The sequence below is a fragment of the Rhipicephalus microplus genome, chromosome X, assembly GCF_043290135.1.
Source record: "Rhipicephalus microplus isolate Deutch F79 chromosome X, USDA_Rmic, whole genome shotgun sequence".
In the NCBI taxonomy this organism is placed as follows: domain Eukaryota; kingdom Metazoa; phylum Arthropoda; class Arachnida; order Ixodida; family Ixodidae; genus Rhipicephalus; species Rhipicephalus microplus.
This window is the reverse complement of record NC_134710.1, coordinates 232,129,239-232,705,954: the sequence shown is the minus strand read 5'-3', so window position 1 is coordinate 232,705,954 and position 576,716 is coordinate 232,129,239. Positions and strand designations below refer to the sequence as shown.

General features: G+C 45.0%; 1 protein-coding gene and 1 pseudogene across 6 annotated transcripts; both read left to right on the top strand.

Annotated features, from left to right (window-relative positions):
- The first annotated feature begins 102,675 nt into the window (after positions 1–102,675).
- On the top strand, positions 102,676–561,506 carry LOC119187884 (GTPase-activating Rap/Ran-GAP domain-like protein 3). 6 transcript variants are annotated; one of them, XM_075878787.1, is made up of 27 exons: positions 102,678–103,019; positions 430,936–431,005; positions 469,198–469,278; positions 475,113–475,145; positions 481,386–481,467; positions 493,970–494,088; positions 495,310–495,374; positions 496,578–496,644; positions 500,829–500,855; positions 502,020–502,095; positions 502,534–502,632; positions 503,468–503,571; positions 511,506–511,617; positions 513,349–513,394; positions 515,200–515,306; positions 522,794–522,909; positions 525,321–525,425; positions 525,588–525,662; positions 527,293–527,356; positions 534,023–534,172; positions 536,368–536,484; positions 538,071–538,448; positions 539,516–539,596; positions 539,757–539,875; positions 549,932–550,052; positions 551,347–551,528; positions 560,943–561,506. In XM_075878787.1, the coding sequence occupies exons 1-27, from the start codon at positions 102,757–102,759 to the stop codon at positions 561,153–561,155; spliced, it is 3,072 nt and encodes a 1,023-aa protein (XP_075734902.1). In that variant the 5' UTR covers positions 102,678–102,756; the 3' UTR covers positions 561,156–561,506. The 6 variants fall into 6 exon arrangements, with proteins under 6 accessions (XP_075734905.1, XP_075734906.1, XP_075734902.1 ...); XM_075878788.1 differs by having other exon boundaries at positions 102,679–103,019; positions 549,932–550,046; XM_037435991.2 differs by lacking the exon at positions 102,678–103,019 and adding an exon at positions 358,176–358,544.
- Positions 506,310–507,776, top strand: LOC142777112 (uncharacterized; annotated as a pseudogene).
- Positions 561,507–576,716: the final 15,210 nt, after the last annotated feature.

Below are 576,716 nucleotides of genomic sequence, written 5' to 3'. Positions count from 1 at the left end.
CGATCTCTTAGGTCTGTGATCACGTATTAGCTATGCAGTGATACAATTTCGCTCGAGACATTAAATGCTGGTTTTAAGCAGTTATCATTATACTTTTCTTTGTTCAATTATAACGCATGTGCTGCGCAAGGAGGTTGACTGAACACTGTGCCACTTATTTCTGCAGCGTCACTGCGTTGCAAGTGGCCGGAGATATCTCTGGCAGAGATTTTGTAAAGAAAAGCTTATTTTGGTTATTTCCCATCACTGCCAGAGGTTATAATTTGGCATGAGATCATTTGCCTAAACGTTCGAAGTCACAGATATGTGTTTCCCGCTGTGATCATTTGTCTCGAAAGCGAGGAGATAGTGATGCAAGCGTGAAGAAGTGCACCCATCGCCGGAGGGAGAAGCCGCGCAAAAGCAAAGGCGAGCCGTCAGATTGCAGTTCCACCACTCTCCGCCGTGCCATTTTCATCGGTGGCCCACAAGGGCCGCATGCAGTCCCCGCGAAGGTGAAATATTGCGGGGCCACCGTGGAGATTGTTTTGAGAGGTCGACAAGGAGGCTGTGCGGGCTAGCTGGAGCAGCCGCCGATCCTATACCCTCAACGCGCACTTACATTCGTTCGAGTTCTTTTCATAACCGCGGTTCCTCGGTATTCTCCCGATCCTGCTGCTGTCGCTTTCAGACGGCGGTGGCCAAGATCTTCCGGAAGTGGCGAGCGATGTCATTCAATCCCAGTCACCGCCACCCATGCGAAGAGGCCGCACGAAAGACGACGCCAGAAACCGGAGAAGCAACAAGGCGACGAGGAAAACACTCGCTCTTGACCAGCCACTCTTGCTTTTTTTTTTGCTGGTGTTCTGTTTTGACGAGTGCCGCTGCGCCAGCATCGGCGAGCTCGCCAGCCGGTGGTGGACATTTGGGATTCACGACATGGCCGTTCCGCCTCAGTCGACCAATCACTGTCAATTTTCGTGATGACGCCCGCAGCTTTCTCGGTACCATCTTCCCTACAGCACTCAGGCAATCTGCAGTGAAGGTTTTGAATGATACTTCCTGCAGAAAAAACATCCGAGGTGAAAGGCAAACATCACGCGAGTAAAAGAAACAAGCGGAAAAACGCTTATAACGTTAGAAGGGAGCAGACAAGCATTATGAAGCTGGATGCCTTCGTACATGGTATTTGTGGTATATGTACCCAAATGACAAACGTTGATGTTGTTGAACTGAGAGGTTGATTTTCTTGCCACGCTTGCCTATATAAAGTTTACCTTATGCTGGTTAGTGATGCCGAGTAGGCAAACTAGAGCCTAAAAACTCGAGTGTTTCTGTCAGAAGTAACAAAACAACCAATTTACTAAAGGTTCAGTGAAAAGGCAGCATGATAGCTGCTAGTTTCTCTAATATATACCTGGTCTATCAATCGGCCAACATCACTGTTGTGAACCGCTGTTGCGTGCTTAGTCCTTTGGGAATAGCGGAATCGAAGAACTTCTGGCCTCCGAAGCAACGCACCGGGACAAATTCAGAAAGCTTTTTTTTTAAATAACTGTTACGTGGACACTCCTAGAGCATACTTGTCGTCGTCTTAATGTTCCATACATATAAACAATCGATAACATCAGCCCGCTCAACATATGTTCAATGTGGAAATGAAAGCGCACGATTGCTGTCAGCGAACGCGGCTAAAGGAGGGTGAACTAAGTGCCGCGTGAAATGCGAATTAAAAAAAGGGGGGAAGGGGGTGGGAGTTCGCATGGCTATAACAGGAACATAATAATTGCTATAGCACTAACTCCGCACAAGGACAAAATGCGCACGAAGATGAGCGCCCACTTCCAACTATAGGTTTATTGTGCAGAACACAAAATATATAGGCGACAAGAACGCGTGACAACAGATTATCAAGTCCTACCAACTAGCCAATACAGCCACTCCTTTATGGCAGAAAATGCGTACTTTGGTTTGCCTCGCATGGTCACCTTTGAAAGTGCGCACAGTACTTTCGCAAAGGTTCAGCCGACGACCTGTATCTTGGTGCGTGCTGTGTTCTCGTTTGAAAAGCTTGTGTTGAAGCCATAGACGGCATGAAAGCCGTTTTGCTCGCTGCAACAGGTGCGTTTCCTTGCACGAGCATTTCGTTTCAGTTGCTAAAAAATTTCGCTGCAAAGCCTTACTTTGTATCACATTCCAAGGTGCTACTGTAACATTCATTGCTTGCCCTTGCGGTGAAGCTATAGCTTTTCCTACTCATGCGCTTTTTGCCGTTGGCCGATTGCTCTCACTAATTATTTGTTCGTTATAAATTGCTGCACAGGACAAACACAAAATGTGAAACGAATAACAGCGATACTTATTGCGTAAAATGTGGGACAAAAAAATGAGCAGGGTAAACGTTAACAAATATTCAAAAAGCAAGTTGCAGAGATACAGATTAGACGACACAAAGAATAACACCTTTAAAACACTTGTTGGTGTGAAAAGGTGAGATACACAAAGGGAGAGAAAAACTACGAAAGGACGCAAAGTCCTCCTCTACCTCCAAATGGTCGCCATACATTTGAGCAATGTACAGGCAAATTTCTCAAATAGTTGAGGTCTTCAAAAAGCGGTTTCTCCCCTCCATAAAAAAATCCTCCGTGCTGGCCTGGCCCCGACATACACATATCTATTCAAAGGGCACAAAGAAGTTGGCCCAACTCACAACGCTTGACTCAAAGAAATGAAAAAAATTAGTGGATCCCACGTATGTACAAGGGGAATAGATGCCATGCGAAGCATGCGTGGGAAAGTTGACTGTGAGGGACCGTGGTGTAATTTTTTTATTGAGCGAAACCTTATGGAACGATGCTAAAGATTAATACAGGTGTTAAACGTAAACATATGTTGAAGAGTAGCACATGTTTTACCTAACCAGCTCTTTGCTGTTGCGTAACAATGCCAACAGCAACATGAATATTTCCAAAACCATGAGCGGTAAGCTAGTATGTACCACTTTTGCTTGCGAAAATGGCAGCTCTGGATAGTGTTACGTTGACTAACTTCAATGAATGGCACTTAACATAAATTCATTTTATCCCAACGTGATGCCTGTATCTTAGCACTTCATTGGCAATGTTTATAAAATTAAATCACCAGTGCTGCGATGAAAATTGAGGCTTCACCAAACCCACGCCTGCGTAGGCTGTTTTTCAAAACTGTTTCTAAGATCTGCCTTGGCTACGTAGTAGAATAATTGATTACCATAGAGAATAATTCGGTTCAATTCCTGGGGTGGCCCTGATAGTTATTCTTTGCATTTTGTTGAGTCAACACAGCTGATGTCAGTTTTTCTAAACGTTCTCGCATTTAAACTACTCATGTCTGTTCTCGCCGTTCCTGGCAAGATAAGAACTGTTAATCACCTGTGACGCATACTTACATACCACGGCACGGGATATAGGGGTATGCGTCACACGTATCTGTAGGAAAGGGTTTAGCGACGTACGCGACGAGATTCGCAAGTTACTCAGTCCATGACTACAGCCATATTCGTCTAACTCTCTCACGTTCCCGCACTAATTTTTGTATGTCCCATGTTAAGGGGCGATCATGAGAGCACTCATATGTAGGAGGCCAGATGGATGGATGTATAGATGGATGGATGGACAGATGGATGGATGGATAGATGGATGGATGTATGGGTGAATAGAAACGCTCAAAGAGTCTGCAGTCCACTAAGGAATGCTCCGAATTTAAAAACTCTATGCAGGTCACGATTTGCATACTGCATAGGGCGAGTGGGACTTACCGTATTTTTTGTTCACGACAGCTTTTTTTTTGCTACTAAATGCAGTAATTTATGGATTGGTCTTAGGCGCACCATCAGGTATCGAAGGTTTCTGAGAGTTATCAGCGATTGTAATCAGATTCCGTATGTGAGGCAAATATGGATATATTCTAGAACATACGACCCTGCGATTGTGCTTGAAATTTTTCGTTACCACGCTAAAATGGTTATTTTTCATATGTTCCGGGAAGATAGTTTTTCCGATTCACAAAGTGCTCCAGCAAGCATTGCAGCATATCAAACTTTGCACAATGAAATGCTCTTTCCAAAAAGTAGATCTTGTAGAGCAACAAAAATGTTTATAGAGTGTAAAATTGTGAAAAGTGTGCAATTTTGGTTGCCGGCTCGTAAACAGCACAATAAAATACACTATATATACAAAAATATTCAAAACAAAAAATTAGAATATACATTTTCTAGATAAATGATCCAGGAACAGTATCAAAATATTTATTGTTGTAGAAAATGTTTCTCTTCGCATATACAAAGAAAATTAGAACTGAGGTGCTGCTTTGTTGCTCGTGCCATGAGTTGAAGTGTGGCATAAGTTTTCGTGGGACGCAAGTGTACCCGTACGCTTTTCTCAATAAATTTTTGTTGTCTTGCTATAACAGCCTCTAGCTGTTCCAATATATACGGATACCCATCATGTGAATAATCGCTCTATGAGTGAGATGGGCAATAAAGTTCTCTATTTCATCTAGCGTCACCTCTTTCCCTGGGCCACCTCACTCCGCATATGTTTGCGTTACAATATATGCATACAAGCATATCTGTTTGCATTTTTGCATGTAACTCAATAAAGAAAAAACATAACTGCACGCTGTACTAAAACGTTTCACACTGCTCCGCAGTCATGGCCAAGATGCATGTGTTCCGGGGCATTCTTGTTAAAAGAAGCTCTGCAGCCAGCGCTAGCACACCACGTCCCAGCGATGCGTGGACCACGCACGTAAGCAGGGTAGCTATAAGATTGTGCACAAAGGACAGAAGCTATACGCATTTGCGGTGAAAGAGACAACTTGAGGGTGTAAACAAAACAAACTCATGAACGGCTGCGGATGTCTCAGGCTGACGCGAAACATCGTCGTCATAAAACTTGAAGCTGAGGGCCTGTCATGCTCGAACTCTAAGCTTGTCCTCACTCAATCCAGGTGGGGCTGCAAGACAGTTTAAAGCAGCGCATATGTTTTGCAGCGCCGGGGCTCACTGATGCATGTGTGACGACGATAAGAGCGACTGGTGACACTAGATTCGACCCTGTGTCTGGTATAACAATGCAAGCGAAACCAAAGCTGCTGAAAACTGTCAGAAAAGGCCACGTCGAATCATTAAACTCACAGCCGACCTTCGTGAATATTTTTGTAGCACAAATTTTTTCTGACTCCTAGGAACAACTCGCTATCGAATAGCTGGCATAACGTTCTGACAATTTCTACTGCTCAACAATGTCCAATTGCGAAGCTGACACTTCAATTCAATATTTAGCATGCAAATATTCTTTTTATTACAGAACTTCGATGTTACTGTAGCATATTCACAAGTGGCACGCACTTCTGTCAAGTTCACCAGCCTAGTGCACTTTTCCAACAGTACACGCACATTCGTTCGCGCAAAGGTCTGTAAAAAAAAATCACTTGGTTGGCAAAACTGGCGAATTCAAATAGATTCTGAAAGTTGAGCGGCTAGACTAAATACTAGGAAGTACTAAGTCCACGAGAAACAAATTTGACATGCCGAAATGGACAATTGAAAAGCGTCATTCAACGGTGATTGATTTGAACAGGCATGGTAACGACATTGTTAGCTTATACGATGGCGCAGGCCTAGGCGTGTAACCAGTGATAAACCGATTTCGACGACCAATGATTTACTCGCCACGGTGGTTCAGTGGTTTTAGTGCTGGTCTGATGAATCGAAAGCCGTGGGATCAAATCCCAGCCGCAGCTGCCACGTTTTCGATGGTGGCTAAAATGCACGACACCTGTGTATTAAAAAAAGATTTAGGTATACGTTAAAGAACCCCAGGTGGGCGAAATTCCGGAAGTGCTTCACTATGGCATCTCTCATCTTGTGGTTTTTGTCGCTAAATCGTGACTTTTTTAATTACGACTGACAATTGTGCTCGCCGCATTCGTTGTGTTAGGAGTATCGTTTATTTTGCTCGGAACGCTCAATAAAAATAAAGCATGGAGAGAGAACAAGAGAAGAGCAAGCATTGCTCGATGAACTGAAGCCAATTGTGCCTGCCCAACGCGTGATCAAAAAGTCAGAGCGTACAGAAAGTTTCAATACACTCGGCGGAGTTCTGTTTTTGAACCAACTCTAGTGAACCGGCTGAATTACGCCAATCGAGCGTGCTTCAATTAGAAACTGTCTACCGGATGCCATACGCTAATGCCTCGGATAATCTAGTTAATTCTATATTATCGCCGCATAAGGTCATGCGTTGGACCAACACTGCTGGCTTCAAAACGGGTTGCCTTGACAAGGCTGGCTGTCGGACGCAATCCTGCCTCCTTTCTTTTTTTTTCCGCCATGTAAGATCGAGATAACTCTTTTCCTAATAGGGCCATGAACTTAGATCTTCGCTGACACTATAACGGAACGATATTCAGGTGTTTATATCCGAAATTCAAAGCACCTAGAAGCTTAATGGCGTTGCAAAAGGGTTTTCTTTGGTATGCCCCGAAACCTGTATTACTGAGCCACTGTGGTCTGAGTACCAGTCATGTCCGAGATTCAACTACCAAATTGGAGAGCATTTTCATCGCGGGTGCATTAGTTTTAAAAACAATGAAAGCTGTATGCACTGACTAACCACAAGATGGGCATCTGGCAAGAACTTGTTTAAAATAAACTGGGCCAAAATGCAACTCCTATAAGCAATAGTTTTTCACCCCAAGTCTGTGAGCGAAAGCAGAGGCCAGCCAACAGCGGGTGTCAAACACGTAACTAGCGGGGCTAGTGAAAAAGCATTTACTAAGAAACAGCTTCAACATTTGGACCTTGATTTGGGGAGCACCTTTGTCGCACAAGTAATTTGCCAGCTCAGATTGGTCACATATTGTTTATTGTCGTGGGACTCATCTTTTTGGATATTTACATTTAAGATACAACAGTTGAAATACAACGCGTTGTAGAAAGAAAAACAAGTCTGCAACATGACAATAGTTCTGCAACGGCGGAGTTAATATCGAAAGTCAATCATACGTGACCGTGGCTGCTGTAAACGGATGGCAGAGCTGAAAAGTGGACCGGTGTGTTGCTTATACACAGCAGTCCATCTTTGCCGATTCCCAAAACGTTTTATTCCTGAGTGATTTCTTTCATTGGTCATTTGGCACTGCTTTTAATACATTCCTCACTGTGCAGGACTGAATAAAGTGTTCTATTACAAAATTTTTTGGCGTAGGCTACATAGCAACAGGGGCCCCAGTTTGCACAATAATGTAAAAGAACAAACAACTCATATAACCCACGCGTTTGGTACCAAGCCATAAGAGATTCTTAATAGCTCAATCTTATTGGTCACACATCTTAGAGGCACCCAAACATAGCGCACTATTTTAAGTCGGCATCGTTCAGATCGACACGGTCATTTTACGCTGTAAACTGCATAACAAGTCTGTCCATTTAAACAGACAAATGGCCAAAAGGCCTTCCATTGCGGGTGCGCTGGAGTTACAAGTAAGAAGGGAAAAAAGCACGTCTTCAAAGGCCTTAAGAAATCGTGGAGCCCTTTTCAAGCTGAATGCTGCGAGCATGGCTTGAAAGCGTCCCTCGCCCCTTTGTTTTTTCCCCTTTCGTCTGAGCCCGCCGTCATCGACCTCGAAGGACCAGCGCACACATTTTGTCTTGTCGACAGAACACCGCAAGAGCAAAGGCGGCAGCGCGACGGCTGTGGCCGGCGCCCTGGTCTCGGCGAGCTTCACCGCGGGACCACCTTTCGCTGCTTCCCCTTCTCTTTGAGAATTCCGACCACGCGCTGGTTCCTTGACGCCCTCGGTGAAAGCACCTCACACGCTCTTTTTTTTCTACCATGGTCGCATGTGTCTTAGCCTATGTGTTTCTGGGTGTTTCGTATTTTGTGTGTGGGTGTGTATGTGAGGGGGGGGGGGGGGCTTATGTCTTTCAGAAAGCTGAGCTCTTCGGGACGAAACGTTAAGGAAATAAGTTCGTGATCGCAAAGAAACAAGTTGATACAGCGTGCGTTGCATTGATTCATGTGGCGTAAAGACATTGGGTGTTGGAGAACTAGGGTTTCTTCAATGGCGCCTCGGGGGGCTGAATGTAGACAAAACGACAAAATGTCTGTTTGTTTGTTTGTTTATTTGTTGGTTTGTATCTTGAAAGTTAAGGAAGACTTGACTACCTCTTCAGTTCTCTTGCTTTCAGAAGGCGCTTGACAAACACACTTCGCCTCAATAAAGCTTTTCGGGTGATTGATCGTTGCCTCCATAATACCATCAAAATCAAGTGAACACCGAGAAAATACGACTAGCGGCTGGCATCATCGATCATATCGACCGTACTTCATACATCGTTCCTACAGCAATTAAACATACCACTGCGCACTCTGCTTCGCGCTCGAACGTAGTGATATTCCACGTACGCAGTTGAGCTGCTACTGCTATTCTGCTCTAGTTTTGCTAGACTTTTCGATACATGTCGCAGTTCCCTGTTCCATTAAAATTACTTACATGTGCAAAGCTTGCAAAGCTCTGCATTCTTGCGAGGACTCATAGCCTGCTGTCGTCGGGTGATCTGTGGTCTTGCTGACCTCCCGGCCGTATGTGTACGAGGCGTGCTGATGATGTGCGCGGGGGCCGTCGTCGTCTATTTCGAGTCATCGATTGCTGCGCAACGTGGTTCCTGGCTAGTCGGCGGCTAAACAAGTGCATACAGAGCCACTTGGGCCGCGTGCCCTGACAGCTTTCGGAGGTCGCACGGGAAACGCTCACTGACGCTGGCTGCGCCGGCTACGCTACCACGGGGTTCTTAATCTGCCCCGATAGTGCCACCGTGCGTAGTTCTCGCGAAAAGCGTTTCTCTTAGGGACCTTCGATGGAAAAATGTTGGTCTGTCTGTCTGTCTGTCTGTCTGTCTGTCTGTCTGTCTGTCTGTCTGTCTGTCTGTGTGTCTGTCTGTACATTTGTCTGTACATTTGTCTGTTTGTCCGCCCTAACGATACCTCAAATGGCATCAAGCGGCCAACACCATCAGCAGCGCCCACCAATATTGCTCAAGGTTTAGCATTTATAGCTGTGTGATTGTCAATTAAAAAGCAATCATTGCGCATATCTGAGGCACCAAAACAACGCTTCGATGTTTTTATGTCTGCCTTTATACTAGAAGAGGCACACACAAGTAACTATAAGGAATGTAGCGTTTATTGCGCTGCGCTGACAGTGCAACGCGATGCTCAGAAAGGTGTTTCCAACGCATTGCTACGACGTCACGGTGGTGGCACCTGCCCGCCGCTTTGAGTTCTACACCTTATCACCTCCGAGACTGGCGCACATCTTTCTCCGCGGGTTGCACGCCTTCGTTTTCGAAGATAACTGCCAGATGGCGCTTGTGTCTAACGTGCCTCGATGCGCTCGTTCACCTCCGCTACACGCTCGAGGCACTCTAACGCAGCGCCTCCAGAACACGATTCACCGATTTTCTTGTTTTGTTCACTCTCTCCAGACGCAAGGCTATCGTCTTTCGACGAGACATTTGCGGTGTAACATGTAGATTTGGAACATATATATATATATATATATATATATATATATATATATATATATATATATATATATATATATATATATATATATATGATCACATGCCACGTCACGCCAAACAGGCTCATAAAGAGTGTGCCACACTCGCCGCCATGGCTAGTGGTGGCGCTGAAGGACACCCCACGTTTAAATTCACATAGAAAGCCGCCGTGGTAGCTGAGTGGTAGAGCATCGAACGCGTTATTCGAAGGTCGCAGGTTCGGTTCCTGCCCACGGCAAGTTATCCTTTCACCCACTTTTCTTTGTTCATATTTACCTTACAATTCGGGCTAATAACCTCCCCTATACTTTCCTTGGCATTATTGTCTGTTAGATTTCATTAATATTCTGTGAAAACACGAAAAAACGAGCCCTCAAGCATACAGTTCTTCGCGCTATATATATATATATATATATATATATATATATATATATATATATATATATATATATGTGTGTGTGTGTGTGTGTGTGTGTATATATAAAGGAGAGAGAGAGAGGGAAAATTTCTGAAGCGGCATCAGTAAGATTGGTTGACACCGAACGAATAAAGGAAGTGTAATGCTGTGGAAAGCAGCAGTATAAGAATAGCCCAAATGCAAAGTAGGCAGAAGTAACACTGGAGTATCGCTTCATTGTTTCATGTTAAGTTTGTTTGGCACTATCTGCCTCAAGAATCGAATACCAACTCGCCCAGAGAACCATCTTATACATCAAGTGTGAAGTATGAAGTATCAAGTATGAAGTATGAAGGATGAAGTACTTACATCAAATTTGAGCTTCCTCACTAGAAAAATTTTTAAAACCTTCACTGCACAGACAACAGGCAACAACCTATAAGTAGCAAACTGGATCAGGCAAACTCAAATATAGTGTTGAGTAGCTAAGCAAAAAATATTCTTCACTAGTTTACAGATTCTAGGCCACACACAGGATCTATTAGTGCATTCATGGTAGGAAGGCCTCGGGGTGGTAATATTTCTTACATACACACTGAGAACTTTCAAACTAGTGTAAGTGATGAATGGGCTATGCTGAGCGATTGCAATGTTCTCCGCTGTTTATATACAGCACGGTAATTTGAAACAATTCATGAGTAAATATACTGGGTACTTTCGATCATGCGGATGTTACTTCTGCAAGTACGAATTAGTACAAGCACGCTCTATCGCCGGTACGCCAGAAAGAGTTCTTCAAAATTGCAACATCATGTATACTGACGGTAACTCACGTTCTTACTTCAAAAATTTCTCTTGGTGTAACTTGGTCGATATGCGCTTGCGTACTATTTCACATAAAAACTCCAGCAGATGTCTTCAATCACTGATGACCCCTAGGAATGTGCACGTTTTACCGTAACAAATTTTTTGTGCATTGATATATATATGAAGTACTACGCAATTGGTTACCTCATGGACGCGACCAACGTACATTTGTCAAAAGAAATATAGATGACTTCTTCACAGAGGTAAAAGTTTGTTCAAGTTGCCCATTTTCAAATCTTCGGGCGCACTTTACGGTGCAATTCGCTTATGACGCCGATGCTGTCTGCGTGTAGTAGCATTAAAATGGACCCTAATATGTGCTCCCAGAGACCGTCTAGAGTAGGGTTAATAAGATGCCGCCTTCTCGAACACTGCACTTTGTGAATGTCTAGGGTTAATCTTAATAACTGCGCTAATAAAAGTGTAAGTGCAGATTCTCAGCACTTATTATCGTCCTTTATCTTGAAAAAAGTCTACAGCTCGTTAACCAAAGAATGACTTGTTTATCTTTTTTAATAGGCTTGTGCACTTAGCAAAATAAGGGAAACTCTTCGTTGAAAAGGAGCCTTACAAATTAAATCCCAGACAAACCGTAGTGACATTTTTTTTCTCGAAAGATTGACAAGAATCTTAAATGATATGCTGGCATAGTGCTAAGACGAGCACTTTGCAAAAAGAAAAAAGAAAACAGGGTGGCCACGGCAAGCATGAAGCAATCCAATGTAGACTGATAGCTTGGAGTGAAGTTTTCTCATGACGTGGGTGTTCCACTTTATTGATCAGTCACATACTACAGAATGTTCAAGTGCGGAAGACACAAATGAAGCAAATAGATATACACAAACGCTGGACTTGTCGGTGTGTCCTTTTGCTTCCATCATGTCCCCTTTAGCGTGCTTGCGCCTTTTAAAAAATATAGAATTTCAGTTCGCGGAAGCGCAGTATATAGTGCTTGAGCTCAAACTGTGTATATTGAAGCTTTTAGTATTGTGCAAACAGAAGCCTCAGCGTATACAAGCCGTTGATGGGATATACTTTTGGCAACGTAGCGAAAAGCGGCATGTGTGTCCCTGCCGCACCACTGCTCAATATTGAGAAAAAAGGCGTATGGTGCTGCTGCCCGGGGCACTAAAAGGAAGCGCGAGAGTTCCTATACGAGATGAACGTTGAATCTCGACGTGACTACGGTCTGTGGCGGCACTTGCTGTTGTTGTATACAGAAAGCTAAATATGTCTTCCGCACTTCCAAAATACTTAAAATAACTTTGTAAATAATAGGCAGTTAAAAATGTTTGTCAGAGAAAATTTACCTAAATCATGATGCTGAACGTAGTAATGGCTAAATTATAGCCGAATGATGTTGAAGAACACTTATGAACACTTGTCTTTGAGCATGTCGCCCTTTTGAAACGTTAATGCCATACATAATGTTGTCTGTACAGCCAAAATAAGATGCCTACTCATTGTCATGCGTGGCCCAATATTGAATGCGATATAAGTAGCCCGTATACGTGGCTCGCAATTTATCAGCACATTCGCAGAACCGCAGCTGCTTCGCACTGACGGCATCGTTGGGCACCAACGCTGACGTATAGGCCAGAGAGCACCACTCCCGCACTTCAGACAAATGTTCTTTGGGTTGTGCTACGTATATTTAGATTGCTAACGAAACTACGAAAGAATTTCCTTGTTGTCGTCGGCCATGATATATAGGTTGTATCCCGTCCCAATTCCAAGAAAAAGGCGGTGCATAAAGTGATGAATCAAAACAACGACATTGGACAATAGGGAAACCGGATGAGCCGAGAAGGCCAGATGAAAATCCTGGGCAAGAATTCCCGCGGCTGACTATATTGTTTCACATGTATCCAGCTTTCAAATCCGGCAAGATAGGGGCCGTCACAACATACACAAAAGGAAACGTCAGGGTGCATCAAGATTGGGCTTCTGTCTGCAAGCCATGTTCTCCCTATCGCTCCGGGATCGCAGACTGCGCGTCGTCCGTGACTTTCCATAGATTGGCAGTTAACCGAAGGCAGCCGTTTTAGAGCTGCAGCTTTGTTTTCTCCTCTAAGGGGCAGGCGCACGCATCAGTGCTCTGTTTTCTTTAGTTCAAGCAGCAGCAGCAGCAGCAGCAGCAACCAAAGCAAATGCTCCTCGAGTATCGCGAATGCCTCACGTTCTGGCAGAAAGCTGCTATATAGTAGCGCCGTCCCACTTTCCTCTGGAAATTGAAAATAAAACAAAAGGCGCATTGGCGACCACTACTGAGAAGTGCTGCATTGTTTTCCTATACTCGCCTAGGCCATGGAAAACTTGACGGCATTTCTGCTGTGTGGGAGTTGACGTATGGCAGCTATATTATTTTCAAAGCCCAAGCAATAAAAAGTAAGCAGGAGAGGAATATTTCGCAGCTTATATGACGCTAGGTAACATAGCTTTCTTGGCTTGTTGGTATTACATAATGAGGCATACATCATCAGAAAGTGTGTGGACAGAGATAGACGCGACAAACGCAAGTGCCTGTGTGTGTCACGTCTATATTTTTCGGCGTGTTTTCTTGCGCTATAAGCCTCAATATAGAGACCCTTTCTTCATTTCCCTTTTAACATTTACTAGCGTTTCGGTTCGGTTTGCAGACTGCGTAAAATTATCGTCTTACCCTAGTTTGCATAATTACCCGTTGCATTACTTCATTATGAAAACTCTTGCCCTTGACTCGTGACAATGCTGTCCAGAGATTTATTTACTTGAACTCGTAACCACACTCGCAAAGCTCTGCGCTTGTTTTGCAAGTCACTACAGGTGATATGGTCGGCAGTGTTCGTATCCTTTGCTTAGTGCTCATCAATGTCCTCGGTATTTTTCCTCCTCGACAAGTCGTCAACGCTCTCGCCATTCTCGCGTTCTTACGAGCAGCTGCCGCATAAAATCACCCGATCTCCGACGGAAAAGGCGTTTGGTGTACCCTCTGGTGCTTTTCACTGCGTTTCTTACACGAAAGCCTTGCCTGCGTGTTGGGCTCGTTCGGTTTGCGCCGGGGTAATGGCTGGGCGATGTCACTGTATGGAAAAATATGCAAATGGTACGTGCACTGAACAACTTCTACTACCCCCCTCGGTCGGCCGGTCTTTGGCAGGATATGCCAGACGCGCGAGTATTTGTTTTCTCTCTCTATTTTTTCCCAGGGTGCCAAGAAGGCATACTGTACAGAGCTGCGCTAAAGATGACCGTGGCGACATCGAAAGTCTATTAAGCGAAGTGATGTGAGCAACGTCTCAGGAAAGCTCCCATGTGTTACACGTCCGCTATCGCGGTGATTTGCCTCGCGGCTATTTCCGAAAGACTGAATGTGACCAAGGCAATGTATTTTTGCTGTTATGAGTTAGCGCCTATAGCTTCCACCCTAATAAGGGTCTATGAGTGCGCCTTTTAGCGCGCGAATGCAGCCAGACCTCGCGCCACGAGGTAACAATAAGCCCCCAAAAAAGGTCCACGTCTTACCACCGTTATTCCATTTATTCGGTATTAAAGTCGGTTAAACTTATCCTCAATCGCTTCCAAAAATACTTTTGAATCACAGTTAGAAGAATCAGTTACAAATTATCAATGAATCCATCGAACCTGGTGTGTCCTCGTTAGGGCGTCAAAAAATAAAACTGCAATTGTTTAAAATCATACAGCTATCTATATAAGCACGGTTGCAATCTACGTGGTGAAACAGAATTGTAGTGAGTCGTTCATCACCGCCAAATGTGTTGATTACCATTTGTGCGTGCTCATTGGAATCATTTTTTTTTTGTTATCACGGTTTGTTCCTGTTCCTCGCAAACATTCTTTCACGTCATATGTTCAGTTAGATAAGGAAGCAACGATCTTAATATGAGCAATTGTAATCGTTTCAGACAAGCTTTCTGAAGGCATACCTTCATTGTGAATACATGTAAATGTAATTATGAAAATGCTACCAGTGGTGCCATGGCACTTTTAGGTGGAATTTCGGTTGACACCTGTTGACAGCCCACTTCCCTAATATGGCATAAGCAACAAATATTCTTGAATGCAGAACTCGACCTGCGTTGCAAGAAAACCTGGTAACTCATGATTTTTATTCGTCTTTTTTATGAAGATGTTGTAAAACTGTATATCTTTAAAACACCCTTTTCCTCGACGAAAATGTGTCTTCAACTAAAGTGGGACATTCCCCATTGCGCATCGCAATAAAGAAGATGAAGAGGACGATGACAAAAGGTAAACTGGCGGGAGCTGTTCGTATCGGCAACGCTGGTACCCAATCCAGTCAAATATACTGTGCTGGGTATTGATCCGAGTTTTTCTGGTAACAATATACTTCCTTCAATGTTTCTTCGTAAGCCGGAAGTATGTTATCTGGCCTTCACAGCAATTCTATATAACATATCTTTTTTTTCCAGCCGTGATATCTGCAAGTGACTCCAACAGGACGTCAAAGGGTGTTTAAAAGAATTGAAGAAAGTGCGTGAAATAATAATTTTCTTTATATGGTGCCATTTTATTTTATCGTCTTTTTACGCAGGAGATCTGTAAAATTTCCGCGAGACAACGTGAAAAATACAACACCAAACATGGTACGGACGTGCACTTGTTATACTATTGCTTATCTTAATTACCGACTGGTGTAGGGTATCTGATTTCTCTCAAATTAAAGGGAGGCGTAGTGTAGGAGGCGGAAAAGTTAACTGCCACATAACTACCCAGTTTGCTGCCCCGCACTTGGGAAGACATAACCAGAGATATAGAAAAGATAAGAAAAGTAGGAGAAAGGAGAGAGAAATGGAGAGAGGAGACAAGAGCACATCAGCGTATAGTTGTGAATAGGTCATTTTGTCGAACAACAATATAGTGCCAGTGATTGCATCTTCATTACTTATAAAGCAATAAATATTCAACAATACATGTATAGATGAAGTGGTTTCTTGATTCATTATGAAATTTAACAGATCGCACAAATCAGCTCCTATAGAACCTAATTTCTCGAAGCGACAGGTGGTATTGCCACGAAAATTCAAATTGCGCTGTACAATAAAATTTTCCAAGAATGCTGGGCAGGCAATACATGCACCTTTCACGGTCCAGAGACATTTTCAACTCACAGACAAAATCGCAAATGAAGAGGTGCCTCAAAAAAACCCCCTAGTTTATCATTTGTCATACGAACCTGTATAACACAAACTGAACCTTCTCTTCACAAAAGTAGTTAATTGTTGATTGTACATTCCTATATAAGAGCTCGCACAGTATCTGTTAGTACTTGGTAGCTATGCACTGTTTGATGCGGATGCACCCATGTCACAGAGACGCGAATGGCACATCGTCGTGAGCACTAATGTACATACTAGTGAATAAACATTTATCATAGCTGAAACAGTTAACATGCATCTGGACACAGCATAACATACCATACACCTAGTTAACTTAGTTAACATTACATACACCTGGACACAGCATAGGGAGAATGCTGCGCAAAGTTGGCATCAAGAAGCCTCTAATAAATACTCCTACACAGTATGTAGTCATTTAGGGTGCCATCAATGGAGGAGAGAAACGTGAAGGTGTACGCCTGCTTGTGCTCTGCATATACCGCACACAGTGTCAGGAACGTGAAAGGCAGTGCTCGTATTTAAAACCTTGAACGAGGGGAAGTGTTTTGCTTCCCGCTGGCTTTTTAATGGAACTACCGCAAAGCTCCCTGCCGGAGCTCGTTAGGGTCTGTGGCATCCGCGATTAGCTCCAGCAACGCGTTCCTGGAGCTTGTAGACGATGACACCAGCCCGTAAGCAGTAAGCCATGACAAAAGCGCTTTGAAAAGGAGAAACTGTGAGAGATATAAGGTTCGTTTGTTAACCGTGCATGGGCGCCGATAGCGTAGTGCGTCATGGAGCGAGTTATCAAGAGATCTACTCTCAGGTTATCCGAACTAATGGGACATTTTCTTGCTTAAACTAGGGGCAAGCAAATGCCCGAGAATTTTGCATAACGAATGGAGTAGCATTGTATTCTTTTTCGGTTCTCGAATCGAAGAGGACATAATCGAAATACCAAATAAATTTTATACGAAGCATCAAAGGCGAAACCCTCAAGAACGAAACGTTCAAACAGCGAGGGTTTGTCGATTCTTGTCTTTAAGTTGTATTAACTGAAAGAAGAAACTGTAGGAAACAGCGGCTGCACTGCTTTAGAAGCGTAATTCTCGCCCGCGTGTACATACATGAACAACAAACCCAGGTTTTTTGTACATTATTCCTACAGATGCAGCACTCAGCACTGATGGTTACCTGCGTTTGTTACGAAGGCAAATGCTGTGATAAGTGGGTTATCTGTTTCATTATATATTTATGAATATGTGTCGTGCTCGGTTCAACATTTAGTTTTTTATGTGTGAATTTCATTGAAAAGTTGTACTAAGAATTAAGCATCTTTATTATGGTAGTCACTCCTCTATTTCCACTTATAGGTAAACTACGCCTCACGAGTTCTAGTCTTAAGACTATACGTGCTTTCCGCAGTTTACACAGCTTTAGTAGTTTTTGTTCGTTAAAAGTATTCATGATGTTTCTTTGTTGAAGCTGGTAATGTTTGTTTTAAATATTTTTATTGCAGGCCTCGATTGTGCATGGTTACCCTAATATTTAAAAGATATTCAAGTAGTACTCGACTCACACTCGTATTCAATCTGGCTTCACCGATGTTTGATTTATATTCAACTAGGTGGGAAAATTCAGTATGCGCCCACCTCTACTTTATTCACATTGTTATCTGTACGCGTGTACCTTACGACGTCACTTCCGTGGTGGAAATGACGTCAGTAAAGTGTTGGTGAACACTGGCATGACAATGTCGTGTTAAAACGCTTGATTTTTTTTTGTGGTACACGGTTATCGGCTTACTCAATTTAGCTAGTCTCATTAGTATGGACTGGTTCAAATGCGCTGGAGAACTGGAGGGGAACCTTTAAGTCTACTCACTGAAATTCTACCAAGTATTTTTCGTGCATGCCATGCAATTTATAAGTAGGCATGTCCACCAACAATCGAATGCTACGTTAGGCTACCTTTTTTTTTTTCTTTTAGTGACGTACATCACCATATAATGTAACGTCACAAGGCTCTTGATGTATCCACCACAATACGTAAAACTGGCCTGGCACGACAGTTTCACTTGAGAGCTCTAAATGGCATTTGGGCCACTAACAGTAAGCATGTGGTCGGGTCTTACACTCACCGCGATGATGCTGCCATGTTTCCCGATAATGCAGGTTTCTCGAAACCTAAACTTCCTGCGTTTACTTTGGTAGCGCGCCAACGGAGATAGCCCTACCACAGCAGTTTCATCCTATACGGCCTTTCAAAGAACGCCGTGCCGGTGGTCTGTGTTGCTGTGTGTCAACATCCTCGGTGAATCGACTCCGGTACCTCCTGTTACATGTTTTATGGCGTACACTCTCGGTACACTTTCGGCTTCAAGGCATTAATATATATATATATATATATATATATATTATAATGAGGCGTATATAGAGTGGCACTCTTTTACAAAACAGGAGAGCGGTCACGACACGTCAAGTGGTAATGGCGGAACTAGCCTGAGTACCCAGCCAACCAAACGTCGTCTTCTTCACCGACTGAGTCATACCCCCTGCCTTTCTGAGTCGCACTCATCTTCTTCACTACATTTTCCTCCCCTCCGGAAAAGAGCCATCCTGGCGACTGATGGGCAGGAGACAATAGAGGGATCGTAATACGGTTTTAGGCGGTCTATGTGGACGGTCTCACGTCCACGGCGTCGTTGATCATGGGGCTGCTCAAGCGGCTCCACGATGTAATTGCCGGTTGAAGTTTGTTTCACCACACGGTAAGGGCCGTCATACTTGTACATCAGTTTCGTTGAGAGACCAGGGCTGGTTGAAGGGATGCGAAGCCAGGCAAGGTCATCTGATGCATAAGAAGCCGGGGGTGTCGGGCTATCGCGGTGGTGTTTCTGGAGTTGCTGTTCAGTACTTGTGAAGGAGCGGCAAGCTGACGACACTCTTCCGCGTATTTAGCAGCTTGTGGCATCGTCGTCGACTCAGGAACATCCGGGTGGTAAAAAAGGATGGTGTCTAGCGTGCAAGAGGGCTCGCGACCATAAAGGAGGAAGTATGGAGAGAAACCAGTGGTTGTCTGGACAGCAGTATTATGCGCGTAGGTTACAAAAGAGATAATATTGTCCCAATTGGTGTGATCGGTTGCGACGTACATTGACAGCATATCTCCTAATGTACGGTTGAATATTTCTGTAATGCCATTAGTTTGAGGATGATACGCGGTGGTGGTGCGATGAATGACTTGGCATTCCTTGAGAAGCGACTCGACAGCGTCCGACAAAAACACACGCCCTCGGTCACTCAGAAGTTCACGTGGTGCACCGTGACGTAAAATTATCTGATGCAGTATGAAACGGCCGACGTCGCTGGCTGACGCAGAAGAGAGTCGTGAAGTTTCTGCGTAGTGCGTAAGGTGATCGATAGCGACGATTACCCAGCGATTTCCAGCCGGTGTAATTGGAATAGGTTCATACAGATCAATACCAACACGGTCAAAGGGTCAGGCAGGACAAGGTAAGGGTTGTAGTGGAGCTGGAGAACTTGGAGTGGGATTCTTCCGGCGTTGACAAGCGAGACAAGAACGTACGTAGCGACGAACGAAGCGATACATTCCACGCCAGTAGTAGCGGTGGGACAGGCGGGTGTAGGTTTTTAACACTCAAGCATGGGTGCATTGTGGGTCGGCGTGAAAGGAGGCGCATATGTCTGAGCGGAGACGTCTGGGAATGACTAGGAGCCATTGGCGTCCTTCGGAGAAATAATTCCTTCTGTATAGCAAACCAACTCTGATAACGAAATGCTGTATTTGACGGCGCATACCTCTAGGGATATTTTGCGAGGGAGTTCGACTCAACACGTTGATAAGTGAAGCGATCCAAGGATCTTTTCATTGCTCCTGTAGCATGTCGCTGACACTAAGTGCAGATACGTCGGGGGCAGGCGAAGACGGCGACTTGTCCCTACATCGTAGAGGTGATCCGGACGAAGCGTCTGCGTCGGAATGTTTTCGGCCAGATCAGTAAACGACGTGGATGTCGTACTCTTGTAGCCGAAGCACCCAATGGGCAAGCCGGCTGGTGGGATCTTTTAACGAGGAGAACCAACATAATGCATGATGATCTGTAACCACGCTGAATGGGTGCCCGTAAAGATATGGTCGAAACTTGCCTATGGCCCATATGGTGGCTAGACACTCTTTTTCGGTCACTGAATAGTTGGCTTCTGCTTTTGTGAGTCCACGGCTGGCGTGAGAGATGACGTACTCATCAAATCCAGGTTTACGCTGGGTGAGCACAGCACCGAGGCCAACTCCGCTAGCATCCGTGTGTATTTACGTCGGGGCAAGAGGATCAAAATATCGCAGTATAGGAGGTGACGTAAGGAGGTGGCGGAGTGTGGCAAACGCATCATCACAAGCTGGCGACCAACTAGAAAGGTCGTTGTTGCCGGCAAGAAGGTCAGTCAAGGGCGATATGATGGAAGTGAAGTTGCGAATAAACCGACGAAAATATGAACATAAACCGAGGAAGCTGCGAAGTTCTTTCAAGGTCTCCGGCTTAGGAAATTCGGCAACGGCACGGAGTTTCGTCGGATCCGGAAGAATGACATCTCTAGATACAACATGGCCTAAAATTAGGAGTTTTCGAGCGCCGAAACAGCACTTTTTCAAGTTGAGCTCTAGACCGGCGGCGGTGAGGCAAGTAAGCACTGTCTCGAGCCGCTGAAGATGCGTTGAAAAGTGGCTTGAAAATATCACGACATCGTCTAAATAGCACAGACATGTCTGCCATTTCAGGCCATACGGAGGATGTTGTCGATCATGCGCTCGAAAGTGGCAGGCGCATTGCAGAGCCCGAATGGCATGACGCTAAATTCGTATAAGCCATCAGGGGTAACAAAAGCCGTCTTGGGGCGATCAGCCTCAGCCATGGGAACCTGCCGATAACCTGAACGCAGATCTAGTGACGAGAAGAACTCCGCGCCTTGTAGGCAGTCAAGGGCATCGTCTATGCGAGGTAGCGGGTAAACATCTTTGCGCGTGATCTTATTCAACCGGCGGTAGTCGACGCAGAATCTTATTGAGCCATCCTTTTTTTTTACTAGAACAACTGGGGAGGCCCACGGGCTGTTAGAGGGCTCAATAACACCTCGCTTCAACATGTCGTCAACTTGTTCCACGATTATGCGACGCTCAGATGCCGATACCCGATACGGACGCTGACGTAAAGGAGCGTGAAGGCCAGTGTCGATTTCGTGAGATCCTGTGGAAGCACAGCCCAAAGTCAGTTGCTGGTGGTCGAAGCTGGCGTGGAAGCGCTCGAGGAGGGCGATGATGTCGGTGCGCTGCTGAGCCGTAAGGTTGGTGTCGATGCAGCGCGAAATTGCGTTGAATGATGGGGAAGAGGATGACGCGCAACAATCAACAGCGTCAATAGGTAGCGTAGTCGAGTGGTCAGGAACTACACGTGCACTCGAGGGATCAATGTCATCGCCAAAGCCCAGGCACTCTCCGCACAGTAACTTGGAAAACGAGGGAAACGAATTTGATACATAATTTGCACTTGATCCATCGTGAATATTCAAAACGGTGAAAGGAATCAGGAAGTACTTGCGGCCAACAGCGGTTTCTAAAGGCGTAAAAAAAACAGTTGGGCCACTAGAGACGTCACAGGAAAGCGGAACTAGGGCGGGCGAGAACGGGGGTATCGAAGTGTCGGCGGCAACGAAAACTTTTGCAGGTGAAAGGGACGAGTCGATTGAAGCAGCGCCGCATAACGGCGCTAACTCCACTTCGGCGCGAGCACAGTCGATGACGGCATATTGAGTGCAGAGAAAGTCCCAGCCTAATATAATGTCATGGGAACACTGCGGGAGCACTGCAAACTCGACGACATAAATATTGTCAGCAATTACGACACGTGCTGTGCATGCAGCAAAAGGGCGAATTTGTTGCTCGCTCGCAGTGCTCAAAACGAAGTCGCGAAGAGGCATTGTGACTTTTTTTAGTCGACGGCAAAGTTTTTCAGTCATTACAGACACTGCGGCGCCAGTATCGACCAATGCAAAAACAGGTATACCTTCAACGGAGACAGCAACGACGTTGGACGGCGAAAAACAAGGTCTTGTGGAGTTCGAAAGATCCGCAGTTCTTGCCCCCGGAACTGCGGCTCCTAGTTTTCCTCAGGGACAGGGCGAGGTCGACGTAGCATGTGGGAAGGGGAACAGCATTGAGCTGAAGGCGACCGGTGTCTGTTGAAGTTCCGGCGAGGTGAAAATGTGTCCATGGTGGCAGTCTCGCCATATACAGCAGGCTCCGGTCGGGGGGGGAAATCATAATTGTTGGGTCTGACGTCGTCACGCAGGAAAAACTCACGCCGTCGACAAAATCGTGCCACGTGACCCGCAATTCCACAGGCGAAGCATATGGGGCGGTTGTCTTGAGTGCGCCAAAGGTTCTGAAAGCGTGGAGGTGGTGGTGGGGAGAAAGGACGGGCAGCCTGGTACATAGGCTCAGTCGGTACGACAAAGGGATGCGTAAACGTAGGCGTTCGCGACAAAGAAACGTGGCTGTTCGTGACAGGTGGACGTCGGGTTCCATTCAGTGCTTCGGCAAAGGTCAATGGACCAGCCACAGGTGGCGCGTGAGCTGTTGGTAGCGCCTCGGACACTTGCTCATGGACTACTCGCTGTATTGATGGCGCTAAAGTAGATGGGGCACCTTCGGAGGTATAAGGCACAAGGGACAACTGGCGTGCGACCTCCTCTCGCACAAATTGCTTGATCTCGAGAAGCAAAGTGGTGTGGTCTATAGCAGTGCCAGCCGACGTTAAAGCGGAGATTGTTGCACATGGCGCACTGGCACGACGAGTGGTGTCACGCTGTTTCCAGAGCTCATCATAGCTCTGACAAAGTTGGATCACTTCCGCTACCGTTTGCGGGCTTTTGGCGACAAGCATCTCAAATGCGTCGTCAGTCATGCCTTTCGAGATGTGTTTGATCTTCTCGGCTTCTGTCATGGCCGAGTTGACACGCCAGCAAAGGTCGACCACATCTTCGATATAACTGGTGTAATTCTCACCATTCTGCTGAGCCCTGGTACGCAAGCGCTGTTCGGCCCGTAGTTTGCGAAGCGCTGGACGGCCAAACAAGTCCGCGAACGCCGTTCGGAAGGCCGACCAGGTATGGGAGGTCTCTCTCGTGGTTATGGTACCACAGACTGGCGACTTCGGTCAAATAAAATTGGACGACAGTAAGCTTGTGCGCATCGTCCCACTTGTTGTGCTTGCTCACCCGGTCGTATTCGTCGAGCCAGTCTTCCACGTCTTTGTCATCGGTCCCACTGAAGGTAGGCGGATCGCGTTGCCGAAAGGAGGCGAGAGAGACAGGAGCTGCAGTACTTGGAGCCGAGGTGGCCGCCTGCTGATCATTGTCCGTGGCTATCGTAGCAACTGGAGGCAACGTACGGTTTCGCCATTCCAGGATTAGGCGTTACCCGGCACCTCCACCAACTATAATGAGGCGTTTTAGAGTGGCACTCTTTTATAAAACAGGAGAGCGGTCATGACACGTCAAGTGGTAATGGCGGAACTAGCCTGAGTACCCAGCCAACCAAACGTCGTCCTTTTCACCGACTGAGTCATACCCCCTGCCTTTCTGAGTAGCACTCATCTTCTTCACTACAATATATATATATATATATATATATATATAGCATCTTCTTCACTACAATATATATATATATATATATATATATATATAGATATATATATATATATATATATATATATATATATATATATATAACGGCGTGCTGTCGGCGAAGAATAATGTGCGCAGTACTCATGAGTTCTCACGCAGTTTGCATTGAGTGCAAAACTACTTATGTGAGCGAACTTAACTCTCGCTGTCCCAGTCATCAAACTAATCTAATTAACTCTTAGTCGATAACAATGCAGTATATTTGTGAGTTGAAGCCGGTGAATTCCTGTGAATATCCACATGTAGAAATTCTGTAACCGACAGAGTCACAGAAATTTTTAAACATGAATTTGTCAAGTTAGCGACGCAACGCGCACATGTTCTCACAGTTTTTGTTGGGAAATACATAGGACCCCATATTATCAAAAATAGTAAATTCAACCACACCGTTTTTACTGCATGTCTGATGGCTTTTATTGTCTCTCTTTAGAGTGGTCCTTGTCTCCCATATTTTCCGAACAACAACACACTTTCCATATTTACACGCAAACATGCGCTAAACTTTGCTTGAATGAGTCTACACACCGCGAGAAAACAATAACAGTGCCAGTACTTAGCTTCGGGATGCAGGTTGCTCATTTTATTCACCGACTGGGCACTGTACACATTGCTAAAGGTAACATTCTTCAGTACTTGACCAGAATTACTTGAAGATTTATTTCATATCTATACAGTAAAATCGAGCAACAGAAATATTTTGTCATCCAAGAGACATCAGACAAACTTTCCTCTACGTATGGCGTTTTTCTTTTCAGTATTGCATCTATAAATCTGCTGTCATGATGTTTATTAGAAGGATGAATAGGTTATTAGAAGGCTCAGTGGTTCACATGTTTTTTTTTTTTTTTTTTTGCGCAACGAGTTCAACAATAGATAGTTTGTTTGCAACGCTAGAAGACTGACGAACTAGAAAAGGAAACATTTTTCTTAAACGTTCATTTGCCAAGTTTATTTTAATTTTATGCTCTTGGTCTTCTTGATCAAGTCTGCACCAAGAACCAGATACACGGAGCTGCGTTTGTTGCCGTGATGTCGTACTGTGGTGGTTCTTTTTTTTTTAAAAAAAAGAAGATATACTGTGCCCAACTATTCCCGTTGCGTTACTTGCAGTGCTGGGGAAAGTGAGCTAGAAAATTCAGAAACAAAGAATTTGGAGCTCAACAAACAAAGAGGGAGAAAGTGAAATTCCTGATGGTTAACATTGACGCAACCGATTTACTCTCTAATGCTGGGGAGGCGCATGGCGGGTAAGTAGAGTAAACCAGAAGAAAAAATAGAATAAGTTAAACGCACGTACACATAGCAGCGTTCGGCGCGCATGCCCGGACAGTCAGAAGCCAGAAATATTTTATCGAGTGGTTCATCTGCGATTTTTATTTTCAAATTAGGCTGCAGTGGTTGATTAATGAAGTCTAGCGAAAACTAGCTGCAAGGGATCTAGAACTTGCAATGCACTTTCAGTTGATGGATTTTTTACTCATTTAGCGGTGTGCGTGTGTGCTAACTTCTTAGTTCAATTTTTTAATAGACCGTCACAAAGGAGCTAATTGCATTTCACTCATTCTACCTTACGAAACGATGCCATGCTCCATCACGCGACGGCGCGCCGTCTCATGGGGGTGCCACGAACTAGTATCGAACGCTCCTTTCTGTTTGTAAAGTTCCTCATAGACGGCGCCACCTTCAGCACGCCTCACTGTCGCGGTAGATCGCACGGTTCATACCGCGGGTAACCGATTTATACAGCGGTGATTCGTGAATAATTGAATAGCCAAGTCGCATTCACAGTCATTTGTACTTCCTGAATTTTTGTTTTGGTACGTGCGCCACTAATTGACTGACACTAACAACGAAAAAAAAGAAGAACAAGAGTTAGCACGTCCAAACAAGCTTCTTCATGCACGCACATTTACGCGCGCAACACAAATTTACAGATTTATATTTTAAGAAATTCGTCATGATCTTTTTACAACACTACCTGCTATTCTTGTTTTGTGTACGTGGCTACTTAGGGCTTACCCGTCTATCTCTCTCTCTCGTAATATGCTGGTTGCGTTTCTAGTACGAATAACGGTAAATGTGTGATAATACTTTTTCTGTTCGATTGGACTCGTTGCAGCAAACCCGCTGAGGAAACCAACTGAATATGATGTTCTCCTGTGATAGAGGTGGTTGGTTCGATCCCAGCTGCGCAATCCCATTTCAATAGAGGTGATACGTACTTGAATTTAGGTGTACATTGGGAGAACCACAGTGCTCAGAATTATTCTGCCACCCTTTACCACTCGCCACTCTACCATTCCTCATAATCAAATTATGCTGTTGGCACGTAATATTACTGTATTTTTGCCCCCTTGCACCAGCATACTGCTCGGGCCGTAGCTCCTGTGTTCTCAAGGTATTGATTTTGTTTTATTCTAGTTTGGTTTACTACATTACTGTATTTTAGCTGGCGAAACTTAATTCATCTGTGCTTTTAATTGTTGCGAAAGTGCGTGCAGGTGTTTTTACATTTTTCTCGTGACAAGTGGAATGGGCGTCATTTTTGCAGTATAGGTAAACTCATTCAGAAAAGTTAACCACGTATTTTTGCCCGATCATGTGCACCTGACTAAGGGGGTTGTATATTTTACATATTTCTAGTTATTTCCTTTCCTTCCTATCCATTTATCTATCTATCTATCTATCTATCTATCTATCTATCTATCTATCTATCTATCTATCTATCTATCTCCAATAAGCTTGATTTTGTGCTATCTATAAAATTCACCACGTTTTCATGTCTGGGCTCCCACTATTCCTCTTTCTCACTCTGTTTCATTGTACTTCTTTCATACTCCCCTATCCCTTTCCTCAGAGTATGGTAGCAAACCAGTTGTGCTAGAACAGTTAACATTCCGGCCTTCGCCTTCTCTCCTGTTCTTTTCTTGCATGGCTATATCGAAAGGTCACGTTAAATAATATCATTTGTTATAGCGATCACATCGCAGCCAAATTGATTCCTGGATATATATGCATGGTGAATTCAACCAGCGTTTCTTCAGTCTGGTTGTCCGTATGCAATCGTGCTTTTAATTTTTTTTATCATTTGCGGCTCCTGCATTTCAACTTCATACTGTAACAAGAAGTTCGTGATAAGAAGGACGTAACTTTACCATTACTCTGTCTACGTTGCTTTTCTCTTTCAAGAAAACTAAAGACAATCGTACTCCACTTCATATGCAAAGCCATATTTTTCAGGTTTGCTCCTTCTGCTCCAATAAGTATACTCCTGAATAGTGCTGCATGCTTCTTGGAGGAGGGCGAATTGCCTATTTGTAAGATCGCCATAATACGACAGGGACAAAGTAAGACTCGCCAACCCTTTCGCGTGTTTGAAGGGCCTTTGTTCGTGTTTTCAAAGCACGAACTTCAACTATTTTTGTTCATCACGTCTGGGTAAACATAATGTTTGTCATCTATTTCAATTCCAGCCTACGATTTTCCCTACACGAAGGGCAAAATTGTACTATTTCGTGATCCATCACAGCACATCTCAGCCCGAAGCACTTTTCGACCAGAGACACCGATGGCGCCTTCGTTTTTCTCGTTCAGAAGGTTTTCTCTATGTATTGATAAAATAGACAAGAAGCAACTTCTGATGCTGTGCCTGAAGCTGACCTGCCAGGACCTAGGGTTGCATGCATACGTAAAACCTTCTTGCCGAGTATTGTTACTACAACATCGCAGTTGGCTTGCTATGCTGAACACGTTTGTGTACCTGTTAAAAAATAAGCATTGCTCGTTTATCGCATATGACTTGACATATATATATATAAAGTGAGCGGCACTTGCTTCAGCCATTTCCACTGTACACACGATTTGAGTAATATGTGGGGTTTAACGTCCCAATCCACTGTACACTCGCCGCGGTATAAAACGGCTATTTCGTCAATTCCCACCTCAACTTTTCAATGCGTTCACGGCAGTGCCATTCTCTCCTTCCTGCCGCCTTTTTTAAGAGTTCATCTAAAGGAGTCGCTGTCGTCACAGTTAACGTGCATCGAAGCCGTTCGCGCCGAAGTGAGTTCAATTAAGTTGCGCATTCGCGTCTTCTCACGGGCCGCGTTTCTGGCTGCTCTCTTTTTTTACCTCTTCATTGTCATGCTCTGTTGCTCGGCGAAGCTCGAGCGACACTCTTCTCGCGTCTTTCACGCATGACCCGACTTTTGAAGACATCGATGTGAGCGGTACTCTGCTGTATCGCGCTTTTTCGAAGGCAGCTGCTCACGTACAAGGTAAACAGCAGAGGAGCGTCGGCCGAAGCGGTTCCGAACGAATCGCGCACGCTGACGTGCTCCAAGGCGTGTCCCGATAAGGTTCCGCTAGCTTGGGTTCGTCTTGTTGGTTTTTAGCGTCGTATTTTCACTACGCTCCGGGTGAAAGTGTTCTGCACACGTCTCCTTCGGGAACGGCGCAATTACAGCCGTTTTTGGGACGCCGTGCCGCGCCGCGTAGTACGCTGCAAGCAGGCAGGCGAGCGGCAGATTCTTTACGCATGTGTTCTGATGTGATCGCGCCTTGACTGCTGTCTATCTGCATGCGTTTGCATGGAAGTTGAAGAGTGGCAGGAGGGTCCTTGGCGAAAGCTCCCCCAGGATTATCTTGGTAAATTCACTGGCTGAAAATTTTGAGCGACCTATGTCACTGCTGTGTTGATGTTTCCTTTTCGTAAGATGAGTCTCACTGAAGTGCATGATCACTCATTGCGCGCCGTTGATCGCTTCACGAATAAACTGCTGCATTTTCAAAAGCTTCCAATTGAATCACCTTTTGTTTATTTACGAATACATAACCTATAAAGATACCCCACACTATTTTTCAATTTGATATGCTGTTGCTAGCCTTTTTTGAAACGACTCTTCTACTTTCAAGTCTCAATGTGTGCAATTCACCGACTCTTGCAATATGACGAAGCATAAATTGCAAGCAGGGAAAAACGTTCTCGTGCTCCAGTTTTCCGAAAATGTTGCCATTATTGTTGGTTGTAGCCATTATCGAAATACGTACGTTAACCTGGTACACTATTCCGACCAAGATTGTTGTCTAACGATTTCTTAGTTGTGCCAGACTTTGGCAGCATCGCGAAGGCGGTTGATGGCCAACAGCCATTTTCCGTGCTCTAGCCAGGTATTGCGGGTGCCGAGATCGTTTACCGTTTCGATCCACAGAAAGGCATTGTTCTGGAATACACGGAACTCCGGTAGTTCTAGATGCAACCACTGATTGTTCTGTGGAAATCAAGGATCTGTAAGTTTGCAATGCGAAATGGTGTAGCTCCTTGGCCAGCGAGGACACCACCCACATGACGTCGGTAGGTTGGGTGAGGAGCCGGAGGAACCAGAGGAGACGGCTGCGGATATGGTGGGGCGGGGGGGGGGGGGGCTGGTATTAATTTCGGAGGTTGAGACCCCGCAGTTCGAAGGTGCCAAGCTTTAAAATTGTTGACCCAAGCGCGCGGCTTGGCTGATGATCTTTGCGGCATCGCGTGAGCCACCAGGAGAACGCTTGCTGGCTGCCGCGAAATATGACATGTCGTCGCAGCAATCAGCGAGGCGATGTTATTAACCAGTGAAGCGTGGCGAAAGTACCGTTGAGTAACCAAGGAGACCTTGACGCTTTGCGCGGGCGGTGCTTGTAGAACAGGTAGGATAGCGGGTGACGAGGAGGCTTGGACGCCGTCCTTGTCGAATGGTGATGACGTTGTCCTCGTCACGTGATGCATGCCGCTGGGAACGTTAACTGTGTTCTCAGACATGAGGAACCCATGCGATGTCTTGGCGCATAGTGGTAATCGCGGCACCAGTGAAGGAATGTTGCGCCACCGAGGAGGCCTGGACGCCTTCCCCAGACGGCGTTCGTTTGCAGTACCGGAAGGTTGAGATGCGACGAGAAGGCATAGACGCCTTCCCCGGACAGTGATCGTAGCACCAGCAAATAGGCGGGTGACCAGGAGGCTTGGATGCCGTCCCTGCTGAACTGTGCTTCCAGCGGCGGCACGCCTGGGGCTTCCACACTATAGGAAGCAAAGGCGGCGTTCCTGGATTGGCGGCTTCACTAGGCCGAAAATGTATGACCGCAGGTGGCTTCTGCCACGAGGTTCAGGTGTTGTACTGCGCCCTTGTAACGCAAGAAGTGGAAACAAAAAGAAAACGCCCTTGCTTCGGGCCGGCTTCCGGGTACCTATATGCCTTGGCTCGTATACCCGCCTCGGGGGATTCTACATTAAACCGGCGGTTATTGTAGTGGGGAAAAACAAGTTTCAAATTTTGTTGAAGAAAAAAATAACTATTCAATCATCTAGGGAATATAAGAGTGGATAATCATAAAGTGACTTCTGAATGAAGTAGACAAGTAACTAATAATTGAAATGAATAAATGAATGGTAATTGCAAAGAACTGGAATTTCGTTGATTAACAAAGAGAAATTTTAATAAGCAGATCACCTTGTGTCTGAGAAATCCACAATCTGCTACGCAGACGCTCCTGTTTATGTGGCCCAGAGAAGAAGCTCCGAGGAAAAAAAATATTTTCAGAATTGTGGGTATGGCGACCACTGCGCAGGGCTGTGCGCAGTGGTCGTCATATCCGCATCCCACAAGGGCAATGTTTAATTTTCTGGATATTGTTTATAAATGCTTCTTCCTGTGGCTTGTGAAACCTTGGCAAATAAGTAAATAATCGTCAATGTTTTCCGGCCCTTGACAGTAAAAGCAAAAGTAACATCGCACCTCACCACATCTGTATAAATAACAAATTGAAAGGCGGAATCCGGCATCGAAATTTTCCGATGCACACTTCCAATTTGCGAGAGAGCCATCGTTTATTATTCGGGAAAAAAAAAAACGAGGACCGTATTTTTGAACTGGCAATCTAATTTTTATGGAATCTTGAAGTAAAGGATAATTACAAAATTAGGATTCAATTACAAAACTAGTATCAGGTACAATGCAAATTACAGGACCACCTTTGCACCACCGCGCGAGAGTGTCAGCTAGTTCATTTTAAGATATGTCTCGGTGACCTGGCACCCAAACCAACCGCACTGTTTTTAAGAGCTTTGGGATTAAGGAAGTGAAAGCAATGCAAAGGGAATACTCCAATGAAGAAGCTGAGGTTATCGATCTAGATGCGAAAAGCGAATCAGTAACAAAACAACTGCCGAATCATTGATTGAAAGTTTTCTAAAGACCAAAATATTTGCTAAAAGGTCTGCTTTAAATATAGGAGTGTAATCCTGGAGACGAAGTAAAAAGAACTGAGACAATGTCTCTGAGAAGATTCCTTCCCCCTCCTTCTCTTCACACATAGATGCATCAATAGATGCATAGATGCACACATAGATGCATAGATGCAATAACATCAACAATTCTCAATTGAAGTAGATGGTCCTCTAATAAACCTTTTAGATATCTGTTAGGAAGAAATTTAGCATTAAAAGAGAATATCTCATGAAATTTACTTTTTTCTTTTTGCCAATGAGTCCTTTGAAACAATGCTGCGTAAGATAACGTTTAAAAGTTCTAGCTGCTCTTTGAAAAACAAAAATTGAGTCTTATGTACTCTAGACCATGGCTCATTAAAATGTTCTTCGTTAGGAAATGAATACGAACTGTAAACGTTCAAGTGAACAAGCTTTTTTTTTAAATATGCTTTAATGGCAAGCATGTAGAATCTTCAAGCTATAGGATGGGGATTTTGGCTGATTGATATAACACACTGTTTTCAGTAAATTTAGGAATCCGCAGACAACTTTGAAGATCCCCGCATTCTAAGATAACGTGAGAATTAATCCTATATGCTGACCCCCCAGAATATAAAATGCAACTAAATTCTAGAATCGGGTGAACATACATACGGTAAATCATAATTAGACTGTCCTTGCGTTGGCCAGTGGGGTGTTGACTAAGTTTACGAATTGTTTCAAATGCACGAGTCGCGTTATAATTCATATGTTCAATGTGGTTTTGCTAAGTCCGTTTTTCATCATAAATCACCCCTACATATTTAACACAGTCCTTTTGTGGAATCACCTTTTGGCAATATTGAAGGAAAGTGCTAAATGGAGAATTCAAAGAAAAAACAGTCACTGAACTTTTGCTAACATATGTAGTCATTTGAATATGTTGAAACCGAATTTCTAATGTTGCTAAATACGAGTGTAATGTGGAGTGTAAAGAATCTATATCACATGCAGCAGCGAAGAACGCAATGTCATCTGCATATAGATACACTTGGACGTTAATGTAGAGCGGAACTGAACTTAATAAGATATCAAATAAAACGGGAGAAAGGACAGAACCTTGAGAAACCTCTCTGCACTGACTATATTTTATAGAAGATAAACCTCGTTGTGAATAATAAAATTTTTTATCTTTTAGAAATGTGTACACCCAATTATTAATATACCGTGGGAAGTTCAAGCTTTCTAATGAGTTGAGCAGGGTGGCATGTCCTACACTGTCATATGCCTTAGCAAAAGCTACAGTTACTAAGGCTGAATAATGACACCGGTGACGACCTAGCTTAACGCATCTGTCTAAATCTATATGTGCATCCTAAATAAAACATCCAGGTCTGAATCCTATCTGACAAGGACTTAGTACTGAGTTATCTGCCATACAGTTAATGATTATAAGTTACAATACTTATTCAATTAACTTTATTACATGCGAAGTCAGTGTGATAGGCCTTATGTTATCAATATGTGCACTTGCACCTTGTTTTAAGTAAGGGGATTATTCTTGCAATTTTACTATCTGGAGGAATCCAGCCATTCCTGATTGAATGGTTGAGGAGATTAAGAAGATTTTGAGGAGAGACCTAGAATAGCGTTTTTAACATACCTGTCGTAATGCCATCTGAACCTGGAGCTGAATTGGGGAGAGACCGGACAACATTATCAAGTTCGTCCATAGATATGCTTGCGAAATCGTTCACACAGGAACGTTTGGGAAGTAATACTTGTGTTTGAGATGTAGAGTGGTTTTGTAAACCCACTGCAATACTGTCTAATAGATCAGCCAATTCTTCAGAGATAAGGACGACGGACTCTATGTTGATGGATGAAGAAATATTTTATTAGACCTAGGAAGTCTATAGAGAGATGCCTTGTTTCTACTTTTAGGAAGTAATGCATACCGGTTTTCCTCATGTTGAGATTTCACCGTAGAAGCAGTTTTTTAAACATAGCTTTGGCATACTTGTAATTGCTCCAGTGAGTAGGGCACTTATTATAAGGAAGTTTTTCCCATGCAACCTTTCTGCGCCTGTGTTCTCGTTCACAGTCGCAATTCCACCATACACTTACAGGTTTTCTATGTGCTGAGCCTATGGTGAATTGTGAGTTTTTCATACAGCGTTTTAGCATTGAACGCAGACTCATGGCTTTATAGTCAGTTTCAGAGTTACAAGAAGACAAAGCTGACAGCAAACGTTTTTTTTTTATTTTGAGTAGTTTACAAAACATTGAGTCTGATGATCCAACGGGACTAAAGAGTATTTAACGTCAATCACTATTGGGCAGTAATCACTATTGGCGGTATCAACCAATGCCCGAGAAGAAATCAGAAGGCTTGAGCTAGCAAATGACAAGTTTAACACAGATCTGGCATTACCTAGAACTAATGTGGGTTCCTTGAAATGTAGGTTCCTTAGAAATGAAAACGTATAGTCATTTTTACTAATCCAGTTCTACAGAATTTTACCTCATTCATCTGTACGGAATGATCATGTTACATGATGTGAATTATAGTTACCCAAAAATAATGTAGCAGGTCTGCACAAACTCTGAATGGAGTCCAGAATATTTTCCTCTTTTACTCCAGTCGGAAAGTAGTTGTTCTCGAAAGTAAGTGGCACGCAGCCTGGAAGTACAAGTTCCACTACTAGAAGTTCGTAATCAGATAGTATTATCCGGAAAACAATGTTCACTCTATGACAAAATTTCGACGATATACAAAATGCTACTCCTCCCCCTCGTGCATTCCTATCCAAACGAAAACATTTATAATTTTGTAAACCAAACTTTTTTTCAGATAATAACCAAGTTTTTTGTAATACTATACTACCTGGAGATTGTTCTGAGATAAGGTATAATAGATCTCTTATCGCGGCAAGTATGAAACGGCCGTTCTATTGAAGGACTCTAACCCCCGTACTCTAGAACCTAACGCTTCGCCTTCACTTGAAAAAGCCAATGGGAGCGCCATATCTTGGTACGGCAAGTCACTGCATATCAGCGATAGTCTGCTGCGGTTCTTGAGTAGCGCAGCGTCATTTTCAGCCGAGTGGTGACGCAGTGCTCAACTCTGTCAAGTGAAGGGTGAAATTTGAGTCGTGGAGCATGTGTGAATATGGGGGTAAGGTACACTATTTTGAACATAGGCAAGCAGTCGCAACTGCTTTGTCCAAAATACTTTTCTTTAAGAAATCATTCTTAGTGAATGGCTCTTTTTCACTTTTCTTAGTTTTCGGATTAGAACTCGGATACTTGCTGTTCGGGGATCTGCTATGTTTAAAGATTCGAGCATCCATCTCTACATCCTGAATATCTTGTGACCCAGAATAAGACAGATAGCCCTGCTCAGTTCTTTGTGAGTTATTAGATAGAATATCCTTATCACTATGAGCATCCGAATTTGACCCAAGTGATGAATTATTTAGATGGATATGGTTTTGCGAGCTTTTGGATAGTTGCTCCGATATACCAGATAGCTGTGAAAAAGTCACTTGAGCCAAGGTCTCAGATATGTTATGAAGCAGTGTTTCAAGGCACTTTTCTACCATTTTCTCCACGAGTGAAGAAACTGACTGAGCCATAGACGCATTCATAGCTAGAAGCAGTCGGGCTGTAACTCCTGCATATCTTTGAGTTCTGCTCTGTACTTCTGCTAGAACTTCTCTGCGCGAGCAGCACCTTCTTTCTTTCAATTATGTCAATAACTTGTAGTTCCTTACCTATAGCACGACAGTACGAGTTGTTGGCTTTGAAATTGGCTTGACATAAGCAGCGCGACTCCTTATTAGACTTGCAGTCGTTAGCACTGTGATCGGCCCCAAAGGTGCAACATCCGGCATTAGAGCGACAACAGTTCGTGCTATGCCCATATCTCCAGCATTTTTCACACTGAAGAGGGCGGGGGGCAAGGGGTTCGATGGATTGATATGTGGGGTTTAACGTCCCGAAACCACCATATGTATATGAGAGACGCCGTAGTGGAAGGCTTCGGAAATATTGACCAACTGGGGTTCTTCAACGCGCACCCAAATCTAAGCACACGATCCTACAACATTTCCGTCTCCATCGGAAATGCAGCCGCGGCAGCTGGGATTCGATCCCGTGACTTGCGGGTCAGCAGTTGAGTACCTTAGCCACTAGACCACCACAGCGGGGCGGGGCAAGGGGTTTAGCTCTTCAGATTCAAGGACAAGCTTTGATCTCTGAAGGACGCGATGTCCCGGCAAAAGTGGCGAAAACCTGTCTCGGAGGGAATTCTCACGTTACTGACAAGCCTGTTGCAGTGATAAACGGATACAACACCTGCCTCCGTAAAAACATCCAAGATTTCCGCTGGAGTTAAACTGACGTCTACTCCACGAACTAGGCCTTTACAACAAGCAAGGTGAAGGGTAATAAAACTGCTCACCCAAAATGAGACAAAATCGCTGCACTTTAGAGGGGGTGCTATGCAGGGTGGCCCGAGCTTCTCGGACAGACGAGTTTGCTCCGAGCTCGCTCGGCAGCGGCTATGGCATGAAGGCAGTGGGAGCGCGCGATATCAGCGTTGATGAAAATGGCTACAGGAACGCGCGTGGCGTTGGAAACGCATGTGGCACATTTGCGGCGGTTATCAAAGAAACACCGCACGCGTACACGTCAGCGCCGTCACTCAGTCAACAATTCAGCAGTGCAAGACCGCCAGCTTGATATTCGCGCAATCTATTTGCCAACTCAACGCGCGCATCCCAAAGGCGTGCTCGTGGGCGTATGTCCTCTTTCGGGCAGGTTCTTTCGTTCCACCTGCAGCATAAAAGTTGTGGGGGTGTTACCATCTCCTGTGAAGTTGCTTGCGCCTCGTGGCCCACGTGTTTCGCGCATAAGCCTCATTTTGGGTTTACAACTGCCGCGCAGTAGGTGGCGTTGTGCCGCGAGTATTTGTTATCACCCCACCATCACCGTTATCATCATGGTTAGATCGGTAGCGTCGGCGGTAACGCTTGGCGGAAAGCTTTGGTGGCGGCGCGAGAGAGATAAGCTGCCCTCTTTGGCGCGTGGCAGTTGGCTCGAATGGTTGTCTCTCGCGTGGGTCCCCGGTGCACGGCACCGCGGGCCTTCTGCCGGCGGCCTTTGTGGTAAGTCAAGCAGTGGCGCTGCCACCTTGTGTTTGTTATCATGTTGAGTGTTGCGTAATCATGTGTAAGGTTGTTTTGCCATGTTTGATCACAATTATTATATAATTATTCAGCTGCCGATATCGTCATTATAATAGTAGTTAATAACTGTGTGTTGTTTGCTTCCGTCCGACCATGTCAGATGTGTCCGTGCACTCCAAGAGCGTGGCGCTCACCATTTCTAGATCCCACAAAGTTTCTCTACTCGAAGGCAGGAAGGGTGCACACGCAGCACTCTCGTGCTGCGCATTTCGCTTCTATCAAGTATTGCAGATAAATATAAGGACAGGTGGTGTCCAGGAGCGCTCGCATCATGGTGGCAACGTGGCTGTGAGTGGATACGTCGTGAGCATGGTGAAATGGATTGTGAGACATTGTAGCCGCGTGGTGATACCACTTCTGCCTGCGTGTGTTCATATTCTGCGCGATAGAGCTGATAGATTAATCATGCAGCTCGAGGTGAGTACTGCTCCTCGGCAAGAGCAAACGTGGGGGGCGTACGCGCTCTTTGCCGCGGATGTCTGTCAGTCAAACTGACTCACGCGTGAACTTGGACACAAACTTGTTCATTCTGAAAAGGCCCGAGTTTAACTCGTGAGTGTGATGGTGGTGGTGTGACTGTCAAGCGTTTGATGCGGTGAACGCTAAGCGGCAGCGTCTTTGCATATAAAATAACTTGGTGAGTTCAAGCTACTTGTGCAAGGCTGGAGCCATAGAGGGGCTTATGACAACCTAACTTCCTGCAGATTTTCAATTTGGTCTTTTATTCATGTATGTGGTGGGCTTCGAAGTGAAGAGTGCATCAGCTCTGTCCGAATTATGATTGTAATATTTGGATGAGGTTTAACGACCACAACACTGAGCTGCCTTGTCTTAATTGATAAGACTTCAATTAGAAGCAATTATCTCGTGTTCAATTAGCAAAGTCATTATCCGTAATTAGCTAATAAACGTAATCCTAATTAGCAGGATACCAATTGTCATAATAATACTAATGGGTAAGTGGCATATTCTTACTTAGCGTCCTCATAAATAACGTCGCGAGTAATTAGCATAGTTTAGTTAGCTAATCAACTCTCATGCTTTTGTTAGCCCGCTTCTAGTTTTACATGGCTTTATTAGCACGGTTTTTTTAGATGTGGCGTACTTACTTCAGCCTTATCATGACTTGGCGTAATTAGCTTAGTCATAGCCCGTCTTGACCTAACAATCCAAGTAGAGCATACAGCCAAAAAAAATCACTGTATATCCGCGGAGTGAATGATGATGAGTGAGGTGAAGCTTCGGAGGGTTTTATCGGTAAACCGTGATCCGTCCGTTCGTCCACCCGTCTGTCCATCCGTCTGTCCGTCTGTCCACACCTGATGAGTGAGTCATCACACTAGGCGGTCACGTACCATGAGCTATGAGGGGCAGACCCATGGCTGTAGAAGTTCCAACCCTAAAAGCTATAATCGGCGACGACTTTCTGTGGCAGCACAGCCAAGGCTACGGAGCCCAATCATGCCTTTTTTTTTTACTACGCTTCTGCATGTAGTTCATGAACGCTAATTTTTGTGTACTGCGTAGCGTAGTGAAACAATAAAAAGATGTAAATAATATGCTTAAGATTGTTCGCCTTATTATTAGGAAGATTACACGTGCAAGTATCTCGTGCTTTGCTGTTTCTATTTTTCTGGTTTTCTGGCGCCATTTCGCCTTTTCCCTGCCCCGCTAAACAACGATGGCGTCGCGCGGTTGCAGCAAGTTCACATTATAGCTTGTGAGCGAACATGGGTGCGTGTTCATTGGGTGATGTCTATTTAGAGCAGGGAAAAATGAAGACAGAGTTGCGTTGTGGCATATTTTGCTTCCCGCACATGCAGTCGCCGAGAATTTGTGTGGGAGTGATATTATCAGTTAAAAGGGGGGACTAATCACTATAGCCGCCTTGAAAGTGACACCAGCAATCTGCCAGTCTTCAGCAACACCAGCTTCTTGGAAGAAAACGCGCGATTTGAAACTGTATGTTAAACCAATGACTCTTTTTCTAAATTGCTTAGCATACGTAGCTGGTGTTTTGGCTTCCTAATTTTGTTGATATGATAGCACTGAAGATCGCGTACCGTAACACCGCTCCTGTCGGCGCCAATGGAGGGAGTCATCTCTTGCGCTTTCCCTGGGTAACAGACGCGTTCATGTATATTATCTTGTTGACTGTGTAAAAACAGCGTTCTTGACCAACTAAAGATTGCATTTTATCCACTTGGATTTACAAACGTAAGACACCCGCTCATGACCGATTGGTGCCAAGATTTCTGCTTCCCATGGTTGCCTTCGCGTCCCCTAAAAAATAATGTGAGCGTCTCCAGAAAACTCTTGCGTCTCTAAAAGAAGGACAATAAAGTTCTTTGTCTGTCTGTCTAAAAGAAAGAAAACAATGATACCGACCAAGTATGCACTGAAGTTAGAGAAATGGTTTCTTGGCTTTGCGTTGTTTCAATAGCCCAGTTCCTGCTCGACCTTACCTTTTTTTTAAAATAAATCTCAAAGCCTCAATGAAGCTTCGTGCTCTTCCTCTTAAAAATTAACATTTTATTTATTTTCTCCGCAATAAATCTAAGATTTATTGCATGGTCGCTTGAAAAAGTGGATGTGTATGCGCAATCAAAACCGAAATCACATGAAAACGGACTCCTTATCGTAGTAACACATGTGCAGGAGCTCCGCCTAAGTAGCTTTGGTTGTGCTGCCACAGAAAGTTGTCACCGAGTATAATTAACCGGCCGCACGTGCTCGGGTACTAGCGGGCGATGACAACTAAGACGACGCGCACTGGTCGAGCAGCACGCTAGAATTTACAGGCTGACCAGGATCATTAACACGTACCCTCGGGCTTAGGTGTGGTCACGATGTTGTAAGACGCTCGGCCGGTACTGATCTGAGAGGCCACCGTGCTGATCATTGTAAACACATTTAGTGCAGACATTAAAAGCTTCAAAATAAATTTAAACACCCTGTGCCTTTAAAAGATGTTATCACAAAATGTTTTTGACACTTTTATTGGATGGGTGCGCTTCTGCACTGAGTAGAACGACAAGCCAATGAAAGAAGATGCCTCTGGTTTCAAAACACTGCCCAGTTTAGCCGACCATGTTTGACGCGATGACTGGTTTCATCGTAACCAATGAAACGCTGTTTGCTGAGGGGCAGATCTGCCTTTTTCGTACTGTTGGCTCGTTCATGAGGGGTCGTCGACAAAGCTCGAGAATATTCCGAGTTTCGCGAAACTCGGTCGATCCTGCATAGCGCCCAAGGTGCTTGATACAAGCCTGGTCGGGAGAGCAGCAGAGGATGCCGCCACGTCCAAACTGGCGGACCTCTGTTATCTGTAGATGAGGAGGAGTCACCATGCATAGCTCAGATTGGATAACCTTTGGGTTCTTCATTCGAATAACTCCTTCATTCGTTGGTACCACACCCACAGGAACGCTGTTGATTCCGCTGCGCAGATAGGAATCCTGTGAAGGAGATGAAGCAGACCAGAGGAATATCCTCTGGCCCGGAGATGACACTGACATAAAGAAAGGTACACTTAAAACGCAAGCAGCTCATATTGGGAAAATAACAGCAATACAAGTGACCACCGGTTACAACACTGCAATGCCTCAGAAGCAGACCACAGCTCTGCTGAACACCGAAGCCTTGGAGGCGGAGGCTGGAGGCGGAGGCCACACGTAAAGCAAGGCGCGAGAGTCAACCACGTCGTGCCGCGTGGGGCCAGCTGTTGTTATTCTGGCTTCCTCTTTCTCTCCTTCACGCCAACTGCTCGCGCGCCAGAACCTTGATGTCGATCTTCATCATTACAGTTGCATATAAACATTGTACTTTTTAGAAATAGTGCGGGTTCGTTCTTCTGACACGCACTTAGCGAACAAAACTTTTGGACGTCAAAAGCACGGTTGTGTAAATATAAAACCAGTGAAAAAACTTCCCAATGAAATCAGCATAATTGACTAGTTTAGTCGACAAGGTGATATGTGCTGAATATTCATTTTTTTCGAAATCGTGCTTCAAGCGAACGAAAGTTCAAAGGGCGAAGGATATTTAAGAAGGAGAATAATCTGTAAATGATGTGAATTCCGGAGTGCTCATTATCAGTTATGCTGGCGTTGGAGTCCTGTTTCCTAATGCATTTCTGATGTTCAATAATTCATTCCAATAAATCTTGTTATTCCAGTTATCATGGCTATTTGTTATAACATACGACATTACTGGTGCTCCAGATTTTTTGTTTTAAAGTTGTGGAATAGTGTATCAAATGGAAGGAAAATGAGAGAGCGCGAAAAACTTTCGGTATCGCAGCGGTTCCCTTTTGACGATTGCGATACACTGTTTTCAGTTGCAGATAGACGCGAATAAGCATCGCGCACTGCCATTAGTTTTTTCTAGTTTCATTCTCCGGCAGTACATGTATTTTCAAAATCCTGTTACGTCGTTTTATGTACGCGGTTCTACACGTTCGCAGTATCTAATTGTGTCTCCCCAACATAACGAGAGTCAATATATAACTGAATAATGGATACTAAGACGGTTAAATATGTACATCAAAAATACTCATCAGTTTTATACTTATGTGCGCTTAACTCATGAAAACAGTGCAAGAGCGTCATGTTTTAGAGTATTGTCGAAATACCGCGAAGCAGGCCTGCAAAAATAGTTGATAGTGTTTTCGCTAATGTAATATATAAATGCTATGACATTTGCTACAATAGGTCAGTGTGGCATCGCGCATATTATGTGTCATCACGCATTACACATATCGGAAAAACTTGGGCACAGGATATACGTGTCGTCGATGGAACGGTGAGAGCGCAAAAAAGAGATGGATGCGTGGAAGGTAATGCGACCAATAAAGACCTGAAGGATCCGGCATGGGCGGTCTATTGGTGACGCTTTTTTTTTTGTTCAAAATGTAGATTATTTATAGGAGCTTTTGATTTTCACTTAAAGACCGTGATTTATTTGCCTCTTTTGATGCATGACGTGGAGACGCACGGTGAACTTTCTTCTTGTACTGGGCATGGGAGGTTATTGTAACGGGTGGTACATGCATCGTAAGGCTCAGTATCATACCCATTCGTAAGGACATTGCTAACTAAGGAATATAGACTCATTGGTTGTGAGAGTGCCACACTTCATGAGTGCACACTTTCCGAGTAGATGTCCTGCTCTACGTGATCGAGCATCGAGCCCTGCCAACGTTTATAAACAAAACTGATTAATCCGAGTGTTTATGGACATTCTTCAGTGTTGCTGCTTATTTTGTTTCCGTCTGCAGCACACAAATAAATCGTTAATTTGTATTATATGGGACCGGGAAAAACCACCAGAATAATCTAACACTCAATTATCAAAAGTATAAAGAAAACAAAGAACTACGTTCGGTTACGTCCATGCATTTGCTTTTCCTCGATAAATACGTAAATGAAGTACTTATTTTGCATAAGAACAGTACAAAAAACTCGCAATTTTCGTGATGCATGACTTCATTCACAAAGTGACTGTGACTTGGCACACCCATGCCTTAAGCCAAAACGTGCTCTAGACCAATCCTATGGTACGTACCGCTACTAAACTAACTCCAGCACACGCCCGTGACAGTTTATTGCAGAAAAATTGACCGGCAACTAATCGTTCGTTTATCACAATGTAGCAAGCAAGCGAAACGAAGCAAATGAATACCGCATCCACTGTGGACGAAACAGTGGTCACTGACGACACGATCTTATAGCATCCCCACTACTCCGATTGGTTATGCGCGTGGCATATATATGTGAAGAGAAAAAATTAAACTGCTGAACAAGGCATCTGCTGCTGAATAAAACTGACGCGCCAATACAGAATCATGGATGTCGACTACGCAGTTCTGAAGGTGCGCAGCAAAAAAAGAAACCACTGCTTGTCACATTTTTTATCCCAGTTGCTGTCGACGCGATCATAGAGAGCGCCTTCGCAGTTCGCGTGTTATAAGTAAAACCGACAATAAAACAAGTTTGCCGTGGCCGCTCGACCATTGGTGGCCAGCAAGGTGATTGGCGACCGCGCGTTTCTGAAGGCTCGCGGTGGTTTAGGTTGTTCGCAGACGCTTTTCTCGCTCCTTTGAGTCGCTCATTTGCTGCGCTGCGGGCTTGGCGTCCTCAGAGAATCGTCCAAATCACCAGGACTATAGCCAAAGAGGACCGAATTAGCGAAATTATGATGCCAACAAACAATACATGTGCTTACTGCGACCATAAAAAATGTCCAAAATATTTGATTTTTCGTGTTAACAGGTGTCGAATTAACAAGATTTTGCTGAAGTTGTTGACTTTCCCATTGTCTTTTATCTTTTTTTTCCTCAAGTCCTCCTTTTTCTACGTATTATTCCTCCTCCTGAAGGAGCAAGTGGACGTATCGTCCCTCTTGGGGGTTCATGCCAGTCTGCTGCCGCCCTATATCCTCTGTGTCTTGATGTTCTTGCGTGTATTCTTGCGTGTATACATATCGGATAATAATACCAATAATCTCTTACGCACGGAGGAACGGTGTATTTGAAACAATTTCAGTAAGTGCACATTTTTAAAATAAATTTATTTTGATAGCAGACACAACATGTATTATAAGTATTGAGAAGCATGAAGGTAATACAACAATGTTTTGTTTCAACCTTGCAAAAACTGCTCGCGATTTTTCACAATATGCGTTGCTTTTCTCACGGAGCTATATTTTGTCGTCGAAAATGCATGCTCCGGTAAAAAAAAATTGGCAGCATATCCACGGAGTGAATGATGGAGGGTGTGGCGAAGCATTCGTCCGTCCATTCGTTCTTGCTTCCATCCGTTCATGCGTCTGTCTGTGTGACCATTCATGCGTCCATCCGCCCATCCGTGCGTGCGTCTGTTCGTGCGTGCGTCTGTTCGTGCGTTCGTCCCTGCGTTCGTCCATGCATCCGCCCCTGCGTCCGTTCATGCGTCCATCCATGCATCTGTCTGAGTGTCCGTTCGTCCATCTATTCAACACTTCAAGTACCACCATCTCGCAACTTTTCATCATATATTCCCCTTATAGAAGCACCGCCATCCAGCGGACATTCCAAGGACTAAACGAGAGGTGGCACACGCACACTTTCTTACGGCTTGCGCTTCGGATCTACTTCCCACCTTTAACCACCTCGAGTTCATGGTATATAATACTTCACTGAATTCATGGCACTGTGGCCCAAAGCTCGCTAAACCTTTCTAAAACCAAGGAGGTTACGCCCAGCGAGTATAACGTAGCAACCTTTTCCTCTCAGATAGTGCTCAATGTACATGGAAATGGCTGCTGATGGGAAATGAGAGACAGGAGAATCCGGCTTTTACTTTCTTACGGCTTGCGCTTCGTATCTACTTCCCACCTTTAGCCACCTCGAGTTCATGGTATATACTAGTTCATTGTATTCATGGCACTGCAGTTCAACGCTCGCTAAACCTTTCTAAAACTAAGGAGGTTACACCCAGCGAGTATAACGTAGCAACTCTTTCTTATCAGATAGTGCGCATTGTACATGCCAATGGCTGCTAGTGGGAATCGCAGCGTGCGCGTTAACTGAAAGCCGAATGCTCCTGTCTCTCATTCCCCATTAGCAGCCATTGGCATGTACATTGAGAACTATTTTTTTTATTGTTCAACAACGCACATAAGAAATTCTTCGCCGGCACCACCTTGGAGGTCAAAATGTTATACTTGTTACACACTACAACGGCTACGAGGGACGAGCGGGTGTCGCCCCTAAAACACAATAGGAAGTTTTCAAATAGAGTCTTCAAAAGTTTGGGGCCCCAAAGTCATTTGCGCATTGACGCTTTGGTCAAGTAGGAGCGAAGAGTTTTCGAATAGGTTCCGCGGCACTTTGGACCCTTCCTTTCTTCTGTGCAACTCAAGTCTTGGCCGACAGCCGTGACATCAGTGGGTGCCGTCACGTTTGTCTGACCCAAGGCTTTCGGGGCAGGCTTTGTGGCTCCCGCTAAATTTGAGAAACAGCGTCACCAACCTGAAACCCAAACACGGTTTGGGTACTGCGCATGCGCACTGGCCTTGACGCTATTTTTCGGCGGCCCCAAACTTTTCGGGCCCCTATTCGAAGACTCCATAATGATTTTGAAATGTGGTTACACAAACCCGAGAATGGTCGTTTCACACACACATTGTTTGAAACTTCGCCTTTACTTTTTTTTGCTAGTTTTAGATCGTAAGTCGCACTACAAGAACGTGAATGGCTGCCTTCATTTCAATTTTATTTGGCACTGTTTCCTAAATTTTGGCGAGGCTCGAAAAGTATAGTGAAATAACTCACCTGCCTCCCTCTTCATAAGCGTTTTCTCTTTTTTCTTCTAGTTCAATATCTCATCCAATCTTCTTCTTCTACTATGTGTATACTTCATTTTCGGATCCCACGCTTTCGGGCAGTTGAGCTAAGTGCCCGAATAAAACTTCACTCGTATAATATGACAGTCATACGTCAGAAGTTGCGCTGTGAGTCTACTTCGTTCCGTTAGAGAGTTAACTTGTTCACTGTTTCGGGACACAAGCACGTTGGAACCCGACTCATAACGTGCCATCATAAAATAGTTTATGATTGACCTTACCGACTTATGTTCACACTTAAAAAACTCAAAAAGAGGACAAGATATATGGGGTGATTTCGCAAAGCTGTTCGTTGCTAAGTGTTATTTTCCTTGGCTGGCTAGAAGTTTTGTCTTTTGGACAATCATGGCGGAATAATTTTCCGTGAATGCCTGTTCACATGCCCTGCTCTTTGAGTGCAGGCATCTCTTGCACCCCTAACTTCTCACACTGGGAAGGTCAACGAATCGCAACTGTCACTCTATATCGCAAACTCAGAACTGCATCATCTTGTTGCGAATCTTCCGTGTACACACGGAATGAATTGCAGCAAATACCATGCATTTTCAAGAAAGTTCATCCCACTACATATTTAAAATAGCAACGCTTCTAGCAGCCTCATTCGAACGATGCAGTGACTTTGATACTAAGTCTTTTTTTGTTTACCGTGATTGTGCATACGGTGCAGTGGTGGCTTCTACAAAAGGTGCCAGCACGCTATGCACTCGATGTCTTTAATACACTTAATAAAAACAATAATCGGTGCGGTTTAATGTCCTAAAACAATCCTTGATTGTGAAAGACGCCGTAGTGGAGGGTTCCGAGAGTTTCGACCACCAGGGGTTCTCTAACGTCCACCTAACGTAAGTGCATGGGCCCGAAGCATTTTCGCCGCCATCGAAAATGTGGCCGCTGCAAACGAGATTCAATCCCTCGACCTGCGGGTCAGCAGCCGAGTGCCTTAGCCACTATAGATCACCGTGGTGAGTATACAGGGTGTGCCATATAACTTGAGCCAAGAATTTGAAAGTGAAAGGCACTTAGAAGGCGAATTGAACCAAACGCATACTACTCACACTAGCCTGTAGGTACACAATCTATTTTTTGTTTCTCCCCATACTAAATATTCATTAATTCCTAATTGCCTATTTTTTTATTTATGGGCTGTAAACCCAAAATATGAGCACTGAAATGTAGAGCACTTTCAGAAACCACTGACTAAATGTTTTCCTCTACGATACGTCTCACACTGTTATTTTTTCTACGTTGTAAAGGAAGCCCGCTAAACGTGAAAAGAAGCCTATTGACGGACCGCGAGCGCACTGCAATAGTGCTGCTACAGGCTATAGACACCCTGTATATATCGTACTTGTTTGTTGCTGTTAAGACCACCGTGGCGGGTATATATTGTACCTAAGTTTGTTGTTGTTAACGAATGTGACCGTTGGTTATGCAGTTGATTGCTGAATAAAAAAAAGCAATGACACTCGGCAAATCCGATATAATAGTTTAGCAGCCATATCATCAAGTCAAGGCCAGAGCATCACCTTACCGAGCATGAAGTATGCACAAGGGCTGATAAATAACCAAAAGAACGGTGCACATTTATTACTATAATTTCTCAAGTCCTATCTTTCTCTATCATATTGTGCTCCAACGAGGCTCTCTCTCTCTCTTTCTCTCTTTTGCGTGATATTAGAGATCAATGTCTTCGTAAGGAAGAACCGAAAATGGTGAGTGCCAGCATCCGGCAGCAATGGCTACCCAGCAGTCCAGAAAATCCCGCAATCCAAACGAGTGCGATTGTGTAGCTGTGCCACGAGCTTTGTCGCTTTGCGTACCTAATGGCCTCTGCGGTGCGGCCGCCATTAGGTGAGCGCAAACTACTGCAGTGAAGAGCGTTTGCCGACACGGGTCTCTTCGCGCGGAAGCGCAATTCTTTTTCGTTTTCGCTGCACCCGCTCGCTGATGGCAGCCGGAGAGCTTTATGCACGCGCTCGCGACTCGTGGGACAGGTATGCCGCGTGTCGAGGAAAACCGAGTGGAGTTGAGCCATTCTATAGTTTTAGTCGTGAGAGCGAATCATCTCCGCTGCGTCCATTGAAGTTGGTGATGGCGTCCTGAGTGGTCGCTCGCCAAGCCGTGATGTCCATTGTGACTCCACTGTCGGGGAGCACACGGCCACAAGGCTTTCTCGGAGGTTCGGGTTGTCGTGCACTGCCACTTAGAACAATTATACTTAGTGCTAGCTTTGCGAAGGAGTGCCGGTGGCTGTGTTTTATCTGTTATTTGCTCCACGCTTTGTTTGAATTATCTTGACAAGTAACGTAGCTTTGATGTCGCGAAATACGGTGAAAAGACAGCTATGCCCACACAAGACGTAGAACAGGAATAGGAGTATTAAGGGTGCTCATTTAGAGGACTAAGGAGCCTGTCACAGCTATTTCTGATTTTTTAAAGGTACCTGAGAGGGTATGAATAGTAACTCTCTCTTCGCGGTTACTCCTTGACAGTTGCTCCTTCTTGATACTCCTCAAGGGATCAACAGTTACTTTTTGCCCAAAAAAAAAACAATTCTTGGCTGATTCCGCCAGCATTTTGAGGTTTGTGCAGCCATGTGATTAAATGTTCAAGTCACATACGGCTGTCACATTCAGAAATACTTTTCAGAAAAGCTCCTGCAAACACACGAGCTTTGAACTCACTACCACTGAATCAGTATGCGCCTACACTAACCCCAACCGCAAACCACACTACGGCGCTGTATGGCAGGAAACGGGTTTATGTAGGCACCGATGGGTCGTTCGCACACTGAGCGAACATTTCTGCAATCACTAAATAAAAATGGCGCTTTCCACCCTAAGGGACGACAGCGCCCTTCTTGTCGTGCAATGTGCAATCCTTCGCACTGTGTTCGTTTCGTAGTGAGACAAAGCGTCCTTTTCGGGTTAACTGTGCAGGTACTCAAAAAAAAAACATTTCAGAGTGCATGACGCCCATACTCGTGCGACATAAAGAAAAATATTGAACGGACGCTATTAGCCCCACTATTAGCAAGCTGGAGTGGCGGAACCTGGTTGGAGACTAAGGTGACGTCATGTCAAGGACTTTTTGACGCCCGCCGTTGCGCACCTACATAACATACGCTGGCATCGTACGCTGTTCCACTGTTTGCGATCACTCTTCGCTTGACTCAAGCTTCAGATGAACGACGAAAGCAGCATCAATAACGACGAAAAGTTTTACTCAGTACAATCGCCAACGGTTGCGGCGCCATATCGGACTTACTTTGATCAGGTTTGTTGATGTCACGCTGAAACTCAGGGATGGGTTCGATTCTTCGCTGCGGCAGCCGCATTCTGGCTACAGGGAAGAGAAAGATCATGCCAGGTGGTCAATATTATACCACAGCGTGTCTTGTATTCACGTCATGATGGTTTTTACACGTAAGAGCAGCGTATTGCATATAGTTGATTGCTTCACGAGCGATTTCTTTCAGAGATATGTTCTCACTTCGCCAAATTTGTATCCGGCACATGCACCTATCTGGCCACGGGCACTATCTTTTTGCTTGTATGCCAAGCTCCACGCACAGTTGCAAACGAGGATGCAGTATCGTGGCTCGCAACGTATCTTTAAAGCACTTGGCCGAACACTACCACAACTATTGTATATGTTTTTCTTATATATATGCTCCCTCACTCCTCATCATTGCTTTCGTAGAAGTATTTTCGGGACTTCATCTCACTAAAGACTAATTGGCGTTAGTTGCGCCAACTTCATGCAGCACAACGGTGCTGCAGCTGTTACACAAGTAAGTATACTAGTTTAAACAGCTATATCCCACTCATCACATAATTTGCCTTGCAGTTGATTAACTCCAAGTTTCATCAACGTGTACGTTGATATGAAGTGGGTGATTAGACACTGACTCATTGGGGCAAATAACGTTTAACTATTACGCGGGCTACGTCGGTGACAGCGCCATCGAAACCATTCACAACACTCGTTGCGCCTTTCAGGCGCTTGCTTTGCAAACAAATGCTATCATTAGCGCTCCCATGCGAATTAAGCATGACCGCTGGTGGCAACGCATTTGATCGGACCAGCAGATCCTGCAAATCGAATTATGCGGCCACATAATTGGAGGTGACAAGCTGTTTAGAAGAAATATCTACGTAAATTAGGTACATATAACATGTCAGCATTTCCCTGGGCATTTTGTATGGGACTGTATTATTTTGTTCTATACTTTGGATATATTGAATGCTTTTTTCGTAGATTCATTTAGAGTCTCTTTTAGCAGAAAGCACTATTTTGTCAAATCGCCCGAATATTCTGCGTAAAACCGCGATGTATTTCGTGAATTCAAAACACCATAATTTTATTTGTAATTATTCAGAACATATGTTCCAACTATGGAGTTCACACCACGTTGTAAAGAAAGTTAGGACCATTAGCGTGAAGCATTTAGGACCAGTTTCTTGGCGTAAGCAGTGAAAGCAACGAATACCTTGCAGTCATTTCAGTGCCATTTTCACAGTGAATCTTCTGTAGGAAAGAAAGTTTTCCCATCAAATTATCGCAACTTTCTGCAGCTACTTAACTTTCGCTAGCAGTGTAAAGAGCCCTCTTCTACCTTGGTAGCCTTGCATCGCAACAATGAGCAATTATCACAACCACATCGCGTAAAAGCGGGCGTGCCGCGGGCGCAGAAAGAAGCAATCCTCGGCCGTGGAGCAAACGAGTTTTGCCGTGACGTCACTTCGCCGCGACTGCCACGCCACCAGTGTTTCTTCTCGGTGCTAATTATACGTATATCCCGTAAGAAAACACCAGACGTTTACCATGATATCACGTTGGCATTGCATACAAATTTCCGTCACGATCTTAGTAGATTTGATACGCTGGTTAAACCACGAAGAAATTGAAGAATGGAATGACAGACAGCAAAAAGTAGCTCTAGTAAAGAAAGATATATTACTAGCTAAATAAGAAATCAAAAAGATATAACGCCATTGAATTCCGCCACTAAGCAAGACTTTCGCTCCAAAAGTGGCTGCTTGCCAAAACTCAGGAACTTCAACACAAGATGAACATTCTTTGGGCAACAACTGTCCTCGATAAAGTAGAGACAAGCACTCGCACGGTGCAAGCTCGTATCAACGAAAGATCATAAGGGGAAGAAATTCTGCTAGAACACTAACCTCACAAGTCATCGTAGGCTAGCCACGAGGCCATAGGTACGCATGTGTAAGTAAGCCTCCGACTAAAAGCAAGCGTTAATGAACGAACTTTGCACACCCACCAGGGCCATGCTCTACTCTCCATGGCAGCGCTTGTGTGCACGGAAGCTTGTCTCGTCGATAAGTAGCATGATAATAATAAAAAGAGGACACGGACTACGCAAAAGGCGGGGACGAAAACAGACGTTTCGGCTTCACCAACGGGATTCTTGTTCACACTGAAAGCGATGGCGAGTGAAGCGATGTTAATGAGTGCTTTAAAATGTGACTTAAGCAGAGGTTCTGTGAATGCTGTGATAGGAAGCTGGGTTCCATCATTTCGGTTCATTGTGTTATCCGTCGTTTGAATCAGGATTGATTCTAAATGGAGTCTTGCAGAGAGATTTTTGTATATTAGACGGCGCTGTCTCATAGCAGTACATTCAAACTGCAGCTGAGTCAGGATATTCAATATGGTGCTGTACCGCTACTCTCCGATTGGCTGCGGCGCGGGCTATGCCTCGGTACGCGGAGAACGAGTGCCTTTCTCAGTCTCCTGGATAGTCACCGTACGTGGCGGATTGTTGGTGGGGCCTGGAAGAAGCAAAGCGGCGGGTACGCCGAAGACACTTCCGCTCGGCTTCCTTGACTCACGTCTCGTCAGTGTTACCTGCACGCCGTCTGCATTCTCGAACGCGATTAGACTCGTGGACGCATGCGCGGACGAACGAACACATGGACGGATAGATGGATGGACGCTTTTCCCCATTCATCATCATTCACTGCGTTGATATGCTGTGATTTTTTTCTTGTTGACACCATTGACATGCTGTTAGCCCCGCTGTTCAAAATATCTTGTCTCGCCGAGATGTACACACTCTTCACTCGGCATCCGAGAAACTACACCAGGAAACTTTTTGAAACTTGTCGTTCCCACTAGCCGATGACGCAATTTCTGGTTAGGAACGTGGGACATTTGCACGTCGTAATGGCTTAGAACGTAGGGGACACCTTCGCTCACACTAGGCACGTATACAATATTCACGACTCCAACTGAGTGCTCGTCACCTAGCGGCCGCACTTGTATACGGCGCTAATAGAGTCAACCTTCAAAGGAGACTTGGGACCACGTATAGCGTGTGTTGAGACGCGGCCGCATAGTTCCTTTCTTTTCGCGCTGCTGCATGCGCGAGCCCAAACAAGGAGAAAGCGGTGTCCGGAGACCATTGCAGTTTGTCGCAGTGCGTGGTATATTGGTGGCAAAATGGCAACGTATCGTTCTATCACTTCCTCATGAATGCACAGGAAGCGCGATGAAAAACGGCTTGATTGATTGATATGTAGTGTTTAACGTCCCAAAACCACCATATGATTATGAGAGACGCCGTAGTGAAGGGCTCAAGAAATTTTGACCACCTGGGGTTCTTTAACGTGCACCCAAATATGAGCACACGGGCCTACGATGGAAAACGGCTCAAATAAGTAACTTACGCATTGGAAATAAGGTGATCGACACTACGGTAGTTTGTTCTAATCAATTCCCTCGCGACGACCTAACTATCCTTGTTGAATACACCATTATTTAGCTTCTGTGCATTCTCATTATTATTCAGCTTTTTCTAAACACGGAGTTGTAGTTTCGTTTATACCAGCAAGCGCTTTAAGAAATTTGTTGCGTTATGTGTGTGAGTGTATTTTGTTACATATTGTAGACATTCATTAAGCACATCTGCTTTCTTTACACATGTTCATCATCATGTTTTTGTGCAAGTTCTAGTGCTATTCATTCTCAAATTAATCTGCTGTAATCCCCCCCGAGCATTTTATATTTCGCATGTGTGTATGTACTCTCGCTAAAACGCGCGCGTGAAGGTCGCGCGTGCGTAGCGTGCATGTTTGTGTGTTCATGCGTATATAGAGCATGTTCGTGGATTCGTAGCACGCGTAGCGTGCGTGCATATATCTGCTTTGGATATTATCGTCGGCCAACACTAACAAGCGAGTGTTCGGAAGCACAAGACCTTACTAATCAGAAATCTAATAACATGAATCGTCAAACGAATAGATAGGAGCACTTCTATTGCAATCAAAAGTACGATTTGCCTTATCTCAAGATACACTGGCCCAGGGTAGTTGTCTTCTTTCACTTTCTTAACTCTGTTCTGTAATCAAGTGAACGGTATGCACATTCAGCTGACAACGGAACTCAATGAGATACATGCAATAGGCAGCACGAGTCACAGTGCGGTTACCTCGAAAAGTGATAAGTCCTTACCTTTATCAGTGTAGAAACGCAGCGCAAAAGTACTAACACCTTTTGAAGAGACCCGTACACATGAGCAGTTGCCATCTCTAGCCTTGGGCTCACTCAGCAGGTTCTTCAACTTGAAGTAGATATGATGCCGTTCGCCGAATAGGCTGGATGTTTGGGCGCACAGCGCAACTATTTCCGCTGTTGCGCCAGTAAAAAATCTTTATGCCGAAGAGAATGAGTGGGTGCGCAGCCCGCACCTTATCGCCCTCGACTAAGCAGCGCTAGAACCAGTCAAGAACCTTCAGCAAAGCACCAAGCTAAACCTTAGCGAAAGTGCCGCGTTGACTCTAATAAACACAGTCATTTTGTTTTTTCGACAAGGGTTGCCAGCACACGGAGCATGTTCTGGAGTTGCGAGTACTGTGATGAATCTCCAGGAATTGTTTTTCAGAGTAGGAAGTGCGCATTTCATTGCGGTGGTGGACCTCCGGAAGCGGCATGTTTTCTCGGCAACACGTAATCAGGTATTGGTGCCTGAGACAGCTGGCATTCCAACGAGTTTCCGGTAGCCACATGCCGAGAAATCTCGGTGCACTTGCTGTAGGTCAAAAACTCTGCTACTTCGCTTTCTGCAGATGCGGTTCGTTCTGGCAACACGTCAGGCAACCACTGGTCTCTTCTGGTTTGTCGTGTACACCAAGTCATAATGCAGGCACCTGTTGGTGTGCATATTCTTTCTGTACACAGGAAACGTTTGACTGCGCTGGTTCCGTTTCACAGGGACGTCGAGGAAAGATAGCTTCCTGTCTCTTTCTACATTGGCAGTGAACTGAATTGAACCTTCAATGCTGTTTGAGTGAGACAAAAATGAAGACATTTTTTCTTCCTAAACTGTGCAAAACACGCCATCTATGTAACTTAGGAAGACCGTGGACGACTTGTTAAAACAGGCGAGTGCATGATTTTCAAGCCATTCTATTGTTAAATTTGAATCTGTCACAGAGATACATTCCCTCATCGGCGTCCCACACGCTTGCTTGCAGAAAGTGCCTTTGAATTCGTCATTTTTGTCCCACCTAAACAGCATTGAAGCTTCCATTCCGTTCACGGCCGAGGTAGAAAAAGATGGTGAGCTACGCTGCATCGACGTCCTTGCGAAACGTGACCAGCGCAGTCTGACGTTTTCTGTCAACGGAAAAAAAGTCACAGCTTTGCCGCAAAGGCGAAGCAATCAACCCGATAGCTACAAACTAGAAGGCCACGCGCAGAATGTAAAGCAGATCGAAGCGTGCCCCGCCTTTCTCATGCATAAATGACGCACGAAACGTACTCACAGGTACAGATGCACGTGAATAAGCGTCTCAGTTGTTGCTTAGCTGTGTCTGAAAGCGCGCGCTTTTCGCAAACGAAGACTGCAATGATTGCAGTGACCTTTTTGGGCCCTGTAACTATAACAGAATTGTTCCAAATAAAGCCCGAAGCCAGCAAAAACGTACAATCCTCCCCTCCTCCCCACTGCGATATAAGGGCGCGTGAGGGAGCATTGCTTCCCTCCTCTAAGTGGGGCAAAGTACGTGTGAGAAATTAAAGCGTGCGCGGCCGCACGATGTGGCGACGCACGCTCATTGCGCTATCTAGCTGCTAATGCTAGAAACACCATTCCTCCGAGATGCCCGCCAGCAGCCGTTAGTGGTAGGGGCAAATAGCTTGCCGTTTGAAAGATGAAGGACGTGCTCCTCAGTGGCTCAGTGGTTAACGCCTCGCACTCACGATTTAGAAGACCGAAGTTAGATTCCACGTGCTGGAGTTTTATTCTGTTTTTTTATCTTTCTTGCAGTTTCATATATATATAAATACGTATACATATACGGTGAGTGACGCCGACGCCAACGACAAAATTCAGCCAAGTTTTTATTGATATGTGTGGTTTAACGTCCCGAAACCACGATCTGATTATGAGAGACGCCGTAGTCGAGGGCTCCGGAAATTTTGACGCTTTGGGGTTCTTTAACGTGCACCCAAGTCTGAGCACATGGGCCTCAGCATTTTCGCCTCCATCGAAAAAGCAGCCGCCGCAGCCGGGATTCGATCCCGCGACCTGTGAGTCAGCAGCCAAGTACCTTAGGCACTAGACCACCGCGGTGGGGCCATATCTAGCCGAGAGTGTCTATATAATATCAATCGCAATAAAAGCACTCACACCGACAGGTACATGCTTAATGACACGGTGCGCTTCACAAACGATATAAGAGATTGGTGGTTGCCTCCCTTGTCGCCAGAACCAACCGTGTCTGAACAATGCCAAGTAGCAGGGCTGCTGATTTACAGCTAATGCACCGAAATCTCCACGTATGTGGCTACCCGAAGTCCAAGTTAAACTTGTGGGAAAGGCAGCTGTGTCCACCGCGAAGACCTGATCATGTGCCGCTGAGAAAACGTGCTGCTATATCAAACAGTGGGTCATAGACGTCATCAAGAAAAAATGTCTTCGAATACCTCGGCCGAGCACGCTGAAAACTTGAGCCGTCAAATCAATTTTGATAATGACGCGATCTTGGAAAAAAAAAGAACCAGCTGTCTGCGAGACACCATTTAGAATCTAACCTGATTCAAATGACGGATAACGCATTGAACTTAAATGAGGGAACCTTTCCACATTTCAGTCGTATATTAAATCCCTCACAAAACATCGCTTCACTTGTCCTCGCGGTAATTGTGCAACAAGGCTCTCGTCAGGGCACGGAGCCGAAACAATTTTTTTTCGAACCCTATTTTTCCATGGTAGGTGTCCTATATATTCTTTAATACATCGCTTTTGTGTTCATTGCTGAAGAAGTGCAGGTCGTTGGTACGGACTTTCAGTTTCCAAACAGCGAAAGGGTAAACTCTGGCGATCAGTTCAAACTTGCTTCGCAAGTCGCGTCGTGACTTCCAGCAGACTATTTTCGTTTCTTTTTTTTTTTCCTCTGCGAACAACGTGGCAGTCATAACCGTGCCAGCCTCGTGATTAGTGAGTGCTTCCCGTAATTATTGCGAATTTTCTGATAAATTTATCTAAAAACTACGCGACGGTGAGAGCCATCCACCTGCTCGTGCGCTGTCATGTATGAATCACAGGTGTGCGAGTGTTGTGAAACACCCGCGCTCGACATACACTCGACTTAATCCGCCGCTTTTCAACGCGCCTCGGCGTTCACTGGACGCCCGCTGAGGCCACTTCTGAATCATAATGAGATGTTGAGCAAGTAACTACACTCATTATTTATCAGCTGCCTTTGATCTCGCTTGGAAGGAGCTTCAACGTTCAATAAAGTGAGCTGAGCAGCGTTATATACTTAGTTGCTCGCACTCGGAGAAACTCGTTCAGCGAAATGAATTAAAAAAAAACAGAAACTAGGACCTCACTCTTCCGATATTTCCGCTAGAGGATGTGCCCTTTATAGCCTTATTTTGAAGACGCTTCTCTTGTAATAATCTCAAAATGATACATCCTACAGCAATTTACTAGTTCATTACAGCCAACCACTCACCGCCCTTTAATTAAATAGTTCACCCGCACCCAATATGGCGCTTGTGTTGTAAAGAGAGGGAGAAATTAGCGGCCATCATTAATTAAACTTTCTTTCCGTTCTCGGCAACTTGGGCTCCTGCATAAATTGCTCATTTCGCTTCGTCTTTATTTTGCCGGGCCGAAAAGCGGTAGTTCCTGATTGCCTTTTCGCAACACCGCTTTATTGGGACTTCAAACAGCGCTATCAGCGGTAACAATCGCTACGCCTGCCGAACCGCTGCTATCCTAAACTTTTTGTTTTGTTTGTTTTTATTTTTTCATGTACGCAGACTGAGCGTGAAATTAGTGGTTCTGAAACCATCGCCATGCAAAACATAATAAATTTACAATGTACCTTAATTCAAAGCATTTTAAGCCATGCTTGAGCCTTTTTTTTCCTTCCTAATAATTAAAATACTCAGCGTCCCAGTAAAGTGGAAAACAATCTGAAGTTGTTTACAATCAATTTGGTGTCGTATTTGTTCCGGCCGTGATGTTCTGGTTTGAATGTGAGGCAGTGGTTTCACCCCTGCAAGTAGCCTGCGCGTAGAGCAAAGCCAGAATGGGCAGGCACATGGTAAGAGCGCTGTCGCAGTCCCTCTTCGCGACTCCATTATTTTAGTGGGCACCCGGCGGCTGCATGTCTGCTGTTTCCTTAAGAAAAAAGAGTAATTGAGAAGTTTAGAAACGGCTTTAAATTTCTTGCGCAAGTTCAAACGCCCCCTCATTAAATTTAATTCTTGATAACGAAACGCTGCGCTGATTACGTGGCCCGTGATTACACGGATTGCATGTTAAGCGCAGATTACGTTTCAGGATCTTTCATTAAATATCGTATACCAATGAACAAAGACAATCAAAAATACAAAAAGTAAACATCTATGCCCTTGCGCTAGTTGAAGTGCACCGAATGATTCTTTAAAGAAGAAAAAGACGATAAAAACAACAAGAGGAATAAGGTGAGTTTTTTTCTACGCACGAGGTGTAAAGGCTCGGCTCCAATGTGGGAAAACGCCGGCAATAGCTTGGCGGATGCTTGTCAAAGCAGTGAGAGATCAAGAACCTCTGTGGACGGGAGCGCAACTTGATTTCTTCGGCACCTACTTTCCGTCTTTCTCCACCGTTACTGAAACCACAGTGAATAATCTCTGCGCTAGAACGTTCCTTGGACAGCACCTTTATATATATAGTGCATAACGAAAACTTTAGGCGTAGCCTGTTTGCAGACCTTTCAAAAGAATCAAAACGTCAGGCCCGCCCTCCCAGTTCATACAAACATCTTGAAGTGTTCATTTATTCGTTACAGTAAATTTTAGACTGTGATTCGTCGCCAAGGCCAGGAAAGCAGTGAAGGCCAGATGGTTCCTTGAATGAGGAAACCTACCACCTAGAGTAGGACCGGAGCATGCCCCAATATACTGTGTTGAAACTAAACGTTCATTTACTTATTATCATCGTTATCACCCTATGAAAACAAGAGGTGGTAGAAGACCGTTCTCACTAATTCCTGCACAGTGCAGTGATTCCGCATGAAGAAGAGAAAGGCAAAATCTAATCTAGAAAAAAAAAGGGGGGGGGGGGGGACCTAGGACGAAATTTTCCCTAAGCTACTAGCATCTGATGCACTAGACAGATGCGTTGGACTTACACGTAGAGCACACGTGCGAAGAAATGGCTGGTGGTGCATGGTGGCAAACTTGCTCTGTTGTCGTAACTCCGCAATCTCTTTTCTCTCAGCAGCCACTCGAGAACTGTCTTCCACGTGTCCTAGTTCTTTCCTCGCCATGATTCCTTGATTTCAACCATGTAATCTTCGCACACACAAACCCAAGGCACGTGCGAGCACACCTTTATTGTCAGCATATTGTGTTCACGAGCATGGTGCACGCAAAAACAGACTGTGTAGCACGTGGAATTTCTGCACCCATGTTTACCGCTGGGCGAATCGTTCTCCCGCCCCTATACGAGGGCCCACGCACTCTTTCTCAAATTAATGAACTTGATTTAGGGTGCTGCCCCGGCGGAAATTCTCGGGGTGCGAGATGCAGGTTCCTAATTAAATTCTTGCCGGCGATACAAATTGGCACCGATCGGAAGCTTCTCTCTTCGTCCCCGGCGGCTCCCCTGTAGTCGGGCATCAGCCGCGCCGTGTGTAGAGACCGGACGGACGTACGCATGCCACTCATTTCCTCGATTTTGTGAATCCCGCCGCTGATGACATCCGCGCAGTGACACCGCTTCGTGACCGCCGCAAAGCTCACTTAATTCCCGGTGATTGCAATGGCCGCCGCTAGCGAACTTAGGGGATAAACTGCAGAAAGCTGAAGAAGAGCGCACCCTTTCATGGGGCCCGATGAGTGATTAAAGTGGCCTTCCGTTAAAGACAGCCACGTATATAAAACGAAAAGCCATGCGTTTTTTTTTTCCTCTTCGTGTTCGGGTGTATCTTTGACTGCGCCAAGAATTCCTTAATCAACACGTCATAAGAATTCCTGGTCCGCGTCGAGAGATGCTCCCTCAGTGAGTGTTCGTGTGGTATTCGCGATGCGCAATTAGGCGCGCCGCTTTGTGAGTTTCGCCGTGGTGGACGCGGTCCGCTAGGACAAGCTTACACTCGCACTGCTGCGTTTCCTTCTGGAAGAAGCGCCGAACGAAAACATGACTGGAAGGGCGTTAAACTCGAGCGTTGCTCAAAAGAAGTTGCACACCCCCATGGAAATACTTTTACCAGCGGAGCTCATCAGGGAACTTGGGAACGGCGAGATGTGTCAAAAACGCCCTCGAAGAATGTCTACGATTATGTTTTTTAACGTTGTCTTTTGCGTATATGCTTCCTTAGGTACACAACACACGCACGTAACTATATGCAGTATGGTACCTAAAAAAGAAATAAACTTCTGCATTCTAATGGCACTTGAGCTCGACTGTGGGATAAGGTAGATGGAGAAAAAGTGCCTTTACTGCCAGCAACCCTTCAGAGATGGCGACAAAGTGTTGCCTTCGGAAATTTATAGAAAGTTCTAGAAGCAGCTTATCCAGCTGAGTACTCCCGTGTCTGATCTTGTTCTGTCTGAGCAATGTTTCTGTTCATGAAGGTCTCTTACGGCAGTGTGTTGACTAACGATAACTTCTCTTCTTCATTGATAATTTTTTTCTGTATCGAATGCAACTTTGAATATGATTCTAGTATACTCTTACTACACTGTTTTGCAGTAAACGCTGCAGCATGCCAACGCCTGTAATAGAGAAAACAAATAGTTAGTCTCTGGCGCGAAATACCACTCACTGCATTCTCACCGCAACTCTAACGAAAGGTAATAGGACAAAAAAACAATAGTATTCTGTCTGTTTGAAGCACAGGGGAAGTAACTCATTCACCAAGTAACCAGGACCTTTCCGGATCTGTAATATGTTACACCTGTTAATAAGGTGAGCTACTAAAGTACCTGAACTCAACAAATCTGAGTGACCGCATCTAGACTGCATATGCTCTCCCAAGAGTGCTCGTGGTCTGTGTATCCCCCCCCCCCTTTATTCCTTTCCCCAGTGCAGGGTAGCAAAGTGGAGGTTCGGCTGGTTAACCTCCTAGTATTTTCTTGCATCCACGTCTCTCTATCCCCATTCAGATGGAGCGTAGCAAACCAGAATCTAATATCTGGCTGAACCCCCGGCCTTCCTCTTCACCTCTGTCTCTCTATCTCGTTACCGATGGAAGTCCGTCACTGGCGACCTTCTTTCGTCTAAGAATAACTTCATGAATTTGTCTCCTTCAGAGCCCGCAAGCACAAACAAAAGCTTTAAAGCTGAAGGTCGTTTTCCAACGCATGCAACAACCATCAAATTCAGGAAAGCTCATGCAACCACAACAACGGCAGCAGAGCTTGCAGCGCTTCGCGCTGCGCTGCGTTTCATTAACGACCAGAGCACGCAACGGTGGACGATTTTCTGCGACTGCAAGCCGGTGCTGCAGTCCCTTCTGTCAAATCTACGCCGTGGTCCACACGAGCAGTTGGTATTTGAAACAGCAGAAATGCTACACCTTATAACAGAGAAAGGGCACCACGTTATATTTCAGTGGTTGCCAAGCCACTGTGGAATTATTGGTAACGAACGAGCTGATCAAGCTGCCCGTTCAGCCCATACAGAAGACAACGACCAGTCAATACCTCTCTCAAGGACGGACGCTGCTAGGAGGCTCCGCATGCTTGCTCGCCAACGCTCCCTGGCTCTTTGGAATGAGCCTCTCTTTACGCATGCAAGATTACGATCCCTTGATCCAACGTAAGCATGCAGCTTCCAACAAAAATTCGACGAGGCGACGCTACTGCTCTCTGCAGACTATGGTTGGGAGTCGCGTTTACCCGTGCGTACGCGTTCCGCATAGGTATGGCCGACATCGCCGACTGTGCACACTGCGGAGATGAAGAAATAATTCGACATATCCTGTGTGACTGCCCGAAATACAACCTGGAAAGACAACACCTTTCTAATAAACTAAACAGGTTAGATGACCAGCCGCTGTCAGAAGAAAGTATACTGCGCCATCGTCACAGAAGAAAGCCGTGCAAGCGCTACTGGGCTTCTTACGAACTACTGGCCTGTCGGAACGCCTCTGAGTGGACTGATTTTGTGTGTGCGTGTGTGTCGGTGTTTTTCTCTTATTTCTTTTTTAACTCTCCCTTTCTCTTTCAACCCCCTATTCCCCAACCCCAGTGTAGGGTAGCATACCGGATACTATAGCATCTGGTTAACCTTCCTGCCTTCCTTGTTTCTCGTTTCTCTCTCTTTTAAACTGAATGCGTTGACTGGATAATCGCGCGCAATGATGACTGTTGCTGCTGTAGACGCGCCCCTCGGAAGACCAAGACATATTCTAAGTGCTTAGGCTTGGATCGACTGGAGGACGCGCAAGTTTGTTCTTCGGATCCCGCAAAGCACGGGTAAGCTGTATCGCATATAACTGAGGAACAGAACAGTGTAGAGTTGAAGCATTGCTGGTACCGATGCAACACGTTTTTCCAGCAAGAAACTTCAGCACGTGGGTGATCATGGTGAGTTTAGTTTTCATGTGGGCGATGTGAGGGCTCCAGGAGAGGTCGCGATCAACTATGACTTCGAGGAATCGTTGGGTCTTCACGTAGTTGATCGTGTGTCCGTTGATTTTAATAACATATGGGCTCATCACCTTATGCGTGAATGCTATAAGCGAGCACTTCTCTGATGACAGCTCCAGTCCCCGTTCTTCCAGGTACTTTGTCGCTAGTGTAGCCGCTCTCTGAAGCCGGGCACGCAGATGAAGGCGTGTTACGCCTGACGCCCAGATGCAGATGTCATTTGCATATATTGATAGATGGACAGATTCTGGAAGTGCGTCAACCAGGCCGAGCAGCGCTAGATTGAAAAGTGTGGGGCTAAGAACACCACCTTGAGGCACACCACGATGGATGCAATGATCCGTCGTAGACGCTTTCAGGATGCACATAAGACATTTCGCTCAGCTTCCATCTCATCCCCTCGCCTCACATCGACCTTCTAGGCCCCACTCAGCGTTCAGCACAACAGTAGCTCAGCATTGCGCAGTGCTTCCATTGCACTTCACGCATGCAGCACGGCCACCGATACCATTATGGTGCCTACACCCACTCAAAGCCCTTCTTACAATTCCTGGCTTCCAAAATAAGAAAAAGTCGTCGCATCTAGCCATGAAACAGGCCACATTACTCTTCCTGCAAGAGAAGTAAAATGGACGCCTTCACATTTACACGGATGGTTCGGTGTCTTCAGTAAGCTCTCCAGGGGCAGTGGTTATTCCCGCGAGGCACATCACAATTAAATTCATGACATCGCATTTGACGTCGTCGACAGGTGCAGAACTCGCCGCCATACATGCAGCTCTGGAGTTTATAGCTGAAGAACCTTCGGGAACTTGGTCTATCTTCTCGGACTCGAAGGCAGCTCTTCAATGTCTCATGTCACCCTTTCGCCATGGACCTAATGAACAGTTAGTAGCTGAAATAAGGCTTCTTAATCACCAAGCAATCGAGAAACAGCACAGCATAGTGTATCAGTGGATACCAGGTCACTGCGGTATATATGGCAATGACCGGGCAGATGCGGTCACGAGATCTGCGCACGACGGTACCCAATACACAGCCATCCCGTCCTCAAGAACCGACGAAGCTACAAGACTTCGTTCGCTTGCACGTGACCTCACACTGGTGCAGTGGAACTCGACAGACTTCACAAACGCACACCTGCATAACTTGGATCCCGATCTGCAGCTTCGTCTTTCCCCAAGGATATCTCGAGCTGAGGAGACTCTTCTATGCCACCTTTGGCTTGGAGTGGCCTTCATGAACGCATACTGTTATCTCATTGGAATGACCACCTCTTCTACATGCGCTTACTGCAGCTGCGAAGAAATAATCGCGCACCTTCTGTGTGAGTGCACACATTTCAACACGCAAAGACAAGAACTCACTGCAGCTCTGGATAGACTGAACGATCGGCCTTTGTCGGAACAAAGGATTCTGGGTCATTGGCCGAGCCCATCCTCAACCCAGAAGGCTTTGAAAGCTTTGCTGCGCTTTTTGCGGACAACTGGCCTCAGCGACAGACTTTAGTGTCTTATACTCTTTGATGTTGCCTTTCCTCTGTCGCAATTTTTTGTAGGTTCTCTCTCCCTTCACAACATTTCTTTTTAACATCTTTTATTCCCCTCACCCCTTTGTCCAGCACAGGGTAGCCAGCTGGTCTAAGAACTGACTAACCTCCCTGTCTTTCCGCTTGAACGTTCTTCCTCCTTTTAAGCTGAATCAGCTTCCCGAAATTTTTTTATTGCGAATGCAACAGAGTATTGAGGCAACAGGCCAACAGCCGTTACGAACGAAAACGGCAGTGAATTCAACTCCACAACTTTTTTGCGCCATCAATTACATGCTAGCGCAAAGCACTGCTTGCCCCAAAAATGTGCTCTTCATTTAGCTCACTTCCGCAGCCAGCCACACGTGGGCAGCGCTTATCCTTAAACGGCTGCATACCGGGCATACGTTGCAAGCTATGGAAATTCCAGACGGCAGTTCGCCCATGTAGAGGATTTCCGACAATGACCTTCAACAATGGACAGAGATGACGGGATCTACTTTTGCAAAACACCGAATATGGAACACAGCTACGGCAAAACAATAGGTATGCGCAGCTATTCTGCCTAAACCCGTTTTAGTATAAGCAGTGTGCTCGCTAATCGAATACAAAACATCGCAATCAGCTATTTATGGACACGCCCTCGAATTTCGATCTAAAGCTTGCTTCGCACTCGCAGGCCTTGTGAACTTGTGAACAAGGCTTCCGTGTGGGAGCCGAAACATCTTTTTCTGCGTGTTTTTAGCATTTTACTTTGGTAGGTGCACTGCTTCCGGGTTTTTTTCTTTGAACCTAGCTGGTCACCGGATAACATAAGAACAGCGGATATTTTAGCAATTCCTTTGGGCCATGATTGTTCACCAAGAAATTTTTGAGATCATCAGCAACAGACACAACTAAATCTGAGTTCATACCAATCAAAATTTTAAATGAGTACGATTGTGGTTGAGGCTATTCGTTTTTGTTTTCTGCAAAATTTTCTTTTGCTCTAATATGTATTTTCTCATTAACCAACAATGTGGTCTGTCTACGATTACAGTAATTTAAGCTTTCGGTTACTAAATATCTTTTTCTTGGGTGTTTTCTTTTAACACTAGTCAGTTCAGCTGAACTTTACTTTGAGCATAAGTTACCATATTGAAATTCACCATACGACACGTTAGTTTTTTTTATTTTTACAAGTTAATGCACAATATGCGTCGTAGCCAGAACTTTCTGATCAATGTACCCACTGTAAGAAGCTGAATAAATTACTTACATACCGCGCGCACGGGCTGAAATGTTCATGTGAAGTGAAGCCTTGTTGCTATAGGCACTACACAACTGAATCGTTAATAAATGGAGTCGATGTACTCGGTTTGGCTTACTTTGGCACCATGCGAAGTGCAATATTGTGGTTACGTTCACATGCAGAACATCCTAATTTGAATGTCGTATTGCCAGTTTTAAGATTAAAAGTGTTGTACCCCAAAAAAGCTTCTGGTCACCTCATTTACCAGCTCCTACCTTCGATACTGAAAGCACGCTCTCAAGTTGTTTTGAGAGCGTGCTTTCAGTATCGAAGGTAGGAGCTGGTAAATGAGGTGACTAGAAGCTTTTTGGGGTACAACACTTTTAATCTTAAAACTGGCAATACGACATTCAAATTAGGATGTTCTGCATGTGAACGTAACCACAATATTGCACTTCGCATGGTGCCAAAGTAAGCCAAACCGAGTACATCGACTCCATTTATTAACGATTCAGTTGTGTAGTGCCTATAGCAACAAGGCTTCACTTCACATGAACATTTCAGCCCGTGCGCGCGGTATGTAAGTAATTTATTCAGTTTCTTACAGTGGGTACATTGATCAGAAAGTTCTGGCTACGACGCATATTGTGCATTAACTTGTTTTCATTAAGTTGTTTTCAAGGGTAACGAAAAACCTTCTTTAGTTTTTAGATAAAAGGAACGTGTGTAAAGTTCAAGGAAATCTGTTGTCATTTTTAGGGAGCTCAAAACAACATTTATTTGAGTATATTTTGCCAACTAAGCGAATAAAAGTTTAGAAGATGAGCGAGCTAGTTTCTAAAGCTCTTCTTGCCCATTTATGCTATTAAGGCACAACGGTGGACAAAACCGGATGTCATGAAGGGTCTGTGTTTGTAAACAGTGAAAGGGTCTATAGTGTGGATGTTTCTTTACTGCACAGTTCACAAATATAAAAGCAAACAAATGTCTATTATACAGCTTATAGGGAGGCAATTATGAATCAGTATTTTTCTGTATGAAAAACAGAGATTTCAGTTGCCGCAAAAATAATTAGGACCGACACGTGTCTAATCACAACCAATGCAAATTGTGTCACAGTGGAGCACACTAGTTATAGAGGGGATTACCCAAGAAATGACAGAAGCATTGTGTCACGTACTGAACCAAAGAAAACATAAAGAATCCGCTGAAATCAATGTTCTCCTCTGGATAAATATCGGTCTCTATGAAAGTTAACTACGAAAGGATATCATATGTACTAACGCTTTCTTATATCGCGTATAATAAAGGCGCATCGTCTGGCACTACAATTTTTTACAGTGCTAAGAATATACATAAAAGCACGTTTGCTAGCATACTTACAATTCGGCGCATATACCCTTAGTTGGTATGTAGACAGATATCCACCGAGATACCATTCGACCCAAAAGGATACTCGTACAACGTCCACAATGCACCCAGGAATGCATGTAAAGAAAGAGACTTTGCTTTAAAACCCTCACTGAATAAACTACCTTTTTTTTTCCTTCATGACTTAGATATCTAGCTTGATAAGAGCTTGACATCAAATACCACAGCTGAAATCAGTGATTAGCTATGTGTTTGGCTCGACATCTTGCACAAGGGCGCGGCTTTGATTCCCCGCAGGGCGCTCACAATCCGATGGGGACTGCTATTTTTTAATCCCACTTCTACCTAAAATCACATATCAAGTGGTCGAAGTAGGGAAAGTAAATCCTAAACACTCCACAATAGCTTGAGTCTCATAGTCTATCTATTGGTTCAGGGCATTTATTCCCATAGGTCAGTCAAGCTTATCCTCAATCCTTGGTATTGTGAGGGTGCTCATACCCCTTGTAAAGTCGTTGTTGCCTTCAGCCGCGTGTTGTTAGCTTTAATGTCGCCGCGTGAGAGGTGGTGCTGTGCTCACTAGGTGGCACCAGTGGCGCGATCTGGCGGGGCTGAGGCTACACGGAGACATGAGGCGTGGTTACACGGGACCATCAAGAGATAATTTCTTTTTGAGGATTCGGTAGTCGTCAGTCGCGGCAGGTCCGTGGGGGTGATTCCGCGGCTCGATTTTAAGGGCTCCCGTGGTTAGTCAAACGTCGACAACTCCGCATTCACGCTGCACTGTCTCTGTTATGCTGCTTGTGCCTGTGTGTCATGTTCTCTCTGTGTTTGTATTGGCGTTACATGGGGTCATTTGTAATTTTCGAGCAGTTATTTTAAAATACGACTGGCTAAATCGACGTTGTGTCCAGGCTGTTAATAAACATCCACGTGTTTCTCGTACGAAGGTGTGCACTGCGTCTATTTGTTCTGAGAGCGACTTTCGAACTCCCAACAGTATACAACTCGAAACTTTTTTATTTGCATCTCAGTGGCTCACTTTTTTTTTAATCGACTCGCAAACTCATTCACGTTGCGTTCACATTTGTTATCTTTTCAAGGTATGGCAAAGAGGCCACCGAATGCGGGCTTCGCGAGCCAATGCAATCGAAAGAGTCAAAAAAGAAGGTGCTGTTGTCGTTCTGCTACTACACTATTTGTTTTAGCGTATGCTCATGAAACAGCTAAGCATTTCCGGCGTAATTAAGTTTAACAAACTTTTCCTATATGGTCATTCAAATCCGCGTTAATCTACCCATCTTCATCATTACAGTGTCTTTAAAGTTCAAAGTGATGAACGCGACTCTCGGCAATACTGGGCTCTTATTGCACCGTTCTTAGTTCCTCAGTTGAGCAGTGGTGAGTGAGGTAGATGTACTACTTAACAACAGCCACGACGATGACCCTGCAAACAATTCGGCCTTTACATAACTGACCCAAAACGATTCTGGCCTAGAGGCAACAGTTCAAAATGAATTTGAGAAACAGAAGAGAGACAGGCGATATGGTGCAGTCTTTGGTGGAAAGGTCTTTTATTGATTTTTGCGGAAAACGAAAATATAAGCTGGATGGTAACACCGAAGAGGGGTTATCTTGGGTGGTTTGTCTTTTTTTTCTTTGTTTTTCCGGCATCCTCTCGAATAAGTCCTCTAAGCCCACGATATTTTGGTTCTCCGAACAAATGTATTTCGAGGAGTTTGAGTGCTTCATGACACGATGTTTGCTGTCTGGATGAATTGGAACAGCTCCCCACCATTCCCGGTCAGCATCGATATGCAGTCACTGCGGCTGAACGGACAGCCTCACCGGCTTTTGAACCCCTTTTTCATCTCTGGCATGGATTTGTAGATCGATGCCAGCTATGTGTAGCTCTGAGCACAGGAAATGCCGAAGCTAGGATAGTAAGGAACAGAAGGTGAACTGACAAAAAAGTATGGTGTTTTGACGGATTCCTTTCATTACCATCTGCTACACCAATAATGCGTAACACACGTATAATTGTACATATATATATATATATATATATATATATATATATAGATATATATATATATATATATATATATAGATATATATATATATATATATATATATATGACTCTGAACTGATAACTGAAAATTGCCTTATTCTGTCTGACGAAAGTCGGACCCCGGATGCAACGTAGGAACTACTGGCAGTTTTTGTACATTTGTCCGCTTAAGCCACTTTTCAACAGATAGATAGATAGATAGATAGATAGATAGATAGATAGATAGATAGATAGATAGATAGATAGATAGATAGATAGATAGATAGATAGATAGATAGATAGATAGATAGATAGATAGATAGATAGATAGATAGATAGATAGATAGATAGATAGATAGATAGATAGATAGATAGATAGATAGATAGATAGATAGATAGATAGATAGATAGATAGATAGATAGATAGATAGATAGACGGACGGACGGACGGACGGACGGACGGATGTACGAATGTATATTAGTGTTCATTATTCGAATGCCTACAGTTTAAAGAGAACAGAAAGAGAAGCCCTAATAAATTTTCTCTAGCTGTTGACAAAAGTTCAAAATGACGCGTTAAGCTTGCCGAAAGAGTGGATGCCAGGCAATCGCACTACTTGAAATATCGTAGCATTATATTTTAAACAGCATTTATCAACATAAAACCGTGCAAAGTTGCTGCCTGATTTACTAAGACTCAGCAGATAACGGGATTTGAAAGTCATATTTAGTCTCTGTAGCAGCGTCAGGCTGATCAAAGACTGATACTCAGCCGTGAAGGAGGTTGCAACAATGCCTTGCCGGGTTTATTGTCTCGGCTTACATTATGCACCATAGTTTGGTGTGCGCACCTTTGCGCGCATCGCGTGTCATGATACATCTTTCTTTTTTAGCAAGGTGGTAAAGATAGATCAGCGTGACAAGCATAACGCAATTTTAATACAACTATTGGCCCTAAGAATGGGCCGCTAAACTATTTACTGTTGAAGCTGTACTTTGGAGTCACGTCGGTGTTTTTGTTCAGCCCTAATACACGATGATCTTATAGGTTTCAGCGTCGTCACACCAGGAGGGCTGTGATGTGGAGGCTCTTCGGCGCCCACATCTCCGATATTATGGTCACTGTAATGACGGTAACAGCAATGCGGAAATGCTTCCGTAGTTGTCAAAAGCTGTTGGCGGGTTACGCCGCAGCGTTCTCTCTTCTGTTACGATGTAGGTGCTCGGAGCTACTTTTTGCAATACCTTCGCCTTTTGAGACCAGGCCTGGCTTTTCACGCGAACAACATCTCCCAGTAGCAGTTGTCGTAGCGGGCATCCTGATCACCTCTGCTGGTGATTCTTTACAGGAAGCTTACGTTGAAAGCTGAAGTTGGGGATTCTAGTGCATAGGGCCCTTCCCTGCAGAGTTCCAGCTGGAGACCGACCATCCTGTCAGGAAGCCGAGTAGTGACCGAGCAAACCAAGCCAAAAATCTTCATGTGTGATCCCAGTCTTCTTTAGCAGCCGGTTTGTAATGTGAACATAATTTTCTGGTAGCCCGTTGGAACGTGCAAACGCTAGGATCGAAGTTATACATTTGAAATCATGCCTGAATTCGGTAGTAAATTTGTAAATCTGGGCGCCATTGTCCGTGCCAACTCCCATCTGGAATCGAAACTTTGCAAATATCGCTGTCAACTTGTCGATAACCGCAGGTTCTGGTGGCTCCTCAAGTTTTTCGACGAAAAACAGGCATCGGTGACTGCAATTTACGTGAGCATAACAGAAATATCTATGCCAACTCAGTATCAAGGATGATCAGGAAGATATATGGGGCTCGTCTAGCTGTTTGCAGATGTACTTTCAACGGAACGCACATTTCTGTTCAGCGTCACCAATGTAGGAGTTCAAACCCAGCCAAAAGGTTAAAAAAGCTTAGCACATATTCACTGAATGGTCACGTTGGCGTCAAAATTATATTACTGTGAAGTGATCGACTAATACCGAGTGTGAACCCAATCATTCATAAGCATCCTTTATTAATTGTTGTCTGCCCTCACCTATAAGTCCTGAAAAATAGTGTTAGCGAAGTTCATAGTGCAAGAAGTTATAATTGGCAGCCCTGATTTCTCGCTAAAAGACCAGGGACCATGCCGAATTATTCTGTTTGTGTGCGATGGATTACTAGTGCTCACGGATTGAAGCGGGATATCAACGCTTTTAGTACAACGACAACTATGTGTAACTGCTTGAGATTACCCCGTCATGTCGCAGCAAATGTGATTTCTAGAGATAATATTCGCTCTTACATAAGCTGAAATGACGTCAATGTGACACGTACTGATTAATTGATATGTGGGGTTTAATGTCCCAAAACCACGATATGATTATGAGAGACGTCACAGTGGACGGCTCCGGAAATTTCGACCATTTGGGCTTCTTAAGTGCACACGGGCCTACAACATTTCCGCCTCCAACGGAAATGCAGCCGCCGCTGCCGGGATTCGATCCCGCGTCCGGCGGGTCAGCAGCCGAGTACTTTAGCCACTAGATTACCGCGGTGGGGCTATGACACGTACTAGAGACAGTAGAAATGGAAGTACATGCATAGTTTAGCCCTGAATTGTCGTGTTTTAGTTTGTGTATATACTTTACACTTGCTGCATGATATGGCCACAATAAGCATGATGAGAAGCCTCCTTAAGGCTCTTTTCAAGACTTTAAAGTCTTCACCTTCTAGTATTTTTCTATTTAGTGAGGTTTGTTTTAGAAGGGTGGGGAGGGCGTGTGCTGGTGCAGAGTACTGGGCCCTTGTTCACAAAGCTTTGTTCATAAGTGCTCTTTGCTGCCATTGGACCGCGTTCGTCGTTAAAACTCTCAAATGAATTGAAGGGAAACTACATGTTATCCTTCATTTTCTTCTCTCTAAATTGTGTTCATCTCCCTTCCGCCTCCATCAAATTTTTTCTGCACCCGACGTGGTTTTTCCACGGCCACCAGGATCAGCCCAAGCAACGATGTCTTGAGACGCGTGATTTTACGTCATGACTAGTGACGTCGCGATGTCGTCACAAATTTTGGTCACTTTTGACGTAATTATTGTGGCGTACGGTGACGCCATCACATGGTTATTTTTTCCATCGCTCGCGTTGAGGCCAACGCCACCGATGCCGAAGGTAAATTTTTGCATGAGGCGGCTTTCACTTTAATATTGTGCACAGCGTTTCAAATTTCCTTCCAAGATCAATTTCAGGGTGACATCATACTGTGTAGGCCTAATGTTCTGTGAAGCAGCTCCCCTTCGTAATTAGGCGCTTTACAGCAGCGTAATAGGGCTCCTTCACCAAATATTAGCTTCAATGCTTGATTTATATCTTAGTGTTGGCCTCTAGTCAAACGTTCGAGTTCAGTAGAGACGACAAAGGACCATACCACAAAGCAAACATTTTTGCCAATTCAAGCAAGAACTACAAGAATAACAACAATGCAACGCAAAGCACTAGGACAGTTACGCCGTAGCTTTAGCGTAAGATCTCCTTTTTTGCAACGTCACCGGGCGTTTATGAGAACAGAAGGCATCCCAATTAGTTAGAAAGGTCTCCGTCAAAACCGGCCACACACGAAACTTGGCGGCCTCACCGCTGACCCAACGCGCCAGCATCCCGCCGTGTCCGGGCAAGATGAATCCTCTCTCGCTAATGAGCACCGCGCATACCTAGCGGCCACGCAGGCGTCGGCACATGGGCCATCGCCGCCTAAGTGTTGGGACTGGCAGCATGGTAATGAGATCGGACGCTGCTTGCATCTCTCTCTGGTGCACGCGCTGGCCTCGCGCTTAGCCGCCGAGATGCGCCGCGCACTGACGTCGTCCGATGATTTCCGCACGGCACTGTTGGCGAGATAACGACCCGGGTCTTTGGGAGCTCAGCCTGTGGGTTTATACCATTCCCGCTAGGCTTCATATGGAGACACGTTGGATGGATACGCCACCGAGTCCGTTGCGTTGATGTAGGTTCACTCACTGTCATGACAACTGACGTGAACAATAAACGCTCTATATAACCACGCTCCTGAATCAACCAAACAGCATCTCTTCCTGCAATACGCCTTCGAAACAAAGCCGCAGTTCGCATAACCACTCAGAACGACGGACATTTCCTATAAGTATCTTTGCCATTAAGACCAACAAAATAGTAAGAAATTTGTAGAAAAGTGAGAATTGAGAGCCATTAAACATACACACAAACACACTCCACCTCCACTCCCACCCCGCCCCAGTGTCTAGCTTGTAGTCAGCACTTTCCGCACAGACTTTGTTGGGGTGCTCTCACGTGCTCATGCAAAACGACTCACATACCAGGGCCGTATACTTGCTAAGTCTGGTGCGAAATATATATTCATCTGCGGTCACTGTTGACTATTTTGTTACATTGATTTCACAAGAGAAGTTTCCCATTGAGTCGACGTGTCTCGTTTGCGTGGTATGGTTTAACTGGGGTCACCTTGAGAGTATTTTTTTTTAAATACTCGGTACTTGTGCCTGCATAATAATACGAAAATTGCGGTAAAAACTATTTGGATAGTGTATAATTGTGTCTGTAAGTTTTAATAAGCGTTCGTTCAATTCATTTCTGGTTAGGTCTAGCTGCATATTTGTCGTTATTTTTAGCGGTATTGAATCAATAACCAGACTGTCAGCGTAGATATTATTATTAATAAAGCGATGTGCAGAAATTCATGATATGTGAGATATGTACGGCACCGAGTCTCTTCCGCCATGTGCTTTCCTATTTGTCTCACTGCGCTTTCTAGCGGCGCTACTAGAAGCCGTACACGGCCAATTTCTTAATACACATTCATCTATTATCCGAGTTTATAGCACGCGTGTCTTATTGTGTTGACCAGATAAGCTTTATAAATTCTTTTTTTCACATTGAAGGTCGGCACCTGACCCGTGAATCAATTTGGAGTCAAATAGTTTCATTTAACGCCTGGCTGATTGTCCAGAATAGGTATGTTTCATATTCTGTAAGGCTCAAACAAACAAAGCGACGGTGGTGGCACATACGCGGTGCATTCGTGCCGCTATAATACTACTATTATACTACTAATCATATTGTTCATATCATAAAAACATTGTTCTAATAATAAAATCAATAATAAATAAATTTAACTGTAACGCTGAGTCATTTAGTCTAATATTCTTTTTGAAAGTTCGTTTCATACTAGGTGTGGTCTTATTAAATGTGCTCTATCGTTATCTTCCTATTATGTCGTTAAAATATGCGGGTTGCTACGATGGCTTCGATCTTTCTTTATTATTGGTTTGAATGTTGTACAAATAAGCTACAGGTTTCTCTTTTTTTATTTCCGCTTTTGTGTTGATCAATAATAAACTTTTAACATGCAGTGCAGCACGTCATCTCTTACTAGCCGACCTGCTGGGCTTTACTCCTGCAAGCCACCTTTGGGTTTTGACTGGCATGTTATATATATGTTACTCAAGATGTCAATTATTATTATTATTATTATTATTATTATTATTATTATTATTATTATTATTATTATTATTATTATTATTAGTTGGCTTTTTATGGTGAGACCTCAGCCTCCTTAACAATTTCAAGCATAAAAATATGCAAAGCTATGTGATGCGATTGAGCTAGCGGTACTGCTCTTATTGAAATGCGAATAGCAATTTTCCCTGAGAATTTATTTGAGACGTTTTAATTTATTTAAGGGAGCACATTTGGAATTATAAAAAGTTCACAGCGTTGTACCTTCTAAAGGTACACCTATATACTCTATTGAAGGCAATGAAAATACTCAACGAAAGACATCATAGTTTGCCTATTCGCTACATTATTGTGGGTGTTCTCTTGCGATTGACGCTCGATAGTGTGGTCAACTATGGCTCGATTTATTTGCAGCGGTATCTGCATCGGCGCCACAGAACAGAAGAGGAGACTCTCGCTCTCGCATGAGGCAGGAGACGTTGCCACGGGCCTGCAAGCGCTGGCGTTCGAGTCAGCCATTAAAATACTTATAATTACAGCGGCCATGCCAGGCTCACTCTCTCTCTCTCTGGGAAGACCGAGATTTCACCGGTCTGTAAGGTCGCACATTTGCCACAAGATTGACAAACTGCACTCTGAGAACGCTAATGTTACATGGTTCATTATCATGACTTCATTATTAGCGGAGAAATTAAAGGTTGAAGTTTAATTTTCAAATTTCGCCACGAAATCTCTGCACGTGATGCAAGAAACTTGAAAATGTACTTCCCGTATTTTTGTGGCATTGACTCGATGAAATTTTCTAAAACTTACTATGCTAAGTCTATGGCACCCACAAATTACAATTTATTTCGCGTTTATTGATAGGACATACCCTGTAGGTGCTTTCAAAATTTCTTACGTCACGGTGTTTGTGTGGGAATCACGCGCATTTTCTTTTCGCGCGTTTTCTCCTTTACTAAGAATCATGTCGCGGAAGCAGTGGCGTTTTCAGAATCTGAAATTGTACTTTCCTTAATACGTCACAAACAGTTTTGTTGTTTAGTGTCCTTTTAACAAATAAGGTCCTTTTCGCTGTATATTATTCATTATATATTGTCTTGTTACTATATACCTGTTTTTTTTCTTATCGTCATATATTTCCTCCTGAATTCCACAATTACGATGCGTCTCGAATAAAACAACTATATTTGCCATTTAGTAAACAAGAATAAAAAAAGAAGTTGGAGTGCATAGCGGCATTCCTTGACTTTATCGGCCAGCACAGAGTTTGCTTAGATAATTGGGAACAAGACGTACAGCCTCCAGCATTTTTAATAATATCGCGCAAGCGCCGACCGAAGGCACTATCAGCGCCTTACAACGGCGATAATCTGCGAGACTGGCAGCAGTACGCGCAGGTGCATGAAGCAGCGCTAGCGCAAGCGTCGTCTGCCAGGCCGTTCCTTTCAGGATGAGATACTCCCTTTCTTCGTTAAAGGCACCCGGAGTGCGCTCAATCACAGATACAAATGACACGAACGTAATGTTTTTATTGCGATATAAATTATATCGACACTCTCGGCTGGATTTCGCCGCCGGCGTCGGCGTCGACGTCGACGTCATGCACCGTATATGTATACGTATCTGTGTATATGAAAACGTAAGAAAGAAACAAAAATCCATTAAAAAGACTGCGGCGCGCAGTTATCCACTGAGCCACCGAGAGGTACCTCCTTTAACGCTTCAAAAAGCAAGCAATTAATATCTACCACTTACCACTTTTGGATGGTATCTCGGAGGCTATGGGGGAACTATCGTGTTGTCAGCATTATCAGCAAGATGGCGCAGTGAGCGCGCGGCTATCATCTCTAACGCGTACTTTGGCCCGCGTAGAGGAGGAGAGTGGAGGACTCACGCGCCCTTATCTCCCGGTGGGGAGGATCATACGTCTTGGCTGGCCTTGGGGCACTGGAATAATTCTGCTGCAGTTAAGGGGCGCACGAAGGTCACTGCAATTGTTGCATAGCCTCCATTTGCGAAAAGAACGCGATTTTCAGACACAGCGAAGTAATAACTGAGACGCTTATTCGCGTTAATCTGTACCTGTGAGTACGTTTCGTGCGTCATTTGTGCGTGAGAAACGGAGGGCACGCTTCGATCTGCTCTTCATTCTGCGCGTGATCTTCCAATTTGTTGCTATCACGTTCAGTGCTTTGCCTTTGCGGCAAAGCTCTGACTTTTTTTTCACGTTTGTGTTCAACAGCATGTGCTGCTGTCAATACTAGCACCTTCTTTGGGTGGAATAGGAATAGTCTGACGAAGGCTGTGTGGCAAAGTAATGTTTTTTAGTTTATTAGTTTTTATTACTTTTTATTCAAATTTCCTTGCTCATCATCTTTGAGCAGTTTCTTTGTTATCACAATAAAGATCACTAGAACATGATTCGGTAGATGACGGATTAAGTTGTGCGCATGGTTTTGTTCACACCACTTTTGTTTTCCTTTTTTTATCTAAGGAGACAAACAGTCATTGTGGTAGGGCAGGCGTCGTCCTGAAAGCAATGGCGTGGGAGACGACGCTCATGCTAGTGGTGCTTTGTGCGCCTGCGCGTACTGTTGACGGTCTCGCAGATTATCGCCGTTGTAAGACGCTCATACTGGCTGCAGTTGACGCTTGCGCGATATATTAAAAATTATATTGTTAAAAGTGTACATAATGGTAAACTCGGAAAATCAGCTGCTCTTTGTGTGCTTAGGTGCACGTGCGTGCTCTTCTTGTTTTGCCTTACATATTCTGCGCAATTTCCAATAAAAATTAGTAAATGCATGACTCAAAATAACTGTTGCAGTGTAATTAGAGCACGCCTGCGTTGACTAATGTGCGGAACATTCTAAAGTTCTCCTAAGTGAAAGTAAATTAGCTTACCAAACCCGCATTCACAGAAATTTTCATCATAAAAGGGTTCATGAGAGGAGATCCCAGCCGTGCACTCATAATCTTGAAGATATCGCCGATGAGGACAGCATGCCGATGGAAAACAGCTCCTCTAAAAAAAAGGGGGGGGGGGGTGGTGTCTGGGGTTCTGGGGTTCTGCGAGCTTTTTTCAGTCACATTAATGAGGGCGGATAATTGTGAGTTCAGGCAGTCCTGCGCTGTCATGCGCCTCGTTATCTTTCTAAGCTCTGATAGAACAGCATGAGCTGTAACATTACATACAGAGATATCCTTCTATTGCAAGTATTTTTTTCGTACTGATGAAAAACAAACAGGGTAACATATCTCAGGCCGAATTCACAAAGCTCCCCTATGGGAACACTTGTAGCGAAGGATGTTTATATCAGTACGAGATCTCGGTCCACACTCGCAAAGCTCTTAGTAATGATGTGCTTTTTGGCATTGGTCGCTAATGATATGCTCTATAATGATATGTCTACTAATGATATGTCCAGTGTCCTTTCGATTGGCTTACATGTTCTCTTATCAGATATTTCAGCGCAATTTTTGTTTCATGAATGTGAAACCTGGTCGTGTCATTCGAGTATGTATGTATGTATGTATGTATGTATGTATGTATGTATGTATGTATGTATGTATGTATGTATGTATGTATGTATGTATGTATGTATGTATGTATGTATGTATGTATGTATGTGTGTGTGTATGTATGTATGTATGTATGTATGTATGTATGTATGTATGTATGTATGTATGTATGTATGTATGTATGTATGTATGTATGTATGTATGCATGCATGTATGTATGTATGTATGTATGTATGTATGCGGGTGTGAGGTGGCGGGGTGGCACAAATACATGGTGTCTTCTTTTCTCGTGTTCTCATCTGTTACATGGCCTGATTCAAGTTCATCAATTACTACAAAGCTCTCCCCTCATTCTCAGAATGACAAGAAGACGCGCTTTGTGAGAAAAATCTAGCTCAACGTCGCCCCTCAGTTGAAGCAGCGTGGCGCCTCTCTTGCGCTCTGTACGCACAACAAGGGGTGCGATAAGGCAGCCACCGCCGAGCATTCGACGATCCTCTGCTCAGAGTGTGCCCAGAAAGCGCGCGTGTCAGCCGAGAACAAAAGGCGGGCCCACGCGTGCGACCTATGACAGCTCCAGGGTCCACGGTGTTATCGCTTCGTAGAAGGCCGTAAGGAAAGGCCTCTTTCCCCTCACTCAGCAGCCGCAGGCCAACGTTGCTCCGCTGGGAACGCACTACGCGGGCAGACTTTGCAGCAGGCTCCTGTCGCCAGAGCCGCAGTAGCGCGTGCCTGCACCAGCTCGCCGAAAGCAAGATAGGCCGAGCTTCGGCTTCCTTGCGTAATTAGTGCGGAAAGTGTGGCCGAGGCTTTCGCATTAACTGCGCTTTAAATGCCTTTCGGTCCCAAGATTGCCTTTCGGGGATATCGCGTAGTTCGATGCGTAGTGTTAGCAAGATGTTCGGCTAGTTAGCTCCATTTTCGCGCAATGCATGCTCAGCAAATAACAAAGCGCCCAGCACTCCCTAGGGAAAAATGAAGTTTACTGGCGGCGATTGTAGGCAACGGAAGTTGCGTTGTTTTCCTATGCCATACTGCTGCTGTTGTTATACATGTTGTATTCAGATTGCGCTATTTAGGCATGCCATGTCCTGATCAGAAAAGGAGTTTAGGCTTGCCATTCCTGTACAAAAGTACCTACGCTAGCAAGACATTATCACATTCATAAGAAACAAAAAAACGCCTTTTTCGTAAATGCTTGCGAGCGTGCATTCATATAGGGATAAACATAGCCCTATACAAAAGCGGCCCGTTGTTAAGAGACTTCGAGGATGACATTTTGATTTATTACTCTTCAACCACTGACAATTGTGCCTACTTAAGAGCTTTTATAATGTCTTACCCTGCTCAGGCTTCTTTATCAGTATTTCTTGTGGGTACGTAGCATTGTTTTTCGGGACGTGCGATGGTCCTGTAACAGATACTTTCTATTTTTTTTATAACTGGTAGAAAAATTATGAAACGTGCCACTGGGCTGTTGGGCGTGTAATATGTATCAGTGTTCGAAGGCACTGCGTTGAATTACTGCGCAGAAGACTCTCTAGCTTAGGACAATGCGGTGCCACCTGCCGATGCAGTCTACGTAACTTAAACAAAAAAAAAAGTCGCCACGAGCTTCTCTCTTAAAAAACCACGTTTGACTCCATGCTCGGTCATTGTAGATGTGATGAAGCGGCGAGATGCCGTTATTTCTTATGATTAACGCTGGCTTACTAAGAGTGTAATTAGCCGAATGCATGTTACCCGTTTTTGAAGGAAGGAAAGACCTCGTGAACACGGCGCCACTCTGTTCACCAACCTGTAAATCTGTGCGCCTCCCTTTTACCGCTGATGAAGCGCCTGACGTCAACGAATCATGCTAGTACTTATTCGCCGACGTCCGCACAAATATTCTCTTCTGTCACGTACATTATTTTCTTCTCTCTTGTAACTTCAATCTCGAAGTCCGGTGACAGGCATATATATATTTGTAACTATATATAATGCCCGCATGAAACTATTTGTCACCTTCTTCTCATCGAGTTCTCTGTAACTCATTGAACTCTTGTATTAAAGGACGCAAGATATGCAAACATGATAGTACTATTCCGGTTTGAGTAAATATTTTGGGCTGACTGAAAGCTTGTATGGAACGTCCGGACAACCCGGTTCATTATTCTTTGCCCCCCCCCCCCACCCGCATGGAAATATACTTGTTTTAAAGTGTAAATAATAAGTGACGTCGGGACAAATACTGTTTGGATATGGCAGCTGAAATATAATACTGAACGCGTTTAATGAGTGTGGTATAGAAGACTTGCTTCAACACACTTCAACCGAGAACAGTAATATAGACATTGTTTCAGTTTCAGTTTATTGAGCGTAATTGGGTGGGGAGTTAAATAGGGAGAGGTATACAGAAAGATGTTCTTTAGTGTAAACACTGCAATGGGACCTCTTGTTATAACATACACACAAAAAAATAAAAGCAGGAGGAGGATCGCGTAAAAAAAAGCGTGAATATGCGTACAAAATAATAAAAGAGGCTATATGGTATGGAATAACATAGAGAATATTTGACATTGAAGTACACAGAAAAGGGAAATAAAAAAGTGAAGCTAATACAGTGCAAACGAAGCAATCTCTAGAAATAAACACTAAAAAATATTTCAGAAGACAAAGAAGTTAATAAAAATCAATAAAAAAACATGAAAATATATGACAAGAAAAAAGGCAACGACAGTAACTATACATAAGTCAGATGTAGAACCACGCAAAACATGGGTTGAAAAAGAGGGGAGGGGGAGCGTTATAGTGTTCATGTGCGCATGAGGCACCAAACTCGCCATTTAGGGGATCAATATTAAGGGTTAAACTAACAACACGAGCAATCGCATACATGTAAGCAATACATAATTGATGATGGTTTTTTTTCAGCTAAGGTTTAAATAAACTCACGATTGACATTGAGTTGGTATACGGTAAATACTTCTTCCATGGATATTAATAATATATCAATCAACATTGACCCTAAACGTGATTGCGAGAACATCTTTACAACTGGTATGTATGTCTTCGTTGATAAGTATTTTGCCAGCTTGGGAGAAAGTTCGGAGAACACAGTTGGACCTATCTATGAATAAGTGGCGTCAAGACTCTAAATTTGTAATCTATTAGTTATTTACATACGACATTCCTTGGAATAATACAGGTTAAAAATCAGCTCTAATGAATCGGCACTCTCTCTAGTGGTAAAATCCTAAATGTAAAAACTTATTATTATTGGCTTGCAACCCACTGTATGTGAGCGACCCATCTGTATGTATGTGACCCATGAGCGACCCATGATACCCATCTCCTTCAGGAGTTTCATACTAAATAAAACGTGAAATAAAAAAGCAAAGTTCAATTGACAAAATAAGCCAGCGTGTGCATTTGTTTGAAGAATGATGGAATTCTTCGTCGGCTCGGTTTTCACAGCAGTGCGTGCAAGGAAGTAATCCACAGTGACCATGCACGCGAAGGCCTTCTGTACTGAAGCAGTTTCGATTGTGTGAAGCTTGTCGCTGAAGTAGCTGTTCCGCCTGCTTATCTGTGCTTCGCCAAGTTCTCCGTCATCTGAGCTTTGAATGTTTTCCCGTTCTGTTCATGCGATGGCACTACCAGTAAAATGCGTCTTTTTTTTTTTTACAATGAATGCCCCAAGTTTTCTAAAATTTTGTTACAACATTAAATAAAAAACAAATTTTGAATGGTATTTCAATATTCATTTTGTTGTTCATGCTGCTTTCCAAGCTTTGAGCCTCGCGCGAACCAAATATGTATTTGTTACAGGAGACATCGTGGTGTGTTATTGCGTTTTAGGCTTTCTTATAAAATATAATGCTAAATATTTCTGAAGTGAAGCGTAATCAACAATGAAACACCACCCAAGAATTTGCAAAATCATTGTGCTGGCGCAATTATTTCCTCTGCTTTACCAGCCGCTCTCAAGGATAGAACATTCAAGCAAGTATCACGTAACAGAAGCGCTCCAGTACGTCGACGTCTTCTTTTCTTGATCCATAAAAGATCTATAGCTCGAATTAGTAAGCGGGCTTTTTTCGCCTTTTATGCACACGTTGGTCACAGATCGAAGCTCGAATAACATGGTGTATATTCCCATTAGCACGAAGTTGAACCTATGTTGCCACGTTGTGGCAAGTTTCATCGCAATATTTGAACCGCAACGCTCAAAGAAAAAAGATACGGCGCTTCTCTATAGCAATGAACGCCTCCTCTCAAGTTTACCTCAGGAAGGGGGCAGTGCGCACCGAGGATCTAATTAGAACAACCCATCCCTGTGCCTAATTGGGGAGCACGCCAGAGTGTGCGACCCTCTTCACGACATCGGGATCTCATTTGAGCCTGAGCCGCTCTCAGTGCACGTCTCTTGTAGCCAGATCACAAAGAGTTTAGCCACTTTTGAATGGTGATCACGCTTTTGCTCCTGCACACGCCTCGCCGCGCCGTGTCAGCCTTGCAGGTGAGGGGAGCTTGAGGTAGCTGAGGCCCGCCTCAAGGGTGGGCGGAATAAAGCTCTTCTACAGCACGAGCTCCCCCCCCCCCCCATCTCCCTTTCTAAAGGGTCCGTGTTGCATTACTGGGCTAATGCGAAAACCAAACAGCTTGTTGAACGAGGTCACCAGTTAACGCAATTACTCAAGAAACGTCGACTTCCTCTGCACACGCGCTTTTCGTTACCACCGCTGGACGACGACAGCGACAATGTTGGCGCTGTTTTGAGGAGCAAGCCCCTTCTGTCGCTCTGTTGTCTTAAAGACTAGCCGTGTGAGTGCATGCGCGCTTCTCGTTCGCACTTAACTCGATTAAATGAAAACAAATCGTTGCCGTATATCGACTTTTTGTCGCGCTAGCCAAGATCCGGCTGGCCTCGCATGAAATTGACAATGACAAAAAAAAAGCTAAAACCACGTTCTACATTTTGTAACCGCACTGCCACTGTTTTCAATCGATCGCTCTCCGGGCTGAGCAGCTGCTCTCTTATTGCTGTGTCCACTGCTTGATTATACATTCAGTACGCACGGCTATACCCTGCCTCGGGAATAGTATCTTTACCATTGCACATATCTTACACTATTACAATGTAAAATAGCTGATAAATATCATTGTTTCTCAGCAGAGGAAGAAACAAATTTTTTTTTTTACGCCTAAAGCCCCTAAATTTTTTGTTAAACAGGGTTTTTCAGTGAGCTGGCTTCCGTTTGTGTTGTGATTAGGCACTCCGTTCAAATTCCGCGTGTATTCAAGCTTTCAGAAGTATACAACTAAGATTTACACGACAGTCGTAATGGCAGCCAAAAGTTTCAATCTTGCCTCTGAAGACTGAAGTCGAGGTGTGGCATAATGGCTGAAGAATTGATCAGATTACTTATGGTGACGATAACGGCACTGCTGAAAGCACTCTGGTATGCCGCAAAGAATGTTCCCACTGTGTTTGGCTCGTCATCCTGCGGCTTGCAATGCAAACTTAGGTTCATTCTATAGCAGGTTGAAAAGCTGTAGCCAATTCTGCGCCTGACGCGTAATAGGTCATTTACTGGGTGATTGTTTCGTGGTTAAATTGCTCGCTGCTGTACACGAAGAGTGTTTGATGTGGATGGCTGTGGAAAAGGGGGAAGGCAATTGTTAACTAGTAAGCAAAAGCGTTGGTAAATGTTCAGTGTTGTGAAGAAACCAAATACACAAAATAATCGGTGCCTACAAAGCTGTGGTTTGAGCCAGTCCTATTGCACATATTGTTACCAAAATACCGACTAAAAATATTTACAGTGACGAAAAACGTCGTTATTCGTACTCCTGTACTTTTTTTTCCTAATGGTTTATGTTAATGATCTGCATTTTTACTACGAACATTAATTCACACATGAAATAAGTGGGTTTTTCTTAGCAACAATTTATTAACCACGTTACTGACAACCCAACGCGAGTGACATCGAATCTCCGCCACGCATCATTGCTGTACTCTTGTATTCAATAACCACCATCAAACAAATAAAACGTAAAAGAGAATTGAAAGTAACAATAGACTTGATGGTATACGGGCGCAACAATTTTCAGATTTCTAGTGGGCACAGTGATCTGCCTCGGTGGAATAGTGGCTATGGTGCACGGCTGCTCACCCAAAGGTCGTGGGTTCTATCCCAGTCGTGGCGGTCGCATTTCGATAGAGGCGAATCAATAGAGGTCATCGTATACACTGTGCAATGTCAGTGCAGGTTAAAAAAAACATCAGATAATCAAAATTTCCGGAGCCCTCCAGCACGGCGTCTCTCATAATCATACGGTGGCTTTGGGACGTGAAGCCCCAGACGTTATTATTAGTCAGCACACTGCATGGGTTCGTCCTAATGATGTGTGCTATGTCAGGGGAAGGCGAAGCAGCACGCAAAAGCTGCAAAATATATTCTAAGAGAACTTCGTAGTTTTTTTTTTCGTTTTGGTGCCACGCCCCCTGGAGGTCCCAATAATTGATATGTGGGGTTTAACGTCCCAAAACCACCATATGATTGTGAGAGACGCCGTAGTGGAGGGCTCCGGAAATTTCGACCACCTAGAGTTCTTTAACGTGCACCGAAATCTCAGCACACGGGCTTACAACCTTTCCCCCTCCATCGGAAATGCAGCCGCCGCAGCCGGGATTCAATCCCGCGACTTGCGGGTCAGCAGCCGAGTACCTTAGCCGCTAGACCAGCATGGCAGGGCCCTGGAGGTCCCAAATACAGGCACAAAACAATTATTAGTAGCCCTACTGACGAATTGTGGTTAAAACACAGACAATATAATATATAATTTATGCTAAGTCTCTGTGGTAACTGCTCTCTTGGCGACAATCATGACGCTTCCGAGGAAAAATACAAAACAGCGCAATGCGCTGTGCCTTTTCAGCGCGCTGAAGAATGACAACGGTGTTCGGGGTAGCCGCATAATGACGGTGGTTGAAATAACGCGTCGAACATTGTAATGACGCCGCGGCCGTAAGCCAAGTCTGGCAAAAAAAAGTCGGAAATGATTTGGCGGCGCCAATCACGCAATATTCCGCAAAAAAGTATTCTGGGGCCAGACTAACCTTTTTATTACACCAAGTTAGGCACTGCTAAGCATTCCCGTTCTATTTTAATTTCACTGTACGCATGCCCAAGCGTCGTATGCGTGAAAGATACTTCTCCTTTACGTCTTGCGCAAGATAAGGCGTAAGAGAGAAGTACCTAAACAGCACGACACGCACGCCGACTTTTATGGTGAGCATGGTAAGTCTATCACGCCACTCGCTGTGGAGCTCGTTAGCGTCACGGGCGGAGTTTCGCGCGAGCACAAAAGACGGGGAGGGCACTTAACTCTCCGCGCGTTTCGTGTCAACGCGTGGGGCTGTATGAAGCCGCTTCATGAAATAATATTTGTTAGGGTTATGTGTCCCAAAACCACAATGTTATTATAGAGGACGGCGTAGTAGAAGGCACCGGAATCATAGGCCACCTGGTGTTATTTAGGGTGCACCGAAATCTAAGTACATGTACCTTTATAGCGTTTTGGTAACCTTCGAGTGTGCAGTCGAGCACCACAAACAGTATACGCAACTATTGCGGGCGTGGCTTCATGCTGATAGAAGCTAAATATAGCTGCTTGGTAGGCTAGTGATGCTTTCGAACTATAGAACACAGTTTCTTGGTGCTTAACTCGACTGTATAGTGTGTCATTACGGCGTTTGTGGTGCTCCTATACTTCTCTTGCGTGTCCACGTTCACACGCTCAGCCTTTCAGCATGAGTGCGCTAAATGGCTTTGCGAATCATATGCCCAGCCCTAGCACTGGCGAAAATTGTTCCCAAGGAGTAATTCATGCGTACGACGCTTTTGTGTGTATTGGCTCCCGAGCGAAGTATTGTCGGCGAATGTGACGTCACTTTGAAACGTGGTGATCTGTTTTTTTTTAATAAATAGTAATAATCTGTGGAGTTTTACGTCCGAAATGCACGATATGAATATAAGAGACGCCGTAGTTGAGGGCTCTGGAAATTTCGATCATCTGGTGTTCTCTAACGTACAATGGCATCGCACAGCACACGTTCCTCAGGTATTCCGCCTCCATTAAACTCGTGACCCTCGGTCCAGCAGCCGAGTGCCATAATGACTGCTCTATACCACGGCGGACTGTCTCTTGAAAGCAGGGGCGCAATCTCGAAACACTGATGACTAGCGTACCATGTGTAAGGCAGTACAATCGGCATGCTGACATTGGAAGCCCTCCGATGTCCCCATGAAAGGCGCAAATAAGAATAGTATCTCCAGCTTCTAGCGACAGGCTGAAAGTGTTACATTAGCTAGGAAAGTGATCCGGGAGAAGAAAAAAGTTGTGAGAAAAGAAAAATTCGGCAGATTCCACATACCTGGGAATCAACTTTATGTGAAGCACGTGGAGGGAAGGTGACCATGTTGCGTTTTTTTTTTTTTGAGCGACACGTCATGAAATGACGCTAAATATATGCACAAACGTTGCATGCAGAGACATGTGTTAAAGTTGCAGATGTTTATATAACCAGTTTTCCCCTTGCACAACAATATCAGCTCGAAATGTGTTTTAGCAACATAAGAAGGTGATATGAAGTGCTGATGCTCGCGAAGATGCTGGTCCTTGACACTGCTACTTAAATCAATTTCCGCACATGGCACCTCACCAGGATTGACGTTAACTCGACGTGACAGCTGTATGAAAGGAGTACATATGTAATGTTTATAAAATTGGGTAGGCAGCACTGCAGCCACTATTGACATTTCACGAAGATTAGCGTCTATTCGAAAAGTAGTTCCGAGACCTGGTAGAATGCTTGACCACCACGCAGAATGCTTGGGTTCGATTCATGCTGGGACCATGAAATTTATTATTTGCATTCGTCGGGTGTCGAACGCTGCCTATGTAAGGTTTTCTTAACACTGTCATTTATTCTATGCCTTCGTTGGGTCGACGTTACCGATGTCCGGTATTGCTTAACGCTCACGCGTTAATAAAATTACCCATGTGTGTTGTTGCCGTTCCTGGGTAGACACCAAATGTCAATCACCTGTGGCACATACCCACTTACCAGCGGCACATACCCGCCTGTAAGTATGTGCCGCTGTCTGACGGGAAGTGTTTCACGACGTACGCGACGAGATTGTGACATTATTCATGTCTTTACCAGCGCGTCATATTCGTCAAACCATCTTACCCTCCCATTCTAATTTTGGTTCACGCCAACTTAAGGGGGTGACCACGAGAGCACCCAAACGTAAGCGGCTTGATAGATAGATAGATAGATAGATAGATAGATAGATAGATAGATAGATAGATAGATAGATAGATAGATAGATAGATAGATAGATAGATAGATAGATAGATAGATAGATAGATAGATAGATAGATAGATAGATAGATAGATACGCTCAACGTCACCGAAGTTTGCTAAGAAATGCTTCGCATTTAAAACAAAGTACGCACAAACCATCAAATCGCAACGACAGAGACACCTAAAATATGCTGTTTGTGCGCATCATGACAAGAGTAAGTGAACCGGGCTGAAAGAAGGGAAGTTAGACTGCTGGATCGTGGACATTTCGACGATGACACATGAGCCACACATCGCAATGAAGTGCCACAGCACTTGCGTGGAACGAAGCAGCATCTGGTGGCTGGATTCCTTTGATGAGTTGCTGAGTACAAAGCAAGACGTGTCCTGAGAAACCAATTCAAACGTACTTGCGAGGCGAACTCATCCCCAAACAGCAGCATCTGCTGGTAGTGAAAAAATGGCAGCCTGCAAGGGACGCACCTAAATGACGACAAATACACTCCAAAAAGTACGCGTGGTGGATTTACATCATCGTAAAATATTGGCCCGAATCTCCATGTTACACTGCAAATGTCATCGAAAGACGATAGTCTTGCTTCTGGAGTGAAAAAAAAACGTTTATTTATGTTCTGCGCAAGAAAATCAGTGAATGGTATTCTGGAGGCGCTTCGTTAAAAAGCCTCGAGCATGTAGCGGAGGCGAACGAGTGCATCGAGGCGCATTAGACACGAGCGCCATCTGGCAGTTATTTTCGAAAACGAAGGCGTGCGTGACCGCGGAGAAAGATGCGCGCCAGTTTCAGAGGTGATAAGTTGTAGAACGCAAAGTGACGGGCAGGTGCCACCACCGTGACGTCGCAGCAAAGCGTTGGAAACACTTACCTTTTTGAGCATCGCGTAGCACTGTCAGCGCAGCGCGATAAAAGCTACAGTCCTTAGAATTACTTGCGTGTGCCTCTTCTAGTATAAAGGCAGACAAACAAAACATCGACGTGTTGTTATGGCGTCTCAATATGCGTAATAATATCTTTTTAATTGACAATTGCACAACTATGAACGCTAAACCTCGAGCATTATTGGTGGGGGCTGCGAATAGGGTTAGCTGTTTGGTGCCATTTGAAGTATCGTTAAAGGCTGACAAACAGACAAATGTACAGACAGACAAACAGACAGACCAAAATTTTTCCGTCGAAGTTTCCCAAGAAATACTATCATCTTTAAAACACGGTTGCTGAAGGGTATTGAAGGGTTGCTGAAGGGCACGGCAGGCTATAGCTGCACACGCTACCCGATTAGAAGAAACCATACGAGACGTCAAAGTTGTCTTACACTTTTTATAAAAACACTGCGTTACAGACTCTTGAAGGCACCCCCCCCCCTCAAAAAAAAAAGAACCTTTCCGTTTCGGTAGGTCTTTGCTGAAGAAGCGAAAATTAAAATTTACACATATCGCGCAATATTTTATCGTGTTATATGTCATACGTCATACGTAGACAGTGCGCTCGGTTTGGTTCCGGTTCTGTTATTGCGCCTTTTTGCTTATTAAAAACTATTTTCAAACTTGCGGAGCATTTCAGCTATCAAGAACGTGACAAAGGTTGTTCAGGAGCAAAGAAGCACCATTACACTGACATGGTCAAAAAATCGCTGGAGTTAGCCTTTAAAGGCCAGTTCCGGCTATTACAACGCCGCGCGTACAACGCGTTACAGCGCCACGCGTACAAAGCGCATACAACACGGTACACTTGCAAGGAACGTATAAAATACCACGTCATCTCATTGTAAGCGCCCCAGGGGGTCGAAATTTCTGGAGCCCTCCACTATGGCATCCTTCATAATCTTATGAAGATTTTGGGACGTTAAATCCCACACATCGATCATTGTTAGTTCTTGTTATTTTTGAATAAAAATAGTTGAAAAAGTCAAAATTAGAGTAGTTAAACATAGTAAGCAGGCACCCCTATGAAAGACGAATGACTACAGTTTTCACAAAACGTGAGAATGGTTGCCGGCATCACTATCAGTTCTCAGTGTTGCTGTAGGAAAGGTACATCCGTGTTCAGAAACGTTCAGATAGAAAAATACTGCTTGTAAAACAACTGCATATTTTAGGGTTAACTACTACAGCTACAAACACTACGAAGGGGGAGCATTTTGTTATGCCATAAAAACTGGGTCGACAAAAATCAGTTGTCGGTTCCTTTATTCAGTAATCTCGCTCAAACTTCTTTTATGAATTTCTTCGTTAACTACGCACGTGCCCTTTGATTGACGTCAGTTGCTGACGGAAATGACGTGCGTCAATGCTTGGCAGGCTCTGACATGAAACAGTTTTGCGCTAAAACTTCGCAGAATATTTTAACTGCAAGCCAAAACTTCAAAGCGAGAGTTTTACCACGTCTCATAGGAAGATACAACTTATACTTGCAATGTAGCGAAAATTGGAAATTTAGCCAGCAGGTGGAGTCGAAATAAATTAGTAATGTTCCTACCTCATCCTACCAGTGGGGCGTTGTGATAGTTGATGGTAATGCGTGTGCAACAGTAATTGCAACAGTAATTTATTTGTTGCTTCTTTAACTTTTATGAATAGCAATTAACATACAGCACGACACCACTCAAAAACAAATATATGTCTATAAAAGATCAGTCGCGATTTGATATTTTTGTAACCTGCTGAGTTTAGACCACACACACACACACACACACACACACACACACACACACACACACATATATATATATATATATATATATATATATATATATATATATATATATATATATATATATATATATATATATATATATATATATATATATATATATATATATATAAAACCACATCTCGTGCATCGCAAATCACTACTGCTGACAAGCGATGATCTAATATACATATCCTACTGATTTTACGTGGGTTTATTCAGGTATCCATCGACAGCGACGATCGTAGCAGCAGCAGGCAGGGCGTAGCCAGTGAGCGAATTGCTGATACGAACCAACCGATGGCGAAGGGCTTCTTTGCATGCCATTCTTCTTCCCCTCAAAGATTAGCGAATGGCTGCATGTTGTGTAATTCATTGAAGCTTTGGCAAAGACTAACTAGTTCAGACACTGTTGACGTGCCATCAGCATCTGGAAAGCGTCGTTTTCAATCCTCTTTAAGCCTGAACTTCGCGGAATCGGTCATTGAAATGTCAACGCGGGTACATGTGTGAACAACATTGTGTATGCTTAATTGTAAGTTGTGAATATACCGCCAGTCTGCTGATCACGACCATGCAGACGTTACTCGGCTCGAAACTTGCGCAAAGGGGCCGGAATATCTCCTTCACAAGAGTTTCCATATCAGCCGTGTCGGCAGGTCACGTTGGTGGTTTCTATGCGACAAGCTGGTGACACCACTCAAGTAAAAAGAAACGTAATTAAGCTCGCCAGCGTCATTCCCGTGGAGGATCACACTCACCCCTTCGTAGTCAGTGAGCCAGTCTTTCGCGTCTTGCACTTCTGTCCCGCTGAATACTCATGAGTCACGTTGGCACAACAGGCCAGAGCAGATCACTGTAGTCACCAGAAAATCAGATTGTTGTTGCGTTGGTCCCTCTTAGACATTGAAAAGACGGGCTTGAATTAGATGTTGCGAAGTTCTATATTTTCGTACTCAGCATCTCCGAAAAACGCCAGGCCTGCGCGGAAGGCGCAGCATGGTCACAGCAAAAGCTATAAAAGAGCGGCCTTTCAGAGCTTTTCTAAACACTCATTGGGTAACTGCTGCAAGAACACTTGCTTGATACCCACTACGGCATTATTAATGAACATTTTCGTGCAGTAGACTGGCATTCCCTTTCTTATTTTTTGTCATTCTTTTGAGAAGCGTGGTATCGGCTAAACTATTGCGGCAAATTTTGTGCCAGTTATTCATGCAGTGGCTGTCGACGATGAGGAATCATAGCTGAAGTGGGTATGCGCCACAGTTATTATGTGAGCAAGAACAAGCTTTACAATGAGTTGAAGCATTGGACGACCCACTCGTTACGCTATCCGCATTGTGCGACGACTGGTTGTTCTTTCGCTGTTTTCAAACGCTTTATAGGTTGTATTCACCCCATTGCTTTCCTAACATCATGCCTGTCTAAGCCAAGTTTGCCAACAAGTCGCAAGCGCCGACGAAGTTCAGTGGTAGTCCCAAGTCGTCATTGGCGCTAGGTTTTTTTTTTTCTAATTTTGTGCGATGTGGTTACGGACACCGGCGGTGGGTAGTGGTGGACAACTACGGCGACACGTGTGACCTAAGTTTTGATCTCATAACAGCTTTCACTGTAAAACTGTTACGATATAGTTCATTGAAGTATTCGGTGACGGCGACAATCGTAGCAGTAGCAGGAAGGGTTTAGCCAAAGAGTAAACTTCCGTTACGGGCCATCCAATGGTGATGGGTTTCCGTGCGCGCCACTCTTCATCACTGAGTCGACCAGAAAAGTCAGCACTTTCATGGGATCATCCACGTACGAAACAAATGAAAGTGCTCTCCGAGAAATTTTTCATGTCGCAATCCCACCACCGATTGAAATTACTGCTCTGTGTGCTACATCATATGGCCGTCCTATTCTTCGCGTACTTTAGTGTATGTACTTGCATATGCTTGAATATTTGTGTACCTTGCATGAACTTGCATGAACATACCTTGCATACTTGCAAGAGCAGTCTTGCCTCAGTGCGATACTGTTTATCGCTTCCCTTTCGAGCTAAGTTTATTTCACCATCAACATGGTAACAAAGCTTTCTGAGGCGACATCGTGCAGCGAGTCACGAAAGGGAAAAGCAAGGCCCAGGTCAGGCTTGTTTTCCATTGCTCCTGGCAGCTTCTCTGTGGTAATAAGTGCTCGGAAAGGTTCCACAAGTGTTTGTATTATGGAGGATGTAATTTAAAGTGTCAGGCGCTTCTCCGGCACAATAGATATAAACCTGATAGCGTAGTTCCTCTTCACTGCTCGGCGACGCGTTGCTCTAGTTTCTTTTATATCTATATATTTCTTCGTTGGCGCCAAAGATGGGAAAAGGGAGCATGGTGTTGTGCAAGGCATCTGGAAAGTGGGTGCTTTTCAGCTGTCATTATAAAAAAACACGCGTGTGCATGCAGCCAACGAGGGCAGTCTGCACGGAGGAGAAGCTCACCTTACCCGTCCTCCAATGAGTGCTGTGCGTGCCGGTGGGTTTGTCGTGAAGGACAGTTAAAGGCTCCCACGCCGGTTGTGTCATTTTCATGTCGTTTATTCACTGCTCTGCACGACGATAGTTAGAGCGCGAGACCAAAACGACTACACAGAGACAAGAAGGACACGAAAGACACGTGTCCTTCTTGTCTCTGTGTCGTCGTTTTGGTCTCGCGCAATAACTATCGTCATGCCATACCAACTAGCCCAAGCTGCCACACTTCTATATATGCTCTGCACGGCCAGGTTTGCTTTAATTCTCCACAACTCTCACATGCGATTTAGTAATCGCGTTTTTGAATGCGAAGCATTTCTTAGTCAACTTCGGCGACATTGAGCGTATCTATCTATCTATCTATCTATCTATCTATCTATCTATCTATCTATCTATCTATCTATCTATCTATCTATCTATCTATCTATCTATCTATCTATCTATCTATCTATCTATCTATCTATCTATCTATCTATCTATCTATCTATCTATCTATCTATCTATCTATCTATCTATCTATCTATCTATCTATCTAGCCGCTTACGTTTGGGTGCTCTCGTGGGCACCCCCTTAACTTGGCGTGAACCAAAGTTAGCATGGGAGGGAAAGATTGTTTGCTGAATATGATGCTCCAGTAAAAACATGAATTATGTCACAATCCCGTCACGTTCGTGTTGAAACACTTTCCGCACGACAGTGGCACATACTCATGGGCGGGTATGTGCCACTGCTATGCGGGTACGTGCCACAGGTGATTGACACTTAGTATCTACCCAGGAACGACGCTAACACAAATGGGCAATTTCAACACGTGAGCGTTAAGAAATGCTCCACATTGGTAGCATCGATCTAACGAATGCAAATAATCAATGCCAGGGACCCAACTGGAATCGAATCAAAGCATTCTTCGTGGCAGTGAAGCATCTTACCACAGAGCTACGCCATGTCTCGGAACTTCTTTTCAAATTGACGCTAATCTTTGTGAAACATCAGTAGTGGTTGCAGTGCTGTCTACCCAATTTTATAAACATCACATATGTACTCTTCTGGTACAGCCGTCACGTCGGGTCAACGTCAATTATGGTTAGTTGCCATGCGCTGAAGTTGATTTTTTTTTCTTTTCGGGTTGCTGGTAACAACCGGAAAGGTGTTGCTTCACTGATTACTGAGTCGAACAGCACAGTGAAGAATGAATTTTCGCGAACAGAAAAAAACGTTTCGCTACCCATAAACAATTTTGAAATATCAACCCCAATATCCTTTTGAATGTTCATGTCCCACGCTTCAGCTCTCATGCCAGCGAGATGGTAGAGAGTTTTTTTTTTTTTTTTTTTTTGCTCTGCTTTAGAATTCCACGGTGTATTGGGATTCCCATCTCCGTATTCCGTCGAAGCTGTGTAAGTACAGTGAGATCTGCGAAAAATTTTCGTCGTTGTAATTTTCAGTCAACTTGGCTGATAGCCGAGGCCCGTATAGCCACGCGTTCCATATAGCAGCCGGTATACCAAAAATATCACGTGCGTCGCGAAAGTTTTCACCTGAATTTCTTTTCGCGCGTGTTTCCGAAATTTCACACAGAATTTGTCGCTTTCAAAGAAAATGTTCGTAGCTGCTGAAACCTCTATGATGAATTCACTGCCTTTGACGAGGCGTTTGTCGTCTACATTAGATATACAGGGAAATACATTTCCAGGGGAAAAAAAAGGAGCGATTGCGAAATAACTCGTTTCCGCATTCGCAGCACTTCCGCATGCGGACGACGCTTCCGAATGTATTACATGTATAATCGAAAAGATTGGGGAGCAGATCAACGTAGCTGAATGTTATATTCAAATAATGGAATTATGAACAGCCTGTCACAAATATCTACTCCATCTGTGCCATAGGTAGGTGAAATAAATATCGAGGTTGCTGCATCACTGCAGAACCTAATGTCCACTTTTTGTTTTAGGTTATTTAAAACTAGATAGAGCAATGTCTCGCGAATGGTCCGAAAGTCTAGGCCTACGCCTGATATATCAAAAGGATCGGAAACTTGGAACCATGTCTACTCTTTGTATGCGCAACATATTCAAGCGAACGTGCAAGGCTCGAACCGCAATAATTCATGCGTGGCGGTGTTTATCGTATAAGCGATGAGAAGTGACAGAATATAAATAATTGATTGATTGATTGATTGATTGATTGATTGATTGATTGATTGATGTGTGGTGTTTAACGTCCCAAAACCATTATATGATTATGAGAGACGCCGTAGTGGAGGGCTCCGGAAATTTAGACCACCTGGAGTTCTTTAACGTGCACCTAAATCTGAGCACACGGGCCTACAACATTTCCGCCTCCATCAGAAATGCAGCCGGCGCAGCTGGAATTCGAACCCGCGCCCTGCGGGTCAGCAGCCGAGTACCTTAGCCACTAGACCACCGTGGCAGGGCAGAATATAAATATGCGCTTAGCAGAGTGGCCTATATCACCTTCAATGTACTTTTGATTTTCACTGAGCTCGACTTCATAGCAGCCATCACTAAAGATTGCATTGAAATCAGGCCCTTTCTGATTGATTCGTAAGTCAACTTTACGTCTCTAATGAGCAAAGACCGGGGTGCTCTGAAGACAAACTTCTTTTAGTACGTCTGGTTCTCAAGGCATGCGCAAATGCCTGAACAGAGAATTTTATTTTGAATCAGTGAATATCGGTGCCGTTTAATATTTCTGAAAATACTGCAATAGACGATGTTGCAAGATGGTGGCAAAATTACATTACGTCTCGTGCTTGCCCGCGATCAAGCCAGCTTTTGACTCGGATAACACATCGGCTTTGCACAAATTCGCTTGAGTGTGCTTAGTAATTGTATGGTATGACGACCACAATCGTGATATGCCTTCGCACTTAAAAGCCAGAAATGGCTGATAGCACTCGCGTGTCAAAAGGTGAGACTAGAATTACACACCATTCTATTTCCAGGTTCAGATTATATTCGTATTCTAAGTCCTCCTGCTTCCGCCACTTCCATCTTATTCATTTCATTATTTAGTTAGTTGGTCGATTAGTTAGATATTTGGTTAGTTATTCACTCGCACAGTTATTTTGAAATAATTGATTATTATTTATTCGAGTTGAACGTTATTTTTTCTGAACATTCGACTAAATTTTAAGAAAAATAACAGTCGACTGCCACTCTCATTTCCTAAACATTCAATCGTATGTTTATATATATACTTCCTATCCATAACTGTGAATGCAGTTGGTATTACTCGGTCACGTTCCAAGCCTTCCTTGTTTATGTTATACGGGTTCCGAAACGATTCCTTCAAAGGACGCACTCAATCGTGCTATGTCTAGGGTTATTGCATACTGTTCAAAGGCTATCTGCTGCGTCGTACAACGCTTTGATCTCATATTTTACTCGCTGTCAGTGCTAAGAAGTGCTGAGACAGGCAAAAAATTATTGTTCATCGCAAGTTCCTTACGTCGAAAATACGGGGCCAAATATTATTTCTGTTTTATGACTGCTATCTATCTCTCTCCTTTACTTTTAATTTTTTTCTCTGTTGCTCTCAATCACGGAAGACGTCAGAAACATGTGAAGAGACACATCCATCCAAAACATCCGCCTGAATCATAAAAAGAAAGAACTGTGCTCGCCTGCAGATGGCGCAGAATTTAATCAAACAATGATTTATTGTGCATGTGCGTCTCTTCCTACAACTTTCAGCAGCCACAGTTGTTACTTTTTCCCCTAATCGTGTTTCCTTTGGAAGCTTTCAGATTTTGTTTCGCTGGCTGAGGTTGTTTCTGTTCGCTCTGGCTGGTTTCATCTCAACACTTTTCGGCAGTGACTGGATGGAGGGCTCTAAGGCGCCTGCCTTCGTGTTACCTCGAGTCAGCGCTGTAGTCAAGGATGGTCTGCATAAAAGTGAGCGTCACTTAAGATATACCGTGTCCACAACACATAACGTTTGACATCTTGATCGCGCAAAAAGACGAGGACAGGGGTACGACCACGTGACGTAGTGCCCTCTTTCCTCGTAGTTTTTGCGGTCAAGATGTCGAACAGGGAACACCAACTTGGCCAAACCGAGGTTTTCCTGAAAAAAAAAAATCTATCTATCTATCTATCCACCTATGACTTTCAGCTCTCCTGGCCGTTCCAATAATGGTACCGATACAAAACTTGGTATGGCATAACAAGACTGTATGAAGAACATATCTGACTAGTCATAACATGAAAACAGGATATGTATGTCTTGAATATCATGATTTACATTTCGTGGTCCTGCAGCGCTTGCGTTGGTTTCGTTCACATAACATGTTGCAAAACTGGTAGGGTACGGCATGATCGCATGGTGAACACAAGCGACAGATCCTAACTCGAAAATCATGCATTTTCATATTTCATTTCATGCATTTCATGAAATCATGAAAAACAGGAAAATCATGACACGCATGCCATGAAAATCACGGCATGCGTGTCATGTAACAGCATGACAACATGCCACGCTCATGATGCGCTCGCAGTCGCTTTGCTAGCTTGACATATACCGAATATCGTATCATGGGACGTGAATGAATGACGAAGGTACCTGACTGGTGCAAACATGATAATCATAATATGCGCGTCACGTAAAACAAGACATGGCACGCTCATAGCACGCTCACAGCCGTTTCGCTAGCTCCACATATACCAAATTTGGTATCAGGAGACGTGAACAGACGCCGAATACAAATTCCAGGCGCAAACATTATAATCCTGGCATTGAAGTTATGTACAGCATAATTTACATCCGCTTTGTAACATTGTGCTGATTTTAAAGTGACCTAACAACTTTCTTCATTCCTGCTTCGCATATAATTAATTTCCACTGGGATTCGCCTTTTTTTTTATGATGGTCAGTAGCTCGAGGCCGCCGGTCTTTGTCTCTGGAGTGTTCATCAATAGGTATACCTTTTGCCAGTTGATCAATTATGTCACCAAGGTTTTGCTCAGTAAACGGTTTTGATGGCTTAAAGAAACTACCGCATTTGTTCGCCTGTGACATATACACAGTTTCATTTTTACGCACTTAATGGGCCTGTTAGCAAATCTATTCGGGAAAACGAGTTGCTTTATTAAGTGTCTCTAGCTGTAATTAGGGCGTATAAGACACGCAAATTGAACTAAACACAAGTTAAATTGTGTAGTTTAGTTGAAGTGTGATGTTAGCTGAAAGACTGTTATTTTGACAAAAGGCCAGACATAAATTCAGGTTCTATTCATTTATATTAATAAAATAATGATTTTAGAAGTGCATAAACGACATTGAGGCTGTCACTTGAACCACTGCAAAAGTTACTTGTCATGCCTTCTGCTGTGAAGCTAGTCACTATGGCTCAAAGGTTTTGCGATAGCTTGTGCTGTGTTTGACACTCCATTTAGCAATAATTTTTAAACTAAGTTTTGTAGTGAGGCATTCAATATTCATAAACTGAAAACACTGTTCTTCGCCCCTCAAATGTTTAACGCGTGTGACTGCGACTTTTTGAATAAATGCCATCAATATTGACGGGATTTGGTTGCCGAACCCAACAAAGGGTCCGTGTTGCGCGATTATTCACCTATAATGAAGAGTATAGTACGCGTGTACTGCTATGTTTGTTAAACCTTCAATGGCGATTCAGGTGCCTGGTGCAGGACAACGAATAAGAGTTCGGCGCAGCGTGCAAAAGTACAGGCTGGCCCTTACTCGCACTGATGCTGTAGCATCACGCTTTCGATCATTAGTAATCTATGCCAGCCTTACGCTGCATTACTTCACAACTAATAGCATGGTGGTTGAGTTCTTCTCTTCAGGAAAATATATATAAACTTGTATTCTTTCCACGGATCAAATGCTATATAGTGAATAGCTCACAGAAAAAAAGTGTATGAGCACTTCCGTTGTATAGTGTTGGCATTGTTAGTTAACTGTTAACAGCAAAGACTAATGGTGTCATGTGTTTTTCTTTTCTTTGTCTTACAGGTAAGATATTGCATCTCATTCTGCGACGTCAACTACCTGAATGTGAGTAAAATGTTAGTTTCTGATGTGTTCGGCAAGTCTATCAAAACTTCTTAATGCGCTTAACTTTTACGCAATACGCAGTTATGATGTCTGCGGAAAAAGTAAAGCACCTCTGTAAGCTTTGCTTTGACACAATAATACTAGTTGTTTTTCAGTTGAATCTATACATCACCTAAACATAAATGGCAGATGGGGCGTACTGCTGTACTAAAAATTGCGCATCATAAACTAGTGACACTGGTACTAGCCATTTCTTGTAAAGCCTAAGGGCCAAGTAGCCAGGGCGCATTTGACGCCGTAGATATGGCATTTTTTAAAAGTAAATTTTCCATCTTTTTTTTTCTTCAAAGCTGCACGTGGGTCTCCTTTCATGCTGGCGCATTTATATACCATCATTGTACGGATGAAAATACCCATCATGTTTCACTTATACGTACCCCCGCGAGGAAAAGTAAACCGACCATGGGAGCATGTGTCCATTGTTCCCATTGTTCAGACGGATTGGCTCTTGGCGTGTCCTGCATCATGGCTGACTGACATACTCTCTTGCGAAATTTTTAGCGTAAGACAACTTTGTGAATATGAGCCGAGATTCTCAACTAAAACTTGCGCCACTAATGACTAGCGAGCATTTACAACTGTCACTATAGCTTTTATGCTTGACAGGAGTGTCGTCAACATAAACAACACGCTATCACTTCTCATTCGATAGCGAATGCGGATAGAAAAGCCGAAGCCGAATGCCAGGCCATGGCGGAAACAAATAACAACACGACAGAGAGAACGCCATCATAAAGCCTTGGTTCATTCATTGGACACATTTATATAAATATGTTGATTCGCTAACTTACAAAAATCAATTGTGACCGTGCCGTTAGTTTGTTCAGGTATAAATCTTGGGCTTTTTGAAATTGCATGGTTGAAATAGCTCAGTATCAACAACTGGTGTATATTTTACTGACTGCACTCCTCTGCCTGAGGGTAACTATAGTAAGAGTCTGATTCAGTTGGAAACGCAGGTGAGTCGTTGCTGAATGCTTGTCGAAGTGCTGAGGACTCCGGAACTTCACACCATTGGATAGCTTCCGACAAAACACCCCTTCAATGCATCCGCAGACAAGCGCACCATATACTGCAGTACTTGGTCGCTCCTTCTTGACCCTCGTTTATATGCGCGTAATGGTTGGCTAGAACACCCCAGTGACCTCAGCTGCGCAAGCAGCTGTTGTCCCGGGCGTTACCAGAAATGTTTCTGGAGGGAGGTGGGGTGGCGCACCTTATTGATCACAAGTGAGACACGGGCCGATGTGTGTGGTCGAGTATCATTTTGGGCTCTATGTGCCATAGCAAAACGATTCGGAGGGCAGAGGGTGAAGCGGGAGTGCATCAGTGTGGTGCGCCACCCCGTGTCTATGCCATTAGTTACTTCAGTGTGAATAGCGTCCAGACCGATCTCTAATATGCTACTGCCTCATATTGAAAGCGATTCCAATTTTATTTTAGTTTGAGATCTGGCCCTTGTAGGCAAAAAGTACGGGCCCATGTGCTACTCCAGATGATAGGCGGAAGCGTCATGTATCTCACAGGCAAGGCCTGGGTTAAAAAAGGAAATTCTAAAATAGCATTACTTTCACATAGTGTCAGGCCTCCAAAAAACTACCAGCCTAGAGCACTCGCTGAAAATCTTTCAAATACATTCTTTACGAAGTGCTCAAGAGCACTTTGCACCGAGCAACCGCAGACACGATTAGGAACTAGTACTTCGTGTCTGTATTCCTCTACACGCACGTGCACATGAAAGTATACTTTCATGTTAGTGATTCTTCGACATAACAAGCAAAGAGAGTGATATAGGGTTTTAAATTTACTGCAGCGGCGTTTACTATGCCCTGGTGCGTATTATGGCCATTGATATTTTATTCTAAAGAGGAATTTCTCCGAAGAAAGCTTCAAACTTTTCTGCATAGAGCAGTAAATGAAGGTACAGTCCGGGTCAAATGCTTCCATGGAAATACATACTACAGTGGCCTGAGAACTTTTGACACTCCCGTAGCTCTATTTTTATGCAATGAAAATTACGAAAAGTATTGAGTGCGTTCTCAAGTGACTGAGCTCATTACGCTATCTCTTTTTAACGTCCGAACAATGTGCTCTAATCATAGTTTTCCAAAAAAAGCACGCCTTTCCGCGTCGGAAAATGTTTTCTTTTAACCACTGCTATAACGATGTGGAGGGCCATACGCATGCATCGTTGGTTATGACCTTTTCTGCGTCGTGCAACGACGCTGCAATACCGGGTTGCGCCCCCATATGTAAGCTCGCTTTTCCGCACCAAGCCCGTTGTTGCCAAGAAGAGCACTTTGCCGGCAGCGGCAAATGTGAAGGTGGCAGTCGTCGGCGCTTTGGGGACAATGAGAGGCTGCGCATTTTTATGGTAAAGAAAAAAAAACTATTTCATACCAAAATGATATTCGGGCTGATTTCCGTCTGCTCTTTCGTAATATTTGATCTTCGAACCGGCTTGAGGGACGTATGTAGGTGCTCTACCATTGCGCGCAACAGTTTAGCCCACAGTTTACTACTGCCTCTCATCGAATTAAGCTCGGAAGCACGTTAATTTGCTTAGGAAGAACACTTTCAGTCCCGTGACACGATAAAAAAGATAACTTATTTGGTTTCCGCTTCTTCCCATAATATGAAAACTCAACTGTTGTGTTCTACGAATATGAGTAAAATTTAGAAATAAAGTTTCCGAAAGGGGAAAAAAAGGAGTGAGGGGAGATTCTCCGGAAGCGATGTGTCGGGTGTGGTAGAAGTCCATAAAAGCGAAAATCACCGGACATAGTATCATCAAATTTTTAACTAACATTTAAAACTAATTATCTCGCTGCGCGTGCAGCAATTCATCAACATACAGATGTTGAGGCCAGGTGATGTCGCTGGTTAATCCCCAAGGAGTATTTCCTTTAAAAGAAATTTGCGCTCACAAGTTTCCGGATATTTTTTTTTTTCACAAAGCATCTTACAATATAGACATGCCTGTTCAAGTTACCGTTATAATTTAATGCGCAAAATAGCGTTTTGTTCAAAGTGCAATTGAAAATACTGTGAATATTTATCACTAGTTTGATAGCGCTTATCTCAAAAGCCGCGCTGCCCTCACATTCCTTGCAGGCTTTCTGTCTAGAATTGGCTAAACGCAATGTGTTCTGTAAAGGAAATAGTTAAAAACTCAATCAGTGGATGCCATTTGATCGCGAAATACAGTTAGTTTAGCATTTATCGTCGTTCGACTCCTCTCAGCTTACTACTGAATAATTTTTTTAGACTTGAGAAACCCTACTTTTAAAGATTTCTTAAATTCCTCTTTTGAAAAAGCCGCTTCATTAGGCTCCAGGAACAGCCGCAAACAATTTTTCGTGGCCCATGTGAAAAGCTGATATTGAATCACTCAAGAAACTTGTCATTTTAGTATTTTAGTTAAAAAAATAAAAATTCTCCTTTTTCTAGTGGACGACAAACAAATTCTCAGCACAGCTATGTCTAACGAGCAATTCAGAGCTTGTCTTATCGTGACACACACATTCTGCAGCTTGCAGCTTTAGTGAATGAGGAGCCCGGTAACAGAAAAGTGATCAGGCTTGAAAAAAAAAAAGAGATAGCGTTTTTAGCTGGGTCCATTATTATTCCTGCAAATATTCCTACGAATATGCGCAAAAAAAATATTGCGAGGAGGTTTTATTATTACGTATCGGTTTAAGTGCGTTTTCGCTTAAATACAAGATAAGGAAATAAAGTGCCAGAAATTTTCATATTATGCATCGATTTTAGAACCACTTTCGCCGAAGTGAGAGATAATGAGAGCCAAGGTAGAAATTTCTAATCAACCAGTACTTATTTATACTACGTAGGTTTCACAGCGTGGGAGCAGCCGCTTGTAAAAGTAGATAAGCCTAAACTTTCGTACCCTTCTTCGTTGCGTGATATCGGTGGTCTGAAATTAGATAATAGCTTCGTGAATTCGACCACCTGCAGCCATAATTTCACGAAAGAGAAAAGAGTGATGTCGATATCAGGAAACCCTAGACTCCCCAGTTCTCAAGTGTCACCACTGTTCTAATGGCCGAGCACTCCGTCGATCCACCTAATACAAGAAACGTCACGCAGCATTTCTCTGATATGCTTCCTTCACATACGTACATCACAAATTCCGGAGCCACAGCTCCGTATACACTTTGAAAAAGGCGTCGCTAAAAATAATTTCATTGTTGATTTTTAAACGCGAACACATGGACGTATGCCGACTGACATATTTTTACTGTCTAAAGCTCTTACCTTTCTAAAGTAAAAAACCGCAGCAGTGCTGTACATACTATTCAGTGGGAACTACATTATGTGGTTTTTAGTAAGTGTTTTTTAGTAAGTGTATTGCGGATATTTGTTCTCCTCCCACCAGCAATGTTCCGATGTGTAACTTCAAATGACTTTTTGTACATTCTCTCTTTAGTGACATATAACGCGTTATGTTTTGTTGAGTTCTTTCAAAGTTTGATGTTTCCTTACGGTTTTGTCGCGACACTCACCCTTTGTAACCCCCCTTACACAATGCCCTGCAACAAGGGCCTGTAAGGTATTTTTTAAAAAAATAAATAAATAACGTCATCTACTTGCAGCTCCTAGACCTCGCTTAAAGCTTGTGTAATGATGAATAAGTCATGGCAGACCGAACACGAAAGCGTTGCGAGATTATAGCCACGCTTCCGACGGAAATGATACGCACCTCAAAAGAAAGGGCATTTTCGTGGATGTGCCTTGCGTTTCTTGAGTGTACATGTCGATCGAACAATACTGTAAAAATGTCATGTTTCAAAACCAACGATTTCCTACATATTCTCTCTTTTTCTCGCGCTCTGTTTATAAATATGTATCATAATCAGCAGCAGCAGCCTGACAACGTCCACTGCAGGACAAATGCCTCTCCCATGTTCCGCCAGTAAACTCGGTCCTTTGCTTGCTGCTGCCAATTCATACCCGCAAGCTTGTTAATCTCTTCTACCCACCTAACCTTCTGCCTTCCTCTAACCCACTTGTCTTCTCTAGGAGTCCAGTTAGTTACCCTTAAAGACCAGCCGTTATCCTGTCTACGCGCTACATGCCCGGCCCATGTCCATTTCCTCTTCTTTATTTCAACTATGATATCCTTAACCCCCGTTTGTCCCCTAATCCACTCTGCTCTCTTCTTGTCTCTTAAGGTTACACCTACCATTTTTATTTCCATTGCTGGCTGCGTCGTCCTCAATTTAAGCTGAACCCTCTTTGTAAGTCTCCAGGTTTCTGCTCCATAGCTAAGTACCGGCAAGATGCAGCTGTTATATACCTTCCTCTTGAGGAATAGCGGCAATCGACCTTTCATTATTTGAGAGTGCTGGCCAATTGTGCTCCATCCCATTCTTATTCTTCTAGTTACGCATATACTGGCGATGGCCCCGTACAGCTTTAGAAGAATCATCACCAAGGTAGCACGAGTAAGCTAGCTGCTCCAACCCGGCGTACATCCATTCGGGGCGATCAATCTCCGTCTTTCCTTCCTGCTGAGACTCCAACTCGTCCGCCGTCCTCATATCAACAAGTGTGCCTAGCGTATTGTTTTTCTTGGGTTTTCTTCGTTCTTTTTCTTAATACGTGCTAGTGCGTTTTCTTTCTATTTTTTTTTTCATTCGGTCATCTTCATTTCAAACTTCCAAAGATCCAAATGCTGCGTTCAAGCGAAGGCGAGAGCGGCACGTGGGAAGCAGATGCTAGTAGTACCGTCCCGGCCACCGCGTGGTGCGAGAGCCCCGTAGAGTCCAGTGGAGAGGCGCTCCAGATTTGCGCTGCCGCCGCCGTGACGAGGAGGAGAGGCGATGCCGCCCATCCCGGAGCATTTTGTCGCGGCGCGCATGCGTCGCGGCTCCCGTAGGCGGGGGCGGGCACATGACGCCTGGCGCACGTGACGGGCGGCGCGGCTACGCGTCACTTTTCGAAACGCGCAGACGCGCGCCGTGCGACTGTAGTCCTCGACGTGCGCGGCCGCGGGCCGAGTGGCGCGCGCCAGCCTGCGCTTTAGAAAACACCGAGGCGTGGAGATCCGTTCCCCGGACTCCGTGGCGTAGCTCCGATAGTAAGGGGGGGTGGGGGTGGGTGGGTTGGTTGGTCCCGTCGCGGTAGGAACTCGCGTGAGCCGCGGTTATGCTGCGTCGCTACCAAGGGGCCGGTGGTTCGGCGTTGGACCTGGCCGAGCTGCAGCGCGAAGAGATCATGGGCGCCGCGCCGTGCTCGTCGCAGGACAGTCCCGACAGCGGCCACAAGGAAAGCCGGCTGCGACGCGTGTTCACCGCGCACGTGCGCCGCCACAGCAAGAAGCCGCGCCACGGCGGCTTTTCGCTCAACAACATGCTCAAGGAGCCACTGCGCCTTGTCAACTCCGTGCCGCTCAACTTCGACTTTGGCAGGTGAGATGCCGGCAAACATTTGGACGGCCAGGCCATCGTCATCTCCGTAAACGGCGCCTGTTTCAAAATAGCGGGGTACTCACCTCTTGTTAACGCTAATTTATTACTTTCACTGGTAGTTGTCTGAATCTCGTTAATGAAGCAGCCTCCAGCAGGACGATATATGTTTGTTCGCTAATTGTAGTAATGGGAACAATAACTGCACGGGTGTTTATTTGTGCCGTACCAGATAACTGAAAATAATAGATCTTAAGTAGTTGTCCTATTGTTTCATAACATAAACCAGTTATCGGGCTTATCCCTGTGGGGCACATGCTTTTCACTTATGAGGCGGTGAACTATTATGCTGTATATCTGCAGAGGTAAGCAAGTGGCTTGTTGCTTGGTCAAAGTTTACTAATAATCCACACAGGTACGACTAGCGTGCAGTGGGTTCCTACCATTAAAAATAATTTATTACACTTCTGTGCTGCATCACCTTCTGCATTAACAAATAAAGCCACATGCACCATGTGGTTTTGTGCAGACACCACTGCGACTTTTCTTTCTTGGTATTCTGTCGAGAGCCTACTGTAAGCAATAACGATAGGGAGTTTTCGAATCATGGACCCCAAAGTTTGCGGCTCCAGAGCTTTTTGTGTACGCTAGCGTCGGGTCAAGCAGGAGGTGAGAATTTTTGAATAGGGTGCCACTCTTACCGATAGCGACTTGTGGTTCTCGTGCCACGCGCACTACGGCTTCAAAGAGAAGCTACTACAAAAATAAAAGTAAAACGTGCCGTTTAATATTAGCAAAAATATAACTTTAAGTTGCATTTGTGTTTAAAAAAAAATAAGTTTTTTTAGTATTACAAGGCAACTTTTTTCTCTTAAAGTTATCACACGCGGTTTTATTTGTCAAGTTTATGAGCCTTTAAATGCCAAAATACCTTCAATATAACTTCACAAGAGTACGCTGCTAACCGTCACTTCATGCGTCCCGCTATGAGTGTTTGACGAAAAGTTTTTCGTGGCAGGCTTTCGGGCTGTCGCTCAATTCGAGAAATAGCGTCCCCAACGCAATACCCGAACGCTGTTTGGGTTTCGCGCATTCGCATTGGCCTCGGTGCTATTTCTCTGTGTCTCAAAGTTTCTGCAGCCCCTATTCGAGAACAGCCTAACAATTCAGCCCCGCCGCGGTGGTCTAGTGGCTAAGGTACTCGGCTGCTGACCCGCAGGTCGCGGGTTCGATTCCCGGCTGCGGCGGCTGCATTTCCGATGGAGGCGGAAATGTTGTAGGCCCGTGTACTCAGATTTGGGTGCACGTTAAAGAACCCCAGGTGGTCAAAATTTCCGGAGCCCTCCACTACGGCGTCTCTCATAATCAAATGGTGGTTTTGGGACGTTAAACCCCACATATCTATCAATCAGCCTAACAATTCATGGGGTTTGATGTGCCAAAAGCAAGACATAATTAGGAGGAACGCCTTACTGAAGGGCTTTGAAAGAAATCTTGAACACCTTGGGTTCTTCAGCGTGCACCCTAATCTGATACACGGGCCTCAAGCATGCATTGTACACACCTCAAAAAAATACAGATGCGGCTAAGCGGTCGAGAGTGCTGCGAACAACAAACGCTCGATTGAACTAACCTTGAAAGAGCCGTTGATCTCTTGAAAGTCGACACAAACATACTGCACATGACCAAAGGCACGAAAGAAAAAAGTGCAAGTAATGTCGCAGTCGTCTGACCTATGCACTGTTAGCGAGTGTTTGTTCGTTCGCGCAGCTCTCGTTGATGCAAGCACTCAAGGCGAAAGAAATCGCGTTAAAGTGACCCGTGTGGCAATTTTCACGTGCTGCGTACATTCATTTATGCCTTCAGATTCCAAGTACGAGGTATTTAGCTTCGAACCCGACAGAATTACATATTGACTGTTTTACATAACGCCCAGCAACTTACCACCTTGAAAGCTTTCTGTGCCCTCGTTTCGAAAATATAGCGCTTCCTCGTGAAAGCTAAGTTATGTGCCGGGCCAAGCACAAACTAGAAAAAGAAAAAAAGCAAGAAAGTATGGCCACAATGCCAAAGAGTAGAAAGCTTCCGCACTGCTGTCATGCGGCTAAAAACGTGCAATCGATGCATCGCGCTGGGATGCAGGCAGACCTTTTATCGCATGGGAGTATCGGATGAGCTACTCGGTGTGGCGCATGCTGACACCGAAAAATGAAGGTTCGTGCGTTACATTACAATCAATGTGCACTGAGGCTTGACGCTTTTGCACGCGTGATGTACACCCATTGATTGGTTGATTGATATGTGGGGTTTAGCGTCCCAAAACCACTATATCATTAAGAGAGACGCCGTAGTGGAGGGCTCCGGAAATTTCAGCCACCTGGGGTTCTTTAACGTGCACCCATATCGAGCACATGGGCGTATACAGCATTTCCGCCTTCATCGGAAATGCAGTGATGTACACCCACTCAGAGTCTCACATTTTGGGGTCGCGGTTTAAATAATGGTCACAGTGACGGCCTCATTCTGATTTGGGGCGGAAATGCAAAAACACTCGTGTATTAATATTTGCGTGGTTGTTGAAGAATAAAGGCGCCCCTTTTTACCTATTGCAGTTATTTGGATGGACATGATGTGGGCGAGTGGAATGGGTGCGGTAATGTTTTCACCCGACAGCTAACTGAACTGCACACCAACTTGCTGCAACTATTGCGAAGAGTTCTGGGTAAACAATGTATATATATAAAAGATCACTTCTGTTATTGCACTATTACATTGAACTTTGTGTGTAAACACCGTAACATATTTCAAAGGAAGAAGGAGCTGGAGGGAAGGACAGAAAGCAGAAAGAAAAACCAAATGCGGGTCAGGTTTGCTATCTTGTGCTGGGAGAGGGGGACTAAGGTATAGAAGAGATGAGTAATGAGCACGTGCAAAATTTGTGCCATTTACAACTTTACCAATTGAAAAAAAAATGGCGTGTATCTCGACAGTCAGAAAGAGCTTATGCGTTATTGTAAACCGGTTTGTGAATGTACTGTGCTGTCGGACGCGAGACCTCAAGACTGCCACTTTCCTCTGTAACATCAGCATATGTTCAACCTGATTTGTAAATGACAATAATGGAGCAGCCATGGTTTCTACTGAAGGCTCTAAGGTACCGGATTTAAAGTATCCAATGCCCGTTGTGCACACTGACCTGACAGTGATTTTCGCTTGCTCATACAAACGCGAGTGACATATAAGGGTAATCAACTCATTAATCTTTTTGTCCCTATCAGATAGCCTGCCAGTCAGAAGTTGAGAGTTCAGAGTGGCCGATGGGCTCTTTGAATGAATGTGCGGCTGTGACTTCGGCAACGTAGGCCAAGCGGCGGCCTCACTGGCTACCATGGTTTTCATGGTGTCCTGGTTAGTATCGGCCGCCCCTGATCTGGCTGGTAAGCCAGGGTGGAAAATCAGGCCGTTGCAGGAGCACTGCAGAGCTAGAGGGCTTTTTTTTAACGGACGTTAGAAGCTATGGTGCCACTTCCTGGTGATCTTAGCAGCCTACCAATCGGATGAATCGATGGTCACACTTCAGTTATTTCAAGACAGCTGCTTCCCTTTCAACGTTTCGCCAAGAGCTCACCAACCGCATGACGTCTACCCAAAATAAAGATTTGTTTAGTCGTGAAACATCCATGTTCCTGAGATAAATAGCTGAGAAAAAGTCTTCAAACAGAGCAGTTGGTGGCCACATTTTCTCGCTGTGCTGTGTACGATGGTTCCCGCTTGGAGTAAAAAAAAATGGCAACACAAATGAGAAAACTGAATTTTTCGTTTAGCAAGCACCAAATAATAACGAGTTTAAGGCCAACAAAATCACTTTACAAAAGCAGGAACAAAAAAAAAAAACTTGTAAACAAAGGAGATATTTGAGGCTTCATCTTCTATTGGTGCATCTGGCTTGCAGACTGCTTTAGAAATACTGTCACCAAAAAAGAAAAAAAAAGGACGTATGACGCGAAACTGAAAGTTATCAGCGCAGCGATAGGCATTTTCAAGATTCGTGGCGCTTGGCCAGATAGTCTAAAATCGATAGTCAAGTGGCGTTGGTCAGTGGAGCGTGGCTCATAACACGAAAAAAAAAAATGGACGCTGCTCTCCTTAGCTAGCACTCATATACTTTGGACGAAACGTTGGGAGGCAGAGCACTTCAGCCCACCTTGTTATAAACTGTGCAACGCCTTGTGATAATTACGGTGAAATGCTAATAGGCGTGCATTTAAGGTGGTGGGAATGGCCACCTGGCGTGCCTGTAGCGCTCCACCCTCGGCGTCCAGGTGCTTGAGCCGCTTCTTATTTGTGACGTCATATGAGAAGATTGAAGATACCGCGTACCGGCTTACCAAAATCTGTCGTGCTCGTATGCGAGTTGATTTAAGTAGCAGCATAAAAGACGCGACAGACAGATTTGTCTGGACCTCATGTGTAACTTTGTGAATATTTGAAAACTTATTGACTTCTCACCAATTCATCTTTAAACGCCAGTCTCTTTTTTTTTCTCACACCACGCACGCAAAGATGGAACGATGGATAAACCAGATAAGAAAAAAAACGGATTAAGGCGAGACCTCTTTTAGTGAACATCTGTGAGATTCGTAGCGCAAACGTCCAGTGATCAAAAATAAACACTGTCTCCCTCCCCGCCTCCCCCCCCCCTATGGTCAATCGAGATTAAAAATACTGGGGCTGGTGAGCTTACAAACATAAATTACAAACATGCCGTAGATATTGAAGCACATGAGTTATTATTGAGATCATAGCTATTAAAAAGAGATTGTGACGCGGCTCGCCGTTCTTCGTATTATTTTACTTGGCTTATCACTGTCACGCCGCTAGCGATAGTGGCATTGCACATTTCAGAAAACACCTTTCATAACATCCTCTGCGCACTAGTATAGTTGCCTCCGCTCACTTGGAACAAATGCGGATAACATATGGAGTGTTCAAAAATAACAGCGTATATATAAACAAAGGTGTTAACACGCGAAATACGAAGTCAATATATGTACAAACAACGACTTTGTTTTGAACGTTTTGAGGATACAAAGAAAAAAACACACACATTGTTATTTTTAGTCTCACTGCCTTCAATTGTGCTTCAAGGTGGCGAACACAGTGGAGAGCCCTTGGATGTTTCCGACGATGCGCGGTTTTTTGTTCATTTTTTTCATGTGCAGGTAATCGTTTACTTCTTTCTTTTTTTTTTTGGTTGTCAACGTCTCTTATTGTCCACCTTTTCGTAGACTTTTTTTTTTCTTACTCATTCAACGCTAGCCGAGTCCACCGATGTGCGTTTTGCTCGGGACAATGCTCGGTTCATCAATATTTTTAGACATGGTTGGTGCTCCCTGCACCGAGCTTTGCAGCTGCTGCCCGTTTTGTTTTCTGCAACGGAGCTTCGACACGCCGAGCGCATTTCGCAGCCGGACAAGTCGCCGCGGCGCGCGGGCCGAGTCCTCTTGCAGCTGCGTACATCCACCTCGGCATATTCTCTCGCGAAGCCACGAGAGGATGGCCAAGCAAGGCGCGTTGTGCTAGCTTGCGCTCGCTAGCAGTGCAGCCCGCCTTGCTGGCCGACGAAACGTGCACGGCCGTAGTCTCCATATGTGCATTGTCTGCAACTCTCCGCATCTGGAATATTGTTTTGCGTGGCGCGTGCGTGTATATTTTAGCAGCCGCACACGACAACACGTGTGGCCGTATAGTGAACCGTATGGACAGAGGCAAAAAGAGACACATACTTAAACCGCTCGGTGTCAATGTTGCGAAATCTGCCGCAAGTTGAAACCATGTTTTTTTCTAGGAAATAACAAAAACAACAATTCTATTCTTTTTAGGCTATTTTTCTCGATAACGATCCGCCTTCTGTCTACGCATTATATTGTGCATGTAATTTCTCAATTCAGTGCGAGCATGCATAGGGATTTGATCACCTCGCTTTACTTCGACCGGTGCCTCGCTATACAGTGGATGTCTCAGTGCCATGGACTGATAATAAATGGTGCCCGTATCCTCAAAAAGCCCTGAACTGAATGCTGAAATGGTAAGATGCCAGAACCACAGCATGATTATGAGGTGCACGCTATATAGCACGGTTTCATTCCGACCGCCTGCAGTTCTTCATTACCTAAGTAGGTAGGTGTTCTTCTGCTTTTCTTTATTTTAATTATTAATTTTTTTTGCGTTTCACTCATGCTGGAATCGGGCCAGCATGGCCGGTAATCGAAAACGTGGGTTTGCGCTGAGCAGCACAATTCTGTAGCCGGTAAGCCATCACGACAAATCAAGAACTGTATAACGCTTCAACAGCGCACAAGGTGAAATTCAAGCCAATCCTCATGCTGCAAATTTTCGCTAAGAGCACTTGAAAACTACACTTAAGAAAGCAGACCCTTGCGAATTCGGCCCCATCACTTTTATTAGCGACACGGGAATTTCTGGGAACAAGCTCATGGGCTAGCGGTGATGTGCAACTCGTAGACGTTGCCCCAAAGCAGAAAACAAGAACAAAAAATAATAAAAAATACTTTTTCTTAAGTTTTTTTTCTTTTGCTGCTGCATTGTATATGACAATGGAAGTATTCGTCGCCTTTCACTAAATATCTCTCGCGACTGTATAAAAAAGCACAGCAAACAACAACTGTAGTTCCATACAGATATTGGTCGTAAGAAGTGGGCGTTTTGCTGCGAAAGGAAACGTAAATCACTGCAATACCGGGATGTGGCTAAGGAGAGCGGAAAAATTACCCTCGTCGATACAACTATTTTTAAGCGGCAGCTGTATGAGAGTGTTTGAAGCTGTTTAAAAGAAAACTCCGGTGTAGTTTTGACCATATTAAAATATTGTTATAATCAAATCTGATTGGCATTCCTGTAGCTACAAAGGTGCTTCAATTTGCTTGAAGACTCATCAATAATGCAATATAACCTAAAAACAGTGCCTCGAACCGATGCGACTAGCTGCTTCACTCAGGGTACACATATGCGCCACATAAAACCCAGTTATAATCTAAACATAGTACACTTGATTCTAGCGCTAGACAGAAAAACATGGCAATATCATGCGAGGCAGGATCGATCTGTGCCAGCATTTTGGAACTTGACACCGACGATATCGGTGACTACTTGACCACGGAAGAATTGAAGTTTGCTTTTGACTTATCCCCTCGCGAAGCGAGGAAGAGATACGTGCATGTCGAATGCAAATGTCCCAAACACGAAGTGGCCCGCGTTCATTTGAAGGCCGAAGTCCGGAATCGGCTAGATAATTTTTGAATTCATTTTCAGAAAAACTAAATGGCTTTCAGGCATAATATTTACCCCATTTATTCAGAGCATTGAAGAGTTCTCGTTTGGGAGATTCCTTAGAAATGCCTTAATTCAAAGGAAATATTCCTGGAATTCCACAACTAGAATCTTCGCATCCATCAAAAATCCTCAAATTCTGAAACCAGATTGCTATTTTTGCAACATTCTAGTTCCCACGAACGCTTCCATGAGCCTATTACTTGTTTATATTACCTGCTAAATCTGGGGCAGTTTCTGAAAGTTACACTTGTTCTGTCGATGCTTGTGTCTATAGTCCTGGACTCCTATAGTCGGCCTCCTTGGAGGCTGCTGAGCAGGTTTGGCTCATAATCTCCTTATTCGTTTAATACTAAGTTATTTAAGGTAAAGCAATTGCCACTGAATGGGTATAATATAGGTGAAGTACGATTTTATGCTAAAAGTGCTATTTCTACTCGGTCATTTTTTTTAAGTCGCTCTTGTTATGTGTACCATGTATAAATACGAAATAAAGATCAAGATCGTTTGAGTGCAGAACAATCTCAGGGGGAGCCTTTACAATCTTGAGATGCCCTAAAAAATTTGCGCAATGGTGAGAACGAATAGTGGGTACACAACTTCATTATGATCGATGTGATCGAAACGACGGTGGTCTGGCTTGATAATGGGAGTTCAAAGCGACGCATGACAAAACTTGAATAACATGCGAAGACAAGCTATGCATTGGCTCAATTGCTTTAGGGGTTAATTACACCAAAGTTCACTCGAAAGTGCTCCGCGTAGCTACGTGCTATAACGCCGTATATTAATATATACACGCAATCAACGATTAATCGACAAATATAGAAGCCCAATGTATATCCAGAAAGAACACCTCCTTTAAACTATAGGTTCAGTAGGAAATGGTGCAGTACTAAAACACAGTCGTTCCAGAATATAATTCAATTTGCAGGACATCTTGGCTGACACCTCTTCAGTTCACTGGCATATACGCAAAACTGACATGTACGCAAAACAGACAGCTTGCTCCTTATCATCCCGCCAACATACCCCCCCCCCCCCCATTTTTTATGGGGGGGCGTAAAATGGGGAGGGTGTCGTATTAACCTTAGTTCGGTTCGTACAAACACAACACTCTAGAATTTCCAGGCCTACTTTTTCAATCTCCCTCAAGATTATTTTCGTACGTTTATAGCCACAAAACACAAATATGGTTTACAACGTATCGATTAGGCGCATCGTATTATTCGCTTCACCGCCTCTGGCAAACTCCGCCGATTTAGGGACGGGCCGCATCTTAGCTGCTTCTCCGCGCGCATCAAGCGTTCCTTGTGACCGTGATCGAGTGCACCTGAAATTACTTTGCTCAGGAGCATGACCGGTAGTCGGTCAGCGACAACATATACGCATGGCCTTCGTAATCCCCCTTCCCACGCATTCAATCAATTCCAGCGCAGATCTCTGGCAGCCCTTCTCATCTTGCTCAAGACGTCTCCCTCCAGTCCTATGTCAACGAATCGCCTGGAGCAACACACTGACCCTCAAAGTGCAGACTCTCTGAGGGCTCGAAGCGCCGCGTCTCAGTTTACAGTGTCAGTGCCTACCGGTACACCACCAACAGCCTTCAACAGCCTCTCGCCCTTGGCCACTGTCCATCGGCTTCTTGCGCGTGGCCACAAAAAGTAAGACTGCAGCTGGGAATTTAATCACATCCTCTTCTCGTTTGCGAACGGGACGAGTATAAAGGGTGGGGGGGGGGGGGGCAACCCAACCATTTCACCGAGTCACGAAAACGCGAGATGCGAAGACTCTTAAATGATTACGCAATGTTTCAACAAGCCGCAGTAAGCGCACAAGTTGAGCAAAAAATGATGAAATGCGCGGGAGCCATGCGAGCCATCGCACCCATGCAAGTGTGCCGGCACGTTGCAAGAGCTCGTGTGCAGAAGGCAAGCGCGGCAATCCAAGCTCTTGCTGCATCAATGCGTGAAAACAGAAGAAAAAAATGATATGTGCATTCCACACATAGTCGTAATTGGTGATGCTTTGGTGGGACAGGAAGGTGAAGAGACCAAAAGCGTGCTGCATATTTTGATGACGAACACACCTTTCTACCACCACATGATTTAGATTTTATAAAAACGTGCCACAGGGTCAAGGGGTGTCAAGAGGTGCGCAATAAATTTCTGCAACGATAGCGTCCCGTATCTTCGCTTTACTTCTCTACACAAATGCAATACCTTTTTTCACCTGTTACAATGCGCATTCTGTAACATGTTCGGTGTTTTCCCTTCGGCATGATGATGACGATGACAGTAGTAAGGCTGGCTGGCATTTGGACATTTCATTTTTTTCGTATTTGGCCCTAAAAGAAAGTAAAGACCTCGTATGTCACAGCGCGTGTGTCACATGTCGCACCACCCGGGATCCGACTTGTGACACCTGCAGCGATTATTTCAAAGAACGAAGTGTCATTCAAACAACATAAGTAAACTTGTTATTTGAGCCGTAATTAATATAGCATTGAACTGGTTGAGCTGGAAACCCTAGTTAGATATCTCCGTATGAAAAGACTTTTGAAGAACTTGGAGCTCGAAGACGACAGGGTGGCTTCTCTCTCACTTTTACTATACTGTTCCACATGCGAGATATCTTCCTTTCTACTAGTTTCTCCATAAAACATGTGAACAATGCCTGTACCAAGCGTTAAGCCTATCAACATTTCACCCTTCTGCCTGAAGGTCACTCTCTCTGCTTGCACAGTCGAAATTACACAAAGCAAAGTGAAATTAGTTGATTACGACTGGCAGTCACGAAAGACAAGACAGAGCAGGGAAGGAGACTTATTCACAACTGATATCCCTCGAATATGAACCAATCGCGAGTTTATTTTCTCATGACGTCACGCGAATACAATGCTGGTGTGATAAATTATGCCGAAATAGCAGCAACCGCCGGGAGAAAATAAAGAGTTCGTTCTTTGAATCTGAAAATATTGTTTCGGGAACAATAATTGTAAGTTACACGACAACCCAGCCTCTCAAGCATAAGACAAACTAAAAGATTATCTTCCAGTTAATCTCTCTACATTTTTCTCAATTATTTCACTTTTTTTTCTTTGCGCAACAGACGCACTACTGCCGGAAACGTCCAGAAACGCTTGCAAAGAAATCGCTGCTTTGATAATCACTTGTTCTTTAACGGGGCCAAGCCGCCATAATATTACACGGCGTGTCGTATAGCGGACTGAATGTTCATACTGACCCGTCCTGGTTCTATAGCTTGCACTGAAATTACGCTATGCGGACACTTTTTGTATTTAGTTGCTATTAAAGTCCAGCCGTACAATTAAATCGCGACCTTGAGCTTGGCAGCAAAAGCACCAGGCGCTAAGCCTTAGAAAAAGTGGCGTTATTTTATGAAGGCAGAGCGCCGTTAATGTTTATGCCCCAGCATCGCGGACATCAGCTGTATCTTTGACGTCATATGCTTACTGTACAGTTCTATAGGCATTGATTCGGACCGTCCAGTTTCAGCTTCACAAAAGCCATTCAATCTTGTTCGCACAGTAACAATTGACGGTCAATACTAATCAAAAGTTTGGATAGAAAACAGTGCCAGATAGTGGTAATACGCAAGCTTCTTGAATGGTATAGCTCCTCAACTAAAAAAAAAAATGCTTTCATTCTCAGTGATATCAAATTAGGTGAGTAGCGGAGCTATTATTTTCTAAGTGTCCAATTTTTTATATTTATTTTCAGGCAGATGATTACAATAGTTTTCGACGAGCATTGATATTTTCTACAATTAAGGCCAGTGCAGGTTGGAAGAGCCCTATCTTTGTAGGAACTCTTGTTTGAGCTTTAACCCACAGGTCGTGGGATCGAATCCCCGCTGCGGCGGCTGCATTTCCGATGGAGGTGGAAATGTTGTAGGCCCGTGCGCTCAGATTTGGGTGCATGTTAAAGAAGCCCAGGTGGTCGAAATTTCCGAAGCCCTCCACTACGACGTCTCTCATAATCATATGGTGGTTTTGGGACGTTAAACCCTACATATCAATTATTGTTTGAGCTTTAAGAAAGGCAGAAGAGACAAATTTTGTCTGTAGGGTTTGCGAACTAGATTCGCAACTAGACCGTCGATAGTGCGAAAAAAAGGGTTCGCCAACAAGGCACTTCAGGAAGCTAAAGAGTGAGCTCAGTAACAAGAAAAAAAATAGAAAAATTAATAAGAAAGGTAGCTAATGCAGACTAGAAGCCGGGCCGCAATTCGGCCAAGCAGTGGTGTGGAAAAGTGAGCAAAACCGAAACCACCTCTTTGAAAAGCTGCAGTGAACGCGTGAATTATAGTCACAAAGGGGCTACCACTGAAGTTGCGGCAGCAGAAACCGACAACAAGACGAAGGGTGAGCCTAAGCGATGCAAGGGACGTAAGAAGACAGTACAGCGCCGTTGTTTCAGGCATAGTCTCCGGGGCTGAGGAAGAAAAAATGTGTCGTTTCATCTTTGCTCGATATTTCGGTATGCATATTCCGGAAACATTGTGATGAGATAGAGGTAGATGAGCGAGAATGGATGAGCGCACGTCCGGGGTGATTGATCAAGGCAGTGATGGCAAATACCAAGGAACAACTCTGGTGCAGAAACAAAAACTTAGTGTTAGTGATGACAGGGAGAACATAATTGACGTGCTACAGGTACATACAGGAGTCGCGACGGAAATGGATGACGAGCTTGCCGGAGGCTGGAAGTTGGGAGTGTGTATATAAATGGAGCTGCTTGGAGCACACTGGAAGCTTTAACGCCAGATGAATCAGTGAGTTCGCAGGCGTTACCATTAACCAGGAAGTTCATCGAGCAGATCACGACGGTGCTTTTGTGCGTGACAAGCGACAACTTATACTTAGCCTGAAAGTGCACTCATTGAGTTCCGTTCAATCTTCGCTGGAAGAAACTCTGCGGAAAGCAGCGATCATATATAGTGGTTCACGCAGCACAGCAGTGGTATATAGCTGGTTCATTAGTATAAACTCCCTTCTGATGACTTGAAACTGCTGGGAGGCTTATCGTGTGTATATTTTCCGCTAAAATGATTCTTAAAAATGTAGCTATTCAGACTGATTAAATATGTACCGGGAGATTTTTTTCTTTTTTTGTTGTTTAAAATGTAAAATTTTCTGGGTATTTATATTATTATTACTGAGGTTCACCACCCTCAGCGGTTTGTTAACGCGTCCCTGAATATAAGTTTAGGGGTGGCTATTGTGTTGCTGTGGTTGCTAATCTAACCTAAGTACTCGAGTGGCCAGGGCAGCTTAAGGCCCTCGGCACTAAGCTACTACAGCAGTGACATTTAAGCCGAGTAATGTGAACTCATCGCAGTTAAATACACCACAAGACCATCCTAAGCCACAACAACGCGGACAAATCCATGTGCATTGCATCATTTCTTCTTGGCAGATAAACAGCGATGCACCATAAAGAGAATTCTAGTAATTATACCAGCAAGCTCAAATGGCACCACCGGCTGAACGCAATTAGTAGCAAGGCCAGTGGCCTTCGCCTATGCGTCATCGGTACTAAATAAGGGAGGTCAAAACGCGAATACAGGTCACTACGAAAAATAAACGTAGTGACCGGTACAAATGCATCAAAATGCTCTCTTTCTACGACGCTGTTGCAGCAGCGGTTGCTCTTTGCATTTTATTGGCAGTGAATATTTTTTGTAACACCACAAAATTATTTGACATAGCAGCATCCATATTGCCTTCCCAAAATAAGCACGCAGCATCCATACACTGGTGAATTACAGAACTGCTTCGGCGAATGGATTGATTGATTGATATGTGGGGTTTAACGTCCCAAAACCACTATATGATTATGAGAGACGCCGTAGTGGTGGGCTCCGGAAATTTAGACCACCTGGGGTTCTTTAACGTGCACCCGAACGCATCGGCGAATGGCGGCGCCATGAAAAGGCTTACAGGGTCTACCAGGTGTTTCGGGAGCATGCCACACTATATAATGACATTTAATTACTCTACGCAATGCAGCTGGTGCATCGGCGCATGCCAATGTACTAAATGTCTAGCCATCTCTCAGCCTTTTTCGCTCGTGAAAAATAAGGATAGAGAATCAACTAAGCGTCCTCACAATCTAAATTCAATATTCTAAGTTACATGGCAGCCTTGGCCCTTTTTGTTTGTTATTTTACTTTAAACAAAAGACACTTGTCTAACCATCTCTTCTTAGACGAATTTCTCGTAATGATCATAGACGTTGTTTACAAACCAATACAGGTGAGGACAATGGTAATATGTTTGCCCATGGTGTACACGGGGTCTATGATGAAAACGTTTGGACAGAAACTCTGAAAGTTAGTAATGTGCACACGAAAGGATTATGATGTGACCTCATTGAAGACGCTTTACTACAGCCTTATATACAGCCTACAGCGTACAAACGTAGAAATTTCAGAGCATGCAGCTTAGCTTTACTTCCAAACTTCCAAGTGTTTTTTCAGGCGAGTGAGATGCATTCACCAAGAACGTCACAAGCCAAGGGCTTTAATGCAATATCAAAGTCTTCATTAGGAGCTTACCTATATTCTCCCTTCTGAAGTCCATTAAAAGCTTAGATGAACAAGATTTAGTCATTCATAATAAAGCCATTTTGCTCTATACATACTTGATGACGTAGTCGCCGAGCGTGAGTATGAAATGAAACGTTTACGCTCTCGTCGCATAGCCAGAACAGCGAACAAAAAAAACATAAATAAAAACAACCTGGTGAAGCTTTCCTGCAGCAGGTCAGTAGACCACTCGAATATTCCACCGAGAAACACATCTCCGTATTTCTATGCTAAGAGTCTGTGTCGCGTAAACTAAGTGATAGTATAATATATAGATAGAAAGAGAGGGAGAGACAAAGAGAGAGAGAGAGAGTTTAGATGACGTGCACACACTTCAAAGTCACTCCATCGGGCATAGCAAAATCGCGGCGGCGCCGACTTTCATAATCGTACACATACGTATATATGTTTTGTCTCTGAGATCAACTTACTACGCATCTCTCTATTATCACTGTGTATTCTATAACACTAAAAATAGAAAATATATTAAGGCTTTGTGAAAAGTGGGTACACTTTTTGTCGCTTTGCGCAGCAGATTTGTTCAGCCACGCGATATTTTAGCATCCTAGCTTCTCGGGTTTATTGTGCCTTGAATCAGATGTCTGGTGTAGTATGGCACTGATTTGTCGTAGTTCTATACTGAACAGTTATTTGCTTATACAAAACTTCCACATGAAGCAATGGAAGAAAAAAAGTACATTGCGTTATTTGTGACAGTGAGCGTCCACATAAGGTAGCCCAATCTTCCATAAAGGTGTCCACTGCGTAGTTATTCTGTCGTCTAGAACCGAGTCTGCTGCAAGGCTCGGTACGTTGCCACGTGAACTCGCACTTGCGAAGTGGGACTATATCGAATTCATCAACGCTTTTCTCCACAGCCGCGATCCTAATTTCAAGCCGCGGAGACGCTGCTGTAGCGCCTATTGAAGTATATATATATATATATAAATATATATATATATATATATATATATATATATAAATATATATATATATATATATATATATATATATATATATATATATATATATATATATATATATATATATATATATATATATATGTAGTCTTCGAAAAGGACCATTTATTCTGTAACAGAATGGCCAGTAACCATACATGCGAAAATTACTGTTGCGAGAATATAATTATGTGTATTTTTTGCGAGTGTCCCCGTTTCTGTTCGCCCAGAAAAGAGCTATCGAACGTGTTAAACGTAATTAACAATAGCCATTTTTCAGAGTAAATGATATAGGGGGCGCTGGAGGAGACCATTATAAGCACAGGAGGGTCTGAAAGTGCTGCTGCGCTTTTTGTGGGCAGTCGGTGTACATTCTCCTACTCTTTTTTATTTTTTATTTTTGTTAGCACCACCTCGTTATTCTCTTTATTCCATTTACCCCCTTTACCAGCGAAGGGTAGCCACCGGGTCTGATAACTGGCCAATTCAACTTTCTTTCAAATCTCTTTCTTGTTCTAATCTCCCCGTGTCTTGAAGCCTAATGCGCAGTGTTCTTCTAAGCATCAGAAGGCCAGCGCTAAAGATTCAACGCTGGTTTAACTGGCGAAACTTGTTCAACTGGGAGAGTTTCTTCCCCTCAACGTTAAACGGCGCCTATAATATTGTGTGTTGTAAGGCAATCTCACTTCATTTTTTTTTACATTGTGTTTGCCTAGTTGAGCATTTCTGATACATGTTAAGGGCACTGAAATAAAAGCGCCGGCGGTTTGAAGAGCGTGAGCGTGCATCTTTCGTACTGTGTCCTCCAATGCGATATCAGTATGCTGCACGGTGTCTAAAAGAACTGCGTAGATTTTGCGCGCGCAGTCTGCCGCAGTAGAGGCTACGCAAACATTCTGTTTAGTCGCTGAATTTTCTATGACCGGCGTCCAGGGTTTTTACGCACATCAGCACGTCCTATGCAAATGTGGCCACTCTTCAAAGTCCGAGCTTTCCGTGCCGTAATGCTCGCATTGTGATTCACTACTTGTGGTCCTTCGTCCGCGCTATAGTCAGATTTCCGCTCGGTATATTTCTCTCCTCATGCGAATGTGTTCTGACAGAATGCTCCCGTGTGCAGCCGCGTGGCGTTTATGTCTTTGAATCTATGGTAGCAGTTTGTGCTTTGAGCAGGGCTGAAATTTGTAGCTGTTCTTCTTATATGGCAGTGACAACGAAAAGGCACCGCTTTCGTAGGCCTTAGCTCTGTTTTGTCGTTGTCCTCGAGTTTTTAGAGGTCCACGTAAACGCTGCCTGCCGCCTTCCAACTGTAGCAACTCTGTCTCACGCAGTTGTTCTAGCCCCAATTGTCGTTTGTATCAGCATAGGTATGCGAATGGTTCCTTATCAAGGAGCAGGGGAGACTTTTCGCAGTGCCCCTTCATCTTAATGATGTATGGAGCCGACCCTTTGCCCCCCCCCCCCCACCTTCCCCACACCAATCGGTATCAGGCAATAGATGACACGCCTCTGAGTGTCAGCCTTATCGTGAAAAGGAAAAAAAAAAGCTCTTCCATTGCCTGCGAATGCTGCGCTATAAGGCACAATAGGTCACACGGGAAATGCTCAAGGCCTGGTTTTCAACGAGCACGTCAGTTCTAAAGACAATGCCGCAACTATGGCGGCACACTGTCATATTCATGCCTAATTGCATCTCATATATAGAGCGAGCACTTGCTGCACATTCTCCAAAAAAATTACGCGTGTTTGAAATATAATATACGAAGCTATACGTGGGGAAATGACGGCCTCGCCAGCAGTTTGATTCACAGAAGTGCGCTGGACAAACCGTAAGAAACGTTGGCAGCCACTATGTGAGTGCGGTGGACACTATATGACTGCATTGAGGGTGCAATTTTCGTTAGCAGCACTAGAATGTCCTATACGATATTCATAAATTTCTTGCATGCATGATTTAGCAGAGTATTTCGTTCTGTTTTCTCTCATTTGTTAAGAAATTCTTTACATATAGGTTGTGCGGGCAGATGCAAGCTAGAAAAATTTTCATGTACTTGAAAAAAAACTTTTTTTCGAATCAGGGACCACACCTGACAGAAAGTTTGTCCTGCTCTAGACAACACCCTCATACCATCTTTTCACGCCAACAAAAGTAAGCAATCAAACAGGCGAATCTGCAAAAAAACTGTCCAGAATTTGTAACTTCGGTGCTGTTCATATATTTTCGATGAATAAAAAACTGCACCAATCTTGTCACCATCATGAATATTTTTTTTTTTTACTTTCATTGCTTCATCCGTCGACCTCTCAGTATTTACTTTTCAAACAACGACAGTACCTACTCAGCCATCGTAAACGGTGTCGAAAACACGGACAAGGCATCAAACGCGCTGGGTAAAAACAGTACGTTGCATATTAACCAAAAAGTATCTTTTAAAGTGTTTTTTTTTTTCATGAGATCACAGAAAAAAAAAGAGGTTGCATCGCCTGTTGGCCTCCACTTTTTAAGCATTGTAGACACAGTAACACGGCAAGTCGAAAACTGCGGTGTTCATGTTAGTTTGCCTAATCTCATTGTTTCACTGAATGTATACATAGCGCACTCGGTCGACGACAAATATGTCTTGCTTTTGTGCGTTTTAGTTTTCTTCCTGTGCAAACACTTTCGCCGCGGTTTTATGTCCTCTTTGTTACAATTTGCTATCTCTGTGGCGACTGTACAGTTCAGGTGTCCAGTAAGGGCGCTTGACCGTCCCTTTTGGGTGGCGTCATTAGTATTGCAAGCTAACGACAGCCATCACACCTTCAGTGGTGGTGCGTACGATTGTACACAACACTCACAGAGATGCATGTCACGCACCACGTGTTGGTTCAACCACCTTGATACGCTACATCCACATATGAACATGCTTAGCGAGCAGAAAAATAGCGCTCATCAAAATTCATGCTGCTGGTCATTTCTACAGAATATCGCACTGTGGAAGAGAGTTCCGTGATCGACGAATTGTTCGTCTTGCCACACTTTCCCGTCAAAACTTCTATGTTTTACGGCGAACCCATCATAGGTCACCATAGTTGGCGTTGTTATCAACAGATAACCTCTCCATTGATGTATTCGCCGCTGGAATTGTGTAAGTCTCACCATATGCCGTTGACAGCAGGTGCGAGTGTCCCACGAGAGAGAGTACTTGAGAAGGAGTGAGAGAGAAAGGAAAAACATCGCAAGAGATAGAAAGAAGTAAGAAATAGTGAGAAAGACAGAGAGAAAGAAAGCGATGAAAAGGGAGAGCAAGTGAAAACTAAAGAGAATTATTGAGAATAACGAGAAACTGATCAACAGCGAAAAATATAGACACAAAGAGAAGGAGGTAAATAAGAGCAAAGTCGATATAAACATTAAAATACGAGAGAGCAAGACAAAAATAGAAAAAAACATAGAAAGAAAGAGAGAAATCAACAAACACGAAAAAGATATAAGCCACAAAGGATACGAAAAAAAAAACAGAGTGAAAGGGGAAGGAAAAGGAAAGATTAACACGCAAGGTCCCCAAGCTGCACCTTTCCTTCAGCCTTGACAGACCAAGTGCGAAGCTGCCATGATTTTTTTGCTTGTTCGGAGCCGATATTGCGCTTAGAGCCTGAAAATGAACAATTTCAATACAAAATTACAACATGACCGACATACTAACAATTAGTTAACATCTAAAAAACCCAGAAATGAACAGATAAATTACCATACCTTTCTCGCGATTGAACATCGAGTGCCTTGGAATGGGATTTCGTAAATGCGATACATTTAAGACAGTCCGTGTTAATTCATGATGCCTGAAAGGGCTATAATATTATCTTCTTTGCTTTTCGCAGACCCATTCCGTTGCTTTCGCGTACCTGTACTGCGAGAAAAGTCCACAACGCGTCTTTCCATCACGCATATGCGCGTCACAGCCCGTTCTTAAGGGGTAAGTGTCACCCAAAAAGAAGACTTTCGGTTAATGTGAAGCTTACGCGGTAAAGAGTTTGATGTGATGCCAGGTGCTTTAGAGAAAAAAGAAACGCCGAGAAGAAAAAAAAATGCCCCCACCTCCTCGAAGGGCATCGTGAGGAAATGCGAATGCATTGCGTAGCGTCCGTAACGCGTTTCGCAGGTGAGAACCCTGCGTTAGAAAAATAATGTTCGTTTTTCCTTACACCGTGCAGCCAATAACGCCGTTCGCCGCGCGTGGTGTTTTTTTTTTTTTGTCACGAGAAACACCGTATGCGTTTCCTGGTCCTGTAGCTAGCGTGCACGGTTAAAAATACTATGAGTGAACAAAACAAACAGCGTTCTTGGCTCGGCGTTGGCGTTTCACAGCGGCGTCTCGAGCACACATTTTCGGATGTTCTTGAGGGGTGCCCAGCCAGCGAACGGCCGAGAGGGAGGCGCGAGCGGGCGAGAAAGTGGCGTGCAGGGAGGAGAGAGAGCGAACGGAGAGAGAATGAGTGGCGAAGCACTCCACCTGTCATTGTACCTGACGGCCATAATATCAGCCTCCCATCAAGACTGACGCGACACAAACGCTGGCAGCACAAACGCTACAAACGCGTTTCAAACACGCTGCATTGAGATGGTGGCAAGTCACATTCAACTCAAGGAGGTGGGGACTCAGGTTGCTATGGGCGAGGATAAGTGCGCGCGCCTGCAGCTGTTGCTGACAGCTGCCGATACCGAAGCGTGACACGGTGGGGGCTTCAGATGCTAGGGACACACGCGCCAGCAGCTATTGCTATGGGAGAGGGCGGTGGACGGATCCCGACGGACGCCTGACATAACCCGACTAATAAATGCATTCGCTTTTTTGAAAAAGTATCCGGATGGTATAATTCATGACCAAGGCGTCAGGCGAGCGCGCTATAATGTGCGTACCGGGAAGATACAACAGACGCGTCGGCCGAGAGGGTGTACGGTCATCGCGAAAAAAAGAATATGCATCTAGCGCCACTTCTTGAAGAGCACAGTGGACCATCGCAGAGTGCAAGGTGGAGCGGACATGACAACTTCACTGCAGCGACGTGTCATTTTTTTAGAGTGCTGCGAACCTGCCATTTTCAATTACGGCTTTCCTACCGCGACTCCACTTGAGAGGCGCACTCCACTCGCAAGACCTCGGAGAGCTCGCCTAGGGCTGCTCTACACGGAATATGCTGGATTACTGCCTTAAAGAAGACACCTACCGTGCAGCTTGGGCTGCGCTGCCGCTTTAGCATATACAGAATATTCCTTGGCCGCTCCATTAGTCCGTCACTTCCGCCTGCTTTTCTAGGGCTCTTGCCGCTGCCTCTACGTGACTGTATCTAAGTGCTCGTTCATTTTGTTCGCCCCTTAACGCCATTTTGATTCTCCGAGATGAATCAAGGTTGCTTTGAAGCTAGCTGCTGCATAAGTGCGCTATTTCATTTTTTTCTTTACGCTCAATGTCTCGACCCATCCTACCTTTTATAATGTGATCACTGTAGGCAGCGACTAAAATTGACGTCGGCCGGTCCTATACGCGCGCCGGAGTGCATATAAATCAGTTACAGGGATGGACACAGTGTTGCAAGAATAATTGAACCAGAACATCCTACAGGAATTGGAGGTAAACTGGGAGACATTGGAGATTCGGCAATTCTTTGAAAGTCTTTTCAAGGCAGTAGCCGTATATAGTGTCGGTTTCAGACCTAATGTGAAATATTCAACGCAGCAGAAAAAATTGAACAAGAACATCCTGCAGGAACCAGAGTCTAAAAAACATTCGAGATATGCCACTCGTTGAGAATTTTTCAAGCAATATTTTTTAGGTTTCGGTTTGAGATATAAATTCAAATATTTTAATGAGATATATATATTGCCCACGTTATAGCGCGGTCGCCTGCATGCTAGTGAGCTAATATGCGATTATTTTTAACCATATGTTCTGCGATGTTATATCACAAAGAAAGTGCGATGTTGATAACAATTATTTGGGTATTACGTGCGAAAACCAGGATAGAATTATGAGGCACCCCATAGGCTGCAGGAAATTCTCAGCACCAGGAATGCTTTTTTTAATGAGTGCCTGAGCACACTGGCCCATGTAACATTTCGCCACCACCAAAACGCCTTTGCGGTCAGCATCTGAACTCCGTAACCACTGCACCGCGGTGGCAATGCTCACAGTTGAAGAATAATAAATCGATGCACTGGCTACAGCTCACGCTATAGAGGCAACAACAAAAACAGGCTACACATTATTAGCAATGTTGTTGTGACGCGTGCATAAGGTGATGGCAGTCGACGAAAACGAAAAAAAAAATCTGTTTGGCAAGTGATGCGATCACTTGTGCACAAGACATTCTAGTAATGCACGCAATCGATTACGGGTGCGCGGTTTATGCCAGCTATCGGACACCGCAGTGTAAGCCTTGAGTCTGAATGGCGATGCTCCTCAGCGCTTGTCACCAAGCGCAGCCCATCTGGCGCGTTTGCTTAGGGCAGCGGAGAGGACTGTGCGGGTGACGGTTCTTGGCATCGAGTCGTGCGAGGCTTAACCTGAAGGGTTTGCTCCCAGCACCTATAATGCCTCTCGTGTGTGCCCAACAAGAGACGGATGGCCAAGAGCTCGGGCCTTCACCGGCGCATTTGAGCGACCCGTCTCATTAGTGGGAAATGTGTGCTTCCGTAGCCGACTCCACTTAATCCCTTCATTAGTGAGCGGTTTTGCTTTTTCGTGTATAGCTGTTGGTGCGACGGCTTTATAATTGGCCCCCACGGAGGGTATATACGCGTGATTACAGCAATGCAGCCAATGAGCTGAAATTAATGAGAGAAAAACCAAGTTTTATCCACGCGCGCGTCTCCGTGTGAGCACACAAGCACAAGTTGTCTCATATATATCAGTGCGCCAATGCTGGTGGCGAGTTCCTCGCGAACGTGCAATAAATGAAAGTTTCACGGATGCTCCCAGTATAGCTGAATAAAAAAAAAACAGTTGTTAGCATGTAGAATTCAGTCCTTGCCTATATTGTAGGACACATGTAAAATATAAATAAACATTTATGCACGTGTGATATGCCAAAGTTTGCGTCATGGCTGTCTGACGGAATAAAACTACTGCACCAGAGAAGACCAGAAATCAACAGTTTCTTACCTGACTGTATACGCATGCATGCTTCGGACAATCAGACTTCAAAGCATGCTTTGCAGGGCCACCTAGCTGTCATTCATCATCCGGCTGGGTGCATGTGAACAAATATTGTGAAAAAAAAGCATGAACAGGAAAAAAACTTGCACGATATTCAATGAGTCCTTGTAGAATCTGCATACACAAAATCTTCGTTTCGGCTGAATTGGGTATACAAGACATTTATTTCTTGCTCTCCTCGACGCTTTTTCTGTTCAAATTTCTGTTGCACTGTCAGGTTTCGTTTAGCTTCCATGTTGGCGAATACCGTTATGCACTTTGAACGGAACCAGCTTTATAGAGATTTGCAAAGGCAAGCTAGATTTCTCCAGACACACATTCGACATTCTGATCAGTCACATGTCGGCAATCGGCTAGGAAGCAGCAGTAGCACGGCCAGGATAAAGGATAACACGGGGAGGTACGAGAGCAATGAATCGCTTCAAAAGTGGTTGTGTTCACGCTGTTACGTACTCAATTGTTTCTTATGCACCATGGTTATGTCACAAGTTCTCGATCACGTGGACGGCGTTCACAGGGTTCCAAATGTTATTTTATTGCATTGTAAATATGACTGATGGCTCGGGAAAAAAATTTGGTTCAGTTTATCGAAGCCGCTGGTTCGTGCACGTTGGAAGATGGGGCAGAACTTGGGTAAGCGTGGCAGCAACGTAGGGGCATCTCCAAGTGAATAAATGAGTATATATCTTCCGAATGCACGATTTAACTCCAGATCTCTATAGTGCCTAAGCTATATGTTCCAACCCGTATACTTTAGCGGTGGATGTCGAATCAGGCACAATACAGGACACCTTCATGAATGTTTCTCGTTCAAATGAGCTTGTTTTCTACAACGCTGGTGGTTTCGCTCGTGCAAGTCACGACTCTGAAATGCCTGACGCACTTTCACAGCGCTCACAATTGGACGTCGGCCTCGTCTTGTGCCCATATCATCCAAGTCCGAGCCTTGCCCAAACACTGATTGCACTGCTGCGCCGCAGCGGGTGTTCAGACCGATGTATACTCTGGACGTAATTTCGCCATTTTTAGAAGCTTGCGACACACTAATAATGCGTGGGAAGCATGTCCGTGATGTGCCATAACTTAGCCAGATTGGTCTGGTGCTAATTACACCTTCCAGCGTCTCGGGTATAGGCGTCGAAGGTTCAGCGTGCCTACTCTAATGGTTAAGACGACACTCAGAAAGGGAGTAGCCAGGTACAGTAGCAGCATTAGGTATTGAGTAATGCACTTCGCGCAATCACACTATGTTTAAATTGGAAAACTGTCAGCACCATGCATGCGTGCAGGCTGTGAGCACGTGCAATATTTTCCGTATGGCGCACAGTTTCACTAGCGTAACACTGCGAAGCTTACCAAATATTCTTGAGCCTGCGATGAGAGAGGGCAGTGACTCTGTGCGCCGCTTGCCTCTGTCATCTACTGCACTATGCTGACGTACTTCGCCCTGCGGTTGTAACGAGAAAAAGCACTGCCAGGACGTCGTACGTTGGATTCACTGTACCGTGTCGTCATCAAAAACTGTAAGAAAGAAAATACATTAAAATAAAAAGTCTATATCAAGCTTGTCATTTAAAACACAGTGTGTGTGCCACTGCACTCAGATTTCGAAATACTGAATGTATTGAAATGCGGGGCTAGCGAACATCGTCATATATTAGTAACGAATGAAATGATTGTAATGAAACTGCTGAAGTGATAAGATGCCTCTCCACGCCGATGTGTGCTTACTGTAACGCGGTGTGGGCAAGCTGTAATGGTGATCGTAGTTTTTTTTTTATTTTCCCTCTGCACACAATTTACATTGTCGCAAAATGATATTACGGAAAGAGCCTCTTTTGGTGTATAATTTTATAAAAGAAAAGCGTACATTTCTCATGGCGCACCTTTATAGGTACTCTGTCTGCTTAAGGCACGTTTGCGGAATCTGACGCGTGAGGCTTGAACGGCTTGTTCGAGCCCGTTTCTTGTACCACCGACAGAAGTCGTCATTAAATGCGCGACTAGGGACGTTCTATAAGGGTCGTTTTCGAGTTGCGCAATTTTACTCTGACAGCTGCTTAATCACGCAAGTTTTCTTTATTCTTGCTTTTCCGTTCATTTCGTTTCGCTATATATGCCCATTGTCATCGTCATCATCATCATCATCGCGTCATCATTGTCGTGGTGCGTCGTCTTCCACACCTTTCTCATCACTATACAGCGCGAGTAAAATAAAATAGCGTTCAATAATTTAGGTATTTGGGCTGCAGACGGTCCAGGAGAGCTATTCTCGATGTCTCCTTCTAATGGACTGTCATTACCTTTTCGGATGATTGGTGGGGCTTGGCGAGTAGTGCACTCGTTTCCTATCCTTCCGCAACGTCATTTTGACGTCACGGAGCTTTCTCAACTGTCAATGCAAATGAGAAGGACGGAATGCGTTTCAAAGCAACGGACATAGCCTCTACTGAGATCCGGTTTTGGCAGCGCGAATCTCGGAGGTCATTCATAAAATATGATCCGGTGATTCTGGCTAAATATTCTGGTAGTGCATACATGTTGTCCATTTTCTTTCTCCTGACGCTGGGAGTGTGTTGTGCAGGCTCAGTGCATCGAAGTTGCAGAGAACGCGATGACGTCACTGCACACTGCTTTCTCAAGCAACTAAATGCTTTCTGCCAAATTAGACATGTCTGTTAGATGGAACCCTGAAGAATTGCTGAACAAGCCCTGGCAAAGCGGCTTTCATATAGTGCGTTTTGGCTGGGGCAGTGGTGCTAGTCTGAGCGTGTTAGTGTTATGTTACCGTATCATGTATCGGTATATATAAAACGGGCATAAAATACGTAGACCATTTCCTCTACAGCCACTGGAATGTACACAGACCTGCTAACATAACTGCGCAATACATAGAACCCTTATTTTAATAGTAGTGGTTGAGCACCTACGTTGCTTTACAAGAAGGAGTGCAAAATGATTGACTGATTGGTTGATTTGTGGGATTTAACGTCCCAAAACCACCACTTGATTATGAGAGACGCCGTAGTGGAGGGCTCCGGAAATTTTGACCACCTGGGGTTCTTTAACGTGCACCCAAATCTGAGTACACGGGCCTACAACATTTCCGCCTCCATCGGAAATGCAGCCGCCGACGCCGGGAATCGAACCCGCGACCTGCGGGTCAGCAGCCGAGTACCTTAGCCACTAGATCACCGCGGCGGGGCAGGAGTGCAAAATGAACGTGTTCGAAATCCGTGGGTGGCATCGGAATGAATGCCCATTCAAAATTAACCCACGATCAGACATCAAACTATTATTCTCAGGCCGACCTCTCTGCCTTTTTGTAAAGAAACTTATCTCTCTCTCTCTCTCTCTCTCTCTCTCTCTTTATTATTGAGATATAAAGTAACATCCTCATACAATTGCAGCAGTTCCGGAGATACATATATGCTCAACATGGCACTTCGCAAAAATAATTTTGGGTGATTTGGGCAACTCCAACGTTTCGAACAAACCCTGTTCGCGAAACACACTGCACTGGATAAGAATGACACTGGGCAACACCGAGAAGTTCGAAAAAAGCCAGAACGACGTCAAATGAATGCTGACGACACAAAGAGGTCATGCATGCAAATGATGATCACGTATGGGACACACCCCGTGTACTGAATGGGCCAAGAATCGGTACTTCGGCAATTTGTACACGCACCTCGATTTACCATGCACGTACAAGCGTACACACTTTCCATCAATACTTTATAATAGTTTCACTATTGTCGATTCCCATAATGAAGCAGGGGGCTATTTTAGAGAGGCGAGCAAACCAACGAACGAGATGGCGCCCGCTACTCTGACACAATAATGATGTCGCAAAAAAAATTAGGTCAGAACCGAAGGAACTGCTGAAGTGGGCACGTACACGTGCATTAGCGTGTGTGTGTGGGTGCGTGTGTTTGGCCATAAAAAAAGCAAAGGTGGCTGATGTGAAAACGACGATAAACATTCAGCAACGGCTGCTCATCGCTCAAGAACAGCGCGCATAGTGCAAAATGTGCAACAAGATACAAATTTTGGTATATACCGAATTCTCACAGCGCATATATTTCCATCGAGTTCGTATAGGATGATTAAACAATATTCTATTTCACATAAAAAAGGTAATTTATCGCGGGTCAAAATTGCTATCAGTGACAGACATCGTTGCTGGTGCTGTAAGCACCATTAGGAGAAATATTGCTGAAATTTGGCATAAGATTTAGGTCGGTTACATTAAGGTGCTGGTTAAAAATACAACCTCAAAGTTAGCCTGCAATGCAAGATTTCCAAAGATTAATGACATTCTGAAGCGTAGCCATATTTTTAAATGGTCAGCAAAGTACAGTTGCACCTAAGGCGTCTGCCAACGCTGACGTCACATGGAGCGCCACCAGTAGTGTCTTAGGGTTCCCACCTCAATGTCGCATCAGTTATTAGGAAATGCCACACAGGGCACGTGCCCTCCCGCCAAAAATTGTATCCCTGATATGGTATTCAGAGAACTAGACCTAAATGACACTCGATCATACTTGCCTCCCCCCCCCCCTCCTTCATGAAGGACGTGCTCCCACCAAAGTAAATGTATGTCTACACCACGGTGTTGCATGACAAGAAACCAAAAAAAAAAACTCTGCCATCTTTTATAGCCGAAATAAATTATTAGATACAATTTACCTCGGCGTTAAATAGCCATAGTGCTCATGTCAAGCGGCTCAAGTCATACCGTTGTCTCGGTGTCGGCAAAGAGGACGTATGACAAATCTTCCACTTACACTGGCTTCGATGCTTCTCTATGAATTATAAACTACGCCACTTGCATAGAGTCCTTTCTCAACGCATTCCTAAGAATGTTTGTCCGTGCTGCGTTTTTCCAGAGTACGGTGCTAGAGAAGCACCTTGGCTAATGGTAAGTCCAAAAGCTATTATACTAGAAGAACACCTTCATTTGCCCCAATGAATTTAATAACTGTGTACAGAGTCGATTATGCAGCCAGAATCACTCTACTATAAAGAAGTCGTGCCCGTGAGCATGGTTGCCACATTTGGATACTTTACGCTAGGTTGGCTGCGTTCCAGAGCTCAGGGCAACAAAAAAAAATGACGTTGGCTATACTTGGCTACTTTTTGGCTATTGGTCTGGCGCTTGCAGCAACAGGTAATATACGCTAAAACTGAGCACAAATATCAAAAACACAGCTAATATTAAAGTATTAGGTGTTCATTCACACTGCCGGCAGCGGCACCTTCAGTGTAATCGCTTTTTTCTTTTAACATAGTACACCGGAATCTAATGCGAGCACCTAAAACGCATCCCGGCCGCATTGGTTTTGACATATAATAATGTAACCTATCTAGGTTAGGCAGCACTGTGAAGTAGCTGCCAGGGGACTCGTTCAGGCTTCCAAGCCGCTATCCGCCTCACGCGCTAATGCTCTGAGCTGTGCAGGTGGCGCCACACTTGAATAACGTTGACAAAAAGTGGATGTGCGTGGCTCATACGAGCCTGGCGCAAAGCGCACGTTTCTCGGTGTTTTTGCAGTCATTTTTCCTTTTCGTTTAATATTTTATCTTCCGAGGCTGCAGCACTTGTTAGCCATGGTGTTTGTTATGTGCACTGTTCTGTTTTATTTGTTTGTAAAGGACAGGAACGTTTTTATCACTGTGCGCCCGCACGATGCACTGCATGCGTTTCTTACGTGAATGCGTCGAAGTTGCTGTTTGCGTCAAATGTTAGCACCGACGCCATAAAAAAAAAAACATTTGCATGCGTAAAGCCCAGCTGGTCGTCTTTTTCCAGTGACTCTGGCTGCAGACTCGTCATCTGTGCAGGGGGACGAATACGATGAATGCTTTGAAAACCTCGAGACGCATTTGGTTGCCCCGAGCCTGCATTGAGAAGCAAGTACTGCACCTTCGTAAAGTTGAAGATGGGAGTGCCGACATGCCGGCAGCGGAACTCTGAATTAAAATACAAACTTACTTGGATGCGTGAGGTGGTAATTCTATGCAAGACGTTGCAGACAGGGCAATGTAACTTTTTGTAAGCGGATCAAGTGTTTTCTGTTGTGCATCAACAAAAAGCGACTTAAGGAATCGAATGTCGTACAAACTTCTTTTGAACATGAGGATCAAATTTGTCTACGTCTGAAAGGCATTACAGGCTCTAAACTAACTTCATCAAATAAAAAAAACGGCGTCACATTTATATTGTGAAATGCGAAGTACTTTGTTCGCTCTACAATACCAGTGTCGTAGGGAATGCTGGCAAAAGTGATTTCGATTATATACACTTGACTGTTGACGCAGTGTTAACTGCCAATTTTTATTCCTAATCCCTCCTCCAGGAACGTAATTGATTTTTTTACTCTGTTTTTATTTGATAAACATTGCCGTGATGAATATTTTTCTACTTTTAAGCTTCAGAATGTGGTGGTGATTCAACTAAGCTGAAATCATGTTTGGCTAATTTTGTGGCTTTATAAAGATATAACAGCTGCCAGTTGGCTACTGTTCTGTTTTCTTTGGGTAGTTTTGTGGTTCTTTTGCTCTTCAAGTATCCGGTAGCCCTCCCCGTGAGGCGAACAAACACAGTGGTTAGCTAATGGTATTGAGCGGCTGTGTGTCATCCTGAGAAAATGTGCTCATGCATGACAAGTTTAACAAAATTTGCAATTCAGTGATATGGTGCATATATAACCACAATTTTGAGAGAAAATATCAAGACATTCGCAACAACAGGATGTACCAGTCCTGTCTTTTCGTGAATGACTTGTTTTTTGCGCTCAAATTGCATGACAAGTGGAGCGTGAAATGACGATACCCGTCCCCTCCATCTTCTTCACTTTTTGCTTCATGGTTAGTTTCTTTTATTATTAATATTGTTCCGTTTCCTTATTTCCACTGAAATAATTTGTTGTCCTGCTTGTTCTCCGGCAAACGTGTTATGAGCGTGCGCATGTCACGTCACGTACCGAGAGCACTGTAGTAACAAGAGATCTCTCGCTATCTTGAATAAGACCGGCACCCTTTTGCATATATGCTCACACAAAGGATCAGGGTGGCCTTCCACTCTAAGCAGCTGTTGAGAATGACATTTAGTTTGATGGTCGCTGCGTCTGCATCCTTATGTCTTTGTAAGAGGCTCTCGCGTGAGTAATGATCCATAGTAGGAGAAACTTGACTCTTTTTGAAGTCTCGAGCAAGGGCTCTGAAAGCGGCAGTCGCGTACATGAAAGCACTGCCTTCATTTGCAGTTATTTCCGCCTGACAGCGCATTACATAAAAGTTTTTTTTCTTCTGCTTAGCGACTGTGCTGGGTTGGCTCAGCAGAAACAGGAGCTCTACTCGGGCGTATAGGTTTGGAGCCTTTGCCTTTCGATGGCTTCAGTTTCAAGGCGCACTAACTGTTGGGTATTGTGTTCCACGGGACACGTGGTGCGTTCTCGATCGCCGGAGCGGTGCGCAGGGTCCAAAGAAGTGCTCCGGGGTTCTGGGCTCCTCGCGTCCCGTTCGAGATATGCGCGGTAGTCCTGACTATCTGCTTCCGCCTGAGCTGGAAAGATGATCCTGCTGTCTACGGACGCCTACGCTTGGCATTCTGCGGTTTACACACCAGCCGAAGCGGCTCTGCTAACTCGAGTGCTCTCACCTTATTGGAGTCGCGTTTCAGCCTTTCCAGGAAGGGAAAGGGAGAGCGGGAACTCTGATGGGATCCTCTGGCGGCTTTACATCGCACCTATGCTTGTGTTTACGATACCCTCCTGCGCTTCTTTCTTATGAGAAGCGTTTCGCCAACTACTTTGGCTGAGGCTCGCGTAGGTGCTGCACGTGAGCATTTTACCCGCGCTTCGGCTTCCCGCGAGATTTGCCCGCTTTTTCCATCAGCGGAGTTTGCGATGCGTGAGTGTAGCGCTTCTCCCATTTCAAGCGCCTTTCGTTCCATTTCTTTTCCTCGTCTGCGTTTCTCATTGGTTTCACAATGTCGCAGCTTCTCTTTCTGCATCGCTGCACGGTCCCAAACTTCGAACCGTCTTAAACTGCCAACGCATTTCTCGCACGCACTTTAGTAAAAAAAAAAAAGAGAAAACTTGGTGATATGTCTTCGAAAACGGGACGCCTTTCGCACTGTTGCATAGTGCGTGCACAAATTAAGTATATGGCGAACCAGGCGTAAAGAACTCACTAAAAATACACGCACTGGCTGCGCTGCGATGATGTTTTCCTACGCAATATATATCTACTGGTACAGTATCTTTTTGGCCAGGATTTTTTTTTGAGCTATAAAGTACATTGAACTCGGTACCCTCATTAGGACTACGTGACCAAAAGCGCCTCACGGCCGTTAATTATTCCGTTCAAATCTCTTGTAGAAAAAACCTTGCGGTGGTTCAACGTATACGCTATGATAGCTGTGCAGTACCCACCTCCACATTACACTGGCGTTTGTTTTAAAAAGCACACGTAATGCGGAGAGTGGTTAATATGGCGTCCGTCAGCGTTAAATTGCTTTTTCGTCCGCTTTCCATCCTTCAGCCTATCAGTTTTATTGGGCAGTTATATGCGCAAGTAACTTTTCCGTTATTTCTCCTCGTTTATCTGCGTAGTCAGGAAGCAAGGGTGGGTGTAGGAAAAAAATAGTGCATGATTGTAGTGTATATATTGCTCACCTATTCGGTTGTAACAGCAGAAGTCTGCCAAGAAGTAATTGCAGTACTCAAATGAATTCGAGTGGCCGTTTAGAAGTTGAAAATTCTCTCTGATGCTTCCCACTATCACAATGGTTTTTTTCTTGTGTTTGTTTTCTTTATCAGCTGTTCTCTTTTTCCTTACACGTCCATCAGCATAGTGTTGGAAACCAGACGCTCGTACTGTTAGCAGTGCATGGTTTCAGTATAAGAAAGATGCTTATTTCTGCAACCCTTAAGGAAGCACAGCTCAGCGCTGTTCGAGAAGGTGTATGTCAAGCGAAACAAGGTAGAAGAAAGGAGAGGGCACCTTCCCGAAAATGCAGTGCCCACAACACCGAGCTCTAAGTCGGGTATACCTTTCTCCCCTTCAGAAAAAAACAGGTGGGTACTCGGTGGCACAGGGGAAAAAAACGGAGGTTTTGCTGGCGTCTATATATCGCTCGTATGCTACTGTGTATAGGGATTGGGAATAGGTTTAAAAGGACTCAGTGCTACCAACCTCAGAGGCAGGCGCTTTAACCGGGCAACCATCGTTGTAGTCTCGTGCAGTTTCTTCTCTCTACACACACAAACACACAATCGCACAACGTAGTATTTTTGTCAAAGTAAACTAATAACACTTGCTTTTTAGTTTATTAGAATGTGATTTACATGCCTTTGTACAGCTAGATTTCTACAAAAGCTTTCTGAATAGGAGAAAAACCGTGAAAACGTTATTCGAAAAAAAAAAAAACATTACAATGACACTTACAAAATTCCTGGGCATTTCAGTTTACCGTAGCCTCCCAGCTGCCACAATCATCAGCATTAGCCCCGAGAATGAACACTGGCGACGTGGCAGTCGCGATGAAGTGACGTCATGGCAAGGACTTGTTTACTCCGCAGCCGAGTATCGCCTTTTTTCTGCGCCCGCCGCACGCCCTCTCTTACGCGATACGAAGCAAGCCTATCAAGGTAGAAATAAGCTGTTTAGAATGCTAGTGAAAGTTAAGTGAGCTGCAGAAAATTGCGATAATCTGATGGGCAAACTTTCTTTCCGACGGAAGAATCGCTGTGAAAATGGTGGAGCAATGACTGCAAGACATTCGTTGCTTTCACCGCTTACGCGAACAAACCGGTCCTAAGTGCTTTACGCTAATGGTCGTAAATTTCTTTACAACTTGGCGTACACTCTGGAGTAGGAACATGTGTCCCGACGAATCACAAAAATGAAAGTATGGCATTTTCAATTCACTAAATCCATCGCAGTTTTTATGCAGATTATTCGGGTGATTTGACAAAATGCTGTTTTCTGGTAACAAAGACGCTAGAAGAATTTACCAAAAAATCTTTGAATATATCTGAAATATTGAACAAAATAATACGGTCCCATTCAAAATGCTCAACAAAATGCTGACATGTTGTCAGTTTTTAAGTACGTAAATATTTCTTCTAAACAGCTAGTCACCTGAAATTATGCAGCCGCATATTCCGATTTGATGGATCTGATGGTTCTATCAAACACCGCGTCACAAGGGTCAATGTTAAATTCGCGTTAAATTCGCGTGGTAGCGCTATTGATAGGAATGGTTTGCTAAGCAAACGCCTGAAAGTCACAATGAGTGTTGTAAATGGTTTTGAAGCCGCTGTTTACGACTTAGCCCGCGTAACAATCAAACGTTATTTGCCCTAATGAGTCCGTGTCTGATCACTCACTTCATATCCAAGTACACGTTGATGAAAGTTGGAGATAATTAACTGTAACAAAAATTATTTCAGGAGTAGGCTACTTAAACTAGTATACTTACTTGTGTAACAGCTGAAACGTCGTCGCTACGATGCTGCATGAAGTTGGTGCAATTAATCTCAACTAGTTTTTAGCAACATGAAGGCCCAAAATACTTCCAGGAAAGTATGGAATGAAAATACACAAGGAGTGAGAGAGTATATACATCAGAAAGAAAACGAATACAACAGCTGTGGCGGTGTTCTCGGCCAAGCGTTTTAAAGATACGTTGCGAGCCATGACACTGCATCCTCTTTTGCAACTGCACGTGGAGCTTTGCACACAGGCAGAAAAAAATGCCCGTGGCCAGATAGGCGCATGTGCCTGGTACAAATCTTGGCGAAGTGAGAACATATCTATGAAAGAAACCGCACGTAAAGAAAGCAACTAGATGTAAATATGGTGCCATTACGTGTAAAAATTATCAAGACTTGAATACAAGACACGCTGTGGTATAACTTTCACCACGTGGCCTGATCTTGCTCTTCCCTGCCGTCAGAATGGGGCTGCCGTTGCCGAGAATCGAACCCATCCCCGAGTTGCAGTGCGACATCAACAAATCTGGTCAAAGTGGGTACCATATAGCACCGTAACCGTTGGTGATTGTACTGAACAAAGCTTTCCGTCGTTATCGATGCTGCTTTCGTCGTTCATCTGAAGCTTGAGTCAATCGAAAAGTGCTTGCGAACAGCGGAACAGCATGCAATGCGAGCGCTTGTTACGTAGACGCGCAACGACGGGCGTCGAAGAGTCCTTGCCATGACGTCACCCAGGCCTCCCACCAGGTGCCGCCACTCCAACTTCTCGCGGCTAATAGCCTATTTTGAGAGACAGAGAGAGAGATAGGTAAAGGTGTAAGTACTCTATAGAAGGAAGCATCGAAGGCGTAAGGAAGGAGAGCGGGGGAGCTGCATGCGTGTCGTGCCGCACTGCATTCATCAAGACAACAGGTGTCGCGCGACTTCCGTGGGCTGGACACATGGGCTAGAGGACAAGTGTCACATTTTTCGCAATCGCTGTCGCGCAGGTATATAGCCCGCACATTCGTGGCACGCAGGGCGAGGCCATTGAGTTGACCGGAAGCCCTCTCCGTTTTGTTTTTCTTGTTGTCCTGGGCGCCGTGGCCGCCTTGTTCACTTTCATTTTGCGTGATGAGCCGAATCTCGCACGTTCGTGTTTCCGGGTCTTTTCGGGCGCCAATCGATGGTGGTAGGTGTAACGGCGGGTGCCGCCGGCGGATGGCTTCTCATCGAGCGAGCACCACCACGGCGCGTGTGTAACTGTCCCACCAAATGCATGCGAAGGGAGACTGGGCGAGGCCTTCGTTTCCCAGCCTGGAAAGCGGCCGCGTCGAATATGAAGCATCGATTCTTCCCGCCTTCCCTTCTGATGACGAGCGCACCACGCGCGCTGCTATTATCGAATCCGGGGGCCTTTCATTTACTGTGCTCCCTGCCGAGGAGCGCTTGCCATAGGAGCAACCGAGCTCCGCAACCGCTGCTTCGCACAGCCCCGTCTTGGTGCTTCCGCCGGCCGAGTGGTCGTCTCGTGGCGTGTTCCTATCTTGGGCGTCTATTTCTTCCCTCTTTTCTTCATCCACCCTAGTTCTGATTATTCTACGTCAACATCGTTGTTTCTCTCTTTATTTTCCCATTTCCTTCTACTGCTTATCATTTTGTTTGTTTCTCTTCGAGCCGCGTGCGCTGACGTTTTTTTTTTTTTTTTATTCACCCGCTGTTTCTGTTCTCGCGTTTGCGCCCATCGTGCGCAGCATTAGTCACTTTCTCTTTTGTTCTTCACGCTTGCACCTAAAAGAGGAGGCAAGAAACCGGAGGAACGCCCTCATCAGGCTGAGCGATTTCCGCTGTTTCTAATTAGCGCCGTACACTTGCGGTAAACAGCGCGTCAGGCGCACTCGCCGCCGCCTTTCTGCCCGGCGAAGCGCACGCGCTGCACTCGCTGGAGCGCAAGTCGCGCGATCGGCTCAGACTCGGGCCTCGGACGACGTGCTCCTATAGCTATGCAAGCGCCTGCTTTCTTCTTTGCCTGAAATACCACAGCCGCATATAGACGCCTTGCGGCAGAGATTTTCGGCGGCGCCTGTTGTTGTCGTCGCCTTGCCGTGCCTGCCTCCTCTTCGAATCGCCCTGATCCGCTCGCTGCCCTGTATACTTGGCTCCGCTTTTCTGGTTTCTCTACCACTTTTGTGCCTTCGCTTTCCTCACCCTTTGCATTGACGGCTCCATTGTTTTCCTTTGGCGTCTTAAACTGCGTATCATTTTTTTAGAAATATGACAGGGAAAGCACGTCTAAAGGAGGTGGGAAAATATGCAAGTACGCGGAGGCACTACAGGCTGGCTTTGAAACAATCCGGTGACGGCCTTCCATTCCAGCTGCATGTCACTCCTACGAAGGCCCTGCCATGGTCGAAACGCGAATTAATGAAAAAAGTATCCGATTTTAGTAAGTGTGCTTCCGTATTTCTTGACTGTGTGTGAACCGGACCACCTCTTTCTGAATATATATATATATATATATATATATATATATATATATATATATATATATATATATATATATATATATATCACACTTTGGAATCACGCAAGGGCTATAGAGTTTACTTCATGGCTTAATCTGCAAATTAAATCCCCCACAGCGTCACGTGGGCTTCTAGATTACCAGAGAGCATTCTTGCTACTTCGGCTCAGCGAAAATAACGCACTCTAAGACTCGGTGGCCATTGAAACGAGAGCTACTTCATGAATAGTCATTCAATCTATAGACGAGCCCACTTTTGACTTATTCGCAACGGGACTGCTCCTCTACAATGTCGCTCTGATGGAAATAACTGGCTTCGCAAGCGTCGACTTTTTCAGTCGCTGTCGTTTGCAGAAACGTGGAAATTCGCGGCACGGGAGCCTTTAGCTCTGTGGAATCGAGCTGAGCTCGTTTTACTGATAGACAAAATTTACTCGAGAACAAGCCGCTGGAACGAGACATGGCAAAAAAAAAAGGGGAGACCATCCGGCTTGGGGTTTTATTATACATGTAACCTCCGCAAGCTCTTCGGCGATGATGCACCCTCACGGGCCGGTTGCAAACACTGAATAATGCAGACTGCTTAATGATTTACGAGCGTAGCTGATGTCAGACGCGGCACGACCCCCCCACTCGCTGCCTCTGTGCCTAGACTGATGTGGTGCCTACCTGTATGTATTGCATGGGAAGAGTGCTCAGCGTGCGGTACGACAAGTGGATGGAGACAAAACAAGTGTGAGAGGTTTAGACGTTCGCGTATATATGGGACTAACACGGCTGGGTATGCTCCTAAGGACCACAAAGTGCGAGCCCACCGGTGCAGCGGGGCCTGTGAACCACGGCAGCGTGAAACTGTGGAGCACAGGTTGTAAAATTGGTTTTTCTGTTCGCTCTTTCCTCTTCCAGTAACCGCAAGACGGGGCAGGAATAAAGAGGGGAACGAGGCAAAACCTTGGGGCAAGGAATCTGTGCCGTGCGCTTGTCGGTCGATAGCGCACAGGGCGACGGGCATGTGCACAACGGAAGATTGAATTGAACTTGCGGCGGAAAATAGGATTGCCGGCTCTGCTGCTATACCGGCGTGACTTTTTGGAATGCCGCACAGAGCGAGAACAAAAAAGTAAGCGGGGGAAACGAATACAAGAGCAGCACGTTTTCCCCCTGACTTGACGGAGAATGTATATTTATACGCGCTTGTTTATATGTCGCTCAACTATTACAAGGCTCAATTCGCGGGTCTTGCGAAGACGTAGTGCCTGAACACATATTGCACACTCCTGGACTCCCAGACCCCTTCACCTCTCGCACCCTAATTTGCCCCTCCACCTCAAACATTGTGGCACAGGCCAAGAGCTTTGGTTTCAATCTTCAGCTTTTTTTTTTCCTTTGTGCTCGGTGTGTCTGCGCGAAGGTCGTTTCATGCAGCACTCTGCCTTTCTATCCTATCATAACACTTCTTTAAAAGAAAAAAATATAATTAAAGCGACGCTATTTGTACACTTGTCACCTGCCTGTTGCGGTCGTCTTCAGGCCGCAGAACAAAACGAAATAAAACATAAGCTGTATATAGGGCTGGTGTACGACCTGCTTTCGATAGCAATATTTTTCTTCGCGCAGCCCTTGTTAGCTTAACGTGGGAATAAACGCGACTTTCTGTGCTGTTGCACAACGGTACATCATAAGCTTGCCGGTATACGTGGTCTTGTATGAAACTTTACTGCCAGCAGGCAAAAAAACAAAAGGCATATCATGGTGTGTGATCTGTAACGGCCTATTGACGAGGTATTGACATGTTTTTCACACCTTCCATATAGTCAAAGCCCTTTCTCTTTTTCAAAGAAGCCACCGGTTCATCGAGCATGCCCGCGCAAGCCGATTTAACATCATTTTCACCGCAACTCCGGAGTGCTGTTGCCTGTATAATTTCACCCACGTACTTGTCACTTTTTCTGGCGCAAACTAAACGGTCATCAATAAATGGTAAGCATCTCCTCCATTAGAGTAAGCATGCACACATATTACCGTTACTGTAATATTTTAGACCTGCACAATGTTAGGTTCGGCAACTATATTGTGTTCTTTTTTATAGAAAAATAATACATTTTTATGCGCATTAAGGTCCCTTTCTCGTACAAGTTTCCATGCCCTCTCATCTCAATCCTTCGTATCTTCGTGAGCCCAGTAAAGCAATCAAAATGAGTACGCTGCATCATGTTTCCTGCTATTTGGTTTTTCAAGTGCGCCCGATACTAACCGGGACAGTCCCGACTTTAACGAGTTGAGAGGGTCGAACGAGTGAACTTGAGCTGTTATGACGGAGCCTTTGAAAGAAGTACCGAAACGGCCAGTTACACATTTACAAAGACATTCTGCTGCCGCATTTGATCATAGTTTCGCAGAACATAAAGGTGTTCAATTCTAAAAAATCCCTAGGCAAAAAAATCGGAGCATATCCACGGATTGTATGATGGTGAGTGGGGCGAAGCATCCGTTCATTCGTTTGTGTGTCCGTCCATCCGTGGATGCGTCTATGCGTCTGATCGAGTTCGAGCATGCAGACGGCGCACGGGTAACACCGACGAGACGCGAGCCAAGGAAGCCGAGCGCAAACGTCTCCAACGCTCCCGCCACTCTGTTTCGTCCATGCCCCACTAACAATTCGCCACGTAAGGCGACTATCCAGGAGACTGAGCGAGGTACTCGTTCTCCGCGTACCTAAGCACAGCCCGTGCAGCAGCCAATCGGAGAGTAGTGGTACAGTGCCAACTCGAATGTCTTCACTCAACTGTAGCTTGTGTGTACTTATATGAGACAGCGCCGTCTATTGCACTGTTCGGAAGATACTGACTTCTTTTCTTTTTCGTCTGTTCTTCTCTCGGTTAGGCGTGATGCATGACAGACTAAAAGGAGCTTCGCCTCTGAAACGACCGACATAAGTGTGTATTTTATCCTTTCTGCGGGTCCTTACAGGACACATGTCTGAGTCGATGAAAGATTACGAAGTGTCCAACACAGGAAGGTGGCGGAGAGGATCGGTGCAAGCCTACCGTAACGGAGCGCGAAACATGAAATTACGTACGCTGCAGAAGCAAGGGGACGTTTTGCCATAAACCACGAAGCTGACGACGCGAAAAATCGCGGCTGGTGGCACAGACCGGAACATCGCTGTCGCCGTTTTGGCCGAAGGTGGGAAAACGACCCTCCATCGTCCGCCAAGCTGTCGACCACGCGCTGATAACGGAGGAGGCTCCCCACGCGACAAAGAGGCATCACGACAGCATTAAGACAGGGGTCCCTTGTTAATGCAGCGAATTAACTGTGGCGCTTAATAATGATGAGCCGCGTTTGGTGCTGCAGCCCATGTTCGCAGCGTTGCCAGGAAGCCGGTCCCCTTCACTGACTGTCTTTCCCTGTTCTTTTCATACTCCTTGCCACCAACTGCCGAGACGCCTGCGTGGCTCTATGCACAAAGGCTTGGTGCTTCGTCTTTGTCGGTGAGCCTGTGGCAGCCTTGTCACTTATTCGTACTGGTGACAAAAGGGTTCCTTCATCGAGTCTTTCTTCCTTGAGATATAAGATCACTGTTTTGTTTTTCCCTGTCCTCTATCTCGATATATATATAGCCCGTTTTCATCCCTCTGATAATATATCATAGACTGTTTTCTTCAGAGCGATGTCTATTTGTGTTTTCTTTTTTTCACATTTTGACAATTTCCAGCTCAATCCGACCAGCCATCGCATTCCAGCATCGTTCTGTTTACGCGGAACGTTGAAGCATTTACTTTTCAATCAAAGACAATTTCTTTGTGCTTCTGCAGCGTGTACATCAAATTTCAGCGGCGAGCGGGCTATGTGGGTTTGAGCGTTTTCTCATAGAAAACAGGATGGATGAGACGTAGTTGTTTACGTGAACTCGCACGCGGATGCTTGCTCTGTGGTCCAATGCTGAGGAATGCAAAAGTGCTGGCATAGTTTATGGTCCCCATCGTGCCTGTAAAAAAACAAAGCATCTGTTTGCAGTTTCAAAAAAGACAAAATAATGAGGAAGGGGGTGGGTAAAAAGAGCATCCAGTTGAGAACCTCTTTGAAACATGCCGCAAGCGGCATAGTGGTCGTGTATCCTTTTTGTTTGCTCTGTCGGCTGCGTCCGTGTGGGCCGATTCGTAAGTGTATTGGTAATCCCCTAACAAATTTCAGAGGAATATCTTGCGCCCACCTACACAGAAACAGTGAGTACTGAGAGGGCTGAATACATCTCTGAAGTTTCGCCAGGCGGAATTCAGTTTCAAAGTAGACGACGCCCGAAGATCGCGCCTTTTCCGTTCAAGGCAGCAATTCAAACGGTATTTGATCTGCCACACCGGGTAATTGAAAGTACGAAAACAGCGTGCTACTATGGCCTTCTTGTTTACGCTCTTGTACGCTGAGCGTTACTTCGCCACCCAGTATGGTTAACGTCGCCTTATATATTGTGCACGTCCACATGTATTTGAAGGGGACTCTATAGGCGTAGCGTTAGTAGAATTAAAAACAGAGCAGTATAAGTTAAATGGCAACCCGAAGTAGCCGTTATTCTCATCAAGATTGAGCGGAAGAGCAATCAGTTGGTTATGAATGGATCCAGAAGCTCAGTGAAGATGATAATATATATATATATATATATATATATATATATATATATATATATATATATATATATATATATATATATATGGGGGGGGCGAAATTTACAAGGATTGGATAATATTGTTTTCAGCTATACCAGTACTGAAGATGCAAGTCGGCTTAGTCGAGCAGTAAGCATAACCTAGGCTGGTAACAATATGCCATTGCCGGCGAAGGCGTTTGTGCATGTTTAACTGTTAACTGGATGTTATTCAAAAGGCATAATAAATATAGTGAGCTATGCCCCAGCTGATTTATTCATGTAGTCTTCATAAATTACTATATTTTTAAGGCTATACTATTCGGGTGTGCCTTTGTTACACAATGCAAGCTTTATTCATTCAACGGCTCACTTAGAATATATTAAAGTAATTGTAGGGGTCTGAGGCCTAAAGACAATTACATGACTTTTAGAGATACTGTAGAGAAGGGTTCCGGAGATTTAGACCACCTGGTGTCCTTTAAGGCGCGCGTAGATCTAAGTACACGGGACCTTTAGCCTCCATTGCTCATTTAAAACATTCGTAGCGGGAGCTCATTGCCATCTGTTTTTCATCATCATCATCAGCCTGACTACATCCACTGCAAGACAAAGGCATCTCCCATGTTCCGCCAGTTAACCCGGTCCTGTGCTTGCTGCTGCCAATTTATACCCGCAAACTTCTTAATCTTATCTGCCCACCTAACCTTCTGTCTCCCAATAACCCGCTTGCCTCCTCTGGTAATCCAGTTAGTTACCCTTATAGGCCAGCGGTTATCTTGTCTACGCACTACATTCCCAGCCCATATCCATTTCCTCTTCTTGATTTCAACAATGATATCCTTAACCCCCGTTTGTTCCCTAATCCACTCTGCTCTCTTCTTTTCTTTTAAGGTTACACCTGCCTTTTTTCTTTCCATTGCTCGCTGCGTCGTCCTCAATATAGGCTGAACCCTTTTTTGTAAGTATCCAGGTTTCTGCTCCGTAGCTAAGTACCAGCGATACAGCTGTTACATACCTTCCTCTTGAGGGATAGTGGCAATCTACCTGTCATAATTTGAGAGTGCTTGCTAAATGTGCTCCACCCCATTATTATTCTTCTAGTTACTTCGATCTCGTGGTTCGGCTCCGCGGTTATTACCTGCCCTAAGTAGACATAGTCTTTTACAACTTGAAGTGCACTATCACCTATCTCGAAGCACTGCTGTCTTCCGAGGTTGTTGTACATTACTTTCGTTTTCTGCAGATTAATTTTAAGATCCACCTTTCTGCTCTCCTTGTCTAACTCCATAATCATGAGTTACGATTCGTCCCCTGAGTTACTCAGCAATGCAATCTCATCAGCGAAGCGCAGGTTACTAAGGTACTCCCCATTAACTCTCATCCCTAACTGTTCCCAATCTAGGCTTCTGAAAACTTCCTGTAAGCACGCGGTAAACAGCATTAGGGAGATTGTGTCCCCCTGCATTACACCATTCTTGATTGGTATTCTGTTGCTTTCTTTATGAAGCACTATGGTAGCAGTTGATCCACTGTAGATTTCTTACAGGGTGTTTATACATACTTCATCGATGCTCATCAGATTCTTGTAAATTTGGTTGCTTTAGTCTGATTTTCTCAACAGCTTGATGCCAGAAAACTTAGCACATGTACTCAATGGTAAACGCGCAACTGACTTTAATGATTAAACGTGCTCAGGAGAACCAAGTAGGAGCTTTTTTTCTATTTTTTTTTCTATCGCGTTCTGTCCTGTTATAATGAAAGCTTGTAGGTTTTTTTTGCTGACTCTTTCTCCGCTTCACTTCCTTACGCATAGCTAAATGAAAAGCAAAAATCACGTCCTGTCTCACCGCCAGAAGGTGTATCGGTTTTCATGTGTTCGTTTCCTTTGGAGCAAGGGGAACTCTCGCGTAACTCAATAAAACCTGCCAGTCGGCCCTGTCAGAGTTTGTGCATTGATCGCCATCCGTGTCACACGCCGCGTTTTTGTCGATAGTGATGTCCTTCTATGGAGGCCCCTTGATTGCGACCAGTCTTTCATCCTCACACCGTTTCGATTAGTTACTTGGGATCGAATGCGAATGTATCCCGTTCGCAGCGCTTACACTCATTCGTATCCCTTTTTCGGTGCTCCTTTCAGCGCTTTCATCTGTTCATCACTTGTATGCATCGGGACGCGTTAAAACAAAAGAAGCGAACTTATGTCCTGTACAACGCAACAACTGAGCAGATTGCAGGGCCGCTAATCAATTTTCTCCCGTATTTCGCGAGCTCCGTTGCTATGGCCTAACGCTTGTGCTCGCAGTCACGCAAAATTTTTCCATGCAAAATGTAACCCTGCATACAGTTGTGAAACGCATCTTTTTTTTTCTTTCCGCTACACGTATGGGTAGGTGTTTTGGAGGGATGGGACAGGTTTCAGAAAGAGCAGCAAGCTTATACTGACATAATCGAGGGGTATTTAAGTGGTGCTAGAAGCCACCAAGAGTATTCTTGCTGCGTGAGCCAAACGCTTGCAATTATTCAAATTATTTAAAACGCGATTTTGTTTGCCTTTCTTTACGCTGAAAATTTCAGAGCAATTCATCACAACAATTCTCAACACTCAGCTCTGAATATCGTTCCACACTGAGCTTTACGACGGTTAGTCTAACAATGCAGCCATCTTTGACGCTTCGCACTATCTTGGGGAATGTAAATGAAGAACAACTTACACAGCAAAAAGTATCGCCTTAAGCTTTTGACCAATCCATTTGTGAGCCCAACGCGTGTGCGAGCTCGCCTCTCTTTCCCTCCCTCCATCTTTTGAACCCCTTCATCTCTATCTCCAGTGTAGGGTAGCATACCGGTCATTCCAGACTGGTTAACATTCCTGCTTTTCCTTTCCCTCCTGTTCTTCTCTTCCCTTGCGCCACGTGATATCTGCATTTTCCCGAAAAATCATTTCTCTTAGGGACATTTTGCCCCTTATTTTATTCGCTACTCGCACGTTCTACCACAAATCCATGCTATTGCCTGAGACACCACAAGCTGCAAAATCATTAACAAAATGGGCAGCTGTGTATGTTTATGTGTTATCTTACGGATGCATAGTGGGCCCATCGCTGACTGATTCACATAAAGGAAGAATTATGGCGTAGTGAGCACTTAACTGTGTTTGCACTATGGACATTCTATAGATTAGAATGAATGTCACGGGCACAGTAACTGTGTTCGCACTATAGACATTCTATAGATTGGAATGGATGTCACGGGCACAGTCTTCCCTTTCCTTATGGCATGGTCGAGGCGTGCACCTAAAACCGAAGCTTGGCTAGCACGCGACATTCCGACGTATGCGACCATCCCGTCGTGTACGTTGTCAAACCCTTTCGCCTAGAGACGTGCGCGGCACATACCATAGCATACCACAGGCTGTGGTTATTGAGTGTCATTGACAGTTTATATCTGCCCAGGAATAGCGAGAACAGACGTTTGTAATTTCTATACCAGAGCCATCTGCAGCGTTGGCACGACGATTGCAAATAGTAAATTTAAGGATCTCCGCAGCAATCAAGCCCAAGCATTCTGTAAGGCAGTCATGTATTCTAGAACGTCAGGTCTCGTAACTGCTTTCGATAGAGACCCTAAAGGGAGTTTAATTTACAGTTGCAGTGAGGACTAGGTCATTTTATTAACGTTACATATGTGTTCCCATACAGCCGTATCGTCAGATTAACGTCAACTGTAGTTAGGTGCAGTCCACTTGTGTTATGTAGCAAAGCCAACGGCTACCCTCTTCTCGAGTGCAAGTGTTACATATCAGATTCCCGCTTCTGGTGTTGCCATACCCATATTCATGTTGGTATTCTTACGCAACTGTAAACAACTAGTCATATAAAACAAATGCATCTGTTCAACATTCGTCTGTGGGTACAAAATTTGTACTTATTTCTATCGTCATCTAGTATCGTGTTTCTCAACATCAAAGTTACAACACAGTCACCTTCCATTCACATGCTTCACATAACGTTTATTCCCGAAGTATACCTGAGATCTGCCAATTTCTTTCGTTTACTAATGCTTCTTTCTGAGCGGGATGTCAACAAAAGCACCTCATTCCCTGAATGTATGAGGTGATTTTATGATCTGCATGGTAAAATTGCGTGTACCGCAAAAATAATGAATTATTGCAACATTTAATATTTAAGGCTGATAGAGGACCTTATAGTGGGTCCTCTATTATACTTTTGTGGGATATTTGTGGTATAGGAAGCGCTTTATAAAGCGTCTAGAGCTTGGCGCTGTCATAGTACGACGCGTAGTCTGCTCTTGAAGCGGTAGGTAGTGCTGGTGTCTCGGTGTTCGGTGATATACACATCACAGGGTACCTCTTCACTGTTAGCATGTCCCGATGAAAAATCGCACTAAGATTAAGCGGGCAGATATTGGGGTGGATGTTTGCATAGATAACTTGATCGAAGCCCAGTCGCTTCGGCTGCATTCTGATGAAGGCGAGATCTCAGATGTCTGTGTTTATAGATTCAAGTGTATATTACAGGACCTCAGAAGTTCGAAATTTGCGGAGCCCTCCACAAATCTGAAAGTTTTGCGGGAAAAGAAATCGCATGCGCCAAAGTTCACGCGCCAAGTCAGAGTCCTTATTGCTGTTTCACGGCACTGGCAGCTCTCTCGACCACATTTAAATCTTTCAGGCGGCAGGCAAAACTGCCACGTCCCACATCGGACCTCCTGACTCTTTGTTGATTGCAGCCACCCTTGTTGCGCAATAAGGGCGTATCCGGAAGTCACTGGCGAGGAAGTCGTGTACAAGTGAAGCTACTGCATTCGCGAAAAACGGCTCGTTCCGTTGAAATCCTGTGTGTGTCTCACTTTAATTTCCTGGGAGTCACATATTTCACAGTTGCTCTTGCACATTACATTCCGTGACGGATAACTCCTGCCTTCCATTAGACAGCTGCAATATTGAGAGACGTGCTCGACTCATCTTGCAAACATATATATAACAAAGCTGACCGACTACGGAATTATTTGCTTTCTTGGCTTGGCAAATTGCATTACGCGCATGAGAAGTGCTGTTACAGCAGCTATGCGCGAGTGTTATTTCCACGGTTGGCTGTTTACTTGCGTCGATGTGTTCCAAGTTTGTTGGGTGAAATATGAGCCGTGACAGACGCGACGCTTTGAGCAGTCTCCCGTGCGCGCAGATTCCATTTGGCGCCGCGGTTCGTGGCTGAAGAGGGCGGATCGACTGATGCAATGAGACGAAGCCGCTCGGCAGCGTCTTCGTTTCCACTCGCTCGGACGCTCGTACCTGCCTTTCAGCGTGTCGTTACCAATTACTATCGCTGTCTCGAGGAGTCCGCGCTGCCAGAGTGGTCGGCTTCACTTTTTTTGTCTCCGAGTACGAAGACGTGGAAGCCAGCCCATTTATAACAGGTCTAGCTCAAAGAGAAAGCTCACTGTACGCACTTTAGCATTTTGCAAACAACCGATTTTGACGTTAAAGTTTCGTACAGAATGCAAAATTTACTTTCCTGATATTTTGGCATCGATAATGTCCTGATGGGATGTTAATGAAGACATAATATTTCATTCAGAAATTGCAGCAGTGAACTCCCCTAGCATTATGTAAATTTGTGCTGGGGTAAACATCGCGATTTTTCTTCTTTCGTGATCGTGTCTTTTTTGACTTATTATGGTTGTTGTTTGGCGTGCTCCCGGTTAGCAATCAAAAATTCTGCGATCGAGTCTATAAGCCTGATCGCTTTAGTGCCGTTATAACGGACGCTTGTTTATTATCAAGAAGACGTTCCTTTATACGTTTTTGCTTGTCCTTCCCGATTTATTACGTTCTTGACGCTACACTGTTTATCCTTTTTTTAAATAATGAAGATGGTGCATTGTGTTGATCTGAGCTGACCGTGTCGCCATGAATTCGCATTTAATGTTGTCGTTGCACAAGAAGCTGACATGCATGGTACTATAGGTGTAAATAATTGAGTTCGGGAAATTCGGGAGTTTCAGTGGGCTCCTGGCCACGTCAGTGGCTTCCACAGTTTCCTTCCACATTTTCGGCTCCGCAGTTCGTTTCCACCCAATGAACTTGGATGTAGTGAAAATATCACGTTTTTTTTTTAATTTACGACGTTTGATCACTGCATTGTCCTAAGGCCGAATACACCAAGTGTTTTCTTCGTAAGTGCGTTTTGCTATTTGCCTCCGCTAATGAAATCTCGGGCATCAGAATTAGCCATAATTTTTTGTATGAGCAATTCTATCGTAAGATGTTTTTTTTTGTGTGTGTGTGTGAATACAAGTAGTTGCGGACACACTTTTTTATTATTCAAAACCAATAGGCGGAAAGAGTGTTCGACATGTTGTCGCGGAAATATCCAGAGAACAAAAGTGTGCCATAGATAATGGAACCCGAGCCAAAAAAAAAAGAGAGATGAATTAGTAGAAGAGGAAAAGCAGGGAGGATAACGACTTCAGAACACCTGGTCGAAGTGGTTTGCTACCCTACACGTGGGAACGAGATGAGGGAGATTGAAACATAGCGAGGAAAAAGAGAAAAGGACTGCGCATAGCACAGTACAGGCACCCAGTCAGTCACAGTTTGTCACTCTGGCATGGCACGTAACATCACGATCATAGTCGCTTGTCCAACCCTGTTTTTTCCAAAAAACCCCAAAAAGCACAGTCAGTGGAGAGTGCTAGCACGCACAGGAACTTTTTTGTTGTTGTTGAAAAAACTACCTTCTGATGAGATGCCTTCAACGACTGTTTTGGCTGAGGCGAGACTGTTCAGTAGCAGTTACGAGTTTTAAACGAACAAAAACTTCGCGTGTTTTTCATCTGGTAAGTTTCTGTGCCTAGGCTGACAAGACATTGACAAAGGTTAGTCAGCTTTGATTCTGAATTTTGAATCGCTGGCGTTCGTTGTTATTTTATGAATGCAACCTACTTGAACAATTACATTCAATAAAAAAGAAGTGAAAAAAACTTGTTTACGAAGCAGTTGGCCCAAAGGGTACATCAAGAAAGCGCGTCGATATAGGTTCGGCAATGTCACTGAGAGCGAGTGAAATGTGCTGTTTACGGTGGCGTGTCACGTGTGATTCCAACCGTTGGCCCCATAGTCGTCGCCGTTCATCAACGCTTTGATAACTCTAAAAAAGGGCCTTTTCCCTGGCTACCTTAAAAATATATAAAGGACAAGATAGACGACTGGCACTTTTCTTCGATGGTACTCAACATCGGAAGTGTGCTTGCGTCCCCACTCCCGATGAGACCGTCGCTCTGTGTCAGAAAAACTCGGGGCAAATGGAACGACAGCAAGTGCCGACAGAGCGTGGGAGCACTCAGGATTGGTTGTTTCTCGTCATTCGGTTGTTGCGAAGCCCGGAGACCCGTGTACAGCAATCAGGTGCTCATTTTCTCTTGTGATCTTCGCGGCAGGCCTTTGCACCCCATGAGCAGACTCGGTCTTGTTCACACCGACGGACAAAGAGTAATCACTGCAGCTCTAAGATGGAGTGAGGCACGGCGCTGTGACGTTTCGAACGTCATTCTTGAGGCCGCATGATGAGCGTTTGGCCACAAGGGAGCACCTTTCATTTTTATTCATTCTACTTGAAGCCCCTGTATCTGCGCACCCTGCCTCCGCAGAAATAATCTGTGCTGTCATTTTCTGGTGGAGCCTGATTGCCAAAACTGTGACACTTTGTCGGTATCTATGTTTGTTTGTCTTCTCTTTTACCTCATTTGTTTTCTCAGAGATGGCGTATACTAGACCTTGCCGGGCAATACGTACGCACAAACGAAAATGCCTGTTTTTCCCCCAATTTCGGCCAGATTTATGCCTATTCATCTGAGGACATTCATCTGAGGACGAATCGTCAAATGAAAAAGGAACATTTAGAACGGCTTGTCGACTAACGCAGACTGATGCAGGCTTTTCTGTGTTTTCTGCGCTCTCGATGAACTGTCGCGACGATTCGTGAAGCACTTGGGATGAGAGTGCACATCATCTGATTTCTGTCTTGTCACGTGAGCACGAGACCAGAACGAGTATCAGAGAACTGAACGAAAATGTGCGCACGGTAGGCTATCGGCAGGGCAATCAGCAAACACGACCAATATAAACCAGTCGTATTTGTGAATAAAAAAGGGCACATGAATGTGCCATGTGGTATAGAAAGATTCCAAACACTTCAAACACAGAGTGGCTCACTCGTAAAAGAATGTGGCCTCTCGTTTTGAGGTCCCTGTTGTGTTCTCGCTACCCCGGACGCTTTCTCGCATTTGTGCTCGTTCGTGTGGCGCACCAGGTTCGTGTGGCGCACCGAAAAACACAAAAATGTTTTTGAAATGCCTAACAGGTGTTGTCTGCGTGATCCCGCTCAGTTGTGGCAAGGTGTACATCGGCCAGTCGGGCTGATGTATAAAATTAATGATCGCCTAAGGGTGCATGTTCTGTCAATGAAAAGCAGTACGGGTTCGCATTTACCGTATCAATGCAAGGACTACTTGTGTGAACCATTCCTGAACAGCAAGAGTATCTTAGGTAGAAGCAACGACAAAGTCACACGCGAACTGGCAGAGGTGACGTACATTAAACAATTTGGTGGCAAATCTATCAGTGTCCCGTCCCTGTCAACTTATGATAATGAATTTGCTTTTTTATCTGATATGTTTCGATGATAGTTGTTTGTGCGCTTCATGTGTTTTGTACGCATGCGTCAGGGTTTCGGAGAATGAACTTCGGTTTAATAAAAGTCAGTTGCGAGTGGGCGCTTTTCTGTGTCTGTTCTTTCGTCATCTTTCAAGTTTTGTGGCAAAGATGTTCTGAACAGCTATACACAGACTATAGCCCAACTAGCATACCAACTAGCATACTGTCTGCGTATGCTAGAACCAACTAGCATACGTTACTGTGGAGGGGTGAGGACTACTTGAAAATCCCGTTTGCAAGGGTCGGATCATGATGCTTAGTAAAACCATTTCTCAATAGTTATAGATAGTGCGAGCTTTTGACGAGTTTGTACGAAGTGCAGGATGCCAGCGAAAGTACAGACAATGAGTAAGGCAGAAAATGAGATCAAATCAGGCAAGTTTCAAAGTTGCGCAAACTCATTTGTCCGGTCATTCGTGAGCTAAGCGCGAATACTAAAAAGAAGCAATAATAAGGCACATAGAGCGCGGAAGAGCGTAAGGCATAATAGTTGAGGGCGTCATGTAAATACCTGGCCCAGGAAAAAATACCACAATAATATTTGGTTAGCTGAGCAAAGTTACCTCTATTATGCCAACCAGTAATGCTTACGTGTGTGATAGGCATTTCAGTGACAACAGCGCTACCATCGACGGCTCTGTTGTCTTCTCTTAAGGCACACACTTCTCGTGCTAGCAAGCACCAAAACCTAATTTCGAGTTGAAGACGAAAGTGACACGGAGCTGTGAGCACTTCAAACCTTCCCTAAAGGCATTTGCTATGGACCTGGACTCTATTTGCTATTTGAGCGTGTGTATTGCACTACCAAGTGTGCCCCAGGTGTTGTCGGCCTTCGTTATGCTGAAATATAGACTTCTAGTTACATATTACGCACAAATTTTAACGCGATAGCATTGAAGAGCTCGTTCGGCAGAACTTACGCCATTGGCGTCATTGGTTAGGAGCAAAAAATCATTTATGCATCACTGAAAATTTGAGAATACGCAAATAAAATCAATAAAAAAATTGCCCCGTATCTGCATGTAATCTGCAAATGTCGTCGAAAGACGATAGTCTTGAGTGTGGAGCGAGTGAACACAACATTTGTTTGATGTTCTGCGCAAGAAAATCAGTGAATGGTATTCCGGAGGCGCTGCGTTAGAGTGCCTCGAGCGTGCAGCGAAAGCGAATGAGCACATCGAGGCACGTTAGCCACGAGCGCCATCTGGCAGTTATCTTCGAAAACGAAGGAAGGCCTGCGAGCCTGCGGAAAAAGATGCGTGCATTCTCGGAGGCGATATGGTGTAGACCGCAAAGCGACGGGTAGGTGCTACCACCGTTTAGTTTTAGCAAAGCGTTGGTAAAACTTGCCTTTTTGAGCTCCGCGTCGCACTGTCAGCGCATCGTGTTTAACGCAACGCTCCTTAGAATTACTTGTGTGTGCGTTATCTAGTATAAAGGCACACACACAAAACATCGACGTGTTGTTATGGTACCTCAGATATGCGCAATGATTGCTTTTAATTGACAATCGCACACGCAAGAACGCTGGTCCTTGAGCAACATTGGTAAGCGCTGAGGATGGGGTCGGCCGTTCGGGGCATCGGTTCGCGCTGGTTAAAGTAACCGGTTCGCGGCAACGGGGAACAAACAGACAAATCTACAGACAGGCAGACCAAAGTTTTTACGTCGAAGGTCCCCAAGAAAGACTATCGTCTTTAATAAGAAATCTTGCATCAGAGTTAGGACCCCACCCACGTCGCTGGCGTGGCGAAATTTATACCACACGGCCAAACGTCTGCTTGTGAATACATTGAAAATAACTTCCTCTGCTTGGAAATGCAGTGAGAGTGACACATGGTTTACAAACACACGTGTCGTATATACATGCTCCACAATGCAACATGAAATATATCAGTAATATTGTGTGATACAAGCGCCCATGGAAATCAGGCGTCAGAACATGTGATAATCACACTGACTTCGTAGTTTAAAGCTGATAACCCACTAGAACAGGCACACGCGCTAGTTCCATTAAGGCCACATAGTGGGTGCATAGCAAGTTCGGAAAGGTTTCACGCACCAAGTGTTTGAAGTATACGCACTAAGAACAGAAGATCACTATCGCGTTCAACTTCTGAAAGCGAAGCTTTAGCTTCCCCAAATGTTTTTATACGTTTCGTCATTTTTAGTCTGCTATGTATACTAACCATGCGAAAAATGCCATCGCCGCTACTCCATTCATTTTGTTCTGTAAATTAAAAATAAATATAAAAGGGGAGCAACATCACCTATATTCAAGGTGCATACTCTGTTTGTTATAGGCACTTATAGATTTAAAGGATCCAAGCCTTGCATCCATTTCCAATATAACCATTCACGTGTCATTTCCCCCACTGTCACTTGAATTAAGGGGTGAACCCAAAACTTTTTTGCTCTAGGGTGAGGTGGATTCAATTACCCTTTATGTATGGCCATTTGAGTGTTTGTACATGTGCACGCATGTATACGCATGCAAAGTTGAAAATTTCCCGGGGAGGGGAATAGTACAGCCCCCCTTCCTCCCCCCCCCCTGGGTCGCCAGAATTTCAAATTCGAAAAATAGAATGCTGCACACTTCTCTTTGTACATGTATAGGAGTCTTTTATTGTTTGTGAATACTCTTAATAACTCCTAATACTTGAACGTAGGTTATGCACGCTTGCTTCGATATTTTGTTATTGCAACAATAACACTAACCATTTTAATGTTTAGAGAAACTGTTCTATCAAAACATTTTTGTCGCAGAGATTTTATTCTAGTTTTGAGTTGATTTACCTTGTTTATTTCGTGTGCATCCTTCTGCTGAAACCCGAATGTGGAACGACAATACGCGCTAATGTAGAAGTAACTGCAATTTTCATCCAGTGACGACGTTGGAGGAACTATTCAGACTTGCGCCTTAGTTCTAAGACGATGCATGCGTCGTCTCATCATAGGTTTGTGCGTCGTTTCTGTGTTATGACGTTGCAGAACCAACTATTACGGCGTTTGCACCATCTCACGTAAACTCAGGACAACTGAACCTTCTGCAGCGAAAGAGCACAGACTAATAATAAGGGAAAAAAGAACAACGAGTGCGTTTCCTGAGACTGCTCTCGTGCTCTTAAGTGTATACTGCTCTCGTGCTCTTAAGTGTATACCGCCCACCGCTCATTCTTAGCTCTATGATTATTTCCCAACTCAAATTAAAATGGCGCTTATCCGTCGCACTTCGAGCGCATTCAATCAGCGCATACGCATGGAGCTTTACCTGCCGCCAATAGACCTCTAGGACGAAATGTGGCGCTCTAGCCAAACGAAGCCGCTTTTCGGCGCATCTCTCGGTCGTTTATCTTTCGGGATGGAATGAGGCTCCCTCGGCGCGTTCACCGTGAAGGAGCGAAGAAAATACAAAAAAGACGCAAGGACTCGGCCCTTTTCTTCGTTCGTTTCTCCCATCACTCGGTTCTTCTTTATTTCTAGTTTTTTTTTTTCGCTGTTATTTTCGTGGCCGTGCTTTGGATTATTCCCATTCAATCACTTCTATTCACTCGTCACTCTCCTATTTTCATAGCTTTACTTCTATCGCAGCTGCGCACCCCCGAGCGGTGCTGCTTTCTGGACTGATTTCTTCTTTCGATAAAACTCCTCCACCTGTCCAGCTCTCACGCTTGTCTGCGCTCCACGTGAGGAACAAGGAAGAAAAAAATTCTCTGTCGGGTAATTTTTATCGGGAGCCTGGTGGGCGCACATAGCAACTTAAAGCCGCCATACCGTACGCGCGCCCGGCGCTCTCCGCCATTTTCGTTTTTTCCTTTCAACTAGATTAGCGCCGTTTCCCATGTGGTTCCAAGTTTTGTGTACGCATAATCAAACTGCCTCGCGAAATTACCCGCCCGTGTATATTTCTTCTTGCGCTTGCTGTATTACGCTCTACGGTCGTTCTACTCGAAGCCGATCGCGTGCAGCCCATCGCTTAGGCGTAGCGTGCACTTTGCACATCCTTTTCGAAGCCGCTTCGGCCGTCGCTCACGGCGCGTGGCTCCCAAGCCTATTTGCGCCAGTTTGCGCATTTCGCGTGCGACGTTCGACAGCAAAGTTTGCAGCGGTGGAATGTGTAAGGCTTAGGCTGCATGAAAGAAGCACGGAGAAACCGCGCATGCGATGATGGTCTGAAAGCAATTGAGCAGTGGGTGCGTTACATTGTCTTTCATGTTCGGTGGCGTTGGAGTACGTAGACGTGGCAGCCTGATGCGCCGTGACTTACGGCGTAGCAACGTCCTTTTCGTCCATGGAAAGGTCAACTTTAAGAGTTTTTTTTTTCAGGTGCATGGGATGAGTTAAACGGCCCCACAAGAACGAACGAAAAGCGTCATCCTATACTGCGATAAATGGTGAAGAAGAAGAAGAAGAAGAAGAAGAAGAAGAAGAAGAAGAAGAAGAAGAAGAAGAAGAAGAAGAAGAAGAAGAAGAAGAAGAAGAAGAAGAAGAAGAAGAAGAAGAAGAAGAAGAAGTAAAGGAAGAAGAAAAAGAAAAAGGAAGAGGAGGAGGAGAAGAAGAAGAAGAAGAAGAAGAAGAAGAAGAAGAAGAAGAAGAAGAAGAAGAAGAAGAAGGAGGAAAAGAAGAAGGAAAAGAAGAAGAAGAAGAAGAAGAAGAAGAAGAAGAAGGAAAAGAAGAAGGAAAAGAAGAAGGAAAAGGAAGAAGAAGAAAAAGAAAAAGAAAAAGGAAGAAAAAGAAAAAGAAAAAGAAAAAGAAGAAGAAGAAGAAAAAGAAAAAGAAAAAGAAAAAGGAAAAGGAGGAGGAGGAGGAGGAGAAGAAGAAGAAGAAGAAGAAGAAGAAGAAGAAGAAGAAGAAGAAGAAGAAGAAGAAGAAGAAGAAGAAGAAGAAGAAGAAGAAGAAGAAGAAGAAGAAGAAGAAAAATGATATGTGGGGTTTAACGTCCCAAAACCACCATATGATTATGAGAGACGCGAAGAAGAAGAAAAAGAAGAAGAAGAAGAAGAAGAAGAAGAAGAAGAAGAAGAAGAAGAAAAACAAGAAGAAGAAAAGAAGAAGAATAAAAAGAAGAAGAAAAAGAAAAAGAAGATAAAAAAACAGCAGTAAAGGGAAGATAGAAGCTTCAAGATTCAAGATGAAAAAATTCTTAAACAGGGATGTGACCGGAGCACGCAACCTTTGTTTAAAGATTTTTTTAAAAATATCTAGGATCTTACGTCCCAAAACAAGGATATGATTATGAGACATGCCGCAGTGGAGGACTCCGTCAATTTCGACGATCTGGTGTTCTTTAAACGCGTACGTCTAGCATTTCGCCTCCATCGAAATACGATCGCCGCGGCCGGGATCAAATGCGCGATCTTCGAGTCAGCAGCAGAGCACCTTAACCGCTAAACCACCGCTGCGAACTGCGTTTCAATAAAGCTTACCCATAGTATCGATGGTGCTGTCGTCGTTGCGCCACGGTAGACTCTGAACAGTGGTTCTCTCGTTGATGAGCACGTTCACATCCTGCCGTTTTACACCAAAGGGGCCTACGCCATGACGGGTACAAAATAGCTTCGATATATTCACCAACCCTAACAGAACCGAATGACTCCTCAGTTTTAATGTCCCTTATTTTTTATAAGCTTTCCAGACAAAAATATTCAGCTGAACAGAATTCGAAGTAGCAATCTGCCAATTAAACTATAAGCTCAATTAAACTTTGGGCCCGATTACTACATACGTTTTAGATTTGTTTTCGCTTGCCTTCCTCTGGAGGTTTCACAGTAACCGAAGATTGTTGAAATATCAATTAATGTTTGTTCTCTCTTTTTATGCATGAAATATCAAAGTAATCATATGTTTGACATTACGAACGATCTAAGGAATCGCGGTAACATTCTAGGACACTTCTCATGGTTTTAGCCTCATCTTTTGTTAGCCACATCAACAAAACAAAGTCATGCAAACAGTGTTATTGCACTCTTTCCTGCACTACCATTATTTAAAGGGAATTAACATGGAGAAAACACCATGTGTTTTCGATATCATTGCCTCTTTATTGTGCGGTATCTTGGTTGTGAGAATGTTAGTTATTAATTCAAGCTTTCGTGTGCGTGAGCAAAGTGTTGTTTAGTAGTTAAAAACTTGAGTGGTCGCCAGTACTCTACAGGTTAAGTATGGACTATGAAATGAAAATATTACTCAGACTGTCTCTATCTCAAAGTTCGACGTCTTCAAGTCAACGCTCGAAACACGCATGCAGAAAGTTTACCTTGAAAAACTCGTCGTTCAAAAGGCCAGAACTGTGTTTCAAATTGACACACGCATTTTATTCCAGGACCATTTCAGAATAATTAGATAGGGGAACGGGGGGGTATACGCTCCATATGACTCGGAGCTTACGGTTCGAACGTGTGCTCCCTAGAGATTACTCTCCCATCTTGGTGAAGATGCGTTCTCGCTTAATGGCTGCGTACGTGACAGCCTTGCAGGGGCACCATGAATAGCGGTCCGCATGAGGATCATTGCAATCAGCCCACAATAGATTAGTGGGCGAGTGGCATTCGTTATGGCTGTGAAGCCCAGAGCGATTCGCACACCACTGTCAGTTTCTGTCAGCGCTGACAGAACACTGATGTGTGTCCATGCATAGCGCTAGCAGTCACAGCAATGCGTCGGGGCGCTGAAGTACCTGTCCACAAGGAACTTGTTGAACCCAAGATATACGTACGAAGGCATGTGGCGGTCAGCGCGAAAGTGTAACACGGCGCTGTTGGTGAATTTTCGTAGCGTTTCGTTGTTGTCACGCTTCACTCTGTACGCGCACTTACAATAGACACCACACCATGATCTCTTAGAGAATATACGAGCAGCTGGTCCTTTTAGTTGAGGGACACATCGTGATTATCATTTCAAGAGTCACAGCGCAGGTGGAGGCCTTGTTGCCGGCGAGGCAGCTAACGGAAAGAAGCTCTAGTGCGCCGCTGGCACTCAAACAAGGCAGAATTCCATGGCTCCCAAACTGGCATGAAAAGCGCTCAGAGCTGAGCAGCTTTCTGCACTATTTGTTGATTTGGTGCAGATCAACGTTATTGAAGCTCCTTTCACGATTGATAAGCGTGAAGAACACCTGAACACCGACTGGGCTATTCTTCCTGCATGCGTTTGTTTCAGGCTCTGTTAGCGGCTCGAATTCTCCAGCTCACCTGCCATGTTCTCTGTCGACGCCCGAGGTGGACCAATCACCTATCGTTCAAACTTATTGTCGCTTCAAAGCAGGGTCGGTATGGATAAATGATCAGCAGCGTTCAATGCATGACGTTGCTTGTGCAGTGCTTAGGTTCACCGTGAACAATCGCATAAAAGAAATGCCGAAGACTGCAGCGCCGATGAAGATGATTGCTAAAACTGGCCATTATTTTTTCAACTGAAAGATGCGTCGCTTTTACTGTAGTAGATAGCAATCACCACGTTCAATATACGTACTTGCTTAGTGAACTCCTTTTGCTGTCTCAGGTGTGCTTATCACTGCCTTTTAAGTACCGCTTCCAGAACGGAAAGTCTTGCTTAGCATGCTTTTTATAGTATATGTACACGTACTCAGAAAGAGGTATTTTAGTGATGGACTCCCTCACACGTATTCGTTTGCATGAACAGTATCTTGTTGAAAAACCACTGTTAGGCACATGATCTATAGAACACACCACATGGAGTCATATCGCATATTTTTAAACAAACTGACATCACGATCATTGTTTTCAGAAGGTGTTAAAAAACTCGGCTATAACATTCTGCCATCCCAAGCTGACATGGTTTGTTTTCACTCGACGCTTTGAAGTAACTATTTCACATGATAGCGTTCACGAGTTCGTTTTACAATGATTTCCCTTGAGCTCAAAATCTTACGCAAAGTTTACCAAGTTTATCATAATGATCATCTTAACGGCAACATTTGACGGTCAAAAAGAAATCGTACCTTGAAATTCAAATAGGTCAGCTCGGTATTATGCCTTGTCATCTAGCAGTATTTAAAACAGAGAAAAAATCACCGCTTCTCTGCTATAATGTGAATCATGATCAGTGGGGAAGCATTGGGTATCATACCGGTACGTCACCCGCGCGTTGCCACAGCGAATATAAATTGAGCTACATGAAATGCATATACAGGGTGTCCCTCGTAATTTAAGCCAGAGTTTAAAAATATGCCGCAACACGTAAATACGATGCGACCAAACGCATTTTGCTCACCATTGCCTGTAGTTAGTCAGACTATTTTTTGTGTTCTCAAATATTGTTTAATTAAACATGTTTAATTAACTAACCTTTCAAGAAAAGAACATAGATAAAAAGTTCAATGAGAAAGCTGTAAATCGATTTGCAAAACGTCCGATTAGACAGTTTTGAACTTTATATATGTTAGGTATTAGTGTTTTTCTGCTCATTACGAATTCCCGCGAAATAAAAAGATACCACGTGACAAAATCGCTCGTGCGCCAGTGCGCACAATGATTCTAGTGCTTCCTAACGTTCCGCGTACGACCGACCTTAGCGTTTGTCCCATTGTGCTGTCTCGGCAAGGCCGCAACGATGGTGGTGGCTTTACGATGAACCCGTTTTGCTATCAGCCACAAAAACGATAACCGCTGTGACTGCTTATCGCTGTCAAGAACCGGTGCCAGGGAAGCGTGTCGTTCGTACGTGGAACGTTAGGGAGCACTGGAATCATCGTGCGCACTGAAACGCAGCGCTTTTGTCACGTGTTTTTTTTTTTATTTTGCGGGCATTTGTAATTAGCAGAAAAACACTAATACTTGACAGATATGAAGTTCAAAACTATATATTTGAACGTTTTGCAAACCGATCTACAACTTTCTCGTTGAAAGTTTTTATCCATCTTTGTTCCTTCAAAAGTAAATAATTGAACAGATCTAATTAAACAATATTTGAGTACACGAAAAATAGTCTGACTAACTCCAGGCAACAATGAGCAACATGCGTTTGGTCACGCGTAAATACGTGTTCCGACATATTTTGAAACTCTGGCTAAAGCTACGTGGGACACCCTGTATATAGAAATGTATTTATCTCGTTCCTATTTCATGCCATTGTATATTATTCCTCTTTTTATAATTCGTATATTGTCTTGAGTCCTGAATTTAGTTTTACAATAATTATTATTGCTATGTGGTCTGTGAAATGGAGAGCCTGTGGTTCTTAGAGTGGATCTGGTCTAAAGTTGGCCAAGACAAGGTATATGCATGTTCCTCAGGTGTTTGTTGGTTCTTTCTAGTTGTATGAAATGCATCGTAGAGCGTATCGAGACATCGTGTATTCTGCATAACCCAGCCATTATCAACAATGTTTACGTTGAAGTCACCACTTAAAATAAAGGGTTTGTGCTTGTACATTGTTATCGCAACATACGCACACATGTTTCGCCCTTGAGGAGGAAATGCCGCAGACTTCGAAAGTTGTCTCCGGCTGAAGCTCTTACGAGGGCACACCTTCAGCGTTTCTCGTTGAAGACAGACTCTCAGGAACGACACCATCCACACCACACTGTGCACATCCTTCAAAGTCGTAATAGCCAGATTTGTTTTTGCGAACATAGTACATCTAAATATTATTTGAGTTCGCTTTTATAAAATGCTTCAGGAGTATTTTGAGTGCTCTATATAGCTTGTATCTGAGACTTCATAGTCCTAATTTTAATCGCAACATGAACACATATTTTTCGACTATAGCAACGGTTTTTCGTGTACCGTGACAGCGGGCAGTGCGAGTCGATGACAAAGCTAGTACAAAGGTTCTTCACCCTTATAGAAATGGAGGGGGTCATGGATGGACAGGATTCAACATCATGTTGCGTAGTGCAGCTTCAGTCAGGGATGAACTGTTCTTTTGTTGCTTTTTCATTGCAGCAGCACTTATGTGAACACTCTCGCCAGTTTTTTTCTTCGTCATCGTCATGCTTTGCATTAAGTCTAAATCGATAACAACCCCACGCGTAGGCTGCTTGACGAGCTTGTGAAAGCACTTGAGCGCTGCGAAAGAGCGCGGCTGAAGCCGGGATGAAATAAAGCCGGCCACCTCCGCCTGCGCGAAGGGCGTATGCGATAACATCGCCCACGTACGAGGCGTGGCGTCGATGGCTCGTCAAGCAGCGAGAAAACTCTTCTTTCGTCGCACGAAGAAGCGTCAATTGGCGCCGCTGGGGCAAGGGGAATAGGCCTCGAATGAGCAGAAACTGCGTACTTTGATCATAAAAACGCCATCTGGAGCGCTGGCGTGCGCGCTCACGCGAGAGACGTCACTAGGTGGCTCGTTTTCGTGCTGTGCCCTTACCACTTACTTTGTGTTGAGGCAATAGACAGCATGAATTCCGCTTGGCTTCTTGGAATGGCCGCATTCAAATGAGCCAGCGTTTCGTGGAGTTACACGAGACTGGATCCAAAGGAGTGAGCTGCTATCTTTCGTATGAGATTTCAATCTGTTATAGCAATTGGTGCTTCGGCCCTGTGGTGAAACTGTGATTTATTTTTCTTTCAACGCTGTAGTGTATCACATTATGAGTTAGACTATGATTCTAGCACAGTACTGTATCGACTGGCTATGAGATGCACATCCGTCGCAGCACCTCAACTGCTACAATCGGCCCAGCCAAGGCAATGTTTCTAGCCATTGTCGCGCCTCACGTCCTTTTGCTATGAATGGTGTTTACATCGTTCTGCTCTAGCTAACAGCCAGTTCTCACCCTCTTTTTGTAGGAACTGTGAGTTTCTAGCACTGAATCGTAAGAAGCTCTAGAGCACACATTTTGTACCTGCCCAGTATACACACGTGGAAGACAGCAACTGATACCCTCTACTGAGGGATTGCATTATAGACCACTAACTGATTAGGTTAATATAAATAATAATAGTTGGAGTTGAACGTCCTAAAATCCCCAGAAGATTATGAGAGACGCCGTAGTAGAGAGCTCAGAAAATTTCGACCACCTGAAGTTCTTTAACTCACACCTAAATCTCACGGGCTCAAGCGATTCCGCCTTCATCAAAAATGCGGCCGCCGTGGCCGGCATTCGATCCCGTGATCTGCGGGTCTACAGCTGAGTGCCTTAGCCACTATACCAACGTAGTGGTTTAACTGGTGATGTTGTGTTGGACCTTTGGACTGATGCGAAAAATGCAACATTGACGGTGGTAATAAGAGCAGTCACAGTTTTTCTACAAGCCACTGAACTGGTGAATCAGATGGGACTGTGCATACTCACCAGCTTACCTCCCCATCGTCATCTATTGTTTTTTTCCTCGTCTTTCCCGCTTCCCGGTGTAGAGTAGCAGACTAGAGCGTACTATCGACCGACCTCCCTGCGTTCCTGTGAATAAACCTGACTCTGTTTTCGTACGAACTTTATCACTGTCCGCATGGGCGAAATTCGTTTCAGCATGCAAATATTCATGTTCAGAGCCTGTCCATCAGTTGAGGTTTCTTAGCGCCACATTCTAAAGTCTGAACGCCTTTGGAAAAGTATCATATAAGTGATTACACACTGTTCGTCTAAAGGAGTATGTGAGTAGCGAGTGACGGGCTTCACTGCATGAATTTAGATATGTCGACGACTATTACGCTGCCCAGTTCCGATGGAGGTTGAAATGTTGTGGGCCCGTGTGCTCAGATTTGGGTGCACATTAAAGAACCCCAGGTGGTCGAAATTTCCGGAGCCCTACTCAGTACGGCGTCTCTCATTCTCTTATGGTGGTTTGAAAAAGTTAAACCCCACATATCAATCATCATCGTCATAAATTGACTATTGTGTTGCCAGATTCTCCAGAGAAACTAATTTTACAAGTATTCAAAATGATTACATGAAGCCTTATGAGAGAAAAAAAAACAAATCTGTCCAACAATGAACCCAAATGTACTATAAACATGTCCACAGAAAACATAGTCATTGTTAACAAAAGCCACAATCTTCGCTTTCCATTACTACACGCAACTGAATGAATTATTTAAGCAACAAAAGTTCTACATCTAGACGTAACCGTACTGCGTCGCTGGGGCTCTCAATAAAGGTTGTTAAATCTTCTGGGGATTTTTTTCATCTCCCTTTATGCTAAACTGTAAAGACAAGCGGAAATCTATTCATTTCACCTCATTTGCATCTAGATTATTGTCGTTGTACAAAAATCAGCAGCTCTTATTTTTGCATTTTGTTACTCAAACAACCAAACGCGCACCCATTATTGTAAATTCTTGACTCGAGCGCTCCACTTTTCTGTCCTTCATGATCCTTTCGTGATGAGATCTCGTTGATAAGAGAAGCGAAGCGGACAGATGCATGCTCGCTTCACATGCGCTGGTGTTTACGGTTCAACGAATTTAAATACGAACAGAACGAGCATGAAGTGGGAGTTACAGTGACTAGTGTACCACACTGGGTGCATCGTGCCTGTTGAGCCGGAAAGTGTTTCACGGTGCACAAACGTCCCAGACGAGTCACATCCGTTGGCGTCGCTGACAGCTCAGCTGTCCCGCAATCGTCGACGGCTGGCGACAGCTAAGGCCGTTGGCACCCATTGTCTCCTGCCTGCTCGACAACTGCACCCGCACCGGCGCTTTGTTTTTCAGCGCGCGCGCCATTCAAATCGAGGCGGTGCCCGCATGGCTTGCTTCAGCGTTCAGCTTTGATAGCTCGGCGCTCAAGGATCCCGCTTCGTATCGTTGCTTCTCTTCGCGCACAGCCTGTCTCTGCTGCCGTCCCCGTCGGACCGATTCATTGAATCTAGGTAAGCTCAGAGCTAGCGCTGTCGCGAGCTGAGAAGGGCATAGCGGGGGTCTATTGGCAGCACATGTTCGGGCTCATTCAAAATAATTGTACAGTCCGCTCTTCGAAAGATATACTCATGGCACAAGACCGGGCGCGTTGGCACCTGCTGGAACACTGCTCTTGCGGAAGTGCTCTTGAAGTTTCGTTACATTTTCTTAGTTACTTGGCCCATCGTGCACCAATCAGATCAGATGCGCTATTGAAGATCGCAACCGTCTTTGTTTAGCAGATGACTTTGCTATCTCTAACCTGCATGAAATGTCGGAGTTTCACAAAAACCGAATCAAGGCCCGTACAGTATAACGACTCTGTTCCAGTCTTTTTGCTTTCCACACTTCGTCAGCTGTCTGAATCAGGAACCCTTGTTATCGGTTGGTTCCTGTAGGCAGAGGCTCTCTGGAACCTACGCGGCATTTTTGTAGATTGGGGGCCTGGATCTACGAAAACACGTTACGCTAGAATTATACGCAACAGAAAAAACATTTAGGTTGTGTGCACGCAAATGAGAAGCTTTGTGAATTTAGGGGCTGAATTCAGGAAACTTTTCATTCGTACGTGCTATTTGCCATTGGCCAGAATGCTTAGCTTTGGGGCCAGCAATGGTATTGTCTGAAATTTTATCGTACGTACCTTTATAGCATAAGGTGATTATGCTAATACGGGTTTGAAAGCTGATGGAGCAATGGACACTTGTATCTCCTACTTCCTGTCAAGCGCGATGGGTTCCAGCCTCTGTTTTGGAGTTTCTAAAGCACGCACGTAGTAGCTTTAAGCATGCGCATGACTACACTAGCGGTACTTTTAAGGTCATTTTCGTTGGTGATAATCAAAGGCCTAATTGGCATTCTTTACTCTTAGTGTACGGGTTTTTTATGCACTTTATTTTATGAATATATTTCTAACTTCTTTGCATTTCGTATTGTTCGTGTCACTAGCTTATGACAAAGAAACGATGGAACGTTTTCTACTTTAACGCTTATTGTTAGCTTATACTTTTTGCTATTCTAATTCTTTAGTATTTTTCTATGACCCAAATTAATCATTATAACTCAGACAATGCCACAAAATTTGCCCGGGTACCTCCTGCAGCATTCATTGAATTCTCTCGCTCGATTTCTGCCCGCGTCAATCTACATATATACACAACTGCATTGGCTGCATCGTCGGAGGGTGTTGTCGTAGTTTACCTCTCAGATAACTATTTTTGTCAGGTTGTCATGGAAATCTCTGTATATCGCTACATGAACACCTGTCAGCCCTTTATCATTCTTGGGATCTCACATTTTTTAATAATGATCGCGGCAAGAAACTGCATCATCAAGGAATAGTAGGACGGCTGAGAATAGCGCTTCATGTAGCAGAGCTGGGGATTTGTCCTGTATTGTGCATAACCAATTTTTAAAGGAGCGATGTAGGGGAAGTAAACAGAAGCGAAGGTGAAACAGCCGGCACAAGAGTACCAAAGGGTAAGGGGGATAACAAATGGTGTTATAGGATATTTTTTTTTCGTGCGCTCAGACGCACGTTTTCTTCAAGTCATATTGTGCAAAGGAGTAATGCGATGCCTAAATTCACTAATCTAGTGCTTTGTGATCTTCGCGCGTACAGGAACAGGAAGCCTTGTTCGCCTTTTCTTTAAGCAAATAATTTCTGTCCGTACTGTAGGCACTTTGAGCGTCTTTCTATATATATATATATATATATATATATATATATATGGTTGAAAAAATGGTAAAATGGTTGAAAAAATACGACTCGCTGGTCATGACATGATTGAGCGATTACGGTTTTCGGATGCGAACCCGGAGGTCACTAGTTTAGTCCAAGCCGCGGCGGTAGCATTTCGATGGAGGAGCAATGGTTCAGGCCCGTGTCTCGTGGGATGTCAGTACACGTCGAAGAACACCAAACAGTCGTAATTTTGGGAGCCCTCCACTAAGGCGTCTCTCATAATCACATAGGCGTTCTGGGACGTAAAAGCATCATATATTATTATTAGAGGTTGGACTGGTGCCACTACCGAGTTGATTTAGGCAATATTTGTCTCTTGCCTTGCCGAATCAGGAAGAAGAAGCAGAAAGTACGAATGTTGAGCAGGAAGTGGTCTACTTGGCGACCTTACCCGAGAATTTGGGAGGGGGAATACGAAGATAATGAAGGCAAGTGTTGAAGGAAAATGAGCAGTGAATTAGATCACTTGCTTGGCACTACACCATTGTAGTGAACAGCGCTTGCAGAAACTCATCGTCCACGAGAAGCTCAAAGGTGGCTTCACTGCTTTGAAGACCGACGAGTGGTAGGAATGGTGTTTTGCAGCTTCACGAAAAGTCGCCGATCGTCCACTCATCGAAACGCGTTAGAGGGTGTTTGTCTTTTCTCTAGGTAAATCGAGGAGGTTGTTATAACCAACGGTTGATAATTTTTTCAGTGTCACAAACAGCGCATAGCACTATGTCCGCCATTCTAGACAACGTTGTAAGAAGTAAGACAACTCTAAACAAAAGCCAAGATAGAAACAATGATCTGGGTTGATGATGTTCGGGTGAAGATTAACTAGCGATTAGTTAGGTAAATGTATTGATACTTTTCTAATGTTTGCGAGCAATAGTTTTCGGGACTATCTTTTGCTGTTTCTGATGCTTAGAAAAGCGTCTGCTACTTCAGATGCTTAGGAAAATGGCATGGTTGTCGTCGGCTAAAGATTTCATGAGTACTTATGACATTTTAAATTCCGAGAATTCTGGCGATGGAATGATAGCACTCACTACCACCAACTAGTATTTATTTTGTGTTTGGAGCACTCCAGTCGAAGACTACATCCCTTGATACTGCGAAGACGTTTCGATGATTCAAATAGCAGGAAATTGAAATTCTGTATGGCGAACGTCACTAGTCAGTTCTTTATCTCAGCCTGCAGATTGAAACTGGCGGTGTAGTGCACCCACTAAATGTGACTCTGGTTCGTCTGTCTTGCAGGAGCGTAATCTTTCATTCGGTCCGAACCTATGCAAAGAAAAGTATACGCGACACTTCAACAACAAAAGCGGCTTGTACGTTTGTCGCATTTAATCTCGAGTCAATACTGTTCACTGTTCATACTTGTAGTACGCCCTAGCGTATGCACTCGTGCTCGCTTGTATTCAAAAAGGTAAAAAGAACTTGCGTAAAGACCTGCATGACCTAGGTAAACAAGGCTTTTTGTTCGGAAATTTGGCGACAGCATTCAGTGATTTTCTGCAAGCAAGTAGCATCTATTGCACTCAGCGACAAGTCGATAGTTCAAGAACTGACACCATCAAGAAGCAAAACAATGAAGACGCGTAGAGTGAATTCTCAAAGGCTTTTATGTTCGTGAAGCTGAACTCCCACAACGGACCCGACTCCACGGACGAGCATTACGCGTATGACTTGGGACCAAACACGGCGCACTCGAGGACCAAGCAGATAAGCTGCTCATCGATGTCATGCTCGGCCGTAGGGTCTGGTCCGTCGCGCAAATCCAGCTTAAGTGTGCTTTGCCATCGGCCGGCCGTCTTCGTAATGATATGTCCACCTTCCGTATTTGCTGGCATTTGTTTTCGTACCCATTTATAGCGCAAGAGTTTTTTTTTTTGTTTGTTAATAAGACGCATAATCTCGGCACAGTTTGAAACTGCCTGGCTGTTAGCCGTTATCACACTGTGTAAATGTTATGCCATTGCGAATCTTGCGCCTGTGCAGCCCTGTATGAATGTGGGCTTAGAGAGGCCGCATTGTTTTCTAGGTCTCCTTTTGCTTAAAAAGCAACAATTTGCTAATGAGGTTACCTGAATTCATGGAATACTTTGTAAGACGGTGACGTGAAGGCTTCAAGGGCAGGATCTTTGCACATCTGTTACTACCCCTATACGACTTTCATAATCTATGGTTTCACTTACACTGAATCTCAACGTTGCGTTTGTATGCACACGGAATCGAAAACGTGAAAAAGAATACGAAAAGAAAAACAGTCTGAAAGATACTACATGGCTTATCTGTCTCTTTTTTATTAACGCTGTACAAAATTCATGTTTTTTTTTGTTTTCCACCGCATTAAAACATGGGTGAAACTTCGGAACTTTTGGGGAGGAACGCTTTTAATTGTGAAATTTGGCCTACGTTGGTCATCCTTCATTGTCACAAAACAAAGGGCCATGAATATGCAGTCTTATATATTATTTCTAAAATAGTTAGGCGTACACTGTTGGTAGGGCAACACTTCTAAACATACTGTTGCCCTCAGTAATCAAACATGAGTCATTTATCTCAATGTAATTAAAGAGAGAAGCGTGAATACCATGTACGGCCAGAAGTAGACGGCAGAGCACCGTCGCCATGCTCTTGCATTAAACTCTTATCAGTGTAGTTTGAAGCTTTCACGATTGTATCACTGGAAAACCTTGCCCTTGACATAAGCCATTGAAGAAACGCGCACTAATTACTTGTCTGAATATCTTATAATTATTGCTGAGTGATACAACTCCGTACCCGTAGTTTGTAACATCTTTCTGTAATGCAAATTCTTTTTACTGTTAGTAAGAACATTCAAGATTTAAGCCTCCGGGAGTCTCAATAAAGGACAGAGCCGTTTGGTTTTCAACAAAACTCAAACAAGAAGTTTATTGAAAAAGCAAAGACATGAAAACCCCACAAAAAACGAAACACTTAATGAAAAGTTCAAGGGACGTGGTACGACACTTATGTAATAACAAAGAAGATCATTCAAGGTCGTCAACTAAATCACAAGTCCGAATGCGGGTGAGCGGCGGAGTGGGGTAAGATGGCAGTTCAGTCTCACCAACACGTTGAGCTTCGGTGCATAGAGTTTCTTAATATACACTAGAGGGAAGTCTAGCGCTAGTGTCTATGGGAGCTGCAACACACGGCGCTTCAGCGAGCATGGGAATGATGGGTAGTACACACATTTGTCTGATTTTCGTACTTCTGGCCTGCTTCTGGCTCCGTGTGTGTTCGTGTGGCTTGGAGCTGTTTTTTCATGAAAACATAAATTAGCAAATGTTCACCGTTTTCGCTTCACAACCTTATTCTTTTAGGCTTACCATTTCGAATCAAATCACTAAGTTTAAAAGGGTTCGTTCTTTCTTTAAACAAAACCGTAACCAGCAATAAACGAAGCCGCAAGTACGATTCACCGCCTGCAAGTACGAAGACTAGGCAAATGTGTGTACTACCCATCATTCCCATGGTCGCTGAACGATCGCAGCGCCAGAGTGCCCTCTAGTTAATTTTGGGAAACTCTATGGTTCGGTGACGATGAACAAACCAAAGGTGGTGGCTCCTGCTTTAGGGTGTCAGTTGTCTGGTGATGAGGGAACGCTGGCTGCTGGCGATGCGTAGAGAAACCAGAGGCAACCTGGCCAGGAGCGCACTGCTCGGGCCCGTAGCCCGACGGTCGTTGCTCGCCTGCCGGAACCAAAGTCCGCAGACCATGGGCAGCAGTTCAGGGCCAGATGGCCACGGTCCCCTCGAGCGGTAACACGACGGCAGGAGGCTCTGGCCGGTTAAAGTCTTCGAGATTCGGGTCCAACACCCAACGGCCCAACTTCAGCGCCCGGTCCGGTGGCGACCTTCTGTCGTTACGTTCTCTTCGAGCTTCCCCTGCTCTTTTCTTCTCTGTCATGGAATATTCCTTTCACTCCGGCCCACATGTCCCGTCCCGATTGATTAGGTGGAGACTTCATGATCGCTGTCAATTAGTTCTATGTCATTTTATTCTTTTTTTAACGTCGCTGCGCATCCTCGTGTTCTCGTTCTCGACGTCTTCACCATCATCGTCGTCTACACAGCACTACGCATTCACTCTGGTATCTCTTCCTTTTTTCTGACGTGCTCTTTTCACAGGTGTGAATTTCGAAAGTGCACCACACTCATCACACATTCATTGTTAATGCTTCATCGGCTCTCACAAGCTAATGAACCTGCTATCAACAGCATTGGCCACTCGGGAAAACGGCTGACAAGCATAGACAATAGAATCGAATGATCCGTGCATAATATGGTCGATGTGTGTGCGTCTGCTGCTATGCAGTAGGAGAATAAGTATATATATATATATATATATATATACATATATATATATATATATATATATATATATATATATATATATATATATATATATATATATATATATATATATATATATATATATATATATATATATATATATATATATAAGTGTGTGTGTGTGTGTGTGTGTGTGTGTGTGTGTGTGTGTGTGTGTAGTCAAGATGCGATGTCCCCTGTGAGTCTTGACTAGTAATCTCAACTCATGAAAGATCTTGTGTCATGGCGGTTTTCGTCACAGGAGCCCTAATGGGTTGCATGGGCTGGGACAGCAATTATCGGCCTCGTAAGCACATGCTATATATCTACTTAGCTTGTTCGCTTACGCTTGTGCGTTGCAAGCGGCACTTTCTATATTCAAGATAGCCGAAGCTGAACCACGTCGCCTCGCTCGATTCTACTGCACATCGTCCCAAGAGTCGCTTAAGCCGTTTTAACAGCGCATCAGGAACGTCGGTTTCCCCTCTTCCGGTTCGGTCCCCCGAGAAGGCCGAGCACGGATATCGGCAGCCTGTACTCCAGGTCCGAGAACCACTTCCCATTCGGGAGGTGCGCGTAGCCCGATCCGCTTACCCGCGGGGGCGAAAAAACAAGAGACGATGCGTATGGACCGTCACCGTTCTTTCGCTCGTCGCGGCAAGCTGCTGCCGCACACGAATGACCCCGCGCAACGCAGCCGTCACAGCCGCGTTGAGGGTCTCGTCGCCGATCGAAGTCCTTCGGTCTGCATCGCTGGGAAGTGCGTTCGGGGACTTTGCACTCCGGCGCATGCATAATGTAGGCGCTCGCGAGTCGTATATATATACGCGCAACCCTCCACCACTCGCCGTATACCAAAATAAACAGCTCCATGTGTGTGTGTGTAAAGGCTGCTGGAGCGCGCGCGTGTTGTGGGTGGCTATGAAGCGCGGCGCCAAGCAGGGAGCTATCGTGATGCCGTTTTCCCTGGGGAAAGATGGGGGCGACAAATAAAAAGAGACAGAAATATGGGTGGCTACCGCTGTCGCCGCCGGCGCGTCGGCCCAAACGTTGCGAGTCGTCATCGCGCTCGTATAGGTGCGTGCACCACCGCTTGGCGGCACTGTGCGCGCCGAGGCTGCAAGTGTAGCGATAATGCACTGCCGACCCAGATTCGGAGCGTGTACCGTCAACCGTGTTGCGCTTCCCCTCTCTTTCGTCTGTTGACGGTGCTTGTGAGTATGGCTAACGCGGCGTGACTTGGCGCGAGAGCATCACCTTCTATGTGCGCTGCACCGCACACGAAAAGGAAAGAGTAGGGATGAGCCTGGCCTAAATTGAAAAGATAAAGAGTTTCAAACTATAACAACGAATAAGTGATAACAAATTACATCACAAAAAATAACATCAAAAACATCAAAAACATAAAAAAACAAACATCAACATCAAGACAAACATAAAACAAACATCAAAAACAAACATCACGACAAACATGAAAAAAAGAACTCGACAGAAAATACGCTTCCTATAATAAGAAAGGAGGGCAGTCTCTTAGTGCTTGTTTGAGGGAGAGTACGTGTGCATGCTTGCGCAATAAAGAGGGAAAGGGCGAGTTCTGCGTGAGCTCCATAATAGAACGAGGCGAGCGTGAAGATTTAACCAGCTTCGCTTTTCAATGCGCGCCGCTGTGCTCGAGTGGCACGCAAGCGCGGTCGCTATATCGCGGGCGTGCCTGTATGCAAGTTATGGCGAACCACCGAGCTTTGCAGCTGTGTCTTATTCGTTCGGCCGCCGCGTCGCCGAGCCGTGCAGGCTGACACACCGTCTCCGCATTAATCTTCCGAAGAACATAATGGGACTCATAAATGCGAATTCGAGAACGTGTCCCCGACGGCTTTGAGTGGCGTTGTTCGTGAATCCGAGTGCTCTGGTTTTTGTCTGCCTGTTTGTTTGTTTGTTTTCGCTTACAATATTCCACACGCGCTTACCGGTTTTTATTCCTCTACTTCTTACTTCGTTCTCCTTTTTTTTGAGCTCCTGCACACTGTGATGTAAAAGGACACTAAACGACTTAGCTTCTATTAACTACTTTGTCATTAATTTGTGCAAAGCTGAACATGCAGGATTTGAACTTTTTTCATGGTAACTTTAAAATATACGTAACAAAAAGATTAGCAAACAGTTGTTTAGTCCTGTAGCCTAGCTAGCTAGTAGTGTGACGAATTGTGTGACATTGTTTCTGTCAAGTGGCATTCCTTCAACTTTACATCTATCTCCGTCGACTCTCGCTCGACATACCACTCCTCTGTTGCAGCAGAGTAGCACATTATTGCAGTCCATCACAAGTGAGACTTTCTGTCGTTTCTTTCTTTTTTTTTTAGCATACCTTCTCTCACCTGGGTTGCAGGTCTAAGAAAACTTGATCATCAGCTTCGACGCGACAAAACCAGTGTATGATTATGAGGCGACTATCGCAATGCGGGGACACGCAAAAAGGGGACTTTTGCGAAATGCCAGTTACCACCGAATCGCTTAAAGCGCGAAAAAAAAGAGCAGGTGACTGCACAACCGTCTACAGTAAACCACTTCCCAGGCAGGGTACTACCGCTTGCACAGCATGAAGATGACGCAATTTGTGCGCCGTTATTTTGCCACAGCTTCCTGTCACTGTGTCTGATAACAGTGATTTACTACATTTCGTATTTTAGCGTGAACACTTTATCTGAAAGCTCACAATAGTCGTTTAATACAAGCCCACTAGCGAGTTCAATGAAAGTGAACTGCAGCTAATCAAAGACTTGTTTCTAACCACATACCGAATCGTGAAAATTAAAAAAAAACATGAACAGATGATTCCAAGACATGGTCAAGCACTATCAAACAAATAGGTGCAGTTGATGGTCCAGCACTTTCTGTGCCAATTATTGATCGTATTCATTGCGCTATACGAGACACGTTACCCAATCATCAAATCCATTGGAAGCTTGTAGCCATCGTTACTACAGAATGTAATGACATGATGGGCACATAATGATGAAAGTCAGTTGGTAGAGCACCGTTGGGCGTTCTGCTGAAAACCACACGGTCAGTCTCAGACGCGTTCCCGCATACCCTTATGAGGCTGCCATGTTTGACTCATTCATAGAAATCATGGTGGCGTTATCCCTAGTGCTTTTGTGCCTATGACCTAGCCCGCCAATGCATTTTGTTGAACATTATTACATCATTGTGAAAAATTATACCGCAGATATCGTCTTTAACAACTTTTCTTAGCATTGCACAAAAGAGCTGCTAACAAACGGTCTATTGCACTCAAGGCCCCTTCGGTATGAAAGCACGTCTGTCAGGTTCTGCCGAATTCACTCTCACCCCGTGCAAGTGCCACAGCCGGAAGACGCTTTTCTGGCAATCGAGTTGCTGGAATGGAAAATAGCTTTCCCCGTTGCATTTCACCGTGCTCTCACAGCGCCCCACAGTTTCTAAGTCGCAAAAGATGTCAGTATGGGTAAGTGAAACTCAGGCTAACGTCACTTTTGTGCCATTGATGTAACGAGGTTTTCCTTCATTTTTCGAAAACGTGGAATGGGATTTGCCGTCACCGTAATAAACTTATGGGTCAACTTATGGGTGAGTGAAATAGAGCTAATCAATTTTCAGCCGCTGTAATTTTCACCACGAGGTCTCATTCGGTGCCGATATTGTGGGAGCATTGGGCTCGTTGCCGTTTTACGCTAGCAGTCGCGGCACGTTTTTCATAACAACCAGTCACGGTAACATTGTGTGCTACTCGTGAGAAATTCATTCTTTCACCGTAGTGAGAAAAAATCCAGTCCGAGCTACGCCTCAAAGCCGTGGACCCGAGGTAACGGCGTAAGGGGGGGGGGGGGGTTTCAACCCACGTCCGGGCCCATAGCTGTGCGTGGCTTAGCCTTGTCCGCGGAAAAGTGTATCCTAGTAGCTCAGACGATGCCGGGTGTTTGGACCTTTAAGACCCCCTGGTGGAGGCAACACACCTGTTTGGCCCTGGCTTACAGTCGTAGGTACCCCCTGTTCGACCAGTCTGGAGTAAATTGGCACTCGCCTCCTTCTGTGTCTCCCTCGCTCGCACAGTTTCGACATTACCTTTGATGTTTCGTGTTTTCTCCTCTCTTCTATTTCCTTTCATTATTGTTGGTAGTTAAAATTAACCTTTTGTAACTATCCAACCTAGGGTACACCATATTTGATTATAGCGTCAGCGAACGCCTGGCGGTGCGCAGGCTTGTTCACGAGTTCTCCCGCGTCCACTTGTTAAGCTTCATGGTGGGCGGTCGGCTCCGTTACCGAACAGATGCAGTCTTCATATGGTTTCACTGCCTGCTTTTGCTTTTTTGATTAGCTTTTCAAAAAAATGGCCCAACGAGCAAGTTTTCAGTTTTTATTGCCAGAACAAAGCAACAATCCCGAAGTACCACGCAGTTCACACTAAAATGCCACCAGTAACAAAAATAACAAAAAGACTACTTACCGAAGCTCTCCCAACTAATCAGCATCGGTGACATTGGACAGTTCTTTTTTTTTTAGCAAGTCGCGAGATCGAACCCCGGCTGCAGCGGCTGCATTTTCTATACAAACGGAAATGCTGTACATATGGTCAGATTTGGGTAAGGAACCCCAGGTAGTCAGAATTTCCAGAGCCCTCCACTACGGCATCTCTCATAATTATATGCTGGTTTAGGGACGTTAAACTTCGGATATTATTTGACATTAGACGGTTATAGTTCAGCGGGCTCAGTGGAAAAGTGCACGCTTTGAAGAATAATGAACGCGAAACACGTATGCTCAGCAGGCGACACCACCCGCAGCATTTACCGTACGCACGCTATTTTTCAGATTGATAGCTACCGGGTCACCGTGGCTACCGTGTGGAGAACGCAAAACATGACGGTGGCTTAGGACGCCCGCTTCAAAATAAAGTTAGCATTGGTGCGAACAGATGGACTTCTTTCGTAGCGGACGACTGTGTCAATTGGCTTCGCTTGCTTTCACGTAGCTTCGACGATCGAGTATTATCGGCAACTTATCGTAGTTTTTGAGATCAATTCTTTTTAGCCTAACTAGATAGGAGATTGGAGTAAATAAATCTGCAAGATCAAAAAGTTTTGGTTTTAGTGCGTTGTTCATATTTATTTACTTTTATTGGTAATAACATGGCGGCGGTTGGTGTACAAAAGGAGGTGACATACCACAATCGAAATCAAGAAGAATAAATAGACATGGGCTGGGACACGTGGGCAGGATAATTATTGGCCTTGAAGGGTAACTGATCCAATTCCAAGAGAAGGAAGACGCGTGAGGCGGAGACAGAAAATTAGGCGGGCCGATGAGATTACGCAGTTTGCATGTATAACGTGGCAGCGAAAAGCACATGTAGGATGGGAATGATTAGCAGAACATGGGAGAAGCCTTTACACTGTAGCGGACGTAGTCACGTTGATGATGACGTTCATGATGATGTATTTTACTACAAGACTAGCAACATTGCTGCGTACGGAGATACAGGCGAATATTCTCGTTTTTTTTTTTTTTTTTACGTGCTCACCCTTCGCTCGGTCATGCCGTTGTCACAGTTGGGCACGAAATGCTATCCCGCTAAACTAAAAGGCGCTGTCCGCAACAGACGTTTGCGGCACGGGAAAGCTATTTTTTCCTGCATCCCCGCTATCACACTAGCACTAAACTAATTGATTGATATGTGGAGTTTAACGTCCCAAAACCACCATATGATTATGAGAGACGCCTTAGTGGAGGGCTCCGGAAATTTCGACCACCTGGGGTTCTTTAACGTGCACCCCAATCTGAGCACACGGGCCTACAACATTTCCGCCTCCATCGGAAATGCAGCCGCCGCAGCCTGGATTCGAACCCGCGACATGCGGGTCAGCAGCCGAGTACCTTAGCCACTAAACCACCGCGGCGGGGCCGGCGCTAAACTTTAACTGTCCATTATTGTCACGACGTTGGACCACAGATCGCTAAATACAGACAGAGGATAAGATCTGAAGAACTCGATCTGATCGGCGTAAAGGATTTTACTCGCCAAACAGCGAAAATAGTGGCGCTTTGCGCGCAAACAATGTGCCCCTTCGGTGAAGCACATCAGATTTACCTCATGCTTACGAACCTGTCTAGTAAACCTGAGGTTCAAGTAGGCATACTGCACATGTGTGGAGGGCCTTACCGAAAGACTCAAGAACTTTCGCGCGGCATTGCTGCACTGCTTAAGGCAAGGCCTTAACAGTTTTCTAGGTAACTACACTGCATGTGACTCGTGATGTCGATTGCATGAATCCTATTGAGTTCCACTGTCCTGTAAAAAGCTGAATACGCATGTTGTTTGCTTGATTACAGAAAGCAGCTATTCCTCGGCCAGTGTATCTTTAGATAAGGCAAGTCGTAGTTTCGGTTGGTATAGAAGTTCCCCTGTCTTTTCGTTCGCGATCCATATGGATCACCAATGAATAAGTGTTGCATTATGTGTGAGTATTGTAAGTGTGAGTGTTGCATTAGAAACCTGATTACATATGTTATTGGGTTTCTAATGAATAAAGTTGTGTTCTTACGTACACTCGCTTGATCGGGTCGGCAGTGGTTCACATTCAAAGCAGATATACGCATGCACACAATACGCACGCTACGAATGCATGCACATGAGTTATATACGCACGAACGTGCATAAACGCGTGCTACGCACACGCGACCCTCACGCACGCGTTTGTGTGCGCGTATATGGACAGATTCGAAATCAAGAATGTTTGAGGGGGGCGGGATTACAGCAGCGTATAGTTTGAGAATAGGTAGTACTGTGACTTGCATAGAAAAGAAGCTTATGCACAAAATAGTCATACACGTACCGCAACAAATTTCCTAAAGTGCTTTATATAAATGAAACTATACTCCGTGCTTAGAGAACCCCCAATATTGGTAAGAATGCATACACGCAAAATAATGCTGTACTCACCGAGGAGAATTTGGTCGTCGTGAGCGAATTGATTGGAACAAACTACCGTAGTGTCCGCCACCTTCTTTCCAGTGTGTAAGTTCCTGATTTGCGCTGTTTTCCGTCGCGCGTCGCCTGCATTCTTCGGGTAGTGATAACGCGATACGTTGCCATCTTTCCACCGCTATGACACACATTGAGACACATTTCAATGGTCCTTGGACACCACTTTCCTTATTTTTCGAGCTTGAACGTACGGCATGGCACAAGTTAAGGAACTATGCAGCCGCTTCTCAACGCGCTCTACGTGGTAACACATCTAATTTGAAGGTTGACCCTCTTAGCGCGGCTTTCAGGCGTGGCGGCTAGGTGGAGAGTATTTAGTGGAAATTGCCAACAGGTATGAATGAGGGAGAACTCATCCAGGGTTTTCAGAAAGGAGATGTCATTATAGAGCGTTAAGCAGTAGTGAACTTATACTCCACCGCAGCTAGAAGGAATTTCTACAGAACGTGTTATACTAACTTTAGGTACCTGAGCACCTCTCTTGAGGTGCATCTCTCTTGCGCACCTCTCTTGAGAGGGGATATGGGAAAGTGATTCTGGGGACGTCCATCCCTAGATATTGACAATGTTTCAAGTGATAGCGCTTCGGACATGCTTCGCAAACTTGCCACTTGTGCGAAACACAGTTACAATTATGACCACTCCGGCAATTGTACTTTTTCGCCACAGTACACTGAATGCAGACGAGGTCACCCACCTAAATCTTGCTCTTGGCCTTGGTAGAAGGAATAAAGAAAATTGCTCGAACAGAGAAGTGAAAAAAGTTTCTTCGACGAAGCAAAGGAGTAATGACTGTATACCTTTCCAGGAGCAGTTATGTCGATGTGGGGCAGGTGAATACAGTATCACAGAGACCTCAGTAGGACACTACGGCTGGAAAGAGTGATCACGTTGCGACTCCATCCGCGCTCTTGGTGGTGGCAGCCAGGGCTACCCCAACATCCTTAAGAGGCCCGCCGACATCATGCATGTGTGCACTAAAGATGAATCGGACACCTAGTCCTGATGCACGTGTCTTAGCGTCCTACCCTTGGTCCTTCAACGCCTCTAGAAGAGCGGTAGAGGTTCTCTTCAAAAGCTTTGTGTCCCTGACACCAAACATCAAACACTTTTCGAGCGTGCGAAAATGGGCACGCCTGAAAGATGGGTACCTCGTACGTAAAACAATACATCGATACTATGAAAGCTTATCGCTATTTTCAACAATCTTAGCCCTTTAGAGGTATGCCAACTAAAGTTTTCTCATCTATTATTTACTCGTAATTGTCGTTCTTCAATGCCTTTCTTTTCAAAATGACCCTCTGCCTCAGGTGAAGAACATCCTCATGATGATTCACTCTGCACAAGCTACGATTTCTCTGCAAGACGACACAATTATTTCCTTAAAACGATTCTTGGAAAACTTAGGAAACAAGCAGTGCTAAAGGATATAATGTGCATCTAACTTCACGAGCTATTTGTTATCTTCTTGCTGCTGTTCAGGAAAACTATTCATATATTTTAGCTTTTCGTGCATAATGTACATACGGTTCAGCACAGTATTCAAACTGGATGTAAGCTTCCCCTTGCGATTTTCATTTTCGTTATTGTAAAATGCAGTGCACTTGCTCTAACTTTCGCCTGACTAAGCGTGAGGGTCTTCGAGTTTTTATGCTAGATTGGTTCGGGTATTTTGATCGACCCATGTGTAGCACATACTCTATGACCAAGTGAAGAAAAGCTCCCGCAACACTTACGATGCTAACGCCATTACAAATATATATTGAACAAAAATAACAACAAAAACGATAAGAATAATAGTGGCAACTGAAGACGGCAACAACAACTGCGACCACTGCTCTTTCATTGCAGCGCGCGTCATGTAATTGCAAATCAGTTCATTTCGGTTGTACTGTTGCTAGGAAACGAATCAATCTTCGTTTCGAAGAACCCGGCAAGAGCTAGCCACGTGGCTTTCGAATAATTGAACAGTGCCGGGACGTAAATTATCTTTTCCCGAGCACATTTCCTTAAACTGGTTACGCACTGGGCTGTTATTCGATTTTGATTAGGCGTAGAAGGCAGAACTGCCGGGTTTCACCACCATCGCGCGCGGAGAGCGTTTGTTGCGCCTAATTCGCTCTCCTCGGACAATCTGATTGGCGCCAGCACGCCCGGTCGGAGATCCACTTCGCGTGAGCGCCCTTTGTTGTTCCTTGAAAAACCCCAAGTGGTGCCGCATCCGCAATCACTTACTGCAGCACTAGAGCAAAAAGCTGCTTTTGATTTCATTTTTTCCGTTGTCTCGTTCAGTGCACTGTTTTGTGGCTGTGTGTGCCCTCAATCATTCAATCGTAATTTGACTCTTGCGCGCCTTATAAACAGAAAGCATTCAAGCCCGCTGCCACATGATGTACATACTTGGTCAGTTTGTCTTTTTATAGCGTCTATTTTTAGTTCTGTGGTCATTTTTTTCACTCTCTCTCTCTCTCACTCTGTGGATGTTTGTGTGTCTGTGTGTTTGTTTTGCGAATTCCCCGATTGAAGAAATGAAGAAATATAGCGACAAAAAACAAAGTAAGCTTTTCAAAATTCAGAATAACAAAACTGTGGATAACGATCGCTCCTATACAGTGAATCACCCAGTGATTATATAGTTTACATTGCTTCCCTTTACAATACTATGCAAGTTTCTTCCGACTACTCTGCTCATTTACTGACATTTTTCTCGAATGCGTAGGTGCTAACTACTGTCGAAATATACTTTATTGCCTGATTTTCACAACGAATATAGGATGGGAGGGCACATTCGACACGGAAGCCATGGTGACATGCACGCCCGCCACTTCCGGGGCAGGGTGTGGTGGAATGTCTGAAGGGGTCGGGCGGGCGCTCTCAAATTACGGATTTATGGCAATGCGCTTAAGCACCATGGCTTCCACAGCGTGAAGGATAGTGGCTTTAATGGAACGTGCTGCGTCACGGCCGCTTTGGGGAAAGAGGCGAGCGCTCCGATGTAATAATTGATGCCCACATAAAGCATTCGAGTGCGCCCACTCGGATGGTATGCAGTCGCTGTGTGTATGCCGACCTAATACTCAAAAAGAAACCAGCTCTCTTTTTCATAGTCAAACATCGCCGTTACGCCGTCCAAAGAAAGACGGCTTTGTGTTATCGGAGTACGCAATGAGCATAAAAAGAGAAGGGGTCGCCTGGGGGCCAGGCGGAGTCTTACAATGATTTTTTCCTCTTCAACTCTTCAACAGTGCCTGAATTTGCCTGGTCAGTTGTCTCGCTTTGTGGGCACCTTGAAGGCGGCCCACATAGCGGCCGCACCTTCAAAATTCCCTAAAATTACGCATTGAGGATGCTCATAATTCATTGCGAACACGCGATACTCCGTAAACATGCATTGGTGCGCACCGCCGCTCAATAATAGAGTACACAAGGGCATTGTTTGCAAATGAGTGTCTCTGGTCGATTGGAAAAATCAAATAGCAAAGAACACCCGGCTGTCATCCCAGCCGTCTGATTGTATAGATATATAAATTACTTCGGTGCGGTTTTAGGGTCTGTTCCTGAAACGATCGCAGCGTCATTAGCGACGCGTTTATATTGCAGCCAGAAAAGAGGATAGAGAAGGAGGGTTGTAAAGTTTTGTTCTCTGGCCTCGGAAAGTGGCTCCGAGGAATGCTGCAGAGGGCCACTTTCATGTATTGAGACGGCGAAACGCCTGACAGAAAGTCGATTTTGCTATCTCAGAAAAGAAGCATAGCGTTAAGAGAGACATAAGCTCTAAGTTAACCAGATGGAGCCTAATCGGCCACTTCGTGCTTCAAAGAGAGGTAATATGTGCCGTAAATGAGGGAAGCGGCGTATACGCTCACTCGCTTGCAATACAGAGAATTTATCGTTCTGAAAATTTGTCCAGGGTTGCAACTAGCACTTTTCTTCGGCACTGGCTCTTCCATCCGTATTAGTAATGTAATAGCAAGTTTGTTGCCCTAATGCTGTTTTCCAGGATGTCATCTTGATGGACTTGGCTTCTATAAAAAAAGCAAAATGGTAATTCCACTATATGAGTTCATATGATAAGCCATTAGTGCCGGGATATGTTTTCTTTATTTTCGGATTATTTATTTCCTTTTGTTGTTTTTGGAGAACGATAAACACTTCCCTTGTAGCATCAAGCAACTGAGGATCAAAGACAATTTTTCCTTTTTATACGACTTCCTAGAGCTTTCCAAGTACAGTCAAGAGGGGGAGAAAGTGGAGAGAGAGGCAGTCAATTAGAACACACAGGACTGTTGCAATGTTTTTTTGTATGCATGCTACTAGTGACAGTGTAGGCCCCCTGTCAACACCAATGGCCACCCGCATCGTGTGTCCCCCAGCGTCAATGTGACAAACGAGCCCTCAACAAAGCGCATGCCACTGAATTCTAACCGCTGCGTGAAATTGAGGCCCCGAGCAGACGCGACAGAAACCGGCGTAAAGAACAACTATCAAAAAGACCCCTCCCGCTCCACCTCTCCCCGTCGAAGGCGCCGCCGCTACGCTCAACAACCTCCTCGCATCTAATGCCGAACAAATTCCAGAAATATCGAGAAAGAAGGTGTGAGTCCCTCCCTGGTTGCGTGATGAGTCATGGAGTGTTCGAGAAAATTCTCACCCCTTCCCCAGCTTTGGCTCTGCGGCACGCCGACAAAATTTCCAGAACCCAGGACGAACGTATAAGCGAGCAGCGGATGGTGGTGATCAGGAGATGATAGTTTTCCACCTGCGGGATGAAAACTTGTATTACAAGCAGGATAAGAAAGTGTGTTTACCGCCAGTGGGCGAAGACGTGTTCTGCAGTCGCAGCGCGTGAGTGGCTGACGTGTTACCAGAGAAGTTTTCTTATTAAAGTGCGGACCTCTCACAACGCGAGAGTTCCTGGAAGAAAAACTTCGGGAGAAGTGGAACGACAACCGGCGCTACACTTCGAGTGAGTGTTTTCTTGAAGAGACGCACTCAAGCTCTGTTTCAAGAACTCTGGACTGAATTAGTTTGACGAGCATTTTAATTTCAAAATGTCTTGAATAGTTTATGCATAGGATTGCACTGTAGCGTGTCTTTTTTTTGTGCCCGTTGTTTTCAGTGTATCTTGCTGTGTTGTGTAGCCGTTGTGTTGAGTATCTTGGGACTGGCCACCTATTGTATTGAAATGTTGCCGAGTGTGCGTGTTTGTGTGTTGTTTGTTCTGCCATATTTGAGAACATTTTTTATTTTGTTATCAATTCTTGGCTCTGCCTCGTTCTTTTGACCACAGCTGGCGTTCGCTGGCACACCAAAAAGGTGCAGTTCGGTGGGAGGGAATTGATACGTCAACCCTTGTAATTAGCCCGGCAATAGCCTGCCTAATTAACGGGACCAGTGAGAGTCAATGTGTCCACATTTTTGTCATGCTCGAGACGACTTCCGCGAGCCACCCTCGATACGCCAAAAAAAGGGTACTCCTCAAACACTGAGCCGCTTTTTATAAGAGGAAGTTTCTAACATCTGTATAAAATTCCACAAGTTTTTATAGAAGGCTAGGTATTTGGCATTGTTGGTAACATAATGTAACGGGTGTTGAGCTCTGAGTAAGAACGCCTATTCAGAAGACGAACGCAACTCGGGTTGCTACATTCCTCTGCATTCTTTTGGATGGTTGTCGTTTTTTTTTTCATTGAGAAAGAGAATTTTCCTGTATGAAGCAAGCTCCTTGCGTGATGTGAAAGACGACTGCACGAATGCTCGCCTGATATCACTGGCCAATGCATTGCAAAACCAACATAAAACTTTTCTTGAAGAACACCCAGTTGCCTGCAATTTGGGACTACTTTTTGTGTTTATCGGAACGCGCCCCCCTTTTCCACGATGTGTCGTAGTGTTCTACAGTGAAAGCTGTTATGAGATCACAACACAAGTCACGTATGGCACCGTAGTTGTCCGCCACCGCAGCCGCCGGTGTCCGTAACCAATATCGGACGAAATAAGAAAAAGAACTCAAGAAAAACACCATTGACACAGTGGAATTAGAACAAGGGCCCCCTTCATTTATTCATTCATTCACTGTTCATTCAGACAAAAACAATGATTGCCTAGGTTGAAGGGACTAAACGCAGATTACCTCTGCCTGACTAATGTCCCTCCACCGATACATTTGCTCGGTTGAAGTGCAACAAAGGATACAAATTTCATTTTCCTTTTGAATGAGGGGACACAAAATTCAAATTCAACGAGTATAACAGATGTCGACACATGCGTTTTAAAATGACACATTACAGTCATCACCAATTTACAGTACCATTATATATATATATATATATATATTGAAGGGAAGGCAGGACAGGTCCGGGTATTTTCTATATTGAATGAACTTGCAGATAGCACATTTCACAAGGGAACTGTATTTACTAACGTTTCGGCCGTGGCACCCTCAAACAACATACTGTAGCGTGTTGGGTGCCAGGACACCGTGAGATCTAGGGTAACAGGATGGCAGATCAGCTAGCTGGTGCCATACATGCAAGCACTGCCAATAAATACATCCATAGCCTTCACTGCGCATGACCTCCAACCTTTCCTCAAACGACCGCTCAGAGCTTATTGACAAAGTACATATAATATAGTCACACGCAAAATAAACTACACGTTATCCAGCTACTACTTGACCATTGGCCGCCAGTAACGAAGTCACACCACACACGTAACTTTTACAAGGCTAACATTAGGACACACACACGGTACACAGAGGTGGTTTTACATTAGAGCGACACGACACAGACATGACCCCGACGAAGACATGAGGCAGACGTAGACCATCGGCAGACCAGCCGCTCACCCTCGAAGTCGCCGAACCCCATGGTCACTATAGGCCGACGATGACGACGACGCCTAAAAAGACAGCATGCCATCGTAGTGTAACATGATGACAGACCTAAAACACCAGCAAAACGCATCCGCAGACCTGTAATCGGCGTGTCTTCAGGAGGTTTGCGGCTGAGAAAAAATTTGCCCCTTGTCTTTGCTTCAAACGACCACCATCTTAGGGAGGAGATGCCCTCTTCATGGCTTCCGCGGCGTCTGAGTAGGCTTCTTGAGCTCCCAATAGAAGTCTTTTCTTTGCTTCGTTTTTGTGTCAAACCACCACCGTCCCTCGTCAACGGGGATTATGGCGAGGGCTGCATCGCGTAGCCTGAAGGCGACAATGGCAGATCAGGGAGCACGGCTGAAAATGAGGTGCAGGTGTGCGAGTTTAGTCGGGTCACGCTGCGTGTACCTCCAATATGACTACAGAATTGGCCAACGATAGACTGAGCACGACAAGGCGCGGGCGGAGTCTTCTAGAGACCGTTGGTGAACTGTTTGTGCCTTTGCAGTGTACATAGGACGAAGAAAATACAAAACACACTCCCAAAAACAGTCGGAAGACCAAAATCGGTATCGTAAAGGAGCCTATAGTGATCCACGCTTGTGCTAGAGATGTGGTTAATCAACCGTTCTCCACATTTTAAATCAACGCGACGAATTGCACAATTTTCGGAAAAAGTACTTCACATCACCCTACCGATAGCAAATATCACTTCACCCATCGATCCTCATTGGTATGTATTCCCTTTTTTATCATCAGTCATTATCTTCGTTTTTAAAAGATGTTAGTTTTAGCGCCATCGACCCTGGTAAACTGTAGCACGACCTCTGAAGAGAGGTCGCTGCTGTACAAGATGCATTAGAATGCACCTGTCTTGCGGCCCTTGGAGACAAGGGCATTGAGAGACATTCGGGCTGTATCATCACTGTATATCATCATTATCAGAACCATTAGCCGCTCAACACTGAACACATTTCATGTCACCCTCGTGATTTTAATACATTTATGTTTTACCCGCCGTCAGTGCGAAGAATTTTAAGCCTCTATACAACCAGTCACCACACGCATTGCCCACATCGTTTGTCTCATGTACTGGCGCTCTTTGACCATCACATGGCCCCTGCGCCAATAAACGCAATATATGATCATCATCAGGGCTGTCCGTGGCAGATCCATGAGGAAGGTTTCAGAAAAATCTGATGCACGCGTTCTCGGCGCCATAGTGGCGACGAGATGGGTGACGTCACTTACAACGCCGCCACTGGATCGCGTGCCTGAGTACGACGCTTAGGATGACTTAACTGATAAGACAGCCAAAGATGACCGCTCGTGACACCGCGGCCGTACAGTTTTAGGGGCGAAGCTCCTTATAGTCTAACCTTGTGACTAGTCACGCGCAACCGAGAGAAGAAGAGACGAGAAAGAAAAGAAGGCAAGAGAAATTGATGATCATTTCTCGTCTCTTTTACTAGACAGCGTTACTCTTTCGCATATCTCCTAGGTGCTGCAACTCTCCGATTGGCTGCTGCACGCGCTTTGCCAACGAGTGCGTCTCCCAGTCTCCTGGATAGTGACCGTACGTGGCGGTTCGTCGGTAGGCCATGCACGGAGCAGAGAAGCGGGTGCGTTGAAGACGCTTGCGCTCGGCTTCCTTTGCTCGCGTCTCGTTGGTGTTACCCGCGCGCCGTCTGCAATCTCGAACGTGATCGGACACATGCACAGACGGACGTACACATGGACAGACGCTTCGCCCCACTCATCATCATTCGATCCGTGGATATGCTGTGATTCTTTTCGTTTCTCCTAGCAATATACAGCTTTCGCTGTAACAAAGCAGAGAAAGCAACGCCAAGTTAGCAGACAGCTCATACAGCCGTGAGCACTGTTAGGGCGAACTCGCAAGCGCGTGGCCGCGCTCCGCGCAGCGCCAGTGTGCTGGTGCGGGTGCGAATCGAAGAGTAGCGACGCATGCGAACACGGACACACGGCAACTGATTGACGACGTCGGCTACATCGCTTGAGCGCGCCATTCCGTAGTATCCAAGCGCCGGTTTCTCTTGTCACAGTAAGAGCGGTGCGTACGTGTGCGTCTTCGCCACTTCGTTTCGATGTGCGGCCGTGCCGGTTGCGCTGATGCTCCGAACAACACTGCCACGCTGAGCCGTGTTCACCCTACCGCTGTACGTGTTTAAGAACCCGTTCCGAGGCTCGACGGTTTAGTCTCGCGTGGCTTAATCATTCGTTTAAGCTTGTGGATTTTGTTATGTGTGTATTCACTTATCCCCGATGATAAGACAAGTAGTTGGCGCCGAATGGGAATGCCAAACCGGCGTCACGGGCAAACGCAAACGCATACACAGGACGGCGATCGCCGTGTTTGCGAAAATATGAGAAACAGGCTTGCCTTAGGCTTGGGTCATACAAAATGAGAAAAAAAGTATCTGTAAAGTATAGAAAACCTACAAACATTGGAAGAGCTAAAGCTGAAAGCGCTATATCTTCGAGGAGTGAAAGCAAGCTTGTTCTTTCTAGAAATTCTTTGATGCAGCCAGCGAAGTAAAATTCACGCAAGCTTACAGAAGTTAACGCAACTTTTTACCAAAGTACAGTTATTCAAACATGCACATAGTTTTAAATTGCTTGCACATCAGTCGCAGGAAAGCAGCCTTTGAATGTAGCCCACACCTGCCCCACTAAAGCTTACCAGAAACCTTCCAATTTTTTCCGGTGTGCCGTGGCACTGGCCAACCCGCCGTTATTGTTTATTCTTCTAAAATACATTGAATGTACAAAACAGCCCTCAAGAAAAAAGAAAAAAAACCGGCGTAGTCCATAACTCGCCGAAATGAAACTATCATTGGCACGATAGGAAAACCTTCGCCCTCGACGAGTTGCTGTAAGCATACGTTCGGAGGCATCCAGCTACGGGAGTGTTGATATTTCAACTACGAACCATTCCGACGCATTACGTGTGCTTTTTCTTCTTGAATGCGGTCCAGAGCAATGCAACAGCCGCTTAGCTGCCGTAGTCACCGAGGCCAAACAAAGCGGCTGCGTCTCGCTGTCCCGGTCAGGAGGCGCACGTACCCGCCACAGGCGTTCTCGTCGGCGCGGACTTTTAATCTGCCGGATGCAGAGGTCACCCTTTCCTTCCTTTATTCTTTCTCTCTTTTCTTTCTTTTTCTCTTTCTTTCTTTCTTCTTTTCTCTCTTTCTTGAAGTATAAAACTCTAAACAGCGAATTCCTAAATACTAGTATTAATAATAATACGGGTTTAACGTCACAAAACCACGATCTGATTATGAAAGGTGCCTCAGTGAAGAGCTCCGGAATTTTCGACCATTTGGTGTTCCTTTACGTGCACTCACATCGCACAGTATAGAAGCCTCTACACTAAACCATATTAGGTCCAGCGTCGTAATGTAATGTAAATTTTCTCGTAAGAACAATTACAGAGCAATAACATTTGGTCAATATGGACAGTGGAGCGTACAGAGCCTTTTGACCATCTGGAGAAGCCTTCACTCTTCTCGACCACATTAACGGGGCATGACGGTTAATAATCACCACAAAGATGAACATACAGCTTTCTCAATCTATATATAGGCAGTCTTGGAATCGGCTACACAAGGTTTTACGTTTGCGTTGGTCGTCACAGCGCCCCACCGCGGTGGTCTAGTGGCTGAGGTACTCGGCTGCTGACCCCCAGGTCGCAGGATCGAATGCCGGCTGCGGCGGCTGCATTTCCGATGGGGGAGGAAATGTTGTACGCCCATGTGCTCAGATGTGGTTGGTGCACGTTAAAGAACCCCAGGTGGTCGAAATTTCCGGAACCCTCCTTTGCGGCGTCTCTCATAATCATATGGTGGTTTTGGGACATTAAACCTCACATATCAATCAATCAATCCATTGTCATCAATGTGCATGCTCATACGCTAAAGTCTTCGGCACGCACGTTATATTTAGGTAGTGGCGTAAAAGTTCTGTAAAAGTTCTCAATGTAACAGCTATAAAGCGAAGATATTAGCGGCACACCCTTTGTGAAGCTGTATATCGCGCAACAGGAGCACTGAGATCAAGGATTCTGCGGTACGTATTCCCGCTATTGTTCTGTAGTTTTCTTATAGCACAGTACGCAACCGAAAAAAGTGTGCGTTGCGGGGAGTGGGTACACGTTGAGAAAATGGCCCGTTTGTTTTGTCTGGTGCGGTGCACAATTGCGAGCCCGAAGTGGGCGTGCTTGCCAAATGTAAACCCTCGTCGACACAACTCAGCCCGTCACTCTTTTCTCTGCATAGTAGTGCGCTAATTGATTCCATGCATCAAGGTGGGGCGAGTGCTGTCGACCATAAAGTACAAAGCCGGGCTGTCCGAACGCTCCCGGCGGCAGCGCAGGGAGGTCGTGCAAGTGGTAATTTAATCTGCAGTTGCATTAATTCCGGTGCCGTTCCCGCCTCCTCTCTAGAGCTGAGTGCTCCGAAGTTCTACGTGCGTTTCTCGACCGCCGTCGCGAAGTCCTGTCTCTAGGAGACGACGCTGGATGGGCAGAGACCTGACAACTGCCGCTGCTACACCACTTCTGCTGTTTGGTCTGCGTGGCATAGCGCCGTCAGCTGAAGCTCGGCACTGCTCGCTCACGTCGCCAGCAAAAGAAGCTCGGCAGCAGAGAAGAGCAGCAACGGCCCGAAATGCAGCAAGCCAAATTGCCTGCGTAAATCTTCTTTACGGCCTCCCGTAATTCTAAATTTACCGTCCCGCCTTATACTCACGCTAACAGCGCTATACTATACTCTATGGCGCACTTTTTTTCCCTTCTCCCCTCCATATCAGCCACGTGAGCTAGAGCGCGCAACCACCTCTTTTCTCCACTTTCTTCTTTGCGCACTAGGGCGACCAGCAGGCTGCGTAGGCCGCACGATGCGGCGAAAGTATATATACGATGACCCGGCGCTCCTCCTCCGCTTTGCCATAGCAGTCTCCGCCGGCAGCACTGCTTCGCTGGCAGACGAGAGCCGCCGCAGCGTGCAGGCGATGAAATCACACGCTCGACAAGAATAAGGGGCGAATTTTAATGAGAATTTACAGAAGGCGCGCCAAATTGAAAACGCCAGGCACGACACCGCGCGGCGAAACTGAGAGACGTGCCGGGAGTGAGCGTCGCCTCTTATGACGCTACTGCGCATAAATGCCGCTGCCGCCATTATTTATATCCACGAAGACAGGGAAAAAACAAGGTCTCGCGGCGGCGTATGCGCGACGGAGGTGCAGAATATGCGCGCCGCGGGAAACGGACGCGAACCTGTCAGCCGCCGTATATTCAGTTGGCGGTCGTAATGAGAAGCTCTACACTGTGTCCGCAGGGGGGGAGTCTTCTTCGTAGTGTCGTCTCGCGACCCGCAAGAGAGAAAGCGGTCTCATCAGTTCATATCAAAGCAACGCTGTATTTCGGCCTGCCGGAGTCATTTAATCCCACGTCCCGTTTATCAAGCGACGCAATGACGAGACATCAAATAATCCGCGGTGCTTTGAATATCCCGCAACGGGCATTCATTCTGGTAGCGTGAAAGCGTGCGTAGAGCTTATCCATCGCTGATGTCATTAACAGTATATCTTTTTTTTTGTTTTTTTTTTCAAAGGCCACCTAACCTTACATCGCTTTGCTTGTTAGTTAGACTATAGACAGCAGTGAAAATGTGTCCTGTCATTTCTTTATCTCTTCGGTTCAATTCATGGGAGGTGGGGGGGGGGGAATAATCAGCTGCCAGAGTATGTCACAAAGTGCCGCAAGACTCTTGATATCACGAATGCCTTTACGAATTATGTTGGATTAAATTAGGAGCATGTTCACTTAAACACCCATGCAAGAGCGATTAGAAAGCGAGGAAATTTTGAACATACCATGTCTGTTCTTCTTACTGTGCGAATTCCTAGTTATTAGCTGCAGCATGCATATAAATTGTTTTTTATTACATCAACTAATTCAGAAAATTTTCTACTGTTCGCTCTGTGTGGCATTAAACCCTATTCCCTGCGATGATGTACAATTTTGGGGAAAACAAGAACAAGCTGGGGCTTTCCTGCCCATTTTTATAAGGAAGAGAGTGAACAAAAAACGAACGTATCACCAATTTTCACATTTTCGTGCTCTTACCGCCGTATCTTCACTTCAAAAGGTCAGAATATTAATCTCGCAGGACACCATAAATTTCTTGTACCCAGTAAAAAGCACCGTCATGTCTCGCTTTCCTTTTCACGTGAACATGTTTTATACCGGTCTTCACTAAGATTTCACTGATGTATTACAGTCATACATATGACGTTGTTAAAATTTACACTAATGAATGACAAAGAAAGAACTAGAAGAAAATATTTCATGGGCGCGGACAACATTAGAATCCATGCCAAGAACTCAAGGTCTGCGATGATAAGTTCCGTATAGTTTCTTACACATTCTCTTTCGCATGACGTTCTTGGTTGGCGGCGCTGTGTCGCCTTGTGGAATCGGTGAAGTGTAGTACTGCCTCATGACACTAACGAGTGCCTATAGGAAGCGTTTCGGTGATGACGCAGTGAGGGTGCCTCCATTCCAGTGACGGAACGCTGCACTGGCACAGAGAGGGCGCCCTAGCATGCGTTAGCGTCTGACGGCGCGTTATTAGAGTATATTACAGCGTCCCCATTCACCAACATGCACTGACATCGCACCAATACTGTGCGATGTTAGTGCACGTTAAAGAATCAACTGGTCTAAATTTCTGGAGCCCTCTAATACGGCGTTTATTTATAAAGATATCTTGGATTCGGAGCGTGAAAGCTCAAATGCTATTAGTCGTCTAGATGGCGATATGCGCCAGGCGTCAACGCGGATGCATGCAAGTAAAAAGGCACTGCCTAGCACCATTTGGCAGCGTACAAGCGCTCATATATCGATGTGCAATAAAAGAGACAGAATATAAAAAATGCAGGAAGGTTAACTAAACTAACTCCAGTTTTCTACCCTACACGGGGGACAGAGTAATACCCTACACGGGGTACAGAAAAATACCCTACACGGGGGACAGAGAAATAAGGGAGTAAAAAATAGAGAAAGAGGAAGAGAGAGATGTAGACTTTATTAATTTCCGGCAGATTGCGGGGATGGGCTCCCACCTAGGGGCCAACGGAGAGACCGTGTCTCCTGGCAGCTTCCTTGGCCTGATGGAGGAGATGGACATTTCATACCACACACACACAAACAAAGGTTTCACAAACGCTCGCACAGTGATGTTGCCCTCAATAATTGTAGAACAATTGTTCGTGTGGCTTTCTGAACTGAAGCACTTGAAGGTTACGCTCCCAAGATCTTTTCCAGAACAAAGGGTCGATCATCATGCCTCCTTAAGGCACATTGGAGAGTCCGGCGGTCTTCTTCGAAGTCTGGTCAATGGCACAGGACATGGTCGAGAGTTTCTACACAATGGTAGTTATCGCAGTTTGGGGAGTCGGCCATACCAATGCGATAACCGAATGAATTGGCAAAGGCTACGCCGACCCACAACCAACACAGCATTGTAGCATCAAAAACTGCTCCCAATTGAGTCACTGCTCCCTCATTCCTGGTGAAAGTCTCAGATTTCTATTCTCTAATCTTTATTTTTAAAGGGCCATTAACAGCTGGAGTTGCTCGTAGCAAAAAACTACCATCCATGCCAGCCGCGTTAACACCTTAAATTAGCATTTTCTTGAACTATTCGGTAACTATTTATGTAGGTTACAGATGTAAAACACATGCACCCAAGTCTCAAGACCTTTCATTTCTCTGTGTGTTTTGTGCCTTCTATAAAAGTGTAAAAACAGTTTGCCAGCCAGCTGAAAAAAAAAGAATAAAAACCACGTGCAGTCGTGAGAAAAGGGAAAACTGTTATTGCGTGCCATATTTTTTCGTGTCTTGTTTTTGAATTATTCATCAGCTACCTCATTTACAGACCACACCGTGCAACGCACAGTCATTTTAACTTATGTTTTCATCTATTTTACCTTGCTCGAAACAGCAGATTGGCTAAAAAAGCCAGGCCTCTGCAAAAAGAGCAGCACAGTCACAGCGAAAGCTAGAAGCCTTTCAGAGTCTTTTTTAAACACTCATTGGGCAACTACTGCAAGCACACTTGCTTGATACCCACTACGGCAATAATAATAAATTTTGAGGGCAGTGGACCGGCATTCGCAATGCTTTTTTTCTCCGACATTCTTCTGAGAAGCATGGTATCCGCTAAACACTTGCAAGGAATTTTGTGCTAATTGTCCATGCAGTGGCTTACGACGATGAGGAATTATGCCTGAAGTGGGTATGCGCCAAAGTTAATAGATGAACAAAAACAACAATTTGCAAGGGGTTGGAGCATTGGACTACCCACTAGTTTCGCTATTCGCATTGCGCGACGACTGGTTGTTCTTTCGCTGTTTCAAAACGCTTTGGAAGTCGTATTAACGCGATTGCTTTCCCGACATCAAGCCTGTCTGAAGCAAGTTTGCCAACAAGTCCCAAGAACCGGTGTGGCTCAGTGGTATAATTCTGGGCTGGCACCCAGTGGACCCGGGTTCTAGCCCCACTGTGTCACTATGCTTGTATTTTTTCGTGTGATGTGGTTACGGACACAGGTGGCGCTGGCAGATGACTGCGCGTGACCCGAGTTGTGATCTCATAACAGCTTTCGCTGTAAATTATTTTAAAACATATCATACTATTTGGTGCTCTATACTTGCGACTTTTATGACATTCATGACTCACACGCAGACATTCACTATCAAACCAGGTTTCATGTGTTCTTCACGGGAATATACTATGAATTAGTAATAGATATAAAATGTTCATCGACATCGTTAAAAGGAAGTGGCCACGTGGCTTTACAACGAGAAAGCAAATTGTACTCAATATACGGCATTTTTCGGATGGCACAGTTTTATTTGGGTGGTTTATTATAGTTCCCAAACAAGCGCTACAACTAGCCAGGCAAGTTAACGCAACCTGTCTTTTCTATACGCAGTCGGCGATTCGCTGGTCAAAGCACGTTTGGCTTCGCCAACCCAGCCGGCGGGTTGCTGCAGGCAAAGCTAGTGGGTTTATAAGAAAGAAGGGGAGAAGTGTCGTTTTTCTTTAAACAAAGACAGTAAGAAAATAGTCTTTTACAATAAACTGGCGATGTGTGCTTTCAATGTGTTTTACAAGAAATAGTTGAAGGCACCGGTAGCAGCAAGCACACAACGTAGGCGCACACCTTCGCCCAACTGCCGCTTGGGCACAACAAGCGATTAAGAACAACGCAGTTTGTGCTATCCAATAAGAATGAGTTAAATACACATGTACAGAGCACGCAAATGAACGTATATTGCATCCGGTGTACTGGGGATCGCGTTAATCATGATCGTGATCAAGTTTCTTAACAGTGATAGGGCGTCCTTCTGCGGCTGCCGTAAGAGAGTCAATGACATCAGGCTCGATCGTGATCAAAAGAGCCCATGTGACAATGCTTTAAGCTCTCAGTCTGATGATTTGATTGATATGTGGGGTTTAACGCCCCAAAACCACTATATGATTATGAGAGACGCCGTAGTGGAGGGCTCCGGAAATTTAGACCACCTGGGGTTCTTTAACGTGCACCCAAATCTGAGCACACGGGCCTACAACATTTCCGCCTCCATCGAAAATGCAGCCGCCGCAGCCGGGATTCGAACCCGCACCCTGCGGGTCAGCAGCCGAGTACCTTAGCCACTATACCACCGCGGCGGGGCTAAGCTCTCATTCTCGAAACGCTGAAATGGCATAACTTTAGCTGCACAAACACGAACGGTTCGTTGGTTGCCACTTGTCGTGCTTGATCTTCACCGGCCACAAGGGTCGCTCTTTCGGATCTTTCAGAAATTTCAACCTCCAATAGCCATTTCGCGAGTGGTTTGTGCACTGTGGCACGCAACGCCCGCCTATTTTGCCCGAGAAAGCGCCGCGCACGTGTCTCACTCAACCAGCTGCGACGAGACGGGGGGGGGGGGGGGGCGAATGGCGGTGGCCGTTTGGCAGGTGGCACTTAAGTAGAGTGTACTAGAAGTGTTGTAACTGGAGCCCCTTCATCTTGAAGGTGGCACTATACTTCTAGTACACTCTAGCGGCACTCACCCCTTCAAAGACTGATTCCACCCTGCAAGGGGGCACGCGCATCGAGTAACTCTACGTAGTCGCGGAGACCAGTGCGTGGAGAGGGCGAGCGTGTGGCACGACTGATCATGTCAGTCGTGCCACACGACTGACATGATTGGTCACATAACGCCTGACATCATGCGAACCCGCTACCAGCTCTGCTCTCGGAGCAGGGTGGTTCTTCCATTCTGGAACACACGCCCTCGCTGCCCCAGTGTGCTGCTGTGGCTGCTCGTTCCCCTTGCTCCTGTCCTGCGCGCCCAATAGAAAGCGCTATCAAAGAACCAATTACTCGAGCAAAGGTTACACCGAGTTTCGCATGAAACCGTTCTTCCAACACCCGCGTCGACGCCCGTTTCAGCCGGGTCAACGGTGTGCGCACCGCTGCTGTTTCGCATCCCATCATGATTCCCTTCGGGGAGATGGTTCATAATTTTTTTTCCCTTTCCTTTTCTTTCGCTCTTTTTTCCGCGCTTGCGGCACATGGCCAGTGTTCGTGGCAAAACTGTGAGCGATTGCTCTCGCATACGTGGTGGCGCACAACCGCATAGTTTTGCCAAAGTTTGCGCCTGGTGCAGAGGTGAGCCCGCGGCAGTTCTCACTGACGACCACGAGAAGGCAAAGGGTAGGGATTTCGGGGCAAAAACTACGTGCGCTACATCGTCGCTACTGTAGCTCTTTACTCGGAATGAGCGGACATCGCTACGAGCTGGGCTCGACCCACTCGAGTTGCTCGGCCAAATACCACAGAAACTGAATGCCAATTATTCAGGAAAAAAGCGGCCACGTGAATGAGGCCTCATTAGCCGACTAGAGTGCCGGAGGGAAGCCAACCAAAGTTAGTATATGGCAAAGCCGCGAGCAAAAAAAAAACAGACAAAATCAGCAAGAGCACGTGTAATACAGACAAGTGTTCAGGGTTTGTCGGCCTGAGTCTGTGAAAGAATGCTGATGAAAGCCAGTATACGGTCCCTAGAGTTTGGAACTGCACGTGACTGAGCCCTCAGCGATCCCCAGTCATCTCTCTTTCTCTCTCTCTAACATTGTTTTTGGCAATTACGAGACGGGTGAGTGACATCCTCGTGCAGCTGCATGCTTGCGTCTCGAATTTCACGCGGGGCGCGCATTTCCGTTTACGCGGCTCGGTCAAATCGCAGGGACGGGGAGGTCCAGCTTCGGCAATCCTTTACAGCCACGGCTTTAAACTCAGATCAGTGGTCGTAATGGAGAGCAATAAAACTGTGCGCCTAACTTGGAGATCGAGGGCTGACGCCTCTGCACGTAAATGCGCCTGTACGCGTTAGTTTGGGGATTTATTTACTTGCTTTTCGTTCAGCCTTGTTTTGATTGCTTACTATTCTTTTATTTTACAGACTCTTCTGTAATGGCACTGGAAGTCACAATGAGCGTAGTTTCTTAATGCAGATAGCGTGATAGCCAATCTCCAAGCTGACAGTGAGTCCTTCTTTTGCTTCTTTTCAGACTCCGGGAAACATAGGGCCCCATTAAAACAAATGGTCGCTTAAAGGGTACATATACGTCGAAAGGCCAATGGGTTTGTGCCTTTGAGGCCCTCCCTACTTATCCGTCGCAATACGTAACTTTCATTAGACGGGAGCAAGCAGTGTGCGAAATGCTATGAGTCACCCATGATAGTAGCAGTCTGGATTCTCGCAGTAGTGTCATTAAGTACTGTGCAGTAGCAATTGATCACACTGATCTTACAGAAACAGACAGCTCGAGTGTCAGCCGACTGTCTTTTCCGCGTCGCTCCTTCTATGTTTTGCAAGGGAGTGGGTGAGTGGGAGGCAAGTAGCATTTAGAGGGGATCATGGCACTTTAGAAGTTCATACTCTCAGCCGTGTCGTATAACCATGTCGCCCATGCTTTATTTTCTGCTCTGCATCTTGCAAACGACAGTGCTTTACACAAGACGCTAACGGAAACTATTTACAAGCGATCAACTGCGTACATTCGTAATGGTATGTCATTCATGTAACGACCCGTATTTTTGTCTAGAGCGTCCGTGAAAGGCGACTTCCTCTTCGCATTTGCAGTTTCTTAGGAACAGTGCCACTGCCATGCGTGATAGAGTGAGACGAATTAGACCACGGGCCACGCTTTGTTCACCCCAGCGCGCCATTGACTTACCAGAAGCATCGTTACTCGTATCAAGATTGAGCATTTATGCAGGCATCGTGCGTTTGGGTTAACCCCGAGGCAATCGCGTAAGCGGTCTTGAGCGCGTTTGCTTTCGTCCTAACGGTGTGCACACAGCTTCCATCCTCAATGCTGGAGCGGCCGTTGTTTCCAAAACAGCCATCGCTGCATTTCGCAGTGCAACTAGCCACGCAGCTCAGCTGGGCAGCTGAACAAGCACGCTTGCCCTTCGTCAGCCGCAAGTATACAGTTAGAAATGTAGAGCGAAAGCAAGGGGACCAGCGCATCGCTTGACTCTTCCCGAAGCCGGTTAGGACGACCCTTTTCTCGCGAATAAAGCGAGTGTGAAGCTTTTGACAACGAAGTGAAGAAGAAAAAGCGGAAAGAAGTAAAGAAAAAGGAAACTGAAGCGCTGCCGTTCAGGGTGCATTTCTCGCGACTAGGTCTTCGTGTAATGGCCATGACTACAGCGTCTTCACCGATGGGATCCATTTGTGCCGTTTGTTTCTCGGCACAATCCCAGAGGAAGGCCCGTTATGGCATCGTGTCGCATTGTCGTAGTGACTGCGAGTGACAAGCTTCGGCTGCAATACAGTTTGGCTCATTGTCCCGTGCTTTTAGACTTCGTGATCTCGCTATTCGATTTCTCTTGTTATCTCCTTGCATAGTTGCCCCATGCATGAATACAAACGTTACTGACTTGACGATTATTTCTTTCTGTTTGTTTTTGCTCCCTCTCTTTCTTTCAATACGTGTAAAACAGTGCTTACGAGCGTCTCCTGAGCTCTGGTAACTCCAAGAACGCCGAATAACGACCTCGCCGGGAAAACTGTCACAACAGTTAAGCGCCGTCTTTTCACACCCTCAAAATGCCAGGATATTGCACCCGCGTGTCTAGTTTCAAGTGCTTTGAACTTTTGAGGCCTCAACCTTACTACAGAATTCGTTGATTTGTTCTTCTTGTGAAGCTGCCAGTACCTTTCCTTTCTTGTATTTTATATACTCGTCTGAATAGGAGGATTGAAATCATTTTGCAATCGTTCATTGTTGGTATCTACAGCTTGAGATTTATGCATATACTCGCGCCATCCATACCTCTCAGGGATTTGTTTGCACGGTAGTTATTGATTAAACATTGGAAAACCTTCAACTGGCCACTTTTTCAACATTTGATCCCGAACGTGCCACTCGAAACAGTTTCCTGTGATCTCCAGGTGTTCCAAAATGACAATCAAGTCAATAAGTGTAGAAATAAGTAAATACAGCAGACGTAGAGGAATATGGAAGCTAAGCGGTTGGTAACAACATTTATGCATTACACGGAAGTGCACAGGAACTTTCATTTTTCACGAAACTTGACCCCATGGAGTAAGTGGCGCAAAATTGGCTGTCTTTGCCTCATGTACAGGTTTTTCGGTGTATATTCAATGACGTACTGCAGGCGTAAGTGCTGCACTTGTGCTGGTAAGACATACCTATAGGAACGCTGAAATAAAGTGTGGCATTGCCCTGCCGTGGTTGTCTTGTGGTTTAGGGTATCGGCAGCTATAGGGTACCCACAGGTCGTGGGATCGAATGCCGTGTGCAGCAGCTGCACTTTCGATGGAGGTGAAAATGATGTAGGCCAGTGTGCTCAGATTGGGGTGCAGGTTAAAGAACCCCAGGAGGTCAAATTTTCCGGAGCCCTCCACAACGGCATCTCTCATAATCATGTTGCCACGTTCGTTTCTCAAGCTTTGTTATCACCTCGTTACACTACGTTCAGCGTTAAGCTAGCCTATGATGTTTGAGAAGCTTAGAGGCTGTATTAGATTGTTTTGTTGAAATTACGCCCACTTCGTGAACATTGCAGATTTTTCTGCAACCTACGTCGCCGCTAGCGAAACGCTAGTATATTCGATGGCAAGGGTATAAACGCCGACACGCTTCGCCGCTTGTCAGTTGATCGACGGCCGACGCTCCGTTCACTGCTATCATTGCCAGTGTCTCACCGTAATCTTACTTTCCTTTTACGTGGCCACAGGTTTAAATAAATTATTCTTCAAAGTACTGTCTGCTCCCCTTCGTCGACATCATGACCCTGTGACAAAAAGGTGGTTTTGGGACGTCTAACCCCACATATCAATCTAAAGTAGGCATTGTTTTCTTTCTTTTTTTGTGTGTGTAGTGAGCACAAATTGCTATCATTGAATGTACCACGAGAGTAACTGCCCAGAAAGTGCATGTTGGTAACATTAGCCGCAGACGTTCCGTCAACGGAAATTGTTTGCCCCTTTTAGAGGGGCCCTAACTTCTAACTTACTTCTCTATTAGTCAGTGGTGCCATATCCTCTGCATTTTTTAGCAACTCCAGAGGTGAAGATACGCCTGGCGCCTTTGAAAAGGCTTTCGTGATGCATTACATCTCTTGTCAGCCCACTTACGAGGGTCTCCAGCCGCAGTGTGTCGGTGATGGACGTTTCGTTAATCGCGGAGGCGTGGACAACGTTACTTCCCGAAAGCAGCTGTCCTTCTCATTCAAAAAAAAGGCGACGTGAATGATATCAGTTCTTAGTTTAGTCTGTAGAGTGTTGGAACATGAAAAAGAGATTTTGATTCTTTAACATGCTATTCGCACTAAATATTTACTTCAGGTCACGATACTTCTAATACTTCCGTTCTCCATGTTTTTTTTTTTCTTTCTCAACACCTAATTCACTTTTTCTCTTGCACATTGCATATTCTGTTGTAAGCAAGAGGTGGGAGGGTGGAGGATATGCTCTTGGTTTCGGGTTTTTCTGGCCGGGTAGAGTCGCGCCCTCTGTTTTCTTTTTGTATAAAGGAAGTTCACCGATGCCGATTTTATATGCTCTACATTAATTATTTTAGATGCTGTAATACGTTATCATTGAAAGTGTAAATCAGGTCACTTTGGTGCTTTAATAAATAACGTCTGCGAAAACGCAATGGTATGAAAAGAAAGAAGGAAAGAAAGTAAGAAAAAAAGAAAAAAAGAAAGAGAGAAAGAAAGAATTGAAGAAAAAAGAAAGAAAGAAAGAAAGAAAGAAAGAGAGAAAGAAAGAAAGAAAGAAAGAAAGAAAGGAAGGAAGAAAGAAAGAAAGAAAGAAAGAAAGAAAGAAAGAAAGAAAGAAAGAAAGAAAGAAAGAAAGAAAGAAAGAAAGAAAGAAAGAAAGAAAGAAAGAAAGAAAGAAAGAAAGAAAGAAAGAAAGGATAAGTCGATCTGTCAGTGCTCTTCAGAGCGCGGGCGCATTTGAGGAACTTTACGAGGACGTTAGCTCGTTACCGCATGCATTATTTTCTGCTTTTTGTGAGTTAAAGGAACCAACGGCGAGTGTTTAGCATGACCGCGTCATTTGTGTTGCTTGATCGCGCACTGCGGCGATTTCCCCATTGTCAGAGTGACGAAAGCCGAAGAATGTAGAATAGAGAAAACGGGGGTAGGGGTGAGGAGGCATGGCATAAGACTATATAAGACGACTCTGATAAAAAAAAAAAGCAGCAGCGCTGGAAAAGATTGGAGGGGGGATTCTTTTCGGGCAGCAGAACAAAGTCGAAAGGGGGAGGGGGATCTAAAAGAAGAAGCTCGCGAATCTCTCCGTGGTCCTCAACTCGGGCTACCGCCGCTGCTGTGTATACGTTCGGCCGTGTTTCGTCCGCGCTCAGGGATCGATCCATCGCACGCCGATCGTCTTATACTATTTCTCCGGGACGGCTATACACACGCTCTTCTCCGCGCACACACTCACGCCCTTCCCAGTCGTGCTTGTCTCGACAGCGCCGCGAGACCGCCCCCGAGCCGACGCCTATTGTTTGACTGCTCCATCCCAACCCTGATCAAACGTTCATCTCAACCCCCTCCCTCCAGCCCCATCCGTTTCTTTGTGCACGCTGTCTGGAAAGCTTTCTCTGCTTTCTCTTCTCACTGGTTAGTTTTCGCTTGTCTTCCTCCTTCATACACCCGCGAGGGGACGAAGAATCACGGTGGCGCAAGAAAACGCAACTTCGCTCCTCACGGAGGGAGGTGGCAGAAACTAAAAACGAAAAAAGAAAAAAGTTAACAAAAAAATAAAGATGACAAAGTGAAAGAAAAAAAAGGCAGAAAGGAAGGGGTTCGTTGTCGATTGGGTGTCGTTACAAGAAAACAGCGCTTCTCACCCAAATAATCGACGCCAGTTTACCCCCCGCTGAAGGCGCGGTCGGCGGCATGCAAGCGCTTTCTGCGTGATGCGGTCGTGCCGCTTCGCTCACACACACTTTGATCTATAATTGACTCTGTCATCTTATGCACTATGCGGACTGCGTAATACTTTGCGTCGTTTAACGCCCTTACTACGTCGGCCCTTCCTTTATCTCTTTCTGTTCATTTTTTTCACTTGGCGTTTATTACGAAATCCACCTGCTGTCCACCTGGAACATTCGCAGGGAACGGAAAAACTTTACATGATTATTTCTCAAGACCTCTCTCTGCACCGCCGTCTCTTCCACTGTCCTTTGTTGCTTAAAGGTGGATTCTATTGAGAGAACAGGAGTACAGGGCAGTGGGGAGTGGAAAGCAGAGCACTGAGAACAGGGACACTCAACCTGCCACCGCAATGCTGCGTGCTCCCGGAAGGCAGGTGAAGGGGGTGATGAGAGGGGAGATCACGTGGTCGAAACATTCTAAGCCCGGCATATTCTCTGTGGGGCAGCAGCAGAATACACGTGCAATTGGTCAGCCACATGCTCTTGATTATCCTATAATATCTATAGTATATTTGTGCGACGACGCATTCGGCAGATGTCCAGCGGTCATCGTAGCCATTCGTACAAAACAGTGGTTGTCAAACTACACAGCAACGTTTCTAGACTTTGCTACAGAGCGTTGCTATGCGTTGCCGCTGCACTCGCCGGCTGAACAAAAATTTGGATGCTGTGACGTTCAAGAACCACGTGACTCGTCGTGCTGCGCCTACTCCGCTTTTCAGGCGAGAGCACTGCAAACTGCTCCTGGCTGCTCTTGACGCAGCAAAAGCACGCTCGCTCTACCAATGGATGACAGTGCACCTGCACCTGTTTGACCTCTGAAATACGCCAGCTGTGAAGAGAGCACTTTCAGCGTGTTTTTGAGTGCCCCTGCTCTCTCAATGGAATTCGCCGTAAATCATTCAATAGAAAAGTCGTGAGACCTTTGCTTGAGGAGACTGCGTTGCTTTGCAATTCAGTGCAGTTCCCTTCAGACAAACGAGAAAGTTGGTACAAAAAACTTAGGATAGATATAAAAAGAAAAGGCAAATAAATTGTATGGAGTCTCACGATGTTAGTGAATGATTTCGCTTCGAATGCCTGTAGGGACAAAAAGTAAAATACATGCACCGTACTAAGAAAATATTGGCTCCGTTAACAAATAAGCTGTTAGTCGCTCAAATGAAAGCAAATCTCAAATCTGAGCCTCTGTGGAGGAAGTGGAGGGCTCAAAACGTAGGCAAGTTTCAACCCATTTACGTACGTACTAACCGAAATAAAACGTTCCACATTTCTGCATCTTCGAGGCTAGAAACAAGTGTTTCATTGTGGATGAAGAACCGAAAGTTGTCATCACGTTTAACTGAGGTGCTGTTTTCCGCCCTTCTATCGTTCCGTTTGAGGAGGAAGAGTCACGAGGATCAGAGAAATAACCCATCTACTCAACCTCTGTACTGACGCTTGAAAACGAAAACAGGGCAAATGATAAGAAATGTACCGGGGCACACTTAGTCTAATTAGAGTCGGCTGAAGTTACGATAGCGTAAGTAGGAGAATGGCCATAAGAAAATCTCTGACTACTTTTCATCTGTGACTACATCAGATTTTAAAATATCTTTATGAAGTGCACGGTGCTGCCACTTTCTCAAAGAGCTTGCGGTGAAGTCAGACGTGTTTGCGCAGTTGCAATGCCAGAGTGCTCTCATAAATTGTTTTTTGATGAGTTATTTTTAGTACTACAGTTCACAAATAAAGTTTCATAAACCGATGGGATGGAAGCTCGACACCACTATTTTTACCTCTACAACAGCAACCTTAAGTTAATGTAATTATCATATTATTATTATATAGTCACTTATAACACAGCATGTCAAGGAAACCTCGCGTAGTCTTAGTGCTTCCACACGCTACATTACAATAGTACTAATAAACTATAAAACAGTCCTCTGGACCAAACGTTAAGAAAGAGGGGACAATACAAAAAAAAAGTCGGAACTAGATGGCAAAGTAAAAAAAAATCTTCACACAACAAAGTAACCAATCAATAAACATGAACTTAACGTCCCCAGGAACTACGCCCGAGTATTTGGCCTGGTACACAAATAAAAAAGTAAAAACAGCTCGTTAAACAGTGCCTGTTGAAGAAATGTTTCTTTGTCGGTGGCATTGTCTTTGAGGGTAAGATTACGGTGCATGCAGACATAAAACGAGGATTGGAGCCATAATCAGAGTGAGGCATTTTGCGTGGTAGCCAAGCACTGCATAGGCACATAGCCACGCCACATAGGCACGCCGGTGCTTGAAACTGCTTCACAAAAAAGACGCTGTGCATGCGCCTTCTCGGGCAAAGAATTAACTCGAAAGCACAACGTATAGAGGAACAAGGACTGTCAGTATGTAGATAGGCACTCGCAACTTTTCTTGCATTGCATACTAATGTAAAAACCACGGGAAAGTATGACGAACTCGCCAAAAATTGTCAGTTCCATATGTCGTATAATTCAATAGAAAAGCTTTCAAACAAATTACCCTATTTCTGGTGCACATGTTGACTTCACGGCTTGACAATAGGACAAGGACGGTGGCTTAGGACAATACGAGGAATTTCATTTTTTCGCGCTTTGTAGTTGAGGACACGGATTATATGCAGGTGCGCGTTACATGTGAGCAAATGTGGTATTGATGTCAATGGTGACTCAACTTCCAATTTCGCAGTTGCGCGTGCTCGTCAGGTGACACAGGACTCTGTCTACTTTATTCCTAACAAAACTTTCTGTTGGGCTAGTTGGAGAGTGCCCGTTATGCCTATGTGTTTCTTCGTTTGTGCGATCGTAATTTTGGCGCGAGAACGGTTATTGAATTCTCATTGCTAATGTTGGCGCTCTTTATCAGTGTAGTAGTCGGCATGCTTCACATAATTCTCTGCGCAGCGGCGACGTTGGAATTGGTATCTCTGTGTTCTGTTGTATTTATCATCGCCACCTTTGCGGAAAATAGCCAGGTTATTTTGTTTTAAGGCAACCATTGCGCTACCATCAAGAGCTGAGAAGCGAACGGCGACACCGAGTGACTGCCATCACAAGGCATCACGCAGAAAGCACGCGATGGCAAGTGATTGTTTCTGTATACTCTCTGTGTGCGGTGACCCCTGGTCGCACCACGCTCACCCAGGTGCACGCCAGAGAAGTCCCCTTTCGGGATAAAATCCCTTTTTGTGAGGGAAGGTCAACGTCTTAGGGCTCATTGCATTGCCTTATTTATGTTCGATACATTGGATGTTCCGGTTATTTTAAAATGCGAAGCATTTCTTAGCGAACTTCAACGACTTTGAGTGTATATATATATATATATATATATATATATATATATATATATATATATATATATATATATATATATATATATATATATATATATATATATATATATATACGTGTGTGTGTGTGTGTATAAGATGACTGTATGAGGAACATGAATGACTGGTCTTGTCATAAAAATTGTGACTAGTACCCGTGTCACATGGCAACCGTACTGCCATTACCTATGTTTGTAATTAAGCGGCCGTAATGTAATTTTACCTGTGTGCTGTCACAGCAAGAAAACGACTGTCATTGAGAAATGATGACCATGGCCTTAACCATCATAACCCGTGATTTTTGTGATTTTTGTGAGAAATAAAATAAAAAATACTGAAACTTTCACGCAACATGCATGTATCCACAAAAATAATGTTTATGGGTCAAAATCTACACGTTACACTGTAAATGTCGTCGAAAGACGATAGTCTTGGGTCTGGAGAGAAAAAACAAACCGTTTTGTTTGATGTTCTGCGCAAGAAAATCGTTGAATGGTATTCTGAAGGTGCTGCGTTAGAGTGCCTCGAGCGTGTAGCGGAGGTGAACAGGCGCATCTAGGCATGTTAGACACAAGCACCATCTGGCAGTTATCTTCGAAAACGAAGGCGTGCAGCCCGCGGAGAAAAATGCGCGCCAGTCTCGGAGGTGATAAGGTGTAGAATGCAAAGCGATGGCCAAGTGCCACCACCGTGTCGTCGTAGCAAAACGTTGGAAATACCTTCTTGAGCATCGCGTTGCACTGTCAGCGCAGCGCGATAAACGGTACAGTACTTAGAGTTACTTGTGTGTGCCCCTTCTAGTATAAAGGCAGACATACAAAACATAGATATGTTGTTATGGCGCCTCAGATATGTGCAATATTTGCTTTTTTTAATTGACAATCGCAAAACTATAAACGCTAAACCTTGAGCAATATTGGTGGACGCTGCGGATGGGGTTGGTCGTTTGGTGCCGTTTGAGGTATCGTTAGGGCAGACAAACAAACAAATGTACAGACAGACCAAAAGTTTTCCGTCACAGGGCCCCAAGAAAGACTGTCGTCTTTAAAAGGTGCTCCTAATAAATGCGACTGTTTTACACTGCTTGACACAGCTACACGGCACACTCGAAATCCAACAAGGTCTCTGTGTATAGGGTCTCAACAACAAGTGTGATCGGGCGTCAGTACAGTCAGCTGAAGCGAGGTGCACGACTGACTTCCCCAATGCAAAAATGAGACGGAAGCAGCGATTTCGGGAAGTCACCACTTCGGTAACCACAACACGTGCAATCGAACGATCAACATCCACGATACCGGCAACAATGACAACAGAGCAAAAATCCAACATGGTCAGCATCCAGCCGCTGTAGTTGAGAGTATCTTTTTTTTGAAACTTTCAAACGTTCTAATATGTCATCAAACTAGTTATTAGTTAATATAGTAAAGAGCAAGATATTCACAAATGATAAAAGTTACCTATACATAAGTTAACAGTGATACACCTGAAAGTACCTGGCGTCGAGACTATACTCATTCGGTCCGAAATCGAATGCGAATGTGTTTTGGGAACTCATTCAACCGAAAATGTCATTTTGATCAAGTGAAATTAGTTTCCCCGTGTGACAGCAACCAAGCGACATTACAAACGAATGACGTTCGATGTAACATTATATTGCCATGTTACAGGGGTATAACATGTCTTGAATGGCATTGTTTACGCGCCATACGCGTATACATATGGGGCTCTCTGCGGCCGTTTCCTCAACTCGATATATCCGAAAATTGGTGTAAAGAGACATTCTTGAATAACCAACATGATAGGCAGGCGTTATTATGAAAATCATGACGTTTATGTTATGCACAACATGATTTTCATGCTATGCTCATGGTGCTCTGACAGCCGTTTTGCTAGCTTCATATACACCAAATTTTATATTGCGCCACGTGACTGTAGTAGAACATAAATGACCAGTGGTAATATGGAAATCATTAGATCTCATGTACAACATGACTTGTATGCCACGCTCATGGCACTTTAAGGGACAGTTGGCTAGCTTGATATACACCGAAGTGGGGATTGCGTGACTTCACTGTATGACGAACATAAATTATGGGTGTCAAAAAAAAAAAAAAGAGCAAGACGGGGAGGACGGAAGATTGCGATGAGAATTTTGAAAACAAGGGGTGGGTTCAGGAGCCGACGTATTCTCATTGCACCCCACCCCCCTGTCCTTTTTGCTGTTGCCCTCTCTTCATTTTGTGGTTGGATTGGAGGAGAGGGCACGAGACATACACACACAAGCACTAGTGAAATCAGCCGCAGCCTTGAAAAAGACAAATGACAGGTGGTAACATGAATATCATGACATGCATGTCATGTACAACGTGATCTACAAGCCATGCTCATGGTGTGCTCGCGGCCGTTTGTTATATCCCAAAATGTGTATCGCATGACGTGACGGCGCGCGACGAACATAAATCACAGGTCTTGGCATCTAAATCATGACGTGCATGTTAGGTACAGCATGATTCGCTTCTTGCTGCTTGCTTCGTACTACATTGATTCCTACAATGCATGAGATCTGCCGGTGTTTTTGTTAGAATTTTTCCTGTACTTTGAGACATTGTCGTGCTTGTAAATAATTTGATATGAACAATAATTTGATTTTGCAGATTTATGTATGTTCGTAATGGTTGATTGGCATCGATTTAGCAGGGTTTGACTGTACAAGGATGAATGACTCTCTCCGCCTTACCAGAATTGATCAAGTACTGCACGACACTTCTGGCATGTGAGGGCTACGGTTGCGCAGCAGTCGCATTATTATTTCTTCGTTCTCATTCACGCACAGCCCTGCTTCAAGAAACAAAATAACTAACCGCATGGTGCAGAAGTCCTCGTAAGAGAAGTTGTCTTCGGCCAGCTGTGCTAAATTTGCACAGGTGATAATTAGCGATTATGACCTGCCATTGTCAGACAACCCTCCCGAATATAAAACGGTGCTGCTGAAGAGATACGTGATTCCACTACTTCATTTTTGTTCACCTCAATAAGATAACAATGCAGTTATAAGCACGCCAACATATCAAACCTAGACAGGTGCCGAGACATCTTTTCGAATTAGTAGCCACCTGCAATCATTTTGCTGCTGTCATTGATAGTCGATTAGCTAAGTTTCGGACCAATGATATTCGAAAGCGACTTTTCAAGCCCATACTAGTTGGCGCTGCTGCATGGAGTGATACAAACATGACAACTCGTTGTGTTTCCAGGTTTCTACACTTTCAGGTCTTGCTAAGTTCTGTTTTTACATTTCGCCGCCCGTGGTAATTACTGTCTTTCGCCGTATTCGACACTCCTTATGTGCCGTTTTTCAATGAGACACCCTCTGCCCGCCTTTCACATTCGTTTTTCTTTTTATTTACTGAAGCGCACCGCGTCCCTGCTGCCCTCGCTCTAAAGTTGACATCTCTACGTCTTCTTTTTCTTTGAGCAATCCTTTTGTCCTCGTCGTCGACGACTCCTACTCATTATTCAGTATTCCAGAATTTGCACAAGCTACGAGGCTTCGCCCTCCTTGGCTCGCTGGTTCGTCGTGCAGCAAAATATAATCAAGTTGAAGCGGGCGTCTTTTGGGTGCATATTTAATGCGACGAAGTACTCGCCGTCTAAAAGGGGATAAAAATTCGCCCTTGTATGGCTAAGAAACGAGAGATTCGAATTATTTCTCGCGGCCTTTTGAGTCGCTATTGTACGGCCGCTGCTTCCCAAGAAAGGGGCGAGTTCAGTGCCTTCTCTGCCGCGTTGGAGCTATCGTAGACGATGACATCGTTCAAAAAGGACACCCGCTGGGTGGTTATCATTTACGTTATTTGAGGGGGGAAGGCGGGGCCGGATGGTATGATGTGAATACAAAAAATTATAAACCAAGCTTCTACGAAATCCCATTGAACTTGCGTTGGTTGGGCAAGACAGGCAGCATATATGGAAGAAAAAAAAATAGTTGGGTGGACGGGCAAATGTTGGAACAAAGCGTTCTACCACAGTTAGCTTGTATTGACGGAGACATGTCAGATGCGTGCTTATTCTTGGCATGTGTTTCTTTTTCGCTACTGCCACTGTAAAGTCGACGCCAAATAGCCGCAACACGACCTCCGAAACGTTGAAAGAGCTTAACGATTTCTTTATATATTACCCTGAGTGCTGCAAATAATGGTACGTAAGCAGCCGCTTATTTTGCTCATCTGTTTCTTTCTTTTTCTTCCTTGCGCTTGCTACGAAAGCGTAAGCATCGACTGTCGGAAATAATGCGATGACCAGGTCGCTCAGCGTCTTGTGGGAAATGTCAGCCCCTCCCCAAATGCAAAGAAAGTTTCCTCGAAACATGAACCGAGCTTCGATTATGTTGGAGGTCTAGCTTCTGTTATCTCGGCGTCGTATAATATACACTTACCTACTCGTTCTCCTTTTAGCTGTGCGCTGAAATACACTTTTAGCCGTAACGGTGGTTTGCGAGATCAACAAAAGCAAGACAAAAAATAAAAGGGTTGTCGGTGACATTTGTAAATAAGGTTAGCTCAGAGAGCCGCATTCGTCGAGAAGAGAAAGTACGTTGACAAGTACACGTATACATTTTCCCCGACGGTCTTTTTTTTTTATCAGGAGAAGCTGAAGTGGTTGTATTGGACTGAAGAAAAGATACCTTTCAAAAAGTGCTACTCAACCGTTGTACCAGGAGTTACTTTTTTTACAACCGCGGAGAAATGAAATATTGGTGCTGGGGCACACTCTTGTTATCTGACTGTTGTCCACACTGTTAGGGACCAAAATACGCCCACCCCTTGAGTGCGCCGCCTCACATACCCAGCCGCGGCAGTTATTTAGCAATGACATCTTATATATGGCTGGGAAGTGGTTCGTGGTCTGTATCATTGATCACCACAGCAGCGTGTTCATGTACTGTCACCGTAAACAGCACCCAAAAAATTATGTCCTCATGAAAACATTTGTCTTGAAGGACACGCAATTCCTTTAACCACTCAGTCAGCTTGAGATCCGAATGAACGGCTATTTTTTATGGAAAATGTAGAAAACTTGAGGAAATTTTAGCATTGTGAATGCTGTTTCGCGTATGCGTTTTCACTGTAGGAACAGTGAGAAATCATTTTGTTTGACTCGTGTAATGTTTTCGAAAAGGTGCTGTCGCACTCAATGAATCAGTTCTCAGAATGAATAAATGAAAATGAAAAATGACAGCTTAGAAAGCAAATGTGTATTCCCCATTCATTTTTTTTCTAGTTCCTTCGCTTCCCCATTACTGCTCATCTCCTCGTTTCATCAAATCTCGCTGCGAACTTGTTCACTCAACCCCCTTACTCTCAAAGTCGCCGCCAGCCACTTTGTTGTTAGACACAAACGAATGGATCTCTTCCTCACATTCCATGTGCACGGGTGTTTTGCAGTGTTTGTAGTAGTCTCATATTGCCTTTCAATCCTCGTACAGTTTGTTTCAATTATTTACTGAGCGCTTTGGGCTGTGCGGCCGGCGCGCAAAGCGGCCGATAGGCATGGCTCGGCTATCCCGTCTAGGGAGTGACCCGCTGCGAAGTAGGGTGCGTCCAGCAATACCTAAAAAGTCGTTTCAACAATCAATCAATCAATTCGCCTAGTGTAAAAGGCTTTGTACTTTATTGCTTCCTTCACGCGATGAATGATTACTTGCGCCAGCTATCTGCAAAGCGTTCTGGTGTCATAGTTTGCTCTTTTCTTTCATCTAATATACAAGTACCCGCCCTCTATACAATCAAAAAGATCACGTCTTTTAAAAGATTATTGTAAATAAACCTACACTTGTTTATTGGTTGTTTCAGGCTAGACTTTTGTTTCTCGACGGGTGCTTTTTTGTCTCACATAATTTTATAGAGTTACGGGAAGCGGATAATGGCGTCATGCAAGAATTAGGATGAATAAATGTGTAGCGGTGTTTAAACGTGGTCAACCATGAGAGCAAACCTGCATCTGATCCTAATAACTTAACATCTAATCACAGTCCAGTGTTTTGCGCAAACTAGTACTAACTTGCACAGAAATTTCGCCCGCGAAAAATCTCTGATAAGTTATCTTGTACCTCTCACTGGGCTCGGTTTTTATATCTCATTGAAATATCTTTTCTTAATTTGGGCATGAAATATTGCTTATTTGTGTCACTACTGCGAATATATAAACGACTCGCTCGAGGTATGGTGTTTTACGTAATTACATGTTTTTACCTTTATATTATCTTTCGCACTATTTTGCCGTATAGCATGCTTCGTGCTGTAGACTGGCGCGGTCAAGCGCAACGATCTTTAATGGCGCTAGTACTTTAGTCTAATACCGCCCTGCATAAGCAAGCTAAGTAATTTTTCACATGAAAGTCTTTGATGTCGAGGTCCACCAAAATTCCAGTGACGTATTTCCGTCACGGAAATGACGTCAAAAAGTTAGTGTGATCAGAAATCAAAGAAAAAATTACACCATCTCCCACTAAAGGGAACCATGCGTAGTTGCAAAGGAGCGAGCGCTAATGCTTACACTGGCGGCGGCGTTGACGCTGACCGGCATCGCGGAGTTGCGCAGGAGAGAAACCTGGGGACGCGCAAAGAACGCAGTGATGGAACTGTGTTTCCTACTGGAACATATATATTACTCCTAATGGGCACTGAGCGACAGAAGACTCCGATTGGACACTGAGACCCGCAGTCCACTTTTGGTTAACACTCAGGCTACGAATTTTATTTGTTCAACAACGCACAGGAGAAATCTCCCACCGTCACTATCCCTTCGAAGTCAAAATCCATTGCCTCTATACGGGGTGGCCAGCAAACGGTTGTGTAGCACGAGCAGTCAGTGTTTTTAAACAAGAAACTCGCTAGCAGACGCTGCCTGCGCCGGCATTCCGAGATGAGAGTTAGGGGGAGCGTAGAAGACGAGGGAAGGGGGAGGCGCGCATGCGCATTGAGGGTGTAAACGCCATGAGGAGGGATGCCTGGAGGAGAGAGAGGCGAAAGCAAGCGTAGGCTCGCAGACGATGTCGCGTTGACGATGCGAAGGTAGAGAGGGGGAGCGAAGGAGATGAGAGAAGCGTATGCGGGTGGTAACACCGCACACCAGATTGTACTACCCATCTAAGATTCTTCACGTCTAAAACATTTCGTCAATAAGAACCAAGCGCACGACCTTTCGGTTCACAACAACAGTGGCCGGGAACGCTACCCACTGCGGCACGGCCACATATTCTGAAAACTTTACAAACGCGCCTTATATATCTAACACTGTCCTTTCACAGTGCTCTTGGTAAAGTGAAATGTTGCATCATGTCCTTGACATCCCCGATTAGTTCTGCAACGCGTCGTTTCTATGTGTCCGTCCCATTCGGCACGTTTCCAATAGAAGTGTAAATTTGTTGATTCATTAACTCCGCCAGGTGGCGTCATTACCCCTAGCGTCTGCGTATGGAGAGGAAGAAGTGCGTGTGTAGAGGAAGAATAAACTGCCGAACACTTGATAATGTTCTGTAACGGGCTTCACCCTATAGTTCAGGATGATGGCGCAGAGTTTTTCAAAGCACTGGGGTTTAGGGACCGGGAGGGCAAAATAGACTTTAAGCGGGTAGACTTAACTAGAAGGAGGTTATCTGATTGGTGGCTAAAGTCAAGGCACGAGTGAAAATTAAACTCTTCACTGCAAAGTACGAATCCTGAAACTCACTTTTTAAAGAAAAAAAATAAATCTAGTTTTTGGTTCATTAAGTATTACGGCTTGGTGGCGCTAGCCACCGCCCGATCTAAAGGGTACAGCCATATCCATCCGTCCATCCATCTGCCTCACTCATAGCATTCATACATACCGAAAGGTTTTTTTGTTGATCCTTGGTTTTCGTTCGCCGTACGAGAGACCATGTTTATTTTTAAGTAGTATACCCGCTCGTTTACAGCTATGTTCATGCAAAAAATGAAAAAAAAACCACGCAAAACCAAGTGTAATAGCGTCAGTTCGCTACACGAGGATGATATTCATGAGACGACAGGATGGAGCTCACTGTAACAAGCGTCGTGGAGAGAGCGTCTGCACACGATGGTGGCTGTAAAAAGACTGGTTTATTTATACAAACGGAGCGCTAGCGTACAACGTACCCAGGCGTTGCTCTAGATGGCGCACAGTATTGTCCTGTTGACGGCCCGTTGCATCTTTCTCTCTTTGAAGGCGAAACACACAAAATGCTCTCAGAACACTAAAAACCACTGGATGCCACTTCCACTTTGCATTCTTTCTTTGAAGGTGAAACACACAAAATGCATGTGAACGCCAGTTGGCAACAGTCGACTTTCTGAGGCTGTTCTACTCTGCTGGAATTTGTGAGTGTAGGCCAGACGAACTGGTGTTCTTTGGGGTCTTGTGAATCATCGGCATAAATCCTCGTTGATAAGCGAGCTTGCTGAGTCTGCTGGTGGTCTGTCTTGTGTAGCCTGCCGGGGTTCTGGCCCGTGCGGTATGACTTCCCCTGTAGATGACTCGGCAGTGTCGTAGCTGTCATCAGCATTGTAACGGGGAGTCGACAGAACGCTTTTGACGTTTTGCGGAGGTGTTGTCTATTTCGACAGAACATCCGGCCATCTTCTTTCGGAACAGTGTACGACCTTGGTGATACAAGATCGTCGACTTGCGCTTTTATTTCCTATCTACCATTGTTGAGTCTCCCTTCTGCAGTGAAGCCAGCGATCCATATTTTCGCACGGGCGTTGGGGGGGGGGGGGGGGGGGATGTTGTGAAATCTAGAAGCAGCGTTCTGAGACGTCGCCCCATCAGCAGTTATTCTGATGACCGGCCATGCCCAAAAGGGCACACTCTGTAGTTCAGAAGGCCCAAGTAAAAGTCTTTTTTTTACCTTTCTTCATCTTGGCCGAAATTCATTTGACCACTCGCATGCCCTTCTCGACGAGTCCATTAGATCTGGGAAAATGCGGACTTGAAATAGCATGCTTGAAGTCATAATTAGCTGCAAAATCTCTGAACTCTTTTGACGCAAACTGAGGGCCACCATCACGGCAAAATTCCAGTGGTAGCCCGTGTCTTGCAAAGATCTGACGTAATTTCTGAATTACGGCTGTTGCTGTCCATGGCAAGTCAGGGGCGGGGTGCTGGAGAAGTGGCTCGTCAGGTTGCCGATAAGTAAACTTCCTGCAGACGTCACACCTGTCAATAAGATGGCCAACATCTGCTGCCATTCCTGGTCAGTAGAATAATTTACGAACCCTTGATTTGCATTTTCCTAAACCGAGGTGACCATCGTGCACTTGTTGCAGCATCTCCGTGCGCGTGCTTTCAGGTATCACAACTTTGGTTTTCTTTAGAATGTTCTTCTTGCACATCCATTTATGCCCGGCTACATGTACACAGACGGTGCTAAAGGATGTCATATCTATGACAGTGAAAATGACGACAAAGTCTTGGCGAGTGAACACCTGCGGCAAGCACCCATCTACAAAATGCCAAACATTGTCTTGGTAACCGCTACCGTTCCATGTGACAGTTCCCGCAGCACCGGCAAACTATGGCAGCCCCCATTGTGTGCTACCGCATAGCGTCTACATCTAAAGAATAGTCACGTGTCTGAGTTGCTTCTTCAGCGTTTTCAGGTTGCACAGACGGCATGTCTTACTAAAAAGTAGAACAAAAATTATAACTGCGAACCGGAGAATTTTTCCATGACCTGGCTTCCGGGGTATCTTGTTAAGATAGAAATGTTCCTCCTTGTTAAGGTACGACGAACGAATGCACTCGAACTCATCAGTGGTAGGTCGGAAAATCGGATTACGGGATAAGCATGACGGGCGGATAGCTTTCATTGCTGCGCACGTTTTTGTTTAATCTAAATGCGTGCACTGATGTGGTTATTCTTTGCTCTGTACACTAAGAGCTTTCTGCTGTACGGGACGGTGAAAAACGCTACAACGTAGTATATGTCATCACTGAACTGAGAAAATATAAGGTGCTTCCACACTCCATTGGATAAACAGAAGTAAACTGAATTCATGCACTCTTGGATTATCGTCTTATAGGATTAAATCGGCGGCCACCGGAATCAGAAAGCTGAAATTTCGCCAAGTCTGTGATTTTTACTCGACCAGCAAATAGCATTCGGCTAATGGGGCGGAGGATGCTGCTAATTCTCTGCCCCGAACGCAGACTAATGAGTGCGGATCATTGCTTGCAGCCCCTTAAAATAATCGTCCTCGTAAATGCAACGGCGGACGTCCCGCATAACGACTCGAGCTGAATATCTTATTTCTGTATAATGATATCTCATGATAGTATCGTAAGATTTGGGCCAGAGTTGCGAACTTATTCACTCGCGGGAGATCAAGTGATGGGGAGAATGAATGCATTAACCAGTCAAAGATCTCGCTTCGCCCGGAACACTCACTGTACTGAATAGTGTCACAGGATGGTTGCTCAGAAGTTTCACGGGCAACTAGCAACGCAAAACTTTAGGACTCCAATTATTACATCTCACGGTATTGCGTCTGTTTTTTGCTACGCGTAACCAGCGCTTACCGGAGCGGTCATCCTCGCTATAACGATGCCTGTGAAGAAGGGCATGCTGTGGAACTCATTCTATGTTCCTTTAGTAATAATGCACCGGAGAGAAGTCAGAAATTTTAAGCAATGGTTTATTCGGCACCGCACAGGTGAAGTATTTTGGCGTCTTATGCTTGCTCGCACCGATTAGTAGTTTAAAATGTAACACTTTTCTTAAGCTGGCACTGCCATAAAAGGAACAAACGAAAGAACGGACCAGCTGAGCTGCTTTTTTCTTTCCTTGTTGCGCTGTATACAGTTTGGTAATCACATGCCAACACACCCAATCCTGCACGCTGGTTATCGTTACGCCATGTTTTTATATCTTACTTCTGAATGTCTCCTTTGGGATTCTTTGCCAATAAGTTTGACATAATACAAATTTCCGATGGGGCCAGATGAGAGTCTCTTCAAGCAATTAAATACAAGGATAGCTTCTTTTTCTCAATACTAACGAGTGAAATCGGCCGGTAATAACACTCAGCTGTCATTGAAGGCCTCACTTTTTTTTCTTGCCGCCCACATCTACAGCAATCTACACATTGCTGACAGATTTTAACGAGCTGCGGTCTTGGTTTCGCTTTCTCACAAACGAGTGCTCACAAAAGCACGTGCCTCTAAATTCGGACTGCTACGTGAAATCATCGCGCCAGGCTGTTGTGACAGACACCGGTGAAAAGAAGAAAACAAGCATCACATGACTCGTCGGGTGCGCCGCCTCTGCTCCTCGAAAGCACCGCGCTACGCTGACCAACCTTCTCGCATCTATCGCCGAGCGACCTCCAGAATCACCCAGAAGGAAAGCGTGAGTCACTCCCTAGTTGCATCACGTGTCTCGGATGAGTTCGAGAAAAGCCTCGCCCCTTCCCAAAGCTATGGCTGTACAGCGCGCCCATGAACCTTCCTGAACCCAGGGTGTTAGGCACTGCGCCATGCTCCCGACCAGGTTGCAGAAATTGGGTGCCTTTTCTCATCTTCTAACCACTACCACCACCACCACCAGAACCCAGGGTGAACGTATAAGCGAGCAGCGGATGGTAGTGAGCAGGAGAGGAAGAGAGTTTGTGCCAGTGTGCGTGGCGTTAGCCACTGAGCCACGAAGGAGCACCTACATCGGCGTTTAAACGGCAAACTATTTATATCTACCACGGGGGAAATAGCGTGTTTTCGGCATTATCAGTGCGATGGGGCGATGAGCGCGCTCAGCGTTAAGGACGGCGCCCAGCTCATCGCGATGCACCGATGCACGCTCATCTACCACGCGTGCTTTACTCCGCGGAGGGCAGGGACCTTATCCGCACTCTTATCTTGTGTGAACTTACTTACAGCGCAACACCAGAAAAAATACAGGACAGGGAAGGAGCAAAAGAGAAAGAAAAGACGGCTCCTGAGGTGGGGAAGAACCACGCGCCTTCGGCTTTGACCAGTACGATTACGTTCAGTTGCCGGGCGCACAAAGATCACTTCGCTCACTGGACAGGCCCCGTTTGCGAAAAGAGTGCGCTTTTCAAACACAGCGATGTAACAACTGGGACACCTGTTCGCACTCATATCTGTACATGTGATGACATTTAGGGCGTCGTTTCTGTTTAAACAGCGCGTTAAGCGTCGAGCTGTGAACGTTGTTAGTTGGCTTTCGTTCTGAGTGTGTTGTTTTTGTGTGTCATTTGTGCGTGAGCAGTGCGCTGCACGTTTAGATCTACTTGCCGTTCTCACCGTTACATTCCAAGTTGTTGCTATCGCATTCGTTGCTTCACCCTTGCTGCGAAACTGTGACTTTTTTTTGGCACAATTACACCTATGTTTGGTTATCAGGGAACGATTGTTTCCCTCAGCCACTTCATCATTATCATTATAGCGGGTGCCCGGAAGGTATGTTGCGTCCTTGAATTTAGGTTCGCAGTGTTTGAGTGGCTTGGGTGAGACATTGCTTTGTAGTGCGTCTTTACGATTGCGCTATTTTGTATTTGTACAGTTTTCTTGGGGCTGTTTGTGCACGCGTTGCGTTACCTGATTTCATTACATCCACTAAAAGGGCTCACCTGGCTCTGGATGAAAAAAAAAACGGGAAAGAAAGCGCCAAGGCCACGTGGAAGCGGGCTCCGCGGTGAAGAAATTTTCGCTGAGAAGTGCGGTCCCGGGCAAAAGCCAATTTTCTCATCGTCGTTAGCCAAAGCCTGCTGTGCCCCCCCCCCCCCCCACCCCACGCCACCACTTACCCCTCTGTTTTCACAGTGCTGTCGTGTGACGTTTTATCTTACTGATTCTGATAATTCCATCAGAAAAACGTGTTTTTTTTTTCGCCGCCTTGCTGGGGCCAAGGTTCGGGCCTCGAGTTTCGCGCGCTGCCACTTTCAGCTGTGCGTACCTCAAAGCTCCTTCTTAATGACCTCCCCGACGCTCGAGCGCATTACGCTAAAAACAGTCGAGCTTGGCGACAGCATCGATTTGCTTAGATGAAGAAGGAGAAAATCGAACCTGTTGGTTATTATCACATTCTTTATCGAGTCGTTATCAAATTTCCGCCTCGTTTGCGCACTCCTTTAATGACTTTAATGGTTTATTTTAATGAGTGCTGGGCCTCGTAAAAGGGTTTTATTCAATTCGTTGTGTGCTATAGCCTGTAGCTCGCATATATACTAGGCTGACCACAAGAACTATAGCTCAAAAAACAACACATGCGAGGAACGTGTTTATACAGGGTCACAAGGCAGTAAAGTGGGATATTACCTTCAACTTCATTAAAAAAACACACGCTTCTATGTTATACCAAAATAGCCGCTCTTAAAATGAGACAAGGCTCGGTGAGCGACGCACTGACCATGAACTGGTCCTCAATTCTCGCTTCAGCTTGCCACGAAGTTGTACATTTTTCGTTCCCTTTAAAGCGAACCACAACCTCGGCCAAGGCGGTTTCCGTAACTTTTCCTGCACCAACGCCCGAATATATTTTGAGCTTGGTTCTGCACGTACATGGCGTACAAAAAGTAGGACTTGGGTCGAAAATTAAAGGAAATGAGGGTGTGAGATAATTTAGTTTTCACTTCCGGGAAGACACCCAACAGTTTCAGCATGGAAAAAGCAACTTGATAGATTACCTTGCTCTTTGTTGCTTGCAAGCAATCAGCACCACGTCAAGTACTGTCAGATCCACACGATTTCAAAATACAACAGAAAAAAAAATTAGTGCTATTCTTGTCTCTCTTCTTCAGTGCCTTAATGTGTGAATGTAAATGAAAGGCCATCGGGCGTGGACTGGCTGATCGAGGAGCATCCGCTAGCTACGTTGTCTATCGAACAATGATTCACCTTATGGCTGCAGCGTCTAAGTTATATTAAGTGTGTTGGGTTTGCATCCCAGTCTATTCGTGTGCGCTGAAACTGGACGACATGTACAAGATTGGTTATGGTGAGCAACATCATGTGCACACGCCAACACTCATTAAGAGAGAGTAAAGAAGCAGGTGACTGACTCTGTTCGTTAGTTATTGTTGCTGATAACTATGTCCCGTTTACTTTCGATAATAATTGTAATGGAACAGGTGGCCTATGCATTTACGACATTATTTCTCGCTTAGTGTTATCATGCTGAGGACACAGTGAACGAAGTAGTCTGGTGAAAGTGCACTCGCGACTTTTGTTATTCACAAGCATATGAAGCAAACAGTTGAACAAGCCCAATAAATTAGTGGGAGAGTTATGCGCAGTGTGAACTCAAATTATGAAGTAAGCCTAAAGGAAAAACAATTAAACAAAACGACCGCAATGCGTCCATGAGACGTGATATGCAGACCGGCTAGTTCCAATTGAAGTTATGTAGTTCGATATTATTCTATATTTTCGTGTGATGAGGATTGCTTGTCTACTCGCCATCAAAAACGTCCCCACAAAAGTTTTAAATATTCCCATCCTATCGTCACAGCTCGTTGTGCAATGACGAAACATTTCAGTCTCGTTAGCAATGTTCCAAGTGACCCGCGTTGATAGCGGTAAGGACGTGCGTTGACGCCGGACAGTTTGCGCTAATGACCTTCCTTACTTCCTGCGTAGGTCGGCGCATCTGTCGCGTATTCCAGCCGCTCCTCTTTTTTTCAGCGAAACATAAGCAGGCAAACCCCTTCGTCAGCTCAGAAAAGAACGGCGTTAAAAATAAATCGCAAATAACTGTGAGACCCAACTTCGCAGAAGCATTACAGCGCGGCATGGCTGAGGCACAACCCTGCAATACGCATCCCTAACAAGTATGCTTATTCCGTAGTTATTCTTCGCATGCTGCTTACATTATACACAACAATGCTTTACGTAAACATAGGCGCTGCCCCATGCTATATTCATGAGCCGACGTCGCGGGAACGACGCGCCTTCCCGAAAAATTCACCCTTGCTCGGCATCCTAGACTTCGCGCTCGCATCGCCAACCCTCCCAAGTGGTCTGCGCGCCGCGACCTCGTTCGTAAGCGCTATGCTTATAAGCGCGGCCAGCGCTCATCTCTCGCTCTTTTTCGGGCAAACTCCCGCGCGACAGCGACGAAGTCTTCTCGGTTGCTGGCGTTGTTCGGTGTTTTCCCCGCGGGAACTCTAGCACCCCCACATTTTCTTTTTCTTTCGATATGTCCCTACTTCGTTCGAGGCATCGTGAAACTCTGGCCCGCGAGAAATTGAGATCTTAGCTGCTGCATTCAGCGCAGCTCCATTCGGGGCCTCGCTCGGCGAAGACTGACGCCCGCGGGCCACCTGCTCCGGTTGTTCCGTGAAAATGGGCTCACGCAGTTGGGCTCTCTTGTGACACAAGAAAAGAGTAATAATATATATAAAGCAACATACGAAAAAAAAGGTCAGGGCTTAACGATACCCGAGCATTCGGTTTCTTGGCTTTACAACAGGGGTAGAACTGTGTCCTAATCATCGAAACTGCGTACTTCAGCGTCATTGATTGATATGTTGGGTTTAACGTCCCAAACCCACCATATCATTATGAGATACGCCGCAGTGGAGGGCTCCCGAAACTTTGACCACCTGGGGTTCTTTGACGTGCACCCAAATCTGAGCACACGGGCCTCAGCATTTTTGCCTCCATGGAAAATGCAGCCGCCGCAGCCAGGATTCGATCACGCGACCTGCGGGTCAGCAGTCGAGTGCCTTACCAACTACAACACCGCGGTGGGGCTACGTCAGCGCCAGAATAGAAATCAATTTAGAAAGTTAAAAGCTTTTTCCCATGCCTACTAGAAAGTGAAAATCTGGGTATATCGAGTAATGTAAAAATGCGCACTTTTTCGATAAAAGAAATGCATCTTGAGAAGCAAGAAAAAAAAGAGAAGGCGAGGGCATGGGATGAACATTAACGTAAAAATAGCCCTACATAGACGTCCTCGTCACTTGGCTGATCCCCAGCCATGATGCGGTGTGAAATTTCCCTACATTTACTGCAAACCTTACTCAGCAAAGTCATTGCAAAAGACAGATTTGTTTTTATGTCCATGTTGAACCGATGGCTTTTTCGTACATCAGTTATAAAAACTGAGACTGACAGATATCGAGAAAATTCGTAGGTTACACGATGACTCAGAAGCACCGACGAAGGAGCACGCTGAAGTGTCAATAACTACATCACGTGCTTTATTATTGCTACCATCGTCGTCTGGTTACTCAGTTATAATTGTCTCTGAAGTTTGTTCACAACTCCTACACAGCATGCACTCAAAAGTTACATTTTTTCTCCCTCGATGTTCTTCATTCAGCGCAGTGAGCCTTGTAAATCGAATAGAACTGATATTTCGCCTTAATGGCATAGAAAAGTTAGCAATGGCAGTGCATTGGACGAATATATCAAGCTTCTTATTTAGCTTTATTGACCCTTATGTTGCATAGAACGTTTGAGCACCAGTTAAAATTATGTGCACGCCTTCATGCAAGCATTATTTTCAACTCGATGTTTCGTCAATCCTTATTACACTGCGTCAAAGTTTTGAAGTGCGCGAAAAATGTTTTATGACGCAGAAGCCAGGCATTCCCAAAGAGTACTTTGCCCCTTTTTTTTTCAAAAAAAATTTTTTCCTTTGTTTTCGCAAAAGACAAAGCACCGTCGAGTTTGGATGCGATTGTTTGTTTGTCAAAACAGAAATGGCGTTATTGTAACAAGATGTCACTGTCGCAAAAAAAAAAAAACACAATCACTTGAACTGACGGGGTAATTGATCTAGCAGTGCCAATAGGCCCGCAGAACACGCTAAAGATTCTTGCTGCTGCAGCACACGTTTCGGTTTTCCCAATGCTTTACGTCCCAAAATGTACCCTGTGCTTCCCTCTACCTATTTCTTGTCGTGTTTTTTTTACGAAATCTTCTTTGCATGTTATTTTTAGGCAGTTCTGCTATCTGTAGTAGTGAATGTAAACACAATGCAAAGCTTATGTTGCACTTGGTTTCATAGAATATAATAATAACTTCTACTGTGCCATATGCCAAAATCACAATATGATTATGAGCCAAGCCGTAGTCGAATGCTCTGGAAATTTCGACCATCTGGGATTCTTTAATGCACCCTGACATCGCACAGTAAACGAACCTATAGCTTTCGGCCTTCATGTAAATGCGACCGCCACTACCGGAACCAAACCCTCGTCTTTCGAGTCAGCTCCTGTGCACCGCAACCACAGCTGCGCCATGGTCGCCGACGCCTTTGGGCCGTGAGATCGGGCAGAACTGCCGCCTGGTGGCAACTGGCAGAAGAGGCGAAGTGTCGATTGCTTCTTGCGTCGTCGGTTAGTCACGAGTGTAACTGTTTCTACATATGCCTGAAACGACGTACGAAAGCATTTGGTCTTGCTGGGCTGCAAATGCATTGCAATGAGATCGGCGAGTGCAACTTTTCAGAGTGCTTTTTATTATCTTCATACCCTCCGTTCACAAAAATAACTTCATAGTGGGTGCCGCATTCTGTTTCAAGCACATCGCAATGAGCTCTTTGCATGCTCCCAAGCATGAGGACTATTGAATGGGGTGTGAATGCAGCGTTTTATAGTGACTCGATTGTAAAAAAAAACAGTCTCTAGGTCATGCACTTAGGCGCTACTGGTAGGTATACAACTACGACACTGTAGTTTATCAATCACGCGAGGAGCCTTAGTTGTGTTTATCTGGCCGCGGCACCACTACAGAGAAATATAACTATCACGTAAACTGTGACACATCGGTACTTAAACTGTACCTGAAAGAGAGTTACCGTGCACAACCGTGTGCTCAGATTTAAGAACGCATTAAAGAGGCCAGACGGTGAAAATTTATTCATACAGCATGCCTTATATAATTTCACTAAAAATTTCATTTTTTTCACATTGTCTTCAGCGTTTGTGTGGCAATGTAAGTGACCGACGGAAAGCAGTGGTCATTTTCTGTCTTAGAAAAAAAAACATGCTTGTCCCACTAACCAGACCTTTGTTGTAGCACTGTCATGCACGTAATTCATCGGCGAAAGCTTTCTGCTGAACTCTTATATAAGATATTTATATTTTTACTGGTGCAAGAACATGTGCGTACACGCGGTAAACGCAGTGTAGCGCAAAGCGCTGTCAGCCACTAAGCTTTCCTGACTACACTTATCGACTGTCCCACTTTTATGGTGAACAGAATGACGGGGAAAAATCATATGCGTATAAGGTGCGAACGGTGGCACTGAACTAATCGCACAGATATGCGGGCTTTCTACGATATTTCTTTCACTTGTTTTTGTAGTATGCAGATGACAAATATGCAAAAAAGTAGTTCATTGACACTACAGCAGTGCGTATAGCAGGCGGAACACAAGCTATAGAACCACGTACAAACAACGCTGCAAAGGCGTGATTTAGTGCAAAAGCGTGAATAGAGTCACCCAGGGCGAGCATCTCTATGAAAGGCAGAATGCGCTTTACTCGCGGGTAATGTTAACGTTGCATAGCGTAGATATTAACAGTAAATTGTAGCTAGCCAACGCATTTTATCCACCGACAATTGGCTCAGACCACACGCAATGTAGCGCCGCTGCGCGCATTTGTATAAGCGCCACTGACCGACCGCCTATCCACACTGGCGAGGGGACAGTGCTGCCACCTATAGCCTGATCTCGCCGCGAATAGAGGTTCTATCATGCTGAAACTTCGAAAATAGGCAATCACGCAAGGGGCAATAAAGGAGGTATAGTTGGTTTTGCCGTAACGTCAATGCTGCTGACGTTAGAGGTTTCGGAAACATAAAAAAATAGGGTTCAGGACCGCGCTTTCAGCATGGTCCCAGTCGTCGTTGGCTATGAAGAACAAGGCTCGTGCAGATCAGCCGCATTGAGTCCCCGGAAGAGAGAGCTTTCCTGCGAAGTGTTAAAACGCCGAGAAGACGGCGCCATCGTATACCTCACTCGAGCAACTACGGAAAAGTCGACAAAGACAACGGGCTGCGAAATGCGCAGGTGAAGGAGGAGAAGCAAAAAGCAAGAACGTTTCTCAATGTAAGAAAATGGGAGTTCAAGCGCACCCGCGCCTTAATTATGATTCGAGTTTAATTCGAGTTTGGCCCATTACACGCATAATTCGCCGCTCGGCTTAGCGTGGTTGCCCGGTAGGTGCCTCCTTCTCAGCTCTTCCTCACATCCCCTCTCTCTCGTTTCTTCGGTGTCGCCGTCACGGGGCTTCTTTCTCCAATTTGTGCTCTCCTCTCGCACGCTCTCCTTGAGGGCGCAAACTCTGTGAGGACGGGAGCGAGGTCGTTCCGCTAGTCCTCGTGGCAGCGCCACCGACTCCGTTCCAATTTTCTGCGGTAGGTGGTATTAATTATGGCACACATTTCCAGTCCCCAAGCGCTGCCCTCTTTCTTACCCTGTCTCCGGCATTAGGCGGTGCCCGAGTAGACCTCGGAACTCGCTCTGCGGTGAGCGGACACTTTTTGGGTGTACAGCATACGGGTATTCTTAGCGGACCTAGCTTCTACGTTTAAACGCACAGACCGAATCTTGGAATGAGTACATTTAAGAGACCCTTCTGTTCGCGTGTTGCTTGCTTAAGTTGGAACGATTCACCCTCTGTGCACCCCTTACGGCTCTGCTGAAAATGATAGCGCGAAGCTTTTACTAGGTAGAGATGGGAGTACGTGGAATGAGGGGCAGTTCTCTGAAATTACCAAGTGATTAACAATGGTACGTAGTCAGGAGAATTGGAGCTTTATGCTCGCGGTAATTCTTGGGCTCACTTGGCAAAGCGGTTTTAAAGCTTCCGCGGTGCAGGAAATAGCCAAAAAGTACCAAATAAATTAATCTTTTGTAACTTTATGTCACCGGATGTGCAGTTAGTATTTCATTCATAAAATGAACCTGGAGGCATGATACTCTTCTTAATTGTTGTTTTTGCTGAACCGACAGGGTTTTTTTTTTTTGCGGTAAGAGCATGCACTAGGAGTTTTTTTTTCTGTTTTGCAGAATTAACGAAACATGTAAAATATTCATCAATATTTGGGGTCTGCCACAATATTTTAACATTACTTTATTTAAAATATGTCCCTTTGTTATTCCCTTTCAATGAATATGTTTGGTCAGCGACGGTAAACTCTTGTTGATTCTGGAAACATTAGAAACTATCTTTCGTGGACAGCTTTCGCGCCCACAGTTAAAGAATAATAATTATAGGATCTTTGTTGCTATCACCATCACTAACTATCATTGAGACAGCTCCTCTAGCGTTTCTTTCGCGCTCAGTTTCTGTGGGAAAAACTCGACTGACGATGACCGTACAACAGATGGCATTCTCAAAACCCCATTAGTTGTTTTTGTGATTTCTACGGAGGTCAGCTCATATGCTCCTGATGCTGCGTTAGGGTTAAAGCCAGACGTAAATTATTATAAGCATTATTAGTTTGAGCGGACGCTCTCCGACGGCTGCTCAAACGCTTCGGGCTTCCCGTGCTAAAACAATAGTTAGAGCAGAACGCATAATCATGTCGAAGGAATGTTAATATTTAAAATTGGTTTTCATTGAAAAAAAATTGGCCTCGTATCTGCATGTTACACTGCAAATGTCGTCAAAAGACGATAGTCTTGTGTCTGGAGAGAGTGAACAAAACGTTTATTTGATGTTTTGAGCAAGAAAGTCGGCGAATGGTATTCTGGAGGCGCTGCATTAGAGTGCCTCAAGCGTGCAGCGGAGGTGAACGAGCGCATCAAGTCACGTACGTCACACGTGAGAGAAGAGCGTCATCTGGCAGTTATCTTGGAAAACTAAGTGCACGTGCCCTGCGTGCCCGTCTCGGAGGTGATAAGGTGTAGAACGCGAGGCGACGGGTAGGTTTCACCACCATGTCGTCTTAGCAAAGCATTGGAAACACTTGCTTTTTCGTGGAAGCGTTGCCTGGTCAGTGGTACGTGATAAACGCTACGGTCCTAATAATTACTTATGTATGCTTTTTCCAGTAAGAAACACACATACAGAACATTGACGTGTTGTTATGGTGCCTCAGATATGCGCAGTAGCTTTTTAATTGACAATCACACAAGTATGAACGCTGAATCTTGAGCAATATTGGTGGGCGCTGCGGATGGGGTCAGCCATTTGTAGTATCCTTGGGTTTTTTTTTTTTTTTGTTCCGTTTAAGGAACCGTTAAGGGCGGACACACAGACAAAAGTACAGACAGACACATAGATGGACAGACAGACCAAAATTTTTGCGTCGAAGGTCTCCAAGAAAAACTATCGTCTTTGATATAATACTCGTCCACTGACTAATGCATTTTGTGAGCAAGAATGTTGAATCGTGGTGCAGGTGACTTTTACTAAGGGCAAGAGGCCAGACGCATTCAGATGAAGCATCGTTTGTCGAGGATTTACGGACCGTTTTCGCAAACGCTTTCTATTCGAGGCCTGTCGAGACCTGGAACTTGTGGCGTTCCGCTTAGGACCCTTCCGGTTTCTCGACTTCACCCAGCCCATCTATCTCGTAACCACGCCAGGCGACTAGCATGCCAAGCTGAAGTTGAAGCGTAAGGGCATGCCGGCGACGAAATGAGCCGAACGAGCGAACAGCCTTGGCAAAAGGTAGCGCAGACCAGTGCCACAGCCGTGTGTAAGAGCGCCTTTCTATTTTTCTACAGGGTGGTGCACGAGCACGGTTTTGTGTACGCGACCAGTGAGCGGGCGGGCATTGTGTGCTTTGTGCGCGCACGCCGCAGGTCGAGTACGGCCTGCCAATTGCGTGAGACTGCGGGAGGGGCCCGAACCCGGCGCTGAGATCCGCCGCTGGACGCCCCTCCACTCGCCCATATCCCTTCCTGGTCACGCACGCTTTCACGATCGCGCTGCTGTTCGTCTTGTATAACGACGTCCGCGGTGGCAGAGCACGTCGTCCCCCCGCTGCCCTTGTGGAACTCCTTTCTTGATTTTTCTTTTTCACATAACTTTTATGCTCCCGCCCTCGCGTCCCTGCATTCTTTCTTTACTCGCGTAACTAAACCCCAGACGCTGACCCAAAACGAACACGCGATGTCGGCTTCACTGAAGTCGCGTTTAGGGAGCACAAAGCGTGCGAGTGAGAGCTGCTGACGTCGTCGTGAATTCCGGATTAAGGAGCGATAAGTGTGCAACTAAAGAGTGTGAAATTTGATACGAAATAACCAAAATGTTGCTCATAGAAAAAAATAATTTCGCCGTAACTCTTCCAGCCCTAATAAATGCTCGGCGTGCTGGTTAAGTGAGTTAAAAGGGCACGGACAAAAGTATGTTAGACTCTGTGCGGTGTGGTGGACACACAACCACATCGTGCAAACCACAGAGCTGGGCGCCCATTTTTCAGCAAACTTAGTGCGAATCTTAACGTCCAGCCAGGAAATTGAGAAATGGCGCTCCCACTTTTGTACCTCCTCGCTTTCCCTCTTACTTTCTCGAACGCTTACCTCTTCCCTTTCTCTTTACTTTCTCGAACGCTTTCTTCATTCCCCTGTCATGTTCATGCTTTTCTGCTCTGCCAATCATCACCTCTGTAAAAAGAATAAAAAACAAAGAAAACTGGCAGGAATTTCGGCGCGAGTGAGTCATCATTTGGCTTCGCGAACGTCATGGGCAAGAGTAGCGCACAGAGTCTAAGCCGGAGCGGCCCTCATCTCAACTCGCTCGCAGAGACAGCAGCTTGGACTCGGGAGAGGAGAGGGCGCAAGCAAGTCTCGACATGGTACCGTTAAGATGGGCATTTATATCACTCTCCACATGACGGTTATCTGAGCCGAGCAAGCGTGCTGGTCGAAATAACGCTTGAAACGGGCGCAGACCCAGAGAGCACTCGTGCATATTGCAGGCCACCGTCGTGTAAGGCAAGGCACCTACGCGGGGAAGCCGAAGCTCGCGGGGAGTTTCTGGGCCTTCGCGATTCCGGGCCCCGGAGGAAGAGTCCCCGTGGAGTATGAGCCATGGCACCCAGCCTTTTCTGCATCTCAGTGCTTTCCTGGCTGCGGTACTCTCGGTCGGTTGCCCTGGCACGATAAAATATTCACGGCTAGCCAAGGAGCGCGCTCACATCCGCGACGCACGCGAGAGAGACGGATGCCGCCAAGTACACCGCATCCTCTGCGGCCGTGCATGTCTTGCTGCCCTTCCACTCATCTGGCAGCATCCGCTGGGCCTTTAGGTGAGCCCTCTTCTCGCTTTTCGGCACTGCACGTGCAGTCTCGGCTCAGGAACGGGCCTGCACGCCCGCAGCGTGAACGAGCGACAGGAAATGTTTAAGGCCGGAAGACAGACACATTAATCTTTGACACTACTGATTCTTCAATTCACTTGTCGTCCAATACAACTCAGCGGAAGGCGTAGAATCGTATTTGAATCCCACTGTATACTTTTCGAAAGTCGTTTTTGGGCTTGATTACATTGTGTGGTTGCGTACTACTCTGATTAGTGAAATGTAAATATTCTCTCTCTCTCTCACTATAAATATATATATATATATATATATATATATATATATTGTGTGTATGTGTCTTCATCCCTGTGAGTGCTGATTTGCATAATGGTTAGGTGCAGCTCGGCATTAATGACCAGGTGCCCAATGAAATCACAAGGCTCTTTCGTAAGTGCTCTTTCCCGTTGGCCATTCGGCTATTTTTCGACATGTCTAGCACACGAGGAATGACTGAAATATTATGGTGCAAACACTTTCAGGCTAAGTCGTTTCTTTTTTCCTTTTTCTTCTGAATAAGAATGCAGGGCTCTACAGACCCGCCGATGAATTTTAGAATATTTGCGTCTCCTAGCGACGTACCACTCTATCAGCACACAATCTGTTTTGATATGATGCACAAAACAGTGCTTAGCTCCTTTTTGTGTTCGTTATTGGCTTCCACACATGTCAGCTTTTGTTCGTTTCTATAAATTTTATTTTTCGCGGTGGTAGCGTACAAATGCCCTGTTTGCTCTTAAAATGGTGCTCAAGTAGTCTAGATTATTTTTCTTGTCATAAGCAGTGACACCGAAATGTTTTTCTTCTTTTTGAAGAAAATATGGATACACACTATTCAGGAAAGGCTGAATGTTTGATGATATCCGCTAAACCATAAATATGCTGAGAGTGCGGACAAATGCAAAGTGAACGCGTTTGTCTGTGAGAAAAAAAAATATGGTGCTTTGGAGCATCAGGGCAGCGAGGTGTCGATTTGAGAGGTAGTTAGACAGGAAGGCATACTGCAAGCTTTGCAACGTGCAGGCTCCAGCATTCACGACATTAAAATTAACAACTCGTTGTATCAATAATGTGACACGCTTGTCGCGTACGTCATGAATCGGTTGCGCATGTTGCATACAACGTCCCATGGAATTATGACCAGCGCGACAGGTGATTCACAATACATACCATCCCAAGAACAGCCAGAATAAACTTCAGAAATCTGAATTGATTGCGTTTTGGTACAGAAAATCTGAATTTACTGATGCGGTACCGGAGTTGGCGAAGTTGTCGGTGAGTCGAAAATCCCGAACCATGTGAAGGATGAAAATCGTCGTTCGAGCCGGAATCAAGCCCATGCCTTCTGCATAGCACTTGAATATTTTGCCACAGAGAAATATAATTGGTGAAATTTATTGTTCCAAAACCACAATATATTTATGAAGGATGCCGTAGTGGAGCACAGCGGAATATTCGATCAATTTATTGGTCTTTAACAAGCGCCTGAATCTATGCACAAGGGCTTCAAGCATTTTCCCCTCCATCGAAAATGCAGCGGCTGCGGCTGGGATTTGATCCCGAAACCTGCAGGCCGGCAGTGGAGCACCATAGCCACTGGATCATCGTGGCGGGTATTCCACCACAGAGCCATGCATAGTGCTCAAAAGGGCTTGTGTAAGCACGGACCTTACATCGGGCCATAAGTTACCCTTTAGGCGCCAATCTAGCCATATGCCCGCATATGCCCGAGAAGCCCTTGATATGCTCACAAGTACTTAACGTACGCAAATGCGTTGATTCGCCTCGTAACACTTTGATCAGAGAAACAGAACGTGTTGTGTAAGCAAAACAAAAGCTATATACTCGGTGGCGTGACTTCTGTTCACAATGCGTGGGATCCGCTGTTTATTTTTTTTTTGCTTACTTTTTCCATTTTAACTTCGGTTTAGTCAGTGCGTGTTCGTCATTTCCTTCAGTCTCTCTTGTTTTGCAGCGTGCTCAATATAGTGAAATAGATTACCAACATGCCCAAGCCTACGCTTTTTATATGAACGCATTAGTTGCTTCTTTAGTAATAAATGATGTTCACTAATTTTTGGTTAACACATTAAAACTGCTTTTCGCCCAAAGCTTGAGGGCACGCTCAGGTTGATGACGCTAGTGTGCTTTTTTCCTAATTACACTCGCTTTAACAGCATCCTCGTAAAATCACTTTGAGTCACGCGATCTTTACGTCTCATAGACACCCACGCAAAATAACATGTGGTTATAACGGTAAAGGCTTGCTTCGTAGCATGGGTCCAATCTTTTATGCACTGGGCGTATGAGTCGAACGAGTATCTCTTGTGTCTCTTGCCGGAGAATGCTTTCCCTCCCACAGCTGCACTAACTGCTGCTGCGTAGGCAGTACCGAGCGCACTCTACCTGTTAGACGACAGCGGGGAGTGCGCAATGCTTGGTACGGCTCGTGTTCCCACGCTTGGCGCAGAAACACAAGAAACTCCCTCCTCGCATCAACTCCCACCCGGCGTGGGAGGGAGTTGATGTGCGTTGACGAGACATTTATGCCCACGTATGCCACAAGCGCACACATTACGCTCCCATGGAACTCAATATGTGCTCAGACATATTATTCACTTGCTTCGTGCTCCTAATACGATGAACCAACGTATAGGCTGGTGTTTCCGTGAGGGTTTGTTCTCCGCTAAGCTTCTGTGAATGACCCAGCGCTAAAGTCTAATTATTGTGCTGATGTGTTTCTTTCCTCTTCATCTAACTTATTGCAGTATTAAAGGAGGTTCATTTGGGTCTACAAAGATTCAGTGCACTTATTTGGCTCCACCAAGCTTATCGTGCAAAAGAAATTGTGGCAGTGGTGGTTCTCACTTTGGGTGTGGACCACAGTGTGCACCCCTTGGTGGGCTCGCTCACTCAATTTTGTGCCGCGCCATCAGACGCAAAGGGAGGTGGCAGCGTGGCGGAGAGGGGGGGAGGGGTCGTGTCATTTGTTGTTCTGCTTGTAACTCGGTGGAGTGAAGCCAGAAACTCCGCTAGAGTCGGAGCAATTGTTATCCGCTATACTACGCTGCACGCACCGAGGCCAATCGATTGTGGTCTTGCCCGGCTGCATTTCTCATATGTTTTGCCCAAATGGCAAGATACGGCGGTGCTTATTTCGCTGTCACTATCAGACACAAAGGTTTTTCACTGTATACCGAGGCGTAGAAACGAAATCCCGCGTGTGCTCATATGTAGATACAAGACGCGCCCCGATGCCAGTGCGCGGCACCACGCGATGTTCTTGGAATACCACGGCCCACCGAACCCCAATGTCGAGCCCCTTTTCTTCCTTCGTTTCTCGTCGGCGCTTCATTGGACCCGTGCTGCGACAGTCAAAGTAGAAAAAGAAAAAAAATCGTTAAAACAGCACCCCAGAAGCTTAGTTGGTAGGAGCATCGCGGGCCAAATGGGAAAGCATGGTTTCGGTTTTATTGTTGTTGATTGGTGGCCTCTTTCACGTCACTTTGCGTCATCATATGTCTATTTTAATTATTGAAACAAGTTATTGATAATATAATTGTCCTGGTTTCGATGATTTATGAACTTCATATGATTGTGGGCATATATATTTGTGGGAACACTTGTCAACTACTGAAGCGTATGTTTCCAAAATATAATAATAATTCGTAAGGAATTAAGTGCCGAAATCACGAAAAGGTTACGCACGCGGTATGGAGGGCTCTGAAGCTAAATTCAAGCACAAGTCTTTTTTAATTCTTCATTTCTTTGCTCATTTGGATGACTTACTCTGTCTTCATTATTTATAGCGCATGCTTAGTCTGTAGAGATAATGTCGTTTTATTATCATAAAACAAATCGATCTTTCTCCCTGCCCTTTTCTTTCTTTTCGTGAGTCATCTTACTGCATTCTGTTTAGAAGTGGAAACCAATGAGTTATTCCTTTGCTTGCTCATTTTTGTGAAAGCAAATGTGATTGCTTAAGTATACAGAGTTCTAGCATGTGCATACAAATTTGTGTTTTTTTTTTCTGCCCCCCTCCCCCACATCTCAGCCTTATAAATTTCACAGAATATCTTATGGGCACTTTACCTGTATCTCCACTCTCTCTCTCTCTCTCTCTCGTTTGTGGTGCTACCATGTGGAAGAAGAAAACTAGCTTATGTATATTTTGGGATACTCCCATCAGTCTCGTTGAGGAAGGGCACGGCCATGTACGGTTAGAAAAAGGAAGAATGCAAGACGCTGTTCTATCAGTTATCGGGTATGATGAGCTTATCGGAAAGATTACGCCAACTATGTGTTTCCAATGTTCTCATAGACACTTTGCTTATTTTTATTTTTATTATTTATGGCAACACGTATGCTAACCACAATTTGATTCGTCGTGAGCCACACGCTCGAACCCTGTCCAGGCCGGGTGTCACCTTTATAGTCGAGTGCACAGGAGCGTCAACAATTCGTCTGAGGACGCGCAGTCGGAGCCTAAATGTGCCGTGGGGGAGGGGGGGGGGGGGTGCTGCGTGGACCAGCGCTGCTGGGGGCCCTGCTGGGTGAATGCACTTCGCGTGTACAGCCGCCATGAAAGAAGCATGCCCTGCACGGCTTAACACACCTGTTGGTGTCGTTCGAGCTCGCGAGAGGGCAAAGTAAGTTTTGCTTCGCTATGCCCGCAAGGTGGCCCACTATTTATTCACCATATTGTCGCAGCTCTGCATAAGTAAACAGGGCAACGCTGAAAGAACAAATAAAAAAGTTGGAGCAGTGCACTGCAACACTAGAGTGCTACATCAGGTTCACTCCTATTTATAATGCGTTATCCAATGCGCCACAAAGAAAAGAAGAAACAGGTGTAAGAGCAGGGAGATTAGCCATTTCTTTTACGGGCTGGCTAGCCTGTGCCGGAGAAACGAGGAAGTGAACTAAAGATCATAGAAGAAAGATGCTACGCTATAAAAAGGAGCGAAATCTTTGTTCGCCATTATAGTGACAATGCCCATGGGAAACATTGTTTGATTCCTTTGATATTGTAGGAATATTAGAACGAACTGGCACCACGATGTACGGTGGGATTTCGAAATGAATTCATTGGAAAGAGATCAAAAAGAGCGTGAAGATCTCGGGCGCTTATGTCGTCATGTTAAGAAGCGCCCTGAATTATTCCTTGCCACCTTAAAAGAAACTCGTATATGCTTTACTCGTTCTCGATTCTCTTTCTCTATCTTTCTCTGTGTCAGTGTTAATCTATGTTTTTCCTATCAGGGCAGAATTGCGAGCTCAAAAAAGAATTCAAAAAGGAAACGCCACGCCTGCTTGTATTACAATTCCTTGACTCCTGCGTGCCCACAGTGCCTCTTGGTGGGAAAAAGAAAGGAGGCGGATAAATGTCGACTTGCGCGGCTTTTTGCTTCCAGGGCTATTTATTTCATAAAAACATTTGAAGCGCTCACATAGAGAAACTGTTTAAGAGCCTTCTTCATTGAAAATGACATTACGCTTGATCGCGTGAAGTGAAAGGAAGAAAAAAATGAGAGGGTAAAAAAGGAACGCACGCGTGTTCGCACGAGTAATGACTTCAAGCTCCATCCTGCGACAAAAAATCAGAGCTCGGGTATTACGAAAGACGTATCTCCGGGAACTTGCCTGAATCGAAGAACGAACGCCGTTGAATGTTTGGCACCGTGAAGAAGACTTGCCCAATTGTTTTACCAAAGTCAGCTGCTTTACTCAGATAACATTTGCGTAACGCTGTTCAATTAAGTATCATCGTTATTCACCTTGCGGTTTCGCACTTTGCCAGCGACGTCTCTGAAGCCATCGACGTTCTTATGGCAAACGACGTTGACACAGCGTGCGGGACGCGGGAACAATACTAGCGGCAACTGAGCTTACTGTGTCTAAATTATTTGGATTGGTTGTACTAAGATAAAGCTTGCATAGCAAGCCCTGAATGAGAGCTGGTGCGTCTTTTATGAATAAATTATATGCTGAAGTATTAAAGTATTACGTGCCCTAATTAAATAAGCTCATTATGAAGTGAACGATATCTAGAGGATTTTGGCCTCGTTCCACACCCACTTGGAGTTTTTTTACGTGTACCTGAAGGGCGGAATACGAGCGGTTTTTTTCACTCCACTCCCTTGGGAATGCGGAAGCTGCTTCCACCATCGAACCTGCGACCAGTGCAAGGTTACAGCGATTCAGCTACCACGGCACAGCTCAAACCCGCTATAGATAGCCGCGATAATTCAGATCATTTCCGTGCTTTGGTGGGCTGTAGACGTGGTTGTAAAGCGCGTTTTATATAATGATTATGCTTTTCTGCTGTAGTCGTGTTTTCTTGCTGTAGATTGTTCGTTTATCGACTCGTTAGCGTATAACGTGTTTCATTTTGTCTTTTATCCTATCAATTCATACAACCCTTTCCCCCAATAGGTTAGATAACAATGATTTCCCGTGTTTAGCGGGCCAAAATCACGATTAGCACCTAGCCGTTGTATGAGGGCTCCAGAAATTCACGACACCTAGGTTCCTCTAACGTTTAGCTAGCATTTCCCTTTTCTATCGTAAATGCAACCGCCACCGCCTGCAAGTTCGGACCCTCGTCTTTCAGGTCAGTAGCTTAGCAGCGTAATAGCTTAGCGTGTATACATAGGTGTCTTGTATACGTTATTATAGTGTACACAATCTCACTACAACCAATAATCTCTTCAACTTTTTCTATCCAACCGAGCAGTGAGTGCGCCGATTATCGTCATACTTTTTCATTACAATAATACAAATTTAGTCGTTGTGACACGAGAGAAGGTGTAACAAAATCCAAGAAAGGTATTTTTACGCATCATTCTTTCTTATCACAATGTTTCGTCATCTTCAGCACTGTTCGGCCCACTATTTTTTTTTTTCGTTTCCTTTTCCCTCCGATTGAACGCTGGCAATCAGCGCCCTGTGAACGTGCATATAAAACGGTTCGACTTTGCGGTACCCTGAAAGAGATGAAAATAAAAGAACCCATCAGGAGACCTGCAGAGCGATCGAAACGTGTTCATCGAGCAAAAGTGCATTTCAGTCAAGCTCGCCGCTGGCTATTGTTCCGGAGAGCATTATACGGGACTCGCCGAAGGCAAGTTCTTGTGCACGTTGTGCCGCCATTGTTTGCGGGCCGATGGGCGCGAGCGTAAATGATGGAAGTGCGTCAGTAGCCGAGCATTACCGCGCCCCGTTGAAATGGTCACTCTGCAGCCGGCGGCCGTGTGCATATTTGATGTGTCCGCACTCCTCGGCCGTTCGTGTATATCGCTGGCGTCCGGTAATGTATCTCGCTCGGCGAAGGCGAGATTGAACCCGTATTGATTGGCACGGCGGTTGTGCATGCATCGCGGAGTTTCGCTGCGATCACCTGTTGTATTACGGCTGCCACTCCCGGCTCTGCAGCACCGGCGTCTCGTGGAGTGCGCCTGATGAACACTGTGTGATTCTGTCACGGTGTTCATTGCGATACGTAAGATTAACCTGTCTCCTATTCTCTACTCGACTAGGGTGCTTGCAACTTTTTTTTTCTTATCAACAACAATGTGCGAGAGTAAAAAAAATAAAGAAAGCATGAGAAAAACAGTATCGACCTACTTCCGGGTGGTTGTGAAATTGAAGTTGTTACTCCACCGAGCCCCGGAGCAGGTTTTCTGGAGTAAATCGCTACTCTTCGGAATATCCTACGTGTTTTCAGCGCCCACCAGTTTTTTCGACATAGCAATGTGCGTGAGTGAGATTGCGAGTTCTCTTTATAGCATTTTTTTTCCGTATTCATATACAGCAATGCGCTTTTCATTGTGATAACTACTATATGGACACTCTCAGCTGGATTTTGCCGCCAGCGTCAGCGTCATTTACCATATATATATATATATATATATATATATATATATATATATATATATATATATATATATATATATATATATATATATATATATATATATATATATATATATATATATATATGGCAACGCAAGGAAGAAAAAAAACAATGTAACATTGAAGAAAAACACTCAGGCGCGCGGAATCGACTGCCCGACCCCTTGCTTGTGAGTGCGAGGCGTTAGCCACTGAGCCACGAAGGAGCACTTCCTTCAACGTTGAAACGGCAAGCAATTTATATCTACCACTTACCGCTGGCGATGGCCATCTCGGGGGAACTGTCGTGTTTTCAGCATTACCAGCGAGATGGCGCACGGAGCGCGCGCCGCCAGATCTTCCCGACGATGTAGCGTGTGCTCTCATCTCCCGCGCGTACTTTGCACCGCGGAGGTGGGGGTGGACGCTCACGTGTGCGTGCGCTTATCTTGCGGTGGGGAGAATAGTACGTTATGAGCTTTCGGCGGAACGTTTCTGCACTTACCGGGCGTACAAAGGTCACTGGATTCGCTGCACAGTCTTCATTTGTGGAAATGGCGCGCTTTTCAAGACGCAATCAAGTAACAATTGAGACACTTATTTGTGTTCATCTGTACCGTCATTACGATTCCTGCCTCATTTTGCGCGTGACCTTCCAATTCGTTGCTATCGCGTTCATTGTTTTGCCTTTGCGGAAAAGCTAACACTTTTTTTTTCACTTGTCTCTCGGAAAAGTTTGCATGACATCTTAAATCATATGCCGCTTGAGATTAAAGTGATGACGTACAAGTTTACGTTGACAACGTACACTAAGCTTACGTAATAATGCAGGAATAGCAGTAACTTTTGTGAGATGCGTAGACAGCGCAAACCCGCTCGTAGAAGTACGACTTGCCACTCGAGGTATGGTACGTCGAGTATGTTCGTCGCTGGTACTGGCAGGGCACTTTTTCGGGGTAAGTGCGTGAAAGAGGAAAGTTGGCGAGCAGTTCAGCGTGCACGCTGAACCTAAGGCTCGGTGAAAGTTTCGAAGGACGATATTACCTTTCTTAAGTGTGTTGGGACCATTCAGGTGAATACAGTGTACACAATCACGCCTCTCAAGACAAAAATATGAAATATAACTCGCGTAGGGAGCAATAAGTATAAACAGGGGCTTGCTGTTGCTCGCAGTTGGCTCAGAGGCAACGCTGTGAATGCACGACACAATATGCGCCAGAGTATATTCGTCGCTCTTGGGAAAAGATGTTCGAAGTCGCCACAAGGGCGGCTGTTTGCAACAAAGCAGCACAAGTGCTCAGCTGAGAGCGGCTGCGCCTTAATAAAGGTCCTATAGGCGTGGCAAAAACCAACAGGGAAGCTCGAGCTACATGCGCTTACGTTATAGGGGTCCCTGGTTATTTTGGCTCATGCAATGAAAAGTCTAGCTTTCGGCTGGGCTGCACGCCTCTCTTTACGGGCCGCTCAGTCGAATACGCTACAGTGAGCCCCGCCGGCCGGGCACCGCTGCCGCTGTAACCGTGTAGTGAATTCCACAAGTTTAGAGTAGCTGTGTCAGAATGAACCGCATGTTACAACCAGGCATAATTTCATATGCCTTATGTATATATGTTGCCCTTTAGAATTCTTCAAGAATAGTCTGAGTCAGACAAAATTAAGTGCAACGAAGTGCCCCGTTTGAGTCTTTCGCAATTTCTATTGCAGCATGCGGCCCGTTTCGTGAAAACAATCTTTACGATAGCGGTTTGCATAAAAGCGGCTGTATCGCATCTCCCTCGGCAGCTTGACACCGCTTCACGGGAGCAACGTTCGCAGTCAGACGTTCGTTGCCCAAAGTGGCAGTGCAACAACTTAGGCTTGTGTCTCAAAAACCGAGTGCAGTACTGAAGAAAATTACATAAATCTCTCGCCAGAACCAATGACTTTTTTTCTCACGTGCATTCGCGCATGCAGTCAGCGTGCGCCTGCTGTCTCGCGCAGCTGACGTGGGTATGTAACCGCTGTCAAACATAGGGGCTGACGTCGAGTGCAGCGCTAGCTATTTGGCGGGTGTGAGAAGCCTGCAAGGGGCTGTTCGTTCCCAGCGTAAAGAAAGGAGGGACAGTGACGACGCCCGCTACGCACTATCGGCGGGACCTGATTGATGCGCCGCACTCGCCGCTTTCCTCTCCGGGGGCATCTCAAGTAGCGCGTGCACGGCAAGACCACACGATCCGTTTGATTTAGAAGCGCCAGGGGAAATATGCGCCGAAGTATGTGCGTGCGGGCGGCGGCCCTCTCTCGCCTGCCGCTTCGAACGCGATCAGCACCTTCCTCGGTCTTAGATTAAATATTAAAGTCTGGAACGCCTCTGCTGATGAAGACAACACGGAGCCGACGCGCAAGGAAAACCTAAAACGCGTTCCCCTCAATCCCCGACCAACGTCTTTGGCGGCGGTGGAACAGAATGGCCGCACCGTGATAGTTTGACGAGACTTGACGTGGTTGGTACGAAATTAATATTGTAGAGCACTTCAAGTTCGTTCCACGAATTGTTGGGGCGTTTCAACCGGCCCCCCTCCCTTCAGACCATGCTGGATCGGTGGTCCTCGTGCGAGAAGCCAATTTTGAAGTGGACGAAAAGAGAAGTTGAATTGAGGTCCGCCAACTTTTCCAGTGACCTTCACTGTACGTTGGTCGAAATAATGAGATGCGATCCAGGGTAAGTTGATCCTGAACAAACTGCAGGCGCCCCAATGTCGATGAAAAGTGATCGTGAATATGCGCAAGACAATTCTTGTGAAAGACAATGCTTGAAAATTTTGGTAGCTGATACGACGAAGTGTCATCTGTAATATTCACCGACGTTGACAATATTCACCATCGTTTGCAACGAGAAATATTGAGCCCTGTTAACATGATCGACTTCGTAGTGTTGGATGAATCTTTAAAGCCGATGATCCTTAGTCCCAGGGGCACTTCCACTGAAGGGTTCCAGAAAAAGCGCAAGATCCGCCTTTAACTTCTCTGGGAAGTATGAATGTTACACTAAACTTTATACAGACGATCCTAGACAGCCCGCGTAGGCTTTCATGGCCAATCACTGACTTCGATTAATTTACATTTTCATATAGACTACGTATTTTCAAGCTGTTTTATTGACGTATATTTTTACTTAAACTTCAATTGTATTCATCCAAAAAAGTTCTGTTCCAATCATTCTTACAAAAAGAGTATGACCTTTCATGTCTTTATGGATGATAGACAGTGCAGGCTAATACAAGATAATGTAGTTCCGCCCATGTACGTAAGATGCTCATTATCATAACCAAGAACACAAAGTAATCGAGTGGAATGAATACAGGACGTCAGGATCATGAATTTAGCTGAAGAGAAATTTCGTCAGCGGGCCGCCACATTCCTCGCGCATTCATTTTTGGGCGCCGGGCAATAAGGTGAACAAGAAGTATGTATTGATTCCTCTAAAATTTACTTTCATAATTTCTTCCCAGTGTCGCTACAACAGCTCGCCATATACACTATAGCCCTAGATATCACAGGTAAAGCATAGGTAATCCACTGTTGCACGTCAGATGTGTTGCACATAAAAGAGGACGACGTGTGTGGGGCACGAGCAACAGCCACGGGCGCTGGCTCGTTCAGTTGTTCCATACCCTTCAATATAGCCAGGCGTCCGGGTCGCTTCTTTGGGTTTCTGTACGCTTAGTGTTAGTGCCGAAACCCGAAACCGTCTACAAAAATGTCCTGCCGCTCAACCTGACAAGATTCTCCCGCGACGCGTCCTCAAACAATGTCCCTTTTCTTCACAGAGCGTCAGCTTAACGTGAGAACGCGCATGGACGTCTCCTCAGAGCTCTTGGTGCTCTCGAAGCCGCCAACTTTGAAAATGACTGTGCGAAACTATGCGATAATCTGTGAATTTATAAACTAAGGAAAATGCCAAATATGTGGTGACCTGCAGATTTTCGTTGCATAAACAACCGCCTTCAAGTCCCTAGTAAGGTGGCCAAACAACAATTTTTCTTAATTTCTATGTTCAAGGTAGCTTTAGACGTGGTAACTTATTATTCCGTCACCGTAAACTTCGTCTGCGCAGATGGCAAATTTCTCACTCCCCTTGCGTTTTGATTCAAAGAAGTCTGCGACTGGATTCACGCAGCTTTTCGTTCGTAAGTCATTTTTGCATTTGCCAGCCAGCTTTGCCTATGATATGTCCAGCCTCAAGCTGGTGTGAAGTTCTATATTACGAACAGTTTTAACGTAAGACGTTGCTGTGAATATAGATCTACAATTCTTGGTATCTTAGACCCTGTATTGTCATAACGAATATCCCTACATGATGTTAAATGCTGGATGCAGGTAGTGCGGGCGATGCGCATGTTTTCGCCTTGGCCTACAGCATGCAATGGTGTGTCTCTTATGTTTGCTGTAATATAAACGATGTGCTGTAGGGGCACTGCGGTCCGAGTACGGAAGCAGGTGTTTTCAAGAAACATTTAAAAGCTGCACCCAAAGACTGATCGCGCTCACGCCAAGACCTAGAGCCCTGTGATCATGTACGACAAAGCTGTATAGTCTCAAGAACCAAATTTTCCTTTTTTGTGTGTGTGTGAGTGAGTTTTCTAATTGGTCAGGCGCCTTTACTTGTGGTAAGTCTCGCGTCCTGATTGGCAGAGATATGCTCTTAAAAAAATGGTTATCGTTTTTTGAACACGGGCCCTGTTTCGTAGAAAGCGATAACACTTGGTTAATACTCTGTACCATCATACAGCCCCCACCCCCTTTTTCTTTGTAAAATATTTGCCCTTTCTCCTTTTTGGTTTATTTCAGAGACGAGATTCCAGCCAGTCCAGTGCTCAGTCGCATGTTGCAATCGATTTGTGCAAGGGAGTTTGCCATTGTGTGCAATACACAGATGCGCACGCTTGAAATTAACCACCTTTGTCATGCGCTCGAGGGAGTATTTGACTTGTTTACAGTGTAATTAAAAACCGATCGTGCGGCTGGGCTGCTGTCACCTTCCGGCGATTCAATCTAACTGGCGAGCGTGCCTAATGGCTTTCTTTCTTATTGATTTTTTTCTCCTTCCCTCTCACAAGCTATTGATCTGAACGCAACCGCCACGGGCTGAAAAGTTATATATCACGGGTCATTCCTTCGGGACATATATCAAAACTATGTCTTTCCGTTTCACTGAAGCTCTCGTTGGGACATAACAGTTTTATGTGTTCGTTCACGTTGAGCTCGTTTTAAAGATTTTATTTCGTTTGTTCTATTTGTCCGTCTGCATTCGGGAAAATTAAGCCCGTAACCCTGGTGCTGGCTTCTTTTCAAAGCTTTCCTCGCATGTTGCAACAGATGGCGCACCGCCTTTCAGGCGTTAGAATAACGGGGATGCCTGTGAAGATCATCGTCTTTGTTAATACCATCGTTAACTCCAGTATCAAATTATTACAGCAGTAACAACAAAAAATAAAAGCAGGATGTATCGTGCCGATTTCCCAATGTCTGCCATGGTTAACATCGCATCCAGGTGTGTGGTGCGTGATAAACGCTTCGCTTTGCCTTTACTTCTCAATCAAACCACGCTGCTCGAGCTGTGCATCTGTGACCCCCCCCCCCCCCCCTCAAGTGGCCGTTGTTACTTATCTGCATTGCCGTGTCATTGAAAGGTCAAGGAGGATCTTTATGGCTCCGCCGATGGTGGACATGTTTGGGGGCAGAGAGCAATCAGGGAGAAATGTAAAGAGCATGAAGCGATTTCCACTAATTGGACTCGAAGAGCAAAAAAAAAAAAGAGGGCTAATTACTTTTTTGCGCTTCCAGTACTTGCCTGAAAGCGAAGGAACGAGCGCTTCAGTGGTGTGTAGACAGAAGGCAAGGGCACGGCTGCTCTCCATTCTGGCGTTTGTCTGAAGCCGCGTAAGAAGAGCCTGGGGCTCTGGGCGTATGTTGAATATTAATCAGTGCGAGGAGACAGCTCCTGCACTTTTCAGTGGTGACGCTGCCTCTGTCCTGACTGGACAGAAAAAACTGTCATCCGGACAGTCGGTACAAAATTCTACGCGAATGTGCATGCTATAATTTTTTTTCACTAATATATTACGACAGATTATTTGCAATTTACAGAGCATTAGGAATGACCCAGCGCTCGGAGTTTACGTTCAACAAGTAAGACAATTTATTATCTTACGCAGTATCGTATGCTTTGTTTTTTTCGTTTGAGTTTCATTTTCCGAACAGCGCGCGCTTCCGACAGTTTTTATTCTTATCTTTTTCATTACGTCGGGCAGCATATTTTTTTTATAGGCGCTGCCTTAGTGGCGTAACTTCAAATATGATTCGTGTCACTGATTTGGACAAGGTGCGGTACTTCTTGATCAAGTGTTCCTCGGTAGCACGTAAGCGAAATGCTAGTTCCACATTCCTCTGTTTCAATGTTGACGAATGCGTGTAAACCTAAATATCTCTTTTTTTTACTATATATATATGTCTCATGCGGCAAGATATATGGTATAAATCTACAGACAAAAGACAGATTGTGTGTCGGGTGCACTCTTTATCGTGATTTATCATGTTTGAGCGAGCCATTTTCAAGTCTAGTGCGTATAGGATGGCGCGTTTTTTTTAAGTACTTAGGCATGCAGCTTTGCGCGTAACGAATAAAGCAAACTGTCCGTCGGTTTACCTGTTGTGCACAAATAATCTCTATAAATAGGGCAATTGAAAAGCAACATACGTTGAAAGAAAAAAAAAAGGCTTGACAGTAGAGAAAATTCATACTCAAAAGCCGAGTGTCCTGCCCTCTGTCTAAGCACAAGCGTTTTCAATATGTAGCCATAGTAATGTGTTGTACTGGTGCGATACAATACAAGCATAAATTATCTCCTTATGAACGCTGTCCTAAAATATTTGTTGATGGCGAAATAGAAGTCCTTTTTGATCCAACATGTAAAGCCTACTTGAAGCATTGCGACACAAAAATTCAGACCGAGTAAACATGCAATACTAATCGCGCCAGATCATCGATGTGCTTCGGTCATCGCGGGTTGCATCTTCCGTTGAGACGTTCTTTCACCGTATTAAATGGTGGTTTTATGACGTTAAACCCCACATATCAATCATATGAATCAATCAATTTTCGGCCGACGAAATGACACTTGTCAATACATGGATTACGGAAAGAACAATTCAGAGAGGTGGCGCAGAACGGGTAAATACACTAAGTTGTTGAATAACTAAAAAAAATGGCGTGAATCTACATGTTACACTGTAAATGTCGTCGAAAGACGATAGTCTTGCGTCTGGAGAGAGTGAACAAAACGTTTATTTGATGTTCTGCGAAAGAAAATCGGTGAATGGTATTCTGAAGGCGCTGTGTTAAAGTGCCTCGAGCGTGTAACGAAGGCGAACAAGCGCATCTAGGCACGTTAGACACGAGCGCCATCTGGCAGTTATCTTCGAAAACGAAAACGTGCGCGACCGCGGAGAAAGATGCGCGCCAGTCACGGAGGTGATAAGGCGTAGAATGCAAAGCGACGGGCAGGTGCCACCACCGTGCCGTCGTAGCAAAGTGTTGGAAACACCTTCTTGGGCATCGCGTTGCAATGTCAGCGCAGCGCGTTGAACGCTACAGTCCTTAGAGTTACTTGTGTGTGCCTCTTCTAGTATAAAGGCAGACATACAAAACATAGACGTGTTGTTATGACCCCTCAGATATGCGCAATATTTGCTTTTTTAATTGACAATCGCACAACTATGAACGCTAAACCTTGAGCCATATTGGTTGGCGCTGCGGATAGAGTTGGCCGTTTAGTGCCGTTTGAGGTATTGTTAGGGTGGACAAACAGACAAATGTACAGACAGACAAAAAATTGTTTCCGTGGAAGGTCCCCAAGAAAGACTACTGTCTTTAAAAACCAATGGAAGGCGCCGTGCCGATACCATCGGACACTAACGTTCCAGGGAAGCACGCAACTTGAAACAAGCGCGGGAAATATAAGCGCGCTATATAGGACGTCATAGGCAACAAATAATGCACTAATCGCCTATTCTCCGTCGTCTCAGGCTGGTCTCACTATTTGGGCGCTGCAACAATGTTCCTTTATTTCACGATGCCTTCTCCATACTTCTGTGAATTATATACCAAACTCGGCGTGTACATATCGTTTATATAACTTCGTGTGATGATCATACATAGTTTTTTTTTTCCTTCTTGCCTTATGCCAGCACCATCACCCTCTCTCTTTATGAACGTGTACAGCGCTACTTCCTTCATAGTCGATAATGTTGATTCCTATCTGTTTTTCTTTCTTTTTTTCGGTGAAGCTTCTGATATGGCGCTTGCCTTCAGAATGCTGCATGTGTTGCTGTTCTCCTCGACGCCACCACATCTGCACCAGTGCCACACGGGCCATTAGGAAAACCGCTCACGCACCCACTCCTGTGGCGCACGTAGGCGGCCTGCCGATCCGCAGCGTCCGCGACTGCCATTTCAGAACGTCCTTTTAGAGTTCTAAACGTTTCCCGGCTCACCCGTGAGACCGCGGATGCACCGAGAGCCTCATACAGGCCGGTTTAAACCCCACGCGCGCACTTAAAGGGCCTCCGCCGGCTCTGGTCTCGCGTTGGTCGTGTTCGTCGCCGTTTGGTCAGCACTGCGGGTCGTGAATTATACGAGTTGTCGGCTCGGACCGGAACAACGCATCCGTCGGGCGCGACGAGCTTTCCAAAGTCCACTTTGCAGCCACGGCTGCTCGAAGACACGCTGCCTCGTGCGGCGATCTCGCGTGAACACGGCCGTGAGCAGAAAGCGTCGAGGAGGAGAGAATTTTGTTTACGACTTTGCGTATGAAGCGTTTCTTTGGCTTTTATGATCGCCGGGAGGGCATTTCTGCGGGGCAAGCCACGTGTGCCGTCGACGACGGGGCCATCGCCGCCTCGAGCGCGCCCCAGGGAGACGCCGCCAGGGGGCGAGAGAGAGCCGCGCCAAATTGCACGCGCCGGCCATCGCGCTAGTCGCCCCTCCTGCCGCCGAAACCAGCCTGGAAAAATCTCGAGGCACACTTTTAATTAGGACTGCCACGCGCCTGCCTCGTTTGAGTGTGATACAGCGGAGGCTGTTGCTGCAGGTTGTTTACGCCCGGCTCGAGCAAACTTGCTCTCGCGTTTTCTAACCCTGTTGTGTCTCTTCGACGCGCTGAATTTACCCGAGGCTCTTTACCTTGTTCCGCTTGAGCTGAAAATGCAGCTGCTGCCTATGCTCTGCCCATTCCTCAACGATACGCCTTACCCGGACGGCAACTTCGCCACCATAATCTCTGAGATGCGGCTCTTTTCCGGATACGGTGTATTTCGTCGTATTTGGAGCTTTGCATGCGCGCTACATTACCGCCTTGATAGATACTTGTTTTGCTTTCAGGACCGGACAACTTGTCTGTGCCTTTCTTTTCTCTCTAATTTGTTTTCATGTATATGTTCAGGATAAGAGCACTCGTCTTGCCCTTTTTCGGCCATATCACACTCAACACGCGTGAAACGCCACTTTCGCCAAAGTTCTCATAACAGAGACAAGCGATTTGATGAAGGTATGTATTTGCATTTGTTTGAAACTGGCCTTAACGTTTACGCCTGTGGAACATTGTAACCCTCCACGGTGGTCGAGTGGTTATGATGATCGACCACTGACCCACAGTTTGTTGGATCGAATCCCGTCCACGGCAGCCGCATTTTCGATAGAGGTGAAATGGCTCGAGGTTCGTGTACTTTTATTTACGTGCAGGTTATGGGTTTGAGGCATTAAACACCACTTGTTATTATTTGAAGCATTTTAAAAAGAAATGACATGAGCACTTGTAAAACGGACGTACCGAGGCAGCGAGAAAGTCCCGTCAGCAAAGAACACCTTTGTCTCAGAAACAGAAATAAAGAACCGTGGCTATGAGCAAATAAACACGTCCACTTCGCTGCCTCGCACACAATGGGGCGGGAGAAATACGAAGAGGGGGGGGGGCTGTTAAAAGGTAGAAAAAGTCACAGCTTTGCCGCAAAGGCGGAGCAATGAACGTGATAGCAACAAATTGGAAGGTCACGTGCAGAATGGCAAGCAGATAAAAACGTGCCCCATGTTTCTCACGCACAAATGGCGCACACAGCGTACTCACAGGTACAGATGAAAGTGAATAAGCATATCAGTTGTTGCTTTGCTGTGTCTGAAAAGCGCGCCCGTTTCGCAAACGGAAGCTGTGCAACGATTGCAGTGACCTTTGTGCGCCCCTTAACTGCAGCAGAATTATTCCAGTGCCCCAACGCTAGCCAAGACGTATGGTCCTCCCCACCGGGAGATAAGGGCGCGTGAGAGTCATCCACTCTCTTCCTCTACGCGGGCCAAAGTACGCGTGAGAGATGAGAGCCGCCACGCACTCATTGCGCCATCTTGCTGATAATGCTGAAAACACTATAGCCCCCCCCCCCGCCCCCCGAGATACTCGCTAACAGCGGTAGGTGGTAGATAAAAGTAGCTTGCCGTTTGAATGTTGAAGGAGGTATCCCTCGGTAAGTCAGTGGTTAAGCCCCGCCGCGGTGGTCTAGTGGCTAAGGTACTCGGCTGCTGACCCGCAGGTCGCGGGTTCGAATCCCGGCTGCGGCGGCTGCATTTCCGATGGAGGCGGAGATGTTGTAGGCCCGTGTGCTGAGATTTGGGTGCACGTTAAAGAACCCCAGGTGGTCTAAATTTCCGGAGCCCTCCACTACGGCGTCTCTCATAATCATATGGTGGTTTTGGGACGTTAAACCCCACATATCAATCAAGTCAGTGGTTAACGCCTCGCGTTCACGACACGGAGATCCCACGTTTGATTCCAGTCGCCGGAGTCTTTTTCTGGATTTTTTCTTTTTGCGTTTTCATATTTATAGATACGTATCCATATACGGTGCATGAGATCAACGTCGACGCCGGCGGCGAAAACCAGCCGAGAGTGTCCGCATAATTGCTATCGCAATAAAAAAAAGAAGCAGGTATGGTCAAACAGAGGAATAGAGCAATGAACGTCGGCGAATTGAAAAAACCTGAGGTGGGGTGCATCACTTTGACAGTCTATCTGGCCAACCATCGCAGGCCTCAGGAACCCCATACAAGTGCTCTCTAGCTACCCTCAACGCCTGACGTCCCTTCTGGCAACCTCCCTGATATCCTTGGTTAGGTCAGTAGCGGTCCCTTAAGTTCTTTCCTCTCAGCACTTCCTTATCCGTGTGGTTCTACGCACTTCAGCAAAACAAGAAAGTGGTTGGTTGCTTCATTACAGCCGCTGCAGTGAGATGCAAGTTTCACTGCCACTCCAGTAATAAAGGGATGTGACCTAGCAAGCACGATATCAAGCAAGACACGGCATTGCAGAGTTGCTTCGCATTGTGGTAAAAAATACCAGAGGACGATCACCTCTGCAGGTGAAATACACCCAGAGCGGAGAGTTGTGGTTGCGTATGCGTTTTAATTTGCGAAAGTGATTTCAGTTCAGTTTGACATATGTGAATTTACTTGCCGCACTGAATTTTGGGTTTTTGCGTTATAAAACGAATGCTATGATCAAAGGTGCGTCTTGCATAGTGATGGACTCGAAAAATAAGTTTGACCCCCGTGTTGTTCTTTTTTTTAAACGCACTCAGCGCGCCGTTCACGAGTGTAATTTCTTTTGTCTCGTTTTCGTCATTGTTGTCAACTCGCGACGTCACGCTCTTATGCTGCAGGACGCCATAGACACTTATCTATCGTATTAGATGTGTAATCTACAGAGGAATTGGCATAATTTCTTTCTTTTTTTCATAAAACACGCTCGCCCTCTGGTTGGCTGTCGCTATTGCAAGCGTTTGCTGAGTGAGAACAACTTACATGATTGCGGAAGCTCACTCTTTCGAAGGTTTGAGTACTGCGAGGACAACAATGCGGGGTCCAGGCATACTTAAATTTCACTCAGTATACACGAAATCGAGCAATAATGTGTATACATACATACAGTATGCATACAGTATGCATTTTTTCTAAGACAACCTAGGGTTTAGCTGTAGCAGCGTCATCGACTGTACATCGTTTTGCGGCGCCTGTCGCATCGCGAGCATGCGGCGTTTGCGAAGTAGAATAGCGCGGTGCCGACGCTTTTTGGGTGTCCGGTCCAATTCGTGCACCCGGTGCCGCTTGGGAGGGACATCGATTCTAGTCGACCCCATATTCGCTAACTGCGCTTTTCGCCATGCGACAATAGGCGATGACCACAGGAGGCCGTCCTTACCATGCATTTTCCTCCCTCTGACCCAGTTGATGCCATCTCGCCGGTCAAATTGTCGAGGTATAGCGCATCCAGGACGGGACAGAGCAGAAGACACAGAACACATACACGGCGCCGTGTATGTGTTCTGTGTCTTCTTCTCTGTCCCGTCCTGGATGCGCTATACCTCGAACAACATGAATAACCAACAAGCCCGCCGTGCAACCTTAGTCAAATTGTCGAGGTGGCCCTTGCCGCTATTCAAACACATCAGCCACGCCGCCAAAACTTCGTGTCACACCAAGAAAAACATTGCGTCACTTGATCTTCCCGCAGCGATTTGTTTTCCGCGTGTCGCATTTGTCCATGGAGTATGTACCAACGTCTGAACAGAGTAAGGCAAGCTACAGACATTACAATCGTCTTTCAAGTGCAAATAATGTAGGTTAATATGTCTTTCCTTCCACCAGTTCACTATGTGTGGCAATGCACCAAGTGCTATCGCACCGCAAAACGACATCAGCGTCTTTTCGATCCATATTTGATGTCGGTCTATACTTCACGCAGCTGCCTGTGTGACCGATATCGAACTGATATTGATCGTATACCTGAACATGTTTTAGCAAGATATATACTGTTTCAGGTACTTTTACCAGCCGGTATTCTATAGTAACGTTCATTCTGTTTGCCCTTCGCTTGAGAATATTTTGCGTTGAGCACTGCGAATGGCGCTGCAGTGATTCCGCACTGTGAAGTACATACGCTGTTCTTAAGCGTAACCCATTTGTTGGAATTGGTCGTGTCATTTGCATTACCTAAAGTTGCACCACAGTCTGGTTGCACTGAAAGTGATGAGTTATTCCCACCAACCCTCACCAGGAATGCAAATTTAAGAGGAGGCGTTGGCGCACTTAACACCCGATCCTTGTAAATAGTATTCAAATGTCTTACAGCTGCATTCGCGCCCAGCTGCCCAGTACGACTCGCTTAATCACAGTAAATACCGCTGTTGATTCTCGCTTGAAGTCACGTTGCTTCGGTAATTGACTAAGGATGACAAACCAGCATTGTTTTTGATATCTATGAGAGGTTCAGTGCACGCATTTGCCCCTAAAGTTTTGCTCTTTACGGTCTCCTGGAATAGCGTTCCAGGGCGACGTATAGTATGCGGGAAACACTTATGTTGATGCAAGAATATTACACAATACTGAAAAACAGCAACAGATAAGTTGTGCGCCTTTGGGATCCGACGTTTGCAAGTTTGGTCCCTGCCAGCGGTACGTTGTCTTTTTGTCTATTTTGCTTTTTTTCTTCACATCTGCGTCACAATTGCTACAATGCACTCAAAACAGTACAATTAGCGTCAACACCTTCCTTGGCCTTACTATTTGCTGTTTATTTCCCATTACGATAACTTCTTACATTTATTTCGTACACACACTCTAGCAAGTTTTATATTTATATTCATGATTATCTGTAGGTGCTACTATTGATTAAAAAAGTGTTTCTTTTTTTTATCACGTGGAAACGTATACTTGAGGTTCCCTTCAAGTTTTGTTGCTATAAACCACTATTTACAATAGACGCTTGGAAACAAACCAAAATTCAGTTACGACGCCTTCGAATTATTTTTCTCGTTACCCTTCCCTTTGCTGACAGCTGTGTTACTTTAAATTTTATGAACTTAATCCACAAAATGTCGATGAACCCATCGCAAGTTTTTAGCTCTTACACCTTCATATGAAATTAATAAAGCCGTCACGCTGTTTTTTCAAGATTCTTTTTCAGCAGGGCATTCTCACGTTTTCGTAGCCACCCCTGTTTGTTTTCTTTGTCTTTTTTAGCTTTTGCTTCCCCTTCATTATTTTTCTTTCTGAAAAAAAGGTAAACAAAACAAGTGATGACATTGCTATGTCACAACTCATATGTGGGGTACGTACTTCGGGCAGATTAAGCGGCAACTATTTTTTTATTTCCTGTGTTTCACTCAGTCTTTGCGCTTGTGTGACCGGCTTCGCCATGCTGATCAGGCCCAATCAGTCGGTATTATTAATGAGCAGCTAATGGCTGACGCGACAGAGGCTCCCTTGAAGAATCTCGACAGCGCTCGGCTCTCGGCCGTCCACTCGTCCGCCCTCTCTTCGATCGTCGTTTGGAGTGAAGCGTGCGCTCGGAACTAGCCTTTAATCCCGAAAACAGATTTCTGAGTGGCCGTACTCATGTTTTTGGATGAGTTTGCATTGCGGCAGCTGGTGGCCCACCACGTTTTCGTTAGGAAAACAGAACTCACCTCTCTCGTCGTCCATTAGGGAGAGATTAAAATTTATAATAAAGTCCTTCCAACTCAACGGTGAGCTCGGGTTGCAGCCGCCGGCCTCTGTAATTGAATCCTTAGATGCTCTTGTTTTGTGTTTTGTCAACGTAGTGCGGTGCAGGCCGGGCTCCTCTTTCTTTTGTTCTTTGCTCTTTTTCTTTTTTATTTTTTTTTCGTGCAAAAGCTTTCACACACAGTGTCAGAGCACGACGCTATCTTATGACGAACTTAGAGTTCCTGCACACATTCGCTAATGTTGTCTTTGCAGTACACTAGCACCGCTTGGCTGAAATAAAGATGGCAGCCAGAGACACCTTGTCCGTGCCACATTCATTTTACCCCTACTTGCATTACCGCCTCTGTTTGGATCATGGAAGGGCTCCAGACATGATGTTTGTAAACGTAGCATCTGCTTTACCACTGAAAATGGGGACGCGAAAAGTTTTCATAAACTATTGAACGGCGATGCCTAAAGGAATCGAGGACTTTGGCAGCATGAAATCAGGAGTGAGAATCGCAAGGATGGGAGGAACGTTATCCTATCATGTACTACACTATCTGAGTAAGATGTGCTAATGCTAATAAAAACTTTCTGGTGCCCAGAAAGTTTATTGCGAAATTTTAAAAGGTGATAATAGACTGTCTCAAAAAAAGTTACACACCACACTGTTTACATACACGCACCCGCATTCCTTCAAACACTACTAGCTGTTGTGTATGTTGTACAGGGTGTAAACAAATTTGTATGTTCAGTAGCAAAAAATAATAAATAAAAAATGCGCAGCTTATCTGAGTCACGAAAGGATGGGGCAAAGCACCATTGGTCGGAACTCGGCTGGTGCTGGCATGACTAGGGACACGTGCATTCACAAGCTGATGCACGAAGTGTTCATGTAATCACATTGTGAATCACGAGTATTTGCTAGGCATCGATCGCCTTTTGACTGGGGATCGACTGGCAACCAAAGCACCAAGTAGCCTTACTAGAATAATTGACCCAATTGGCCTTGTTTGCTTATTTCAGGATTGGTCTTGATTAACTTAAATTCCAAGTCAACCTAGACTTAGCAAGCCAGTCTAGTTAATATTATTAAGCTTGTCCTTAAGTATTCCTAATTAGGCTAAGCTCGGCACATCTTGCCGTGTTCGACAAGACTAGCACAGCAGATTCACTACTAGGCTAAACTAGTATTAATTAGGCTTTGATTGAAATGAGGTATTATCATGCTCAACTGAGCTATATATGAACTTGTCGCAACTAGACACAGATATGCTTAACTTGGTCGCACCGGCATAATCATTGTTTTTTTTATGGCTAGTCGGACAAACGCTGGGCGAAACAGCTCTCCGGTAAAAACGATATCAAATGACGTATCTCACTTTATGGTCTGCGATTCAGAAACCAAGTTCTAAGGGGGCCGTGACGACGAGGATGTGTTTCATCTGTTGCAAGACTGTCCTCAACACGACACGCATAGATGGCGACTAGACCAGTAACTCCCTACGCTTCCCTCGGAGTGAACATTTTCGTTTGCGAAAAAACTAGCCCATAGCCACCAAGATAAACCACAAATCAGTGAAAGGGCACAAACATATTTCGACTCACCAATGCAGGACTCTCTCTCTCTCTCTTTCTCTCTCTCTCTCTCTGTGTGTGTGTATTTGTGTGTGTGCGTTTAACGTCCCAAAACCACCATATGAATATGAGAGACGCCGTAGTGGAGGGCTCCGGAAATTTCGACCACCTGAGGTTCTTTAATGTGCACCCAAATCTGAGCACACGAGCCTACATTTCCACCTCCATCGGAAATGCAGCTACCGCAGCCGGGATTCGATCCCACGACCTGCGTGTCAGCAGCCGAGTACCTTAGCCACTTGACCACCACGGCGGGGTGGTGTGTGTGTGTGTGTGTGTGTTTGTGTGTGTGTGTGTGTTTAACTGTTTGTTATATTTTCTCGGAAAATCAAGTGGAAAGGCATATCCATCGCCAAGCCATGGTGACATGCTCCCCCATTTATTTTTTATTTAAATACAAAAGAGAGAGAAGGGGTCGGAATGTTTTTAAAACTCTTCGTGCTACAGTAACTACTCATTTTAAATCTCTTATCTACCTACAGTCAAACCTCTGCATGACTGCTCTGGCCTTGTGCAGAGTTTTCTTTAAAAAACAGCATTCATTTACCTATTTTTTGCCAAGTATCTCGTATAGAATGATGCTGCCAAACCTAACGGCAACTAAGGAAAAAAGTAAAGTTTTTTTAGGTGAAGCGGCACCGTACAATGTTGCGGACGAGGATATTTACTAAGCACTAGCGTGAAGGGTCACTTCACAATCACTTCAGAGAGGATACGTACGTTACTCATTCTCTTGAAGTTTGATTCTCAACATTTGGTCCTTGGCTGTATCTTAGCGACAAACCCATGAATGTTCTCGAACCTGCAGCTGAGTGGCAATTGAGTAATCTATGTCTCTGGACAGTTCGATGGTCCAATCACACCAGCTTTTAGCAATGAGATTATTACCATTGATCTCCATGAAACTATAGAAATATTTTTGGTATAGCCACTATATATTACTGGTTTCATACGGAAATACGGCCGCCTAAAGAAACAAAGTGATTTTCATGCTGTATGTCCGCTCTACGCGAGGTGAGAGGTTAAAGCACAGCACGCACTATAGCAGCAAACGAGCCGCGTAGTCATGTCTGTCAAGGTAGCGCTGACACTGCAGCGCTTGTGCCCTTTTGATCAAGATTCGCAGTTGCTGCTCGAGCGGCGCATTTGCCCCTTTCCTAACCACCATGCTCCGCAGCGCGTTTTTAAAGACGATAGTCATTCTTGGGGTACTATGACGCAAAAATGTCTGCCTGCCTGCCTGCCTGCCTGCCTGCCTGCCTGCCTGCCTGCCTGCCTGCCTGCCTGCCTGCCTGCCTGCCTGCCTGTACATATGTATCTTTGTCCGCCGTAATGATATCCTAAAAGAACCCAGACAATACCCCAAACGGCCAACCCCATCTGCAGCACCCACCAATATTGCTCAAGTTTTAGCGTTCATACTTGTACGATTGTCAATTAAAAAGCAATTATTTCGCATATCTGCGGCACCACAACATCACGTCAATGTTTTGTATGTCTGTCTTTATACTAGAGAAGGCATACATAAGTAATTCTAAGGACCGTAGCGTTTATCACGCTGTACTGACAATGCAACGCGATGCTAAAAAAGGCAAGTGTTTTCAACGCTTCGCTAAGACCACACGGTTGTGGCACCTGCCTGTCGCTTTGCGTTCTACAGCTTATCGCCTCTAAGACAGACGCGCACGCCTTCCTTAGTTTTCAAAGATAACTGCCAGATAGAGCTCGTGTCTAACGTGCCTCGATGCGCTCGTTCGCCTTCGCTGCATGGATCGAGTCTCTCCAACGCATAGCCTCCAGAACACAATTCACCAATTTTCTCGCGCAGAACAACAAATAAACGTTTTAACTCAATAGTGTTAAAGAGTTAGTGTGGCAGAAAACCCGCCGCCGGCGTCAGCCTTTTTATTGTGAGCAAAAAATCGTCTGTGCGTCTGTGACCAAAAAATTAAGTTACTGAAATAGCCGTGGGAGGCCGCTACTTGTCCACGCATACGCGCGCGATCATACTGAGAAAGCAGCGCATTCGAATAAAATAAAGTGCTCAAGGTCACGAAGCGCGGTAGTTTCTTTGCTCTGACACCCCTCCCTGTTTAGCTTCCAGCGCTTTTATCGGGACGAGAGAACACATAATGCAATTGCAGCATGCGACGAACCTTTGTAACTCCACTCGCACTGGACGAATTCTTGAACTTTTGGTGGCGTTGAATCCGTGACGCAATAAGCTCTTCTAATGAATTCATTCCATTGTTACTTGAAAAAGTGTCAGGGCCACTTTAACGCATTTTGTTCGACAGGTGTCATGACGAAAACTAGCCCATTCAGCGATAATAGCGCACGCTGGTCCAATCTGCTGTGTGCGTGTTTGTATGCGAGCGTGTGTATGTGACAAAACATATGAATAAGTATGCTCTTAGCGGTTGAAGGGCGCACTAGAGGCCGGATTTCGCTGTCGCGTCGAACTCTCAGAGGCGAAGCTTAAGGCTCCCCCAATTTTTTGTTCACTCTCTCCAGACGCAAGACTATAGTCTTAAGACGACATTTGCAGTGAAACATGCAGATACGGGGCCAATTTTTTTTCTGGTTGCGGAACCACTGTCGAGATGCCTTGCATGCGAGGTGATGTTACTGCATACTCCTATAGAGTGTGACGGACATGGCCGGATCGTTTCATCTCTGTCTCCGTTAGTCCCAACGCTTGCGTGGTTCTTCTCACGCGTAGACTATACGTTGCGCGGTGCAATGTTATTGTTTGGAATTTAGACGGAGTATGACGGCGATGGCAATACGCTACCGAGAGTATCCATGTATTTCTTATCGCAATAAAAGGAAGGACCACTTCCACAGCGCGCCCCGCCGCTGGGGTTTAGTGGCTAAGGTACTCGGCTGCTGACCCGCAGGTCGCGGGTTCGAATCCCGGCTGCGGCGGCTGCATTTCTGATGGAGGCGGAAATGGTGTAGGCCCGTGTGCTCAGATTTAGGCGCACGTTAAAGAACCAACCCCAGGTGGTCTAACTTTCCGGAGCCCTCCCTACGGCGTCTCTCATAATCATATGGTGGTTTTGGGACGATAAACCCCACATATCTATCTATCTTCTTCCACAGCGCTCCTTTACCTGGGTATTGAGAGCATCAGTATAGCAAGACTGTTGATTAAACTGCTTCCCATCCATGTTTCTACTACTCATTAAATGAGGTTTGACATATTTTACTTTTTCGCGGCATTCTCGCGAAGAGGTTCGCAGAAAAAAAATGATAATAAACCCCAACTACTTGTTGCGAACATTTAAACATCTCCAGCGGCACCCGTACAGACACTTTTACACACTTTTTATGATTCTACATAGAATAGATACATTGGATGCTGCTGATATTTTATGCAACCAACAACGCATTGTTTTCTAACTTGCACATAGCAAAAATGAACCATTCATACTAATTTAGTCGTGTCACATTTTATCGTCCCTTGTTACGAAGACCACACGACAGAATTTCGCAGATTGACTCGCAGTTCATAAAATCTTTCAGTGCGCTCGCATACAGTGGAGCGCTCTGGCAGAGGCTTAGCAAAAGCCTCTCTCATCCCTCCACTTGTTTCTACTACAACCACTGCTGTCAGTGTAGCTGTTTGGTTTTTTCTCTCTCACTTTGCAAAGCCGAGCTGTGTCTGTTTTCAGGCTTAGCACCAGTACAAAAAAAAGTCTCCCAGCGCCTTTACGTTCTTCGTCGACTGTGCCTTTCTTACAAAGCCGACAATCCAGTGTCAACTACAAGCGTTCTTCAAATTTTGACCATTTCGTCTTTATTTTGCTTTTTCTTTTCAATTTATTTTTTTTTGCTTCACGTGCGACGTTCTTTCACGCCGCTTGTAGTTGTGCGCGAACACGGAGGGAAGAAATCTTCCAAATTTGGTCGACTAACCCGCTCAGCCTTCCGTATTTATTTATTTTAGCTGTCGTTCGCCAGCAGATCCTTTTCTCCGGAGCTTCGTGGACTTCGGTGAACATCTATAGGGCTCGCCCGACCATCCACAGTGTCGCGGGCAACGCCACCTCTCCCTCCAGGCACTTCTTGCGTGGTCGCTCTCAGTGGACCTCTTTATCCCGTTCGATTAACTGCGCTTCCAGACGAAGCTGGTCGTTCGTATTCGGAAGCATTGTCGGAGCAGCTGTATCACGCTCATGGCTGGCGAGGGATCTCGGGAGCTTACCCTCTCCTCTCGTGCTTGACCTCTCTAATTGTATAGGCATCACACACTAAGTCAAAGCCACCGAGCTTGTGCTGTGATCAAGATCGGCACATATACGCTCGGTTATGGCTGAAAACAGCGCATTCACGCAGCGGACAGGGTGACTCTGCAGGCGGTGTAAGTCACGTGGTCTCTGCTTTACAGAGCGAGAAAGACGTTCCTTGTACATGATAGCTTCAAGCTGGCTTGCTTTTCAGGCAGCTGAGGGGAAAAAAATTGTTATAATAGGCCATCGCTTTTTTTCCGTTTGGCCTTACAACGCTGGTCGATCCGAAGCAGGATTTCTCGCTTCATCGCGGGGGTATGCACGTCCAATATTTGAGTGGTTGATCTGGAGGGGGTACGCACGTTCTACTGGTCGTTTCAGAGCAACTTGCTCCACGCTGGTTTGCTTTCACTTGTTCAGGCGCGAAGAGGCTTATTCGAGCGGCAATACGACGAGCAGCATACGTCCCTTCTGTCATTCTGCGATCAACCTTCGTGGTGCTTTCCACCGGTGACCAGGATTGCCGAGAAAAGTGGAAGCAGGAATAACGTTCAGAGCCGGCGAACGTGACGTGTGCTCAAATAACTTGGTAATTTCACGTGGAGCATTTTTGTGTTCCGCTGGCAGATTCGGCTGGCTTCAATCTGAGTACTCACTCCAATATTTTCGCGGGAGCTCCAAATATCCCAGAGAAAAGCGCCGTCAGAGCAGTCTGGCACAGTAATCCTGCAGATAAAAGGAAGGGCCAGGAGGTTAATGAGGTTGCAGTTAGTTTACAGCTCCACATTGTGGAGCGTGGAAAAAAGAAAAGAAGTGCAAAGTGAAACACACGTACAAATGGCAGCTTTCTTTGTGCGTTGAGAAGTGGTGGTGCTCGGGAGTGTGCCATCGTCAATGATTTTCTCTACGGATACCATCTACAACAATCTTGCAACGTGCACCGGAGGCCGAGCAAAACTGATAACACAGCCCCCCCCCCCCCCCCCCAAAAAAAAAAACATCGCTGACGGGTCGCATCACCACAAATAAAACGCTGCAATGTTGTACTTCAATTTACAAGCCACACTCACAATCTTTATAATGATGGGTTGCAGGGCGAGTTGGTAATGCTATAACTAACGATGAGCGAGAAAACACGAGCGTCAATGGGTAAAAAAAAAACAATTGACATCACACAAAAAAGAACACTTTGTTGTTGCCTTCTAGTCCACTATCACTCAGTATTAAACGTTATTTATTTACTTACTACCAACAAGTTGCCTACAAAGCAAGCGTGACTTTTCATAACACTTACATTTAACACATTTTCCGGTGTACAGCTTTTACCGGGATTCCGAAACTACACGTGCGCGCAGCGTAGTACGCATATTGGAGCTCGTTTCCGAATATTACTTCGGTGTGAATCAGAATATTGATTCGGTGTTTTGTAGGCTCCAAAAAAAAAACACCGCGAGAGACAAATGGCATGGCAGGAGAACGCGAGACGCTGAAATACGAGCGACATTTAGTAGCTTGAGTACGTAACGTTTTTTAAAGCCGATAGTTTTTTTTTTTAATATCTCAACGCAGAAGTTTTGATCTGTCTATCTGTTTTTCTCCTTTTCTGTCTGTCACCCAAAACGACTCAGCCACCAGGCCAAAGTTTAAACACTTCCTCAAAGCCTAGTCATTCGGATCTGGTAGCTGCGTTTATACTTCAGGACATTGTTGATCAAAAATTAAATATTAGGCATATCTGAGGCATATCTGAGGCATATCAATACACAAATAATAGGTCGTGTGTTTCTTTACTAGAAAAAGCATAGATACGTAATTCTAAAGATACTAGTGTTTCTTACGCAGTGCTGACAACGCGACGCTATGCATGATTTAGCGGGTGTTTTCTACGCTTCGCTACGGTGCTGTCACCAACCAGTGGGTCTGCTTCCTACACAAGCGTCTGTTTTCCGACATTACTGCCAGATGGCGTAGCGTCTCCAGACAGAAAAATGTTGTCTTTCGACATTTTAGGCGAAGTATAACGACATTTTTTTTTCCTTCTCACTGCCTCAGGATGTGTGAGCGAAGACCGTCTGTCACGCTGATGTGTTTCATGTATCTTTTTGCAAACATTGTTTCTGAACCACTAACGATTTCGCAAACCCTCTTATTAAGAACAAACGTGCCTTGAGTAACTAATGCAACAACATTTGTGTCTTTTTTCGTTACGTGCATAATAGAAAGCTGCACAAATTCTGGTGAACCACCCTGTATATCGAATATTTCGTTTCTTTCTTGCTGCATCTCTCTCTCTCTCACTCACTCTTGCTCTTTTCTGGGCTGCCTTATCTCATACTATCGATTGAGGTGTCGTCACTTTACAGACAGTTATTGTGCACTGTATACACTCTACACCTCATTTTCTAACATTTCCGGCTTTCCACAAAAAATCATACCCCCCCCCCACCCCTCCGCACACGCCACATCTATTTGCCCTATGTTAAAGGAGGAGCAACATTTCTTATATATTAGTTATTAAAGACCGTGTCCCGGTCCACTTTTGTGAGGCGTATGCTCACATGACCAGCAAGACTATGGTAAACAATACTTCATGTCGTCTAAATTGAGAATTCTTTCGGTGTAATACTTCACGCGTTGTGTTCCCTCATTGAAAGAAACCAGCTGAAATGACGGAAGTCCGTCTTTGTGACATATGACATGCTATACAAATGTGCGTAGAAATTGAACAAAATAAAAGATGAATTGGAACCATAACATATAAATGCCTTTGTGGAGACGACTAGGCCAGCCAGTCGAAGGAGTGCGACAGAAATGACGAAGAAGTGGGCCAATAAAGGATAGCCGCTGTGAGAACGGCACATGTCATGAATCCTAATACGAGGCTCGGAAAGAGAATGCTGAGTTGGCCGCGTTTCCAGCACAGAGAACTCGCGACCTGTTTGTGTCATAGGCTTCTGGCGTTGCCATTTTTTGGTGTGCAGTAAACTTGGCTCAGAAAAGATCCACTTAACTCCACACCTGCGATTGACAGCAAACTGTGTTTGTCCCGAGAGGCGGCGTGCTTTCGGCGTTCGCCAGTGTGTTTCAGCCAGGCATCGCTGTTTTACGTACTGATTCTTGAGTTTTTTCCCATGCAGAGACCCATCTCTTGAACATCCCTTTTGCCCTCCTTGCCTTTCTTCCTCGTTTCCTTTTTCTTTTTATTATTCTTTTCCATTCTGTCCCTTTGAACGTGCGTTGCTTTTTTTTATTTTTTTCCTCCAACATCCCCTCGATGACCGTGGTATTCACGCAAGTAGAGTACAGTGATTGCCTACATGTGAGAGGGGGAAGCACATTCTTTTCCTTGCAGTGCTGAGCCACTTCGTTGCACTCGTCACCAATACAATCTCTTCGTACCCCATCCGCAGGCGGGACAACCTTTGTATTCGCACGAAAACAATATGAAAGGGAGAAAAAAAGGCATATAAATAGTGGTGAACAAACTATGCGGGCCTCCGTGGCATTTCTTTATTTTTTCTTTCTGCATGCCTTTCCACTCGTTTCCTTATAGTAGCCTACGAAGTCAACATATAAGCAACCAAAGGCAGTCATGCAGGGTAACGGCGCGCTTCAGCGTGAATACTCGGACACTGTTCTGTTGTCTCGATAATCTCGCAACTTTCCCGGGATTACCTGCGCTCCTAATTGGACGCGGTTCCCCTTTGTCGTCTAGAGCAGCGACTGGTAGTTACGCTTTCTTCATTGATGCTCGCGTGCTCTGAGCACGCGCCTACCTGTTTCTAATCACTGGCTATCTCCAGCAATCACCGTGTCTAGTTGACTTCAAAGCTTAGTGGATGCTAGTATCGCTTTCGTGCGTCGCCTTGGACCTGGGCCCGACCTTCTTGCGCCAATCCCCTTTTAGACGCGCACTCTTTTCGAGCACATTTTATGCGTGGGTGGTTTTAGGCGCTCTTTCGCTCACGCGCTGCTTGGCAATGACTCCTCTTTCTTTACGCCTAACAGTGCGTTTCACCCACCTACAGGATGTCAAACAAAAAGAAGTTCACGTGGTTTGTAGACTGCGGATACAGTCAGCGCACTTATTTTATAGCGCAACAAACTCTCTATAATTGTCATCGCATTGCGAATATAAATAGCAAAATAGAGACTATATGTATGTATATATATATATATATATATATATATATATATATATATATATATATATATATATATATATATATATATATAACAGGTGTGTTTGTTGTCGAATACTTAGCAGGTATCTGTATACACAAAGGGGGAAAACGAAGACATTGTTTCTAATCTAATAGAAATAACAAAAGAAGGAAGGAAGCAACAAGAGAGAAGGCAGGGAGAAAAAGGGAGTACAAAATTGATAGAAAAAAGAGGGAAGAGACGGGAAATAGAGGCGAAAATTGTGAGTGGATGGGCTGACGCGTATGCAGCGGTGGTACGATGCAAAAGTCAAAAGTGTTCACTAAGGACACACTTTAAACGGCAATCTGATTTTATGTTATAATGTGTATGATGAAAGAGGCATTGAATTCAGCGGAATAAAAATCTGGACTGTTTTTAGAGGTTAAAACCCTTCGAGGTTGAAACCGCGCGTAACTTTAAGCAGTGTAGTAAACTCCTTTTTTTCCTGCAAACCAGGACCTTTAACGTATCCGCAACAACTATATATATATATATTCGGGTGCACTTTGTGAATATCACTGTTTGTTTGTTTGTTAAAATATGTGAAGTTCTGCACTGACTGTATGTTTTATTATCCACACTGGACCGGACAGTAGCCTTCCCTGGCTATTTGTCTGGATATCTGTATAAGCGTTATTGTAATAAAAAATGTAAAAAAAGCGCTTGACTTGACTTGAACATCAACAATTGTTATTATAAAACCGATAATAAGCATAGAAAAGCAGCGAAATACCGATTTATCTTAAGTGTGTTCGAAGATTTTCCGATCTATCTTCTTATAAAATACCGAGCACAGTAGCAGTGATCACCACGCCACATCAAAGCGAATGCTTGTAATATACGAACATGAACATCCTGCGTTGTGGCTCTTGATCAACGCAAATGGCACTAAGCAGGAAACTTTATCAACATTTTCTGCGCGGCTAGGGGGTTGGTTGAAGCGCTGCACTGTGGACTATCGGCATTACCAATGGTGCTTGAGTGCAACAGCACACTGCTGGGAATAATCTAAATAAATAAATAAATAAATAAATAAATAAATAAATAAATAAATAAATACAGGCAAAATGCCCTCGCACCCACCCACGCTTCACAATTCATGCACATGTGCGTGCATGCACGTGCCTATGTCAGCGCTTGTCTGGATAAAATACAGTGATCTAATAACAGTTTCTGTAAACTGTTTTTAGATTCAGTGTGTACACCCCAAAGGATCCAGCTAGCACAAAGAAACAATATTTTGCAACATACGCAATGCAATATTTTTTTTTCTGCACTTGGATTAGGATATCGTGTAGTCGAATATGGTCCTTTTTCTGCATTAGCTGTACATAGTAACTTCATGCTACAGTCCACAGACGCGCAAAAAAAAGAAAGCAAAAATTGTTCAATCTTGCTTGTTAGCATCTCATAGGTTGGTCAGGCAGCAGTAGCAGCAGTCGTTACGTTGACTTCCAACGACGGTCTACAGTCCTGTAGCTTCACGATCTTGCTGCTCAATAGCGACCGGTGTTTCAAATTAGTGCATCCTTGTACTGCACCGTCATTTCCACCCTCTCTGAGACTTAAAGAGCGTGACATTTTGAGGAAGTGACTGAGATATCCAAGCCAGAGCTCATGCTTGCGTCGTCCTTTCTGCAGCGATATACCATGCAGTCTAAGCGCCACCGTTACGTAACCAATATCATTCGGCCGTTCTAACTTATACCCCTGCTTTGGTGCTGCACCTAAAACGCGGGCTGAAAGCGTCGCTGACGCACATAGAAGCTTTCTCAACGAAGCTTTTACCCGAGTACGACTCTTTGGGGTTTCGATCCGTGCCTCCACACCTTAGGTGCCGTGCAAGTAGTCCCACACCTCAGGAGGGTCGGCTCAACGGCGCCCGTGCGTGCGTGTATGTGAAGGCGAAAGCAACCGACACGGGCGGCCACTTCCAGCCACTTTAGAAGCCGGCAAAGTGGCTTGTTCGCACTGCTCCTTCGGGTGAGCTAGCGTTGAATATCACCCGAGAAAATGTCGTTTGCTCACTATCGAGCCTTATGGACGCCGTCGACAGGCATTCACTTGCCACCACTCGGCGCAAGGCAGCTCACTATTCTTAGTACTGCGCTCCCTCCACGGTGTAGGAATAGAGAGCGAACTGACGCTGAGGCGAAAGGATGCGTTATAATTCTTTATTTATTTATTTATATATTTATTTATTTATTTATTTATTTATTTATTTATTTATTTATTTCCTTCTTTCTATCGTTCTTTTTTCCTTTATTTTTTTCTTTATTTCCTTTCTTTCTTTCTTTCTTTCTTTCTTTTCTTTCATTCTTTCTTGCGCGCTCTTTAACAGAAGCGACGTATAGTCTGATGATAAGAAAGTTTTGCAACGCGGCTTTAAGTCAAGCGATCGTTGGCGACAGTTGACTCTTCAAAATGCACCTACAGACTAAAATAGAGGAAGCGCTGGCATTGTGATTCTTGCATCTCCTAACTATTCAAGGCATACATCAACACCCTTAAAGTTGTTGATTCATTCATATGTGGGGTTTAACCTTAAAGTTGCTGAACCGACAACACTTACAGAGAGTTGTCGGTTCGATCTTCTGAAAGCGCGGAATAAGCAAGTATGATTAGATCGAAGTTGAAGCGGATGCATGCAAACTTAATTTGAAAATCAACTCCTACTATCTCGCGCGGGCTCACAGCCCTTATCGAAGTTCATATATTCTACAAGAAGAAAAGGCGAGATTAATGAGTTTCCTCTCATTAATGAGTAATGAGGCTGAAATTACTCGGTGTGATAATGAGTTTGCATACTCCTCGCCATTTGAAAGAGCGAGGCAATCGCTGTATGCGGGTGCAAGCTAACAATGGGAAATCAAATTTAGGCGCACTTTCGGCGGACTGGTCCCCTTTATGCATAATGGGAAATTGGATACAAATCTCTGAAAAGCGGGTGCGGGGAGAAACAGGCATTCTTCGAGGTAATGCATTCTCAGGGGACGTGCCTACAAATGTGCAGCAGGCGCCACACATGGGACATACTGGAGCAGGCTACTTCATGTTCGGCAACCTATTACATTTCACGGGAAATTTTTGTTTCAACGGGTAAATCATATTCACTATCCACTGAGTTTGTACAAATGGCTTTCGTCTACGGTTTGTAACCTGCCAATGCATTTGCCTCCCTGTTGACGTATCGTCCTTGAACATTCCCTTTTCTCCCATTTATGTTGAATATAACTAATTTTTTTCAGCTCGGAGTATCTCGGCACCTTGACTCAGCGAAGCACATGCCCGGTGTAAATGTTCTCGCTGTGTAAACCAGTTAGACCCACGTGCAAACGATCAAACTTATTTGAGCCATGCCTTTGATAAAAGCTCAAACAGTGTAGCTAGTCTGCGAACCGAACTTCTATCAGTTGTCGGCAACAACGTACCGAAAGAAGCATGTGATGGCTACTGCGCAGAATCTCTGCGCGCAAGTGAAATAAATTGCACTAGAGTGCTTCTTTGGACTGCGCGGACAGGGAGAGCTTAGCGAAACGACATGATTGATTTATTTGTGGGGTTTAACGTCCCAAAACCACCATAAGATTTTGAGAGACGCCGTTATTGATTTGTGGGGTTTAACGTCCCAAAACCACCATTTGAATATGAGAGACGCCGTAGTGGAGGGCTCCGGAAATTTTGACCACCTGGGGTTCTTTAACGTGCACCCAAATCTGAGCACATGGGCCTACAACATTTTCGCCTCCATCGGAAATGCAGCCGCCGCAGTCGGGAATCAAACCCGCGACCTGCGCGTCAGAAGCCAAGTACCTTAGCCACTAGACCACCGCGGCGGGGCTTGAGAGACGCCGTAGTGGAGGGCTCCGGAAATTTCGACCACCCAGGGTTCTTTAACGTGCACCCAAATCTAAGTACACGGGCCTACACCATTTCCGCCTCCATCGGAAATGCATCCGCCACAACCGGGATTTGATCCAGCGACCTGCGGGTCAGCAGCCGAGTACCTTAGCCACAAGACCACCGTGGCGGGGCCGAAATGACATGCAGAGAGGTTAGACAGGTACTAGGAACCTTAAGCTGAACAAACGAAACTGGCTGCGTGCTCTTCATCGTTTTCAATAAGCGACAGTAAATGTATATAGTACCCAAATTTGAGACTAAGTGCACTCTCGCCTTCAGGGCACCTATATGAAACTTCGAGGATGCGCAAAGTCGTTACGGCACCCTTTTGGTGCATATTTTGCAAAGGCGTTCCTTGTCATGTGTGATCAGAACATTTTATTACATTCTGCTCTCTCTAATATCATGCAGTCCTGATTATTTTGCTTCTTCTGACATAATAACAAATAAATGCGTGTAGCGTGCAGGTTTTATCTATACTGAGTATTTCAAGAAGTGTGTCTGAAAATGCTCAAAATTAAGATAAATGTAATCTTTGTTTGCCGCTTTCATAGTCACGATGTGTATAAGAAGTATATTTAAGGGTGAATCACTTCCATAACACGTGAAAATGGGCCACTTCCGACGCGCAGTTCGCCCTTTTGTACTGAAGCCACTTTAGTACTGGAAGTGCATGAAGTCAGGTCACGTAAGTAGTGTGGGCACGAACTCTACCGCCTGTTCCCGATGCACTGGGTACTACAACAAAGACATGTACCAGGCCACGATACTGAGGCGCTCAAATTGCACTGGACCATATGATGCCTCTTCGAAGGCCTGTTCTTTTATTTGAAGGGAGCTAACAATACCCAAGAAAAGGGCTGGAGATGACATCTCATACCGAGAAGCAGCGGCTTCCGTTACGCGACGATGGTCCCGTCGCTGGCGCTGCACCAAAGCCTCCAAAACCTCGTCGCCTCGCGAAGTATACATCCAAAACCACCTCCACCTCTCCCACACAGGCCGAGTGCTGTCGGTTCTAAGAACATAGGCGCCTCTGCTAGCAGTGCAGCAGACGCTTCATTCTCACTACCCAGTCAGAACGCAGCCGTCTTTAAAAACAGTGATGCCTCTACCAGCAATACAGGTGACGCTTATCTCAAACTCCCAAAGATACATGCGCCAGACGACCAGCATCAGACTTCGACATTGAGGGACACTTCATCGGTACCAGATAGCTTGACAGACAAAGGACAGGTTATCGGCATGGTCAGCACCCTGGTGAGTGCTATGCGCGAGCTGCTGAGCAAGATGAACACACCGACAGCTCGAAGCGTGTTGCAACTGCTTGACAGTATTACTCCAATTGCCGCAAGCCCTCAGAAGTCTGCTACTTGAGAACGCAAGCGGCACTAACATGGCTTCATCATCGGCAAGATTGTGGGTGCGTGGGATCGCGCATACAAGTTACGTAATTCAAGGAATGTGCTCATTTGATTAAGACACGGGTGTGACTCACCGTCTGTGTTGTTAAGCACACAACTGCTGGTTTAGTACGACATGAGTGACTTTTCTCTCCGTCTCTCTCTCTCAATTTTATTCCCCTTACCCCCTCCCTAGTGCCAGGTAGCCACCAGGTACAACCATGGTTAACCTCCCTGCTTTTTCTTCATCCTTTCTCTCTCTATCTCTCTGCAGTGGCAGACATTTTTACGTGGCTAGAGATACCAATTACGGTGATTGTAAACAAAATCATTTTATTATTTTAAGAAACAGACGGTCAGCTCAAATGGGTGAATTGAAATACTTTCTGTGATGAGGCCGCCAACACTTCGAGATTTCAAAAGAGCCGCCTCCTGTACTTATTGAAGAGGAATTATATATATATATATATATATATATATATATATATATATATATATATATATATATATATATATATATATATATATATATATATATATATATATATATATATATATATATATATATATATATATATATATATATATATATATATAATTGCACCGCTTGTTGTTGCAATGTTACAGCATTTCTAGCAAATTAAAATAAAACAATATTCTAGCCATTCCAGTAATATGAAGCATTTATCGGACAGTACTATGTTATGGAGCATTCGATTAATGCGAGTTTTGATCTATATTATTAGAAATACATGTGGCATTAGTAGGTGAGACGGATTAGCAATGTTGACTACCTTCCTTAGTCATTATTCTACTTTTACCTACTATATCAAGGTAGCGAATGAAGTCGGCCATAACTACAATTAAGCTTTCTTGTGTAAGCGTGCGAGTGAGCTTCGTTTTGCGTGAACTAACCTGCTTGACTAGCATGGCGTCCGCTTTGTGCGGATCGTATCGCCCCGGACAAACCACACGCCCGGGTCGCGGCTGATTATCTCGGGGCGCGCGGTGTGGGCACCGAGGTTCTTCCGTGACGATGACCAGTGCGCCGCCTCAGCCGTTGTCCATCACGCTCCTCCCGAGAGCGTGATTGAAATCACCGGCCCCATTAATCACAGCGCAGCCGTGAGAGGCGTGATTAATGGCGCGAGCAGAGAAACACTGGCACCGCAGGAGCCCGCGTGCCGTGCCGGACGGAAGATGCTCGCCGGTATTGATTTGCCTGTCGTGGAGACCGTCCCTCGCTCTTTCGGACAGTTGAAGAACGTGCTTGACGTGTGGCTCGGTGCCCCCTACCTTGCGGGCGCGTCAAAGTTTTGCCGCGCAAACTTGGCCCGCGTGCGTGTGCGAGGATGTTCTTCTGAGGCTGCTCCGGCGCGTCACTTGCGAGCGCTGCACACGCCATCTCACCTGCGAGCCTCGCTTTCTGGAGGATGGCGCGGAGCACTGTCTTCTACATTCGCTCCTTCCAACCTGTCCCCGGGGGACCCGGTTATGTTTACTGCGCCCCACCCAGGAGCACTCTGATCTCCGCCCGAACCTTCGAGAGCTTATGGGAAACACGAAACAGCGCTTACGTCACACACGCTACAAGTTTGTTTACTTACGGCCGGCTCCCCGTTTCTTTCGCCTGTCATGCCTGCGTGCGGCGGAGGAGCCTGCTCACATCCCCCCAAAAACATGCTCGTGCATGGCAGTGCACGTCATCCGAGTAAGGCAACATATCGAGGCTAAGTGTGTTCCTTGCAAGATGAAAAAAAAACAACAGAAAGGCAAGGGACTTCTTGCGCACCCTCTCTTCCTTAGCTCTTTCCAAAAGGATCTGAAATGTGTTATCTTTGTTAGTTTTTTTTTTCCACGAGGTGCTTCCAAGAAGAGATCTCTTGAGCTGTCTTACATGAGGAAGTCATTCATCTACTTGGAATATACACGACACTGAAGAAGCACTGACGTGCCTATTGGCGACTTATATAAAAGAAGAACTACATCTCCGCTAAGTCCGCGGCTCTGAACAGCGCTCATGAATGCGACTCGTATGTGGGCTGGCCTCTCGTTTTAGGCGTCCTTCGTTGGGGCAGTGCTTATGTTGGTAGCATGATACGCTGGCGTCTACAGCTTATCTTCATATCACTTCACATTCTTCCATTAAAAAAGTGTCCATGTATAAACAAGAAAAGTGCATACGCCTTGCAGACAGAGAAGTGACACATTTCTTTCGAGCGTGGACGATGAAAAGGAGCTTTTCCACCCTTCTCGCTCCTGGTACCTCGTCATGCTCTCGTCATGGTCAATAAAAACGGTTTTATACTTGAACCACAAAGCTTAAATCGCGAACTCAAGCAGATACATATGTTTTCTTCTGTTATCATGAGTATGCTATCAACCCTATAGAGATCGATAAATAAATAGGTATTCTATTTGCGTCTTTTAAATTTGTAGAATTTGCTTGAACTAATTTTTCTGGTGGCAAATAGCTGTCTCGACGGTGCTTTGCAAAGACGATGACAGTCTCTATTAAATTTATTTAGACCCGAATCACTCAAGATAAAAATAAAGCAGGGGAAAAGTAGAAATATCAGCGTCCATGCAGCTCGAGGCTAGTTGAGATGCATGCTATAGATAGCGGTCACAGCTACACCGCAACATCAAGCGTTGGGGACGATTTCTGTGCTTAGTAAATCGACAAGCTCCAAAGGGCATAAGGGGTGTGCACCACAATTTGTATGATGAGCGAGTTATGTATACTATCAGAGAATACAGCAATACATTTCGATCGCTACCCTATAATGTCCGTGGCACTTTTTTTGCTTGGCGTACAGCCGTCAGCACCTTTAACTTTAACTCTTCGACGCGTGGCTTCGGCTCGCTTGGACTGAGGTCAGCGCCACCAAGCGTTGAAAATGATATGCTTGCTGCAGTTAAGGATAGATGTAGCGTGCGTTGGTTTCATAGTAAATTTCCGTTTCCAGTCAGCCTGACCGGCTGGTTCGAATGCACTCACTTCGCATCCCGTTTTCGTCACGTTTCGCTCGTGGCTACGTGCACCCACGGCGTTCGTTGTTGTATGTTTATCTCGACAATGAACCAATGCGTGCGACAGCTTACGCACCTCTCGTGTTTGAATTCGCAACTGCTGCTGCTCAGAAGGAATCGCATCTATAAAAAGGACAGCGAACGCATGTTCAAGGCGTTTGTAAAAGTTACACAATAATTCTGAAATGTAGTGGCGTTGTTCATGTTCTCATTCAATAATAGTCAGACAGCGCGATAGAACTGTTAGCGCAATTTAATTGATATGTGGGGTTTAACGTCCAAAAACTACTCTATGATCATGAGAGACGCCGTAGTGGAGGGCTCCGGAAATTTCGACCTCCTGGGGCTCTTTAACGTGCACCCAAATCTGAGCACACGGGCCTACAAAATTTCCGCTTCCATCGGAAATGCAGCCACCGCAGCCGGGATTCGATCCCGCGACCTGCGGGTCAGCAGCCGAGTACCTTAGCCACTAGACCACCGCGGCGGGGCTGTTAGCGCAATTTAGAGTGTGCCTTCCTGCTCGTTTCGCGCTGCACGCAAGATGTCTTGGAGCATGACATTTGTGCGGGTAACAATATCTGAGGTTTAGCGTTCCAGAACCACGATTTGATTTTATTATCAAAGTTGAAGCTTTTATGAATAACTACTCACGTAAATTGATTTGTTTGCGTTGTATCCATGCGTCTTTCGTGCTGAGAACACGCACAAACATTGTGCTTCATACGACATCTTCCATGCAGCGTCAACCGAGCAGGAAGGCACACTCTAAATTGCGAGAACAGTTCAATTGAAGCTGTCTGATAACGATTGATTCAGAACAAGAACAACGCCATCGCATTTGAGATTTAATTATTGTGATGCTTTTACAAATGCCATGAACATGCGTTTGCTCCGCTATTCATACATGTGATTCCTGGCTGCAAATTCAAACTCGTACGGTGCGTAAGCTGTCTCACGCAATGGTTCATTGTCGAGATTAACATACAACGAACGCCATGGGCACGCGCGATAACGTAGCCACAAGCGAAGCGTGGCGAAAACGGGATGCGACATGAGTGCATTCGAACCAGCCGGTCAGGCTGACTTGAAACGGAAATTCCCTAGCCAAACCTACGCGTGCTACTTCTATCCTTAACTGCAGCAAGCATATCGTTTTCAACACTTGGTGGCGCTAACTTCAGTCCAAGTGAGCCGGGGCCACGCTTCAGAGCTTTCAAGTTAAAGGTGCTGACGGCTGTACATACGACCAGGCCCCGGAAACTAAGCGCTAGTTTCGGTTATAAGGAACATGCACGGTCGTAGCGTTTGCCGGGCATTCTAAGATCCGGTAGAATAGAGTGAGGTTAATGTTAATGTTCCTATTTATTGGCTTTCACAAGTTTTTAGCAATAAAAAAAGTCGTACCCTTGTAAAGAACATCTCTTTGGCTTATATGTCTTTTCTTATTCCTTATTTTGTGAAGTTTATATCAGGCGAAGCGCGGCAACTTATTGACTTGTGTTCGTAACGCTTGCCTCCACACCATATCATCCCTCGCTTACACGATAATATAAGTTAAATCGCGCTCAGTTGTCTCGCTCGGTTGGCGTGTCAACTACGGGAAAGATCAACTACAGCAAGTTGTGGAGGGCAGAGAACGGAAGCCCCAGCGAACTACGCCAAACAAGTCAACCATGCATTCGTCAAAGAATCGGACAACACATGTTTTGCGCGGCTCTGCGGTGTGCTAAATCACGGATTTTTAGTTCCTCGAAGGTTCTTCAGCGTTCCCTTAAGGCAATGGTGAGCACAAGAATCGACCTATTATTTGAGCAGGTATTGAACTTGCATGAGTACGCATGATTAAACCCAGCTGTTTGCAAGCCTTAATCAAGTGATTAAAGTGCAGTGTCACTTGACTAATTGATGAAGACAGCAGCCAAGCTCCTGTTTAGAAAATTTGTGTATTTAAATGATTGAATTTGAATTGGCTCGGCTAATTAGTTTCAGTTTCTTTTACGTTAGGCGTGTAGTTTAAATGACGTCCCGTAATTGTACGCTGCTTCCTGCTCATGAAGTTCGTGTAGCCGTGGTTTGAAAATTTGGGAGTCTTTACTTATACTAGTGTCACTCAAGTACACGTGATGGACTAAATGCTTCTAAAAATTATTACGGAAAATGTCGTGGAGCCATTGCTCTGACAAGTGAAGGTTTCTTTGTCAAGGCAAATCTGCTGCCCTGACGAAGACAATTCAACTTGCCGAAACACTGTTTGCAGCAAAGTTCTTTCTTGAAAAACTTCTGATCGCTTCAAGCCTCTCCAAGCCCCTGAACTTCTGTCTCCTTTGGTACTCTAGTTCAGTAAAAAAAAAACTATGCGCGCCCTCATAACAAACGTGAGTGAGTCAAACACAACGCGTCCTACTCGCGATTGTAGATCATTTTGGCATTTGTTCGGATATTGTGGGTTCAACGTTTGCTCATTATGCCCATATGTCAGTTGTAAGTGAAAGTATATATATATATATATATATATATATATATATATATATATATATATATATATATATATATATATATATATATATATATATATATATATATATATATATATATACAAAACGCGCAATGGAAAACTTCATTTTATTTCTGCCGGTCGAGTTTTCTCTTACTGAGAAATCACTAAGCTTTACTTTTGCCTCTTCAAAAAACACGAGCAGAATCAAAATAAAAAATAAAAAATACGGTTAAGAAAATTTTATGAATGGGCGCATCGCCCGAGTGGCCAGTGGACGTGAGAGAAGGCACGAGCGCATTCCGCTTGCATGCAAAGGGGAAAGGAGGGCTTCCGCAGCAACCCTCCTGCTCTCAATTTTTCATCCTTTCCCTCTATTTATGGACGTCACCAGTAACGTCTTGCAAGACATTTGTTTTGTTCCTGATTTATTTCTAGTTGGATGCCCGGCAGCCACCAGTGCTAAAATCGGCGCTGCCGCTGCCGAGAGTGAATACAAGGGAGGTATAGGAAGTTTCTGCCCCTGATACGACTACAAATGCGAGTGACATGCGAGCAGCATACAGGTGCTAGACTGTCTCGAGTGTAAATCAGCAGTCACTTGTACATTTCCTTCATTTTCATCTCATGAATACCAACTGCAGAGCTGCGTCTTACTATTCGAACTCGTCGTTACGAAGAACATATCACTGCAATGTCTGTGCACAACCTAGATGGCCGAAATAAAGCGTGCCGAATTTCATTCGACCATTCTGAGTGCAACAGATCGATGATTGTACTTCATGCTTTGACCAAGTTGGAGGATGCGATTATGTTCGCTTCTTTTTTTCTTGCTCGCGTTTGGTGAAGTGATGTTTTCAACATGAAGTGCTCAGTCAAGTAAACACGTGGAAAATAAACTAAATCAAAATTGACAGATTGATGATATGCGATGATATGCCAAGAGAAATTGATGATATGCGAAGCACGATTGAGGAAGGTAGACATGTCACTTTAAAATCAGCGCAACGTTGCGAGACGGACGTAAATTATGCCGTACATGAATTCCACGTCATGATTATCATGTTTGCGCCTGGCACCTGCGTTCATCGTCCATTCGCGTCACGTAATACCAAGTTTGGTGTATTTCAAGCTAGCGAAACGGCCGCGAGCATGGTATGAGCGTAGCATGTAGTCATGCTTTGCATGACACGCATGACATGATAATCATGTTTGAGTATGTCATTTACCTTCGTCGTCCAATCAGATCACTTAATAAAGCATTTGGTATATGTGAAGCTAGCGAAACGGCCGCGACCACATCATCCGCGTGGCATGCAGTCATGTTCTTACAAGACAGGCATGTCATGAATATCATGTGTGCACTTGTCGTATACCTTCGTCATCCATTCACGTCATGTAGTGCCAAATTTGGTATATGTGAAGCTAGCGAAACGACCCCGAGCACACCATGAGCGTAGCGTGGAGTCATGACTCATGACTTACGTGACATGCATGACATTCACGTATTTCCACGTGAGGGCCTGTCACCTATGTTTTCAATGCAGTCACGTCATACCATACCTGTTTTGCGATATTTCATGTGAATGAAACCACCGCAAGAGCAACAAGATCATGTCATCTAAATTGTTTCGTTCATGACATACACGTAATGTTTTTCATGTCATGACTAGTCATTTATGCTCAGCATACAGTCTTGTTATGCCATACCAATTTTTTACAGATATGATTATCGAAACGGCCAGGAGAGCTAAAAGTTGTAGGCGTGTAGATAGATAGATAGATAGATAGATAGATAGATAGATAGATAGATAGATAGATAGATAGATAGATAGATAGATAGATAGATAGATAGATAGATAGGTAGGTAGGTAGGTAGGTAGGTAGGTAGGTAGGTAGGTAGGTAGGTAGGTAGGTAGGTAGGTAGGTAGGTAGGTAGGTAGGTAGGTAGGTAGGTAGGTAGGTAGGTAGGTAGGTAGGCAGGCAGGCTCAATGTTGCCGAAGTTGTTCAAGAAATGCTTCGCATTTAAAATAAAACAAAGAAAGGGGCTAACGTGGTTGCTTGGGGGAGTTGGTACGACATCATTCACATGAAAAACGGCGCCAATAACGAGGGACTCTTTCTTTTCTTGTCCCTCGTTATTGGCACTGTTTATTACGTGAAAACGAAGAACATTGGCGTGTAAATTTGGGAATTTTCCAATGAGCCAACTTAGAGTTTACGGTTAATCAAGGCAGGCACGCCACTTACTACAATCGCCCCTTACGCAGTGCGTCGTGGCGATTCGCATTGCGTGCCAGGCCACCATCATTCATGACTTCTCTACAAACATTGGCGAATCAGTAGGCTACTCTGATGCAAAAGAAAACCACAACTCAGCCCTCGCCATCAAGCGGTTACTGAGCTACAGGACACGAAGTGACTCCCTGCGTGCACCCACGTTTTCTTTACTGTGCAGAAACGTGCGTGCACGTATAGTACGTGGCTGTTTCAAAGCTCGGGATACGCTAAGATGCAGTAGCGATGAAAACGAAATTTCCGCGGCGGCGTCGGCGTCTGCGTTCTTCTCCCGTGCCACCTCCTGCGTTTTTTTGTTTTTTTCCTCCGCGCGAGTTGTGCGCCATCTGCGTGACGCGCAGGGCAGCCGACACGGAGCGACGTCGCGGTGGCGGCGCGGGTCTCGAGGGGCCGAGTTCTTCGCTGCTTCGGTTCGGGGACAAATGATGGGCGTTCTCGGCGCCCTCGCGGGACCGGAGCGGCAAGGAGCGTGCGCATCACGGGGCACGATTTCTCTTCTTGGCGGCGTGTTGTTTTCCCCGCCCGCGCCGCACGTCGTCGGCGCGGGGCCTGTGTTTTCTGTCAAAAGTGCGGCAAGCAAGCGAGCATTCGGGCGAGAAACCGCGCACTCATATTTCATTTGCCGGCGCCTCGCCGCGTTTAAATGAAATTGAGCGCGCGCCCGGACACCAAGTTGTGTTTTATGCACGTCTTGGAACGGCTTCCCCGTGTGAAGTCCTTCGCTCGTGCGGGTTTTATGGAGCGCATGCGCGCACAAGGGCCTTTGGCGAGCATATCGTGAGACGCAACAGACTCCGCTCCGTCGGGGTTTCTCACAGCCCAACTTACAGATTTTTTTTTATTTTTTCAACTTCTCTTCAATCTTTTCTGAGCATACGAGACTTAAAGGCTCAGCGTCACGTAACAGTTGGGATGGACGGGTGCTCCCGAGAATTCATTCCCCGAGGCAAAAGCTATCCCCTATGGTATCTTTTGTAATCCTACAGAATTCGCGACTAACGCTCGTGTTTTCAAAGCGTGCGTGGGCTACTGTTTGTTGCGGTAAATTTGCCAACTAAATCTCGTAGACAGACAGCCACGATTGTGAGGTTTGTCAACCCCCCTCTCCCTTCCTCCAAGGCCAATTTTTCGTTACGCAAAAAGTTCAGGGTTGCCAAAAAATGTTTTCTTTAATGAATGAATGAATGAATGAATGAATGAATGAATGAATGAATGAATGAATGAATGAATGAATGAATGAACGCTGGATTGATCAGACTTTCTTCCTTAATTCTTGGCGTGTCTTCATTATGCCCGCGTATTCATAAATATTTATCTGAAAAAGACATTTTTTCGAACGCCAATTAATAATGGAGGACGTTTCTCCATCACAGCTTCTTCGTCCAAAGTTAGAACTTCTCCAGCGGTTGGCCTTCGAGCGCAAGATTGTCCTGATCTTTACATCGTCCGGCTAGTGAAAAAAAAATGACGGTGATTGTTAAGTATATTTCACTCCTCCCACCCACCCACACGCTTTCCCAAAGAGAAGGCAGCTGGCGGTCACTATAAAGGCGAAGCGAACGACTCTGCGAGCGGCGACGAAAGTGAGAGATTTATGAGCGGCCGTATTCCTCACTTGCCGTCGACCTTTCTCTCACTGGGATTGAGGAAGGGCGAGCGAACTGATATAAAGAGAGTGAAAGAAGGCTCCTCCCGTCGAGCCATCCAAATCAAGCACGAAGTGAGACAAAGAAAGCGGCTCTCGAGCAAGAAACAAATTAGTTGAACGTCTCAGACCCGGCCCGGCTGTAATGCGGTCCAAGTCCTCTGGCTTAGCACTAAATTCCTTCTCGTTACCCGTCTCAGTTGCTTCTCTTCTGTGCCGCTCCTCCTCAATCGGTGTCTTCGCCTTGCCCTGAGGGGCTCTCGCTCCCTCTTTGCATTGTCAGCCGGCTCCAGGCGTAATTCCTTCCTGAGCCATTTGTTCTCGTAAAACGTGTTCCGCGCGTATATACACCAAATGCCCCACCGCCTCTGGCTTCAGCCCTATATAGTGCCCGTTTCCACGCAGCTTTCGCGCCAGCTTTCTTTTCTGGCCACCGGTTCGCTTCGCTGGCGCAAAGCAGAGAAGCGAATGTCAATGTTATCATCGCCCTCACGGACGGATGTCTTTCTGCGGGGTCATCAGCAATATCTCCGTCTCCTGATTGACTGATGAGGTTCAACGTCCCACAGTTTCACGGACACTGTGAGACACGTAGTGGAGAAGGCTATACGAAGTGATCTCGAATGTGTTACAATATATTCTAGCGCGGACTTGGTAGGGATGTTGCACGATGAGAAAATCTCGGCGGCAGGCTGGTTTGCAAGATTCGTTTTTTATGACCATGTCTTACGTGCCCCGGTACAACTATTAGCACTACCACTTTGTCCATGACGAGGCGCTTACGTTCGCCAAGTGTCGAAGTGTTGAGGTGTTTCAATAAAAAAAATGCGAAAGTGGTGATGCATTTACGATTTGCGAAGGCATTTCTCGCCTCCGACAATGCGAGGGCAAACATGGCTGGCACAGCGATTTTCAGTCAGAATGCATTCTATTTCAACTGAATGTGATATACTGCACTCGCAAACATGCACGATAAGTTTTATTTCTGGACAAATCACTGTTACTTTCAAAATGCGATATACCATCTGGAGAGCCATGAGCATCAAAATACACAACAACATAATATCTTATTTAATCACGCCTGCTTCCCTTAACTTTTTCATTCTTCCCCATACACCGGAAGCAGCACCGGGTTCAAGAGTTTATTCGATGACTGGCAACCGAATATTAGTGGCATTCTGATGTCGAGAAGCCAAGGTATTCTATGGTATTACCCCTCACTGCGGCGTCTCACTTCATCACATAAACAGATGCAAAGTCTAATTCCTGTGCCCTCTCTAGTTTATTAACGCTTCTAATTTGGCACAATCTGATGTCCACATACGCCCTGACAAGTGCTAGATGCTCCATGAATAAAAGAATTTTAGGTTAAGCAAAGTAGTATGACTGTTAAATAGTAAACCACTCAGCTGTCTTACAAGTCGATACCTTGTTCTGCTCTGGAGCGGTAGCACAGGAACTTTGTGGCATCCAAGTCTCAAGGGGCATGTTTAATTTTTTTTTTTACTGTTGGGTTCGAATGTTACTACACGGTGGGTGATTTGGTCGCCTACTCATGCCGGTTATATTATAATTTGTAACGTACGTGCTTAAGGTACTCTCGTTACTTTCAGATATTCATGGAAAAGGGAGGCAGTCACTGCGAAATTTTTTGAAAGGAAAAACAACACAGCTTACTCGACCAACTGTGCTTAGCTCTGCTAACACTTCGCGCCTTCCATTCGTTGGCGCAACATGTCTTGCGCAAAAGTCACTAAGGCAACGGGCTTCTTTGATATGTAAATGGGAATAGTTAGAAAAAAAGGAGGAGGAGGAGGAGGCGGAACGAGAGGGAGGCTAGCTAGTTCTCAGACCTGCTGGCAACCCGGTGCTGGAGAAGGAGGTAAGAGGAATAAAAGAAGACAGAAAAGAGATGTTGCAAAAAAAGCAACAGTACAATAGACGACACGGAAGAATTCTTTAATGAAAAGGAGACGCTGCGAGTGATACAACACGAACTTAAAGTTAAGGTCGTTGAACACAATATTCATGGTGCTCTATAAATGTAATACTTGTGGCAAAGCCTTCGAACAGTGGGTCGTCCTCTCCAGTGCCTTCTAGTGGTTCACCCTTTTCATAAGAAGGAGAGCAGCTCGTGCAGAGAGTCAGTCCCCGCATTGACTGTCGCTGTCGTGGATCATCAACAAGTGTCCGCCAATAAACGTCTTAACAATTTGGTGGAGAGTGCTGAGAATGCTGTGCCCTTCAAACATCTTTGGATCGCATTCGATGCCCTTGGAGCTTCGATCCCGTACCGTGCCTTCTACCATGCACCAGGACGCCGCTCAGCAAACGCTCCCTCCTACGCCGACGCCATGTCCCGGTGTCCCCCGCATCCGCGACCCTCCTGTCTTCACCGGCGCGGATGGTACCGACGTCGAGGACTGGCTCGCCATGTACGAACGCGTGAGCGTCCCCAATCATTGGGACGAGGCAGCTAAACTCGGTAACCTCTTTTTCTACCTCGCGGGTGTGGCCGGAATGTGGTACAAGAACCACGCATCTGATTTCCCGACTTGGTCCGCTTTTAAGACCGCTGTCGTCGACGTGTTCGGCCGTCCTGCCGTGCGTAAACTGCAAGCCGAACAGCGTTTACGTGAACGAGCACAGCAGACCGGCGAGTCCTTCACAAGTTACATCGAGGACATCCTTGACTTGTGCAAGAAGGTTGACCTGAACATGTCAGAGGCTGACAAAATCACGCATGTTCTAAAAGGCATCGCCGAAGATGCCTTCACCATGCTCCTGGCCAAGGACCCTCACACTGTGGCAGAAGTGATTACATTATGCCAAAGTTACGACGAGCTGCGGCGGCAGTGCTTGATGACCCGTCGACCGCCACCACGTGATGCTGGTCTCTCGGCTTTGTCAGCACTTCCTGACCACACAACCTTGCTCGCCGAAATCAAGTCATTCGTGCGTGAGGAAGTTGCCCGCCAGGTCTCTTTACTGGCTTTTGCTCCACCGCAACATGCTCAGCAGCCATCAAGTACACTTCTACCTCCGCTCCGCCGAGCCATTCAGTGGAGGTCGTTCCTGAATACCACCAGCCACCTCCTGTATCTGCGCCACTCAGCTATGCCCAAGTTGTAGCCAGGCCGCCTCCACCGATTTCTGTGACTGGCCCCCTTGGTTACACCGAAACTATCGCCAGGCCGCAGTCCTTCGGAGATACTGTGCCGCCCACATATGCCGACGCCATCCATGTGCAACGAGCGCCACCAACCATGCAGTCATATCAGCAGCCGCCTCGCCCATCGCGTTCAGCGACATGGATGCGACCAGCGAACCGATGGCGCACTTCTGACAATCGCCCCATCTGCTTTGCTTGTGGTTGCGTCGGTCACGTATCACGCTATTGCAATCGTGTGCAGCAACCGCAGGTCGCCTCGAACTTTCCCAGCCAATCAAGCCGCTCTTATGACCAACCGCTGCCTATGTCACCGTTGTCCCGCCCCGCTCCGTCTACCCGCCATTCACCATCTCCGCGACGTCACTCACTGTCACCGATGCGGCCACGTCCACTCGAGGGCGACCAGGAAAACTAGTCGTCGCAGTCCACGAGGCAAGGGCTGCGACGCTGTCGAACTGCGGAAGCCCTCAGGAAAGCCCATCGATCGTGATAGACGTACTTATGGATGGCGTTCGTGCATCTGCCCTTGTAGATACTGGAGCCGCCGTATCCGTCATGGACGCAAAAGTTAGCCGATTACTGCGCGAAGTGACCACGCCACTCTCTGGGCTCTCCATCCGTACAGCCAGCGCCCAAAGCATTCACCCTACGGCGATGTGCACAGCCTGCCTTATGATTCAGGACGTGATGTATGTGGTCAAATTCTTCATAATTCCTTCATGCTCTCACGACGTCATCCTAGGATGCGATTTTCTCTCCCGCCACGACGCCGTCATTCATTGCGCACCAGCAGAAATAGAACTCACACAATTCTTTTCTTTGACGCCGGCCGACAGTCCATCTGCTGCAAGCAAGTGACTCGTCAGAGATGACACCCAAGTGCCTGCAAACTCGTCCGCGACGGTGTTGGTCTACTGCGCAAGCCTTTCTGACACCGGTGCACTCCTCTCGCCATCTCATCGTAGTTTCATCAGAAAAGGCTTGCTGGTTCCTTTCGCGACCGTGCAACTCACTCACGGCAGCACCACTATTTTTTTAGTGAACTCATCCCCGTACAGCGTTACGTTGGTGCGAGGGGAATGTCTCGGCAGCGTGGAACCCATCGAAGACGAACAAGTTATGGATCAACCCGATGACATGCACTGCTCAAGTTCCAGTAAGCTTAGTGCTGTTTCGACATCTGCTTCATCATCCGATGATGTATTCGGTCCCTCCATTCCCGACAACCTTACGCCAGGCCAGCGTTCCCAGCTTCTGGGCCTGTTGGAAGAATTGCTGTCTTCTTTTGATGTCGCCCAACCTTCTCTTGGCCGCACATCCACCGTTACGCATCGCATCGACACAGGCACACAGTCACCACTGCGGCAACGTCCATATCGCGTATCTCCCACAGAACGACATGTAATCAACGAGCATGTCGACGGCATGCTTAACCGTGATGTTATTCGACCCTCTAGCAGCCCCTGGGCGTCTCCTGTCGTTCTCGTCACGAAGAAGGACGGTTCTGTGCGGTTCTGTGTGGACTACCGACGCCTCAACAAGATCACTCGTAAGGACGTGTACCCACTACCGCGGGTAGATGACGCGATTGACAGCCTGCAAGGAGCAGAATTCTTTTCATCCCTTGATTTGCGCTCAGGGTACTGGCAAGTGCCTATGGCTGAGGACGCTCGACCGAAGACCGCTTTTGTCACCCCCGACGGCTTGTACGAATTCAACGTCATGCCGTTTGGGCTGTGCAATGCGCCCGCTACCTTTGAGTGCATGATGGATACTGTTCTGCGTGACCTTAAATGGCACACGTGCCTGTGCTACCTCGATGACGTCGTTGTTTTCGCTCCGGACTTCTCGACGCATCTTCAAGGCCTACGGCATGTTTTAACGCGTCTGAGTGACGCCAGTCTGCAACTGAACCTAAAGAAGTGCCGATTTGCAGCTCGGCAGCTGACAATACTCGGCTACGTCGTGTCCATGGACGGAATTCTCCCTGATCCAGCTAAGCTTCGGGCCGTGGCCGAGTTCCCCAAGACGACATCCGTCAAGGAACTGCGCAGTTTCGTAGGGCTGTGTTCCTACTTTCGGCGCTTCATTCGAAACTTCGCGACTATCATATCGCCGCTGACGAAGCTCCTCGGAAGTAACGGGCCACTCCATTCGTGGTCATTACATTGCGACGACGCTTTCACAACGCTTCGTCGTTTGTTGACGTCGCCTCCCATACTCCGCCACTAAGACCCTACGGCCCCTACAAAGGTACACACGGATGCCAGTGGTGTCGGCCTTGGCGCTGTCCTTGCGCAGCGCAAACCAGGGTTCCCGGAATATGTCGTGGCGTATGCAAGCCGTACGCTTACTAAGGCCGAGACTAATTACACCGTCACCGAGAAAGAACGTTTGGCAATCGTCTGGGCCCTTACAAAGTTCCTACCTTATTTGGATGGTCGCCCATTTCATGCCGTCACCGACCATCACGCACTATGCTGGTTGTCGTCATTGAAAGATCCCTCAGGCCGTCTCGCCCGGTGGGCACTTCGCCTGCAAGACTACGACATCCGCGTGCTGTATCGCAATGGAAGGCAACATGCTGACGCCGACGCCCTGTCACGCTCTCCCTTGCCTGACGACAACGCCCACGACTCAGCGTCTCACCTTGCCATTTCTTCCATTAGCACTCATACCATTGCTACTGAACAGCGCAAGGATCAATGGATCGCCTCACTGATAGACTTGCTGGCTGATCCATCCACTCCATCCACTCGCGCGTTGCGTCGTCAAGCCCACCATTTCGCCGTTCGCGACGACCTCCTCCACAGGTGCAATTACAACGGTGACGGCCGCCAGTGGCTACTAGTCAAACTTCACAGTATGCGCTCTGACATATGCGAGTTCTTTCATTCCGATCCGCAATGTGCGCACTCCGGGGTATCGAAGACTTACCACCGCATTTGCCAACGATACTTTTGGTGCGGCATGTACCGCTACGTGCAGAAATTCGTTCGCTCCTGCATAGATTGTCAGCGCCGAAAAGCTTCAACGCACCTGTCACCGGTAGGTCTGCAACCTCTACCTTGCCCTGCCAGGCCTTTGGGCGCGTTGGCATCGATTTGTATGGGCCACTTCCACTGACGTCGGCTGGTAACCGCTGGGCCATGGTCGCTGTGGACCACCTCACGCGATACACCGAAACGGCCGCTCTCCCCGTGGCTACAGCGAGCGATGTGGCTTCCTTTCTGCTCCAACGATTCATTTTTCGACACGGTCCACCCCAGGAACTGCTCAGTTACCGAGGCCGCGTCTTCATGTCTGAAGTCGTTGAAGCCATTCTTAAAGAGTTCAACGTTGTTCACCGCAAAACTGCTGCTTACCACCCGCAGACGAATGGCCTCACCGAACGCTTCAACCGTACGCTCGGCGACATGCTGTCCAAGTACGTCGCCGCCGATTACACAAATTGGGATTCCATTCTACCCTTCGTCACCTACGCATATAATACCGCCCCTCAGAGCACCACTGGCTTTTCATCTTTCTTTTTATTATTGACTGTCGCTTGCATTAACTGTCGCTGTCGTGGATCATCAACGAGTGTACGCCAATAAACGTGTTAACATACTTTTCATATCGCCAACAGTTACGTGCCGTTGTGCATATCATGTTTGCCACTACCAGAGTACGAATGAAACAAGACCCTAATACGACGTTTATTTTGTTTATTAGCCTATTGCCCGGAAGTGAAAATGTGACACTAATTATGGCTTGATGTTATACTACCCCTTACCGTGGGTGACGATGTGTTTGTGTAAAGTAAGCATGGTATTGAAACTTCTCCATCATCACTTTCTTTTTTTAATTCTATATTTCTTTTTTTTCTCTTTCTTTGTGCAGGTGAGTTGATCCTCCTTGTTTTGAAACTGTTCATGGTATCTATGGAAAAGGTAAGTGACTGCTTATTGCTATTAGAGAGTAAGAAACAAACAAACAAACAAAAAGCAAGAAAAAGAAAGAAAGAAAGAAAGATTTACAGTGATTGGCATAAGCCTTTCACAAAATGTCCCATCTTACTTATACAGTAAGTTGCTTTGCACATAAAATTCTGTGGTATGTTAAAGTCGCTGTGTTTTCTTTGGTAACTTTGCATCAATAATAAGCAAATATGTTATACCGACTCGTCGAAATGTACACTAGCAACTCTTAAAATGGTGCAGCAGTCGTTTATGGAACCCTTCATATAAAACATGGACAGAGAGCACGGGAAGACGCAAAGCACCGCTTGTCTACGTCATCCTAGATCATCTTTCCAAGAAAGCAGGAGGAGGAAAAGGAAGAAAACACAGGAACATCAACGAGATGCGCGTCCTATTTGCCATCCTACACTGGGACTTAAGGCGGTGACCACAATGCAGTATAAACCAGCCCATAGCTGCCTCTACGAAAGTCGAATTGTATCACTCGTTGAATAGGCTGCTGAAACACATTACACGTTTTGATAAAAACTATATGAACAATAATGCGATAGCCTGGAGTCAACGTTCGGGTGATGTGATTTGCCTTCCTTCATATTTTAATCTGACTGCAAACTTCTCTATTATTCAAACGGACATTCGCTGTACAATAACAATTAAAGAGAGTGCTTTATGCAGACTTACTTTCACTAATGCTATTTACTTTTTGCGTCCTTCACTGGTAGGCAAAACAAAAATGATACTACACTCACAAAAAGTGATAAATTTCTGAGCGTAAAATTGAGCTAATACGTTGTACATGGCGCTGAAACAATTTAAACACCGACAAATGAACAACTGAGGCACACTATCTAAATCCGTGAGCTTCACAGAGAGTGACGTTAAGGTGACGCGGATTATTCGCAATGACTGCGAGATGTTGCGCGGGTTGTGTAGCTTGCACTCTGTTCGTAAGGATGGCGAAGAGAGGAAAACGAGTACAAGATCAACATAGTTCTTCTTTCTACCGGCATTTCTTCGCTTCCTTAGATTGAATTTCTCCAGGCCATTTTGCTGCAAGCTGGACGCGCTGGACTTGCATCTCGGGCAGAACAGCTCTCACATACTCCTGCGTTTGAAGCTCTTTTGACTGGCATGTCACGTGGGACACACTTCCTTCGTTTTCGTAATCCTGCCTCGGTTGCTCAAAGAAGTCACTGCTGACTTTCCACAACTCTGACTTCTCAGCCACTTTATGAAACGATGAATTTACAATAAAAATCGAACGTGGACAGAACACAATAACAGATCGACGTGTGAAATTCCGAAGACGCCAAAACTGCAAGATGGCTCGCGGGGCGTGATTTGTACCGACTCTTGGCTAGGTTTTACTGAAACTACTTTGAGTCGGTACGAATCCTCTCCCGTGCGCGTACTCGACGTCTTCTGAAATCTTCGGTGGTAATCCAAGCCAGGTAAGGCAACTTGATAATGCTTGTTGTCGAGCAAATTGGCATGTTCTCAATAAAAAGTTTCCCACGTAAACAGCAAATGATTGATGCTATGTTTAGATAAACATGCATGCATTCATATGAGGCCTCTCTTCTTCGAACAATAAAATCACTGGGGGGCCAGCTTCATTTTTTGTCCCATGGAGTCGTTTATCTGCTGCTCGCACAGAAAGCTTTCTCTTCAGGTGTATTTGCTCCGGCATGCACATAAATATCAGGCTCTACTTTCAGCGGGCTTCAACACTGTCTTGCGAAGAAGAAAATATTTCTCCGTTCCCGTTCTTTTGACAGTACGAACAGATTGTGACTATACGGCACCCACGTGGACGTGGCTACAGCATAGCGCTCCTGCCGGTGTCATTAACTTTAAAGCAGGCTGTATTGGTCATTGGGGCCGATTGGCTCAGTGCCTTTGACCATGAGCACAAAGTTCAAGAATCTATTACGAAGCACAAGTTCCGCCGGAGAGTTAAGCCTTCTGAGTCAGAGTACAGTGCGGCTCGCTTCACCGTGTAGCCGTATCAGCAAATATATTTTACGCTCGCGAAAACATCAGTGGTGTGTCTTAACACCTCGTTATTGCAGCCCTAAATGGTTCCAACGCCAGTGAGCGGGAACAAACTAAGTACTTAGTGTGCTACTAAATTTTTATGGTTTTGAGATATAAGTCGCAACGCAGCATTTCAGTGATTACTAGGGTGTACAACTGCGAAATATCCCCGACAGTGGAGGCCAACAATGCTGAAAGTGCAGCACATGAAGGAGCTGAACACAATTGACGTTTGCTATATCTAACATAAGTTACAGTGCGGCGTCTTGGGGTTCTTGTCCCTGTCAACGCAGGTGAATTCACCAGATTGCATTGAGTCAAAACACCTGTACACTCGACATGACTTTATATATAAAATTACCTCACTTGAGCATTCTTGTACAAAAGAGGTTGTCAACCCTAATTCACGCCTAATGCGAGTGACAATAATATAGGCATGTGGTAGAAATACTGAAGTTTCTGCTGCTTGGCTCTCCGTCACGTGAAGACTGCTGGAACACCCTTTCTGGAAACGTGGCTTTGCGCGTCTTCTCTGTGCCACCTGCAGCCTCCGTCAGGACGACGAGTCTTTTTTTTTCTCCTTCACCGACTGCAGGGTAACAAACCACACTCGCCTTGCCTTATGTCTCATATTAACACAGCTGCCGCGGTATCCCAAAGACTCACGTCTGCGTATACTATTGCATTCAGAAATGATGGGGCATTCACATATTTACAAGACAGTAAACTTAGCCTAAACTTTTTTGCTGCTGCTGAAGGCAGACACGAAATTTATCTAATACGAAACAATTTTCTCTGTGAATGCGTGCCCACCTTTTCTTCATAATCTTTTTTTTTTGTTATTGATCTGGCGTGTATTCGACACGCGACATTAGTTTCACGAGCTAAAAAGCCTTGTTAGCCGCCTCGCTGCTTTGAGTAGAGCGATGTGACACATTGCTGCCACTTTCTTGGTCTTGGAAGAGGTGCGAACATGGGTACTAAAGCAGAGCGGAGTGGACGATACATATAAAATTGTAATTTATGTCTCGGCAACGGTACCATAATGTATCCTTAAAAGTAGCTATGCGAATGCATGCTTTGAAATATTATGAACCATGCTGTTGGGTCTTCGTTACGAGCGACTGGCTCTAAATGATAATATATGACCAAATTTTAAAGCTGCTATGTATGCGGTGCAGTAGCAAGTAGTGCTCAGAGTTTCAAGCTTTTGGGCTATACTTTTATTCCACTCTCGGCATAAAAATCCTCCCCTGTTGCTTTAACGGCTAAGATATATTATCATATTAAATTGGTGTCAGTGCTCACGTTGAACTTGCGAAGTGTCGTGAAAAAAAAAAAACGCTGTAAGAGGGCTGCATAGCGCCACCGTGAATGTTTCATCAGGCGTAGTACATTCTGGGTAAAGTAAATGAGCTCTGCAGAGAGGTTATAAAGGCGGAAGAGGACGTATGTGCAGATGAGCTTGCGAGTGAGAATTCTGCCGTATAACGGGAGCAAGCGAGATATTCTTTCCTGCTGAACAACCGCGCGGCACTTGCGCTGCTACAATTTATACATAAATAACGCACACTGTTCATTATTATTATTATTATTATTATTATTATTATTATTATTATTATTATTATTATTATTATTATTATTATTATTATTATTATTATTGCAATGTAAGCCCGGAGCATAAGCGTTAAATTTCACTGCACACCAAATGAAAGGGACTCGGGGAGTATTCAAATATTTTAAAATTTAAGGGGGAAAACCAGAGTGTCAAATGCGCAGTGCATAGAAAGCCACTATCTTATTATGACGCCCCTCGCGCGTACTGGAGGACCTTGGATTAATTTTTAAATATGAAGCTGTTAAAGTCCAAGTTTAGGCTCTTCAGATAGCGTTGAAAAAGCCTTGCAGAATGATGACGTCACCATGTGTCACCTAGCAACGCGTTGGAGCGTTGGAGGAAAAAAAGAAAAGGAGAAAATAGAATAGTAAAGAAGAATAAATAGAACGCAATAAAGTTTTTTGGCGAATGAGAGATTTGAATACGAACACACTGTTCAAAAACCATGAATTTGTGTTACTGCTGGTGATAAAATAAGGATATATAAGTAGATGAGAAGTAGATAAAGTAAAGCGTTGCGCCTTTTCCCCCTTTGTCTGGCCACTCTATCAAGTACACAAAATTAGCAATATTTAGAGTGCACCATAAGACAGCGTGAGAAGACAGTCGGGAAAGTAAAATATCGTCACAAAGGCCTTTCTTCCTCTGTAGAGTGAGCTAGGTAATCAATTGTACGAAATAATGTCTCAGGCTTAGGTTGGTAAATGAGCTGACGCAGAGGCAGCGTCCACATGAGCCATCATAGCGTATCTTTAGCCTGCTGTGTCCTCATATGGGGCCAAATGGCTAAGGGCCGAGTTAGCGATGCTTTCAGTTTTGACATTCATTAGCCAAAGTCTTTAATATGTCCAGCTCCATGACTGGCTGGAAGTTTCTCTTACGAACTTCTTTAGAGCAAGACACTTTCAGCGAGTACGCGCACTGAGGAAGTCACGCGTTTAATGAGCGTTGTAGACAGTTCGGGAAGTTTTTCGTTGTGACAGAACCAGAAATGAATGCTAAAGTGACAGTCCAACGCAGTGTTCAATCTCAGTTTTCGTAACATCAATTAAAGTATGAAATAAACGCATTGATGCCTCACTTGAGTGTTGCTGCCCTTTAACTAGTTTTACGAGCGCATATAGACTTCCCTTCTTTTCCATTTATTAACGTACGTCGCACAGAGTGAAGTAATCTGCAATATTGACTTACCTGTAAGGTAATTTCAGACATTTTAGAATAGCGTTCACAGATGTACTGCTGAACTGGTGTGACCTTTCAGTTTGTTCATTTCCATGAGATGGTGACGTGCTCAAGCATTATTCGCGGGACTGATGAGCACACGCCACACAACTCCGCTGGGCTGTTTTAGTTGAGTATATGCTTAGGGCGACGAAGCGATGCGGATCGGCCTGTCCACGAACAAAAAAAAACTTCGAAAGTGCCTGGGAGGCCAAAAACGCTTTTCGTGTCGCACGTTCCCGGTACATCGCGAGTCGGTGCGGTGGGACGGCTATGTATGCATATCTTCACCGATTTCGCTCGACCAAGCCAACTCATCACGACGGGCGCACTTGCAGAATTCCTATTCGGCGCCAGGAGTTCGCGTCAAAGCCCTCACTGTACGTGCAGACAGCATATATACACGCGGCAAAGAGCGTTTTCGTTCTCCAAACGGCCCGCTCTTCTTTCTTTCGCTATAGTTAGCGACCCCAGACGCTCTTGCATGATTGCCGTTGAGCGGATGAAACCATGCTCCCCCCTTTTTTTTTACCTCTTCGAGCAGCCACGCTCGCACGTCTTCTGTCCAGGCGCGTATAACGTGTCGGGCTTGTGCGGGGCTTTCGAAGCCGATTATCTGGCACGTTGGAGCATGCCGTCACCGAGAGCGCATTGAGAGGAGTGCTCGTTTCGCCGGGAGTGTGTATTCCTCGGCCCGATGCACCGGCGGGGGCGACGAGAGGGGCGAATGCGGCGTAGTCTGCCTGCCTGCGCTTGATGAGTCTGGCGTGTTTGCGGACAGATTCGAGCCGTTCCCCGCCGGGATCGATGCGACGGCGCCCCACAGAACTCTCGATTCCGCGCCATGTGCGAACGCAAGCTCCAGCGCCTATGAAAAGGATATGCAAATTGGGAACACTCTGCTCGGCCGCCGGTCGCATGGCGACACATAAAAGAGCGCGGGAACACACAGCCTATCCACAACCGGCGAATGCTTGAGAAGAGCCCGGCGAAGCGGCACTTCCAATCGTGCCCGCGTAGCCGCAGGGCCAATCTGGAAAACGGTCCGATCTCTCTCGCGACGAACGAGGCACGCCCCGCTGAGCCTCGATGAGATTTGCGCGGGTGCAGAACAAAAAGGAAAGAAAGAAAGCCAAGCAGGACGTGCGTATCCACGGCCCATCGCTACCTGTGCGCGCCTCCTTGCTGAACATTGTGCCCGGTCAGACACCACGTCGCGGCCCCCTGCGGCCGTTCGCGACTGTTAATTCATGGGGCGGCTGGACAGGCCACCGTGTATGACACGACGGTGCCGTTCATTCTCGCGTACAGCCGAACGGGCAATTCATTAACACCTTCCTGCAGTTGTTTAGCTACCGTGCACGCCAATGAACAGTGCCATTGTGACAAAGTTTGCTTCATGTGCTTGAAATGAAAACGTGCAAATTATTCGCTAAGTTACCCATATCACCACGTGATGTGCACTGAACACACTTTGTGTTGACAGCTTGAAGTACTCCAGAGCAGGTACAAAGGAAGTGGAGGCGTCGATGCTAACTCGTAATTTTCGCTGTATATTTTTCACGTCGTCAAATATTCGGAAGTGTTTAGGGAAGTCATTATTCTGTACTCTTCCACTACAGCTGTAAAAAGAAAAGAAAAAGAAAGAAATCACAGCATATTTCTGGAGTAAATGATGATGAGTGGGGCGAAGCGTCTATCTATCTATCTATCTATCTATCTATCTATCTATCTATCTATCTATCTATCTATCTATCTATCTATCTATCTATCTATCTATCTATCTATCTATCTATCTATCTATCTATCTATCTATCTATCTATCTATCTGTCTGTCTGTCTGTCTGTCTGTCTGTCTGTCTGTCTGTCTGTCTGTCTGTCTGTCTGTCTGTCTGTCTGTCTGTCTGTCTGTCTGTCTGTCTGTCTGTCTGTCTGTCGATATGCAGTGCTGGCTACCCTAAGGGGTTGCCCTACACCATAAAGAGCTTTGCCCCTAAAAATACTCAGTCGATGAACTTGTCTGGAAATTTCATTAACTGTGCGCTGATGCAGTTCCACGATTTTTGAAATTGCGATCTATGAGACAGCGTTGAGTGGTTCTTTGAAAGCAAATCATTGAGAGACGAATGCTCCAATCTTGTCTGCTCAGTATATGTAGGCACAAACACCTACGTGCATTCAAGCAGCCCGTATGAGTTTGGAGTTCACCACTTGAGAAAAGGGACACGTTAACTTCGTCCGCACGCATGTAGTCAGTGCTCGATTTTGTAATGGAGCACCCAGATTCCCCTTTCTCTTTTCTTAGGCGGCACGTTAGCACTTCTGAACCCACAAAATGCGGCCGATGGAGCAGTGCAACGGTTTGGCGCCTCCATTAATTAGCCATGGGCGTTCGTACATAGTGGTCCAGTGCTACAAGCACAATACCAATAAGGTATCAGTAGCAGACGCAGAATAGCAGTTTTCGATACCGCGTAGAGCATATTTATCAATTATTACGGCAAGATTATGCAAAAAAGATACTTTAAATTGTCTTTTTAGTTGTGAACAGAAAGAAGTAGTGAGAGAGCCCCGCCGTGGTGGTCTAGTGGCTAAGGTACTCGGCTGTTGACCCACAGGTCGCGGGTTTGAATCCCGGCTGCGGCGGCTGCATTTACGATGGAGGCGAAAATGTTGTAGGCCAGTGTTCTCATATTTGGGTGCACTTTAAGAACCCCAGGTGGTTGAAATTTCCGGAGCCCTCCACTACGGCGTCTCTCATAATCATATGGTGGTTTTGGACGTTAAACACCACATGTCAGAAGTAGTGAGAGACAATCGGACCTCGAAGCATCATGTAGCGGTTATTTCCTACGTATACCGTAATGAGCACACTGATGATGGTTATCGTTGACATCGAAGCGCATGATTGATGTACACTGCTATCAGTGACGCCTATATATATATATATATATATATATATATATATATATATATATATATATATATATAGATATAGATAGATAGATAGATAGATAGATAGATAGATAGATAGATAGATAGATAGATAGATAGATAGATAGATAGATACACAGCGCGGTGAGTCTTAAAATTAATCTGCAGAAAACGAAAGTAATGTACAACAACCTCGGAAAAGAGCAGCGCTTCGAGATAGGTAATAGTGCACTTCAAGTTGCAGAAGACTATGTCTACTTAGGGCAGGTAATAACCGCGGAGCCGAACCACGAGATTGAAGTAACTAGAAGAATAAAAATGGGGTGGAGCACATTTGGCAAGCACTCTCAAATTATGACAGGTAGATCACCACTATTCCTCAAGAGGAAGGTATACAACAGCTGTATCTTGCTGGTACTTAGCTACGGAGCAGAAACCTGGAGACTTACAAAGAGGGTTCAGCTTAAATTGAGACGACGCAGCGACCAATGGAAAGAAAAATGGTAGGTGTAACCTTAAGAGACAAGAAGAGAGCTGAGTGGATCAGGGAACAAACGGGGGTTAAGGATATCATAGCTGAAATCAAGAAAAAGAAATGGACATGGGCCGGGCATGTAGCGCGTAGACAGGATAACCGCTGGTCATTATTGGTAACTAACTGGATTCCCAGAGAAGGCAAGCGTAACCCGCTTGCTTTCTCTGGGAATCCAGTTAGTTAGGGGGAGACAGAAGGTTAGGTGGGCAGATGAGATTAAGAAGTTTGCGGGCATAACTTGGAAGCAGCAAGCACAGGACCGGGTTAACTGGCGGAACATGGGAGAGGCCTTTGTCCTGCAGTGGACGTAATCAGGCTGATGATGATGATGATGATGATGATGATGATGATGATGATGACACAGCGCGAAGCTCTGCAGCCCTGCGCGTGCGCAGTTTGTTTTCGTAGTGGTTATTCCATCTTCTCGTGAATCGTGTCACTACTGAGCGCTTGAAACGAAAGTGCGCTGAGAATACGTGATAGGCACAGTGTTAAAATAACCTTGCCACTGAATCAATTTGCATGAGCCGAGCATCGCAATGGTCTAGGTATATGTGTAGCTATAATAGCACTCCACAGTTCACTTGTGGAAGATTGCTAAGCGTACAGGGACTCAAGTGGGCATGTTTCTCCTCAATACCACTGCTGGATACATTATGTATATACTTGTCAACGCGGATAGTCAAAGGCAAAGCGAAGTGCAGGATGACGTACAGAAGGGACAAATGAAAACGTCCAGGGATGAAAGTGGTATGTTCCGCCTCACTAATAGAACACCTGCCCGGTCGCGATGGTCGGGTGGCTTATAACCTCGCCTGCTGACCCGCAGGTCGCGGGGCCTAACCTGCATGGCTGCGGCAGCTGCATTTTCGATGCAGGCGAAAGTGCTGTAGGCCCATGTGCTCAGGTTGGGATGCACGTTAAAGAACCCCAGTGGTTGGAAACTTCCGGAGCCCTCCACTAAGGCGTCTCTCATGACGATATATTGGTCTTGAGACGTGACACCCCACATTTTAATCATCAATCTGACAGGACACGTGATGTCTACGGCGTCTCTCATAACCATATCGTGGTTTTGGAACATTACACCCCACATGTTAATCATCAATCTAACAGGACGCGTGATGTCTACACGCGTCAGCGTGGATAGTCTAAGCCAAAGCGAAGCGCAGGATGACGAACAGAGTATAGGGATGAATAGAAATATTCAGTGATTCAAGTGGCATATTCCGCCTCACTAAGAGGACGCATGATGTCTAGACACGTCAACGTGGATAGTCAAAGCCAGAGCTAGGCGCAGAATTACGTACTGAATATAGGGATGGATAGAAACATCAAGTGATTCAAGTGGCATATTCCGCCTCACTAACAGGACTCATGATGTCTAGACACGTCAAAGTGGACAGTCTAGGCCAAAGCGAAGCGCAGGTTGACGTACAGAGTATAGAGATGAATAGAAACATTCAGTGATTCAAGTGGCATATTCCGCCTCACTAAAAAACGCATGATGTTTAGACACATCAACGTGGACAGTCTAGGCCAAAGCGTAGCGCAGGTTGACGTACTGAATATGGGGATGGATAGAAACATCAAGTAATTCAAGTGGCATATTCCACCTCACTTCGAGGACGCATGATGTTAGACACGTCAACGTAGATAGTCTTAAGCCGAAGCGAAGCGCGGGATGACGTACAAAATATGGGACGGATAGAAACACCCAGTGATTCAAGTGGCATATTCCGCCTCACTAATAGGACGCATGGTGTGTAGACACGTCAACGTGGATAGTCAAAGCCAGAGCTAAGCACAGAATGCCGTACTGAATGTGGAGATGAATAGAAACATCAAGTGATTCAAGTGGCATATTCCGCCTCACTAACAGGATGCATGATGTCTAGACACGTCAACGTAGACAGTCTAGGCCAGAGCGAAGCGCAGGATGACGTACAGAATATGGGACGAATAGAAACACCCAGTGATTCAAGTGGCATATTCCGCCTCACTAACAGGACGCATGATGTCTAGGCACGTCAACGTAGACAGTCTAGGCCAGAGCGAAGCGCAGGATGACGTACAGAATATGGGACGGATAGAAACGCCCAGTGATTCAAGTGGCATATTCCGCCTCACTAAAAAAACGCCTGATGTCTAGACACGTCAACGTGGATAGTCAAAGCCAGAGCGAAGCGCAGGATGACGTACAGAATATGGGACGAATAGAAACACCCAGTGATTCAAGTGGCATATTCCGCCTCACTAACAGGACGCATGATGGCTAGAAACGTCAACGTGGATTGTCAAAGCCAGAGCGAAGCGCAGGTTGACGTACAGAATATAGGACAGAAAGAAACGCCCAGTGATTCAAGTGGCATATTCCGCCTCACTAAAAAAACGCATGATGTTAGACACGTCAACGTAGATAGTCTTAAGCCGAAGCGAAGCGCGGGATGACGTACAAAATATGGGACGGATAGAAACACCCAGTGATTCAAGTGGCATATTCCGCCTCACTAATAGGACGCATGGTGTGTAGACACGTCAACGTGGATAGTCAAAGCCAGAGCTAAGCACAGAATGCCGTACTGAATGTGGAGATGAATAGAAACATCAAGTGATTCAAGTGGCATATTCCGCCTCACTAACAGGATGCATGATGTCTAGACACGTCAACGTAGACAGTCTAGGCCAGAGCGAAGCGCAGGATGACGTACAGAATATGGGACGAATAGAAACACCCAGTGATTCAAGTGGCATATTCCGCCTCACTAACAGGACGCATGATGTCTAGGCACGTCAACGTAGACAGTCTAGGCCAGAGCGAAGCGCAGGATGACGTACAGAATATGGGACGGATAGAAACGCCCAGTGATTCAAGTGGCATATTCCGCCTCACTAAAAAAACGCCTGATGTCTAGACACGTCAACGTGGATAGTCAAAGCCAGAGCGAAGCGCAGGATGACGTACAGAATATGGGACGAATAGAAACACCCAGTGATTCAAGTGGCATATTCCGCCTCACTAACAGGACGCATGATGGCTAGAAACGTCAACGTGGATTGTCAAAGCCAGAGCGAAGCGCAGGTTGACGTACAGAATATAGGACAGAAAGAAACGCCCAGTGATTCAAGTGGCATATTCCGCCTCACTAAAAAAACGCATGATGTCTAGACACGTCAACGTGGATAGTCAAAGCCAGAGCGAAGCGCAGATTGACGTACAGAATATGGGACGGATAGAAACACCCAGTGATTCAAGTGGCATATTCCGCCTCACTAACAGGGCCCATGATGTCTAGACACGTCAACGTGGATCGTCAAAGCCAGAGCTAAGCACAGAATGACGTACTAAATGTAGAGATGAATAGAAACAACAAGTGATTCAAGTGGCATATTCCGCCTCACTAACAGGACGCATGATGTCTAGACACGTCAACGTAGACAGTCTAGGCCAGAGCTAAGCGCAGAATGACGTACTGAATGTAGAGATGAATAGAAACATCAAGTGATTCAAGTGGCATATTCCGCCTCACTAACAGGACGCATGATGTCTAGACACGTCAACGTGGATAGTCAAAGCCAGACCGAAGTGCAGGTTGACGTGCAGAATATGGGACGGATAGAAACGCCCAGTGATTCAAGTGGAATATTCCGCCTCACTAAAAAACGCATGATGTCTAGACACGTCAACGTGGATAGTCAAAGCCAGAGCGAAGCACAGACTGACGTACTGAATGTAGAGATGAATAGAAACATTCAGTGATTCAAGTGGCATATTCCGCCTCACTAACAGGACGCATGATGTCTAGACACGTCAACGTGGATAGTCAAAGCCAGAGCTAAGCGCAGAATGACGCACTGAATGTAGAGATGAATAGAAATATCAAGTGATTCAAGTGGCTATTCCGCCTCACTAACAGGACGCGTGATGTCTAGACACGTCAACATCGATATTCAAAGCCAGAGCGAAGCGTAGAATGACGTAGTGAATATAGGGATGGATAGAAACATTAAGTGATTCAAGTGACATATTCCGGCTCACTAACAGGACGCATGATGTCTAGACACATCAACTTGGATAGTAAAGGCCAAAGTGAAGCTCAAGTTGACGTACAGTATATAGGCATTGATAAAAACATCCAGTGATTCAAGTGCATATTCCGCTTCACTAACAGGACGCATGATGTCTAGACACGTCAGCGTGTGTAGTCGAAGCCGAAGAGAAGCGCAGGCTGACCTACAATGGGAATGGATAGAAACGCGAGACGGAAACAGTGCACAGCACTGTTCGCGTTACTTTCCATCACCCCTGTACATATAACATGCCGCCAAAGCGCTGTGTACAGCGCGGCACTGTCGCGTCGTTACGTGCAGACATAAAATAATTGAGTGAGCGACCCTGCAAGAGAACGCGCGGTCAATGTTCAAGCATGCGAAATCACAGGCAACAACAGACGGCATAGTGGTCTGGTAGCTTCGTAACTAATTTTTTAAAGGTTTTTCATTTGTTTGTATTTTTTTAGTCTGGTTCATAACCTTGGCTATGTGCACCTATACATTCTGCAGTTACTTCTACAAAAGATCACTTGTTAGTCAGCCTCGTGTGTCTGTCTTTCATCTGTCTATCCCCTGTTCGCTGCCACTACTCAACAAAAAGGTATGGTTTATCGCGCATCTAGCCTCAAGCCAGTTTTATGTTTGATCACGCGCTTTCAATGTTAGATGGTATTAAATGTTATTAGTATTAAAAAGCAACTATTGGAATCAATAAACTAAGCGCTTGAGGTAATGTTCGATTCACTATTCCATAATTTTGAACCATCCAGTCCCCTGAATTTTATTCCTAACCTACTTTCTTTACTTACCATGTCGCACAATAATCCCTCATTCAAAAAGGTCTATATAGGCCATAAACTAAAGCACGGCAAGCAAGAGCTATGATTAGAAATACCACCCACAAAAATAATTAAATAAATGCTTCTGTCACTGTCGTCTGCGCTACAATCGATGTAAAATACATGCACGATGTGCATGCATGATGTGTTCGAGGATAATGGTTCTAGTATAATGGCCATTGCAGTATGGATTACAGCAGCGTATTATAGGACTGCTCCCAAAACCATGCGCCGGCGTGTCCAATTAGCGAGGAAGCCGACTGCGGCGTACACACGAATAATGTTCTGAACACTGCGTGTTCAAATGATCCGGGACCCAACCTTTTTTAATAGTCTAAACGAGTAGCGACAGCACGCTATAGGAGCATACTCGCAAAAAAATGCAATCAGCTTTCAATGCCGTATCTTGTACTCACGAATTGATTGTGATTTGTTTCGCCACACTTTGATCGTTGCGATGCATAGAGCCTGTAAAATTAGCCAATCTATTTGATCTGCAATACATATTTGCCATAGGCCCGCATCCCCCCGTATAACATAAATGAGCCCGAAAATTTGAAAACCTGCCAAGCTTTGATCTCTACCGGTGCCTGATAATTGCAGCGTGTTTTTGAACTCGTTCGGGCACTCTGTGCGTCAAAATATTGGCAGCGGATTGAAGAAAACTCAGCTATTGTTGCACCGTATGTTATGAGGGTAGCGTTTTTTTCTTATTTTCCTAATCAAGGTCGCCCCCAGCTTCAGTGAAGGTAAATAATCGCTGGGCTGGAGTTTTTGCCTCATGGCTATCACTTTGATCCTGAAAAAAAGAAAGGAAATCATTAAATGCTTTCCAGATAGCTCAAGCAGATAACGATATGACGAACTGCGACGTATTGGCTCATCTTGAACCCGGAATTTTTTTATTTATTCTTTTACTTTATGTTATTCAATTACACCGTGTGAAGAAGGGCTTGCCTTTGAAAACCACATTTTAATTTATATACAGGCAGAAAAGCTGAGTTAGTGTTCCCGCGTTGATGTTACACATTTTTCTTGCGTTTTAGATACCATCAGACCAAAAGTAGTCTGATATGATGATTTAAAAAATGAGCTGCCGGGGTTCCCTAAATATATCCTGTTGAGATTATAACATAAAAGCGGTTCTCTTGGCTAGGCTGCTTATACGAAGTGGTGCTACAAAGTCTGCTGCGCGGATTACCCTCTCGTACACCACGGCTGCAAGTGGTGGTTGCTGCGGCAGTTGGTAAGAGGCACGGTTCCGGTGGGAGAGGGCATGTGCTATCCGGGCACGGCTTTCGCGGAAGTCAGCGGAGTGAGCCTTTTCGCCAATCTGACAGAATAGTTCAATAGTTACTATGCGCGCTTGTCACAGTGTACACACGCATAATATTTTATTTTATTACAAGATGACACGTTAACGGCAAAGGCGGCACAAAGTCTCAAAGGTGGCGAAACTGAAAAAAAGTTTGTCATGTGCACTTCGCCAAAGCTATCGTAGACGTGTGCTACGTAGTTATGGATAGTAAGTTCTTGGCTCGAATTTATTAATAAAGCAGCATAATTACGATGGCTTGGCTTTTTACAAGTATTGCACATTTATAAGCTACACGCACACTACAATTATGTACTTATATGAACTTTATTGATCCGAAGTTTGTCTCTTCTTTGCGTAACCGCTGTTCTATGCCGTTAGCATCCTTCGTGCGAAACTACGGCGGCGCCATACCCACCCTTACGCCTCGCGATTTTATTTTCTCCGCTCGGCGGCGTCCCAGTCGCCGGCTGTCTCCCCGTTCACTCCTATTTTTTTTTTTTTTTTGCTTCTGTCGTCTTCGGCGACTCGGAAGCATATTCTAAAAAATTCTTATCTAAGTTGCTATGCGCATTGACGGTGGCACAATGCTTGTGTTCACTGCAAGCTTTCGCATACCAGCTTGCGCACCGTCTCAAATTCCCTGCCCCCCTCTCTTGCAATACTGCCCCCCCCCCCCCTGTCTAGACACATGCACGCCTTTGCCCGAAACTAGCCACGCCGCGGTTGTCTGTGGCTAAGGTACTAGGCTGCTGACCCGCAGGTCGCGGGATGAAATCCCGACTGTGGCGAATGAATTTTCGATGCAGGCGTAATTGCAAAAGGCTCGTGTGCTCAGGCTTGGGTGCGCATTAAAAACCCCATGCAAGTGGTTGAAATTTTCGGAGCCCTCCACTGTGCCGTCTCTTATAATCATATGGTGGTTTTGGGACGTTAAATCTCACATATCAAACCTTTCCCTGAAACTCTATCGGCGCAGGTCTGTAGGTCAAGCACACAGTTATACACGATGAACTGTGTACCCTCATATTCCATACAGAGAAAAAGAGAGAGAATAAACTTTCGAAATCTTTGAATCACAACGTTTTGCGTGCGTTTTCAGTTCATGACGCATCTAAGCACATCAGATTTATGGGTCGTTTATTCTTAATTTGATAAAAAATAAAAATATCACGCTGAGAATTGCAGGAATACAATTGAACTGCTCTGTCCTTCCCGGAGTGGGCGAAGTTTTTTTTTTTTTCATTCAAAAGAATTGAGAGGAATGTAACTGTGGCACGTTGTACTTTCCCAGTATTATATTTAAATGGAATGAAGGCACCCATTCCGCAGCACTGGCACTGAGGAGAGAAAAGAGAAGAACGCCACCCTCTCCGCTGTTTCCTTAGACTTCACACCGCTGCCTGGTAGCCCAGGAGTCTCTCAAGGATAAGTGCTAATCTCTACGCTTTTCAATCTAACCCTCATTGGACGAGTCGAACACCAACAAAGCACTGTAGAACTTTCTATCTATACGCTGACGACATCTCCATTTGGACATCAGGTGTGACAAGACTTCAGCTTCGCGCCCGTCTCTAGAAAGCTGCTACAACGGTGTCATGCTACCTTCGTAAACAAAGTCTCGAGGTTTCCTACGGGAAATGTGCAGTGGTAGCATTCACGCGGCAACCAATGTCTCTTTACGAAATACCGATTAACGGAGAACACATAACGTTCAGCAAAAGGCACAGGTTCTTAGGAGTCATAATAGAGAGAAAGCTGTCGTGAACTCTGCACGTGAACTATATGAAGAAGCGGCTGATCGCTACATGTCGCATGTTCGGATTCTTTGGAGGAAAGAAATAGGGAGTGCTCGTACCATCTATGCTACAACTGTACAGGGTGTTGTTTATCGTATTTTCGCGGTACAGCTTACATGCAATATCTAACACCGGCAAGACTAACCTGCGTACAATTCAGAGCATTCAAGCCCAAGCATTCAAGATATGCCTTGGGTTACCCCGCAGTCCTTCAATAAATGAAACTATTGCCATCGCCCAAGATTACTCAATCAAGGCACATATTATGACCGACACAATGGCTATGCACCTCAGGCATTATGCCAGTATATATGTCAGGAGCCCTTCCCGCCACTTGGCGAGCCTCGGTGTTGAAAGGCCCCGCACGACATACGGTGCGCCACTGTATGCAAGCACGGCTCATTACTCACTGAGGCGTACGCACCTGCATCAAAGCCATTGCTTCCTTTTTGGGGTTCAAGCCGGCCGTGAGTTTACTTAATTATCCTAGGAATGCGGAGAAAATCAAATGTACCGACACTTGCCCTGAAACAACTGAGTCTATTCCCACTGGACCAGAACTACAGTAACCACGTGCACATCTACACGGATGGCTCGACTACGTCGTCCAGTTATGGTGGAGCAGTGGTTATACCATCACAAGGGGTCGTTGCATGTGTAACTTCACATGCAACGACGTCCAAGGCGGCAGAACTTGAGACTCTGTGTAGTGTACTGGAAATCATCTATTATGAAGAAACACCAAGTAAGTGGGCCACGTTTCCTGACTCAAAACTGGCGTTACAGTGAATGCGGTCAGTTCTTCGACGCGGATGCCACGACCAGTTGACCAATCAAACCGTGAAACTTCACCACCTCAAAAAGGCTACGACATCGTCTTTCAGTGATTGTCTGGGCATTGTGGTATCAGCGGAATTGATTCCGCAGATCATGCTGGTCGCGCGTCAAATCAGGAAACAAACAGCGTTCCAATTCTGCTTTCAAGAGTGGACGCTGCGAGGCAGATTTGTCAACTGTCCTGCAGTCCCCACTGACTGAGTGGAACAGACCAAGCATACGACGTACCAGACTACACGAACTTGACCATTCACTACAACTCCGGCCTCCACTTGGCCTACACCGACGTGAAGATTCGCTTCTCTATCACCTTTGGCTAGTAGTTGCTTTCACGAAAGCATATAGCTCGTTAATCGGAATAACTGACAGTGCGGCATGCGATGTTTGTGGCACCGATGAAAATATCAAACACCTGCTGTGCCACTGTCGTCGACTTGCCTCAGTGAGGCAAGTACTTGCCAACGCATTGCCGCGACTGAATGATCGCTCACTTTCTGTACACGTGCTATTACAGCACCGTCCACATTCCTCGACAGCACACAAAGCACTTAAAGCCCCCCCCCCCCCCCCCCCTTTTTTTTTTTTTTGAGGATGATGGCTTTTTGTGAACGCCTCTGACTTGCGATGGAGTTCTACACGCTGCAGTAAATTTACTCTCTGTATCTCCTTTTTCCTTCTCTTTCCTCTTTTTACAGCAAAAGCTGTTATGAAATCACAGCTCGGGTCACGCACAGTTGTCCGCCGCCGTTGCCGGTGTCCGTAACCACATCGCACGAAATTGGAAAAAGAAAACTTAGCACCAACAAGACGGTGGGGCTCGAACCCGGGTCTGCTGGGTGCCAGCCCAGTATTCTACCACTGAGCCGTACCGGTGTTTGGGACTTGTTGCAAACTTGCCTTAGGCAGGGTTGATGTCAGGAAAGCAATCTTGTTAATTCGACTTATAAAGCGTTTTGAAACAGCGAAAAAACAACCAGTCGTCGCACAATGCGAATAGCGTAACGAGTTGGTCGTCCAGTGGTCCAACCCATTATAAAAGCTTGTTGTTCAGCTATTAACTGTGGCGCATAGTCACTGCAGGCATAATTTCTCATCATCGTCATCCACTGCATGAACAATTGGCATAAAATTTCTTTCAGGTGTAAAGCGAATACCATGCTTCTCAGAAAAATGACGAAAAATAGCATAACGAATGCTGGCCTACTACCCTAAAATTCTTATTATTAATGCCTTAGTGGGTATCAAGCAAGTGTGCTTGCAGCAGTTTACGCAATAGGTGTCTAGAAAATTCTCTGAAAGGCCGCTCTTCTAGCTATCGCCGTGACTGTGCACTGCCTTCCGCGCAGGCCTGGCGTTTTTCATGTTTCTTGTCCCCTTCCCTAATCTCCCAGTGTAGGGTAACGAACCGGATATATTTCTGGTTAACCTTCCTGCCTTCTCCCTTTGTCTGCCTCTTTCTTGCACACAGCTGCCCTGTCTTTTTCTTTTCTTTTTTGTCTTGTCATTATAAGCACAATAGCATTGACGCGGGCTATACTTGGGGACTGCCTTCTGTGGCGACGAAGGGAAAGCTTCTCAGCTGAGAAGTTTACTGCGCCAAAATAGTCGCCGATAAACTAGCTTCGCTTTCAGTTGTGTCCTGACAGAGGCGTGTTTCCTGCAGTTCATTTATTCGCATGTGCTCCTTGGTTCATTGCGTTGAACCACAATTAGCCAGCGTGCAGGCATATTGGAGTTTCATTCCCTGCGCTTAATCTCTCTGTCATTCTGTGTCTTCCAGAAATGACTTGAATATTTTCAGCGCTGCAGTTTTTAGGGCATGCACTAATGTGTAAACTGATCTAGAGCTGAAAACTGACGCGGGTAGCGTGGCTATACCTAGCACGGGCGCGGTATACCGAAGAGCAGCCCACACATCATGCAGCGCGAAGTTCAGGTTGCATCGTGTTGAGCTATGCCGCCGTCAAAAGGCATTGGTGACCCACTGTTCACACCTCCCACTGCTCAGAAAACGTACAGCGGCGACCTCGCGTCGCTGCAGAATCGACGAATCGTGTGCTCAATCGCAATCACTGCTCATTTCCGTCTCCTTCATTAAAACCGTACTGGAATGTGGTCATTTTTTACGATACTGCATGCCACCGGACTGCAGTCCTGTAAAATGTCATGCTTCCTGAACATCTACACAATTGGCGCTGGTTCTAAAGCTCAAAAATAAATAATTCGCACTGAGCCGTGCGACAGTACGCTCACGCACGCCGGTAAGCTGGCTAACCAAACGATGCATGGAATCGACGAAAAGTCCCGGTTGCGTCAGTCTCGCTTGGCCGTACACGTTGCCCAACCTCTTGCTTAGTTTGTTTCGACAGTATTTGGTGATCAAGCTTCTTGAATATCTTGTGCGACGATACAATTCGCGAGAACCGGAAGAAGAAGACACTGGCGACATGGAGGATTTTCTTCTTTTTTTTTTTTTTTGAAGGGAGATAGTGAAGGAAGAGAGCAGTATGACGGTAAAGTGTGGAAAGCGGCAAAGAAAAACAAACCCGCAAAATCTCACATATAACAGAATTTCACGTATCTATAACAATTTTCTAGCATTAACAATTAGCAGCTAAAAATTATAACTACACATTTTTCAATGATTAGGTCACGCACAAATACTTCCTTTCTTTCTTTCTTTTTTCTTTTTTGCAGAACTATATTTTCATCGGCGCATCGACACTGAATAAACGACGTCTTAGGCTTTGTAGCTTTGACTGCATTGCCACAGAAAGTTGTTCCCGAGTGTTGTTGGCTATTCGTCATCGTGAAAATAACAGAGCGAAAAAAAGGACAACCACATGGACACAAACTTTAGTTGGATGTCGGCGCTCGTTTTCCTCTATAGGCCCGTTTACATTGACCCGACGAAGGCGCGTTGAGTCGAAATAAACAGGTTTTCTGGACTCGCCCTCCCCATGTATAAGCGGACAAGTCGGGGCGGAGAGTCGTCGCGGCGAGTCCCGTCGACCCGGAGACAGGGGGTAGGTTCACCGAAATCGCCGCGCTCAGAAAGGGCATGTATAACCGGTCGCGCTGAGTTGACGGCTCGTGACCTCTCCCGCCCGTCGCCGTCTCCGCTTCCTTTGTCCCCATCACTCCGACGTTGCTTTTTCTCTGTCGGCCGGTACGCGCGGAAGACATCGTTCTGTTATGCGGTAAATGCAGATCACTTTTACGTTTAAATCTTGCTTGGCACGTCCTACGAGAGCTTGTTGGTTATCGTTCTCATGACCGGCTATTTTGCTCTGCCCGTAGCAGGAAATCGGCTTGTGCGCCAGAAATCTCAAATACGTGCACATGAACGCTTTAATAAAGTTTCTGGTCACCTCGCCATCAGAATACATTTGCGTAAATTCACAAAATTGTCTACTAATGCGCAGCATTCTCACTTCGCTTGCATTTATTTTGCGTTCTTCACAGCCAGGTTCGACTATGAAAAGGCAAATACTTTCGGGTATTTTATTCTTTGTAAGTTTTGTTTTGGGTTTTTTTTTGCAAGTGGTGTAAATTGACTTTATCACAAAAATTATGTGCCTTTACCAATACATGTAATTTCCCCCAGAGGCAAAGCGTAGTCCAAGGTTGGTTTCGCTCTCTTTAATTCGTGTTTCATGAATCCCTGAATGGACTTAGGCATTTCGAACGTTTTTTCGGGTTTAGTGTTCGGGTTTTGGAGGAGATTAGGGTCGTTCCATGCCAAATATCCCAGACAGTACGCTAGACCATCTACGATTACACCATAAAAAGTAATGGTTGGTCACTTTACTACACTATTCATTTTTGGAACCAATTTTCTAAAGAAACTTTTAATTTCTTAAATATGGTGGCAGTTAGGTTGCGAAGAAACTTCGAAAAAGTGAAATATTATACGCAGCACGGTAAAACAATTCCAGTCGGTAGGAAAAGAACCGCATTTCCTTGTTAAAACGCATTCACCACTAGTGTATGTTAATGTGCTTTGCGGGGAAGCAATGCAGTGTTCTTGACCAAAGTCAGAAATTTTTACAGCTTTTATACTTTTCCAGAGACAACGCAGCTACATAGCTTGTTTGCATTGTTGACGGTAAGTGGGGGAAAAACACCAGTCGCGAAGACAGTAGTTTGGAAGCGCTGGCACATAAACTTTGAAAAATTTGCAATATTGCTCATGTTCAGGCACTTATCAGTCTGTGTGGCGCTCCATATAAAAATATACGCTTTGGATCATTTCAAAGGGTGCAGAAACGATATTTATTTCTGTAAGTTTAATACGAATCTTTGTGTTTGCGCGAGAAAATATTATTTATATTCGGTACGGCGAATTCCTGGAGACACCAGCAAGGGTGAACAGGGGACGGTGCGTCAGGCTGCGGATACGCCTGCAGCGAGCGCTGTGCCGCAACAGAACCACTGCTGCCATCGCGTTGTGCAGTGTTAACCAAGACACCAACACAACCATAAAGTACAGCTGGTGCAAACTGAGAAAAAATACCAAGACAGCCATCGCGGTGGCAGAGCGACAACTGCGTAAACAACCGCAGCCCACAGCGGCGAGAGTCGAGAGCGCAGGCTTGGAGGAGCGGAAACCGGTACCGGAAGACGGGCTTTCGGCTCGCCTCGACGCAAAGCGTCGCTGCGATCACTGCTCACCTCAACTCGTCCGTGCGAGTTCATATAAACTCGGGCGCGTCGAGGTAAGCTGAACCCGCCACTCAACTCAGCCCGCCCCCGTCGCGTCCATGTACACGGGGCTTATGTGTTAGTCCGTCATTTTATAGCGCTGTCGTTTTCACGCTGTAAGCTTTAGAGCACTGTGCAGACGTGTTTGTATACTGAGAAGCACAACCACAAACATGGAAGCGCAAATCACTGCGCCGTATGGGCTTTTTCTTTCGGAGTAGAGGATTTCCTCCTTTTTCGGCTTATTGCACGAAAGTACAAAAGCCGACGTGACAGCCTCGGCAGTGCATTCTTTTGCAGGGGGGGGGGGGATAACTATTGATCACATGCATGGTTTATCAACTCAACATTATCCAATCGTGGCACTACCTGACAAGAATAACACCGGTTATTCAAGGAAAGCTCACTCAAAATTTTTTCGCCGCACCAGCAACCGCCGGCTCCCTCAATACTCGCGAGATCACAATGTGTCGTTCGCTGCCAGGAACCATCACATGAATACTGTTCGCATAACTTCCTTCTTCCGTTGATAACCTTCGTTGCTGCTTGACGCTTGTGATATCCAGAAGGTGCTCAGAACGATTTCCTTTTCTCCAACGCGGCCAAAAGCTTTGCGCAATCCTCATTGCACCGGCTTGGTCTGCGCCATGTTGGTTTGTGGGGAATGGCCTCCCGGCGGTGAGGCTGCCTACGTCACTCCTCGAACAGCCAATGAATGCCAGTGGGCGATGACCCGGAGCAGCTGGGGAGCATTCACCGAGGCAAAAGCGATGCGCGGGAGCATTTCCGGAGGAACCACGGGAACATAATCAGGGGATTGGCCCCGTTTTCCTCCAGTTTCCTTCGTCCGGCGATCACCCGACGAAAATGGTGGAAAACGAATGTATTTGCTCCAGTACAATCCGGTTTGAGTGAGGCCACCGGAGCAGAGCGGGCGCATCTTTCCTCGATTCCTCCCAGCTGAGTATATTTTTGTTTACAGTGTAAGGTAAACCAGCGCTTAGTCTTTTGGACTGGATCCCTGCCAACAAAGCTCGACAGGAATAATATGGAGCAGTTATCGTAGCAATGGACACACGATAACACCTTATCATATATCCTAGTTTGAGCACCTGTGAAGCACCACATCTTTTTCATTTCAGTTTAGTTTCAGTTTTCAGGTGGCAGTATGATAGACGATTAGCCCATATCCTACAGAGCGACAAAATTCCATCCTGTGAAAGAGTGACCTGTGATGACGTGGACGCATTTGTTGCACTGCCGTGCTACACCTTCACCACATAACACCTATATCCCTTCCCGTGCAATTTCCTACTAACTGCAAGATGGCAAGTTTGCGTTGCTCAGCCGCAGTTTCAGAGGAAATTGAATAACCGAACCTCGAAGGCTACGCATTACATATATTTTTCCTGCGTTTTACTGGACAGATGGCACCACAATACGAATTTTAAGTTTATATAGCTCCTGCAGCCATCTCCCTCACCGGAAGCCTAGGAGAGGTCCTTAAGGAGCCCGAATGTGCATACACAGGCCAATCTGGCGGATTGGTCTGCTAGTGTCGCGGCCCCTTGGGCCCCAACATAGCCGCCGTCAAACTTGATTTCCCCCATTTCCTCCCCCTTTTCTGAACAATAAAGTTTATTCCTCCTCCTCCTATTTTTTAAAGTTCATACTGTGCGAAATTTGGCACACACTGGTATCTAGTTCTCTGGTGTAGTAGCGAAGGGACCTCAGAGAACTAATGATGGGCTTGAATTTATAAGATCATAAATTATGCCAAAATAATTTTTTGTCTGTGAGGTGAAACCGTTCATAGCAAAAAAAAAATACCAATTTCCCGTGTTTGCCCCATTCGAGTTGCACATCGCATCCAAATACGCACTTTCCTCTGTTTTGCTTATCGCTCAAGAGATATGAAATTACTTTCCTATCTTAAATGCGCAAAACTATGAAAATTACTCCGATGGTATCACATTCTCAAGACGATAGCCCAAAACCGCAAGAAAAAATCCTAAACGGTATATTCCAAATAGGGGACACCACGCAATAGAAAGTTATTATTATTCAAAATACCCCTAAACACCCTTGTTACGAAGGTATTGGACGGAAGCACAGAAGCATTCGTTACTGACAGTACAGTGCTCTAACGAAATAAAGGGCAAAATAACATATGCACACTTAAACAAGGTTGAAGTAAAACAGTTTACAAAAATCGCAGAGAAACCTTTAGATAGTACTATAAGGGTTCACAAAAGTGGCCCCCATGATGATGCAAAACAGTAACACAGATCGCAAGAAAAAAGAACTGCAATGTCTAAAAAAATAGTAATAAATTTAGGTGACTATTCGGGCGTGAATGAGTTCCTGAAACTTTGTTATACTTGCTTCTGTTCCAAAGCACGATGATCAGACGTTCCAGTCAGTTATCGTGCATGGTGCGAACGAAGCCACGTATTCCGAAGACTGGCACGAAGCAGACAGAGGTAGAAGGCGGGGAGGTTAACCAGAAAGACGCCCGGTTTGCTACCCTACACTGGTGAATTAGGAAAGAGGACAAGAAAGATTATAAAGAGGGAAGAGAAAAAAAAACAAAAAAGGAGAGACTGACAAAAAGTTCATTGGCAGTTTATGCGTTTGAATTGGGTGGTCACGAAGTGGGAGGATAACTATAATAATAATTGCAGGTGTTAACGTCCCAAAACTATTATATGATTATGAATGAGATACGCTGTAGTACAAGACGCCGGAAATTTCAACCACTTGGGGTTCTTTACCGTGTGCCTAAATCTAATCACATGGGCTTCCGGCATGCTCACCTGCATAGAAAATGCGGCCGCCGCAGCCGGGATTTGCTCCTGCGACCTGTGGTAGGAGGATAACTAGTGGTGACTGAAATAATTCACCATTAAGTGAAGGATGTACGTTAAGTTAGTCACTGATTATTATTTATTACCTACTTTAACGTTGCGATTTTTCATGGACGTCATACTCCTTCTCCCGAAATAGTAATATGAACACGTGGCGAAGCGCTTTTCCTGGTAATGTCTAAATCTCTTTAGATTAGTATTAAAAATACTAAAACCCGTATCGCTGTCCTAATATAAAACTTAACTTTGCCCTTCAAGTGGCAAAGTGTTCATGTAATCTTCCTATCATCTGAATTTAGGCAAAGGCGACACTTCATTTTCTGCCATCTAGAACTGTGCAGCACGTCCGTAAGATTTTACTCGAGATAGACAATACATACACAGTAAGATATGCGGTTCGTTGTTTCCTGCGACATTTCTTTCGGGGGCCTCACTAAGGGTGTGGCGTAACAACAGCTTCATTATTATTTGCCGTTCGACTCACTGAAAATGCCTTCAGTAGGTGCAGCACTTTGAACGGAATGGTTGTGCCATAGACTATAATATTTATTTTCTTTGAGACCTTTGATGAACATAGTTTTTGCTGGGCTATCCGCTTTATTGAGCCAATGAGCTGCAAGCAATTCACCTTGTTTACGCCGAGACAAATAAATCTGTGATGTCTTTCAATTATACTGTTCACTGATTTTTGTTTGAACTAAACTTTCTTGCTATTTTGACCACAGCAACTACTAAATTCAATTGTTGTTACACAATATAAATATAGACGGACGTTTTTTTTTTTTATTTTCATCCCCGTGTTCTCATCGCGTTTTAGGCTGGTACACACTGGCACCATGCCTTCTGTTTTTCTTTTGCTGCTATTATCGGCAGCTGCTTGCGCAACTGAGAAAAATACTTGTCGTGGAACAGAGTCTTGAAAAAAGGGCTTCTCGACAGCTACGAGTTCTCGCTACTGCAATGTTAAACACTGCCAGTTACTCCCTAAATCAGATTTTCTTTTATTTCAGTGAGTTGATGCAGAGGTAACTCATATAAGAATGCATCGCAGAAGTGTCAGAGACACACTGTGGATGACAAGCATCGTCATGACTCCGATACTTCTACTGAAGCCGGTCCTCCGTACTCTCGCTTTAACGCTTCTGTAAAACCGGTATTTTAATGACAAAAAGAGAGAGAGAGAGAGAACCTTTTGAAGCCTCTCAGCTTCCTGCACTGGTATTCAGAAAGCATGGTCTACGGTATCTGACAGGCAGGTAAATGTGATCAGTGTTCATTCGAATACTTCATGTAAGTTTCATCTCATTACTGTTGTTAAGGTAAATAAATTATATTGAAGCGAGATATCTCGCAAATGAAGAGACAGTAGAGCTTTATTCGTGGTCTCCTATAAAGTACGCAGAACGTGTTAGTAGGATAAGTTACAAAAGATAGAACCTTTAAATGCTTGCAGAATGTACATGCTCGCCTCACTTTTTCGTTTGAGTCGACGCTTGTGTCAACGTCTGTGACATTTATAAGCGAAGTTTCATCACGAGCTTTTTTTAAAAAAAAAAAAGGTTAATCACTGTCATTCACTCACGCGATTGACGTGTGTCGCTCACTATTACTGACGATAGCCGAAATGACCCCATGCTACAGAAAACATGCTTTTTTATGAAATCCTTTATTCTGCTGGTCGTTTCAGCGCTTTTTTTAACTTTATGTTACATTTTGTATTGTTGCACTTTGGCAATGGCGCTAATTTATATGCTGGTGCAATGCACGCTTCTTTGCAATGTATCGTATACTGTACTTGGCCGTTATATATATGCAGTTATTTAAGTACTCCGCTGACGCCGTTGTTGTTTACCTGTAAGGTATTATAAGTACCGCTTCGAAAATAAACTGAGAGTGAAGCAAATCTCCAACGATGGTAACGTCGGCTTTTCGCAACCTTAAGGCCCGATGAGCGACATGCGCTCAAACAAAATGAGATCCTCGCAAACAAGGCCATCTGCTGCAGCCGACCGAGTTTGTGTGCGGGCCACGTCAACACCATTCGAGAAACACAAACCTAACATGTTCGTGACGCGGCGATGCCATAGATTATTCTCGCAGGTACGCAGCTCAGTGCTACACAGTGGCCGAGAACAATTGAGACCTCGCGACAGAGTCGAAAGACGTAAGCGGCTGGCGCGACCGGTTGCGGCGAGCCACTATCGTTCTTTCCAAGTAGTTGCTGCCAACAAATTAAATAGGCAAGCTACTTGAGCATTCTTTATAACGACACTGTTGAGGCCACAATTTGGGAGGTAAGTTGTACCGAACGTGGCACGTATCATGTGCAGAGCAAGATGCGGCCACAACGGGCACATGGAGGGAAAAAAAGTCATCAAGAAGCCTTTGTGATTAGCCACATCGTTTATGGCCTTCCGTTCCAAAAACTTAATCCGACAGAAAGGAAGCAGGTGCACATGCATTAGACCGGCGTACGAATTAGCTTTAAAACTTATGCACATAGTGACCACGGAAAGCCTGTAGGGGTTGGTTTTTTACAATACATACAAAAAACATACCGCTGCAGTTGTCAGAAAGCCCAAAGACATTCTGCTAAGCGATAAGCATGCGCAGGGTCTTCTTTCAGAGGTGGGAAGGTTCATCGCAGCGCTCCCCTCCCCATTGAGTCAATGTGTGGGGCACACTTTGTGATCCCCTCCTCTTAAGTAACTAAATAGAGCCCCCCTCCCCCATGCGCACGCCTACAAGCTAAGTGGTTGAAAGCATTATATCGGCTGAACAGGCTGATATGTTAATGACAAGTCAAGGGATCATGATAGTAATGACACAAATGGCCAAGGATGTGCTCTTGTCTTCTTGCCATTGACAAAATTGCACCAGTAAGCCACTCTATGAAGAAGCAGAAAGAGTAAGCAAGCAGATGAACATGCATGAATGTTACATGACAGGGGCGGAAGTGATTCATAGGTTAGGTGAGCAATGTGTTAGTTTAGCGTTAATTATGTTATCTAATAAAAAAACTACAGAGTTCTTTTAATCGGTGTTTTAAAGCTGGTTGGATAGTGAGTATCTCTATGAGAGGGGCAGTCTAATTTTGTGCTTCATATTTCTTTAAAAAACGGCTGTAATCTCTTGTAATGAGTCGTGTCTTTCTGTTCTAAATTCTGGTCATTTACGTCCACTGTTTGCTTTAATAGTGTAACACTAACAAGCCTAAATTATCAATATTGCGCGCTGAGAAAAATGGTCAGCTATATGCTTCAGGGCCGGTTATATCCTTCAAAAACTGGGCTACGAACCACGACCCCTTGTTCGGCGAGGACGAAACAGAAATGTTAAATCGGTAACTTGGGCGCGTCTTCCCCGTGTCGAGAATTATGGGCGCTGAGTACCAGACCAAGGCGCTGACATATGGGCGCTGAATACAGGCCAAGAGCACAATGGCCCTGCAGAAGTTATTCGCTGGGTATCCGGCTCTCACTTTGTTGTGGATTCACCGTAGCAGGTGCAAAGAAATCAAAATGACAAAGCACGTGTTCTCGGTCACACAAACAGATAGACCTTTCGTGAAGGTTCAACCAACTCGCATTATACCAAATATTTAACTCAATAGTCACGGTATGTACGTACATCAAGCAGATATCGATAAGTATATACTCAGATTACAATTCATATAAGAAAGGCCGAGTCAAGGTGCACACATTACCATTGGTGCCAGCCGGGGAAGCCAGGAGCGTCCCAGACGCGATGCCACGGAGTCGGTGCTCAATGTTCCTCCGGTAGTCTGGTAGCCAAGTGGTTTGTGGTGAACGATTGTCCTCGATGTACCGTAAGACGAGTGATGTCCAGGTACACTGCCCGGAAACTTCCGTCAACCCTTCAGAGCCACAGACATAGTGGCACCATGGAATCAACAGGAGGCAGGGTTTCTTACTCCGCATGGCTGCTTCTTCCCCCGATCTCTGCTTCTCGTCCACGAGCTGGGCCTTCATCTCTCCACTTCCTTCTCTTTTTTTTTTCAACATTTTTGCGCCACGGAGGTTCTTCGTGTCTGTCTTCTTTTCCTTTTATTTCTGTTGTCAGCGTTGTGTGCGCCCAATGCATTTGTCGTCCTCACTTCACCAGCGTCCTTACAAGCAACCCATGACCCCGACCATGTATACACTTCACGCATGCGAGTGCGTCTGCTCGCAGAAACAGCTGCACTGTCACAGCAACCTGTGAAGGCACGTAGATAACCGCCATAGTTTACAATTAACAGAATCTCGATATACACAACTGACGCCACGTCAATAGAGCTGGCCATACGGGACGCCGACTGCGACGGCTAGTAATCTAAAGTGCTTACAGACACGCAGGTGGCATGTGGGCTTCACAAGCGAGTGATGCTGCCTCGAAGCGCCAACTAAATAATCTGCGCACACGTTGACCCAAAACCGCGGCATGACGTGGTGCCCAGCGCGTAACGGACTGAACGGGGACGAAAAGACAGACCACACATATAGAGTAAGCAACGACTGAGCAGCGGGCAAACCTCAGCTCTACATTTCAGAGGCAGAGATTAGAGGAAGGATTTACAGCCCTGGGGCCGTACTGCAAACAAAGCAGAAGACAAGCGAAGGACCGGTGTCGCTTACAGAGCGATTTATACCCACACCTAAATATTTTGTACTAGATACACCCAATGCAGTACGTAAGGTTGTGGCAAATAAAATAGCATTTTCTACTTTCGATTGTGCCAAATTGTTTGTCGAACTTGGCCTTAGCTAGGGCTGTGCTCAAAAGAGAGATACTTTGTTGTCGGTCTCAATGCTCACAAGGACGCCTTCACTTTGGCAAACAACTGGAGAATCGAATGGAGAAAAAAGTTAGCCGAGTGCTGCACAGCTTCGCCTTCACACCGAAGTCATAATAAGGGATAAGCTGTGAGCACACTCATGCGCTCCGCTTTTAATGGACCTCGTCTTCTTTTCCGTGAAAAAGATAAGGCTCTCTATAACGGCCATGCGGCGGTACCGATTACTCAGGGCAAACACAATATGAACGGCCAGTGATACTTAGCCAACTCCGAACACGAAGGCAAGTGATGTAGCAAACTAACTTCTATATAAAAGGCCTTTTAGACGTCAAGTTACGTTTCTAGTAGTAGACGTTCGTTTGGCGGCAGACATCTGGGCGTTAGCAGAATACCGTATTTCTGGAGGCGTAGTGTGTGCGGCCATGGTGGTGGCGAGAAGCTCATACAGACAAACACTGCCATGATTGCCAAACTAAGCGTATGTTACTTCGCTGCGGACGTAAATTTTCGATAGTGGCGTAATTGTGAACATTTTGTTTTTTTCACCTGCTTTTCTTTAACAGCACTTGTTGATCGTATACAAATAGGCCACCCACAAACATGTTGCTGTGGACATACTGTGAGGGCTAAACTTGAGCCGCCTTCGCCATCTCCGAAAGTAGGCTTCCGGCCTGGCCGGCCATCTTACCTTGATCACTGAATTCACGGACCATTTTATCGCTCTCTGTCACATTTCTAACGTGAACCAATTTTTATACGTATTTAAGAGACCACTTAGCGCTCTATAGGGCCTACCTACAAAGCAGACTTAAGCCGGTTGCCGCTCAAAAAAGTTACTGTCATCTGTCTCCTTCTGCTTTGCAGAACAGAAAAAAGTACAAAAAATATTGAAATGATTTTACAACGTGATGTCATCAACACACAAATTTGCTTCATCCAGGTAGTATAACAGTGAGTGGTGAAAAACCTTTTTGTAAAAAGCTGGAATACCAGACACACTAAAACTTTTGTTTCGGTTTTCTTTTGTATGACGAAATAAGTGTGTGCTGTCATATCATGGCGCATGTTACATCGGGCTCCAAAATCTAGCACGCACACGGAGTTATCACTAATTAGTGTAAAATGAAAAAAAAACAAAATTTGCAGAGAACGTTCGCGGATAATTGGAAGGAGATCTCGGGAAAAACAAAATTCATGACTTTTTTTCTGCCAGCCTATAGGCACTCTACTGCTGTGTTGTAGCCATCAAACAAAGCAGCCAGCAAATAAATGGCATTTACCAGAATACAAAAACTCCGGAACATACCTTTGATCATATCTTGGTTTTGGAAAGTAAAACCCTGGGTATTAAAATTATTATCAGGAACATACTCTTAGCTATAGAGAGTTCATGGCATTAGACTAAAATAAGCTTGGCGTTTAACTTGTTTGCTTCATGATACATTTATACGTCTCTGGCCAGGAAAAAAATTCTAATAATAACATTCACAAAAATAAATTACTCTTGAAAGAACAGAAGTGTTCAGAGACTGTTACCATGGAAGTGGCGAAAATATTAAGCTACATCAAAAACTGTAGAGCTGGTTTAGGAAATGGCATCCAATTATGGCCCGTTTTGTACGCCATTAAATATTGAATACAGAAAACAAACCATCAGAACCTGCTAAAAGCATTGCTAAATGGTCACCATGGAGTAAAAATTCTTTCCCCGATAAGCTCCTGCTAAAGCAGACAACGCTCATTTGCTAGGAACAGCGCTTCTTTGCGCGTCACTGCCTGAACACAAATGCTTCAACTTTCGCATAATGCACTGCTTCTGAAGATTTGGTTGCAAGTGGTAATGAGCAGCTCTGATGCCGCGTTTGTCAGGGCTCTGTAATATTCAAAAGGCATTTTGCTATTTTTAGACTTCGTTATTTGCATAATAATGCTCACTTCTCTTTTTTTCTCTCTTTCTCTTTCTCTGTCTACCCCAATGTTTCTTCGTCACGTGTTAAGGATCTTTTTTATTTCAGGCACTTCGCAGGCAAGCTACTTGGCTTTCTCCTTTTCCCAGCTAAGTTCATGTCAAAGCATTAGCTGCCTCCTTGAAGTTTGGCTTTTTAGCACATACACAAACCATGCAAAGAAGCATCTTTTACAGAGCGTAGAGTCCCAAGTCAGTGGTGGATTTCCGGCTGGAAGCGGGAGCTTTCAGTCTCGATCGATCACTTTCGGCGAAACTTCACTTTAGCATGATGCAACATACGGAGCGATGCATGACTGTATCGATGAGCGTTCACGGTGCTTCTGCCGTCCACGCTGTCAGAGCACTTGCCAACGGCCCGAAAATAACGTTGACGGGAAGCGGACCCTTGACTCAAAAAGTTTCTCCCGTCACGTCCGCTCGCTTAGCCACTTGGCGGGCAGTGAAATCACGTCTGATGAAATGTATAGCCTCGTAGCCGGCGAATGCATGGTGGCCACGTGACAAGACAATGCAGGAGCTGCGGCAGGCAATGAATAAAGATGAGACTTACGAAGTTATTGCTATTATATTTTGTTTTTACACCAGGTCCTGAACTCGGCCTCCTGCAAAAGTGGACGCATATTCCGTTCAAACAACAGTGCGAAAAAAAAAACATGTGACCAATATTGTGGTGCACATTGAATAAAACTATGCCGCATGCGAGTGCCTGCACCATGGCATGTGACCGTGAAACTCGATCGATTAGTGCTGTTATAAAAACACGCTAGAAGGAGGAGAGAGGATGGTGGATGGAGAAATACATCGTAAGAAGACGAATGCTGTGTCCCCGCTACATAAAAGTGAGGAAGTGATGGCTGATGCTGCGTTGGCCGAGAGTCAGCCAGCCAGTCGGTCGGTCGATCAGTCATTTCGTCGGAGAACTTCATTAAAGTTTTCAGAGGCAGCCTGCCCTCAAGGCGGAGTGTCGGCTGCGGGTCACACCCTCGTAGGGTTGTTCAGGGCAAACCCCTTCGCGAAATTGTCGGCCTGAAAAAAACAAAACAAATGCAGCTGGGCTAGTTGGAACACAAATTTAATGAAAAAATTAGAAGCATTTACAGAATCAGAAGCAAGACGAGGCGCAGAAAAAGAAAGCGTTTCTCGCAACGGATTTTCCTCGCAGGAAAACAGCAGAATATAAGCCGCATAACTCATGCACACTCAGCATTGCTTCACTTAATCACTAAACGACAAAGAGAGCAGTCTAAAGACGTGTATAATCCAGCAATGAAGTGCAAAATTCAAACTCAGATGTTTACAAAATCACATGATATTTTATTTACACACAATTCACCTTTATTTGTCTAAAAAAGGTAAAATTATTTGAAAAGCTCAGCATCTGAGCTTTTGGAAAGAACATAAACGCTCGAAAACGTCGCCTAACACGAGCAAAGATTACAATGCGCAAGAATATGTCCCGACAAAATTTCCCGAATCTAAATTTCATGGTCCCGTACTCAGACGTTCAGACAACGATAAACTTGGCCGATGTAAACCCGATCACTACACAGAGGGATTCATACACCCCGCCTGCCGAGCAACCCACATGTGACCAAGCGTGTTTATTCCCATGCTCGGTTTAGAAATACATGGACACGAAGAGGCCAACTGTCATGGTGCGGAAAAAAAACAACTACAGAAATGGGGAACCTGCCAGCCACATTCTGGTGATTGTAATCAAGTTTCTGAGCATAAGGTACAACCATACGTATTTTACCATGAGATTGGAGCCATTTACCTTTTGAAAGAAGCTTTTGGAAGCAGATATAAGGACTGTGTTGGGATAGCCAACTGTATGCAACCGCTTCACCGAATTCAGCTGGCTATCCTAACTGGTTAGTTAACAGCTGGCTATCCTAACATCGCTTCACTATTTGCGAGAGAGTCGCCTCATCTTGGGTTGTTTTCTAGAAAAGGTTTCTAACAGATTCTGATTACTATTTCAGTAGTTCGTTATACCTGCTGAATTCTTCTTTAAATGCACAAGTGTTTAAATACCGACTCACAGAAAAAGTTGCTTGTCCGTCCGCCTGTCCGTCGCTGCCCCGTGCATTACAAGACAGCCACTTGCCAGCAAAGTAAGCAGTACTGTCTTTTCTTGCTTCTTGCGTGCGAGAATCGTCGAAGTATACACCACCGGATAGCGTTGTGGTGTTTGCGACCCGTGACAACAACCGGGTGACAGCGCATCCATCCCGCGTTCGCCCCGTGGTAGATGGCATACTCGGCGGCGCGGGGCGCATCCAGTCCGAACAACGCTGCGTTTCGGCGGCAGGGGAATTTCGGTCGCTGTAGAAAGCGGATGTTTCAGTGTGAACTAGGCATTAGTGAGATTCGGTGACTTTGAGCGTATCTATCTATCTATCTATCTATCTATCTATCTATCTATCTATCTATCTATCTATCTATCTATCTATCTATCTATCTATCTATCTATCTATCTATCTATCTGTCTGTCTGTCTGTCTGTCTGTCTGTCTGTCTGTCTGTCTGTCTGTCTCTCTGTCTGTCTGTCTGTCTGTCTATCTATCTATCTATCTATCTATCTATCTATCTATCTATCTATCTATCTATCTATCTATCTATCTATCTATCTATCTATCTATATATATATCTATCTATCTATCTATCTATCTATCTATCTATCTATCTATCTATCTATCTATCTATCTATCTATCTATCTATCTATCTATCTATCTATCTAGCCGCCTACGGCTTTTAGCTCTCCTGACCGTTTGGATAATAGTAGCGATACCAGAATTGGTGTGGGATAACATGACTGTATGGCGAGCACAATTTACTAGTCAAAGCATGAAAATCGTGATGTATAACATGACTGTCATGATTTCCATTTCATGGTCTTGGTGCTTTTGTAGTTGTCTAGTTTACATGACATGTTGCAAAAATGGTATAATATGACATGACTGCATGGTGAACACAAGTGACAGACTCTAACATGAAAATAATGACATGCGTGTCATGTTAGTCATGAGTCATGACTACATGCCACACTCATGATGTGCTCGCGGCTGTTTCGCTAGCTTCACATATACCAAATTCGGTATTGCGGCAGGTGAATGAATGACAAAGGTATGTGACTTGTGCAAACATGATAATCATGAGATTCATGTCATGTGACAACATGACTACATTCCACGCCCATGATGCGCTCGCGGCCGTTTCGCTAGCTTCACATATACCAAATTCAATATGATTGATATGTGGGGTTTAACGTGCCAAAACCACCACATGAATATAAGAGACGCCTAGTGGAGGGCTCCAGAAATTTCGACCACCTGGGTTTTTTTAACCTGTACCCAAATCTGAGCACACGGGCCTGCAACATTTTTGCCTCTATCGAAAATGCAGCCGCCGCAGCCGGGATTTGATCCCGCGACCTGCGAGTCAGCAGCCGAGTACCTTAGGCATTAGATCACCGCGGTGGGGCACATGTACCAAATGTGGTATTGCTTGATGTGATTGGACGATGAAGGTAACTGACATATCCAGACATGATAATCATGAAACGCGTGTCATGTAGCAACATGACTACACGCCACACTCATGATGCGCTCGCGGCCGTTTCGCTAGCTTCATATATACCAAATTTGGTATTACGGGACGTGAATGGATGTCGAAGGTATGTGATCGGTGGAAACATGATAATCATGACATGCGTGTCATGTAACAACATGACTACACGCCATGCTCAAAACGCGCTCACCGCCGCTTCGCTAGTTTCATATATACCAAATTTGCCATTACGTGATGCGAATGGAGGACGAAGGTAAATGACACGTCCAAACATGAAAATCATGGTATGCGTGTCATGTAAAACATGACCACGTGCTACGCTAATAGCGTGCTCACGGCCGTTTCGCGAGCTCAATATCTATCAAATTTGATATCACGTGATGAGAATGAATGACGAAGGTAAATGACACGTCCAAACATAATAATCATGATATGGAAGTCATGTACGGCATAATTTACGTCTGCCTCGTAACGTTGTGCTGATTAATAGTGACATATCAACATTCCTTATTTGTGCTTCGAATTTCACGGATTCACACTGTACGTCCGATCTGCCAATTTTAATGATTCCTTTATTACGCGTTTTAAGTAAATGAACCATTAGGAATGGTCCGGCATCCCAATTCGAACTGAATTTGGTCATTCCATGCTAGGCTGCTGCGCTATATCTCAGTAGGGATTCTGTTACATTTTCTTGACACTTTCGAATACCACCTGACAGCTTATCAGCTGTAAACTTGACATGACTCGTAGCTCGCCTGGCCTTTTCTTAACTGTTTGAAAGTGCAATTTTCATTTGAAAAAGAAAGAAAGAACTGACATGGTTTCAAACCTCTGACCTTGCGAGCTTAGGCCGGCTTAGTGGCCCGGATGATCTTCCGTTTTCGGGCATTTATTTATTTCTAACTTCTACCTGGGTCGATAAATTTTGACACTGTTGGCTTCAAAGTGTCCGCAATGTCTGAGGTTTGCTTATTTTGAGTGTTCGCACTCCTGCTTTGACGTTTCTTGTCAATTGACGGGTTGCGTGCTTCTGCTTTGCGAACTAATCGGCTGCCTCTATGTGATTGTTACGTTGAGTGTATACGTCGCCGGCGGTTGGAGTGCATGAAAAGTAAACGCGAAAAGTTTAATCGTGCTAAAGAGTAGACTGGCGCTGCCGTTAAGGCTGTATCCTATTTTGTTGGCGTTTTGGAGTAGTATTTAATACTCTGGTAAATAGATATAGTAATGGTCTTCAGTCGGGAGTCGGATATACGTACTAGTAAATACATATACTGCTAGCCTAATAACGTAAAATAGTGGACGAAAAGGTAAGCAGCGAATTATTTCTAATTCTATATAGCGGCGAAACGCCAGAAACTTTGTACGAGAGTAATGACGTGCTAGCATCACTCACCGCATAGCTTCAGCTTCAATTGACAGACTGTCCTCGCCACACAACGATAAGTCCCTGCGACACATTCAGCTCCTAATCTGTTATATTGTTATCTTGTTTATATCTATTGTATACACGTGGTACAGTTCATAAGACATTATGAATGGCATATTTCAGAAAATATGCTTACTGAAAATTGGTCACAGCTCTAGCTTCTCCAACACATATTAGCAGTTCTTTGCTTATTCGGTTGGCGTGCTGCCGTGCCAGCATTGTGCGTTGTTGGGCTGGCTTCGGACGCTGCATAGCATTTCCTTGCTTCGGTATGAAGCAGCAAGATCAAGTTCATTGCGAATGCAGCTGGGCCCATGTAAATAATAATAATAATAATAATAATAATAATAATAATAATAATAATAATAATAATAATAATGCGCACTTAATTTATGTGCACGCATTTTGCCTTGAAAGCGTTCAGGAAAACGAAACCATGCGTGAGACATATGCTAAACGTACCGTAGTCATGGTATAAAAATTTACCACATGTATTAACCCTGGTATCTGCCCCATAAGTAGTCATTTCTTGTAATGCAGGCCCAGAACATTCTGTGTCAAAGCACGGAATTTCTCTCCCACCATGCAAAGCTCGTCATGCAATCTTTGCGCGTGTACTCTACGCAGCACTATAGCATAGGGCATTGCGAATCACCGCTGCGTTCGGTACGCCATCCAAATAAACTAGATGACAAATGCGCTGTGAATGTAGTTTGCTGCAGCGTGCACTGCTTGTATGCTGCAGCAAATGTCTCTATAAAATTACCGCGAGTGACAAAATAGTTGCTTGTGTACCGCTGTATTTTATTCGTTCCTTTTGGCTGCATAAGGAGTGTCTGTAGGCACTCTTTGTAGAACGTCTCTAACAGCTGCGCTCTAATTGATGTGGAACATCCGGCCAAGATGTGGCACAACGTGCCAACTGAACTGGTTGCCAGTGCTACGCACAGCATGTCCAACCAACCAGTGGCAGTCTCAGGACTGAAAAGAACGCCCACGCTCTTATTAAAGCACTCTGTTTCTTCTTTAGTAGGTGTAACGCACATGAACAGAATCAGGTGTACTCATATTTTGCGAGAAAAAAATAGCCTCTTTAAAGGATAGAGAATAAATGTATGCAAGTGAATATCATTACGCAGTCGTTGTTATCGTTCTTTTAAAGGAGTATTCAGCTTACTTCCTACAAATAATGGTTCAGGTTATTCCCTAAGTGCCTTAAACAATGCTTGCAATGCTATTTTTGCGATATCACTGGTGTGGCTTCAGAAATAAAAGACCGATAATTAACGCAACTATACAGGATCTCCCAGTTATGACGGAGCACGATTTAAAAAAAAAACGAGAGGAATGGCGTTACGCGAACGAAATCTAGTGCAATTGATCTCAGTATACAGTAGTATTAACTACTCATTTTCCCAATATAGACAACAGATTAATTAGTGATAATTGTATTTATAACTCAGAAAGTACTCTTTCTAATCCTCAAAATGTCAATGATGCAGATGCGTGAATTTCGGAACCACACGTGTCTATATACTACTTTCGACAACGTCGTAATTGGGAACTCATTTTTTTTGCTTAATAAAAATGTCTGAGAAATGGAACAAATAACACAAGACTGTGCCCCAACCCACAAAGTAAAGCAGTGCCCTCAAACGAGGTTACTGCAAGCATCTGCGTTGCTTCTTTTACTTTGCCAGAGACAGCGTTCCCAACATTGATAAGGGTACAGATCGGGTGCCGACAACATATGTCGCAATTTTGCAGGGATTTACCTTCACGTGGCTCACGTCACTATCATAATTCATATCTCACGGCCAACTGTTGCCATTGATAACGCTGCCGGAGCACTTATCTGATTACATCCTGGCTGTGTAAGATCAAAGCGGTGTGTCTGTTTAGGCGGGAAGTGGCAAATATCGCAATCCGTATTTTTCTCTTTTTCTTTCTACATTTATTTCATTGATGCCAGCTACCTCAAGGTGAGCCCGCCTGAGGGCGCTGCTTTATGAGGCTTGCTAATGCGCGTAGCCGTCTAGTCACGCGTCACATACATTTCCCATTTTGCGGGCTTTCTTTATCAACAGGAAAAAAATTACCATATAAGGATAGTGAGTTCTTGAAAGTACCGCAGTCGGGTGTTATTTCAACATGCGGACATCTGCCCCATTGACGATTTCATATTAAGGGAGGGGGGACTTCTTGAGTTACACCTATTATCAGGACTAATCACTTGGTTATTATACCGGGTACAATTGCACCGGGTTTGCTTCACGTAATTCCATTCCCCTTTTTCTTTTAAATCACACCGCGCTTTCATCGGGACTCCCTGTATGCATCATGTAAACAAGCTAAACGTCACATGAATATTGGTGGCTTTGTAGATGTTTCTATCCTCTTTCCGACCCTTTTCCCCACCCCTGTACAGGGTAGCAAACCAGTTCTTCTAAGTTAACCTCCCTGTCTCTTCTTTTTATTTATTTCTTTCACTCTCTAAGAACCATGAAATGACGCTGATGGCCTGGAGTAACACGTGTCAATGACAAGTGAATGAAGAATGCTTCTGTAATCTCTCTGGTCTCCGATCAAGATGCCTGGATAAAATCCTGGTGTCCGACAGCAGTGATTTGCACGTGCAGTCTGGGCAATGTAATGTTAAAATAGATGAGAACTGCTCTTTGAATAAATCTCTATGGGCTACTTATCTACTTCATCTACTTCAAATGACGGACGTGAATGAACATTTGCGAATGCTGACAACACGACGAATGGCAAGAAAATTCTATTACGTTAAAACATTGTTCTTGGTTGACAAGCATTTGACAGTGCTACAGAGCTGTTATATCTTTTCAATGTGTTCAAGGCTGCTTTTGAAAGCAATAAATGAACTAGCTGACGCCCCCCCCCCCCCCCCAAAAAAAAAAATTGAATAAGATGACTTGCGCACATCCGCGCACATCCATGGACAAAATTCCGGTGTCCAGGCAAGTAGCGCCGCCTCGCCCGTACGAGCGCAAGCTACGTAGCTTGCGGCATTGACTCACAGATGGCGCGATGTCAGCAACTGCCATTGGAAAAGCGGGTTGTATTGATCGCGCGCTTTCCATCCTCCATCTTGATCCTACTAGCTCACCATAAGCGCATTAAGCGCAGATTCTGCTATCGGCGCGATGCTACCGCCGCTGCTGCTCTGTCCACGTTTAGCTCGAAAACAATTCAGCAATGCAAATATTACATATGTAAGATTTCTGTTCAGGGAGTAAAGAAAGATAAATGAAGGGTGACGCTTTGAAGAGTACTTACTAATGGTGATGGGGTGGCGCCACCTTACCATGAGCATAAGGAAACCATAGAAACCATTGTCCCGCCGCGGTGGTCTTGTGTATAAGGTACTCGGCTGCTGACCCGCAGGTAGCGGGATCGAATCCCGGCTGCGGCGGCTGCATATTCGATAGAGGCGGAAACGTCATAGGCCCGTGTACTCAGATTTAGGTGCACGTTAAGAACTCCAGGTGGTCGAAATTTCCGGAGCCCTCCACTACGGCGTCTCTCATAATTGTGGTTTTGCGACGTTAAACCCCACATATCAATCAACCATGGAAACCAGCGCTGGAGTTTCCACGGTGCTCTGGCGGCCGAAGCACGCACTTCTAAGCTGCTCCCGCTGGCGAGAGTGGCGGTTCGTAGAGGTGGTGCAAGAGTTACTGTATATATAGTAACTCTAGGCGGTGAGGGTGCCCAGCGCTGAAACAAAACCAAAGGGTGCCGGTGGTACGGCTGGTATTCAGGTGCGATAAAACTTAGAAGTGAAGGAGGACGTATCCGTGTACATTTTTCAATGTTTATCATATCAATAAGAAAGGAGGCGGTGTTGCATCCAAGCGGTCAGACGAGCTAAGTATGTTCTGCGCTCTCTCTACCGTCTAGTGTTGTCGGGATGATTTCTAAACCGAATTGCGCCTGTCTGCTAGATTTATTCAGTAATGAAGACGACCACCAATGGAAACTAGGACAAAACAGCCGAATTTATACGGTGTTTTGCCGGAAATAAAACTAGCCTAATATGCAGCATACGTACAACGTATGTAAAATTTGTTTCATCAGACCGCCACCACCAAACTCCATCTGTGCCTCCACGTCAAGTGAATGATATAAGTAAGTAGTGTACATAATTTGCGAACAGTGACATAGAAGGAAAGCTCCCTTGTTTCCAATATTTATGCGGGCGTACGTCCGCCAAATCCACTGATTTTTTTTTTTTAAGAGACATGCTCGCGATGAATACTCCATGCTAAGATTCTTCTGTTAAACTAAGTTTGTGCTGAAGCAGGGTCCTTGTTACGAATACAGCAGCAGGCTACTCGAAGCTTAGCTTTGCAGTCAGTCGATGCGGTTAGCTTATTTCTCGTTGGCTGCCGTGGCTAAGTAACATTGGAATTTATGTCTTGCTACAGAAGAAAAAAATGCAGGTAATGAGCAAGCACTGCGGCGCACACTCTATTTGTCCTTTCCCATACTATGTTCGTGAAACGTCTTCGCATGCGCTGGCGGATTCGTGTTTGGATTAGTATACCGGCGTTTTTTTTTTTTTAGAGAATGGGTTGTTCGTATAACTGAAGAATTTCGGGACTGGATAAGAGCAACGCATGCAGTGGCGTACCTCTAACTATAGCGCTAGGCACATGGATTGATTTGATTGATATGTGCGGTTGGACGTACTGAAATCACCATTTCATTATGAGAGACGCCGTAGTGGAGGGCTCCGAAAATTTCCACCACCTGAGGTTCTTAAACAATGTGCACCCAAATCTGAGCACAGGCACATGGAAGGCACGACAGGTTGCAGTACAGCTGCAACTCTGTAGCTTTGCATGACGCGCGTGACGCACCTCAATAAAACACATTATTACTCTAGTCTTCATAAGCTATTCACGACAAATGTCCCGACGGAAAAATCGGACACTATGGCAATGAAAACCACGAGGCCATGCACCTTCTACTCAAAAATAGAAAATTATTTTAATGGGCAGCTGGAGCTAAGCAGCATTGCGCTCGGTCAGTACTTGGGAGGGAGACCTTCTACTCAATATACTTTGTTTGTAAAGTGTGATGAGAATCTGCCAAAGTATAATTGATGTTACTTTCTTGCACTTGGGCTCGCGTGCTTGGTGTATATACAACTTATACATAAGAAACAATTGCTTTGTACCTCTTGTCGGTCATGGCCAGTTTACTTATCTTTTTTTTATTCTACTGCACATCGTAATGAAATGAAGACATTACGGACCCGTCTTCACAGCATGCTCTTAAGTTAGAATTTTTCTTACAAGTAAAATTTTAGTCAATCCTAAGGCCGGACATATCATACGGTTAGGAAATGTCAAAGACTACTTGCCAACAAACAGCTTTATGAATTTCGCGCCAGGTCTCGAAACTCATCATATTGTTTAAGACAAGAAGTGTCAATCTGCCCCGCCGCGGTGGTCTAGTGGCTAAGGTACTCGGCTGCTGATCCGCAGGTCGCGGGATCGAATCCCGGCTGCGGCGGCTGCATTTCTGGTGGAGGCGGAAATGTAGGCCCGTGTGCTAAGATTTGGATCCACGTTAAAGAACTACAGGTGGTCTGAATTTCCGGAGCCCTCCAATACGGCGCCTCTCATAATCACATGCTGGTTTAGGGACGTTAAAGCCCACAAGTCAATCAAGAAGTGTCATTCTATGTCTGTGGACCTTTCACTGATTAGCAGTCTGCGCATGCGCGCTGACGTTGATGAGCGCGCGCGCACGCCATTCATTTCGATCGCCAAAGCGCGAGGACAGGAGCTGACCCAGTGATATCTGGTGTTGGATGCTTGAAAATGTTCGCTCCAAGAAAAGGTGTGAGTGCAGGCTTCCTCGTCATGCTTTCTCGTCGTACTTTCTCTCGTCATGCGGCAGACAAGGGCCACTAGTTTTAATTTTCGCGATATCCACTGGGAGCGCTGCTCGCATTTGAAAAGTTTCATTGATTGTGCAGACTATAGTGTAGGCGCATCGTACAAGCGTGTTATTTCACTCGGGTTCAGATTAAACAGGCATTGAGTACAGGCTAGATTACGTTATGGCAAGGATTGTGCTTGGAGCCAAGAAACTGCAACCAAAGAAAAACACAATGACACACATACTAGTATCAATCATATTTAGCCCAGAAACTTGCGCGTGTACGAACCTTTCGGAGTGCGTTTTCTTCTCCTTTCTTGGGAAGGTTTCCTGAAACTCGAGTACATAAATCAAGACTGAAGAGTTTAGAAAATAAGATTTGCCCGACGAGGTGTCACAAAAACTCCCACACTATCTTCCTAAGGGCGCAAAAAGATACAAACGAAAATATATGGCAACGAACAACGTTGAAGCTACCCTCAATGTTCACTGAAGCTCGTGAAGTGAAGCACACTCGTGAAGCTACTGTAAATTAAGGATTTTCGCAGGCCACTTGCCCGTTCCACGAGTTCACTGAAGTAACATCACTGAAGTAACATTTACACTGCACCATCTGCGGCTGATGCAGTGTAAAGAGGCACAATGGCTCTAAGTGTTTGGCGAACATCCAGCAAAATGAATTTTGTGTGTGTGTGTGTGTGTGATGTTGCCTGCAACGCTCTCAGCGTACGAATCAATTTGGACTGCCGTCATTTAAGTATTCAATCCTAGAAAAAGGGACGACGTTCTTAAAATGCTTGGTTTGGCGGAAAGCTTTATTCGGTTAACGTAGATCGTTGCTGAAGCCCTTTGTTGAGGAGTGCAAAAGTACAAATATGGCCAGTAGGCATGTCAACGGCTTATTTTTTGCAACTTAGAGTACTACCCTTACAGCGGTGCGTGAACCAAACACCATATATTTTGAACTCATTTTTCATGGACAAGTCGATCGACGATACGTAGAAGCCTGAGGGTGACATGCCGTTGTTCATGTAATGGCTGGGCGCAAATATAAGCGTAATGTATTGATGGTTAACATACATGCAAAGAAAGAGCAGGGACACGTTTGATTGACGTCTTGTTGATGGTTAAATCTGTGGTGAATATACTTTATCAGTTAAAGAATCAGCCAGAGACGTGATAACTTCACATGATAACAAGTTACGCTTTTCTTATCCGATGAGGTATCTACACCTGGTTCCTAAAAGGTTTCAGTCAAAGCAGCGTAGTCTCACCTATTCTCACAAAAGTTCCCAATCATACGGTGCCTATACGTATTACAGACATAGGTTGGCAAAAATATGGAGCTCACTCAAACTCACTAAAGATATATATCTTGTGCTCAGGTCTCACTCGGACCCTTAGTTACCGAACTTTACTTCTGTTGGACTCACTTAGACTCGAAATTGCCAAAAAAAAAGTGAGCCACATTCACTTGACTCAGACAAGCAAACATATTACTCAGTCGGTGTATCGCTCATATCCACGGCTTGGCATGAGTTTGAGTCTGAGTGCCTCAAGATTACCTGTTCCGATTATGGTGTCAATGCTATAGCACCAATATCTCACATATTTTGTCTTCTATTGGGTGCCTTTTGATTTCGTGTTTTGACATACGAGTTATCAGCGTGCTAAAACCAGTGAGGACATTTTTATTGGGAGAGACTACTCACACGAGATATTTCTATCAAGAAAGATCCCCGTGAAACAGTATGCATGGAAGTAAAGGAAGTCTAGGCAGACCCCACCCCTTTTGACACACGTCCCTGATGAATAAATATAACGCTGGCGAACGAACGCGGGTGCTTTGAAGTATGTCTGAGTAGGCATCGGTATAAGCGCTAGTCGGTACAAAGCTCAAATTTAGGATAAAGTTGAGTATAGATAATTTTGCGGCTCATCAATGTAAACCACGTAGGTGACAGAAAAAAGCAATACTTCTTATTTTTTACGAATAATAACCTTCAACGTACATGCTTTCAGATTTTAAAGAGCTCCTAAAATTACCATTAAAACGTGAAAAAATTGTTTTAGGCCTCAAGGCGCATGTGAACGTCACATGTACAGTTGTCAGCAAGCTTAACTCGAACGCTCCACAGCGTTGCCTGGACTGGTTTGACTAATTCAGCCGAGAAGCCCTGGGTGCTCTTTCCGAAATTGTACCTGGGTATATGCTGGGATAGTGTGTCGGCAAGCGTTCGTAAGTTCTCGGCAACAGAACCCAAAGCAACGCGGTGCTAGCGTCAATCGAACCGTTTCATGACGCGGTGCGGAAAGTTCCAGTTAATCTTGCTGATGACTGTACATGGCCCAGAGTTAGGGACATTGACGTAGACAGAGCAGCTGCCACCAAATGTCCCAGATGCCACGAGAAGCTGAAATTTCGCACACGCTCCACGCACCAGTGGTGAGGTGGACTGACTGATGCATTGCACCTCGCTCTTCCGCACGCACTCCTCAGTATTATATTGGAAGCTTTGGATGCGCTGCGAGTGGATCTGATAGAACTTGACACAATCTAGGAGTAGTTACGGGCTTAAAAAAAACAAGAATAGAACCGACAAAAACTGCAGTGAAAATCACGTGGAAATCACTGCAAATCAATTGGAATTGTGTTTCTCAGCCACTCCAAAAATGGGAGCCGTTTTACAGCGAAAGCTGTTATGAGATCACAACTCGGGTCTGGCGCAGTGTCAACCGCCGCAGCCACCACCGGTGTCCGTAACCACATCGCGGTAACTTAGAAAAAAAAACCTAGTACCAATGACCGCTGGGTGCCTGCCCAGTATTCGGCCATTGAGCTACGTCGGTGTTTGTAATTTGTTGGCAAACTTTCCTTAAGCAGGCTTGATGTTGGGTAATCAATCACGTTAATACGACTTATAAAGTGTTTTAAAACATCGAAAGAACAGGCAGCCGTCGCACAATGCGAATAGCGTAGCGAGTGGGTCATGTAATGCTCCAACCCATTACAAAAGGTTGTTTTGTTCAGCTAATAACTGTGGCGCATACTCAATTCAGGCATCATTTCTCATCGTCATCAGCCACTGCACGAACAATTGTCACAAAATTTCTTGCAAGTGTTTAGCGGATACCACGCTTCTCAGAAGAATGACCAAAAATATCATAGCGAATGCCGGCCTATACTAGCCTAAAATGTTCCTTATTAATGCCGTGGTTGGCATCAGGCAAGTGTGCTTGCAGCAGTTACCCAATGAGTGCTTAGAAAAGGCTCTCAAAAGCCACTCTTCTAGCTTTCGCTGTGACTGTTCTGCGCCTTCCGCACAGGCCTGGGAGGGTTTTTGAAACCTCTGAGATTTGCAGCCGAAGCTTAAACCAGCAAAAATCGGTCTCGGTGAAGGCAGCTCTCATAGGCTTGTGGAAAAATTTTTACATGGTCTGGGAAGGTAGGCGCTTTGTGACACTTTTATGATATTTACGCCAAAAGTGTTCCAGTGGTATCTGAAATCGAAAGTAGTTTTCAGTGTCATATTTCGTTTGTAAGATGCGATTTCCTTTAGTGTGTGCTTCCCCTTCAGGTATGGCGGGGTGGCCGGCCACGGCTGATAGGTGGCGCGGCGTGCGCATATCCCAAAATTCTGGCAATGCGTCCACGGTTCATTTAAGGAAGCACCAGGGGACACAAGAATCATCTTTCGCACGTGCCAGCTCATCGCAAAAAGTTTAGATTCATGTTTAACGAAACAGTGATAGCTTTTAATACCATGATCAACGGGTTCACCCTGAAATCAGCGCAAAGTTTTTATTAGTTTCAGTACTCCCTATCCTTTCATCCCTTAATCATCTTTCCCCTGCTGGAATTAGCTAACGGGACTCACGTCTGGTTGAGCTTTCTGCCTTTCGTTCCTCCTCTTCCTTAGTACTGCGGACGTAGCGTTGGTAATAACGCTGCGGTTCGCATATTGTGCGGAATCAGTTCTGTGCATGCAGCACTAAAACTTGTTAATACTCGAAAGGAGAGGAGCTGCTTGCCGGCCTGAATACATGATGAGCACTTTGCTTTTCTTCGGCACTACCACCCGCGTACGTTTGGTTTTAACTTCCTAAATAGTTTCATTCGATATTGTCATTTTTATCTCTGTTATCATTTCTCACTTGTTGGTACCGCTCTGCTTCGCATGCGTGAACACTACTCTGTGCATATTTGTGTTGCTTCCGTAAAAAAACTCTCCAAGTACGACTCAGCGCGTTGTTCGATTATTCTTTTTGACTTTGTGTTTTGTCTTTGCGTGCCGCTTAATTTTTAAACAAAATCTCTCACAAGAAGCAAATCAGTTAGATTAAACAATTAGCACAAGCTTATACATTCTGCTCTGATACCTATACTGGGGTGTTCAAAATTAATCTTTATGGCTTTCTTCAAACTCAGCACTAGGAGGAACGTTCAAATCACCTTTGCAGATATGTTACGTATCCAGGGGACACAAAGTGATGAAATAATTAACGCTGTCAGATGACCAGTGAGCTATAATTCGGTGATGAACTTTTAGTGACTACAGCAAGCTGTTATTTTTATTATTAAAAGCTCAAAGCCATCGTTTTTGTACACAGTTTCACATGGAAGAATTTTTCTGAAATGTGTCTTTTCTGAGATGTCCCGCTGCAAAGTTTAATTGTGGTTTCTATAACTATGCACGCAAAGCGGTGAATATCAGTGAAATATTTCGCCCTCATGTCACGCGCAGTCTTTGCATGCTATCGCCAGCAGGAAGCAAAAGAACAACCGTTAAAATCTTTGCTTAGGCCTACAATGCGTTTTACTGAAGGTTAAACGCCGCACGTAACTGCCGCGGCGATTCGGGGAGGGGCTTTGCGCCAGTAATCACTGTCATGCATGCGTAATCATGCATACTACAATTAAACTTTACAGCGGCATATCTCACAGCACAGGCATGCCAGAAAAATTATTTCAAGTAGAACTGTCTAGAGATGCGACTGCCTATAACTTTTCAATACAAACGTGCCCGCTTGCTGCAGTCACTAAAAAGTTGTTTATTTAGTCTTAGTTTTTTCGTTGGCTGGTAGGGTTATTTGTTACATCCATATGTGTCCTTCTGTACACATAACTTTACTGCAAATGTGGTTTACACGTACCTACTGTTGCTGAATTTTAAGAAAGCCATACAGCTTAACTTTAACCATTTTATATAAAATACTTATGAATACATAACGCGCACACAGCTGTAATCATCAGCTCGTGTGGCATTTTCCCTATCTATGTTTTAGGTGGAGAAATAAGTAGTACGTAACCACCAGGGGCACATACCCTATAGAGGTATAACATTTGACCTCCAAGGTGGTGCCGGTGAGAGATTTCTTCTGTGCGTTGTTTAACAATAAAAAATAGTGCTCAATGTACATGCCAATGGCTGCTAAAGGGAAATGAGAGACAGGAGCATTCGGCTATTAGTCAACGCGCACGCTGCGATCCCCATTAGCAGCCACTGGCATGTACATTGAGCACTATCGGACAAGAAAGGGTTGGTACATTATACTCGCTGGGTGTAACCTCTTTAGTTTTAGAAATGTTTAGCGAGCGTTGAGCCGCAGGGCCATGAATACAATGAACTAGTATATACCATGAATGAATTCGAGGTGGTTAAAGGGGGGAAGCAGATACGAAGCGCAAGCCGTAACAAATTAAAAGCTGAATCTTCCTGTCTCTCATTTCACATTAGCAGCCACTGGCATGTACATTGAGCACTATCTGACAGGAAAAGGTTGCTACGTTATACTCGCTGGGCGTAATCTCCTTGGTTTTAGAAAGGTTTAGCGAGCATTGGGCCGCAGTGCCATAAATACAGTGAACTAGTATATACCATGAACTCAAGGTGGTTGAAGGTGGGAAGTAGACCCGAAGCGCAAGCCGTAAGAAAGTGTGCGTGTGTCACCTCTCGTTTAGTCCTTGGAATGTCCACTGAATGGCGGTGCTTCTATATGGGGAATATATGATAAAAAGATGCGAGATGGTGGGACTTGGAGTGTTGAATAGATGGACGAACGGACACACAGACAGATGCATGGATGGATGCATGAACGGACGCAGGGGCGGATGCATGAACGAACGCAGGGACGGGCGCATGAACAGACGCATGGACGGTCACACAGACGGACGCATGGACGGACGAATGCTTCGCCCCACTCTCCATCATTCACTCCGTGGATATGCTGCCATTTTTTTGTGGCCTGCGCTCGACTCCCCAACAAAAACCTCCTTTCATGGCTTTAGCCCTACATTTAGGACGCACCCAACTTGAAGTGGCAAATGAGTTTTCTACGCGAACCGCTGGTGTGTCCGCCTTGTCTGCTGGTACCGTTAAGAGTGTTATCCCTGAACCCCGCATCTCCGAAATGGACAATCTTTTTACTATAGAAGAGCTTGACGCATCTTTGGCAGCTTCCCGACGATCATCTTCACCGAGACCCGATGGCATCACCCAACGCCGCACTAGCCAACCTTAAACAGGCGGCCAGGGAACAGTTGGTATGCTATTAAAACCACTCATGGCAGGCGGGCATTGTTCGCCAGGATTGGAAGATAAGTGGACTTGTGCCACTACTCAAACCAGGAAAGTGACCATTTAATTTGACATCGTTTCGCCCTATTGCCTTCGCAAGTTGCGTAGTAAAAGTAATGAAAAGGATGATACTTACACGCCTAGAACGGTACCTCGAGCGCTACAACGTATAACCAAACTGCATGACGGGTTTTCGGCGAGGTAGGTCATCTCTTGACAACGTGATTGATCTCAGAACATTTATCCAGCAACAGAAGAGCCTCAAGCGCATACCACTGGCACTCTTCCTCGACGTCAAAGGGGCTTATGATAACGTAACACATAAAGCCATCCTAGACTCGTTGGAAGCTGTCGGACTCGGTGGTCGGATGTTCCAATGGATCCAGAATTATTTGACGAGAAGGTCCTTTTTTGTACAAACCTCAGATGGACCTACCACCAATTACTATACCTACCGTGGCGTCCCTCAGGGCGCCGTATTAAGTCCCACTTTATTTAACCTCGTGATGGTAGGTCTTCGTGAAATTTTGCCCAGTACTATCCTCATATCCATATATGCTGACGATATTTGTCTATGGGCCTCGGCTGTAACTCGTCTACAAGTACGTGCAAGAGTCCAGCAGGCTGCCACCCTGACACGCTCATATCTCCGCAAGCAAGGTCTTTCCGTCTCAACGGAGAAATGTGCACTGGCTGCGTTTACTCGCCGAGCCATGACACAATACCCCGTTACCATCAATGGACGAAATATTCCATACCAGAAAAACTATCGCTTCCTGGGTGTGATTATTGACAGGGACCTTTCGTGTAGTGCCCACTGCAATTACCTGAAGAGAAGGCTAACTTCCATCGTCCATATAATGCGGTTCCTCTGCGGAAAATCTTGGGGCACATCGATAAGTTCAATGATGCAGCTATACAGGGCACTGTTTCTGGGATTTTTGAGCTACAGCTTGCCGTTACTGGCAAGTACGTGCAAGACGAAGATCCACACCCTCGAAAGTCTGCAAGGACAAGTACTACGCGTGTGCTTAGGATTGCCGCGATGCACCTCAACATACGGGGCAATTAGGATCGCAAGAGAGCATCCAATTCAAACATACATCGCCACTGACAATTTGAGAGCCCACATAAGACACCTCTGCCGAGTTCCTGGTCATCATGTTGCAGTGTTGCCACTCCAAAGACCACAAGCGATGTTTTCAAAGATTATTTCTGCTCGTAGAGAATGCCTTCCTTTTGGCTTCACTCCAGCTACAAGACCAGCGTCACCTCTGTGGTGCCTACAACAACCACAGGTGTGCCTCACTATTCCGGGAATAACGAACAAGAGCCGTCATTCAACAGTGGTCCTACGACAGGTGACATTGTCGCTACTCAACGAAAAATACGGTCAGAGGACCCACATTTACACCGATGGATCGGTCTCAGCTGACAGCTCCACAGGTGCTGTTGTCATCCCGACGTACCAGGTCACTATAAAGTTCAAGCTTTCGCATAGGACAACATCCACAGCAGTGAAGCTTGCAGCCTTACGTGCTGGTACACTTTATATCGCGGAAGTCCGGCCTGAAAAATGGGCTGTGTTCTGCGACTCCAAAGCATCCCTTCAGAGCTTGCAATCAGCTTTACGACAAAGGGTGCATCAACAACTATGAATGAAATAAGAGAAGTGCTTCACGAAGTTTTATCGAAATGACATGACGTGGTGTTCCAGTGGTCACCGACACATTGTGGTATTGTCGGTAACGACCTTGCTGATAATGCTGCCCGATCCGCCCACGCGGACGCCCAGACAACCCCAATTCCATTGTCGAGAACCGACGCTGCAAGGGGACTTCACTCATTCGCAAACACCATGTCGGAAACTTGGCTGAGTGACCCCAGTGTCGGGAATTGCCGCCTACACAAATTGGACCCATCGAGAAAGCTTCAACTTCTATCGGACCTCTCCCGCCAGGATGCAACTTTACTGTGCCGCCTGTGGTTAGGAGTAGCTTTTACGAAGGCGTACTCCTTTCGCATAGGAATGGTGGATAGCTCCCGATGTGAATCGTGCGACACTGACGAGACAATAGAACATCTACTGTGTTCATGTAAACGTTTTGCGAGCGAACGCAACTTGCTACGCGAAACGTTAGAGGCACTAGACAGTAGACCTTATTCCGAAGAGACGATCCTTGGTTCATGGCTCTACGCGTCGCAGGCCAGCAAAGCGACGCGGGCACTGCTACGTTTTCTAAAGACGACCGGACTACGCGACCGCTTGTAAGCGTGCAACGGACAAGGTCACATCTACACACACGTTGCCCTTCACTTCTCTCTCTCTTCTTCTTTAATCCCCTCACCCCTTCCCCCAGTGCAGGGTAGCAAACCGGACGTTCGTCTGGTTGACCTCCCTGCCTTTCATTTCTTCCCTTCCTCCTCCTGATGCAACAAGTAAAATTGTTTTTACACATTTTGTTTAGTTTTAGATCAGGATAGGAAAAAAGACTGCCTACTGTTGCACACAGCTTAGGTCTCTTTAAGGAGAAGAAAAATGGTTCCACAGTTAACGAAGTAACTTGGGATAGTTGGTGCATCTGCTGAGATAATCACTAGCACTAAAGACCAAACAAAAAGAAAGCTTTGTACAGGACAGTCCTGTTTTGGAGACACTTAAATATGAGGATTTTGTCCTTAGGAACTGTGAAATGTAACTTCCTTCATCTGACAGCAGTGCCAGAACGCATTGCCTAGTGGGCAGAAAACATAAGTAGGCGCCAGCCCTAGAAAGGACAGACAAATCGCGTATTCATGACACGCGTGTCCAGTCATGGCCGAACTATAGTCTCGTTTTCTTCGAACACCTAGTAGCTGGTATACACTGCACTGACTCACCGTTAAATTAGACCAACGCAGCGTCAATTAGCCGGTGGACGGCTGTCAGTCCGCGAGCGCTATTGTGTCGAACAGCAGGCTTTGTGACGTGTCACATACAACGAATGCAAAGATCTACCATTGTGTGGCTACAGATGTCAAACGGATTACAGATGTTCATCAGCGGTGCCTAATATGTATAGTTTATTAGCGAACTAGCCCTTTAAGATGACACCAGCTCACAGAATTGTCACGTATAGGGCTTTCTTACAGGGTCAACATTACGCAAAAACAGCTGCAAAGGTGGAACGAAAACACTTGGTGCCGTCACATGTACACGACAGTTTATTTACAAATGCAAAGCCGAAACACAAAGACAGCTCTTCGCACAGACGAAAAGCCGGAGCTTATGCACGAGATAAATTTTAATTATTTTACTTTCTTGTTTTCCAGATATTTTACTCTGGCGCTCGTTACAGGATAGACCAGTGTGACTTGAAAGTCAATAAGGTTTGACGGGCTCGTCATTCTAAGCCAATATATAGATTGGTTCTCTAATCACATAGCTGTAGTTGCGCTTGTGTTCCACGTCACATACTGTATGCGAACACTCTTCGAGGTTCTCTCTTGAGGGACAAGAAGTAGTACAGAGCGAAGTTCCGCTGCAATCGATGTCTTGGGGGGACTGACATTTAGAGTATGGTAACAGAGATTCACCATGCGAATCACAGCCAAACCTACAAGACTGGCTGCACCATCAGCCAATCGGGCATAACCAGTTCAAGCTATATGCACATGGTCAACGCAATTTAGCAAAATCACATTGTACTTGGAGAACGCTGTGTGTGAAAAACTAGTATTCTTAGAGAATCGGAGCCTTTTCTTACCAGCTTGCTCCACGTCTGTCCTTACTCTAGCGCATATTTCCTTATATGCAACCTATAGTTACAATAACCGCCTCCATAGCTCATCGTCTTAAAAGATTTGTCATTGTCATAGAATTATTAAATTGAATAAAAATATAAATAAGTAAATTTCCTTTCGAAAGCAGGTTGAGTAGTCTTCAAAGCGAGGCGATACGTGACGTCATTTTCGTTGGTCTTTGGTAGTTAAAAATTTGATGTTTAAATATATAAAATAACATAATAACATTCTGACTAAGTATAATGAGTAAATTTACTAGTATTATGTATACATTGTTAACGTTGTGGTGAAAAAAAGGTACAACAACCGATTTTTACGGAAATGGCATGACACTCTGGGTACAGTGGTGAATTTCCCTTACCTTGTGTGTTTTTTTTCGTTATGAAATAAATCAAATAAAATCAAAATGAGTTCGCTAAGAAGCAATGACAAAAATGCGTGCAAAATATCTCATTATACTCACAGCCATTGTTCTATTCACCCTATGATCATAAAGGTTTGTGTTATTCGCAGCTTCACATTCTTTTTTCCCTCGTTCCTAATTGTATGCGAGTGCCCGACGGCACGGGTAGGTCATTGATTTGCACAGAGCGGCGTCTAAGCGTCTCTTGCCAGCAGCGTATTGTGTTTGAACAGCTGCTGCTTCCGGAACATGAAGCGGCCATGCTATTGACTGACCTCTGGCTGTTGATACGGGAATGCTCGGCTGTTTTTCCTTTCTGCTGTCTATTTTTTCTCCAGGATGACCCTTTCACATTTACGCATGGCAGTTGACTTTTGGTCCTTCGTTTCTGTTGTTTTTCTTGAATGGTGACTTCGGAAAGCTACAATTATGCTATATAATTATTAATATTGTATTCATTGACTGTGGACATTGTACCAAATGCTTCTCTCTTTTTTTTCAGTTTTTTTTTTTGAACAAGTAACGGCCTCTTTACGCGCACCTAAGCTTAATCTATTCACTAGATTTTGAGACAGAAATGACTGCGGATTCAAGCACAAAAACGTCACCTTCATTAGATGGGCCAAAATCAATTGTACCATCTAGGTCGCTATACATTGTACACCAGAGCGCACAATATAGTATACAATAACAACTGCCCGTCCTGCGCAAATGTCTAGCTTCGTCAGCTTGAGGATTGACCGTATCTTTTTTTTCGTGATTATACGCATGGTCGTTTTCATTAACGGCGGTTGTACAGGCTGTGAATCTTGATAATAAAAAATATTCTCACACGGTAAAGAAAGTTTTTTTTTTTTGAGTTCCTGAACTTTCGGGTGAGTACTTCTCAATGTCGTATACTCAAGAACAATGAGGAAGCTGTTAAACATTAAAATAAAACACGAAAAAATTGCGTTAAGTGAAACATGGTCTGAGCACAATTATTGTCAGTGAGCCTGCTTTCTTTTAACAATTAGCGACAGTTCTAAATTGGTGGCTGTCGAATATGCAAGTGCTATTCACTGAGCGGAAATTATGACGCTTGTTCTGAAGTGCCCAATGCTGTTCGGTATGTCAGTGAATATTCAGTTCAGTGAGCTAGTTAACTAGGTGAACTATTTCATTGGGTCCTTTTAAGTTCGCTCTGTTTAAAGTCCATTGTTATAATTTTTACCAATCCTTCCGTCAGAGTCTTCCTTGTCAATGGGTAAAAACGACGCGCCTCGTCGCCGACCTTGAGTGTCAGTGTTGTAGAATACACTTGCTCCACCTATACACGTATACATCCAAAGCGTATACGTCTTGCCCCCTGTCCACCTTCAATTCAGCGTGTGAGGTACTATGCGAAGGAGGCTATAATTCTGAATAATAACTTATGAGAATTTTTCTCATAAAAGAGCACATTCGCCAATCAATGTGCTTTTTAGGCGTATGTTATTGCTCTTTCTGTAGCAACACACGTTTAATAAATGTTTGAATTAATCCTGCAACACTATATATATATATATATATATATATATATATATATATATATATATATATATATATATATATATATATATATATATATATATTTATTTATTTATTTATATATATACATATATATATGGGAAAGAAGCGTATTCATAAGGGATCGTTTCGCCGTGTTTTTACACAATAATAATGAACTTTAACAGACAATAATGCCAAGGAAAGTATAGAGTATGTTATTAGACCGAAATGTAAGGTTAATGTAAAAAAAGAAAAGTGTGTGAAAAGATAACTTGCCGTGGGCAGGAACCGAACCTGCGACCTTCGAATAACGCGTTCGATGCTCTACCACTCAGCTACCAGGGCGGCTATCCGCCTAGCCACTTTATTGGGTATATATGTGAATTTAAACGTGGGGTTGTCAGTCAGCGCCATCTGTAGCCATGGCAGCGAGTGTGGCACACTCTTTTGTGAGCCTGTGTGACGTCACGTAGCACGTGTACTTATTACGAGCTGGCAGTTAACCATCAGTCCCTCGAATACAACCTAAGGCACGAAGTCTGCCAGTACAAGACCCTCGTTAATGAATAAGGGAAAGAAGTGTATACTTAAGGGCTCGTTTTCCGTGGTTTGACACAATATTAATGAAATCTAACAGACGTTCCAATTCACATATATACTCAATAAAGTGGCTGGGAGGATAGCCGCCGTCGTAGCTCAGTGGTAGAGCATCAAACCCGTTATTCGAAGGTCGCAGGTTTGATTCCTACCCACGACAAGTTATCTTTTCACCCACTTTTCTTTGTTCTCATTTAGCTTACAAATAAGTCTTATAACATCTCCTACATTTTCCTCGGCATCAATTTCTGTTAGATCTCATTAATATTGTGTCAAAACACAGAAAAAAACGAGCTCTTAAGTATACGCTTCTTTCCCTTATATATATATATATATATATATATATATATATATATATATATATATATATATATATATATATATATATATATATATATATATATATATATATATATATATATATATATATATATTCACAATTAGCGCATGACGCTGCACGAGTCACTCGCAACAGTGGCATTGCCTGGGGTGGCACACGAGGCCCCCACCTCATTTTTTTTTTTTTTGGCCGTGGCATGCAGAACGAAAATGACCATCCCAAAGAGCTGCACCTCCCCCCCCCTCCCCCACCGCAAAATCAAGGAGATGGCCCTTTCTGTCTCTTTCCGAAAAATTTTTCTACCTACGGTCTTAGTCCCTTGCTAAGATGTTTTGCTTATTCATCAAGTACGAACGGAGTCACAGGGATTTGTCATAGGCTTTAAACGCTTTCTTTCTCCTTTATAACAGTGAGCGCGCAGAAAGCTACGCACGGAAGAGAATGAAAGGGAACTAGAAGATGCGTCCCTCCGTCAGTACGCGTCGTGACCTTGTGCAACTTTTCTTCTTGTCCTCTAATTTTTTTTTTTTTTTTTTGACGCGTGCCGTTGCGATTCACTTTTAGTGTGATCGCGAGCACTGCGCGGTCACAAGGCGGCATCCCGTGGTGGACACGTTAACTATGCTGGCGACGATGCTCAAATCATCCAATGGTCCCGGACTTCGGTATATGGCGCAGACGTTTGCGCATATTGCATCATTTGTAGAGAGAAGATTGAGCTATTTCTAGCTGAGTTTTAGAATTACTTTTAAATCCCAGTTCGCGTGCTAATGTTTGGCTCGCGTGTTGTCGGAAGCCCCGACTACCCGCCGACAGTGCTTTCTGACCAGGCTCAAAACGTTTTGCAGGGCCCCTTTACGATCTCCAACTGTACATAAGCTGACACTCCATTGGCAGAAACACCTCGCGTACAAACACGCTACGCCGTTTTATGCAATCTCAAACACCCTTTCCTCATTGCCCCATTCCACCCTGTTCTGAGCTACAATCCGTTCCTAATTGAGACAGCATTCAGCAGAAGCTTTGCCACTAATCAGCGCTGGAAAAGAACCGACGTCCTTTACGCGAACGCAGATGATGTTCTCGGCAAAAAGAGAAATAAAAGGAGGTGCAAAAATCTGCTCAAACCCGGCTCGTTAAGCCCCATGACTTCTTTTATTCCAGATGTGCTCGCGAGGCAAAGAGAGTAAGAGAAATATGTATGTAAAACAATATAAGAGTATAAGCAAACTAAACACATCATGCAGGCGCCCATCCTATTCAGACAGCTCAGGATGTCGGTCGGCATTCGGAAAGCCCTTTTCATTGGGCGCCTGCCTTCGCAAACTGCCGCGCCCATCTTGTTCGTGCAATTGCGCACGCGTTTCTTTATTCCTGCCCAAGAGAGGATGGGCAGAAAAAAAATGCAGAGCGTATTCTAGAGAGGTTTCTTCTAGGTGTACCAGATAGTGTTCAAGTCTAGAGAGCTCCATTCGCGGGATTGACCTGTTCGACGTGTCATGCTACCTTTTAGACACGCCACGTATTCTCGAGCTCCTTTTTTATTCCCTATTTTCTTCGAAGCCGCAGCGGTGTTATGCCAGGATGCAGGGATGTAAGCCTTCGCTCTCATCTCGTTAAATAAGACGGACGTGCGCGCGCGGTTTCCCCTTCGATGGCCGCCTGTAGATGTGCTCAACTACACCAGGAGCGTTCAGTGACGCAGTCGCACGGAGAGGTTGGCGCGCCCTTTTCACTGCCGTAGTATGTCAGCAATCGCTCGCTCGCTGATATATGACCTATACGATGGCTTTGGTGCGTTATACATTGGTCGTCAAAGTGCAGCCACACCAGCCTCGTCTTTTTTTTTTTTTTCAACTGCGACGCTCGTGCTTAGCGACGACCGAATGAATGAATGATTACAGGCTTGGACCCTGTTCCTCGCTGCTTGAAGGATTACGGGTTTGAACCCGGCGTCTCTTCAGTCGAGCGATAGGAAACGAAAGGAAGGCACTGTACAGAGATCGTATATTGCATAATTTCGGAATTTAGGATGTCTCGTCAAAATTGCGAGCGCGAGAAAATCTCTCTGAAAACTGTTCCAAGAGTGATGAATTCGAGAGTGATTGTCATAAATATATCGAGGTCATTCGTTCCATGATAAGAGGGATGAAACTTCATCAATTATTGGTACGTATAGACTTCCTGTCAGTGCCACTCATGACTTTCCTTCATAAGCGTGTCCTGGAGTACATGTTTATTTTTTTATATATTAAAAAAAGGCAGATTATTGTCAGTTTCATGTCTTGCTTGTTTTAGCCAATAAAAGAGGGCATGCATATCTGCAAGCGTGAAATGTGCTGAGCGGTCATTGTACGCCACCATAAAAACAGCCTGGCTCAGACAGCATAATAGAAAAGAGGCAGCTGGCTTCCCTCGTCGACCAAATTAACTATGGTTGTCCGACATATCATTGCGTCAGATGCCGAAATAAATTATTAAACGTGCAAACGGATGCGAAACTATGCTATACCTAACTCAACACGCCTTGTGACCTGGAAAAAGCACACAAAAAAAGAAAACGTGTCTTGCTCGGTATATCTAACCAAAAACCGAGAATTCGCACATGCCGATAAATGCTTCTGGCAATCATTAGAGGCTTATGATATTAGCTTCGCAGATTGATTTATGGTTGCGCTAAGCGTAAACGTAGCTGTATTTTAGGAGGCCATAGTGTAGCTCACCATGCACGTCTGCCTATTTTCAAAACCCTGGCCTTGAGCACGGTCACTTTTTTGCAGTACTTCGACGAAAGAGTAAACTTCATCAGTAGTTGGCGCGAGATAGATGTCGATAGAGACGAAGCTGACGTTTGTGCGCCTTATTTCAAGGCGTGACCGGTATCGGTTTGGAAGAGCCTCACGACGGGCGTTCCAAGCAGCCCACCGCTGCTCCTTTGCAGAAAGGGCGCCGATCATCAAGCGCGCCCCTTCGATCAAAGCCGGTGGCTCGGGGGCGGCCGCCGAAGCACGTGCTTCCCTGCGTCGCGTGTAATCTGGAGTGCTTTCGGTAATTAAGTTTATTCGCCCTTGGTCACGGTTCCGTACGACACTTTGCAGATTTTCCGGAGCCGCAGCAGCTCACTACACGCACGCACCGCTGCACTTCTTCAGTTCAGCTCGCAGATAAAATATTCTCGAGTTAAAGGAATGAATAAAAGGAGGGGGGGGGGGGGGGCGGGAAGAAAGAAAGATAGACGGCCGAAAGAACGTGGTCGGCCTGCTGGAATGTAAATTTTTTTCTCGTCGAAGTGTGGACTGATCTTTTTTTTTTCCCCGCATAGGGAAAGGAAGGTGAACAGCGCCGAGAATGAAGGGATTTCCTTTGAGGCGATATAATGGCCTGCATGCAGCCGCCCAACGTTTTTGTTTGCGCCCTCTTCCGAGGCACGCAGCCGAGAGCAAATGATTTTACCTACGAGTGCCACGTTTTTTCTCTGGCCGTCGTATACCCTATAAACTTCCCACGCTGAAGGGCTTCCTGAAGACTCGTCGTCGTTTGTCAAACTCTTTCTTGTTTTGTTGAAGTCTTCTGTAAGTAGATATACGTACGGTATTCGCAGCATCGTCTCCCAGACCATCGAATAATACGTGATGGAACGGAATTCTTTCGCCTTAAAGGAGAGTGCAGGGTGGGACTGGCAACGTCCCAACACTGTCAGAGTCGGGGTCGTTCGAATCGTTTTCCGAGCGAGTTTTCAACTTTTATTTCTTCCGTTCCTGTACTTACTCTGACAGCCGACGTCTTCTTTTTTTTCTTCGCCCTTAATCTCTCTATTTGTTCTCGGAAGATAGAAGTATGTATAGCCTGTGCTCCACACTAATCCACCAAGGGAGCGTCGGAAATCTCCCGATGGTCTCCACTTAGAGTCGCTATGTAAAGATGCAAAGGGGCAGAACAACGTGACCTTTAGCGGGTTTTGTTCGTCTTCATCGCCACGTATTCTTGTTCTTGTTCACCTATTGCCCATGGCGCATACCCACGATGGGGAATTGACGAAGAATAGAGTGGGTTTAAAATTTATTGTTCAGATTTAGAATAATGGAGATATATAGGAAAGATTACCGACGAACAAGGAAATTGTGGTGCTTTATCTAGTGCATATAATTATTTGAATAAAGAAACAATTTTATTCTAAAAGTAGAACAATAATCTGATTTTATACGTATATAATTTCGTAGACACGTTTAGATAAGAAAACAGATTATTTAGTCAACCTATTAGTTTCATCAATATAGTGCCGGACTGCCGCGCATACTGTAGCATTACAGAACCCAGAAATGAAAACTCCAGAAGCCAAATGACAGGCACAGATAAATCCATACCAATACCACGTAAAGTGATTTCTAAAGGGTTTTCTTGTGTTGAATTAAACCACCTGCAGGTCAAAAAGAAATGATCTATTGTTTCAAGTTCATCACAGAACGCACACAGTGGCGAAGGTGCCTGAGCAGACCTGTGCTTATAGAAATTTAGATTTGGTACCCGGCAACGCAGCCCTGTGATAGCTACTTCTCGTTTACGAGTGCGGCAAAAGTCTCTTCGCCAGGAATATAACAAATGGTGATATTCGATAGAGTTTGTAAGTGCTGTACATAAATACTTCCGTAAGCGTACGGAACTGCTGCTCCATTCCGTCTGCGGAATGGAGCAGCAGTTACATAAGCAGATGATGGACAGTGCGGTAGAATCGGTCCGCTAATTGACGACTTAGCTAAAGAATCGGCTATTTCATTTAGAAATAAGCCTTTATGTCTAGGCACCCAAAGTAATTGGACTTTTCTCAAATGCGCAGCCACTAGTGCACGGAACGCCTTTCTTACTTCGTTATCCACACCGAGAGAAAGTGACGCACGGAGAGATAGGGAATCTGTTATTATGACAGCTGATGTAATTGCCGTATTGAACTTGCGTAAGGCGAGCACTGCTGCCAGAAATTGAGCCACAAAAACGGGTATGAAATCGGGTAGTCGAAGAAAGTAAAACCAATCTAAAATCTGGCTGAAAATACCAACCCCCTGAATTTTCGCCACATTGCGATGCGTCTGTAGCAATAATAACGTTTGTTGTAATACTGCGAAGGTGATCTTGTAGTAAACCATCCAAAATATTATGGGTAAGTAATTTGGCGTTATTATGAAAAATAGCGTCAAATACGTACGTTTAGAGGCTCCAGTAAATTTTGTGCATATCTAGTTTGTGGGGTGTGAAATCGCGGCCGTCTAGCACCGAAAAACGAATACCGTGGTGGGAATAAAGGCTGTTTTTGAATGTCGTAATGGTGATTCGTAAATTATTAAGGATTTCTGAACAGCCAGAAGGCGAATTCTATGTATTCCATGCGTGTTCCCTTTACTTCGTGTCGTGGCATTACTGATTCTCTGCCCTCCATGCAGCTGTTCCGAATAAGTTAACCATCACTGCCATTACCGATTAAATAACTATGAAGAACTTCAAAACCACAAAAAGCGGGAATTCGTGGCAGTATTTCACCAGATGGCTAGGGGCCGCTCAGAAAACAACGGTTCAAGTGTGTGCGCTTCTGCTGATGACGACCAAGTAGGTGACGTGGTTGCACCGGGCGTAATCTGGCAGCCCGTGAGCTGACGCGCCCGTCTTCCCTCGCTGCAGGGCCCGGTGTACAGGCGCAGAGCCCTGACATTTGCCGGCCAGGCGCGCATGCACCGCCAGCGCAGCTTCGGGGGCGGAAAATCCAATTTACGGAGGCCGCACAGCGCTGCTTCCTGCGCGGGAATTTGTGAATAACATTTGATGAAGTAATCCTCGAGACGGGCGCTGCGAATCGGTTAATTGGGGATAACAAGACACTACGAGGCGAAACGCGAAGCTGGCGGTGGGGTGTGCAGGCCGAGCATCCGCAGCTCTTTTCGCGGCGCGCATATCCGCTCGCCGAGTGCGGGATGCCTAAACGTGGCCGCTGGGCAGCCCGATTATATAGATCCGTCCAAACGCGCGGCTCTAATCTCGTTTGAAGAACGAAGACTCTAGTCTGTACCTCAGCCAGAGTCGGTATTCATGCACGCTCGGCACGTATATGTGTGTACAGGAGAGACAGCCGACCGATCTCGAAAAAAACTGCATGCGTGCTTCGTGAAATGAGAGCGAGAATCCGCACCCACATCGGGATTTGAAGCTTTAAAGCGGTCGTGCGGAGCTGAGCGCTAAATATAATTGAGTATTCGTAAGACCGCCGTCTTGTTGCGTAACGTTTTTTTAGGCGAAAATCTCGGTGGGCGGTTGCAAACAGCCGAAGAAAACAAAAGTGTTCTCATGCAAATCCGTTGCTTCATCACACACGCGCCTCCACTTTTTATATGTATTTGTTGCTCCAGGTGACTGTGATGTCTAGCTCATGCGGGGAAGGTAAAAAAATGAGAAAGAACATGCTTGGTCCTAACGGTAGGTCCCGTGTTTCAAGAACAGGCAACAAGGGCATGTTGAAGATATGCTGGTATACATTGGTCATGATTTTAACATGTCATTTAATTGTTACCGATGGCATAACACGATTCATTACAAAGCTGCTACACTATCTACAAGCTGTTCAAGTTTTCTGCTTCGAAGTTTTTATGACAAATTGCAACAGCGCTTGCTACTTGTCTCTGACTTTGAGGGCAATGGTAATTTTCTCTCGTTACTTCGTTATTTTGGGCTCGTCGCACAGTCTCTGGGACTCCTTGAGATGGGCCTGCATTTTATCTTTGCATACGCCCATGGCACTTAACTTGTAACGGCGTTCATTTGCATCGTACTTGTGTTTTAAGCACTTGCTTTCCAGGCTGTCTCTCATGGATTACGAGAAATTCTGAGTTTTCTTCCGATTTCGTAACGTTCCCGCGACGACCTTTAGGTATGCTGCACAATACGGCTTTCTTGAATTCTTCCCTCATGTCGACATCTTGAAGCTGAAAGTACGTCTTCCCATTCGTATCAGTCTGATACACCCCTCTCCTTGCTCCCTCTTAGAGGCCAGCCTATTGCCGATATTAAAATTCACAAATAGGAGCCGAATTCCCCTCACCCCTTTCCCCAGCACAGGGTAGCCAGCCGGTCTAAGAACTGCCTAACCTCCCTGTCCTTCCACTTACACTTTCCTCCTTCTCCTCCACAAATAGTAGTCGCACGTTCATTCGTATTAGGCCGGCGAATGCTCAGCATAAAAGGTAATCGACATGCATGTTCCTCCGTTCGATTTCGTAAGACGTATTGTGCACTACCTTATTTTCGAAGAAGGAGGAACGAACAATAAAAACACATTAGCAGACAATTTTTTTCTCACCATGTTAATTTTTACCACGGGCATTTGCTTTGCAAGTGGGGCCACAATATGATATGAAATATAGTAAGTCCCAATATGCCCATTTTGGCTCCCCTGGTTCAATCTCACTCCTCGAGGTATTCATCCATGTGTATTCAAAAGGTTTATATTACGATAGGAAGCCGTTTTCATCAATCAGTGAATCCCGAATAACATTTCCTTCCCCCTCGGGTTTGCACTGATTTCTAAAGCGCACCCAGTAATGTTGTGTATCACCTTCTCCGACAGGATTCACCGTGAAGGGTGAATTCCCTCGTAGTGGTTGGGGTAACTAACAAATAACGAAGTCATAGAAACACGGGGATATAAGTTACTTTTATTTCTCTTTAGTTTATATGCACTTACTTAGGGTTTTGTGGTTAGCCCCCCTGCCGCCTTCAGTTTTGTTTCCTTCATTTCTTCTATATTAACTAAAATCTACAAATTTGTTTTCTGTGACCTCGATGGCTTCATTATATGTTAGTTCCAATGTGATTAATATTTCGCCTTTTCGTTCTTTGTGAGGGAGAGTGATTCGCCTTCACATACTGTTAGCACCTTTGAAGTTCAACAGCGAATTTGTCGCAGCAGTTGACTTGTCAACGATTTCCCCGCCATATGGCTCACCTGGTTCCACTTCCTTATTTTGTCTTCATAATTATAATAGCGAGTTTTACGTTCAAAAATAGCGATTATGAGGGACGCCGTAGTCGAGTGCTCCGGATATTTGGACCATCTGGTGTCATTTAACGCGCATGATATTGCATAGTACTCCAGCCTCAGGCATTTCACCTCCATGAAAATGTGACTAATGCGGCAGGCCATTTATACTACTTTTGACACTCAACCAAACTTTAATGAAACTTTATTCCCCACCAGATCGGAGACATGCAAACTCGTGGGCACTCACAGCGCGAGCGTCACTTTCCGGGCGAGCTGCGCTCTTTGCTTGCGATGATTGCAGTGATAGAAGAAAAACACTGCATCTTCCCCTCTCAAACGCTCAGACGCTCTGGATGACGGCACTTTCCTATTGAGCACCCCAAAGGTTGAGTTGTCGGAGCCAAAGAGTCTAATGTACTTCCCTTCGAAGGTTTTGGACTGAGTAGTACCGTGTCGGTGTCGCACGATTCCTCGGCCGAAGCATCCCGACGTCGCACTTCGCCAAGTTGCCACCATTTGGTTCTTAAGCCGCGTTCACTGGAGACATGCACTTTACGTGTTTATTACGCTCGAAACCGACTATCAATTTTTTCGTAGCCCGAAAGTTCGAGTCCACACATGCTGCCCAACCTGTCATCGCTCTTGACGTTCGGAGCACGGATGTTCGTTTGCTGTCTCGGTGGTGGGCTTGATGTAGGTGAGCTTTGTTATTTGGTATCTTAGAACGAGCTCGCTCGTTACTTGCCGTCCTTGGCGTTTGGAGATAACAAAGCAAAAGTCTTGTTCTGCTTGTTTGTTGCGGGAGTCTTTCGTTTTCTCTCAAGGCTTCTTTTTAAAGTTCTTACGGCCCTGTCCTCTCAACCATGTGATTGTGGATGATGGGCATCGTTGTAAAGTGTTGAACTTATTTCTGGGCCAGTACATTAAGGAAGGGGAAACTCATGAACGTCAATTATCTATTACAAGTTCATTATTCGTTCATTATATATACCTGTAACACGTATGTGACCTAGACAAAATATCACAAATATAGTCCTGAGAGCATCCAATGTGGTTTCGATTGTAGCCATTTCATTGAGTCTGCTTCTATGCATTTTTTTCTACTTACAGTTACTAATATCATGTGTCCATCGGAGGGACCTCCATAATAGACGTGCAACCTGCTCCATTTTTCTTCCGTTAGGCACCATGAAATGGCAGCTTGCCCCATCCGCGAAAACGAAGGCTGAGCCCACTTGCCACGAAGATTTGGTCTAGTGAGGGCATTGAATCCTGCTTCTCGGTGATCTACTCCGTCGCATCTTGAATTTCTTCCATCAGAAACACCCAGGCATGGCGGCGATGAAGAGTATAGCAAGATCTCTGTTTTGGTTGTGATTGAGCAATTGGTGCATGGGCGTCCTGCTTGTGTAAATGATTACCATCCTATAGGGTCATCACATCACGCCTTGCCGAGTACCTTCACATCCTTCATGACACCGGGGCTCGCACACAGTATTAGGTCATTTAGATTTTTAGTATAGGGCTCCTTCACGTCCACTTCATGTTATCCCACTTTCATTAGATGGTATTCAAGATCGTTATATTGTTATGCCCTGCAAAATCTTTTAATGACTTCATATGCTACTCCTAGAACCTCTGCCACATTGTCCCACTGACTGAGCCCCAGCTCACTTCTTGCCTACCTTGGCAATGAAGTCTCCCATTAGTACAGCATCCTGTGTTTTCACCTTATTTACTGCCGAGTCCACGTCTTCATAAAAGCTTTCGACTATTGAAAGTGGGAGTTAAGCGCATGGCCTGCATATGACCGTTCATTTGTACTTGTTATTAAGTTTTAATACAAGACATGCCACCCTCTCATGAATGGTGCAGTATTCCTCTATGTTAGCAGCTATATACTTGATGATCAGGTATATCAGCCTTAGTTATTTTCTATTCACCGGGCCATGGTAACATGGGACGTGCCGACCCGCCACGGTGGACGAGCGGTTATAGTGCTCGACTGCTGAGTTAATGGTCACGAATTCAAACCCCGGCCCTATAGTGGCCACAATTACAATGCTGGAGGCCCTTGTGCTTAGATTTAGTTTTACGTTAAAGAACACCAGGTGGTTGAAAGTTCTGGAGCACTCCATTACGGAATCTTTCGCAATCATACTGTGCTTTTGGGAGACAATACCCTAACTGTTTTTGTTAACGTACAACGGTACTATTTTTTCGTACTGTATATGCTTCATCGGAGCTCGTATGATTACTGAGCCCTATTGAGTTCAAATAACACCCTCTAGTTCCTGCAGCAGCACTGCTAGACTCGTCTCACTATGGAGCGTTCTAGCGTTGAACGCTGCATCTGGTGATGTTGCTATTCTGCGTGCTGCCGCTAAAATGGCCAGTAAAGCAGATATTTTCTCCGACATCAATTATAAGAACACTCAAGGTGTAAATTTGCCGTTGCTGTTGTGGGCACTCTGATGCTCCACCTAAACAAATGATACGAACCCTACTAATGGTGTGAGGTAGAGACAAAACTAATGGCAACTTGAAATTGGGCATTGTTCGGTGCGAAAAAAGGGTATGTGGCAAGAGAAATGTTTCGTAGAGGTTAAGTGAGCGTGGGTCTTCGTTTCCACAACTTTTCTAAGAGCATCAGGTTAGTACGTGCTCCAATTTACCGATTTGTGCGAGCTAAGCGCGGTTGAGCGCATAAGCAGCTAATGCGCTCCACTTCGCTGCTCTCCTGCAGTGAATGAAAAGCTAAGAGAACTGTTATAGCTTTTACGGTGTCTCTCCGCGTTGCTTGAATTATAGTTACCTCCATAGGTATGTTTCAAGAGCGAGTTGAAGGAAGATACAAGCCAATGTGTTTTCTAACCCCTGTCAGTGCTGTTCATATAGCGTCAGCTTTATAAAAGCCAGCATTCATAGAAAGAGAGAGAGAGAGAGATCTTTTCATGTATACGCCTGTGCACATGACCTGATGCTTGTTCATTCATTTGTTAATGAATGTTAGCTGCTATAAATGCAACCAATATTATTTCAAATCTTATTCATGTGCAGCAGCCCAATACTTGGTTACCGCTATGAATTCTGCGCCTCCGAAAAAAAGGTGTGCCTTTAATTTTTTTGTCCTCTGCTTCGCCAAGAACCCTCAAACAAGGTTGAATTACAGCATTCTGCGCACGAGGATTAATTGTTATGCTCCATATAATGAGGATTGATCTTTTTCTCTTCTGTTTATTTTAGTGAGGGCCTAAGCGGATCTAAAGTTGTTAATTAGGCAAGCTGCAGCGGGGAATTAAATAATTTTGTAGCAATTCACAGCGGAAGAGACACTTTCATGTGAATGTGTGTTATGTCGCTCTATCTGTGGAAGTATTTATACCTCTCAGTGTTAGTGTTCCATGCGAAGAGAAGAAGAAAAAAAAGGCGGGAGCTAGGGATCGACGACTACGCAAGTAACAGGGATTAAGGTTTATTACAGCCGTTCTCATGGCGACGCATACGTTTCATAGGAGGAGGGGGGGGGGGGTAGGTTAGAGCATAGAGGAGCTTTGCTGAAGTATTTGAGCATGAAATACTGCATTTGTATATTTGTCATCCAAGAATTATCCATAAAGTTATAAGTAAAGTTCTGATCATAATAGGTCGCCCAGCAATGGTTACCGCTGACGGGGCCGGAGGTGGTTCATAGCCTCGTAATTGTTTCTGTTTTACAAGTGTGTGTATTATATACACGCACAAGAACGAACAGATGCACGAACCTACTCAATGTATAGTTAAATACCCCCTCCTCTGAACGAAATTTCCGGTTGCACTGCTAGTGGTCACAGTATACTTTGCGTGAAACCAAACTATAGTTGTCATGCTATATTATGTTTCAAGCGATGTGCTTACGTGTTGACGCACCATCTCTATTGCAATATATATACGTGGATATTATCGCGATAGCGTTAAAGAGATCGTTTCGCAGAAATTCCAGCGTCGGCGGTTGTAAGCGAAAAATCATCATCCTATGCGTGACCGAAAAATTGAGAACGAGTCAAATGAAATAAACGATTAAAAAATCCTGGAGCATAGTGGGCACAGAAGCAGGGTTGTTGGGGCTTGACTTGGGAATGAACCCAGGCGTTTGCGTGGCAAGCGGATGTTCAATCTCACGGCCACGCCTCTTCTTGTGAAAACAAGGAAAAGAACTTCTGCTTGGAAATGCAAGAAAACCAGCTTCCATGCTTCACAAACACACGCATCCTGTATATATTCTTCACAATGCAACAGGAAACATTGCAGTAATAATGCGTGGTCAAGCATTCATTGCCAACGGTCGGGAGAATATATGATTATCGCAATAGCTCCGTAGTTGAAAGCCGATACCCCCCTACAAATGGCACACACGTTACTGAACTTATTCCCTTAAGGCCACGTAGTGGGTGCACGGGAAATTCGAATAGGTTTCATGCACTAAGTGTTCGAAGTACGCCCTACGAGCAGGATGTCGCTATCGCGTTCAACTCCTGAAGGCGAAGCTTTAGGGTCCCCAAATTTCTTGTGGCTAGCTGATAAAGCCGTTTTCGAAATTTCGCATTTATACATAATATTGCGTCACTCTATTCAACAATCTTATCTGTCAGCGTAAATGCATGCCTCGTTGACGTAGTGAGGTGGAAGGACCCTGTTTAAGTGTTCCAAAGGCCAAACAGTGAAAAGTGTGTTATCTCAGTAAGGAAGCCTTTTCGAGAGGCCTTCGGTGTAGGTTTCCTTGGTGCTTCCTCAACCTATAGGGTTGCGTCGATCTTGCCTTCATGCGTCACTAAGACATGACTGGTCGTAAAGAAGCTCTTCACCCCACTGCTGGTCCACATGGTTTGTCTGAGCGTGCGTGCCATCGCCCGCCTGCAGGAAAACGCGAGAGCAGCGCCAAGTGTCAGCCGATTTTATGTGCTAAAACATGCGCGTGCGCGGACGGGAACACAGACAGACAGACAGACAGACAGACAGACAGACAGACAGACAGACAGACAGACAGACAGACAGACAGACAGACAGACAGACAGACAGACAGACAGACAGACAGATGGAGAGAGAGGCACAGACATAGACAGACAGACAGACAGACAGACAGACAGACAGACAGACAGACAGACAGACAGACAGACAGACAGACAGACAGACAGACAGATAGATAGATAGATAGATAGATAGATAGATAGATAGATAGATAGATAGATAGATAGATAGATAGATGGATAGATAGATAGATAGATAGATAGATAGATAGATAGATAGATAGATAGATAGATAGATAGATAGATAGATAGATAGATAGATAGATAGACAGACAGACAGACGCACACACACGCGCGCGCACACACACACACACACACACACACACACACACACACACACACACACACACACACACTATGCTGTCGTGGGGGACACCAGCGTGGCTGACTTGGTGGACTTTCTGACCCATGCCTTGAGTTGGCTTTCGAAACAGTGTTCACCCGCCATGAGATCACATCACGACTCAGTTAACCTTATAGATCGAGTTTACACCAAGAGTGATTTTCCCTTTAGGTTCCGTGTCATCAAGGTTCCTGTGTAGCCTCGGGGTTTCAAACTCACGTCAGATAGCGGGTCCCAGTCACTAAATTGAGTGCTGCGAGGGCCGGGACAGAGAACTAGGTTGAAGCGGAGTCGAAACAACGTTGATGGCCACTTCAAATCTTAATGCTGATTGTAAAATACAGAGATTTCGCTTCACGCTTATGTTTATATACATGGTGACTGCATGGAAAACTTTCGAAAAAGATCACCGCCCAAGCACTCCGCATGGGTGGTCCACCAGCGAAGCTGCAAGTTGCGTCCACAGTCGGTGTGCAGACGTCACAGCCGAAGCCAGTCGAGAAACTCTCGCCGAAAGCGGGCGTCGACTGAACACCACGTAGACTAGCAAGGTGTTGTTGCGCGTAGCCAAGGGGGGTGTTACTAGGCCCCGGCGAACGCGTTTCCGTGACTGCCTCGTTGACACTGCTCTGTCTACAGCGCGCTTTCTCGGATCGCCGTTGTTGTTTGAATTCTACTCGGAAGGCTGCCGGATCCTCAGTGCACAGTTGCTGCTTGCTCTTCGCCACCCGGGGCTGTTCTTGCGCCCGGGCTGTTGTATCAGCTCGGAGAACAGGGATTCCCACACGAGTCAGCTATTGGCGCTGTTCTTGGAAAGTCATCTGCAGTTCGGAAGTTCGTACGATCCGTGCCCTCGTAATTTGGAAGGTACAGCTTCGTGTGATACTGAACCCTTCACGCGCCCGTGAGCCCACCACTTGATGTTTGTTTACATCCCTCAATTGGCTGTCGATGTGTTTGACGCCTTTGCTTGGCCGAAGGGCGACGCGAGCGCACGCGGACAGCGTGGGGCCGAATTGCCTCTTTTCCCATAACGCCTCTGTCCCTTCTCTGCTGCAATCCTTTATCTTCTGCTCCTCATTCCTGTGCAGCGTTGCTGAGGTGGTATCCTCTGAGAGATGACGCTGCACTTTTAAAGATGGTAGTCTTTCTTGGGGACCTTAGACGCAAAAATTTTTGTCTGTCTGTCTGTAAGTTTGTCTGTTTGTCTATCATTAACGGTGCCTTAAACGGCATCAAAGTGACCAAACGATACTCCAAACGGCCGACCCCATCCGCAGCGCCCACCAGTATTGTTCAAAGTTCAGCGTTCATACTTGTGCGATTGTCAATTAAAAAAGCAATTATTGCGCATATTTGAGGCACCATAACAACACGTAATATTATATATGTGTATTTTTTTTATTTTTCTCTATTTCAAACCTCCTTCGTTGAAACTGCTGGGCTCGGCCGCACGGCTCGGAGGGGATGAACGACATAGCTGGCGGTGCTACCAATAGCACGCGCGCTTAGGTGCGACGTAGAGAAAGACGTAACTGCCAGAGCTACCAATGAAGACGTTTAACGTTTCTCGTGACAAATGGTTTTGCATTTAGGCTAACCGTATACAGCTTCCGCCGTAAAATAAACAAAAACTTGATACCAATTCCAGCTCGGTATCTTAACATAGCGTTATCAATCGCAATGGGCGAGAGAACAATGCGAGCCCCGCCGCGGTGGTGTAGTGGCTAAGGTGCTCGGCTGCTGACCTGCAGGTCGCGGGATCGAATCCCGGCTGTGGCGGCTGCATTTCCTACGAAGGCAGAAAGGGTGTAGGCCTGTGTGCTCGGATTTCAGCGCACGTTAAAGAACCCCACATGGTCGAAATTTCCGCAGCCCTTCACTAAGGCACCTCTCACATTCATGTGGTGGCTTCGGGACGTTAAACCCCACATATCAATCAATCAATCGATCGATCAGTCAATCGATGAAGTAAACAATGCGACTATAAGTCATCAATGTCACAAAGATTTCATTCCTTCTGATGCCACGAGTCACGTGTTGGAGAACCCTGGTGTCATAGAGTTTCATACAATAATACCTAGAGGGTAATCTGGCGCTAGTGTCTACGTGGGCTCCTTCAGCGGTAGAATAATCCTACCCCCATGGGAATGATGGGAAGTAGGATTACGTTCTTGAGATTCGCTATATTTGTTTGCCGAGTATAAATAAAGTGATACAAAATTATATATATTTGAAGCTTGCTTCATTCTTTTGTACGTAAACTTTATCGAAAAAAAAATTCTGTAACTATAAGGAAAAAGTGAAACTTGAACAAATATTTAACCACCATGGTGCGCATCGCTTTGCCATTGCGTTCGAAATTTGGCATCAAGAATGAAGAAATATTTTGCAGTACTTAGCAACAAACATGCTTCACTCGAAAGTACGTATTTTCTATTTTTGAATATAACAGTGCAGTATCGAGTGAGAAACACTTAGCGTTTCGTCTTCTGTGATGCCAGCTGCGTCTGCCCAAGTGATCTGGCCCCAACGCAACTCTTGCTTTGTTCGAAGTCTGCTTAGCTTCGCCGTCGTTCTGCAGTCGTTTAGAACGAGCTTAGGCAAGACGAGCTTGTGAAAAACATGAGCTCGAGGCAATATCCTGCTCTGGCATGAGACGCTACATCTATGCGCAGCGGTGAGTCCGTAGACGACGCTTCGCTTAAATTGTCAAGTACGACTCGTAAAGCTCCAAGCACTCCAACGTCGCAGCAAATCAAAATACCTAGTTGTCTTTTGCCTCTATGAACAACAAAGACACTGCTTCAGTGTTTTTCACCGCACCGTATACTACCCGCGCTGCACGAATAATGAAACTGAAACTGTATAAAGAAACCTATAGGCATTTCACTAGCTAGTACTGCCCAATCTAAAGCCTGTACTTCCCATAATTCCCATAGGGTACACGGTCGCAGCGCCAGATTCCTCTCTAGGTATTATTGTATGAAACTCTATGCCTGGTGTAGACTCTTGTATACTTTGGATTACAAGTACAGGATAACGTGTACTATAGACCTAAAAGGAGCCCGGTCGTTTATCAACGCCGCACTGATGTTCTTTTATTTCGTAACAAGCTCCCGCGAGAGATTATTGTCTTACTCGGTGGAGCACGTCTTGCCAAGCATTTGATTTCCAGTCGCGCGTTCGGAATGAATGGCGTTTCCATGTCGCAGACGTGCCCGAGTTGCTGGAACACATCGTGCTGGATGGACACCGGTGTTTTTTTGTGTTGAGTAAACTAAATTGGGAAAACACTTGTACGCATCTTCATTTCATCCCTTCAAATAAAAACGATGTGGTGATAGTTTCCTTTTTGTCCTATAAACGTGTTTGCATAAATTTTACAAGATATAGTCTACCGAGCCCAGGCATGCAGCAACTGTTCCTTACGCGAAGACTTACGACGGGAGCTTTCTGAGTACGATTGCTTCGTCCGTCGGTAATTCGTTGTCCGGAGGCTTCGGGGAAGGAGAGGGAGCAGTCGAACTTTGAAGGAAACGACTGTTTCGTGTTTAGCGTTGAGTTCCAGTTCTTCAATAGCTGTTCCTTTCGATATAGATTAGATATATTCAATCGCAACTAAATAGCAGCCCTTTGCAGCCGTACCAGAGATGTGTGCAGGAATCGAGCATCACCAGTCAGTAAAACTTGAGAAAAGCGGATGAACTTATCCTAACGGTGCCCCCAACAGTTCCCAATCAAAAAAATGAACTTGGTGCATCAAAATCACGCTGGTACTGCTGGACACGTCGCAATGAAGGCCTTGGAATTCACTTTTATCCCCACTGTGGCTCTGTACCATACTCCTGAATCTAAGCACTAGAGCCTTTCATGTATGCCAGAGTGCGCTCACTGCGGCGTGCACCAAAGCTCCGACCACGAGCACAATGCATGCGACATTCCTCACGACAATGTGCACCTTTAGAAATAGCGCACACGAGCATTTTGCAGTATAAACGAAGACCATGCTCTCCTTGCATTCTTTAGTACTCGCACAACGTTCCCCTTTATAACTGTTCGCCTTCTCTCGTACGCTCGGCGGTTTTCGTCCCCACACTTCGGCGTAAAAATCTAGAACTTCCACTTTCCCCAAAGAAATAGAGAGAAAATAAGACCATTTTTTTGGGACTATTGGGACTCTATACCGTGAATCTATTTGATTATGATTTTATTCCGATCAAATTTCATGATCGCCAATTTCAGTAACGGCTGATGCAAACGGGGGCTGGAACCCGCAACGGTTTCTGAAGACCCCTGCCTATAACCCTCTCCTTGATTGCAGGAAATGCCCTTTCTTTGATTTGGAGGTGAATAGCATTGCCTTGTCTGGCGATTTTTTTGTTTTTTTTACTCACCTTCTACGAAAGGTAAAGAATTCACAGAACAAAGTGAAGAGGGTTTCTGTTAGAGAAAAAACATGGCAGGTTTAAACTGGGGTTCTGCTCCTATGCGAAAAATGATGAGCAAGTTCAGACGCAGACACGTTGTGGTGTTTCATATCTTGTGTAAAGAACGGCTGCACGCTTTTGCGAGGCAGACCAATGACCGTAGATGCATGTTCATGCGCAGATAATGAATGGAAAAATAACAGGATGGGGAGTCTGGAACTGCAGATTTTATATCGGCATTGCGAGTGATATGTAAACCTGATAACTTTTCCTATTGTTTCGGGAAGTGTATAAGAATGAGCACAATAGTTGAGCAATGGTTTTGTGCTCTCGGTGGTAGCATATATAGCGTGAACGCTGCTTCAATAAGGTTTCACAGTGCTGTGTGAAGCTGCTCTGAAATGCCAACCGCAAGCAAGCTCGCTGTTTAATGTCAAGTAAAATATCATAACTCGCAACCTCATTACTTCCTATGCATCCTTTAATTGGGAACTCGCCAATTCCCGTCGTTGCCATGCGACGGGGTCTGCAAGGAAAGGCCAGAGCCGCGTTCCGCAAGCGACCGCTTTATGTGCGCTGTTCTATATATGAACCTGGGCATCAGGTGCGCTGGATTAATTTACCGGCTGTTGCTCCAAGCCTCCTGCTCCGAACACATGGGCGACTGCCGTTAAGTGGTGCCAGTGACTGCACTTGACAGCGGAACGGAATCACGCGCCGTCGAACTCTGGCCGATCATTATCAACCCGACCTGGCGACTAGGCTCGGGGGCGCAGGCAAACAAAGATGAGGCAAGAAGCACGGGGCGCTGATTAACCCCAAAGAAAGCGAGAGAAACAGAGCGCGTAGGCCCTGCATTGAAGACGCTGTCGCTGGTTAGCCGCCGTGGGAGAAGCGAAAGTAGTAGCAAGGTGTCGCGGGCGGCCGCGCGCAACCAGTGCTGTCCTAGGTGGGCGGTTACCGGGCTCCTCTTGCCCGGGGTGTGACGTCGTTGCGACGTCAGTTCCCGCCCCATCCGCTGGGGAGCCCCCCGGCGCGCGTTTTCGCCGGCAAGCGCCGCAGTCTCGCGTCGTCTGCTACAATCCGAGGGCGCGCGCGTTCGCGTTCGAGGGGTTGTCGCTGGAGGACAGTCTTGACGGCTGCACGAGGAAAGCGTCCTTCGGGAAGCACCCGGTCTGTTGTCGGCGACCCCGCGTGGTCCTCTGCGGGGCCAAGTTTCCCTTGGCGGACGATTGCGGCGCGGTCACCGATGTGCGCCACTTGGCTCGAGTGGTTCAAAAGCTGCACTCGTCGCGACCCACCAGCTGCACGAGATGCGCGCTTCCAAGGAGACAGCCAGGGGCTCGTGACTCCGTCGTGATTGTGCCGTGAAAGGGATCGCTACTGCTGTAGTAGCTGGTAATTTGAGAAAGCATAACTTTGTAGCGCTTACGCCAGGCAAGTGATAATTTTCTCCTCTGTTCTTACTTTACGCCTCTTTGTCTGTCAGTTTAACTTGCTCACGTCGAGCACGTGCGCAAACACTACTGTCAATGCACTATTTGGCCAATATTCCACTAGTATGTCATTAGATAGCACCCACTTTTTTTCGACGGTAGTGTCTATTGTGCCTAAAAAGGCCGTTAAGCGTGCGACCGTCTGAGCGACAGATCACGAAAGGCAATCTGTTTCAGAGCCACCTCGTTTGCCGTATTTGTCTGTAGTAGATGCGACGATAAAAGCTCCCTCATAAGCTTTCTTAAAGAGCTTAGTGGCGACTCGCATTACGGTTACGAGACTCCACGAGCCTGCTTTGTTGACATCCACTTCCTGCAGCTTAATGGTCACTGACACGAGCGAACGAACCGCGTTCCTTGAAAGACCCTTGCGCGCCTGAAGACTTGCAAGGCAGTAAGGCGTAAGTGTATTTGCAGCAACGATCAGAACGCTTTCGGCCTAAGGCTTGGGCTGCCTGTAGAACATTCCAGCTTTTCCAACTGTTGCTTTTCTTTTTTCTACAGCCCACGCCGATTGATCTTTCCATGAGGACATACTCAGCGTTCTCAGCCCGGCCACACCGTCTTTAACGGCCAACGTTTTTTCGGATCGTTTCCGTCCGTCTCCGTCAAGGTCATTACCAGAAACGCGATCAGACTTGCAAAGATAGCTCGAGTGTTTTATTCGGCAAGGGAAAAAAAGTCTTTAGTACCTGCGATTGTTTCTTTCACATTCACTTAAGTCGACGCTTAAAAAGAAGAAAATTGTGTGACATTTGCCAGAAAGCGCCGTATAAGGTAAAATAAACATAGAGAAATACGTTTAAAGTGGGCGTGCTCTGTTATATTTGCTATTTTCCGAAACTGCAAGCGTTGTTCAGGAAGCTGTCTGGAATCCAAAGCACCAATGCCTACGGTAGAAGGTCGCTAACGATTTGCATGGCGTCTTCAACGCTCAATCATTAAAGGAAGAAAGCGGTTGTAAATAAGATTGGAAGATACAGGGCAGGTCAAAAAGGGCAGAGCAAGTAGTTCATTCCTCGTGAGGCGTTTCAGAAACTGCTGACTGACAACAGCACCGTGAAATTCGGCTGAGGGCCACACGTCATGATCACAGACGGAGCCTCGAGCGGTGCAGCTGATGCGCAAACGCTGGAAAGCTGCGAAATAAGGCAGCTGTAAGGCGCGTTCTCGAGAACCGCCTTCCGTCGCCTACGGTTCTACGTCGCTGCAGTTGACAAAAGCTTCGCGGCCAAAGCTCGACAAAGCCATTCACCCTAGCGACCTCGTGAGAACAGTAGTCTTCGTGCTTGGCGCGTCATGGATCGTCGCAAGAAGCTTCCGTTGCGCCTGGGTCTGTCATCGGCTGCCGTACCGAGCGTGAAGGTGACGCTGCCTCCGAAGCGTGACCGGTCCCGGTCCCTGTGCGTGGACAGGCTGCCGCCGCTCATCGCGCGCAGCCCGCCGGCTGTGGCCCGGGCCGTAACCCTGGGCAGACGATGTTCAGCCTCCGGCACCGCGGACCGCCTCACAGTGAACAGCTGCTACGGACACGGGTGAGTGTCTTGCCGACAGTCAAGGGCCCGCGAAGACGAGCCACGACAAGCAGCGGCTCTTCTTCGCTCGCCCGTCATTCCTGTTCCGCCAGTGCCCGCGCACGCATGCAACGCACAGTGCATGGAAGCGAGGACTCGAAGGCACCAGCGTCTTGCCTGCTGCGCAAGTGACGTGCTCTGAGCTGAGAGACGTAGTAGAAGGGCAATGCTGATACTGCGACTAATGATGGCCTATCAAAGGGTAGAATTAGTGTTAGCATTGTGCACTACAATTTCGCGAGACGAACGCTGTGCGTTGGAGAATGCGGCGACACTTGCCAAATGCTATGCGTGGCTCTGTATAGGCCTGAAAACGTGGGCAGATTCCTTGCTAGTTCCTGCGCACCTTACCGATTCCAAGAATGACAGGTAGAACGAGCCTGAATGGCTTCACTTATATTTGTTGGCGCAAAGTATTTCGATTGATAGGCGCGTATTTGTGGTACACGTGAACACTCTCGCTAAAGGAAATATTTGCTTGGTTATTATGTTTTTCTGGCTCCATCCTTTATACATTTAGTATAAAGGATGGAGCCAGAAAAACATAATGACCACGGTCAAGGTCATTTAGTAACTGGCATTAAATAGGAATAATATATTACGCCGCGACAAATAAGCTAAATTAGAGAAGACGTCACAATCGCTTTAAGAAGGACATTGTTCAATATAACCTGAAAAGAGGAAACCGGCAAGGGTCATTGCTTGCGAATTTTTCAAGGGTAGGTTTACCGGCAACCTACAGCATCCTCGTTAATCTAACAAAGCTCACGCAACATTGTCAAGGTCACTGACAATTGACAGAAATTCGTATCTATGTCGTCGAAATATTTTGCTGCACGAAGGAAGCAAGAAATTTACACAACAAGACGTCTCCACCAACGCTGCACTTTAGCATCCGTGTTCATATTGGTCCATGTACAAGCTGATTACAGTTTCAACAAATTTCACTTCGGCTCAAATGCACAAAAACGCGTACATGGACCTTCGAAAACGCCGGCTAGTTGTTCAATTACGCAAAACGATGTTGCTGATAAGAAACGGATTTCTATGGGTCTAAAAGGGATACTTGGCGAGACTCGAGAGTAAGTCGTTAAAGTCGCCACCCATTACTGTCAGCATACGTTATCCCGCCGCGGTGGTCTAGTGGCTAAGGTACTCGCCTGCTAACCCGCAGGTCACGGGATCGAATCCCGGCTGTGGCGGCTGCATTTGCGATGGAGGCAGAAATGTGTTAGGCCCGTGTGCTCAGATTCGTGTACACGTTAAAGAACCCCAGATGGTCGAAACATCTGGAGCCCTCTACTACGGCGTCTTTCATAATCATATATGGTGGTTTTGGGACGTTAAACCCCACATATCATCATTAGTTCTTTTCGCGTCTACTTCAATTCCAGCCTTGATGGAGCTGTGGTTACGGGGCTCGGCTGCTGATCCAAAGGTTGCGGGTGCGATTCCGGCCGCAGTAGTCGCATTTCGATGAAAGGGAAATGGTGGAGACCCGTGTACTTTGCAATGTCAGCGCGCGATAAAAAAAAAGCCAGATGATTGAAACTTCCGGAGCTCTCCACCAAGGCGTCTCTCATAATTATATGCTGGTTTCAGGACGTAAACTCAAGATAATACTATATCGATTATTTCCCATTTATGTCATAATTGCTACACAAAGGGCAAATATTGTCACCTATGCTTTTTGCGGTGCATTGTTTGTTGGCCTTATTCGAATACCAGCAATTCCCACAAGATCGATCGTAAGGTCTACTTCTCGCAATATGTAAAACATGCTTCGACTTCCAGACACAGTAGCGGCCTCAAGGAAGTGATGCGATGCGATGCGAAGTATAGGCATCCATGTTTACATGCATGACCATGGACTAAGACAAATCTTGTGAACAACAAGTCACTCCTCTATAGATTTGAGCCTCTCAATCAATTTGTGGTCACTGGTTAGAAAACTTGTATATAAATAATAGATAATTACTCTGGGGATTGGAAATTTTAGAGCCAGCTGGAAGCGTTTGGCCTCGAGCACAAGCATCAGCGCCAGTCGCATGACGCATACAACTGGTAGCTGTAGTACAGTAGCTTGAAATTGAAGTAGAGTTTGTTACTCAATTTAACAATATTTATGTTGCATGAGGTATTAGCGGAAATTTTGCGACATTATGGAATAAATATTTAGGGTTTTTTTTTCTCGTGATTGTTTATCGCATGAGACCTCGTGCCCCCTACTCCCCCCTCCCCCCACGCCGAAAAAGACATCATTCTGTCCGAACAGTTGTATAGCCTTCTACTGGCGTATTCGATTGCGCAAACAGAACATTGCCCAGATGATTCAGCAGCGTCAGGTGAGATGACCATGAAGGCGACCGTTGTTTTCAAAAAAGCCCACAAGGACACCGCGGCGGTTGTGGATGCTGCCGATAACGTTATCGGCCTTTTCTTTGTTCCCGAATTTCTTAACTCGTGGCCGTGGCTGTTTCTAATCTCTGGCTGGAACAGCATATTGTGTCGCTCCAGTTCTCAGCTGATGTGGAATGTAACCAAATGAAGACACATCATTTAGCGCGAACAACCAGTGGGTGCACTTTGTAATGTTCTCGTATATGCCTCATATTCGGCCGGTTGCACTTGAAGAGTGGCTACGCAGACATCTCTGTTGATCGCCATACATTGCGCTTCTAAGCCAAGAGCTGGTGGCGTAAAAACTATGGCCAATGCCTGGTTTTCCTTTTCTTATTTTTAGCTATATATATAAAAGAAATTCTACTCTGTTCGCGCGCAGTAATTGGCGTACTTTTCTAGTAGAAGGATGTCCTCTGCATTGTATTCCCTGAAAGTTGTATGAAAAATATTAAGGCAGCTTCTCCCTATTGATACCAAGGCAGTGTGAAGCTGGACAGCTTTCTTTGTTTTTCCCGAGTTTTTTTTCCCCGCCTACTTTTTCTCATTCCCAGTCTTGTCTGTGTTTTTTCCTATTTATTTCAAGTTATTTCTATTTTTTGCTTTTTTTTCTTTTTTACCTTTCTGTTTCTCAATTGCTTGCTCTTTAAATTTTATACGTGGTATTTATTGTGCTGTTTGCCCAGCCATAGTAGAGATTTCCCTTCTTTACATCGTCATCAAGGCGCTCGAAGAGGAAAAAGACTTCTGTCTGACGCGAGTGCGCATTCGATATATGCTGCAGCTGGCTTTATATATGCATGCATGCGGTTTTGCCTTCGTAACGCCAAGCAACGACGACAGCATACGACCGTCTGCCCTCCCTGAGGCGCTCCTCACTTAACACACATTCAGACGTGAGCGGCATTCAGAAGTTCATGTACCGGCTTCTTCACGGTGGTGAAAAGTTGCCTGTTTCAACTGCGTGATAGTCTTACGTAAGGTTTTTGGGACTTGACGTCCCAAAGGACGATAGTTTTAGCGCGAGAACAGACCGACGACACAGAGACAAAAAGGACACGAAGGACACGAGCGCTAACTTTCAACTCTCTTGTCCTTCGTGTCCTTCTTGTCTCTGCGTCGTCATTCTGTTCTCGCGCCAAAACTATCGTCATGTCATACCAACTAGCCCAAGCTGCCACACTTCTAAGTCCCAAAGGAATTCAGTTTTCAATTTATGCGAGACGCAGTTGTAGAAGGCTTCGGATAATCTGGATCTTGTGTTTTTGTTTACGTGCACTGAAGTCGTGCACTACACGGGCCTCTATCCTTTCAACTCCGTCAGAATGCGACCGCCGTGGACCGGATTGAACGTGCGTCTTCAGGGTCAGCGGCCGAGCACTGTAACCACCGATAATGTGCGACGATTGCCCCGCCGCGGTGGTCTAGTGGCTAAGATACTCGGTTGCTGACCCGCAGGTGGTGAGATCGAATCCCGGCTGCGGCGGCTGCATTTCCGATGGAGGCGGAAATGTTGTAGGCCCGTGTACTCAGATTTGGGGGCACGTTAAAGAACCCCATGTGGTCGAAATTTCCGGAGCCCTCCACTACGGCGTCTCTCATAATGGTGGTTTTGGGACGTTAAACCCCACATATCAATCAATCATTGCGCGACGATTGACACCTCTACGTAAAGCTAACTGATTCGGGAAGGCGACGACTGAAAATCGTCGAGCACAGTGCCGAGGACTCAACTTATTGTCACATGCGCTTGTAAATAAGAGTGTAAAGCACCCGTGTGTGCTATATACTCAAACATCGGCCATAGTCAAGCCCACCTGGGGGTCGGTCTATTATTCAGGCGTCCATTGCGTAATCGACGTTTCTCGTAGGAGGCTTGTAAGAGGCGTTTCTCGGTTTCTCGTAGTAAACTTTTTGCCAAAATAATAACAATTGGGCTATCGGAATGTGGCGCGAAACGGGGTGGCAGTATTTTCATTTACTACTCCTATAAAGAGTCCTGACCAAAGTTCTCGTTAATCTTTTGCGCTCAGAAAAGCTGGCGGGTAAAGCCGGTGCGGCAACGAGGCAAGTACAGAGCGTATACACGCATTGTGCGCGTTTTCACCGCGCGCTGCTCTGGTCTGCAGCGTTTTGCAGCGCGGGACGCTTGCGCGTTCGGAGAAATTCTTTCCGAGATTTAAGTGGATTATAAACAACGTGCGTGTTGCAAACCCACTTTGTTATGTATTCCTCGAAGGAACACCGCCTTGAGTGTTTTAGACGTAATACGTTTCGAGAATTCACGAGTACTCCACACCTGACAAACTCTCGTGAGGCGCTTTATAGTTCGCATCTTTTCAGTCCACCCAATTTATGCTTCACACCTGCCATCCAAAAGTTGATCCACGCGTTGAATATAGTTTTGAGACTCGCAGTCCTGGAAATTTTGCGAATGATCCAGCGGAGGATAAAGACCTTGCTATGAAATGAACGGCCGCACCTGCTACCTCGGTGATATTGTTTCTTGGTCCTACTTTATATGCGTGCGACTGCTATGTGTAGATGTTGAAACCTCGCATTTTTTTTTCGCAGCTTTAGCTCGACTTGTGCAAACACAAGCAGCTTTACTTTACTACAAGCAATGAATTTTTATCTCTTGAGCGTATATGGTTTGTTTTTCATTCTCAAATCGGAGGGCTCGTCTTGATCCAACAGATGTTGCGCGTTCAATGAACGCTCCTGAGCGTTTTGCATTTAGTTATACGAGCGGCTGAAGATTTGATTGACTTGAAGGTGGCTCATAGCAAATATTTACATTATAAGAGAAGTGGAATATGAAAGCATAGGCACCCAAACTTTTTTCTTTTTTTATAAGAGATTTCTGCTTTCAATTACGACCGCGTTACTTAACTGTACTCCTGCAACATTTTTTTTAGTTAACTTGGAGTTTATACAAGTGGTGTGTTTCCTTTCCCCCTCAGATTGTTTGTTGTGAGCTGCTCAAACTTATATTTAGGAACACTATGATAATGACGCATCTTTATCTATGACGTCCTGCTGATCGGTTAATAGATTTCACGACAGCAAGTCAAACTGGTGAGCCATTACCACGGCATGTGTTTTTATCTCGTAATATAACTAAAAAACATAAAAATAAGTTTTATTTGAATATACCGTCATCTGAAACACAATCAACAGCTCGTAAAATAATTAGCACGTGCACCACAGAAATCAGCACGCGTTTCTAAGATCACCATTGCGCTTTGAATCTCTTATGGTTCTCAGGTTGATTGATTTGTGGGGTTTAACGTCCTAAAACCACCATATGATTATGAGAGACGCCGTAGTGGAGGGCTCCGAAAATTTCGACCATCTTAGCTTCTTTCACGTGCACCCAAATATTTAACGTGCACCTAAAACGTGCACCCCCATCGGAAATGCAGCCGCCGCAGCCCGGATTTGATCCCGCGACCTGCAGGTCAGCAGCCGAGTACCTTAGCCACTAGACCACCGCGGCCGAGCCCCGGTTTGCAAGTTACTAGACTTGAATGCGAGTGAGTGAGTTAACTCTCTCGTATTTGCAGTGCTACTGACCTTGTTTTTTTGTTGTTGTTGTCTTCTAGATGCAACCTTATTAAGAGTGCATAAAATTATCTTTCCATAAATACCATGAGAAAAACAAGAGTGAAAGTACCTCGAACTTGGATGTTATTTAATACTACTATGAATTTCTCAAAGCGTCCTTGATCCTTGCGACAGCATGTTCCAACGTCAACAACCCGGTGATGATGGAGAAATTTGAGCACGAAAGACACTGTGAGCTTGACAAGCGCGACCTTAACCCTCAACTGTTCCTTTTAAGAAAAATACCGCAAAGATAAGCACGAGAAGTCAGCACTCAGCGTAAGTGAAATGATTTATAAATTTTGAGAAAAACTAATGGAGACACTTGATGAAGAATTTAAGAATGCAAATACGTTGTCGCTCATTGCAACCGAAAGTTCACCAATATATCTGTCTGAACATCTATTCTTGAAGTTGAAAACGTGAAAATAAATCACTCATAGTTAAGCGCTCGTTTATGCATTTCACTGCGTATGCGTCTTATGTGCATTTCCCATGAATGCGAACACGCTCGCCCAACTATTAGTACTTCTAGAATTCCTTTTCATGTATTGGAAAACAAGACTATATAATGCGCAGTACACAGGTAGAGGTGTGAGTACTGCACTGAACGCCGCGCTGCAAGCGACTGCTGTGCCAGGCAGCCGAAAGTGTTTTGAAAAGCTACAATGTGGGGAACTTTCAGTGCGGTAACCCGATAGTGTTTTTAAAGGCTACAGTGTGAGGAACAATTGGCGCGGTAACTTAGTGGCGGGCGCAGCCACGTTACAGGTGCTTGGAGGCATCGCTTGGCCAGTTACGAAATCCGAGCATTCTCACGCGTATAGGCAGGCACGCCAAACTTCCTGGGATTTCCAAAAGCAAATCTGCAGTCTTCCTTTGAATGGCGCACTCTGTAATCAGATCACGCTTTGACACGTATGTACAGCCCTCAGTGCTTTTAACACGAACGCTCCACCGAGTGTCCTGCAGTGATTTGATTGATGCTGACACCATGTACCTTTGAGTTCTGCTGCCAAGATGCTAACCATACATGCCGACATACTATCCAAGTCTACCGAGGTATTATCTCGGCAAAAGCGCCCAGCACTTAGCGGCTGGCATCAATCAATTTAGCCCTGGCCACGCATCGAAGTGTTCGTGTTAAAGGTGCTGATGGCTGTATCTTGCGCGTGTAACCCCGCATATTACCCGACTAGACATCTCGATGAAATGGTTGTGGCTGTGCGTGTGGCGTAGCGAGAAACAGGCTATAGCGTTTTCGGTGAGAAAAAAAAATGTGTCGTTAGCTAGAAGCGACGAGCGGCATATCGAGATAGGGCAGCCGCGTGTGTGTCACAGCTGGCAGTTGTCGCGCAGCTGCGAATTTTGTTTCCAGCTGATACTTGGACAAACAGCCGCCAGAAAATATACTGCACGCAATAACGCTCGCCACGTGTCCCTTCCTGGCACATTGAACGAAGGCGCGGTGCATTTCTGTTTTCGATTGATTGATTGATTTGTGGGGTTTAACGTCCCAAAACCACCATATGATTATGAGAGACGCCGTAGTGGAGGGCTCCGGTAATTTTGACCACCTGGGGTTCTTTAACGTGCGCCCAAATCTGAGCACACGGGCCTACAACATTTCCGCCTCCATCGGAAATGCAGCCGCCGCAGCCGGGAATCGAACCCGCGACCTGCGGGTCAGCAACCGAGTACCTTAGCCACTAGACCACCGCGGCGGGGCTATTTCTGTTTTCTTTGAGGGTGTTCCTTTTCTTCATTGCAATTGGATTCAGGTCGCTGCCCCAAATTAACAGGTGAATTATTTAACCTGTCAATCAATATGGCGTTCGTTCATAAAATTGTGATCAGCAGGTGCGCAGCTGAAAATATTTGGGTTGGCAGTACACGCTCCGTGTAGTTCGCGACCATTTACAAAAACCAACGGGGCAGGTAAACAGAGACCAACATGGCGACTCCCGCAAAAGTCCTTATGCCAGTACCTATATAGTGTGAAATGTTTCTTCGGGGAGGGGAGGGTGGCTAACCAATATAGTTCGCGCGTGCCTGTGCGTATTTATACATACACATACAAAATAGAAAAAAAATGTCAATGGATGAGGGGCAAGAAAGCATGCAGCTTAGCCGGGAGAGGGGGGATTGGAACTCCCCTCTTTCGTTGACTATGCCACTGCCTGACGCTATTAAGCCCTATGGTCTATTCATACGCTTTATACACGTGATGCGTGATTAGGATAGAAATTTTGAATATCTGCTGAGTTTTAGCTTCATTAGAGCATTAGTTACTAAAAAAATAGATCTTAGGTCGCTGCTGTCACTGATAATTTTTTCTCGGTTATAGCAACATGGTCTACCCGAATGATAACTCATCTTAACCCTAACAATAACACCTGACAAGTCCTACACATATCCTATGGTTTTCTGTGTACATTGTTCTCCATGCATGTGTACAAGGAAATCTATCCACTGTTTATTTTACAAGTATTATGTTCTTTCTCCAGAAAGTATTGTATGGTGCACCTCAAGTTGGTGGCTCGCATCGTTGGTCCTGTTGCGTGACAGCAGGTTCACGGACTTTGTCCAAAATATATCGGTGTTGCAGCCGTGGATTCCTTCACGCCGTTTCCTCGCACCCCGCGAGCCGGAGATGCCGCGACGGTCGCTAAACTGACCCTGAACAGACCACGGCTTTTCCTCCGAATGGTTATGGGAAGCGAGAGGTATTTGTCTGTCAACGCACCTCTTGCTTTCGAACAGAGCGTCGTTGTGTTTTGACCTTCAACCCCGGTGGCTGGGGTCTGGGAAGCCACGGCCGGGTCGGCTGATCGCATCAGAGGCGGGAGAGCATCATGCAAGAGACGAGAGTCGACCTCCGGCAGCCACAGAGACGGGCTGCTCGGGAACACCACATGTATTCTCAAACGCGCCTTGGGCCCTTTGTTTAGGGTCGCGTAGAAAATAGAGACCCTTCATAATCTTCACCGAGTCCGCAGTTTTATACATCTCCAGCAGTCCTTAACAATCTGACTTAAGGAGGGAGACAAAGGTTAAGGAATTATCAGAGAGCTTCACCGCTTCTTAATTATCCAGTTTGCTACCTTGCACTGTTCAAAGGTCAAGTGGAGGCAGAGAGGCAAGAAAACAAAGAATTAGGGAAATGGCTCTAGAAATGGAAAACGAAACACACACAAGCTCAAAACACGCATGCCATAGTCGTTCAACGAGGCCGGCTTATTACAGTAACCTTCGGGGCACCTTCATCACAGTCTCTGGCAGGAAGGGCTGCATGTGATAAGTCTGGTCGCAATGAAACTGTTGCACAAATCCTCTGTCATTGTCCTTGCTATGCTGCCTGGGGCAGTGGCACTCAACCACTTTATGAGCAATTAGTCTTCGAATGACCTAACATTCGAGCTACCAATTTGTTTTAAATTATGCATGCACTCTTTCATGCTGCAAGTCCGGCAGAAAGCGTGGTCTATCCCGTATGTACAACTGGCCGCATCTGAAAGGAAATATTGCTCTGCTCTCATTGGCCGCTGCTAATAACGGGCGTGTTACCATAGCTGGTTACCCACTTTTGTGCTGGCTCTTGGTGCACCAAATAAGTGAGCGCCCACAGGTAATAGGTGAAAGTGGTGCTAATTTCGAACTGACGCTCGTAATTGCACGTGCGCTCTCCTATTTTCTCTCCTCTTCTACCCCTCGCGCGTGCGGTGCGTTCCCCAGCCTACACCGCGGTGTGCGCAGCGCTGCTCATTAAGCGGGCTGACATGATTACTCTGCGTGATCGATCAATGGCGCAGTGTACGCGTCTGCTATGAAGCTGACACAGCTCGAGGCGTCGCACTGATGCCTTCATCAACGAAATTGTCTTTCTTCCCTCGATCGCCGAACGAGGCGGAAACGTGAACCCGGCCCTTGGAAGAGGAGGCGCCACGTGCACGGTGAACGAATAAGGCATGCAGCGGTATTATAATTCTCTGAACTATCGGTGAGTGGGCGCTTGCAGAGTACACATGCCATCGCAGGAACGCATCAAAGAAGCCGGAGGGCAGACGGCGACGTGGCGTCACCGACCTTGTCATAACTGCGTCAAGTGGATGCGATTGTACTGCCGCAAGTGGCCACTTGCTACGGCGACAGTATCACGTGGTCCGATCGTCCTGCTCTGAGAGTGTTTAACATACAGAGCGGGGGACAAAGTGACGCAGTTTGTTGCTCTTTTAAAGCTAAACGCCACGTGATTGAGAAGGTATTGATAACAACTTTGACAACTTGGAAATACGGAGCCACAGCAACATATAGGTGTTTTCCTGTATCTGAGCGAGTGCGTCCTCTTCCTGCACGATTTTTTTTTCTTTGAGGAATTACTATCTTTTTTGTATCAGCTAAACTGAAGCAACATTATTGGAGCAATAATAGCGCTACTAGTAATAGTATATGAGGTTTCACGAGGCAAAAACACGACATGTTTATGCGGCGTTCCATGGATAGTGGACGGCTCCGGAAATCTCTACCGTCTGCTGTTCTTTAACTGGCACAAACATCGCACAACACACGGGTCTCCAGCACAATGCCTTCATCCAAATGCGACCGCGCAGCTGGGAACGAACTTACTACTTTCACTAGCCGAGCATCGTAACTATAAACTGTACCACAGAGCCAGATTTATTGATTGATATGTGAGGTTGAACGTCCCAAAACCACTATATGATTATAAGAGACGCCGTAGTGGAGGGCTCCGGAAATTTCGACCACCTGGGCTTCTTTAACGTGCACCCAAACCTGAGCGCACGGCCCTACAAGATTTCCGGCTCCGTCGGAAATGCAGCCGCCGCAGCCGGGATTCGATCCCGCGACCTGCGGGTCAGCAGCCGAGTACCTTAACGCGGCGGGGCTACCACCATGCTAGACGATTGTAGTAATCGGATAAAAGAACCATGTACAGCCTAATGGGGCGTCGCCTTTCCAATCAGATTTCAACCTCCCTCGCCAGTGTTTTGCTACTCACATGCTAAAAAAATACCTCCCCGAAGAAACTCGTCAGGGAATGGGAATGCATTTCTTGCGCCGCGAGTATGGCGTAGAAATTATAGTGACGTCTAATAATGATGAGAGGAGGATTTGTACCGTAACCATTCATTTACGCATTCGTCAGCCAGCGAACAGCTGAGAGTGAGGCACGCGCTTCACTCCGTTCATATACGCGTACGAGTGGTACGAGCGAGCGGATGGGAGAGTGGGGCGCAGGGAGGAGAGAGAGCGAACGGCGAGAGAAGGAGTGGCGAAGCACTGCACCTGTCATTGTACCTGACGGCCATTATGTCAGCGTCTTATCAACACAAACGGTACACGAACGCTACAAACGCGTTTCAAACGCACTGCATTGAGGCGGTGCGAAGTCACGTTCGATCGAGTCAAGGCAATGGGGACTATACGGTTGCTAGAGGCAAGTTAAGTGCGCACGCTCGCAGCTGTTGCTATGAGAGAGGGCGATTGTCACTCCCTTTGACAATTGTCACGCGACTGGCTAATTGATGAAGTGGGAGAAGAAAAAAATATATGTGCGAGGAGGAAGCTTCGTTCCACCAAACGAGTGATCACGTCGTTCAGGAGCCCATCCTGAAGCACCGCCAATCATCATACTGCAGGAATCTGGCTTAATTTATTTAATGCCATCGTCTCCTTTCAAAACAAAAGATAACGCGTTCTCGATTCTATAAAATCTATAAAACAGGAACAATAATATATATATATATATATATATATATATATATATATATATATATATATATATATGATGGAAAGAAGTGTGTACTTATATATATACTATCGCTTATACAGGCCACTTTCACGTGCGAGTGCACACGCCTTATAGCTTTGCAGCCAATTTTGAAGATGTTCACGCTCAGCCCTCGTGCGGCCGTTTCCTGATCGCAACTACAACGCATGGCCAGGGGGGAAAAGCATGCTGGTATAGAATAAAAACGATGAGCTAACACTCTTTGCTTGTGACATTTGTTTTAGTGCCACGAATGAATGCTCCATGCGCACTTTTATTTTATTGATTCGTTCCGAGATCATGAATTATGCTTCGAAGCTCCTTCCGAGCGCAATGAAGTCGGGCGATGCCAAAAGTCAGTATAGAGCGTATACGAGGCACCCTGCGTTTCCCGCCGCATGGTTCGTTCCGCGGTTTCGATGAATGTGAAATATAACTGCAAAATATAAAGAAGGGAGATAAATATATGCAGCAAGGACGCGCTGGTAGATAAGGTTTATGCTGACTGAGGAGCGGATGGAGTTCATTTTTTTTCTTCGGCCATTCATTTTACACCTTACTTACTTGTAAGCTAAAGCGATTGCCTCACATGAACAATGAGCCGCGAATTTCCTCAAAGTAATACACAACAGATACATTTTACCCCTTGACCACAACAACAATTGCGTCGTCCTGGCGCTCTTCTTAAGCGGAGCACACTGTCAATAAGAATAACGAACATGCGCATCTGTGAGCCACGCGTCTCATCGGTAATTACAAACAACTTGCGAGGACAACATTACCCAGAGCGGTGCTACCAAGTCGCGATAATGCGCAGTCGCAGGGATGACGTTTGTATGCATGTACAATGCAATCGTATGCGATGACATTTCTGACGTCAAACTAACTTACGATTACCATGTCATTGTAAGTTAGCTTTCCTAATCGGACGATGTAAACGAGATATGGTGCTCCAATGAACGTTGCTCGGCTTCCTTTTGTCGTCTCTGCTTCTGAATGGCTTCAGCATCAACCTAGCTCCGCAACCTAAGGAACCACCTTGTGATATACTACGACACTGCATCTTCTGACGCACTACTAAATTCAGGTCAACCACCTTGTGATATACTACGACACTGCATCTTCTGACGCACTACTAAATTCAGGTCTTGGAGCTGCTCCTGTTGCATACCCGCGTCTCTCTGTGCAACGATAGAACAAAGGAACAAATGCTAAATCATTACAGTAAGGCTGCGATTATTAGTTCCGTAGGTGCAAAGGAAGCGTCCACATAACGTCCTTATTTTTTTAGCATTTAAACTAGCGTGCTCGGCAGCGACTAGGAAGCCCGGCCGAGGGGGTAAAGGGTGATGGAGTCGTGGAAGGTTTTATTACCCTCGCTGCATTGAGGAACAATTTCTTTTGAAGCCTTCGCTTCAGAGTGACGAAAAACAGGAATATATACATGTAGGCGAAATGAGAGCTGCAAAATGAGCGCTGCCTCCGGCCCCTACGCTCAAAATACACTTCGGGACCTTCAAAATGACACCGACACAGCAAACAGCCAAGTTTAATCTTCTTCTAGCGAAATCAGGTCATCTCCAACCACTGCGCGTTCCAAGCACGTGCCAAATTTTAAGCGATACGGGTGATAGTTCTGCCGGCAGTCGATGAGAGGCGCATCAACACTTTATGCACCGTACCAAACTTGTATAGATACAGTCTATTGGCTTGCTCAATGAACTAAGAACATGCACCCTGACAATGGCATTCAAGCTATCATTGGTTGACGCAATCGGGCTGTGCCACTAAGATCGTCTTTGAAAGGAGTTCAGTCAACCCCTCACATAATTCTCATCACTACCAGTAAGTTTGCACTAATCATTGAATAACAGCAGTTGCACGTATCGCTAGGTCATATGTATCACTGTTTTTACTTTTCTCCTCAATATCTGCTCAATGTATGCAAACTCTAAAAAGTTGCGTACGGGAATCAAATTGTGGAACTCAAGATGGCAAAAAATGACAATAAAAAAGACGAGCGAGTTGGATAAAATGCACTCGCAGAATAATTCGCGACTCCTTAGTTCCGCCCCGTATATAGCGGCACTTTCACATTGTTTTCTGTCCATAATTTTATGATTTGCCATACATGGAAGGTGCAATACACGTTCCGAAGAATATCCTTATACCATTACGGCTCAGACCAAATTCAATGATGCATCTTCCTTATATTATATCAGCGCTTTGTATGTTATGCCAACACTTAGCTTTTGGCTACAATAAATGATTCGCGACTAAGCCTGTATTCCCCCACTTTCCTGGGGCGCTGAGAGGACGAACGATGCTGCCAAATCTGGCGTACCTAACTATATATTTTAGTCTATATGGCATTGAATGTGAGACAAGTGAGAGCAGCTCCGTGGTAATTCGCCTTTGCGAAGCCTTAGAACTGACCACACAAGTCTTCATAGGAATCTGTCTTGACCTATCGCTGTTATTTCGCCTCCATGTTACGCGGCCTGTGGAATGATGGGCGACTATAAAATGCAGGGTACGAATACCCCATAAAAGGGAATGCAGGGCAGCAAATTACAGAAACGTTTATTCGGAAGCAAAACCTGGTTTTTTTAAGGGCAGAAGAGCTTGTGAAAATATGTACGCTATCTTATAGAGTGCAGCATTATGCCCGAAACCAGGCAGTCGTCTGTGGGGAACGTTGCAGTAAAGGTGTCCGGAATAAATTTGACTGCACGGGTCATTTCACGTGAACCTACTTTCTGATAGCATGAACATTTTTGCATTTCTCTCCCTACCCAGGAGAGGCAGTAGTGACTCAGCAGCAGAAAGCCCTGCATGCACTCAGACAACATGGCGGGGGATGTTATTTTGACGCACGCTCATGTCAATCTAAAATGTTGTCGTAATTTTTTTCTTGAAATAGTTGTACTTCAAGGATAGGTTGCTCACTATGTGAGGCGCTGACTGCTCTTCATACGCGATAGTTGTTTTAAAGATGTTATCCGCGAAACTACGGAAACATCCCTAATACGCCTTCCACTGCAGCTGTCCTCTCAAATATATCCCGCTATTCGAAAATTATGCACTGAATTGTGCACCAGCGAAGTACTGTATCCTCGGCGGAACAGCGTGAGGCGGTCTTCAGCTTGAGCCGACCCACGTTCCACAAGCGCACACATTCACACTTTTCTTCTCAGTTTCCTTGGAACACATAGTACTTTTCAAGGAACATATCCTAAGCGACACCCACAAAAAGTACTTTTAAAAGAAAACGTATTAACGTTTCAACCCTTCCACGGGAGCCTTGTTCACAGTCTACATTCTACATAGCACCCCGCCGACGCCAATCATTTCAGGTGATGCATGTGCACTCACTGAACGACGTACGTTAGATCGAGTCCAAATAGAATACAATTTATTATTATTATTATTATTATTATTATTATTATTATTATTATTATTATTATTATTATTATTATTATTATTATTATTATTATTATTATTATTATTATTATTATTATTATTATTATTATTATTATTATTATCAAAAACGACGCACGCTAGCCGACTGCAGTACTGCTCTCGGTGGGACCACAGCGACTACAAGTGGAATTTCGCTCCGTGGCGTACGCACCTTCGATTACTCCTTTTCGAAACCTTATCAGGTTGTGCCGCTCGAAAACAAAGCGCCTCGCGCTTCCAATTTCTCTAGACTGCCCTGTGGCCGGAAACGCAGCCCTTCTTTTGTCTCTACGGCCAATCTCTGACTCCAGAGACAAGAGGAGGAGGAGGAGTTGAGGCTTGCGAAACGTTAGTCGCGACGAGTTCCATCTGCTCTCGTCCCCGAGCTGTGGCCGCCTCGAAAGCGATACAATATGCATGCAGTGCAAGCCGCGCGCCGACTGTAGAGGCGTGTGTGACTCCAGGACGTCTCTTTCACGCGACCGAGGTTGCTCCGAGTGGAGCACTAACGAAAAGGAGAAGGCATCTGCTCCACTGCAATTCGTCATCAAGCTGCCGCGACCTTCTTGCGTGTATTTTCTCTTTTCTTTGTTTACCTGGTTTTATTCTTATAACTTTTGCTGGCAACGTCTGCTTCCATTCGATCCAAGCGTGAAAACGGGGCTTCCCATCTGTCCTCACTGAGTCTATTTGAAGCTAGTGTTTCTACTCCCCCGAGTTACTACGATGCTGCCGCTCCTGGCGGAAATGAACTGGCAGCGCGGTGTCTCCTGTTACACCAGCGACACATTTTTTTTTTCGGGATAGCATTATTTTGCAACTACTTCGAATAAGCTTTTGCGTCTTCGGTGTTAGCCAAGTAATGAAAAACCCAACTACATGACCCGTTAACAGCAACTATCTGTCGCAGTCTCGGATCACATGAGATATCGCACACAGCCGGTGTTGTGAAATGTTGCCTCATTGCAGCGTTGTCTTATCTACTTGTGTTTTTTTCTTATGGTCTCCCATTTCTCTCTTTCTGAGCTGACGTGGTCGTGCTGGGTATTTATCTTCTTGTTGCTTCTTTTAAGACACAAAGCGGACCTGTGCAACACAACTAAGAAACTAGAGCGCTACGTCAAGATGCCGAGCAGACCTGGAACTTTTATCGCTAAGTCTTATTGCTAAACAAAGGTTTTTCATCTTGCGTGTATCCTATAGTTTCGATAATAATCACCTGATGATTGAGCTAACTACGTAGTGATGGTACCGAATAGCATGTTATAGTGATGTTCTGTTGGGAAGTCAATAGCCGCTGGTACATATCGTCGCAACGTTAGAGCGGGGGCGTGACGCAGGAGCAGGTTGCTCATTTTAAGGCCATGGGCTATCAACTTCATCTTCATCTTTTCGGCCATCTCTAAAAAGCTTATGCCTATTTGTGTTGTCATATTTTTTCCAGTTTGCACGTGATAATGCGAATAAACGGTGGTACTTGAAATCGGAACAGAGAGAAAGAATATAAAAAAAAAGGTACGGAGGTTGACTATACTACGCCCAGTTAGCTGCCCTGCACGTGGGGAGAAGGGAATGAGGGTGTAAAAGAGAAAAAGAGGTACATTGCACCCAACTCACACAGTGGAAGGTTTCACAGCTGGTCGCTCAGTAATGTTGTCTTTCAGAAATCGAGAAGGGCTCGTGAAGCTTTCTGGGCTTATTTACATGAAGACCATGCACCTGAGTGTAGCAACTGCAACTGCGTAGATACCCTTGACGTCGTCTTGTGCCACTGTTCCTAATTTAAACAACATCACCGGACTCTCCAGTGTGCCTTGAGGAGACTGCAAGAGAGAGAGGAAAAAAAGTGCCGCCATATCCACGAAGTGAATGATGATGAGTGGGCGAAGCTCCGGAGGTAAACCTGGTAAACCATGAATCCTCTGTACATTTTGCCCCCTCGATTTTATTACATCGCTCCCCCCCCCCCCCCCCAGCGTACGTCGCCACACTAAATCGAACGATTGCCTTCAACCAATGACACGCGTCATATGCGACATCATTCCTATTTTATAACATCTCGCATCTTTCATCAACTACAAGTACCGCCATCTAGTTTATAACATCTTGCATCTTTTCATCATCAGCTACAAGTACCGCCATCTAGTGAACAGTGCAAGAACTAAACGAGAGGTGGCTACATACAGGAGACGGTACCGCCATCTAGTGAACACTGCAAGAACTAAACTAGAGGTGGCTACATACAGGGGACGGTACCGCCATCTAGTGAACACTGCAAGAACTAAACTAGAGGTGGCTACATACAGGCTACAGGGGACGCACAGCCCACGCCCTAAGGAGCTTCGCCCCTAAAAACTAAACAGCTGGTGAGGCGGGACAAAAGCCCACGCTACACTCCACAGGTGCCTCTCATTTACAGTAAATATTCACTTACATCGAACACATTTGACCCCAGGCTTCGCATGTCTATCGATTTGACCAATCTGAATGCATGAGTGCCCACAGTGGTATACCTGTCTACATTTAAAAGAACGTGCGGTTTTAGTGACATTTCGCCGTGGCTGTACAGCAGTGCGAATATTTTTGTCGTGCATGCTTTGTAAGTGTTACGGCAGTCATAGAAATAAATAAGAAATGAGAAATTTTGCCGTTTTGCGTGCCACAACGATGGATGACAAACACCGTAGTGGGGAACTGCACATTCAATTTGAACACCTTCTGTTCTTTAAAGCGTGCCTAAATCTGAGCACGCGGAGTCTTTTGCATTTCGCTCGCACCGAAAGGCGTGCGCCGTAGTCGGTAATCAAACCCGCTTCCCCACGTTTAGCAGCGCACAACATGCGGGATTAAGGTAAACGGCGGAGAGCGGCGATCTCTCTCAACGACCAAACTTTCTCTCCAAGATCAACCCATAAGTGTGTATACATAACGCAGTCTGCAAACGAATAAATATTGAGCGTGTAGTCTAATTAGCACGGTCAATGACGCTTGGCGACTTTAGAGGCGAGATAAGGGAAGTTGGTCGTCTTCCTTTGCCGATGCCCTTCCGCTGTGGTAGTCTAAAAATTGGAAATGAAAGAACGAAACATAAATAATCGAAAAAGAAGACGCCATAACGTTGTCATAAATACACGCACAGACACACACATGTACGCACGCACAACTCTTCGAAGGAAACTTTGCGCTTTCATTTGCGTCATTCTTGGAACAGACATTTGAAGAAAACTTTTTCGAGACAGCCATGAGAGAGAGAGAGAGATGTAAAAAAAATAAATAAAAATAGGGAAGCTTGGTAAAGTGCCCGCCTCTGTCCCTCATTAGAGGTCACGTCATTCGCCGGGAGCGCTGCAAGTAGGAAAGGGAAGCTGAACGGAAAGAAGAAGCCGACAAGTTGAACCACAGCGCAGTCGCTGAAGTTTCGCAGCACTCTTCTGTCTGCATGAAGAAGTTAGCCGACCAATTAGCCACGCGGGAGCCTGCACTCGAATGCACGGGTCTCTAGGGAAACTGAAGCGAGCGTAAAGTACGCCTCTGGGGAGAAGACTTCGGTCTAGAAGCGTGGTGCACTCTGAGGAGAACGACAGGCTCCTTCGTGGGGTAATCCAAGGCTTCAGGGAGATGCCGTTGTCAACTCACTGAGACGTAGACAGCTCGGGCACATAATTTACGTTCCGTGGACAAAGCAGAGGCTTCCGGGGGTCAGTGGCGAAAAATCAGACGATAAACATAAAAAAAAAACTGCCGGTCACAGAACCATCATAGCAATGCAGTTATATAATGAGAGCGCACGTGACGCACGACAGATTAGAGAATGATGCAGAGGAGAGCGCATCAGTTATCAGCATAATTTTATTGAGCGAAAGTAATGTATCTTTATTTCCCTTTATCAAGACATTAAATTATTTTGCAGGAGGATAAAGAATGAGGGGCCCAACTTTTCTTAATGACAACCACGTGAGCCGGGGAGACAATGAAGTTAAACATAATTTTCATTTCACTGCTCAAAAGATCGGTTGGGCACACCACTTAAGCGGGCATTCAATCGAGAAAGATACGTTTCAATAGGTCCTGAGGTGTGTTAGCTTCGGATATACCGAAAATGCCACTCTCGTATTGCGGATAGCATTGGTATGTAATCCATAAAAGATGCAAGAACCAGAGAGGTAGGGAGACCGCCTTGAAGTTTCGGCACTAGCTCTCGTTGGCGGCAAAGACATTTAATGCGTTGGTAGGGCCTATACTTAATTTGCGCCAGCGAAGATTTTTATCACTTTAGTCATATTGTACAATAAGGGTCGCCTCAAGGACGAGCATAAAATACGAAGACATTGGCTGTTTATAAACTACGCGCTAAAAACTATTGACCTTTAACCAAGAAAGTGTAAACTATAACAAAGTTACTGTCACACGAAAATCTTCCCCTAATTAGTGGTCCCTAGAAGTTTCGAAAAATATACGCAAAACCTTGTATATGCCTTGTAGCTACATTAGCGTCTCCAACGTAACGAGACCGAACTGACAATTTTCTGAAGCTTACAGAGAGCAAGACCATCCTGTAGCTCCTCGAACACTATAGCCTTTTTGCGTAACGTTCACTCGATGTGGAACGAAGGAGCGCCGAGAAAGAAGGACGCGAGCAAGACGCGCACAGGACAGGCACTCAACTTTTCAATGAATTTTATTGAAGCACTTATAGCAGCAAACTATACTTCTCTCTAAATATAGAAATGCTCATGAGTAAGCGGAGAAAAGCGCAAAGGACTGAATCATGAAAAATCCTCTCCTGCGTTATGGGAGGTACAGAGCCACCGATATTAAGTGTCCAGCTATACATTTTAATCTACTGTCACATTCCGCTCCCGCTGTATACACGGAGTTCAGTTTCAACTTCATTTATCGCAGGCCTGTAATCTGCTGTTAGACCCTCCATTATTCATTCTCAGAAGTAGAAGCGTGAAAGACTATATATAAGGGCACGCTGTCTCGCAGAGAGAGCGGCAGCAAAATTTTAACGAGATCTGCTCTCGCGGGTGGCGAACCACAACCGGTTGGCGCTTTTGTCCGGACGTGATGAATCGGGTGGAGACCCGTGGGATTCGATATAGATTTATATAGGCCGTCTGCTGCTTAGCAAGATTTGGAAAGATTGGTGCCCCCCCCCCCCTGTGCCCGTACAGACACACACGTGTGAGTGTATTTGTGTGTGCGTGAAAAAACTTGTTCGTATTTTGAAAACAGTGGTAATGGACTTATGAACCGCTACCTTTTTAACAGGGTTATTATCACGTTAGGCTGAAAAATCTGACGTGTTGGTATTGCATGATTTGAGGTAAAAAGTGTGAAGACAACGGACTTGAAAAAAGACACAAGCACACAGACACATGCACAAGCACACAGACAGACAGACAGACAGACAGACAGACAGACAGACAGACAGACAGACAGACAGACAGACAGACAGACAGACAGACACACACACACACACGCACACACACACACACACACACACACACACACACACACACACACACACACACACAAACTTACGCACACACAGAGTGCCACTTCCAACAAGGTTTATTCCCAGAAAAAACAAACATGGGCAGCGTGTCACGTTTCATAAGCTGCGCAGTCGCATTGAGAAATTGAAACTCTTTCTGCGATAAATATATGGATGCTACGCTCACGCAAAGATCACCGTCTTCAACAATAGAGAGATCCGACGCAAACTACGCATGCGCGGCACGCTGAGCCAGCCAGAAATTTTGCGGAGCGAGCCGTTCGCCAGCTCATTTCGAGACGTGCGCAGCGGACCAGCGTGCGAGCATTCTCCAGCAAAGCCACTACTCGATCGACAGTAACTTAAACCGTGTTCAACAGGTGGCGCAGCAATGCACTTCGCTATCTCCACTGAAACAAGCGGATTGTTCGCTCGGCTATTATTCATTCTTTTGACTTGCGCTCCACTAGCTCCTCCGCTAGGCCCGCTCAGCTAGTACGCTCTAATCTTTGTCATATTTACATTCACGCTTTACGGAGGCAGCTTACGGTACCAGCTTGTACCGTAAACAACGAAAGTAAACATATCAAAGGCTAAGGTGGTGGGGTTCACATTATTCCCCCATCATGGCAAAAGGTATGTGGCCAGACTGAGTCGTGTTTAAACGACAAGTTTAGACATAATTGCAACAATTTCAAGATTGGCAGAGAGTGTCACCTGGAAATACCTTTCAGAGATTACAAGTGTGTATGTATCGAATTCTCGCGCCTGCTATGTGGTTACCGAGAGTCGGGATAAGTGAAATAGCTTAATGAATGACGAAAAAAATAGTATTGAAGCAGCTGATCTTCGCTTGAGTATTTTCATGGAAAAAGAGTTGCAATTTGTGAACGTGTCTGCGTGGTGATGGTAGGCGAGAACGCCGTCTGCATAAATAGCACACATGTTTCTTCTTAAAACAAACTTTGTTGGATGTGGCGCCCGGTGTAGGTGTATCTCTCTTCTTGTCCGTCGTCTTCTCCGTGCTCTTTTCCTCAGATGATTGTCGTATTTTGTTAGAAATCGCAAATGGCCTGAGATTTGCTAACCGATGTTCACTTATTATCAACTATTCATGTTGCATTGAATGGCACAGGTTGAATTATACTAAGACGACTGTTTAGTTATTCCTGCTCATTCATGATCAAATCTCCTCAAACCTACTTTTGCTGAAAATGCATTTGCACATTGCAAATTGTCACTATCGTACTATCAAGTCTTTGCACTGTCCTTCGTCCATGCCTTCTTACGAAGCGATGCATGTAGGCGGCACACTGTGGCCTGCGCCAGCCAATTAGTGACCCACGAGCACTAACACGCTGAGGGGCGCCTATAGAGCAGGTTGTGTGCACAAGAGAACCTTTCAAAATGTGTGTACATATCGCCTTAGCCCGAGTCTCGTTAGACGCGAGCATGACATTATTAGCAAATGGCTACCCAAACCGGAACTTTGCACCACGTATATATCTAAGCTTCGTTTGCACATATATGAATTTCGAGCGACATCGCCTCCGAAGTGCACAGGAATAATATTTTGTTTGCAAATGTCATGCCAACTCTCGTTTATGAATCATTTTTTTCACGGCAGGAGCAGCCACTATAGCACATTCAAGCTTCACAATTTATCTTCTACTGGGGTCAGTGAAGTATTATTTGTGATTCACTCGTGGCTCATAAGCCAGAAATGTCACTGTGAACTTTTTGGCTGTCGTTGACGACGCTAAAAAAAACACAGGAAGAATTTGATTACTATGACGCATGTAATGTTTGGTTTTATGCTGTAGCCATGTCGTTGCCTGCATTCGACATTTTGTACATCATAGCTGTCATGCCCACCATTTGTCTGTTTCAGAATATAAGCAAGATTAGTCATCATGCCGGTGCGCCCTCCTAACTTTTTCATCTTCTGTATCGCTACCCGAACACATGCGCCCGGCGTGCGCTTTTTACGCTGAGCCAATTTATCCGGCGTGGGAAGCAATAAGTCAGATGTGCAGGCGAACGAATGCAGAGAGATAAACGCACGAACACTTTGTGCATTGGGGTGCCAAAAAATACACGTGTGGCTAGTCAAGCCAAGACCAGCTGAGTGCTAATCAGCTGTATGCTTTGCCTCAGCCTTGTGGGACTCGGTGAAAGCTGCGCATTTTTTTTTACGATCGGGTCATAAGTTTAAAAGACCACCTGTTTTTATGTTTGATTTTTGAAATCTGAAAACATTTGAAACAGCCCCACTGCGGTGGTCTAGTGGCTAAGGTACTTGGCTGCTTACCCGTAGGTCGCGGGTTCGAATCCCGGCTGTGGCGGCTGCGTTTCCGATGGAGCCGGAAATGTTGTGGGCCCGTGTACTCAGATTTGGGTGGACGCTAAAGAACCCCAGGTTGTCGAAATTTCCGGAGTCCTCCACTGCGGCGTCTCTCACAATCATATGGTGGTTTTGGGACGTTAAACCCCACTTATCGATCAATCAATCCTTCGCTCATTTTCAATGGGCTGACGTCACGTGGCTCTATTTATACATGCAAATTAAATCTCACCAAAGGGTTCGAAAGCGCGTTTTGTGTAGAAAAGAAGCCGTGAAAGGGGCGTTTTTCTGCATTTTTCTTCTTTTTTCGTTTTGTATTTCATTGTTGCATTATTGCTGGTCGATGCCATCTAGGGGAGATTCACAAGGTTCCAAAAAAGCAACATAATTTTGCGCCATATTTTATCAATATCCACTTCGCGAAGCTCCCTCAGACGCTAATATCCATAGCTCTATACCATGCATTGCTTTTCCTTAGGATACCCCGAAATACGCGATATTCTACATTTATAGCAATCATTGCGCAGCATGTCCCCTAGGTTTTTGCTGGTGTAAGTTCACAGTTTTTAAACGCATTACACGAACAGTTTTACCCGCATAGTGGCCCGCATACAGTGACATACACCAGCTGAGCAATTGACCAGCGTAACATTGTTAGAACGAAATTGCTTCCCTGTAAACTCCATTGGCTCTTGCCACAATGTGGCACTGAAGACTACGCTACACAGAGTGCACAGATTGTGTTTTTAGGCACTAATGCACACTATGTACGTACATTCAGCCAAAACTTATGCGCAGCGGCCACTTTTTTGTCTTTCTGTGCCATAACAATATGGAACGAAGTTACAAAAAGAAGTGCTTCGTGGACATCTGTTTTTGTGGGCATACACTTGCCCTCACATTTTTGAAGCTTAATCCAGTCGTTTGACAAAGATTCACTGAGAAAACTGCCACTGATGCACGATAGGTAAATATTCGGTAGACCGTATCTCACAATGCGCCCGCTAGTGGGCGCCCGGAAACCACAGCGTGTAAGTCTTACAAAACAAAAGCTAAAACCCTCGTCGTGTTCCCAGCACACAAGATCCGACGCCTGGACAGCTTAGTCTAAATCTGAAGAGCCACAAATAATCATTATTCATTCTAGGAATGGACACAGAACAAAGGGATATTAAACGGATGAATCGTTCTACACCACGCACCAAATGCTGGGCGTGGGCATTTCTCGGTCCGCGTTACAGCGTACGCGGTTGTAGCTGCGACGCAGGAAAGGCAGCCGTACTGGAAGCCCCAAGCCGGCCACATTGTGTGTTAATTGGGCTGCCTGAACGAAACGACCCGGGCAGCATTGTTTCTCGCGTGGCGACCCGGAGCGACTAGAGTTGGTTCAGCAGTCGTGGCCCTGCGGGCACCAGAGGAGTCCCTCGCCGCAAGCGGCTGCTACGGCCTCTGATCGAGGCTGATTAACATTGACCTAGTCCTTGGCGCCCCCGTCAGGGAACATGTGCCGGGCTCCTTCCCGTGTCGGACGCTGTGATGAGCTCAGGTCTAGGATTCTTTTTACACAGGCCTCGACGTGCCGTGCTTATCTCCGGCGCCGGAAGACAACGGTGCGTATACTGGCAGTTGTTTCTCTTTCCCGGTTGCCTGATGCTCGACGATTGTGCCGCAGGGGCGTTCGTCGCGCTTCTCCGCCACATTTGTCTTCGTGTTCTTTATTCTGCCTCCACGCTCTCACTGTGGGTACTTGTTGCCCCCTACTATCAACGCTCTTGTTTCTTTGTGCTGTGTGACCGGCTTAACAGCTCTTTTTGTGGACTGGCTTGGAATTGTGCGCAATTAGGGTTTTTTTTTTTGGCCGCGGCTCCTGAACGGAGTGAGTCGTTTAAGTGACACTCTCAGACCATTTTGACACGGAAGTACGTCTCTCATGATCATACCGTGGTTTTGGGACGTCAAACCCCAGATATAATTCCATTTCATACGCTTGCTTGAGGCGGTGGTCGTCTGTCAGGGACGTTTACTTCTGCTAGAAACAACTCTTTTTTTTCTTTCATCTCTAAAAGCTGTAGATTTCCGAGATGACCGCATTTATGTTGGTCGTATTTACATTTGCGCAGTCTAGAAATACAGGAGTCGATGTCGTGTTTGATGGAGTGAAGCTTCATGCAACTATGCAACCAACTCGTGTGCCCAGCTTCAATCGATGCGAAAAGTTCTGTGCCACCTGCGTGTCTAGTTAAGATCGGAGCTTCATTACTGTATGCCATTTGCCTGGTTGCCTAAGTTCAACTATTCTCTACAATCACTCCAACGACGACCAAAAGTGGCTTCTCTAAGGGCAAGAAAGTAAGGTGAGTATATTGCTTAAACGTAACTGCTTTGTGACAAAAACTGGTGAGGGAGGAAAAATTTTGTAAAGGTGGCGTTGGGGCCATATACAAGCGTTGCCGCAGTCTATTCGGTATGTCTTCAAGACTGCGTCCTACAAGCTTCTATGTCACAGCGCAATTCAGGGTGGCGTTCACGGCTTTACCGTCGTCCTTCTCTTTCTTTTTATTTTCTGTGAATCTACGAAAGTTTTCTTTCCGTTCTAGCACCTCGTCTTATTCTTTTTTATTGAAACAGAATATACAAAAGCAGACTTGGTTGCCCTTGAATGATGAAAGTTACTCATCTCATAATGATGACAACAGAAGACGTTGCATAATCCGAAGGAACAAAGATTTCATGGGTAGATAAATAGCTAATAAGAGTTGAAGAGGATTTTTACATGGACCCAGGGGGGGTGGGGGCATTGCTATATATGTGAAAAAAAAACTTGATCAGTCTTTGTACAGGCGGGACATATCTCACTAGGAGGGGGGTGGGGTGAGAAAACATTGGCAATAAGAGAAAATGCGACAAAACTGAACATAGAGGATCGCTGACGGAGACAATGCTAAACTGCTCGTAATTGATGGAGCCAGAACAATCTTGTGTATTGAGAGCGTAATAGACGTAATGTTCAGTTGTCGACAGCCGAGGGGCGCCGCAAACTTCGTAGTGGGCTTAGTGGTCGTGTGTCGTTACCTTCTGCGCGTAATGACATGGCGTATAGGAGAAAGCGGTGAAGCAGAGACGCATCTGCTTATACGAGGTGACCTCGTAATTCAGGCGAAACGTCTAATGGAGGTTAGCGCCACTCGTTCGTGGTGACGTATTCGTGCTGAGGGCCGTTCGATTGGCTCGGTGCGTGACCGACTGTGCCTCTGCGAATGGCGCCTCTGTGGAATCGAGCAAGTACAGCGCGCATTTGGTACTTGCTGCCATCCAGGCCACATCGCAACCCTTCGTTTGCTGGCTACCGCATCTATTCTAAATGGTTGTACGCGCAGCACGAAGCTCTCAAGTTATGCAATGTTGTTCTTTCAGTGTGTTTAGCATGAACGTTATTATGTTCCACCCAAGAGGACCTCATGACTGAGTCATGAGCTATCATGGCGCAGTGAACAAAGCTGGAGTGTATTATAGCGCTTTATTTTACTGAGTGTTCGGAGATGCTGCTTCCAGCAAACTATCGTTTAGAGTTACCTTACGTTTTGTTATTATTTGAATTCGTGCCTGACTTAGCATCGGCAATTACATTTTGAGACATTACAATAGGGTGAGTAGAGGGAAAATAAGGGAAAAAGATTGCCTTCGAGCGGTTTTAGGCTAATGCATACAGGGCTGTCTGAGTTTCTTGTTAGAACACAAGTGGTGCATACAATAATAATCCATATCGCTCCATTTAGAAGTAAACTTCTGTTTATTTTCATAACTAGACAAATTCTACCCATAACCCTGCCGAAACTACGTGCGAAACTCCATAATAACGTTCCTCTTGGACACTGGACGCGTCCGGACACCGTCCTCGAAGGACATCGATTCCTTTGGAGGTACTTGTCCCAGAATTCATTTATTCCTTCTTCCATGCAAGCTTATGTCCGCTTAGATAGAGTTCGGTATCTCGGAAGAAAATATAACGCCTAAAGAAATATCATTACGTAAGGCGCCACATTACCTTGATAATGAAGAAGTGTTGCTAACATGCGGAACTTCACTTACATGTAATAAAGAAAGAATGGGATGAGAATGGTTATCATGCACTCAACCTCCTCTCATTTTTTTGTTTTCTTATCATATTTTACATTTATCTGTTCAACCAGCATAGTGGGGAAAAAGACAGTGTAGGAAAGAAAGTGAGGGCAGAGATGGGAAAATGAAGAAAAGGCCGAACAGGCTGAATTCGGATGGCTACCCTGCAGTGAGTGCTTAAAGATGAGAAGGGAATGGACGTTAACACGCAAACGTGTTAACGCCTGGGAATGACAAACGGCGGCCCGTTCAACAATACCTGCCTTTTTTGCCCATTTCTCCAAACTCGCTCCACTTCACGTCGTCACTGCATGAGCGAACAGTACTAAAGTTCTGAATACCTAATTCGCACGTCAAGAGGAGCTCCTATTTTCACTTTTTTTCCCTCCACCCGCTGTTCCTGTGCTGGTGCAGAATCAGGCGTTGTGCCTCTGTCGAGCATTCCACTCAGTTATTCGTTGAATACTCACGCGTGACTCTTGGCTGGCGTTCTGTTGACAAAATTCAACGGTGCGACGCCCCGTCCAAACTACTATACCGAGCGCGGATGGCGACCAAAGTACCCATGGCACCATTTCTTTATTCATGAATTTTCGTCCATTGCTCCCGTTGCGTCCCGTCGTGTTGTGTACCCGGTGTTGATGTCTGTCGTCGTACGTTTCTGTCTACCCGTTGATTGCTCGTTCTCACACCGTGTGTTGAAACCCGGTTTCGAAACTAGGTCCGAGCACGGAAGTCGAGAATGTGACCCCCCTCGAGTCTCTGCTATGGCACCTGCGCGGCCACCCGAGCCAGCTGCGAGCAGCCTGTGCAATCCCAACAGCTGCCACTGTCGTGATCGCCCTGAGTGATGGTGTGCACGCGTTTGCTTGCTGCCGTGTTGCAAGGTGCCCGCGGAACAGCGCGCGGAGCTGTCACGCCGCCGTGATAAAGTGCCCGAGTCCAAACTCCGGAGTGGTAGCGAGAAATTATTTTTTCCATGACCCGGCGAAATTTTCGTGCGAAAAGAAAACAGCACTTGGAATGGGACATGCTCGGCCTTTCATGGTCCACCTGTAGCGCACAGCTTTGCATACTTCTTAATCTCATTTGCAATGTTTTAGTCTACAACCTTTTTTTTTTGGGGGGGGGGGGGGGCGAGAAAATGCGGGTGCACTCCCACGTTTTCTTCGCGCCCTGATATAAACTATATTTAAAGCGGCAGCACACCGACAAAATAAAAGCACCATTTTCTTCCGTTTCGTGTCAGGGAGCGAGACCTAAAAAATTACAAATATGTGGAGGGTATACGTGGAAGTCGTGTTTAGTGAGTGACACTATAATAGTAGCTTCTTTAGTGTGTATACATGATATAATTCGTTTATTTTATTTTTATTATGTCCTTCAACTTCCCATCTTTCTAATCTTCTATTCTGGTTTTGTTGTTTTTCTATTTTTCTTTTTATGATGATTTGTTTGCAAACTGATATTTGTGTGAAATTCTTCGTATATCACTACACAATGCTGAAGCACATAGCCAAATCCACGCTCTAATATCCAAGAGTTCAAGAGGCGAAAGCAAAGTAATGAATCGCTGATGAGACAACGTAGTGCGATTCATTAGCGGTCTCCTCTACAAACGATCCATCGGTGTAACATTTCAATCCACTTGTACAAGTATATGGCATCTGTGGCCATTTGTTCTACCGACAGACAATTAGCGCCGGCTATCGCTGTGCGGGCCAGAAATGGTCCCTCCATAAACGGTCGCTCATTTCTCTTGTCATCGGCACAAAGTAGAGTTCACTGGTCGATTCGCAAATGTCCTTTGCTTCACGTCCACTACACTGCGGCGACTAATGAGCGTATAGCAAAACAGCAGTGCACTTTCTTCTGTCGCGGCACGTTGGCCCGTCTTTGTGCCGGAAAAGTGTCCGCTGCAGCTTGCTCTGAAATCTCTCGCCACATGCAGGCATTTGGCCAACTAAAGGCCGGGTTCATGTCGTCGAGCTGAAATCGCGTAATGGCTTAGGAAATGATCACAAAAGGCTACGTGCTCGAGCTAAGCGCATCATCTCGTCACACGCGCAGCCGTGAATCATTTGCCTTCTTGGCAAAAGGTCGGCGATCATTCGTCTTCAGTTCATTCCCTCTGTTTCCGCGTAAGCATATGGCATGCACTCCTCTGCTTTCACTTGAAGGTCGACGAGCTACGAGAAAATACCGCTTGCCATCGGCCGCGTTCGTTCTTTCACTAATAACAATACAGCATGGTGCTGTCGTGGCATCCTCGTACGTTCGTTTATTTTCGCTCTGACTTTTTAGGCTAATGGAGACGCACGCGCTCACAGTGCCATAGTAACAAACCTTCGTTCGAATAACGGAGCACCTGCGTTTGAATCAGCAAATCGTGAAAACTTTTTTTGCTGTGTGTTCAGTGTCTTCTGAGGAAAAAAAAAGAAAGAAAGAAAGAAAGAAAGAAAGAAGAAAGAAAGAAAGAAAGAAAGAAAGAAAGAAAGAAAGAAAGAAAGAAAGAAAGAAAGAAAGAAAGAAAGAAAGAAAGAAAGAAAGGAAATGAAAGTGAACAGATATACATGATCGACGAACATCTTCGAGGCTCAAGTGCACATCCATCCTTTGCTATACTGTTAGCACTTGGCGAGCTTTATTGGCACTCAGAACGTTTGTCATCGAGTACGTCCGTGCCTATCGGTGCTCTTCCTTCGACTTCTTGCTGCTCATTCGTCTGACCGTCGTTCTTATCATGGATGCTTCGAAGAGTGTGTATCTGTACGATAGAGTACGCTGCTGCGACCATGTCTGCAATCGATGCAAGAATAGCGCACAGCAGTGACATCTTCTGAGCTGTTGATCTCAAATTCTGGTTGGTTAATGTCAAATATGCATATGTAGAGTCAAGGTGCATAAAATGTATTCGCAGGTAAGCTATTGCATGCATCCGCAAGGTTTTGAAGAAACACAGCATTTTTTTTTCTTTTATGGGAGCGCTACGACCAACATTATACATAGCGTCTACTTTCTTTTTCACGCGGTCGCTTATGCTTCGAATCTTGTTATTCCTTCTGCCTCTTCTCCTTGCTTTATTCTTGCCTCTCACGCGCGATCAATAAAATTGAATGCACGCCAAACACTGACACTTGTTTTCGAGTTCTTCTCTGGTGGGGCTTTCACAATCTTTGCGCCGTGATATACCTGGACTAGTGCTGGCGGCACAATCAAGCACGTGCCTCGTAATAAAAGGGCCGTGAATTTGCTTAACCACTCTCGGTGGGCTTCACTAATGGATAGCCACACAAGTTGCGAGGTGCGCGCGTCCTTGCTTGCGGGCGGCCGCAACAGATGGAAATCACGTATGCCACGCGCGCGAGAACCGAGTGTTGCTACAGAAGGAGATGAGGTGATCGAGTGGCTATCGTATATTTCCTTGTCTGGGCGAAAATAACAGCTGGCTGCATGCAGACCTTATGGCAGAAACCGCGAGCAGCGACATAGGTTTTATTCAGTTTGCACGTAGGTATAAACCACCGATCATGATTCATCGCGCATAGCCATCGCGCGCTCGGTAACGTTTGCATCAGATAATTTTTTTTATTTTCTCACCTTTTTAAAGACATTAAGCAATATCTGTGAGTCTTCTTGGCAGACTAGGGGAGTAAGGTGAATACGCTGTAACCCAATGTCAAAGTTATTTCCCTATGAGCTTTAATGGCGATGAGGTAAAGATGCCGTTGTTGTTTGTTTTTTCGCTGTTATCGGCTAAAAGTGAAAGATACGGGTAATAAACTAGAATCGCGGCAAGCAGGCTAAAGAGCTGGCATGAACCCAGTGGTTGATTTGGAATTAAATCCAGGAACATGAAGCACAAAAAAAGATGGGAATTCAAAAAAAAGTTGCATTGCCGCAAAGGCGGAGCAATGAATGCGATAGCAACAAATCGGTATGTCGCGCGAAGAATGGCGAGCATGTTGAAACGTGCCCGCGTTGCTCACGCACAAATGACGCACGAAATGTACTCACAGGTACAGACGATCGCGAATAGCTGCTTCGCTGTGCCTGAAAAGTGCGTCCTTTTCGCAAACAGAGACTGTGCAACGAGTGCATTGACCTTTGGCCACCGCTAACTAGAACAGAATCGTTCCGGTGAAAGCCCAAGTCGTACAACTCTTCCCACCGTGCGATAAGCTCGCGAACGCGTGAGCGTCTACCCCCCTCCTTCCGCGGGGCAAAGTATTTCAGTGGGAGATGAACGCATCAGCGCACGTCATCGAGTCATGACGATCTGGCAACGCGCGCTCATTGCGCCATCTCACTGGTAATGAGGAAAGAACCATAGTTCCCCCAAGATTGGTATTGCTAGCGCTAATTGGTAGATATGAATAGGTCGCCATTTCAACTTTTTAGGGTGGCGCACCTTCGTGACTCAGTGGCCAACGCCACGCTCTCACAAGCAAGAGGTCGGACGTTTGATTCTGCTCGCCGGAGTTGTTTTCTGGATTGTTTTTCTTCCTTGCGTTTTCCTATATATAGATACGTATGCATATACAGTGGGCGACGGCGGTCACCGACGCCAGCGGCAAAGTCCAGCCGAGAGTGTCCGTGTAATAGCTATCGCATTAAAAAATAATGGACACACACGCACGATCAAGCGTTCATCGTTCACACTCAAGCATGTTCACTTTTTGAAGCCCTAAAACGCAGTAGCATTTTATGCATCCTTTTGTGGTACTGACGCAGGAGATCATGCATGAGACGCTCTGTACATGACATTTGTGTCCATCATCTGCATTTTGAGTGCATGATGGTAGCATCGTCGATGGAAAGGCACGGGTGCTTGAAGGTCCTTTCAGAATTCCATGTGTGTGGCTCTCTCTTCAGACGAGCCCATTTTTTAGGGGCGAAGCTCCTAAGGGTGTGGTTCTGTATACATCCGATGGCGTTTGTTGATGATGTACGTAGCTACCGGTGGCACATACCAGCTCTGAGCGGGTATGTGCCACAGGGGATGCGAGATGAGAGATGGCGGTACTTGGAGTGTTCACTAGATGGGCGCACGGACGGACGCATGGACGGAAGGACAGATAGACTGGCAGACTGATAGACGAATGGATGGACACGCGGACGGACGTATGAACAGATGGTTGGACGCATGAATGGACGCGTGCATGTATATCATATGACCATATGAAACCAACCATTATCCGGAACAAGCATTGACCTAGTATTTGCAAATTTTCCACTACAACCTCTACAGGAACTGCTCACCCTTCATTTCACGGGTCATAAAGCCGTCATAACGAAGGGACATCGCAAGCCATCCATCATCTCTAAGAACAAATAAAAGTTGCTTTCGATATATACACATGCAGTGTTTCTCATGTCTTTACACGATGATCGACTGGGCGAATTACACACGAAAGATTCACGGTTTTACCGATGATTCTTCCGCTCATTCGTCATCATTTAGCCCGTGGATATACTTCGCCAACACCTCATAATTCACCCCGTGGATATGCTGTATTTTTTTTTTTTTTGGATGAGCGCAGCACTCGTTTCGAGGAGACGTGCTAGAGGTCATTTAGGTCACGTATGGCGAAATGAAAAGTGCTAAAAGGTTGCTTCACTCCTGCACGGTTGCGCAATTGCGTCACAAGAGACTCTGCGAGCAGTACTCGTATGGGTTGTAGACTTCAACAAAACTGGTCCCTTGGTACCTCGGTACCCGCACACTTTTGTACCGTACAACAAAAAAACACAATGATAGCAATATTTCCATCCTGATAATGAACACAAGGTTTGGGAGGATGCATTTACAAGGCACTGCAGCACCAACTTACATGAAGAAAATTATAAAACACTTGTTTGCTTAAAAGAATACCTGAATTTCTTTGTGGATTTGTGCTACAAGCAGATGATTGTTTTCCGTTTCATAACCCTTATAAACACCTGGTGAGTTTTCGCCGAACGTATCTGCAATTTGCATGCAAACGTTAATGATACAGTTTTTTGGGGTTTAACACCCCAAAACCACGTGATGAGTATCACGGATGCCCTACTGGCGAGCTCCGAAAATTTCGACCATCTAAAACACAGAGGCCTCATGCATTTTCATTATCGCTTAAAATGTGGCCGCGACGTCACAACTTTAAGTGCGAAAAAATGACGAAGTTTCAAGTTATTCACCATCACCACTTGTGCACGCTGCAATCAATATCGGGACTGCAAATCACTCAGATTTGTAGTAACATAATTAAATTGAACTAAAAGCCCATTTTATTTATGACAAAGTGTTCATTTAAATGCGCTTGTTTAAATTTGTCTTTATCAAGCACATGCTGGCCTTAAACGTGCTCTTGGGGTACCTACGTCATGAATGGTTAATGATGATGTCATGACTCTTCCACCCATACGTTGATTACAGGTGTATGCCTGCACGGTCTTTGATGTGCTGAATATGGGCACACGCAGTGATAACTACGCTATGCCAATTGTTTTAGGGGTGAAGCTTTTCTCAGCCTAATCTTGTCATGCGTGTGGCGTAACCGAGAGAAGAAAAGACGAGAAAAAAAAGGAAAGTAGCATGTCTCTAACAGTATAATAAACGGCGCTGTCTAATAGAAGAACATACAAACTGCAGTTGAGTGAGGATATTCTAGATGGTGTTGTACCGCTACTCTCCGATTGGCTGCTGCGCGGGTTGTGCCTGAGCGCACGAGAAAGGAGTGCCTCCCTCAGTGTTCTGGATAGTCGCCGTACGTGGCAGATCGTTGTTGGATCATGGACGAAGCAGAGCAGCGGGCGCGTTGAAGACGCTTGCTCTCGGCTTCCTTGGCTCACGTCTTGTTAGTGCTACCCGCGCACCGTCTGCATTCTCGAACACGATCAGACGCATGGACGCATGCACGGACGGACGAACACACAGACGGACGAATGGACGCACGCACGCACGGAAGAACGGACAGACATATGGACGAACTGACAGACGCACAGACAGGCAGACAGACGGACGCATGGACGGTCGGAGAGATGAACATACGGATGGCTGCACGAATGGACGCGTGGACCAACATACGGACGGACGGAAGAACGGACGAACAAAAGCACGAATGGACGTACGGATGCTTCGCCTCACTTATCAGCATACATTCCGTAGATATGCTGTGATTTTTTTGTTTTTGTCAAAAGATTTATCAGTGGTTTCACTTCACGACACAAAATGGTGGTTTACACAATGCAGTGCCATGAATGAACGTTAATTCGGCGACGCTTTAACCAAGTCTTTACAGGCAGTATCCTTTGTTTGCTGAACTGCCAGAAATGAAAGAGAAAAAAAATACCAGGCCTGCACGGAACGCGCAGCACAATCACAACGAAAGCTGGAAGAGAGGTCTTTTCATAACAGCATGCATGTTCTAAAATTTCTGGGGCAACTAATGAAAGTAGCCCCATCGCGGTGGTCTAGTCGCTATAATGTACTCGGCTACTTCATGACCCGCAGGTCGCGGGATCGAATCCCGGCAGCGGCGGCTGCATTTTCGAAGTAGGCGAAAATGCTGTAGGCCCGTGTGCTGAGATCTGGGTGCACGTTAAGGAACCCCAGATGGTCAAAATTTCCGGAGGCTCCACAACGGTGTCTCTCATAATCACATGGTAATTTTGGGACGTTAAACCCCAAATATCATCATATTGTTCTCATTTCGTGCCATAGCCTTTACTCTCATTGGTGGCGGCACCGGACAACTACAGCACCAAGAACGGTTATTGTGATCTCATAACAGGTTTTCGCTGTAATAAATAAGCGCATTAAATGCCCTGAACCCATCGTACACTCTTTTCGTATGTTCCTTAAATGACGTCATGGTGCTTTGGCAATGAATTCTATAGTACTGCACGCACTGTTTACCGACGGCGATGGAAGGCCATGCTGGGCACAAGAATCCGAGGTGCGTCCGTCATATCTACCGGTGACTGAACTGTGACATTAAAGTTGCTGAGTTCTGAACTCTTGAACATTGAGCACATTCCTCACAGCGCAAGCAGAGTGATGATGTGCCGCTGGTTTGCTTCGCACGGCTAGACACACTAGAGTGGCGTAGCACATCAGATGGCATGGTTGCCGGCGAAGGCAGATGCTAAACATGCGACAAACAGATCAAGATTTAAACTGTCTTGGGTGGTCAGTGTATTATATACTCACATCCCACGTTCGTATTTTGTAACAGCTGCAATGTCGGGTTGGCATAACAGACAATTATATAATTTTTGTTATCCGTCATTTCCAAACGCACCATGTTTTCAAAAATAAAATTTCGTCGGGCGTTCGCTAAACAGAGAAATTCATTCGCACTGCTAGCAAAAAAAAAATAAAAGAAGAAAGAAGAACGACATCTCGTTCTTACGGGTTCACGCGAATCCCTGTTCTATCTTTAACAACTTAGGAAATCCAGACGGGCCTGATAAGCACACTGAAAATATTACTATATTGCCTCGAGCTCGCATTCGCGCCTGTTACCGCGGAGAACCTATGCAAACTTTCGTCTTGTTACTAAGCCTCAATTTATTAGCACGATCAAGATGGCCCCCTTATTTCTCAGGAATTGCTTCAGAAGCATCTGCGGGCGTGCGCTAATGACCGTTTGGTCATTACTGTGTGGTGGAGCGTAGCACAAACGGTCGGTGCCATGCTTGCATTGGGGCAGTTACATGTGTTGGTAAACGTGCAAACGCGAGAAAGACTTTTTTTTCTGAGCCCCGAAAAAGGCTGCCAGGCGAATCCGGGAAGCTTTGGCTGAGAAATTCTCACGTGAATCACGTTGTTTACGGCTCAGCGGTCGCTTGCAGCTGCTCGTGACTGCGCTGTTGCGCCTTGAAAGATGATACAAAAAGCGGCGTTGGCGAAACCGTGCGACGACATGCGTACTAAATGAAAGGGGAACTTTTCTTCATGTCTAGGAGGAGCCAAATAATAAGAATTAAGCCAGATAATAAATGCCAAAATTGAATGAGGAAGAGCGAGTCGCAGGAATAGCTGCGCCCCCCCCCCCCCCGTTTTATTTATTTAGTACTGTATTTTAAGAGCAGCATTTATTTCTGCGTGCTGTGCGAAGTATACGTCGTATATGGATCATCGACGTCACCTCATCTACCGACGCTGCCTGACGAGGCGCTGAGCATGAGTGATCGCTACGGATGTCATGCTGGCAAAGGACTCCTCGCGTGACCTATACGAACGTATCAAAGAAAGTATGGCGTTTATCGCTTCATAAGGAAACGACGGAGCTGCTCGAAGGGTGGGCAGCTCCGGACTGTGGCGCACGACGTACGCCCGCTGGTGCAATAGGGTTGTTTCATGCGACCTACGTTCGTATCAGTACTTAAAGCGTGTGTTTAGTTGGTTTTGCTGGTTTGTTGATTGATACGTGGGGTTTAACGTCCCAAAACCACCGTATGATTATGAGAGACGCCGTACAGGAGGGCTCCGGAAATTTCGACCCCCTGGGGTTCTTTAACGTGCACCCAAATTTGAGCACACGGGACTACAACATTCCCGCCTCCATCGGCAATGCAGCCGCCGCAGCCGGGATTCAATCCCTCGACCAGCACACTAGCAGCTGAGTACATTAGCCACTAGACCACCGCGGCGGGGCGAGGTTTTGCCAGTCCGTTTATGCACGGGTTACTCGCATATAATTCGCCGTGTCTAACTGCGCGCTCCTACAATTCGAGGTTTCAGTGCACTAAGTGTTACGGTCTTTATGTTTCCTGGGATGTCTTCGTCCTCTGGTGAGGGAAACGTAAGTGAACGCTTCCCTCGAAGCAGCTTTTAAAATTATAATTAGAGTCGACGTTTACTTGTGCTCCTAAGTGAAAACAAATGTCTTTAATGCAATGTGGCTAAAGACTCACATGTCCCCGCAAAATAATACGTTAATTACTCCTAAAATAATTTACGTACTATACTTCAGACTTTGTTGATTCCTCCGTTAAAAAGAAAGCAAAAAAAAGTTAAATCGATTAATTCCCAATTGGAAAGGGGCACACATGTGGGGTGTTTCAACAGCGCACGTCTAACAGGACATCGCCTGCATTTATCGCTATTCTATAGTCAGTGTTTTAAATCACCTGCGTTTGCCTAAAGACTGCTTGTTTTCTCTTATTCCGCCATTTTTACTGGCGTTACAGATGTAAGTTTTACTTAGTTATGCAGCACATGCTCACAAACGCCCTACACTCCTTGTTTTTCATGTAGCATTACATCAGTGGGGTTTGCGTAAAAATCAATCGACATTCTCAAATTGCATTTGAGTGTAGTATTCACGTCCACCTAACGTAAATGGTCGATTATTTTTCACGCGTCTCTATTTAAAACAGCCCGCCATGAATAACAGTCGAACAGATGATCTCATTTTTAATACATATATTCAAATGGCATACAGCCACTCATTCGCAACGGCATGCCAGTTCCACACCTACAAAAAGAATTATTAGCAAGTTTGTTTAAGTTTGTTTTGCCGAGTCAGGCTCAGATACGTTTGAAGTGGGAAGATATCCAAAAATTGTGCTTGCTCATCTATCATACTCGGTCATTGAAGCTAACTGAATGTAAACAAAGCTATTTTAAACAGTCACTTGCTGTGAACGAAGTGAATCTTTCAAGAACTACGCCGAAATCACTTCGAAGCGGGCGTTCGAAAGCGCCGCCATGTTTACGTACACTATATACGTACAGCACGCTAAAACCGCAACTTTAAATCAGAAAATTAGCGCACGTAGGGTAAGTGGTACGGGAAACGTACGTATTTGCGCATGCGCACTTCGATCCCGCCATCACGGCAAGCCCGCTGTCCCGCTATACAATTACTGTCTAGAGCTGCTTGGCTAGGTATCGTTTTTAGCTACGTTGCTGAATCTTTTTTTATGATTTATTTATTCCAAATATGTCTGCCAGTGGCAACTCATTTGAAAGTGAGGTTTTGTTTCTTTTGGAGTTATTTTTTTTACGTACACTTAGAACACATCTTTTCTGCCGCGCAATTGAAAAAAAAAAAGAACGAACAAACCTGGAAGCAAACCATTTTCAATCTTTGCATGCCAACCCCATTTCAGTGTGCCTAATCGACCACGAAAATGTCACCCTCGAGTGGCACCTCGGATACTACTCAAGCATGTCATCCGCTCCGTGTGGTATTCGGCTTCTTTTCACTTGCGAACACGCAAACTTTCCGTATAGAGTACGAAGAGTAGCTCCCTCTACTGGTATTTGCATATAGGATTTGCTTTCTGTGAGCGGACGCACCAAAGCTCGCACAATAGGCTGTCTTGCAATGTTTTCTACATCTTTTCTGGCATGAGCCTCGAAAACTGAAACATGTGTGGTGTGTCGCAACACCGACCGACGCGCTGTTCACGGCTGCTTTCTGCAGCGCGCTCTGTGTGGCTGTCTCCGACGGCAGCCGCTCAATCACGACCGAGGCATACTCGTTCCTCCGCGTAATGTTACCATTAAAAAGGGGGTTAAAGGCATATAAAAGTAGGAAAACAACAACTACAAAACCGTGACTTTTTTCTGTTATATTGATATGGAATCGACGTAATGAGCAAGAGAAAATCGCGCGACGATTGCGAAGACAGGCAAGAGAAGTATATACTGAATGCTTGTCACTCGAGTGACAGTGCTACACGCCAACCCAATGGGCCGCTAAAACCCGTCGCATCTGCCGCATCCTCACGACTCTCGCGATCGCCCACTACCAACAGCGGTGACGGGCCCGATGCGCCGAGACTTGATGTGTGAAATACGGCGAGGCGTTTTCGAGAGCGACACTTACACGCGCGAACGCATAGTCGCGGTGCTTTCTTTCTTTCATCTGTTTTTCTTTTGTAATCACTCTTCCTCTTTCGATTTTGCTTTTTTAGGGGCGAAGCTCCTCTTAGTTTAACCTTGTATTGTGTCGCGCGTAACCGAGAGAAGAAGAGACGATAAAGAAAAGAAGGCAGTATCTCGCGCACAGTAGAATAGACGGTGCTGTCTAAAATAAGTACATACAAACTGCAGTTGAGTGAGGATATTCTAGATGGCGCTGTACCGCTACTCTCTGGTTTGCTGCTGTCCGGGCTGGGCCTGTGCACGCGAAGAACGAGTGCCTCTCTCAGTCTCCTGGATAGTCGCTGCACGTGGCGGATCGTTTGTGGGGCATGGACGAAGCAGAGCGGCGGGCGTGTTGAAGACGCTTGCACTCGGCTTTCTTGGCTCACGTCTCGTCGGTGTTACCCGCACACCGTCTGCATTCTCGAACGTGATCGGACACGTGGACGCATGCACGGATGGATTGACCCATGAACGAATGGACGGACGAACGCTTCACCCCACTCATCATCATTCACTCCGTGGATATGCTGTGATTTTTTTATGGCCCCGCGAAGTGCAGCGGTTGCCGTGGACAACGCGTGGTGGAGGATCGTACCACGCGAACCGTCGGGTGTGCTCTAGCGCTCGCGCCGAGAGAATTCCGTCGACTTGCAGTTTTTATAGCGGCCGTTCCTCGGAAGAGGAAGCGCAGCAGCGAAAATGCCCGAGTGCAGAGTGGGCGGCAATTTCTCGAAGAAACGCAGTCGTTTTCTAAGTGCCAGATTCTCCCACCGGCTGCCGGACCCATTATTTCCGGGCAGTAAATTTCCGAGAGCAGAGCAAGTACATTGGGCCACAAGGCTCCCGGCAGACTAAACTTCGAAGGGACGGAACCATCTCTGATCATATCAGTTTTGCGTATTGCTTTGTTTTGCGCCTTCTGCAGTGCCTTCAGAAATGAGGTCGCGTTTTCAATTTTAATGTCCAACCGCAAACATGGTTTCTTTCACTTTCTCCGGGCAGGCGAGTGCCCTGTGTGTGAATGTATATACGCTTCTGGCGATGTATCGAGTACGTTCATCGCGAACAATAACAGCTCAGCGTTATTCTACGTAATAATTGTCGTGTTAGGCTGTCTGAATTCTGAGAAAAACCTTTTAGAAAAGATGACTTTTTCGAATAGAGGACCCAATACGTAGCCTTAAATGCAAAGACGCAGTAATTTGTGTGATTTTTGTAGTGGATAGCCCCCTTTAAAACATGAATTCATGATAATCGCATGTTCTGACACCCGATCACAACCTACGTAAGCTTGCACCATGCATTATTACTGCGACATTACATGTTGTATTGTGAAGAATGTGTACATGGCCATGTGTTTGTAAAGCATGCAAGTTACTTTCACTGCATTTCTAAACAGAGGAAGTTATTTCACTGTATTTCTGAGCAGATGCGTGGCTCTGTGGTATATAAGTAGACTTGCTTACCACGCAAACTACCCGGGTTCGACCCTCACTTAGATCTTAGTTTTTGTTATTTTATTTGCATTTTTCTAGATATTTGGTCACGCAAAAGATGATTTTACGCTCACAACCAAGGACGCCGATGCCGACACCATAAATTCTGCTAAACGAGCTCTCTACCGCTATTTTGTGAAGATTTTCCACTTCGGGATAAAAAAAAGCATATCCAAGGAGTGAATTATGATGAGTGGCACGAAGCGTCCATCCTTGCGCTCTTCCGTCTGTTGGTCCACCCATCCATCCGTCTGTCCGTCCATGCATCCGTCCGTGCATCCGTCCGTGCATCCAGGCTTCCATCCATCCTATTGCACACACTTCTATTGAATTAAGACCATTTAGGAAATGAGACGAGAAATGGTGATGAGACAGCGTCTTCTATTATACTTTTGGGGAAGTACCGCCGTTACGCCTGACTAGGACAAGGTTTGACTAAGAGGGGCTTCTCTTTAAAAAAAAAACAGGTCTGGCAATGTCTAATGAGAAGTTACAAAATCTACAGTAGCTATATAATCGCCTGCGAATATCCAACACGCTCACAGGGGACTGTATATCTGTACTACTTGGCCTGAATTGTTTGCTTTCGAGTCTATTCTGGTCTTTTATTGGCCCATGTGTAGATAGTGTCTCCCCGATACAGAAAAGCTCAGTTTCAAAAAATAAAGCAAAATCAGGGGCTATGAATGGATTGCAATGGTATGCCTGGTAGTATTTTGAGCCAACACAATGCCATGAATTTCTTGCTTTTTTTCCCCGCGTAGAGTAGCCAACCAGGCACTTTCATCAAAGAAATTGAAGAAAATACATTGATTTTCCTGTGGCTTTGGTCTCAGGCTCTTGTCCGCGATATTGGCTGTAGAGCTTCTGTTGACGTCAGTAGGTAAACTTTAAATAACGCTACTTCTGCTTTTATCTCACGTTTATATCGCCAGCATTGTCTTCACGTGGTGAAAACAGTGTGACCTTTAGGAAGATTAATTACTCTCTTTTTTTGACGATGCACTCGAAGCAAGTGAACTTCGAGGCACAATGTGCTGGAAGCGGCATTAGCGAACTTGGTATACAAAGTTCTTTTGTTCTAATACGAATCGCAGAGGCGATGGGACTGCGCTAGTGGCAAACAGTTTTTGTTTTCTATAACGAATGTGTATTCCACTAGACCATCGAGGGTCGTGTTTGCGGCCCGCAGCAGCACCTTTTGTTCTGGCATCATCGATGTTCCAGCGTAAAAAGCTGACTAATGCTTAAACAAATGACATTTCTGTCATCAATCTATTGCCCGATTTACATCAAACCTTTAAGAATCGTAAACACGATAATATGCTCAGTCGAACAGTCTTATACACTGCAGCATTGAGGTGCCCGTTCTTGCGTAGAGAACAGTCACCGTCGGTAGCGTAACTGATAGACCTCAGAAAGTACTAGATAGACACGATAAAATAAAATGAGAAAAAATGGTGGTTTTGGGACGTTAAACCCCACTTATCAATCATCAAAACGAAAAAAAAAACAAGGATTGAAAGAGAGTGGAGCGTGAGACCTCCGCGTGGCGGTAGAGTATTCTACCGCTGATCCACGCTGTAGCTTGAAACTTATTTTCAAAATGGCCCCTATACAGGCGTCATGTCTGGTGAAGAATCGCGTTAACATATGTATTATAGCGTAACATATGGATAAAATAGCAACAATCATCACACAATGCTGCGCAACGAGTGTGTGGCTTAATGCTTCCCGCCCACTCTAATGGGCTCAGTAATATATAGCTCAGCCATCCGTCACGTGCAGTATCATCAAAGTACGCACACTACCATACAGATGCGTAACGGATACCTCGCTTATCCGCAGAAAGACGAATAATGGCGTGATCGGTGCTGCCTAACTCCTAAAAAATTGGGAACTATAACGTAGTCACTAGCTTGTGGAAAGGCTAAACTTCAAACACAGTTGGTCTTGCCCCAAGAGGAAGCTGCGCTCAGAATTCAGATTAGGTTGTATCGAAACCATGGGTGATCTTTTTTTTCGTTCATGGTCTACGGATAGTGTTGTGGTGTGCTGTTATTTATGGCCACCTTCTCATTTCTATAGCTCTGCTATCTCTCTCTCTATAGTTATTGAAACGCTGTACGAGAAAGGATGTAGCCTGACCTTTATAGGTGATGCTCTAACCAAAACATTTATGCATTTATTGATACTGCAGTCTCAAGCAAAGACTATAGCAGGTGTAGTACATTGATACATGCTATCAAAAAAAGGCACAATAGTTTTCAAAGAAAACAAACGAAGTGAAAAATACAATGCAAACAAATAAAACAATAAGGTTAAGGAAATGAACAAGAACACAACGGAATTTACCATCAAATAGTAAGTGTAAAAGGCAAGACTACAAGAACAAGCTCAATAAACACAAAAAAAGAATATATTTCAAGGAGAAAATTTATGAAATTTAACAGGATAATGCAATAAATTGGAACGCACGATAAAAAGAAGTATAATAAACGGTTATAACAAGCTACTGCAAATATTTTTCAAACAAAAAAAGCGAGAGTTGTGTTACAATATTGTCGGGAAGGTTATTCCAATCAACAATAGTTATAGAAAAAAATGAGTAATTAAAGCAGTTATTTTGTGGAAGTATAGAGGTTATCGTGAAAGAATGTCTTTGCCTGGTTTTGTAACTTTGAAAATAATTGATAAGGGGAGAGGAGTCTATGTTATAAGGCCCTTTAACTATTTGGTAAAACAATTTTAGCCGGCAAATTCTACCCCTATTGCTAACTGAGGGCAACCCAGATTGTTTAATGAGTTTAGTAACTGATGAACGACCATATGAGTTATATATGTAACGAACAACTTTTTTTGTATTCGTTCTGGTTTGCTGATATTTGTTTTTGTGTATGGGTCCCAAATTGGCACGGCATATTCACATTGAATACCTTAACGATGTCTTCTTGAAGTGCTACAAATCATTAGACCCACAAGTATACGCATACTTCTAACGTTGCCAATGTCAAGAAAACCGGGTCAAACGTCCCTTGTATAGTCCAATCTTATATGAAAAATGTGAATGAAAAATTGAATTATCCGCCAGCTTTGCCACTGCCATATTCATCGTCCTTGTGAGATTCACGGGTAAACAGAGCCTGGATTTCCAGCCGCTGCTGGCTGCCGCTTTTGGACTAGGACAAAGTGCGTCTCCGCTTAATAAGCCCCGCACAAAAACTTTCGGTCGTCGCCACCTGCGGATAAGTCACGTGACCTGAGCAGTAACGTCACGTATATAACGTCACTAGTTAGAGTGGCACGTCGCTGTAGGCAGTGGTTTCGGCACCAGGCAAAACAGTGTGAACCGTCGCCCCGCCACGGTGGCCTAATGCGTGGCAGTCTAAGGTACCCGGCTGCTGACCCGCAGGTCGCGGGATCACATCGTGGCTTTGGCGGCTGCATTTTCGATGGAGGCAAAAATGCTGTAGCCCCGTGTGTTAAGATTTGGGTGCACGTTAAAAAACCCCAGGTGGTCGAAACTTCCGGAGTCCTCCACTACGGTGTCTCTCATAATCATATGGTGGTTTTGGGATGATAAACCCCCGTATCAATCAAAGTAAATCGACACGGCGTAGGTTGCAGGACCCCAATGACACGGGGCGACAACTCATACTGGCAATACCTACTCGTAGAGACACTGGCGCAACGCCGTACAGGACCTTACATTTAGATTTTAAGGGGGTGGTATGGCGTCAGAGGTGATGTTTCTGCACAGGTCACGTCACTCTTCAACATGTGACGGTGGCTAGAAGTTTAGCTGCTGCGCTTTTCGGAGTCGAGAAACATGCGGGGGCGAAATGCAAAAGCAGTCGCTACGCGTTAAAAAAAACACGTGGTCAAAATGCCACTATGTACGGCGCAACTCATAGCCACGTTGTGCCCCAGATATTCATTCGTAACCTTTACATTTGGTCAGTACCATGAAGAAACGTTCTTGGAGACTTGCGACTGAAATACCAATTGATGCTGTGGGATGTATCAAGAGAAATGTCGGTCTCGGGCTTGTGTTACTTGGACTATTGCAGTGAAACAGTGTGGTGTTTCCGGTTACCGTAGATATACTTCTTTATAACTCACTCCTCTCTTCCGGCCACTCTGAACTACGGTGCTCTTGCATGTGGCACAACCACAAATGCTAATATTCTAAAATTATTTCTACTGCAAAAGCGAATTGTAAAGCTAACGTGTAAGATGCCCTGTTTCTCAAATACAGCTGAATTTTTCGCAAAATAACACATCGTAAAACTTCTATCACTTTTCGAATACGGGCTTTTCTGTTATTGCAAACTGTCCCCAGCAAACCGGAACTACGCTTTGCAAAGTTTAGCCAATCTTGAAACAAGCGCAGTTGTGTACAATAACCATAATTCAGAGGGAAAGTAGCATGATGTCATATGAAGTATCGGAAGCAAATGCTGCGTAACCACTAACCATCAAAAAACCTGTTTACAAAAAAAATGGCGTTGCAGTTTCAAACCTAACATTAAAACAGCTAACGCAGGGCTACGGTACGAGTTTTGAACATGCTAACAGAGCGTGCTGACACTCAGCGCCAGTGATTTTTTTTTTCATTACAATTCACCTCTGTCATAAATTCCTCATTGTACTGTCGTTATGTACCAACAAGCCCACGCTGTTCCCGTGAAAGGCCATCAAAGGCCACTTGAAGGCGTTTGACAAATACGTAAAAAGGATGAATTTTCAGGCTCAAAGCTGACTGGGGTACATTTGTGAAAAGACGGAACAGCATCGTTGAGGCCTTCGAAGATTAAAGCCGCACGACTCACCCTCGGGCTAATTTGGTCTATCGTATTTTTGTTTTGTTTTATTTAACTTTTTTGTTGGCTTTCTTTTCACGCCTTTCGGTCAACGAGCCTGCGCAGCTTTAGTGCCGTAATGTTTTATCTATAGTAGTGGAAGTGCCACGTTTACATATTTATTTACTTGTTATAATTGGTTTCTGCATTTTCTTCCGCAAAGTGACTCCTTGCAGAGGCACGTGCGCGCTGGCTTGCGTGCCGTGCCAAGGTTCGCGCCAAGCAGGCACGCATATAGAGGCACACAGAAAACGGCAAACAATGCCTACGCATCATTACCGGTAACGAAGAGCTCGCAGAACGAGGACTCGGCGGACACGCACGGCCAGGACGTCACGGCTCCGCAGATCTATCAAGCGTATCCCGCCCCTGTGACCAGAATGCAAATCGGGCAACCTGCTTTTCTCCACGCTAGCTGTCGTCACCGTGCTGCATGGTGACATCAGAGTTGCTTGTGCGAACGTTTACGGATGGCGCTCGTTTTGATGCTGTATGATTATTGCGCGTGGTGCTCCATTTGCGCGATCTGACTGCTCAAGAGCGGACTAGAGTCAACATTAATTAGGCACGCTTTCTTAATTAAGTGTGCTTTCATTAAAGCTAAAGCATTCTCTTGCCTGCACAAACTTGCATAATTGTTCAGTACATATGAGTGCATCAATGAGAAAATGGGAAACGACTGAGTTATCCCGTTAGCAGATCGCGCAGCGGCAGCATATGTGACGAATCGAAGAGCGAGTCTTAAATAGCGCACCGCCATCGATAATAGGGAACACCCAGCTTGCGCACTCCATCGTTCACGTGGATATACAGGACAATCACGCCAGTTCGAGCAAGGAAAAGAAACCTCTCTTCTTCTTTCTGATGTGCGCAAGAGTTGTGCTTCAACTTTTTAAAGTGTATGTCTTCTTCACATAACGCCCGCGGTCACACTGTAAGTTTATAATGATAACGTACTGCCGTTGGTTATAGGGCTTTTTGTTTTGCTAAAGCAAGCACCCATCCTCTGCTGCAATAGCAGATTTGATACTAACGCATCTGTCGATGGGTGATGGAACACTGATTGTTTTTACCATTGTTTTGCCGCCTGATTTGTTCCTCTTTTCTTTGTGTTTAATGGGCTATAAAACGTGTCAGGAGCGCTTTCTGGGGCGCACATTCTTGGAATGGAGCATCGTGCTGGGTTGGCCTACGAGGCATTGCGGGTGTTATAGTAATATCAAATTTCGAGACCATGCAGACATTCTGTAAATGAGCCTATAATAGACGTGATTGGCCACCAGAAGCTTTCGCTGCACAGGTTTCTCTTTCTCTTGAATTAATTTTCATCATTAACGGCCCGTTAGTAGGGCCTCCTACCTCCCCCCTCTCCCAATCTATCTTTGTCTGCAACCCTTCACAAATTCCGTGCTCCTAATTGTTTCAATGTTTACTCTAGCCTGCATCAGCAGAACGAATAACACACACACGTACGCACGCAGACACACACACACACACAAATATGTATATATATATATATATATATATATATATATATATATATATATATATATATATATATATATATATATATATATATATATATATATATATATATATAGTAGGTTAAAATAGTGTGCATTTAGGACCGTTTAGCCGCGCATCATAATATTTTACCTACAGGGGAACAGGAGAGAGACAGCGAAAGCTATTATTCAAAAAGAAAAAAAAAGTGGTTCATCGTGGGTGGGGCCCTTCTTCCAAGGTTCCACTGGCTATAGCGGCTCGGCGGGCCTGACCAAGGGCCGAGCACGAGTATGACTAACGTACTGATCAGACCACCGAGTAAGGTGCTGTGATGGCTCAGCTTTCCACTGCGTCTCGGCTGCAGGTTCATTAAACGCCTGCGTGGCTGCGGTGCTTCGCGTATTGCGTAAACACGCCTCGCGTGGCGACCTGATAGGAGGCGTGCGTCCCAGCTGGACAGCGTCCGGCAACGGCTCACTCGCGGAAACAAGCGGCACCCTGGGATCGCCGAAGGCCGCCGGCGCACGATTCTGTAAATTGACCGCTTGCCGACAGACCGAGGCTGCTGCCGGTCGTCCCCGGGTGAAGACGCAGCACCACATATACTCGGGCAGGAGCCTCATACTTTCCGCCTCGTCTTTCAATGTGTCGCCTGAATGGTGAAACCTTTGCGGCGCTTCACGACACCACATCAGTGATTGATATGTGGGGTTTAACGTCCCAAAACCACCATATGATTATGAGAGACGCCGTAGTGGACAGCTCCGGAAATTTAGACCACTTGGGGTTCTTTAACGTGCACCCAAATCTGAGCACACGGGCCTACAACATTTCCGCCTCCATCGGAAATGCAGCCGCCGCAGCCGGCAATCGAACCCGCGACCTTCGGGTCAGCAGTCGAGTACCTTAGCCACCATACCACCGCGGCGGGGCTCACAACATCACATGATTGATTGATATGTGGGGTTTAACGTCCCAAAACCACTATATTATTATGAGAAAAGCCGTAGTGTGGGGCTCCGGAAATTTATACCACCTGGGGTTCTTTAACGTGCACCCAAATCTGAGCACACGGGCCTACAACATTTTCGCCTCCATCGGAAATGTCACAACATCACATCACCGTAGTGCGACTATGCATAGCAGTTCTATTGGTCGAGCTCAAAAGACTGTTGCCAAGAACGCTTTGCGCGAGTCTATACACACACCATATTTTCTATTGTCATGATGAAAGTCAGGAGGCAGACTGCAGCTTTGTATCCAATATTCACTGGAAATGCTCAGATCGGATAAAGAAATCGGCTAAATATACAATGTCTACTGATCATCCACACGCAAGTGTGTTCTAGCGAGCGAAAAGGGAGCGATAAAATTGCTAGCACGTGCAGTAAAACTCTGAAACAAAAAAAAAAGGTGCAATCTTCGCTCGACAGTCTCGGCGCCCTGCTTTCATAATGCAGACAGTTCGCGTCCGCTCAACCGCATGTAGCGCTCGAGCGTTAGTTTCTTTATCGAGTTAGCTTCTGCGCGCCCCTGACTTTGACGCGTCAGATAAAACCACTCGTGCAGATCGAGTTGACAGCGGCGAATAACACGCCAGCCGCTCACATTGCGTCGCGCGTTTATGGCGCTCGCGTGTGTCACCCTCGCCGAAGCCTTCGTTCGCGTGTCACATTCTTTTGCCCCTGTGTACGCCGCACAGCGCGTCGGAGCACGTCTCCTCTGTCGCCTTCGCGGACGCCCTTCACTGCTTTTGCAGCAGCTGACACGCAGCGAACACGGAGGAAGGAAAGGGTAGAACTACAGCCGTCGTGCGAGACCTCGGGTAGGTTTAGGTTTACAACTTGGGCTTCGGAATTATTTTATTCTTTTTTGCTTGACACTAACTTTAGGCGAGGATGCGAAAGCAGAATACAGGGGGAAGAAACCAAAAAAAAAAAAAAGCCAGTAATGGATAAGTTTCGCGTCCAGGGCAATAAGAGGCTTAACGCCGGCAAAATCTTCGAGTCCATTCTTCCCCGAACAAAAGCGGTCTTTGCAGGCCTTCCCTGTCCAATTTGCTTTTCATGCGTATTGTACGTTTATAACGCTGACAAGACGAAATTTCGGCAGCCTATTTTACCTTCTGAGAATGCAATGCGAGTTGCTCTCTTTTGCCGTGGGAGTGAGAAGCGGACTCGAGGATTATTCCTCAGAGTTAGGATAAGCTGGCATCACTCAATAGGGAGACATGACAAGCACAAAGGGAGGATGTGTCTCAATCCGCGTAAAACAAACGGAAGCCAAGCGCCGCCGGGAACAAATGTGGTGCTTCGGCGAGTCCGAATTGGCACGCGCATATGCAGATCAGAAGCGGGCATTTGTATATACGCGCATGTCACCGTGCACGCTAACGTGCCGCCCCTATAGTGCCTCGTGCAAACTCTGAGGCTAATATGCAATTATGAGCAAGTAAGCGCCCTTCTGATACGTCTGAGTGCGCATTACCAGTTTGTGCGCATTACGAAACCAACGGCGCACTTCAACGATTGCCTAAATAAAAATGAGGAAAGGACATGCTTGGTAAAATATTATCTTTTCCAAAATCACGCTTAGTGACGCATCCAGTGTATAGTCGCGAGCATGCAGCTGCGCATTAGCGATCTTCGAATTTTTTAAGCAGTTAGTTCGCGCCAGAGATGTGATTTGCAGCGAGCGATGATATTTGCGACCACTCATGCAGTTTTCTCGGCAAATAATAATGTCTGCCGCTTTACATGTCAAAACCACGACATAATTGAGAGACGCCGTAGTAGAGGGCTCCAGAAATTTCGACCATTCGGTGTTCTTTAAACGTGCGCTGACACGGCACAGTACACGGATAGCGTTTCGCCTCCGCCTAAATGCGACCTCCGCTGCCGGATTCGAACCTGAGACCTTCGGGTCAGCAGCGAGCACCCAGCCACTGATCGACTGCGGTGGACAGTTTTCTCAGGAAAAGTTTGCTCCTTGAGATAACGTCGAATGGCGGTGGAAGCTAAGTTTTCTCGAGAAGCACTCAAAATGTGACGCGCATGGTGCGTTTCGCGCCGGTCAAATATTCCGGTTGCACTTCGGCAAGCCGATGATCGAGGAAAGCACGCACATAAGAATGCGTTGACCCGCAGCTTGTTCTTTATGATAAGGACGGATTTGTTCTCGTTGCTTTACATCGAGTAAAAAAAAATCTGAGTTGCACACGCGCCCATCGACAAACGACAAAGGAGAACCAAATATATGTCCTTCAAAAATTTTCGGTGCTTCCGTGTGGCCATATTGTTTGCACCGGTAATAGCTGCCAAGAGAAAAAAAAACGTGTATTGTTCTCGCTTGTTGCCACGATGGCTCATTAATATCTCTTTTCATTCATCTATTACCTTTATTTTTTCGTAAAAGGAACCATGGGTATATTGAAAATTCGATGACAAGTTTCTTTCTTCTTTTCTTTCTCTCGTTATTTCTTTCTTTGTATAATATTTTTGGTGCCCTATAGAGCTAGAGGAGGGCAAACCGGAGTGCCAGCTATAGGAGCTCCTGCCATGAAACTACGCTTAATTATAGTGAAGCCAGCTTTGCGGCAGCACAATATAAGTTCACCTATTACCGACAAAAAAAAAAGTGTCGAAAACATTTCTAGCTCTATACTGATGCACTACGCGTAAGAATTTTATTTGCCGACGCATGCCCGACGCGTGACAATCACATATTTTCGCCGACCCATGGGATAAGTGCTGCGTAAAATAGGGGGGATAATATGTTGGACCTGTTTTATTCCCCGCGTACCGTTCGCATGCGCATCGTTCCGGGACACAAACGCCGCGCTCTTCCGTGTTCGTCACGAAGCCGTTTTGCCCGCGTTGAGGCGCACGCACTCCAAAGCACATGAACGAGTCGGAAACGATGTTGTCGTCGTAAACACGGTGCCACTTGCGTGAGGTACGTATACAGCTGCAATGCCGCGCCACGTGTCATTCCAGCTGCGCAGTAAAGATTGTCCCTCCGTGAACATGCAATTCTTCGCTTTGATCTTGGCAGTTGTGGCTTGCTCCCTTCAGAAACGAACACGCATAATTCCGGTGCCACTGTACCATTAAAAACGCACTCTTTTTTCTATTATTATTCATCAAACGTTTTAATTAGCGCTGAGATCAATATATTCGTTGCAGAAGAAGAAGAAATAAACGCGTATTATGCGTCTTTTGCCTTCCTTTCGGTTTCAATGTAGGCCCGTGTGCTCAGATTTGGGTGCACGTTAAAGAACCCCAGGTGGTCAAAATTTCAGGAGCCCTCCACTACGGCGTCTTTCATAATCATAGCGTGGTTTTGGGACGTTAAACCCGACAAATCAATCAATCGGTTTCAAGCTGCCTCATTCTCCACCAATGTGACGTCACGATGCGCACTGTATACAATGCGCCACCGCGCTATAAAGTGGCCAGTGGCGCATCACATTGAATCTTTGGGTATGCGGTATGCAATGTTGCGCATACAATCGGACGAAAACAGCAAGTAAAGAAGTGCAAACGGGAAGAGCTATATGACGGGCTCTGAAGAGACCTGTAAAAAAAAGAAAAACCGGAGATTGATAATTCCTTTTTTTTAGCTCAGGCGTGTCATTCGCCGCACTGGACGTGCTCGAAAACGTTTGCAACGCCAGACTAGTACGCATGCATAAATATTCTTCATACGTGCTTCAGCACACATCACGAGTGCGCTCTGTGCGCGCCATGCACGGATATTCGCCGCTATAGCTGTTCGATATTTTGTTAAGCAATGGACGTGTAGACGATTATTTGCCGCGTCGCTACTCGCCGCAAGAATTTATACGGTCATCGTTACTTCTTTTGCTTATTCGTTGGTTTGTCAGCTTTGAGCTCTAAGTGAAATGGAGTGTTTGGCGGCCGCTTTCACACTAAAAAATAACGGATTCGCTTCGTGCAGATGTAACAGGAGTCGCATTCAAAAGACTTGTTTTCTCGCGGGAGATAATTCGGGAAGTGGTGTCGAGTGTCGGCAGGGTGAATAGAATGTCGATGAATCATATGTGTTAATCTATATACGAACAATTCTTTGTGTTTGTGCGTACGAACGTTTGTGCGTTGCAGGGTTAGAACAGCACCCGAAGATTTGTCCATTTACGTGGTTTGGCGAAGATTCCCGCTAGAAATTGTGAAGCATGGTCTTTATATATGCGTCTAAGTGTCTGTAAAGCCTCCTTGGCGTTTTTGTTACTATGCATGATGGAACGAATGCAAGTAAACATATTAACGAAAAGACAAGGTGATGTTGTGAGAGATGGCGATCCGTGTTTTTTTTTTCTTCGTGTAGTCCCATTATGTAATGACGTACACATAAGTCTGAAAATCTGAAAGTGAATTTATAAAAACGGATCAACGTGTACATAATTTTAGGCCTCAATGAAGACCAGGGTCTTAAGTGGGAACATATATTACGTGTTGATGTGGCATCAAGAGCGTTCACGTACATATACTCCGCCTTTTTTTTAGTATATAGCCGTGCTCGACGGATATATGATATCCATGAATGATATACGATGGATGGATATATGAGGTCCGATCGATGGTATGGATAAATTAAATACTTCCACTTGCATAACATCTTCCTACATTTCTACAATGTGCTAGCGAACAACAACTGGAAAGGGTCTTTGATATTCGCTTCGTGACACTTTGCTTGAGTGATAATGATGAAATGTCTAGATATACGAAGCATTTTATATACAGTGTGTAAGACTACTTGACGTTCACTGAGTCGTTACAGCACTGTGCGATGAAGCTTTTCGTGCTCCGAACCTGCAACGAGCCCCAACCCTCTTCCCGTTCCCGCATCCAGGAGGCTTCGGAAAAGCAACCGCATCTTGACGTGATGGGTGCGTGTCGTGTTCGTCAGGCCTTCCAGCCGCTGATACGGCTCTCTTCATAACTTCGAAATACCATGGGCTTGGGGGTGACACAGCATTGAACACAAGAATGGCACAGCAGTCTGGCTGCGGCGCGGTGTTGAAATGTGCTCGAGTTTGACCCCTGAGCGTTTCCAGCGAAACTTTTGAAGAGCACTTGCTTTGCCAAGCTGCACCTTTCATTGCACTGGTTCTAACTTGTACTTACTTTCGCTGCAGTTATATGTGCTCGGCGAAGCGGCTATACGGCCCGCCGTCCTTTCACTGTTTTTCTTCAGTTACGCCCGTGTCTCCCGAAAACAGCCACTATTTACGCACATCATTTCTAGGGTGAAGATCGGCGAAATGAGGCTCGTCCCTCTTCATGTTCTAAGGGCTCTTTCCGATGGGGCTGAAGGAGAACGAGAGAAGAAAGAAATGCATTAGGCTGAATTGAGAGCGTAATGAATTTGGCGTGCCTAAATAAAACAAAAGAGAGAAAAGATAAAAGTGGGAGGCGACGGCAAAATGGGCGAAAAATTGAGCAGAAAAGCTCCCCTCGCACTCGGGGAAGCGAGAGACAAGTGTGAAGTAATGGGCTGATCTCCACGCTACTTCACTTCCTTTGCTCTTCACACTTGCACCATTGTTTTCTCCGGTCATTCGCCACGATGGGGAGAACCAGGTTCGTGGCGACGCCGCACATCACTGGCATTTCTTCCGTTCTCTTTTTACGTCCGCGCTTGTTCACAACGGGAGCGCGCGCTCAGTGAGAACGCCCGAAGGAATAACCCGGCTTGCGTACCCACACCCGTCAGCGCGCTCATGCGAATTTACGGTGGAACGTAAATACAGAGGTCTTCTCTAAATAACCACGTTGTGTTGTGCATGGCCGGGCTAGGGCTTCACTACGCATCGCTGGAGTGTAATAAGAAGTATCGAAAAAAGGCAGAAAAAAAATGGTATTCTCTGGAGCAAAAAGGTGCAGTTTTGTCTCGCGAACAAGCTTCTAAAGGCGCGTCCTCTAGCGGTAGAACATTTATCAGTATGACGGCAACGGACTGGTTTAAACACAGGCGAAATATCCCTGACATATACACGTGCATCATTACCATCGAGCCGTAGGCATGATCGGTGAGGTGAGTGCTTCAAAAATCGGTGAATGTAAGCAGTATTCGAGTGCTTCTCTATGCGAATATTGTGTACCGAGTTCCTACGAGTGCTATTGCGTCCACGAGAGATGCTGCTACTATCAATGTAACGGCAGCAGCCTCGCTGTACAGACTAACGTGCGTGCCTTGGGAACTAGACCCATGTAGCACAGTACGTTCTGATTTACGTGACTCATCCACCAACGGCTAGTTTATGTGGTCGTATAGGTGCCCATTAAAATTGTCACAAGAGTCCTGAGAGTTACAATTTAGTACTAGAAAATTCTACGCACGTTCGTGTGTGGGTGCTATACGAAAGTAAAAATCGCGTACTTTCTCAGTGCGTGCACACCCATTCACCGCCCGCCCTTTCCTATATTGGCTTACTAAAACGATATAGAGACAGAGGAGCTGGGGCCCTTTATTTAAAACAAAAACTGCTCCGATCCCCTCAGTTCAGGTGGTTGGTCACTGATGGGTGGTATCACCTGGTGTGACAAAACAATGCGAGGTCTGTAACACCAGGGGATACCACAGATTATTATCACGCATAGACTGCAACCATTTTTAATTATTGAATTTCGCAGTCAAAATGTACTAGATATATAAAAGGGCGTACCTATCTCGCTGATCACATCAGCGCACTTCTTTTCGCGAAACTTCGTGTGTGCTCATTTCGGAAACAACTGTAGGTACATTATGCCCCAGCAGACATCTGGTAACGCGATTAACAGCTTCTAAAGCTTGTTCTTTAGCTTCGAAAAAAAGTTCGCTTCTCTCATTTTTTTCCTTTGCGAGCGCTTCTTCTCCTGTTATTTCATTACTGAACACTATCAAATTATGTGGTCGAGCAGTGCCCGTGCACCAAAAATTATCCAGGCAAGCTACAATATCATTAGTCTGAATTAATCACGTTCATCTCCCGCATCCCTCACTTGGCTGTTTGTCTGTGCATTTTTGTTTAATTATGGCGGCAGCATTAAGATTTGCTTTTTCCCTCTTTGCGCACGTGCGTGTGCTAGCGACAAAGTGGCCGTTCTTGGAACGAACATTCATTAGTTTTTGTACTGTTTGCAAGTTTTCATTTACACGCGTCTGCCTAAGTCATTAGCGTGTGGTTCTGGCGCCGGTGCAAGTTCTCAGTTTATACATGGTTGCTGTTACATTACAGGGACGCAGTTGATGGAAACTAGCGTGAAGTTCAATTGTTACAATAAGCGTGGACGAGTGAGCACTCTAGTGGCACAAATATGCTCAAGAATCGTTCATTGATAGTGGGATTGCTATATCACTTTGAACAGATGCCAAAAGCTGAATTTCTTACATTGCTAACTGCGCGCGTGGACTAAATGGTGTCGCTCCTCCTGGCTTTGCTATTTGACGACAAACTATAAAGCAGGCACATTTGACCGTAGATGACAGTCCCGATTGCGAGGGGAGGGAGGGGATTTCATGGCACGCATTTGGTATATTTCATGGTATTTCACATATTACGAAACATATACAGCACGTGACGTGTTTATATGAGCCAGGCATGTATTTTCCATAAAGCATATCTGAGCGCCTATTAATGGCTGAAGAGATGCTAAGGTGAAACGCTAAAATATGGTTCGACTGATCAATTATTCTTTGAAAATGCTACCAATATTAATTTTGCCATTATAAGTTGCTTAGCTCAGCAGGGAACGACGATCAAATTTAACTTTGGGAACTTCGCGCCCACTTCAGGACTACTGACGTTGCGAAGTAGAAAGTATTAATTTTTTCGTTTTTCGGACGCACTTTCTAAATACAATTTCGTAAAACGTGACATGTTAAAACTGTGGCTCTCTCAGAACCGAATGCAGTTCATTTTTAACCATTAAAAGTAATGCATACCCAGAAAACGCCGTCAGAATTGCATGACGCGACTGCAAGTTTCTGCGCGAACCTCAAAACAGTGTTGTATCTTTTTTATTAGTTGTCGAGCGTTTTCTAACTTACCAAACCTATCATCGCGGCACCACTGGTGCTTTCAAAATTGTGAAAGCATGGTTTGATTGTACGACAACAAAAAAAAATCCTTTTTAGCGTTTGTGCCTCTTTAAGGCGACCACCTATACCGTGTTGTCAAGAGATGGCTTTTTTTTTTTTGCCTCTGCCATGAGGGCTCACAAGGTCATTCTGATGTACTGTAATTATAATTTCTTTCTGCACCATAGAAGAAAGCTCGGCCGTTTTCTCTGTCGCGATTTAATAAGTTAAGGGTCATTTTTTTTTCTTTCCTTCTTCTTTCTGTTGTGCTTGCCATATGATGTCCTAACGGTTAAACATCAGATGGTCTTATTCCGCCGCGTAGTTCAGAGCGAAATGCGCTTCCTGACAGTCTGACAATTCGTATCCAACATCGTTGAGTGGAAAAGAAAAAAAAAACCAGCGCTGCACTGCATCGGACGTAGACAAATCATTGGCAGGGGGCGTCGCTGTGCGGCTTCCTGTGGTCGGCCTCGATCCTCCCTGGCGGCGTTTCATTCCCGGAGCCATTCATTAATCGAAGCTCGACGGCTTAGCCACGGTGCTTCGTTTCTCTTACAATCTGTTTTCTTTGGTGGTTGCGGTTTCCGATTCTCATTTACAAAGTTTATTTGTTTTGAAGCTTAAAATTCTCGAGGCCATCGGATTCTTCGAATTTCCGAAGGATGTCGTTAATGTCGCCCTCCGTATTATAATCTCCCTTTTTTTTTCGAAGGGTGCGAATGCGTGCACGAAAAATGATTCTGGAAAGTGTGTAAAAGAACAAGACAGCACCCTCTATAATCGCATAATTTTTTGTTTCTTGCGAGCTGAGTAATTTTTTTTCCAAGGACACAATATCTTCGCAGTATAAACGCTGCTCGTAATGAGAACGCAGAAGACAAATTATTTTCTGCTCACTCTCTCTCTCTCTCTCTCTCGCTGCTATTTCTTTCTGCGCCGACCTATCCGATGACTGAACTTGCTTCTTTAGGCATGTTTATAGGCAAAGCGACCAACTTGCTGCCTGGCGCGAAGGGGTAAAGAAGCGGCATCGCTTCCCTTCGTTCTAGCTGGCTCTTGACGGCTCTTTTATTTCTACGGTACATTTATCGGGATCTGCAGCTGAGGCGCGCGAAAGCGTGCAGCCGGCCGGTGGCGTTTACTCCCGGAGGTGAAATCAGTTCGGACGAGTCCATGGCGCTCGCCCTTAATCGCCAAATGACTCGCACCAGTGCGCTGCAGACGCTTGCGATCGGTGATTCGCGGATGGCTGCGCATGCAGCGATGTGGATGCTTTTACCAGAACTCGGCACGTGTGCACGATGTCTGTTTCCAGCGCGGTGTTCGATTTGACAAGCGAGCCGCCTTTCCGAATGTTTTTCTTTTTCCTCGGCATCGTGGTCACTTTGGGAACCACTCCTTTCACCCTCGCGGCACGCCGGTGTGGAAATGGCTTTGGCCGAGCGCAGTCGACGACACCTCCGCTCGAGAGCTCGCACGGCCCAAGCTCGAGGAGAGGCGGGCGAACTGCCCTTGTGCATTCTCCCCTAACCTTCGCTTCTAGCGGCCAGCTTTCGGCCCGTTTGTTGCGGCGTCGTTCGTGTACCCGTAATGCGCGGATGTGTCGTGACTTGGTGTCTTTCAGGTGCCGTCGCTCTTTAAACGTCCGTGCTCTTCGCCGGCACGTTTCTTTCACGTGCTTCCTCTTCTGGTGCCTTTGGCAGCTTTTGCGCCACACAGGCCGTTTTCTTTTTTTTTTATTAGCGTATGTGATCCGCTTTGTTGGCTCTTGCCGCACCAGCAGATGTCCGCTATAGAGAGAACCGAAAGAAATGACGAGTGAAAAGCTGTCTTTTGCTGCCTTTTCTGACAACGGTGTGTGGACATCTAGTTAGCACCCCAGCGTTTCTTACTTCCTCTTTTTTTTTATCCCCTGTCATCAAAATTTGTAACTTCTAAAGGGCGTATTACTTGTCGTGTGTAATACAATCTGCAAGCGACAGACGGTGAACATGGCTCGCTCTTGTGAGGCAACCTCGAGAAACTGCGCCGCGAACACCGTAGTCGTAAAACTTTCACTGAGCTTCATATAATCGGCGTAAGATATTGCGAGGTTTCTTCTCGGAAGTATCCTCCATTATCCGGTAAGACGTGACGTTAGAACGAAAGCTGTATCCGCTAAGCCGTGAGTTAGCCCGAGAGCTGTTCAGTTAACTGCACTGCCACGGCCTCTTCGGAGCTTTTTAAGTGCCGAACATTTCTTAGTGAACTTCGGCGAGTTTAGCCGTGTCTATCTATCTATCTATCTATCTATCTATCTATCTATCTATCTATCTATCTATCTATCTATCTATCTATCTATCTATCTATCTATCTATCTATCTATCTATCTATCTATCTATCTATCTATCTATCTATCTATCTATCTATCTATCTATCTATCTATCTATCTATCTATTTATAAATTTTAGCTTTCCTGGCCGTTTGGATAAGGGGATCTATACAAAAATTGCTATGGCATAACATGCCTGTATGACGAGCATAAGTGACTAGTCATAACATGAAAATTAAGGCATGTATGTCATGAATGTCATGATTTACATGTCAGGGTCTTGCTGTTCCTGTGGTGCTTTTGTTGACATGAGATATAAAAAAAAACTGACATGGTATGGCATGACTGCATGACGAACATAAGTGAGAGGCTCTCACGCTGAAATCATAACAAGCGTATCATGTAAAAACATGACTACATGCCACGTTCATGATGCGCTCGTGGTCGTTGCGCTAGCTTCACATATACCAAATTTGGTTTTAAGTGACGTGAAAGGATGCTGAAAGTACTTGACTGGTGGAAATATGATAACCATGACATGCGTGTCATGTAAGAACATGACTACATGCCACGCTCATGAGGCGCTCGCGGTCGTTTTGCTGGCTTCACATACACCAATTTCGGCATTACTTGACGTGAATAGACGACTGAGCACCACAAATGCCAGGCGCAGTCATGTATGGCATAATTTACGTCCTTTTCATATTGTTGTGCTCATTTTAATGTGACAATTCAACCTTCCTCATTCGTGCTTCGCATATCATCGATTCGCACTTTACGTTGGATCTACCATTTTTTTTTTTGTGGATAAAGTGTGTCTTTCCAGGTGGGTGTAAGTATACTGACATAGCCGTTAATGGAGATAAAACTGCACTTTTATCTGAAGAATTCTCCTGTTGACCGGCGACTTACTCCTTGTGCGTAGACGCATTTCAAAGTACATGCTTAGGAAAGCTGAAGGGCTACACAAGTCACGTTTGTGAACTTGCCCTTTTTGCGGAGGTCATGCTTAACTTCATCGTGAATCTTCGGTTCTTATTATTTATGCCTAATAATTGAGGTTCCATTATTTGTTTTATCGGGACTTGTTGAGAAAGAAAGCAGCAAAAAATTTGCGCAGCTTCTACCAAGTCGCACAACGCTGGGTCACAGAAAAGCGGGAGGGCACCTAGCTTGTTCCTGCTTGGGTAGGATTTTGCCCTCTCACCTGTCTCTTTCCCACCCTTGCTATACTATACAATATACTATTCTATACTAACGCATGGTCATGCTTGTTGCTCTTTTTAGTATTTGTTTAGTCTGTGCATTTCTATCTCTTCCTTAATGTTAATTTGTTTTGCGGCGTTCTTTGTGTTCTTGTCTCCCCTTTCTATGTAGTTCTATGTAGTTCGCTCTATGTATACTTCTCTTGCCTTCAATCTTTTTCCCTCTATCTTTCCTTATCCATGCAGTTTTGTTACTTTTTTCTTGTTCTTTCTATATCTCTCTGTTTAGTCATTCTCGTCTCCTCCCTAGCCTCTCTTTCATTTCCCATCCCCTTGCTATGCTATACTACACCAGGCTATGCTATGCTCTGCTAACGTGCCTAGACAGCTGAGTGGTTACGAAGCTCACCTTCGGTTTTGGGGGGACATAGGTTTGAGTCCCGGCTCGCTAAATTTTTTTATATATTTCCTTCTCTCTCTGTACTCGTTCTCTATAACAGAATTATTACAGGCCACGCTGAACAAATAGGCGCGTGTTTTCTGGGAGCGAAGCGAATCTGGAAGGCAACGAAGAGAACAAAGATCGCACGTGCCGGTTCTCGATGACGATAATTTTTGTAAGAAACACAGCAAACCTCGGTCATGTGTACCATTAAGTGAGTGTGTGTGTGCGTGTGTTGATTTGTGGGGTTTAACGTCCCAAAACCACGATATGATTATGAGAGACGCCGTAGTGGAGGGCTCCGGAAATTTTGACCACCTGGGGTTCTTTAACGTGCACCCAAATCTGAGCACACGGGCCTAGTGTGTGTGTGCGTGCGTGCGTGCACGTGTGTGTGTGTGTGTGTGTGTGTGTGTGTGTGTGTGTGTGTGTGTGTGTGTGTGTGTGTGCGCGCACGTGGGCAGGAGGGGCGTTTTGTGTGTCTTTAATATACTCACGGTGTGTCATATTTCAGTAATGTTGTAGTACAGCGTTCAGCTTAAGCATTAGGGGAACAAAAAGTTTTTGTTCATGCTCAAACTCAATTGCCCTAAGGCAGTAATCCTACATTGACCGTGAATTTCGGTCAGCTCATATGGTCGATATTTTCAAGCGGCCTTCTGCGGCTACCATTTCTGCGCGGCACGCGTCCTAGGTATAAGTGTTCACGGTGCGTAGGTCGTTGTCGTGACATATGATTCGGGATGCACGTGTATCTGTATGCAGGGTACGTCTTGTGGGAAAGAATGCGTGCTTCAACCATTTCTCAATGGGGCCAATCCGTAGCATCCACCCGTCCGGTGCGATAAAGCAGGGAAAACTACAGTGATTTACGCGTAGTTTCAGGGCCGTGGCGTGGCTAGTCCGTGGGCGCAGAGACAAAGCCGAAGTCAGCTGCTGGCCGTTCTCACGCGCTTCCAGCGGACAGACAGAAACGGTGCTGGGCGCGTATAATGATGCCGCCGGACGCCCAATGGAACTTCGTGCGCCAACTGGGCCGTGGAGTTAAATTTAGACAAATCGATGGGGCTGCACCAGAGAGGGTATGTGGCGCGCGCGAACGCGCCCATGGCTGCCTGTAGCATGACCGCACGGGGCAGCCGGAAGCAACCGCGCCTGGGTGCCTTTTTCTTACCTTCGTTCAAGGCACCCGCTGTGGCCGAGAGCCACCTACGCTGTCCTTTCCCCTCCATTTTTCTGCTGTTCTGGTGGGCTCTTCGGCAGAGCGCAGCCACCTTTGCTGACCACTGCTGGGGCCGAAACGTGTCCGCGGCACGCTCGGTGGGCGCAGCACGCACCCTCGCACGTGCACATGCGCGCACCGGGCAAGCGCCCACGCGACTCTTGTACTTTCCAGTTCACTTTCTTTTTATTCCTTTTCGGCCTTAAATGTGGCAGCCCTGAAGGTGTCCGAAAAATCTAGAAATATTTACAAAACAAGGAAAGGAAGTTGCGGTGTTTTCTCCCGCCGTCGTGCAAATGCTGATGGTCTAAACACGCGGTGATCGCGAACGAGATAGCTTTCTCACCATTAAGCATGTTTATTTTACCCTCTTCGTGCTTACGTGCATTGTATAGTCTTTTTTTTTCTCTCTTTTGACAACCTTTCCGTTTTGCTCCCCTTAGAGGGCTGAGAAAATAAACTCTACTACCAAGGCTCTAACGAAACGCTGTTACTGTTCATTGTCGGTTACGTGAAAACTAGATGCCTCGTATACAGTATACGAAGTCACATGTATACATGTTACCTCGTGACGTAATTTTTTTATCATGCTGATTATTTGGCTCGTGCAGAAACGAAAGAAGCATAGACATAAAAATACAGTCAGGATTAGCATGTATACAGTCATGCTCTTTTTATACCGAGTTCTGCGTCATTCGATAGTTAGGTTATCACTTATACGATCAAGAATTTCTAAAATTGATTCTAGCGTAGCTGATCAGACATACAGTTATGATGTTACAGCTTTCAACAACATTGTCACGGCCCGCTTTCAAATTAGTATGCAATGTTGTTACGCGCTGAGGCAAACACGGTCGACAGTCAGGATGGCTGACCAGCAGATTTGCGTGCGCCACCCAGCGTCTCCAGATCGTCTTCCTTTTGTCTATTCGTCATTCATCTTTCCGTAACAATAGTATGTAAATTTACTAATTGTGTAGGAGAGCTTCTTTGGTCACTTTTAATTTACTCCTAGAATGATTTACACGAATATTATTCTAATGTTGTAATTCTCTTCACATGCCTGTAAAAGGCCGTAATAAAGGCCCGTTCGGCGTGAGCAACTGTATTTTTCTGACAACATATGTTTAGATGTAAGCTGGCCATGTTGTTGGTGAACTGAGGGCTGGAGATTGTAGGGCTGGAGAGCTGGAGACTAAAACTTCTGTGCTTTGTTTTTTTCTTTGGGATATAGGCATCGTGACGTAGTGAACAATGCACCGCCAACTAGCTTGCCAGCGAAACGTTATCGAAGGATCCTGAATTTGCACAAATATCGACTATAGGGGCTTCCAGCTCACAGAGATAGCATTTTAGTGCAGAACGCGATGACGTTTTTAAGCCTGTGAGCCCCTGAAGTGAATGATTTATCGCTAGTTTCATAGAACATGGAGGTTCAGTGTTAATACGTGACTCGTATTATATACACTGTGTGTCTAAATGAGAAATCTTGTGAATAATAGCGGCACCAAACAAAAAAAAAGAAGTTTGGCGCTGTTTTATAGTTTTCTTACGTTATATTTCGTGAAGAGCAAGTTCCGAACACCATTTTTTTATTTGTGAACTAACTATATTGGGGTCTATAATGGAATTAGTGAAGTAACTCCACCGATTCTGTTATAGCTGTTTGTGCGTGTAGCTCGCGAGCTGTGAAACAATGATGTATTTATATTTTATGCGCATACATCATTAAGCGCATAATTATAGGCCATTGCAGCCAATGACTGTCGAAGTTGATGGTTGCTGAATGCACACTATTGCACAATGTACTAGAATAAAATTAAGAACGATGCCTACTGATGAGACTTCAATACAGCATGTTGCGGCTACGTGTACTCCAGCGGTCCTGCGAGAGCTTTTGATGGTGCCAATTCGCAAGTGCAGCTCTACTGAATTTCTTCTGGGGCGCCACTCCAGCCTGCGCGTCCACAGATAAAAATTACCATTAATAGAATACGATGGCTTGGTTAGTTACTCATTTTATGGAACATGTTTCCTTTTATCTTTTTATTGCCTTCAGTCAGTAATCAAAAATGCACAGCAAAAAAAAAAAAACAGGGGCGAATGCCTACGCTGGTCATATAGGCGCCTTTACTGTGTGCGTATTTCTGGCCCCTTTAGGTTATCTGTTTACTTTCATATTTTCTTTCTCCTTTATTAATTTTCTTTATGCGTATTACCTTCTCCAGAAGGAGTAGGTTGGCATACGTTGTGCCCCTTAGGTTGCTGATATAATAATAATAATAATAATAATAATAATAATAATAATAATAATAATAATAATAATAATAATAATAATAATAATAATAATAATAATAATAATAATAATAATAATAATATCATAATAATAATACTAATGAGTAGTAGTCGTAGTACTAAAAGTGCTGGATCTATTTCACTCCAGACGTTGATAGCGACACATACGTATTAAGTAGATGAATGCTGCAAAGTCGAGTGGAAGCTGCGCCGCACCCGCCTTTTCTCCAAGGAGGAGCCTGACCTTTGTGATGAAAAGCCTCTCCTGGTCGTCAACTGATTAAACACGTATGTCCGCACTCGCCTTTTGCCCACGCGACCGGAAGAAACTGCCCACGCGGAACTTTGCGAGGGCAGCAGTTATCAGCGTGCACAAAAAGGAAGCCGCGCCGGGAGGGCGCGTGTCATTTTTCTGCGGGGAAAAGCGCACAACCGCGAGGAGAGCGTGCAGGTGCATGCGGCGGCCTTTTTTTTTTTTTTTTCGGTGGGCACTTTTTTTTTCTTCTTTGGAGAAGTAGCTTTGAAAGCGTAATGAAGTTTCCGGTTGGCCAGGTTCTCGCGGACACCGTCGCCGGTACCTAACCCTTTTGCTCCGAAATGCGCGCCTCACAGCCCCGTGCTGGCAACGAGGGATGTGCGCGGACGAGCCGCGGCCCGCTCAGCCAGGGCAGGTGGGCCAAGACACAAGCGGCGGCTCATTTGGCGAGGCCGGTGACCGCTTTTATTTCCTCGGCCGCGGCGGCAGCTCTTGGCGGCGGGGCGTGACCCGAGCTTTCCTTTATCGCGAGCAGTTTTGCTGTCGCGACGTGCCTCCCTTTGTGTTCGAGGCGCGTTCGTTATTCGCGCGCCACCCGCCGTGAGGCCGGCCGCGTCGGCCACCGCGCCATTAAGTGGCCGGTCGATAGACGCGCCGCCGCGAGCGCATCCTCCACCACTGACAGCCGCGTGCACTGCTTGTTCTTTTGTTTTTATTGCGATAGCAGTTATATGGGCACTCTCCACTGGATTTTGCCGCAGGCATCGACATGGGCGTCGCCGTCACTCACCGTATATGTATACGCATCTATATATATGAAAACGCAAAAAAGAAAAAAAAAAGTCCGGAAAGATACTTTGGTGTGCGGAATAGAACTTGGGTTCTCTGAGACGTGAGTGCGAGGCGTCAACCACAGACAGAGCTACGGAGGAGCATGTCCGTCAGAGTTCAAAGGGCAAGCTGTTTATATCTACCTCTCACCGCTGGTGACGGGCATCTCGGGAGGAAAGGGGAACTATCGAGTTTTCAGAATTACCAGCAAGATGGCGCAATGAGCGCGCGTCGCCACATCGTTACGACGCGGTGGCGCGCGCTCTCATCTCCCACGCGTACTTAGCCCCGCAGAGAGGAGGGGATGGTCGCTCGATCACGCAACCTTATGTCGCGGTGGGGAGGATCATACGTCTTGGCTGGCGGCTTTCTTTGGAACGATTCTGTTGTAGTTACGGGGCGCACAAAGGTCACTGCAATCATTTCGAAGTCTCGGTTTGCGAAAAGGGTGCGCTTTTCAGACGCAGAGAACAACTGAGACGCTTATTCGCGTTCATCTGTACCCGTGAGCACGTTTCGCAAGTCATTTGTGCGTGAGAAACGCGCGGCACATTTTGATCTGCTTGCCACTCTGCGCGTTACCTTCCAATTTGTTTTTATCGCGTTCATTGCTTCGCCTTTGCGGCAAAGCTGTGGCTTTTTTTTTTGCACTTCGCGTTCTCGCTTGTATGACAGCTTATTTTTCTACTCGCCACGTATTTCAGAAAAAATATGTTTTTATTTTGTTGAATAATTACCTTCTCCTCTTACAATTCTAAATTCTCTCTGGTGCACGCATCAGCTCCCTTTCAACGCTCATAAGCGAGACGAAAACTTCCAACGCTCCTCAGCGGCACTATGTCAATACCATAATCTTGCGTTAAGTACAGAGCCGTTTAAAAGCGCCTTTCAGTGATTACTCTTTGTCACAACAGTAGTTCACCTGAACGTAACTCTGCGCGCCTTCACTCATTTCGTCGGAAGGATTTAAGGTATCTTCTCTCGGTCTTGCATTCATACACTTGCTCAGTATCAGAGAAGCAAAGAATTGCCTATGTCACGCATGCGAAGAAATGAATGAATGAATGAATGAATGAATGAATGAATGAATGAATGAATGAACGCGCTTTGGTAAATGAATATTTTGTGACATTGCTAGAAACATCGCTGCATCGGTGGGGTGTTTGCGCTAGTGAATGTAAAGATTTTAACACCGAATGCTCTACACGCCAATGTGGGTAACCACCGCTATATACAGCCTAAATACTTTGGCTACGCTGTACTGGCTAAGCAGAAAATGATCTAGCGTGAGCGACGTTTTCTTCTGAAGATATTTGAAAAGATTTAAGGAAATTGAAAAACGCTTTCTACATCTTGTGCACAGCAGGAGTGAACGAGTCCATGGACCTGAAATCTGCTTTTCTATCAAGAGCTTCTCATCTGAATAGCTTGATGCCGTCAGAAGATATGAAGAGCGAGAAGAAGAAGAAGAAGAAGAAGAAGAAGAAGAAGAAGAAGAAGAAGAAGAAGAAGAAGAAGAAGAAGAAGAAGAAGAAGAAGAAGAAGAAGAAGGAGGAGGAGGAGGAGGAGGAGGAGGAGGAGGAGGAGGAGGAGGAGGAGGAGGAGGAGGAGGAGGTTCTACACTAAGATGTTGAGATGTGCACAACAGACACAGAGCACACTAAAAGCACGCCCCAGCGAAAACGAAAGAGTTTCACTGAGTCACGTCTATAACAAAGTTCCAAAGTGAATCCGCTGCGTGTGTTGTAAAGGTATACACTGTTTCCACAAACACCCCCGACACTTGCCCTGGCTGAAATGTTGTTCCTGCTGTACACGTTGCAGGTTCACCTCTCAAGTCCAACGCGGTGTCTTTGTCCCGGCTCCAACTCAATATTTTTTTTTTCATCCTTAATGGGAGTACTCACATCAGACCCCCCAGCTCGGTGCCATGCGCTGAACAGCGCGTTTTCGTGCATCACTGTAGCTCTCGGAGAAAGGACGAATGAGAGAAAGTGCCACACACAAAAAAAACCCCAGCTCAGCTGTTACAATTTCAGCAACTATTGTGCAACCAACACCACTGTCATTGCCACCAGCTCGCCACTGCAGCCTCTGTGACTCGGTTTTTTTTAAGGCACTTTGCAAGCACTGTAACGTCAGGGGGTGAGGCAACGTACCGTGTTTTATTTCCTTCCTTGCTGATCACCGACGAAGGCACCCGGGGCGGTGGTCGGAAGGAAGCACAAAGACGAGGCTGCCCGAGATGACCCTAATCGCACTCCGCACCAGTGCGTGGTCGAAGTAAATGAAAGAAAGGGAAGGAAGAGCAGCGGCGGGAGAGCTTTGTTGACTTTATCCCCGTGCTGCAGGCTTCTAGGCCCATGAAAGAGTCACAGGCACGCTTTCTGTCGCGCTGTTTCTTTTGTCGTCTGCACTCACACTTTTCTACGTTATTTCGCTGTTTTGCGGCGATTCATTAGCAACTAAGCAGGCAGGGCTGGGCCGAGCAAAACGAACTCTCGGCGTGTTGGCGACTGTCGTATCAGCGTGGACCAATCAGGCGCGCTGTTTCTCTCGCGCTGGATTTTCTAAGCTCAGAGCTCGTTAATTACACGCTGGAATGTGCCCGATGGCGACGCAGCGAGACGCCTGCCCCCGCTTGGCGTACGCAGGCAGGCCTGCTTAACGGACGGCAAACAACGAAAAGTACGCGAGGCGTCACACACGCATTTGTTCACTGAACTTACATTGTAAAGCAGTGAACCCGATTGATTAAGTTTGCGGGAACATGGCGAGCGAGCCATGACCTTCCCTCGACCTTCCTCAGTTTAACCTCGAAAAGAAAGACTGCGTCACTTGCTCTCGGCGTATGACTTCTGCACAAGGTGAGGGTCGCCAAAAAGCTTTGAACGTGGAGCGGGTTGCGCGAGCACAGTCCTCACGTAACGCTAGTGACCCGAGTTCGATCTGCCTCACCTAGTTTTCTGTGCCGCCGTGCGCATTATAGCGCGGTCGCAGACATGTGCCCTGCCAAAACTGAATAAGAAAAAACTGCCACAACTGCATTAGATTTAGCTCGCCATTCTTCTCGATGAACGGGATTGTTGAAAAGTCAATGGTCGACGGAGGAAGATGCGATCGAGTATCGCGCACACATGGTGTGCGTGCACAATGAACCATCGATGGAAAAAAAAACAACAACACTTGATGACTTGAGCTTTAGAATTGTTTTCGAATGAATGCGGGACGTGGCAGGAACTTCAGGTCGAAGTCGTATGTATAGCCCAGTTGAGACAGGAGCGTAAAAATGAGAAATAGAAAGAAAAGCACAAAAGTAAAAGGCTTTTTTTTTTCATGAGTGCACTCAAAAAGTCAGTTAATTTTGTTTTGCTGAACGCTCTTCACTTCATTAGTGTACGAGATCTTAATATGTATTTGTTGGTTGGTAAGTGAAAGAGAGGAAAAGTCCCCGATGTTTTGTTCGTGGCCGTAACAGGAATCAATGTAGTTTTATGACATCGTATGCAGCCAAATGGGAGCTTTGATTCCACATTTGCGTGTGCGTGCGTGCGTGTGGGCGTCCATGTGCGCGTTTGTGTGTTCGCATGTGTGCGTTCACGTGTTTCTCAGTCAGATGGTCATTTTTGGGCAGCAACGTCGTTATTTCACCTGAATAATGGTATGTGACTAATTACAACACCTGCATTTCCGATGGAGGCGGAAATGTCGAGGCCCGTGTGCTCAGATTTGGGTGCACGTTAAAGAACCCCAGGTGGTCAAAATTTCCGGAGCCCTCCACTACGGCGTCTCTCATAATCATATGGTGGTTTTGGGACGTTAAACCCCACAAATCAATCAATCAATCAATCAAATCAATAATTACAACACTGCGACATTCGCTGTATTGTTGACAAAGTTGCACACGTTAGTTCTACGACAAATCGCAACTTGAAGTTCAAGAGTTAATTGCCAAATTTTTAATCTGTTTCTTCAAAATAATTTCCTTTAGGATACATGTCGCATATGCGGACTGAGAGCACAGCAGAGAGAAAGTCATGCGCATTTAAGACAAACTCTGTGCTGAGCAACTGCCTTGAAAAGTACGTCATTAACTTCTGAAGAGAAATGCGCTAGTGTTCATTTGAACGCTTACCAGCAATTTGCAAAACTGAATTGCTTTACGTTGTGCTCTAAGAAATGGCCTCATCAACGCTGAAACCGCATTAACGCTAGGAACAGTCTACAGCTTCGGCTAGAAGCTCACTGAATGAAGAGGCGTTATAATTTATTCAGCAGGTTAGATTCGATGCTCAGCGCTTGAGGTGTGCAACGCCGCAATTGCGTCCCGTGTCGCGCATGCGTAAATGTATCGCGAACAAAATGACCACTGTGTTGAGGAGCATATCTTTCCTCCCGGCTTCGAGCCTATAGCCTTCCACGAGGACGACTCCTGAGGACCACAGCGTGCGAGGACATTTGGCTAAGCGGTCTCTCGAAACTTGCTGAGCGCACAGCATCCTGTCTCGCTGTGCTAAAGCAGGCCAAGGCTACCGCCGACGCGAACGGTGATTCTGGCGCGTTAACAGCGCACGCTCTATTTTCAAGTGAGCTAACGAGACCTGAAGCACCAACGTGCGTGACGCGTCCGCTTGGAACGCGTCCATCGGTGTCACCGTTCGTCCCGCTCCAAACCGACTCAAGCAAATCTCGTCGCAATGTCGTCAAAGATTCCGTCGTGGCTAGATTCGCTGTTGCTCTCTGTTCTTGACAGCCTTAAGATCAAATGTACTGTGCGTATCCACAGTGGATGACGAGCATTGGGTTGTTGCTCAGTATAAACTCGCGAAATGTAGGATTGTGCGTGGACCGCAAATACAACACCGAGTGGGGTACATGTATGTAAAAATAAAGTGTCTAGATACTAATAAGCGTTAATTATTACAAATGTTCGAAAATATTGCAATTATATTATTATTATTATTATTATTATTATTATTATTATTATTATTATTATTATTATTATTATTCATACAATATCACAGTAGAACACAATACGTCCCGAATACCACGCAAGTTACAGTTATGATCATCCTTAACTCTCTGAAACATGCTTCGTGAAAATTTTCGCTGAAAGGCGAATGTGTATCCCAATACACTTTTGAGAACGGATAGCATGATAGTGGCGCCAGTATTACGGTCTGTGTGAAACTTGGCAAATTTGGTTCTTATGCTGATGCGTTTTTCGTCCCATCTCTTCTGTACGACCAACCGCTTTCCTTAATACATCCCCTACTGCGAATCGCTAGCATCTGATCTCGCCGACACTCCAATCACCTTTTCACATATATCTGTAATAGCTTGCTTTGTTAATGCGGTCTTTGCAATTCCACAAGGCGAGTGTTCTAGAAAGAGCAACGGAGAAACAAAGAAGAACATGAGCTAACATGCAGAGTACGTAGTAAAAACACGTACGAAGCCTGCAATGCTGTTCCGCTATCTAAAACAGGGTAAAAGTGAATCCTATGGAGATGGGTTGCCATTGCCTGAGTTTCATTCCTCGCTTAGTACGCGATCGGCGGACCGTTTCGCGGATGGTCGATCGAACGGTGATCTAGTGGCCCGTGCAGCGACCTTGGCGCAAGCACCTATTCCCCGCACTTGGTGGTACGAATGCGTGCTTGTTTTTTTAATTCCTTCTTTTTTCGCTTTTTCTTCCAACACAGCGGATTTCGTTGCAGACATGCGTAGGTTTAGAAAATCATACTCCCACTTTTTTGTTGTTAAATGATACACAAAAAACAAACAAGAGAAGTCTGGGATCACCGTGCGCATTTAAATGTATTCGGAAGTGAAAGTAGTATGTCAGTCTATGATGAAAAAAAAAGCCTAAAAACAGACTAAGAAAGCCCTGAAACGCCCTCAAATCTGCGCGAAAGTATCGAAGCCATTGACAACGTGTTTTTTTCGGTGGCGTTTCTTTTTGCTCTGATTTTGACTTCGGTGTTTGGGTTCATCTCGAAATACTTTGCTACATCATTTCCGAAGCCTCAAAAGTGTTTACTTCGCAACCTTTACGTCGCGTATCGCGAAGCTTTCAAATCAACTTTTTTATGCCTTACTGCAAACTTCGAAACGTTCATTAAACTTTAAAAGTTGAGCTGCCTGTTCTATCTGGCGTGCCTTCCCGGTGCCGCACTGGGATTGAAATTTTATCAGCTCGAATGCATAATTTTTCTCCCCGCCGCCAGCACTGCGGGAGCTCTGGAAACACTGGAGTCATTGTATATATATATATATATATATCACTGTTTTTTTCCCACCGAAGACTGCAACGCCAGTGTTACTGATCTTCCACCGGCAAAGCTGAATAACTTCTGAGTATACTGTTTCTCGCATCCTATGAAGTTATGTCACAACGTTCCAATTATTTTTGTGCAGAGGAAACGAAAACATTGTTTTGCCAAACGCCCCCCCCCCCCCCCCTTTTCTTCCTTTCTTTAACTGTGCGAGCACTCGGCGGATTGATACGGCCCTTAAGCATTGCCTTCAGTCGATATAAAAAAGGATAGGGGCACATAAATCGGGAACATCAAAAGCGTCCTTCAGTTTAGCGAACGAATCGCGCACGCATCTCCAATTTTCACGACAAAGACACAAAAGCGCATGCGTCGGATGGTTTCCAACTTTGCTAACGCCCCATGAGCTACCGATATGTGGGGTTTAAAGTCCCAAAATCACCATATGATTATGAGAGACGCCGTAGGGGAGGGCTTCGGAAATTTTGACCACCTGGGGTTCTTTAATGTGATCCGAAATCTGAGCACACATGCCTACAGCATTTCCGCCTCCATCGAAAATGCAGCCGCGCCCCGCACGCTGAATAAGGTTATTTAGTATACAAAGTCAAGAAATATATTTTTAAAAATGCGAACGAAAATATGTAGCTCGAGCCACTTCCCATGTTAGCTTTCAAGGTCACATATATACGACTAAGCGCGTCTTCTCACTGCGATCTGTATAAGTTGGAGTGCCTGTACATGATTCACGTTTTTCTGCGTTTTTGTTCTCTATTTTGTGTATTTATTTATTTTACGCAGCTTTATATCATGGACCAATTGTGGCTGAATGAAAGCGCCTATTGGTACATTCTGCTGAAGACCGTATCTTACATGTCGGCCAGCACTTTCGCGTCAAAAGCCGCAGTGTTTAGTCGTCAATGGGCCGTTTTGAGTAAGCTTTCATTTGCAATGTGGCGGCGGTCAAACTACACAGACACACGCGAGAGTTTCCAGAGTATGGAAGTGCTTTTTTCCAGTGTTCAAAGGGTACACGAGGCACGCACTACCGCTCAACTGTGCTGCGCTTCAAAGCCCCTCTAATTTATTAGCCCGTGATATCCCGTTAGTTCGCTATCCTGTCCGAGTCTGTAGTATCTACACAGCTAGAAAGTTCAGTGACGTTTTCGGGCCGTCTTATGAGTTCTTTGTGGAAAGGTTAAAAACAAATGAACAAACAATATAGTTTCAAGGTTACCTTGGCGTGGTGAAAGATGTCGTGCTGCTCTCTGTGTCACGTTTCCGGACGCTCATAAAGCGACTCCGCTTTTCTGGAGGCAGTCGCGCCTTATTTACGTAGGCTGCGGAGATTTCGCAGCTGACCTAGATGTCCAAGACTTGATCGTTTCTTTCTATTTCGACCACAAAATGTCTCCCTTGTTCGGAGCCATTGTGGTACCACGTCCTTATACATGCCTCCTTCTTCTTGCTGTGCAGTTCATCATCGACTGACCTTGCTGCAAGGAGAGGAGTCTTCAGCAGGCGCCATTATGGCTCCGTGGAAATGGTGAGTTCAGCTCTTTTTCGTGTTGAAAATGTTCTTTACGGACAACAAAGAATCAATGCAGGAAAGAAAATAGCCGAAAAAAGGCTAACGGAGATAAACAAAATGCTTCCGTGTATCCCCCCTCTCCTTCCCTGTGACGCGAATATAGCTTCTTTCTTGCATTTTAGGTTTAAATTGTTGCTGAGTTGTTTCGAGTTCTCTAAGAGTTTCTATGGGTACGCTTTGGGCTTTATTTTTCGCTACTGCTTACTCGTACACTTGACCTCTAGAGAAAGAGCAGGATGATCGCCGTATCGACCACGGTGGGGTAATGCTACGTCCCTTTAGAAGTGTGTCCCTTTGAAAAATGAAGAACAAAATAAATGTGTGGCCCACTGGCGATCGTTACCGAAGTTAGCACGAGACGTTGCGCAGGCGCTGCAGGCAAGTTGCCAGCATAGATTCACTCTGAGAGTAACGCGTTGTGACTTGAGTGTTTTTAATTCTTGTACACCGGAACAGGCGAGAGGCTGCAGTGTGACCATTGTCAATCAGCGTTCCTCCTATCCGGCTCCATTTTTTGCTGTTTACATAAGAGATCTGAAAATGTTCAGTATAGATTAACCTGGCAAAGGTGACACACTTTTTTTTAACAAAGGGTATACTTCTACAACATACCTGAATGGCCTTAATGTCACGTGACTTAACAATAAGCCATTGTGTATAGGCAAACGGGCATCTTATAAGGAATGACACATCGCATCAGTTTTGAACTGTTCATTATTGACGAACAGCATGCACGATTTTTGCTACAGCTTTGTCGAGCTAGCCAGACCAATATTTATGCTTTTGACTATTCAAATGGGTAATTAAACTGAGGCGAGATACGGTTGCTTAATACTTGGTGTCCTTTTTATCTGTTCTTCACCTTAATTAATTGCCAGCAAGGTATAGCATACGATTTAATTTTTCAGCTATACTACTCGAAGAGGCGTGCGCTTTTTTTCCCAATAAACTGAAAACTACAATTGTACAAGTAAAGAATATTCCCCAAGCTTTTGCCAACTGTCTTCACAACTCGCACATAGTTCTGCGAATTGCCACCCGCGGGTTTTGAAGACATGTCTACTTGAAAGAAATTTTAGATGACGGCACCTGGATTTATTGTTTTCCTGTATCTGTCATCAAACTTGCGGTGTGCGACTAAATTTTGTTGCTTTTTAAAGCAAGAGACCATCCTATACATTGGTGCACTAAATGTGAAAAAAAAAAATTACTGTTTCCTTTTTGATTGCTATAAGCTTATCGAAATCACTGCCATCTGTCGGATGAGTTGCAAGTAGGTATGGTTAGCGGGTACCGCGTGTGGGCTGTAATTAACCAATTGCAAGATGCGTTTAAAAGTAAACGCCTAATTAGTGAGTATTGTTATTCGGTTCTAAATTTTAATTTCTTTTGCGATTATTGTTCTACTTTTCGATTATTTCAGCTCAACTACAATAACAGTGTTGATCACCGCAAGTGGTTGTGTCTTTATTTCTTCCAGAACAAAAAAAAAAGGCATGTTTTGAAATTTCTGAGCAGCCCGATAACCACTCTGCGTATTGAACGGGCCAAATGTTTACAGACAAACGCTTACCTTTCACGGTGGCCTTTTAGGTTGCACTTCGTACCGGTTTTGTAAAATGGTAGCGCATTTCCACATCTAGAATTATCCCGAATAGGCGGGAAACGGGAAAGTTAGTTTATGTTGGTAAATTTCGTGTTATACTCAACAAGCGTAATTGTGTTTAAAATAATTTGAGATTTTTACTGAAAGCTGAATAATAATAATAATAATAATAATAATAATAATAATAATAATAATAATAATAATAATAATAATAATAATAATAATAATAATTGTTGGGGTTTAACGTCCCAAAAGCGCCGTATGAGAGACTTCGCATATAGTGGAGGGCTCCAGAAATTTCGACCACCTGGGGTTCCCTAACGCGCACCTAAATTTAAGCACACGAGCGTCAAGCATCTTCGCCCACATCAAAGACGCGGCCGCCGCGGCCGTGATTCAGTCCCGTGACCTGCCGGTAAGCAGCCGACTGGCTTAGCCACTAGACCACCGATAGCTTTACATAGAGGTTGCATAGTTGGCCCTATAACATTTCATTTCTTTTTTATATTCATCGGTATATGTGATTAAACAAACACTTTCGAACAAAAAAAAAACAAAAAAACATCAACATAGTCTTTATAGGGGTCTGTTCACGTTTATAGCGATCCACTGACCGAAAGAAGTTTAGAAACCACTTCCTTAAAGCATGCTGATTTCATTAACGAATTCAAGTTTTGAAAGCCCCCTATACAAGCCGTCGTTGCTGCTTGAAAAGAGAAAGCGCAAATCTCAGCTCGCACTTTGCAACGAAAACAATTAATACTACTTTTTCAGCCATCGACAAGGCTAACTAATAAACAAAGTTACAGCACGTATTATACATTAACTTGCGACGCTTCTTCGGTATTCCATGTGAGAAACAGTCTTCCAGTCAGTGCGCCAATCTTCCAGTGTCCTTTGGAGCACTGCTATGATTTATTTCAATTACTCTGGTATTCTTGCAATGTCGGAAACTTTGCTCCCTATCCTCTTCGTATATCGTCTAATATCTTTCAAGCAGACTAAAACAAGGGCCAGGAAAAAAAAAATAGGCAGAGGGGTGATTTGCAAGAGCCGCCTAAGTCGTTATTGTTGCGACACCAGTTTCCGTGAGATTAAAGTAAATGCGATTACTTTGGCGATTTTTTTTTGTTTTCCCCCAGGTTGCTGCCGAGTAAAGCAGCGAAAATAGAAGAAACCGGTGCGCCTTTATTGCTTTCTGGGCCCATTGAGTCGGCCCTTTCCTCCACTGAACAGTATCATTTCAATTATTGGGGCGCGTCAGGCGTCGTAATAACGGTCCTCTCAAATACCTTTCTTTGCATTCGTATATTTTCTCCGATATTTTTCGCGTCCCCGATCTCCGGCCCAGAGTTTTTTTTTTTTTGTTCCTAAAGTGATCTTGCAGCGTTAATTGAACATAGCCAGCCTATTACGATCGTCGGTCGTCGAGACGGACTGTTTTGCTCGCTGCTTGTAGTTCTCGCTTTAACATTACTCTGACGCTTTCGCGTCTTTTTTAGCGTATGCTCTTGTGTTCCGCGCGACTACTATTTTTCGTTTCGCCTGTTCGCCATGTTATTCCACACACGACGATTTCTTTCTACATTTTTCTTTTTTTCTATTGTAATCACTCGCCGGATCATTATGTTGGGTTTCGCCATCGACCATACAATAGCTTTTTCTTCGACTTCTCTTTGTCTCCTCTTGTTCGGGAATAAACATCGGGTCATCCATATGGCTCGACCACGGTGTTACTCCCTGTTGTAGTCATGGTGAGGCTACGTATCATGCCCCAGCTATGGATATCTGATTTTCTTTCTGATATGCGTTTGTGTAAAATAATATTGAATCTACGTCGTTTTGCATGTTTTTTTGCCCCAGTAAGTTATAACAAAGCTGTATTTTTTGTTCTTTTTTTTTGGGGGGGGGGGTTGTAAATAGTAGCCCTTTGTCATAAACACTCATTTATATACAGGACACCGGCAAAAACTATTCTTCTTGCTTACTATCATGTTGTAAATACGCATATTGCAGTGTTCGGCAAGGAGTAAGACAATAAGTGTAGGCTAACCCGAGTCCGAATTCAGGTTCGCTGGTTCAAGCTGGTCCTACGATCTTTTACAATGACCGTTTGTGTCGTGACGATTGTCTAATAGCACGTCTAGTGGCGCCATATTCCGCGTATAGTCATTTAAATTTTATATATGCAAGCACGCAGTAAAGCCGAGCCTCTCGAGTTTGTGGCTGCTTGACATAACAGCTATGGTTAAGAAGAGGAAAAAGAAGAAAAAGCAGGAATGTCAGACGCCTTTCCGCTTCACTATCTTACGCTGGGAGTAAGCGATTTAAAAGATATGGAGGTAGACAGTATACAAAAAAGTTTGCGTGAGTTTTTCTGCGTTTCATTGTTCTATGGTTGAGCTTCTACTATCGTATGCTCTGAGTACCAAGATTAGGCACACTGTCGCGCATGATGGCTTAAACTTCGTGTCAGAGCAGCTTGCATCCATGACCACATGGTATCATGCATTGTAAACCAATGGTTTCCTGGCAAGAGCAACCATATGGCTGACCAAAAAAAAAAAGATTTTTCGAAATCGATCGCCAAGATTGATGGCGGACGCCGATGTCTGGATTTATCCGTTGGTACGAATATTAAAAAAGAAATTTGTATGGACAGTGGCCTTTTAGATCAGCAACTCGGATTACGCCGCTACGTGCCTTGGATGCCCCTATATGCTTTAAAAGGAAACTCCTGCCTTGTTTGGCCTGGCGCGCCATTTTGCACGCCGCGTACAAGTGTATACAAGTTGTCGCATCATCTCACGCATTCCTCTTTTTCTTACCCGCGAGCACGAAAGTGGCGCTGTCTCTGATGTAGCAACCTGCTGTTTGAGGGATCGTTCAGACACTTTTGGACAGTTATATTTGGCCAGTCACTGAGGGTACGCTGGAGTAAACTATCTTTATTATCAAACAGGAGCCATAATACATACGGTGTGCTGAAAGGTTAGCATTTATAGGGGCCACGTTATCTCTGCCGTTCCCAAATTTCTGTTTACATAATGATAATGAGGATGTAATAATGTTAGTGACAATGTTGTGTCTAACAAAGGAAGATGAGCCCTTATATGCCCCCTTTATTCCTGCCTTACGTGAAGGAGTAATCTTGACAGAGGCGCAGAATACTTTTTCTAAAATTTCAAGTAGCATGTAGAACTTTGGGGCGGGGGAGAGGGGGGCAGCAGAACGATTTCCAATGAATAGATAGTGGTGCTTCCGGTGTCGTCACTCACCTACGTGCATGATATACGGGGAGACATCTCTGGGTATGAATTGGCTTCTTACGCAAGCTTCAATTGTTCGAAAGACAAAAACTAAGCTAATTTTGATTCTTAACTTGTTTTTAAAAAGCCTGCTGGATGGTGACAACAAGCATTACAAAGGAAAAGATTTGTCAATATGGCCTCCGCACTTTAAGCGTCCAACTCTGCAGGGTCAGTAATATTGTGTCGCTAACAAGTTGGTGCTAGCGGCTCCTTCGAAATCCTAACCAATTCAGTCCATGGAGTTAGTCAGAGTTTATGTGTGCGGAAACTCACTTTCGCACAGCCGCAGTGCCTTGTATCAAGCGTAGATGCAAGAAATGTCTGCACACGTGAAAGGAGCGAAGGCAACCACTGGTCTAGCGATAGCCTAAAGCACTATCACGTGTATGGTCCTTCGCCATTGCCTGACACATTTGTGCTGGAAAGTTAGCACCGTCGATCGCACCCTCCTTGAATGCCCGCCTGCAGTGTTCACATTGAATGCACGCACGCCTTTTTCGCGAGCCTGCATGCCGCATATCTGAAGCTGGATCTTTCGGACACGCTGGACGCTATCGTGGCGAGTATTCTTCTCGGACCCCTCACGCCTCAGTAGCGATCCTCCTGATATTCTGGTGCAGCAGCCAGCCAGGGCCCATCATCTTTTGTTGCAGTTTGCTCGAGGCACGCAGCAAACGAGGTGAAAGTCCCCAATGCGCACACACAGGGAGCACATTTGAGCTTTGTAATCCACGTCGCCATTACCCCGTGCGAATGGCACGGCCAACGCACCACCCCCATACCATCCCGCTTCTTTCTTTCTTTCTTTCTTTCTTTCTTTCTTTCTTTCTTTCTTTCTTTCTTTCTTTCTTTCTTTCTTTCTTTCTTTCTTTCTTTCTTTCTTTCTTTACTTGCTGCTGGGCGAGTTGATGAGTGCTTAAGATCTTGATTTTCGCGCTAAGTGACGAGCACATAAAAACAGATATAAAGCGTCTGTCTTGTCTTCTCTTGTGTATTCCGTATTTTTTTAGCGCAAAAATCAAGATGGTCAAGGCACGTTGTTCAAACACGAGATAACGTTATTCGAAAAAAACATTCACATCGCAGATAAGTTCGACGAGGGTCTCGCGCCGTTTGTACGCTATACGCGCTCTGTACCGATGTGATAGGACACCCCTATGAGGGCGTATGTTGCAACGGCTGCTTCCTTCTCAAGTCCCTTCATTACCATGCAGCGGCGTTCAGGCCCTCGTGTTTTTTCTGCACCTTCGTTCGCTCTCCTGCCTTCTTTCTTTCGTCTTCACGGTGCCTCCTTTAGACCATTCTGACGAAACACGCAAGTTTTTTTTTTCTCAGACGAGAGTGTGCCAATATCCATGAGCGCAGTTTTTGGCATGGTGAAGCTACGAGCGATGCGGAATCGGGCGAGCGCCTATAGGGGGAAATGCCAAGGGTTAAAGGCAAAATAACTTTCAGCTTTAAGTCCTCGCACGCGCACGGCTGTTTTCTCTCGCGCACCACGCATTATTTCTCGCGAACATCCGTCTCTGAGCTGTAGGCAACATGCCACATTGCGATTGTCAAGCTCCCCCCCCCCCCACCCCTCTTTCTTTCTTCTCCTTTCGAGGCTTAGGGCCTACGCGTTTTTCTTCTTCAATGGCCAGAATCGCAGCTTTCATGCACGCCGTCGGTCAGTAGAAACTACTGAGACATATATTCCTGTTTTCAGTAAAGTGAATAGAGAATCTAAAAAAGCAGAAGGCAAATGAACACGTGCGTATATAAAAGAAATGTTTGATGCTGCGTGAAAGGCAAATGCCTGGCGGTATCTGGAAAACACTGGCGTTTTATGAAGCCAAGTATGGTAAAGAAAATCAGGATGTACCAGAGTCTTTTTTTTTTCATTCGGCATTTTGTAAAAGCTGTCCCAAGGGTTTAGAAATATGCAGTCTCTAAGACGGGGAAAGTATCTACGGAATGGGCGCTTTATCTAGCCAATCGTAAGAAAAGAAAAGGTATTTTGCAACATCAAATCTTTTTGCATTACATGGAATGTTTTTATAAAGGTATTTAGTTTATTAAAACAGAAATTTTCTCGCCGCATTTAAGGTTATCCGCAGACTATTCATGACATTTAAAAAAAACGCAATACTGCGCCTTTTTATTCATTTATTTTTAATTTGAGCAACCTTTAACAATATTAAGTAGTTGCTGAGGAGGCATCTTTTTATGAATGATATAACTAGGGGATATTACTTGTAGAAAAAAATTGACCCCGTATCTGCATGTTACACTGCAAATGTCGAAAGACGATAGTCTTGAGTCTGAAGAGAGTGAACAAAACGTTTATTTGATGTTCTGCGCAAGAAAATTGGTGAATGGTATTCTAGAGGCGCTGCGTTAGAGTGCCTCGAGCGTGCCGCGGAGGGGAACGAGCGCATCAAGTCACGTCACATGTGAGACATCTATCTGCCAGTTGTCTTCGAAAACAAAGCGCGCGGCTCTGAGACGGGCGCGCCCGTCTCAGAGCCGCGCGCTTCGTCTTAGAGCTGCCCGTCTCCGATGTGATGAGTGCAGAGCGCAAGACGACGGGTTAGTGCCACCACCATGTCGTCTTAGCGAAGCGTTGGAAACACTTGCCTTTTAGTGCAAGTATTGCATGGTCAGCGCAGCGTGATAAACGCTACGGTCCTTAGAATTACTTATGTATGCCTTTTCTAGTAAAAGACGCAGATAGAAAATATATACGTGTTTTTAAGGGGCCTCATATATGCGCAATAGTTGCTTTTTAATTGACATTCGCACAGGTATGAAGCTGAATCTTGAGCAATATTGGTGGGCGCTGCAGATGGAGTCGGGCGTTTGGGATACCGTGCGATGCCGTTTAAGGTATCCGTTACTGTTAAGGGTGGACAAACAGACAAATGTACAGACAGACAGGCAGACCAAAATTTTTGCGTCGAAGGTCCCCAAAAAAGATTATCGTCTTTAAAAAATCACCACATAAATCATTCAACAAGGGTTGTCGCTGTCTTTCGACGCATATTTTCGAAACCTGTCACAAGCGGCATGCCTTAATCAACGACATGTTATCCCTGCGGGCCTCCGCTTTTCTCAATAGGTAAAAGCTTTTCTTAGCGAACTTCGGTGACTTTGAGCGCATCTATCTATCTATCTATCTATCTATCTATCTATCTATCTATCTATCTATCTATCTATCTATCTATCTATCTATCTATCTATCTATCTATCTATCTATCTATCTATCTATCTATCTATATCTACCTGCCTACGACTTTTAGCTCTCCTGGATATTTCGAAAATGGTATCAATATCAAAATCGGTATGGCATACCATGACTGTATGACGACCGTAAGTGACTATTAATAACATGTAAACCATGGCATGCATGTCATGAATGTCATAATTTAAATTTCATGGTCTTTTTTTTCTTGCGGTGGGAAAAAATCTGAAATCTGAAAAATAGTTCACATGACAAATTGCTAAACTCGTATGGTATGACATGACTGCATGGTGAACACAATTGTGACCGACCCAAACCTAGAAGTCATGACATGCATGTCATGTAAATCACGACTACATGCCATGCTCATGACGTGCTCACGGTGGCCGTCGCTCGCTTCACAAATACCGAATGCGGCATCACGGGACGTGAATGAATGACGAAGGTATACATGTGACCAGTGCAAACATGATAATTGTGATATGCGTGTCATGTAAACCTGACTACATGCTACGCTCATAGCGCGTTCGCGGCTGTTTGGCTAGCTCTACAAATACCAACTTTGGTATCATGTGACCTAAATAGACGACGAAGGTAAGCAAGACTTTCAAACATGATAATTATAATATGCGTGCCATGTATAACATGACTACGTTATACGCTCATAGCGTGCTCGCGGCTGTTTCGCTAGCTTCAGAGAGAGAAAATTTTAATGCGGAAAGGCAGGGAGGTTAACCAGAAAACATATCCGGTTTGCTACCCTGCACTGGGGAAAGGGTAAGGGGAAAGGGAGGAAGAGAAGCACAAACACACATACACACACTCGCACACAGTAGTGTCACAATCGTTCTACGAGGCGGGTCGCTCGCAGAAACTTCATCAGCGCCTTCGTTGCTTTCTGGCGTGAAGCTCGATCTTTCCGACATTCCAAGATTGACTGCTCAGAAAATGGCTGGTCGTCGAGGCGAGCAAACACTGCTGAGAGGGACTGTCGCTGAGAGCTGTACTGGGGGCACTGACATAAAATATGTTCAATTGTTTCGTCATTGTCGCAATGGTCGCATGTAGCGCTGGCTTCAAATATACCAAATTGGGTATCACGTAACGTTAATAGACGACGAAGGTAGATTACACGTCTAAACATCATGATCAACGGATGGAAGTCATGTACGGCAAAATTTACGCCCGCCTCACCACGTTGTCCCGATTATAAAGTGACATGTCAACCTTCCTGATTCGTGCTTCGCATATCATCGATTCCCATTGTATGTTGGATCTGCCAGTTATTTTTTTTATTCAAATAGTGATGTTATGCACACTCGAAGTGTGTTTTTGCCATCTCCATCGTTGTGAGGTGTCGTATTAAGTCCAAAGTCGATAACATGGCCCCGCGTGTCGTGTGTTCCATGTGCTCATGAAAGTGTGCTGCGGAAGCAGATGACCGCTACTAAGGTGGAGAATAAACGCGCCGACTGTCTCTCGTCGCTCCGCCAGGAAGTGCCTATCATTTAACCATATGGTGTAGTAGCGCAAATTCACGGGGACGAAGAGGACAAGAAAACGCGACACTCGCTACACTCGCAACTAATTAGTTGCGAGTGTAGTTGCGTTGTAGTTGGATTAGTTGCGAGTGTAGCCAGTGTCGTGTTTTCTTGTCCTCTTCGTCCCCGTGAATTTGCGCTACTACACCATATGGTTAAATGATGTCTCACCAACTAGCCCAGCTCTCAACCCTACTGAGGAAGTGCCTACATTGAGCTGCTTAGCGTGCGACCTGTCTTGACGGGGATGGGCAGACGCCTGAAACATTTGTATGTGTCGGGCTCTCACCGCTCAGTTTTCGTTGTCGCGATCGACAGCACGAAGGTCGTTTCGCTCGCTGCAGCGGACGCATTTCGTTACGCTACCGTTTCGTCAGGTTGCCACAGGCCGTGTGCTGTGAGATTTAGCTGCTAGCCTTATACTGGGTATAACACTCCAGTTTCTTGCTGTGGCTTTTTTGAAAGTATATGTTGATTATTCCCTACTGGTACGGCGCTGTGAAACTCTGAAATTGAAAACCTTGAAAGCCAGGAGTATTTAAATGAAGCTTTGTTTTTCTTTAGCAGAAACCTCAAAATCCGCCATTCTTTCACGACATCCGTCTTCAATATCAGCAGTGAAAAGCAATGACATTTCAGTGTCCCCAGAGTTTTATGTTGTATTCTATAAAAGTGCGCATTGAAACGTAAAAACACCTTTAACCACAAAATTTAGAGACCAATATAGAGAATGTGGCACTACTAGTTCTCTCATTTTGATTTCTTTTCTTTCAAAGTGCACTAAACGTTTGTGAAAATATTCGTATGTGAGAGCTATTGCCATGTGAAATGTCGCGTGTGGGCACTGCCTATATGCTCTTGTTTTTGGTATCTCCAGTATAGAATTCGCGAAACAAAAAAATTCCTGGTGAAAGGTGATACAGCAATAAAAAAAAATCCCAGTATCGTCACTATGGCGAAGCAATGAATCTAATATAAAGAAATTGTAATGTCACCCAAAGCTCGAAAGCAGCCCGAAATCTCCAGCGCGTTCCTCAAGCACAAGGACGCACGAAAATTAAACACTCAAAATGAGCGCGAACAACAAACACAGCTCTACGCTAGCTCACTGCTCAAACACAAAAGACGCGCGAAACAAACGCACATGTATACACAAAACGGGTGAGAGTTAATAACTATCACAGTTATTACTTCTCACACTTTTAGCTTTTTTCTGCCCCGCCGCGGTGGTCTAGTGGCTAAGGTACTCGGCTGCTGACCCGCAGGTCGTGGTATGGAATCCCGGCTGTGGCGGCTGCATTTCCGATAGAGGCGGGAATGTTGTAGGCCCGTGTGCTCAGATTTGGGTGCACGTTAAAGAACCCCAGGTGGGCTAAATTTCCGGAGACCTCTACTACGGCGTCTCTCATAATCATATGGTGGTTTTGCGACGTTAAACCCCACATATCAATCAATCGATCTTTTGGTCTTTCAACAGCGCCTTCCTTTCGCAAACGCGGCCACTGAAGTGAGCGAAGGGACTTTTGTGCACTCTGTAACTTTAACGCTAACTTCCCGTTGCAAGCGCGATACTATACAAACCGCGAGATAATCTCGAGATAAGCGCGGAGGGACCATTGACCACTTCCTTTGGGGCAAAGTACAAGTACTAGGGGAGAGCGTGCATCGCCACGATAAAGGGCGACGACCTTTGAAACGTGCCCTTCACGCCATCTCGCTGGTAATGCGAAGAACACGCTGAAATGCCCCCGAACTCCTACCGCTAGCAGTAAATGTTGTATTTCAATAGCACGCCATGAAGATGCGGAAGAACTTACGCGACGGTCGCTGGTGGGAATGTGTGCTGCGCCGACACACACACACACACACGCGCGCGCACACACACAAACACACACACGTATATATATATATATATATATATATATATATATATATATATATATATATATATATATATATATATATCAGTGCTCCCGAAGGCAGAAATCAGCTTAGAGGCTCATTATAATTGCTTTCGTCGCTATTAAACAGCAAGGATAGGGCAGCATAGTATACTGTGTCCCTTCGCGCCACAACTTTTCTTTTCAGCTCCAACTTTCCCATCGTAACAGTTTGCTATATTGAATTTGCATTATGTAGGGTATGGTTATATACCAAGGCTGTAATTTCGCCTAGTGCAGGCAAGTTCCTACGGGTGTGATCGAGTGAAACTTACTTTAATATTTTAGGTGCCTGGGAATCATTGTTTCTATAACGTCGACGCATTTTCATTCACAACGTTCTCGCAAAACCCTTATGTGAGACAATTGCGAACGAAATGCAATATTCGCGCATCTTTTCCGCGGTATTTTCAAACAAAATTATGCATGAAGCATGTCTAACGGTTTCAGGTATAAATTTTTTACGGCGTCTTTGGAAATCGGTCGACGGCAATGAGATCGTGGCCACAATTTTTAGTTTGTTGTAATTGTTGGAAAATTCGCTCGTAGCGTGTGCTGCCGGTAGTGGAGAAGGACTTGCGGTCAGGAAAAAGTCGCTTTACGACGTGGGTCATACTTCGCACCAAGATACATTTCCTCACTACATATGTGCATACGAAGAAGCGCGACTGTAAGTCTTGAGAGGAGATTATTATAGCAGCTGCCTCGAAACACGGAACCTTCATAATAGAGCAGTGTAATCTGAAGCAGTAACACGAGGAATAGTCGACAAGTCAGGCTCGTCATCCTAAGTGCCCACATAGTTGGCTCATGCGCAACGGCGCTCACTAAAATTCAGCCCTCGCTGCATTTCCACTTACGAAGTACATCACTATCATCCGCTACAGTGGCGATTGCGTCTTGAAAGCAAAGAGCAGAAGGATAGCCTAACGTATACACATTCTTTATAGGTCTACGTCTTGGTCGACTGTAAATTATTCGCTTTGTATGTGCACAGATGCCACCAAAATTATTAAACAAAGAAAGAACGAGTGAATCAAGACTCGTGTACCACTTCATGGGTGATCCAAGATCCAATTATCAACTGGTGGGAAGAGCAACGGTTACTTCTGCAGCAGCGTGCCGCCTCGGCAGTGGCGACCCATACAACTGTGTGCCGAGTGCACAGCTTTGATAGTGCCTTTGGTAAATTTAAAAGGAGGTGACGACGATTTTTTTTTTCGCTGAAAAACTAATGAGAATTTTGTCCCCTTTTGTTTCATGTTTATTGGATCATCTTTTCGTGGCTTCACGACAGTGTCTCCTTTTTCTACCGCCTCCACCCTGGCCTTTTCGCGCTGCTTTGTTCTCCGCTCCAAAAGCAGCAGTGGCGTGGTTTCACCGCCTCTCTCGAAGCTTGCTCCACGCAGCCCCTCCCCCCCCCCCCCCGCTCCTCACCCTCTTTTTTTTCTGTCGCAATTTCTCGTCTTGAATCTTTTAAAGATCACTACACGACTCCTTCTGCGGCCTCTTTCGTCCGAAATTTGAGCCTTAATATACGAGCTGCGCTCTTCAAAGTTTCAACTTCTCAACTCTGCGATAGCGAGCCGCAGTTTTTGTTGCAGTTCGTCTGGTTTGTTCTCACATTTTGTTCTTCTGTCACGAGCCCATCAGTTTCACCTTTTGCTCACCTTTTTTTGATTCGATGTTTCTCCTGTTTCTCATTGCTCTTCATCCCCATCTTGAATTCATGCTGGCGCAAAGACAGTTCAAAATGAATCCGCAAAACGGTGAAGTCGAGATAATTTATTCTCCTAATTCAGCCTCGTCAGCCACACCGAGCGTATAGCCAAACCTACATTGAAAAAGAAAAAGCGAGGCGACAGAAACAAATGTAGCTGTAGTAAGAGACATTCTGCGGGCCTGCCCCAGTGTCGCTCGTCGCCCTTCCGTATTAGAGAGCCATGCGAAGAAGTGGCCGGTTGCCTCTAAAAGATGCATCGCGAGCGCTACTCGTTGAATAAAGCGTGGCAGAGTGCAAGTTGACCGTAGGCTGGATTTCGCGTGCCTCGTAGTTATGAATGCGATAGCGTTAGAGATCTCGTGTCGCAGAAGTTCCGTCATCGGCGTCGGCCCCGTTGGTTGTGAGCGAAAAACGGTACATGAGCGAAAAAGTTCGTTACAGAGATCAACGCGGGAGGCCGCTACTTGTCCACGCGTGCACACGCGATCTCACTGAAAGAAAGCCGCGCATTCAAAGAAAAAAACAAGAAAAAAATGCTCAAGGTCACGAGGCACTGGTGATGTAGTTTTTTTGCCCTTGCCACCCCTCCCTGCTTAGCTTCCAGCGCTTTCGTCAGGACAAGAGAAGAGAGAATGCAATTGCAGCATGCGACAAATCTTTGTAACTCCACTCGCACTGGACGGATTCTTCAACTTTTTGCGGCGTCGAATTCGTGAGGCAATACGCTGTTCTAGTGAAATGATTCCATGGTTTAAGGCCTCTTCAACGCATGTTGTTTTACATGTGTCATGACGAAAACGAGCCCATTGGGCGATTTGTAGGCGCATTTGGGAGGCCTCAAACTACGTCGAAAAAGGCCGGGATGGTGCAGCTATTGTTGCTGAAAACACACGGGAACTTTCAAACAGCTCTAAAAATGGACAACTATGTCCATCTAGCGGAAAAGATATTAGGCATTTCCAGAGGCGTTGATCAAGCAAACAGCAAACGCTAGATAATTTGCTGTCATTTTTGAGGCATTGTCGGACTCTTTATGGCTTCCGAAATGGCAAGCGCGCATCGTGCATCTTAGAGGCTATGCGACTCTCGCTTCAGATCAAAAACCTGTATTAGTGTGCGAGCTCTGGTACAATTTACTGTGGGCGTGTGTGCATGTGTGTGTGTATGTAACAAAACGTATTAATAAGTATGCACTTAGCGGTTGACGGGCACACATACATAAGGCCCGATTTCACTATCACGTTCAACACGGAAAAGTGAAGCTTAAAGGTCCCCCAATTTTTTTATTCTGGTTTTGTGCGCATGCACCACCATGCCAACACTGGTCCCCTTTCCCTTCTTTTCTCACCCAGTTGCCTCTCTCTGTCGACATGACGAAGTCCGCTTTTTGCGAGTACAAGAAGGGCATTGTTTTACAGTGAAAGCTGTTATGAGATCAGAACGCAGGTAACGTGTGGCGCCGTAATTGTCCACCGCCGCCGCTGCCAGTGTTCGTAACCAATATCGCAAGAAATAAGAAAAAACATATTAAATAAAAATACACAAAGTACAAAGTGGGATTCGAACACGGGTCCGCGCCGTGCCAGTCCTGTATTCTACGACTGCGCTACGCCAGTGCTTAAAACTCCTTTCAAAACTGTCCTTAGGCAGGCTTGATGTCGAGAAAGAAATCGCGTATTAATGAGTAATAAAGTGTTTACACCATCCTGGGAACAGCCAGGCGTCCCACAATGCGCATTCCGTAAAGAGTGAGTGGTCCAATATTCCAACCGGTTACAAAAGCTTGTTCTTGTTCACCTATTAAATGGGGCAGGTTCCCACATCAGGCATAATTCTCCATCACCGTCAGCCCCTGTATTGAATATCAAGCAATCAATAATACTAGCAAGTGTGTAGTGGATACCACGCTTCTCCGAAGAATGATGAAGGATAGCATAGCGAACGCCAGCCTACTACACAAGTTATAATTATTTATGGCATAATGGGTACCCAGGAACTGTGCTTGTACCATTTACTCAAAGAATGTTAAGGAAAGACTGAAAGGCCGCTTTTCGAGCTTTCGTTGTGACCGGGCTGCGCGTTCCGCGCAGGCCTGACATTTTTTTTTTTTCGCGCAGCTTTCGTGTGTCGATGGAAAGAGACCCTCGCTATGGGCGTCGACGGGAGATGGTTGTATTCCTCTTGATGAAATACAGCGGCCCTGCAACACTTCTTCTGCATGGTCCGAAGACGCTGCCAATCGGTAGTAGAGGCTCCCGACAACTTGCGAGCCAAATAATATTGTGCGGCACGCGACCTGAAATTCACAATAAATTATCAAAGCCAGCTAAAAATTGATTTCTCTTCTCTCGACAAAGGACAGAAGATGCTCAAAAATCACTCGTAGAAACCTCTCGATGGCTGATTTGAACATGGCGCGCTTGGTCGTTACAGAGATCGCCGATGGAGGCCGCGACTTCTCCACGCGTGCGCGCGCAATCACACTGAAAAATCCGCGCATTCGAATGAAAAAAAAAAAAGTACTCAAGGCCACGAGGCGTGTGTGACATATTTTCTTTGCCCCTGCCATTCCTGCCTGCGTAGCTTCAAGCGCTTTTGTCGGGACGAGACAAGAAAGAATATGATTGCAGCACGCGACAAATCTTCGCAACTCTACTCGCACTGGACTGATTCTTAAAATTTTTACCACGTTGAACTCGTAAGACAATAAGCTCTTCCCGTGAACTCATTCCTCGGTTACTTGAAAAAAAAGTGTTTAAGGGCACCATTGAAATTCTCATCTGTCATACTGCCAGTTATCCTATTCCCCTTGCGCTTTTGTGCACTTAGTACAGCTGAAGTGGGCAAACATCATGAGCAGTGCGTCTGCTACACGCAAAGTAGTAGACTTTTCAACTGAACATGGGCTACAGGAGAGACTGCCTTCTCTCCAGAGAAAAAAAATATATTGACTACCGCGTCTAACATGCACACCAGGACGCCTCAGTGAAGACGTTTCGAATAAAATAAACACCTTCCTGTGTACCCCAGACTCATGCCTTTCATTATCAGCCGAGATTTCAACTCAAAAGGATATCTGAAAGGGGAACAGAATGAGCCATAGCTAAAATAAGAGAAAAAAAGTAACGCCTTATCCACAAAGTGAATTATTTTAGAGAAACTTGCTCAAAGATGATGAACCTGCGAATGCTCCGTAGAAATTCTTTTACCGTCCTAGAAATACGTGACGGGTTTGCTTGACGGCACAACCACTTTACTTCTGCTTCGCTGGCCCGCAGCTCCAGGTTTGCTTGATGGCGAGCCCTCTCCACTTCGGCTCCCGGTCTCTCAACGCAAGGTCTTGGCGGCGAGCCCTGATCTGCTGCTCTGTTGCGAGCCCGCCGCACTGCTGTCTTGGCTTCTGGAGAGGGGCGGGGGGGTGTTGATGCTGCGAAGCGGTAACGACGAGTGTTTACTGAGTGAGCTCCCGATGAAGAGAAAGGAAGCGCGCCAAATGAAAGAGCTGTATACAGGCGCGGACCTCTCACGGTCACATATCTCACTAGAGCACGCGGTGCCAAGTGGGCAGGCGGTGTTCGGGCGCTGCCTGAGCAGAGGTGCGCCGCTTGCGTCACTCACCAGAGAGCGCGCAGCTGCGAGAGAGCACGGCGGTTCCTCTAGTGGGAGCAATGAGAACTAGTATACACGCCACAACAACGGACAATGTGTGAGCATTAGAAGCTTGACGAGCAGGCTCCTAAAAAAAGGCGATCGAGTGAAGGCTGAGGCCCATGTGCTTATATTTAGATGCACGTTAAAGAACCCCAGGTGGTCGAAATTTCTGGAACCCTCCACTACGGCGTCTCTAATAATATGTCGTGGTTTTCATACATTCATACTCATGAATTATTATGATTAATGAACGCAGGGAGACAAGGGAGGATTGAGGCATGCGTTTGGTGGGCTTTCGCCTTTTCTCAAGTATGTTGGTATCTTCACTGTCATCCTTAACGCGTACAACGCAAAAGTACTTTGGTGCTCTTGGTTGTATCAACTAACAATTATAAGAAGAAGAATGTAAGTGGCAGTTTTATTGAGTACTGGGTTTGTTCATTGTTGCTTCTTTGAATGAGCCACGGCACTGTCAAGAAGCAGCGTAGCTTCTTCGTATCATATATCGGTGCTGGTCATATTGCGGCTGACCTTCTAGAGCTCTAGCATTGAGATTGAGGAATCCTTGATCCAGTTTGTAGCTATGTATTATGAATGCAGGTGAAATTTTATTGGTTCTATTATAAGTTTACGTACGTTTAGTAACAGTCTTACGCGAAATTCAACAAGACCTGCACGAATCTATTTGCGGCATCTGAGATATCAGCAATAATTTTTTAAAAAAATTGAAGAAAAGCTCAGTTTGACCACAAGTGCGACGCAACGAATGCAATAGCGACAAATGGGAAGTTTATACGATGTTCGCAGCTGACTCCTTTAAAGGGCCAGTCAACAGACTCCGAAACGCGCAAAAAAAGCTCGCGCATTTTTCCTGCACGTGACCAACTTTCTTCCACGTGCAGTGACGTCAACTCGGTGATCGGCGACGTGACGCAGCAGGCAGCCCGTCGATTGGTCTAAACCAGGCCTCAACAAACATAACGCAGTCAACGTGGAAGGAGGTTGGTCACGCGCAAGAAAGATGCGCGAGCTTTTCCTGCGCGTTTCGGACCCTGTTGTCTGGCGCTTTAAAATCGGGATCTCACGTGGCGTAAAGGAACACAGTTGATCCAGTGAGTGAAGTGGTTTTCGTCTTGTCTGTCACTTCAACGTGAAGTAAGCAGTGAAAGCCTAGTACGTACAAGGCTATGAGATATTTGCTGATCTATGTCGACATAGCGCGTGTGAACGGGCGTTTTCGATTGAGTTTCGCGGTTGCTGCCCGGGCTGTGCAGCTCCCGCTCCACTCTTATGAGCACCTCTTCATCCTCCTTCACCTTCATAAAGCCGGCCGATGCGTTTCACCTCTACTTGAACCACGGCCATCTGCAGCTTTCATAAACTTTCACTCGGTGATACATCATATAATATTCGCAGCAATGTTATCAATTTAAAATGTATACGGAACATTGCGCCGTCGGCTAAGATGCGTCTTGATTGCCTATAAAATTGCTAGCACAATAAAAAAGAGCATTGATACTCCACGAGAAGTCTGAGGAACTGTTCAAGAACCTCCTATAGCACGGAATTTCCTGTCACCTTCAAACATTCATTCACGCTAAATATATATATTGCAGAACATTTATTGATTACCTCTGCTTTAGTTTGCTTACGATGTTCATCTGAATATGTGCTTTCTCTGATGGTAGGCATTTTTTGATTGAATTTACTTTTCTCAATTTTATAGACACGGCGCACCTGCAACATATATATCGCAACTGCTTCTATAACTTTATTGATTCCTTTTGGTGTACCATTGTGATGGCACTTTATGCGAATTTGTCATCCTGTCCACCTTTCCTTATCATCGTACAGGATAGCTTCTTTTCTCTTCCTTGTTTTTTTTTTCGAGTGTTGTACAACTAAGTAGAACACAGCTGTTCAGACGAGTATTCCGCACCATGCCTCTGTACAAGTTTTGTCTGCATATCTATTTTTTCTTGTTTACTTTAGTCCATACAGAGAAGCAATACATGCATGCTAGACGTGACGTAGTGCGGTAAAAGCGTGCATGCCCCCTGAAAATACAAACTTTCGTCCTTTCGTTCGAAATATGTACTTACTTTTCTTGTAGCACCGCTGTGTATAGTGCTGATATAGTATCGTACTTATCGTTCGACAGCAGGAACGACATCTTTTAATGTCTACGGAGTTTTGTGTAGTGTGTTTCAGGAAATAAACTCAAGACGAAACGCCGGCAAAAAAATCGTCTGCAGCGCAACATTCCCTGCGGAATTAAGCTCGGAAGATTTAGTAGCCATTAATAACCGATATTGCACCTGTAAATCGTTGGAGTTGTAAACTGGCAATATAGTTTGGTGAGCGTCACTGGAAAGTAATAATTGTAGTGCATATTTTCTACTTGAAAATAGAAGCTGATATTTTGTTTTATTATTTATACTAGATTACTTTGCTTGTAAAAAAGCACGGCATCAAGGAAGAAGAAAACAATTTTAGCACTGTCGCGCTGCAAGAAATGGATTTCAGCCTGCAAGCCTGGACTGTCAGAAAATTACTCGCGACATTTGTAGTGTTCATAGTCTTGTTCGTGCAATGTGGTATGCGTTATCGAAACAAAAATAACTATATAGATTACTCATTACTCGTACAAAAAAGGAATGCGTTACCGTTACCGAAAAAAACATCCAATGTACGTTACCTCCACCGTTACTATATACGCAATCATAAACATTAATTACTGTCTTTGTTACAGGAACTCAAAGGTAGAATTTTCTATATCTCAAATTTGCGTTTCACACAAAGCTTAGAACCCCCCCCCCCCCCCAAAGAAAAACAAATATATTCAATATGTTCATTTAACAAGTACTATTTGTAACAATGTACGGGACCTAAGCCATGTTACAGTGGCTTAAAGTTGCTTGTTACGTGTGATGGCTTGTGACTCTGTCACACATGGTGAAGCCATGTTTCTTAATGCGACGTTATACACAATATCAGATTCAATCATTCACACTATCCACAAAGAAAGCATCACTGAGCTATCAAGAAATTTGCAGTGATCTGTCTTTACTGAGTCACAACAGCCCCTCCCAGGGAGATCGTTGTATTCTAAGCTGGGGGTCCTTGGCCTCTAAAATTGCCCGCCACGTGTCAGTAGGCCATCGCGGAGGCCTGCATTGGCGCCTTTTGTGTGTGTGTGGGAGGGGGAGAGACTGGGGGGGGGGGAGAGCATTTGCACGTGTGTGACACCTGATCCACTCCTGTCGTCTCGTATAAGGCCACCAAAACTTATAGCGCGTGTCTTATCGACGCCGGCGCGCATGCGCAGACGACCTACACAAAAAAGGGCTGTTTTGACGATGCGCTTAAGAAAAGATTTATGCCGTAGTTACGAAAAAAAAATTATGCATAAGCCTCGCTGGCTCAGGAGATCAATAACCAAAAATGTAGGTGCCGTTGTGGAGAGAAAGAAGTAAAACGTGTTTTAAAGCAAGGTTGATAAGTCTTATTAACTTTGTAGCAACTATTTTGTAACAAGTACAATAAAATCACCCATGTTCAGACATTTTTCAGACATAGTTTTCTTCGCTCTACAAGTTTCAAACAATGTTCCTTCATTCTTTATTGTGCATATATTCCATACTCAAGATGTCTTCTTTTCAACGGTAATATTTGTGTGTTACATCATTATAAACTTTCGATATTGGTTGGTGATGAGATGCCCCGCCGCGGTGGTCTAGTGGCTAAGGTACTCGGCTGCTGACCCGCAGGTCGCGGGTTCGGATCCCGACTGTGGCGGCTGCATTTCTGATGGAGGCGGAAATGTTGTAGGCCCGTGTGCTCAGATTTGGGCGCACGTTAAAGAACCCCAGGTGGTCGAAATTTCCGGAGCCCTCCACTACGGCGTCTCTCATAATCATATGGTGGTTTTGGGACGTTAAACCCCACATACCAATCAATGGTTGGTGATGAGATTAGTGTCTCCGTGTTGAATACGTTGGATATTTTCTGCCTAAAGTTTCAAACTTAAAACTCGAATTTCTTGCCTTAAAATCAAGTTTAAAATATTGATACGTGTATGGAACTGTCGCACCGACACAGCTGAATTGGCACCCAAATGACGAAGACGGCAACAAGGTTGTAGTGGGTTGGACTCTGAAGCTTCTCCCGTTGGCCTGCTTGACTGTGCGCTCTCTAAGCCGTTAGCAAGACCAGCTCTCGGTGAATAAATCTTTCCCGTAACATCTTTTGGTGGAAGGTGCTGGGTCTTCACACAACCCGGCTCTGGAACTCCGCAGTGGACGCCAGCTTTGTCCAGCCACGATGCCTGAAACTGGCACTCAGGCCTCGCCATCCGCGCCGGCTCCATCGCCTGTGATTCCCCCCCATCTTCTCGACCCTGGCACGTTTTCCGGGACGGACAGCACGGACGTCGAAGAATGGCTCGCATTATTCGAGCGCGTCAGCAAGCACTACAGGTGGGACGAAACGCTTATGCTGGCAAATATTCTATTCTACCTACGTGGTACGGCACGCGCCTGGTATGAGACGCATGAAGAAGAATTAACCAGCTGGGACACATGCAAGCAAAAACTTCGCGATTTGTTCGGTCGGTCAGTTGCTCGTCAGATGGCAGCCAGGCAGGAACTCGCGTCGCGTGTTCAATCATCGACGGAGTCGTACGTCACGTACATCCAAGACGTACTGGCACTGTGCCGGAAGACGGACAAAAACATGTCCGAGGCGGACAAGATCAGCAACGTGTTGAAAGGCATTGCTGATGATGCTTTCAACATACTAATGTGCAAGAACTGCACCACTGTCGACTCCATCATATCTGAATGCCGGCGATTTGAGCAAGCTAAAAGCAGGCGAATCACCCACCAAATCGCGAGATTACCAAACACTGCTGCGACTTCGTCTTGCGAGGATTCTGCAGCGCCCCGTTCACTCGCCCCTCCTGCCAATATCGCAAGGATTGTTCGCCAGGAGCTGGAAGCCATGGCACCCGCTTCCTATCAGCCCCCTGCGCAAGACAAGTGGGCAACAGTCTCGCTTATTCAAGCCGTCGTACGTCAGGAGTTTGCTAACCTGGGCGTCCAGGTTCCCCAGCCCGCCAGACTTATGCCGCAGCCCATGAGCACTCCCGTCCACAACGCTGACCACCACTCTGCTCCACTTGTCGCTGCGGCAGCTTCGGCTCCTCGGTTTCCACCACGCTACCGAAATCCATCTGAGTGGCGCACGCATGATGATCGACCAATCTGCTTTTCTTGCTCTCGAGTTGGGCACATCTCCCGCCATTGCCGCAACAGGTCGTATTTCCGGCCAAGCTTTCGTAATGTAGATCGCCGTCAGGACCGCGGACACTATTCGCAACCCGGTTTTCCGGATGACCATACTCTGGACCCTTCAGCTCGCCGTTCATTTCCACGCTCCGAACCATCCTACGCTGACGTCGTCGCCCAGAGAAACTGGTCCAGCCGCTCGCCGTCACCTCAGGGTCGGCCGTCACGCTCCCCTCAACGCCGCCGCTCTCCGTCACCGGCTTATTCTGCCCAATCCCCGGGAAACTGACGAGTGCAGCTCCTGGAGGTGGCGCTGCGTTGACGACTCGGAACGAAAACCCTCAACCGGCTACAAATTCAAGACGCAATTTACTTCGGGTGTTCGTTGATGGCCACGCCGTTACTGCTCTAATTGACACTGGTGCCCAAGTATCTGTTATGAGTTCTACACTTCGATCTCGCCTGAAAAAGGTTCTCACACCAGCTATGTTCTCTACTGTTCGAGTTGCCAACGGAAGTCGAACATCGGTGCTTGGTATGTGCACTGCCCGCGTTACTGTTGCTGGCCACCACACTTCCGTTCTCTTCGCAGTCCTCGATGCTTGCCCACACGACGTCATCCTTGGAATTGACTTCTTAACCGCCCACTCCGCCCTCATCGATTGTTCTACCGGTATCTTACGGCTCGAATTACCTTTGTGCTCCGATTTCACTCCTCCAAGTCGCACTCGGCTACGATCCGTGGAGTCTCTACGGCTACCGCCCCAGGCTGCTATGTACATTCCTCTGTCGCCCTTCCCGTCCGTTCCTGATGGAGACTATCTGGTAGCTCCCCTCATTGATTTGACTCTTACGCACCACATCGCACTACCACATCCTATAGTGGTTGTTTCTAACAACACGGTGCTACTTCCAGTTCTGAACTTCTCTACGTCGACCCAAGTGCTTCCCCAAGGCATCACTTTAGCCGATCTTTCCACCCTTGATGAATGTTCGATTTGTTCTTTCACACCTGACACTAAGACCATGACGAAACCTGTCATCACGTCGCAAAATAAGGCGTTCCTCGACAAAATGATATCCAGTGACCTCTTACCTTCCCAAGTTGCGGCGCTCCGGGGTGTTCTATTTTCTTACCTGGATATCTTTGACGTTGACGACCGTCCCCTGGGCCGCACAAGTGCCGTAACCCACCGCATCGACACCGGCGACGCCAGTCCACTTCACAAACGCCCTTATCGCGTGTCACGTGCTGAGCGCCAAGTAATACAGACGGAGGTCGAGAAAATGCTCAGTAAAGACGTCATTGAGCCGTCATCGAGTCCTTGGGCCTCCCCTGTGGTCTTAGTTAAAAAGAAGGACAACACTTGGCGTTTTTGCGTCGACTATCGCCACCTGAATCGGATCACCAAGAAGGACGTTTATCCTTTACCTCGAATCGATGATGCGCTCGACTGCCTCTACGGCGCCAACTATTTCTCGTCCCTTGACCTTCGATCCGGATACTGGCAAATTTCGGTCGACGACCGTGACCGCGAGAAGACGGCATTCATCACACCCGACGGCCTTTACCAATTCAAGGTCATGCCTTTTGGTTTGTGCAATGCCCCGGCTACTTTTGAACGTATGATGGACTCTCTTCTTCGCGGTTTCAAATGGTCGACCTGCCTCTGCTATCTGGATGATGTAATAGTTTTCTCGCCCTCCTTCGAAAGCCACCTGTCTCGCCTCTCGGCAATTCTTGACGTTTTTCGTTGCGCTGGTCTCCAACTCAATTCGTCGAAATGCTGATTTGGACGTCGGCAGATTAAACTACTCGGCCACCTTGTTGACGCCACTGGTGTTCAACCCGACCCTGACAAAGTCCGTGCAGTCCGAGAATTCCCGGTACCGCGTTCCACACAAGAAGTTCGCAGTTTTATTGGGCTCTGCTCATACTTCCGCCGCTTTGTCTTCAATTTCGCGGATATTGCTAGGCCCCTCACGGATCTCCTCAAAAAGAATGTGGCATTTTCTTGGGGAAGCGACCAAGAACATTCCTTCGCGTCGCTAATTACCGCCCTCACATCACCACCTGTGTTGGCTCATTTTGATCCAGCGGCTCGAACAGAGCTTCGCACCGATGCAAGCGGCCATGGCATTGGTGCTATACTCGCTCAGATACAGAATGGCACCAACCGTGTGATAGCCTACGCTAGCCGTCTTTTGTCGCAAGCGGAACAAAATTATTCCATCACTGAGCGGGAATGCTTAGCCCTCGTTTGGGCTATTGCGAAATTCCGTCCGTACTTATACGGACGTCCGTTCGCAGTCATCACGGACCATCATGCGCTTTGCTGGCTATCGACGCTTAAGGACCCTACAGGAAGACTCGGCCGATGGGCACTTCGATTACAGGAGTACACGTTCTCGGTTGTTTAAAAATATGGAAAGCTGCACAGCGATGCTGACTGCTTATCCCGGCACCCTGTCGATCCACCTAGCTCCACTGATTTGGAATCCGATGCCTGCGTTTTAGCCATCACTGACTTTCTGAACGTGGCTGACGAACAGCGCCAAGATCCATCGCTGCTCACCATCATTGACCGCGTTCAATCGCGTTATGCTGACCCTTCTTTTAGCAGATACCTGCTTCAAGACAACGTTTTGTACCGCCGCAACTTACACCCCGACGGCGCCGAACTTTTACTCGTCGTACCGCATCACCTGCGAAAGGATGTTCTGCGACAATTCCACGACGCTCCAACTTCTGGACATCTAGGAGTCTCTAGAACTTACGACCGCATTCGACGACGAGTATTCTGGAAGGGTCTGTACCGCTCTGTTCGCCGTTACGTCACATCTTGTGACCTCTGCCAGCGCCGAAAGAAGCCTACGACTCCCCCTGCCGGTCTACTTCAACCTATTGAAGTTCCAGCCGAGCCATTTTATCGAGTGGGGTTGAACTTGCTAGGCCCTTTTCCTACTTCTACAACTGGAAATAAATGGATTGCAGTGGCCACAGACTATGCCACTCGGTATGCAATCACTCGAGCGCTACCAACCAGCTGCGCAACCGACGTTGCCGACTTCCTGCTGTACGACATTATTCTCCAGCACGGCGCTCCGACTCACCTGCTCACAGACCGTGGTCGCTACTTTCTATCTCGTGTGGTTGATGATCTACTCCGATCTTGTGCTACCCGTCACAACTTCACCACATCTTACCACCCTCAGACTAACGGCCTTACGGAGCGACTAAACCGCACATTGACGGACATGCTTTCCATGTACGTATCTACCGACCACACTGATTGGGACATAGCTCTTCCCTTCGTAACCTTCGCCTATAACTCGTCGCGTCATGAAACAGCGGGCTACTCCCCTTTTTATCTACTCTACGGACGTCATCCCTTACTGCCCTTCGACACACTGCTTTCATCAGACCACCCATCCTCCACCTCGTACGCTCAGGATGCAATCACCCGTGCCCTCACGGCACGTGCGGTAGCGCGTGCTCGGTTATCGTCGTCGCAGACAGCACAGAAGTCTCTTTATGACCGTCGACATAGAGATGCCGTTTTTTCTGCGGGATCTCTTGTTCTCCTGTGGCTCCCATCTCGACGTGTTGGCCTCTGCGAGAAACTCCTATCGCGATACGCTGGGCCCTACCGAGTCATTCGTCAGGTCAAACCTGTGACCTACGAGATTGTCGCTACCACAAACTCATCAGCTGCTGCTCCCAGAACGGAAGTGGTCCATGTTTCTCGTCTCAAGCCCTACAACGCCGACTCGCTCATTTAACATGCACCGAGACGGTGCCTTACGGGCCGGGGTGATGATACGTGTATGGAACTGTCGCACCGACACAGCTGAATTGGCACCCAAATGACGAAGACGGCAACAAGGTTGTAGTGGGTTGGACTCTGAAGCTTCTCCCGTTGGCCTGCTTGACTGTGCGCTCTCTAAGCCGTTAGCAAGACCAGCTCTCGGTGAATAAATCTTTCCCGTAACAATATCATTGATCGGATTTGGGGCGATCTGTGGTGCAATTACCTGTTTGCGGCAGTAGCGTAGCCATTGGGTGAGACATTAGGCTCATGCCCCCCCCCCCCCCCACCCTCCTCTGTATTTTTTTTTCGCCATGGTATACCAGTGTGCCTGGCACCAACTTCAGCTCAAAAGGATGCCCCCCCCCCCCCGCCCAAAAAAAAACAGCAACTTCTGCCGAAGTCTCTGCTTTGCGATAACCGCGGTTTGGAGACTAACAGTGGTTATGTCTGCCGTAACTGCTGTAAATGCTGTTAGCCGTAGTGTTCGTGTGAAAGTGGTATCAATTTGCTTTAGTAGCAACAGAGGGTAGCAAAGAACTGATTGAATCAAGTTGACGAGAAAAAAAATGCAAGAGCTTCTTTTTATCACAAGAAAAACGCGACGTTTCGCGCCTCACTTGCATTCTCTTCAAAGGGGCCTCGCCTGTTGTCTATGATGTGCAGAATTTCGTTTAGGCAGGCTCCATCGGTATTGCACTGCAACTGTAGACCGGTCAAGTTATCGGCTGTCTCGTCGATAGGCTAGGATTCTACAAAAGACCGCTTATAAATTTTGCTCTAAGTCTACACTGCCAAACTTGGCCGATTTGATGGGGTGGTCGTTCACCCCGCCAGGGCACTCCTTTGTCACTCGAACATGCAGACGTCGGTTTTATGTTGCCGCAGGCTGTCGAAGAAGTGCTTCGCTTTTCCCACGTACAAAACGTGACAATCAGTACAGCATAGGGAGTAAACCAGTCCTTGCGCTTACCCTTCGGGCAGCCCGTATTTCGGGCATGGAAAGATGCAGGGGTCATCTATTCACCTGCTACAATCCACCTACCCAGTGTTCTTCGATTATCAGCCGTCTTCTGCATATCTGCGTGTAAGGGAGGAACCTTGATATTCCTCTATATTCTAGCAGACATTTTATATCTGGATGGGTTCGTCTTTGTAATTCATTACACAAGGTGCTTGCACAGCACACTGCTACTTTTCTGTGTCTACAAGTGCCGAAACTCCCGACATAGCAGATGTGTTCACCCCTGGGAAGTTATCTCAATCAGATTATGCTTTTAAACGCCAAGAATTCAAAGCTGAATATATTTACAAGTGGCCATTATTTTAACACAATGGCGATTGCGAAACCCGTTGTCGCAGTCCGCGTTTCCACACTGTCGGGCTTCTGTGGTTCTTCAGATATGATAATGATATTGAATGCGAGGGGCTTGACCAAAGCTTTTTGTTCTTTTTGACAATCACGTCCGGCACCCATAAGATACGTGGGTTACCATTTCGCCCACTGGAGAGCAAACATTTGCTGCGCAAATTCGGCGTCGTTGTATGCCGGAAGCGCGCACACATGGCCGTCAGCGAAGCGAAGAAATTTAGCAGGCCATGAAGCGTGCAATGGCGCAGGCGCACGCAGACAGTTCTTCCATGTGGCTTCAATGTTCGCTTTGTAGCGTCCCAACGAACATAGTACATTTTAGAGAGGGCCGTGATTTTCGGGTGATTTCACGCATTAAACTTACGAGAAATGATTGATTGATTGATATGTGGAGTTTAAAATCCCAAAATCACCATATCATTATATGAGACGTCGTAGTGGAGGGCTCCGGGAATTTAGACCACCTGGGGAAACTAACGAGAAAGGCATATAGGCGAAACTTCACAAAGAGATCATCGAATAAAAAACCAAATAGTTATACAGGTATTCTCATGATGACAAGGTAAAAAAAAAGAATTTTCAGTTTTTCTAAAAATGGCTCAAAGCTTCCACTAATCTGCTCAAAGCTCGATGCACAACGAGTCTCAATGGTCTTGTATTTGCTTATTAATTTTCTTTGCTCAATACTTGGCTGTAGCGAGGTTGGTTGAACTTGACTTGAAGCTCGCTGTAACGAGGCTTAACTTTGCTTGAAATAGGCTGTAGCGAGGATGCGGCAAGTTTTGTCTTCATTCAGAACTGCATGGTGCGTATTCATTAATCTCTCCTTAGAATAATGGTCGGCCTGCTGCTGAAATTTTTGGTTTTCACCACCCATGAATTTGGAACAGACAGCGAAATCATTAGGTTTGTGAGCGTTAAATCGGAGTGATGATGCGCCTATAGACTCAATCTACGTCTCACTGGCCCTTTGTACGAGGAGGATGATTACTTGGACATTGCAATCTCTACTTAATCATCGTTTGTTTTGTTTTCTTTTTTGTGCGTTGCGATCTATGTATTGTTGCACGCACTGTATTGACTCATTTAAAAAATATAACCTCATCGAGGAACGCTTATCACTGCAATTCACGTTGTTTAAAAAGTTCAATACTTTCTTGCTCGGTTGAGAGGTATCAAAAAAGGAAGTCCAAGAAAACAACGACCCAACAAAGGTATGGCACTTTTATGTTAACCTGGAGCCCTGTATTAAGTGCGGCTATGCTGACTAGAGCTCTAACAATGTCCCCGCTTTACGTTAAATGTTGACAAGATACAGCACGGCAAGTTTGTTTATTGCAAAACCCTGTCGGACCGGGTGCTTGTGGCCTTTCCGCGATGCCATGCAAGTGCAGAAACGCGTACATCATCCGAGATTGCTAAGGTGCGCCGCATAACGAGCCGACGTGTTCCCAGCACCTTTAACTATGTACGTGTAGTCATGATGTCCGCAACAGTGTAGTCCAGTGATTGCGTGGCCAGCGTGTCCAAAACATCGCCGACGGCGGCTCCGTTAACCAAGCCCGCAGCAACTGAGCGCACTTGACACAGGCCCTTGACATGCGTTGCCCCGGTACTTTACACAATGACCGCACGGAATAGCTGAGCGTTGTAAAAGAGAGAAAGGGGGAGGATGGAGCAGAAAAATTGCATGCGGGAGAAGAACAAGCAGGTCTCTGCTAAAGAAACGCGACCTAGATTGGCTTTGGGGCCCCTCTTGGCGTCATGAAGCGCTCCCTAATCGCCGCTAGGTCAACGGAGTTGTGAGGTGAGCTTTGAGAAGGCGCCACGATGCCAGAGGCGCTCCGACCATGAACGATCAATTGTTCTGGCTGAACAATGGACCGCAAAACGTCTGCACCACGCTCTTTCCGGCCACGTCTGTTGCGGCGGTAGTCATTACGGCCGCAGTCGATCCGCTTTCGTGTTCGCTATTCGCCTGCAGCGGCCGTTACGGACGCGCCCGGGTCGCCCCAGCGATTCACCCGGGACAAATGGAGCTTGTGTCCGATTATTGCTCATTTGAAATGGCGTGGCTACGCATGGCGTGCCTGCAAGCCCTTGACCTCGCCGAACGTGAACGGTCCCGCATGACGCTGGCGGTGACATCCGTCACATCGTCACTGGCTGTGTGAGAGTCTTTGAGTTTTTTAAGGCTCACGCCGTGCTTTCATAGGTCAGAAATCGGCAAACTTCATACAGTTCTTCGTGTATTTGTCTGAAACTTGTGCATTGCATCTCATTCAGAACCGGGGTGATAGTTCAGTAACTGGTCACCACTTCGATTCCACATGAATTTCTATGATAAAGCATTGTAAAAAGTTTTAAGCATACGGTTCATTGGGTATACACGCTCAATAACGCAAAAGTCTTCCAAATTAACCCGCAATCTCCCGTTGCACTGTTCGTGTTGTGAAGAGCAAGAAAGGCAGGGAAGTTAAGAAGGTTCCTAGCCTGCACGGCGTAAGGGAGAAAAAAATAGAGCAAGGAACAATAAAGAAGAACATAACTGGTACGCGCTCACCACATATACTCAAGTATTGCATTGTAAACAAAGATTCTTGTTTGCGTTAGCGTAATCTCCTCGCAATGTGCTACTCAACGTGACATAATGATTTTGGTTGGCTGTCGGATTTCTACAAAACTTAAAATAGTGTGTCGGAATCAAGGAATCATTGTGTTACTAGGCAACGAGCGTGTGATGTACATGCCACAAAGGTGTATAAGGAGAACGTGAAACATGATCAACTAAGTAGTTATACACCATTATCGCAAGCATTTATTTTATTTTTATTGGGCATACTTTTCGCCTTGTTTGCTTATTCAAAAAACCCAAACGTGAATGTTCGTTCTTCTTTTTTTTTACTAAAAGAAGAAAATATTGGGCACTTAGTGGTGCGAATACTAAGGCAGCAGCGACACTAACTTATACTATAGCGCTGCAAAGATAGAAGCAACAGCGAAGCTCTAGGAAGAAGCAGCCCTGCTATTCCCGCGTCCCTCACTCGCCAGAAAGACATGGGTTTGGAGGGAGCATTTCGGGTCACTAGTGTTACGTGCTTTAACGTAACGTCACAAGTCACGTGATTTTAAGTAACGTTCCTATCCTCTTTTTTCCTCCTTTCTCTCGCTCTCATTATTTCTCTTGTCTTATTTCTTTTGGCCTTATTCCTTTCTTCCTTCCACTAATAACATAAGAATATTTGATGAGGTTTCACGTCCCGAAATAACGCTGTGATTATGAAAGATGCCGTTGAAATTTCGACCACACGATGTTCATTAAAGGGGTGCTGACACCTTTTTTCGGAGGCGAGTTTACTCTGCCGTACGTATCTCCTGTACACAGAGGCAGCTTCCGAGCAAGTGAGACGTTCAGCAAATGCTGATATTTTATTTGACATTAAAGATTATTTTCTCGCGGCGCACCTATACCAACATCAGCACTAACTTGACGTCAAACTGCAGTACTAATTCTGGCAACTTCACGCAGCAGTCTGGCTAGTTGTGATGACGTGAAGCACTAAAACACAAAACAAAATTCAGCATATTCACGGGGTGAATGGTGATGAGTGGGGTGAAGCTCCGGAGGGCATCGTCGGTAAACTGTGAATACTCCGAGTAATTTTCCCCATAAAGTAAGCACGTGAGAAATGTTGATCATTAAACTTTGTTGGTTTCCGGTATATGAAGGTATATGACCCGTTCAAGCATGATAATTATGAGGTGCATGTCATGTAAGAACATGACTACATGCCATGCTCATGATGCGCTCGTGGTCAATTCGCTAGCTTCACATATACCAAATTTGTCATTACGGGGCATGAATGAATAACGAAGGCGTGTCACGTAAGAGCATGACTGCATGTCTCGCTCATGATGCGCTCGTGGCCCTTTCCCTAGCTTCACATATAATAAGTTTGGTATTACTTTACGCGAACAGATGATTAAAGTAAAACACGTCCAAACATGATAATCATGACATGCATATTATGTAAACCATGACTACATGCTATGCTCACGGAACGCTCCCGGCCGTTTGCTAGCTTCACATATACCAAGTTTGGTATCACGTGACGTGAATAGACGACGAAGGTAAATGACACGTCCAAACATGATAATCATGACAAGGAAGTCATGCATTTACGTGCGCCTCGTAACGTTGTGCTGGTTTTAAAGTGACATGTCAACCTTCCTCATTCGTGCTTCGCATATCATCAATTCCCACTGTACGTGGGATCTGCCAAGTTTTTTTTTGTTTTTTTAGTACTGTATCAATTACGTTGGCGAACACCGCGAATGCGTTTAAACATCATTGGGTTGGGCCTGTCTCGCTTTACTATTGAGACCACTACGTAACTCATCCAGAAAAAGTCTTTGTTTATGAAAGAGTAAAACCGCATAGAACGAGTAGAATCTCTCGTGCGCGAAAATTTACCGACGTATTGCAGTGAAACAGCGCAGTCGAGAAAAAGAATATAGGCGAAAACGAGAAAGGAAGGAATTGGAACTAGTAACCGGTTCGCTACTGAAAACAGCTAGGGATGGGATACTAGGGGTCGGAAAGAGGACAGAGACAAATACAAGACAGGACAAGACAGAACAAGGGTGCACAAGAGATACAGGCCGGACGAAGCGCTGACACAGGACCACCGTGATGAACAACAAACAAAGTAGCCCAACTAAGAACCCTTAAGCAGGATGTTTTTGTTGCTCCTTGCTGCCGTGTGAGCAAGACTGGCACCTCTAGCGAAGGATCCCAACAAACTGAGCGTTACTCGAGCAGCAGCACACAGAAGGCAGAGAAAGAATAACGTAAACAGTAAAAATAAATGAACGATTCAATACTTGAACTAGAGCTGCGGAGTGACTTCGCTCGGGAGGCGGCATTTCGGCTGGCGTATTTTGGATCTTATCTTTATTCCTCAGTCCCGAGTATCCAATTCGTTCCGGTTGTGAGCGACGAGCCTCGGATAAAAGCTTGAAAAATAAAATGTTATTAGTATCTTGTGTAGTATTGAGTGTACGGAGAATTTTGAAAACGGTTGCATGTTGATATAACAACACACACGGAAAGAAGCATTTCGCCTCGGGCGAAGGGGGTCTCATACCAGCCGCGTGCCTTTGCTGGTGCAAAAGCAGGCCCCGCAAGCACCTGCAAACATGCGAACGAGCACCGCGTCAGGCGGAATTTTGCAAGACAAACAGATGCAACAATGCTACTGTTGTCAAGCTCTTCTCCTTACACTCACTTCATTTTCTACCGGCCGTTTCCTTTAAGAATAACGGAGAAGAAGCCGGGCCCTCAGAGCTGCTTATTTGTTTCGCCGCATGCATGCATGCTTGAATTTGTGTATTCGTGTGTGTGTGTTTGTGTGTGTGTGTGAGAGAGAGAGAGGAGAGAGAGAGAGAGACAAAGACAGGCGGTGTGCCTGTCGCTGAAAAGTCGCACTTGTCAAAGCTGAGCGATACATTTCTGATTAGTCCACGTGGGCCAGATGAAGCCGATGCAGCAGACGCGCCTTGGGCGTTCGTATACAGAGACCTAAATTTGGAACAGACTCTCTGTAAACAAGTTTCAAAACACTGATACGCGTCTAGAAATTTCAAACTTGACGCGATATCACCATGTTTTAGATTTTAGATGTTTTAGATGTTGGTCGGCGTAATTATTTTTTCTTTGCACCTCTACGTCGAATCACAGGTGTACATAGCTAAAAGTGCCATTGCGCAAAATTATCAAATAAACAGTTCTTCGATCCCATAGTTTCAACAAATTAACTGCTGATGGTGTTTCTGAATCAGTGGTTTTTGCAATATAGAAGCAAAAGCCTTCATTCTTTCTATGCAAGCATTTAACAGTGCCCCCTTTCCTCTCCCACCCCTATTCTGTAAAGTGTTTTATGTAGGCAAATGTACAGCGGTAGAACATTGTGCTTTTCATTACAGAGCTAGCTTTCCTTCTCTACTATCGTGCATTCGACATATAAAGTATTTGTCGAAAAATAAAGTGTTTTGGCATATGACGTTCGTATCACTGCGTCAACAGCCGTGTAAAGCGTGGCTGTGATACTCGCCTAGAAACGCGCACGAGTATCAGCGTGGAAGCAAGGTATAACTTCAATCCCTACATTCGCTATGAGAAAAAGAAACTTTGCGGCAAAAGCGAAGCAACGACTGTGATAACCAAAAAAAAAGAGAATTAAATGGTATACAAAGTAAAAGTAGCACCTAGCACTCCCGGATCCGATCTCGAGTAACTGTATTGCTGGTTTCATTTTTTTCGTATATTTTTATCTTACTACTACAAATTGGTGATGAGTGTAATGCGTTATTTTATAACGTATGTTTGGACATGCGTTATACTTTCTTAATTTGATTTGTGTGTCCCCTAATTCAAAATAAGAATGAAATTTGTATATTTGTTTCACATCAGCTGAGCAAATGTATGGATGGAGAGACCTCAGTCAGGCAGAGGTAATCTGCATTTAGTCTCTTCAACCTAAGCAAAATTTTTTTTGTCTAAATAAACAGTGAATGAACGAAAAAAGAACTACACAAAACACTAGTTTAAGGAAATACGGGTTCTCCATGGAGAGAATCAGTTATTTTTTTTTTTTTGCAGTCTGTCGTCTCAGGCGAAGTGGTGAGAGCAGAGCTCATAAGAGTATACGAGCTGTTTCGTTATATCTGCTGAGAATGCCGCGCTCCAGCGCTCGCTACCATGTCCTTATCATCAAATACTGGATCTGCTGCATGAGCGACGCAGCCCATCCCCCACGCCCCTCCCCTGGCGTCTTTTCATATTGCTTTAGAAATGTGGGAGGGGCGTTTCCTCGCTGCTTGAAAAGCTAGCGACGGCAAGTCTCGCACGTGGATTGGTGTTATTGTGTGCACCTACATTGCGACGGAGTTGGCCGGCTGGTTTCATCTCTACTTGAGCCGAGTTCGTCACCAGCGTTCGTACACTTTTATTGGCAAGTGGAACATAAAATCTATATGAACTTTATACGGAACATGGCAGTGACATCGACGGCGATGGCCAACACATCATAAGTGGTCCTATAGTTTCTACCAAATATAAGAGCCAACGTTTTTATTCTGGAGTCAGCCACTGCTTGACAGATTGCGTTTTTGATAAGTACGAAAGCTTGGCCATAGGTGAAAATTTGTGAAGCATGTAAGCTTATCTACTTATACTAGCTCAGTTATTGTAGTATTATTCTAAATATTTGTTTGCATAACACAGACATAAAAGCTTCATATTTGGGCTAAGCAAATACAAAAAAAAACTAACCTCCAAGAGTACCCTATGCGAAGGTCAATGTCTAGACCATGGGCGATCAAGAATGTTCAGGCATGGTGAAGACTTTAATCGATAATTAGGCATTCTTTGCATAGAAATAAATCTATAACCCTTCTTGATAATCAAGTGTGATGTCTTTTATGCTAGAGGTACCATTAACACAGAAAACTTGGACAAATAATAACACATCTCCCAATCGTCTCACTTAACACATATGTACACGATAATAATGAAAAATGCCCCAAGGTGCATACGCCTAAAAAGGAGGGTGAAATATTTGATTGCGTCAGCTGACAAGGTGTGTAAGCTATTGGAGAGTTGGTATAATGCATAAATAGGCACCGTAGACAAAATCAAGAAATAGTTCGGTTTTATGCCAACTTTTCGAATGTTTTCAACACTTGTATGTGACTGCGTTATTGAATGGCTTGGGAATAATGCCAAATTATTCTAACCACCATGGCATTGAAATTAACAAGTTTTAGTTTTACGTGTTTTACTGATAAGCAAACAGCTGTCATTCTCTTTTTTCGTGGATTCTGCGGAAAGGCATTCTAGATATTGCGGTCTCTCTGTGGGAAATATCTACTGCTCTCAAGATCCCGCAAGCGCAAATAGAGCTGAGAGATGGACAAAAAAATTGCGCCATCGCGAGCAGGCCACTTGGCAATAGCTGTCAACAGCCAAGGCCAACCTGCCCCGCCACACCGCGCCGCCACCACAGCTTCGCGACCTGAGGCATTGCCTAAAATAGTGCTCTTTTAGTGCATTGCAATGCTCTTGAGGAGCCGATGCAGACCTGCTCGCCGGCTGGCCTATCTAGTGGCAGGTGTCAGCATCTCGAAACATAAAAGGAATTCATCGGCGAACGAATGGAGCGAGCGGGAATCGACGCATTTCGACGGCGCATGGTAAAGGCCCGACTAGGAGAAATGGCCGCTTTTATCTGGTCGAAATGGCTTCTTTATTTTTGGTTATGCGCTTTTGCTTGAGCCACAGTTCAGCCGAAAATCGCGCGCTACAGGACCTCTTCCCCACATTCACCTGCCCCGTTTCTTGCTTTTTACCGCGTGGAGCGCTTTCTTCAGTCGTCGCTGCTTATCGGCGTCCTGAGGCTCGGTGAAGCGCGCCTCTTCTCCCACCGCTCGGTTGTAGCCATCATATCTTCGGTCCATTCTCCCCGAACGCCAGTCTTCTTTCGCTTTTGTCGGTTCGAGTTAGGCAGCGAATGCGGCTATGAGCACCCGTGAATTCACCTCTATCGACTTCGGCCACCACGTGCGAGCAGCCCCTCTTCTCTCGCGCTTAGTTGTCAGCAGTCCCGGGAGAAATCATGACTGGGCGCTTTGCTCGTGGCTCGATATCCCAGTGGCGCGCTCTCGTCGTCTTCCTTCGAGGGTGGTGTATAGAGCGCCTCTGTCTTGCCGACATAGGACGAACAAATGAATAGCTCCTCCGTCGCGCCAGACAGTTTGAATACGTGTGGAAGATTCTAGAGGCATCCTTTCACCTGTCTTGTCGACGCTGCTTTCTGTTTTTCTGTCGGCCGCCATCGGCGTTTTTTTTTTCTCAAGATCACAAAGAGGCGCGGCTGTATGCGGTTCATTCTCGTTTTACAACGATCGAAACAGAAGTCGTTCGTCGCAGGTGTATTTTAGTTTCCTTTCCGCTTCATTCTCTGCTATCACTCTTATAGAACATCGCTTTGCAGCGTAGTCGCAAAGGTGGGAAGTGGGAATGGTTTGTTTGAAGAAAGTTTTCCTTTATCTGTCTGTGCCCAACTTTCCCTAACGAGAGCTTTCATGTCTGCTTTTTCACACCGTCTTCTTTTTTTTTTCCCCTCTTGTACCTACGTTGCTCGTAACTTGTCCTGCGAAAACAGAAATGTATATCGAGTGAGCTTGCGCAATTCCACGTTTCGTTTCCCTGAATTTGAATGTGCTCGGACAAAAAAGACAGAAAAACTGATGACGAAATGCTCTATTTGTCATCGCTTAATGAAACGACAAAAAATAAAGGAGTCACCATGTTTCTTTTTTTTTGTTGAAGCCAATAAATAAAGGCGTCTTTGCACTGTTGTGCTAACCAGAGTTATCTGACAGATTTCGGAATAATTGCTTCATTCTTTTCTTTTCACTTAGGTGCTTAAAACATGAGGGTGTACTCAGGCACGTCAATGTGCCTCCTCGTAGGGTGTCCTCCTCAGACTCTGAATTAGGCTAGGCTTCTGCGTGAGTAAAAAAAGATTAAGATGCCAGAAATTTTTGCTTCTACCATAATTGTTTCTCTTAGCGAGTTTAAAAATAAAGTCTTCCCCAGTAAGCCGAGCTTTTAGTCAGCCTAACTTTGTCTATTTTATGTCTATTTTATTGTCTCTTGTTAGATAGATATGTGGGGTTTAACGTCCTAAAACCACCATGTTATTATGAGAGACGCCGTAGTGGAAGGCTATTGTTTCTTGTGATCGTTCTGTTTCCTTTAACAGTTGAATTTATAATATAAGAATTATGTATAATTTTGAAAGAGTTCCCAAGGACAATGACAAGGCCAGATTTGATTGCGTGGAAGCAATACACATAGCAGCAGCAAAACCTACGAAGCTTAGTACATCTGATCAACTCGGCTGTGCAAGTCTCTCATGTGCCACAAGAATTCACTTTCCTCTCACCATCATGTCACCGTCGTATTAGTATTGATGGGAGGAACTGATACTGCCATATTCGCCAACTGATAAAGTAACTGTTGCACGGAGAATGGGGTGACACCCAAACAAAATGGCACATGCCACTGTGACAGTCTTCCACACATTTGCTTTCTTTGCGATCAATTGCCGATTCGCTCAAGTATTCTCCCTGTTTAGGAAAGTTACACTGGGAATTGTCTTCGTATAATATCTACAAGCAATATATTGGAGTAGCGTGAATTTCAGAAAGCAATGAGCGTTCAGCAATAAAAATTACATCATCACGCTAAATTTGAGATGAAAATTCATTTGTCTCTTTTTTGTGAATCCTGACTTCCAAGTATATGACCCTTGTTTGCGTCTCTTCTCTTCGTACCGTGAGTTTGTGCGCTGTTTCTGCCCATAATGTATCACCAACTAGCCCAACTTTCAGTCTTGCTCTTACTGAAGAAACACTTGAACTCTCTTAGCCTATCTTTACACTCTCAAATGAGAGTCCTGTGACCCATAGTTCCCAAAAATAAATTCTCAGTGGTTCTCATCATTATCATGTCTAATAAAAAAACGAGCTGTTAAATTTACACAAGAGTGTGTGCGCAATATATGCACAAACACCAACTCTTGTTTCTAGCATTTTATTTTCTTCTTTTTGTTTCAGTTGGCATCATGTGACGGCGACTCGGAAAACATCGTTCGCCGTTTTCGAGTCGAGACTGGTGAGCGGTCAGACAAGGAGGAGGTGCGTATGGACGCCCCTTTTTTTTTAATTCATGAAGAATGTGCATGATGTCACGTATTTTACAACAAGTCATTATTCTCTAACTTTCAGCTCCCATTTCGAGCAAAGTTTAGGCGATACAAATTAAGTGTGAAGAACTTCTTTTTTGCCGTCATCGCAATGATACCTTGTTTTCCGATTTTGGAGCGCGAGCGCTCACACGAAACTAAACAGAAAATAGCGATGTACACAGAGTGCAGTCCTTTTTATCTCTTCCTTTTTCTATGTTGGGTCTGTGTAACCACCGTGCCTCCAAAATCTGAACTATATGCCGTATCAGTGAGTATTTCTTTCTGCGTTAGGGATTGCAAGTGTAAAACGTGCGTATTCGGAAGCGTTCAGAGCTGGCTTACTGCTGTAGCATTGTGTATGCCGTTTATTGTGGAAAGATATTTTCTTTATGCAGATCCCTACAGCAGTCGGGGTCGAAATCGTATGACTTGTGTGAATTCCTTTCTATCAGCTTTTCCACTAGTTATTGAAGACCGCGGAATTCCACAGTGCACAAAATTTATTAAAATGCTCTGCCTTTGTCCCACGCTCAAATTTCGTAAGCATCTTGTCATTTTTCAACTGATCCTTCCTCTTTCCTCAGTTCAGGGTAGCTAATTGGGCGTGAATCGATTAAAATTCCTGCATTTTCTTCAATGTCCTCTCCCTCTCTTAACATCCCTTGCATGCGTTTCTGAGGCTCCTATTTTTATCCAACTCAATCGAATAATTTTTGGTGTCGTATTACAACGTACACGTAGCACTCATGGTTTCTTTTTTCACTGCCGTAATTGATCGCTCAACGGTATACGCATAGTTGTATAAATAAAATTTCACGCCTTTACTTTCTTGAAGCCGCAGCCCCAATGATGTGTTTTTTCAGTTGTTTATTTCTTTCTTTTTTATCGCGATAGCAAATATATGAACACTCTCAGCTGGATTTTGCCGCCGGCGTCGGCGTCGCCGTCATTCACCGTATATGTATACTTATCTATATATATGAAAATGCAAGAAAAAAAAGAACCCAGAAAACACTCCGGCGCGGAATGAAACGTGTGACCTCTGCGTCGTGAAAACACGGCCTTAACCACTGAGCCACCCCAAAGCGTGTTCTTCGCCGTTCAAATGGCAAGCTATTTATACCTACCACTTACCGCGGTTCACGAGCATCTCGGGGCGAATTGTGTTTTCAGCGTTACCAGCAAGATGGCGCAATGATCACGCGTCGCCACATAGCGCGTCGGCGCCCGCTCTAATCCCCTACGCGTACTTTGCCCGGTTTAGAAAAGGGGAGCAACGCTCCCTCGCGTGCCCTTATCTTGTGGCAGCGAGGAGGGAAGGATCGTACGTCGTGGCTGGCCTCGGGCTTTACCTCTAATTAATATGCTGTAGTTACTGGGCGTGCAAAGGTCACAGCAACCATTGCAGTCACCGTTTGCGAAAAGTGCGCTTTTCAGACACAGCGAAGTAACAAATGAGATACTTATTCGCGTGCATCCGCACCTGTGAGTACGTTTCGTGCGTAATTTGTGCGTGAGAAACGCGGAGCAAGTTTGGATCTGCTTTTCATTGTGCGTGTGATCTTTCAATTTGTTGCCGTCGCGTTCATTGATGCGCCATAGCGGCGCAAAGCTGTGACTTTTTTATCGTGTCACAAAGCTTTATACACTCCAAGAAGCAAAGAAGGAAAAAGGGGCATCGAGGTTTTTCCTTTATAAGAGTAACTAAGTTGCCACATTCATTGCACCATCTTGGGAGTAACTGTGAAAGAGTAACCACGCTCTCGCGGTTACTCCTCAAAGGAGCAATAGTTATAGCAAAAGAAAAGTCAGGTTTTCGTTGGCTTAACCAGCATTTCAAAGTGCACGCTGGCATTTAATTTGATGTTTAATTGATGGGCAAGCATTGCATTCCGAAATAAATTACGGAAAATCGGCAGCAACCATAGGGAATTCGAACTCCCGACCACTCAGTCAGCACGCGCGTACACTAACCACTACACCACACCACGCTACGGCACTATCTGAAAGGAAACACGCTTGTGTAGGCACCGATTGGTTCGTTTGCACATGGCGCGAACATTCCTGTAGTTATTCTAAAAAAAACGGGTGCTCTACTCTACAAGGAGGAAAGTGCCCCCTCTTGCCGAGCCGTGTGCAATCTTTTGCGCTCATTCTGTCTTTAGGAGGAGCGAAGAACCCTTTTCGGGGGTAACTGCGCAGTTCTGCTGCAAAACAATTTAGAACGAAAGAAGCCTACAAGATTTGATTGTACGATCATGATAATAAGTAAAGCTAAAAATAACCACATGAAGCGTACGCTCTGAATTGATATTTATTCACATTAAATCATACAGGTTGCACGTATGAACACTTACAAGTAAATTTTGATTAGGCGCTTTCAACATAATTATTGATCAATGTATTCGCGTGGTCGACAGAACACTGAAGTCGTTAGCTATGTCAAATAATACGCTTTCACACTCCCTGTTCGAGTTGGTAAATGACATGACGCACTTAATCTGGCCAGTCGTTCCCAACATGCAATATCGATAGTGCAGTCCCCGACAAGATAGGCGACGGAGACGGTTGATATATGAAGTAGGGTCTCCTGGATTCTAATTGATGGGCAGCCTAAGAAGCTCTGTCACATGTACGGTGTTCTTTGCCCATGCATGAGGAAGCTTGCTTCGCGTTTTTCGCCTCTCAGGAGCGGAAGGCAAAGGAAAGGGATGGCGTAAGGTGTGTCATTATGAGGGAAACTAAAGTAGTTACATCTACAGCCGTAACTTTGTATGGGAAACTAAACGTTCCTGGCTGGTACGTGCCAAAACCGTGGTTTTACTGAAGAGCGTGCCAGAGTGTGGCGTGCACCATAAATTTTATGCACGCGGGGCTCCTTAGCTGGCGCCTAAATTATAGTATAGGAGCGTTTTCCTTCGCACTCATCGAAATGTAGCTGCTGTGTTCGGAGTCGCACCCTCGGTGTTAAGCCCGACGCGTGCGATGACACATCCACCCAGCTATGCGCGAAACTTTTCCCAAAGTATTTGTGTCGTCTGCGGAAAGTGCAGCTATCCCATTTATTTGGTTTACTTGCACTAATAATAGAGTTAGTTTTAGTTTTGCGTATAGAACACCTTATTTTATGGTATCAAACTTTTTTTTACAACAATAAGATGTCATGAACTTAAAGCGTTCTTCTACGTTTGCCTTCCGCATGTGCGGCCGGCCGAGTACGAACAGCTTTTACAGAAAAAAATTCATTCAGTTCGTAGTAAGTCTTTTAAACACATATCGTTTAAAGGCACGTACAAGACTACGAAGCAATAATGCAGATTTATAACCATCACTATCCATTGAACCACTCGTTAAAGCACGTGCACAGTTTAACAGTCGATTTCGAGAAAGCAAGGTCGGGTGGCCGCAAGTACGGGTAATTTGCGACATCTTCCTCAATATATTGACAGGACCTTAGCAGGGTGACCTAAAAATAGATAAGTACGTTTATAATGTATGTGCCTATTTGCATGTTCGGCTAAGAAACCTTGACATTCATTTTAAATACAAGTGCACCGTCATTTCCTTCATAGCGGCAGCTTCTTTAATGCTTGAACATCTTTAACAACTCGACGGCACAAGTTCAAGAGCACAGCCGATTCGCAGTTCTATATTTAACTCTGTCTCCCACGAAGCGGCGGGAGCTTGTTTGATGGTATAGTGACCTGCGACTTTACCGCATGGTTTTAGCGTGTTACTCGGTGCCGGAAATAGGACTTCAAAACGGGAACTTTTATGCACCTGCACAGTGTAGCATTTCGCCATTGAAGCTCGTTTGAGCACATACGGCGTTGTTACTCGCCTACGAGCTTCCCATGAGCAGAGCGATTCATCTGCTACTGCTGCAATAACTATAAAAGCAGCAAAATATCCTAGTACTAGCGCCTTCAAAACGCTTGTGGTATATGTGTAGCATGGATAGATGCGCGGAATGTTCTTCCCGTCTGCCGGTGACAGTTCTTTCAAACCGTCAAGGCGAGTGCTAATGCGTATCGCAAAAGGGCTTCATGCATGCGACACGCACAAGTGCTTTCCGCTGTAGCTAGAGCACGCGTTCTATCGAATCTAATTTTAGAGAAGTTGAGGCGACATTGATACATGCTTCGAAATAGTTTGGTCATGGTCACAAAATAAAAAAAAGCACTGAAATGGAGTATTGTTAGGCATGATCAGGCATCCGGCCTCAAAGAAGCAAGTCTATTTAATTTGGCTTCAGAAAGCCTACAGCAAGGACAACGCAACAAGAGTGACATGCGGACCGGCAGTGGTGCGGTATTTGCCAAGCACTGAACATAGTAGACGACAAATATTATAGTACTATCTCTTTTTTTTTTCTTAAAGGATGCTGAAGAAATTTCAGTTGCTGTTTGCTTGCGTCAAATGAAAAGTAAAGATCTCAAGAGCCTTGAAGCTGGAAGGCGTGAGGGCACACTGAAACATTGTTTACGTCATACTTTTAAAAGCTACACTCTTAATCGGCTTCTGCTTAAAGCGCGAGATATAACCAACACACCGGGCAATTTTCGTCTGGTTTCTTCGACATAGTCTGCATTTAAGGACGTGATTAGGAGTGTCATTCTGGTTCCCATTGCACCTTCACATCACGACGCCGCGTCAGCTCCTCACCACGTGCTCGAGTAAAATATCGTGCCGTATCCGCAGATGCTGTGCACCGTGGCTCCGTTGGAGAAGCACAAGCGACTATATTGAATGTTTTCGTACCTGATGTCATCACAGTGAGCCATACTGGTTTGTGAAGTGACCAGCATTAATACCGTAGCCTGACGTCACTCTATAGGTTGATGCCAGTAGGTTAGCCACGCAAAAACTGACCAACCACCCGCCCATACATACATACATACATACATACATACATACATACATACATACATACATACATACATACATACATACATACATACATACATACATACATACATACATACATACATACATACGTACATACATACATACATACATACTTACTTACTTACTTACTTACTTACTAAATACATACATACATACATACATACATACATACATACATACATACATACATACATACATACATACATACATACATACATACATACATACATACATACATACATACATACATACATACATACATACATTGTGTTCAGCGAATAGCAGGCCCTCTATCACAGCGGCACGTGGAAATGTTGACAAATTCTTTCTTGTCACCACTCCACCACTCCTTGAAATCGTGACGCAGTTGTTTAAAAGGAGCAAAAATTATGCGGTTCAATAGTCGGCAACACTAAGCGCCACACTGTGGGTAAGTTTTGCGATAGCAGCCCTTCCAAGTGAAGTGTGGTGTTGACGTGCGTAATAATAAGGCAAGAAGACAGACGAAAACGCTTGTGGGTGGCTTTTCTTCAGAAAAGGTATACAGCATCGCGCCATCTACAGTAGACCTTATTCTTTTTTTTTTTTCGCATTTTGGGCAGTCGCTTACTGTAGCCCGCGTGTACCGCCGAAGGTGAGCTACGTTTTCTTCAAAAAGATGATGAGAGTGTGCAACTACGTTTGCGTACCTCCTTTATTTGTGCGCAGAAAAGTACCAATTTTTATTTTTTCTACAGTTTATACCGCCTATATTGACTTGTTTTGTTACTGCAAGCAACGTTTTACGCTCGTTTCTTTGTCGCTTTTTCGGCTGCTCGATTACTTTGTGTTCAAATCTTCGTTCATTTGATTCAAACACTATGGAAACTTTTTCAGGCCTTTTGGACGCAGGGAAAGGATGAAGTCTGCGTAAGTTTTGTTCGTTTTTTTAACGTTTCTTTGTACATACCAAAGAGAGCCACATTCGACAGCCTTCTGAAGGCTCTTAACGTTTCTCGGCTCGATTTCGCGAATTTTGTGTGGGGTCATGTTTTTTTTTTTTGTCATTGTGTCTCTTTTACTCGAATGACCATGTTTTGGAGAGGTTACTCACTACGTCTCTTGAGTGTCTCTTGTTTTACTTAATTTTTCTTCGAGGTTTCACGAGCGCGAACTTATGCTGCCAGAGCAAACTGTTTCAGTACAGTTTCTTCATATGCTTCACATTTTACGACACGTGTTCACATCACAAAACGACCAGCCTTTCCTATTTTTCCCTTGTTTTTGATGACTAACACTGGAAACCAGTGCTCGGGAAACGAGACCTTGCCTATTGAAATTCTCCACCGTCGGTGGTTAAAGGGTAACTCCGGTGTATTTTAGGCTATGGGTAGATGACGCCATTTTCAAATCGTATTAATAGCCCTAGAGCATCTAGGGTGGTCTATTTTGCTGAATGAACGTCTATAATGTTAAATAAGCAATAAACGATGAGTCTAGACCGAAACAGAGAGGTTCTCTATGCTTAGTATGCGATGACGCCACGAAACCACTGCTGGCCAAGGTGTACTACAAGTAACACATGTGCTTCTTCTGTCGCGCGAAAAGCAAGCTGGCGATTTTATTCGGCGCGAAGTCAAACTGTGCCAACCCGTCTGAACTAACAAGTGGCGAGTTCAGCAATGATTGCCGCTACTACAGGAATGCGGAAACATCGTCTTTTGATTTCGACCTGCTGGTGCATAAAGTGGCTGACCCTCCCCACATCAATCTCCTCATTGCTTATTATTACTGTAAGACCCGATGTCAACGATGACCAACTCGCTATGCAGCTGACAAAACCAAACTGTTCTCGCGTCGTCGTCGCCTCATAGGTGACAGCTTCCGTCTGCCGGGCAAGGCGGGGTTGAAAAAGAGTATGCTCGTTACGTCACATACATGGGGTCACCGCGTTTTGCAAACGTGATTTAGGAATTGGCTACCAATTTGAAAATTCGTTTTATGAATAACTAACTCTCTTACGGTTTATAATTTGACACATATCATCATGACGTCATGGAGAACATAGGGTGTACGTTTTATCAAAGTCGGTGAGTGTAAAAAAGTCGGCGGAGTTCTCTTTTACGGAAAAGCATAGATTATTTACTTTATTAGAATTAACAATTGATGTGTAACTATACACGTTCAGTGAAGTGTTTAAGCACCACCAGTTAACGTATACAATGTTGTAGCCTTTCCAGAAGCTCGATTGTCATTTGAGCGCTCATATATAGCCATGAAAAAAGTAGCAAGGCAGCTGCGTTAGCGAACTTCAAAATTAGAGTACGGAGGTGGAGGTGCGTTTAATGCAAGCCTAATTGATTTTGAACCTTTGACGTATAGCGACCACTCTCTGAAAGGCGAGACAAAGCATATCATTATTAAACTTACGTTATTCATGACATGCCTTTTGATAATGAAATGCGCCCATGGCCATCATACTGTTTTCTTTTTTGTTTTTTTTTTCTTTTTCGCGTGTGACAGTTATGGTGGCGCTCGGCGCTCGGTAACGTCTTAATAAAGGTGTGAATCAGTAAAAATATTACATCTTCCAGCAATAAATTATTTACCAAGTATATTAAGGAGTTTCAACCATTTTTTATTGGGAATGTGTACCACTATTCGCTTACTATGTACAAGCACAATATATTTATTTATTTACTTATTTATTTACAGTACCTTAAAGGCCCCAATGAAGGGGTTTTACATATTAGTTCATAGGGCCATTTCTATTGTGCATGAGGGATTAAAAATAGTTGTTGAACTTCACAATTTTAACCGCTAGATAACGTATATGGATCTAAGTGTGTGGCTTAAGCTTACACTAAGAGAAGAGCCATAAATATTTAAGTTTCTCTACAGCTTAAAGTGTAGTTAAGTGGGCTCATTGGAACGAAAGGTGCGCCACTTGCTGCCTGAACCAATGAAAATTGGTTCATGCAGCAAACACTGCTTTTTTGTTTTTTTGTTGTTCTTCTGTTTCAAACAATTTTTTCTAGCTTAGTATCGTCATCTGAGCGCCCTTTTATCAGGTAACCAATGCAATGAGAAAAACGCGGAGGTGTGTGGAAGATTTTAAACTGAGGTTGAATTTTGAGTTGCTTGATTGTTTTTTTTTTCTTACTAAGTGTGTTATGCATCGCGCACAGTGCGTGGAGCACGCGTACTTTTTAAGAGCACTTTGTTAGGCGCCGAGTATACCAGAACGGCTATGAAAGTAACGGAGGAATGAATACATGTTTCGTCGGGCGTAACATTAGTGAAGGGTTACAGTATTTGTCGTTTGTGCTGACGTTAGTGAGAACGCCAAAATTATGTTTTCCTGATCTTTCCATGCAACACTCGACACCATTATCTGCCCAGTTTTTGAAGGATGAATGCATAATTACAGTAAATCAAGAAACAAAAAAAGAACGTTGAAGCCACTCCAATATGTGCAACACCACCTAGTGTTGCTGTGTGTCGCCGCCCGCCGACAGCTATGGAAAACAGCCACTCAGGGATGGTTTGTTGGTTGCCCGTGGGCGTAGCGGTTGATTTGAAGATGCCGTTGCGTCTACTTACTTTTCTTTTATTATTTCAACAAGGAGTCGCTCGTTTTTTTAATGAGAAAACAGATATATAAATCGTTTTTATGCGGCCATAGGCAGATAGCAAGGCAAAAAAAGAATGATAAAAAAGAACGTTAGCCAATGACCCACGCACGCCCTTTCAATACGCTGACGATTACTTATAAATACATACATACATACGTACGTACATACATACATACATACATATACATGCATACATACATACATACACGCATACATAAATGCGTACGTACATACATACATACATACATACATACATACATAAATTCGTACATACATACATACATACATACATACATACATACATACATACATACATACATACATACATACATACATACATACATACATACATACATAGATACATACATACACGCATACACGCACACATACATACATACATACATACATACATACATACATACATACATACATACATACATACATACATACATACATACATCATTACATACATACATACATACATACATACATACATACATACATACATACATACATACATACATACATACATACATACATACATACATACATACATACATACATACATACGTATGTAGTAGGTCGTATGTACGTATATCGATGTGCCTTCATATCCCGTCTCTCACATCTCTTTTTCTTGATCGTCTCACGTTATCACTTCAGGCCAGAGGAGCCCCTTTTCCTCGATTTGCCCGCAATCTTATATTCCGAGACTTCGGTACTAGGATTGCCGACAGCACTGCGTCTCACGCGCGAGCCCACAGGACGCTCGAGGCCGATTCAGGATGCTGTTTTTCTGACCGGCACGTCTCTGATCGATTCTGAGCGTATTGACACAGCTGAGTCTGGGCGTACGAGTGGGTCCGACAAAAAAAAAACCGCCTTCTTCATCTTGAAAGGCGCCTCCAAGGTGCATTCTTTTCATCGGCCGTTGGTGCTGATTTTTTTGCCAGCCTCGTTCTGTGTCATCTCTGCAGACTGGGAACGAGTGGACGATGGCAGGCTCCGCTTTTGATAGCGCACCTCTTTGCCGAGCTGCGCCATTGACGCAAAACGGGGCTTCCTATCCGGACCGCCGACATTCGCCGCCCGCGATGAGACCGCGCCTGTGCGGCCACTCAATCTTGGCCGCCGCGTGAACAAAATCACGCCCAACGACTCCTTTCAGGCGCGTGAATGTGTGCGCCGCGCGGGGACGTGAGAAGCCGCGAGAATCTGAGGATGAAAAGAAAGAGCGGCCGCAATTTCGTCATCGATCGTGCCAAAAGTGACACTTTTGCAATCTTATAGCTTTAGGGATGCTTCTTTCAACGCAGCTTTGGCTTCTGACTGAATGTGCAGCTCTGTTAAGCGCGTTACATGTTATGCATATGTGCCTGTGGAGGTATTTTTTTCCTCTTCCTTTCTATCTAAACATGCCCAACTCAGCAAGTTGTCACATACGCGAAGCGTACATAGTATACACTCTCCATCGGAGCCTTTTCATCTTCTGGCGTTAGTGGCCGATGCCCGTGTGCTTCGCAATACCTGTAAACTTCCCCGGGAAACACGAACGAGGGTATTTCTTGGCCAGTGTGATCTGTTTTCCTTGCTTGTGCGTGGTGGCGCCCCGGGATGCTCGGTCTGTGTTCACCGCTGGCCGAGGACGTCAGCGTTTCTCACGGCTGCCTCTGCTTTGTCCCCCTTTCTGTCCCTGCGGCCCCTTTCGATCGCCGTGCCCCGAATGATCCCCGCGGACACCTCCGTTCCCCGGCACCTGCTACTCAGAGCTGTGCCAGCCGGCTCGCCCGTGTGCCAACCGAGGAAGCCCTCAAAGTAAACGGCAGTTCTCTCTGTTTGCCACCTCCCAGCTGCAGCGACGCCCTCTCGTGGTCGGAGCTTCGAGCCTCCTCCTGTTTGCCTTACACTCCTGCGCTGCGCCAGCGACCAGAAAAACGACGCTGCACTATACCGCTTCCTTCGCTTGCACTCCTCGCGCGCCTCCTGACGTAAAGGGATGAGTGGGGGCTTAGACCCGGCTTTTGCCCGTCAAGCGGGCCTTAATTGGGACAGGGGGTTTTTTGTCACACCTTTCTGTTTGTTTTTCTAGCAAGAGGAATCACCAGAGGGAAGCGCAAGGAAAGAACCGTAATTCTGCGCGGCAATCATCCTGCACAATTAGGGAAGACACAAGGGTGATGCCACAAATTAACTGGGGCACTGCTTATGACAACAGTTATTGGAAGTTGTGCTGTGTATGCAATTATTGCTTTACCTTAGTCTGCTCTTCTCGCTTTGCTCTTTTTTCGTAGAATAAACTTCGTAGATCTTTTGCCAGTATATTAGACGTTTCTAAAGTGACCCCCTTCTTAGTGCGAAGCACTCTCACTACAACGGTCACATTGCACTGGAAACTCACATTTGCTTTTCGGTGCTGCCTTCACATTCGTGCGTGCCTCTCGAAGACCATACGGCCTTACGATAATCATCTGCATGCTAAAAATAAAAGCGAGGAATGAGATCATCGAGTATTTCTCAAGTTATGAATGCCGCTTGAAAGAATCTTCCGATAACACGAAACGGCTCGTTCATACCTGATACAGCTATTACTTGATATTCTAACGAACCCTTAACTCTCTCGCGTGTAAGAGCCGTAAGTGAGGCTTATCGATGAATGGCCGGGCGTGTAGAGTCGTGCAGCATTATCTGGTCGTCGCAGTACCGGCAGCTGTGTGAACACGTGCAACAGCCGCCTTACTTGTGTCTGGAGTATTTATTAGGAGGAGAGACTCGAAGCGCCGTATCACGTGCGAGCTCCACAGCTAAGTGGAAGGTTGTCATCTGTGTCACTGGTAGAAACCGCTTCGGGCATCGCGTACACTTGTGCAACACACTATCGACATTGTCCTGCACCTGCACATTCACCATTCCACGTGCGTTCTTAAAGAATGCTGTCGATGAGGTCACTTCTGAGACAACTGCTTTAATCAGAATAGTGCCATGTTTTCGGAAAGACGGTCAGAGGTGGGAGGTAATTGCCTCCACCCACCAACTCGATTGGCTAGTGGATGTGCATCTTTTTTTTTTCATATTTGAAGTAGACTAGAAAAAACGGTTAGCTGGAGAGTGGTCGACGTTGAAATCAGCGCGCGCCATACTTATTTTTCTGCTTTTTCATGCTGTTTTGTTATGATAATTCCATACAGCTGCCCCGTCCCTATATTGCAATCTAACGCACAATCTGACGCACAAGCCACGAAAGAGAGCACGTCGTGTTGTAGTGTAGAAGCAATTGTTACTACGTGGCATGCGCTTTCATGCATCACATATAGCTCTAATGCCTGCATCTTTCGTGGAGTTCACGTTATGCAAACGAAAGCACACATATAACGCGGTACGTCACCCTACAAAGGGAACACTGCGAATAGTGCTATAGGTGGCAGATTGATTGACAGGCACCGCATGCCAGGGCACTTTCGACTACCAAAAAACTCTCTCGTTTGCTATTGTTCTCTCGCTGTACGCAAGACGACGCTTTTTTTTTTCTGCTCTGCAGCTGTTTGGTTCACCGAGTACACCTGTGCTGGAGAATCCCGAATACCAGACCCGCTGGTACTTCAAGTACTTTCTTGGTAAACGTAAGTGCAAGTTCATCTTCTATTTGCTTTCGTGTATTTGTTCTACTGAACAATTCGCCAACTCTTCTGGCCTCTTACACTTCGGCGATAATTTAAGATTTTGCCAGTATGAGTCAAAATCACTGAATGGTGCTCAAGAAGTAAGGCTTCCTTTTTAAATGATAAGGTTCGCATCCGCAATATTTTGGCAGTGTACACTGCACACTCTTTGGAGAAGATGGGAGCACTCATGAATTCAAAAGACTGAAACGTCCTCAATCTGTACTGGACTTTACTGCCATCTTGTGTGTCCACCATCAGCTTTCGTCTTTTGTGTGTGTGTGTGTGTGTGTGTGTGTGTGTGTGTGTGTGTGTGTGTGTGTGTGTGTGTGTGTGTGTGTGTGTGTGTGTGTGTGTGTGTGTGTGTGTGTGTGTGCGCGCGTGTGTGTGTGTGTGTGTGTGTGTTATCTTCTGTTCTGTCAAAAGTGCGACGAGCGACGTAGCTGACTGCCCCGATCCTGATGCAGTCTCCTACTATAGTCCATTTTGAACTAAACAGAAAGGCGTACTGGTTTTTTATATGGCGGAGCAGCGTAAACCAATGGATGGAGAAACCGGACAAGTCGTTGTGAGGCCTTTGAGAGAATTGTTTTGTTATCTGAACCTATTCCGTCATTTCTGCAAAGTTATTCTGTTGTCATTATGGCCAGCGTAATACACGTAACTCGGCGTCCACATCTCAGAAACTTCGTTCTGCTTGCACTTCGAAACAAATCAAGCGCCTCGTAACGCATTTTCTTTAGATTACCACAAGTGAATCAGGGCCACAAACTATGCGTTAATATTATCCAGTCAGGGCATTCAAATAGCCGCGCAATAAAATCAATTTGTGTCAGTTGTGTATAAAGCGAAGCGAACATGCAGTATCGCTGCCATAAAGGCATGTTGTGTGCCGAGTTCTATTCGAAAACAATGCTCTATATGTTGATCTGCTAGCAGTGTGCATAGCTAGGTAGGGAGGGAAGGGAGCTCACAAAAAAAGCAACCACACGCCCCTTCGATAACTAGGTGATTGTTTAAAATAGGATATCTTGAATAAAACGACGTGCGACAGCACACCACCAACATTCCACCCCTTTTACCATCCCTGTTAAGTGGAAGCCCCTGCCCGAAATAAATAAATAAAATTTCCCGTTACTCCATGGCTCTTGATCTAGCCCCTAGCTTTATGAAGATTGATTGATATGCTGGGTTGAACGTCCCTAAACCACCATATGATTATTAGAGACGCATTAGGAGAGGGCTGCGGAAATTTTGACCACCTGGGATTATTTAACGTGCACCCAAGTCTGCAGCCTTATTAAGAATAAAGGACACCTACAGACATGTCGAACTGAATAAATTGTAAATTCGTTTAAATTGGCGAAGTCAAATGGCTCAAAATCTTCTAACTATTGCAGCTAGCTGGCCCAAAAGAAGCCCTTATGCTTAGCGGAAAGGAGAAACGCAAGCATTTTTGTCCGCGTCGAGTCACGTGTTGACACTTAATGCCCGCAGCTTGCCGTGACAAGCATTCATACATGTTCCTCCAGGTAAAACATCTCGAGTCAAGGGCGCTCGAGTCGCCTATTTGGATACAGATGAATGGGGCTGTCGAAGTCGCCTTTTTCGAAAATGCCGTCGACCGAGTGCGCCTGTGTTTGACTCGCCCTCGTATCCCGCTGAGATCCCGCACTCTTGCCAAACTCGTTCTGAGACTTGAAATATTCCAAACAGGCGAGCGTCTGAATATGTAAGCAATGACGCCGTGGCATAATGCGAATGACAAATTTTTATTGGCATTTTAACTTGCAAAGCATCTGTAAAAAAATTACCATTAGCGAATGTTTTTGTTACTACGTAGCTTTATACTGTCTATTACCGAACCCTGATCTTACTCACAGAACATATTTAAAACAAAGAATTTTCATTTGATACACGATCCATACGAGCTCAAGCCTAGCAGCTATAAACACGAAAGTTTGCACGCCTCGAATATGGATGCTGTAGAAAAAAGAGCCACTGAAGCATATAGCAAGTAAATTGAGCAAGCAATCTGCAAAAGAGAAATGTCTTAGAAAGGCTGACAATGAACGTCCCGATTCCTCCAGGCTAAAACTACAGATGATGAACCGCAGAATAAAAGTGACCACTTGGATGATATCTTAAAGTTTATCGGGAAGGCACTACGGGTAGAAAAATTAAATTATCTGCAGTTGTGCATGTCGAAACCACAGAACAACTATGAGGCGCATCGTAGCAGATGGTTAAAAGAACTTTTTTGGGAGGAGTTGGTGCACGTTCATACATGATTTTGGCACAAAAAAAAATGATTACGTGATTGCATTTCTTCGCATCTCAAAATCAACTATGTAGTGGAGAGTTTTGGAAAACTTGTTCGCTTGGGGTCCTTTGATGTTAACCTAAATCTATGTACACGTAACTCTAGCATTCTGCCTTCATCAAAATGTGACCGCCGGCTTCGAATCCACAATTTTCGGATCAGCAGCAGAACACTGCAGCAACTGTAGCCACTGTAACGCCTCCGTGGCCAGACGCCAGAGGGAAGATTGCGCCCTCTATCTAGAATAGAGGCCCGTGCCGCAATAAAGCGATGAACGACTTTCCTGATGATGCCACTGGGCACCAGTATAAGCGCTACCGGAACGACGCCCTTCTATGCCCGTGTTTCTTCATACGGAGGCTTATGCTTTGTACAATATATACGACGTGCCTGATGTCTTGTAGGACAAGGAAACGCCCGGATGAGAGTTAGCGTTTTCCCCTTCCGGCGGTGCTTAAACCTTTACTTCCTAAGACTACTCGCTTCCCTGAGAAAAGACAACATCCCCCGTTTCGCCTTTCTTCACCGGAGGTTTGTCTGCCTGCTCCGGTACCGCAAGCCAACTCACCCCGGGAAGCCGCACACATGGAAGCCGCAGGCGCGCACGCTGGCACGCTTGCTCGTCTTGCTGCGTTTGTATTTTCCGTCCACGATGACGATGCCCGAATACGTATGACTTCCTTTTTTTTTTTCTTCAGTGGCACGCCATTCACTTCTGGTTGTCATTTCTCCAGGCATTCTTGGAACAGTTTGTTCCTCGGAACGCTCATGGCGCACAGCATTCACGGCATTGCGTTGTGTTCTCCCAGAATTCTTGGGCGCTTTGTATTCTTCCTGCTCACGTACCTACCCTCCAGTCCAGTAGAGCTCACCATCTGCTGTCAGGTTAGGCACCACTGGCAGACATAACCGCCAACACACGTGTGCTTCAGCGAGCAGCTCGGCGCTTGGGCGCCTTCTCTGAAGGAAAAAAAAAAAACGCACGATGACAGAGTGGCTGATATAACAGGTCACGTTCTTCCGCACCGTTACTAGGGCCCTATTGAACCAAACTTATTTTCAAGACCGTGCCACCCTTACTTTTACCGCAGCTTGCAACTGTGCAACGATTGTTGCCCAGAGACTCGTCTCACGCCTGGCTTCGTTGTTTTCTAGCTTACAGCCACATTTGGGCGCGTTACATAGAGATAACCGTAAAAAAAATGCGTTGCACACGTTGACAGAATTCAGGGGCTGATCTTGTTTGGGTATAATAGGAGGCGAAAATGTGTATCAATTGTGTGTTGCTATATGCGTGTTCTGGTCAGGGGCTTTGGAATACAAAAATGAAGCAACTTAACGAAATGCACAAAATATCGCGTCTCTTATCATTTGCGGAAAAATCTTGATGACAGGGTGATTCAGGTGGCAGCCTTCTATCATCGAAGAGTCTCAAATTAGACGGTGAGAGGTTGAGCGCATTTATACATGAAGCCTCGTGGCGGCCATACCAAGAGATCTAGGGGTATTGCAGCACAATTGATGTTATTAGCTTAGCGTCTTAAATCGAATTAGTTGGTGCATAGTTGTATTCTGTAATCTTCTTTTCTCTTGGGCTGTTTCATCATCGCAGTTCGAAACTCATCAGCATCAAGCAATGAGAATGACAAGTGGATGTGACTTGTAGATGGCTTCGACGCTGTTCCTAAGTCTTAAAGCACAAGAAACTTAGCTTCTGCAGTTATGACTGTGCATTTAGCCGGTATCTGAGCTATACAGACGCTGCAGGTACTGTGTGTTAAAAAACCAAGGCAGCTACCAACTTCATTTTGGTAATTTGAAAACGAACCATCAAAATGTGTTTACCGCATAATGACAGCGGTCGCGAGTTTATTCTTGCTGTTTGTCCTTGGCGAAATACCGCGTCTACGCGGGACTCACCAACGCTGAGCAAATGATGCTTGGAACGCCAATAGGTGTTGTATAGAACGGCTCTACTTCGTTTGTGGGCTTTTCATTTGAAGACATGTGAGAAGCTCCAATCGCTTTGCAAAGTCATTTTATACGTACTGTCTCCAAGCTGTTTACTCGACTCTGTAGAGTTAATATATTCGGCAGCTGGTATCAAATGAGGCTTGTTCCGTTTGCGGCGTCAAGTTTGATCTTAGGCATGGAATTTTCGCATAAACGCACACCTTCCATACAAGAAAAAGCGTTCGCTATTTCCACTGATATAACTGCAGAACATTAAAGTACACGTCACCATTATATAATTGTAGACAATCGCGATCAGGAATGCAATACTTGTGATAAGGCAAGTTGGATAGCCTGCAGTATCCAGCGTCAACGGTGTTAGCTTTCGCCCCAGTCATCGGTAAATGCAAAGGCAAATCCCCCCCCCCCCCCCCCCCCACTCCTCCAACCCGATAAAGGAAGGCCAAACATCAGATGGTGTGAAAACGATAGCAGGCGCCGACGAGGAAGACACAACGAGACGAGCGTGAAGTTTCAACTGAATGTTTGTTTTCAGAAACAACAGCATAAGTTAATCGGTGGAAAGTCTGCGTTGAAGAAAAATAGCTTGCGTTTTAACGTCCCAAGGCTCCGATATGATTATGAAAGATGTCATAATACAGGACCTGGAAATTTATACCACCTAAGTTTCTTTAACGTGCACCTAGACCTAAGTACACGAGCCTCAAGCATTTTCGCATGGGGTCACCGTGACCGGGATTCGATCCCTTGACTTTCCAGTCAGCAGTCGCGCACCGTAACAGACCACCGTGGCTGGTGGAAGTCAGTATTCAGATAAGTTGAAAGTTACCATAAAGACTCAGTTGAAAGTAGGCACTCGTCCCTTTTGTGTCTTTCTGGTTCGTGTATATGCGTACGCTGTCACACATTTTCATGCTTCTTCAATGAATTAACCAAAAAGGGAGCCCCGTAGGCCAAGTGTTCATAAGTAACGTTCAACGGTGGGTGCTTCGCCCTAGACCATTAGGGCAAACATTTATGCTGGTTATCCCAAATGTCCGGCTATCCTAAAAGGTGGGATTTACTGAAAAACCAGTAAGCGCATACTCAATACACAAAGACACGAAAGAGTCTGCCCGACCTCGTCTGACCTGTACGTGTCTATCAACGTACATTGCAGTTGCCGTTGCCAAAATACCTTTCACTTCGAGTCATCTTCTGTAAAATTATCCGTAGTGCCTCTTATGACACATATAGACAAGCCGGCGTGTACGATATATATAGCTGTACGTTGGGAACTGTGGAGATGTGAAGTGATCAAAATCAACAAGTACTGTCATTCCCAGCGTACATTGTCAAGCCGTGGAAATGATTTGGCAAGCTACATACATAAAAATGTCGTAGAATAAAAAGAAAAGAAAGTTTCTCGCTGAATGAGCTCGGAACTTCGAGGCACGCTCCATTCGTCGAGGGAAAAAGGCCCCGAGGCGCGGCGGTTCCTGCGGACTGCGTGGTTCGCCTGTGTCTCTACGGGGCCGTTCAAGTGCCACCGGTAGCTGACGTAGCTAGTCACGTACCGCAGTGAGACAGGCGGGCCGTAGTGTTGCTGTCGCACTGCCGAGTCTCCGACAGGAATCCGCTCTTGTTGGACCTTGTTCCACAGAGACGTCACGTATTCCCAGTTGAGACAAAACTGCTTCTCATGACCTGACACGCGTTTCCACTCCCGCATTTGTGACATGCGACGCATGTGTGCAGTGTAGTTGTCGTGGTCGCTGTTAGGGTAGATTGATTTGACTTGTGTAATCACGAATAAATGCACAGTGCTCGCGCGATTTCGCGTCCACTGCTAGTTAAATAAGCGATTGTGGAGTTTAATGGAGGTCGAGAAACGTCCAGTCACTTGTAGTTACTTTGTTTCTCTTTATTTCAAAAGGTTCGATAATGCGGAAATTCAACGAGAAGTGCATCTGGCGATTGTGTAGCCCACGCCTTTAACTTTTTGCAAAGTGCTTTGTCTGTAAAACGGAAGGTAACACTTTTTTTACTTATTTTGATTATAAAATTACTCTGGCCCTGGGAAAAGGTCACATGAAGCAAGCTGCCTAATGAAATTATAATTGCCAGAGTTTCACATTACAAAACCACTATGTGATTACCAGAAACGCCGTAGTGGAGATCACTGGAAATTTTGACTAAATGGCGTTCTTTAACGTGGACTTAATTTGAGTGTACTCGCTTCTGGCGGCTTGTCCCCATTATGATGCGGCCACCGCGACCGAGATTAAATGCCGCGACCTTGAAAAGATCATGAAAATTGTTTGAAGAGTTCGCTACCTTTGTACTTGGTAATCTTTCAGACAGCTTCATATCAAGATGGAAGTCACTTAGCCTGGGTCATAAAGAACACAACTTTTTTTTAATCAGCGACGTTAGGTGCCACGTCAGAAGTTGGAAGCAGTGCCCACACAACAGTCTAGTCTCATTATGGAAACCAGTAACACCGTACTGATTTATGGCCTTTTCAATATCGAGTAACAATGCGTAATGCGGCAGGAAACGAAAAAAAAGCGAATATCGTTAATATCAATAGGAAAGAAAGTGAAGGTATTCCTCATGGTTAGGTTTCATAAAATTAACCACGTCTTCCAATTTTTTGGCAGTCAACAGCTACAGTGTGGTAAAACATCAGGATTGTCCTGTAGAAATAATGCTGCTGGTGGTCGCCGAGTATCATGCTTAGATCGAGAAAAATAGAGGAAAGGCAGGAGGTTAGCCCAGCTTAGCTCGGTTGGCTACCCTACACTCTTGGGGAGGGGGGGGGGGTACAGGAAAGAGATATACGAAAAAGAAGAATAAGAAAGAGGTGGATAAATAGTTAGCTTCAACATGTAACCCTTACGTGTACTACCAACTCAAGATACTTTCCGAGAATCGCACTTCCTTTTCCCAAATACAATTTACCAATTTGTTTAGATTAAAACGGTTGCTAAAGTTCCTTGGGTTAACCTTTATTTTTGGAAGTGACACATTTCTATGATTGCCAAATGCAGTGAAAAAAAGCTTCACCAACTTCTTTTTTGATGGTCTGTTGGCAGCTCTGGACCTTTGGCTGAAAGCCGGCAGATCTGAGCGCATCTAGCAATTTGAGCGCGAGGCGCAGTGTACCAACCGAATGCCCCAGTGATTTCCGAGCAACGTCTATATCGCCACGGCGCGGGCAGCACGTCGCCCCGCCGCGGTGGTCTAGTGGCTAAGCTACTCGGCTGCTTACCCCTCTGGTCATGGGATTGAATCCTGGCTGCGGCGGCTGCATTTTTGGTGGAGGCGAAAATGCTGGATGCCCGTGTGCTAAGATGTGGGTGCACGTTAGAGAACCCCATGTGGTCGAAATTTACGGAGCCCTCCACTGTGACGTCTCTCATAATCATATGGTGGTTTTGGGACGTTAAACCCCACATATCAATCAGCACGTGATATCACTGCGTAATAAATTATTATGCTCAACGTTCAGTCTTGAAATGAATCAATACCTCAATGCAAATGGCGACGTCCAGCCCTGAAATACCTCAATGCAGTGACAGCTCCGCGAACTTGTTTGTATCATTTTAGTTATTTTCCGAGTTGCTACCTTTAGGGCCTTAGGCTGCGAGATGCAGTAAAAGCAGCATTGATGATTCTTGCGCTGCTAGAAACCACCCGATGTCAGTTCACGTTAAGGAATGCTAGATGGTCGTAATTTCTGGATAAATGTTTTATCGTTTAGGTATTTATTTCACGTGATAGCATAGACACGGCCATGGCTGCGGCCAATTACTGCACCGAAATTGCCTGTTTTTCTGATTGCATGACAGCTTTGGCTGCAAAAAAAAAAAAAATAGAACACCAACATACGCAGACGTCCACATGAATATTGACTGCTGGTTCCCCTAACTAGTCTTAGTCATAGATCGGCAAAACTTGTGGAGCTCACTCGGACTCACTCATTAACTATATTTCGAGGTTTGCACTCACTCGGACTCCGAATCGCGAAAATTTTTGTGAGCCGGAACCATTCGGACTCACTCTCATGAAACTTTTTCTCAAAGAGACTCACTCGCACGCAAACTCACCATAACACTACTCACCCAGGCTCAGACTCACAGCTCAATTCTGAGGGAGTACGAGTATGTCGGCTCATCTGTCCGTTATCCTATAATTAGACTTTTTGGCCATGGTGTAAAGGCTTTTTAGCAACAATATCTTGAGTAATCGGTGCTCTTCTAGGCGCCGTTTGGCATTGTATCTTCGAAAACGTGTTCTGATAGCCTGCAAACCAGTAAGGTCATGGTTTTGGTACAGATAGCAACATAAGATATATTTATCAATAATTTCGCTGGATCAGTTGGTGAGAGAGATCATGACCCCCCCCCCCCCCCCACCGCTACGTTATTCACACCTCTGATCAACCAATATTGAAATGATGCATGAATGACATGGCTTTGAAAAACCAGTAAGTGGGCATGAGTTTGAAAGTCAATTCAAACAAGGCTGATAGTAATGCTAAAGATGACTAGATCGGACCTTAGGTCGGCAGAAGAAAGTGAAACTCACTCGAGCTCAGACTAGGGAAAATATTACTCACCCATATACTTACTAAAACTGACACTCATGGCTCTATCGCAGTCTGAGTGAGCTCGAGTGAATCGACTCATGACTGAGTTCGCCGACTTGTAATTTCGGTAATCGGGACGGTACCTGAAAGCTGGTGTAAAAGGATGAAGTTAGAGATATATTCGAATACTGAGCATAAACGCATCTAGCATAAGAGTTTGTAGCAGTCTGCATTTACGGTTAGCAGCCGGTAGACGAATAAAAAAACACTACGCGAGCATGGATGACTCCACTCTTCTTCCTCTTTCCCGCATTAATACGCGCACATCACTCTAGCCCCGGCTTTCTCGGCGGTTTTATCAGTGGACTGCGCGTGGTGCGCTGGTGTTCTTGCGTGCGTATAGGGACCGGATCGAATGCTTTTAAATTTTACCATTCTCTACTCGTTCCTCCCTCCTTCCTATATTTTTCACTCCCATCACCCGCGCCGTGTTGTTCAGGTGACCACCATAGATAGAGACAGTGACGCCGCCGCGCTTATTTCTTCCCCTTTTCTTTAGAACATCTACGTGTGCTCAGATTTGGGTGCACGTTAAAGAACCCCAGGTGGTCGACATTTCTGGAGCCATTCACTACGGCATCTCTCATGCTCGTATGGTGGTTTTGGGACGTTAAACCCCAACAACAACGAGAAGCACACAAGCTACCCAAATCACAAAAATAATGAAATATTAGCAAAAATCAAAAATAAAGATTATTTCGCCGCACGTTCAAATTTTGTGCTACAAAGGCTTTCATGTAAAAAAAAAGCAGCAGCTGTCGAGCTAACACGCAATAGCCACATTGAACGATGCTAAGTGTAGAATCTTCTTATAACCAGCCAATGAAAAGGGAAGTCAGAAATTTAACATCTGATGGTTGAGTTCATTAATTCAAAACTTGGGGCTTGCGACGGCTTATCATTTCTAATCAGCTGATCAGCGGCCATTATTCTGTATCAAGGCTAGACACAATTGTCATGGAACTGAATTTTGCTCGCAACACTCGTGCTGAATTGCGATCTCTTTTTTTTTTATTTCGAAGTTTATTCGGTACAAACCACTGGAGAAGATAGCGCATTATTACTGTTGTAGTTGCCAACATTGTTTAGTCCAGCAGTAGCATTAATTCTAAGCAGCTGATGGACGATTTCTTTGGATAGCCAGCATTACTTGCCTTTTCCGCGTTTCTAACCTGTTTTTCGCCTCAAGTTGTCAGCTTCATTGAACTTCTACCAGGTTCTCGCCAATTTATTATTGACTCTCACCAAGCTGGAACACACTATCCGAGTGCAGTTTTATTATTGACAGTATGCTTTTTCACACTTCAACGCTCACCAGAACCACTGCGGGGTGAAAAAACGAACCTGCATGGTGTACGGTGAATAAAGAAGGGAAAAAGAGGGCATTTCACACTATGCAGAAACGGCATTTCATTAGGCGTATATTAGCTTCGTGTAACATATTTTTATGCGTATTTTCACTCAATGCGTTCCTAGTTTTATGTTGGCACTATTTTTATAATGCGTGTAATTTAGTGTATTATTCCACCATTATATATTATACGTTCATCGTGTGTCCATTCTGAAACCAGCAGAATCCCTGTAGATAAATTAATTAAACGGCAACAATTATCCGAAAGGTGCCTAGACACGGATGCCACAGCAATAAATTATACGGTTCCGCACTGTCAATGCTAAGCACGACTTCATTTGCTTCGTTGTCTTAGAGTCTACTTTGTCAACAGTGTAAGCGCCTAAATGACATATTTGGTAAGCCTCAGCGTCCTTTTGACTCGTGTGGCTTTGCTCCATGACCAACGTGCACTGATAACCCATCAAACACCGGGTTCATTACCGAGAGAAGTAGTTATGATTTGGGTGGTTCGAGAATGAATTTCATGAATTCGATGGTTCGAAGCATCAGCACTCAATTTTGCATTATTCGTTTTCCGGATCCCAGTGTTTCCAAAATGTGCAGCTGACATCTCTGGAAAGAAAAATTCGTCTGGACACGCCATCACACTCATATATTCCTGCTGATAGTAGCTACATTTAAAAATGGGGGAGGGGTGGTCAGGAGGAGAAGCGAGCTGTAATGTTTACTTACATATCATAAAAAATGTTCTGTCGTAGAATTGTTCCTTCTTTTTAGAAACATTCACCAGTGCTCTCCTTCGTCGTCGTTACTGGTGTGGCAGCACCTAACAATAATAATAATAAATGCTAGTGTTTATACCGTAAAGCATATTCTGCAGCATATGCATTATAGAATGACTGCCCGTTCAGCGTGTTGGCATACGTTCACGATGATGAAGCGCTAAAAAGAATGGAGAGCGTTGAAGAAAAAAAAACAGTGAAAAGTGCTACTTGAAACTACCAGTTCTGTTTAGAAATATTGCCCCCATATCCATAAAGTATATACGTCGTCGTTAAGAACGAGGACTAACTACGTCATCACGCTTAAAAAACATGAGCCAAAAGCCGCACATTCACTAGCACCGATCAAACAAAAACACCCATTTTCACAATCTCTCTGAAGAAGCAGCCTCACAGTGAAAGAGAAAAACGGGCGGTTGGCTAGCACAGCCTATCCCACTTTTCCTGATAGCAAATGCTTTAACGAGAGATTGGTTGGTGTGCTTGTGAATGACAGTGGTTTTATCAAACTCAAATTGGTGCATGCACTCTTTGCAGTGCATTGCAAGCATATGCGAAGTCCCTTTTCATTAGCTTTCATGTTCGCGAAGACGTGACGTACATTTAAGCATCAGCCCATCTCACCAATTTATTGCTTTTCACGTTTAAAAGGAATCACATACACGTTTTTTTTTTTTTTTGTAATCGACAAATTTGGTACCATGTCTTGCGACGCATACGAGTGATGATGGTTTTCACCTGCGGTATGTAGTATAACACGTGAACATCTTCGGCTCCTTCCTTCAACCAGATAAAAAAAATGAGAACAGCTGTCTACCTTGTTTTATCAGTTTAAAATTTACCCCCCACCCTACTTCATTTGCTTACTTTGCATCCCGGAATTAAGTTGTTACATGTAATGTTTTGGTTATGCGACAGTGATGAAAGACAATCTGCAATATCCTTTGTTAAACAACAGGAATTGGCTATTGCAAAGGGCAGTAGTCTATATTATGTAAAATCTTGTCAAAAAGTTCAGAAATTTCTCATCTTAACGAAGGCTTTCTGTGAAAGCATTTCTCAAAGGTGCATATAGCTATGCGAACTGTAGGCGCTTACTATTTTCGCTTTCTCTTGTGCGTAACGTATTTCATATGTTCGGAGTTCGTTTGGATCACTGGATGGATGGATGGATGGATGGATATAGCTGTACCCTTTAGATCGGGCGGTGGCTAGCGCCACCAAGCCGTAATACCTAATGAACCAAAAACTATATTTATTTTTTTCCTTAAAAAGCGAGTTTGAGGATTCGTACTTTGCAGTGAAGAGTTTAATTAATCACTGGGTTCATTGTTTAGTGCCGCCTATGAACCACCAATGACTTATCTGCTCTTTCTTTCATTTCCAACATGTCGCAGTGCACCAAAACTACGTGGGTTGCGACTCCGAGAAGACGTGTTTCTTCCTGTCCGTCGTGTTGTGCGATTCAAACACACAAGGCCTGCAGCAGTACCGTGCGATCCTCTGGAGGAAGACGGTTGGTTCACTTTACTTCGCCGCTCAAAGGCGCGTCGATGCGGAAGCCCCACACGCATACTATATAATGAGCTCTGTTTTCCGAAATTCAACCTGTTACGTTGTGAAATCTCATCGTATTTCCGAACGAACACTCGGCGCACCGTAGTGTCATCATATCGTGGAGGGCTAGAGGCAGACATGTTTCAAGCTTGACGAAATAAAATTGTACTCGAAGGCCCGGGACGATTTACTTGTTGCAGTTAACAGTGTTCGAAAAATAATTTGTCACTCTCAAGCCAATGTTTCACGAAATGCGCTTTGTGCTGGCGAAGAAAGGCCCCCTTGTCGAAACAATGGCTCCAGAAACATCACTCGTTCAACCACCTATTGATTGTTAGGTCACAGTTTTTTAGTGAACGTCTGAACTGTCGGGATTTGAACATTATTAGAGCTCGGTGCATCTGTTATTTCTGGCTGCTTGCGAGCAAGTAACTGGGAGGCTGAATGACGCGTATGAAACGCACATGGCGAATGGTCCGTGTGAAACATTTCTTTTTTCTTTTGAGGGCACGTAAAGTGAGGGGCACCGATAAAGCTTTTTGTCGTTTATAGACTGCATGCAAGAGCTTGTTCAGCAATACGGTGTACTGTTTGACCTGTACGAAGTTTTTGTGCAGCCAGCTGATTTTGTGTCCCCCCCCCCCCAAAAAAAAATAATGTTCCTTTCGTTTGTTAAAAAAGATAAGGTAGCTAAATAGAACAATAAAGCAGAAGTCGTTTGAATGAAATGAAATGAGTTCACACGAAATGTATAAGTTTCTTTTTTTTTCCTTAATAAATATGAAAACGAATACACAGCACAGGCGAATGTGAAGACCGTGCCCGTACCACTCTACCATTATGAACGTTCTGAACATTGAAATTACTAATACTAAGGGGTTTCTTTTGTTATCATCCCGCGCTGGTTTTCTAGTGGCGCACTTCCGTTTCGTCTAGTGATAACTGCATTGTAGAGGTCTACAGCTAAATGAATTTGCGTGGCACATGTTTGCTCATATGTGGAACCAGAATTAACGTGCACTAGTTTCGAACTGTGTGCTTGCGAGCTCGAAAGTAAATGCGGTCATAAATTAAGCTGTTTTCCTGCCATTTTTATTTAATGGGGAGGATATGAGAAATGGAAGTGTTATAGCAACGTCTTTACTGTATGGTGTCATTGTGTTTAAACGTATGCTTATAGGGGGCCCAAAGGATATGTCTCTCCCACACACCGAACAAGCCGCTTACAGTCAAGTCAATACTGAGGTAAGCTTGGTGGTTTGGATATATCTTTTGTTGCCAGGAATGGGAGGCATTTTTGTGCTTTTTAAAGAGGGTTGAACAACATACACATTTTCATTCAGAAAGCTCACGCATGACCCCCACGCAACTATTTTTCCAAACTATTTCTCGGCAGTACTACGGCTGCGTACCGACCTCACCTTTTCGCCCAGCGAACGATAATTACGTCAATGTCGAGCAAAGTGCTTTGCCCCACCCTGGAGCCCCACCCTGCTAAACAGTCCCGAATAAAGCTGGCCGACCTTGTTTTTTACGACTTGCCGAGTTGTGAGGAGGGCCGCTGTCAGGAGCACCCCCGGCGAACCTGTTTTGTTTTCTTTTTTTACGTGTTACTAAGTTATTTTCGAAGCCAGCGTTTAGCACTCTTCGGGCAGAGTTTTTTGGTATTCCTGGTATAAAAAATGTTTTGGTGCTCCCTTCATGAAGCGCAGCATATAGCTTCAAATGGAACGGCTGACGAATCTGGGTCGTATGAGACTGTCTTTGTGTGAGTGCGTGTAAGTGTGTGTGTTTGTCTTCACACAAAGAAGGCGAGAGTCTGTCATGAATCTGCTTCCCTCACTAGGCTGGTCCGACTGCATCAACTTCGTTTTCGATATCCCAGAAATCTAAGTGACAAACACATTTCAGCGTTACCTTTTTTTTTTAAATTCCGCAATGGGTATCTTCAAGCATAGATATTCACAATGTTTTTGCACTCTTCTAACTGGATGAGCGGATGCAAATACCCATGAGATGTTCTGCGCCCAACGTCTTGCCATGAAAATACACTGTCCTCGCGTATTCATATGCACTTTATGAATTTCTTTAATATATGCATTACACGAAATGTCCCTTTTCTCTTAGTCAGTCACTATGTACAACACCACTATTCCGGTAGTAATAGGGTTACTATATTATTACTTCACTTAAATTATTATCACTTTGTGTCGCAGTTTTTCTCATTTTAACTCTATAAACTATGAGGTCCACGCGTTAGATTTGAAATAGTGGCCTCCCTCCCCCTTCCTCGCCCTGTGTTGTCGCTAAGCCAGTGAAAATTGATAACACTTCTCTCTCTCTCTCATTCTCTCTCTCTCTCTTTCTTTCTTTCTTTCTTTTTTCTTTCTGTCTTTTCTTCTTTCTTTCTTTCTTTCTTTCTTTATTTTTTTCTGTCCTTCTTCGCAGCAACTTCGAGACACTGGACAGGATCGAAAAGGGCCCCAAAGAGATCTTCACTCCAGACATTCAAAAGGTGGGCATCGGCGTAGCTCCTTGGTTCGCCTCTATACGCACTGGTGGGCGCGCATCTCGCGACCGCGGTCCCCGCTCGGCCCTGCGCGAAACTGGCCTTGGGCTCGCGTATACAACAATCCAGCCGAGGTCTAATCCACATTATATGCAAGGGCGTGCGGTATAAATTTAAGCAATGGCGTCGCCTGGTAATCGAGACTGTACCGTTCGAATTTGCATGCATAATCCGACCTCATCACGACATTTTCATGGCGCTGCGCGGCTGCTGCTGCTTCTGTTTATAACTGTGGTTCTGTTTCTTTCTGAATCATGTATAGACAAGGATAGAGGCTCGGCCCGCCTGTTTGCCTTGGCAAGCGCCTTCTCGGGAGTCTCCCCGCTTTAGAGCAGCGCTTTCTTTCTATAGCAGCTAAACATTTGCTCAGTAGCGCGTGGTGGAGCAAAAACAAAAAATTCGTTCGCGATCGGGGAAGAGGTGGTGAATATATTACGAATATAGATGGTCTGCTGCTCACACTGCTGCACAAAATGAACTCGGACTTCGGACAGCAATGTATATAATATGCTGAGTAAGATATATCGTCACGGCCGAGAACTTTTATTTGCGCGAAGAATAAGGATGAAAAATGACGGAAAAAGACGAAGTGGACGTGCACTGAGTTACCCACGGCAGAATCTTGCAGCTTCACTTGATCGTGTTTGATTCAGTGTCGTAGATATGAGCGGTATAGAGTTACGGGTACATCGATTCGTTTCCATGTAGGCTGACAACTGCGACGTGGTGCGAACACAGTGAGCGAACTCGACGAACTTGTGCGCGTGTTGCGTTCCGATCCCGCTATAAACAAGTGTATGAAACAAATCACGGCCTTCTTATTAATACCAATTTGCAGAGGTCATAAGGAAAGGATCAAGTCTGACATTTCTCTTTGCGTGCGTGGTACGAGATATAAAACAAGAAGTTATCTGGCTATGGTGCTATATAGTAAACTACCTCTGCATCCATAATATAGGGGCATCTAATCATTGCCTCCTAACACACATGCGTGCCGTAATTACTACTGAAATCCGGTGCTATAATGCTCGCGTACGGGGTAGGCACGAACTATTTTATCTACGTTTCATATTTCTTTTCTAATCGTTTTTGTAGGTTCTTTTATTAACCTTCCCTTAGCTACATCATTACAGTGCCACTTTGTTCTATGGTCACTTTATGTCTGACATAAGTTTAAACATCCGATAAAAGAAAAACACGTTTGCATTCCTATCCTTAAAAGTTTTGCCACGAAGGTCTTGCTGCAGTTCGAATAAATGTGTTAGTTCGTATCGTTTAAATGAAAAACATAGCTTCTTTTCTCGCCGCCAATGTCGTTTGCTAAATTTCAGCGAGTGCACAGCGAGCGCACATGCTGAATAAACGAGTGCACATATCGCTGTTGCCGACTTAATTCTGCCCCAAGATGCCCCCTCTCACATCGGCTTTTGAATGCACCGCCACACACACACACACACACACACACACACACACACACACACACACACACACACACACACACACACACACACACACACACACACACACACACACACACACACACACACACACACACACACACACACACACACACACACACACACACACACACACACACACACACACACACACACACAAAAGGAAAGCGCATTCTAATATGAGGTTATAAAGTGTGCAGTCTATAGCAGCGTACGCGTGTTCACTCGATCTCCTTCGACAACTGCGGGTGTAGTGGTTGCCCCATAGCGGCCTGTCATTTGAGCCCGAGGTTTGTACCAGGATGAGAGAGACCTTCGACGATCGGTGCGTCCAGTCGCGTAGAAGGCTGTTTCCAAGTTGATATACGGCTTGCGTCGCAGCTTATTTCTTCCTTCGTCCTAACAGTCGCACGCATGCATGCACGTCTCTTCCGCAGCGTGATTCGCAAAATTACGTCCCTCGCAAGGCCTGCGAAAAGCTCCTCTATAACCGTGCTAGGTGGTGCCCAAAAAAGCGAGCGAGAAAAAGTGAGAGGAAGGCGAAGGGCTAGCGGTGTCGTATATAGTGGGAGAGGCCGACGCACCAGGGCGTTCAGCCAGCGTTTGGCCTGCGCGCATTGCTCGAGCGAAATAGAGAGCGTGAGCTGCAGAGGGACGAAAGGGGAGGAATGGCACTTGGTAACGGCGCTGAGCCCCACGCCTCGTGCCACTGGTACGAGCACGCATTCGGAAGAAAAGTGGCTTTGCCCTTGCCGAGTGGTGTGCTTTTGCTAATGCTGGGGACGGTACACCTAACGAGCCACGGCATCCATTCTTGTGTGGCTGTGTTTCAGATAGACTGTTAGAGCCGGAATATATATATATATATATATATATATATATATATATATATATATATATATATATATATATATATATATATATATATATATATATATAGGAGAATAAAAGGAGTTTGACTCACAAGTGAAAAGATTTTTTACTTGACGTTTCGACCGTGGGCCCGGCCTTCGTCAGAATGAACCCGGCCTTCGTCGCTCGCGTGCCCAGGAACATTTTTTTAGGATTAAAACAGAGAGCAAAAGAAAAAAGCGTGAAAAGACGTGTGTTCCCTTTGACACATGTAAACGGGTTGATTTTTTTTTTTCATTTTTCTTTAACAGCTCTCTTTGAAACCCTTCAAGGGCACTAGACTATGTCAGTTGAATTAATGTGTTCTTCCCCGTCTACATTTGCTACGCCTTGACGTGCCAAATTATACACGAGCAAAAGTAAGTCTGCTCTATCGGCGGTGCCTTTTCACTCGTGTCTTACGGTGAGTGAATTACCATCGTTGCCTGCGAAAAGGCTTAGACGAAGACTCCCCTACCATCATCGTTCGACGTTAGTGTTGCTGAGTGGACACATTCAAGTGCTCGTTTCGTAAATCGTGGTACTTTTGGACGCAGTTGGGTAAAAGCGTAAAGCAGTAATACGCACAACTCGATCTTGCTGACTCCGTGATGATGGAAAGAGTGCAAGCTACGAACGCTGAATATGGTTTTGAACCGTGTTTAAATATGTAAACGGTGGGACACGTGGAAAGCTTCGCTGACTGAAAAAGCCGACCGCTTATAGGATTAAGTGCTCCTGTATATGACATAACCGTTTTTGTACGAAATCAATAACCAGTACGCTGGCGCATGACGACCGTTAATCGAGAGCTATAACGGTATATTTATGGCCTTATGTACGCACCCACTTTACAGTACGCTGCCGCAAATCCAAGATTACCGCTATTTTCTTTTTCTTTCTTTTAAGTTGCCCCCAGTAGAGTACGATTGGTAAGCGATGAATGTGTTACGAAGCAATGAAACCGTAGTTTGCTAATTACACCAGATATAATTCAGTCCTAAAACGAATAATCTGGCCCGTCGGCACTGTTGAAGCAAAACGAGCACGTCGCATTCGTTGAACGACTTGTCACTGCCATCATCATCATCAGAAAAGTACCACTGTCACCGCATAAATAGAACTCCGAGTACCCAATGCATGACGAATCACCATTCTTATCAAGCTATTCCGCCCCAGAAGTTCGCACTGCGAATATCGGTGCACGATTGAATTCGCCCTACTGGTAACGGCATTACCTGCCGTGTTCAAAACAGGTCAGAGATTCCGGGGAATACATTAGCTGTGAACCCACCCAAAATTAAAAAAAGAAATACTGCCTCTTTTGATAAATCCCAACAGTCTCTCCGAGTCCTCACGGCTGTAATGTGCTCGACAAACCTCGCATGATACGCGCTGCGCTTGACGGATTGCAGATTATAGCTTGCTGTGTTTGAAGTTCTTGGAAACGCAAACGCAAATGATATTTCACTCGGACAATGTTGCCGGAAGTTGTACGCTGTTGGACAATGCATTTTGGCCGGCTAATTACTAGAGCCGTATAAACTAATTCTGTCCACGCCAAATGCTACTGCGTTCCTACAGCGGGTCAGAGTCAAATCAAGTTATCCTGTTCGCATAATTGTTAAGAAGACAGACAATGACGTCTTTGTGTCACGTAAGCGAAATTCGCGAGGTATGTGTTATCGCGCATCCGTCAATGGTTCGGTTCATTTGCTAAAAGTGATAATTAAATGGACTCTGGCTCTTATGTTTGTCGTTTTCTTTTTATATTTTTTACAGGACCTGCTTTTGCTGGAAGAGCAAGAGGTAAGGGTTTGCACTTTCGTCTCGGTCCAGAAGAGGCAAACTTCCTTAGTAATTTATACTACGATAGGTTGGGGGTGAGTTTAGCGTACGTCGTTTCATGTCACCTTCAGGCAGATACAAAGAGTATCAGTTAAACGAAAACTCACGGCCCGAATTCACGTAGCCATACGCATTTCCCCCCTAAACATTCCATTCATGATAAAATTGTGTAACAATTAAAATATTCATATTATTGTGTTAATATGTAAATTATTGATGGTATTCTTCCCTAATAGTAAATTATCCATCGTTCCGATTTATTGTCGTGGGCCCTTTCGAGCAACGCTACGGTAGGTTCAAGTACTTTTTGTTTGTGTGCGAATTGAGGCCCACAGATAACCGATCTGCTTTCAATGGCTGAGAGAGAGAGCAGCACCTTATTCGCAAAATTGTTTGCTCATGAGCTCATTTGGCGCATTCCTATAGTAACCGGGCGCATTCGCTATAGTAACATCCCCTACGTTACGATTCGCTGCCTTCATCTGTGACTGCGGCGAAATAACTTCGTTGCTAATATCAATGCTGATACGTTAGTGAAGTGACGTGACAACCTTATTTGATGGCAAAATTTTGAGTGTACGTATTTCTCAAACAATTATTTGCTTTAGCATACGTTATATCTCTCTACTGCTCAAATCTCAAGACGCTCACTTGACGTCGGCCCAAATCGCCGGATGCTGGAATGAACGTAAGTCGCGTGAATAAATGTCAGTTGCACGAAGGTACAGCTAAAACAGGGAATAATTTAACTCTGCTGCTTATTTGAAATGTATAAATGATGCATAACCATGCAGATAAAGTAGGGACAATTTATATTTGACAAAGTTGTGCTTTTCACAGGTGAGGACCGAACTCACATTGTTCGCAATACGTGTGAGGGCGTACCTGTAATGAGGGTCAACGAACATGAACTTTGGATATTTTGTCGATACATTCTATAAGGAGCACAGTCACTCTCGAAAAAGTTAACTTCTCCGCTGTATGACTCAGACGTTGGAAAGCGACGCTGTCTGTATTCAATTAAGCTTTGCAGAGCACGTGTGTAGCTTAAATTAGAGTGAGCGCTATGTTGCACCTTACGGAGTTGAGTGACACTGACGTCCTTTCCTTCCTTCTCTGTCACAGGGATCCGTGAATTTCAAATTTGGCGTCCTGTACGCTGAGGCTGGCCAATCTACCGACGACGAGATGTTCAGCAACGGTAACTTCCTCTTGCTTCTCCAGTGGCGAGTGATGTGCGTTTAAAAAATGCCCCGACTTTCCCACTTGAATTTCTGATTTCTGTTGGCTTCCATGACTCGCGCTGACAAACAAGGCTTACTCGCTCGCTCGTCTTCGCGTTTTTCAACAAAAGTGCGCGTACGTTTAATTTTGAAACCTCTGGGGCTCAAAAATATGGTATATCTCGACAAAGAACAAAAAATTAGGCAGAAATGATTCATGGATTTCCTTCCCCATACAGATATTTCACCTTTGTTGAAGAAAGGAAAAAAAGCGCAAGTTGTTCCCGAGCTTGTAGTTTTACGAATCGCCTGCTACTCCTTTCTGCAGCAAATAAAATCGGGGAGGAATCCTGACAAGATTTCTTCATTAATTTGTGTTTTGCTTACTGGAGTGGTGCTCTTTTCTTTCGAAACAGAAGTGGGGAGTCGAGAGTTCGACCGCTTCGTCAACCTGCTTGGCGAGAAAGTTCGCCTGAAGGGCTGGGACAAGTACCGAGGAGGCCTGGATGTCAAAGGTAGGCACGCCCGCACTCCAGGTGTGTCTCATGCAGCAAGACAGCTACCGCCAGCAGCAGCGCGAGCATCCGCATAAGACACACGTCAAAAATTCACTTTATAGTGTAACGTGTTGCTCCTGTTTCTTTGACTGTCGCCGCTGAAGGCAAAAACATCATGTTGCAGTAGAGTTGCTTTATAGTCCCATGTTATATGTGAGAACGAAATCACAACTGATTTATGCAAGTGGGTGTGTGAACACTAACTAGCTGTAGCGCAAGTGTAATGAGCACTGCATGCAATGCGCATGGGATGACGCATGACAATTATACCACCAATAAGGTATACGTTTCTAGTTTTCACAGCCGGGCATGCTTATCACCCAACCTAATTGTTAAAAGGCAGCGCAAACTATACACAAGATAAAAGAGCGCTGCTCATTAACAATGATCTTTAACCAACTCACCCAGTCCAGTACGCTGTTACTATCACTTATATCCATACTTATCACGAGCTTTGCATTACGTACACGCTGATTAGAAGTCTTGTCGTCTACGTAGTGAAACGTATACCCTATGTTCTCCTTATAGCGTTAGCTGAAGGGACAATCTTATTTAGTACTGACTATATCCTGAGCGACCAGTGGCTTTCGGTATAGTAGGTTTAGATTCCGAAAGATATATTGCGCCTTCTTTTATGGAAGATACATGGATAAATTTTGCCCGTATGATGGTATATTATGGGTGAGAGATTTCGGCTCAGCTATGCATGCGGTGCACTCTCACCTATTTGGGATTTTCATATGTGCTCACACCAGTACTGATGCTGAAATAATATTATTTTTGACGCTTTCAGGTGACATGACAGGCAAGTACTCTGTCTACACTATCTACGAGGGCCACGAAATCATATTCCATGTCTCTACGTTGCTTCCTTACTCCAAGGACAACAAGCAACAGGTTAGTGAATTTAAATTCAAGCGTACGAGAGTAGAGAATGTGCATTATGATCCTCTTGAAGATAGAAAAAAAACGACTCGTCCGTGCGCTACTTCCTCCCGTAACCAGCTTCATGCATGGGCTCTAGCGCTAAAGCTTGCCACGTTAACAGTAGCACTGGGACACAGAGCATAGCGAACGGCGTAAACAGTTTTAAGTAGCAGCTGTTGCTATTTCAGGCAAGCTAATGTGCCAGCTACAGACCTGACAGAGCAAGACCGTCGGAGCGCGCGCACTTCTCGCAACGCGAACTGTTTCACGGGTACACGAGTTCGCTGCCTGGATGCATTAGGCTTGCGTTGAAGTGACATTTCAACAGCCTATCTCTTTCATGGTGTCAGCATATTCCAGTTGCGTGCTCGAAATTTTGTAGTGTGTTCAGCACTTATTCCTAACAGTGATTGTCGCTCAGGCTTTTATTGTTTCTGTGAGAGATTTTCATGAATATGAAATAGGAAGGAAGTTTCGAATATGTTTTCAGATATTTGAATGAAAGGATGAAACACAAAGTAGTAGTGAGTGAGAGATGCTGAAGCAATAATTTATATGCCCATAGCAGCATCTGAAATTTTAGGCAGCACCACCTCGTGTATACAGCGGACCCACGTCGGTGATTGTTTTTCCATGCTGTCATGAGTAAACCGATGTTCTCAGCCCGTTAACTTGAACCTGTTAGCAATACCTGACTCAACGCTTATTGGGAAAATGCTTGAGAGACAATAAAACGAAGGTTGAACAAATCGTTTAACCAAATTTACTTGCACGCCAGAAGTTGTGTTCATGGACTTGTGCAAGCAAATTGGATGGATTGAATTTTTTTTTTTTGAGAGCCCGTGGAAAAAGAAAGGAAGCGTGACCACAACATGCAGTCGCGATGTTCTAGGCACCAAGTTAAATTCAATATGGCTCCCATGCACCCTTGTGCCTATAGCAGTGCATGAATTCTGCATCTAAACGAGAAAGACAAACAATGCTGCCAGCATAACCAAAATAATCGCTTTGTTTGCTCCCCACCACTGCACCGCTCAAGTGCTGCAAACAAAAGTGTCGACACTTTTCCGTTTCACTCCAGATGTTTTGGTCCTAATTATGCACGTTACCTCTTTTTCTGCTCAATCGAAGAACGGCGCACTTTGGAGAAGCTGCAATTTCAGCATCTGGAAGTCTAATGGAATTCACGCCGGCGCTCTTCGCCGTAGTGGCGACGTTCTGCCGACTATAGCATGCGCTGGTAAACGGGAATATGGAGCGTCACTAACATTTCAATAGACGTGGTTTTGCGGCTGTAGTTGCTTGCACTGTTCAGCAATGCGATGGTTTTTTGGGCATCGTTTTCTTTTTTATCTTAGCAGTGTTCCTCTTATGAAAAGCAGGGCCTACATGGAGCAACCTTGCAGTCACCACACTTCCCATAGAACAGCTCCTTCTTATGTGAGTTCCTAGTAGTGCTGAAGCAATACTCGTACCCGATTCGCATTTTTTTTCCTTTATATTATGACAGATACCCACTCTGGAAATCGTCGTTCGCTTCTTCTTCATATTCTTCTTGCTTTGTCATCTTGTATTTACTACTTCAAACTTCCTCATCATTTTGAGGGTATGTTAAAGCGTTATATTTTGTTTGTTTACCAAAATCTCACCGCCTCATTGTGGGCCGTTTATACTTATGAAGAACAGAATAAGGCCCCACCGCGGTGGTCTAGTGGCCAAGGTACTCAGCTGCTAACCCGCAGGTCGCGGGTTTGAATCCAGGATGCGGCAGTTGCATTTCCGATGGAGGCGGAAATGTTGTAGGCCCGTGTGCTTATATTTCGGTGCACGTTAAAGAACGCCAGGTGGTCCGAATTTCCGGAGCCCTCCACTACAGCGTCTCTCATATTCATATATGGTGGTTTTGGGACGTTAAACCCGACATATCAATCAATCAAGAACACAATAAGGCTCATAGCCATATCCAATGGATTAACCCCCCCCCCCCCCCCACCTATTTTTTTATTTGACCAACGTCGCTGCAATTTATTGCATCCCGTTTAACGAAATTGGTTGCCTCAAACAAGTTTGCCAGATCTTTCTTGTCCACCTCCAGTTTTGTGATCCAAAAATTTCTCTGAAATAGCTGATGCTGTTTTGCTAGAAAGTCGGAAGATTTTTGCCGGTCACCTACATCAGAACACACTGTAGGCAGAGTGCTATGCTAAGTGGCTACTGTACATATGCACCACCTTTTCTTGTCCCCATCATCATTCTTCATCCCTCTTTCCTTCCCCCTTATCCCCTGTATGGAGTAGCAGGCTCAGGCTATACTCTAACAGGGGATAAGGGACAACTAGCTCAGGCGGACCTATCTGCCTTTTGATAAATTCTCACTCACACACACCACACACACACTCGTTTTCACAGTTCTGGCCCACTTCTTTTACCTTCTTGCCGGTAAGAAGGGTTCTCGGAATTTACTTTTATATATGGCACGTTGCCAGTCTGCCATGTCGGGAAGTAAAAAAAAAAGACAGATTTTTTTTTAAAAGAGACACTTTCAAAGATTGGCCTAAAGTTGACTACTATCCTCATTGTTTTTTTTTGGGGTGGGGTGGGGGGGGGGGGATTCGTGCAATATCTAGAATCGACGCGGTCAATCATGTTCAACAACCACAAACTGGCATGAGCCGAGGTGGAGAACTTCGGATACATGGTGTGTTCGAAAATATATATGCAGTATATGTCTTCCGATTCTTGACTAATACCACTGAGAGGGTGGGTGCCAGAATTCTTTAGGACATCGTCATCATCATCATTAAATTTATTGTGGGTATGATCCAGTTAGTGAAACGAAAACAAAAGAACGGCATCGCTCAGCTACTAGCGGAAACGAAAGTTACGTGGGTCATTGCGACGTTCAATTAGGCGCGGCGAAAAAAACCTGAAAAATTTCTATCAAGAGGACTGCGCACCTCTCGGATTCTCCCGCCAACTTCCTCGACTGCCACTGCTGCGGCCAACAATGTTCGTGCTCATTGATGCTGTTAGTCCTCGTGCGGGGGTCTAACGTGACTGTGCTTGTTGCACGCCCACTTCTGCAGGGATACTCGAACGTGAAACCAGCTGCCTACAAAAATACTGCTATGTGCATGGTTCACTCAATGAGCTCGGGCTTGAGCCGGCGGCATCTGCTTGTCGCAGTCGTCCACCTGTCACTGCTGTCACATGCAGCGAATGGTGACTCAACGCTTCGTAAGGCCAGCTGTCATATTGTTGGCAAGAACGTGGAAGGGCTGTTGTTATTCATGTCACGAGGAGAGTTCGTGGCTATTCGAGGCGTTATCGACGGCCTCGAACCTGGCAAGCATGGGCTTACCATAAACGAGTCGGGTAACATCACGGAAAACTGCGACGCCGTCGGCGCCCACTTCAACCCGTACGGCAAGGAGCACGGGCCCGAAACCTCTGAGAACTCTCACCTGGGTGACCTGGGCAACGTGGACGCGTCAGACGAGCTTATCGCCCAGGTGCAGATCATCAGTCGGAGGCTTCGTCTCCACGGCAATGAGAGCGTCGTGTCTCGTTCGTGCGTCGTCTACGAGAAGCCGGATGACTACGGCTCCAAAGGAGACGTACTGAGCAAATCTACCGGCAGCATGGGAGATCCCGTGGGCTGCGGCCTCATCCAGGGCTTCGGCAAGCATGCTGCCAGTAGCGCTTCCATGTTCGCTTTTCCGCTGCTGTTGTTACCTCTAGGAGTAGCGCTCGCCTTCGGTGCATTCCTGTTATGACGCGTTTTCCATGTAAACCGCACGTTTCTATAAATGAATGCCGTTTGCTTTAATGGTAAATGCGTCTAGCTGTGTTTTGTCAAATACTGCGTAACAAAAACAACAATTATCGTCTTCGTGCCATACACGAAAAACCCAGAACCAATGCTTAACAAGCATGATTCGCTCAGTCGCGTTTCGTTATATGCAATTTCCAGGTGTTTCGTGCCCAAGTTGACTCCATGCTACCCGCCGATAGCCCGTCGTTTAGTTTTGTTAGGAGGTCAACCGCGTCCTATAGAGACTCCGAAGAATTCACAGCCGTTACAGAACAGCTAGGCTGACCATCAAAATGAGATGTTATTAATGCTTTCATGTCAAGTTATATATCATGGCAATTATACCTTTTCAGTGTAGGAATCGTTCACTCACCTAGGACGTTTTGGGCTAATTGCTGTAAGTGGTATACTCTGACTTACCAAGCATTAACAAAAAAACATAGATGTTTCGCCACCCAAGCAGGGGTAATTCGCAGTATACACCGGCGAGAAATAAGCGGAGGTCACCCAGCTCACTTTCGAACAAGGACGTATTCACCTAGTGGACTGGACGACATCTGCTAAGTTGTTGCCAGTGTATACCTAAAATGCCGCCTGCTTGGGTAGCGAAACATCTATGCTATTTTGTTATTTTTTATGGTGAATCGGACTAAATATTTTAGTTACAGATTCACGCGGTTTCCGGGACATTTTCAGATTTTTCTGATTGATTAACAAGGATCGCTTACGAATTATTAAGATGATTTTAGGTAAGGTATGACTGCATATCTCAGTCACATCCTTACATGCTCTCCAGTTATGTGGTTACCTAATTAAGCCTCGGGTTTCTTATTCGCTGCACAAAATAGTTTACTCATTTAGCAAATACACGTCTTTTATGCTGACTATGACAATTGTGGTGTTAAATGCAGCTTTATGTACTTCAGCTCAGCTTAAACAGAGAGAGAAAGAAATAGAGAGGAAAGGCAGGGGGGTTAACCAAGCTTGGCTCGGTTGGCTACCCTACACTTGGGGTGGCGGAAAAAGGGAATATTAGAAAGGAAAGAGAAGGAGACAAAAGGAAAGAAAAGGTGAGCTAAGAAGGGCCTATTTTTAAACCGGCAGTTAGCTGCGGTCACGCGACCACGTTGGCCACCTTGTCGAACAACGACTGTTTTGGCTCACACTCTCGCTGGTATATATTTTAGTCACACAGCTAGTGAACCGATCGGATGTACCTGAACGAGACACCTGCTTGTTTTACGAGGTGATGGCGGAGCGAGCAGACGTGAACGGCATCACAATCGCGATTTATTCTGGTGTGCCGGTGAGCCGGGCGTGCTATGCAGTCTGAACATCGGCCATTTCGAGTCACCTATCGGTTGCTGGTCGCAAACAGGTCCGTGACTTCAAATCGCCGTTGAGAATGAGCCCGAATAAGAATTCCTAACTATCGTTTGTGTGAAGCACTCGAAGAATAGTGAATATGATCGTGTGCTTTGACATGTATCCACTACGGCAAATAGGCTACAAACTGGTGTCAGGACAAAAAGTAAAAGTATTGGGTATGTAGCATCAGAAAAAGAGAAAAGAAGAAATAAATTTTGTTCAGAATAGCTGCCAGTACTGGCGGATTTTATCCCAGTTTTGATAGCTGATATTAAGGTCATAATATTAGCTCTCCAAACGTTACCCAGGTTAAATACTGTAGTAGCGATCATCACGAACTCATTATATGTGTGTTCGTCTCTCTCTGCATATGCTGAAACGCCTCTCCTGAAACTTTTCAGAATGCTAGTTCCCGCGCACCTTCAATGTGTCCACTTAATTTGGGTACCATACACAAGGGTTTCGCATTTAAACGAAAGCGCTGATTCTTTAGCAAAGCCGGTGCTTTTAGTGCCAATCATTCCGGTTTTCCCACTGACAGCATACATCACAATTGCATTATTTCAATCACTAACTTTCAAAAAAATGATTATCAGACCCTGTCTTGACAGCTTATCCAGAATATAACCACCTATTATTGTCCTCGAACAGTGAGTTATCGCGGTCTAGAATAATGAAAGTGGCTATAACGAAACTTCGCTGCCGGTTACCTCCCTCAACTTTTACCTCCATAGAGCAAGTCAAGCACTGTCTCCTCTGTGTCTGTTTTGTAATGAGGAGTAAACAATCAGTCATTACTTCATATCTTGTCACCGGTACACGTTATTGAGGAGAAGATTCATAGCACCACGTCTTCGAAACTTGGGCCTGTAAATATCCGAATAAGTTGTTCTATCATTTAGCGCCTCTACTGTGGGCTACAGTCACAGGGATGTTTACTACGCAATAGATGAATTTATCAGTCACACTAAAGTAATAGTGAGTTAAATTCTTCATCCGTTTAAACATTTACATACTAATGTTCAGTAATTAAATTTGTTGTATTACCTATTCCTAGTTGATACGAGAAGTATTGCGAGGAAATACTTTAAAAAAGAAATTCACCTAACACTTGGCTCCCTGCATTGAGTGAAAGCCGTGAGAAGAGGAGAAGAAGAAGAAGAACGCTGAATTGAAACTAAAAGAATTAAGCTTTTTATTACGTGACCATTATTTCTGCAGAAATATTTCAACATAAACAGGAGATTTGTTTAACCACGTTATTTCTATTCAAGGTAATGAATGCATTGTCTGATCTGTACGAGTGACAAACAATTACTGCACTCCTTTGATTCAACCTAGGGTGTATTTTCTTGTTTTTCTCTGGTGGGGGTATCGATACTGAATATAAAAAAAATCTTACTGAATTAAGTCATCGATTCTTGGCCGATCCCTCTGAGTGGGTACGAGCTATGGCTGTGGAATCATCATCATCATCATAGGCCCAGCCTTGACGCTGAGTATTTTGCAACGTATTGTGATGCCGCATTGTGTTATTTAGCGCACTTCTTTCGGCAAAGGAGGTGAGATTTTTGTTCATTCTTGAGGCTCCACACGTGTGCCTTCGTGTCTCTTCTAGCAGCTATGCCTCTAAAGCACGAAGTTGGACGAAGGAAATACAGAACACTCAGCCAACGTTGTTGTCTGGCTATTTGTACAAGTCTGGCGTGAAATTCACCACTGGTGTATGCATATCGCCTGATTGTTTGTGGTGATAAGCACAAATAATAATTGTTATATTTATGATGAATATTTTTGCTCTCACTCAATTTTATTTTATCATCTATAGTTGTTCTAATGCGAACCCGTGCACTATGGCACAACTGGCACCTGGTTAACCAGCGCGAGGTTCAGTATAGGCTCATATTGTGGACTCTAAAAGTGGCACACTTCTTGAGTCACGCGAACTGCACATCTCTAACTACACTTTATATGCTTTCTTCATTCTAGGAGCCCGTATTGATAGTGACATAAACTTCTCGAAGCGTGCTGATTTTACGCGTGGCATTCATTCGCGGGAAATGACAGGAAAGAGCTGTCATAGCGCAGTTGACAAGAACTTTGCTTGTGCACTTTGCTTACGTACTCTACCGAGCTCTTCGCTCACTGCGTACAATCTTGTCTGTTAGGCACGGCAGCATAAATCTTTCCCAAAAAAGGAGTGTCATGCAACACTTGACACAGTAGGGAGCACCTTGCAAAATAAGTTAGAAGCTGTAGCGCCTTTCCTTACTAAATAGCACCTTTCCTGAAACGATGTTTGATAATATGAGATCTTTTGTAGAGTGAAAACGAGCCTTCTTGAGTTAGAAAGAAACATTTAGACAAACTGGAGTAGCGTCTTTCTAGTCTCCCTAAGTAATGATATGGTTTATAATTACTTTATTGTTGAATGAGCCTACTTTCCCTTCCTGCATGTTTTTATCATTTTTAGAGCTAGCTAGGTCAGACGTGTGGTTTCTCTTAATTATATTCCTATTTAACTATTGTTCTTTATTTTAAAAAAATCCTAGAAACACAGGGTGAACTTCTCAACTCCTGCCTTATTTTAATTCGCTATTTCACTTTTTTGTAATTTTTGTTGTCTGAAATACTGTTATCTTTATATGAACACGTTTGTAAGCTTTGAACAGGTGTGTGCCAGTGAACAGGCTTTTCGTCTAATATATCGTTTTTGTTTCAGGTGGAACGAAAACGTCACATTGGCAACGACATCGTGAATATAATTTTCTTGAACGGAAGCTACGAAGACCACTGCAATTTCAAGCCATCCATGATCAAGTCTCAGTTTACTCGTATCCAAAACTGCGTTCTTTTTCTGTTGCCATGTGTAACAAGAGTGCCTTCGCGACAGTCGATAGTACAGTGCTCAACTCTCATGTCTATAATGACGGAGCCATAGAGAAACATTCTATACAAAGAGTGGTCACTCGAGCCTTTTCGCGGCTCAACAAGATAGGCTCTGACCAACCGCTAGATAGAGCGCCCATGCTCGCTTCTATTCTTCTGTCACGACATATAATAGCCGTCTCAAGAGGTCAATAAAAACCCAAAATTGGCATCAAATTTCTGCAAAGAAAAAACGTTATTGATTTGTGCAATTTTTGCACATCCACTCTACAATGTGTCCCGCTGAGGGCGTTTAATGATTTACCACAAAAATCAGTAAAGTCTGACTAGAAAGTGTTGTCTTTCTGCATGTATTTTACACAAAAGGTACACATTCATGTGTTTTAGATGTGCTGCTGATGTAGTACTTTTGTGGAAGCATGGGTGTGTAGCTTAGAGGTAAAGACATTTGCTTTCGGAGCAGAGGGTGCGGGTTCAAATCCCAGCACTGGAGAGAATAATTTTTGTTACTTTATTTATGCAAACGACATTATCGCGTCTGACCAGCTGCTTGTGGCACTGAAAACAGGACGGTAGCTCGGCCGCAGGGCCCTACAGGTGTGTCCGTTCTTTATGTATGTTTTTCCATGACACAGCGTCGCACGCATGCAGAACAGCACGAGCGGCATCTGCAGTCGCAAATACGCCACATCTGAGCGTGCGCGGCACTAGTAATGTGCCTGCCTTGCAATACTGATCCCTGTTTATCACTGCAGAGGCAACAATCACTTTGGCCGTTGAAAGCGGTTGGAACTATTTACCCAAAAAACAAAAATCAAGCAAAAGAACAACAACAAAGCGAACCGTTCTTGCTGTGACATGCTATTACGAAGCGAGAATAAGTTTAGGCGCCTAAATGGGCAATTGCTGTTTTTCTCTCTTTTTTGCCTTTTTTCGGTTCTATAATGTTGACAGCGCTTCGATGGCCAAATCAGTCATCGCGGCCGCGGAGATAAATGATGGAAACTGCAAGGCAGGCGCATTACTAATTAATGCCACTGTCAAGTGCGCAGCATGCTTTATAACATAGGACGTCTAAATTTACAATATTTTCTGAACGTTCAAGTCCGCAAGAAGGCTGTTGCCAAAACATACTCTGAAATGCGTACGCTGCCACAATGTCTGGTTCGGGTGAGGATGTAACTTGTGCATTCTGCACTCTTACATAAAGTGTGGATTACACTGAAAACTTGGTAACCCAGGGGTTATCAAGCTCACTTACAATAAAAAAGTAGATGAAATGAATTGATGGGGACTATAACTAAGCAAACATCAGTTAGCAGCGGTGCTTTTCTTTTACTCTTATTCTTCGTTTCAGTACGCTTTGCGTTTAGATAGCACAGCCAACGTGAAACGGTACGGCTGCAAATCTGCATTTGTCTCGTTTGAAGCAGCAAATGTGTTGAAATATTCACCTAATTTTTGTGTATACGTGCAGAATTTGCCACACCACGACGCGTCATTCGCCTGCATATACAAGTGGAGTTCACTCCTTCTTGTGCACTAAATTACACCTGTTCTAGTTAGTATTCCTTAAATGTCAATAAAGAACCCTGAGGCTGGGTCTCTCCTTACAATATGTTAATAGAAACCTTTATGAATAACAAACACCACGTTCCTTGACCCTCCGAACTCAGATATTTTCGCAGTCGTGTCTTATATCAGAGAGGAGGATGCTTACAGGTAAGCTTTCCTTTTTGCGTGAAAAACGTGCTTCCTGAAACGTTCTCATTTTTGCTTTAACATGTTGAGGATCACTCAGTCCCTTCCGGAGATCAGCCAGCATATGGGTACTGCAGGTTACCAGTGTTGCCCACTCAGGAGCCATTGAACTAGGTTGTCCTCGTGTGCAACCTTGGTACATTAGTCACATTACCATACCGCCAGTCTTCTAGGAACCTGAAGGGGCTACTGCTGTACACGTTCATCATACGCAACGCCACACATAATATTGTTGAGATTGTACGTTACGATAATGAAGTATTGCTCACATGAAATAACAGATGGTTTTTATGCCCGTGGTGGTATAGCCTGCAAAATTACTCGGTAGATGCGAGCCTCGATGTCACACTCTTTTCAAAGCGCGGTTCTTTGTTTTGTGTTCTTAAAATTTCATAATAGGCTACGGTGATTAGCTAATCACAAAAACTGCCCTTTTAAACAAGACCAGTGGTTATCAAGCTTTCAGACACTTATGGGAACAGAAAGGCTGTGCGATTTATGGGGGTTATGTGCGAAAACCACGGGAAAGGTTTTTTTAAAAGTTGCTTGAGGTGTTTGCGAGAAATTTGTATAAGAATCGTAACCAGTGGCCTACCGTTTGATCACCATATTCGATCCCCACCAGCAGACACTGCCGAAGGAGAATACGCGGTGCTGCGCTTCTGGTGGCAATAAAGGCATGGGGTTACACTTTATTACCTTTTTTAATAGCCAGAGAGACCTTCTGAAGATATAAAAACAAATCGGTCATATTCTTTCATGAAACTAGAACTGAAAATTTGACTGTAAACAACACGAGTTTTATGTGAAACTGCCTAATGATTAGCTTCTCTCTTTGTTTTGTAGGTGCATAACAACCGACCTGAGAAACTTCATCGTGATTCGCATCAATCCCGCTTTCGTTATATATGAAGCGCACTTCGAATGGTAATGGCTCGCGCCATTACTATTTAAAAAAAGTAAACACAGTAAAATATTATCTATTTTAATTTTCTTTGCGAGCAAGTAGGGGATTTCTCCGTAAGCTTTTCTAGGCATTTGTAATAATTTGGGAGGACATATTGGAAGTATAGCAGGTGTTTTGCTTTCTCAAGTTGCGCTATTCTCTGAAGTTTGAATTATTTATATGCCAATTGCGATTGATGTCATTAAGACATAAAAAGGGGACAAGGAAAACGTCAGTCCTGTAAGTGTAAACCGATAAAGAATTTTTCTTCGTCAATTAAGGAAACATCAAACAAAACAACATTTCGCGTTGTAGCATGAACTCGGTATCAATCATACATAAAAATTTTTCTCAGTTTTTCTGGATACAGCATTGTTTAAAAAAACGATTATTCCATTCCACTGGCTCGTAAGAGTAGAATATTGTAATAAAACTGCCATTTTTATTTCAGAAAAAAAATCTGGCTTTCGGTTGTGCGCATGAGAGAAAAGAAGAGACATCGTGCCGCTAATTAATGCCACTCCCAAATTTATTGATTGTGGGGTTTAACGTCCCAAAACCATCATAGGATTATGAGAGACAGCCACTGCCAAATAACCGTGCGCGAAATCAAAAGCACGTGTCGGCATTTCATGAGAAACGCCTTATCATTACAGTGGCCCAGCCAAGAGTTCTCAAAGACCCAGCGATGCTGGGATTCTTAATATGTCAGTCTGGTGCCATTGCTAAGCTCGAGAGATTGTTTCCGCGTGAATGGTGTCCGGCACTCCACGCAAACAGCGCTACATTCTGACGACTCCAGCTTGTTTGCTACTTACAGGTTGTCTTTGTTCTCGGAAGAGTCTGTGCCGCTGTTTGGGCCGTCGCTGCCATGTCCTCCAGTGTTCCACAATCACCAGGAGTTCAGAGAGTTTGTGCTTGTTAAACGTGAGTATTTTTTGTTCAGAAGTGTGTGAGAAAATACGCATATATATTGAAACATTTGCGTGAAAATTTTTTTGTACTGGAAGTCTGGAAATAATGGGTAGTTGGTATATGTGTTGAAATAATACAACGACGACGGTCTTGATATAAAAAATATTTGGCAAATTTATTTGTATCCAATTTTTGGCACTTCAGCATTTTATTCTATCAGCTGATTGCATACTTCTGTATTATTTTATACTACTTATATTGGTACAATAAATAAACACCTTTAGAAAAAATTTTAAATTTTTATAATTCACAGTCAGCTGATTAGGTTGTTTTTTTTTCTTTGCCTCAGTTCTAAGCTTTATTCTTACATAAGCCGATGGTTTTACGGTCGATACGCCGAAGTGGACAAGAGCCAAAACACAAGGGTCGAGCAAGCAAGCTCCATTCGTCTCGGTGTTGTTCATGTGTCATCTCTCGTTGGTCAACTCTACCACCTGAGAACGTGGTCACCCTGAACGCCTCTTTATATTCCTAATCACAAATTTTTCATAGCCTGTATAATGGCAGCTTGATTCTGTTCAACTACAGGGTTCTGACAGTTACTATATGTTTGTTATTTACTCTTGACGACTGCCTGACTGCAAACACGTGTGTGTGCTCTTGCGTCTGGGTCTATATTTTTTAGATTTTTCTTTCGTATACTAGCAGGTGTTAGACTATATCACGTGAATATTTCAAGCAACTTGCAAATTCTAGTTCATTAGTCTGCTCAGTTTTTTTTTTGTCATATTGTTGCTTTCTCGTTGCATCTGACGCCACCTTGGCTTGTTTCTATGGTTTCTCTTAGGTAAAGAACGTGTGGTCAATAGGACGATGTCGGTAGCCTTTGTATTCTATTAACTCCAAATCATCTCTTTGTTGTTGTTTGTAAAACTGGTGCAGCTGTCCTTTTTTTTTTTCACCTGAACGCGCCAACATTGACCACCGAATCCATGAGTGCCTGCTCCAGGCGTCCTGGTGCCCGTTCTCAGAATAACCTAGCAGAAAACAGCCACCCAGGACTGTTATTGGCACGCATCCGCGTTTTCTCGTCCATTTTACCACTGAGCTCTGTTATACGCCATTTATCAATTGGGTGGTCGGTGCTAGCACGTTCAGCTTTAAAAAATGGTCGGCTGTACATTATCTGGGCAACGAAGTTGTATAGACTTGTGATGAGCACGTCTACCGCTGCGCTTTTGCAAGAAATTTCACTCTGTGACTACTGTAAAGAGAAACTTACTATCGACAAGCTAGGCGTTCTACGTTGATCCACTCAGACAAAATACAAAATACGGCGTTAACAGTTGGACCTACACTGAAACTTCGGTAGCACTTGGTGAATCCTGGTCTAAAAAGCTAATTCTATATACTCATCTTCATCATTACTGTCAGCCTCACCGAGATTCACGTTTGTACTCAGGTCTATCATACGTGTTGCTAACGAGTATCGTTCATACACCATTTGAATATTTATTGATCAGACGCTTGAACTGCACAGAGAACTGCGTTGACCCCCCCCCCCCCCCCCTTAATCCACGAACTTTTCCAGGGAAGTTCTTTATAGATATATCTTACGCTGTTATCAGCTCAAGAAATATCTCCTTACTCATTTGCAGCCATTCGTAACTCGTACTCTAAGGTACTGTATAACAGTACCGATTACGTGAGGTTGCTAAACAGCATTGACAGTATGGTCGAACAAGCTAATTCTAGGCTAAGGCACTTATGAGTCCACTCACTCGGACTCACTCAGACTCGCATCGAGCCGTGGGCCTGGGTGGGTTCATATCAGAAGAATGTCGGTAAGAATGAGTCCACGCGAGCCCGAAGCGCAAAGTATATTTGATTAGTGGGTCAAAAGGAGCTCCAAAGGTTTCCCGCTTGTGTTCATGACACGCGATGATAACAGCGTGAAATGTAACATGTTATAACTTCTTCTAAGAATGAACTGGTTGAATCAATTTGCCGAATAAAAAAAAATGGAAGATCCTTCGTACAGAGGAAACCGATGATATGCACAGCACGAATGATGAAGGTTGATGTGTCACTTTAAACTCAGCACCATGTTACGAGGCGTACGTTAATTATGCCGCACATAGCTTCCATGTCATCATGTTTGCGCCTGGCATTTGTATTTGTCGTCCATTCACGTCATGTAATACCAAATTTGGTTTTTGTGAAGCTAAGTGAAACGGCCACGAGCGCATCATGAGCGTGGTATGTAGTCATGTTCTTACATGACACACATCTCATTATTATCATGTTTGCATCACCTTAGTCATCCATTCATGTCGCATAACACCACATTTGGCATATGTGAAGCTAGCGAAATAACCGCGAGTGCACTATGAGCGTGGGATGCAGTACCGTTTTACATGACACGCATGTCACGATTATCATGTTTGGACGTGTTATTTACCTTCGTCATCCATTCACGTCCAGTAATACCAAATTTGGTATATGTGAAGCTTGTGAAACGATCGCGAGTGCACCATAAGCGTGGCGTGTAGTCATGATTTATTACATGACATACATGTTATGATTTACACGCGAGGATTTGTCTCCTGTGTTCGTCATGCAGTCATGTCATGCCATACCAGTTTTGCAATATGTCATGTGAACGAAACCACCGCAAGAGCAGCAGGATCATGAAATGTTCGCCTTCGCGAACAAACAAGCAGGAATGTCTTGGCTGCTGTTTACGATGTCTCTACAAGGGATCTGTATTGCGTTGCTTGAATTATTCATTTCCTCATCAAGGAAATTGTAGTTTCGGAAATTGCTGATACTCGCGTGCACCGCAGGTCAAAAGAACTCGCTGTTTGCTCAGACACTGTGGGCGCCGAGTGAGGAAAGATCCCGACGAGGGGGACTTTTCTTTCAATCGGGCTCGGATCGTGTGCGCTCTTTTGAAGGGTCACCAGCGTGCCATTGTTCAAACTCACTCGCCCGCACATTATGATTTACTAGTGCGTGTATGTACACGCGCACGGTATACGCTTCATGAGCCCAGCGAGCCCGCCTCGCGTTCTGCCTGTACTGCGACACAGTGCGGTTTTTGTCCTGCCATCCGCGGTCTCGGTTTAAGCGCTGAAAACAACCTGAATTTTTGAACAGCAGCCGCTGCCAGAGGTCACGCTTTTGATGCGCTTCCACAGAGCAACTAGAAGTGCAAACAAAGACCACCGTGTATTGACGTTCTTGCAAGGAGGTGCACCTTTCGGTGCTCTTGCGTGGACACGCAACCTTGTCGGCGGCTGCGTACACTTAGAAAACACAGGGATGTGGTACGCAAAATATGTAAAAGAAACAACAAAACAAATATCTCCAGTTCGGGTTAGGTGTAGCACGGAAATAACCTCCTGTGATTGGATGCCCGATACAGTCGCGCAGGACCTCTGTTTGTGACTCCTTCAGAGCACAAACGAGTAGTGATTTGTTTCCTGCATTTATTACCTTCTACTTCTACCGCTTCTCTTCTACTCATTCGAATGCGCGTGAGGTGGAGAACAGCGACTCTTCGCTTACTGCTCTTCACATCAGCCAGGCTGGTTTCGCGGAAGTCAGCTCTGTGTTTTGTGAAAGCGCTCTTGTCCGATCGTGAAGTTTCGTTGTACGCTCGAAGCTTCGTTAAGGAGGCGCATGCTGCGGCAATAGAACTTATAGAGAAGTCGCTATAATATTGGAGCTAGAAGCATGTGAAATGTTGGTCGGCAATGACGACCCAGCTGCCTCGTTGCGGTCGCGTTTCTTCTTCTTCACCAGCATAATAATAATAATAATAATAATAATAATAATAATAATAATAATAATAATAATAATAATAATAATAATAATAATAATAATAATAATAATAATAATAATAATAATAATAATAATAATAATAATAATAATAATAGTAATAATAATAATAGTAATGTTGTGTTGCTATTGTTGCCATCATCTCACTTTTTGTATGTAACGCATGGTATCACAAAGCACTATAGTGTCTCTTACGTATATATACTTATCGCGTAGCACCAAGTGGTGAGCCGTGTAATTCGTTTTTCTACATTTGTTCCCAGCTTAATCGAACAACTGTTCTGGGCCATTTGACAGACAGGACACCTGTTCCAATTGAAATAAATATGAGATCATTGCAAACATTGCATAAACGTAGCCAATGTTCATTGACAGGAAATGGTTCACCAGCGTAACTGCCTCCGTCTGACAAGATACTTCAACTTCACTGGAGAATAATCACCGAAATCTGCAGTCGAACCTTGTTGGAGCAGCGCTGCCAAATGATGCGCAAATTTGTTTCACTTTTACACTCTATTCGCATTACCACACCTCATTACGTGCGGTGTGGTAATTCATTGCGCTCTCGCTTGTTCTATATCGTGGAATACAAAACAATATCTCTATGGACTTAAGTACCGAAACGAAAATGCTGCCCTAGACAGCTGCATAGAATCTTGAAGCATTTTACGGGCCTTTAACTCGGCGCGGTCGACTTTGTTCCCGTATTTGTATTACATTTAGCTCACGAGCTGCTATTTAAGCCGTTATTAAATACTGCCATTCTATCATTCTTTCCATTTACCTTTAACCATAATGTGCGATCTTACACCTAGCTTTTAACGAGACAGCAAGACGGTGTTTTAAGCCTGACGAAAGCAAATGTTTCCATTTTTAAATTACTTCAACCACCCGGCAGCGAGGCGCTTATGCTACCGATCCTTCTTTCGACTTTAACTTGGATTCACTCCGACCCTAGCACTCTATCTTCGCAACACCTTTTGCCTCCAGATTTCTTGAGGCGTGTTCGCGAGGATATAATAAAATCTACTCGTGTTTGAAACACAGCGTGCGCGCAGGGACTGCCGCTACACTGGCGTCGTATGCCTGACGCAGTTCCCCGTATAGCCATTTCGGCGTGCGGAACGTATACACAATGCGAACACAGCGTCGACGACGGGGGAGGAGTGGCGGCCTCTCGTGCTACGTGACAGAATTGCGAGAACCGCGAGTCTCGTGTCTGAGGTGTCTACACTGAAGCCATCCTTGCTAGCAGTGGTTGCACGCCGCGACGTGACCAGGCGTCGTTCTTACGCGTGCACTGTTTACCGCTGCACGCGTGCCAGCGTCAGCACTGTCAGGAACACGCGATGGCCTGCCTCTGTTCACTCGTGCGTCGCACTTTAAGTTCACCATTCCTGTGTCATCGCCTTGCTCTCGTCTATCTACATTATTTTACTTTCCATCGTAATACGCGCTCTGTTTTCGCGTTTCGTTTATACACGGCTGTCGCTTGGCAGATATGACAAATTATAAAGAGGTGTGACCCATTTTGACTTCCAATGTTGTAGAGCGGGAACTCCTCCTACTCTAGGTAACGTGAGTTTCTTGTAATGTATTTCTTTTTCGGTCTTTTCCCGACTTGCTTCTTTCGACTTCTTGTTTTGTGGGAAAGGTTTGTAGTTGACGTGAAATGGGGACTATATCTGACTATGGCTCGGCTGGGAATGTTATGTGCAGGTCATCAAGTAAGGAAGCCGTAGCATGTACCCGTGATTTTCCCGGCAGCGAAGCTAAGCTATTTGTGCCTCTCGGAATCATCATTTCCCCATCCCACAAATCGGTTCCACTGTGTTATACTTCTGCAGGGGCAGAATAGCTCCCTTTCTTCATAGGAGCAACTCTACTTTGTGTAAGCGAAAAACCCATGGTAGCACTGTGTAATGCGAAAGTCGAGCAACAGCTTGGTTACACAGAATATCTGTCTCTGACACTCATCGAGTACTTTACGCCTCGGTGGAGCCGTGAGTTCAAAAGGATGCATTCGAGAACCACTATGCCACGCTATAAACATTTTACGAAATAAATATTTTATTCCTCATTGTTCGTTTAGTACGCGGATAATGAACCATTCGCTACCCAGAGTCCTTTCGCAACTATAGAGACATTTTAACCTCCCACGATACAGTAATTTCATGCTGGCTGTATCTGCGTTTTTCGTAAACAGTGAAAAAAAATGATCGAAAACAGAAAAGACATGATAGATATCCTGAAGAATCGGCGCCATAACTCCCGAGCTAAATCTGCTGAAAAAATTGCATGTTGTTTTGTTGTGTTCTGTGCAAAAAAAAAAAAAACCTCGATCCCTCGAAGCTCTGGTCCCCTTTGCTAAACTTGCGAGACCCTGTGACAGCAAAAGGATAGGAAAAAACGCGTGTTCGTACATCGTCGACTCTATGTGAACCAACAAACTTTAATTAAGTGATCTGTATTTACAACCAACAGTGATTCGTACAACAGTGTCTATATTGGATGGTGCTTTAGGTATCATGAAATGCATTTGCATGTGTTCTGAAGCGCGATCACCAGAATAGCCTGGTGCACCGAGTTAAATGTCTACACAACAATGTTGAGAGGACCGAGTCAATATATAATGATGCTTGTCGAGCGAACGGAGCTGATGACAGGTGCAAGCATAGCGACGCATTCCATACCTGTAGTATTCCATACACTCAAGTATTCTCTACCTTCTTTGGAGAATACAGTCTCTATAAAGTAGGGGTCTCAAATTCATCTCAGTCAGTGGGCCGCAGTCACGGAATTTTGATCCAAAATCCGCCGGACAATGAAAAAAACCTTGAGGAGGGGAGAATTTTACAAACTGCCAGCTTTCGTTGCCTTTTGTGAGTAAACGTAGCCCATATCTTATATACGGGTCATTTCTGCAGGACATTCTACATTTGACACCAGAGTTTCAACATGTCGAAAGTGGACTCCAGTCTCCAGTATGACTAAAACCTGTACGCCGATTCGGAAGCAGAGAGTTGCTATTTTATGGTTATCTTTCAACGCACGGTAACCGAAGAAGATGCCTCATGAAAGCAATGCCTTATACATGTTATGCCTGTGTAGCTCACGGACATACTTATAAAAAATTTAAGAAAAACTACACGGAACGAAGACAGTCAAGTAGGGGCTGCGGGAAGCAAGCGAACGGTTCGCGGGCCGCGTATTTAAGTTCCTTGCTCTAGAGAATTGGACAGGGATGCAGAAAACCAAGTGGCGTATAAACCCAATGGCTTAGTCAATAATAATGAGATACAGAAAATGATTGGTTGAAGATAATACGGCATCTCATCGAGAACTCCGGGTGCTTTTGATATATCTAAATTCTGATAATACTCAATACATTTGTCAGTTTGGTGAACAGACATCCACATAGCGATACAACCACGTATACGTCAGGGTGGTAGAATGATATAAAAACGCACAGAATAGGTAAAGATACACAGATAATTTTGTAATATTATGCAAAAAGAGAAGGTCACTGATAGGGAGACTGAAAGATAGAGGTGATAGGCACAAGAAAGATTGTTTTTGGTGCATTGAAGCTGCGTTCGAGTGGCGATGCCAGCTGTGAAGATCATGTGGGCATCTTCATTTTATTTTTTTTTCAGTGATCAATGGTGAGAAGGCGGCCTTCAACACGCCAATCTTCGCCCAGAAGCGAGAGAGAACGCTGGACATGCTGATAAAGGACCTTTACAACGAGCACATGTCGGAGAGCAGGACGGTGAGCCGCTATGGGTTCCTCATGAGCGCATTTTGTCGTCTTGACCTCTGTGGGCTATACAGTCGATACAAACCAGGAAAGCACGCACAGGCACACGTGTCCCTTTCGCGCCAACATCTTATATATAGTTCAAGGAGAACTTTCTCCAGAATGTATATGAATAGTCTGCTACTCTTCCGAAAGCTGTGCTTGGGAGTTCTAAATTTAACTGCCTCACAATATGGCATTGTTCTATGGACATACAGTCATGAACGATTGGATAAAGAACACTGAATGCGTATGCTATTAACGGCAACTTGTTGCACTGATATCAACGTGATGTATTGAATTGCAAAAGATACTTTTCCACTTGAGCGCTTAGAGTTCTAAATGAGCGCTTGCCAACCGAGTTTAGTTGGTGTGACCTTGAAAATATAACTTCAGTGTTCCCTTTCATATTGCTCTCAACAGTGCAGTTGGGAATCAGCTTGAATTCCGTATTTATTCAACCCCCTACAAGCAGACAGGCCTTTCACTTACTCGAGACTTCCAGCGTTAACTCAAGAATGTATTTATTGACCCAACCACTTGGCAAAACTCTTTCGATATTTTCTTTCTTTTTTTTCCGTGTAACTTTTGTGCCACATGCGTTCTAGGGTCTCGATGGTATTGTTAAGGCTATACTCTTGGGATTTGTCATATGTTTTTAGCGTAGCATTGATAGTACGAAACTGTTTGAACCCATACAATGAATTAACTACTCGTTATGATGGCGCTCAAGTCAGTGGGAAATCGCGCGAGACCTGTGGCGTCCCCATTTACTAGCTGAAGCAGGCCAAGCTGATCTTTTTCATAGGGCGTGACAGAATACACTATTTTCGCCTTTATCTACACAGCATACTCACGGGTGGTGCAACACCCTAATTTTTCATTCACGCTTTTAAGTTATATATCCATATGTATACTTTTTTTTCATCAAGTGTGATCACCTCGTTATTCAAAATATCAGTCTTTATAACTTGTGTTATACCACTGCTCACAAATTTATTAAGGATCCGGCATGATGTCCAATGAAATTGTTAGATTGTTTGTAAGAATTACTGATAGGCAAAGAATGCCTGAAGCCGATCCACGAGCAAGTCAACTGTGCTGCTTTAGGCTCCCGGGGTGAGGGGGTACCTTACAGATTCGTCCACCACCTTAGGCAATTCGTTTTCCACACTTGCGATGACCGTTCCCAAGCTAAAATAATTTGCAAGAGCAGCTTCTAGAAATCCTAATCAACAATTTTTAGTATATTACACAAAGAACAAAACTTCAGATAAATTTGGCTGCATATGAGCAACAGGCGGGAATTCGCATTGTGTGTAATGCGAACAAACTTCATAAGAAGTCAGGAGCTGCGGACTTCATTGGGGGCGACCACGACTTGTTTGAAAGTAACTGCTAAGCAAGGAATATGGAATAGGGCTACTTCTATTATATTTGTCATACTTTACTGCCTATAAATTTGCTCTGACCACTCGCTAGTCTTGTTCAGTTAAGGTAGTCACCAATAAATAATTTAAAGTAGGAGATTATGATCTAGGGGAAGTGGCAAGAACTCTCACTAAGTACTTCATACGCTTGCATTCAAGTGAGATTACTTGACCATATTCAACGATCGTGGTGTGTTTACAAGGAATAGTCAAATGCAACAAAGCTGCCTAAAACACGAGGGACAAGGAAATGTGACGACATCAAGGTAGCTTTCATCCCTTTTCTTGTCCGTCGCGGGCGCCATTTGCTGCTATAATGAACAATCTAGCCAACAAATAGCCATTAGTTGCTCCCACAAGTCAGCATAAATGGGACTGCTCTTAATTTGCGCTTATCAATGCGGCTGTCAGTGGACTTTTTGAAGTCATTCAAGCACCCCTAGAGAGTGAGGCTGAGTATAGAAAGTAGTTTTCATGTAATAACTGTTTGCCATTGACTAGTTACTTTGCTTTACATCCCAGATTCTCGATTTTCCCAGTTCTCAGTGTACATGCCCACAATCTTGATTTTGAAGCAGCTGCTCTTACAATCAATTCAATTGCAAGAATGTTTCTTGTTGTGAATACTTGTCATATTATTTACTATAGGCTGCGTGTCTGCGTTTCTTATGGTTCCCCACATTTATGGGAAACGTCTTATTGGCAAAGAAACACTCATAGGAGCGTAAATTTAGAATAAACTTCAGCATGCTAATATTTATTTAATGGTATCATTTAATGGGTAGAATTACCATCGCATAAAGGCCGATTTTCATCATGAAGTGGACGTTGACTTGAATACTAATGATCTGCTTTCCCATAAGTCGACTGCCTAATACACGCAATGTGGTTGATCATTACGCCACCTTTTGTGGAAGAACGTTGGTTAACAACCATGCGCATTTATTACGACAGAATATGCTGAACAGACGTGCGTTCAGTGACGTGTTGCCAGAGACACCCAAAGGTTCGCGTCGCAAGGAAGAGGCCAGACAAGTGGAGTTTGTACGAATTGGACAGGTCAGTCCTGTTTGGTTCCTATAGTGCCACTTTCCCTGTCGTTTATCCTCCCCTTCTTGTTTTTATCTTCGAACACTTGATGACCATTTAAATATGTATGTCAGGGCGTTTCAGTGCTTTAACACCACCATGTTTTCTATGTGTGTTTTTTTTTTCTTTCAGGCCCTCAAGCTGGACACCATTGTTAAAGGGGATGCTCCCACCAGTCTCGCCACTACTAGTCTCTTCAAACGAGAAGTAGGCACCCTGCTTCTACTCTACTGCACGACAAAAAAGAGAGGAACTAATATTCCGAGATGAAACAAAAACTTTTAAAAAGCCCTGCAACACTTTTTCAGCACGGTCAAAAGACGCTGCTGATCGGAAGTCTTCGCTCCTGAGAGCGCACCAGCTGAATATTAGAGTGCAGCACGTGGCCTGGAATTTAGAAATAAGTCTCGAATTTGGCTAGAAGTCGTTCCCTCTTCTTTCTGCAAGTGATTTCATGTACCCAATTGACCGAACAATATACCCCAATGTACGGCCATTGGACGATTTCAGCATCGTGAACTGCGTGGTTACCATAGCCGCCGCGAGAGGCTGCCACGTGCCCGCTTGCGTGCTAGCGGTCACATGGAAAGTAAGTCGCGCGTTCGAAAAAGTAAGGGCTGAAGGTCATGACGCGCATGTGACGTAAGTTCTTTCCCCTGTGCCAATCCTCTCTGCTTAGCCGCCAATTTGCTGATCGGGACGAGAGAGAAAAAAAGGCAATGACAGCGTGCGACATATCCGTAATATCGCTCATGCTTGAAGGATTCTCGAAATTTTTGTGTGGTTCAATTCATGAGGAAATAAACTTTGTGTGTTAATTCAGGTGATATTTACTTGAAGAAGTCTTGCAGAGCACCTTAATTGTTGACATTATCTCGCTCAGCGAATATTTTAAATTGTTTTTTTAAGTGGCCAACGGGAGATTTGCTTTTTCATACGGATAACCATGATAGGGTGCCTGTAATCAAAGTGTCTCGCAGGCTTCATTAATTTGTCGGAGGAACTTCCAGCCAAGCCACATGGCAGACTCGTGCGTTTCACAACATGCGCTCGAAACTCTCGACACAAAGAAGTGCTTGTAAAAATTAGTTTTATCTGTAATATTTCCATTCGCAACAGACATTTACATTTGAACACGATTCTTGGAAGTAGTTTGGACAATTAATTATGTAACTAGGCTACGTAACTTTTTATTTAAAAGACCCAGCTGATTGACACAAATCCAAGGTGCTTCCAGAAAAAAACAAGCTGGCTGTGCTAATCTTTCAGTGTAGAGCGTTCCGGCTAATTTCACTCATAAAAGTGACACCTAACTGCCTGTGACGACGACTGTCTTGCCCCCGATACCCGTAAGGGATAGGCACTGGTCGCGACTCACCGACGGGCGAGCATGAAGCGAGTGGGCGCAATCTCACCAGCTTCATGGTCGCCTTTTGTCGAGGGTTAGGTTAGAATTGCAAGTGCGGCCCCACTTGCCAAATTTTGAGATCGCCCACGCAATAAGTTGAAGAGTCATATTTAGTTTTACTGCACACCGTGGCCATATAAGAAAACGCTCTGCTTACTAAGCGACTTTGAGGTGCAAATGAGTTTGAGTACCTACCTTTTTTTTTCAGCATGCTTCGCCGTCAAAGTACGTGCTAGAATGCTAATACCTATGCGTTTTTCAAGTCCCCATTTGCGTTGCCGACTTGGTAGCGCCCCACCCGAGCGTAATGCAGTGGCTTGCTGTTGCACTGCAGTGTTTCCTTAGATATCTCGCGCTCTTACTGAAAGTACTTTTCCGAATGCATTAGGTTACACTGCCTCATTTAGTGTTTTTTCTTTCTCTGAACAGCCTTGGGAACCCCAATGTTTCTACCCAGACTTCCCTCACGATATTACGTGTGGTGACTCCTGGGGTAAGTGAGCCTGCACTCTTTGGTGTGTTTGTATGCATCTGAACGTTTTATTTTTTTTCGGCATAATAATTTATCCTATTTGCCACATGGTGTATCAGTTATGACACATGTACAAAACCAGTTTGTCGTGATAACCAGAAAACAGGTGTCTCTATTATTGCAGATAACGCACGTTTTAGCTGGTTAATGGCGCTTGTAACCAAATGGCGTTTACATTCACTAATGTATTTTCCAAAGCAGAGTCATCAACAAAAAAAGTGAAGTACTTCGAATGCTGAGCGAAAGAGAGCAGAGAAGGTTACGCTGAAGGCTTTGTTTAATGTAATAATGTGAAGAATGTTCTTCTCACCAAACTATAGTGAATGTGCAAACTGCGCATAACAACACTTTTACATCAGCTCTTTTAGGTTCTTCCATTAAGGATAGACGCTCTTGTTAAGCTATGGGTGTGCTAAAGACTAGTACTTCAGAAATAGCTCCTGTGTGCCGATACGTTTTGTTATACGTCCGTATTTTGACATTACATTTGAGGACTTAATTTCTTAGGAAATATTTACAAAAAGCTCTTACGCGACCTCGCGTTATCGATAAAACTAGAATGTGGCTTCTTCTAAACGCAGTGGAGGCAGTTTATCAGAATAGCTCACTGGGCAAGTCATTGCATAGTTCTCAGAGATGAAATTTGAAGCATCTTCAATATCGCAGGAAACAGAACGTCTTTGCGAAGTCTATCGTGAGGTAATTATTGACCAATTTATGCAAACGCCACATACTTAGCAGGCTTATTACCGACCGATACAGTTAGTTGGTATTCAGTATAGGAAGAACGACTAACAATGTATATATATATATATATATATATATATATATATATATATATATATATATATATATATATATATATATATATATATATATATATAAAGCAGGTTTCTATTTCTGAGACATTTGCAGATGAGCTGTTCTTATGTATCTCATGCTAATTCACCCATCAGGTTCAAAACGTGTAACATTGCAGCCCAAATTATCTTCGTGTTAACCCCTCGATATCCTCATTATGACCTGGACGCACTCTGGAAGCTTGTCATCTTTTCCCCGGTGATAGACTTATATTACTTAAACAGCAGCGTTTTTGAGGTAAACAACTAACGTGAGTCAGCGCATGTACAGCCAGATTCCAAAGTTTGGAAAGCTTGTCCACAGATGGTAGCAAAGTTGATTAAATCAGCTCACCTAACTCCATTTCTGGAGTACAATTTTACAAACCCGATGGCAGTATTATGAATGGTACGGAGGTCAATGTGATTTAAACATATCTTAGTAGCGATAAGATTGTTAAGTGAAAGTAAACAGAAGGAAGAGAGGAATGAAAGACAAGCGCTACACTCACAAATGTTTACTCAGCAAGAAGGCGTCCAATAAAAACACAAAGACGTGCACCCGCGGGTGCATAAACACCAGACAACTGGGCCAGGCAGGCATTGCACAGATGTCACCACCTTCAAATAGTTAACACATTCATTTCAGCAACATAAAGTGTAATGGGTGTTTTAGTGATGAAGGCATGATCAGTAGTCTGAATACAATAGCTCTCTTAACAGTTCACGAGCAGTTGGTTTCTCGCTTTTGCCTATAGGATCCTAGCTACAAAAAATCCTGGTTCACCATGACAATATCTTCAATGTTCAGGCATGTGCGCATTCGCATCTTTGCCGATATTACTATGTTCTGTCATTTGGTCGTTAACCCATCGGACATTTTGGCTGATGCAACACTTGCCACTACTGCGCGCAATTTTTATCCACTACAGTGGAGCATTGTCTGTAACTTTTAACGTGCTTTACTGTACAACCACTCGGAGGGCAACCCATGTTTCGGAGACATCATACCTGTTTGGAACCATCTTAAATGGACACTAAGGAGAAAAATGATTTTTCTCATACTAGTAAGTTATTTTTTCACAATTTTTAAACCACCCTTCTTGCCATGAGAAGGTGCTTTGCAAACGTGAAAATGCGCAGAACCAAAACGCAGGTGGTGACGCCATTTTAAGATCCTCGCGTCAAACGTGCTGGCATGACTGCTATACATTGTCTTCACCATTACTTTCAGCAATATATTAGCTTAAGTTCGTACTTAAGTCTTTTCACAGATATCTCCGCAATGCACTACCTCATTACTGTACATCTGATGTGAAACTTGGAGGGGGGAGGGAAGCATTGTGACTTACCTCGCGAACTGTTTCAGGGGAAATGTAGAAGAATATCCCATGTAAGTGACGTATTTCATTTAAAAAAATGTTCTTGCTGGATTCAAGCTACTGACAACTCGTATTTAAAAGCACAAGAAATAAATGCTTCTCGTAGAGCACCAATTACGTGACGCATTGGCGTTGATGAGCATTCACACTGAGGTTGAAAAAGCCAATTTTGCGCTAATGAGCTGATGAGTCGACTCACTCATGCTCACTCAAGCGAAGCCATGAGTCTCAGTCTCAGTGAGTTCAGCTGAGTCTGAGCCCGAGTGAGTCTAGTCGAGTAAAAGTACGCTGAGTCTCAGTCCGAGTAAGTCCTCAGGGCTTACTGAGACATACTTCTTGAGTGAGCCTTGAGTAAGCTCCAATTTTTTTGCCGACCTACGGTGACGTTATGGATTTTGACGCCATCTACTGACGGCAACTACTGACGGCATCAACTGCCTTGTTGCCAATCAGTAGAAATGAAGCACATTGTCTTCTGAATGGGACATAAACTTAACATACCAAGTTTGGGGCGATTTCGTCGAGACAATGTCGCCGCAATACGATAAATACACATTTAAATCCGTGACGTTATTCACGGATGTTTCGCCGCGTAACTTACAAATGGAATTTCGACCTTTGTTAACGTTTGCCAGGGTTAACGATCGCAAGAGGGTGCCTACTAATATTTAAAAAAAAAAAGATGTTAATGCACACCTGCCTGCGCATTGTACATCTTTGTGAACCGGGACATTCAGAAGTTAGAGTCCTAGGCAGCAGTAAGAACAACAGCACGCGTGAACGTTAGAGACCTACCATAGCCACACCATTGATCATGCATTCGTCAGTCGAACATGCGCACGTTACGCTTTATGCTGCTGAAATGAAATTGTTAATTATAAGGCGGTGACATGTGTGTATTACCTGTCTGGCCCCGTTGCATGGTGTTTATACGTCTGAGCATGCACGCGTTTGGGTTAATAAAGAAAGCCACCCTCTTAAATAAACTATTGCCAGTCTTGTGCTTGTGTTTCCTTCCAGTCCTTTTTATGTTTCCTTTCTCTTAAAGACTCGCTACTACAATATGTCTAGTAAAAATGAACTTGCCCGAGAAGTTAACCTTATTTACCTGACATATTTCCAAGTCTTCTCACCGGGCCGTTGGATGATATATCTACAGAGCATTCCGCATAAGTTTCAGTGCCCTTATTTGAAAATTTTTGTCACCTCAGTATACCTAATTTTTAAAGCTGTCAATCTGATATTTCTCTTTACACACAGTATCGTCAAATTAGTCAATCCTATCTAGCTGGGCCTTATATCGGTGTTCTGTGTTATGATTAAAGATTCCTCATCCAGCAAACAAATGTGGCGTAACACATAGTAAACTCACACATAAAAAAGCAGAGAAAAGAGTGAGAAAGAGTGCAGCCACAAGAACAAAATCCACGAGGCTCTGTACATTCCCAGATATAATGGAATAGCAAAGAGATAAAAACAATCAGAAAAGAGGCACTCAATAACAACATACACAGAGAGGCACGAGAGAAAGCAAACTGCACTGCCACCCACACAGATCGATCAACCTCAATAAGCTCGGTAGCGTCTTCGCCGCTTTTTCTTCGATGAATCGAAGATATATTGCCGCGAAAGCGACCCGCTTCCTAGACACCAGTCTCCACGCACTGGAGTGAAGTGCTCGATCACAGCAGTTGTATGCACCGCCGTCTGCCGTGATTCACGTAGCAAGCGCTTTATCCAAGCTAATTCCGCATTGCAGTCTTCGGAAGACACCTACTGTTTCAATATGGATGAAAATTGGAGTTGACGGAAATTTTACTCGCGCAACGTTAACATTCGCACGCGAGCGGTATGCCCATCGTACGTGGGTCAGATTTGTACGCTGCGTTACGCCTCGCTTGTGCGTCCATTCCTAAATGTTTTGGCAGCACCCAGAAGTTTTTGGTTCGACATAGCCGAAAGGGTGTGTAAAATTTGTTCCACCAGTTAGTGCTAGCCGTGTAGCGCGCCTGTATTCGTCTCGATTAGTGTAAGCATTTTTGCAAATTTAGAGCCTGATGACAAGTTGAACTCTCCGACGTGTTTTTTTTTACATTATGTCAGAGGAGCTAATAGCGAATTCCTATGAGAGAACAGGAGTAGAGGGCAGGGAACTGAGGAGTGGGGGTCAGAGCACTGAAAGCAGGGCCACTCAACCTGCCTCTGGAATGCGCCGTGCTCCCGGAGGGCAGGTGAGAAGGTGACGAGTAGGGAGACCATACGACCAAAACATTCCAAGCCCCGTCATATTCTTTGTGGGGCAGCAGCGAAATACGCGTAAAATCGGTCAGCCACATATTGTTCATTCTCCTAATACCTAGTATGCTTATTAGGCAAACGTCCAGCTCTCATCGTAGCCATCCGTACAAAACAGCGGTGCCAAACTATACAAGGTTGCTGCCATTGCCGCCGCGCTCGCCGGCTGAAGAAGAATGTGTAGGCTGTGACGTTCAAGAACCACGTTACTCGTCATACTGCGCCTACCCCGCTTTTCAGGCGAGAGCACTGCAAACTGCTCCTGGCTGCTCTCGGCGCAGCAAAAGCACTCCCGCTCTGCCAATGGATGACTGTGTTCCTGCACGTCTTAGACCACTGAAACTCGCCGTCTATGAAGAGAGCACTTCAAGCGTTCTTTTGAGTGCTCCTGCTCTCCCAATGGAATTCGCCATAAGAAGCTTTGAGCCCTTCGAGGGCGTCCTCACTAAAAAATGTGAGCACAGATTGGAGCGCGAACTGTTCGTATGGTCCATGCTGGCACCGTTGTGCTTCTACACAAGTGCTCTGGAATCAGAGAACGCCCCATTTCGAATGTATTGCCAAATGATCACACAAACAAAACAGTGCAGAGCTACAATAACGGCTCGACGTAGAGAGAAACCGCGCTTCGCATTAGATAGCGTGTATCTCTGCATAGAACCTTCACTGGAGATACAATTAATGGGCAGACTGTAGATACGCTTGTTGCGTCATATTGTACAAGAAGCATAAACAGTGCTCCCTCGGGGCAGTCAGGGGGAAAGCTTTATTTAAGTACCCCACTGTTTCTTACTTCGTGCAATGGAGACGTCTTTAAATTCCTCATGAAGGATTCCAGAAGTGTTTATATCACAGACCACTGCTAGTGTGTGGATATGGGGACATGGGTCTTGTTTGGCATTAACAAGTATGAGCCATCTCACGAAACAATCCGCACTAAAAACGAATCGCAAGAAACTACAACGTCAAGCAGTGACTTTCAACTTTCAGCTTTATTACAGCTTGACACGTATATTGGTTTGGGCCATGCCCTGTGACCAATAACAACTCGCACAGGGTACTGTATTTTTGTGTACGTATAAAGTGTTCCAGCCAACAAATTGAATTAATTTTTATTTGATGAAATAAACTATATATCATTAGCAACATCACCTGCAGTGTACAGTTCACTTAGCTAGTACATTTCATACACGGTGCTTAGAATTGAATATTGAAATAACTTCCAAATAACGCATTCTAGTTCATGTGTAATTAAAGGATCCTGACAGTATTTAGAGAGTAACTCTCTTGCGGTTTCAGAGAAATCACATAAAAGAGAAACCAAGTCCATTCATCCTTTGTAGGCTCAAAGCTCAGGGTCGGCTGAAGCTCTCAGAAAGCAAACCGAGGCAGCATAAAGAACATGACCTTTACTGAACGCAGGCTCGACTGCCGAAGTGGCCGTTCCCCGTGCGTATGTCAGCTCGAGCACCCAAAACCCAGGGTGATACCCGCACCCTGGGTTATAAACAACCGGGAATCACCTACGTCTTGCAAATCGAGAGTCATTAAATCATTCAATTATAGTTGCCGTTGAGAAATGCTAATGTACCATGCACGTAGCACACAGCGCAACACTGAAAAAGAAATCTGTTAGCGTGCCAGTCTGGAATATTTACCAACACAAGACAGCGCACTGTACAGGTACACATTCTTCTGCAAACATTTTATGCATGTGTACAAACCTTCAAAAACAAAAGAAGAAACAGCCTATGCTTTATTTGTTTGGTCGTTATTTAATTTTTTCAAGCACGCTAAACAAACATAAGAGCTTTTAAAAATGTATTCACAACATGCCGTGTACGCATATAAGTAGCAAAAGGGCGCAGCTGAAAATGAAAGCAATAATTTGTTTCTTTCTTTTTTGACGTTATAGTGAAACACCTTGACTAACGAGAAGACAGGAGAGATGTGCGCCCACACACCTGTCCTTTCTACTCGTTTGTACTGGTGTCTCACTACATCGCAATAAAACGATGTCATACCAACTATAGCGCCCATCGAACCCTATATTGAAAGTATTTTGCTCACAAGCAGAGATTCGCATGTCCAACGCCTCTTTTGTTTTCCAGGTAACAACAAATTGGTTCTCGGGAGCGAGTCCGGAATCTTTCTCATCGAGGAAGGTCTCACACATAGGATGATATTTGACAAAACGGTGGTGGTGAAACAAATCAGCGTGGTGGAAGCTCATGGTATACTACTGTTCAGAACAGACAGAGGTGAGTGCTTACGTAGTGCACACAAAAGAGGAAACAGTAAATAGAAGTCAGAACTAAGTCCAGTTGGCTGCTGCTTCAAAGCATTTTCCTTAATATGATGTTTATGTCTGGCTGGTGCTCATAAAATTAGGTGGAAAAGTTAGTTTACAAAAGTCGCCGTCACTTTACCCTCTAGCTGCCGTAAGAAAGGAAGAAAAACATGCCAGAATTACCAAAAGGATTTATTTTCGCGTAATTTGCGAAGCTTTTTTTTTCTTATTAAAACTGTGCCGCTTTTTTTTCGATTCAATTGGGTTGTTTCATTTCAGTAACCACGAAAAAAATAATTCGAAAGTGACTTCACCACGCGTAGCATTACTATTAAAAATAACTAGGAAATGAAAGCTTTGACAAAATAGCCCAACATGAGCAAGTATGGCCATCTAGCTTCAAGAAACACAAGTATCACAGGTATAGCCTTCATTGATTCCAGGTGTGACCAATTTTTGTGGATGACAAGTATGATAGTCAACGGTCATTAATTACACAATCTCATGAACACTGCGCTCGTAAACGGTAGTGAGGGCGTTAAAACAAAGTTAGTGTTTATCGAGAGACAAAACAGCGTCAGGTATTTCGCTTGGCTTCCTCACAACTGTGTACGCATCATAAAAGACACTCGGTCGTTTCGTCATAATTTTGTGGCTCAGTCAATATTGCCAACTACTGAACCGTTGAAATAAATTAACATTACAAAGAAAAAAAACTTGAGTTGGCTCTTAAGAGTCATCGGACTTTATTGCCTGATGAGTGACTTCGTGGGATACATTTTTCGAACTTTTAAAGTAATACTGGAGGTACAGGATTATTCCACTGGAGTCTGGGCACTTTTTCTTTTCTTTCTTCCCGAAGTGCGCTCTCGAAGCTACTCGGCGAGCATTCACGCGGGGGACAAGTCTACGTCAGCGCAAGTGACGACGTTGGCACTTTTGCTTCATTTTTTTGAACGTATTCTCACACTTCTACCGTAACGAAAAATGTGCCGCTGCCACGGGGTGACCCTTCATGGCGGCTGCGTTAACTGATTAGCAATTCAAGTGCCATTTTTGTGTGGAAATATGGCTGACGTATTAGTAAGAACTGTCGTGGTCGGCAACTTTCGAGACAAGTGATTGGCTAGGGAACGAAGTGGTTGAAATAGCACATGTGAAACAGATGGCATACCGCTTCATATGAAAGTAGGAGAAAACGAAACTATAAGTTGACGGCTGTTTATCGAGCAGGAAGTACTTAGATAACTAACCTTTTTTTTTTTTCAGCTATGAACGTACATAGCTAGGAAAATATTCTAAGAGCAAAACAGGACACCTGTTTTGTGTCTAGTTCTGCACCTAAAAGCATTCCCTTTTTTTGTTTCATAAGGGAGAGATATGTATATTTCTTTTATTTATAGCGGTTGAAACAAATAACAGTAAATATCATCGCGTATGTTTTCCTATCATAAGACCAGCCAATGACTATGTCCTTCCTTGTTTCTATGCAGTCAGTCCCTTGGGCTACGTAGTTTGCTGAGATGAGAGTTAGTGACTCTTAGCTGTCTTTGAAAGGAAAAAAAATGACCGACTCTCTGTTGCGTACAGTGCAATAATATTTGGCTCGCATGCTCGCAGAAGTCAAGTGAGAATATATTGAATGGCAGTGTTTCCTGACTGTGTTCGAAAAGGGTTGTAGGGCCCCTTAAACGTGCTATTTCGAGTCACCATGAAAAAATTCATGTTTTGGTCACCCGTTCTCATTGAACCGGAAAAGCGAACGAAGATTATGCGAAGGTTGTCGGTCCTGTCTGCATCGTCGATGAATCGTTCCTTCGTTCATGTTAATTCATTTTTTATTTGCCGCATTACGACTAATCTTTGATTATTATCAACTCGCGACACCCCTTATTTTTCCTCTGCTTCATTTTTTTTTTGTTTCATTTGAGTCTAACAAAAAGTAGGCCTCTCAACCGATTCTCTGCCTGTCTTTCACTATAGCGCTAGCTGTTCTTAAATAATACCTCCGCAGGTGTGTCTACAGGGCGGCATTCCTATAGAAAAAAGAGCAGGCCCTACCCCCTCCCCTTTATTTTTTTAACGAGCTTTTTAACGGAATAAAACATGGTGGTTTTTCTTCGTCAATAAATTTTTCTTTTCCCTCTGTTTCTTTTTTTCCTACAGGAAGAGACAGCAGAGTACACGTGTTTAGACTCACTGACTTCGAAGGCGACTCGGCGGCGAATTCTCTAGTGCGCACGCGGACCGACCTCCGGGACCACAAGCTGGAGCGTACCAAAGGTGACAGACGCCTTGCTATGACTTCCTTTTGGACATGCACGCCAGTAAAGGTCAGGCAATTATTAGGCACACATTTGGTATTGCCTAAAACATGATCAACGATACTCATTACTACGGCTCGAAACCTTGTTGGCAAGTTGTTCTTTTGTACGTTTTTGGACATATAAAAAATGTTAACGTTTAATAACGCCTACTAATAATTCCTTATTTTCGTTTTTAGCATTTAGGAAGCGAGAGGGGACAGCAGGCTGTGCCATGTTTCTTTCAGTTACCTTCTCTTTCTTTAAAAAAACTGATATGGTCTTTAAAAAAGTCATTTCTTTTTCTTCTACAGTCGCTTCTACTACACAGAGTACTCGAATGTTACCATGTTATTTTTAGCTTTACACGCTTTCATTACGAATACAGCAGTATAGGCTTTAAAAAATTTAACTACTCCATTCATTATTCATATATATGCATTTGCGTTGCTTAACACTGCTTCCTCCCCCCACCCCCCTCCACCCAAAAAACAGAGAAAGCATCCGTCAGCTTAAATAAAGCAGTCGCGTCAATCGATGCAATAGTTTCTTCAAAACGTAAAGTGGTTCATACGCTGAAAGTATTTCACTTGACGCATATGCACTTCCGTGTTAATCAAGGTAAGGTATTTGTTCCAGTGCAATGCACTGACTATACGTTTCATTCTCAGAATGCGTTTCTAAACTGGACGAGGCCGTAGTAGCTTGAATGGTGTTTGGTACGCTTTTTCAACGCGTTCAACAATGTAGATGATCGACCAAGGTCGGAGGAAAGAATTTCACGCCATCGACAGTACTCAACGTCGCAATTTCTACTGCATTTTTGCGGCCAACGGCCCTTTCTGAACGACTGCAAACGAAACATCCATCCCGTGCGTGTGTTTACTATTTTTCGCGTGTGATTTTTTTTTTTTGTTTCTTTATTTCTTTACACCCTCTTTCTCGCCCCTATTCTCCCACTCTACAGAACAGGGTGACAAACCGCATGCTAATATCTGATTACCTCTAGGCCTCCTTCTTCTTCTTCTCTCTCTCTCTTCCTTTGTATAGATAGAAAGGTGAATTCACTTTCTTATTTACAGTTCAATCAGTCAATAATCTTGTGTCCGTGACCAATTTTTTGGAACGGGTTTGTTTTGTTTTCGAGTTTGTTCGCTTTTAATTGGTTATAGCTTGACCAAAGAAAAAAAATTGTCTGGAACTGTCATTGAAAGAAAGACGAACATGTCGTCATGACCTTCAGGATGAGGCAGTGCTGAGTTGACTAAATAGGAAGTTTCCTCTGGCTCAACTTCAATGCGTGCTTAGCATTAAATCGTATGCTTGAAGTATGTCACTGTACAACAATTTCTTTCTAGCGCATTCCTGCAACCTGATATCAGTGACCAGAAACTCCAGTTGTTAACATTCCATAAATAGGAAGGCTTTTCCCTTGCCTTCAGAGAGGCGTATCTTTAGGTCGCCGATCGGTTGCGAAGCCGGTTCCAGATTATCTCGCAGCTACAAACCTTGTGAGTTCTCGGTTTTCCATCAAAAGTGGTGCTAATGCACGACGGCTCTGCGCAGGGTGCCACCTTTACGCGCTGAGCCGACCGGGTGGCTCACATCTGCGCATGGCCGCGGCCGTAGGCCGGCGGCTACTGGTGCTGCAGTGGCGCCACTCGGCCGCCTGGACCACGTGGTGCTCCGCATCAGACACTGACACCGTGGATGGCTTCCAGCTGGTGCGCGAACTACTCGTGCCCGAGGCTCCTGCGCTGCTCACACTCATCGACAGCCCCGACAACCACATCTGCGTCGGCTACCGCCACCAGTTCGACCTAGTCAGTGAGAAGACGGGTGACGCCACCCGCCTTCACACCGTGGACGCCGCCAAGGCACACCTCGTCGCTGCACTCGACATCTACGAGGACGACGAGGCCGAGCTCCTGCTCTGCTACAACCGTGCGTACACTCCAGCACTACGTGTCATCCTGTGCGGTGTTGTATTAGGCACAACGGTACTATGCTTGTATTTCATTGCCGGGTGCTGCGGCATAATGCCAGACTCCTTCGCGAACTTATCCCGGAGAGCGTGCAGCCTTAAACTGATCTTGAACGAAGAAACACCGCTAGAGCAGGACGAACACGAGCAGATACTGACACGGCGCGTGCTGTTCTAGAGCTCTTTCTTCGTTCAAGATCAATATATTCAAACCAGCCCAATTTAGGACGCTAATACAGCCTAAAGAACTTTTCATGGGCACGGTAAGGTGGGTAATATGGGTATAGGTATGTAGCATCTAAAATTCCTATTAAGAAAGCAGTTCATTATAAAAATTTATAGCTTAAGTCCACGCTGTAAAGGTGGCTGGACAGCGAAGATGTGACACCTAGAACGATTACCTATTGCGACGTCGCTTGAATTGTCTTCCGCATTAGAATCGTACAAAAGTGAGATTGCCGTTTGACCGTAACCGGGAGCGATGGCCAAGGATTGTGTCTGATTTGTCAGACTGGCCATGCATGAAAGGTCATCATGAGCCTTTTAAAGGACAGCAGGCCCTAATCAGTATATTTTGCCGATACACTGTCGTCAGGCCGGAGCATAGACAATAACTTGCACGGACCACTTCACAAATACTAATACTCAGGTAATGAAGCGTCGAACTTGGTATAAATTACTGGATAGGTCTATCTACTATTTAGATAAATCGTTTAATGATATTTAGGTATAGTCTATGTTGATAGAAGTTATTGTAGCTTGGGAGCGGATATTCAATAAGAAAATATCTTTATAAAGAAGGGTGGTGCCGTGAAATGCGACATAAGATTGCGTGGAGCTATGAGATACATATATAGTACGGGACTCCGGGACTTGCATACTAGGTAGAGCTTTGCGGACACGAGACGGGTGTGTTTAGGCCTTGCCAAGTGTCATGATTGAAGGAGATATTATCAGTACTGAAAGAGCTTTTCTTTCTTGCATAGACTTGATGTCTTAAGAAAACTTTAATAACCTTATTTTTCAGATACCACACACTTCCAGAAGTTGAATGATGAAAACACAACGGAATTCGACTTCCAGTGGAATGCTGTGCCTGACAACATTGGTATGACAGCCAGACAGTGTTAAAAAAGCATACCTTGTATTCGACGCATTCACTCAGTGTCGTTTATTAATTTTTCCGTGTATGCTGAAGTTCTAAATACGTGTGCTATGAATGATTTTTTCTAACTAAACCTTTTTTTTTTTGCTTCTTTTGTTTACAGTGTGTGTGTTTCCTTACATCATGGCCTTCACGTATGAAAGTATTGAGATTCGTCTCATCATCAATGGGAATCTCGTGCACAACATGATCATGCCGAAGCTGAAGCTCATCACTTCCAAGGTGAGCATATTTTCAGAAATTTTTATTACTGTACATCTTAACGAGTGGCAAGAAAAAAAACCAAGCAATTACAATGAATACAGGTACGTTAATGCAAACACAATCACCGTGTACATCACTTACTTTGGTCCCTATACTAAAGAAAGAATATGAATGTGTGTACACAACAATGACAATGGAGCACGCAGCATATCTCGCAATCGGCCACTTTCATTTTCCTCTGCTGCCCTCAAGCATTTTGATAGTGCCGAGATAACCGGTATCGCCAGAGCGAAAGCCTCCAAAACCAAGAGGTTTTTCATGACTTATTCACTAGGAGGAGGGTGCATGCCCCATGGCTTTGTGAAAAAAGGCATGATTCCTAGCTCGCAAGCTGAGTGCCAACAAAAAACCCAACAAGCCATTAAAAAGTGACCTTTGGGGCCGATCTACCGAACACTTTTACGGGGAGAGGTTTTTAATTCTGTGCAGAGATCATTGTGTTTCCTGTGCTGTATGTATAGAGTAGTGCTAAATAAAACGTCTTACTGTCGCATTATGGCTCTGTGCTTGGTAAACGTGCAAGTATTCGGGAACACGTTGCCGGATTATCTGCGACTCAGTCGGGCTTGCTGTGCTTGAGGTAGGTCAGGGGCTAGACGAAATCATTAAGGAGTATGAAAACGGCTTATGGTATAAAATGTGCACACTCACGCAGAGTAGTATGTGCCTATGTGTCCGCAAGTGAACTTTGCACTCGTTCCGCATATGTTCTTCCACTAACTCTCCATCACGACTCAAGAAAGCGGATGGAAGCATCGTTCTTCATGGGAGGTTTTATCCAGGCAGTCGCTTAGCCAAATACCAGTGGACCGATTGACACTGAGTGGCCACACACAAAAAAATGAGGCTGTGCAGGGTGAAGTGGTCTTTTTATGGATTGAGAAAAGAGCTGAGCAAAATTAGTTTTGAGAAATTGACGTGGGAATACCTCTTCCTGTCAACGTAGACACGGATTAGAGGCCAAGATTAAAGGAGCACTGAGATCAAATTTCGGAATCGAGATGTGCGTTTCCTGCGATTGCTCGGAGTGTGTAGGTAGTCTTGGCCCAATTTGAATTGAATCTGTTGCGTGGAAGTTACTTTATCTCGACGGCAAACAGCGTACGGGAATTTAATGAAAATGGAATGCCCGGTGGCATCGACACTAGTTCTACGTGTTCGGTGTGATACATTCCACACATACCATCCTGAGTGACGATGTCCCCGTAGCGATGACGTGTACGATCCGAGTGTTCTTATCGTGGCGCCGACTGGCGCCGAAGCCTGGAAACGCACTCGCTCGTCACGTCTCATCTTTGTCGCACCGCTCTGAATGATTTTGTTAAAATACCAAGACGCGAAGAACCTTTAAATGAACGGCGAAAAAAAAGAGCAGGATTCAACGTGTGCCTGTCGGTGAGCATGTCGGGAAACCATTGTGAGTTGCAGTCGTTTCATTTGAAGCGCGGAAACAGCGCAATGAGGGTGTCTTTTCATATCACGTATATGTTACACGCCAACAAGACCACAAGCTATCAAAAGGGGAACAGTGTAGATACCATCGCTATCAAGTAACACGAAGGTGTGATTGAATTTCACTTCGTCGGTAGACTTCTTCGTCCGCGTAATACCGGGTTACTGCCGCCACAACCGCGAGAGGCTGGATATAGGTGGGGTCATCTGGAGGCGCAAAGACGAACCTGGAAAGCAGGGAACGTATTCTATTTCTCCAATGATGCTCATTCTCGATAGCAATATTCTATTGACCTCTTCACGTATACCTCAATGCTGTGCACGCCAAAACAAACCACTATAGCTAAGACACACGCCGTTAACATGGCATCCTGGGGCACCTCCTCAGCGTTGCTTGGAACGACGTTCATTCTAGAATCGCTGTTCTGTAAAGGTTCGATCAAAACAAAAATGATTTGCGAGGTCGTGAATCGCGGGGATCCCAAGCTTCAGACTATCATATTGAACCCAAGTCGACGCTTTGTACGGCGATGACGGCGATGCAGTTGACAAGGTATGACTGAATGTGTCCGCCTAGCAGACGGAATGTTTGCGCAGAAGCTAAGCCTGACGTCACTCTTTTCTGTGGAGAAGCGGTCAGCTGTGGCGCGATCTGGAGGTTACCGCGAGGTAGCGCCACTGGTAGTGCTGCTAGCGCTAAAAATGGCGGGATGGCCGGCCGCTTTAAATGGTGCTAGATACCAGTAATATAAATCAATACAAGTGATAGTTATTCATGCCTCAGTTGTGTTTTAGGTCACGAATCACTGCTACTGGGTCTATATCTACTCGTTAATGCAAAAATCTTGGCATGAGTAAATTTGATATCAGTGCTCCTTTAAGTTGACAATCAAGTACAAATGAAAAAAGGAAGCAACTAGTGGAAAGACAAGAAGGTTAGCGATTTCATTTACCAAATGGGCATACCTTCAGATGGAGAAAGGAGGAGAGAAATAAAATGAAAAAGAGTTGCTACGAAAGAAAAAATCAAACACAATGTAATTGGCAAAGTAAAAAGTAAATAGCCAACCCGGAGCTTCAAAAAAAAAAAACAAGGTGAGAGGAACAGAGACAGCTAGGTACAGCTAAATGCATGCAAAAAGCTATATATATATATATATATATATATATATATATATATATATAAATATATATATATATATATATATATATATATATATATATATATATATATATATATATATATATATATATATATATATATATATATATATATATATATATATATATATATATAGGCATTTACAAGCAGGGAAAGAAGCGATAACAAATAGAACAGCTTCTACTAGAGCACATGAGGTAGCGCTTCGATGTTTAAAGCTCTAGCCCACTGTCCCTTTTCCTCTAGGTCATGAAACTGAGGTGCCTTTCATAGATCAACTGCCACTCCAGGCTGAGCTTCCTTACAGATTTCCTGCTGACTGCATATACAAAAAAAATTATGAGACCACACATCCATCTCCGTGCATGTCACATTTTTCTGAAGAAAAAAAAACAGATAATATTTTTGTCTTTCGAATTTACACACGAACACTTATGCGGTGCTTTTGATATTTATTGACAGAGTTTGACACAGCTTACTTCTGGCACACAAAACTATGAGCGATCGAACCACCAAAAATTTACAAAAAAGTGTGGTTGATCTCTTATCTAGCAATCGGTATAACAGGAAAGTGAAACGTGCCTTCACTGAGGTAAATGAGCGTGACGATAGTTATAGCGCGAGAACAAAACGACGACACAGAGACAAGAAGGACACGAAGGACTTGTCTCTGTGTCGTCGTTTTGTTCTCGTGCTATAACTATCGTCATGCCATACCAACTAGCCCAAGCTGCCACATTTCTAAGTAAATGAGCGGTTTTTTTTGTACATTGCTTTGCCATAAGCGCGAAGAAATGAATGCTACTGCAACAAATTGCAAAGTCACGCGAAGATCGACAACCAGCCCTAAACTTACAGCGCGCATTCAAGCAGAGAAAGCACGCACGTAATTAGCATACATAAGACGTAAGCGGACTAGCAACTGTCACAGCTTTTTGTGTACAGCGTATCCCGAAAGAGTACGGTCAATAGCGTAGGTTCAGTCTTAGTGAGCCGCAGGGCCGCGTTCCCTGTGGCCTCGCTTGACTAACGCCGCTGCACAGGCGCGTTCGAACAGCCAAGGCACCGAGTGCAGCGTAGCAAATACACAGTACTGCTTTCAAACAAATCGCAACAATTCGTTGCCTGCGACAACAACCAAAACGCAGAAAGCGCCTGTTTCAAAAGGCGGTGGAAAGGCAAACGAATCCGCGCCACAGGCGAAAAGTACAACACAAAGGGTGCCGCGAGCACGTCTCCGTGGGCAAAAGGGATTCACGGTGACACGCCACTGAGAGAAACGAGCCCTCTCGACTATGCTGCGCTCTCTCGCAATCGGGGACAACAGGGCCCGATTGCGCAAGTGAGGGTAAAATTCGCTCGCGCTGGCTTCGAGAGGTACGGGTCCGCGTAGTACGACCACGCGCGAGGACACCGCACCACTCTTCGGCCTAAGCGTTTGAAGGGGGCGACGAAAGGTAAGCATTGGCTTCGGGTGCAAGGCGCCTTTGACGAGTCCGACGAGCTTCAAACAAAGGAAGCCGATGGACGGAAAGAAAAGCATGCTCACCCTTCGTCGTTCCGGAAAGATTCTGACTGACTAGTCCCAACGCGCGCAGGCGAAACGACCCGAGAGAATAGAGTGCAGCGCCACGGTCGACATCTGAGTGAGAGGGGTCAACGTCACACCATGTTAGGACATGGGAACCGCAGAAATAGGCGACAAAGCCTGCGTAACGGCGGTAGGCTATCCTCAATTTCCACATCCCCCTCTCCTAAATTTGCCCTTACCGGTCTGCAAAGGCAGCAGAACGTCACCCATGCATTTAAAATGACACTTCTGTGAGCAACAGCTAACCTCAGTCAAGCCCTGTGAACTGCTGCGAAAAAATTGATTAAAAAGAAAAACAATAATAATATTAGAAACACATGACCCTATACCACCTTTGCGAAAAGGAGCAAGGGAAGTAGGTCTTGTGTTCATGGTGCTTGGGCAGGGTAGCGTCCAGCGCGCAGAGGGGCGGAAAAGCATGATAATGTCCGCTCGGTGTGATGTCCGTGTACCAGGTAAGAAGCACAAAGGGGGCTCCCCACTGGCTCGTTGCTGTTGTCAAGTTGTTGTTGATGAGTCGAGTCCGACGAATGCCGCTTTAGTGGTGGTTCGGAAGTATCGAATTTTTCGCTGGATGATGGAGGACCTTACTGGGACAGCCGGGCCCATCCAGAGTTCAGAGAGGCCGAACCGAAATTTGCTGCGAGGTGTCCTGGCGTTGGCTGGCAGCATGCATGCATGGCTGCTATCTCAGCAGGCATGACGCAGGAGCCATGTGGGGGGGGGGGGGGGCAGCAGGGCTTCTCGGCGACGGCCGAGAGCAGGGCACAGCTGGACTGTCTGATGTCTATAGGTCAGGGCCCTGAGTGCCACTTGTATCCACGTCGATGGGACAAAACCATGACGCGCACTCTTCCTGGGCATAGACAGAAGCATCACGCACGTACACACGCACATACGAACGCACACACACAGCGCCGATGACTGCGTGAGCAAACCTACAATGTCTCTTTTCCCACGTATAAGCACCACTGTTCACAGCTCCCTTCGCCGGTATGCAAAACACAGCACAAAAATGTTAAACAGAGCAAAAATGACACTCAATATTAGGCCAAAAGAAACGAAATGTAAAATACACATGAACACTTAAACAGAAAGATTGGCAGCAAGCTAGGCGGGGTAGAATTCTTGACGATAACAGGCTGTAAAGAAGCTAACCTCAACGTTGGCTAGACAGTAAACTAGGGGCCTTCGGTTGCAGAAAAAGTCCGCCGTCCAGCGCAAAATCACAAAGGTGACCGCTTCCTGAGATTATACCGGTGCGAGGTCCGAATGCGGTACGCCACCCTGGGTGTGCCCCGCTGCTTGCGTGAAGTGCCGCTGGGTGCTGGCGCGAGGTCGTCAGACCTTGACAAAGAGTTTCAGGTCTGCGATGTGGGCACCGCTGTGTTTTCCCAAAAAGGGAATTCTTCAGCAAGTACGCGCCACGAACGCTCACTGAAAATTGGTGCTCTTCCAAAGTTCGTCAATAAATCACGATGTCGTCGAGGTATCACATGCAGTATGACCTAATTGCTTCCCCTCCACTGCGATCTATCGACTCTGGGGGCGCGGGAGTGATGTTCACCTCTCTCACCCGGATGCCGACCGTGGCGCTTCACTCTAATATCTCGGGACGTTTCACGCGCATGTTGGACTAGTCAGTCAGAACTTCTCCGGTACGACGAAGGGTGAGCATGCATTAGTTTCCTGTCTGCCGACTCCTTTTGTTTTTGGGCTCGCTCGGTCTTCGCCAACGGCACCTTGCACCCGCTTACCTTTCGTTGCCCCTTTCGAACGCTAGCCCGAAGAGTGGAGAGGCGTCCTCATACGTGGTGCTACTACACCGACCCGTACATCTCGAAGCCAACCCGACCGAAGTTCGCCCTCGCTCGAGTGATCGGGTCCTTTTGTCCCTGATTGTGAGAGCAACGCAGCATCGTCTTGGGGGCCCGTTTCTCTCAGCGGCGTGTCACCGTGAATTCCTTTTGCCCACGGTGACGGGCTCACGGCGCCATTTGTGTTGTACTTCTTGCCCGTGGCGTAGATAAGCTTCGTTTGCTTTCCCGACACCCCCTTTTTCAACGGGTTCTGTATTGCGTACGAGCTCGAAACCTGAAGCGTGATATTCAATCTGAAAGCAAGACTCACACAATGAGCGTCCAGTATACACATCACAAGTCCTTCGAATGTCCGCTGTGTGGCGGTGCTTGTAATGATGAATATATGATGAAAATATGCAAGATGGCGGTACTTGGAGTGTTCACTATATCGACGGACGGATGTAGAGACATACAGACAGACGAAAATGCGGATAGACAGGTGGACGAACGGAAGGACGGATGGATGGACAAACAGACGTACAGACAGATGGATAGGTAGATGGAGGGACGGACGGACGGACGGACGGATGGGCAGACCGACAGGTGGAAGCACGGACGCGGCCAGCGGATGAATCACAGTTTACCCATAAAACCCTGCGAAGCTTTGCTCTACTCATCATCATTCACTCCGTGAATACACTGTGATTTTTAGTGGCGAAGCCACTTCCGCCAAGGGTCGTATGTCCCGTGTCGCTGTAGCCGTCGTAGAAGCCAGTTGAATTGCGCATCAATAAAACGATGTTACAGCATATCCACAGAGTGAATGATGATGAGTGGGGCTGAGCGTCCATCAGTCCATCCGTGCTTTCGTACGTGCGTGTGTCTGTGCGTCCGTCCATGCGCCCGTCCGTCCGCTTCACCCAACTCATCATTATTCACCTCGTGGATATTCTGTGACTTTTTTCTTCTCAATCTGTTTAAGTATATTTTACAATATCATATGCGTGACGGAAATTTCTTCAGCGGGGCCGTGGTGGACCCCGGCAAGAAACACTTTTGTGTTAAAAAATAAACAAAACCAATCAAACTATTCGAACGAAAACAATATCGTTTTGTGATGCAAACGAGGCGCACTGAGGTTGGTACACCTCAGACTCTCGAAAGACACTTCCTCGACAACGAACGCGCCAGTGGCGTTACTTCGTGACAGCTGCAGCGCAATTCTGCACACTAAAAGGAACCAACAAATGTTTTTTTTAACCCAGTTTTTCCCAGCGCGACCGAAAGCTTACTCTTCGTAGTGTTTGTAGCTGCAGTAGTTATTTCTAAAAAACGCCCCGCCGTGGTGGTCTAGTGGCTAAGGTACTCGGCTGCTGGCTCGCAGGTCGCGGGTTCGAATCCCGGCTGCGGCTGCTGCATTTCTGATGGAGGCGGAAATGTTGTAGGCCCGTGTGCTCAGATCTCGGTGCACGTTAAAGAACCCCAGGTGGTCAAAATTTCCGGAGCCCTCCACTACGGCGTCTCTCATAATCATGTGGTGGTTTTGGGACGTTAAACCCCGCATATCAATCAATCGATCAGTTACTTCTAAAAGCACGTAGTTATTTTAAAAGCAGTATTTTTCGTTCGGGAAGGTTGTGAACACGGATGTGCCCTTTTGTGCAGCAACGCTGGGAATTTATAGCGATGCCTGTAGGCCTTCTGATGACTTTTGCATGCTGTCCTTGTTCGGCTTTCGCAAGAGTTTCACATGCTTAACAACGCTTATTTTGAGCTTCGCAACTAGTTTTGACATAACAAGCCGTTACAATGAGATGATTTGCCTTTAGAGAGCTTTTCTGTGCTTACACCACTTTGCATGCGCGTACGCGCAAGGTTGTTACGCCTGTGGTCGTTACTCTGTGGACACACGAGACAAGCCAATTCACCAAAAACGTCCCTAAACATATGCGCAGCCGTGTCAAATAGCAGTGCATGTCAATTCTGAGACAAAGTGTAGGTAGAAAAACCACGTCCCTCCAAAATCTTAGTGACCTGAATACAGCCTGCATGGTTTCATCAGCAAGCAGAAATGTTGCTCAAGACACGATGACGAGCATGAGAGCATTACATCACGCAAAGGCAGTGTCACTTCAATGCGTACTACTAACACAAGCCGATATTTACATTTTTATTGAGTAACATTCATTACTATAAATAAGCAAACAATATTTCAATAGTAACAAGAATATTTTTGACCGCTTAAACTAATATACGATCACATGAGAGGGAACATCAAATAATCAAAGTTTCAGCCACCGGGTGGCACCACAGGAAATTTTTCGCAATTTTCAATGAAGAAATAAAAGTATAACTTCACTTTTCACAAGAGAAACAGAGTTGGTTTGAGTCACCATTAGCAACGATCTCTCCATCCATGCAGTCATCTCATTTCATGTTCTGAGCAGTTGTCGGTCCCTTTAAAAAATGGCTGTTCTGGCGTTAGCTTACCTGGCATATTCTAGCATTGCTCGACACTGGCTAATCGCATCTCATTCACGAAATTCATTGCACTGGCCATATATCTCCTGATTCTGCGCACGGTACGTAGAAAAAAAGCTTTTGTACTCTCACTGCGATTCCTGCAGTAGGCATAGGTGCACGGTATCCTGTCATATTTTCCTGCAAAAGCAAATGACAGGCAGCAAACTTGAAGAGGTGTGAGTCAGAGCGAGTAACAACACATCCATGGAAAACCTGCTGCGTGAGGCACACCCCACCAAAATATGCGACGTCCTGATAGCGATGGTGCTCGAACCGATGCCGCTTAAACAAGAAACGGTGCTGCATGAACCGCAGAAGGTCGGCTTTTCTGAAGCTATTCGGAGTTCCGTGCGACGCCACTTGGCGAATGGCAGTGAAGCGGCGTCGTATGGCGCAACTCTAGCTTCTAAAGTAAGCCATATGCAGTAACTCGAGGTGATATATGCTACCGCATGCGCCGTTCATGCGATAGAGTTGGGTCGTCCCGGTTTATATGTGCTTCAGCCATATTTGTCGCCCCCACACGCGCGCTTTTACTCGCGAGTAGAGCATACGATGCGCGGGGGGGGGGGGGGGGCTTAACAATTTGTACTTTACACGGAACGTGACGATGACAATGAATCTGACGGCTAAAACCCGTCGATAGTGTTCGTGTAATTATTATCACACTAAAAATTAATAAACCATGGAGATATATTGGTGTGAGGGGTTTAACGTTCGAAAACCACCATATGATTATGAGAGGCGCCGTAGTGGAAGGCTCCGGAAATTTCGACCATCTGGGGTTCTTTAACGTGCACCCAAATCTGAGCACACGGGCCTACAACATTTCCGCCTCCATCGGAAATGCAGCCGGTGCAGCTGTGATTCGATCCCACGACCTGCGGGTCAGGAACCGAGTACCTTAGCCACCACCGCGGCGGGGCTAAACCATGAGTAATAGTGGTATATAGTTACACGCTCCTTAGGCTTTCCATAAACACATCGTGTATGAAGAAAAAAGTAGTTTGCTAACAATCTAATGGTGGGAAAATAGCTTAACAGAGCAGCCAAATTTACGACTTTTGCAAATGGTTCACTGGGTAAGCGCGCTCTCTCTGGGCCTAAAAAGAACGCAGAATGTTCGTCGGTATCCACGCACGTTTTCCCCTTATTTACATAAAATGACTGGAATTCGTAAACTTTACGCAAGTATTCTTCATACCTTCAAAAGCTGTTTTTACAGTATAATTACACATTGTGAGCACGAATATTAACTTTGGGGAAAACGTGAAAGAATGTTTAGTTGCTTTTCTTTCTTTCATTTTGTTTTGCCTGTGAACCTAATAAAATGCACATTACGCATAGTCTCAGTTACAGCAGCAAATAATCCAACGCAGGTTTCATAGCGGGATTCTATCCACCAATCATTGAAACATACATTCAGAGTGTGAGTAATTACTACGTTTCGCTAAGCTGCACTCTCATCATATCGCCATTTTCAGAGTGACATCTTTTTCGTGAGCACCGCACCGGAGTTCTTTCAAGTTCGGAAAGAGCGCATCAAGGAAGACCGCATGGAGCGCGATTCCAGCGTGTCCCCTCCATCATCGCCCCATTGTGAGTGTGCGTGTTGACTTTTTTTGTCGTTTTGCTTACGTAGTGCTATGGACGTTTCAGTGATCATTTCGTATAAGGTGCAGACCAATGCGCTGAGAATAAAGCTACTTTTGTGTGTCTGTCTGTAGTCTATATTGTTGTGGAAGCTGTCGTTTCTTTTTCCTTAATTTTTCGCACATACTGAGCATTTCATCGCAATAGTTTTGAACGTGGCTTATTCTTTATTTTTTTTAAATATTCTCGAAATTGAGCTGTTCGGTCCAAGCAGATTTCTCAAAATTAGCCCTGTATATAAATTCTAGGTGAGCTAGAGCACTAGTTCATATTTACAGTTTAATTATTAGAGTGACAATGAAGTGTCGCTCATTTGAAAGATCCAACAGTTTGGTGTTTGCTGCATAACTTATCTTTCCATCTTCTGAGCTCTCAAGTTATGTAAGAATTATATATGTGGCCAAATGCGAAAGCAACGTGGTTAATAAAAATATATAATGCGTTTTGAAGATTGGTGCAATTCAGGCATATGCGTCGTGAAAGGACCTATTTCACCAAATAGCTTTGCAATAAATACACGTGAAATAAGGCTCCATACGCTTGTCTAAAGTATAAGCTTAACATGAAGGTTGCAGTCATCCTCGTGAAATCTCGTGCACGAGGTGCAGAACATGACAAATTTGGTTGTTTTAACTTGGGCGTCTTGAAAAAAACTGTGCATATTCAGGATTTTTTATACCTCCTTTTGCCACTTTTGAAACTCTCTCGCAATGCCGCAGCGCAGTGAAGCTCAACCAAGAGATTGTTGAAAAGGAACGTTTCAAATACTCTATATTCAAACTACTCTCTCTTAGCAACATTGCTCATTTCCTCACTTTTAGTAATGCGAGTATTTACAAAAATTAGCTACAGCTTCCCAGCCACGTTATAGCACTGCTTTGTTTCTAGTCTAAACATTGGCAGCATGAAATTAGCGACAAGGTGTCGTGAATACATGCGTTGTTAGAAGGCCATGCCTTGTCGACATTGCTAGCTGACACTTATTAGAGTTTAAGCGACCTTTTCAAATCTCGCAGTTTCAAATTTTGCTTGTAAAATTACACCGAAGAGTTGCGGTGACGTTCGACGTATAGCTTAAGGGGTTATGCTCAAAACCTTCGGACACGTCCAGTCAGACACAACTTTTGAAAAGATGACACGAAGTTTGTCATGCGCTAAATCTTGCATGACGTTTCTTAACACGTGTGTAACTTGCCAGCTGTTCAACGCTTTTATTGACCTACGTGTGCTCCTCATTCCGTTACAGCGACTGGTAGCACGGGCTCCAACGACGGTGCAAAGCCGCTGCGAGTGTACCGCATATCGTTCAGTTGCCTGACTGGCAATTCACCTTGCGAGAGGCGGGTACCGACACCGTCTTTGCCGTCACCACAGCCCTTACTTGCCACACCGTCCTTCGGGTCGTCTTACCTGTCACCCGACTTTCAGGTAAGCTATATGCACACCATACCTGGTAATCGATTATGTGGAGTTTAACGACCCAAAACCACGATATGATTATGAGAGACGCCTTAGTGGAGGGCTTCTAAAATTTTGACCACTTGGGGTTCTTTAACGTGCACCCGAATCTGAGCACACGGGCATACAGCATTTTCGCCTCCATTGAAAATGCAGCCGCCTCAGCCGGGATAAGATCCCGCGACCTGCGGGTCAGCAACCGCGCACCTTAGCAACTAGACCACCACTGCGTGGTTACCTGGAGATCGCAAAATATAGTTTGAACAATGCCCTGAGCCTCAGAGGTCCGTAATAGTTTTGGCCGGGGTCAAAAAATCGCCACATTGCACCGTGTTTGCCAACGTGGGAAGTGAAGATGAAAAAGTAGGACCATGAAAAAGAAAGAGGGAAATGTGTTGTTATGAGCAATTACGTGAATCAGCATTCTGCGACCACTTGGCTTGCTGTCTCATGGTGACATGGAGTTTCTACTTTTTCTTTTCTTGTCACAACCATTAAACTAGGTAGACTCGTTTGCTCATTTACAGAAGAGAATACCTTATCTACAACACGCTTCAAAAGAACGGGCTTACTCAATATCTGACGCATTTACTGAAACATTACAGTGATAAGCATTATGTTGCCTAAGTCAATCTAATATTTCACGCTTTTAACTTCTGCAGTATTCCTCACGAGCCCTTTATTTATGAAACAGCGTAGTTCTCAGTAGCAAGCAATAACAACAGCCATTCAGGATGAAAAATTCCTGATAACGGCGGTCGTACTTCTACGGGATAAAATAAAACAAAACCAGCCTACTTAGTGGTAGACAAAGAATAAAACAGCGCTAAACACGGGACGAGAAGAAGTCACATACTCGGTGGTGAACTAAAGGCCGAGTTTTGTTACAAAAGCTCAGCAATATATAAAAAAACAGGTATCTGCGCAGATGCACGAAACGCAGGCAGAGAACTGAACGCTGGGCGAGTTGGTAATCTATAACTACAAAAACTGCGCGAAAAAGGGACAAGAAACAGAAAAGGCGCACACACAAGCGCAGACTAGCAACTGAAAGTTTATTGAAGGAAAGACAAATATTTGTGTTTCCTTCAATAAACGTTCAATTGCCAGCGGTGCTTGTGTGTCTGCCCTCTCAATTTCTTCTCTCTTTTTTTGCGTAGTTTTAGTAGCTACGTAAGCGGAAATGCGCAACATCTTGTTTCTTGTATTAGGGCACCCTCAATTTCGCTTTGTGAAATTATATACCTGAGTGCATCAATGTGGCAGTTTCTTTATAATGTTTGCTGTAGGGCCCTTGTCACACGTATCCCTATTTCTGCGTCTGTTTCATCGTTCAGCGCAGATGCCCGTTTTCTATAATACTGCAGTTGTTTTGCAATAGTGCTTGACTGTTAGCCCAGCTCCGCGTGATGTGCCTTCTCACCTTATCTTTAGCGCTGTTTTATTCATCTACCATGCAGCACCAACCAGCCCCATCAATCACACTGTTACAATCTACACAGATTTAGGTGAACGTGAAATAAACCCAGGTGGCAAAACATAAATCTCTATAGCCTCCGCTTACAGCTCGAGTAATACTTAATATTCTGGTATGAGAAGGCCTTTTACTTTAACATTTATGCTGGTGTTTCCAAATAGACTACGTTGGTTCTGAATCAACTATAAGAACGAGAACTGCTTATTAGTTAAGAAAGCGATAGCATATTACTGCACCTTCAAAGCGGTATAAAAGGTGGGCTATTCTTTTATAAATTATTTAAAACGCCATTCGAGATGGTACAGTGGTTATGGTGCTCAGCTGCTGAACCGAAAGTCGTGGGTTCGATGCCGGCGGTGATATTCACATTTCGATGGAGGAGGTGTGCTATACAGTCACGCGTACTTAGATTTAGGCGCGAATTAAAGAGCTCCAAGTTATTGGAACTTCAGGAGACTTCCACTATGGCGCAGCTTGTAATGATATCGTCGTTCTGGCAGGTAAAACGCAAGAAATACTTGTATAGCACAGACTACTCCTTCTTGCACATAGTATAATTCGTAAAAACCACAGCAATGAAAAGAATTGCCTCAAATATGCTGTCGATGCATTTCACGTAAGTCATAAAAGTAACACAAATAGTCACATAACAAGAAGTTCACTTACGCAGCAGCGACCAAGCAGAAAAAGCCGGAAACATTACTGTTTTTGAACATTTTTTTTATTTTGGTGTTACTTCTTTTCCTTTTGTCATCAAGCCTTTTCCCGACCAGACGACTATTGGGCGACAAACGAATTTTATCAAGCCACACAAGGAACCACAAAAATACTGTAAAAATGCAGTTTCAAGAACAGCAAATATACTTAAAAAGTGTCACTGATAATGTACAGTCACATAACACCAAAATTTGCAAAGGCCAGTGACAGGGACACGAAACAAGTTTACGCAAGAAGTGACACGAAAAGGAAGAGGTCGTGTTTGGTCGCTGTGTACGTGTGCGGCTGTTTTTTTAGATGCGGAAGCATCTTATACTCGCGCCTTGTAGTGCGCCGTCCGCGCCGTCCGCGCCGTCCGCACCGCTTCTCGAACATTCGACAGCTGACGCGCGCGCATGCGCCGTCGCGCCGTCGCCCACTCATCCACCATCTGTGCATCCCTTCCTCCTCTACACACCGCGCGCGCTTCACTCCTCCACCATCTGTGCACCCTTCTTCCTCTACACACCGCGTTCGACATCTACAATTCTCCTGATTCTCCAGTGGACGCGCATGTGGCGTCGCGCTTCGAGAACATTCAACAGCTGACAGTGCATGCGCCGTCGAGCTGTATATATACTCAAGGTCGGCGCTCGCTCGCTCAGTTGCCGCTCGTCGGTTGGTTTGTACGGCGCGTCGACGTCCAAGGTCGTGGTGAAATGAATTCCAACGAATCCACAAACACAATGATCGACGTCCCTTCGACCAGCGCCGCCCTTTCGCATACGTGTGTACGTGTTCACTCATTTAACACCCCCTCCTACAACCGCGTTAACCAATTTAGCCATCGACCCAAGTAAGTCGCAATTTAACACCCCATTTCACAACCACGTTAACCAATTTATCCATCGACCCAAGTAAGTCGCACTTTAACACCCCGTTAACCAATTATATGCTCCGCATCCTCCTCAGTGTTCCCCCGAGGGAAGCTGCGGGCAATTTTTTTCTCCGACTTTAACGCCGGTGTCAAGTTCTTCTGCGGTGTACTAACAAGGCGCCGAGTGAAGACTCCGCGGTACGATTGCCCTAAAAGTACGACGTCTCTTTATTGACGACTTGGATAATACGCTACCAGTATACGGTGGTACGCATTCATCGCCACGAGCCCTATGCTCGTTCAAGTATGTCTAGCCATTTGAGTGATGCTACAGAACATAATAGAAAACCTGAAGGCTTACAGATCCGGCAAAACATCATAAAGCCAGCATGTTTACTCGTTTACAACCATAAAACGGCTTCGACAAGTTCAGAAGCAATAAATGACAATGCATCAGAGTGAATCCCAATTGAGCGCCAGCCGAAATGGTTTCCGATTCTAAAGAAGTGCAATCATTCAGGACCACCAGGCATGGAAGTGTCCGTGTCAGCGTTGTTTCCTTAGCATCAGCAAAACACCTTCTTATGCTGTCGAATGTAGATGGACTAGAAGTCAAGCCTTTTTTTCCAGAGTCATACACGCGAAACCTTAGGAAAGTGAAACATGTCCATCCGCAGTCCTCAAACGAACAGCTGTTAGAGTATTTAAAAGATGCAGGGGGTTGGTCACCAACGTGTCGAATAATGAAGTATTACCACCAGGAAGATCGAGCAATGACCTCGCGTCCACTTCACACAGTGATACTGACTTTCCGAGACGACCACCCAATTCCAGGAAGACTTTACTTAGGATTCACGAGTCATCTAGCGGATGAGTACCTTGGTCCAGCACTTCAGTGTTATAACTGCAGCGATTTGGACACATTGCGAAAAGTTGCTGCTGCACACGTCTATGCAAGATTTGCTCAGAAGACCATCACCACAAGGATTGCAAGTCGGTAATTCAGCCTAAGTGCGCGAACTGTGTGGGCTATCACGCTGCCTCCTACTCAGGCTGCCCGCAAAACGACGCCGCTGCACAAATGAGACGACATGAACTTATCGATGGAAGGCAACCGCGCCGCAACGAAGTCTCTACAAATCTTGAAATTGTTCACCCAGTACGAGATCGTCTACCTCAGCGCACGCAGCAGCCACCTCATCAAAGAGACTCATCAAGAGATCCACAAAGAGTACCGCCCCAATACCAAACAAGGGCAGAAAAGTCAAGTACTCCTACTTATGCTCAGTGTTGTGAACACGCGTGGGGCATCAGGCAGAAAGCAATGCACCCGAGAGCTCTAATGTTTCTACAAGCCATGCGAATGAAACATCGTGTACTTCTCAGCGACCATATGTGAAAATACCAACGAACACCAACGGTACCAGTACATCAGTGGCAGAACTTATTCTGCAAATGCTTTTCACCGCTATTAGGGCAATGCTGTTTCCACTGCCTGAAGCAAATAACCAGCAGAAGTCAAAGTCCCATTGCCTCTGGAAGCCCTATTGTGCCAACAATCCAGGTTAAGCCTGCGAGAAGCCTGTAGTATATGAACACCCACTACAAAAATGAATACCCGCTACGAAAATGTCTCCATAATCCAGTGGAATACCAACAGTCCTCGGAGGAAGTGTGCTGACTTTCGTGAACTACTTGTACAGTTAAACTTTCAAGTACTTTGCATTCAGGAGGCTGGAATTATTGACAATTTTCTCCCCTCGAGCTGTGTGATATACAAGTCATCTCTTCAAGGTGGAGTCAGCAGTGTGCACCTGTGTGTCAGAAAGGAGCTACCATCTTAGCAAGTTTAGTCAAGCTATTCTGACTTTCCGTAATTCGTCGCATGTAAGGTATCGTTTGGTAATCTGTGCATAACAGGGATTAATATTTATCTATAACTTTGAAGTCGTATTTCCATGGAAGAGTTAGTGGACATCTTCAAAATTTCTAGTCTTATATGCAGAGACTTGAATGCAATTAACGTTATCTGGGGCAGTGATCAATCTGATGCACGTGGTAATGTTGTAGAGAGCGCTATAGACAAGTGCAATTTGACAGTTTTAAATGACGCATCACCAACATTCTTTCGCGAGTATAATTCTTCAAGCTGTATAGATATAATATGTCCACCAGGTCTGGTGAAAGGCAATGGATAATCAACGGATGTAGAAACACGTGGAAGGGGTCATTTTCCGTACCTTGTAAATCACTCTAGCATGTGGACTGATACAACAGACTGACGAATTGAAAAGCCTTCGTTTTCGCCTGATTAGTCAGCTCATTCTGCATGCAAGTGTTGAAGAATTCACGCACTTTTGGCAGGATGGTCAAAACATATGCACAAAGAAGGTTCCGATTCCGAAAGATTACGCTGCAGTTGACGGAGAATACGAATGCTTCAGAGCCATCAGACGCCGGTCTGAAAGAGCGTACTGATGAAGCGGTACCTTAGAAGAACACAAAAGTGCTAAAAAATTCACAATGCCATGCGTCCACGCATGGAAAGTTTATGAAAACGACGCTGGTGTGGTTGCTGCAGCATGCTTTCTTCTCACACACTTGTTCCGAGAATATGGTTGATATTTCGAGCATTCAACGATCCTTCCCATTTCGTGCCCTCGCTTTGGCTATAGACACACGGAAGATAGTAATGGCAGGTGAACTTTGTGAGCTCATTGATCACATCGCGCTACATCAGATTGTGCAGCATTTAACAATTATTTTGCAATGAAAAAACAGAAACTTAATGCTTGTTTTTGGGGCCAACATCTTCAACTAAACTCCACATTTGTTTTAAGCGAGCTGCAATGTGCAATTGCTTCATGTCGTCAAAAGTCTGCTGCAGGGCCTGACGGCATTACTTAACATATGCTAAGAGACCTTGGGTCGAGAGGCAAAATAGTTGTTTTAGACATCTATATTAATGTATGGACAGAAGAAACTGTACCGCCACCTTAGAAAGTCACTTGAGTTGTTTCGATTCCAAAAACTGGAAAGACACCCTTGTGCCTTGCGTCTTTTTGTCCAGTCAGCTTGATAAGCTGCTTATGCAAAGTAATGGGGAAGACTATTTACGTGCGACTTGAGTTGTAATGCAACAAAACGAATGTGTTGTCCAACTACATAACAGGTTTTTGAAAATAGAGATGCACAATAGATGATATACTAGACGTAGTAACATATGTGGAACACCAACGTGGTTTTGGTAACTAGACAATCGCAGTATTTTCGAACATAAAAAGGGCGTTCGATACCGTCAGTCACATTCACGTTCTTGTAAGTATGTTGGAACTCGTAATTTGTGGCAGGTCCTTGCGATTGATTTCTCAGTTTTTATTAGGTCGCAAAATATTTGTCCAGACACCTGAAGGAAAGAGTGCAGAACACGATGTCAAGCCGGGAGTGCCACAGGGAAGTGTGCTTAGCCCCTTTCTATTCAACTATGTCATGGCTGACTTACCAAGAAGACTGCCATATAATTTACATTTCTAACTGTATGCAGATGATGTGTGCATTTGGATATCTAGAAGTACTGTTGAATTCAGAGGACATTACAAGAGGGCATTAATAACATAAACAACTTTTTAATCGAGGGAGGGAAGGCTCTGTCACATACAAAGACAGTCATGTTGCCCTTCACCCGCAAGAAGTTAAAGAGTTTCAACCTTAGTCCGGAAAGACAGCTTTTAGAGATTGTGACACACCATCGATTTCTTGGAATAATCCTTGATCTGCAGCTATCAGGAGCACCCCGCATAAAAGAAACAACTTGAAAGCGATGTTAATTCAGTAGTGGATATACTTGACAGAATCGCTGGCATGTCATGGTGTAGAATAGTATTGTCTCTACTCACCATGCGCAATGCTCTAATAAGACAGAAGACTGCATCCTCTGCGGCAGTCCTACATGGCATTTCACCCACGTCGGAACAAGGACTTCTAGCCAGGGGATTACGCATGTTTAAGAGTTCCACAAATGACTTCGAGTTCCCTTGTAATAGCGGAGGCTCGCCAATCTTCGTTTAAATTCATGAAAAGTAAAGCACCATGTCGGCATTTTTTCACCTTCAGACACTACAAAAAATCATCCATTGGCTCTGCAGATATTGCAGAGGAACAGAAGCACTGTTACAAATGAGTTCTGCCAAAACCCGCAAGGTGGTGAAAGGGTTAAAAAAGAGAAAGAAGACAACCACCCATTTGTAGCACGATGCTTTAATGAAATCCACGTGAATTTCTCATAAAGAGATCTCTTAGTCCGTAAAATTCGTCCTAGTCCGGCGTTCGAACCCAGGTCCAACGCCTTTCTGGGGCGATCACTCTACAGTTGAGCTAACCAGGAAACAAGCAATTGACAGTGCGGGGTGTTGCGACCGGGGTTTGCAGGCACCGGAGGTTCGGGATGAAGTTGTCGAGGCAGGAGGAAGAGAGACTTGAAGAGGGTTTGTTTACATTAGGTACATAGTGAGCTCTCGTACATGACGGCCTCTTTCTTACATGGCAAGCTCTCGAATCTGGCGTTCCTCTACATGGCGCTCCTTCGAATGAGCCGGGTGGCTCATTATAAAGGGTATGTTCTCCCCAGATCCCTAGATCAGGGAACACGTGCAGAGGTTATTGTCCAATCACAAATCACCACAGCCGGCGAGGGTGAAGAGCATGCAAGGCCCACGGGAACGTCCAATATTGAGGCGTGACTCTGCAGTCCAAGGTGGCGCCAGTGGGGCTATTCCTCGTCGTGTGTGTGCCGCTGGTCGAGGGGTCCCGAGGTCATGACAGCATACTTCAAAAGGTCCGCCGAACTGCTCGCCTATTTAGTGGGGTTATTAGCGGCGGCTGCCACGGTCTCTTCCCAGGAAGATGCTGTATTTGTTGTTCTCTCTCGAACGGCTTATGGCGTTGTGGTGGCACGACGCCTCACCCTTCGGCTTGGAGGGACAATAACTGGCGGGCATAGGCAGCTGGCCGTTCGGTTACTTGTTTGAGGATCAAAAGAGCGCTGCTCCCTCGTCAGCTCTGGCGCCATTCATAACAGTGGATGGATTCATCAACTCGAAGCACATGGATGCAAGTACTTTATGAGTTTTGCGGAAACCGCTGCGGTGGCTACATGGTTGGAGCGTCTACTTCCAATGCGGGAGGTGCCGGGTTCAATTCCCAGTGCCGACCGGGAACCCACCAGTTTTTCTCGATGGGTACAGGAGTACATCCGACATGGTGCTCGATTGTATCTGGGTACTCATCTCGAAAGGTAGCCTCATAAGGTTCTGCGAAGACCCCTGGGTGTACCTTCACCCGCCACAGCCTTGGTGAAATAGGTGAGCATCCGCCGCTGCTGTGAGAGGCAGAGAATTGCTGTTGCCAGATACCTACTGGCTAAGTAGGTACAAGCACACTTCCGTCCTGGTGATCGTCAGAAAGAAGTTGTAGTCGCTTGGGAGGGCCCCCACTTCGCGAGAAATTGGCGGAAGGGGCCTTCAGACCTAAAATGATGGTCATGATTGTTCTTTTTTTGAAGACTATTCAGTTGAAGTGAACTCTTGGGTCTTTGCTCAACAAGAAGTTTGCGAAAGAATGTATTAAATGTATAAAAAGTTTTCTTGAAGACAGTGGAATTTGTGGCCAATATATTAGTGCTTTTTTTCTTTTTTAACGTGACAACCATATTCATGTGATGGTAGACTATTATGTTGACAATTATGTGGGTGTGGACTGTATGTATAGGTTACTCTTCTGTTTGTTAACATCAACGCATATGTACATACATGAGATGGTTACATACGTTGTTTTGAAATCTCATGTCCTGTTATATATTGTATATCGTGTTGTTACAGTTGCATATTGTATGTACAGGAGACTTGTTGTGCTTATAGACTTGAAACCTATACGTGTTGCATTTTATACACCACTAAATGTTAAGGAGTAGCCAGCGCATATTTTGTGTGCCAACATCTCCTTACTTCACGTCAATAAAAAAACATGGTTAGGTCAAGCTATATACATAAAATTTGCCAGGCTTTTTTTAATCATTTCCAAGCATAACACTCGCTCCTAGAAAGTTGTTTATTGCTAAGTGCGTCTCTTTTTGCTAGGTATGTGTTGGTCGTGAACTTAAGGTGTGATTCTTGAGGCTGAACAGTGTGATTACGTCTCGTAGCAGCCGTTCCCTTCTATCGTCGTATGGGGGGCATTTTAATCAAATACGTACATTCTCATCCACGTGACCTTGTATTTTGCGACCAGGGAGGTGTTTACGGTAACATCCGAAATTGTAATTCTTGTGTCCTTACAGGAAGGGTCGCGTCTGCGGCCGGACGTGCGTCCGAGCCGGAGCGCGACCGCATCACCCGTGCCCCAAATGCCCCTCCTGCTGCCCGGATGCCGATCGGTGTCGCCCAGGCGCCCGGGACTTCACAAGGACCACACGCACTCCGCGAGCTCAGACTCGGGCCTGGGCAAGAGCGTCAGCTCTAGCCCTCCCCCCAGTCCGCACAACCACGCCTAGCGCCACGCCTCCTTGGGCTGCGCCACACATCCCTGCGATCGAGGCTCCTTGCTGGCCGGGGCCCGGGCAACAGACACGTCGGCGTCTGTTCATCCTTCATTCCTCTTTTCATCGAGACACTCGAAGTTTTCCCTTACGCGATTAACAATACGCGTGTTTACTTGTACTAGACGTGAAGCGCTGAGCGGGGCTCACTTTCCCTGCTCCAGACACGTATCGTGGACGCCAGCTCGGGAAGTATGTGCTTGGGGCTTGCTAGTCTGCTGTTCGATTCGTTTCACGCCACTGGAGTGACTTGTAGCGTCGCTGCTTCATTTTAGTGGTGTCCACCCAGATTTTGTCTTGGTTGCGTGACAGATTTGCGTTCCGAAATGTAGCCTTCTTTTTTTATATTAGCACCAAGCTCTGGCAAACAGTATGGGAACCCTACATATGTCTGGTCACTTCACTGTTTTACTCATTCACAAAAAAAAAGGAAACACGTCGTAGTGGTGCCGTCCTTTTTTTTTACGTTCGCCCTCTCGAAAGGCGTCATTGTATTTCGCATCCTCATGTTCGAACGTATGTCACCGGGTGTGACTACTTTCAACCCTTGATGACCTTCAGCCTCTCAAACTGAGTAGCTGTGCAGTTTCTCCTTTCCCTAAAACGTTCGGTGGCAGCTGCTTCGAAGTGTTATTCTGCGAGCAGGGGCACTGGTTTGTGGAGCAGTTCACGTGAGTTCCCTTGACGCTTCGCAGGCGGGACGTCCGTAAGAGGCGTCCGGCAAAGCGTAGTTTCGAACCACCTTCTTGTTCGAAGCTGTTCGTGTTCGTGTCGTGCTTATAGCAACCTAAGCACGTATACTCAGTGCAAATGGTGTAGTAGGCTTCTTATCAGAACAGCCTCAGAGTTAACTTTTCACACACTTTCTTGCTCCATACGAGACTCTTAGAAGAGCATTCATTTTTTTTATTCGAGATACGTCGTTCAGGGAAGCCTAAATGCGTCAATGAAAGAAAAAATAATGGCATCAGTTTTAACGCGATGACACTATCGTGCGGCAAGCGTACAGGCGCACATGATTATGTTTTTTATTAAAGTTATTTTAAAAAAAGAAAAAAGTTGGAATCAAATGTTCCTTGACATTCCAAAATATTACGTCAGGTTGTGTCTGCTACTTGATATGTATGAGTTGTACTTTCGAAGACTTACTGCTTGCGAAGTGAGAGGAGATAACTGATGTCAACATCTGTTTTATTTGCTCATGTTAGTGCATAACTGGGCTCGCTGCAAATCCGCAGAACTGTTGCCTATGGTTGGAGCAACAGGGAGTAGGCGGCCGATTTCAGTTCAGTGGTCAACTTTAGTGATCGCTCGCTTTCCCAAGAAAGCAGTACTTTGACGCCAAACTCATTTTCCTTTCATCTTCTCTCTCAGCAACGTTAAGAGAATGATGCAGGAGCTATGATGAGTGCTGTATACTGAAACCCCCTCCGTACTTTACGTGTAAAGTAGGCGCAATCATTCACGAACTCTTTCCTTGCTTGTGATGTGCCATTTTGGGGGGCCTGTGCTCGCAGCGATGTTTCCATGAGCGCCGGCACTGTGTTCCATTGCCGCTGTGTGTAACAACCATACCACCTTTTTTTGCTCGATGTTAGAACTGATGGGATACTGCGGATTTGTGCTAGCTTCGCTGTCTATTCATTGAGGCAGCTTGAACAACAAAACTGTTATTTTACACTGCGCGGGCAGGTGGTTTAAGTACGGCTTTCATTTTTTTGTCTTTTGTTTTTTTCGCGAAGCTCGTTGTCAGCTAAACAGAAGTATTTCGGGGGTGTATACACTGCCCTCGTGGTTTTTGTGTAATGTTGACTGGATCTGCTCAAGTTGACATTTATATTTTCAAGATCTGGGCATTTCAGAGTGTTTTTGTCATTCTGCTTTTTCACCCCTCTGTTTTTTCTCCATTTGCTTTTGTTTTCGTGCCGCCGGCTATTGTCTTTCGTGAAACGCAAGTTGGGCGATCCATCATTGTATTGCAACAAACAAAACAGGCCTGTGAAAAACGGTAGACATCGCGGTCAATTTCAAACATGTTCTTCTGCAAGATCCACTGCTTGCTCATTCTGAACGAACTGCGAGGTATCCCTATAGGCGAACTTCTATGGTGTTGCCCGGCAGAGTGGTGGTAACCCAGTGCCCGGTGATCTTTGGGCACGAAAATGGGAGGACAGAGAGCCATTGCATTGGGCTTCTCGTGCGTCGTGTTGAGGTCCCGTAGTACCGAGGGCGCAACGTAAGCGGCAGGCCAGAAAAAACGGCGAGAACCATGGAATTTCTGTCGTCTATGCCACATGCCTATGTGTGACGAAACCAAAGACAAAACAAACAAACAAGTACACAACACCTGCTCATAGCCGTCATGTGAGTTCATCCAGTGTATAAGCCTTACCTTCTCCATTCCATACATCATAACCCATCAACAGTTAGCCCAAGACGCTGAGGAAACCTCTCCGGGTGTGTGACACGACTGCCTTTCCTCCTGGCTTCATGCCACTCGCTGTACCGACCAACAGTTCGTCAAGCTATTTCTTTCATGCTCTAACATATTGTAAAGCTGTATATACACCGAGGAGGTTATGGCTGTAGGTTAAGTTATCCTTCTTGTTGCCAGAGCATTACAAAGCACGCCTGCAATCGTTCGCAAGCAGCATGGCATTGAATTGTTGAAGCCAGAGATTTACGTCACTCTCTTCTGCTTTTAAACACACAAAAAACTAGTAGAACGGTTGCATCTTGGAATGACTTTGCCAACCAATAAGAAGCGCTTAGTGGCTCGTTCAAGGGCACTTTAAATGCCGGTGTTATAGTTTTGACGTCTACAAACGAGTCTTGTTTGTCTTTAGTTGCTTGAATAGTATACACAAATGCTTGAGCCACTGTTTCAAGTGTTGGAATTTCTGTGAGCTCTGTAACACATGCTCTAACTCAAGCTTCATAACACAAGAAAGCGCTTATTTGGAGCCGACGCATCTATAGGTAGCCTTTTGATTTTCAGTCTTGCAAGTTTTTTTTTTTTCTAAACAAGAAACTCCTGCAAGGGCGTTTCAATGCGCAAAAAAGTACAGGACTCACTTTTACCTATGAGCACCCATGATGAGATATTCAAGCAAGAAATTTTGCCAAGTTATTATTTTATTTTTGTTTAGAACTTCCCGCCTGACCGGTAAGAAAAAATTATGCACGCAGGGATTTTAATCTCTACCGTTTCAGCCATTGCACACATTGCAGTTTTTTCAAGCTGCTGCTGCTCCTGCTTTCATGTAGCGTCAGTATTTTTCCTGTGAGTGTATTCCACACCAAAAGCCTGTTCATGCTCAAGTGTGTACACTGCGACATTCGTGTAAAATCAGTTAGCTTAGAACATTTCATACGTGCATCTGCGTTAAACTGCGCATCTACTGTAGCGCCGAAGGAAAGAACCCTTGTTAAGATAGCAGTGTGTGGTTCTGAAAAAGGAAGAAAAAAAGGGGGTACATTTGAACCTTGAGCGTTCAGCACTGACACGCCGAAGGACGAGGCAAAGAACGTTCGGCCAGGTGTGGGTGTCTTCCTCCACCCTCTGTCATGATCTTGCTCTTGAGAGAAAACTGACAGCAAGACTTCGGGACGATGTCGTGCAGCTAGGCCATTGTGGGACATTGGAATCATTCTGAAGGTGCTGTAGGAACAGTGAAAAGACAAAACAAACGCGCGCAAAGAGCTTAGCGATGCTCCGAACAATACGGTGGGCCGAGTATGAGGCTCGACGAAACTTGTGGACTTAAGGATGAGTGTACAGTTTGTACTACGTTTTAATATATTTGTAAAACATTGCACACGTTTTTTGTACAGCGAGGACAAACCACCACCACGGTAGCTTTCGGCTCCTTAGAGATGTAGTGCTCGCGGACGCACGCGGTCGGCGACGTGACGCTACCTGCCGTGACAGGGCACAAATAACTCGCCGCGGCGCCCTCTCTTATCTTTCCGTTCCTCTTTCTTTCGGCCAGGGTAACGTGGAGAAAAAAATTGTGCGTACAAATGAGTGCTTAATTTATTTTTGTATGCGTGATGCATGTAAATACACTCTCTGCACCGCAAGTGAGCGCATATTGTTTTCTAGTTTCGACTCTGGTCAAGTTTGAGAAAAAGGGCGCGAGAAATATAGGTGAGGCTTTGAGTGCAATGAAGAGTGGTGGTTGAGGGTGAGTATTTCGGCGCAGTGAAAAAAAAATACATACTATACATGCACATTATATAGGTGTTCCTTAGCTGTTGTTTTATCTCCCTGCAATTTCTTGTTCTTGTTGTTCGAGTGTTCACGTTTCTGTTGCTGTCTCGAATACAAGCCTTGAGAGTACAATTTTTTCGAGTGATTAACTCCATCACCACCACCCCGCAACACGTCACTGTTGTTTACAAGCAGCCTCTCTTCTGGGTAGCCATTAATAGACAAACGCGTATACAGGGTGTTTTTTGTTCTTTTTGGTTGTACAAAAACCTGAATACCTTAAGCTAAGCTTTTCATTCACACGTTTGTATCCACGGCACAGGCTTGAAGAATTGCATGACCATTCCCCATTAAAGTTACAAGCCGTTGTAAGACGTCAGAATGAATTTGTCTGAAAAGCCGCAGTGCAAGCAAAATAAAGGTCTGTATGTGTCTATATAGCAGATATATGTATGTCATATACTCGCCACACTATTGGGGCGTCCACTAGCGCGCCCACATTGTCTTTCCTCTCCCATGTACGTGCTTTGTCCGCGGATCATCTCGAAAACAAAAAAGTGTTATTTTACTGCCATGGTTGAAAAACATTTTGCGCTATATTATGAAGAAAAACAACCGGTGTGTAATATCAGCAATATAGGTGGATTTTTTGCAGAACTCTCTGCGTTGTCACGGGCACTAGTTTGTGATTGAGTGGTCATTTATAAATGCACTTTGGTGTTTAAATGGCTTGTATTTAGTTTCGCGTATTCGTGTTCATGTTCTTTTTTTCAGTCACCGGCAACGTCTTAAAGGCATTGATTGATTGATATGTAGGGTTTAACGTCTCAAAACCACCATATGATTATGAGAGACGCCGTAGTGAAGGGCTCCAGAAATTTTGACCACCTTGGCTTCTTTAAAAAAGGAACACAAAAGTAACATGCTTTCAAGGAATAGAGATCTAGGCCACTTTAAACTTTACAACTTGAGAAAACAGGAAGTCGTCGTCAAGACCATTCAAACCATATACAGAAACCTATATATATATATATATATATATATATATATATATATATATATATATATATATATATATATATATATATATATATATATATATATATATATATATATATATATATATATATATATATATATATATATATACTGGTTTCGAAGCAGTTATACTCGGCTGCTGACCCGCAGGTCGCGGGTTCGAATCACGGCTGCGGCGGCTGCATTTCCGATGGAGGCGGAAATGTTGTAGGTCCGTGTGCTCAGATTTGGGTGCACGTTAAAGAACCCCAGGTGGTCTAAATTTCCGGAGCCCTCCACTACGGCGTCTCTCATAATAATACAGTGGTTTTGGGACGTTAAACCCCACATATCAATCAATCGAAGCAGTTATAGAAGGGCATGCTAGCTCGCGCACGCGCATTGAACGGAATCTTTGAGCTTCCTTCTGAGGTGTACACATAGCTTTGGAGACGTTACAGTCATTTGTGATTGCTTTTCATGGCTCGCTCCCGCTCAGCCTTCAAGCAAGAACACGGATGTCTGTGCCCTACGCTTTGATCCTGCCAAGAGCACAAAACTTTTGTTCGCTCCTAGGATTAACCGCCAAAGAACATTCGGTGAGGCGTTTCTTCTTTTTTTGGCGATGCTCTTAAGTTCAGTGAAGTGCGCCTGTGGCTAAACTATGAACACTGTGAGTTAGCGACAAGAGCACTTATCTTGAATACCCAAGAGCAGCCTCCAGAGAATTTCGGTAAACGGACAATGAGCGCCATTGTGAACCTGAAACGCGAAACAACCGCTCCTGCTAAAATACGGGAATGGAAACTGGTGGAGCTGTGGCTGCATCGAACCGTGTCTAGGTCAGCAAAAAAAACAAAACTTTTCAGACCACAAATTTGCGTTTATCTCGGTTACAGATCCATTCGGTTATGAAACACCTAGAACCATGCTTGTTTTAAGGTTGTAATGAACTTCATCTTTTAATAACCTGACATTTCTTCAATGAGACCATGCGTGTCAACAGGCAGTTTGCATGTTAATATTCAAATTCGAATTGTTAAACAATGGCACCAATTAAAAAAGGGACTGCGAGGAGCAGAAAACAATATATAACACGAAACTGTTTCTATGAAGTAAACAAATCACTGTCCGTTACTCATTCAAATATTATGAGGCTGACATGTAATATTACGATCGTACAGCTGTTAAGGATGAAAAATGGACATTAAGCTATGCTATCTTACTTAGTGACTGCTACGATTTAGTTTGTTAACACTGTATTTGTGCTGTAGCGCTTGTTGGAGCACATAATTTTTTTTTCTTTCATAGTGAAAAGTTGGTTGCTGTGTGGGCAAAAATGAAAAGCTGTTCTTATAACAATAGTGTCAAACTCAACTTTTATTATTGACATTTTACGGGAATGCTATCAACCAAGACGCCAAGCCCACTTGAAAACGGTGTATTGACTTTGAGTGAGAGTGCTCTCTGTATCTTACTGAGCGGTGGAAACTTGACAGCAAGGCTAAAACAAACTTCACTAATACGAAACCTTTCTTCTTTGTATGGGAAGGTCATTGTGTAGTGGTTATGCGTATTTTACATTTAGTATCGTTCAAGTGATCTAAATGTTATCGGGGGATAAGCGGGGGCATACAACAGTTGACGAAGCCAGTAAATGGCCGGCGCAGCGTCCAAAATATGAGAGTGAATGTTTCTCGGAGTGTTGCTTCACATATTACGTTCACCGTGTTCACACTACGTACATCGTTGTGAGCATTCGTGCATTATCAAAAATCTGCACCTTCCCAAGCTGTATCACCCTAATCTGGTAATTGTACATACTTATTTGTGTTTTCGTGATCTTTACGTTCGCGTTGTTTTGTTAGTGTTTCAAGAATAAATTAATAAAAGCTATGTTTTGCACAATACGTGCTGAATCGTCTTTGGCTCTCACTTACCACCCAGCTTGCAACCACGTGTCTGTCAAAGAAGTGCGGCAACATGTACAAGCGCCGATAATTGGACCTGAACTCTTGTACTTAGACTATAGTAACACAGAGTGCCAGGCGATGTTATATTCCTTTGATGGAAAGTTGAAATGAGCGCTGATGAAGGTGAGTCAGTCCATCTTCAGCTATGCGGCCTCATAACTATGTAAGTTGATCGTTATTTAAAAATAGCAGATGGTAAGTGTCGTTTTTAAAGTACTCTTGAGATTTAGCGCACAGCGTAGTGCATTACTGTGGCACATGCTGCAATCTTGTGGACAAGTGAGTACTAGATAATAGATGGTTTGTACTGTGGTCAACATCGTTTCACAGTGACACACATTGTGAACGAGTACTGTACAATACATCTCGGAGGCACTGAAAATGAGTTCATGACTGAAAGTGTTGCAAGCTCATCGGAATTATGAGGTAAGCAGCCTGAATACAAAATGCCTGACACAAAAACAATTCAAAAGGTCACGATAAATGCATAATTACGGGCACCTTCTTATTTGTGTTAAGTATATAGACTACACTTGCACGCGTAATTTGAGACTGCATTGACTGATTGAGTAGTGGAAATCGATGTAGGTATCTGGAGCCTGTATGTGAAGTGCAGCTGCAATAATCGTTTCACAAGCACAATCTTTAATCACAGTTGTTTAAAAGCATTCAGTATCTCCAGCATAAGGACTGAACATTTTTTTGTGTGAAAATGCGATTAATTACTGGCCCAGCGTGGTAAGTATGGGCACACTCGTGTGATGTTCAAATTAATTATGGGGCGTAGAAATTCCTGCACAAAACCTTGCAGCATCATCACTTGCCCCCAACGTTTTTGGAGAACCAGCGAGTTTAGTAAAGAAGCAAGCTGCTATAAATGTAGATAGCTCGGTGAGTTGGTATGAATTCACGGTAGCAAGCAGTGTGAAAACAAGATAAACACACAAAAATAAAAAAGAAGAGCTTGTCTTTTCTTTCCATGTGTCCGTCTTGTTTATCGCTCTGCTTGCTGCGATGAAGCTGCGATAGCCCTGTGACTTTTTTTTTCGCTCAGAAGATCGGGTTTGCCAGTATAGGATGATCCCCAATTTTTTCAACTGAAACTGTTCATAACATTGACCATATGAGGTTCTTTTTTACTGCCCATTTGTTCATTCTATCTATCCATCTATCTATCTATCTATCTATCTATCTATCTATCTATCTATCTATCTATCTATCTATCTATCTATCTATCTATCTATCTATCTATTTTTTTTCCTTTTTGCCTAGAGCCAGATATCCTGGTGGTCAAGTGCTGCGAAACCCCGCATTAAAGTGGCATGTCTCGTAAGGGTTGTGCTGACACGACGCGACATGTCTTACTTGAACGCTTGCACTCACTTTCTGTGAAGTGTAATGTATGCGCAAAGTCGTCGATAATCTGCATAAAAGGCGTTCTTGAGCTGCAATACAACGAAAAGTGCAAAGCGTAACAGAATAATGAGACAGAAAATGGACAGAGGGAAGTGAACTGAGGTCTCGAAAGTGGATAGCGGCAATGAATTATGATTCCAGAAATGGAAACGGGCGAAGAGTTACGAAGCCCGATAAAAAGTGCTGGAAATGCGTGACCCGGTGGCGCAACGGTAGCGCGTGTGACTCCAGATCAGAAGGGTGCGTGAAAGTGCTGTAAATACTACAAGTGTATTCGGATACTACAAATGAATTAAGGGACCTCTTATACAGAAAACAATCGTAATCTTTCACCGACATTATTTCTGGGACAGGAACAACGTTGATAAATGCCACGACATCTTTATGGTGTACAACAGCACGCATGCAGTGTGAATGACACTTCGAAGACGTTCTGTCACGATAAGAGACTAACATCAATATCGAACTGCAACATGCATTCACCGTAGTTAGGCATATCTGTGCTTTCAGCTGGCGTCACTGTAGTGCTAGACTCCTGCTCCGGCTAGCACCATCGCACCGTGTGTGTATACAGCATCTGAATGTCGTACCTGGTTCTCGAAACATATATGCAGTGAACTAGCGCCAGCCAGATCAAGAGTCAAGTGCTATGGTGATGCCGGCTGAAAGCACAGATTCACCTATTGTCAGTCAAGGCCGTGGTAAAGGCATGTCGGAGTTCTACTGGGCCGAAAGCGACACTTTCCACTGTTCGTGTTTCTTTCAATCGCAGTAGTACAAAAAAGTCCCTTTTGCTGCCGTCTCGATTCATAGCTGCAGAATAATTATAGCTGCTGGGTTCTGGTGCCGCAGGCCAGCCGCTCTACCACCCATGCGTGATTCATACGGTACTACACCTTAATTGTAATACTACAATTTGTTGGCGTTTTACATCGCAAAACAACGATATGATGAAGAATGTGTAGTGAAGGGGTTCAAAAAATTTGGCCACTAGGAGTTCTTTAAAGGAGTATTGATACGATTTCGACGCACATCAAAAGAGATGTTTCGATTCTGTGGTGTGCACTATCACCTCCCTCTACAGTTCGGAACCATACAACTTGTATAAAATATTTTACTTTTATTTTGAAGTTTTTATCACCCAGTATGGGCTATTCGCCCCCACCGCAATGGCCATTATCACGACAAGTCAACATAGTTCGCTGAGTTTTCCCAATGCTCGCCGTCTAAATCGCCAAATTCACTGTCATAGTCTGGGCGACAGTTGACTCACCGTTGTCTACGTGAACCACGTGTGAATGAGGGCCAACTGAGAGCAGTTGCTGGTATGACGCGAGTTGCAATGTACCCATGACATCAGACTTGTGTTGACGCGGCTATGTGAAGCCATCCTTTCGATATCGAAACTGGAATGGCTGTTTTGAGTTAGCCATATTGACAATATATTTAATACATTTCTAAGCGCAACGACTCTTTTTTATGGTTCTCGAAACCATTTTTGTAGGTATTATTCAGAGAAACAACTCGAAAATATTTGAAATTCATGTCAGTTCTCATTTAACGTGTCCATACAAGCTAAAGTAGCCAACTAAATCTTTCGTTGGCCTGCGAGAGCGATGACATTTCTACGCCTCAGCCCCATACGACGCAGCCTATCTGTACACAGGGCGAAAATAAGCGCATGCACAGAAAGCTCGCTCGGCTAGGTCCATCGTCCGCTGAGCTGTCGCTTTTTAAGGGCGTAACCCCATACCAGAGCACTGCAGACGAACCACGTTCAACATTGATTGCCCCGCCGCGGTGGCCTAGTTGTCATGGCACTCGACTCCTAACCCGAATGTCACGGGATCAAATCCCGGCTCCTGCGGCTGCATTTTCGATGGAGGTGGAAACGTTTGAGGCTTGTGTACTTAGACTTAGGACCACGTTAAAGAACCCCAGGAGGTTGAAATTTCTGGAGCCCTTCACTACGGCGTCTTTCATATCATGGTTTTAGAACGTTAAACACCAGATATTATTATTCAATATTGCTTATTTCCTGATTCTTGACGCGTGTCGTATATCTAAATGTTATTTCTCCAATTTGTTGCTGCAACGCACCTTTTTGGAAAATGAAGTAGGAGCTGTTTTCCAGCTCACGCTGTCTGTTTAAGTACGCAAATAACAAGGTGATGTCCCCAAACACAAACAGTTTAGGAGACGACGGGCTCAGCTTAGTGCGCTTTGCGGGCATGCGTGTACATTCGCCTTGTTAGACTATAGGTTCCGTTGTACGGCACTGACGCCCAGAAAAGTCGTCACTCGCGCACGCTAGTTAAAGATTTGGGTGGCTGTACGTGGGCGTCAAGCATTTCGCCTCTATCAAAACGCGGCTGTCTTGCTCAAAATGTACCACACCTTGTAATTTCACTTCCCGCCAACACTATCTAAAATTCAACTTTACAAAACGCGGTCAAGTGCCAGGGCACACCCAGCATATATGTAGGCGGTGCCACCGCCCCGGAGGCTGAACGCGGCTCTACATGGTGCGTAGAAGCGTATGACGTCCTTAGCGACTCGTAACATATGAGGCAAATGGGGAAGTTAGTATAGCTATCTCGCGAGTTTTAGTACAGATCTACGTAGACAGAATTTGTTTTGCACAATGTCCAAACGAAGAAAAGCTATTTTGAGTTGGCAATACGCCCCGATTTTGTTCAGGTTGAGTTTTTGTTCCGAGAAAAATGTGTGGCGGTTCGCGTCACATTCTTTTTCATAACACAAAACATACACCCACTTTCTTGTTGTTGCTTTTTGCACGCATGCCTTTTTGCACATACGTCATTTGGCTATTTCTTTAAGGTTACCGTTATCACCACGTTTACATGCATTGCTTTATTCAACTTCATTTTTTAAAGCCAATGAGGCATATTTATAATAAATATTACTTTATAATGTGAAGTTGGAGAAATCAATTTCCAGATACTAAGGAATTTCCTGCAGTTTATATGCCAAAAACAGGCATATTATTTGAAATGCCAGTATCTCCTTGAAGTGCGAGTAGGTTTCACGCCTCCTGACAGCAGCTTAACTAGTTCAATCAGCACAGTGTGAACGCAATGAATACTTTTATTTGCTTCCACAACTAAAGCGATGATCAAGGATCGTATAATCCGAAATTAATGACGTTTTGCTCCACTATACGGCACGATTCATAATTATATCGTGGTTCACACGCGCAAAACGCCACTATTTATATTTGTTTCGTTTAGTTAACTGCGTCCAAAGCAAATACATTGATAGATTGATTGATATGTGGGGTTTAACGTCTGAAAACCATCATACGATAGACGTCGTAATGGAGGACTCCGGAATTTTCGACCACTTAGGGTTATTTAACATGCACCCAAATCTGAGCACGCGGGCCTACAGCACTTTCACCTCCATCGAGAATGCAGCCGCCGCCGCCGGGATTCGATCCCACAACCTGCAGATCAGCAGCCGAGTACCTTAGCCACTGAACCACCACAGCGGGCAAATCAAACATATATGTATTTTTTTAAGCGAAGTAAACAAGCCAGCGGCCCTCCGCCCTCGTTTCGTAGTTGAATGCGATGTGTCAGCATGCCCATAACCTCAGCCACCCCCCATAGGGTGCGTCAGTTGGCAATAACGATGCATGAATGACCCGTTTCTGTTCATGGCATGCATGCAAATAACCGCAACCTTGCTTCTGATAGCTATACAGGACATGGCCCCATGCGGCCCCCACGTGACACAAAACATACAGAGTGAAAGCTTGCATTGTGCGCATGCACTTCCGCACCACTGCACAGCCGAGCCATCTCCACGTAAGCTGTGACAGCAGCAACCCATTCCGCCAGCGCACTTCGTCGGCAGTCCTGAGTGCTATTTCAGATTGAAATATCTTCTCAGTGGGGCGTCAAACACTTCGTGCTATACGCAGTGGCGACACTCTTCTGTGAGTCATGGAAGCCGGCTTCAAGGACGCATACAAAACCCGTTTGAATGGAGGTAAGTGAACGCTTTGAACATTGCTTGCATTCCAGTGTGCGCTGTTTAATTGTGTGGTCCCGTGAATGTGGGCTGCCAAGTGATGTTTTTTTTTTATACATCTTCGTCTCGTCAAAATTACTGCTACATGCAGGAGATATTGAAGCAAAGGCGGGTCCTGATACACCCGACGTTTACGGCTATTAACACGCTTTTAAAGAATTTAACAGTTAGAAAATCAATTTCTAAAGGCAAAAAAAAACTTGAACAACTTAGAAGCCCCGCGACAGACACACTGTGCATTTCGCGGAAAATGTCACTAATTTACAGAAGGCTATTTTAATTCTTGAACTAAGACTAGATGACTGAAGGTTACTTAGATTATCGAGCCTGTTTTTGCATGGTGCGTCGAAAGTAAAGACCAAAAAGACGTCCGCGGGTCTTTTACATTACCGCTAAGACGGCTCGCAGGCGAAAGCGATAGATCAAAGGCGGAAACTTCTTGTCATATTCAGACGAGCTATTTAGTTCTGGGCATTTTCTTTCGTCCGTTTCGAGCCTCTTCTGGAGCCGGTTGCAATCCACACAGGCCTAGATCAGTGACGTCCATCGCATACCCTTTCCGCGTTGCTTCATAGCCATCAGTACGCCAAATCACCCGAAAGCAGCTTTATTTTTTTAAAGCAAAAGCTTTACTGGCCTAGTCTAGCGAGTTTTGTCATGTATTTTCACCTGGTTTGGAAGCGAAGGACGCGTACCACGTGACTACGTGCCTCCGCCACTGCTTCCACCACTACTAGGATGAAAAACGCTGCCTCGCTAGCCATGTTCACTTGATTAACTACGTGACTCGTCACTCTCGCTGCCGCGTTGGCTCAGGAGCAGAAGCGGCAAGCTGCGTCGAACCATCCTGCAGTCGCTGCGCCGTGCTCCTAAACCGGCTGCAGAAATCGGGCGCCTTTTTCTTCTCACTGCCACCACCACCACCACCACCACCACCACCATCCTGCAGATGTCACTCAGCTTGCTATGAGTTAAGTGCGAAAAGGAGTAACAACGCGCAAAAGTGGCATGCCCAAACTAGTGAACAACGGGAACTTCGGCGAGCTGGACGTCGATAGAATCCGCCTTTTGCATTTTCTTGTGCTACCCTCTGGCGTTTTGGTAGGGCTTAGTAGAGGCAGGGAGAACTGGTATGGCTAAAATGAAGACCTCCAACGCGAAGAGGCATTTCGCAACTTCTCCGCTAGGGAAGGGCGCATGCGCAGCAGCGTCGTGGAAAAGGCGGATTGATGGTGAAAGACGACAGCGACGAGCTTTAGCGACCAGGAATGGGTACCTTGCGTTTGTTTCCAGGGATGACATCGGAAGCTGACGAAATGATGGCGCTGAGTGCTAGCAGTACAGCATGTTCGACATAACCGTATCTTTCAGTTCACAATCTGTTCTTTGATTACGAGGTGAACAAGCATAACCAAGAGTAACAAGTTCTCGCTTTCATGACCAGGCCTCACCGAGCTAAGCCGCAGCAATTTTTATTCACTAAAACACCGCAAAAACAAAGTGAACGCGTAGCTTGCGCACTCCGAACCATGCTTGAGAGGTTAGGTGATATTCTTCCATTGTTTCGTGGTCACGCCGCGATTTCGTTCAAGGTCACCTTCGCTTCGCATAAAATACGTAGGACTTTCGCTTTGCAATGAAAACATCGTAGAACTTGCAGTCAGCGAAGTATTTCCAAAAGTGCCCGCAAAAATGTAAGTTTGGAACGCGTTCATAGCCTATGCTATGAAAAAAGAGCTTGAAAATTTGGACAAGTATTTTAAGCGATTCGCTCATGGTTGACTATATCAGAAAAAAATTAAGGAAAATAACGCTGCAACTGTCAGATTGTTTTACCATTTATTATTTTGCGAAATAAATTTCGCTTAGATGAGTTAAGAACTCCATGGAATGTAAATCATGTACGGGGAAGAAAAATACAAAAAAATGAAATACTTTATATTTGGAACTTTTTTGCGTCTAAACTACGATGTGATTATGAGGCACACTATAGATGAAGACAGTGGAATAATTTTGAGCCGCCTGAAAGTTCAACAATGTTGTTGCATTGTGCCACCATGGACGGAAGTCGAAACCACGTACTCGATGTTCGCCGGGCGACATCTTAGGCATCAAACCGTCCTATGTAGAAAAGCCGAATGCAATGAAACTCTAAAAAAAAGTCACAGCTTTGCCGCAAAGACGAAGCAATGAACGCGATAGCAACAAAGTTAAAGGTCACGCGCAGAATGGCAAACAGATCGAAAGATGCCCCGCGTTTCTCACGCACAAATTACGCACAAAACGTACTCGCAGGTACAGATGAACGCGAATAAGCGCCTTAGTTGTTACTTCGCTGTGTCTGAAAAGCGCGCCCTTTTCGAAAATGAAGATTGCGCAACGATCGCAGTAACCTTTGTGCGCCCGGTAATTACAACAGAATCGTTCCAGTGAAAGCCCAACGCCAGCCAAGACGTATGATCCTCCCCACCACGAGATAAGGGTGCACGAGCAATCTTTCCCCCCCTTTTTCTCCGCGGGGCAAAGTACGCATGGGAGATAATAGCGCGGGCCACCGCTTCATGACGATGTGGCGGAGTGCGCTCATTGCGCCATTAAGCTGGTAAGGCTGAAAACACGATAGTTCCCCCCGGGATGCCCGCCAACAGCAGTAGGTGGTCAATATAAATAGCTTGCTGTTTGAATGCTGAAGGACGTACTGCTCCTTAGCTCAGTTTAACACTTTGCACTAAGGATTCAGAGGTCCCAAGTTCGACTCCGCGTGCCGGAGTTTTTTTTTAATTATATTTATTTGTTGCGTATATATATATATATATATATATATATATATATATATATATA

What these genes read in the sequence shown, in the direction of transcription:
- LOC119187884 (XM_075878787.1), top strand. Translation starts at nt 102,757, where the DNA reads ATGCTGCGTCGCTACCAAGGGGCCGGTGGTTCGGCGTTGGACCTGGCC. An exon ending in ACTGTTCAGAACAGACAGAG is followed by an intron (nt 534,173 to 536,367) that starts GTGAGTGCTTAC and finishes TTTTTCCTACAG; the next exon opens with GAAGAGACAGCAGAGTACAC. An exon ending in CAAGCTGGAGCGTACCAAAG is followed by an intron (nt 536,485 to 538,070) that starts GTGACAGACGCC and finishes GGCTCTGCGCAG; the next exon opens with GGTGCCACCTTTACGCGCTG.